A 545,879-nucleotide genomic window follows, 5' to 3' on the forward strand; every position below is an offset into this window, starting at 1 on the left:
CCCGTGTGTCCACAGTCTCGACTCCGACCCCTGTCCCCGAGGACCCCCTGTCACCGGTCGTGGGCAAGCTCAGAAAGGATGTCAGCAAGGTCAACATGGCTGCCGAGAGCGACGACGACGATGTTGGGCACAGACGGAGAGTCTTCCGCGGCCGAAAACAGGTCGACGACGATGACCTGCCCAGTCCCAAAAATATCATCAAACGTACTCTCGAAGACGACAACGACGAGCGCGAGGGCATTGTGCATATTCCCGATACTCCACCTCCCACCAAATACGTCAACGGCAAGGCTCTCGCTCTCAATGGCACACACAAGAACGGGTCATCCAAACCATCCGTCTCGACTACCAAACCCGCTAAATCTACATCCGATACCAAACAGACCGAATCCAAGGATGGAAACGTATCTTCTGGTACCGAGTTCGATGCGGATGGAGACTCGGAACCCGAGGGAGAGTGGGTGGGAGACGAGGAGACCCAGCGATTAGAAAACGAGGCGTTGGTCTGGTTCAATATCGCCGCCGAGGACGCTCTTGTCGAAGTCACAGGTGTGTTCTGTCCTTTTTTTCCTTCTGTCTTTTTTGTTCTTATCCCCACTATCATTTCATTTAGCATGTACACCCGCCCAGGCATCACTCATAGCCTCCCTCCGACCATTCACCGACGTCCCCTCGCTCAAACGCTCACTCAAGCGTACCAAGGGCGTCACTCCTCGATTCTTTGATGACTATGTCAACATGCAGCGCGGGTATTCCGACGTCGATACCGTGCTTGCAGGGTTCGAAGTCATCGGAAAGCAACTTGCCTCGATCATTTCAGAGTGGACTGGAGGCCAGGGAGCGACCGACGATGACGCTGGGTTACATTTGATTACCGTCCCTTCGCTCTCCCAGTCCACCCCAACTCCTGCCGCTGCCGCCACCGCCACCACCGCCACCACCAGCGAAAGCCTCTCCTACCTCATTCGTAGGCAACCTCACCTCCTTGCTCCTGGCGTCGTTCTCAAAGACTACCAATTGTTTGGCATCTCCTGGCTCAATCTCTTGTACAAGAAACAGCTGAGTTGTATACTAGCTGATGAGATGGGGTTGGGCAAGACGTGTCAGGTCGTTGCGTTTTTGGCATGGTTAAAGGGTGGGTGTCGAGATCAGAGTCCGGATGGCGATGGGGATGAAGTCGAGGCCTTGGGTGAGAGAGTCAAGGGCGTCCATCTAGTCGTCGTCGTGAGTCCAGTTTTCCTTTTTTGTGATTGGATATGGTCTATACGATCGTGTGACACCCGTCCCTGCGTCTCCTTTACTCTGCATGGCTCTCATAGCCTTTCTCCCCTGATCTATGCTCACACTTCTTCCCGAATAGCCCTCGTCGACGCTTGAAAACTGGGCTCGAGAATTTGCGAAATTCGCACCCTCGATACGCGTCGCGACGTATTATGGGAACCAAAAGGACCGTGCTGGGTTTAGGGACGAGTATAAGCGAGCAGTGAGGCGGGCTGAGCGAATGGGTATCGAGTGAGTCGGAGGTTCTCTTTGCGATGGGAGATTATCCCCCCTCCAAGTTCATTTGACCCCCAGTTCATTTGAACTCGCTGGGTGCTGGCAAGGACCCAGGCTGATGAGACTTGCATTGCAGGAGGGACGACGTTGATCCTGGGTGGGATGTGCTCATTACTACCTATCAGCTCGCCCAGGGCGCTGAGCCGGATAGAAAATTTTTGAGCAAGAGCGTCAAGTGGGAGGTGAGTCTATCCCGTTTCACTTGGGATACGCCCACCCTGTACCTCTATTCTATCCCTCCGTCTGGGGATGATGTTGACAGAGTTTGGGTGTAGACGTGCGTATTCGACGAAGGCCATGTGCTCAAGAACTTCCAGAGCCAGCGGTACCAACAGCTGATGAAGATTCAGGCGCGGTGGAGGTTATTGTTGACTGGCACACCGTTGCAAAATAACCTGCAAGAGTTGGTGGTATGTCTTCATCTCGTCTCCTCGGAGGGGGCGTACATGACCAATTATCTCGCAGTCTCTCATTTCGTTCATCCTCCCCGGGAAATTCAACGCCGAAACGATCGATTCGCTCCGTACGATATTCAAAGTCCGGGCCGACGCGCATGCAAGTTTGCTTTCTCGCGAACGGGTCAGTCGAGCCAAGACTATGATGACGCCGTTTGTGTTGCGGAGGAGAAAGGATCAAGTATGGAGCGATCCCTAGCCCGAATCGGTGATCACCAGACTGACACTATCGTTCTCCCTTTCCCCAGGTCCTCAAAGACCTCCCGAACAAAACCGAAAAAATCGTCTGGTGCTCAATGACCGGCCTCCAACGGTCCATCTACAACGAAACCATGCGCCGGTCCAAAAAAGAGCTCGAGCGCGAGGCTGCGGCGGCCTCGGCATCCGCCTCGACACCCCCACCGGACAAAAAACGAGTCAAGGTCGACGAGTCGGCCAAATCTCAGAAAAAATCCGCGACACTCAAAGCCAAGACGAAAGCAGCCGAAGCGTCGAGCGCACACGTGCTGATGGACCTGCGCAAAGCCGCGTCGCACCCGATGCTGTTCCGACGGCGGTTCGACGACGGGATCATCCGCAAGATGGCCAAGATGTGTTTAAAGGAGCCCGAGTTTATGGATTCGGTCGAGGAGCTGGTGGTGGAGGATATGGAGGTCATGACGGACGCGGAGCTCCAGGTGTTTGCGAAGCGGTACAAGAGTTGTCGGAAGATGGCGTTGCAGGACGAGTGTTTTTTGGATGCGGGCAAGGTCGAGGTGTTGCTTGAGCTTGTCAAGGGGTATCAGACGGATGGGCGCCGGGTTTTAGTTTTCTCTCAGGTGAGCGGGGTGGTTTTGTGTTGGTTGTCCTGGTAAAAGGCAGAAGGCTGATTGTCCCCGGGAGGGTAGTTTACGCAAATACTAGATATTCTCAAGGTCGTTTTGGACCATGTCGGACTCAAGTTTTTGGTTCTTACTGGGTCGACGCCTGTAGATGAGCGACAGAGTTTGGTAGACAAGTTTACAGAGGACGAGACGATTCCGGTGTTTTTGCTTTCAACCCGAGCTGGTGGGTCCCTTCATACATAGGTTGATATGCGCTTCTCGCACACGATACTAACAACCTGGCTCAGGTGGAATGGGAATCAACTTGACGGCAGCGTCGGTGGTGATCATGTTTGACCAAGACTTCAACCCGCACAATGACCGCCGTGAGTCTGGACAGACTGTGTTTATTGATCGGTTATTAATCATAGGGCTCTGGGCTTTTTGTAGAGGCCGCGGACCGTTCGTACCGTATAGGGCAGAAACGAGATGTGGATGTTGTGAAACTCATCACCAAGGAGACGATCGAAGTGCGTTTTTCTGATCACAGCCTCATTATCTCTCCCCTGACTTTTGCTCTTCCCATCTGTTTATTTTATTTTATACTATATTTGCTGTATCTCTTTGCAGGAGGACATTCTACGGTTGGGCCAGACCAAGCTTGCGCTCGACGAGGCTGTGGCGGGAGACCAGGCGGAGGAAGGGGACGAGGGTGCGACGGAAAAGGCGATGAAGTCGAGTTTGTTGAATGTATTGCGGGAGAGATTCGCGGGCGAGGATGCGGGATTAGCGAGGGGATAGATATACATTCTTTTTTTTCGTTTGATAGTAGCGAGGGCATTTCCTTTTTTTATTAACTGTCGGTCTTAATACATACGTGGGTGGGCCCAATTTATATACGAGGGAGGTGTGGAACGGGAAGAAACAAGGGCCCTGGTCCAAGCGCGCAGGTCAGGGTCCAGAGTGGCTCTGTGTTGTCTTTGACCGCGTCGGGCGTAAATAAGCCCTCGTCGCTGGAAGTTGCATTCCGCAAAACACGCTCTGAAAGATGGACACCATGCGCTCCCCATCACCCGACCCGTACTCGGACATCGGTACAGACTCCACCCAGCCCCAAACACAGCCACAGACGGAGAGTGTCGCGCAGGACTTGACCGAGACGCTCGAGATCGACCCCGACTGCTGGGGACTGCTTGTTCCGTGCAGTGCTGGCCAGCCAAGCGGCATCATCCAGCTCAAGAAGAAGCCCGACAACGATGCCAAGCAGGCTTCCTGGCCACGGAGCGCTGTCGAGGAGCATAGCTTCAAGATTGGCCGCGGCAGTTCCAATGATGTTATCCTCCCCGGCCAGAAGATTAGTCAGTCCCGCCCTCTGCCATCGCTCTCTTCTCTGCTGACCTCATTCCCAGGCAGCCAACACTGCACCTTGACATGGTCTGGTCGCTCGGGAGACAAGCCCGGCAAGGACAATGCCGTTGTTGTCCACGATAACAGCTCAAACGGCACTTTTGTGAGTCTCTTCAACTTGCCAACTCCCCCTCTGTTACATTATGAAACATCTTGTCCGCCTCCTTTCCCGATCTTGCCCCAGCACTTGTTCAATCTCCTCCCAATTTGGCAAGTCGATCGCTCGACTGTATACTTTTTTTTCCAACCTTTATCTGTGTTTTCTCTCCTGCGTTGCGCTCTCTGACCGCCTCTGTCTGTTTATTTGTTTTCGCAGATCAATGGTAAACGTATCGGCAAAACCAAAAAGTCCCTCTTGACCCCGGGCGATGAGCTGTCGTTTGGTCTTCCAGGACAAGATCTAGATGATTTAGACTACCGTGCGTATTGGTTTCGTATTGTCCCGTGCCCTCGCATCCGATCCGCTGTTGGCGCAATGCGTCGGTCTGGGCAAAGATAACAACCACGTTAATTCCACAACCTTGGGCTTCAACTCGAGCCTCGACGTTTCTGCCACTTGTGCCCCCAACACAACTCAGTTCCTGGATCATATCATATTACATTCTGAGAACTTCCAGAGTCTAAACTGACCTTTGTCGCTTGCCTGTACAGGATACATATTCCGTCGTCCAACCGAAGCGCTCACAGCTGTTGGCAATGGTGTCTTTGTAGAATACGAACTTGGACCTGCGTGCGTACCTTTTTCTTCCTACTCTATCACTCGATCGCATCTGACTTGGAATTGTCATATGTATTCTTTCCATCATCTTGTTCGCGCCACGAATCCCTTGCCATCTCATCCCTGGGATCAACCAAACCTTCGATCAACGGCTACGTCATCAAATACGATAAACAATCCGACCTGTTGTTCGTCTCGCCTTTGTTCGGCTTTCATTTTCATTTCGTCCTGCATAATGGTATCCCGCGGACCCATTTTCCTCTATGCACGGCCCGTGCGTGTTTCCCCCCTGTTCGATCCGATGGTCCATGCGCGGACTGTGATCTCCTCTCCCTCGCGCTCTCTCTCTCTCCGCGCAAATCCCGTCAACGCTGCATTACATGCCCTCGGTTAACACGTCTCGCCTCCATGGCTCACCAACGATGCTGTACTATCCGGGCCGTTTCACCTCTTCGCGGTTGTTTGGTTCAAACCCCGCTGCGAACAAACCCCATATTTAACCCGGTCGTATTCTCTTACTTGTCTCTTCTCTGGTCTTCAATCCACACCTGATCGACTTGGCCAACGCGATACACCCAACTAAACACCCAATCATATCTAATCAAATGCGGTATGATCTGGCTGAACGCATGTTACGATTTCGATCGAATGTCATCTGTGACGCCTCCCCATTCTGCCCCACAATGACTCGAACGTAATACGGTCATTCAAACGCATTAAAATCTGACGTTCACTGTTCAAAACGTACAACACGTCCCCCAACGAAACGCGATATCATACACTGCCGATCCGGGTGTATCTGATCATGCTCGCACGATTAACCCCCAATCTAATCGATCACGCTTGACATTTGCTGCCAATCCTACATGGTCTACCCATCTGATCGTATCTCACGCATCCGCAACACACTCAATCCTGGATCTATACACCCCATCTTGTTATTCAATCGCTCCACTTCATTCTACACATGACACATACTCAACTGTGACCCACACAACACAGCCTCGGTCGGGGAGCATTCGCGACGGTTCGCAGAGCGTTGCATCGAGCAAGCGGACAATGGTTTGCGTGCAAGGTGATCACCAAGAGTCGGTTCGTCCATAATCCCCGGAGTCGACAGATGTTTGAGCGCGAGGTGGCGATTATGAAGGAGTTTGATCATGTGAGTCGCCTTTCTTTTTGGTTCTTTTTTTCTTTTTTCAATTATATCGGCTTGAGATCCTTTTTCGACCTTGATCTCGATTGCCGGATTTATCCTCACACTTATCTTCTTTTTATTTATTTATTTTCATCCTCAACTTATTCCCTCTTTCACATTCATCTTGATTATGTCCGTCCACCTCGATCTTTTTGTTTTCGACGTCTTCCTGCAAATTCTCCTCTATGACTTCTTTTTGATGACCAAGACTGAGTTCTTGGGGTGATATCGTATCGCTTCTTCGTCGCCGAGTTATCTCCTATCCCCGCTTGCCGTTCCTTTGAGCACGATTTTGCTCCATCTCTACTCGCATACTGTCCAAACGATGCTTCTGCTATTCTCCCTCGCCCTATCCACGCATCAGTTTACTCGCCATCGCTAGAACCATTCTCTCTTTCCATCACCAGAATGAGCTATGCCTTGAACCCCCTAATGAACCTTTTTCGCTTATGCGCCAAGGTACTGGACCTGGATGGGGTCAGGTTTTATCCATTTTGCCCCGGTGCTTTACACTTTTACCGGCTTTATCCGCCTGTCGGGGTTTGAGGGAGAACATCGCACGACTGTGGACTAAGATCTGGGTCTCGGTTTCCCAACGCTTATTTCCTTTTCCCTCCCCTGCTTTTCCACTCCTGATTACGAACCACGACTGGGTACAACTTTGCTGCTCATGGTTAATCTTGATGTTCCGATACTAACCACACGTTTTTTTGGCTTCATTCTAGCCTCATATCTGCAAGCTAGTTGCCCACTTTGAAGACGAATCAACCATCTGGTTGATCCTCGAATTGATTAGCGGTGGAGACTTGTTGGAGGCTGTGATTAATGAAAATGGTCTTTGTGAGTGGGCTGTTTTTCTCCCCCTTTGGGTCCTGAGAGCGATGAGTCCTTTGAGCTGGTTGCTCGCCTATGCCTGAGATGGCTATGTTTCAATGGCGTGGTCCTTTCCCGCCTTGATGAACGCTCTATTTGTGTTCTGAGTTGATGGGCGTGAGAGGGACTCATCCGGCGAAGGGTGCCCGCGGTGATTGCCCTTGGGGGTTATTGGCGGTAACCACGCGGGAATAATGCGCCCCAACGGGCGTTTGGATGCTCACAGCCGACATCTCGAAGTGCGCGTTTTAGGCGGAAAAGGGGGGGTCCAGGCTCCTAAGACCCACCTGTCACTTTGGCGCACACAGCGAACCACGATTGGGGCTCCAATTTACTACACGCCGTTGCGCTAAAACATTGTTAGACCAGCCTCGTTCGAGGGTGCCAGTCGTCATCATCATCATCAGAGCACACCTTTTTTGTTTTTCTTTCTCTTTCCACAGATATGGAATAAGGTCCCTGCATTGAGCGCCCGGTGTCCATTCCATCTTTGACTCCTCCCCCTCTCCTCGTGCTTTGACCCGAACGATCGAGCTAACGATGTTTCTGATCCAGCTGAAGAGGAGACCCGACAACTCGCGACCGAGATGTGTCTGGCGATGGAGTACTCTCACTCCAAGGGCGTAACGCACCGAGACTTGAAACCCGAGGTGAGCGAAAAGACAGACGACGTTTGCAAGGCCTCCCCCGATAGCTAATTAGAATTGAATAGAACATCCTATTGACTGATACGGTCCCTCGGCACGCAAAGATTGCCGACTTTGGGCTCGCCAAGGCTGTGGACAGTGGCACATTCCTGAAAACCTTCTGTGGGACTCCGACCTACTGGCTCCTGAAGTTGTGTTGCGTGCGCAAGATGCCGGATACAACGAGCTGGTGGATAGCTGGTCCCTCGGTGTTATCGTGTGGTCGATGCTCACCAACACCGTGCCGTTTGTCGAAGACGAGGAAGACATGTACACGAGGTTCCAGCGTCGGCAGGTCGACTGGTCACAGGTCTCGTCGTTTGGCCTCTCGCGTCATTGCATTGACTGGATGAAGCGCATGCTCGTGCATGATCCGTCCCATCGCATGAGTCTTGCACAGGCGCTAGAGCACCCTTGGTTGGCGCCTCTGGCAAAAAACGCTACCTACGAGCGTCCGAGTTCTCGGTTTCGCATGACCACACCGACCGATTCGAGTGGGTCTACAGTGGGAAACTCGATTACGGGGAGTCTAGTCTCCTCTGACCCTCCCGGCTCATCTCAAGCCCTCGCCCTCGAAAGATGCAGCCAGGACATGTCGAGCATGATCATCGATAGCGAAGAGGACGAATCAGAGCTGGGTTCGGCTTCGTTGGTCTCTGGAGTGGTCTCGGTCGTTTCGGAGTTTGACTCGACGACGCACGCCAGCGATACCAGCAACCTCGGCCTCGTTAGCAAATTCAGTCAAGACTCGCATGCTTCGTTCTTCATCCCGGGCCGATTCCCGCACTCTCCTGCTGGACAAGCAAGTGCCCAGCCGCATCCGCTCCGCAATCAGTTTCCTCCCCTAGAGCAATACTATACTCCCGAGATGTTCAATACGGGACTTCTTCAAGTTCCCAATGCACCACAACGTTCTGGGAAAGCTCCCCAGCCTGTGCCTGACGATTCGATGCAAACCGATCTTCGTGGGACGAGGTGTCCCGTGGGATTGGAGGGGAAAGCACTATACATCCCCAACTCCAACAACAGCTCACTCCGAGTCCATTGAATTTCGGGGGTCCCTTGGGTTCCCCGCATACACCTGCCAACCAGGTCAAGGCCGAGCCGAGCACGCCCAATGGGTTCATTGCTCAGCCTTCAAATGGACCACCGCCCCATCTCAAGTTCAATGAATCTCCACAAAACGCTCGCCAGCTATTACAGCAAGCCCCTGCTCCCGCTCACGTCCCGCCCTACCATCTGCGCCCGCGCCCCGGTGGATTGTCCCCTCTGAGGCCACAGAAACCTCGCGAGCGGATTCTGCCCGCTCACCCCGGACCTATGCGCGAGCCGCTCCCCGTGGCACCCTCTTCTCCTGTGACAGCGACACCCGGTAGGGCGAGCGCATCAGGCGTGAAACGTAACAGCATCAAACTTGAAGAGTCATTCTCTGATATCTCCGAAACTGGGGAAGGCGACAGCCCTCCCCCCGGCCCCACGGGAACCGCACGACCGAAGCGTATCGTCGGGCAACCGCCCACACGCAAGTCGAGTCGGGTGCGAGCCCGTCTGGCCGGAGCTGGGCAGTCTGAGGAATCACCTATGACCGTCAAGATGCCCGTCACCGGGGTTGGTGCCCGTCGTAATAACCGACGTCATACACCGCTCAAACCCCGGGTTCATTAGTTTTCCCTCTTCGGGTCAGCGTTTTGGACTACTTTTTTCTTTTTTCCTTGGTTACTATTTTGTCTAGCCCCGTAATCCTATATCTTGCTTTTATTTCGATTCCCCTCATAAAGCAACTTGTTACGGCCTGTCTGCGTTGTACATATTATTTTTTTTATCCATACAGCTCTCTACCATCTTGTTCCTTTTTTCCCTCAAGTGCCAAACACGGCTTCGTCCTGTTTCATCCTCATCATTTGCTCGCTCCATCCAAGTCACTGATGCATGTTATAGTAAAACTACTATGTGCAATGTATATCTTCTGAAGTTATCCTCTTTCTATCCTAGTTTCGTCATTTATCATAAACCAACGCTTTAAAATGTGGCTGTAAAGCCATCATCCACAGCGGCACGTGCATGCCTTGAGAAAGTCGAGAAGTCAGTCAAATAGCAAATGGTCGCGATCACCCAAGCTTGAACAAGTCTATTCATTCAATCGCCAACTCTCCACATTTCAGGAACCTCGGCATGTTCCAATCAACCCCTTGTTTGGTCTCGTCCGCACAAGTTCCGTGAGGCAGAGTACCATTTTGTCTCTGGGCCCTTAATATTTGTTCAAAAGTGCGACAAGTTATGATGAATGTGGCACGATTCTCTCGGTTTGCCCCGACCGGACTTTTCCTTGTCAAATGTAATTGTACATTACCAAAAGCAACTCGGGACCTTGTGGTCTCTCTTCTGTAACAAACAAAATCCAATTCAAATAAAGTTACGTGCTTGCTGACGTTAAAATAAGCGCATACATCTCTGATTATGGTGAAGGTGGGGCACCAGACGTGTAGATCTTGTTCCCCTTATATCCCGCCTTTCACAATTTGTTTGTCACGAGAAAAAGAATGAGTGCCTCTTTTCGACTGGATCGGGTCGTCACATGGGCACACGAGTGCGTCAACACGCACTTCACAGGAACAAGCAGGCGCCCCGACCCAGTAATTGAAAAGATGGTGCATTCTGCACAATATTCTACCCGGCTTGTTTGCATTCAAAGTGATGTAGAAAACGCTAGTGCGAAGAAAGCTATGCTTGCATACTGCTGGCCTAACAGAGCAACACGATCAGTTACCTTGAACAGTTCTTCACACTAACCCATTATTCAAGCTAGTGAATGATCAAACGCGTGTTTCTTCAGTAAATGTATATGATGTATTGTAATTCAGATGGACAGAATACAGTAGCATCTTTCGTATCGACAACCACTTTGTATTCGTCTTCTCCAATAATCCAGGGTAAGGTGATTTCCACAAGTTGATTTCTGGCTGGCCTGTAGAATACAATCCCATCACTATACTCCATTCTGATATGATCCTATGGTTCATCCGCCGACTATAATTGCAACAGTATAATTCAATGTGTCTGTGTTTAGCTTACTTCAACCAATTCTATATCTTCTTCTGAGTACAACAATTCATTTGCCACGTTTTCATCTCCCATAATGGGATTGGTAGATGCCCAAGAGCCACTCGACCTGATCGTCAATCCGGCCGAAGCATCGATTGTTATCCCAAACCTTACAACGTATCTAATCAGTCTCGAAGAGACATGTGTGCGAAGCATTACATGTATGTGTATGCATCTTTCCCCCAGGGCTTCTGAGCATGAACAGACAAAAAACGCCCAAATTCGATTCGATGTCTTCATCTGGACTTTCGATGATAACGATTACTCGATCTCCAGCCGGCTCTCAGCTGAGATGCACTAGATAGTGGAGGTGTATTCTGCATCGAAGTTGAATACCAGATTGAATCCAACTTCCTTGGGTTGTCCTCGAGTAGCCTCGGCCCACAAACAAACGTGAGTGAATTGAAGGGGTTGGGCTCATTCAGTCTAGACCGTCATCTCGCGCCTGATAGTGGACTTTGCGTGCGAGCCGGAAACATTCCCCTGTTGCCCTGCCACACAGAGCCGAACGAATTCAGCCAAGAATTCAGATAAGGGTGTCGAGCCAGATGAATCGGGGGGGGGGGGACTTGTCTCGTAAGGCTATGCAGTACGCCCATTGGGCGAATAAAGAACTGGTACAGTAATTGGCACAATGGATTTGAAAGTTTTATTCCCTGTTCATTAACTGCCAGCAGGAGCTCTCTCGCTATGCATGTCATCGTCATACATGAGGCGATCAACGTCGTCAAGCATGTTACTCTAAACCCGCAACCAACACTCAATTTGTCAAATGCCAAACAAAACATTACAACATTCTCGAAGCCTCAATAGATTACGGCACAACCCTCGGTTGAGCGAAAATGGGACTGTACCTGATACGGTTTAGACGTTTATCCATCCCGCCCCTATCCAACGCATCCCTAGTCTGCGAAAATAATAATAATAATTCTTAAGTGTGCCACCAAAGTGATCGTCCTCCCGACAAAATGGATATGATCTAGAGCTGAAAGGCTAAATGTCTCGCGCATTGTTTGGTTGTATCCTATCAACAAAGGGACACCAAACTGGACGAAGGCGCTCCGGATCAGCGGGAAGTCTGATCCGATTGGACTACCCAGTTTGGGGGGTTGGGCCGCGGAGGGGGGGGGCAAGATGGAGCCCAGGAACATTGTACGTGGTTATGATGACCTATCTGGAAACGCTGTTCGGCTGAGACATTCCTAGATGAGAGTTAGCACCATTCTCTTCGTCGAGTGGCGATTATCCGTTCCCACCACAGAGGTATTGAAAGTAAGGTTCGAGCAATGAATACGCATTCATTCATTGTATGCGAAGGAATGGAAAAGAAGATATTGCCATGCGGTATGGTTCGGCAGGGCAATGGCAGGACACGCACTTAATTCGGAGTATCGGTTATGGATGAGGCCATTAATTTCAAGCAGAGCTGATTACTGACATATGATTGTAATTGCGATACGCAACGCCTGTCTGAACTCACCACAGATGGGCTCGTCAGGCTCAAGCCTTAAGCAGTATCAGAAGTGAGCTCATCGCGCATGGTAAATCTCGCTCGTGTCAGGCTCAAACATCGTGTATTATATATTTTGAGCAACAATAGCAAACATCGGTATACGATAACGCACTACAGGCAAAGTCCGAGACAAGAGCAGTATATTGGGATAGGGATGCGGGTGTTAGAATGTACAACAGCCAGCTCTGGGTCCCTGAGACCCAGCGTAGGCCTAGCAATGAAGCAGGAAAGACAGCGAGCACAAATAGCCAAAGCGACAGCGAGAACACCCCATGGCAGATAGCATAGAAAACATCATAAGAGGACGGACGAACCCGACGGCATACAATAACGGTTGGTGTTTAGGTGTGGGTGTAGAAGAGCCCGTGGCTTGGGGATTCTTCAAAAGGAAAACAGAGAGCACAGAATGCAAGAGACCACGAGAAATTAAGATGGGCACTAGTCAGCAGCGCGCTTGCGACGACCACGAGAACGAATAACGCCAGTCCCATCGTGCGAGCTAGCATCACCATGCACAAACTTGTGCACAGTCGGTTCTTCGGGGGCCGGTTCTTTAGGAGCCTTGCGGATTCCACGTCGCGACTCCGTTGGGTATTCACAGGATTGCTTACGGCGCAGGCATTGACTAGAAGCAAGGTGAATTCATATCGCTCACAGATAGACTGGAAATTCACTTACTTGCAGGTCCGGTCGGGGCTATCAGGAGGCGGCGGGCCGCAGGCGATCTTGCGCTTGCGACAGAACAAGCATGCGAGCGCTGGTTTTTTGGGAGGAGTCTCCTTCTTCTCCTCCACCACATCAGGACTGGATTGAGCAAAAGGTTGAGGACGTTCTCGGGCCTGTGACGGAACGACTGGAGCAGCCAAGAGCCGATGGGAGTGATCAGATGATGAGGAGTTCTGACGCTGGTGATGAGGAGTATAGGCGTAATCTTGGTCCATCGAGAAGCTTTCCTGGCGCCGGTGATTCGCTTCAAACTGTTCAAAGTGGCCCGATAGTTGGTATTTGAGTTCCTGTTGTGCCTGGAGCTCTTGCTGATAGCTCGCCGCCCGGCGCTGTTGTACAAACAAATCTCTGGGTCGACCATCAGGCAGGGTCGAATCCGAGTTCTCTTCGGCACATGGTTGTGCAGGGGATGAGTGGAAGGAAACACATGGCGAAGAATGAGTGTGACCGACAGAGCCATTGTCGAATGCCGCATAAGCATTTGGCATCCGGGACTACAGATACAAGTCAGTCAATAGTTAACGGCGGATACGGGATGACTCACATCATATTTGGCCTCAGATTCATGCGTAGGTAGCATGCCATACGGGGTCTCGGATACGATAGGGGTTGGTGTCCACTGGTTGGGCGCAGATTCACAAGGGGCATTGCGAGCAAGTTCTTGGATTCGGGACTGCTGGTTGGGCGAGTACATTCCAAAGTTCATCGGTGGTTCGGTCTGTTGCTGCTGGTAGCCATCGTAGTTGTTGGTATGGTGGGTATGATCGGCGATTGCATGTTGGTTATAGTGTCCGGCATTCGATCCATCGTGCGAAAACCAGCTGGCTCCGTCAGTGCTCACAGATGCGCACGATCCCCGACGTTGGCCGTAAAGGTCAGTCTGTTGGCCAATGGCTGTCTCAGCATACTGGGAGTTGACTCCTGGGCTAGTCCAAGTCTGACCAGGGGTAAGGTCCCCATACTGTGGTACACCCTAAGTGTGAAGGTTGGTCGATATCCCTGAGAATTCGACACAGGAGCTACTTACTTGATGGGGGATCTGGCTTGCCGAATTTGGAAGTGCAGCCATATGGTCCGGAGAAGTATTGCCAAAGGTGGGGTCGTAAGCCGTAGTTTCCGCAGTATAGTCAGCGTTGGAGTAAGTGTATGTTTGGACAAGAACGGATGAATCGTTAACGGCGGAAGGCCGAGCGCCCGGCGCGACACTATAGTAGTTGTTGTTTTGGTAATTGAAGGATGAAGTGTGAGATTGTATAGGTTCGATTGGAGGAGACTGCATAGTAGAGTCGAAGGGTGGTTGTGAATAATACTGTTGTGGGTAGTCGGAGTATGTGTATGACTGCGACATGTTGCACGTGGCCTGCGATTTGAACGGGGGGGGCAAGACACAGTCCGATTCCACTCCGCTCGTAGTGGGTTAATAAAAGGCTGAGTCTATTGGACTTGGGACGACTTGATTACGCGTTGAGGGGCGTGGTTAGGGTGATGGAAAGTTTGGTTGAAGGTATCCCTAAGATCGAGTGTCTGAAGGAAGCATGTCAAAATCGGGACCCCAGGTTTCCGGAACCCATCCCTATCTCTCAGGCGCTAGCTTCAGATGGTAATTTGCAATATCTGAAAACAGATAATCGCGATGTTGTGACATGTAGCGCGCGGTAGTGGCTCTGTAGACTCCCCACGCCACATACTCTGCATAAGGTATAAGTGGGTACTCAGTTCAATTTATTGCTTACATATGGTATTACAAGCTTATTCTCGGGCGACGATCTTGCCGGTCCTGGATGACAGTTTACAGTCACTGTCCCGAGCGCGATTCGCTTGTCACGAACCAAACCGGAAAATACCTTTTTCATCCGTGATTAGTGCGTATTGTTGCGTAATCAGCACCTTCCAACCAAGTGCTACTACCAGTAGCGTCGGTCTCGATCATCGTAATGGGCGTTGAGGTCTGGAACTCAAACGACGATGCGATGGTATGGTGACCTCGCTTTGCTGTCGAAAATCGGGGTTACCTGAAGTCGGACTTTGAATACATGGCACCGATGCGAAGATATCAATCACTCACCTACTTGGTGTCTTGATCTTCCCTTGTTCCAGCACCTACGCCCACACTACTGATTATTCCTAGCCCAGCTTGGCCTTTGCTTCCCACAGGCGGTCGGGTTTGAGCCATTCTACACCAAGGGTCAAGCGCAACATAACATTGGTCCCCCAGAAATTTTCATTTTGCTCGGTTTGGCAGTCCCATATCAATATGTGTCGGTTCGAAGCGGAACTCTGCTCAACAAGTGTATGCTTCTATTCAATCCAGCACTCTCTAATTTACTTTGCCTTTCTGGTTTCCCGTGGAGCTTGTATAAGATCTCAGAGAAAGACTTCAAAGAGAACGTGAATCAAGCGCGCGCGCGTGTCCTGTTTCAACTGTAATATCGAGAAATGGGTTATCAATCAAACAATCTGTCAAAATCGGTCTCGATTAGATTCAATAGCTGAGCGCCACTTTTCGTGCTATTTGGGAGTGACCCACGCTGGGAGAGTCGCGCACCGCTCTGGGCATGAGTACCTGCAGGTGGCAAACCTGCTTGTATCCAGCCCAGTTCAAACACGCGTCACGACTAAATTACCTCATTAACTCAGGGCCGGCAGAAGTGTAAATGACACCCATTTGGGATTGCTTCGGTTATTATGGATTCGAGGGTGTCTCAGGATTCATTGGGATTAGGTACAATATAAGACATGTCTCATACACATCATGTAGATGTATCGGGAAGCAGCTATGTGAATACACGCATAGAGTCACATGTGTTTGTGGCCGGGCTTAAGTGTAACGCCGACCAGAGTCTGGTGATCAGTGATCTTGAGCGCGCGCGAGCGAAAGTTTGCCACCAGAAGAGTTTACTGCTATATATTCAGGCCAGAAAGGGCGCATTGCGCTCACCCGCAGTCGCTTATTAGTAAATTCGAATATGATGCACCTGAAATGTCTGAAATCATCATGCTAGGGAAATTAGGCGTTTAACTGTACTATGTTCACTCAATTCAAGTGGCGTCTAGCTTCTCCCAAGCACTGGGCAAAAAATCCATTCTTGTCAATAATTCTAGACTGGAGGCTTGCTGAATACATGCATGCTCATCATCTAGTGCTCCTGTCTCGGCTATATGCTGGTGAGTAGAATAATACTTACCAGTTCATGAGCGATTGGGTCGATGGTCACGGAAATTAACGTTAGTGTTTTTCTTCCTCGATCGGAATGACACTGTTGAGAAGTATGTATGATTGATCGTATCTAGAGTGGACGTCATGCTGGTATCAATCACAGGGTAGTTTTTAGCTGTAGACGAATCCGGTTTCGAACCAGCTTATGGTTATTCAGAACTTCTGAGAAGGGAGGTTACGCAAAACTCTCTGCCATACTACATTGGTCAATATCCGGCTTTTTTACCATGGAATTACCTTGCATTGGTTCTCCAAGTGGAGCAGCCGAAGGCGTCTGGTTCGCGCGAGCTTCCACAAAGTTACCCATACATGCCAAGGATATGTAAGCAACGAGGGACTTGTTTAGCTTGGTTTCAAAAGCTCCCTTTTGCGGACTTCAACCTCCCAAGGGTAATTATGTTACATTGTGTTGGCAGAGGTCCTGGGGGGACCGACTGGTGTGGGTGTGCGAATATACACAGGCAGGGATTGTAGCGTGGCGTTGGTGGATCAGAAGCTCGACGAGTATGTCCGGTCGGACGCGAGAGTTGGCGTTCGCAGCCGCCCGAAACGTCTAGGCACCATATTATCGGCTTTATTTGGACTAGGGAACGTCAAATAGATTGAGTGAGATGCGATGACAGTACGTATTATGACAAAATTCTGGTGGGCTGAAAGTCTTTCAGAGACCCAAACACTCCAATTCCGGAATATACCAATATAGCACCAACTACTAACACAGCCAGGTGCTGTCACACCGAACAAAGTCTCAATTTAATGTTTCGATTTTATTTAAGGCTGGCATTGAACATCGACTTAGCGTTGCCAAATGAGCGACTGAAGGCGTTTTAGTGTGAATTAATAAATGCTCGCACGTAGGAGTCAGAGCAGTTGAGTAGTTAATTGTAAACGTATCCGAGCTAAGGACCATCTGGAAATTTACCTTTATAGATTGCCGCGCGAATCGACATTGATTGATATTCACAGGGTCTACTGCTAAGCGCAAAAGGTACATGTCTCGTCACTCACATTAGTTTGCATCTCTGTCTGACATATGCATTGCACTTATATGCACAACAGCCAGCCTGGGTACCCCTCGGTCGGGCTCTATCAGCTTAACCGTCTATCATCCAGAACTATTCAATGATATGTTTCTCCATACAACAATCTGTTATCTGCCTGTTATATGCTATAAAACGCGGTTAATAACCGTGTGTATACGTTTTCCTCTATTCGGGTTCTGCGCCATATAGCTGGAATCTGGGTTACACACGGCTTTGAACCTTGGCAAACGGCACAGGCTCATTGATTTTAGCACCAGTACCATAGGTAAGTGCCCCGATCCAAGGCATAACGTTGTATCGTAGGGTAAAATTGACATTGGTTGAGTTCCTACCCAACAAAAATATATAATTGCAATAAACAAATAACCAAATCGGACTATTCAGGCATAGTACTTACCTGAAGCTAAGGGATGGGTCACGAATAGGGTATTTCGCGCGAGCGGTTTCAATATTCAGTTTACTATCGCGTTTCCTCCGGACGATACGATCCCAGACTACAACTTCGTTCGCAAACTTCACCACATATATTCGCATAAGTAGTGAAACAGGGATTCATTCACTTGAAAACCTACCCCTTTTTGATTAGTGTATTCGGCCACGATATACACAAACAGCTGTTTTGTGTTCCAAGTGAATAGGGAATTCATGTCTTTACTTAAAGAGTTAGGTGCCATTGTTAAATCATTTAGACAAAGTACGTACCAGCCTGTACATCAAAGCGAAACCAGGCAACCTCCTGTTCTTTCCTGCTGTACGGGCGTGAAATGGCTTTGACGCTAAAAGTGTATTAGTATTCGAAAACAGGATACTTAAATCGCAACATACACATTCATTGGTTTGACTTCTATTCTTCCCTCGGGTTCACCAATGATATAGAGTTGTGCATATGAAACAATCGAAATGACAACCAGTAAAGTCATTAAGCATGACGATGCAAATGCAGATATATTATTGATACGTTGGTAAGAGCTGAACATCGTGCCTGCAAAATGGTTGCGGTAGTGAGACGTGGTCAATCACGTGGCACAATTGGATGAAAACGACCACGTGATAAGGCTTGCGACCAAACGCCCCGCATATCATGACTATCTATTCATTGTACATATACGATAGGTAAGAAACATTCTATTAAAAATATAGCTCACATCTAAACTAATAAAGGCACTGTGCCTGTGTGTTCTATCAAGACTGGCACCGGACCAAACAACCACGCCCAGCTCCACCTGGGGGTATGCTTTCAGATGTATCCCAGCTTGTCGAGCCTCCAAAGTCGTCTGTGGAAGGCCCCGCCAAAGTTCAGCCAAATAACGTTACTTCTCCCAGGAACACGCTTAGCTCCAGCACTGGCCTCGTTATTGCCTATAACGAGCCTTCTGCCCACCCTAAAAATGTACCTGTGCCTCAGTCAAAAGACAACCATCAACCCGACAAGCCCACTGGGTTGCCTTTTGATGAAGAGGCTAAGCTAGTCTATGGGGTCCTTCTCTCTCTGCGCCATATGGTCCAGAAACTGTCTGGCCGGTTAGTTCCCGCTGTTATCCCTTGATCACCATCTGAAACTGGCGCTATTAGCACAGACGAAGCTTTTTCGAGTTACACAACTGCAGCCTATAAGCTCCATTATTTTGAAACAATGTCTGGATACAAGTTCATAATGCTAACCGATCCTTCTGCGGATGCGCTTCGATTTATCTTGCGACAGATTTACACCGGTGTGTTTTGGACCGATCTTTATGAGTATCTAAGTTTGAACCTTCATTTTACAGGTCCATTCATTGAGCATGTTGTACGGAACCCGTTGTCAGAACTTGACTCCCGGAGCCGAGGAATAGATAATCCTCACTTTCGTGCCGCGACGGACAAATTGGTCCAGAATCTAAGCATATTCGCTTGAACTGGGAATAGGATCGTCATTTTACAATTTTATGTAACGATCCTTACGAGTTAAGTGGCCGCATACTGCACCAGCCCAAAGGTCGCCCAAACCCGCGTGCGGTCACATCGATCTATCCTAAATTGTAGCTAGGACTATCCCTAACTCATCGCAGCCACTAGGGTTTCGATCGACGCTGCAGTTGGTAAATCCGGTGTTGATCCACCGTATATCATTCTTCGATTGCTGGTACCCGTAATCGAGTTTTGGATAGTTCCTCCATTTGACCATGGCTGGGGTAAACGTCAAAAGCGGTCTTTATATGAACATCTATTTGTGACAATAATGAGTTTTCTAGGTGTAGTCCCGGGAGTGATAATTGGGTCTTGCCTAGATTGGGTAGGAACGCACGTACTGAGATAAAAATAAATAAATAATATAACTAACAGTGTTTCACAATATTAATATAACACTCCCAAGATTGACTTCGGTGTGACATAAGTAATAGTGGAATCGAGTGGATTTAGGACTGGGTAGAGCTTAGTTCTTGACGAAACGTATTGGCCGGATAACAATTGACCCCAGTCTCCATGTCTTCGAACGTGGAGGTCAGTCTTGAACACATTTACAACTCGCCAACCAAGGAGTATACGAAATCTGCCTGGAGGAATAGTTTGAAATTGAGAGTCCATTTGGGACCCATTTGGGGGGTCAATTCAAAGTGACACCATCATGACGCTAATGACCTGTGTTCGATTTCTCGTATATGGATTTCTTGAGTCCGCGAATGCGAATCTTGCCAGGATATATTAATGGAGTCCGAAAAGTTACTAGACCAGTTGATTGACATGGTGAATTGCAACACTGCCCTGGATAATCAGCGGAACCGATTTGTGGGGATGTGGGGCTGTGTAAGCATTGCGATAGTCTCATTTACTGCTGCATCATATCACTATGCTCATAGGGCTCGAAGTCACTAGCACTATTTTCCAAATACAAATGAGTATAATCTGTTCAAAAGAATGCTCAACCCTAATATATAATATCACTCAAACGATTTGCTGTGATTCGCTGGACCACTGGTACTATGCCCGTAGTAAGGTTTCAGGTAAGAGTCGGGGTGGTGGTAGTGGTAAAATATAGAAATTGGGATACTGCACGCACAGCTACCATCAAATGATGGCTTACGGAGTAAAAATGTGATGTTCATGTGAAATCCTTTTGGGAGAACTACATCTTTTTATTATGGGCCCACGGACTACACATTGCTTGCACAACCCTGCGACTAATATCGTATGTCAATATTATTGATGCTATGAATATACCCTTAAGCTTATGATCTACGATGATTTTATGTTTAAATATATATCTAATATCCCAAAGAAGCCAGCTTTTCGTAAGTTTATCCGGACCCTTTAGAATTTGGCTCTCTGGGATCTAACTACGTGTTTGTGCTCATCTACATGACACCTTAGTTCTAGGACGGGGTATTTGACCGGTTGTTCACCCTATGCTACTACTTCTGTTAACATATCCTCTAGAGCCAAGCTGTCTCGATTACTGGTTTTTATCCCTGACTGAAAGGATGAATACTAGTTTCTGGTTATTACGATTGGTTACATCACGAATGTCACGCTTATGCGGATGACGGTCGGAGTGGGGGGCTCTGGCTGAGTACCTTTGGTAACCTGTATATGCGTCTGGCTTGAGCTCAAACCGGTGCACTTTCACATCTACCGGGCATTACCTACTCAAATTATAGAGGATATTCTTATCAACAACAATCTAACATTTGCCTGAATGAGCGTCGCCGCGCATTACAATAGGGCGGAACTGACTAGACTGAATACTGACCTCATGCTCAATATGGTGTATAACGCTGCCGGGGCAAGGCCGGGACTAACGCCTTGAGATCGTTGGGATTTCATTGATATCAGTAAGTTGAAGTCTGAAAACGTACCTCCGTCTACACGCTTCTCGAGCTCGCGTAAATCGGACAGAAGGAAATCTGTAGTTTACCCCGCCTTGCCGAATCATCGTTTCCCACCATTGAAATACTCTATGATTGGAATGCTTTAATGTTAGCTTTTGTAGTCTATGGATATTGATGATTATTGATCGGACAGTAAATAGCGTTAGTGGGCTTAGGCCTCAAAGCTTGATTCCCATCAGATGAAAACGGTGTATTGGTGTGTTGAACAAATCATCGGTACATTGGCTCCATTCTTATTTCAGAAACTTTAAATACGGCATTCGGATCACAGTGTAAGAGCATTGGCCCAAGCAGAGACAGCGTTGTGAATAAAGTACGTCAAGTGCGTTAAAATGTAATAGGGGAGCTTTTTGCAGTGAATCAGCCGCTTATTGCAATCTAGTCAGCCACACACATCATCATCCCTTAGAGGGTTTGGCTGAGTCTGTAAATATTTCTGATTTCAAAGTATGCGTAGATTCCGTGAGCATTGATCTCAAATTGTCTAAGAGACTCACACTGTTGTACAGAAAACGCCTGTTCAGGATATCGGCCAGTTTCCTCCGTATTCTAATCGAAACTCCCTTAAGTTTCTTAATGCTTCAATCATACTATATGTCAGCGAACTTGAACACTCAGAGCACACGCACCAAATGGGTTGAAGTAGCATGTTTGGCTGGGGTTATTGATGTGCATATCCAGCTTATAATCCACAATGAAAGACGGATGTCCTACTCCGATCGTTACTTTATCTTTCGAGTTTTTCAAGCTGGCGTATGATACAGAGCCAGTGCTAAACTAGAGTGGCCGGGGCCACTCAACACTTGTCATTCCATTGATGAGAGTCCACCATATTCAGACTTTCCACGGTCCATGGATTCGTACTTTAATACACCTGGGCGGAAGCTGGTTCGATTCCGAATCGTATTTCACAACCCGATTCTCGAATAGATAGCTCCTGGAATCAGCGGAGTTTGAATCTAAAAAAGTACCAGGGCTTTCTGCCGATGAAACGTGACTGGAAGCTTGTATAGTTATCCGCATAACGTACGCGCAAGATCCTTTCACTTTTCTGGTATTCACCATCGCAGGTCAGGGTGATGTCATCAAGTCATGCAGCAACGGATGAGAGTGACGAATATGAGCGCTGCTGAAAATAATTGAAAGCCTTGGAGTCTTTGGAGATGGGGGACTATATTATTCTATTCAAGTTAGAATGGATCCACAACGGGGGTCTTGGACCGTGGAACTACTGCAGTTCGCACATCTACTTCTGTGTCCTGTTAGGTATTTATAGCTTATAGCTCCATAAGACACTTCAGATCACAGTATTACTAATGCTGGCGTTTTTTTATAGGATCTCACACTTGATGGAGTATCAATGATTGATGCTTTATTTATAAGCATATACCAGGATCAGAGCCGCCCACATTATTAAGTGACTCACATCAGCTCCCGTAAATTTATGGCAGTTCTTGGGCCGGTAGTGTTGATTTCGAAACCAGAACAAAAATAATATTTGTTGATATAGCCACTCGGTGGCTCATTCGGTTTGACGATTGGCGCTTAAGTTGTGATGGTTTGTTGATCGGACAAATACAACAGACATATTCAGTCATGACCACCAAGGCTCGTTCTCCTGGGAAATCTGCCCCCGAATCTGAGGAAGTTCATGGTAAAAAGAAATTTCGCTGCTTGCTTTGGCACTTGAACTTATAACATGTTAGTCGGAGAGGCTTATACGTGCGATGCTTGCAATGTTGATTTGACGCGGAACGTTCGAATTAAGTGCGCGGCAGTGGGGTGCGAAGAGGTGGACTTATGTCCAACTTGTTTTTGTGCTGGCAAGGAGCCCGATCAACATAAAGCATGGCACGATTATCGTGTAGTGGTAGGTACTCTCATTAGGTGGCTATACACTCGATCGACGTATTATTTCTGTCAGGGAAGACATTCTTACCCGATACTGGTGGAGGATTGGGGTGCCGATGAGTGAGTAGAGCTTGATCATTATTCTCAGATGGCTTTTTTTTTTTTAACGCAGATCTATTCTTAGGGAATTGCAGTTGCTCGATGGATTGTCGAAATGTGGGATGGGAAATTGGTCTGCCGTTGCCGAGTTGATTGGTACACGAACCGCTGAGGAGGTGGAGCAACATTATACCGAATGCTACATTAATTCTACGGAATGGCCTCTCCCGGTGCGCCTTGTCTTATTACCAAGAAGCGTTTTTTTCTTTCTTCTAATTGTTTATCTCTAGCGTCTCGAACATGAGTTGGACGTGGACTACGAGACCTTCCAAGAACGGAAGAAACAACGAATCATTAACCTACGCGAGTCGCTAAAGAAGAAGGCTGGACCGACCCAGCCGTTTGTTTCTGGGCCAACCAACCACGAAGTTGGTGGTTTTATGCCGGGTCGACGGAATTCGAGCATGAAGCAGAAAATGAGGCCGAAGACTTGGTCAAGGACCTCGAGTTTGGTATTGTCATGGATTATGGTGGCGATCAGCAACCAGATGACGAGGAGAAGCCCGAGGGTGATTCTATGGACATCGACGTGGAAGTCAAAGTTGAAAACGAGTCGGATGCGAAAAACAGTAACGCAGACGATGACGACGAACCTCAGATACCAGCTGTTCCCGAATCAACCGGCTCGATGCAACTAAAGCTTACGCTCCTTGATATGTACAACGAAAAACTTGATGCACGAATTGAGGCTAAGGCAATTGTCCTGGAGCGAGGATTAACTGATCACAAGAGGGTAAGTATCCCGTTTATTTCAAGCGTACCTAGTTGACAACGCCCATCGTGTTTTAGATACAACAAGCCGAGCGTAAACGGTCTAAAGAAGATCGAGAGTTTATTAACAAACTCAAGCCACTTGCTCGATTACAAACCGCTGATGACTTTGAAAATCTCGTTGCGGGGTTGCTCTGTATGCCATTTCGTTCGTCACTCGAATCTTAATAGTAACATCACCTCTAGATGAAAACACTCTAAAGCGACGAATTTCGGAACTTCAACATTACCGAACAATGGGTATTACCACATTTGCAGAAGCTGAACGATATGATCGAGAACGACTTGCCCGGGTAGGAGTCTCAAATGGCAATGTCGCTTGAATGTGCACTAAACTTCCAACAGGAACGGGACCGCTCAATGGGTACATCCCGGAATGGATTTGGGCACCGGTCGTCCGTGCCTCCAGGCGGAGAAACTGGACAGTCCAGAATTAAGGACGAATCCAGCCTTGCCAAGTCCAGCATGGGCTCCCGTCGACCAGGTGAGTGGCTAGCACCTCTACAATTCGGTCCACATTGATGTATCTTGCCTTCCACAATGACAGCTGCTCCATTAAACCTCGCTAACGCGCAGTCATTGCATTTGCTTACGCCTGCAGAACAAACTCTTTGCGCGGCATTGCGGATTCTGCCTATTCACTTCTTAGGGATCAAAGAAACTTTGGTCCGTGAATGCGTCCGACGGGGCGGAAGATTGCGTCGTCGCGAAGCACGGGAACTCGTGCGAATAGATGTTCACAAGACTGGTCAAATCTGGGATTTTCTGGTGAGGACTGGCGTTCTGAAGCTTGCTCCTGACGTTGCTCCGGCTACGGATGCTGCGGCCGCAGGGTCTGAGTAAGTGACACTTTTGTGTAGCAAGGTAGAAGTTAGTTCAATTAGGTTTCAGAAATTCTGCAGGTGCAAATCCATGGACCTCCTTGCCTGCTTCTTCTTTGGGCCCAGGGCAAGGTTTTTAAGGTGTTAATTGCTTCGGGTGCGAGTGTATGATTTGTATCGATTATCATATGTATAATAGTCTAGTTGCAATACCCTAAGCGCTTTGCTACGTAAGCATAGTCTTGAGCTACCAACAATTGATCTATCCACAACTATCCACAACCAAACAATCACCATGGCAAGTAAACGCCAAAGTAATCCGGCCTGCGTATCCTAATTCACTCGTAACAGTCTGCACTATTCAATTTTCAGTCACTACTATTGGTGGTCTTGTTGCTCATATGTACTTGCACCTATGTTCGCGCTGTTGCTCCTGGTCTCATTGACCGGAATAAGCAAGGGTAATGCGTTTTTAAAACCGTATGAGACGCCTCTAGAACAGCTTTTTTAATTAATAGATTTGTCGGTCTACTTTGGAAGTCTGCGCGTATAGGTATGCCAAGTTATTCATATATCAATTTCTTTTCTAAGATGTTTCTAGGGGAGCGATTATCTCCATATGTATCGCTAGCTTGTATAGCTATGGCGGCGACCATCTTATTACAGTAGTGTAGGATCTCCCGGCTTGTCCATTAGTGTACTTTTACGTGCCCAGCGACGTGTCGTGTCATGTAAACTTGATACAGCATGCCTCACTTAGACTCTGCTTTCCGCTACATACTACTTAACCAATTACTAGGTAGTGGATTCCAAGTAAGCCTCTACTGTCAAAAATGAGATTGTAGTGTTTATGTCCGACAATGGTTGTCCGCTAACGCCGACGGCATATACAATCAAAATGGTTGTTCTGATCGCTTCCCTATTCCAACCATCAAATAGCACGTTGCTCAGGCGGCCTTGGCGCTCTCAACCATCTATGATCTGCATGCTGCGGTGGAGCTATGGAGTGGTTCCATTACGACTGGTTACTGACTGGCGGCTTGAATTCAATACAGAAGACGATCCAGCGACCGTTTGGTCTCAAGATCTTTGTACCTGATTTCCCGAGCTTCCTTGCACTAATGCTAGTGCTCTAAAAAATATAATGCTGTCTGCTCTGCTAAGGGATGGATGACCTCTTCCCAACTTCCTCGCCTTACCCTACCTAGTAGCCTGAGGCTGGCCTCGCTTTCCATTCTTGACATTCTGCGCCTTTGACAGTTTCGGCTCCATTATTCGTTCCAACTGCTTCTTTTGATAGCTATCCCATCTCAATCGATATACCATGAGCTGTCCCGCTGGGGGTTTCTCTCAAGGGAACGGTATCTGCCCAGCATCCAGCACAAGCCAGGGCGGACCAAGGGGTTGCGCATTTATTGGTTACACTTTAAATGGGCAACAGACATTATATGGCGCTCCTCAAGGCCCAGAGGCACCTAGTATAGTATATGAGCGAGAGAGGAAAACCATCGCAGAGCTCCTTCTACCCGAAGCACCGCCCGCGGAGAAAACCAGGCCAATGGCCAACGCCGACAGCCTTAACCCATCCGAATTTGACGTACTCGCTATGGCACTGGGGGCACCTGCACGTCGTGTCTTGCAGCGCGCCGAGGCTCTTGGTCCTCGTACCGGTTGGCGTGACGGGTATCTCAGCACCCGCCACGGCTTCTGCCCCTCAGATCCCAGTGCCGCACCGATCGCGCTTGCTGCTTCTCCAGGGCGCGTATGGTCGGATCTATGTGCTCGCCTACCAGGACTAGTCAGCCGGGGAAAATGCCGTGAAGCTATTTTGGCTCTCCCTCTGATTCCGGGGGCGCAAGAGGTCATTCCTGATGCAGCTCTTTGGGCAGCAGTGGTATGTCTTGGGATCCTTGCCAGTACATGGAGATACGAAGAAAGGAACGATGGTCATGAAGGCCTTATTAACGGAATCGCACGCTCACACTTCCTGAATGTCTCTGGAAACAACGATGAGGAGCCAGAAACGAAAGATATTCCAAATATAATCACTATTCCATTGCGACAAATATGCACTCGCCTGGGACGACCCTTGCCATACCTTAGCCAGTCGGACGTGTCCATTTACAATTTTAAGGTGAGGCTTCGATCAACTCCATAGGGGGATACTGACAGTAATAATCTGGTTAGTTTCGTGACCATACTTCCACAACGCCCTATCTTGAACGTATTGAAAATATGGTAATAGTATCCCAAGGAAGTTTTCGGCGCTATTTTAATTCGGTGTATTAGGATCTTCGTTGGCCTGTTTTCAATGATCGAGGAGAGGCAATGGTAAATCCATTTCACTTTATTGACTCTCTTGTGTCTTATAATACGTCAAAAGTTCCTCCTCTGTATGGCGGATTCTCATGGCTGTTTCACGCCTGCGGTCGATCTCATTGCAACGTGCCAGGAACGTGTTATGGAACGAGATAACGAAGGGCTCTTGGAGGCGTTAATCAAAGTAAGCTCTGGCCCCTATTTGCATCTTCAATGTTGATATTTATGATATTGCTATAGCTCAAAGCTGTCGTCGATCAATTGCCTTACGTGTTCCATAAGATTAGCGTGAATCCTGGCTCAGGAGAAAACTTTGCTCATCCTGTAGAGTGGGGCCAGCGCTATGCGAAGTGGAGTGCACCCTTGAGCGCTCGGGTCCCGGCTCTTAGCGGACTTTTCTTACCACTGTTCCAGGTGAGTATATGCGTCGGATTCGTTTGGGAAGTAGCTGAGTTTTGATCAGACCATGGACGCCTTCCTGGGTCGTACAAACTTCACATCATTCCTCGGCGTTGAATCGATTCACCTTCGGGCATGGATGCCTCTCAATATCCGTGCTTTCTTGGCCGCTATCGAACACTCCTACAGCGTTCCAGAATATGTCCGAAAATCCGGAGATCCACGGTTGATGGGTGTAATGGATGGAATTGTCGAGGGCTATGCTGGCGAGCGTGGGTTTATGGGGACCCGTCGTTATAAGGTCTATGGTTTCCTCGAAGTGGTGGCCAAGACGGGCCGGGTCGAGACGAATGGGAACGCTGGTGCTGCTGATACCGTTGGACGACCCTGGCAACAAGTACACAGGACGCTGGCCGCTAGCATGCTCGAACGGCTCGAGCCTTTCCGACGCGGTATCCCAGTCTCTGATGGATCCACCTCTGCCTCGACCATATCGAATAAGCAGGATATAGCACCATGGATGTCACCTGCGCCCCACGAATGGCGAGGAACTTACGAAGAATGTCGATTCCGGGCTCGTGTAATCGCTCGAAATAGCATCGATGACGATGAGGACTGCTCTGCCAGCAAGGTGACTATCGGCTTGCACAATTCTGGGCTCAATTTTGCGCCTGGCGACCGTTTAGCAATCATGCCTCTCAATTCGTGGAAGGTCGTGGAGAAAGTTGTTGGAGCACTTGGCTTGATAGATGTACTGGACGAAGTTGTACCTCTGAGTATTCCTGGGGCCGAGGTTTGGCGTGCTTATGCAAAGCATGAAGCCGAGGTCTATCGTTCTGGAACCATCGCTCCGCTCACTGTCCGTGACATCTTGCGCAAGGGGCAGTTGTCTCCTTTGACCAAGTCCATGGTTCTGGCGGTGAGTATCCTGCCTCGTATTTCAACACAACTGATTGACGACCAATAAACAGCTGCATGCCATGTTTCGAACATCCTCTGTCATACCCCGGGTCCTGGCGTCTAGCGAGTGGCCGGTCCAGGGTTCACTAGGTGATTTACTTCTCGCGTCGATCGACGACGTAGACGAAGAAGTTTGGAACAAGATCTTCGATCTCGATGACTTGAAGTGGCTTCCTGTGTTGGTGCCACTTGAGGTACCCGTACTTATTCGGTCTCCAAATACTCAAACGAAGTATTACCTGAAACCGTTGATCTCACCGTTTCTCGGACGGAGCATGCAGTCTGCCAAGCACTTGTTGCAGCCGGAGCAGAGAATACGATAACAGGTATGGAGTTTTATTATACACGCATGAATCCCTTCGAGCATTGAGCTTTATATAGGCGTTGCGAGCGGCTTCTTGAATCCCAATCCTCTCGAAGACTATATACCACATGTTAACCTGGCTCACAATTCTGACATTGACGAGGTAACTTTCTCTAGGAATATGTTTTTATAGCTTTACATTTATACCACTTTGTCTAATGGGTAGGTATTAATTGGCGTATCGCGGCCTCTTAATTTCCAGCTTCCCATTTCCGCCGCTGCCCCGATCGCGATGTTTGCGGGTGGTTCCGGCATAGCACCTTTCCGTAGCTTCTGGCAAGCTCGAGTTGCGTCCGGTGCCATCGGTCGTAACGTACTCTTCTTGGGAGTACAGTCCCGGAAAAGGTTTCTATACAAACGGGAACTAAGGCAACACGTACTAGCCGGGCAATTAGAACTACATATCGCTTTCTCTCGTGATTCCAACGGCCTTGTTTTCGACCCCGAGCTGCGAGACTTGATAGAAAAGCGCATCGAACCTTGTTATATCGACTCTATCATTGTCGAGCAAGGGAATTATGTATGTGACTTGGTGACTTCCACCAAGTTGGGTGGTCTGGGAGGTTCCCTGTATATCTGCGGAAGCCTTTCGTTGTACGAAACGGTTATGTCCGGCCTCCGCCAGGCATTATACAAGTATCGAACAGTGACCAAGGAGAGTGTGATAATTTACTTGCCACGGCATTCGCGGAGCGTAGGTTCATGCTTGACGTTTTCATGACCCCAAGTAAGTCGACTGTCGCCATATATGATATCATTTACTCATGGCATCTATGGTAGGAACCATATCTAATAACGAGCCAGTAATTCCTCTGACAACCCTTGCACGACACACTGGTCATCGGGATGGTAGAATGTGGATCGGCGTACACGGGTCGGTCTACGACGTGACAGATTTTCTGCCGATTCACCCGGTGGGACTCTAATTGTAGCAGCCAGCGCTGGTTTGGATGCATCAGTTACATTCGATGAAGTCGCACACACTAGTAATCCTGAGGTCATGAGCTTGCTGGGGAAGTACTTTATTGGTCGTCTCCAGCCCATGCCCACTTTCCGGTTGAGCGATATCAATGCCTTGAGATCTGGATGGGTCGAGTACCATAGTACATGCGTTGAGGGATTAACTACAATGTCGTTCGAGACACATAGCATTCTACAAGATTCTCGTATCTGGTTTCAAGGTGGTAAGTCTGTCATATTGTAAATGTCTTGTGGGCACTTAGCGAATCTATTACTTAGGCCTTTTGAATATTGGTGGCGTTCGGAAGTTCTACCAAGTAAGAGCTATATGTGTTCTCATGACATACGAAAACAAAGGCTTATGTTACGTTCACAGTTTCAATCACGTTTGATTCAAAACGGGTTTCCAAATCTGTTTGGCACAAAGTAGGCTCACTCAATAATCGGCCCGTACATCCATCTCATCGACCTAACAGAATTCACGAGCTATACTTCAAATTGACCTTTGTGCTGGCATCAGGATCAGACGAAGGAAATCTGCCTGACCTCATGGGTGCAATAACCCGTGCTCATTCGTCACCCGCATCGATTGCTGCCCGTAAAACTATAGCGGAAATAGGAGGGTTTGTAGGGAACAGTGCTAGTGCTCAAGCATTTGAAAACGGGATCATTGCATATGCGCACGCAGCTATCGAACTTGATCTTCAGCTCCTAGAGCGTGTACGCGACGAGATATGCGCTGGTCTTGATACATTCGATCGGGTTGCGGAAGTCATAAAATCCTATCCTGGAAAGGAAAAACAGGTATGCCCTTTTGTTGTATCATCACTGTTTGCTCACGTCTTGCCTCGCTAAAAGGGTTTATGCAAGATTTCTTCCGTTCTTATGCAGTATCTGGAGCGCATTGCGGAGCGACTGGAGTCATACTACACCGATCATGCCGCATTAAATCTTTACAATCCCAGCCGAGAGGCGAATCCAGCTAGAGCCCGCTGGAGTATCCTTCGCCAACGCATACATGACGGTTCTTTCTTTGTCCTTACCCACCAGATCAAGTTAACAGACGACCTTGGGGATTTCTACACAGTCCGATCTCGCACAACACGGAATAGACGCGAAACCGTCAACTTTGACCAGGTTCTCTCCCAGGCCGTATCTTCTATCGCAACTTCAGAGAGGCGACAACAGGTACAACTTGAAAAACACCGACCCGAAGGTCAGAGGGAAGGACTCGCTGTCGCACATACACAACGGGCGGGAGTCGTTAATTCCTCTACCTACGAAGAGCAATCTGTTTACTTGTATGCAATTAATTTCCCTGATCCTTCGTTTACTGATGAAGATCCCTTCGATATAGTGCCAGTAAACGAATGTCCAAATTTATGCAGTCACGGTTGAAGGATATCAGACGCCTGAGTCCTGCCGGGACAAACTTTAGCCTCGAACACGCTTTGGCTGCATACGGTCCGACCTCAGATCATCCCCCCAAATCACGATTTACGGATACTGAGAGTGATTCCGGGTCATCTGTGTATGCTCGACCTAAACCCCAACCGGTACAGTCTCGAGATGTGCAAAAGATGAGGTCCGCGTCACGGCTACGTTCCGAGCCATCTCCTTCTCCACCTCCTAACAAACCTTTACCCTAACCTCAGCCAGGTGTACCTCCTTTGAGGGTCCCAACTCGATCAAGTCCACAGTCTAGTAACGCATCGTCTCCGCTAGAAAATGCACCCGGCAGAGGACTACCTTTACGGTCTGTAAGACCCGGATCCATCGCAGAACCACAGCGGAAGTACACGAGGTCACCGGCTTCATCAATCGATACTAAGCGTATACACCAACGAAATGAATCGTTGATGAAACTTTCGGCAGGGCGTAGTGTTGATCCCGAAGTTCTGGTGGAAAAAGATTCGCCTTCTGGTGCCAGACACTGGTAGCACACATGAATCAATTTAGGCTTTCTTTACCTCTTATTTGGAACAACTGTTTCGTGTATACTAGTAATATAGTCAACTTTTCAAAAGCATGACTGGTCCAAATAAATATGAAACATCCGGCATGCGCTATGTGACCCATGGCTCAAAACATTAATTTAGCTCTGAACCATATCTCCTCCCTCGGCTTCGTCCAATGCCCTTAATCGAGCGGCTGCATCTCCACTTTCTTCGGCAGCACTTGTAGCGACCCTACTCAGCAACGCTCTCGCTTTTTCCAAGTCCCCGCCCATAGATATCTCCCATAATGCACAATGCATCGCACTCTTGGCGTATTCGACAACCGGCACATCCGGGTGTGAATGAATCGCGATTTCGACAACTCGCGAGTGACATTTTGCCGCTTGTTCGTGATCGTTAATCTGGGTATAAAGTTGTGCGAGTTTATGCACCAGCCCGGCTGCTTCTCTGGATAGCTGGTCAACTCCGAAGAGGGCACGGCGGTAGCATTGAATAGCATCTTTATACCTGTCGTTTTTATTGGCGCATCCACTACCTTGACGTTACAGACGACTCACTTTTGTATAGTCTGATAACATGATGCCAGGGCCTGCCACATACGAATATCGTACGGCCTGTCGGTTCAGGGTGTGTGAATTCTACAAGATGCAACTGGGTGCAAGGAAACCCTACCTCAAAGCTGTAGCTCTCTGGAAATAGTGTAAAGCATAATGAGGCATATCGATCATTTCGTAGGTTTGGCCCAGGCCGTACCAAGCGCGATAGTCTTTACGGTTGACGTCTGTTCACCAAGATCAGAAGATGGAAATGAGGCGGATTTTCACAAACGTACCGATTGCTCGCCTATACGCTTCGATAGCTGCTTGCGAATTCTTTAGTTCCACAAACTCATGGCCCATCAACGTCCATGCAGCGAGGTATGTCCTGTCTAGTAGCACCGCACGCTGGAAATACCTAATCGCTGGTTCATGATGGGATCGTAAACTATGATAATTGCCTGTGCAATAGTCAGGTCTTGCTTCGATCGAATACGATACTAGGAGAAAACATACCAACTAGACAACACACTTCTGGTCGGTCTTTCGCAACCTTGACAAATTTGTGTGCAATATCGCTCAACCTCGCACGTTTCTTCATCACGTATAAAATGTTCGAATACACATCGATTTCATCTACCCTATACGGATCCTCGGTAAGCACATGTTCGAATATTTGCTCAGCTTCGTCAAAATCGCGAAGGTGGTAGAATATTTGAGCGCGAAGAGCTTGAAGGTAGAGTGATTTTGGGAACGTCGCACGGACTCGGTCAAGTAAGTCGAGTGCGCCTTCCGCATGTGCGTGAAGGTCAATCATGACCGTTACTGAGAAGAGTGTCGCTGCGGGGTGATCGCCTATATGTGGGCGAATACCTGTAAACTGTGTGTCAAAGTGTTAGAAGCTTGTATTAATCGAGTAAATCAACAAAAAGTGAAAATGCGTACCTCATCATTATCTTGAATGATTCGCCCAAGTTGTTTCCAACAACTCCAATTCCAGGGGTATGCTTTGGCCGACCTGATCAGCGCCTCAGTCGCCTCGGGCCGTCTGTTCATGCGAGCAAGAATAACGCCCTTCCTGATACAGTTATATAGTTGGTGAAGGCGCCCAAAGGTGCAAGGTGTTTATATACTCACAAGAACAAAAGGAACGGCTCCGTATCGTTTTTCAACAACGCAAGCAAGTCAACGAGGTCCGCATTGACGGCACCGTTCTCTTGCTCCCTCGTCCCTTTAATAATCAGTTGCTTATAGTAAGATTTTGTTCAGAATAGCCTTTTAGGTGACAAACCAACCGGATTTGGATTCCCAGACATCTTGAGCTTGTCGATCGGCTGCCTAACAAGGGAGGAGCAGGCATTAAATCCCAATAATACAATTCCTATAATTACTACTCTCACCAGATACCGACAGTATATAGATAAAAACCTTGCTTTGGGGCCTTTACAATCCTTCAACAAGTGAGACGCGCGCTCGAGCTCCTTCATGGCATAATATGTCTTCGCTACCTCGAGCAAATCTGCCTCTTCTTCGTCTAGGGCTGCATCTCCTAGTCCTATATGTTCGGTCTCAACATCTGAAAACGAGAAAGAGGGTCGTGGTCCATGAGATGGTTTAGAGGGGGTGGAGTGCATAAAGGACGACGCGTGGCGCCGGTCTTCAGCTGGGATTGCGACTAGGAGTTCACCTGCCCTTGGTTCAAGATGGATCACACGGTCAAATTATTGGGGTACTCGCTTACTTACCATTTCGCGGCTGCTAGCAACCCTCTATCTGTACAATCCTTAATTGCCTGTCGCAGTTCTCGCACTGGTGCTTGTTGAGTCATAGTGTTGGATTTTAGACTGGTTTCGAGAGTGCACGATCAATTTAAGCAATACAAGCGAAGTTTTAGAGTGTATAGCAGAACCTTTATGAGCCAGTTAGACAGAAGGAGAGGCACGGTGTGTCGTGGTCTGAAGTAGGTGGTGGTAAACAACAAACCACTAGCCGCCACCCACGATCATCTAATCACAATATCGATATAATTGATACTGTGCAGTTGTACAAAACATTTTGTGGCCCACAAAACTTGAAAAAAGTCCAAAACATACACTACATTACAGGGCTTCTCATCGGTCCCGGCTGTCATGTCGATCATCTTCACGTCTCCTCTCCCTCGGGGGGCTTGCGCTCCGTCGCTCGCGATCACGGTTACTAGGTGGTTCCCATCCACCAGCACCACCTGCATTCTTGGTCGGGTTTAGTCGGCGCTCGATTCTTTGGCCAGCTTTAAGCTCTGACACGAGTTTTTTGCTGGCAAGTCGTAAGTGCATAAAGTTGCAGAATCCACCACGGTTGCATTCTCCATTTTCGTTTTGGCGACAGCACGCCTCACGGAAATCCGTCACGGGTGATAGCTCGGCGTACAGGGGGCGGCCTAGGCAGAGTGTAATGAGCACTGAGTAAATGATACAAATGAGATTCCTACACACCTGCATACCAGCGATTGTTGAGAGCATCAACTGCAGCCTGAGCCTCCGTCTCCCATTCGTACCGAGCGTAAACATTTCCAATCAAATGATCCCCAACATTGTCACAAACATGGAGTTCAAGCAAATTTCCGTACTTGGCCAACTCGCTGCGTTACGTTGTGGTTAGCATAACGATCCCAATAAATAAATCGAAACTGCTCACCAATACAAATCTTCGTATGTCGTATCAAAGTCCTGCTGCAACTGATCTTCGCTGTAGGTCGCACTGGGATTGTGAGCGGGGTTGTGGTAAACGTTGGGCAGGAGTATGGTTTGCGAGAAAGGTGGTCGAATGTGCTTTCGTGAACACCGGTCTCCGTGGCGGCATGCACCAATCTGGGGCGCTGTGTCAGACTCATCTAGAGAAAACATGAACATAACAAATCACATACCTTGTAATAAAACGAGCAGTTGACTCGGTCCTGCTCTGAATCGTAATGTAAATAATTGGAATTTCGTGTTTATATCACGCCAGAAATTTACATACCTGTACCAAAGATGTTCGCGAGATGAGAGGCCATCGTGTCAGTAGAGTTGCACTAATGCTGTGGTGGCGCGGGTCTATATAACAAAACCCCGAGCGCTTAGTAAGAGTGCATGGAAGCTTCCGGTAAGCGCCAGATCCTCTAACGCCATTCGTCCTGCCATATTTAGTTGCAGTTAAGTATAATCCACGTCCTCTTAAGTGGATATATGCGAAAGCTGGCCGAGTTATATAGCCGATTTAACTAATTCCCTTATCGTGCAGAGTAAATATGGGCGCGTTCGCGCATAGTTAGGCTGATAGCACAAGGCCCGGCACGCATCCCTACCCCAAAGAAATCAAAGTAAATCATGCGTGAACATTGTTCGCGCATTCATTATTGTCTAAGAGCTACTTTACTCAGTTGGGATGAGTTGATTTGCCCCCGCAAAATGTTTATCAGAACCAATGCATTAGCACAAAACTTATTGAAGGGCCCGAAAACATTACCCATCATTATTCCATTTTCAGTTCCTATATGAAAACTCCCACAACTCCATTCGGTGGAATGATCTTTGGTAGCAAATGATGGCTCTAAGCTGCCCCTGTTCCTGACGTTGCAAACTACAGGTGAAGTAGGGTGCTCATGTGCTCTTGCGTTAGGGGTATTGCTGTGCTCCCAACTCGAATACCTACGAAGCGATACGTATACAGTCCTCTCGGGGGTTCCTGTGCCTGATGGAGAACCCTACATGGCTCCAAAAAAAGTAGGACAGACTCAACTTTGCTCTATTCAGTACATTTTCCGTCTAACCTTTCGCTGCACAGGTATCGCTTATCTGAATAATACGCCATCACTGCTATGTGTAAAGCAACAGAAGACTCGATGGATTTACTAATCGTACTCCTCTATTATAAGGACTTCTCATGCGTCACATATAGCACCGGCATACCGCGGGGTCATGAGCGGCTGGATACACAGTATCTGGCTGTGGGTGAATAGACCCAAATATCAAGGTTAGAATAGCGACCTTAGGCTAGAGTCAAATTTGAAACTTCACCGCTCATTTTCTCCTCCCCAGCCAATCAACTCCATTTCGAAAATTGGCCTACCGTGCCGCACTGGACAGGTATTCCCTTGAGTAGAATTATACATTCTACACTTTCGGCACTGTGCTGAACTGGGCTAAGTATATTTTAAAACTCACTCTAGCCTAAGGTGTCCAATTGGTCTAGTTTAAACGCGTGCTCGAGCATGGAACAAAAGCCTTGCATGGATTCGAATATCCTCTTCCTTGTTAAACAGAGAACTCACATTTCTTCAAACAATATCGGCTTAATATGAAACAAGGTAGTGGGGCCGAATTCAGTACAACTTGAACGTAGCGGTCTTCAAGTAAACCAATAGCGCGTAGTCGGCTGCCGAACCCAACTATCAGAGCAAACTTAGCGCACGTGAGCGGAGTTAACTCGAAAAGAACCGCCGGGGTTAGGGAGCGTGTGGGAGCGCAATAGTGGTGACAGCTAGGCTCCTGGCGCTCCGGAACACCACAGGACTACGAGTCATGATCAACCTCCATTTGACTTAGCTTGAAATCACAAGTTGTGTGAAAATGACCTAGGATGGCATAAATATGAGCTGACTAACATTAGAGTGGTGCTCCTGCGAGCTCCCGAACCGCAGTGGCTCTTGTTGAGTCGAGTGCATTGCACCAGAAGGCCGCCTGACTGTTTTAAGAAATTCGAGACACCGATACCCCCCAAAAGATGAAACTCCTTTGGGTTCCAGCTGTACCTGCCCTAGATAAGATGACATATATAACGGGTGTTCTTTGGTAGCGAATTGATCGACAATAGAACCTCAAGAACATAGCCATAGCCATGGTGTCAGATAGTAAGATCAGAGGTCAGTACTGAATAGACATACCGGTGTATGCGAGACTGTTGAGTACGGTTCTTTTTTTTTGCAGATACCTCTCCCTCCTACCAAATCACACAGAAAGGGTTATGGGGAATAAAGACTGTATGCGCTAATTCGTTATATATACTAGCTGTGGCACCAGATTATACGGGTCAACCGAAAAACTATCGTCTTAAAGGACCAGGAGCAGATGTACGACATTTGGAAAGCCAATGCTCTCACCTCTGTTGGGTTCGATTCATGTCACTCCATGGAGAATCTGCAACCACAGACAATATTCTACGCACTATCAAAGAAAACATCTCGAAATGTATTAAGGGCGATATATTCTTACTGTACTTGGCCGGTCACGGCGAATCACCACTGACTGGCTACGAATTTGTAACACAGTCCGGTCGATATCTCAATCATCGCCTCCTTCTGGAAGCCATCTCAGCTTACTGTCCTCAAGGGGTGTACGTACTTCAAATAAGAGATACATGCGCATCAAGTCCTCGTCCCGAAGAGGTCCAAGAAATCTTAGCGGTTCGGCCACGGCTGCACATGATCGTATTGGCGGCATGTGATGTTAAAGAACAGGCTTGGGAACGTGGACCTACTTTGCCGAGGTCCGATTTTCTACGGAACATAGTCAACGTGTTGATTTGCACCATGGAAGATTTAGAGTCAAACAAACACTCGTCTGCAAATCCACTTCGCAGATGGCAGATTACCACTAATATGCTTCGCGAGATCCTTCTCCCGACCGGATCAGGAGATAAGCGACAAACGCCCCAGCTTGAACCTCGGGCGAACAAAGTTGGGGTATACGCATTTTTACACTCAGCACAAGTACCAAGACTGACAGGGATCATAGCTTATCAATTTCCTGGCCGGCTTTGCTATGCGGCTCAAAGCAGGTAGCTTAAGTTGTGTGTTTGATGCTAACTCACTTCTTCATTTATGACCGTGGAATCTATCAGCTTAGCCACAGCCTTCACAGACAACGGGCGACAGAGGAGCCCACATCCGGGTCGAGCTGGTGCATTTAAACTTATATTATATATGCTATTTATCCTTATCCCAAACAGGCTGGTATTATAAATTATAAGGGAAATGTGAGATGACTATGCGCCCATAACAATATTCATATCGTTGCGAGCAGAGACCAACTCGAGATTAATAGTCATTTTCGTGCGAATATACCACGTGACCAGAGTCAATCCATTACGAAAATCCTAAGTTAACAAGCATATTGATATAGTATGTTGAAGACCTTAATTCCCTATGTGAACAGTTCAGCCCCAAGCAGCGGTCGTACTGAGAGCATATTAGAACGGTCTAGGCTGCTGAGGAGTAACAGTATACCTGTAGTTCACAATCAAGTGCCCATCGGTGGCAAAACACTAACCCAATTCAACTTCGAATCAACTTGTATTGGGGAGATAGAATATAAACATACCTTGAACAAATTTGCGACAGTATCATCAGGCGCCGGTGAGAATGCTAAGTTAATATAAGTGAACTGGATTTTACGTTATATATCATAAGTCAGCTACTGATGTTTAACCAACCAAAGGGTCGAGAAACACAGGAAATGAGCACCGACCAGAGGATCCGTTGGTTGCCAACCCAATTCTTTCCTTAGGAACTGTATAACGGCCTGAAACCTATTGGATGCGGTGATCTTGTAGAAGTTCTGCTTCATAATAGGTGCGTTGCCGACAGCTTTAAAGCGCACCACGACTGGTCACGTTTAGTTATCCCATAGATAAAACCAAGCCACGTCCAATAAAATACATTTCAGTTCTTATTTGACGGTTCCTAATTGTCAACTTACCTTTGGAGACATCGCGCTTCCCGTAGTGTTGCAGAGCCTCTAGCTGTGCTGTAGCTGGTGGTTCAGCAGCCATGATCGAAGCGTGTCCGTCTGTTAGAGGATTGGACATCTTGCCTCGCGCCCTGATCTATTGAGTAAGGGCCCCCAAGGTGGTCCTCACAAACCAGTTCGTCACGTGAGCCGGGCGGTCTGCTTCCGTAATCCATATCCTGGCTGTCTCTGTTTGGGGTACGAGCGTTTTGGCTCCCATAAGTTTACCTAGAAATTTCCAACTGTATCACCTACCGTCGCGTACAATACATACTTGTCACACTTCACTCGAACACAAAGAGCTGACTATGCCTTCCGAGGCTTATACAATGGCACAGCAGGTGTTCCTGTTTACCCCTTGTAGTTCGCGCCAAAATAGCGACAGCACCATTGAAGTTCAAGGACATCCATGAATACCATTTACTGTCTATAGATAATATCAATGCCGTGGTGCCTGGAAACGGTTTCGGGTAGATAGACTTCGGTTGCTCACATACCACTCGGAACGGTTTCGGGACGTCTCAAAATACTGTTCCCTTCAACTTTAAACGAAGGACGGGAATGGATGTTGCCAAGCGAATTTGAACTTGGTGAGTCTGTTGCCGTCGATCATGATGCGATTCTATTTTCTCCGCTATGTGGCTGTACTCACTTCCCGAGAGAGCTTCAGCCTCCAACAAACCTTTGGGCCGGAATGAATTTCTTTGGGTATCCGGTACGGAATTCGGCATCGAGAAATAGCCCAAAGGTACTGTCTAAGGAGTGGGTAGGCTATAAGAGACCGTCCGGCCTGGTGTCTTCGATTCAGGCCTCTCCTCTCTCCCCGTTCCCTTCAAGTTCCTTACTTTCCGCTCCCCATCATGCTCTTTTCTGCCGCATTGGCTCTGTCTATGTTCGCGTGTTCCGTTGCCAGACCACAGTTTGAGGTTAGTCTGTATTTCAACCTAAGGTCATTGCACTTGACGTATTCTCAATTTTAGGAACGCCGGTCGTATGGTAATCGCAGCCCTAAGCTCTACGCCCGAGCCGAAGTACAAGGCAAAGTCAGTATCTGAGTGCAGTATACTCTATCAAGCTCATACCTCTCTATAAACATAGAAATTAGGTATCAGCGCACATTTTGAGTTTGTCGGTACCACAGATGGGGAGCCGACCTTCGTAAAGCTCCAGGTTCTTAAGGGCCTGACCAATGATCCGACTCTTGGGGGTCCATTTGCCTACCATATACACACCAATCCCATTCCTCCTGACGGCGATTGTACCAAGGTGATACTCGATTGACAGTTTGCTGGTTTGACCCCAACAGGATATTGACAATATTTATAGGCGCTTGCGCACCATGATCCCCTTAATGTCACTGAGGGTCTCATCTGTGACCCAGCGTTCCCACAGTACTGTCAGACTGGAGATCTCTCGTAAGTGTGGTCATAATGGGGCACGTAACAGAGCTAACCTATGTTTAGAGGCAAACATGGCAAGTTGAATGGCACAACCGACGGTAAAATCGCAACTTTCGGGTATAGCGATGCCTATGTTCGGTTTTTCCCAGAGACACACTCGCTCTTAGGACGTTCGATCGTTATTCATTCTTCAAATAAGACGAGGCTCGCATGCGGTAACATTACGAGTTTTCTAGATGGTACCGCGGATGTGTCTTTCAGGCCTACCTACAGACGCTCGAAATACGTCAAAGATTATCCCACTACTGCACCAATTCAGCCATCACCACCAGTGATTCCATTTAACGGGACAGTCATGACCGGTGAGCTGCATTGCATCAAATTGTGCTGTCAACAGCCGGCGCTAACGCTCTATGATATGATATTAATACAGACCCGGCCATCATCGCAACATTCCCATATCCACTACCAGTTCCTGCTCTTTCCCTTGCTGAGGCACTGAACGTCAAGCTCGTGGATATCACTCATTCCGTGAAGTTTGCGAACGTTGAGCAAAGTATTACCCAACCAAGTGAGAAGAAGGTAATGAGCGGGTTCAATTTCTTGCGGCTAGCACTGGGCTTACATACTTTGCTTAGGTCGACGGAAGAGGCCCCTTTTCCGGTTGGTGGGATACGGTTTGGTAGGTGGTTGTGTGCCCACTTTATGAGATTGATCGGGCTATACCACGTTAAGTTTCCCTTTGGACTATTACGCAATTGATTTTCCGATATGGACTTTATATTTCTGTTCTACCTTTCCCACTCGTTTCGACTCCCTTCCTTGTATTCGACGCTCGTTATATGTCTTTGGTTATATTATTTGAACACGCGAAGTGCGTTAACTTTTTTGCCAATAAAAGTTGAACTTTCCAGTTTATGGTGTTCATTAAAATTGGCGCGATTACCCATTTGTCGGAGGCACGCCACCACCTTCCAAACTCGGAGTATATCATACTATTGTTTCTCGGTGTGGTATGCTAGCCGGTTGATTGCGCGCAAGTGTGGGTTAGCTCGGGTAATGGCCCCATATATGCGGATATCTTGCCACCTGAGTCGGCGGCCGTTATTTTGTTCCAGTAAATTGGAATGCACATCCTTATCATTGGGTCAGCCATAGGACGTGCATATAGCTATGTCGAGTGTTCCGGATCCTCTGCTTTTCTCTTCCCTTCCTCTCCGATTCACACATGTCCGATATAAGTCCTTTGGTTGTTGCAGCAATCCTGGCCGCACTTGTGTTGCTCATACATTTTGTTCATTCGTGGTTATTACCCAAACCAATATCCGGCATCCCACATAACTCAATAGCTAGTATATGGGGTGACATTCCCTCCATCACTAAAGCTATAAAGGACGACAAGAAGACATTTTCGGACTACGTGGCCGATGTCGTCGCTGAACATGGACCAATATTGCAGGTAAATAGCATAGTACTTGTTTAAGGGTTAAAGGACCTCGCGCTTACCAGCCGTTTACTCCGAGATTCTGATCGGTCGACATCCTATAGTGGTTATTTCTGATAGAAAGGAGATGGAGAGAATCCTTCTTGGCGGGAAGTGCACGGATCAGTCCAAAAGAACGAATGAAATGTGAGTTTCTGTCGAAGACATGTGGCTCGTAACGACTCCTCAATTAAGTATCCCATTCATTAGCTTTGCAACGGTCGTCCCCACAGGGCAGATTGCTCTTCCCGCAAGTGAATTCGGATATTTCCGCGAATAGATTACTTCGATTGACAAAAAAGTCATTCTACTAGATGAAACGTGGAAACGTCATCGGCGTCTTACCGGTCCAAGCATGAGCAGGCGTTATCTCGAACGCATGTCTGGTCGTATTGCCTCGGCAGCCAATGACATGGCCAGGCTATGGGACGCCAAGATTAGAGTTGTTGGCTCTGCTGCATTTGACGCGGATTTAGATCTCCAGTTAGCTACGATGGTAGGTGTTGGTGTGGTAATATCACGTCCTGAAATGGCTTGCGACCCCTAATCCTTGTCCTGGCTAACAGGACGCTATTGGTAAGTCAAGAATTCTTGTTCTATTCCGTATATCATATCAACATTTTATACATAGTGAACATTACCATGGGATCTCCGCTCGGCTGTGTCGAGACTGCCTACAACGCATTGTCGGCGGAAGTGATCCAGTCGAATGGTATAGTTCATCTTCCACAATTCGACCTTCCTCCACTACACGAGGCTCTGAGAGCGATGATGGAAAGCATCGAGAGGGCGAGCGGGTCTCCATTCCCTATGCTTTCAGCCAGGCTCTTTACTTACACGTCCCCCGTGTGGAGAAAGCAATACAAGCTATTGAACTCATTTCTCTCTAACGCTATTTCTTGCTCTCGAGAACGGGAAGCGATCTTAGGCAACAAGGGAGAAGGACTAGCAACCGATGCCGATTGTGTACTGGATATGATTATCCAGCGGGAAGCTCGTGAGGGAGCCGAAGCGTTCGGTAAGGGAGAAATGCTCGACGAATTGATGACATATGTGTTGTTAGTATATTGTTTTCTTCACGCATTTAGGATTTCTAGTGGAATACTAATTTATATCAGTGCCGGGCAGGACACGACAGCCGCTTCTTTGGGGTGGTTAGTCAAGTTTCTTCCCCAAGATCCTGAGATACAACTTCGACTTCACAATGAAGTATGCAATGTGTTTGGTCCGGGAACTGAATCAGACGAGTTCTTGGATTTCAACTTGTTGGATGACCATATACGAGTACCTATTCTGGAAGCTGTGGTAGCAGAGACTCTGAGGTGTGCTGGTGTAGCATCTCTTACGGGAAGAGAGCGTAAGTTTGTTCTAGTGGGATTTATATTTCGCTTTTAACGGGCAGATTTCAAAGTAACTCAGGACGAGATAATTTTGGATAGGGTGGTTCCAAAAGGTGAGCCGTCTGAATAAACAGGTCCCGAATGGTCTAATAGAGTTTATCTATAGGAACACAGTTAATGTTCACCACTTCATTAATGAGCACTAACCAACCAGAATGGGGACCTGATGCTAAAAAATGGCGACCTAGTCGATGGTTAACACCAGAGGGTGCGTTCAATCGGTCCGCCGGAACAAGTATCCCATTCGGTTTGGGACAGAGGTCATGTTTCGGCCAGCGCCTTGCTGTAAGCCAGCATCGAGTACCTATATTCACAATGCTGACTGATTTACGGTTGGCTGTTCTCCAGGTTCTCCAGGTCAAAATGTTTGTGGCTACGATGTCGAGGGCATTCTTCTTTAAACCCGTTCCATCTGAAGTCGATGTATGGAGTGCGGTTGAGCTGGTTACAAGGCAGCCAAAGTCATGCTATGTGTGTTTAGAGAGATGGGGGTCGAAGATTGACAATAACAGCTTGTAACCGAATGATACGTTCCATAAGGGTTTAGAAAGTGCGGTGCAACCTGTGCTTATGTATACATACTTTCTATGAGAATAAATTCCAGTTGAAGAACCAGGCGAGACCTACTGAATAGCTCGTATTGATAATGATTTGGGACTTTAATTACGGATATGCATGCTTGCTACTTAGCAGAAGATCCGGGCTCGCGTTATATCAAGGGCTTCCTGTGTGTAGCGAATAACGTTAACACTATACGTAAGCTGAAACATAATCCGGACATGTACTATATCTAAACTCGGTGTCTGGCTTGCAATTGTTGTTATGAGGTACCACAGGAGCTAAGCAGTCTTGATTTCAAGTGATTTCCGGAATATGTGAGGTGTTGGTGAATGATGTCATCCCAACTTGACCGATCCACGCAACTTTACTTACTACTTTGAGCAACTCGGGATGGGTACTATATATTTATAATCACGGAAGCATGCTTGCCTATAAGTTGCGCACAATATACATGCCCTGTCCTGGTCCCAATTCCTCCTCCCACCCTCGAAAAAATGAATGTCGATGCCACCTTTGTAAACGCCGCTGGATTAGTGGTGGGATCTGCGTTGTTGATACAACTTGTACATTCTTGGTTGCGCCCTAGACCGATACCTAATATCCCGCATAACCCAATCACTAGTTTTCTAGGAGACATTCCAGCCATTTCACGAGCGGGGAAAAATGGGGATGGGTTGTTTGCCGACTTTGTCGCTCACACTGTGAGTATACATGGCCCAATTTCCCAGGTGAGATTTACGCCTGCAACTGGTAAAAACGACACAGCTCATTTAAGATATACCCGCTTGTACAAGATACTCTTGGGATGGCATCGCCTTGTAATTGTAAATGACAAGGCAGAAATGGAAAGAATTATTCTTAGAGAGAAAATTACTGACACATCTGCAAGATTGAGGTCGGTGTAAGTGATTTGAATTTGAATGTAGATTGAAACTATTGATGTTCTTGACTAACACTTTGAACTGGTTCAGATTCGCCACAGTGCTTCCGAATAGCCAGATTTCTCTGCCTGCAAGTGAGATCCATCTCTATGTATACGAATACGCACTATGAACTAACGTTTAGTTCAAAGACGAAATCTGGAAGAAACATCGTCGTCTTTCGGGGCCTAGCATGAGTCGGCGTTATCTTGAGCGTATGTCCGAACGCATTGCTGCAGGGGCAAACGACCTGGTTGGACTTTGGCAAGCCAAGTACACGCTGGTCGGATGCAGTGCCTTTGATCCAGTTTTGGATTTCCACCTAGCTACAATGGTGTGTTAGTTGTGCTTCGCGGTCACCTTAATACTTGCTTGCCCTGACTGGGTTTGGCTGGTAACTACCAGGATGGTATTGGTATGTTTGACGGACTTGGGTCTCCTGACCTTTAACTGATTCTTGGGTCAAGTCAACGTAACTTTAGGCCATTCGATTGGTTGTATGAAGCATGCATATGATGCTCTGCCTTCAAGCGTTCAATATTCAAGTAGCGTCGTCCACTTTCCACCTGTCGATCCGCCTCTCCTATACAAATCAGGCAAATTTATCGTGAAGGAGGTTGAAAGATCACTTCAATCGCCATTCCCGGCACTTACAACCTGGCTGTTTACATATACTTCCCTTACATGGTGGAAACACTACAATTTTATTGCCTCGTTCTTTACTACCGCTATAGCTCAGGCACGGGAACGGGAAACCGAACTGGGCGAGGCAAAACAGGGACTATCCACAAATGCTGACTCTGTATTAGATATGATTGTATAGCGCGAAGGACGCGAAGGAGAGGAGGCCTTTGGAAAAGAGAACCTACTTGATGAGCTCATAATGTACATCCTGTTAGTAGATTCACCCTAACCTTTCACCGTCTCTCCTGATGTATCCTGTTTTTAGTGCTGGTCAGGACTCAACAGCTGTGTCACTGAGCTGGTTGTTTAAATACCTTTCAACAAATGCCAATGTCCAGCGCCAGCTCCACGACGAAATGTGTGCCGTATTTGGTCCTAGCGAAGAGTCGAATAATCTGGACTTCGATCTATTGGATAACTCTGAGCGCGTGCCCATCTTGGAATCTGTTGTGGCAGAGACTATGCGGTGCGCTGGTGTAGCGGCTATCATAGCTCGGGACCGTGAGCGACAGCTGCGTGTACTAATTCCCACTTCTGACATTGTCCTATTTTCAGTTCTTCAGGACGAGGTTATCTTGGGGAGGCACGTTCCAAAAGGTACTTTATCTATATCAACGCAGAACTATGGCTAGTTAACTACGATGAATTTATTCAATAAAAAAAGGAGCACAACTGATGTTTACTACCAAATTAATGAGCCAAAGCGAGACCGAGTGGGGGCCAGATGCGAAAGCGTGGCGACCTAACCGATGGTTGAACTCTGATGGCACATTCAACCGATTGGCTGGGCCTAGCATCCCATTCGGTGCAGGGCAGAGGTCATGCTTTGGACAAAGGCTTGCGGTAAGTTACCCATGAACTTGATGGGTCTAAGAGGCTGCCTTGGGGGCAGAGAGCTAATAAACCTCGCCTACAAAGATTCTTCAGCTAAAGACATACCTTGCCATTATATCCAGGGCTTTCTTCTTCAAGCCTGTACCGCCCGAAGTAGATGATTGGGGGGTTGTTGAGGTAGTTACCAGTCGGCCCAGAATGTGTTATGTCTCTTTGGAGAGATGGGATTCAAAGAATGGTTCTTAAAATAGTTCACAATGGATTCGTAGTTCGTGAAGTTTGGCATATATACATCTGTTTTGGAGGAGATAATTTTTAGTTCATGATTTCTATAATTCCAGGCGTTGTGGACGTTATGCTATCATAGAGTGCGCTTAATCCTAGTTATTAAAATTTCTATGAATGCCTGGCGAACATCTAGATCTAGCTCAGTGCTATTCTACCCATTGGTCCACAAAAAACCAGCAGTAACAAAGAACTTCAGTTTTTATTTACGATCAATTGTTTGTATATTTACAATAAAAACAGACAGAAGTGTATTCTGTAAGTTTCAGACGTTGACAGCAACCGAATCCCAACGCTCAAGCGAAACGTAGCACTTCTTTGGATGGCTTGTTATGAATGACCCGGAATGCCACACGTCAACTTCGGGCGGGATGGGCTTGAAGAAGAAGGCATAAGACAGGCTTGCGATAAACATCTTGAGTTGGATAATCTGCAAGCAGCACGCGTCACTATACGCATTCCTATAAAGGTTCAGAAGCACATACGCCCAGCTTCTGCCCAAAGCATGATCGGTGGCCCAGCCCAAATGGATAGTAAGTTGAACCAGGGTTTGGGTTGAACGTGTTGGAATATCGTGTATTCGGCGTCTATTCTGCATGTACTGTACAGGACCGGAAGAGATCTTCCGAAGACTTCTCCCCGTGTACTTAAAAATTTTGTCTTACTTTGAATACATTTTGCCCCTCTGCGTTGACTACTTTGTGTGTCTTTCAACAGAACAATCCGTCTGGTGTTAGCCATCGGCTCGGTCGCCATATATGGGAATCTGATCCCCATGCAGATTGCTGAGTCGCGAAGTACCATAGAGGGATGATAACGGTAGTGCCTAGTATGTTCATATTGATCAGATATCGAGGCCGGAGCCAAATAATTTCCAAGTTAGTGACCGACCTTTGGGTACGTGATATCCTCCAATGATATCATCGTTTAATACTACCCAAATAAGGGAATAAATACGAAATCCGATATATAGTTATCGATAATCCACTCACGGCTACGAACTGTTGCACTTGTGACTTGAGCACAACGGAGTGTTTCAGCCATTACAGCTTCGAGGATTGGAACTTTATCAGGGTCATTCAAATCAGCTAGATATTTGGATGTATCCTCTTTGTTGGCGTCGAATACTGTACGCATTTCGTTGTGTAACTGTCGTTGGATTTCCGCATCCTTGGGCATGTATTTGACGAACCACGCAAGAACTTTCCCTACAGTCGAACCAGCGCTATATCCCAGAATGAAGACCGTATATCAATGATGACAATTCCCCAACTCACATAAGAAATGCCGCTAACTCGTCCAATAATTCTTTCTCGTCGAACTGTTCGGTCCCATCACGGGGGTCTGGTAGGAGAAGCATGTCGAGCACGGATTCCGCGTCCGTGGCAAGTGCCCCATGGTTGACTTCTCGCTTTTTGGCTTCGACGATCTTGCTCATTAAGAAAGAACGGATCATATGAAGATCTCGCCGCCATGACGGTGAAAGCCAAAGGAAGGCCGGAAATGTAACAGAAGGAAATGGTAGCAAGAACACTGCACCGACTTTTGTCATCAGGTTACGAATGCCATCAAACATAGGGGTGGAGGACTTGACAGGAATATCAACAACGTCGGATTGGTCTTTTTGACTGAAGTTGTGGATGCGGGAATACGGTCGAGGGGGTCAAGCGAGGCTCCAACGCCTATAATTGCTATGTATGACCCAAAGTTATATTTACTATCCGGAATATAAGTTAACACTTTTGTCTTACCCAAGGAGTTCTGATAGACCAAATACGAGGATATTAGCTTCTGAAGACCTTGCACAATTCCTTCGGCGCACCATGCTGGCTAGACCGAGGTCTAAATCTGCGGCGAAAGCCCTGTCACCAACAATCCGGTGCTTTCGGTCCCAAAGATTTACTAGCTGTCTCGCCATTTCAAGCACATGGGGCTCCATTCGAGTCAGGAATCGACGATTCATAGTAGGTCCCATAACACGGCGATGATGTTTCCATGTATCCTCTAAATGGTACACCTTAGCCAGAAAGACCCTATAATGCCGCACTAAGAAATATGGTACTCACTTCCTGGAAGGCCCATTATACTAAGCGGGATGAGCGGCTCAAACCTAGCATGGCATAAGAAACACAAGAGACAGGCCTTCCGAGAGATGTCGGTGCTTACATGCGAAACACTGTCGGAGGGAAATCAACATTTTTGAACTTGATCATGAGACGCTCTGCTTCTCCACGGTCAGCGACAACCAGAGACATATGCCATCCAATAAACATCTTATTGAAGGCTGAGATTAGTGCAGTGCCCTGGAGAGAATATAGCTGAATGTACCTGGATGACAGGCCCATGCCGTTCGACGAGAGTTCCATAGTACTCGGACAGAGTCTTTCCGCTCTTTATCATCCGTAAGATTTCGGGAAGATCTCCTAGTATGCTGCTAAGAGGGTTATGTGAAGTTAGGGAGTGGCTTGGGCCAGAATACAAAGTAGAGCGCGAACGCGCTGAGTCCGAGGACTAGAGCAAGAATGATCATGGCAAAGTACTAGCCAATCGAAACAGAGGGTCAATACCCAGATCAGGTTCTTGCAGAACTACCCGGAGTTCGAACTGTTTAAATGCTCATGGGCGCTCATATAACCATTATTGATTTACTATAAGCAGTGCTCAAGTACGCATTTAGTTGGTCGGCTGGCCAGCTCCCAAGTCTAGATAACTGGATCAACTTTATCTCGCGGCTCCTGGTAGCAATATTTCTGCGGTCATGGATTATAAGGGAATAGTACGAGCCATTGTGGTCAGTGGCGAGTTTGATTTGTGTCGTGGCTAAGGAGAGTAAAGTTAGGCACCTATAGGAAATACCCCTATAAAATGGTGCTTCAAAATTTGGGAACACCTAAAATATACAGCCACCCGTCATCACATGGATCGATACCACCGCGTGAAACAAATTATTGACGTCTTCGACGCCAATGTTGGAGGAACACCTGATTAGTTTTAGTGGATTGTCTCATTCGGTAGTAGTTCGGTCGTATACTTTGCCTCCGCAAATTTTGTAGGTTTCTCACGCGTTTTTGGGAAAACGTACATGACGTTTTGCATAAGGATAGCTATCCACATAGGCTATCTCAGTACTAACTATCGAGCTGTTTTGATATATATGTGCTACTCTACATTTGTGATGGGTGATGGTGGATTAGTGTGCCCAAACGAGCACACATGCAGTTTTCTCGTTCTTAGCTTCCGGCGATCATTCTTCCAGATAATCACACTAAGTTACCTAAGTTAGGTCACCTGGTCACTTCTCCGTTGGCCAAATTGGAACTCATTGCTCCCGAATGATGGTGCTACGTCAATTCCTGGCCACACTAGACATCAGAGACTAGACTTGGGGAGTCGCATTCCCTTTTGAAAAATAGTTCCGAGTGCAATACGGCAATTGACGAAGCCTTTTTGGTGAATGAAATAGGTTAGTAACTGTTCGGGGTGTCCCGAGTAATTGGGAGCAGAGGAATATCTTATGGTCGATCATGATCAGTTTTCATCTAAGATCTTCGAGATGCACGGCGGTAACCCAGAGCTCGGCTTGATTACTTGATAAAGTTATATATACGTCAATTTGGTCTAGTCGGCTTTATGAAAGCGCTCTCGCTTTCCACGAGTGGCACTGGGGCTATCTTGTTTGTCCGTAAGGTTGCTGGTACGCAGCCATTTAGATTACGAAGAGGTTAGGCTCAAGCTTACATAAAAGTATTTAAATGAACTCGAAACCATGGGGTAGAGAGGTGGCCCAGAAACAATCCCCGAATTCCAAATTTTGAATATGAGGAGCGAACTTTCTTTTATGGGTCATAGACATAGTACGCGCATCTCAAGTGTCTATGGTCGGAGAGAAGCTGGAAGTAGTAATTCCAAGATCAATGGTAGCAGATGATTATACAATGGCCAGAACTACCCATTTTTGGGAGGGGCAATACAGGGTAAGCGGCAGCCAATATAATTCGAATTAGCCACACCCAAAGCTCAATTAATAATACTAGCGGTTCAATAAGAGGAGCCGCACTCACACCAGTTCTTTGTGCCGTTCGAATTCTCGCACAGTGTAAAGTCTCGACTTGTCTGACCACCTAACACGTGCTTTAATCATACAAAGCAGCGCTCGGCGTTTGATTCTTCTTCCAAGCACCAGCTCACGTAAGGCGATGACATCAACCTGTGATCTACCAGGCCCCTACGACTTGATTGACACCACCATACGACTTCCATCCAACTGTCACTTGAAACTGAAGCGATGGCAGATACGCAAACAGCGAATACAGCCCAACAGTCAACCTCTCCTCCCCAGTTCTATACGCCACCCCCACCCCCTGGGGAATCACCAGCAGGCCCCATAGCCGTTCAGCCCCTCGTGGGGCCTGGGATTCAACCACAGAGCGAGCCTTACGTGGCCCATCCTCCTCAAAGCAATCCCTTTGCGAATCCTGAACCTCAGGAGCCAGCCTCGAAGGTACCACCGGCAACTACAAACCCCTTTAGCGATGCCGCAGCAGCTACACAGCCTGGCAGATTGGAGGAACCACCGCAGCATCCCGCAAGACCTCTACCTCTTGGCGCCCTGACCGAGACTCCTCTACACAGCGAACCGGCTCCTATATTACCTCCACGAAATCAGCCCCAGCCCGGCTCAGAATCTCGAGTTCCTCCACCACCTCGAGCTTCGTTCGACCAACCAATTCCTGACCATCCCGCATTACGTGGACAATCTAACACGCAGTCTATTCAACGCGTTGCGATGACGCCTGTACAACCACAGCCAATTCCACCTCCACCGCAGGCACCGGCTCTGGATTCTAACCCCGAAACACTGGCAGCCGACCCCACTATAGCCTCCTTGCACGCGATGTTCCCCGATTTCGACTTGGTTGTGCTCCATTCGGTGCTCGAGGCGACTGGAGGAGACAAGGACCAAGCTGTAGATAGTCTGCTGGCTATGAGCGACCCCGACTATGCGCAATCTCAGGTCCAGAATGCCCCGCCTGCTCACAGGACAGAGCCTAACGCCACACTTGGACCCAACACCCAAGCGCGACAACCGGTACGCGCCCTTTTGAACTCCTTGGTATAGCATAACTAAATGTACAATCTAGACCCAAACTGAATTAGATGAAGAATTTGCGCGTCGACTGATGCTTGAAGAAGAGCAGCAAGCCTACGCAGGAGGATGGCAGCCTACAAATAATCAATATAACCATTCGGTTCCGTATCAACAATATCAGTCCAGGCGGAGTGGAGAGTACCAGCGCCCGCCGAATACTGGAGGAGGCGCAGGCGCAGGCGCAGGCGCAGGCGCAGGATTTGGAGAAATAGCAGGTGGTTTACAACAGCAGTTTAGAAATTTTGTTGGCGGAGCTTCAGGCCGGACTGGGCCTACTACCTCTGCACAAGGCGGAAGCGGAGCTGGGTATCAAGAGCAATTGAACAGGATTGCCGATAGTAGGTAGCATCTAGTCACGGCCTGGGAGATAGCCTCACATCCTTGAATAGCCGGTAAGAAGACTTTCAATACCATCTTCACCAAGGTCAAACAAAAGATGGAAGAATTCGACAATCGACATCCGTGAGTCTATGGTTAATGCCATAATTCCTGTCACTTATTCTTTTATCAGGTCCGATACCCAGAACATGAATCAACCCCAACAGTCCGGTCATTGGAGCAACTGGCAGGGGCCTCCTGCATCGACCCAGCAACAACAAGTCCCAACTTACGCACAATCACCCGCCCCTGGACAATACCCGCGTCCAGCTCAATCGCCCCCCGCAACGTCGCAGCACGGTGCACTGAACACTAATCCTTATGGTGTTCCGCAATCCGCTTCGACTAACGCCAACACCGGGGCCAATGCTCTGCCCACGAGTAGTAGCAGATGGCATTACGAGCCCGAGGGGCCCGAAACCTTACCAAGCGTGCCAGCTCCGACCGCCGCTCCACCTACCGAAGAACCAAGGAGGAGTGTTGATGCGAGTAAGTTAAATACGATTTGATGTATGCGAGGTAATTTTTCTCATAATGCTTCAGCGCGTCTCGGCCTACTTCCGAAGCGTCCAGTTTCGCTGATGGACGTCAACGCGAATACCCGATCGGCCCAGCCCCAACCCCAGGTTCAACCCCAAACTCAACCGGCAGCGCATGCGCATGATAGCGATAATGACTGTAAGAATTTAGCACCATACTATACGTTACAATCTGATACCCTTTCTTAGCACTGGAATACGTTGATCGGCCCATGCCTGGGTCGATGGCTCGGCCTTGATCTGATTCTGGGCGAAGAGGCTAACGAGATACCATAAGAACTGAAACAGCTTGTGTATTTTACTTTTTTTAAATGTGTAGCATACATAATGAAGTAGATTAACGTCATGGCTCGAAGCGATAGGCATGTGGCTGGATTATATTGGATATCCTCGCCACATTGTTTGCCTTTAACAGTCACAAAAGGGTATCAAGAATATGTATGACAAAATATGCAAGCAGCTTGGTGGTGTGAAGTCGAACACATCATCAAGGCCCGTTGTCAACTTTGCGACCCTTGCAAAGATAGACCGTGTAGTATTTCAACGACCATATATATAACTCAACGGCCAGTACCGCACCGAAGCTTAAAGCGCCGGACAATGCTTGACGCGTCATGATGATGATGCCTGGATTGCTTATTTAAATCACAAGCTCTGATTAATTTCATAGAGCCATGTTCTGGATCTTGTCAAACCTGGGACTTGAATGCTACATTATATACATATGCTCATTGATTTCGGGAACTCGAAATCTTCGCAGGCCCTAATTTAGAGATTTACACTGACTTGTTCTTGGCTGTTTATACACTATATATGCATGTGTCTTTCCCTATCGCTGCCATATGCTGTACTTCGGAGTGAGTATTCCTACATTTTTATTGCGCCACCTTCGTCTGAAAGTGGGTTTGCAGCGTATTACGGGCTTGTTCATATAACCAGTATCACAACTTCGCGGTTAGGTTCTAGACCGTGGCCACGCGTACACAAAACGCGTCAATTACAAATCGTACAAATCACTCCATAAGCTTAACAACCACAACGCACCATATAGATGTCCTCTCTCCATGCAAAACCCAACGTCCCGGACATCGGTCGACGTGTCATAGAGGTGCCCGAGCTCCTCACGTTAGTTGCTCGCGAGTTTAGCATCGGTAAACAATGCCAACTCATGCTTGTCTCCAAACGTTTTTTCCACTCAGTGGGACCGATCGTTTGGAGGAAAGTACCAAGGCTGGACCTCATTATGAAATTAATCATTGGCACAAGCGTGAAGTATGATAGGTTCAGGGACTCACAAAGTGCTCACCATGAATTCACTGAAATCGTGAGCCAATTTCTTGTTCGCCGTCTACGATTTCACTTATTTTCAGCAAGACAATTGTACTTCCTTCGAACCCGGATCTTGGGCGATTTAACATATATGCGCCTTGGGTTCACGAGCTCGAAATTTTCAGACAATCCAGTCAAGAGATTCAAAATGTCAAGCCGTTCCTAACACTTCTTGATGGCCGGCCCCCACTCCCCAACCTACGGCGACTTACTACCCACACCGGTGCCACTAGTCTTAGCGGGAAGGAGCTGCTGGATCTCATCAATATCTTCTTCAGCCCATCTTTAAAGGTGATCAGAACCATTTTTCACGAGGAAGGTATCCAAGCCTATCTGGATGCCTCGTCTGTACCAACCTTCTTCAAGAAAATTGAGGAAACATGCCCACAAATAGAGATACTGGAGTTTTACCCACAGAATCTACATGGATCGCCCGGTCCGTTTATGCTTAGCGACCAATCTCGCGCTATGTTACAATCTTTCTCCAACCTTCGGTCATTCACCAGCGCCGGTTATATCCTCGAATCTGCTACATTTGGCATTCTAGGCAGTTTACCCCATCTCGAGTCGCTCGGCATTCGGGGCGAGTACATAGAAGACCCTATTCTGGACGAACAGTTGTCTATACCTGCAGATTCGTTTGGGAAACTGGTTGACCTACGATTACACGACATTCATCCCCAGGATATCAAAACTCTCTGGAGCCAGCCACACATTGTCAATAAACTCATCTCTGTGTTGATACGAACTGACCCTACAATCCCTCCGAACCTGTCAGACAACACAGTAGATGGGAACAGTTGGATTGAATTATTTTTGCTAGCTCTTCCCGGTCTAAGCCCTCGGCTGAAATCATTCATATTTTATGTCGGAGACGAGGACGGGTCAGAATTCCAAGTTTCGCAGGAAGCTCGCGATGGTTTGAATAAGCTGGGACTAAGGCAACTTAAACTAAAGCTCGATTATGGTGGTTACTAATACCAAGTACCCACTCAATTCATCTTTATATGCGTGTATTTCCGGATCATTTATTGCTCGAATATCTTGACATAATAAATTTAGCACTTTGTAGCTAGCGTGGCGCTTTCTCTTGTGTTTCCGAATAAAGATCTATTTCCCATGTAGATAGCCTAGAAAGCGCGTTGTCTATGATAAGGTCTTCATTCCTAACTCAGCAAGGTTTGTTTTCATAACCCTTTCCGGGGAAGATATATACATTAAATAAATGAGGTCAGTGCTATCCTACATTGCTGCTCGATAGGGGCTCTGTGTTTTGCGGATTGAAAAAGACGTGTCCCCAGTTGGAGAAAAGACATCAGACGCGTCAGAGTTGTAAGCGCCCAATGAGATCATATGCATCAAGGGACAGCCGATCTTAACTGGTCCCTGTGGCGCTTGCCGAATCTTTCCGATGGTTCAAGTTCTTAAAAAATCCTAAATTCCATCTCGAGCCTTGAGAATCTTGGGCTTCTCATTGATTAGCTATGCTTGCGCGCTGTTCTCTGTTAACTGCGCACCCTCGTCGCGCTCTCTTTACTACAGTTTCCAGAAGATCTTTTGGTTGGTCTCTTTCGTCTCAAAATGGAGGCGTATCCCCCCAAGTCGATGCGGATAATACTGCCTCAAAGGAAACGGCTACAGTTGCCTCGATTGACAACTTATTGTCGATAGTAAGTAAGTTGATCGATGACCTCTACTCGTCTACCGACGTCCGACGTATCTTATCCTAGGGAGGCGGTCCAATCCAGCATATAGCACGTAGGGGCTATCAATTTACCAAATATCGCGACTCTCACCCTTTGGCTATCGTATAGATTTACGCCAATGAGAAACTCGACCTCATGGAAAGATATCCTTGCGAAATCAAGTGAAGAGGCAAATCTCGTAGCGCAACAGCCTGTAGCTCAAGAAGAAACTCCTCTTCAACCGCGTCACATGCATGACTCGTATACGCAGGTAACTTTGGCCGAACCGTGCTAATGCTCATCTTACCTATTACTCTAGGTTGAGCTTCCATTTTCAAGCAACCCCGCCTTGTTGGAACAATTTACGAATGCAGGCGGAGGTCTTAGAACTGGGCTGTTGATGGAACAACTCGACGCACTGCCGGTTCAATAGCGTATAAACATGTTCTGGGACCGAGCGTACCGGATGTTCTTTCAGGGGAGCCTATCAGTCGCGGATTTTATCTGGTCACCGCCTCGGTTGACAGGTGCGTTTCTATATCCTCTCTCGCTTTTTGTCAAAGACAGAGTAAGATGTAAACTCGTTCTTTTGGAAGGTTGGATATGCTTCAGTCCTTTTCGTTGGCCAGGCAGCCTTCCGATATTCGGCTTTCTGGACAAGTTATCCATGTTGGAAATAGTAGTATCGAATGTGTTGTGAGGATGGAGCAACTGTCTGAACATGGACGGGGCGAGAAAACGGTTATGCTTGGTGAGCTGATCGAGTTCGAATTACTGATCTCAAAATAGGTGCTCAGTTGCTATAAACTTATGTTGAAAGGTCGATTTTCAATGGTCGCTCGTGATGCTATTACGCATAAAGCCCGTGCTGTGAATCCGCTGGTTTTGTCCACTCGCGAAGAACAGGCGCTGTTCAAGTTTGGCGAAGGCAAGTGACTGGAGTTCATAGGGTCTGGCTGGAATTAACACCCAATGTAGCGGCCAGGGCTCGTAGGAAAATGGCTTCGATGACGTCTCTTAAACGAGTACCGCCATCCAAAGAGAAGCTCAGCTTCTCCATGCGGCTTTTCTCAAGTACTCGGGGTTATTCGATAGTGGAAGTACAAAGTGAGAGAATTCTTTTTATGTGCATAATCAGTTTACGATGCGCACTTGCTTATTCGGGTATGATAGGAAAGTCAAGGGAGAGGTGGAACCCGTCTGGATGGAGGATACTCGCCTGGAAAAGACACTTATGATGTTCCCTCAGAAACGAAAGTAAGGTCAAATCAACTGGCAAACTGGTAATATGATTGATTATTGCCGTATTTAGTGTTCATTCCAAAGTATTTGGTGGTTATCTTATGAGGTAGGTGCTTCTCTAGTTGCTTCTTATGGTAGCTGAGACCTGGGTAATGGTGCGGTATATCTAGGCTAGCATACGAGGTAGGAAATTCCTCAGCGGCGTTACTACTCGTTCAGAACCATACTGATTGGATATTTGTCACAGATAGGGTACACCAATGCATACATGTTTACTCGTGCGCCTCTCCGTTTTCTGTCACTCGACGGGATAGCTTTCAAGAAGCCGGTTCCAATTGGTTCAATTCTTAGATTGACATCTCATATTTCCCACACGACATCCAACGCGGAATTTACTGCGGTTGCCGTGAGTGGACTCGTACGCAAATATAACCGACACTGATACTCTCCTGTTTCTCTTGCCTGCAATCAGCATGTTCAAGTTCAAGCAGAGGTCATTGACCCGGCAACAGGGGAAAGTAATTTGACAAACACGTTCAGGTTCACTTGGGTACGCGAGAATGGCCCCCCCTTGCATAGATTGGTCATTCCGCGCACTTATGCTGGTTGGTATCCAATTTGTTAAGTTTAGTGCATGCGCTTACCTTTTGCGCTTTGTAGAAGCGATGCAATGGTTGGAAGGGAAACGTGCACTCGACACGGGTGCTGAAATCCGGGCACTGCGTAACCCATGATTTGACTTCCTTCTGTTCAAACTATTTAGACTAGCAGCCGTGTGCCAAACGACAATAATTTAATAAAGTCGCAAACGAACTTGGAAAGGCATTGTGTTGTGTGTGTGCATGTGTGCGTGATTATAATTTGAAATGCTCCGAGAGGGTACGGATCACCAGGACCCGGGACCCGGAATTTGCTTTGGCCGAAAAACTGCGAGATGCCGGAAGGGACGAGGTTGTTGAACTTGCTTCCTCCCACGACCGACAGTCCCAGAACATTTTACCTCTCCTTATCTAGTCTATCATAGCAAATATGGTTAGTCTCTCTGCGTTTGTTGGGGAGTGTGTTCTGACACTTGGCTTTATTAGTCCGTTCACGGCGACGATGATCTTTACGCTGGTGAGAAAGGCTGCTATTGGAGCGTGCTTGTACCATGAATTAACACGATGTCCGTTTATTCAGACCTTTACGGCAATGATGACTATGCTGCGGCCGAGGAAGAGATACTAGGCAACAACAAGTCAAACACTGGATCTGGAGAGAAAAGCGACCAGCCACCGGTTGACCCGCCTCAGACTTCTAATACTGACTCAGCACCAGCTAAAAGCGTGACTTCCGCAGTGACCGCAGCTCAGGTTCCTACACCTTCGACCTCGAAACCTGTTGAACCTAGTGTCCAGCCTCGACAGACTCCTGCGCTGATACCTCAGATTGGCTCCTCGATTGCGACATACACGTCAGACGAAGGGACCACCCTTCCCCCTGACTACGGCTCTGGTGCATATGGAAATGTCGGCGAACCCATCCAGTCTTACGACTCTCAAAACGAACGACAGTCCAACAATGGCTCCAACTACAACGATTCGAACCAAGCAGGTGCTGGCGGATACAACAACCAATCTGATCAACAGAAACAAGGAGGCTATATGAACGGTGCTGTATACGAATCATCTAATCAAGGTGCATATGGCGCGGGTCAACGCGGCAGCGGTGGCGGCTATGGGGGCTTCAATGCTGCTGGAGGTGGAGGACGAAGGTTTGACAGTGTTCGACCGAGTGAAATGAAAGATGAGGGGTGAGTCTTGTTTGGACGTTCTACATTACTACGATCCTTCTGTGCTCTATACCGCATCATTGGAACGCCAAAGTACAAATGCTTTGTTGTCACGCTCAAATTACGTTACTCGATTGGACGATACTATAGCTAGTAGAGTAGTCTACGCATGTTCCAATGTGACCTACCCGATTGCTAGTATCGTACCTAAAATCCAGACAAGTCCACTATTTTCCCTTGCTCAATCCACACCGTGTATGGACAGTAACTTACTAATGTGACATTGCTTTACCTCCCTGTGCTCGTCTGCTCGTTACCATCCGTACATCGTGTTTATAGGAAAATGTTTGTCGGGGGACTGAACTGGGATACTACAGATGGTGAATGTCTTTACCTAGTTACTCACGTTTATACCTTGTCTCCGTACCATTCAACCAAAATAAGAAATCCTCACTCCAAACACGAGGCTGACTCACGCTCTGCACAGAATCACTCCGTAGCTACTTTTCCCAATTTGGCAAAGTGGATGCATGTACCATTATGCGAGACGCGTCAGGTCGCTCCCGCGGCTTTGCGTTCTTGACTTTCGAAGATCCAGCTGCTGTAAACGCAGTGATGGTGAGAGAGCACTTCCTTGATGGCAAAATAGTAAGCAGTTCGTTGGTAGTATTCCTGCATCCTTGTTAATTGCACCTCAATCCTAGATCGACCCCAAGCGGGCTATTCCTAGAACAGAGCATGCCCGCACTCAAAAACTGTTTGTTGGAGGTCTAGCATCGACTGTTACGTCTGAATCCATGCGCAACTTCTTTTCCCAGTATGTCTACATCTTGACGGTTTATGAATCTGTATTCACAGAATCTCAGATACGGTAAAGTGATCGACGCGAACGTGATGGTTGACCGTGACTCGAGTCGAAGCAAGGGCTTTGGCTTCGTCACGTTCGAAGACCAAGATGGAGTGGACAAATTACTTCAACTCGGTCCACTCGAGTTGGATGGCAAACTCGTATGTTCAATATTTCAACATTAACCCGGGTGACGTTGATTCGATTTTCCTCCTTTTAGATGGATATTAAGCTCGCCCAACCCCGAGGGACCTACCAACGCAACGAAGGATTCAACAACCAGGGTAACGATGGAGCCTACAACAACTACAACAATCGCCAGCAAGGTAATACTCCATTCGATCCCCAAGCGATGGCAGCTCTTTATGCTCGAGTCCAAATGATCAACCAAAACCAAGGTGGAATGGGCATGGGTATGAATGGAATGGGCGGCATGGGTGGCATGGGCGGCATGGGAGGTATGAGCGGTATGGGCGGTATGGGAATGGGCATGGGTGGTGCTAATGGTGGGTTCAACGGCGGCATGATGGGCAACGGCGGTGGAATGGGTGGTGCCAACGGCATGATGGGTAACAGGGGTCAAGGCGGCGGAAACATGATGGCCGGTGTTCCGCGCGGGCCTGCTGCCATGCGAGGCGGGATGGCACAAGCCCAGGGGCAAAACCAAGGAGGAGGGGGAGGAGGGATGGGCCCGAACAGGTACAATACCAAGGGACAGCACAACTACCGTCCGTACTGAGAAAGAGAGAGAGAAGTTTATTCATTTTCGATAATAGTGGACCTTGTACTTTATATCTGCCTTTGGATTAAAAGCGTCTTAGTTGACTATCACTTTTGTAAAATCTTTCTCGATTCTAATACAATAAACGGTCATAAATCGATCCTCACTGTGTAGGCCTTTGATTGGAAGTTGTTTATATGACAAGGGGCCGTGTGGTCGTGCGACTTCAGCCATTCAGTGTAAACTATAGCCGGTATCTTGGGCTTCGGTCTACAATTAATGCTATGCGATACGATACAGATCGTGCTCAGAGTGCTTACACAGTCAGGATAAATACATTACTGTGAAATCCCAGTGTACTATCTACGTGTACTATCTACTCGTGCCTAGGGTTAGGCCTAGGTAAGCTCAAGAAAAAAAGAAAAGATCCCGCGACGACATGAGCCAGTACTGCAGTGGCAACGTCATCTCGCAGCCGCTCGTGCAAGCAGAGGAGCAGGCCACCCGGGCGGCAAAGATTGAATAATCGAGATAGCTAGCAGTGCTAGCGTTTAGTCGATCAAGACTAAAAGAACAGATACTACACTTGATCTAAGCCAATAGGCCAGAGTGGTGAAGAAACACTGATGGCGAGAGATGGGGTTATGTATTCTGAGTAGGGAGGTCCATGCACTTGTTGTTGGCGGGTCTAACTCCTGTTGTGGCGCGCACAGGCCTAGTTGTTTAAAACAGATGTTGGTCCAGCTGTGTTGTGGGTAGGCTTTGTATGCGTATACTCAGCAAAATATGTGGGGTGGAATAACATGTGATTACATGTAATTGGGGTGTTTATCTCATTTATCAAAACCAATTTAATTTTATACAATCTTAAGAGTCTTAAATTAGTGTGCCTCAAATGTTTATTGAGTCATTGTTGAATCCCGGGGGTACAACAGGTCAGTAAGGCTTGTCAGACTTTAATTCAAACTTTGAAGGCCGTACCTGAACAAGATGTATGACATAATACAATTGTGATCCTTCTACACGTGATCGGGGAATTGCACCAACATCGAAGGTTTGCTTTCTTCTCCTAACATCTCACCACAGCATCGCATTATGTCTAACATTTTTCGGCCCCAACTCCCAGGCAATGCGCCACAAGACCCTCCACCCGCTAAGCGTAGAAAAGTGGAGAATCCCAAAACCGACAACATAACACCACCTTCTTCAAGACCAGCTCTTAAGGACACTCCTTTTCGCCAGAGCTCTTGTCACCCAGGTCATATACCCATTCAGCTTCAAAGCTCATGTCAAAACCGGCCTATGCAGTCTACACTTGCTTCGCAGACTGCAGATGATACAAAAGATGCTGCAGCCTCAGTTGGCAGGCCTGGAAGAAAGGCCGAAGAGATGCAAGAAATCCTCCGCGAAGAGATCAACGGCGCAGTGTTCCGGTATCCATTATTATTTGAGGAACTTCCCATCAACCAGGCCCATCTGACGGCGAACATGAACCGATTGGCTCAGTCGCCACTGCTACGACGCGACGGGCACTGGTCGATTGATTGCACCAGCTTCGAATCTGCGGAAAACCACTCAATGCATCAGGCTTGGGCCGATTTGCTAAATGTTATCATGCGTACTGCGTTCAGGGGCGGCCAGTTTCGTCCCGGACCTCAGCGAATAGTCGCACTGCGCGAAGCACGCGTTCTTTATGACCATGACGACGATACGGACACTTCTCCAGATCTTGTACAGGGACACACGAACCCTCTGGAGCGGCATCACTGGGGCACCCTGGAGTTCTTTGCGGAGTGCAAGGCCAAGCCAGACCAGCTCGGTGAAGCGCTGATGCAGATCGCTCGCTACTCCAGAGCCATGTTTACCCATCAGGTCTACCGACGGTTCATATACTCACTCGCTCTATGCGGAACCAAGGCGACGTTTGTGCGCGTGGGCCGGAATGGGATCATTCACTCGACGCCTATCGATGTCAAAGCCGAGCCTGAGCAGTTCATACGGGCTGCTGCAAGTCTGTTTGGGCTTGACGACGGTCAGTTTGGGTACGACACACGATTCTACTACTGGCCTCCACTTACGATAAAGGAAGACGGTCGGAAGAGGCAACTGAGGGTCAAGACGGGTAACTGGCGCTGGATAGTGATTGAACTGTTGTGTCACCGGATGTGCTTGGTCGGGAGGGCCACGGTGGTCATGCTACTATGCAGGGTGAATAATCCAAAACACCGTGCTGTGTTGAAGTCGATATGGCGGCATGAGTCTCGACCTGACGAGGGAGATACGCTGCGGAAGCTGGAAGGCAGCCCGGGGATATGTAGGTGTCACTGGAACGAGTACTCGAACGACACGAAGGTCAAGGATCGAAGTTTGCTGGCCCCATCCGTTATCAGTCTATGTTCATGAACGTGTCTGAGAAAGACAGGCAACAGATGCTGGAAGCTACTACTTCCATGGACTCGAAGAACGCACGCAGCACCAAGAGCCAGAAGGCGTACATGAAGGCTCAGCTGAAGCTATCGGAGGTGCCAGAGGATCGAGTGCATAGCTTGATACTGATGGATGAGGGTGCCCGGCTGTGGAGGATCAAACGGCTTCGGCATCTGATGGTAGTGCTTCGCGATGCCCTTGTTGGTGAGTATAGCATTCTGCTCGGTCAGTGTCGTGCTCGAGACAGAACGTGAACTAGGATATGCGTCGATGGCTATGTCCGACCAGGTTCATCGTGACATCAGCGAGGGGAACATACTGTGCCAGACTCCTGGCTCTGAAGATTTGTGGGAAGGTGGTATGCCTGCCAGCGTGGATCTCGACGGCGACGATACCGTGGACGAGATTCGAGTGATGCTTTTGTCTCGTACGACTTCGACCACGTTACTCTGGAGGATGAGAGTGAGATCAAAGAGTGAGTGCTTGCAGTGCTGCCTGAACAGAGCGGCTGATGGTGTTGTCAGAGCAAATACACTGAAAGACTATGTCGAAGGGAGATACCCCAGCGGGAAGTCAATTGGTCGTCTGTATGATATGGAGTTCTCGGTCTCTGAAGACAGGCCGGAGACCGATGTGCGAACCAATGCAGAAAGGACGGTGAGAGGATGATTGATGTGGGTGGGGTGTTGGCTGAACTCTGGAACATCTCAGGGCACACTTGCGTTTATGTCTTCCAAGCTTCTATCGAAAAAGCCAGTCCGGCACACGTTCATGCACGACCTTGAGTCGTTCCTGTGGGTGTTGGTATGGCTGGTCGCCGTGCGCGCGCGCGAATACAATCAGCACAATGCGTATGAGCTACGTGAAGAGCTATGCTCACCGAAAGACAGCTTCAAGTCATTTTTTATCGCCAACTCAGACAGAGCTCGTGCGCAAATTGCGGGAGTAATCGATCCGACGGACACGGAATGGGTGCATGCATGGATAGTTATACGCCGTTTCGCCCATTTCCTCCATCAAAACTTGTACGGACAAGGAGATCCCGTACCCGATGAAGACTCACTAAAACCGCGATCGGAACCTTTGTCTACGACAACGAAAGTCAGCTACGAGGAGAAATGGAGGTTAATTAGGATCCCAATTGGGATATTTGACGAGATCATCGTCAAGTTACAGTCTTCCTCTCGTTGATTATGGTCTTTTATCTTTCATTAAACTGTAGCAGTATCCTTACTGCGTATGCTACGTCTCTCCTATTGGTTATTTCTCTTGTAATGGATGTGACAGCACAGTTGTGTCCTATATCTCTTTTGTCCCTTTCCTTGCCTCTGCTCACTGTTGCTCCTGTGAAGTGCAGAACTGGTATCCTGCTTGAGAATATCTTTCTACGTTTGCCGTACCGGAATTCTTTGGAGATCAACTCTGGACAGAAAGAACTCGCAAGTACGGCCTCTGCGCTCGGCACATGTATTGAATGCGTTGGGAATGATTCAGATATTGTCTCAAGTTATGACTGTTTTGATTAAGCTCCAACACTATCATTAGGCAGTTCGTGCACAGTCTGAAATTGCCAATTGTTGCTTATTCATAATCCCCAAGTGCTGCCGTAAATTACTAGTACATTAGGTGTAACCAAACAATCCAAAATCACCAACAAATACTACCTCTTCCCAGCACCGCATTGACGCCGTCACCCACAAATTATGCCCGTTTTGCACTACCAAGATCGAAAAAGATCCCAGTTTTTCCCTCTGTCAAAATTATGAGCCTCAGAAACCTCCAAAGCGAATGCAGCACATGGATAGATCCCGGAATATTGTGTAACAGGCGCATAATTGTACAAGGGGCTCAAAACACGGAAGAATTATTCAACGCACATATCTAGGTAGAATACTGCTGCAAAATCTTCAGAGCGAGGATGCTTCTTGTGTTTCTTGTCAACTTTCTCAAAGCATTTCGAGCACTACCAGAGTAGTTAGTCGGTGAAGACTAGCGCTGATATCCACTACGACATACCAACGAATCGTTCTCGCAATGCTTGCAGTCCCAGCGCACCGACGCCCGTTTCTTCTCAATTAGCTTTTCTTGCGGAGTCCCGCAAGATTCACACTTCCACCAACGGTTCAATGAAATGACTGGCATGTAGTCACTCTGGCTTGAGTGAAGTTTGTGGTGTTTCTCAACAGACCCAAAGCATTTGGGGCACTGCATAACCCGTTAATTAATGGAGCAGAAATAAGTTGGGATGGTCCTCACCAAACTCAAATCACGACAGCTCCCTGTGCTTTTGTTAGCTCTGGATTAGACGGAACGATTACGCCGTACTCACTGCACTTGAATGCCAAATCTCCATTCTTGGATCCACATCCTTCACACTCCCACACAGCATCACTGTACAGTGCCCAAGTAAAGTCTTCCTCCCGGGGATGAGCAGGATGCACATTCGCCACACCTCGTCCCGTAAAACAGTCCAAACACAGATCCGAATCGGGACAAGACCGGCACTTGGCTCGCAGCGGCGCGTCTCGTGTTCCGCACCCGTCACATGCCCAAATGCCTTCAGCCGAGGTCACGAGCGCAAAGTTGTGAGGTGCGTGTTTGGTGTGATGTTCCGTTGGGTTCTTGTGGCATTCGAAGCACTGGAAGCCAACGTATTTGAGTTCTCATTATGATTTGATAAGTGTAATTTTAAGACTTACTAGGGAGAAACTACGGCATAATACTGAGGCTACGTAGTTAGGAGAGCGCTAGGAGGCTGAAGTTAAGGACACGTACTGCACTTGTATCGGACTGGCGCGTTGGTTACGCCACATCCTCTGCATGACCAAATGGCAGGGTCTTCGTTATCCCCTTGATGTATGTGGTTATAAGCTGCTGCAGCATCGTGGGCGGCCTGAGCAGATACGTTAATAAGAACGGTTCTGCAGAACCAACCAAATACATACACTTGTCTTAATTGAGTGACCGTTAATTGAATGATATGCAGGGGGAGCGTCCAAGTCGGCAGCAGGAGGAGCACCAGACGAAGACGACTCGGCAGGACGATTAGTAGCATGCTCAGAGGGCTTCTCTTTTCCAGGCAAAAAATCAAAAAGTCCCATGTTGAAAGGTGTGGTGGTGGTGGTAAGGTACAGGCCAAGTAAGGGAGCAGATGTCAATGAGAGCGGCAATTCGGTGCGGGGTTATGAATGAAGAGACCAGTGGCTGTGTACAGTTGTCCCTGAGACGGGTGCCTCGGGCCCGCGGGGTGTTTAGGTTACTGCTAAGATAGATTTCAACTGCAGTACTCCCAGTATTGGTATATACAGACTTACGTTGGCTCCTTCTATTAGGGTAGGCCATTAGTATTAAGATTAGGGTTCTTTTTATACATTGAATTCATCCTAGACTGTAGCAAGTACATCACGTCATGCGCTATGGTCGGTCATGAGAAAAACGTTTCAGCCTAAATATATGCTCTTATGTATACACACAAGATTGTATATTCTCACTGAAAGGGGTTTCGGAGCCCTTTGCCCCTTTGCTGAGTGACCACCGCGGAGATGCTTAGGTAGCACATTATCTGAGCGTCAGAAACCTTTTGAAGTCACTGTTGCATGCCTAATGATCCAACGCGGAGATAAGATTCAAGTAGAGACATACACAACGGAGGACCGGTTACCACCGGAGACGCAGATCATCCAACATCTGCGGGCCTCCGCGCGGGGAAGCACCGACGTCGAGAGCCCAAGCAGTGAGTATGCGGGGGTTCGGGGGGTAGAATCGAGACCACACCGCGCTCTCCCCGACATTCCGCCGTAGAACGCACATCGTTGATAGGATTAAATGAAAACAAAATCTACACGGTGGTATCTGAAGAGATTTATCGATTAGAGTGACGTTTATGTTCTCACCCCGTGCGCTCGCGCTGCGACCCCGCTCTCATTTCTGACGAGCGCCTTTTTTCCTTGCCCCATTCTCCGGCTCTGCCTTTCTTTTCTTTGGCACCGGTTCAGATAAGGAGCCTATAGCTGCTTTGAGGACTTTTTTCTCTCCGATACGAATTATAAGCGCGTGTCGTTTGTTCAATGTATGCTGTCCGATTGATAGTTGGTGTTCATCTTCCTGAAAGTCCAGAAGCAAGAATCATTAGTAAATTATATCCAAACAGAAGACATGCACTGAAATCAAATGAATAACAAGAGTGGGGCTTACTTCAATAGTAGTGGAATACATCTCCATTCTTCTTTCCAATGCATTTTTCACGCATTTTTTCACACTGTCCGACTTGGGTTTAGGTGGCTTCTCCTTTTCTTGGGTCTTCTCCCATTCCATATCAGAAAGAAGGAGAAGTTGGGTAAATGATAAAAGCTCAGGCGGGATTAATGTGGTCATGTCGAGCGTAAATGTACTGTGACATGGGGAATTAGTCAAGCGGATGGGCAAGGTGAGTGCACTCACTCATCACCACCCATTTCTAGCCACCAACCCACACGTTCTTTCTGCTGCTCCGAGGAAAGAAAAAGGTAGGATGCCGCGCATTCAACTACTAGACTCCCTTGGATTTCAACAATATCCAAGCCTTTTCCTGGTTCATCTACGTATCCGTATCTTCGCAGCAAGTCCGAGTTGGGTGGGTCTCCGTATGTGTTCCACTACATTTGTAAACAAGGATGTTCTCAATGAATGGTAGTGGGGAACATACTATTTGGTCGCCTGCGGCAATAGCTTTTGTGGTAACCATCTTTAAGACATGAGGCTCGTAGAACAATTTGGCCTAAGAAGCATATCGAACAGCTGGAAGTTAGGTCTATTCAAAGAAGCAGAGAAGTAAGACGTACGTTTTCCCCTCCGTACCTAGCATTCAGCATATCGGCCATGGGCACCATTGCTACGTCTTCTACCTTTTCGCCATCTTCAGAATCACTATCACCGTCTTCTCTTCCTCCTGCTCGTTCTCAACTTCGCCTTCCTGAACCTCAGTTTGGGGTTCTCTTCGCGAGACCGATCGACTTCCATACTCCTGCTTGATTCCATGCTAACATCCGGGTTCACTTCTTCTGGTTCCTTTTCTCTTCCTCGTCTTCTTCCACATGAAAACTTCGAGATAAATTCGGCTGCCCATGATATGAAATTGCTCCAGAGTGTAATGGGTATCTAGATGCGAGGGGAGGAATAGGTCCGGTCGCGACTTTGGAGGGCAGGTCAGCTTGAGTCAATATAAGGAATGGCCAATTACCTTGAGGAGTGGAACCAGCCGTCTATGTACTCTTTCTCGGCTTCTTCACGACCTATCTTGTCTGAACGAACCTAAACGGGCATAAATAGGCGAACAAGGGGAATGATAATACCTGCTATACTCGTCCCTCGTAGTCTTCAGGTCAGTGATAGGCCAGAACATCGGAGTATCAAATCGAATAGGCATAGTTTCTGTTCCAAGTGGGTCGAATATGGATGCAAAGATGGGAACGCACATACCAAGATACCCTTCCCAAATACTCCCATTCCCCTTTGCAGCCTCCCACATCATGCATAGAATGAGCGGTGTCCAGCCTTTGCCAAGCCCTTGCCACTCTTTAGCACTCATTTTAGATTTGAGCCACATGTTCGAGTAGATAGTAGTATATTTCGAGGAATTTCGAACAAGACATGATCTTTCTGTTCGTTCTTAGCTATCGACTAGGACGAACAAGAGAATAAACAACAAACGGGAATATCTTCACAGCTATTGCTCCAAGCCCACATCCTTCAATCTCTCCAAGCCTCATATGTCCTCGTCAACAGTGCCTCCGTGAGACTTGAACCATCCTAGCGTACACCCCAAAGACGACATGATCGAAAAACCAAAAAACAATTGCAAAAAACCAATCCGATCCAATCCAGAGCTCAGGGCTCACATCACGTGTACTCTTCTCAGGCCACCTCACCCCATAACCGGCTACGAGCAAGCCACTCGAGACCTACGCGCGGCCCCCCTCTTCCGACTTTAGCGATATACTCGAAATCTTGCCCAATACGGATCTCCCAACAGCAGTCGCATTTATCACGACAGTTCGGCCATACGTTGAGCCGTACGTCGAGCCGTTGTTGTGGCGAGGTGTTTCGTGGGTTCTGGGCGACGCTGAACGACCGAGTGACGCTGTACGGGAAGTTGACAAGTGGAAAGAGCAAGAGGCTGAGAGGGAGAGAAGTGTTATGCAGGGGTTAGGTCCTTATATCTACCATGAGCGGGTGAGTTTAGATAATTGATTAATTGGAGTTGTTTTATTTATTGGGTTTGAAGCAAGAGCCAGGGAGTATGATGTGGGCAGCATGCATTGAATTCAGTATTGCGTGAGTTTTGGAATTTACCCAAGTGGATCTTGAATTGACTCGTTTGAATGATTTGCAGAAGGAAATTATGTATGTCTTGATCTTTTTAGATGATCTCCTTGTCCTTATTTTCTACCTAGTTCACGCCTCCCGACCTAGCTCAAATCGCACACGAACTGGACCAACTCGAACAAGGCGTACAACAATCCCGTGATGGAAGGAGCACAAATATGGACGATACCGGTGCGGTTAATCCTGCTCCGATCTGAGCGAGCGGCGCTTATCTATCTCGCTCATTAGGCTACTTCTCAGTTCAAGTCCTTGAGAATGCTTTAAAGAACGCTTTCGGGTTAACGTGGGTTCCCCTCTCGGCTCTACTGCGTATCTAAATTGAAAATCGGTTGCAGACTTATTCGATGGAGGAGCGAAGAAATGAGGCCTTATCAGGCTGTGCCCGAGTAAGTGCGTTCCTACGACTTCCAACCCGATTTTAACGCGTGCGTTAGCACACAATTAGCGTTTGTCCTCAACCTCGAGCAACACTGGTTCACAATCCGGCGCTTTGGCCATCCGAGGCGAAAAGGACACTGGTTTAATCTCAATTCGTTCCTTGAATCTCCTGAATGGGTAGGGAACACATATCTGGGCATGGTACTTCAGCAGGCTGAGCGAGAAGGTACGTTCTTATTTGTTTTAAATGTTCCAATATAGCTAATATGAGCCTAAAGGCTACTCGGTATTCGTTGTCCGCCCACTGGATTCCTCAAACCCCGAACACATGCTGCCCGAAACCGAAGCAGACCTGCTCGCGGAAACACTCGACCCTGGAGACTTTGAAGGCCAAGTCCAACGGATCTCGACTACTCGCACTCAGCCCACATCCAGCTCCTCCAATGCGATTGAAGTGGCGTCCAGTTCCGCCACAACAGGGTTCGAGAATGAAGACATGGAGCTTCAGCGCGCGTTACAGGCTAGTATAGCAGCCGGATACGGTGGAGGATCAATATACGAATTTCCAGACCAACCACCAGCTACGGCCTCCGCCTCGGTCCCGCGGTCTTCTTCCCTGGGTCTCGGATACGGGGGCGACGCAAGTAGATCTAGCGGTCCACCATCTCGTCGGACTCCTGTTCCGGCCGCAGACGATCCACCTAGCCCCCAATTCGACGCTAACGATCCGGTAGCTGCGTCTGCTGCGCGCGCCCGACTCCGGCTGGAGCAGATGCAGAGGGAGCAGACGGCCGCGCTGCAGGGTCTTGGTGGAGGGTACGAGACTGTTGAGCTAGACCCTGCTGCTGCGGCTCGGAGAAGAGAGGCGCAGGACAGAGTACGAAGGGCTCGTGAAGAGGTTCGTGAGATCCCTATCATCACTTCACTTGAAATTCTCACTCATCTTTTTTTCGATTACAGGAGGAAGAACAAGTCCGACGGGCGATGGAAGAAGTCTTCGATCACACGGACAGGGCGCGGGAGATGAAGACTTGTCGCAGTATAGCACTCCGCCCTCGATGCCCGGTGGGTTTGGGGCGACGGGGAGTAGGAATTACGACGATGAGGATGAGCAACTTCAGGCTGCGCTCAAGGCGAGCTTGGAAACGCATGCTGCCTCGGGTGCGCCTCCTGTTTCTGTTGCGCCACAAAGCGTGCCAGCTCCGCGCCCTCCAGTCCCGGCTTCAGTTCCAGCTCCAGCTCCAGCTCCGGCTGCACCACAACCGCCTAGTGCTCGTGCAGGTGCTAGTACCGGCGTGCTACCACCTAGCACCGCATCAACTTCTTCGGCGCCCACAACCAAGCCCGCCGAGAACAGCGAAGACGAAGACGAAGATGAAGATGAAGAAGAGGAAGAAGAGAAACCAGCGTCCAAGTCCCCGAAGTAGAAGCGAAAGCCGAGGTAGCAGATCCCGACGAAATCAGCGTCGACGGCTGGCTCGGTTTGGCGCATAGATCTCGGGGAGGAGGGGGGATATGATTATTTAGAGCGAGTAAAGAACGGTGTATGCAATATGAATTTACGTGAATGATCGACCCATGCGATAACCAAGCCTTGTCAGGGTTCACCATGCGTGCCTAAGACAAGAATGCGTGGCTGTGCAGGCCGTGAATTCGGGCCGATTGAGCAATGATGCCTCGCTTGAGGATTTGGAGAAGCTTAAGATGGTTCGGAGCGGGCATGCACGATGGATTCCCTCTTCTTTCTTGCTCCATTGGACGAGACCCCGCGCGGGGAGAAAAAAGGAGGATATAAATTATCTCATTTCCGCGAAGTGACGCAGGATGCCCTTGGATATGGCAGCCATCACCGGACCCAGCGGGATCCTCTCGCTCGACGGCCTGGTCAACCCGTTTGTATCGAGCGATCCACCAGAGCCGGGGCGTTTGCCGAGACACTGCTCCTCGACTCGACTTCGTTTTGCGTGGACTGCTGAGAGTCGGCAAGGAGGCGGTCAGAACACAATACACTATGCGATCGCCACGGCCGGACCGGTCACTGTCATTTCACACCCTGCGACATGCAGAAACGCAGCGGTCATTCGGTGGGCGTCGGGAGAGAACGGAAAGCAGACGACGATAGAGACCGAGGGACTCGTCTTGACGCTCGATGCGTGGGTAAAGGTGACCGACTGGGTTCCACAAAGGTACGTTCGTGCGTGTGTATAGTGTGCTCGGCTCAGTTGACGTGTGCTTATCGCCCATCGGGCTACACAGCGTTTTCAACGATATGGAACACAGCCTTGGATAAAGTGGACCGAAAAGCGTGGACGATGGCAGGTACGTTTCATATCTTTCTCTCTCTTTTCGGACAATTTTCGGTCTAACCCCCCCGTTTAGGCAGTCGATCTTGACAGGCGCGTACTGGCCATCATGGTCTCTCGCAAGTCCGCACTCGGCACCGACTCAAACTCACATCGACTGGCTTGTTATACGCAGATGCCATCGTGCTCACTGCGCTCATTACCGTATCGGGCCCATATGACTGGAAGAGATATCCTGCTGCAGCCGCCGAACCGCCGAGGTCCGAGCTTCCGAGTTACGGTGAAGCCCCGTTCACGAGGCCACTTGCCTCCCTGACTGGACTAGTCGTCCCAACTATCAGGTCTCGCGCAATCCATTCGGCGCCGAGTCTTCCTCCGATTGCCCGTCCAGCTCCGTTGCCTGTTCCAGGACAGCCCGTTATACTTACCCTCTCCACCCATCAGCTTCTCTCGGGTGTATTTTCTAATGGGGATAGACCCGAGGTGGTGATTACTACCGTTGGACCTCATACTACTATCGCTCGATATGTCCAAGGCGAAGACGAGACTGAGCGAAGGCTTCAGAGAATGGCCAATATCGAGTGGGTCTCGAGTTCTTGGAAGGGCAAACGCTTGACTCGCTTACGCATGCACGGCCAAAAGAAGATTGTGGACGAAATAATGTATAGCACTAGCCCGTTTTTCGAGAAGAGGTAAAGTTCTAATGTTCATTTGTTTGTGCTCATGACTGACGACCGGGGCAATCTAGAGAACGACGCTTTGGGTCTCCCGGCTTCTTGCCATGGATTACATGGGTCGAGCCTCGAGCCGGACATCTTCCACCCACTCCCTCTCCACATCCTCCTCTTCCTCTTCCATCCGGTACATATGTCGCTCCCACCCCGACGGACGCCCCTCGCCACCTCTCCCGGAGAATAACCAGCGCGGGAACAACGCTCGAGCTCACTCCAGAAGGATGGGACCTCCTCGACTCGATCATCCTAACCAGCCTCCTCGTCCTCTGCGGCACCCACGACTGGAAACGCGTCTCGGGCATCGGCGTCCCCGTCCGCGCACAAGAGCCCGACCCGGACCGCGCGAGCCTCGACACGATGGACGCGATGGCCGTTGGGGAAGAGATGATCACCGGGCTCGATGGGTGGGCCAGCCCCCGGACTTGCTCGAACTTAGTCCTGGGGCCGGGAGTGGCTATTTGAGCCCTGCGATGCGCGACGGGAGCGGCGTTTTGACTCCCGCGAGGGCTGTCGGGAGTTTGACCCCAATGATGGCCAGTGTGCATCCGTCGCCTGTGCCGTCGAGGCCTGCGTCGCCTCCGCCTTACTAGGGTTGGACATAATTGGCCGGCTTGGGAAGGTTTCTACGCGTGTATTGAATTGGAATTAGGGTGTGGAGGTGGAAGTGGAGGTACGGTTGGATCGGGTGGAGTTATCGTACGTCAGTGGGGGTACGGAATACACATGACGTTGGACGCAATGCAAGAAGCACAAACTATGCCGGTCAGAAGCGATATCGATGACGCGGATGGCCGAGTGAAAGTTCACCGCTCACTTTCTGTACAGAAGCTCGACATGCGAGTTCTGGGCTATTCTCTCAAGAACACAGAATTTCCCATACCTCGAACTTTTCTTGATAATTCTTTTCGCATTCAGTTGAATGGTTTAATTCTCTTGCCTTGTCGCTTCTCATTTTATAATCATCAACACTTGTATCGCTATTTTTGATCCCCGTGAATTGTTGTACTATGGCCACTCGCAATTGTACATGTACGTAAACATAAGACACTTTTCACTCTTCTGTAACGGCTCTGGATGTTAACCGTCTTTCTCCATAGAACAAAAATAGAGTTTGTTATCGAGTCTGGCGACCGGACCCGGGAATCGGATAATACGACGTCTGATGAGTTGCTCAGTTTGGAAGTGGGATGATCGGCCTCCCGGTGAACGAAGCATTAATTCCATCTCTGGCCATGGTTATGGTGAGATCTACCATGTCATGAGGTTATATAGAGCCGAGTTCCGAACTGGGGGAAGGCCTAAACCGTGTTGAGAGGTCGTATCGGCGGAGATAGAGAAGAAGAAGTGTCATAAAAGACTGGTCATGCCATTTAATAGTAATTAAAAGGCAATATAAGGTTTTATGGGATTTTCACAAGCTTTGAGAAGAATTGAGCGTGAAACTGGTGTTGTGAATGACGAATCGGATGAGAAGCGATCCGACTTTCTGGTACCATTAAGTATCGAAACAGGTCATCTAGCTGCCTGAGCACACAATCAGCCATTGTCTCTAATAAGAGTAGTATACGTCCAGGACACGCAATTTTGCCTTCCAAGTGGAGAGCTAATTTAAACCAAAATGGCTATGGAGTCACATGACCTCGATTTCCATTACGGTAACGGGGGGGATACATGCGAATGGGATACACTGCTTCACCAAACCGGCTGAGATAAAGACAGTCAGCAAGGCCGAAATGGTCTAAATATGACTCCTTGGCCTTGTACCGCTCGTAAAATAGGACATGCACTAATTTAGTAAAAGGCCAATATACCATTTAAACAGTGTTGTTAAAGGTAAGATGTGGCAATTGCACACTTTCGTTGTTCAGGCGCTTGGATTCCCGACCTTGATATTGTTCATTCGCTGAATATTTTTGTTAATAACTGAAATCAGATGTCTTAAAACCCACATAAGTTTATTAAAAGTCCCGTCAACAACCAGGTCCGTGCGCATGTGTAGTGGCAGACTCGCCAACCATGAGCGCACGGGCCACCCTATTCACAATACATAAACCCACCTCTCACGGGGGGCTGAACGGCTATGGGGCCTGCTGGTGATTCCCCAGGGGGTGGGGGTGGCGTATAGAACTGGGGAGGAGAGGTTGACTGTTGGGCCGTATTCGCTGTTTGCGTATCTGCCATCGCTTCAGTTTCAAGTGACAGTTGGATGGAAGTCGTATGGTGGTGTCAATCAAGTCGTAGGGGCCTGGTAGATCACAGGTTGATGTCATCGGCTTACGTGAGCTGGTGCTTGGAAGAAGAATCAAACGCCGAGCGCTGCTTTGTATGATTAAGGCACGTGGTTAGGTGGTCAGACAAGTCGAGACTTTACACTGTGCGAGAATTCGAACGGCACAAAGAACTGGTGTGAGTGCGGCTCCTCTTATTGAACCGCTAGTATTATTAATTGAGCCTTGGATGTGGCTAATTCGAAATATATTGGCTGCCGCTTACCCTGTATTGCCCCTCCCAAAAATGGGTAGTTCTGGCCATTGTATAATCATCTGCTACCATTGATCTTGGAATTACTACTTCCAGCTTCTCTCCAACCACAGACACTTGAGATGCGCGTACTATGTCTATGACCCATAAAAGAAAGTTCGCTCCTCATGTTCAAAATTTGGAATTCGGGGATTGTTTCTGGGCCATCTCTTTACCCCATAGTTTCGAGTTCATTTAAATACTCTTATGTAAGCTTGAGTCTAACCTCTTCGTAATCTAAATGGCTATGTACCAGCAACCTTACGGACAAACAAGATAGCCCCAGTGCCACTCGTGGAAAGCGAGAGCGCTTTCATAAAGCCGACTAGACCAAATTGACATATATATAACTTTACCAAGTAATCAAGCCGAGCTCTGGGTTACCGCCGTGCATCTCGAAGATCTTAGATGAAAACTGATCATGATCGACCATAAGATATTCCTCTGCTCCCAATTACTCGGGACACCCCGAACAGTTACTAACCTATTTCATTCACCAAAAAGGCTTCGTCAATTGCCGTATTGCACTCGGAACTATTTTTCAAAAGGGAATGCGACCCCCCAAGTCTGGTCTCTGATGTCTAGTGTGGCCAGGAATTGACGTAGCACCATCATTCGGGAGCAATGAGTTCCAATTTGGCCAACGGAGAAGTGACCAGGTGACCTAACTTAGGTAACTTAGTGTGATTATCTGGAAGAATGATCGCCGGAAGCTAAGAACGAGAAAACTGCATGTGTGCTCGTTTGGGCACACTAATCCACCATCACCCATCACAAATGTAGAGTAGCACATATATATCAAAACAGCTCGATAGTTAGTACTGAGATAGCCTATGTGGATAGCTATCCTTATGCAAAACGTCATGTGCGTTTTCCCAAAAACGCGTGAGAAACCTACAAAATTTGCGGAGGCAAAGTATACAACCGAACTACTACCGAATGAGACAATCCACTAAAACTAATCAGGTGTTCCTCCAACATTGGCGTCGAAGACGTCAATAATTTGTTTCACGCGGTGGTATCGATCCATCACTGCGTGGAGCCACAGATTTTGATGGTGTGAAAACGAACGGAAAACATCTTGTTTGCCGGTCGTTTTCTGGTTGTTTCCTCGAATTTGCAAAATATAGAAAATGACGGCGAAACGGTTCCTATTCCGAATGTTTTCGATTCGTGAAATAACCGTGCACGTGAGGTTGAGCGCTTACTCTCTTATATCGATTGTATATTTGCCATATTGGGATTCTGCCAGCCGGATGGTGTCTCATGTACAATAGGTGAATAGAGCATCGTAAATACATTTTCGTTGAATTACCCCTATAGCTAAGTGCGACACCCTTTGTTTGCTTCCACACAATCCTCAAATTGTACATATACAATAGTCTCTACTATAACAGGATCAGCATATATTTAGGTGTTTAAACATTATTGTGCGTACCTTAGACTCGTTTTATCCACTTTGATGTTTGTTGATACTAGATCAAACTCCTATGTCAGTTCATCGTGCGGAAAACTATCGAGACACCCTCCAAGTAACATACCTAGTACATGCCTGAATTACCAATGCCGGCACCGGCGCCTGCGGCGCTCCCCAGTACAAAGAGCAAAGGACCGGGGAGCATTGGCCCCCCTGCCGCTGGGGCACCCTCTAAGGACCTAACCCTGCATGTTTGTCAACGCAATGCAATTGTAACCAAGGAGTTTTCATTGGTCAACTCACGTTTGAAGACTGCTGAACGTGAGATTGAGACCCAGCGACTCACAATTATCAAACTTCAAAGCCAAGATGAAGAGTCAAAGAAAGAACGCAAGGAATTTGCTCTTTGATTAAACGCCACTCAAGCTCAGACCGACCATCTTCAGAGCCTACTCTCTACGTATCTGAAGTTGCAGGGGGTTCCAACCAGCAATCTAGGAGGTGCATCCACAGTGTTGAAGCTCATCGTCGGCAATGTTGAAGCATTGAGCGTAGAGGACTCCCGTAAATTAACGGTAAATCATTTAGTTTGCAAGAACATTTGGAAGCTTACCTTTTGATAGGAAATCATGAATGAATCTCTTGCAACCTTGAATAGGGTGAAGAAATTCAGTCCAAAGGACCACAGTCAATATCCTCAAGTGTCAAAGTCTCATATGGAATGGCAGGCTTGCCTTTCTGAATCCCCTTGTCCCAGACGTTCAAGGGTGGGGCCGCATTGACATTGGCCTGAAACTCAGCTTGATAAGCGATACGAGCTTGTAAGGCCTTCTCAATAGTTTGGTGTTGATGCCAGGCCGAGTATTTGAGTAAACTGCAGCCCTTAGGCTTCTTCCTACAAGGCGTACACCTGCACTCCCGGTAAATTTTGTTATTTGCGGGCTAGATTTAGCCTCGTTATGTATTCAGATCTTTAACAAGAACAAGCACATGCATACCATCTGCACTTAGTGCCGTTAGATTATTGAAGCCGTGTCTTGTGTGATAGAAAACTATCAAACTATTGTGGTGCGTCGACTTAGGGCATTTTCTCGTGGCTTAATCACTGATCATCTCATCATATAATCATTTTGTTGTCGTTTCACACTTGTTCTCTGATGTTTCGCCAAGTGTAAAATGTATGCGAAATGATTAGTCATACAAAACAACCGGAAAACGACGGTATCGTCCGAAAACAGATTGTTTTGCCGTTGTTTCCACACCATCAAAATCTGCGTCTCCACGCAGTGCATGTGATGACGGGTGGCTGTACATTTTAGGTGTTCCCAAATTTTGAAGCACCATTTTATAGGGGTATTTCCTATAGGTGCCTAACTTTACTCTCCTTAGCCACGACACAAATCAAACTCGCCACTGACCACAATGGCTCGTACTATTCCCTTATAATCCATGACCGCAGAAATATTGCTACCAGGAGCCGCGAGATAAAGTTGATCCAGTTATCTAGACTTGGGAGCTGGCCAGCCGACCAACTAAATGCGTACTTGAGCACTGCTTATAGTAAATCAATAATGGTTATATGAGCGCCCATGAGCATTTAAACAGTTCGAACTCCGGGTAGTTCTGCAAGAACCTGATCTGGGTATTGACCCTCTGTTTCGATTGGCTAGTACTTTGCCATGATCATTCTTGCTCTAGTCCTCGGACTCAGCGCGTTCGCGCTCTACTTTGTATTCTGGCCCAAGCCACTCCCTAACTTCCCACATAACCCTCTTAGCAGCATACTAGGAGATCTTCCCGAAATCTTACGGATGATAAAGAGCGGAAAGACTCTGTCCGAGTACTATGGAATTCTCGTCGAACGGCATGGGCCTGTCATCCAGGTACATTCAGCTATACTCTCTCGAGGGTATTGCACTAATCTCAGCCTTAAATTAGATGTTTATTGGATGGCATATGTCTCTGGTTGTCGCTGACCGTGGAGAAGCAGAGCGTCTCATGATCAAGTTCAAAAATGTTGATTTCCCTCCGACAGTGTTTCGCATGTAAGCACCGACATCTCTCGGAAGGCCTGTCTCTTGTGTTTCTTATGCCATGCTAGGTTTGAGCCGCTCATCCCGCTTAGTATAATGGGCCTTCCAGGAAGTGAGTACCATATTTCTTAGTGCGGCATTATAGGGTCTTTCTGGCTAAGGTGTACCATTTAGAGGATACATGGAAACATCATCGCCGTGTTATGGGACCTACTATGAATCGTCGATTCCTGACTCGAATGGAGCCCCATGTGCTTGAAATGGCGAGACAGCTAGTAAATCTTTGGGACCGAAAGCACCGGATTGTTGGTGACAGGGCTTTCGCCGCAGATTTAGACCTCGGTCTAGCCAGCATGGTGCGCCGAAGGAATTGTGCAAGGTCTTCAGAAGCTAATATCCTCGTATTTGGTCTATCAGAACTCCTTGGGTAAGATAAAAGTATTAACTTATATTCCGGATAGTAAATATAACTTTGGGTCATACATAGCAATTATAGGCGTTGGAGCTTCGCTTGACCCCCTCGACCGTATTCCCGCATCCACAACTTCAGTCGAAAAGACCAATGAATCCGACGTTGTTGATATTCCTGTCAAGTCCTCCACCCCTATGTTTGATGGCATTCGTAACCTGATGACAAAAGTCGGTGCAGTGTTCTTGCTACCATTTCCTTCTGTTACATTTCCGGCCTTCCTTTGGCTTTCACCATCATGGCGGCGAGATCTTCATATGATTCGTTCTTTCTTAATGAGCAAGATCGTTGAAGCCAAAAAGCGAGAAGTCAACCATGGGGCACTTGCCACGGACGCGGAATCCGTACTCGACATGCTTCTCCTACCAGACCCCCGTGATGGGACCGAACAGTTCGACGAGAAAGAATTATTGGACGAGTTAGCGGCATTTCTTATGTGAGTTGGGGAATTGTCATCATTGATATACGGTCTTCATGTTGGGGTATAGCGCTGGTTCGACTGTAGGGAAAGTTCTCGCGTGGTTCGTCAAATACATGCCCAAGGATGCGGAAATCCAACGACAGTTACACAACGAAATGCGTACAGTATTCGACGCCAACAAAGAGGATACATCCAAATATCTAGCTGATTTGAATGACCCTGATAAAGTTCCAATCCTCGAAGCCGTAATGGCTGAAACACTCCGTTGTGCTCAAGTCACAAGTGCAACAGTTCGTAGCCGTGAGTGGATTATCGATAACTATATATCGGATTTCGTATTTATTCCCTTATTTGGGTAGTATTAAACGATGATATCATTGGAGGATATCACGTACCCAAAGGTCGGTCACTAACTTGGAGATTATTTGGCTCCGGCCTCGATGTCTGATCAATATGAACATACTAGGCACTACCGTTATCATCCCTCTATGGTACTTCGCGACTCAGCAATCTGCATGAGGATCAGATTCCCATATATGGCGACCGAGCCGATGGCTAACACCAGACGGATCGTTCAACCCAAACCCTGGTTCAACTTACTATCCATTTGGGCTGGGCCACCGATCATGCTTTGGGCAGAAGCTGGGCGTATGTGCTTCTGAACCTTTCTAGGAATGTGTATAGTGACGCGTGCTCCTTGCAGATCATCCAACTCAAGATATTTATCGCAAGCCTGTCTTATGCCTTCTTCTTCAAGCCCATCCCGCCCGAAGTTGACGTGTGGCATTCCGGGTCATTTATAACGAGCCATCCAAAGAAGTGCTACGTTTCGCTTGAGCGTTGGGATTCGGTTGCTGTCAACGTCTGAAACTTACAGAATACACTTCTGTCTGTTTTTATTGTAAATATACAAACAACTGATCGTGAATAAAAACTGAAGTTCTTTGTTACTGCTAGTTTTTTGTGGACCAATGGGTAGAATAGCACTGAGCTAGATCTAGATGTTCGCCAGGCATTCATAGAAATTTTAATAACTAGGATTAAGCGCACTCTATGATAACATAACGTCCACAACGCTTGGAATTATAGAAATCATGAACTAAAAATTATCTCCTCCAAAACAGATGTGTATATGCCAAACTTCACGAACTACGAATCCATTGTGAACTATTTTAAGAACCATTCTTTGAATCCCATCTCTCCAAAGAGACATAACACATTCTGGGGCGATTGGTAACTACCTCAACAACTCCCCAATCATCTACTTCGGGCAGTACAGGCTTGAAGAAGAAAGCCCTGGATATAACGGCAAGGTATGTCTTTAGCTGAAGAATCTTTGTAGGTGAAGTTTATTAGCTCTCTACCCCCAAGGCAGCCTCTTAGACCCATCAAGTTCATAGATAACTTACCGCAAGCCTTTGTCCAAAGCATGACCTCTGCCCTGCACCGAATGGGATGCTAGGCCCAGCCAATCGGTTGAATGTGCCATCAGAGTTCAACCATCGACTAGGTCGCCACGCTTTCGCATCTGGCCCCCACTCGGTCTCGCTTTGGCTCATCAATTTAATAGTAAACATCAATTGTGCTCCTTTTTTAATCCAATGAATGCATTGCAGTTAACCAGCCATATTTTTATGTTGATATAGATAAAGTACCTTTTGGAACGTGCCTCCCCAAGATAACCTCGTCCTGAAGAACTGAAAATAGGACAATGTCAGAAGTGGGAATTGGTACACGTAGTTACCGCTCACGGTCCCGAGATATGATAGCTGCCACACTAGCACACCTTAGAGTCTCTGCTACCACAGCTTCCAGAATAGGTACTCGTATATGGTCATCCAACAAGTTGAAATCCAAGAACTCGTCTGATTCAGTCCCCGGACCAAACACATTGCATACTTCATTGTGAAGTCGAAGTTGTATTTCAGGATCTTGAGGAAGAAACTTGACTAACCACCCCAAAGAAGCGGCTGTCGTGTCCTGCCCGGCACTGATATAAATTAGTATCCCACTAGAAATCCTAAATGCGTGAAGAAAACAATATACTAACAGCACATATGTCATCAATTCGTCGAGCATTTCTCCCTTACCGAACGCTTCGGCTCCCTCACGAGCTTCCCGCTGGATAATCATATCCAGTACACAATCGGCATCGGTTACTAGTCCTTCGCCCTTGCTGCCTAAGATCGCTTCCCGTTCTCGAGAGTGAGAAATAGCGTTAGAGAGAAATGAGTTCAATAGCTTGTATTGCTTTCTCCACACGGGGGACGTGTAAGTAAAGAGCCTGGCTGAAAGCATAGGGAATGGAGACCCGCTCGCCCTCTCGATGCTTTCCATCATCGCTCTCAGAGCCTCGTGTAGTGGAGGAAGGTCGAATTGTGGAAGATGAACTATACCATTCGACTGGATCACTTCCGCCGACAATGCGTTGTAGGCAGTCTCGACACAGCCGAGCGGAGATCCCATGGTAATGTTCACTATGTATAAAATGTTGATATGATATACGGAATAGAACAAGAATTCTTGACTTACCAATAGCGTCCTGTTAGCCAGGACAAGGATTAGGGGTCGCAAGCCATTTCAGGACGTAATATTACCACACCAACACCTACCATCGTAGCTAACTGGAGATCTGAATCCGCGTCAAATGCAGCAGAGCCAACAACTCTAATCTTGGCGTCCCATAGCCTGGCCAGGTCATTGGCTGCCGAGGCAATACGACCAGACATGCGTTCGAGATAACGTCTGCTCATGCTTGGACCGGTAAGACGCCGATGACGTTTCCACGTTTCATCTAGTAGAATGACTTTTTTGTCAATCGAAGTAATCTATTCGCGGAAATATCCGAATTCACTTGTGGGAAGAGCAACCTGCCCTGTGGGGACGACCGTTGCAAAGCTAATGAATGGGATACTTAATTGAGGAGTCGTTACGAGCCACATGTCTTCGACAGAAACTCACATTTCATTCGCTCTTTTGGACTGATCCGTGCACTTCCCACCGAGAAGGATTCTCTCCATCTCCTTTCTATCAGAAATAACCACTATAGGATGTCGACCGATCAGAATCTCGGAGCAAACAGCTGGTAAGCGCGAGGTCCTTTAACCCTTAAACAAGTACTATGCTATTTACCTGCAATATTGGTCCATGTTCAGCGACGACATCGGCCACGTAGTCCGAAAATGTCTTCTTGTTGTCCTTTATAGCTTTGGTGATGGAGGGAATGTCACCCCATATACTAGCTATTGAGTTATGTGGGATGCCGGATATTGGTTTGGGTAATAACCACGAATGAACAAAATGTATGAGCAACGCAAGTGCGGCCAGGGTTACCGCAACAATGAAAGGACTCATATCGGACATGTGTGAATTGGAGAGGAAGGAAAGAGAAAAGCAGAGGATCCGGAACACTCGACATAGCACTATGGACCCCGTGACCTGGGATTACACGGAGTTCGCCGGGGGATTTTATCTATTAAAGCAAGGGAAGCCGTGGGAAAGCTGACTAACCTCAGTGACATTTGGATAGAGTCTGGCATGGATAAATCTGGCAACTGTACACGTGATAACTGAAGACGTTTGGCAATCAAGCGGATGATACTGGGTACAAACTGTGAGGCTGCAGTTCCATGCCGTTGCACCCAGATTGCTTAGTCACTATGTATTGCAGATTGGAAATAATAACATTATACAGGAAGTACATTACTCAAAAATGGTACTAGGTACACTAGATGCAAGAGTCAAATCACATTTGAATTTTATAGTGCTCAGAGTTGACAATGCAATCACCAATTAGCAAAGCAATGGAAGAAATGTCTGGAAGGAGTGGGGTCTTATACCACAACCTTAATGCCATCTTTGCCTGAAATGTTTCAGGACTCATTTGGTGCTGTAGGTGGTTTGTTGTAATACAACTGCAAGAGAATGCACACTCAACTTCAACAGAAGATGCTAGAGTATATGCCAATTAGACATTTTAATAAACAAAGTTTGTGTCACAACTAACCTTGGACCTATGATGCAAGTGGCTTAAAGTCTGTGGCCCTATCACCAATGGACTATGTCCTAGACGTCCTTAAGGGGCGTCAAGGCAGTGGGCGCTTGTGGCTGTATGTGACTAAGTGAGAAACCGCGTAAGGCGGCAGGGGTACTACCTACAACAACAAGCTAACTAACTACGGTGACCACATGCTGTAAGGCAGCGGTGAACTACGTATGTACAGCAAGAACAATGCTTAAGGCGTGTATCTAAGTATTTACTGGGCTGTATGGCCCTTGTACAATGTGGAGATGCAACAAGAGGTAATTGACCTGGGTGTTACCATGGTTGGTTGGCCTCCTTATATATTACAAGGGTGAACTAATTACAAATACATGATATGCAATACTGTATCAAATAAGAACCCCGCTCTGCAATTGGTCTTACTCATGCATATGTGTCACTGACGTGTCATGATGATGTCATAGGTGGAGGTGGCTACATGTGCTGAATAAGCGCAGGTGGGGATGTGGCTTGGCGCTTAGCATATGATATAAGCGCCAATGTCACGTGATTGAAAATGTTGTCTGTTCAACTTTGTTTAAATTCAAGAAAGTTGGAATAAATTCCATGGTATTGATTGTGTCTACAACAGACTATTAAACAAGGTAGAGGGGTGACAAAGGCCCAAGGAGTATGAATGGGGTAGAGGGTAACAAGGCCTGGGCTATGGGTTTATAGTAAAGGTGCACTAATGGCTGTCCTAGACGTCCTTAAGGGGTGTCAAGGCAGTGGGCACTTGTGGCTGTATGGAACTAAGTGAAGACTGTGTAAGGTGGTGGAGGTACTACCTACAACAACTAACTACCTAAATACAATGACCAAGGCCTTATGTGCGTTGGCAAGCTATGTATCTAGAATGAGAAGGCTGCTTAAGGCAACAAGTACAGGTGTGAGACTTAGTAGTTTCCAGCCTAAGGCCTTGTACAGTGTGAGAGAAGCAACAAGAGGTAATTGACCTGGGTGTTACCATGGTTGGTTGGCCTCCTTATATATTACAGAGGTGGACTAATTACAAATGTACAATATGCAAAACTATAACCAATAAGAACCCCACTCTGCAGTTGGTCTTACTCATGCATACGTGTCACTGGCATGTCATAATGATGTCATCAGGTGGAGGTGGCTACATATGATGAGGTAAGTGCGGATGGGGACGTGGCTTGGCGCTTAGGGTATGATATAAGCGCCAAAGTCACGTGATTGAAAATATTGTCTGTTTATCTTTGTTTAAAATCAAGAAAATGGGAATAAATTCCCTGGTATCAAATGTGTCTACAACAATGGCCAACTAGGGGCCTGGGCAAAGGGTAGGAGTAAGCTTAGGATGAATTGACAAAGAGGTCAAGTGTTATAATCCCCTATCATATACCACTGGAACTGCACAATTTTTCTGATATTTTTACTATTTTTCACAGACTTCATATCTATTGCTTTTCAATCACGTGATCTTGGCACTTATTATGCCAAGATGCCGCACCAAGATGCCATGCCAAGGGTGCTTAGAAGAAATCCATGCTTCTGCGCAGCCCGCAGCACTCTTCTTATTTCCCATGTAGTCTTCTTTTTCACACATGCACAGACCACATGTATTTACCTTCTTGTCTATATATACAGCAGGGAAATTGCTTGGAGACCCCAAGTTGATTTTACCTTGTCTCATATTCATTGAGGAGGCATCCAGCCAGCTGAGTAGCCAGCCCCCAGAAGTATTGCTAACACACCCCCTTAACTTAACCTATCACACCTCCCAGGCCTCAGGCCCCCTTGTCAGTAGTAGTTAATAGTTGGTTGCCATATGCAACAGTAGTATAGCCTTAGATAGTTAGATTACATAAGCAGTGTAGTAGTTGTACAGCCTTAAGCACCTGCCCCACTAGCAAGTACTCACCTTACAGTGGTGTACAACATTGTAACCCCAATGTAAATCTAGTTTGGTAAAGATCTTGGCACCACAGAGCTGGGCCATGAGGTCATCTGGTTGGGGTAATGGGTAGACATTCTTTTTTGTCCAGTTATTCAGACAATGGTAGTCAACAACCAGTTGGCAGGAACCATCCTTCTTGGGGACAAACATGACAGGGGAACTGATGGAGGATTTGCTGGGTTGGATCTTTCCAGCCTTCAGTTCATCCCTGAGCCAATCCTTGAGTGTAGCAGACTTGGCATTGGTCATACTGTATAGGGGCAAGTTCAGGGGCCCTTCTTTGGTCAGTTCATTCCCAATATTGTAGTGCCTATGTGGGGGAAGCTTGTTGAATTCTTCTTCTCCAAACACCTTTGCATATTGGTGGTATTTGGAGGGTACTCCTTCAAGTGGGTTGGGGTCTGCTCCCTCCTCTTTGGCAATAGCCACATGTTCTGGGGGCATATGAGGGAAGGTGACAGTGCATTGATTCCAATCAATTTCTGGGTTATGGGCATCCAACCATTTCAAACCTAAGATGGCCACATGACTGCCAGTGTTACAGATGAGGAATGTCTCCATCATCTTTTTGCCATTGTAGGTGAAGGTTAGTAATGCCTTTTTCCAAATCTTGCCAGCCTGGGGGCTTGACCCATCAAGCATGGTAATGGTACAGGGTGATGGGAGGTCTATGAGGGGTAATTGTAGTGCCTTGGCAGTGCAAGGGTGTAGAAATGAGGAGGTGGCGCCTGAGTTGATCAGGACTTCTAGTGTATCTGCTTGTCTCTCTGGTTGTATCTGAATTGTGAAGAGGGGGGAGATTCTATTGCTATTTGATATATTACAAAATTCAGATGCCAGTCCAGAGTCCTTGGGGTCCTTGCACGCAGCAGCAGGTACCCTTAATCTTTTCCCAAAGTGGGTCCAGATTCTTTGCCAATCTTGGCAGCTTCTTTTTTGGCCCCTTGATTGGGGTCCCCTTCCAGCCAGTGCAGCATTCCGCAAACTTGTGGCCCATTTTTCTGCATTTGATACAGGCACCAGCAGCGTGGCAGCAGTTTTGTTCCTCTTCCAACATGTAGTTAGGGTTGTTGGAGAGCTTTCTCAAACTTGTGGCCTGTTGGCCAGTACTTGTCCCCCTTGCAGGGTTGGGTTGCTTGCTAGACTTATTATCCCTTGGTGGGTGGCTAGTGCGCTCTTCTCTGAGAGCATTGTCAATGATGAGTGCTGCATTTTGCAGCTCAAGGAGGGTACAGGGGCAGTGCTTGCAGGTAGCAATTTGGCAGCTGACCTCCCAGTGGAGGCCATGGGCAAACTGGCCTCTAAGGGCTGCATCATTCCAGTCCAGTTCCATTGCCAGGGTTCTGAACTTAGTAATGTAGTCTGTGCATGTGCCAGACTGGGTAAGGGTAGTAATCTTCTGCTTGGCAGCCCTTGTGGCATCAGGGTTGCCAAATGCTGCTAGAAACTCCAACTTGAAACCTTCAACCGTTTGAATGATTGCTTGGTGTGATCCAAGCTGGTCAAGGTGGGGGTGAGCCCATGCTCCCACAGAATCCTTCATGTTCATTAGAAGGAATGATAAGACCTCTTGGTCTGTGGGGAACATTTGGGAGTTGAGGCGGGTCCATGCCAGTATCCTTGTGAGCCATTGCTTTGCTTTGCTCCCAACCTTGCCTGTATAGGCATCTGGGTGGTCTACTTTGACAGGAGCAGGGTATGTGGCAACTGGAGCCAGTGGAGGAGGGGCAGGGTGTCCAATTGGGGATTGGAGATGCAGAGATGGAGGGGAAGAAGGGACTTTCAGGGGCACTGCTTGCACAGGAGTGGGCTGGGCAAAGGCTGGAAGCCCTCTAGAAGATTTGGGCCAGAAGGAGACCTGGCTAGTCAAGCCAACAGGGTTGGCTTTTGATAAGGGGCGTGGCGTTGCTTCCACAACCAGGGGCTTGGTATCTTCTGGGGTTCTGGGCCCATGGGGCTGGAGGCTTTTAAGCCCATCCTTGACAACATTGATGGTTTGGGAAATATTTTGATGTTGGTTTGGGTCTCAACCCCTGCTTCCTTGATTTCCATGATCTCCCATTCAAGGCGTTTGACTTGGCTGAGGAGGCCAAGGAGGAGACAGGTGATTTGCTTGAGGGAGACTTCCCCAAGCTTGACAGCAGTGGCTGACAGAAGGAAGGGTCCCATGTCCCCTTGATTGACAGGGGAGCAGGCTTGAGAGGGCGGCTGGGAATGGGTTGCCATGGAATGTGTTGGCAGGTAGGATTGGCCAGCATGGGAAGAGGCCCAAGAGGAGGTGCAAGTGGGGGTCTGCAAGGTAATGATGGGCAAGTGGGAATAGTGGTGGCTGAGTAGCCAAGTGTGCCTATATCAGGACTTACAGAGCGCTTTTGTTGTACACCACTGTAAGGTGGGTACTTGCTAATGGGTTGGGCACTTGTGGACGTACTACTAGTACACTGCTTATGTAATCTACTTATCTAAGGCTATACTAACAACGCTTAGGGCATCCTACTGGTAACTTCTGACAGCAGAGGGGCCTTAGGCCTGGGAGGTGTGGTAAGTGTATATAAGGGGTAAGTGTGTCTAACGCTACTGAGGGCCGGCTACCTAGCTGGCTGGATACCTTCTCTAATGGGTAAGAGACAAGGTAGAATCAACTTGGTGTCTCCAAGCAATTTTCCTGCTGTGTATATATGGGCAAAGGGGTGCTATCTACATGGTCTGTGCACGTGAGAAAGGAAGTACACAATGGAAATGAGAAGAGTGCTGCAGGCTGCGCAGAAGCATGGATTTCTCCTAGGCGCCCTTGGCACAGCATCTTGGCATGGTAAGCGCCAAGATCACGTGACTAAAAAACAATAGATATTGGGTTTGGAAAAAATACTAAAAATATCAGAAAAAACAGGCAAATCTAAAGGTATTTGTGAAGAGGGTGTGACAGCTTTATTGCATAGTATGCTAAGAACCTGCATCAAACAACCTAGCATTGGACAGTAAGTGTAGCTAATCACTGCCGTGGGTGGGTGTGATGTAGTACCTTGTCTCTGCAAGCAGGTGTATCTGCTGTCTGGTTCTGCTAGCAAAGGGTGTGGTGACCATATGGTATGCAGGCAATAGGGTTAGCCTGCCTTATAGCAATTTGCTACTATGTGGGACCAACAGCTCTTTGATTATTCCAGCTGAAAGGGGAGTCCAATCATGTGATTTTGCTTGTGCTAGTACAGGTAACCTTCTTGGTGGTTGGGACTTAGTGGTGGTGGGTGCAGAATGGTTTGCAACCAACGTAAGGTTGATTACCTAGTGTCCTAGACATCTGTAAGGATGTCAAGGAGATGGGTGCTTGCAGCTGGGTGTATCTAAGTAGGAACCGCTTAAGGCAGTGGGCAAGCTATCTACAACAACAACCAGCTATACTACAATGACAAGACCACTTAAGGCAGCAACAGGCTATCTAAGTACAACAAGGAGCCACTGTAAGGCATTAGCTAGTTATCTAAGTACTAAGTATTTACTGGCCCTAGTGGCCTTGTACAGTTGGGGGATACAACAAGAGGTAATCAACCTGGGTGTTACCATGGTTGGTTGGCCTCCTTATATATTACAGGAGAGACTAATGACAAATACATTGTCCATGTGAAGAGAAGCTATCTAATTGAAAATAAGAACCCTGCTCTGCAGTTGGCCTTACTCATGCATACGTGTCACTGACATGTCATGGTGATGTCATCAGGTGGAGGTGACTATGTATGATGAGGTAAGTGCAGATGGGGATGTGGCTTGGCATTTTAGCATAAGATATAAGCGCCAATGTCATGTGATTGAAAATGCTGTCCAATTGCCTTTGTTTAAAATCAAGAAAATAGGGAAAAGTCCCCTTGGTATAAGTGTGTCTATGACACAGAAGACTGCAACCAACACTTTAGAGAGAGAATTTACTTGCCAAATATGGCACAAGACCCCCTTAGAGTAGAGCAGGAGAGTGGGGAGGGTAGTCAGTAGATTGACAGGAGGTCAAGTTCTGGTCTGAATGCCAGAACTCTCCCTTCATTATGTAAATCATACAGAACAAGGGAACTGTAAAGTACAAAGGAGAACAATGGAAGACATACTACAAAGGTATGGGTAACTAAGAGAACAATAGAACAATGCAACTAAGGACATATGGTAACTAAGTAACCAGAGGACAAAGCTAACAGGCTAAACAAAGGGACCATTCACATTCCATGTTGATTGCTCTGCCAGGGGAGTCCTGCATGGCCTGTGGTCATGTTGAGAACATCCCCTGGTCCATATAATTCGTAAAATTTAGATAAAAAGATAATAGAATAATAGGGTATCTGTGTTCATGCCTCTTGGGTCATGACAGAAACTCCATGGATTACCAGTTAAAACCATCTCTGACCAGGGAACCACCTTCACTGGGAAATTTCTGAGAGCTCTCTACCAGCAGCTTGGGGTTAAGCCAGTGTTCTCATCTGCCTATCACCCAGAACCAGATGGTCAGACCAAAAGGGTCAATCAATTCATTGAGTTCTACCTCCACTTCTATGTTGCCACAGACCACTTGGGTCCTAGATGTCCGTAAGGGGCGTCAAGGCAGCAGGCGCTAGTGGTTGTATAGAACTAAGTAAATCCATGTAAGGCAGTGACAATGCTACCTACAACAACTAACTATCTAAGTACAACAACCAAGGCCTTATGGGCAATGGCAGGCTATGTATCTACAATGAGGAAGTTGCTTAAGGCAACAAGTACAGGTGTGAGACTTAGTAGTTTCCAGCCTAAGGCCTTGTACGGTGTGAGAGAAGCAACAAGAGGTAATTGACCTAGGTGTTACCATGGTTGGTTGGCCTCCTTATATATTACAGAGGTGGACTAATTACAAATGTACAATATGCAAAACTATAACCAATAAGAACCCCACTCTGCAGTTGGTCTTACTCATGCATATGTGTCACTGGCATGTCATAATGATGTCATCAAGTGGAGGTGGCTATGTATGCTGAGTTAAGCGCAGAAGGGGATGTGGCTTGGCGCTTAGCGTATGATATGAGCGCTGAAGTCACATGATTGAAAATGTTGTCCATTCAACTTTGTTTAAAATTGGGAAAATTGGAATAAATTCCGTGGTATCAATTGTGTCTACAACACTGCCCCCCCTCTAAGGGCCTTGGCAGTGCCAAGGGCCTTCTTTTTCATTTCTTTTTTGTACTCTTTTAAAATTTTTTTGGTGTTTTTTAGGTTTTCTTGGGGTTCCCATGTGTTTTGCTTGGACCCATAACCCTTCCATTTGACTTGGAAGAACCATTTCCTGTTTCTTTCCTCTGCATCTGTTATGCCTTTGACTTTGTATTCTTCTTCCCTGTCCACAGTAACTGGCGGTGGGCAGTTCTCAAAGGCACATTTTTTATCCCTTTTGACCTTAGATAGTAGCCCCACATAGAAGACATTGTGGATTCTCATGGTTGATGGGAGTTCTAGACAATACGCTTGATTGGAGATTTTCTCAATGACCTTGAATGGTCCCAGGCATTGTTCTGTTAGCTTGGGACTTAAGGTTTTGAGGCTGACATTTTTGGCATTGAGCCAAGCTTCTTCTCCAATCTCAAATTCTGTTGGGTTTCCTTCTTCCCTGTTCACCAGTTGCTGTTTGGATTGCCGGAGGGCAGACTCTACTTCCTTCCACTGTATTTCCATTGTTTGAGCAAGGTCATTGGCTTCTGGGACATCTGTTGGTACATTGGATGGGGTTGGAGTGGGTGTTATGGATATGACATTTCTTCATTAATCTGTACTTATTTTATGAATTACACTAGTAATCTTACAGTAAACAAATGAGATAAAGATGCGAACTAAGGTTTTCAAGGTCCCTCTATCTAATAGTGACCTTCACAAAACCTATAAACCTCAGGAATACCCTCAATATGCGATGCCTTTTGCATATATGCTGTTTTCTCACTCATTTAAATATATATAAATTCAGCTGAGTAGATAAACAGTAGCTACCAATATTTCTCTTGTTTGTAGTATTCATTATTCAAGATTCTATCTTGTGGCTACACACAGAAATATTCAGGGTCCCCCCTGTTGCATAGGCAAGTGCTCCAGCGCTTAATCAGCGCTTAAGCGCCAACGCACTAAATGCGCCTTTTCTCCATCACCTGGGCATTCCACACTGCCGAATCACTTGCGCTTAGGTGCGCCTGTTTGCGCGCTCCAGAACGCTGGGTCAAACTACCAAAACGGACAACATTTGGCAGAGTTATGCCCCATTTACTGTAAGTACCCAATGCAGCGGTATCTTACCTTTGGGACTGTTTACTCCAAGGGTGAAACACTTAGCCTGGGGACATCTATGGACCAACACAGGTAAATACTGCCTTGGGGCAAACAATGCCTTGGGGCAGATATTAGGATCTGTTGTTTGTTTACTATGTACCAAAGTATTGGCTCACTCAAGTGTTTCAGTTGCCACATGTACCTCCTGTACCCCCTCTTGGTATCAATCATGTATATACTTGTTTGTGCACCTTCTCAGGGTATAAAAGCACCCTGTGAAGACGCTTCTAATGCATCCATTTATCCACTCTTATATATTGACATATACACACAAGCCTTTAACAGCTTATCTGCACATTTACTTTAGTGATTGACTCACTGTAAATAGCATAGGAGGTTATTTGGCACACTAAGACCATAGGCCAGTCCCAACAGACACAGGGTAACCTATTAGAGTACTTACTGCAACCCTGTGCCCCTTGACTGTCACAGTTGTTGAGTTCAACATTGAGTATAGTGCAACAATACTGTAAGGATTGTTGTGATTGAGTGATAGTGTTTCAATCCACTATACCCCTTATATTGTAGATAGCTTTATCTACAATATCTCATAAATCCTAGATATATTTTAGGTAAACCCCATAAGTCTTAAGTCTTACTTAAGCATCTATAAGTCCTATACTTATTAGGCAACTCCTATAAATCCTGTACATTAGTCAGGTAACCCTCTTACTTAAGGTACTATCCCAGAGACCTTAAGTATCCATACCCTTAGTCACTTAGGCTTAAGTAGCATTAGTCTGAGGTACTATACATAATCAACCACCTGCATGTTGTGCACCACTGTAAGGTGGGCACACACTGGTGGAGTTGGGCGCTTAAGGCTGTACTACTACAAGCAATACGTACGTAATCTAACTAACAAGGCTGAACTACTTCCGCTTAAGGCAGATTACTACTACTAACTAATGCAAGGGGGCCTTAGGCCTAGAGGTGTGGTGAGTTAAGGGGTGGTAAGCGTCTGAGTACTACTGGGGGCCTGCTACTTAGCTGGCTGACTAATCCTCCTCAATGAATATGAGACAAGGTAAAATTGACTTGGTGTTTCTAAGCAATTTTCCTGCTGTATATATAGACAAAGCGCACTATCTACATGGTCTGTGCGCGTGAGAGAAAGAAGTACAGAAGACAAAATGAGAAGCATGCTGCGGGCTGCGCAGAAGCGTGGATTTCTTCTAGGCGCCCTTGGCACGGCATCTTGGCGCGGCATCTTGGCATAATAAGCGCCAAGATCACGTGATTGAAAAACAAAAGATATTGAGTCTGTAAAAAATAGTAAAAATAATAGAAAATTCGTCCAATTCTAATGGTAAAAATAAGGAGTTTGTAACACTACACTTCATAGTTGTCGTAGACACACTTGATACCAGGGAATTTATTCCCATTTTCTCAAATTTAAACAAAGACTAACGGGCAACATTTTTGATCACGTGACTTCGGCGCTTATATCATACGCTAAGCGCCGAGCCACGTCCCCATCCGCACTTACCTCAGCATACGTAGCCACCTCCACCTGATGACATCATTATGACACGTCAGTGACACGTAGGCATGAGTAAGGCCGACTACGGAGCGGGGTTCTTATTTGATACGGTATTGCATATAAATGTATTTGTAATTAGATAGCTCTGTAATATATAAGGAGGCCAATCAACCATGGTAACACCCAGGTCAATTACCTCTTGTTGCATCCCTCAACTGTACGAGGCCTTAGGCCAGTAATTACTAGGTTCTCCCACTTGTACTCGTTGCCTTAAGCGGCTTCCTCATTGTAGATACATAGCTTGCCATCGCCATTAGGGCTTTGGACATTGTACTTAGATAGTTAGTCGTTGTAGGTAGCCTCCCTCACCGCCTTAAGCGGTCACCACTTAGCTCTATACGGCCACAAGCGCCCGCTACCTAGACAACCCCTACGGACGTCTAGGACACTAGGTAATCGACCTTAAGTCGGTTGCAAACCGTGCCCACAAAGCACCACCTACTCAGTTTCAACAAACAAGAAGGTCCCCTGTACTAGCACAAGGGAAATCACCTGATCGGGCTTGCCTTTTGCTATTAATAATCAAACTAGCGTCGGCCCCAGGTAGTACCGAATTGCTATAAGGCAGACGGATCCCGATCGTCCGCTTACCACCGGTCACCGCACCCTTTGTCAGCGGAGCTAGTCAGCAGATCCACCCGCTTGCAGAAAACCCGTTCCACATCACGCCCGTACATGGCAGTTGATTGGTCAATAGGGACTGTCCAACGCTAGGCGGTTGACGCAAGCTCTTAGCGCCAGTACAATAAAGCGCCCCATAAGTCCTGATATAGGCACCCTTGGCTACACAAGCCCCCATTACCACCTACTCGCCCACCATTACGTCACGCACCCCCTCTCGCGCTTCCTCCCGCGCTTCCCAACGCGCTACCTCTCACCAAGGCCGTTCCTATCCTCATGAAATGGCAACCCGCTCCCGGAGCACCGCTTGTCCCCCGTCCCCTCTCGATCAAGGAGAGTTGGGACCCGCTATTTCGGCAACCGCCGATGAGCCAACAAGTCTCGAACCCAAGGTCTACAGGGAAATATCTCTCGGACAAGCAATCTCCCTTATCCTGGGATTGCAAAATCAAATCCTCCAACTCAAGCGGGAACTCGAGGAAACAAAGGAAGCAACAAAGGAAGCCCGAGACTGGATGGGCGCAGTCGATCAAGCCCTCACTTGCATTGAGGCTAGGGGTGGAGCCCCCCACACACCAGAAGACCGGAAACCTCCGGCAGTCAAGGCCACGCCCAGGCCCCTATCCAAGACCAACACTTTTCCAGCGCCTAGTGCGCCCCTCGTCTCCTGGGCCGTCCCCTCCAAAGCTCCCCCTGCCTTTGCGCAACCAACTCCCGTCCGGGCCCCCCTGCAAGTCCATACTCCCCCTCCACCTTTGCCTATCCGCCTCCGCTCCCCTCAAGTCCCACAACCAGCGGCCCCTGTAGCCGCTTATCAAACCCCTGTCAAGGTAGACCACCCTGACGCCTATACAGGGAAAATAGGGAACAAAGCCCGCCAATGGCTCACGCGGATGTTGGCATGGGTAGGTCTGAACCAAAGGATGTTCCCAACTGATCAGGAGGTCCTGTCATTCCTCCTGATGAATATGAAGGACGTGGCAGGGGCATGGGCCCACCCCCATCTTGACCAACTAGGGTCCCACAGGGCCCTAATTCAATTGGTCAACAACTTCAGGACGGAGTTCTTGGCTGCATTCGGCAACCCGGATGCCACGCAAGCCGCTGAGCGGCAAATCACCCACCTCACTCAGACAGGTACCTGTGCTGAGTATATTACAAAGTTCAGAACCATCGCTATGGACCTGGACTGGAATGACGCCGCCCTTTGTGGGCAATTCGCACAAGGCCTCCACTGGGAGGTCAGCCGCCTCATCGCCACTCGAGAGCGGCGCCCAACTACCCTCCTGGAGCTGCAGAACGCAGCCCTGGTCATTGACAACGCCCTCCGCGAGGAGCGTGCCAGCCACCCGCCTAAGGGTAATAAGTCTGGAACCTCCTCTACCACCCCCAATAGGGGGGCAAGTACCGGCCAACAGGCCACAAGACCAGGGCGCCTCTCCAGCGACCCCAACTACGTCCCCGAGGAGGAGCGCAACCGCCGCAGGGCTGAAGGCCTCTGCATCAAATGCGGAAAGGCAGGGCACAAGTTTGCGGAATGCTGCACCGGCTGGAAGGCCACGCCTAAGGAGGAAGGCGTCAAGAAAGAAGCCGCCAAAATTGGCAAAGAGTCTGGACCCGAATCGGGAAAAGACTAAGGGTACCTGCTGCCGCGCGCAAGGACCCCAAGGACTCTGGTCTTGTTTCGGAAATATGTAATATATCGAATAGCCACAATAGAATCTCCCCTCTCTTTACTATTTCCATCAAACCAGAGAAACAAGCGGAACACTTAGAAGTCCTGATAGACTCAGGCGCCACCTCATCCTTCTTACACCCCCGTACAGCGGAACTACTCCGCCTCCCTCTAATAGATCTCCCACAACCACGTACTGTTACTATGCTCGATGGGTCGAGCCCCCAGGCTGGAAAGATTTGGAAGAAGGCCCACCTAACCTTCCTATTTGATGGCAAACGCATGACGGAAACCTTCCTGATCTGCAATACTGGATCACACGCTGCCATCTTAGGAATCAAATGGTTAGAGAACCATAACCCCAAAATTGATTGGAACTCGCGCACCCTTTCCTTCCCTCACACGCCCCCGGAACACATAGCCATTGCCGAAGAAGAGGAAGCTGACAAGAACCCCCTTGAAGGAGTACCCTCCAAGTACCATCAATATGCAAAGGTATTTGGGGAAGAAGAATTCAATAAACTCCCTCCTCATAGGCACTACAATATTGGTATTGAACTTACGGAAGAAGGACCCCTGAACTCGCCCCTTTACAGCATGACTGATGCCGAATCCGCCACACTCAAGGACTGGCTCAGGGACAAGCTCAAGGCTGGGAAAATCCGCCCCAGTAAATCATCAATCAGCTCCCCGGTTATGTTTGTACCCAAGAAGGATGGTTCCCGTTGGCTTGTAGTGGATTATTGTTGCCTAAACAATTGGACAAAGAAGAACATCTACCCGTTACCCCGTCCTGATGACCTCATGGCCCAGCTCCGCGGCGCTAAGATCTTCACCAAGCTAGACCTAAGATGGGGTTACAATAACGTCCGTGTCAAAGAAGGCGACAAATGGAAAACGGCCTTCCGTACCAAATATGGTCTATACAAATCCCTGGTTATGACTTTTGGCTTAACTAACGCTCCCGCAACCTTCCAACACTTCATGAACAAACTGTTCAAGGACCTATTGGATGTATGCGTCATCATTTACCTCAATGACATCCTAATCTACTCAAAGGACGACGCAACCCATACTCAGCACGTCCATGAGGTCCTACAGCGCTTAATGGAGAACCAATTGTTCTGTAAGGCATCCAAGTGCACATTCCACGTCACATTGGTGGAGTATCTAGGAATAATCGTATTGGACAAGGGGTTCAGCCTGGATAAGCTCAAAATCCAGGCAGTCCAAGATTGGCCCACGCCCACTAAAGTCAAGGAAGTACAATCATTCCTAGGCTTTGCCAACTTCCTACGCCGCTTTGTTGCCAATTTCAGCCATATGGCACAACCCCTACACAACTTGGTTAAAAAGGACACACTCTGGAAATGGGAAGCCAAGGAACAGGAAGCATTCCAAGGACTGAAAGATGCCATCACAAACGCCCCCGTGTTATGCCATGCCGACCCTACCAAACCTTACTTCCTTGAAACAGATGCATCTGGTGCTGCCCTGGGCTCTATACTTAGCCAACGCCAAGAAGATGGACGCCTCCACCCGCTTGGTTTCCTATCCAAATCATTCAAGGGAGCCGAGCAGAACTATGACACACACGATAAGGAGCTCTTAGCGATCATTCGCTCCTTTGAATATTGGCGCATATTCCTGGAAGGCACCGCACACCCCATCACGGTATTCACAGACCATCGCAACTTGGAATATTGGAAGGAGTCCAGAACATTCAACCGGCGTCACGCTAGATGGCACCTGTTACTAGCCGGGTATAACTTCCAAATTGTATACCGCCCTGGGAAACAATCTGGAAAGCCAGACGCACTCTCACGCCGCTTGGACCATGCCAATATACCCCCTGCCAATCAAACCATGCTCCCCAACCCTGTGTTTGCCAATGTAGCTCTAGTCACACCTGAGAAGGAACTCCAGCGTCAAATCGAGGCAGCCTTGGACCAAGACAAGTCTCTGGAGGAGATACTCCAATTCCTCCAAAACAAATCCAAAGCACCTCCCTCCATCAAAAGGGCATTCAAGGACTACCAGATGGAAGCCGGATTGTTGTTTTACCAAGGACGAATCGTGGTTCCCAATGTTGGCACATTAAGGACGGATCTATTACAGATTTTCCATGACAGTCCACTGGCAGGCCACCCGGGGCAACAACGGACACTGGAATTGGTATCCCAAAACTACTATTGGCCTGGCATCCGCGCAGACACCTACTGGCACGTTGACTCTTGCAAAACTTGCCAGCGGATCTGAAAACCTAAATACGCGTCCATCCCCCCTCAACCATTAGAGCTGCCATCACAACCCTGGCAACATGTGTCATATGACATGATAGTAGATCTGCCCAAGGACGGCAACAATGACTCCATCCTGGTCATTGTAGACAGCTTTACCAAATACGTGGTCCTGGTTGAATGCTCAAAAAAGCTCAAGGCTCTGGAACTGGCAGACCTGTTCCTACGGCACGTTTGGAAACGTTATGGCATGCCTGAAAAAACAGTATTGGACCAAGGAAGAGTGTTTAACAATAAGTTCCTAAGGGCACTGTACCAACGCCTGGGGATAGACCCCCACTTCTCCTTGGCCTACCACCCACAGAGTGATGGGCAAACCGAGCGCGTAAACCCTACGGTTGAGCACTTCCTACGGGCCTATTTGGGAATCAACCAGAAGGACTGGGTAAAATGGCTCCCAATGGCGGAGTTTGCCTATAACAACGCGGTCCATAGCGCCACAGGCAAAACTCCATTCAAGGCACTCTACGGATGGGAACCGGCACTCACACCAAGCAACATCCCAACAGACGTCCCTGAAGCTGACAATCTAGCCACTCAGATGGAAGCACAGTGGCGGGAAGTAGAAGCGGCACTCCGGCAGTCAAAAACACGCATGACAGCCGGAGAAACAGGAGAACCAGTAACCTTCAAGGTTGGGGAAGAAGCCTGGCTGGACGCCAAAAACGTGAAGCTAAAAACCCTGAGCCCCAAGCTAACGGAACAACGTCTAGGACCCTTCAAGGTGACCAAAAAGATCTCTGACCGCGCATACCGCCTGGAACTCCCGCCGTCCATGAGGATCCACAATGTCTTCTATGTGGGACTACTGTCAAAAGTAAAGAGGGACAATAAACGCACATTTGAGAACCAACCACCGCCAATCACCGTGGACGGAGAAGAGGAATACGAGGTAGAAGGAATCACGGATATGGAAAAAAGGGGCAAAGAATGGTTTTTTAGGGTTAAATGGAAAGGCTATGGATCAGAGGAGAATACCTGGGAACCAAGGGAAAACCTCAAAAACGCCGAAAAAATCCTGAAAAAATTCGAAAAAGAAATGAAGGAAAAGGCCCTTGGCGCTGCCAAGGCCCTTAGAGGGGGGGCAGTGTCGTAGACACACTCGATACCAGGGAATTTATTCCCATTTTCTCAAATTTAAACGAAGACTAACGGGCAACATTTTCGATCACGTGACTTCGGCGCTTATATCATACGCTAAGCGCCAAGCCACGTCCCCATCCGCACTTACCTCAGCATACGTAGCCACCTCCACCTGATGACATCATTATGACACGTCAGTGACACGTAGGCATGAGTAAGGCCAACTACGGAGCGGGGTTCTTATTTGATACAGTATTGCATATAAATGTATTTGTAATTAGATAGCTCTGTAATATATAAGGAGGCCAATCGACCATGGTAACACCCAGGTCGATTACCTCTTGTTGCATCCCTCAACTGTACAAGGCCTTAGGCCAGTAATTACTAGGTTCTCCCACTTGTACTCGTTGCCTTAAGCGGCTTCCTCATTGTAGATACATAGCTTGCCATTGCCATTAGGGCTTTGGACATTGTACTTAGATAGTTAGTCGTTGTAGGTAGCCTCCCTCACCGCCTTAAGCGGTCACCACTTAGCTCTATACGGCCACAAGCGCCCGCTACCTAGACGACCCCTACGGATGTCTAGGACAATAGTTGCTAGACTATTTGTTAGGAGTTGTTATTCCTGATAACCTAGCCTATATTGTGCATATATTCTGTGCATATATTCTGATTCTTAATACTAGTTCTTAGTTACTCCCATATACATTTTGTATATAGTAATTCTTTCTTACTCCTGTACTTACACAACTCTTAACAGTGGGCTCCCACCCATACAAGGCCTTGAACAGGGTTTTGCCTGTGCTATTATGTACAGCATTGTTGTAGGCAAACTCCGCCATTGGAAGCCATTTGGTCCAGTCCCTTTGATTGATTCCTGAGTAGGCCCTGAGGAAGTGTTCAATGGAGGGGTTGACCTGTTCTGTCTGCCCATTGCTTTGAGGATGGTAAGCCAAGGAAAAGTGAGGGTCAATACCAAGGCGCTTGTACAGGGCCTGCAAGAACTTGTTGTTAAAGACCCTTCCTCTGTCAGATACAGTTTTTTCTGGCATGCTGTGACGCTTCCATACATGTTCCAGGAATAGCTCCGCTAACTTGGTTGCTTTGAGCTTTTTGGAGCATTTCACAAATATTCCATACTTTGTAAAGCTGTCAACAATGACCAGGATTGAGTTGTTATTTCCGTCCTTTGGTAAGTCTACAATCATATTGTATGACACGTGTTGCCAGGGGCATGACAGGAGTTCTAGCGGCTGCAGGGGGATGGATGCGTATCTTGGTTTCCAGATTCTTTGGCAAGTTTCACAGGAGTCAACATGCCAGTACGTATCTGCACGGATGCCAGGCCAGTAGTAATCCCTTGATATCAATTCCAGCATACATTGTCTACCCAGGTGGCCGGCCAGAGGGCTGTCATGGAAGATCCTTAGTAACTCTGTTTGTAAGGTTCCCACATCCAGGACCACAATTCTCCCTTGATAGAATAGTAGACCTGCTTCCATTTGGTAATCCTTGAACGCTTGTTTGATGGATGGGGGTGCCTTTGACTTGTTTTGGAGGAATTGTAATATTTCCTCTAAGGATTTGTCTTGGTCTAGGGCAGCCTCAATCTGGCGCTGGAGTTCCTTTTTGGGTGTGACTATGGCTATGTTGGCAAATATAGGAGCAGGTAACATGGTCTGGTTGTGTTACAACCCTCTAACATATACCATTAGAATCGGACGATTTTTCTCTTATTTTTAGAATTTTTTCCGAACAGATTATCTTATCTTTTTCAATCACGTGATCTTGGCGCTTATTATGCCAAGATGCCGCGCCAAGATGCCGTGCCAAGGGCGCTTAGGAGAAATCCACGCTTCTGCGCAGCCTGCAGCACGCTTCTCTTTTCACATATAGTCTTCCATCCACACACGCACAGACCACATGTAGTTAGTAGTTTTGCCTATATATACAGCAGGGAAATTGCTTGGAAACCCCAAGTTGATTTTACCTTGTCTCATATCCATTGAGGAGGGATTAGTCAGCCAGCTAAGTAGCTGGCCCCAGTAGTCACCAGAAGTTAACCCCACTTTACTCACCACACCTCCCAGGCCTCAGGCCCCTTTGTCAACAGTAGATAGTAGTAGAGCGCCCTAAGCCCTATTAGTATAGCCTAAGATAGTAGAGTAGATAGACAGTGTCCTGTATTAGTTACGGCCTTAAGCGCCCACCACTAGCAAGTACCCACCTTACAGTGGCGTACAACAGGTTGTCAGGGGGAATGTTGGCATGATTGGATCAGCAGGATAGGGCATCCGGTTTACCAGATTGTTTACCAGGGCAGTAGACAATTTGGAAGTTGTATCCAGCTAGTAGGAGGTGCCATTGTGTGTGGCAACGGTTAAACGTTCTAGACTCCTTCCAGTACTCTAGGTTCCTGTGATTGGTGAACATGGTGATGGGGTGTAGGGTCCCTTCCAGGAAGATTTGCCAATACTCAAATGAATGGATAATTGCCAGGAGTTCTTTGTTGTGGGTGTTGTAATTCTGTTTGGCACCCTTGAATGATTCCAACAAGAATCCCAGGGGATGTAAGCAACCGTCCTCCTGACATTGGCTAAGTATGGAACCCAGGGCTGTGCTGGAGGTGTCTGTCTCTAGGAAGTAGGGTTTGGTTGGGTTGGCGTGGCAGAGTACCAGGGTGTTGGTGATGGCTTCCTTCAAGCCTTTGAAGGCTTCTTGCTCCCTAGTGTCCCATCTCCAAGGTGTATCCTTCTTAACCAGATTGTGCAGGGGTCTGGCTGTTATGGATATGACATTTCTTCTTTAATCTGTACTTATTTTATTAATTACACTAGTAATCTCACAGTAAATAAATGAGATAAAGATGCGAACTAAGGTTTTCAAAGTCCCTCTATCCAATAGTGACCTTCACAAAACCTACAAACCTCAGGAATACCCTTAATATGCAATGCCTTTTGCATATATGCTGTTTTCTCACTCATTTAAATATATATAAATTCAGCTGAGTAGATAAACAGTAACAAGGGATATTTCTCTTGTTTGTAGTACTTATTATTCAAGATTCTATCTTGTGGCTACACACAGAAATATTCAGGGTCCCCCCTGTTGCATAGGCAAGTGCTCCGGCGCTTAATCAGCTCTTAAGCGCCGATGCACTAAATGCGCCTTTTCTCCATCACCCGGGCATCCCACACTGCCGAATCGCTTGTGCTTAGGTGCGCATGTTTGTGCGCTCCAGAACGCTGGGTCAAACTCCCAAAACGGACAACATTTGGCTGAGTTATGCCCCATTTACTGTAAGTACCCAATGCAGAGGTATCCTACCTTTGGGACTGTTTACTCCAAGGATGAAACACTTAGCCTGGGGACATCTAAGGACCCACACAGGTAAATAATGCCTTGGGGCAAACATTGCCTTGGGGCAAATATTAGGATCTATTGTTTGTTTACTATGTACCAAAGTATTGGCTCACTCAAGTGTTTCAGTTGCCACATGTACCTCCTGTACCCCCTCTTGGTATCAATCATGTATATACTTGTTTGTGCACCTGCTCAGGGTATAAAAGGACCCTGTGAAGACGCTTCTAATGCATCCATTTATCCACTCTTATATATTGACATATACACACAAGCCTTTAACAGCTTATCTGCGCATTTACTTTAGTGATTGACTCACTGTAAATAGCATAGGAGGTTATTCAGCGCACTAAGACCATAGGCCAGTCCCAACAGACACAGGGTAACCTATTAGTGTATGTCCTAGACGTCTGTAAGGACGTTGAGGGTGCGGGCGCTTGTGGCCGTGTGACTAATACAGTAGGACCGCTTAAGGCGGTGACAAGTTACCCTACAACAACAAGCTAACTAACTACAACAACCACACGCTATAAGGCGGCGGTGAGCTACGTATGTACAGCAAGGACAACACTTAAGGCGTGTAGCTAAGTAACTTACTGGGCTGTAAGGCCCTTGTACAATGTGGGATGCAACAAGAGGTAATCAACCTGGGTGTTACCATGGTCGATTGGCCTCCTTATATATTCTACAGGCTAGCTATTTACAAATGTTCTATAACAAATACTGTATCAAATAAGAACCCTGCTCTGCAGTTGGTCTTACTCATGCATACGTGTCACTGACGTGTCATAGTGATGTCATCAGGTGGAGGTGGCTACGTGTGCTGAGGTAAGCGCGGAAGGGGATGTGGCTTGGCGCTTAGCGTATGATATAAGCGCCAAAGTCACGTGATTGAAAAGGTTGTCCGTTTGTCTTTGTTTAAATTCGAGAAAATGGGAATAAATCCCCTGGTATTGAGTGTGTCTACAACAGTGTACTTACTGCAACCCTGTGCCCCTTGACTGTCACAGTTGTTGAGTTCAACATTGAGTATAGTGCAACAATACTGTAAGGATTGCTGTGATTGAGTGATTGTGTTTCAATCCACCATAACCCCTATATTGTAGATATCTTTACCTACAATATCTCATAAATCCTAGATATATTTTAGGTAAACCCCATAAGTCTTAAGTCTTACTTAAGCATATATAAGTCCTATACTTATTAGGCCAATCCTATAAATCCTGTACATTAGTCAGGTAACCCTCTTACTTAAGGTACTATCCCAGAGACCTTAAGTATCCATACCCTTAGTCACTTAGGCTTAAGTAACATTAGTCTAAGGTACTATACATAACCAACCACCTGCACTTCATAGTTGCTAGACTATTTGTTAGGAGTTGTTATTCCTGATAATCTAGCCTATATTGTGCATATATTCTGCGCATATATTCTGATTCTTAATACTAGTTCTTAGTTATTCTCATATACATTTTGTATATAGTAATTTATTCTTACTCCTGTATTTACACAACTCTTAACAATCCCCTAACTGTACAAGGCCTTACAGCCAGATCCACTAAGTAGATACCACCTTAAGCGTTGTTCCCACTGTATATATGTAGCTAACCACCGCCCATACGGCCTTGGCCATTGTAGTTAAGTAGTTAGACATTGTAGGGTAGAACTTGCTGCCTTAAGTGGTACATCTGTACTAGTCACATGGCCATAAGCGCCCGCGCCCTTGACGTCCTTGCAGACGTCTAGGACAATAACAAATTCCTCAGGGCCTTGTACAAACAGCTGGGAATAGACCCCTACTTCTTGTTGGCTGTCCTACTGACAACCAGCTACTTAGCTGGCTTCTGATAACCTGTCTTGTGATGATAGACAAGGTAAAATTGACTTGGGGTCTCCAAGCAATTTTCCTGCTGTATAAATATTACAAGAGACTATCTACAAGTGGTCTGTGCATGTGTGAAAGGAAGACTACATGTGAAAAAGGAAGCATGCTGTGGGCTGTGCAGAAGCGTGGATTTCCCCTAAGCGCCCTTGGCCTGGCATCTTGGCACAGCATCTTGGCATAATAAGCACCAAGATCATGTGATTGAAAAACAACAGATATCAAGTCTGTAAGAAATACTAAAAATATAGGAAAAATTGTCCAAATTCAATGGTATATGTTAAGAGGGTATAAAATTGGCTTACCACCCCTAAAGTGATGGACAAACAGAACAAGTAAACCCCTTGATTGAACATTTCCTCAGGGCTTACTCAAGACTTAACCAAAGGGACTGGGCCAAATGGTTACCAATGGCAGAATTTGCCTACAACAATGCAGTACACAGTAGCACAGGTAAAACTCCATTTAAAGCCCCTATACAAATGGGAACCAATGCTGTCCTAGACATCCTTAGGGGCCATCTAGGTAGTGGGCACTTGTGGCCATATGGACCGTAGAGAGGACTGCATAAGGCAGTGGTGGTGCTACCTACAATGACAAAGCTACTAACTACAATGACCACACACTATAAGGTGGCAGCAACTATGTAAGTACAGTGGAGACAACCCTTAAGGCATGTATATACTGGTAACAACTTAGTGAGAACCCAGGCTGTAAGGCCCTGTGTACAATGGGATGTGACAAGAGGTAATCAACCTGGGTGTTACCATGGTTGGTTGGCCTCCTTATATATTACAGAGGTGAACTAATTACAAATACATTGAATCCAATACTGTATCCAATAAGAACCCTGCTCTGCAGTTGGTCTTACTCATGCATACATGTCACTGATGTGTCATGATGACATCATAGGTGGAAGTGGCTATGTGTGCTGAATAAGTACAGGAGGGGATGTGGCTTAGCACTTAGCATATGATATAAGTGCCAAAGTCATGTGACAGAAAAACTAGTCCAATTGCCTTTGTTTAAATTCAAGAAAATGGGAATAAATTCCCTGTGTTATAACCTCCTTATCTATACCACTGGAATCACACGAATTTTCTCTTATTTTTAGTATTTTTTACGGACTTGATATCTTTTGTTTTTTGATCACGTGATCTCGGCGCTTATTTATGCCGAGATGCCGCGCCAAGATGCCGTGCCAAGGGCGCTTAGGAGAAATCCACGCTTCTGCGCAGTCCGCAGCACAATTCTCATTTCACACATGTACTTCCTTTCTCACACGCACAGACCATGTAGATAGTGCGCTCTCTTCTATATATACAGCAGGGAAATTGCTTGGAGACCCCAAGTCAATTTTACCTTGTCTCTTACTCATTAGAGAAGGTAGTCAGCCAGCTAAGTAGCCAGCCCCCAGTAGCACCAATCACTTACCCTTTATATCTCACCTACCACACCTCCCAGGCCTAAGGCCCCCTTGCAGTAGCATAGAGACAGTAGGCCACCTTAAGCGGTAATAGTATAGCCTTAGATAGCAGATTACATAAGTCACCTGTAGTAGTACGGCCTTAAGCGCCCACCCACCAGCATGTACCCAACCTTACAGTTGGCGTACAACATTGTAAAATTGACTTCTTGTAGGCTTGATCAACAAACAAGAAGACTCCTAGTACTAGCACAAGGGAAAAAACCGTGATTGGGGCCACCTTGCAGGACAGAATAATCAAAAGTCCCCACCCCCACGTAGTACCAAATTGCTATAAGGCTAACGAGTCCTATTGTCCACATACCACAAGTTTTGCCAGAACTCTACAGTTAGCAACCCTAGTCAGCTGAAGTACCTGCTTGCAAAAAACCCGCTCACATCACAATTGCCAGATCTGTTGATTTGCTGTAGGGATTGTTCAACGCTAGGTATTTGACGCAAGGGTTTAGCGTTTACAGACTGTGCAAAAACCGCTCATAAGTCCTGCATCAGGCACTCCTACCCCCCACGCTGTCTCCACTATACCATCCACACGCTCTGGCGTCCCTCACCCCTACTCTTGTCCCTCCAGCCGCTCCAGCCGTTGTTCCATTCCAACCCACTCCCAACCGCCCTCTTGCAGCACATCTCCCGCTCTGCAAGACCTGCCAGGCATGGAACCAGAGCCGTCCATTGTCTCTCTCCTTGAGGCTATCCAAGCCCTCACCACTCAAGTTGGGTCCCTCCAGGACCAAGTCAAGTCTCAAGGCAAGCAAATCATCCAACTTGTTGCCATATGCAAGGAGACAAACAACCTTGTGGGAGATAAGGACCAAGGAGGCATCCAAGCCAAAACTGGCCCAGCGGCTGGGCCTACCACTCCCCCTACCCACACAGGGGGAGAAGCCAACACTCCAGGCATGGTTAGGCCTGGGCTCAAAGCCCCCTTCCGCCCATCAAGGGGTACAGGTTTCAACTCAGAAGACAAGGAGGAACCAAGGCTCCCCAAAAAAGAGCCTACAGGAACGCCTAGGAGACACTTGGGATCCCTCACCCCCTTTGACACAGGGTCCAGCGTAAAAAGGCCCAAGATGGACCTCCCGGACCCTTACAAGGGTGATACCAGGGGGCATAAGGCCACCCAATGGCTAAATTGGATGATGCTTTGGGTAGCCCTCCATTGCAATCAATTCAACAAGGAGGAACAGATGGTTGTGTGGATCCTTTACCACATGACCAACAAGGCTGCCAATTGGGCACTCCCCATCATAGGGGCTATCATCAAGGGCAAGGGGAACCCTCCAACCACCATTCAGGCCCTAACGGCCAAATTCAAAGAGGCGTTTGCTGACCCTGACGCTAAGTGGGCCGCTGCCAGGAAGATAGCTACCCTGGTCCAAACCTCCACCACCTCCAAGTACGTCACGGAGTTCTGCAATCTCATTGCGGAATTAGACTGGAACAAGGAGGCTTATATTGCACAGTTCACGCAAGGCCTCCACTGGAAGGTCAAGGAACTATTGTCCACCAAGGATAGCATTCCTGACAATCTTGAGGCCATCTTTGCGGCAGCAATCAAAATTGACAACATCCGCCGCAAAAATGAGGAAAACCGGCCAAAGAAGGCACCTGCCAAATCCCCGGCCACCATGGCCACTACCTCCACCACTACTACTCAACGGGTCTGCCTATCAGAAGACCCCAACTACGTCACACCGGAGGAAAGGGACCGCTGCCGCGCATCAGGGCTGTGCATTAAATGCGGCCAGAAGGGACATGGCATCAAACAATGCCCTAATGGCTGGAAAGCCACCATCAAGGAGGTGGCCAAGGTTGCAGAGGAAGAAGGGTCGGGAAAAGATTAAGGCCAAGGACTACCATCAAGCCCCTGGCCCCAAAAATAGATTTGCATGTATCAGACTTGGATTTAGAATTTGTCTCTCTAGCTCTAGATTTGAATAAAAAACCCTTATTATATCTCAACCTGGTCATGCAAAACCACCCAACAGAACCACTCAAAACCCTAATAGACTCTGGCGCCACGTCAAACTTTATATCACCCGCCATAGTCAAAAATATAAAATACCAAAAACCCTACTCAAAAATCCACAAGTAGTGAGTGTCCTAGACGTCTGTTAGGGCGTTGAGGGGGATGGCGCTTGTGGCCGCGGTGTACAATGAGAAAGTTGCTTTAAGGCAACAACAAACCTAACTACAGCAACAAGCAGCTATCCTACAACAACAAGACCGCTGAAGGCGGTGACAAGCTATCTAAGTACAACAACAAAGCCGCTTAAGGCGGTGTGGACTATCTAGGTAGCTAAACTAAGTATTTACTGGGCTGTAGGGCCCTTGTACACTGAGTGGGATGCAACAAGAGGTAATCAACCTGGGTGTTACCATGGTTGGTTGGCCTCCTTATATATTACAGAGCTACCTATTTACAAATACAACTATATGCAAAACCGTATCAAATAAGAACCCCAATCCGCAGTTGGCCTTACTCATGCATACGTGTCACTGACGTGTCATAGTGATGTCATCAGGTGGAGGTGGCTACGTATGCTGAAGTAAGCGCGGATGGGGACGTGGCTTGGCGCTTAGCGTATGATATAAGTGCCAAAGTCACGTGATCAAAAATGTTGTCCATTTGCCTTTGTTTAAAATCAAGAAAATGGGAATAAATTCCCTGGTATCGAATGTGTCTACAACACTGCCCCCCTCTTAAGGGCCTTGGCAGCGCCAAGGGCCTTTTTTCTCATGTCTTTTTGTATTTTTCTAAAATTTTTTTGGCGTTTTTTAAGTTTTCTTGGGGTTCCCATGTGTTTTCTTTGGACCCGTATCCCTTCCACTTGACTTGGAAAAACCATTTCCCATTCCTTTCTTTGGCATCAGTGATCCCTTCTACCTTGTATTCTTCTTCTCCGTCCACGGTGACTGGTGGAGGGCGGTTCTCAAAGGCGCGCTTCTTGTCCCTTTTAACTTTAGATAAGAGTCCTACATAGAAGACGTTGTGGATCCGCATTGTTGGGGGAAGTTCCAGGCGGTAAGCTTGGTTGGAGATCTTCTCAGTAACCCTGAACAGTCCTAGGCATTGTTCCATTAGTTTGGGACTCAGGGTTTTGAGGTTAACGTTCTTGGCGTCTAGCCAGACCTCTTCTCCAATCTCAAATTCCGTTGGGTTCCCACTTTCTCCAGCTGTCATTTGTTGCTTAGATTGCCAGAGTGCTGCTTCCACTTCCTTCCATTGTGCCTCCATTGTCTGGGCAAGGTCATCCGCCTCTGGAACGTCCGTTGGTATATTTGACGGGGTTAATGTGGGTTCCCATCCGTACAGGGCTTTGAAAGGTGTTTTGCCCGTGCTGCTATGTACGGCATTGTTGTATGCAAACTCTGCCATGGGAAGCCATCTGGTCCAGTCCCTTTGGTTTACCCCTGAATAAGCCCTGAGGAAGTGTTTGATTGAGGGATTGATGCGTTCCGTTTGCCCATTGCTCTGGGGGTGATAGGCGGAGGAGAAATGGGGATCAATGCCAAGGCGTTTGTACAGGGCACGTAAGAATTTGTTGTTGAAAACCCTGCCTCTGTTGGATATGGTTTTTTCTGGCATGCCATGGCGCTTCCATACGTTTTCCAGGAATAGTTCTGCCAACTCAGGTGCTTTGAGTTTTTTGGAGCATTTTACAAAGATCCCGTACTTAGTGAAACTGTCAACAATTACCAGGATCAAGTCTGTGTTTCTGTCCTTAGGTAGATCCACTATCATGTTGTAAGACACATGTTGCCAGGGTCTAACCGGGAGTTTGAGCGGCTGAGGGGGAATTGATGTGTACTTTGGCTTTCTAATCCGTTGGCATACCTCACAGGCATCCACATGCCAGTATGTGTCAGCACGGATGCCCGGCCAGTAGTAGCTTCTTGATACCAACTCTAGCGTGCTTTGCCTTCCTGGGTGTCCTGCCAAGGGACTGTTGTGGAAGATACGCAGTAGATCTGTCCTTAGTGTTCCCACGTCAGGGACTACAACTTGTCCTTGGTAGAAGAGTAGGCCAGCCTCCATTTCATAATCCTTGAACGCACGTTTGATGGAGGGGGGCACTTTGGACTTGTTCTGCAGGAAGTGGAGAATTTCCTCCAGTGACTTGTCTTGATCCAGGGATGACTTGATCTGCCGTTGTAGTTCTCTTTCCGGTGTAACCAAGGCAATATTGGCAAATACCTGGTCTGGTAGCATGGACTGGGTTTTGGGTGGAACATCTGCATGATCCAATTGTCATGATAAAGCGTCTGGCTTCCCTGATTGTTTTCTGGGCCTGTACACAATCTGGAAGTTGTAGCCGGCTAGTAATAGGTGCCATCTAGCATGGCAACGGTTGAATGTCTGGGACTCCTTCCAGTATTCCAAGTTTTGGTGATTGGTGAATACGGTGATAGGGTGAAGGGTTCCTTCCAAGAAGATCTGCCAGTACTCAAATGAACGGATGATTGCCAAGAGTTCCTTATTGTGGGTGTTGTAGTTTTATTTGGCACCTTTGAAGGATTCTGATAGGAACCCTAGTGGGTGCAAACGGCCGTCTTCCTGTTGTTGACTGAGTATGGAGCCTAGAGCTGCGCCAGAGGCATCTGTTTCCAAGAAGTAGGGTCTGGATGGATCAGCGTGGCAAAGAACCAGGGCATTGGTGATGGCGTCCTTTAATCCTTGGAAGGCTTCTTGTTCCTTGGTGCCCCACTTCCACGGCGTTTCCTTCTTGACTAGGTTATGTAACGGCCTAGCCATGTGGCTAAAGTTGGCAACAAAACAACAAAGGAAGTTGGCAAATCCTAGAAATGATTGGACTTCTCTGACCTTGGTAGGTACTGGCCATTCTTGTACCGCCTGGATTTTGAGCTTGTCCAGGCTGTGTTGTAAATTGGGGGAAAAGAGGTTGAGACTCTGGTGCTGAGCAGAGTCTGTGTTGGAAGATTTCCCAATTTCCAAGCTAAGTAAAGAAGTAGCTTCTTTAGGGTTCTCTGGGTCTAGCTATCTTGAATACAATCAACTACAGATATATCTTTTCTCAGTGTAAAGTGTCTTAGTAAGTATTTCTGTAAGAGCAAGAGTACTGGCTCAGGTTCCCTTTGGCAGAGATAGTTATGTAAGTTTCACTCCTAGTTGCAGGAACTAACTGGTTACTTAGTATATATCCTTCTTTAAGGATGATTGCCTTCTGTTCACTTAACCTAAGAACTCTGTATCAGGTCTACAACCTTTCCACACTATGGGTACTTGGGAGATCCACTTATACAAGTTTAAGTTATTTGAAATCTTGAGGCACAATATATCACACAATTGAGGGGGGCAAGCCCAAACCCAAGAGTGACAGTCAACAGTAACAGTGAGTGGTAAGAGTGAAGGGTGGGTGCCCTCCAAGGGTATGCAAGAGTCCCCTTTTATACCCTAGAGTGGCAAGGTTACTGAGTCATTCACCTAGTCAGAGTATGAGTATGACTTGCTTAGGACTGTGCTTCCTAAGACTTTGATTGGTGGGTGGGAAGGCACAGATATGACTAGGATGGAATGTGACTGCTCTTGGGTTGAACTGCAATTAGTTAAAAATAGAAACATCTAAATACATGACTCAGTCTATCAAGAAATGCTTGGCAGCCAATGAGCACTTAGAGTGAGTCATTAGTGTGAGTCATTCTGGTGGCAAGCAGAATGACTCATAAGCAGGATTTGCAGTGCCACTAGAAATTACTAGATAAGGAGAACCTTAGTAATCTCATGAGAGGTATGACTCAACTAAGCTAGGAATAAGGTTCATTTCCCAAGTTAGAGCTAGTCATGTGATGAGCTAGATGTAAAGATACAAATATAATGATTAGTAAGGTACTTGAGCCACATAGATAGAATCTTGTGAAGCTAATATCTCCATGAGATCTTATCGTATGAGCACGTGACAGGCAGCGTTAGAACGAGCGGAAGGAGCTCTATTGAACGATATGTAACACATACAGTCGATATGAGCGTTACATAGAGTAATGACAGGAATAATGGAAAATAGGAGTCAAATGGCCATTAAATCAGAAAGTCAGATATATACAGATTATTGTGGATGGTGAGCTGTGAATGCAAAATTGTGTGATACATAACAGGCTGAAACCCTTATCTGAGACAATGATCCCCAAGTATTCCACAGAGGTGATGTGGAACGTGCACTTGGACGCCTTGCAGAACAGTTGATTTTCCATTAGTTGCTTCAGGACTTTGTGAACGTGTTGCGTGTGTGATGCATCATCCTTAGAATATATCAGGATGTCATCAAGGTAAATAATGACGCATACATCCAGTAAATCCTTGAATAGCTTGTTCATAAAATGCTGAAAGGCGGCAGGTGCGTTTGTTAAGCCAAAGGTCATAACCAGGGATTCGTAGAGGCCGTACTTAGTTTGGAATGCGGTCTTCCATTTGTCACCTTCCTTTACCCGTACGTTGTTGTAACCCCAACGTAAATCTAGCTTAGTAAAGACCTTGGCACCACAGAGCTGGGCCATGAGGTTGTCTGGACGGGGGAGTGGGTAGACGTTCTTCTTGGTATGGTTGTTAAGGCGGCAATAATCAACAACCAAACGGCGGGAACCATCCTTTTTGGGTACAAACATTACGGGGGAACTGATAGAAGATTTACTGGGGCGGATCTTGCCTGCCTTGAGTTCATCCTTGAGCCAATCCTTGAGCGTGGCGGATTTGGCGTCAGTCATGCTATACAGCGGGGAGTTCAAGGGGCCTTCTTCTGTTAGCTCAATCCCAATGTCATAATGCCGGTGCGGGGGAAGCTTGTTGAACTCTTCCTCTCCAAATACCTTGGCGTATTGATGGTATTTGGAAGGGACTCCTTCAAGGGGTTTTTGATTGGCTTCCTCCTCTTCAGCAATGGCTACATGTTTGGGTGGTGCATGGGGAAAGGAAAGGGTACGTTGATTCCAATCAATCTCTGGATTATGGGCATCTAACCATTTCAATCCCAAGATGGCGGCATGAGACCCTGTGTTACAAATTAAGAAGGTCTCAGTCATATGTTTGCCATCAAAGGAGAAGGTTAGGTTAGTCTTCTTCCAAATTTTGCCAGCCTGGGGGCTCAACCCATTGAGCATAGTAACAGTGCGGGGTGAAGGGAGGTCTATGAGAGGGAGGCAGAGTGCTTCTGCGGTACAGGGGTGGAGGAAAGATGAGGTGGCGCCTGAGTCTATCAGGACTTCTAGTGATTCCGCTTTTTTCTCTGGTGTGATCAAAATGGTGAAGAGTGGTGATAATTTATTACTAGACATGTTACGAAATTCAATACACAAGCCAGAGTCCTTGGGGTCCTTGCGCGCGGCAGCAGGTCCCCTTAGTCTTTTCCCAATTTGGGTCCGGACTCTTTGCCAATCTTGGCGGCTTCTTTCTTGATGCCTTCCTCCTTAGGCGTGGCTTTCCAGCCAGTACAGCATTCCGCAAACTTATGCCCCGTTTTACCGCACTTGATGCAGAGGCCTTCAGCCCTGCAGCGGTTTTGTTCCTCCTTGGAGACAAAGTTGGGATCACTGGAGAGGCGCCCTGGTCTCGTGGCCTGTTGGCCGGTACTCGTCCCCCTATTGGGGGTGGAAGAGTTTCCAGACTTATTACCCTTAGGCGGGTGGCTGGCACGCTCCTCACAGAGGGCGTTATCAATGACCAGAGCCGCATTTTGCAGCTCAAGGAGTGTTGTGGGGCGCTGCTCTCAAGTGGCAATGAGGCGGCTGACCTCCCAGTGGAGGCCACGTGCAAATTGCCCACAAAGGGCGGCGTCATTCCAGTCTAGGTCCATGGCAATGGTCCTAAACTTTGTGATGTACTCAGCACAGGTTCCTGTCTGAGTAAGTTGTGTAATTTGCCGCTTGGCGGCTTGCGTGGCATCCGGGTTCCCAAATGCAGCCAAGAACTCCGTTTTGAACTCGTCAACTGTTTGGATAAGGGCCCTGTGGGACCTGAGTTGATTGAGGTGGGGGTGAGCCCAGGCTCCTGCTACGTCCTTCATGTTCATCAGGAGGAACAATAGGACCTCCTGATCCATGGGGAACATCTGTTGATTTAGACGTACCCATGCCAACATCCGTGTGAGCCATTGGCGGGCTTTGTTCCCTATCTTCCCCGTATAGGCGTCAGGGTGGTCCACTTTGACCGGGGCTTGGTAAGCGGCTACAGGGGCCGCTGGTTGTGGGACTTGGGGGGAGCAGAGTCAGATAGGCAAAGGCGGAGGGGGAGTATAGCTTCTTGGGGGGACCCGGACTGGGGTTGGCTGAGCAAAGGTAGGGGGAGCTTTACTGGGATTGGCCCAGGCAACAAGGGGCGCACTAGGCGCTGGAAAAGTGTTGGTTTTTGGTAAGGGCCTGGGCGTGGCCTTGACTGCTGGGGGTTTCCGGTCTTCTGGTGTATGTGGGGCTCCACCCCTAGCCTCAATGCAAGTGAGGGCTTGATCAACTGCTCCCATCCAGTCTCAGGCTTCCTTGGTTGCTTCCTTGGTTTCTTTGAGTTCCTGCTTGAGCCGGAGGACTTGGTTTTGCAATCCCAAGATAAGGGAGATTGCTTGGCTGAGGGAGATTTCCCCGTAGACCTCTGGTTCAAGGCTTGTTGACTCAACGGCGGTTGCCGGAAGAGTGGGTCCCAACTCTCCTTGATTGAGAGGGGATTGGGGACAAGCGGAGCTCCGGGAACGGGTTGCCATCTCATGAGGATATGAGCGGCCTTGGTGAGAAGCGGTGCGCTGGGAGGCGCGGGAGGAAGCGCGAGAGGGGGTACAGGAGGTAATGGTGGGCAAGATGGGGGAAATGGGGGCTGTGTAGCCAAGGGTGCCTGTATCAGGACTTATGGGGCACTTTATTGTGCTGGCGCTAAGAGCTTGCGTCAACCGCCTAGCGTTGGACAGTCCCTATTGACCAATCAACTGCTGTGTTTGGGCATGATGTGGAATGGGTTTTCTGCAAGCGGGTGGATCTGCTGACTAGCTCTGCTGACAAAGGGTGCGGTGACCGGTGGTACGCGGACGATCAGGATCCGTCTGCCTTATAGCAATTTGGTACTACCTGGGGCCAACGCTAGTTTGATTATTGATAGCAAAAGGCAAGCCCAATCAGGTGATTTCCCTCATGCTAGTACAGGGGACCTTCTTGTTTGTCAAAGCTGAGTTGGGGTGTGCTTGGTGGGCATGGTTTGCAACTGACTTAAGGTTGATTACCTAGTGTCCTAGACGTCCATTAGGGTGTCAAGGGGGATGGCGCTTGTGGCTGCGGTGTACAATGAGAAAGTTGCTTTAAGGCAACGACAAACCTAACTACGGCAACAAGCAGCTATCCTACAACAACAAGACCGCTGAAGGCAGTGACAAGCTATCTAAGTACAATGACAAAGCCGCTTAAGGCGGTGTGGACTATCTAGGTAGCTAAACTAAGTATTTACTGGGCTGTAGGGCCCTTGTACACTGAGTGGGATGCAACAAGAGGTAATCAACCTGGGTGTTACCATGGTTGGTTGGCCTCCTTATATATTACAGAGCTACCTATTTACAAATACAACTATATGCAAAACCGTATCAAATAAGAACCCCAATCCGCAGTTGGCCTTACTCATGCATACGTGTCACTGACGTGTCATAGTGATGTCATCAGGTGGAGGTGGCTACGTATGCTGAAGTAAGCGCGGATGGGGACGTGGCTTGGCGCTTAGCGTATGATATAAGTGCCAAAGTCACGTGATCAAAAATGTTGTCCGTTTGCCTTCGTTTAAAATCAAGAAAATGGGAATAAATTCCCTGGTATTGAATGTGTCTACAACAGTGAGAATGTTAGATGGTACAATATCTCAGACTGGTTGCATATGGCACCAAGTACAACTCACGGTCTTGGCCAATGGCCATCCCCACTCCATTCCCTTTTTAGTCTGCCCTATTGGTAATACCCCGGCCATACTTGGCATGACGTGGCTTACCCAAGAATCACCCCTCATTGACTGGTCCTCTGGCACCATAACATTCCTGGACCTAGTCCAGATTGCCTCCAAAGAAGAAGCCAATCCAGACCCTCTAGCAGACCTTCCCCCACAGTACCATGAATTTGCTAGAGTATTTGGTGAAGAGGAATTCAAGGTTCTGCCTCCTCACCAGGAATATGATATAGCCATTGATTTCCTGCCAGATGCCAAACTTACCCCAGGCCCCATTTACAGGATGACAGATGCGGAGTCAAAAGCGCTTAAGCAACACATTGATGAGGAACTAGCTACAGGCAAGATCTGCCCTAGCACCTCCTTGGCAGGCGCCCCAGTCATGTTTGTGAAGAAGGCAGATGGATCCCTTTGATTAGTAGTGGATTATAGAAAACTCAACAACGTCACCCACAAAAATGTCTACCCGCTTCCCAGACAGGACAACCTAATGGCTAAGCTCCAAAACGCCAAACTGTTCACCAAACTGGATCTACATTGGGGTTACAACAATGTACGGATCAAGGAAGGGGATGAATGGAAAACGGCTTTCAGAACCAAGTATGGGCTCTTTGAGTATTTGGTGATGCCCTTTGGCATTACAAACGCCCCCGCCGCCTTCCAACATTTTATGAATGATCTGTTCAGGGACCTCATTGATGTCACTGTGGTCATCTACTTGGATGATATCCTGATCTTCTTGGAGAAACCAGAGGAACACCCTACCCATGTAAGGGAGGTCCTATCCAGATTGATGAAGAATCAGCTGTTCTGCAATGTTACAACCTCCCTAAATATACCATTAGAATTGCTCGTTTTTTCTATTATTTTTAGTATTTTTTACGGACTTGATATCTTCTGTTTTTCAATCACGTGATCTCGGCGCTTATTTATGCCGAGATGCCGTGCCAAGATGCCGTGCCAAGGGCGCTTGGGAGAAATCCACGCTTCCGCGCAGTCCGCAGCACGCTTCTCTTTTCACATGTAGGCTTCTATTCACACACGCACAGACCACATGTAGTTAGTAGTACTGTCTATATATACAGCAGGGAAATCGCTTGGAACCACCAAGTTGATTTTACCTTGTCTCTTATTCACTAGAGAAGGTAGCCAGCCAGCTAAGTAGCCGGCCCCCAGTAGTAACAGTAACACTCACCCCTTTACTTGACCTACCACACCTCCAGGCCTCAGGCCCCACCGCCATCAGTAGTTAGTAGTAAGCCGCCTTAAGCGGTATTAGATAGCCTTAGTTAGGTAGATTACATAAGCAGTGTCTGTAGTAGTTACGGCCTTAAGCGCCCCCACTAGCAAGTACCCACCTTACAGTGGTGTACGACATTGTAAAATTGACTTGCTGTAGGCTTTGATCGACAAGGAGAAGGTCCCCTGTACTAGCACAAGGGAAATCACGTGATCGGGGCCACTTTGCGGGATATAATAATCAAAAATCCCCCACCCCCACGTAGTACTGAATTGCTATAAGGCAGACGGATCCTAATCCCCCGCATACCACGTGTTTCGCCAGAACACAGTAGTTAGCGACCTTAGTCAGCTGAAACACCCGCTTGTAGAAAACCCGCTCATATCACAATTGCCAGATCTGTTGATTTGTTGTAGGGGCTATCCAACGCTAGGTGCTTGACGCAAAGGTTTAGCGCCCACATACTACACAAAAACCGCCCATAAGTCCTGATATAGGCACCACTCCCCCACGCCGTTTTCAATATTCCATCCACACGCTCTGGCGTCCCTCACCCATACTCCCGTCCCTCCAGCCGCTCCTCACGTTGTTCCATTCCAACCCACTCCCAACCGCCCTCTTGCGTATCATCTCCCACTCCAAGAGACCTGTCAAGAATGGAACCGGAGCCAACCACTGCCGCTCTCCTCGAGGCTATCACAGCCCTCACTGCCACCGTCGGGTCCTTGCAGGCCCAAATCACATCCCAAGGCCAACAGCTCATTGAGCTTAAAGCCATATGCAAGGAAACCGCCAACCTCCTTGGGGATAAAGATCAAGGAGCCCCACAAGCCCAGCCTGGCCCATTGTCTGGGCCTGTCACTCCTCCCACCCACACGGAAGGAGAAACCCACACTCCAGGCACGGTTAGGCCTGGACTCAAGGCCCCATTCCGACCTTCAAGAGGGACAGGCTTTGATTCCAAAGACAAGGAAGAACCAAGGCGCCCCAAAAAGGAGCCTCAAGGAACGCCTAGGAGGCATCTAGGGTCCCTAACCCCCTTTAACGCAGGGTCCAGCGTAAAGCGGCCTAAAATGGACCTCCCCAAACCTTTTAAAGGCAACACCAGGGGACGCAAGGCCACGCAATGGCTGGATAGAATGATGCTCTGGGGCGCTCTCCACAGGGACCAATTCGACGAGGAGGAGCAAATGGTGGTATGGATCTTGTACCACATGACCAACAAGGCAGCCGATTGGGCACTCCCTATCATTGGGAATATCATCAAGGGCGAGGGTAACCCCCCCACCACCATCCAGGCCTTAACGGCCAAATTTAAAGAAGCCTTTGCTGATCCCAATGCCAAAAGGGCTGCCGCCAGAAAAATCGCGGTTCTCTCCCAAACTACCACAACCTCTGAGTATGTCACAGAGTTCCGCAACCTCATGGCGGAATTAGACTGGAACAAGGAGGCCTACATAGCGCAGTTCACGCGAGGCCTCCACTGGAAAGTCAAGGAATTACTATCAACCAAGGATAGTGTTCCCGATGAACTCAAGGCAATTTTTGCGGCCTCTATTAAAATTGACAACATCCGCCGCAAAAATGAGGAGAACCGCCCTAAAAAGGCACCAGCCAAGTCCCCGGCCACTGTGGCCACCTCCACCACCACCACTAGGGTCCGTTTATCAGAGGACCCCAACTACGTCACCCCGGAGGAACGGGATCGTCACCGCGCATCAGGACTATGCGTCAAGTGCGGCCAGAAGGGCCACGGCATCAAACAATGCCCAAATGGATGGAAGGCCACAATCAAGGAGGTTGCCAAGGTGGCAGAAGAAGAAGGGTTGGGAAAAGACTGAGGCCAAGGACTACCGTCAAGCCCCTGGCCCCTAAAATAGATGTGCATGTATCAGATTGTGAATTTGTGTCTTTAGCTCTGGACTCAAATAAAAAACCCTTATTATTTATCAATCTTGAACTGCACAACTTCCCGACGGAACACCTCAAAACCCTGATTGATTCAGGAGCCACCTCGAACTTCATATCCCCCTCGATTGTAGAAAAATATAAAATCCCAAAAACCCAACTCGAAAATCCACGAGTTGTGAGAATGTTAGATGGTACTATATCTCAGACTGGTCGCATTTGGCACCAGGTTCACCTCGCGGTTTTGGCCAATGGCCATTCCCACTCTATCCCTTTCCTAGTCTGTCCTATTGGAAACACACCCGCCATACTTGGTATGACATGGCTTACTCAGGAGTCACCCTTCATAGATTGGAACCAAGGCACTATCACTTTCCCCAACCAAGTCCAAATAGCCTTGGAGGAGGAAGCAGACCCCAACCTGTTAGCCAACTTGCCCACGGAATACCATGAATTTGCTAGGGTATTTGGCAAAGAGGAGTTTAAGGTCCTTCCCCCACACAGGGAATATGATATCTCAATTGATCTAACGCCCGACGCCAAACTCTCCCCCGGACCTATCTACGGCATGACCGACGCAGAATCCAAGGCGCTTAAACAACACATTGACAAGGAACTAGCAACGGGCAAGATCCGCCCCAGCACTTCCTCAGCAGGCGCTCTGGTCATGTTTGTCAAAAAAGCAGACGGGTCATTACGCTTGGTAGTAGATTACAGGAAGCTCAATGATGTCACACATAAGAACGTTTACCCACTCCCTAGGCAAGACAACCTCATGGCTAAACTCAGAAACGCCAAACTGTTCACTAAACTGGACTTGCGCTGGGGGTACAATAACGTCAGGATCAAGGAAGGAGATGAATGGAAGACAGCATTCAGGACAAAATATGGGCTATTTGAATATTTGGTTATGCCTTTTGGTCTCACTAATGCCCCGGCCGCCTTCCAACATTTCATGAACGACCTATTCCGGGATCTCATTGACGTCACAGTGGTCATTTACTTGGACAATATCCTGATTTTCTCAGAAGACCCTAAGGATCACCCTGCCCACGTCAGGGAAGTTCTGTCTTGATTAATGAAGAACCAGCTATTCTGTAAATTGTCCAAGTGCCATTTTCACGTAACCACAGTTGACTACCTGGGAATTGTCATCTCACCTGCAGGATTCTCCATGGATCAGAAGAAAATTGAGGCAGTCACGTCATGGCCTACCCCCAAAACAGTCAAACAGGTCCAAGCCTTCCTGGGTTTTGTAAATTACCTCTGCCGGTTCATTCCCAACTTTAGCTCCGTCGCACGCCCTCTACATAATCTCACCAAAAAGGAAACCCCTTGGTCATGGGGTAACCTGGAGGAAGCCGCCTTTCAGGAACTAAAAACCCTTGTCACCCGATCACCAGTCTTGGTCCATTCCAATCCGGAACTTCCATACTACCTGGAAACAGATGCATCAGGAGTAGCCATGGGAGCAATTCTTAGTCAAAGAGGAGAAGATAACCGCTTACATCCAGTGGCTTACATGTCTAAATCCTTCTCTGGCGCTGAAGCTAATTATGACACCCATGATAAGGAGCTCCTAGCCATAATCAAGGCGTTAGAAGAATGGCGGATTTTCCTAGAAGCAACGGACAGACCAATCCAAGTTTTCACAGATCATAGAAACTTGGAATACTGGATGCAGGCACGGACGTTTAACAGAAGACACGCAAGATGGCGCATCTTCCTGAGTGATTTCAATTTTGAAATCCACTATCGCCCAGGGAAGCAGTCAGGAAAGCCGGACGCCCTGTCCAGACGATCGCATTACGTAGACACGCCGCCAGAACCAGAAGTCATGTTGCCAGCAGAAGTCTTTGCCAACACCTCAGAGGAAGAAGTCAAGATCATCACAGAAATTTGCTCCAGACTCAGGGAAGACCCGTCTCTAGAACCCATCATTCAATTCCTTAGAGAAGACGCAGATAACGCACCCCCCTCCATTCGAAAGGCTTACAGGGACTACGACTGGGAAGAAGACCTCTTATGGTACCAAGGGAAGCTAGTTGTTCCAGACTCAGAGATCTTGAAGGAACGTCTCCTGAGAGAATTCCACAACTCCCCACTGGCAGGACACCCAGGACAACAACGAACCCTGGAACTATTGAGTAGAAACTACTGGTGGCCAGGGATGAAATCCTCGGCCAAGGAATGGGTTGAGTGCTGCCCAACTTGCCAAGCCAACCGTCGTCCTCATGCACCAGTCATTGCTCTCAAACCACTGGAAGTTCCCCCATACCCGTTCCATACAATCTCCTATGACTTTATCACAGGATTCCCAAAGTCACAAGGTTATGATGCAATCTTGGTAGTAATAGACTCCTTCTCGAAATTTGGCCACTTTATCCCAACCTCAAAAAAAGTGACAGCCAAGGGACTGGCGGATTTATTCATTACCCACATCTGGAAACTTCACAGCCTACCGGTCAAAACTATCTCGGACTGTTGTACACCACTGTAAGGTGGGTACACGCTGGTGAAGGCGGGCGCTTGTGGCCGTACTACTACACTAGCTGACGTAATCTAACTATCTAGGCTAACTACTTGTCTCACTAAGTTGCTTAAGGCAACAACTAACTAACTGCTGATGACGCGGGGGGGGCCTTAGGCCTGGAGGTGTGGTGAGTGAGGTAAGGGGCAATGCGTTAGCAGAACTACTGGGGGCCGGCTACTTAGCTGGCTGATGCCTCCTCAATGGATATGAGACGAGGTAAAATTGACTTGGTGTCTCCAAGCAATTTTCCTGCTGTATATATAGACAAAAGCACACTATCTACATGGTCTGTGCTTGTGAGAGAAAGAAGTAGCTAAGACAAATGAGAAGCGTGCTGCGGGCTGCGCAGAAGCGTGGATTTCTCCTAAGCGCCCTTGGCACGGCATCTCGGCGCGGCATCTCGGCATAATAAGCGCCGAGATCACGTGATCGAAAAACAAAAGATATCCAGTCCGTAAAAAATACTATAAATATCAGAAAAATCGTGCGAGTCCAATGGTATATGTTAGGAGGTTATGACATTGCCCCCCCCTTAAAGGCTCTTGGCGGAGTCACGAGCCTTTTTCAGTCGTGACTTGTTGAAGCGTTCAATCTCTTCTTGACTATGCTCAAGTAGCTCCTCTGGCTCCCATGAGTTGTCCTCAGGTCCATATCCTTTCCACTTGATTAAGTAAAACCATTTTCCCCGTTGCCTCTTTGAGTCAATGATCTGTTCTACCTTGTATTCCTCTTCTCCCTCTATTGTTTCAGGGGGAGGTTGTTCCGGGAATGGTTGGCTTGGGGATTCGTGTACCTTAGATAACAATCCTACGTAGAACACGTCATGAATTTTCAGAGTTTCCGGTAGCTTGAGGCGGTACGCGTGACTGGAGATTTTTTCGGTGACTTCAAACGGTCCTAGCCGTTTTGGATCTAGCTTGTTGGAGTTTGTCCTAAGTTCCACGTTTTTTCCGTCCAGCCAGACTTTTTTGCCAACAGAATATCTTGGTACCACTCCTTTTGTGCCTGTCATGCGCTCCTTGGTCATCCTGAGTGCTGATTCCGCCTCTTGCCATTCTCGGGCTAGTGTATCGGCCACTTGATCAGCTTCTGGGACGTTGGCAGGAACGTTAGATGGATTCATGACGGGATTTCTCCCATAAACTAATTTGAAAGGGGTTCTTCCGGTGGCGGAGTGCGTTGCGTTATTGTAGGCATATTCCGCTAGCGGTAACCAGGTAGCCCAGTCCAAGTGATTGGCGGCAACATATGATCTGAGGTAGAATTCTATGAACTGATTCACCCTTTCTGTTTGGCCGTCCGATTCTGGGTGGTAGGCTGAGGAGAAGGCTGGTTTGACTCCAAGACGTTGGTACAGAGCCCTTAGGAATTTCCCTGTGAACGTTGTTCCCCGGTCCGAGATGGTTTTGACCGGTAATCCGTGTAGTTTCCAGACATGACTAATGAACAAGTCGGCAAGGCCCTTGGCTGTGACCTTCTTTGTGGTTGGTATGAAGTGTCCAAACTTCAAGAAGGAGTCGATGACTACTAGTATTGCATTGTGCCCGTTTGACTTAGGGAAGCCCGTAATGAAATCGTATGAGATGGTATGAAAAGGGAACGGGGGTACTTCTAAAGGTTTGAGGGCAATGGTTGGTGCATGAGCACGTCGATTGGCTTGGCATACTGGGCAGCATTCAACCCATTCCTTAGCTGAAGACTTCATACCGGGCCACCAGTAAGACCTGCTGATTAATTCCAGTGTCCTTTGTTGTCCTGGGTGGCCTGCCAGTGGGGAATCGTGGAATTCCTTAAGCAGTTGTTCTTTCAGGGGCTCCGAGTCTGGGACTACTAGTTTCCCTTGGTACCATAGAAGGTCTTCCTCCCAGTCATAGTCTCGGTAGGCCTTTTGGATAGAGGGGGGTGCGTTGTCAGCGTCTTCTGTCAGAAACTGGATGATGGGTTCTAGGGATGGGTCCTCCCTTAGTTTGTTCTGGACTTTGGTGACAATTTCAAGTTCCTCCTCTGATGTGTTGGCAAATACCTTGGCTGGTAGCATAACCTCTGGCTCCTGGGGCGTATCCGTATAATCTGATCTCCTGGATAAGGCGTCAGGCTTTCCCGATTGTTTCCCTGGGCAATAATGTATCTCAAAATTGAAATCACTCAGGAATACGCGCCATCTAGCATGTCGTTGGTTAAAGGTTCTAGCCTGCATCCAATATTCAAGGTTGCAATGATCTGTGAACACCTGTACTGGTTTGTCCGTGGCTTCCAAGAAGATCCTCCATTCCTCCAGAGCCTTAATGATAGCTAGTAGTTCTTTGTCATGCGTATCATAGTTAGCCTCAGCACCCAAGAAGGACTTGGACATGTATGCAATTGGATGAAGCCGGTTATCCTCCCCTCGTTGGCTCAGTATGGCCCCCATGGCTACTCCTGATGCGTCTGTTTCAAGGTAATATGGTAGTTTGGGGTTGGAGTGAATGAGGACCGGGGATCTGGTGACAAGGGCCTTTAATTCCTGAAACGCGTCTTCTTCCAATTTACCCCATGACCAGGGGGTTTCCTTCTTAGTGAGGTTGTGGAGGGGACGCGCGACCATGCTAAAATTGGGAATGAAACGTCGGAGGTAATTGACAAATCCTAGAAAGGCCTGGACCTGCTTGACCGTTCTAGGTTGGGGCCATGAAGTGACTGCCTCAATCTTCTTTTGATCCATGGAAAAACTGGCGGGGGATATGACAATGCCAAGGTAGTCAACGGTGGTGACGTGGAAATGGCACTTGGACAATTTACAAAATAGCTGGTTCTTCATTAGCCGTGATAGGACCTCCCTGACATGTTTCGGGTGTTCCCTAGGGTCCTCTGAGAAGATTAGTATATCGTCCAAGTAGATGATCACTGTAACGTCGATGAGATCCCTAAACAAGTCATTCATGAAGTGTTGGAAGGCGGCTGGAGCGTTTGTGAGGCCAAAGGGCATAACCAGGTATTTGAACAGTCCGTATTTAGTTCTGAATGCCGTCTTCCATTCATCTCCTTCCTTGATCCTGACGTTGTTATAACCCCAGCGAAGGTCCAGCTTGGTAAACAGTTTGGCGTTCCGTAGTTTAGCCATGAGGTCATCCTGTCTAGGGAGAGGGTAGACGTTCTTGTGCGTGATGTCATTTAGCTTCCTGTAATCCACAACAAGCCTGAGGGATCCATCTGCCTTTTTTACAAACATTACAGGGGCACCGGCTGATGAGGTACTGGGGCGGATCTTGCCTGTTGCTAGCTCTTCATCAATGTGTTGTTTCAGAGCTTTTGATTCCGCATCAGTCATGCCGTATATGGGACCAGGGGACAGTTTGGCGTCTGGGACCAGGTCTATGGCAATATCATACTCCCTATGTGGAGGGAGGACCTTGAAATCTTCCTCGCCAAAAACTTTAGCAAACTCCTGATATTGAGGGGGAAGGTCTGCTAAGGGGTCTGAGTCCGCTTCTTCCTCAGAAGCAATTTGAGCTTGCTCCGGAAATGTGACCAGGCCCTGTTGCCAGTCAATAAGGGGGGCTTCCGCCGTTAACCAAGTCATGCCTAATATAGCCGGTGTTTTGCCAATAGGGCAAACAAGAAAAGGGATGGAGTGGGAATGGCCATTGGCCAAGACCGCAAGGTGAACCTGGTGCCAAATGCGACCAGTCTGGGAAATTGTACCATCTAGCATCCTCACTACTCGTGGATTTTCAAGTAGGGTTTTTGGAATTTTGAGTTTTTCTACCACAATGGGGGATATAAAATTAGAGGTGGCGCCGGAGTCTATGAGGGTCTTGATGGGTTCTCCCTGGGAATTTTGGACGTGTAGATTGATGAATAATAGTGGTTTTTATTTGAATCCAGACCAACAGAAACAAATTCTACAAGATTATCTACAAAGTCCTTTTTTGGAGTTGGGGGCTTGGCAGCAGTCCTCAACTTCAATCTTTTCCCAAAACCTCTTCTTCTGCCACCTTGGCAACCTCCTTGATCGTGGCTTTCCAGCCGTTGGGGCACTGTTTGATTCCGTGGCCCTTCTGGCCGCACTTGACACAAAGGCCAGACGCGCGGCGGCAATCCCTTTCTTCTGGTGTGACATAATTAGGGTCCTCTGAAAGGCAGACCCGTTGAGTGGTGGTAGTGGTGGAAGTGGCCACGGTGGCCGGGGACTTGGCAGGGAGCTTCTTAGGACGGTTTTCCTTGTTTTCCCGACGAGTGTTGTCAATTTTGACCGAGGCGGCAAATATGGCCTCTAGGTCGTCGTCGGGAATATTGTCCTTAGTGGACAAGAGTTCTTTCACCTTCCAGTGAAGGCCGCGCGTAAACTGGGCAATGTATGCCTCAGTGTTCCAGTCAAGTTCCGCCATGAGGTTGCGGAATTCGGTGACGTACTCAGACGTGGTTGTGGTCTGAGTTAGTGCGGCAATCTTCCTGGCGGCCGCCCTCTTTGCGTCTGGGTCGGCGAAGGCTTCTTTGAACTTGGCCGTTAAGGCCGGGATGGTGGTTGGAGGATTTCCCTCGCCCTTGATGATGGTTCCAATGATGGGGAGGGCCCAGTCGGCGGCCTTGTCTGTCATGTGGTATAAAATCCATACCACCATCTGTTCCTCCTCATCAAATTGATCCCTGTGTAGGGCAACCCAAAGTAGCATCCGATCGAGCCATTGTGTGGCCTTCCTTCCCCTGGTATCTCCCTTATAAGGGTCCGGTAACTCCATTTTGGGTTGTTTCACCAAGGACCCGGAGTCAAAGGGGGTGAGGGAACTAAGGGAGCGTTTAGGCGTTCCCATAGGCTCCTTTTTGGGGGCTCTTCTTGGCTCCTCTTCTTCCTTGGAGTCAAAACCTGTGCCTCTGGAAGGGCGGAAGGGGGCCTTGAGTCCAGGTCTAATCGTTCCTGGAGTGTGCGCTTCTCCCCCTGTATGGGTGGGGGGAGTGATAGGCCCAGTCGATGGGCCAGGCTTGGCTTGGGCTCCGCCCTGATCCTTGTCTCCAACAAGGTCGTTGGTCTCCTTGCATATGGCTTTGAGCTCAGAGAGCTGTTGGCCTTGAGTGTGGATTTGGGCCTGCAAGGACCCAACTTGGCTGGTGAGGGTTTGGATAGCCTCGAGGAGAGAGGCAAGGGTCGGCTCCGGTTCCATTCCAGGCAGGTGTTGTGGAGGGGGTGATGAGCTGCGAGAGGGTGGTTGGGAGCGGGCTGCCACGGAACGTTGACTGGAGCGGCTGGTAGGACGGGAGTAGGGGTGAGGGATGCCAGAGCGTGTGGATGGAATAATGGATACGGCGTGGGGAGGATAGGTGCCTGATACAGGACTTATGAGCGGTTTTTATACAGTATGTATACGCTAAACCCTTGCGTCAAATACCTAGCGTTGGACAATCCCTACAACAAATCAACAGATCTGGCGATCGTGATATGAGCGGGTTTTTTGCAAGCGGGTACTTCAGCTGACTAGGGTCGCTAACTGCAGAGTTCCGGCAAAACTTGTGGTATGCGGACAATAGGACTCGTTAGCCTTATAGCAATTTGGTACTACGTGGGGGTGGGGGACTTTTGATTATTATGTCCCGCAAGGTAGCCCCAATCACGGTTTTTTCCCTTGTGCTAGTACTAGGAGTCTTCTCGTTTGTTGATCAAGCCTACAAGAAGTCAATTTTACAATGTCGTACACCACTGTAAGGTGGGTACACGCTGGTGAAGGCGGGCGCTTGTGGCCGTACTACTACACTAGCTGACGTAATCTAACTATCTAGGCTAACTACTTGTCTCACTAAGTCGCTTAAGGCGACGACTAACTAACTGCTGATGACGCGGGGGGGCCTTAGGCCTGGAGGTGTGGTGAGTGAGGTAAGGGGTAATGCGTTAGCAGAACTACTGGGGGCCGGCTACTTAGCTGGCTGATGCCTCCTCAATGGATATGAGACAAGGTAAAATCGACTTGGTGTCTCCAAGCAATTTTCCTGCTGTATATATAGACAAAAGCACACTATCTACATGGTCTGTGCTCGTGAGAGAAAGAAGTAGCTAAGACAAATGAGAAGCGTGCTGCGGGCTGCGCAGAAGCGTGGATTTCTCCTAAGCGCCCTTGGCACGGCATCTCGGCGCGGCATCTCGGCATAATAAGCGCCAAGATCACGTGATCGAAAAACAAAAGATATCCAGTCCGTAAAAAATACTATAAATATCAGAAAAACTGTGCGAGTCCAATGGTATATGTTAGGAGGTTATGACACGGACAGAGGAACCACGTTCACAGGAAAGTTCCTCAGGGCCCTCTACCAAAGATTAGGAGTCAAACCGTTGTTCTCCTCAGCCTACCACCCAGAATCAGATGGGCAAACAGAGCAAGTGAACCAGTTTATTGAATTCTACCTCCGTTCCTACGTAGCTGCGGATCATTCAGATTGGACCACGTGGTTGCCCCTGGCAGAATACGCTTACAATAATGCCAAGCACGCCTCCACAGGGAAGACACCCTTTGAACTGGTCTACGGAAGAAACCCGGTAATGAACCCATCCAATGTACCATCCAACGTCCCAGAAGCAGATCAGGTAGCAGACACCCTAGCACAAGAATGGAAAGAAGCCAAGTCAGCCCTCAGGATGAGCAAGGAACAAATGACCAGGAATCAAGGAGCAATACCGGAGTACCAAGTAGGCAAAAAAGTTTGGTTAGATGGAAGGAATGTGGAACTCAGAACCAATTCCAACAAACTAGACCCTAAACGACTAGGCCCTTTTGAAGTTACAGAAAAAGTGTCAAGCCACGCTTACCGCCTCAAATTACCGGAATCCTTAAAAATCCATGATGTGTTCTACATAGGACTCCTGTCAAAGGTACACAAATCTCCAAGCCAGCCGTTTCCAGAATGCCCCCCACCTGAAACAATAGAAGGGGAGGAAGAATACAAGGTTGAACAGATCATTGACTCCAAACAACAACGGGGGAAATGGTTCTACTTGATAAAATGGAAGGGTTACGGACCAGAGGACAATTCCTGGGAGCCAGAAGAACTGTTGGAACACAGCCAAGAAGAGATCAAGCGTTTTAACCAAGCTAGACTCAGAAAGGCTTGTGACACCGCCAAGAGCCTTTAAGGGGGGGGCAATGTTACAACCTCCCTAAATATACCATTAGAATTGCTCGTTTTTTCTATTATTTTTAGTATTTTTTACGGACTTGATATCTTCTGTTTTTCAATCACGTGATCTCGGCGCTTATTTATGCCAAGATGCCGTGCCAAGATGCCGTGCCAAGGGCGCTTGGGAGAAATCCACGCTTCCGCGCAGTCCGCAGCACGCTTCTCTTTTCACATGTAGGCTTCTATTCACACACGCACAGACCACATGTAGTTAGTAGTACTGTCTATATATACAGCAGGGAAATCGCTTGGAACCACCAAGTTGATTTTACCTTGTCTCTTATTCACTAGAGAAGGTAGCCAGCCAGCTAAGTAGCCGGCCCCCAGTAGTAACAGTAACACTCACCCCTTTACTTGACCTACCACACCTCCAGGCCTCAGGCCCCACCGCCATCAGTAGTTAGTAGTAAGCCGCCTTAAGCGGTATTAGATAGCCTTAGTTAGGTAGATTACATAAGCAGTGTCTGTAGTAGTTACGGCCTTAAGCGCCCCCACTAGCAAGTACCCACCTTACAGTGGTGTACAACATGCAAGCTCTCCAAGTGCCACTTCCACATCACTACGGTTGATTATCTTGGCATTGTCATATCCCCCACCGGCTTTTCCATGGACCAGAAGAAGATTGAGGCGGTCACATCATGGCCTCAACCCAAGACGGTCAAACAGGTCCAGGCTTTTCTAGGGTTTGTCAATTACCTCAGACGTTTCATCCCAAATTTCAGCACGGTTGCATGCCCTCTCCACAACCTCACCAGAAAGGAGACCCCCTGGTCATGGGGTAAAACAGAAGAGGATGCATTCCAGGAATTGAAGACTCTTGTCACCAAATCCCCGGTTCTCATTCATTCCAACCCAGAACTACCCTACTACCTAGAGACAGACGCATCAGGGGTAGCCATGGGAGCCATATTGAGTCAACAAGGAGAGGACAACTGGCTTCATCCAATTGCATACATGTTGAAGTCCTTCTCTGGTGCTGAGGCTAACTATGATACGCATGACAAGGAACTCCTAGCCATCATCAAGGCCCTGGAGGAATGGCGTATCTTCCTAGAAGCAACGGATAGACCCATACAGGTGTTCACGGATCATCAAAACTTGGAATATTGGATGCAGGCCAGAACATTCAATTGCAGGCATGCCCAATGGCGCATATTCTTGAGCAATTTCAACTTTGAGATCCACTATTGCCCAGGAAAGCAATTGGGAAAGCCAGATGCACTATCCAGAAGGGCAGATTACGTAGACACGTTACCAGAACCAGAGGTCATGTTACCAGCAGAAGTCTTTGCCAATACCTCAGAGGAAGAAGTTGAAATTGTCACAGAGATTTGCTCCAAGCTCAGGGAAGATCCATTGCTAGAACCCATCATTCAATTTCTCACAGAGGACACGGACAATGCACCCCCCTCCATTTGGAAAGCTTACAGGGACTATGATTGGGAAGAGGACCTCCTATGGTATCAAGGGAAGCTAGTTGTCCCAGACTCAGAGATCCTGAAAGAACGTCTCCTGAAGGAATTCCATGACTCCCCACTGGCAGGCTGTCATAAACAGAGGAAAATAGAACTAGCCAGAATTGAACCAGCTTGACCACTAAGCCATAGAGCCCTATTATTCCTCTGCTGACAACCCATGATTACACCTGCTACCCCCCAAATTTGGGCTTGGGCCAGCATGCAACCACTTGTACTGGTCATGTGACCGTGTCCAGGACACAGGCCATCTGGGACAACAGCAAACCCTAGAATTACTGAATAGGAACTACTGGTGGCCGGGAATGAAATCCTCAGCCAAGGAATGGGTTGAGTGCTGCCCAACATGTCAAGCCAACCGTTGCCCTCATGCACTGGTCATCACTCTCAAGCCACTGGAAGTCCCACCATACCCATTCCATACAATCTCCTATGACTTTATCACAGGATTCCCAAAGTCACAAGGTGTTATGGATATGACATTTCTTCTTTAATCTGTACTTATTTTATTAATTACACTAGTAATCTCACAGTAAATAAATGAGATAAAGATGCAAACTAAGGTTTTCAAGGTCCCTCTATCCAATAGTGACCTTTACAAAACCTACAAAGCTCAGGAATACCCTTAATATGCGATGCCTTTTGCATATATGCTGTTTTCTCACTCATTTAAATATATATAAATTCAGCTGAGTAGATAAACAGTAACAAGTAATATTTCTCTTGTTTGTAGTATTTATTATTCAAGATTCTATCTTGTGGCTACACACAGAAATATTCAGGGTCCCCCCTGTTGCATAGACAAGTGCTCCGGCGCTTAATCAGCCCTTAAGCGCCGACGCACTAAATGCGCCTTTTCTCCATCACCCGGGCATCCCACACTGCCGAATTACTTGCGCTTAGGTGCGCATGTTTGTGCGCTCCAGAACGCTGGGTCAAACTCCCAAAACGGACAACATTTGGCTGAGTTATGCCCCATTTACTGTAAGTACCCAATGCAGCGGTATCTTACCTTTGGGACTGTTTACTCCAAGGGTGAAACACTTAGCCTGGGGACATCTAAGGACCAACACAGGTAAATACTGCCTTGGGGCAGACAATGCCTTGGGGCAGATATTAGGATCTGTTGTTTGTTTACTATGTACCAAAGTATTGGCTCACTCAAGTGTTTCAGTTGCCACATGTACCTCCTGTACCCCCTCTTGGTATCAATCATGTATATACTTGTTTGTGCGCCTTCTCAGGGTATAAAAGGACCCTGTGAAGACGCTTCTAATGCATCCATTTATCCACTCTTATATATTGACATATACACACAAGCCTTTAACAGCTTATCTGCGCATTTACTTTAGTGATTGACTCACTGTAAATAGCATAGGAGGTTATTTGGCGCACTAAGACCATAGGCCAGTCCCAACAGACACAGGGTAACCTATTAGTGTACTTACTGCAACCCTGTGCCCCTTGACTGTCACAGTTGTTGAGTTCAACATTGAGTATAGTGCAATGGTACTGTAAGGATTGTTGTGATTGAGTGATAGTGTTTCAATCCACCATAACCCCTATATTGTAGATATCTTTACCTACAATATCTCATAAATCCTAGATATATTTTAGGTAAACCCCATAAGTCTTAAGTCTTACTTAAGCATATATAAGTCCTATACTTATTAGGCAAATCCTATAAATCCTGTACATTAGTCAGGTAACCCTCTTACTTAAGGTACTATCCTAGAGACCTTAAGTATACATACCCTTAGTCACTTAGGCTTAAGTAACATTAGTCTAAGGTACTATACATAACCAACCACCTGCACTTCATAGTTGCTAGACTATTGTTAGGAGTTGTTATTCCTGATAATCTAGCCTATATTGTGCATATATTCTGTGCATATATTCTGATTCTTAATACTAGTTCTTAGTTATTCTCATATACATTTTGTATATAGTAACTCTTTCTTACTCCTGTACTTACACAACTCTTAACACAAGGTTATGATGCAATCTTGGTGGTAATAGACTCCTTCTCAAAATTTGGCCACTTCATCCCCACCTTGAAAAAGGTGACAGCCAAAGGACTGGCAGACTTGTTCATTACCCACATTTGGAAACTGCACAGACTACCAATCAGAACCGTCTCAGACAGAGGAACCACGTTCACGGGAAAATTCCTCAGGGCCCTCTACCAAAGACTGGGAGTCAAACCATTGTTCTCTTCAGCTTACCACCCCAAATCAGATGGCCAGACAGAACGGGTAAACCAGTTTATTGAATTCTACCTCCAATCCTATGTAGCTGCAGACCATTCAGATTGGGCCACATGGTTACCCTTGGCAGAATACGCTTACAACAATGCCAAGCACGCGTTGACAGGAAGAACACCCTTTGAATTGGTCTATGGGAGAAATCCGGTGATGAACCCCTCCAACGTACCATCCAATGTCCCAGAGGCAGATCAATTAATAGACAATCTAGCCAACAAATGGAAAGAAGCGGAAGCCGCCCTCAGGATGAGTAAGGAGAGAATGGTCAGGGACAAAGGAACTATACTGGAATATTCAATTGGCAAGAAAGTCTGGCTGGACGGAAAGAATGTAGAACTAAGGACCAACTCCAATAAGCTAGACCCCAAAAGATTGGGCCCCTTTGAGATCTTGGAGAAAATTTCCAGTCATGCATACCGCCTGAAATTACCCAAGACCCTGAAAATCCACAACGTATTCTATGTGGGACTCCTGTCCAAGGTTCACAAATCTCCTAGCCAACCGTTTCTGGAACAACCTCCCCCTGAGACAATAGAGGGAGAAGAGGAATACAAGGTGGAACAGATTATTGACTCCAAGAGGCAACAAGGAAAATGGTTCTACCTAATCAAATGGAAGGGCTATGGGCCTGAAGACAACTCATGGGAACCCAAGGAGCTTCTAGAACACAGTCAGGAAGAAATCAGCTGCTTTAATAAGTCAGGACTGAAAAAGGCTTGTGACTCCACCAAGAGCCTTTAAGGGGGGGGCAATGTTATAACCTCCTTATCTATACCACTGGAATCACACAAATTTTCTCTTATTTTTAGTATTTTTTACGGACTTGATATCTTTTGTTTTTTGATCACGTGATCTCGGCGCTTATTTATGCCAAGATGCCGCGCCAAGATGCCGTGCCAAGGGCGCTTAGGAGAAATCCACGCTTCTGCGCAGTCCGCAGCACAATTCTCATTTCACACATGTACTTCCTTTCTCACACGCACAGACCATGTAGATAGTGCGCTCTCTTCTATATATACAGCAGGGAAATTGCTTGGAGACCCCAAGTCAATTTTACCTTGTCTCTTACTCATTAGAGAAGGTAGTCAGCCAGCTAAGTAGCCGGCCCCCAGTAGCACCAATCACTTACCCTTTATATCTCACCTACCACACCTCCCAGGCCTAAGGCCCCCTTGCAGTAGCATAGAGACAGTAGGCCACCTTAAGCGGTAATAGTATAGCCTTAGATAGCAGATTACATAAGTCACCTGTAGTAGTACGGCCTTAAGCGCCCACCCACCAGCATGTACCCAACCTTACAGTTGGCGTACAACACCCTGGTATATGTGTGTCTACAACAAATGCTCACCCCCAGTGTCATAGACACACGTATACCAAGGACTTTTATTCTGACTTTCTCAATTTTAAATGAAGTCAAACAGACAACATTTTTGATCACATGACTTTGGAGCTTATATCATATGCTAAACGCCAAGGCATGTCCCCATCTGTGCTTACTTCATCATATGTAGCCACCTCCACCTGATGACATCATTATGACATGTCAGTGACATGTATGCATGAGTAAGGCCAACTGCAGAGCAGGGTTCTTATTTTCAATTAGATAGCTTCTCTTCACATGGACAATGTATTTGTAATTAGTCTCTCCTGTAATATGGAAGGAGGTCAACTGACCATGGTAACACCCAGTTCAATTACCTCTTGTTGCATTCCCACCACTGTACAAGGCTCTAAAGCCAGTAATTACTTAGTCACATGCCTTAAGCATTGTTCCCACTGTACTTAGGTAGCTTGGCAACGCCTTACAGTGCCTTGTCACCATAGTTAGTTAGTTTGTTGTTGTAGGTAGATCCCACACTGCCTTAAGTGGTTTCATACTTAGTTCTATACAGCCACAAGCGCCTGCTGCCTTGACACCCCTTAAGGACATCTAGGACACCCAGTAACTGTTGTAACCACACTGTAAGGTGAGTTACTTGCTAGTGGGCAGGTGCTTATGGCTGTACTACTACAATGTAAGACTGACTAGGCTATACTACTTGTATCTAAGACTGCTTAGGGCAGCATGGGTAATGCTATCTACAGCATGGAGGGGCCAAAGGCCAGTGAGGGGTGACTACTGACTAGCTACTGGTAAGTAAAGGGTCTTATGGACCCAACTCTACTGCTGACTACTGGATACCTGTCTCTGCTGGTAGACAAGGTAAAATCAACTTGGGGACTCCTGTCATAACCCATATCTGGAAGAGTTATTACCATATATATCCACTGTCAAAGATATATAGTATATGTGATGCACAGTGATATATTAATAATATATGTTGCTGGGGGACATTGCACTCCCCCTGCCCCCCTAGCTGCAGGCCAATGTTAATGCCTGCAGGCAAGGTCTGAATATTATATTATTATAGAAGAGATTATGTCATCCCCCCCACCTCAAATCTGTAGTAGTTTAGTATAGTATTTGATAAAGGACTGGAGGGGGGGAGGTCATGTGACCCTGGTGGACTGTCAGTCTCTAAGTCATGAGCCCTTAGAGTAATGACAGTTCTGACTGCATATATGTGAGTATATGCGGCCTTCTAGAGACTGTGGAATATCCTATTAGTAGGTGGCTTGGTCAGGAGACATGCCAGCAAAGGCATGGGTCATGACAACTCCAAGCAATTTTCCTGCTGTATATATGCACTGTATCAACTAATTTACAAAATATAAGCATGAGAGAAAGAAGTCTAAAAGTAAAAAAGAAGGGTGCTGCAGGCTGTGCAGAAGCATGTTTCTTATCTAGGTGCCCTTGGTGCAGCATCTTGGCAGGTCTTGGCATGGCATCTTAGCATAGTAAGCACCAAGATCATGTGATTGAAAAAGTAAAGATAATAAGTCCATAAAAAATAGTAGAAATATCAGAAAAAATGGAAGAATCCATCCAGCTTTCTAGTACCATTAAGTATCAAGCAGGTCATCCAGATACTTGAGGACACAATCAGCCATTGTCTCTAATAAGAGTAGCAATACATCCAGGACACACAATTTTGTGTTGTAGACACACTTGTTACCACAGAATTTATTCCAATTTTCTCAAATTTAAACAAACTCAAATGGACAACCTTTTTAATCACATGACTTTGGTGCTTATATCATATGCTAAATGCCAAGCCATGTCCCCATCCATGCTTACTCAGCATATGTAGCCACCTCCACCTGATTACATCATTATGACATGTCAGTGACACATAGGCATGAGTAAGCCTGCAGTTGGAGCAGGGTTCTTATTTGATACAGTTTTGCACATATGTATTTGTAATTAGCTCTCACCCTGTAATATATAAGGAGACCAACCAACCATGGTAATACCCAGGTTGATTACCTCTTGTTGCACTCTACCCACTGTACAAGGCCTTACAGCCAGTAACCTACTTAGATACATGCCCTAAGCATTGCCCTCACTGTACTTATGTAGCTTGCCATTGCCTCACAGCATTTGGCCATTGTAGTTAGTTAGCTTGTCATTGTAGGTAGCACTCTCACTGCCTTACATGGTTTTCTTACAAAGTCTATATGGCCACAAGTGCCTGCTACCTGGACAGCCCTTGAGGACATCTAGGACATTTTGCCTTCCAAGTCAAGAACTAATTTAAACCAAAAATGGCTATAGAGTCACATGGCCTTGATTTCCATTACACAAGTAACAGGGGGATACATGCAAATGGAATACACTGCTTCACCAAACTGGCTGAGATAAAGACAGTCAGCAAGGCCAAAATGGTCTAAATATGACTCCTTGGCTTTGTATCACTTGTAAAATAGGACATGCAATTATTGAATAAAAGGCCAATATACAATTCAAACAGTGTTGTTAAAGGTAAGATGTGGCAATTGCACACTTTTGTTGTCCAGGCACTTGGATTCCCAACCTTGATATTGTTCATTTGCCAAATATTTTTGCATTAATAACTGAAATCAGATGTCTTATGTTGTAGACACACTTGATACCAGGGAATTTATCCCTAATTTCTTGATTTTAAACAAACACAAACAGACAAGTTTTTCAATCATGTGACTTTGGCACTTATGTTATATCTTAAGCACCTTACCACATCCCCCTCCTTGCTTAGTCAGCTATGCAGCCACCTCCACCTCTGATGACATCACTATGACACATAGGTGACACATATGCATAAGAGTGCACTATGCTGTAAAGACAGCTGGGCAAGAGACCTTTGACAGGGACTGGTATGCTCTCAGGCAATACTCTTAGGTGTATGTCTTAGGGTAGGTAGGTGTGGATGGGGATAAGAGGTTGATTTCTGAGGCTTAAGGCTCTCAGAACCCTCCTTATATATTCAAAGGAGAAGGGAATAGTAAATACATGTACAAACATAACAACAAAGATAAGGTCACATGACCAGAGATAAGAAAGACGTGATCACATGACTAAAGGCCATGTGATTAGGTTACATAATAAGCACTCAGTGCCTAAATAGTATAAAGATGCACATATCCATAAATCTTCATGAAAATAGTGCATATATTCACTATTTCTTTGACTTAGTGGATTCTAAGGTGGTCACACCTCTAGGGCATAACATTCAGGGCATGACAATAGCTCACCTGTAGAATATATAAGGAGGCCAACCAACCATGGTAACACCCAGGTTGATTACCTCTTGTTGCATCCACCTGTTGTACAAGGGCATTACAGCCCAGTAAATACTTAGATACTTAGATACTCAGTTGCTCACTGCCTTAAGCAGCCTCATTGTTGTACTTAGATAGCTCATCACTGCCCTAAGCAGTCTTGTTATTGTAGTATAAGGCTTTGTTGTTGTAGTATAGGTCCCTGTTGCCTTAAGCAACATTCTCATTTGTACACTGCAGCCACAAGCACCAAACCCCACATTGTCCTCAGATGTCACAACCCACTCCATTCTTTCCATGAGTCCTGATCTTGTCAAGCCTCCAACACACTCATGTTGCACACCAACATGACCGCAAGCACGCATATACTCGCACATATGCACTCAGAACCTCCGAGTTCCCACATATAAGAGACCTATGGTTGGCATGGCTGGACTTAGTGATATTCTCTAAGTCCAGGTCACATGACCTCCCCCCCTCCAGTCCTTTATCAAATACTATACTAAACTACTATGGATTTGAGGTGGGGGGGGGATGACATAATCTCTTCTATAATAATATATTATTCAGACCTTGCCCGCAGGCTCCCTTAACATTGGCCTGCAGCTAGGGGGCAGGGGGAGTGCAATGTCCCCCAGCAACTTATATTATTGATATATCACTGTGCATCATATATACTATATATATCTTTGACAGTGGATATATATGGTAATAACCCCTCCAGATATGGGTTATGACATCAGACTATGTCTAGGACATCTTAAAACCCACATAAGTTTATTGAAAGTCCTGTCAACAACCAGGTCTGTGTGCATGTGTAGTGACAGACTTGCCAACCACTCTACAGGGGCCCCAAAAACCCAGGAGCACTCTGAAGTGCTCTGGTTTTGGGAACCTCCTTGTTAGGATCTGATGAATCTGGATTGCTTGGCAAGGACTTGATATCACTCCACAAGCCCTTCCAAGCATCATACCACATGCTCCAGAATGCTTGCTGACAATAGCAAGTCCCAGAGTGCTCCCAAGATTTTTGGGGCCCTGTAGAGCACCAGCACACAGGCCATCCAATTCACAATAGATAAACCCACCTCTCACCACCTGTATATCTTCACCACTCTGGCCTATTGGCTTAGATCAAGTGTAGTATCTGTTCTTTTAGTCTTAATTGTCCTAGACATCTGTTGGGATGTCAAGGGCGTAGGCACTTGTGGCTGGGTGGTACAATGAGAAGACTGCTTAAGGCAGTGACAAGCTACCCTACAACAACTATCTAAGTACCTACAGTGATCAATGCCCTACAGGCAATGACCAGCTATGTAACTATGTTGAAAAAGCTCCTCAAGGCAGTGTACAGTGTATCTAAGTAACTAAGTGCTTGCTGGCCCTAATGGCCTTGTACAGTGGGGTGATGCAACAAGAGGTAATTGACCTGGGTGTTACCATGGTTGGTTGGCCTCCTTATATATTACAGAGTGTGAGCTATTTACAATTACATATATCCAATACTGTATCAAATAAGAACCCTGCTCTGCAGTCAGCCTTACTTATGCATACATGTCACTGACATGTCATAATGATGTCATCAGGTGGAGGTAGCTACATGTGATGAGTAAGTGTGGAAGAGGACATGGCTTGGCACTTAGCATATGATATAAGCGCCAATGTCATGTGATTGAAAATGTTGTCCATTTGTCTTTGTTTAAAATTGAGAAAATAGGAATAAATTCCCTGGTATGCATGTGTCTACAACATTAATCAACTAAATGCACTAGTACTGCTAGCTGTCTTGATTATTCAATCTTTGCTGCCTGGGTGGCCTGCTCCTCTGCTTGCATGAGTGGCTGCAAGATGACATTGCCACTGCAGTACTGGCTCATGTTGTTGCAGGATCTTTTCTTTTTTTCTTGGGCTCACCTAGGCCTAACCCTACATGCAAAACCAATAACTCCATTCAAAGTGTGCAGGCTATTTTTGAAAAAGGCTGTAACAAGTGATTGTAGAAATACATTTCAACTGGTTTGAAGCACTGGGATAGTAATGTGTTGTGCATATATACTCTGGGCCAATGAGGGTCTGCATATATGTTTTCAGCACTTCAACTTTGTCATACTTGTGTATAGCATTTTACCCATGTACCTGAGAATTTCAAATTACTTGGTCCTAGTGATGAGATATCAAGGTTTAAGAATAGCAAGCGCGCACTGAGGCGATACAATAGCAATTTATTTGGATTTGATGACGCGCCATAGACAGGAAAACCGGGGTTAGATTCTTGGGGGGGGGGGCCAAGCACAGCCGTAGGCGAGAGTATTAATCAATGGCCAGAGCGGGGACTGGGCCAAGTTTCAAACTTGTGTCAAGTTTGCAGTATGGGATTATTTGACTTTTTGAAAGGAGACAGCGACGATAGCGGCCAGGTTGACGTCGGTTGGACTTGCCGTGGCTGTGGAGTAACCAACTCGCCCATCAGATACAAATGCAGTACGTCGGGCTGCTACATTCTTACCAGTAAATTGTCTCAAGCGCTTACACTTTACTCGTACTTGCACAGTGTTGTGTCCTCAATTTTCGCTTGCGACCGATTGTTACCCCTGGCATATGTTGCAGTATTAACATTATGTCCACTCTTTCCAGTGCTTCGAATGTCTTAAGAATGCGAGGGAGCACCATCCAAAGCATGAGCCACGTAACTTTGCATTCGTTACTATAATGGAGAGTGACTGGGAGTGTGATGGCTGTGGAGCCAGCAATGGTAACACGCGTGCCAAGTGTCGATCGTGCGAGGATGTAGACCTATGCTCGAACTGCTTCAATCGAGGGCTCTCGGAGACCCACCCGATGCATCCCAAAGAGAGCGATTTCAGTTGGTATATATATGACGATGCCGGCTGGGTGTGCGAGGGATGCGAAGTCAAGAACGGTGACTTGGCTTTTAAGTGTGCTAGGTGTGTTGAAGAATACTTTGGCGGCCAAATAACGATATATCTTTCGGTTAGGTAAATGTCGTGACTTGATTTTGGTAAGGCTCTGCCACATACTGTCCAGGGGATGGAATTAAGCATCTCCTGTAGTGTCAGAGATGCATTGGTTCCGCAGATAAGCACCACAAGCGTCATCCGGATCCACGTATCCATACGCCGGTTATTTCACTGAATCGTGACTGGGAGTGCAACTCTTGCGATAAATCACTGAAAAAACTGGTCGAGAAGGGTCGAGGAGAAGTCCGCTATAGTTGTAATCATTGTGAGGATTATAATTTGGTACGTTTACTGTGTCTTAAAGCGCCAGTAGTCGAGTGATTATGAACTGATGACGAATGACAAGTGCTCAAAATGCTTTGAAAAGGTCTCTAAAAAGCACAAGGAGCACCCGCAGCCAGAGGACTTCACGCCAGTCTTATACATCGCCAATCAAACTAGGGATCGATTGGTATTTTGTGCTCGGGCTCATGCGCCTTCGATAGCTTTCTACGTGTACCAAGGATGCATATTCGCGTCAACCTTATGTCTGGCACAATCTAAATTTGGAAATTGATCTATTTCCGACAACATCAAATCATGGCCGCCGATGTGCGTCGATCAACGATCGGAGATCATGCTCTTGCAAAGTTGAATATAACATATGTATGCTTGAACGATATTTTCACGGTCATTGAGGGACACTTAGCAAGCACTGAATTTTACTTGTAATCGGTAAGACCCTGTAAATATGCCTCCCTCGATTTCCTCACTCTACGGGCATACGTAGATATATTCAAGGTGAGGTCCGTGTCAGGTTAGCTCTTGGGGGAGAATACAGGTAACGGATGAGCCTGTTTTTAACAGAAACGTTAGCTGTCATAGTGAATTTATTGTTCGCCGACCAACCTCCGTGTTGAATACGTATTCTACAAAGATCCGATTAGATTGCAGCGCGATCGGTAAGTAAGTACGTTGACTTACTGTCCAATGGTATGCTCGACGAGTCATCAAAGAGTAGATATAGGTATTTCAGTGTTTCTCCCTTTTGGAGTTAACTACGGTCAGCAATAATATACTTGACCCGCGGCTTGAGCACGAACCACAAAGAACGTCTCCATATTGTCCAAGAGGACTACGGGAACTTCGAACACACTTTCCACGCCGGAGTACCCGCCTTTCGGTACCTTGCAGTACTTTTCGATCGCTTGAAATACTTGCCAGCCCCACTTTCGGTACTTGATATCTCCAGACAGACGCCATCCCAAGAACAATGATTCCACTGTTTCAGGTCTAGACATAGGTCTAGCCAATTATTGAGCAGAGAAACTAGAAATACTTGCCTTAAAATGTATCTCGAATCATAGCGATTTTTGGCGTGCCAGTCTTTAGTTTTGGATTGTATATCGCTCTCAGTATAAAATACAGCAATCTCTGGGGACAATCCTCTGTATATTATGGTATTAGATGAATAGAAACAAAGTCTGGATAGAGTACACTAACGTTTTAGTTTCGTGTGTAGCCATACAGGTCCTAGTCAACTCCTCTCCAAGTTTCCAATCTCGCTGCTTTGCTGCAGAGAGCCTTCTTACAGCTTCTGGATTTATATTGAGGCCTTCAGTGACCCCAAGCTGTAGTGATCCACCCAAAAAACAAACCAGGTGGTCTTGTTTGGGGGTAACTTTCCATTTGCTGTCGAGCACATGTGAATAGTTGCCTGTGATAAGATAGTGTATACCGACTCTGAGTACTCACTCTTGGATTTTAGCGGATCTTGTAGGTTCCAGCTCTGCAATGTATGTCAATTTGTTCAAAGGCGTCTTGAAAACTAGGTTTTTGTGGATTGCTACCATGGCCCTGTCGTACATCTATATATGTATTGCTTTCTCACTCAAGACGGTAGGTGACAAGCTAATAAGAGTACAGACCTCTCTGTAGACGGGCTCGGTACGGTTCTACGTTACGTTAGCTAATAATGCTTGAGAGAGTTTAGCCTACATACAGTCTGAATATACTGTTTACTGAATTCGCTTTAAGTACGATTCTATTTATTCATGCTACTTTCTACTCACAGAAGGTATTCGTAATAGGAATCGCCACGGGATCCTAGCCGAATATCACTATAATAGAACTCCCCGCTGTTCGCACTAGGTGGGAATAAGAAGTGAATAGTGAGCTCACACGGAGAGAGATTAGCTCTCACTTCAGGTTAATGGGAACTAACGCTCCATCGACAACATTTTCTCCCTTCAGCGCTTTTTTGACTACATCCATAACCTAAACGGAAGCTGGGTCAGCAACATTAGAGTCCCGAGTATGATTGATTACCTTCTCAGCCGTTTTCCAATAGACATCCTTCCCGGTAATATGGGTCAAATATTTAAATTCAAGCTGGAGAGTGGCAGCTTCTGCTGTACTAATAGGCTCCCCTCCCCAGTTAGGGTTTGGTTCGCTGTGAAAGTTCACATTAGGTATAGGAAGTCCATGAGGAGTGTTGAAGGCTGGTAACAAGCGATCTGCAAGCTCCTGGGCCCTACGAAGGTAGAGTTCGTCGTTGTTGGAAAGAGCGTAAGCACTAAGCAGACCCCCCAAAACACGTATGGTAATCTATATTTAGTAAGAATTAGTTTCGGTAAAGTAAGCTGCGACAAAATTAACTTTACTTCGAAGGTGCTATACCGACCATCGCGGTCAAAGTCAAGTTCTGTCTCGACCCAATGCCGAGCACGAAGATATTCCTTCCGGAGTGGTTCTCCCATTATGAGCATGGTGTCCAGGGCATCGATGATCATGTAGCCGATTCCTCGGTCTGTGGTAAGATTCTTCCCAGTTCTTGACACAGGGCGGTACTCGTCACAGCCAAATGCATCTCGCTCTGAACAATGTTTAGTTACTCAGATCAACGCTTCTTTATCATCGACTACCTACCATAACCTGCCCATGCGTGCTACCGGGAATTATTGGTCAATGTATGTGGTACAATTAGATAGCCAACGCACTTTGAATGCGGCTACAACTGCGTCTCTCCGCTTAACATCGGTTTGGTTATTATCGATGTCCGAGTTTATATCTGGAGTTTCGGTGGGTAAAGACCATGGTGTTTCGTTTTCGGGGATTGGAGCTAGCCATCGAGTGCGGAGTTGAGTCGTATCAAGATACTTGACGCATAACAAGAAAAATATTAGAGAGACACTCGCTAAAGCCGCAATTCTTTGAAGACGATTACAGCCGATCATCTATGATGTGAAGCTCTGGACCAGATTAATAGTATCGGAGTACAGTTCGGTGTACGCGCGACTGGAGACTATTGACGTGGGATAGAGTCCAAATCGCCTTTCGCAGACTAAGCCCTCAGAATATCCAGGGTATATGAACACTATCAAGCCCGCAGCAGTTAAATAATGCTGTACGTGGTTGCCAAAGAAGCAAGAATTCACGCTGCGCAGGGTGACGTTTTGTCCAATGGGTCATGACATTTCAAATTATTCCAGTAACCAAGAATCTAGCGCCGAGCCACGCCGTCATCTACCTTGACCTCCCAATATCGCACCAGGTCCAAGGTCCAAGACATTCGTCCCAAGAAGCCCATTATTTCAAGTCATACTAGCTTCTAAACAATGTTCTTGGGCGCCTGGACAACATGTGGCTTAGGCTGACCAAATAATCCAGTTCATTCTAAGGCTTTCGCTATAGCTTAGACCATAATGTCTTCGCCTGCAACGCATATATAATGTAGGGAGGTTTTTTGCTTTTAATTCACCCTTCGCCTTCAGCCTTTTTCGCATTCCCCAGTAAACCTATACTGATTCTTACGTACATAACCGGCGTCGGCGAGACTCACTCTCTATCCTTTCCGTATCTTGGTGCCCTTAATATTCGAGTACTCGAAGTAGGACATGGCTGAGATCAATGGTAAGGTCGTGAGCCAACTTCAGAGGATTCGAGGCCCACGATTTGGTCCCCGTGGACCGTCTGTCGTGGAACATAGGGTGCAGATTAATCCTCAAGAAATACGGCCCAGTGGGCAACACGGTCAGGTGTCGATACCACTAATTCCGTCTATTTCACATGGGTTTCAGTATACATATAGTGTATGTAACCAATTGGAATTCTCTCCGACTTAGCAGCTGATTGTCTTCGAATCCATCGTCATAATTAGCTGCCGCCCCTAGACTACGATCACAGGCTCATTGCTGCAATGGGAGCTCGATTCGTTTCGGAAGTATTTGGGGTAGACACCTGCCCTAGAATAGTCTATAATTATAATCCTACCATTGAAGAGTTTATGAGCGACGCAATTTCCGCTGCACGCACAGAGCATTCGGTTGCTATATATGCATTCGCTCTACTCAGCCGTCTTAACACGTATGTGGATGAGCATGCGTATGGCACATTTGGGTTATTCATCACTGCCTATATGATCGCATCCAAGATGCTCCGGGATAACTCTTACACCAACACGAACTGGTGCTCCTTTGGGAAATGGGTGTTTACCTTGCAAGAGTTAAACCGGATGGAACGCGCTATGTGCGCCAACTTGAAGTGGAATCTCAGCATTGATGCTGCGGAGTTCGTAGGCTTTCAAGCAATGCTATACAAGAATTATCGGGTTCAGTCTCAAGGACACAATGGTCACCCACCTTCCTTCTATCCAATAAGTTCATGTGGATACAGTGAGAGGGCCTTGGTATCGGTCAATTTCGACGCGACCAACTACGAGAGTACAGGTAAGATTGGAGGATATTTGAAGCACGATAAATCTAATCATCCTAATAAATCAGAACCTAGGGGAAGATCGTGACACCGAGGATGAATTAAAGAAGAAGGCCGACGTTTTAAAAATGCCCCAGATATTGTGTTTGTTCTCTTCTAACTTATTTGGTCAACTCAAGGCTCAGTGAAGAGATAGTATATGCATATACTCATAGGCTTTCCCTGTTTTTGGTCTGAAATTTTGGTTGTCTATGCACATGCGGACCTTATTTTCTATCCTGTTTATATTTATGTTGTAATTTTATTTTCTATTTACTCGTTAATAGCTTTTCATAGCTATCTAGTCACCTAAATGAGTCTCTGCGTCATTGTCAACCAGACTGCCGTTCTTCATCCCTCGCGCCACCAACGGCAGGCATCACAAAATGTCATGAATCCTATTTATATTTTAGTACTAACAGGGAGAAAGAGATGGTTTTCTAGTCTCTTTAAACAGACCCTTTGTTGTGCGATACAATTTAGGGTATAGTTTTAGATGATATGTGCTCAAATGGGTGCGGATGTCGTGGTATTCGCCTCAATTAAACAACCTAAGAGCGAGCCTGCCGATAGAAGAACGTAATAATGAGAATTTGTGCCTGATTCCATAAAGCTAGTTTAACTTCGCCCTTGACGGCGTATATGCTATCACACATCAGCTACATCTTCGTGTCCAAACTCCAAGGCACAATTGCAGGTGCAATCGGCAACAGGACATTCCCTGTGACCTAGTGTTTCACTTTCCTCGTTGCCAAAAAACCACTCCATAATGTGCACAGCGTGGCCACCATGGCGACAAGTCTGACAAAATACTAGCGCATCGTCGAATGTATCTATAGGACAACGGTTAGTTGTCGAAATAAACAACATAAAACTCATCTTACCATGTGTCGAATCCATATGTGAGAGTTCCGAATCTCGCAAAAAGTCGCAAAGCGGGCCACTAAGTGACATGAGGCATACTTCGCACCTTGGTAGTGCGTTCCGACAGTGAGGACAGAAGTTTAACTATTAAAATTATATCAGGCTGAGTGCTCAGTAAATTGGTGAGTAAGCGCATACCTTAGTTCGATCATAAGCAGTTGGCAACCCTGCGGACATACTCTTCCCAAAGTCTGTTGGGCCAGTAGCGCTGACGATCTTATCACAGAAATTGCACCTCATGGCAAGTTGGCGCGGGACCCACTCAAAAGGCTCCCTATCACCATTCAGGACCAGTTCGCGGAGAATTTCTCCCTTTTCTATGTCGAATTGACAGCGTTGATGGAACATCCTCCAACCGTCGAGCAGATCCTGATATACGGATACCCATCTCTCCGACCGCTCATCTTGGAGCATTCCTGGGCATACTAGAGCCGAGAGAATAGCTGCAGTTTGAACATCTCCGGTATTGTCCACATAACGCTGCAGTACGCGCAGGCCTGAAACAGTAAGTCCAGTGAACAAAAGCGCTTCCAAGTCGCCCGATCTTTCGAGTTCCTTTTTCACGCTTTGAAAGAATTGACCGAGCTGTAGGATGAGAAAAAAAAACCAATACGATGGGCAGTGTACTTTACTTACCTGACCATCGTCCAGAAATCTCAATGCAATATTCAGTCGGTCACGAAGAGGAATAGCGACCTCTTCTACTACAGCTATCCAGTCGTCAAACGCTAAGTGAGCCATCATAATACGGAGATAGGGGTCCTCTAAGCGGCTACCAAGTTTCTGACAATGTTCTCGCCAAGTCCCTTTCAGACGCTTGTCTGGCTCGGTCTCGGCAGCAACAACAATCCCTGAAATAATCCGGTGCATCTCATCTAACTGGCATTATTATCTATACGCACGTGAGGTTTCGCTAGGACATACCGGAGCTATGCATCAGGGCTTCAACAGCCAATTTAAAGTCGTTTAAGAAGACTGCCCAGCACGCGGCTTTTGTGCATTTGCCTTCCTTGAGCCACCTAGGATTATTTTAGTAGGTTGGTTCCTACAATGGCCGTTATATTTGACTGACCGTGCGATGTCCGCCCTCACTTCGGTGTTGCTGATGTCCCAGCCACATAGTGCGAGGGCCACTCGCCTTCTTCCTAGTCGACCAAACCGGCGTTTGGATCCTAACTCTCGGGAGTCAGTGCCCATAAACGCGGCACCATTTTCCCCTCCGTTGTCCGCCAAGGAGTCACGCCGCATATTTAATATACTTATCGCAGCATCGTAGTTGTCGCGCTGCGGGGATCTATGTCGTTCACCTCGTTTCCCACCGCGCTGGGAGGGTGGTCGACTAAGTCCCAAGTTGGCGTTGTATCCTAGGGCCGGGCTAGAATGAGCTGGAGGAATGGGAGCCCCCAGAAGTGGAGAGTAGGTCGGCGAGTCTACAGCACTGGTGTGATTTTGATTAGAGGCATGAGTTCCAGCCGCGGGGGAGAAACCCTCCCAGATTCCCAGTACGCCTTGGTACTTGAATTCAAGGCCATTGATTCGGCTCGAAGCGCCAGCAGAAAGTATTTCGCGCGAGGCTGTTATTCTATCATTGAGTTTCGAGAGATTACCCGATTTCAAGCCCACCTTCCAGCCATCGCCACATATAGACAAGGTTGGACCCGCTTGGTTGGGTTTCGCTAATGATGTCCGCGTTTCGCGAAAACTTGGGGGAATGTCATATACACAAATGGTACTGAATTCGAGAAGACCGACTCACATTTTTAATTCCATAGCCTTTGATTGCTCGGCGCCTCATGACCATGGTTATATCTTCTCTCAAGGCCAATTCTATTCTGCTGCCTTTCTTAAGAGTTTGTGGGTCTGCAGAGGTGCCTTTCCAATGTGACTCTGAGATTGCTGGCGAGATACCTAGACTATCGTTTCCAATCACAGCGGAGGTATCGTTATTATCGGTACCGGATTCGGGATCTAGTGGTAGTGGCGAGGCGGATCTAATTCTACGGTGTTTTCCTAAGGGAATACGTCGCAAGGCGGCAGGACTGTATGATCTTCCAGAGGGTGCAGCAGAAGAACTCCTCGAGGCAGCCGTTTTCTTCACAGAAGGAACACTTTGTCTATCCAGAGCACGTCCGGACCTCTCATTGATAATTGATAAAGTCGGAGCCAGTCCGAGAGCATCACCAGTCGTGGGTTCCGGCTGTTCATCACCAACTTCCCACGGCTCCGGAATAATCCATTCACCTTCAGTGTTCCAGCTAGTATGTATCTCGATGGTTTCATCTTTAGAGTTACACTTTATTTTGGAGTTCAGTCGCGCCCGTGATGTGGAAGCCAACATCCCTCGACTGCTCCATGCTTGAAGATCGGACTTGAGAACAGCTGAGATATCAGACCGCCATCACGAGATACGGTTACTATCCGAGGGGTGAGTGAAGAAGGTTGCTGGGGTGGTGCAAATGCGAATGAGGACAACCCCTTTTTCGAAAATCCACCTAGCTATGTTTTAGAAACATATTTTCGCACTGGAAAAAGTGAGCGTACTTATTGTTGTATTGAACAATATTGGACCATCAGGCAGCGTTCCCGCAGCTCCGTGAGTATGGCTTGCTGCTGTGCTTGTAACAGAAGTCCCACGACTATGAGTTCGATTTACTTGGTAGTTACTCCAACGAGCGGTTGAATTATCTATGGCTTCGGTCTGATCAAGAACCTCCCGTCGGTGATCGAGTATATCCCACAGTCGAACAACGTTGGCGTCCTTCATAAGACTTCCAAGAACTCCTCGCCTAGCTTTGGAAAATTGAATTGCAGAAACGTTGCATGTTCGTGGATCAGTATTTGCCCAGCGTCCATTTCGGTCCAGGTCATCACTGGGTCCGTCCAACGCCGATCCCAGAGCCGAATGTTCATATCATCCCCAAACGACAAAACGATTTTCATCCAAAGGATCGACAGTAATACCGTAAACGGCCTTGGTATAGTAAGCCAATGGTTGATTAGCGTTTCCGGAAGGGGGGTTCGAAGTAGGTGCCGTAGCTACACCAGGACCGCAGGTCGTACATTCCGATACGCTTAGTGCCGATTCCAGCGATCAAAATATGTGGGTTCCTGGCAGGAATGCAAGAGAATGGATGACTTCGGTCGATCCATAATACTGTAGTGGTCTAATCTCTCCTGGTCCTACCAAGGGCATAGCTGGGCGGGTGGCAGGAAGCCTTGGGACCGTACGTTGAAATGAAGGAAGTGCTAAAGATGGCGATGGCAACATCCTAGCGGATCTTTCGATATCCCAGATGAGCAGGCTTGGTTCATTTCTTGTCTTTTCAAGACCAACCGCTAAATAGTTTGGATCCATCGGAGAAAATTCTATCTGCCACTGAGTTTAGAAATGTACCCCGAGTATACACGACACTATTCACCGCATGACATGGCCTTTGGTATTTAACTGGTAACGTCGCTACCCTCGGGGCATCTAATGAGTTATGTGAATTAGGTAGGGAGGCCACACTGCTGTTGAGGCGAAACAGCTCGACAGTTCCCGTAGTAAGACCGACAGCTACAAGGTCATCGATAGCTGGATGAGGAGACCAAGCTAGGCACTGGTGTAGTACGTTAGACCAGTTTCCAGGAGTCCAGCATACTTACTCGCATGTGTACTAAGTCCGACTGTGTCGCTAATGTTCTGACCTCTCCTGCCTTTTATCGTTGTCAATTAAACCCCCCCCCGCTATTGAGAGGAGACTCGCCTGTGGGCTCCATTGGTACAACTTGACCTCACTACTTCCTCCCACTATAAATCGATCCGACCCCAGAGGATCCCATATTACCTGTCTTCGCACAGAAGCTTGCATGCCTTGAGTTACCACACTGTTTCTAGTGTATACGTCCAACCAAAATATTCAATTTGATGCCGGCTTATGGTGGTCGCAACAAGATGGCCCAGCGCTTATGGTTTCAAAACACGGTCCTTCATGAGTCATTTCCGTTTACAAGTGAGCAGTTAGTCTTGTTGGGTTGCAGCTCTTGAAATACCGAATTGAAAAACAAAAAAGTCCTTCGCGATCAACGGTGCAAAATAACGGACCAATGACAATAAGCGAGAGATAGCACATTGATATAGTCTACGGCTCCACAAAACCATTGTTACATTTTTGAGGAACTATCACCTGTGCGTTAACCGGCTTACGTCTTTTCCTTGGTTAACTTGAGTTGGTCCTTCTTCCTCATCCCATTCGTCAAACAAAGTTTCGCGCAACCCGTGGTACACTTCTTTTAACACCGGAAATGGGGGGTCAATGTTCTATTTTGGAATATCATTCTTCTGTCCAGTATTCTAAGCCTTGGCTTACCTGAAACACGACGTGCAGCCGGGACTCGCCCGCAGATAGTACCGCGAGATACCGGCGCACGTTCCAACCACAAAGCCCTTCGTTGATAACTATATCATATCCCAGCGAGGGGCAGAAAGTATCGGGATGCTCCTGCACTCAGAACGTATTGGCCGAGAAATACCAAGCCGCGGCAAGTTTCAAGTTGGATACCGACTGACGGAAATACAAATATTGATTCTATTGCAACCTGGTCAGTACATTTTAGTGAATCAGTTGAAAATCTCCCACCATGTTGTACCTCTCTACATCGCAAGAAGAACACCAAGAGCGATAGCCCAAGAAAAAATACTCGTGTCACTGTCCAGACCCAATTTCCGTTTAAACTACTCCAAATACATCTCTATTGCCGTAAGAATTTCAGTGTATTTTTCGCTTTGGGACACTTGGAAACTTACTGCGAGAAAAGCTACGGCAGCCCCGATTACTCCATCCCTCACTTGGATACTCGTGATTGGTTCCCGCTTGACTCGGTACTCAACAATTCCACCATTGAATTCTTTGACAACCAGATCAATTCCTCTCGATTTGATTAGCACGCCGGCTTTAGATCGAGAATTTTCATTCTTAAGCCTGACCGAGCTCATTCATATGTCGTCGAGGTTCGGAGTGAAAGTGTAGGTTTGGCGCTTAGTATGAATCGAAATCGCTAGCTGGGCACACTAACACATGTAGGTGTTGAAATTACGACTTACTCAACGTTGCGAAATTCAGATAGTGCATTGTATATTGGCGGACAAACTGATAAACGTCATGAGATTGACAACGGCAGCATCGGGTTATCTTTGAAGGTTTACTTTCTGCTTAGTCTATCTTACCTTCCAATGCAAGCGGTAGCTGGTCAAATTATATACCCGCATAGGCTATTGTCAGTGAATGAGTCCAGCCAACCCACAACTCAGATACTCAACAAGGATACATTGAAGCTTCAACCCCACCTTTATCGTGTTTCTATATTCACCTAATGCATCGTTGTGTCCCCATTTAGGCTGGTTGCTATTCGAATAACGTATCGTGGTCTATCGGTCTTTGGCAACATCTGAAATAGGAATGGCTTTTGCGCGACAATGAAATCAATACCACGTCAGAGGCGTGGTCTCTGTGACACTCTTTCTTGTCTCCAATATACACTTCGGATGTATTCTATTTCAAAGGTGTACTAATAGTATCGATTAAGTCGGCGTGGCAATACTGTAAGCATCTTCTCAAGGCTATGTTCTACGACAGGCAGTATTATTCACTACAGTATTTGCAAAAGTCTAGATACGCAGAGTTGGCCTGGGTACGATGATTCCTGGCATGGAATCTCGGACTTTTTATGCTCAAATATTTGCCTTGGCACAATGTCGGGTTGGTATAAAGTACGTTGGCCTTAGAGCACGTTCACTCAAATCATTCTCCATCGATTCTCATCTCTCAAAATCTCTTGACACTCTTTTTTTAATAGTTCTATCAATATGCGTTCTGACTTTTTGCTCTTAGCTCAATAGCTTTCACACTCTCTGTTCCTTTCACTGCTGCCGTGCTAGATACTGAAGGTCTCCCTGATTCGGGTCTTAACACATCTTCGTGGGTGACTGGTGTAAAGCCACCCCTATCGAGCATCTACAACCTCCATGACATGCAACTAGCTGTCAAGAATTATTTGGGCGAGACTCAATATGGTCAGTCTTAACAAAATAGAAGCATATGCTCGACTGAGTATATGCTTTACAGCTTACATTCGCACCGGATCGTTGGATGAGCTTAGTATGTTGCAAAACATATTTATCAGAGTATATGCTAATTAATCAATAGCTTACCATGCGAACCTTGATTTGGAAACAAATCAAGCTTATCCCTCACCAAACTCACGGTCGAAACGTCCTCAACGTTAGCACCGAGTGAGTTTTCCACTCTACTATGTATCATTGCTCGAACTTACCGGGTACAGACAAACCTTACTGGGGACCAAGTTTTCTGTCCCTTTCTTCATTGCTCCAGCCGGGTACTCTAGCTTTACTGACCCCGAAAATGGTGAGCTGAACCTTGTCAAGGGGGCCGGTAATCAAGGCGCTCTCTACGTAGTAAGCTGGTTGCGACTGTTGTGTGTTTATCGTCCCTAAATGCTCGTATACAGCCCAGTATTCTGTCAAGCAAGACAACCGCAGAGATGGCTGCTGCGAAATTGAGCAACCAGACCCTCTTCAGACAGGTACGTATGTTATGACGCCTTACTCACAAACTCACTCCATTGTACTAGATATACCCATGGGCCAATAGGACCCGCCTCCTGAACGACTTTGCTCAAGCTGAAGCTTCGGGATACAAGGCCATCTTCTTGACATTAGACAACCCAACGGTTCAGGGCATTCGTACCCGTGCACTCCGTAATGGCGCCCCGGATAGCAGGTAAGGTTATTCTAATCGTTAAATCAAAGCACACTAACTCATTATATCTTAATAGTGGTACTTATTCGACTGATCGTAGCGTAAGTCGAAATTTAACTCTGCTGAGGCTTGTCTAAATTTTACTTTGATTAGCTTCAATCCGCGGCTGAGCTTCAAAAGTCTACTAAGCTGCCTATTGTACCGAAAGGAATAATCTCTTGGGAGGATGCCAAGATGTGTGCCGATCTTGGCTTCAAAGCGGTGTACATTAGCAACCACGGTGGAGACTATTGATACCGCCCTACTGCGGTTGAAATCCTCTTGGATATTCACAAGAATGCACCCGAGGTATTCACCAAGATGGAGGTTTACGCGGATGGTGGTGTTCGTCATGGAACTGACATTGCCAAATTGTTGGCATTGGGTGTAAAGGGCATTGGTATTGGACGATCGTAAGTGCTACCACTTCCCTTTATAATCAAAATCTGATTTTCTCAGGGCGGTGTTCTCTAACGCCTGGGGAGTCGAGGGGGTTGAGAAATTCTTTAGCCTACTTAAGAGGGAGCTCACTACGACAATGATGCTCCTCGGTGTCACAGATGTTTCGCAGCTGGATCGCACCTATGTGAGTATTGCGTTTATTACTGGCCTATTCGAATACTGATTTTGTCCTATGAAGGTCAACACAAAAGCAGTTGAGAACATGATGTACTAGTTTAAATAGATCTTTATAATTGGTTGCACGAGTCGAACATCAATACTATTATTTCCTAATCAACACGGTAATTGATTGGCTTGGCGTGAGGAAATGCATTACATTAGAGGTTAAATGTCGACTCTGTTTGAATGATATCGTTATGCAAGAAGTAGGGTTCGTATTTTCAACACTTGACGCCGCGGTAATGTTTAATTTGCTGCGTGATGCGCTTCAATTGTCCAGGTGTGAACTACATAAATCAAGTGAATCCACGGTCCTCTTAACTTAGTGCTTAGCTACTGACCTCAGTCAAGCAAGCTTCGTCTGAGTAGTTCGTAAAGTGTGGATTCTACCGAGAATCTTAAGTCTCGAAACAATACATAAGGTCGAATATACTAACGCATCCTTTCCGCCTCCAGGTCAGGTACCACCCCATACATGCATCTATACGAAACCTCAGCTTCAGGAGAAGTATCTTTGATGTGGTCCCCAGGAACTTCGCAGCCTCCTCAAAAGTATGATATAATCAGAGCCAGTGACCAAGCTCGTGAGTGAGAGTCTTGCCCTGGTTCAGGTTCGGTGTCACTCTACCGGGAAGAGTGGAGTACAAAATGATACCATCGTCCTTCGGGCTCTCAGCGCAGCTATGAGGGACAGCCGTGTATCCAAGCGTTCCACTACAGGCCTCGGAGCGGAAGCCCGCCGTGTATGCATTGATGTCCGCCGGCCCTCCCCTGCGGAGTTTCTTTTTCATTTTGCATGCTTCAGTAGTGTTAAAATAGATGTTATCAAACCAATCTCTGCCCCGCACGTAAATGATGTGGCACCACTCCAATTCCAAGAAAGAATGGCGCTTTCAAGGGTTCGGCGTAACTTTACAGATCTACACATCAAGCTTGAGGTGAGACTATTGCGAATGCTGGGCAGGTTACCGAAGTCGAAACACGAAGCCACATGGCTGTTCAATTTGCACCAGCATTATGTCTTGAGCAGCCGACCTAAATCGGTTGAAAAGAGTAACAGATATGTCGTCACTCTCGTTTGCAGTAGTAGAGGAATGAATTTTAAATAGAAAAAACATCGTAAACCTCGATACGAGATTGTCTTCATTGGAGAGTCTTATAACTGAGGTTGCGGAGGGAATACTTTACTTGAGTCCTGTCTATATCCACAGATTAAAACTATGGGTCCGTAGATCACAGAGGTTGAATTGGGAAAGCGGTTGCCCGATATTTCGAGTATAGACTTTTGATCGAAACAGGCTTGATGAAATTGTTCAGAATATTGGTATACCCGCCAAAGACGTATGCATGTTTGCTCACACGCAGTGTAAATCAAGAAAAGCTATTACGTAGTTGTTTTGATCCGGCTTCGGGGAGAGAGACCAGGAGTCATGAGTCACGTGACGAGCACTTCATTTAGGCTCCGAATGACGCTGTTCACAAATCTAGGTTTGTAGCTGTCCACGATGGCCAGTAAAGATCCAACGCTCCCTGCCCAGCTTTGATATCCCGGAGAAAGACTGCGATGTCTTTGCAGCTAAATACTTTGGGATGGTTGCACTTGGTTCAATCGGCTTCCTTGCTTATAATGTTTTGAGTCTTCCCCACCTTCCCGAGGCTCATCCACTCCCTCCTCATGCACTCGAATCGCTTTCAAAATGCCAGTCGCTCAATCTCAAACCTGGTCCCCCGAAAGTTTCTGGAGTCGCGCCGAGTCCGAGCGATGGGAGCCAGGTACACCGCCGACATTGATCCAAAACGCAACAATATGGACGGGAGGCGACAATGGCGATGAAGTTGTGCTTGGTGATATTCTGCTGGATAAAGGTATTATCAAAGCTGTTGGAGAGTACCCTCTGGGCTTGGACGCGGTTGGAAATAAGCTAGTAGTCAAGAATGTGCAGGGAGCCTGGGTGTCGCCTGGCGAGTAGAACAATTAATCTTTAGTTGCTTTATTAACGCCCTTGTAGCTATTAATGATATGCACAGTCATCTCGGCGTTGATAGTGTGCCCGAGCTACGAGGTGTGTATACTTGTGCAAGCACTTCAGGTTGAACTAATGTTCGCAACCTAGGCGCCGCCGACACAAACTCCCTCAAGGCACCGACTATGCCGTATCTTCGCTCCCTCGATGGATTCAATACACACGACACTGCATTCGCTCTTTCTCGTTCTGGTGGAGTTGCCACGGCACTTATTCTGCTGGTAGTGCGGACAACATTGGTGGTCAGGCCTTTGTCGTTAAAATTCGCAAGACGAGTCATGGCGGACCAAGCTCCATGGTACTTGAGCCCCCCGCGACACCATATCAACGGTACGCGTGGAGAAGCAGATGGCGTCAGATGGCGGCACATAAAGCACGGTACGTCGTGCCGAACCCCATTCAGCGCCGATAAGGCAACTGATCATTGGAAATACTCATCGACCAATAGTGCGGCGAGAATCCATCCAGGGTCTATAAACAAACACGAATGGATAGTATTTGGGAGTTCCGCAAGGCTATAATTCGGCGCGCGAGGTCAAGCAGCAGCAAGACGCGTTTTGCGCCGCGCCGATGCTGGAACTGGCAAGTCACACGGAACTGTGATATGATCGAGCCACTAATTAATGTGCAATCCAGTCGATTGGTCGAAGGAAAGTTTCCGGAAGATTTGCAATTTGAAGCGTTGGTCGATGTGTTGAGAGGCCGTGTCAAGGTTACATTCATTGCCCAGGCTGGTGCGTTTTCTTTATATTTTTATATGCTTTAATCGCTGAAGCCAATACCCAGTTGACTTTGACGGCATTGTTCGCGTAGTAAATGACTCGTCTACCCAACCACAGCCTAATTAAACCATTCACTACAGCTTACTAACGAGTTCAAGTTCCCGTCGCGGCCTTCCATCACGCACACGAAGCATACCTTGTTCCCGATATTCTTAAGAGTGCGTGGGGAGATGTCCCTCCCGCTGTCGCATTGTTTGCCACCAATGCACGGTAACAATCCAAACTTTGCTTCCAAAAATGGCTAACATCCTTAAAGATACAATACGAGGCTTACCGTGGCTCGGAATTCGCACCCAAAATGTTCCCGATATTCTTAAGAGTGCGTGGGGAGATGTCCCTCCCGCTGTCGCATTGTTTGCCACCAATGCACGGTAACAATCCAAACTTTGCTTCCAAAAATATGGCTAACATCCTTAAAGATACAAATACGAGGCTTACCGTGGCTCGGAATTCGCACCCAAAATATTACATGACAATGGATTCAGGGTTGTTATGAAGGTACATTTATTCACTTATAAGCCAACAATCCTTCCAAATTTTCCCAGTCCGATCATCCCGTTCTAAACTCCCGCTACTTGCTCTACGAAGCTGCACAAGCACATTATGGTCTACCGGCTGGTCCCGCGCTCTCCTCTGTTATCACCACTCCAGCAGAGGTAGCCGGGTTTGGACATCGTCTTGGGCGTGTCCAGAACGGTTACGATGCAGGTGAGCAATTGTACGAATATGTGTGATGGCGGGCTCTGATACTTTTACATAGATATCGTTGTTTGGGACTCGCATCCCCTCACTCTTGGTGCAACACCTAAACAACTTTATATCGATGGAATCGCCCAGCTTTCAGACCCGGTCGTGGTTTCCAAACCGAGCACGTTCCAACGCATCCCGGCTACTCCCAACTGGGGCAAAGCGCCTCAAGAAGCGGTCGAGTATGATGGACTTCCACCACTTCAGTCCAACTCTGGAAAAGACCAATCCCAGGCTGTTGTGTTTACTCGTGTAAAGGACGTTTGGACTAGCTCCTCGGGAGAACTTCAGCTTCAATCGCTTCCGGCTGATAGTGTCGTAGTTGTTTCCAGCGGACGAATCACTTGTGTTGGCTCAGCCTCTCGCTGCTCTTCGTCTCTCTCAAACACCAAAGTGGTGGACCTCGCCCATGGCTCCTTATCTCCTGGCTTGATTTCTTTTGGGGCTCCTCTGGGACTGGAAGAGATTTCGGCTGAGAGCTCGACTAACGATGGAACTGTGCCGGACCCATTCGATGAGAATGGAGTTCCAAAGGTTGCAGGTGGCGATGATTTGGTCGTAAGGGCTATCGATGGGTTGTCGTTTGCAGGACGAGATACTTTGTCAGTTTTTTTGGCCTTTCATAAATGACTTGCATCGCTAATACTGGTAAACTTAGGTTGGCCCACCGCGGGTGTCACTACGGCCGTAAGCGCGCCAGTCTCGTCAGGTTTGTTCTCTGGCGCGAGTGTCGCCTTCCGGACCGGAGCATCGCACAAGCTCGAGGATGGCGCTATTGTCAATGTGGGTAACTCTTCCTCGGATGTACTAAAATCGCGTCACTAAGCAATTCGACTCCAGTCTGCGCCAGCCTTGCATTTGACTGTAGGACACGGCTCCAGCGTCAGCGTATCTACCCAAATTGCAACACTCCGTCGGCTTTTATTGAAGAATCTTGCCAAAAAAGGCAAACACGATCTGGTAGCCAAAGCCCTTGGCGTGAGTTTTGTTTCATGCGTCTCTTTTCTTGTCTCACACAGTATGTTTACAGGGACAAGTTCCGCTTGTAATCAAAGTTCACAAGGCCGATGACATGGCAACTCTGCTTGAACTCAAGTCCGAAATCGAAGACCTTACATCCGTGCCGCTTCGTCTGACGTTCGCAGGCGCTACCGAAGCTCATCTCATTGCAAAGGAGATTGCAGAGGCCGGTGTAGGTGTGATTGTCATCCCAAGCAGGAGCTTCCCGAGCAACTGGGACCAAGCAAGAGTGTAAGCTGCTAACTTGTGTTGATCACAGAGATCCTGACGAACGGACCAAAGTTTACCTGGTCCGCCCTTGAGCCGAGACTCGCTGATCACCAAATTGCTTAAAGCGAATGTAACTGTGGGCCTTGGCGTCGTAGAGGCCTGGGAAGCCAGAAACACACGGTTTGATATTGGCTGGGTATGTGTCTAGCATTAATTCGGTTGGACTTGGTTGATGATCCGAAATTTCAATAGGCCGCGCTGGAGTCTGACGGTGATATCAACAAACAGGACGCACTTGCTCTCGGAACCACCAATCTACAAAAGTAAGCCTCCAGCATTTGGTATTAGGTTCGTAATTAACGGTGGGGGAACAGACTATTGGGCCTCGAGGGGAGCGAGCTGCTGGGAGATCTTATTGCTTACCACGGTGGAGACTGCTTTGACTTAGCGAGTCGGCCGGTTGCAGTCGTTTCCGCTGCCCGGGGGACGGTGGACCTCTTTTAAGGTCGCGAAGATTGACTCTGGCCTGTTTTATTAGCGCATATAGCTCTATTTTAGCAAACGTAAACACGAATCACCAGTAGCTTGCGTATTCTTGGCTTGGTTGATTTGATGAACAGACCTACAACATGACCGAGAGTGGTATGACTCAGGAATGCTCGAGTATGACATAAGCCACAGGTAACATACTGCACTTGATTTATCCATTGATTTCTAATTATCACAATCGTTTCTGGTCTCGAACGTGTGTTCGAGTAAGTACCCCAACTGGTGCTCTCTACTGGCCTATCTTCAGGCGAGTTACTGTGCAGTTCCCGCTCGGAAGATTGGGGCCCCATTGGAAATATAAGGTGCCGTTTGAACAAGCGACAAATTTATTTATTCCTTTGCTGCCACTAGAGCTGAGAGTATCGTCGGGATCGTAGAAGTTCCAACCAAGTGTCGTACCAGTCGACTCGAAAAGAAGTCTAAAGAATATGTGAGCAAATGGACTCCGTCTACGACAAACAAGAAAGTCTTCAACTACTTACGGCCAATTGTCTGTGCCGATCGGGTCGATGTTGAAGTATAGGAAGGGGGTGCAGCTTGTTGGATTTGGGTCTATCCAGCGACTTGAATGGAAAGATCGATTATCAGTTCGAATCGCCTTAGATTCATATGGCCCTTTATTACTCACATGCCTCGATCTGCAAGGAACAACCCTTTCGTTGACGCAGGTCCAAGGGTCGCAGCGTTACCTTATGAATCATTAGTACACCGGTGGCTTCAAATAAATAATTCACATACTGCCTTGAGCTTTCTGAAGATAGGATCCTGCTGCCCATCCGTCATAGCAACAAGTGAAATGCTGGTGGCTCGAGGCTAATGAGAAATTGGTTTACGATGGAGTTAATATGTGAGTATAGCAACTAAATTTAAGGAGTCGATCTACCTGAAGAGCACCTGCTGTAATGGTACCAGTGGGAGTGCAACCCGGTAGGGGCGCTTGGGTGATGGACGGTAGGTACACGGTCGACCCAGCAGTGTTGGTCGTTACATGACCCTCCGGAATACAGTGGCTATAATCTGGCCCATACATCAGTATTTTGTAGAAGAGCAGTTTCTGTGGTCGCACATTCATTGACTTTAAGGCAAGTAACCCTGGCAGGCATGTAGTAGTCCCAACCCTGGATTTCGCTCGAGTGAACGTGATAAACAATCGACTCGATGCTTACCATCCGATGCCCCCACACTGCCGCCATGTTTCCGCTTGAGCCAAGGCGAATGGCAAGAAACAAAGGCCGGAGCGAGTAGTCCAAGAAGCCTCATATTCTATACTGCCAAAATAGATTATTCCAGAAGGGTCTGGTGCATTTTGGAGGAGGATCCAACAGTGCTTATATGCGTGAATAGACGATCTCGCTGTCCATGGATTCGCTAAATCACCGGAGAAACATCAGCGTCACATGCAGATTGACAGCTATCTATCAACTCAGTTTCATTTCGAGGGAAATTAGAGCCCGAGAAAACACAGAATGGGCACAGGCCAAGACTGATTTTGTGCTCGGCTAGCCCGGAGCGGTAAATTAGTTTCCGGTATTGCATTACTAAGCCAAAAAAGCGGGCGCCGAACTGCCAATTGCAAGGTCTACACAAAATATAAATATGCAGAGGATACAGAACCTAGTCCAGGTTATCTGGACTTTCCACCTTCGGATATAGCTATACTTCCTTACGACGTTATATTATTTATTTACCCCACCGGGTTTAAACTTAGCTAACACAATGTCGTTTGCTCAAGTTCTCTTGTATCGCGCTCATTCACCTCGGCCTACAGCTCCCTATAAATGAGCAAGAGTCTGATAAAGTATTCCTAATACAAGGGGTCGATTCTTAATGCTATTATAGACAAACCAAGACACTGGATGTAGAGCGTGTAATGCTAGTGTATAGTATTGGGACACCCAGCAGAAGCGTCAAAATGCTGAGGCATCAGTTTTGATCTCGATTCTTTATTTACACGAGCCAAAGCGTACCGATATAACACTATGCCTGGTTCGCATGGACCTGATATATACAGGTGCTCTAAAGACGAGGACCAACACTTGTAGCACAGTCCCTCGGGGTATAGTTCATATTCTGTGAAGCAGATACATATGAAGGTAGATAGGCCTTCAATCCAATCCTCTCTTTCTTCTTCCGTGCGCACCCCTACTACTAGATTCATTCATAGTCTCATAATTACATATTCAAATTTGCACCGGATGCCTCCCAGCACCTTGCTCGTCAATTTTTAGACGAGTTATCGTACAATTTCCACTGGGTGTACTGAGATCGGTAGGTTGGAAATAGAATGCACATCTGAACAAACGATGAATGTATCTTTTCCGGTGGTGGGATTGAGGGTGTTGTCAGGGCCACTGAATATCCAGCTAAGAGTTGTACCAGTTGATTCGAACTTGAGCCTTCAGAGAGCATGCCAACATATAAACAACGCAACGCGACAAGCGGGAATAATCTCGATCACTTACGGCTTATAAGTAGTTGTTGCTTCCTTCACATTAAAATACAAGTAAGGAGTACAACTTGACGGACTTGGGTCTATCAAACGGCTTGGATATAATAGTTAGCACTTCGCAATGCCCTATCCGGATAAACCTATGTGACTTACATCCCTCGGCCAGTGAGAAAAGTGCCTTTTGTCGAAGCGGGACCAAGAATCGCAGCGTCACCTTACACCATATGAGCATAAATAACTTTATAGAAAGAACTAGCGCACTGTCTTGAGCCTTCTGAAGATAGATCCTGCGGCCCATCCATCTAGAGCAACAACTGAAATTTCACTGCCGGTAGCTCGAGGCTAATGAAAATTAGTTCAAGAAGAAATTAATTCTTGAAAATAACCGCCGAGTTTAAAGAATTGCTCAAACCTGGGGAGCATACGCTGTGGCGCTAGGAATACAGCCTGCTGGGGGCGTTTGAGGGATGGATGGTATGTATATGGTCGACCCAGCAGTATTGGTCGATACATAACCCTCCGGTATACACTGGCTATAATCTAGCGCATACATCAAGATTGGGTCAAAGAACAAATATTGACCGCACAATCGTTATATTTAAAGCAAACAACTCCTGGCAGAATGTAGTAGGCCCGCTCCTATATTTCGGTCGAATGAATAGCGCAGCAAACATTTGGCTCAGAGCTTACCAACTAATCCCCCGCATTGCGACCACGCTCGTCCTTGAGCCGAGGTGAACGGCAAAAAAAGTAAGCGCAGGAATGAAGAGCGTAACTAGTTTCATTTCAATGCCACAAAGTAGGATGCACTGAGACGCAACTCCGTGCTTGTGAGAATCTATCGGGTTTATATGCACGAATGGGCAACCCTCTATGCCATGGGTCCGCTAAATCACCGGGAGAAACTCCGTAGTGATTACAAGGGAGTCACATGTAGATGAAAACCCATCTATTCGCCATGCAGTGCTCTGAGAGAACCATGCCACATGGTATTGCAATACCAACTAAATGAATTAATTCAAAAATATGATGGGCTATAAAATATTTATACATATAACAAAAAATGAGCGAGATGGGGGCCTAGAATCTCGCCTGGTTTAGTCAACTCTCTTGTACGGGAACCAGGCTGTTCAGGGTCCTCCAATGTCATGTGACCGTGTACACAGGCCAAGTACCTTATCGCTTCTACCGTCGCTCACATGGGTGTGCCAACGGCTGCATGATACTAATGGAGTTTTACCTATTTAGTTCACTCTCGGGAATAAAGTTTCCCCTTACTTGACTCTCACAGTAAATTAACTGACCAAGAGTAACAAAATGTTAAAGTGGAGCGTGGTCATTCTGCGTCACACCAACTTCTGAACGAGTAGCTGTTCCGAAGACATACTACGCTACTAGTATTTTAAATACCTATAATAAGTAATTGGGGCAAAAGGAGACATAACGATTCTCATTTCACTTATGGGATCTCTAAAGTATTGAGACTTTGTAGGCGTTAAGCCCTATAATCTACTGGGGCACGTTCTCATCGACTGATACAAGTAGGGTAATACCAGTCAACTAATTAGCAAAGGAACACCAAGAAGTCAAAGCCAAAGGCGTTGCAGTCTCTCTCGTCTAATCTGCTTGCACACTGAACAAACAAGTTCCGGCCCACTGAAAACTGGGCAATTATGACGATTGCCACCCATTTATTGATCGATTTTCAGGCGGGTCGTCGTGCAGTTCCCGCTGGGAAAATCGGATCCCGTCTGGAAATAAAGGGCACCGTCTGAGCATGTTATGAAGATGTTGGATCCGTTGGAGGTGATTGTATTGTTTGAGCCATTGAAACCCCAGTCAAACTTGGTACCGACTACTTCGAACGCAAGGCTTGAATACCAGGTCACTATGACTTCTACGCAAAAACAGAGATAGTCGTGATTACTCACGGTTTGTAAGAGGTTGTGGCCGGTTTGATGTTCAAAATCAAATAAGGATCACACCCCCAGGGAACAGCCCAATAAATCAAACGACTTAGATGAAGATAGTCAGCGGCTTAGCCTGTCTGGTGTATGCGAGGAATGACATACATAGCTCCACTAGTGAGATACCACCCTCTCGTCGAGGCAGACCCAAGGATTGCAGCATCACCTTCGACGTGTAAGCGGGACCAATAATCCTATGTGACCTCATGCACTTACTGCCCTGGGCCTTCTGGAGGTAAGATCCTTTGGCCCATCCATCCAAAGCAACAATTGGAGGACCTGTAGACCTCGGCTAGGTTGGTTCAAGAGCATCAGTTCACGGTTTTAGAAAATGAGTAGAAAGGTGGAGTCAGACCTTGAGAGCACCAGTAGCAGTTGGAGCACAGCCTGTCGTTACTGGTGGTGCCACTGTGGTCGTTTGAGCCGCGACATATGATAGGAAGACAAAGGCCGGAGTCAGCAAGTGGTAAGCCTCATCTTGTTTAACAAATAGGTAGCTGATTTATCTTGTTTAACAAATAGGTAGCTGATTTTTTGAACGGGTGATAGATAGCATTTTGTGCGAGGATTCACCTTGGCTTATATGCGTGGAGTCGGATCTACTCTGCGTGGATCTGCCGGATTCTCAGGAGAAACCCCTTACAGCTTAACAGTGTCTGATGAACAAGTCTAGGGACTACAGCAATCGCATGATGCTCGGCGATGACCTTAGAAACCTGGGAAGCCGCCCAGAAAAAAAGGGATGACAGCTATAGGTTACGATCCCGATCAACCCGGCTGGTCGATCGATTAGTTGAATTTTGCACAGCCGCTCCGAGTAAACTGTGGGATTGTGTGAACTGAATACCAAAAGATAAATACCTCTATTAGAATTGTTGGTGTTGCTGCGGGTATGATCGTGGTGTTTGATGCTCAAAGAGAAGAAAAATCTAGATGTGACAATACGTCCATGTTGGAGCTAGCATATGGGCGGCGGGTGGTAGGATTCGAGATTCTCGCTACCCGCATATGGTCGGATTCTCTGATACCCTGGCGCCCCATCCCCGATAGACTATGCGTTTGGCATGAGTATCTCCATAGGAACTGTGCCAAAGAGTAAAGCCAAGCAGGTCTGAGACAAATAGAGAGTGGACTTTGTAGCATTGTTGTGTTAATAAGACATTCGCTCCCTTGAATACTGCATGTACGCACAAGATCATCTGCCAAGCCACCCGAAAGCTAAATTCCATGCGAAACTGAATGAATATTCAAAGGGATAGATGGCCGATTTTAGGTGCCTATCAAGGCTCAACGGCCGATCACCTCGAGAGCTTGCGACTGTTAGTTGAATTGATATTACCATGGTAGTACCCGATGACTTGGGGTAATTGACTTGGGGTAATCTACTTGGATAATCGAACTTCGATTGACGAATTTCACATAAATGGTCTCAATACATTTGATCTTTATGCGTGCTATATACCGACCCTCTGACCTGTATCATCTGTATAGCTTCCGGGTCACGGGAAACAGGTACACAAAACCTGCCCTAATACTGGCCTATCTGCAGACGGGTTGTTGTACAATTCCCGCTCGGCACATCAGTCCCCGTTTGAAGATAGAGTGCGCCCCCCGAGCAAGTGACAAAAGTGTTGAATCCATCGGAAGTACTGAGTGTTACTGTTAGGCCCGTTGAAGCCCCAATTGAACGTCGTTCCGGTCTGCTGAAACGCAAGTCTGCGAATAACTCATTAAGATAATGGTCCAAGTCAGTGAAAATGCAATCTCGACTCACGGTTTGTAAGATGTTGCTGCAGGGAGGATGTTCAAGTACAGGAACAATATGCATGTACCAGAATAATTGATTAAACGACTTGAATGTGATGGTCAAATCATGTATGATAAAAAGAAAATGCACGGTGCTGTTACAGGCTTCCACTTCCGACCAACCATCCTCTCGTTGAGAAGGATCCAAGAATAGCTGCATCGCCTAGTCGGTGCGTCAGTACGGTTAAAGTTTTTTTTTTTTTTAATTGGAATGAGGCAGCCTTACTATTCCGGTCTTTTTGGAGATATGACCCTGCTGCCCATCCATCGAGAGCAACAATGGAGGACCCGTGGCACGTGGCTAATCAAGGTAAGATCCAGAAGCGTTTAGTGGTATATTGCCAGCATCAAACTTTTATTCGAACCTGTAGCGCACCGCGTGGGCTGGGTGTGCAACTCGGCGAATTGGTTGTGGTTGTGGTTATGGTTGAAGTGGTTGGGTAGGAGGCAGCCCCGATGTCGGTAGTTGAGATCCGGGCAGGCACTGGCTGTAATCTGGCGCATATACGAACATTACATAATGTAATAATGAAAATGTATTTTCATATCTCACATGGGTTGATCAAGGTGCAGCTGCTTCCTGCCACGCATGTAGTGGGCCCAGTCCTGTGTATTGGTAAGCAGTTCGCCCAAATACTTCTTCAGCTTATGCTTACCAGGTCATTCCACCACATTGACCCCACACTTGAGCTTGAGCCACCCCACACCTGAACTTGGGCCAGGACGTACGGCAGCAACGCAGTTGCTGGAACTATCAAAGCGAGAAGCCTCATCGTGGATATATCGAGCGGTGGAAGAGAAACTAAAGAGAGAGCAAGCCATCAACCTGGAGAACCGGCTTATATGCACAGCCGATAAACCCACAAGCTGGACGCGTGGGTTCGTTGAATCGTCGGGGGCAAGGGCCTGGACAGGTGGAGAGGTACATCATAGGAGAACCGAGGTCGTTCCTTGCCAGCGCACGATGCTTGATGCACGAGTGCGGTTCCGAACGAGTAGGGTGAGGACATGGATCAATTGGGCGGTCGGATCAGCCCGGGAGATGGTCATCATGTTTAAACTGACAGGAGTTACTTATAAGGAAGTCATAGAAGTGTGCCAAGATTGGTGGGTGAGCTATGGCTTGCGTGGGTTGCTTACGTTCTGTGAAGGGTTTCGCTTGTACAACCAAGTCGAGACTAGAAGACTCTGGCATGACGATAAGCCCTATAGGTATAGATTTACTGGAAAGAATAACTTGATCACCCGGCTCAGAAAATGTCCTGGGGGATTACACAGATGTTCAGATTTAATCAGTGGAAAGAGGGACCGGGATGAATAACGGCGGTAGGGGTTTGTTCCAGTCATTACCCCTATTTTTAGGTGTACACCCGGCGACCACCAACCCCAGCGCCTTGAGCCTGATCTTTCTCAATAAGACCATACACGATAGACGATAGGAAAGGATAGCAGACCATGCAGCCACTTTGCAGCAATATACTCTTGTCGCTTATACTTGTAGACACCGTGGTTCTCTGTAGCGAGTTCCTAGTTCCGTGAGTGGATGCTCCTTTTTTGCATGTGAGCTCCACCCAACAACTTGTTCGTGCCAGGCGTATTGAGTCCCAGATACGGTGCTTCAATGCTACACCGCATGCTAGGACAGTGGGTAATCTGGCTGGACATTGAAGAACAAGAAAACCTCATAACTGCATTAATCAACTCACAAATGACCATGTGGATTATCGCAATTCGACACATCGCCGAGTCTGCACTTGCTTTAGATCTAGAACACACTTTAACGGAGATGAAAGGGGCCATTTCAGGGTTGGTTATTGCCGGGAGTACCGATCTTCGAATCGGAGCCGCAAACTTTCAAGCCGTCGTCTATGAATGGCGTAGTAGCGCGGGATCTTTCATGATGATTCTTCAACCGTTTTTGTATCGCAGTTTCGATTCGTATTTATTGATTCCGGACAGTTGTCGGCATCTGGAGATGTTTAAATCGCCCGTTGCGTGGCTGTACATCTCCTTTCTCGCTTATACCCGGCTAAAAACGGTTTGGGATTTCGTTGGGTTTATTGGATCAATTTCTCGAGGCCTGCTTCGATGGGTACACAAGTACACAATTTCCGAGGATGGTGGAGATGGCAGAGACGTCGGGATAGGAGCCGAGGGAGATGTGGTTATTGGAGAATCGCAGTGTAACGATTCGTTGGTTACTCCACGCTCAAGTCGGAGGATTAAAAAAGCGACGCAAAAGGACGGTCGAAAAGTCGGTTCTAAAGATAGATTATGTGCCGAATCTGTATTAGAGGGTGGCACATGTGGCGTATAACACAGTGTGGGTTTAGCAAAGCGTGTATGGCAAACTGACAAACATACTTGGACGTGAGTGAAGGCATAAGCAATGTAGCCAGAGTGGGAAGAAGCGCGTCGATCAGTTTGAGGAAGACAATGGGGGCTGAAGCGGCGTTAATCACGTGATAGTATTGATTAAATGGACCCTGAATACCTCCACGCGGTCAAGCTCGATAGACAGTCAAGTAACACGAACGACGATGGCCCAAATGCATCGACAGGCCATTAGTACGCAAATCACCCATACCTGGGGACAAGACCCCGGTGAGGCAGCTGGAGATAGCTCTGTGATAGCGCCATGGCTCGACGACAATCCAGACATTACGGCTTCCCTGGAGCCAGTGCGTTGTTAATAATGTATTATATATTATATATTATCATTGACACTAACACACTTCTTACAGCCCTCGCCCCCGGCTACGAAGCGCAGCTTCCTGAGCTCGATGTCATCGCTTCATGGGTCATCGCGACAAATGCAACATCAGCCGAGCATCAGCTCAATCTCCTTGTTCAAGGTCGCAAGGCCTAATGACCCCCTGGGACCGGCTCTTGCGGCCGATTCCACACTTGCCCCACCTCCTCCTATGGGCTATGGCGAACCTGGTCCAAGTTCTTCTGCGAATAAAAAGTCCAAGGGAATTCTCAGCCGGCTGAAGCGCAAGGCAAGCAAGGCCAATGTGCGTCCCGGCTCTTCAGGTATGGATGACGGTACGTCTGGATGTCTGTAACCTCAAATTAGGTTCATTGACATTTTTTCCAAGCCATGGATGCATTTCCTTGGGCGCAGTCGAATTTGACTCTTGCTGGCTCATCTGCTTCGGCCTCGACTGTTCTCCCCCCTTCCCCTACTACTATGACTGGTGGCCAAAAGAAGTCTCGGAAAACATCTCGTGCTCGTGCACCACCCCAGCCAGTATCCGAATTTACCCTTGATACCAATCTTGACGAGATGGAAGGTATCATCGCACGACCGACTCCTAATCAACAGCAATACAAACAGCCACCATGGCGCGATGATGTTCAGATGGCTCGCATATTGGGGGTGCTACAATTATTGGGAGAACAGGCATGCCTGGCGTACAGAGCCCAACGGCCGCATTTTTCACGGACCCGTTTTCCAATGCCCTCTTCCCTTCAACGCCTTCCACAGGTGGGGTACCGAAACCCCTTCCGGAACCTCCGCTACAAGTAAATGGGCATAGACCGGGATCTCCCACCGCTGGTGTTGGTCCTACAAATGGTATGTTCATCATGAAATACCGGGTAGATTGATACTGATCGAAGCGATTGAATAACAATCAATCAACCATCCCTCGTTCCACTCGGCTTCTTTTCATTCATCCGATGAATCCCCTTCCTCTGGTCTCCGCGCACACTCCCGGCATTTTTGTTCATTTATTCCTCCCAATCCTCAAACGCACCCTTGCTCAGTCCGAAACATCCCCTCTCCACCTCTTCCTCGGTCCGACTGGGCTGCGCCGGAGTCGTGGGCTGTCGATGGCACCGGCCCCCGAGAAGATGACTATAGCTCTGATTCGGATGATGCCCTCCCGGCGGTTGGCGGTGTGACCCCTGGCCGAGCTGATAGCCTTGGCGCTGGGAGCATCAACAGATACGGGTACGGAAGGCCACCTGGCAGCGGGGGTGGAGTAGGCATGCCTTCTAGCGTTGGTTCATCGGGCATAATCAACGGGGGCGGAACAAGGTCGGATAGAAGGCTCAATAGTGCTGGGAGCATGAGGACGTACGGATCTGTGGCCACAACTGTGCCAGGAACGGGAGTGACCGGTGTTAGCAAGGGTACAAATGATGTTAAAGTGCAAAGTAGTAGCGTGAGTACGTTCATCTTCTTGTTGCACTTTGTCGTTGAGGTGCCCGGCAGTACAACCTCCGAATTTATCGTACCGATGGGACCTATCACGTCGCTTCATGCCCCATAACGGCCACTGTAGGGAGATGAACCATGTACTCGCCAAGAAGCTTAATATACCACGCGAGTCACATAGGTTATACGTGTGGGAACGTAATCGAGGTGCGAGTCGACTTTTTTAATACTGATCGTTGGCTAAATATGAATTACTTTCAGAAAGGGCCTTGGGCAACATCGAGAAACCAGCGCTTATTATGCGCCGTCGTCTTGAACAAGCTGGCTATGACGAAATGGATCAACTGGAGATAATTGGCGGGGAGGACCTTCGGTTTCTGCTCCGCTTTATATTCCGATCTGTCAACTTGGGTGGCCCAGGTATCGATGAAGAGGAGCTATCGTTTGATAATTTCGAGCGGGTTGACCTCACTGGCCGTGGACTTCAGACTGTGCCCATCCTCCTCCATCGCCACGCGAGTACGATCACGTTCCTGAATCTCAGCAAGAACCCGCTTGTCGATCTTCCTCTGGATTTCATTCAGGGCTGCGATGAATTGCGGGAGCTACGTTTATCCACTTGTGCTCTGAAACGGATCCCCGCTAGCGTACAACATTCGACAAGTCTGCATTGGCTCGATTTGAGCTGTAATCGTATAGTCGATCTAGAGAATGCAGGACTGGACAAGATTCCCGATTTACGCACGATCAAGCTACAGAACAACAGGCTTACGACCCTCCCCGAATACTTTGCGCGCCTAATACGATGCGATACTTGAACATATCGAATAATAAACTGGAGGCTGTTCCCCCCGTGTTGTGTGCTATGCGTAGCCTGGTCGACCTCGACATGTCATTCAATTCGATCAGCATTCTCCCGCCCGAAATTAGCCAATTATCGTCCTTGGAGCGATTGGTCATTGTGGGGAACCAGATTACGGGGTTCCCAGCCAATATCTCCGTGCTCAAGAAACTCAAATGGGTCGACTGCCGACGCAACTCGATCGCTGACCTTAGCGCTATTGCCAAAATCCCGAGCCTCGTCACGCTTCGGGCCGATCACAACTCCTTTTTAGTATTAGATTTGGATATTGGGACTTCCCTCGCCACTCTCGAGGCCAGCTGCAACTCGATCACACGGTTCACATTGCCCATACCTAATCCCGATCAACCCCGCTTGAGGCCGTATGCTATCACTCAGCTTGACCTTAGCCACGGAAAGTTATCCAGTTTGGACGATGCGGTGCTTGGTCAACTTGTTCAACTTACACATTTACGACTCGACTATAACAAGTTCAAGACGCTTCCTCAGTCGCTTGGGACTCTCACCAATCTCACCTCTTGAGCTGCACCAATAACGATCTAGGTGGATTGCCCGACTCGATTGGAGCGCTTCAAAAGCTGAAGAAGTTGATTGTACGGAATAATAATATCAAGGAAATGCCCGTTGGGATCTGGTACTGCGAACTACTCGAAGAATCAATTGCAGCTCGAACCTGTTACAAGTTTGGCCTGATCCTCCCGTGCCGAATAGTAACGGCGAACGAAAGGGAAGCGGAGCAGGCTTATCGGACGGCGTCAGCACCCCAACGCTCGTTCAGAACCAAATCGATATCGGCCGAGCGTCGGCGGTTGCGCGACCCCTACCACTGGCGCTTTCTCTACAGCGACTGCTGCTCGCCGACAACCAGCTCCTGGACGATGTGTTCCATCCCTTGGCGGTCTTGCGCGATCTACGGGTCTTGAACCTGTCGTTCAATCAGATATCCGAAATGCCCTCGTTAAAGCTGCAGACGTTTGCTCAACTGGAGGAGTTGTATCTTAGCGGAAACAGGCTGACGAGTTTCCCGGCTGATGATTTGGAACGACTCGTGAAGCTGAACGTTTTATTCCTGAACGTGAATCGGTTGCAGACGCTGCCGGCCGAGCTGAGAAGAATTGCCAAGCTTACGTCGCTCGACGTCGGTAGTAACGTGCTCAAGTATAATATGGCCAACTTTCCGTTTGACTGGAATTGGTGAGTCGTATCTCGTGCTCTTTGACTCATCATACACTAAACCTAGGAGCTTATCAGGACCTTTAACCGCGAACTACGGTACCTTAACCTTTCGGGTAACAAGCGCCTTGTTGTCAAGCCTTTGGACCAAGAAAAGACATCTGTGCGACCAGGGGACAAGTCGGACAAACAAGAGAACGACTTTTCGGTCCTCCGCGATATCCGCGTTCTTGGCCTCATTGACGCCACCGTGATGGTACCATCCGTCCCCGACGAATCCGATGATCGTCGCGTGCGTACCTCCTTATCCGAGGTCAACGGGATGGCGTACGGTATTGCAGACACGCTTGGAAAACTCGAGCACTTGAATATGTTCGATCTTGCGGTGCCCAGTTTCAGAGGGCGGGACGACGAGTGTTTGTTCGGAATGTTCGGGAGGGCAGCCCCTGTGCCAAACAGTAACCGACTTGCAAAGTACTTGCACGAGAATTTCAGTCAGACGTTGATAGCCACTCTCAAGAGTCTCAAACAAGACCGAGGAGAGGAAGTCCCCGATGCCCTTCGCCGCACTTTCCTATCGCTCAACAAAACTCTTTATGATCACCTCTTGCCATCTGCGGCCCCAGCCCGAAAGATAGCCAAGCGTCAACTATCGCCGGGGCCAAGGTCCTCGATCCAGCAAGTCTCAAGGCGAGCGCCTCCGCCTGTGTGGTGTACGTCGTGGATAAAACAATGTTTGTCGCAAACGTCGGATCGTCGTTGGCGGTAATATCGCGTAACGGTACTCCCTATGATCTATCCTACAAGCACGACCCGTTCGACCGTACCGAGACGACGCGCATTCGAGCGGCCGAGGGCTGGGTTTCTCCTAAAGGTCTAGTCAACGACGAAATTGACTGCGATGAGTCGCGCGCGTTTGGTGTATATCACCTCTTACCCACCATCAATGCCCGCCCGGATGTCAAACATGGCAGCTCACCGACCAGGATGAATTCGTTATTATAGGTAATCGTGGACTCTGGGATTATATGGACGCTCAAACAGCAGTCGATATGTTCGTGCATCCCGAGCTCGTCGCGAGGAGCCGTTGATATCCGCACAGACGCTCCGTGATCATGCAATAGGCTATGGGGCAGAAGGAAACACGATGGTCATGGTGATCTCCGTATCGGACAAATTGTATCCAAGACCATCGATCCCGCAGCTGAGACTCAAGCTATGCTCGCGCTCCGCCGGGTGGCTCAGCCACGCCGCAATGATCTGGTTTCGGATCGTACCCTCAATAGGCTCGGCCCGGAAGTCGCTCCCCCGATCGGCAGTATCGCCCTCGTGTTCACTGATATTCGCAATTCCACCAGCCTGTGGGAGAAGAACCCGGTATGAGTGCCGCTATGCGGACTCACAACAGCTTGCTACGACGCGAATTACGCAACTGCGGAGGATACGAGTGCAAACTGAAGGTGATGCGTTTATGGTTTCATTCCAGAGCGCACCGGCAGCGATGCTCTGGTGTTTCAAGGTTCAAATCGGGCTCTGTAATGCCGACTGGCCCATCGAAATCCTTGAGTCTGAGGATGGCAAGGAGATTAGATCTCCTGAAGGGGATCTCCTCGCTCGTGGACTCTCGGTTCGTATGGGTATTCACTGGGGTGCACCCGTCTGCGAGGAGTCCTATTACCGGGCGCATGGACTACTTTGGTCCTATGGTTAATCGTTCCGCCAGAGTCAGTGCCACCGCCAATGGGCGGCGAGATCATGGTCAGCGCAGATGCATTGAAGGAGATCACCCCGTGGCTACAGAACACCGACGTACAAGGAGACGGCGACGACGAAAATCTGAATTCATGTGGGCTGTCAAACAGTTGAACTCCTCGATCCAGTTATCACGAGGTAGGAGAGCGAAGACTCAAGGGGTTGGAAGTTCCCGAGATTCTTTCATCTGTCCTACCTCGAGATCTAGAAGGAAGACTGAAACTCTCCCAACCAAATAACACCCCAGCCGCTGCGTCTCGAGTACAGTTCAGCGTGGACAGATCCGACAGCTAGGGATGCTGTGTGCCCGTCTCGAAGCATTGTCAAGTGGTCGAGTACTGCGTGATATTGCTCTACGAACCAACTCCTCAGCACCAAATGTGATGCATGCGAACCCAGCGTTGCTGATGCCGGATATCCGTAAAGAAGCTTCTGATGAGGACTTGTTGACTATTCTTGATTCTCTGTCTTTGCGCATTGAAAATGCTCTGGGTACCATACATCGTCATCAAGTCAGTGGATACGATGGCGTTCTCTCTCAGCTCGCCGAGGCTATCCGGCTGAATCCGGAGATGATCGTTCAGGCCTTGGCGATGTACCAGGGGGTGATGGGGATGCGATAGATTCGATTATGTTATTTTCACCGGTGGTTCCACTTGATGATCTGATTCTTGTATGTATATTATTTGTATTTTACTAAATAGGCCAATTCCGCCCGGTTGTGTCATGCTATCACCAGGAAGGTACCCATTGCGGCCGAGTATCCAAGGCGAGTGCCTCTGTCGCTAGCTCGGTTTAGACTATGCCGATCCATCCCCGTGGCGCTGGGGCTCGCGTGTTGCAAGTGGGGCGCAGCGGCCTTTCATTTGACTCGCAGGACATAGATGAACACGTCTATCCTTCCCTCTTTCCCTCATCGACCGAGAGCCGGACGCTAGTCGTCGCTCCCTATGCCACTAAAAGAACACTCATAACTCAAGACTGGGTCTTGATACACTCATTTGATCTTTCAACTTTGTCTTCTTGCTTTCGACTAGACCGGTACTAGGCAGCTATGGAACCATTCAAATTTAGGTCTAAAAAGGCTCATAGACCTCCTGCATACGAGTACTCCTGGATCTCGTCCCTTCGCGCTCTTCCAAAGCGCTTGTTTTCACCTCCTGCTGCTGAAGGCCGACGTGATCGTCGCTCGTGCCGAAGTGAGTGCACCAGCGACTATCGGACTTTGCGCTACTAATCAAACCTGTTCCCGCAAAAGTCGTACCTATATTCGAGTAGCATTGGAAGATATTCTGGATGGGAAACACCTTCCTCCTCTAAGCCTCAAGGACTTTGAGGAATATTTGCTATTTGAAGAACGTTCTGCTGAAAATTTGTAAGTGTACTTGTCAACCATTGAAGACTCCTGATTGACCGTTGAATTAGATATTTCATATTATGGTTAAGAGAGTATGTCTCAATAGGCTGAATTGAGACTCATTACTAAGGCATATCATTCGATTGCACCAAACTACAGATATACAAAACGACATCGTGCATGGTTTGCAACTGCAACTATGAAATCCCGATCGCTGGCACTGTCCTTCACTCGAGCCAAGTCGACATTCTTCTCCCATTCATCACCACACGAGCTCAATTTGGCCTCTATCTTGATCTCTAACTTTCTAGTTGCCGCGGAGGGACAACCTCATCCTCATCCCTCGGTGTTTGGGAAGATTCAATGCGATGTGGAGCACATGTTACAGGAGTCGCTTCTCCGGTTTGTTGCTGCCCGTACACACAACGCTGGAAAACAACGAGTGTGGTGCGCCCTCATTGGTGGTGTCGGAACTGCATTGGTTTCTTTGGTCCCTATCCTAGTCTCTATCTTAGGACATAGATCTCGGGCCTTGCGTCTTGCAGCACTTCCAATTCTATGGATAGGTGCAACCATCTTCTTGAGCTCTATACACGGGATTTGCTTCATTATCTACCTCCTTGGAGACGCTCGACAGTTGTACCCGTTTGAGCTGGCTCAGCCTCCGATCTCCTCGCCTCGCCCTATTGACAACAATCCTCCTCAGCATATACCGCCCTCTATATCGGGATTCGCGCTGGGCCACGCATACACCAGCTCAACATCGGGAAATGAACTTTTTGGAATAGGAGAAAAGTCACGCCCGATCCTTGGGCTTTCCATGTCCAATAATATGCCGTCCCCTCTGACGCCTACCGATATCCATATATCGTCACCATTCCCAGAATCTCCCATCGATGTTCCCACAGACTTGACCTCTCCGCCGCGTGTACATCGTGCTCGTAATTTCTCGACCTCAGGTGCTTCAGTATCAAGCATTCCAACAATACCACCTTATTCTCCCGCCCTATCAAGCCCGTTTGATACAGCACCATTCATCACTCCATGGGATCCGCACGTATGGAAACCTAGTCAGCCACAGGATATAAAAGGGGGTTCATGGCAAGATGGTGTCCAGGCTACAATAAAGTCCTCGCATTCCTTCGATTTTGATGATCTGCCTGGCCGACGTCGGGTTATGCCCCCACAACGTTCGACTTCGTTAAAGATACTTCGTTAAAGATACCAGCTGAACTCCCAGGGTCCCGCTTTCGCCGTGTGATCGCTCGTTTTTCTCATAGACATGGATCAAAGAATTCGACTCCGTTCATTGCTCCCCTTACTCGCATATGGAGTCCAGTTGTCACCCGTGCTCAGTGGGAAATCGTAATGCGGAGTGCTGCGTTTGCACTTGTATTCGCAGCCGTTATCACCGGGACCGTGCTTGCTATTCCAACTCATTCTATGCCTGGTCAGTCCTGGTATGACCAGTATCGGGACCTGGCGGTTTAATGAATAAGACAAGACATATGACTGTACTCGCTCCTTGGGTTGTACAAGGTACAGGAGCTCCTCATATCTCTTTAGATCATGGACACGGACATATTACCCGATGATTATTTTTTAAAGGACTTGATTATGGACGGTACCATCTTTCGTTCTTTTCGGAATCGTTGTATCAATTTCTATAGTTGGTTTTCTTGCTTCTGTCCTTTTTTATTCCAATTTTATTGAACATACGAGTGCTTTAGCGTGTATCAATCCATGTAGATATGATAGTTAAGGTGATACTTCGTAACTAAAGCATGCAGCCTGTGACAATATCTGTTTGGGGCGTATGGCGCGCGGCTACCTCCTATCATTCCGGAAGTGGACGTTGTAGATCTGGACTCGATCAAGTATATCTAAGCATTCTTACGCTGGTGTCATTAATTAAAACCTAATTAAGCAGAGACAGAACCCGAGAATCACGTGAGTTTGTAAGCGCACACGAAACCACAATACCTACGCCGTAACCCAACGTCACTTTACTTATCATCCGTCATAATTTGTCGTATATCCTTCTTATGACGAAAAGACTCGAACAGGCCAGTTCTCGACTTGGCTCAGCCCTGGATGAATACCTCGATGCATGTATCTCAGTTCATCTGCCCTTGGATAGAGGCAACAAGGCTCAGAACTTTCGCCGCTCTGTTGAAAGCGAGTGGTACCGCACGGTGACTCATCGGGAAAAAATAGAAAGAGCTCAAGAGGCTGTTGGCACGGCTATGAAATATACGGTCAACCGGGGGGTCACAGCCATCAAGGATCTTCCTCCCGAAATTATTACTCATATTCCAGCTAGTTGTCGCCGGTCAACCCTGTCTGGCCAATCGCTCCAGCACATCGTATGAACTAACAATAAAATATCCCCAATATCCTGACTGCTTATCTCATATCTGTTCTTCCTGGCGTCGCATTGCTATGAATTCACCCGTGCTGTGGTCCCACATCGATATAGCATTGGATCACTCTCTGAACCCTAACCTCTTTAAGCGTGCAAACGCCTACGCACGGCGGGTGGGCCTATATCCTGTATCCATCACATAGCCAACGCGAAATCGATCCGAGAACAAGAGAGACACTCCCTTCGGCAAACAGTCACCGACCCCGTCCTATACGAAGCTTGGGGAGATTGGGAAGACTTGCAGGAGTTCAAGTTTCTTACCGAATTGACGAGAATCAAATCCTTAGAAATTGATCTATGTCTTCTGGATGGACTCCGTGATTGCCACTTCTCTATGCTTGAATATTTCTTAGCCCGTTGCGAGCCAGGGACACTCAATATACCACGCGAGTTTCGGCCACCACTAGACTCCCGCCCGCCGGAGGATCGTTTATTGAACCTGCCAACGCACCGCGCACTATCAAGGGCGCTTTGCTTTGCTTACCCAGTCGTCATTTCGAATCCATCTGGCTCGGTACTTCTAGTATTAGAATAAATGGACTATGCCCACATTGGACAAGCAAGGCGTACCATGGGCTTGTGGAGCTCTACCTCGATTTGGGAATGCCTAAATTACCGAGGCGCAGCTAGTTAACATGCTAAAATCCAGCCCAGAATTACGGATCCTCACATTAATGCAGATATCACTCACCCATCTCCCTACGGCGCGTCGATTACTCCGATATTTCTCAACGAACTGGAACAGTTAACTGTGATACAGCTTTGGCCGATGACCCTAACAATAAGCTACAAGACCCCAGTAATTTTGTGCGATGGATAGCCCCAGGACAAAAACCGTTCAAATTAACGTTCGGTAGTACTTTGGAGGAATTTCCACGATTTTGTGCTCGGTCAAGTATTACCCAACTACATATCGAAACATGGGTTGATAACATACTGTGCGAGATAATTCGTCAATGTCCTGCGCTCAAGATTCTGATTCTCAGCGCGTTTGATTTTGGAGACCCCGAATTACACCTAATATTGCCTCCTGTTGATGCGGCCTCTGGCGATAGCCAACGCTCGACATCAACAACTCACATCGATCATTTATACCTGCTCGATTTTGAAGAGCTGAAATTCGACGATATTCTCGCGACTATCCAGCAGTACTCGGTTCAAAGCCTTACAATATGGAAGGGCGGGCTCACGTATCGCACAGATGAAGGGATGAAGACAAGCAAACATGCTCGGGAGATCAGGGCCAAGCTTTCCGTGATACCTTCAAATCAATGCATTGTCGAATATTTTCCGGGGAGCACACCTTGCCCTCTTTTTGGCGACTTTAATTGGGTCAGCCGAGTTATTGATTATGGATACAGCCTAGATATTATAGACAGCGACGTTTTCTCGCAAAATTAGTATGTCCTTTCAATAATGATGTATTGGAGATTTATTGGTGTTTATTCAGCCTGTATTAAAGTGTATTCTAGCCAGCCGATCTGAATGTGAATGGCTGTAATAGTGTTGCATCCGAAAGCGATGGCTACATCTCAGCATGTTTGCTTGTATACCGTGATTATTCATGAGTATAATCCAAGCCTTTTGTACATCTGGTACACTGTAAATTTTTGTGTAGTCATTGACCCAGGTAAATTTAGATGCCGGTTGTGGATCAAAATTACGTCATGCAACCAGAATTAAGAAGTTCCTAACGCCATATGGCGCCAGGCCACACCCATGAATAGCGCAGCAATCACCCGAATTTCAGGGCTCTTTTAGACCGGCCATCTCGCTCTCAGACCACCCCTCGTCTCAGAGAGTGAACGGGTTTGCCGGTAGGCCACATGAAGGCGCTACTCGCTACCCGCCTGGAGTTCACATTCTCTTAAACTCGCGGCTTTCGGCGCCGTGACGCTGCTTGTGTTGGAACTTAATCCTACCTACCCGCTTGCATCGTCTCGTCTGTCCGTAACTGGTCACGCCCATATAATTCCTCATAACGCACAGGCCATCTTAGACAACTGCGCTGGTTAAGTTCGACCCAACCACTCTGGCTTTGAAGAACGCCTCGTTTCGGATCGATTTGACCCCGAATCTAACGGTGCCCGCCCCGTGCTACTTCAAAATGCGACAATTTGGACCGGTTTGAAAGGGGCTGACGGACGCGTTCAAGTGACCAAGGGAGATTTATTACTGGCCAATGGGCTTATTCAGGCAATCTTCGAAGGTGAAATGAGTACAATCGATCTCATTAAACGAGGTTTTAAGAATGAGGGAATCGAGTTAAAGAATGTTCAGGGGGCGTGGATCACTCCGGGTATGTACCAGTAGCGGCTGGCGCGTCGTTGGCAGACCACTCATTAATCTGGCAGCTATATTCGATCTCCACTCTCATGTGGGAGACTCGTCTATACCATCCTTCAAGGGCACAGGCGACGATAATTCGTTAAAAGCTCCGGTCCAACCTTTCCTTCGCTCTATCGATGGTGTTAACACCCACGACGAGGCGTTCAAATTGTTTCGTGCTGGGGGCGTCGCGACTTCGTTGGTTCTTCCAGGAAGTGCTGACAACAATGGTACTTGAGCCCCCAAGAGGGTTATTCGCCCCCCATAACCGGAGCGAGGAGGATAATGCACCAAGGTGGAGACATATTAAGCATGCGGTGAGTACTATATCTCAGTCTGTCCCTTTAACCTCGGCGATATAACTATACCACAGTGTGGAGAGAATCCCTCAGGAGTATACTTCCAGACACGAATGGACAGCATCTGGAATTTTCGACAAGTCTACAACCGTGCGCGCGAGGTTCTAAATAAACAGAACAGATACTGTGCTAGTGCCCAGACTGGGAGGTGGGTGACATACGTGGAGAGGATTTCCCTGAGGATCTAGAATACGAGTCTTTGGTGGATGCTTTGAGGGGACGTGCGAAGGTCCACGTTCATTGTTATGAGGCTGGTAGGTTTAGTTTTCTACTTAGATGGCTCCAGTCTAATCGGCCTTGACCAGTCGATTTGGACGGGATTGTGCGGGTAAGCCATACAGAACTTCTAAAATACTCGATGGAACTCATGGCTTTTACTCTAGTTATCCAACGAATTTAAACTTCCCATCGCTGCATTTCATCACGCACACGAAGCATATCTTGTTCCAGACTTGATCAAACAAGCATACGGAAAACCACCCGCACTTGCTATTTTCTCGAGTTTTGCTCGGTATAAACGAGAGGCCTACCGCGGGTCACCTTATGCTCCCAAAATTCTTAATGAAAATGGTTTGCGTGTGGCCATGAAGGTGAGTGTTTTTCATAATTCAACTCTGCTGTGCTGGGTGAAGTTAATTGAGTTATGTTTGTAGTCCGATGGACCTCCAGCTATCAATGCCCGGTATCTCTTTTACGAAGCTGCTCAGGCTCACTACTACGGACTCCCGGAAGACGAAGCAATCGCCTCCCTGACATCTACTCCCGCCCAGATTGCAGGATATTCTCATCGCCTCGGATACATCAAACAAGGATACGATGCTGGTAAGTAGCACTAGGTATCCCACAGGGGTCACGCTGACCTTATTTGGTTGAAGATATCGTTATATGGGACTCACATCCTCTTTCTCTTGGCGCAACACCCCAGCAGGTTTACATTGACGGGTCTCCACAACTTGATGAACCTTTGTTTTGTCCAAACCCGACTGGGCTCAAACATCTCCACACACTCCATCGTGGGAGAAGGAAGCTAAAGAAACCAAGAGTCAGAAGGACTGCCAGAACTTCTCGGCTCACAAAATCCCGACACGATCATTTTCAAGAATGTTGGCTCATTTATGCGAGACAAGCCCCAAGTACTTCGTCGAGGCGACATCATTATCGCTTCTCGTGGGCGTGTTGTATGCGTCGGCGCTTGTACTAACTATGCTACTCACAAGGCAAAAGTCGTTGATTTGCAAGGCGGATCAATCATTCCAGGCCTGATATCCTCGGGTGCATCCATCGGTTTGGTCGAAATAGACCAAGAACCCTCGACAAACGATGGGAATGTACCTGACCCCCTGGAAAGGGATGTTCCTACCATTGTTGGCAGCGATAAATTCTTGGTCAGAGGAGTCGATGGACTATCGTTTGCAGGCCGAATGCATTGTGAGCTCTATCTTTGAGTAACCAGTGGCGTTTTAGCTGAGTTTTTAACAGATTATCGCACCGGGGTGGCGTGACAACTATCATTGAGGCGCCCTTTTCGCCTGGGCTTATTCAAGGCGTGAGCGTTGCCTTCCGCTCCGGAGCCAAACATAAGCTGCAGCCAGGAGCAATATCGCGTCGTGAAGTTGCTTTGCATGTTCTGTTCGGCTCGTTCGCGGTCAGGACTCAGGATACGGAATTAGCACAAAAATAGCCACCCTAAGGAGGCTGCTACTTGATGCGGAGGAAGGGAGTGTATATGCAAGGGTTGTCAAGGTAGGCTCTCCGAAGTGAGCGCTATTAAATGCTTATCCGAATCGCAGGGAGAGCTACCGCTTGTAATTTTGGTCGAAAATGCGGATATTATGACCACTCTTCTCGACCTCAAGAGGGAGATCGAGGATACATCTGGATCCGTAATACACTTGGTGTTCTCTGGGCAACCGAAGCTCATATCATCGCGGACAAAATAGCTGAAGCGAATGTGGGCATTATTCTGGCACCGTTGAGATCTATACCTTATATCTGGGACCAAGTCGATAGTATGTTTTCTAGCTTCTCCAGTGTTCAGAAGTTGATTCTTGTGTCGTTGAAGTATCCCCGGGCCTCCCCTTTCACGGCACACCACTCCAAATCCTTCAAGAAGCAGGTGTGACAGTTGGATTAGGTAGCCCATCTATCATAGTCACGCAAGCGTGGGACGTACCCCAAACAAGGTTTTCTCGGATGGGTAAGTTCGTTTCAACAGCCCCAAATCATAGAGCTCTTACACTCTTTTTAGGCCATCGCAGATTCCAACGGTACCCTAAGCATCTCTGGAGCTTTGGCTCTCTCTACCACAAATTTGAAAAAGTTGTAACTCTGCTGCTCGATTACATTGCATCCTGGTACTTACTTTGTATTCCCAGGCTTTATAGATTGCCGGATCTAGATACCGACCTTGTTGCATACCGCGGTGGAGATGCGCTTAGTTATTCCAGCAAAACGGTTGCGGTCATGTCCACTGAACGAGAGCAAAACGATTTGTTTGAGTGAACTTTGTATATAACACCTTGCCTCCGATGTAATACAACGCAATTTGCGTCTATTTAATTACATATATGCACCGATCGACCTGCGACATAACGATTAAACACGACCTTGGCTTGTATCCCTCATGTGGGATAGATACCCTTGCTACAGGCTTAGCATTTCGGCCTGCGTCCTGGTGGCATGTGTCGAAATACATAGGATTAATCTTGTGTGTATGGTCATGTAACAATCTATTGTACTCAGAGTATTCCATGCGCTGAGAATATACATTAGTACTAGCCATAAAATTTGGCAATAGTTACGACTTTTGACCCCTCTCAGCATCCGCCTCTGCCTCCAAAGTTTCAACAGGCTTCCAAATATCCTTTGTAGCATGCATCAACTCGTACAATTGGCCGATTTGTTCGCTTGACATCTAGGAAAGACATCAGCTTTAGGCGTATCTTGTACCTCATATCGCACCTTTTCGAAAACAGTAGGATCCATTCGCCTTCCAGTGAATCGCTCAAATCCTCCAGCCGAATTGGCCTGTTGTTCCATTTGATCGAGATACATCTTCCATTGGGACAAGAACCCAATAATGTGTACTGGGTTATCTATTTTTTGGTGTCGTTTAAATTCTAGGGGCCCAAATATCAAGTTCCCTCCCTTTGGGTAGCAGAAAAGATACCTACCAGCCTTTACATAATCGTCTCCCAGAATTCTCATCTCAGTGGGTAGATTGCGATGCACCCGTAGCAATCGGCGATATAACCTATCTAGGAGATGGTTAAGCTAGCAAAGAACCCAGAGAACATGAGCCGTACGGTGTAGGTGGTAGGAGCGTTGCGCTTGCTTCTCTTAAATTGAGAGGCTTGGTGCCCACTGATTGAGCAAGACGAGTGAGGGAAACCCGCATCTTATATTATTATGCTGCTAGAGAAAATATGGTCGAGGCAATGTTTGTCTATTTATCCGAATCCGAATTGGACCAGTCGTGGTCAGTCAAATGCGATGATGACCATTCGGATTCACCTCGCATTACGTCACTCACAGGGCCCTGATAATCCGATCAGTTCCGTACGGACTCAAAATTTGCTTTCGACACTAACCACATCCTCCAATACCGCTGGCCAGGTAAGCTGAGATTTTCCATTCTATAAATGTTAGGCTTCCGTCTCCACTTTTCTCGTATGACGAACACAAACCTCATGCAATTAGGAAGTGCCGTCTGAAGTTTGCTTTTTGCAACCTACGTCGACGCCGGGTTCTCTGATTTATTATTTCCCCTCCCTGTTAATGTTAACCTATCTCATTGATTGTCACTGACGCTCTGTTAATCGCAGATAAAAACAATGCGAGCATAATACGGCATACCAGGTCGTATTCAAGCCTTTTGTGAGATTCCTGGGTCCTTAAATCTATGCATATGTACTTGGAGAAGTAGTATGTATTAAAGCTTGAGTTAACTGATCCACGAGACAATGTAAGCTTCAATAATCGATTAATCAGGATAGCTAGATACTGTTGCTAGCCTTAAGAGATAACTACATTTATTCTGGGCCAAGTCTCAATAGGACAACATCTAAAAGTTTCAAATACAAATTGACTTTACATGTAATCATTGTGAGGACCACCTGGATGCTTTCGAAGTATTTAGCCCCATCTTTAATAAATTCGCTCGGTTTTGGACCACTTAATCCGCACTCTTTCGTCAGCTCACGCAAGTGGTTATTTAACGCCTTGCTGACAAAAACTCGACCTTGTTGTATATTGGCAAACTCTCTGGAGCTCCAATAGCTCGCGGGGACTACGGAAAGCTCATCTGGTAAGAATAGGTGTTCGCAGAGATAGAGGTTATCTTGATGCTATGATCCTTGTGATTAGTTCTTGGGTAAAGTGCTACATTACCTTTACCATGTTTTGTTGCTCATTCGATCCTCCCCTCTCAAAAGTTCCCCCTTACGTTATCCCCCAGGCCCGGTATCGCCATGACTGATCTCGACTGGTCAAGCGTAACAGAAGACAGTAGTGACAGGTAGCACTGATAAGGTACATGCATATGAGGGATAGTATATAACCTGAAGCTATCTCAATACTGGCTTTCGAGTAGTAGCTAGTAAACTCATTAGAAGGGGCACCGTGCTAGTACAGTGAGCATTATGTTGATCCAATCTTCTAATTCACTTCGCAGAACCATTTTCCCACGCATGTATTCACGAGTGGTTGATCAAAACAGCGTATATGGTAGACATTTGTATCAAACAATCGTAGGACTAAAATACAACACACAAGGCGATTTTCGATCATTCCTGGAGGCGTGTCCTTCAAAATGGTTAAACACCAAGTAAGCGCCTTGCTCAGACAATTGGGTCCCAAGGAACTAATGTGGCTTCGGTGGTACGCGTAATGCCCTGGAGTAATATAATATCAGCACTTGCTTGTACCTACAAATACATAACTCACATTTTGCTTCCATTCAATCCACCCATGAAGTTCTGTGCCTCCAAATTGTAAACATACATCAATTCCCATTTCCCAGTACCCCAAGCCTGGTAACAAGCCCTCCTCGTATTTTAGAGCCCCTTCCAAGTTCCATATCTCGGCTTTAATTACGCCCACTTTGTGGAACACCATCAAGTCGCCTTTCATTGGTTTAGTTAGTCTGCTTCTGTGTTGGTGCAATTACATTCATATACAGACCGTTATTATCTAACCCCCATACACGAATGGAACTCCCCCAGCGCCCCAAAGAAATGTCCCTCCCGTCAAGTTCCTCTATCCAAGGTAAACATGGCCGAGAACAAATTATCCCATAAGAGTAATACGGAGCGCGTGCAAACACATTGCGGGCAATCCCCCAGAATACAGCGCCATCGGCAACGGCTTTGGAACTTGGGACCGTATCTTATAATTCGGTTCTTTTATTTACCTAAAATAGGATAACTCACGTGGACTCATTTGCAAGTAATTTGTATGTTTCCTTCATGCTTCTTTTTCAAGGCGCTTCGAAGATATGGGTTGTCCCCAAAGCCTCCTACCAGTAAAAGGTGCTGTGTGATGTGAATTAGCTTCATTTATATAGACAGTATCTTATTCTTACACTAACACTTAAATCTCCTAGAAGGTCATTCACATTCGAAATGATAGGCTTGACGCATTCATCGAAGCATTCTTTGACATCATAACTTGTGTTTACACTTGCTTAGTACATCTGTCGAAAGCTTTTCACTGAATACCTACCTAGACACTTCTACATAACCACGGTGGATTTTATGTGAGTCCGTATTTTTGCCACGGGAAATTCCCCTGCCCGCCACTTTGATACGTATTTTGGGGGCAGAATCTGAATCGTTGTGATCATATTTTCGCTTAACGGATTCAAAGTCTTGAACCCCTGCCTCGGTATATTCGTCTACTTCTTCTTTGCCCCACTAAGGCCTAGACCGCTCATCCATTTGTTGAGCAGGGCTTCAAATGCTCGATTCACAAAAATAGCACCGGCTTGTATAGCTATTTGTCAAGATAGTAAGCTATATTTCAACACAAATCATATTGGAGACTCATGCAGATGTGCGTACTTCCTTTAGCTACAAGTCTGGTTCTGTAGAGATTACTGAATATAAGGTCGTATCGACTGTTGAACCTCCAGCGTCGCAGACCGCAAACATAGACCCCGGCTACATCGCATACGCGTTGATATCAGTGTATATGGTTCAAGCGGAGGGGCGGGAGTGGCTGAACCAAGTTGAGCCACTTACCTTCAGTTCGGTACTAAGATTGGTATGCTGAATACAGTAATGGACTGATGCTTCTGCTTCTGTCACGAAGCTGATGTTTTTGGCAATCGTAGATTGGGATGTGTTGAATACACCACATTTAACCGCTGCATTACGCAGAAAGGCTTGTTCCCGGTTACTCCACCCGTTTGGATGCCCTATAACAATCTGCATTGTTGACATATACTTCTCCCATATTGATTTACCATCGATGATACGATCCTCAAAACAAATCTTTGTTTGTTCGAAGATGTACCCTAGAAAATCAGAGTATATCTTGGGTAAAGGAGGCAGCCTCTCATTCAGATCTTAAAAGAAAGGGATTGGTGGTTCCAAATCCAGGTTTGGGTCGGCGCAACTGGGAGCTTTAATACGGTCATATCACTCACCTTCCAGCTTGAATTTCTTCCTCAAACGAACGGGCTGTAGGTGTAGCTTGAATTCTTTGGCCAGCGTCCAGCCCTGTTTTTGCGCTTCTTCCTGGTCGCGAGATACTGCGTCCGCTCCGAATGAAACCGCCTGTCATACCATAAGCTCAATGTATGCCCAACAAGTTTGAAGCATGCCTTTTTATTATCATCATACCATACTACGGTAGGTATCTTCGCGCTTCCCCTACCATCCGTTTGTCCCGGCCATTGCTGAATACGATGTATTTTTGGCTTTTGACCTGAGAGCCACATTTGAGCTGGATTCTTTTTAGTTGGTAGTTATTGATCATATACCTTTTATTAGATACGTGAAAGCTACTCCGCTATGAGTCGCGCCGATATCAACTCCGATAACAATCTTGTTTTCACTTGGCCATATTCCATCAGTTACTCGAGGCCCATTTTGAATAGGCCCGCCTTGTGATGCCATGCTGTGGCTTCGTGAGATGTGGCTGATTCAAATATTCTGAGATGTCTGTACACCTGTGACTATCGTGGCAGGTATTCATAGTTGAAGATGCCTCACAACTGAATAGAGTGTAACTTGTTGCAGAAATTCAACTCTTGTACTCGCATACAGGAGGTGGCAAACCGCACGAGTGGCAATCAATTCAGTCCTGGCCTCGTCACTCAAACATAGCCACCTTTAGCCACGTGATTCGCTCAATCATCGAGACTCTGCTGGAGTGAGAAGTATGCAGGACCTGCCGCCTTGCATGGTATAAGGTCACATAAAACTCAACAAGTACTTGATGTACTTTCGCCGCACTATTACTCGGATACGAGTTCAGCGGTCCAGACGTGTGTACAGCCACTTGGTACGGGTGACTCAGAAAGTACAAGTCACAGTCGGGGGGTTCGATATGGCATCTAGGTATACACCTACTGCTGTTCAAGTAAAGCGAAAAAATTGTTCGTAAAAGATGCATTTAATATCCTAGCCCAAAACAGAAAATCCTTGACTGATACTCAGAACAATCGCCCTTTAATAAATGAACGTAACTTAACGCCACAGAACCAAACACATTTGCCCGTTGAAGAAGAACAAGGGGGTCGCATAGTTCTACGACACCCCCGTGAAAATGATCTCAAAGCACCTCGGAGCACCACAAAGGCACCTTTCAAACACCTTGGTTTTCCCCCCTGACCTGACTTCTTTCTTGATTTTCCGTACTATGCTCTGTCCTGTTTCCCCCAGGAGCATATAATCAACAAGTGTTTCTCTATTCAGTAGAAACAGAGCACACACCTCCTCATCATAAACGTCCAATCCAGTGTACGAAAACGTCAGTTCGGACCCTGCTTTTACATCCACACAGGTGAAAAGCGCGATAAGTGGTTTCTGAATGTCCACATCGTCGCAGTAATATGCAGTCAGTTTCAGATTCGGTTCGCATGAATGATTGAAGAAGCGCGTGAACTATGGAACCTCGTGAGTAGGGAAAAATGCTAAAATCAAGCAACAGGGAAGGAACGTACATTGAGTACATAAGTGCGTCCAAAGTTATCGTACACCCCTATTCATATATCCATGAGTCCAGGGAGGCGTCAGAATAACAATAAACTCACGGAGCTCGTTTGCTAGCCATTCCCTCGGTCAACAATTCTCCAGTATATATACCGATGAATCTTCCAGCCGGAATGTTCTCCTTTGCAAACGCCTGTGTCACATATGAACATCAAATCAGTCGATTAATGCGCCAAACAGTGCCCACCCCATCCCTTTCCCTTGGTCTTCCTAATCGAGATATCGTACTTGCGACCTTGTTGCAGGACTATGTGTCCGTTACCTCCAGAGACGCACACACGTTACGCAAAAACAAGATACCCACCTTGTTCGAACACTCTAGGTCACAACTACACTTACTATTACACCCAAACACCGCCCATTCTGATACTTGATCGTCCCATCCTCAGCACACCCAAACCCAGTTGTCCCATCCATATCTCCACCATACTCGGCGTAGTACCTCTCTTGCCTCCGGACGCACGAACAGTCCTATTTTCTGGGTCGCACGGACCAAGGCAAATCGCACCCTTCCAGCGCATCCAATCAGTTTGGGGACATTGGTCCCATAGAGCATCGTATTATAGTAGACGAACTCCCAAGGCGGACACGGTTCTGAATCCACCATGTTCTCAACCTGTATCGCGGACGCACAGGGCTCGGTCAAGCGCATCGCGTCGTCCATGTACGCTTCAAAAACCCGGACGCCGATGCTCTTGCGATACGAGTCGGGCATCGAGTTGACTAGGTCCACGCGCCAGGTGACGAGCTCGTCCCCGGGATGATGACCTCGTCTTTGATTTGCGCACGCTGCTTTGATGGGGAGAGATTCTGGGAAGGTTCGTCTGGGACTGGTGGTCGGAGGTTGGGTTGCGGAGCGCGCATATTGGGAATCTGGGGTGGTGTCTGGGGCGGGATGCTGGCGCCGAGTCGGGGGAACTTGAACTCTCGTGAAGAACCTCGTCATCGGAAGACTAGAGAAGGTGTTAGTGGGGAAACCGCCTGGTCAACGTTAAAGGGCCTGACCGAATGTTCTTGACTTGAAACTCTCTGAGCAAATGACTCGAAACCAACAGTATTTTCCTTTGTATGAATCGATTCGATGTTTGGGACTGCGCGGAATGAGTAGATGCACCCGAGGCTGGTGAGGCTCTTGAAGTCCCGGCAGGCTGGACGAGAGGTAGGGCCGTTGTGCGCCGTTTGGCGGGTACGTTCTCGGGTGCGTCACTGGCCTTCCTTTTCTTCTTTCCTATTTTATTGTGAAGTCGAATCCGTGGTCTCTGCTTGTATGTGTATGCAGCTGCCCAGCTGACGAGAAACTGGCCATACAATCTCCGATGCTACAATCAAATGTTTCTGGCACATCGAGACTGACACTTTCGACGGCTTCAGCAGCTTGTGCGACTCCTTGTCCTGGCCAGTCAGTTCGTCATAGAGTGACACATTTGCAATAGATTCTACCAATGGCTCAGGCTCGGGTTCAGTCTCGGAGGTAGGTGAACTCGGAATCGGGCGCTCTTCCGGGGAGAAGCCTTATTTACGGGTTCCTTTTCGTCGTCTGCGTTTTCGCTAGTGGAACTATTGCTTCCAAGAACTATGCTTTTCTGTTCTGGCTGGCCAGCCAATAGGGTTTCTACCATTTCGCTTGATGACTGGGACTCTGCATCTGAACTTAACCTGGTAAGCGGTACGATACACATTCTGATTAGCTGGCGGAGATTTCTTTGGGGTGGAGAAGGGTGTTGCGATTAGAAGAAGCGTGGTGCGGTAGCTCCGCTTTGTCTAGTTTGGCATTGAGTGAAAGTTTTCTAGTTACTGGAACTCTGGGCTTGGGACGAGGTCGAGAAGTTCGAGAGGCGCTTGCGATTGCTTTTGATACTGCAGACCGGTAGGGTTCTCCAAGTGACTGGGGTTGTTTGGACGTATAGGAGAGGTGTTTAGCCCGGGTTGGGGCGAGTTTGAGCCTGAGCCTGAAGAAACAATCGTGATCGTTTCCGGGGGTTCCTGAGTTATGTTAGCTGCAAAAACGAGCAAATTGACATCGTTGAACACTCACAGGTGCTGATGTCTGCTGCGGGGGAGGTAGAGGTTCATCATCCTCGTCAGAGGATATCTCGATAATTTCTATATCGACTTAGAGTTGTTTAAAAATAAGTGTATAAGGTATCGCTTACCTTGTTCGACCCTCGCGGAGCACTCTGTCTTGGTTTAGGGCGCGCCAGTGCTTGTTGGATTGGTCGTGAAGTCCCGCCTCGTTTCGCCATAGTATCAAATAAAATAATATCCAGAAGAAAACAAAGCAAAGTTATAAATCTAGAGAGTCGCTAGTGATCGGTGGGAGATAGTCGATGTTAAAATGAAAGAATCACACCACAAGCTCCAGTAACCGATGAGGGGTAAATCTACTTCCTAAACAGGCCGTTACGTAGAACCACCAATTCCGCTTATCAAATCAAGCTCCCTAAAAGCATATAGATACACTGAAATGAAAGTAGAGTTTGTCGCTGCGAGCCAATGAGTGTCCCAGAGAAAGGCAACCAGTCAAAGGTGGACGAAGTCACCCCATCTGTACAGCTAAGCGCCAGCCTGCAGGGTATTGTTTGTTTGTCATAAATAATCACGGGTCTGCACCCCCAAGTCCAGTGACTCTTCCTCCCCCTTCGGATAATATAATCGCGATGGACGTTCCGGCCACATCTTCATCTCAGACTCAAGAACCAGTCCCATATCATCATTTACGTACTGGATACTGTTATGACTCTGCCATGACTATGCACACGCAGCACGGGGTGGATCCAGACGATCCTGAGAGCGAGCACCACCCCGAAAACCACAGCGCATCACCTGTATACGTGCAATCTTGGCCAATAACCGGCTTTTGGAGAGGATGCATCAAATACCCATTCGACAAGTCCGTACGAACGAAGTTATGCTAGTACACACAAGGGATCTAGTAGATAAAGTCGCCGGACTTGAAAGTGCGTTTCTCATTTCGATCTAACCGTAATCAATGAACTTATAAAGAGGGAGTATAGCTATGACCAACGAACATATACCCAAACGGCCCAATTCTATGAACAACTATCGCTGTACGTTACGCAAGCGACAAGCCAGGCGGCCGCCCTAAGCTGCGGAGGAGTAATTGAGTGCGCTTTGGCAGTCGCGCGTGGTCAGGTCCGCCCCTCTTCCCACTCTCGTCCACTTTACACTTCTGAGAACCAGGTAAGTAGGTGCGCAACAGTTTCGCGATCGTCCGCCCACCAGGACATCACGCCGAACCAGACGAACACATGGGATTCTGCTTTACAATAACGTAGCAGTCGCCACGCGCGTGGTGTTTAATGAAACCCCCGTCAAACGGGTTTTGATTCTCGATTGGTAGGTTTCAGTTCTCCCACCTGCCTTTTTCAGGTATTGAGATTCAAGATTTGACAGGGATGTTCATCATGGTGAGTTTATCGTTTCATTGAGATCTCTGTAGGATGTTTGATTAGTTTGACAGGGAACGGCACACAGCTTGCATTTGAAGACGATCCCAATGTACTTTATATTTCTATTCACCGCTACGACGGTGGCGAATTCTACCCAGGAGGTACGTATGGCTCCATGAATAGCGTTGGCCTCGGGGCTGGAAAAGGCAAGTAAGTAACCCAAAACGCTATTGATGAATTCATCCACTCAAACATTTTAGATCCGTGAATATTCCGTGGCCGGAGGGACACATGGGAGACGCCGATTACATGTATGCGTTTCTTAATATCGTTATGCCTATTGCATATGAATTTGCTCCAGAACTGGTGTTTAGTACGCTGTTTTATTCACTGGCCCCTTCGATCAAATGCTCATCTAACCTAATAGTTTCCGCTGGATTTGATGCGGCTGCCGGGGACACGCTCGGAAACTGCGAGGTCACTCCAGAATGCTACGCTCACATGACTGCACTATTAAGCACACTCGCGGGAGGGAAACTGGTTGTTGCGCTCGAAGTAAGCACACTCTCCTCATACCTGTTAGCTAATAAACTTACAAAGTCCTAATAACTGAAAAGGGCGGATACAATCTCGACTCGATCGCCAAATCCGCTCTAGCAGTCACGCGCGCGCTCTTGGGGGACCCCCTGCCCGAACTCCCAAGATTAGACGCAAGTGAAATTGCGACCGAGGTTGTATGGCAGGTTGCCCGCATTCAGAGTCAGTATTGGCATTGTATCCAGGCATCAAGCTTGGAACCCAGCGACAGTACGTTTTTTTCTTCTCTGTTTCTGGTCTGAGGTGATAACGATCGGATGCTTGTAGCTATCGATGAGACCACTATTCACCTTCCTGGTACGTTCCCTTTGAATATTATACAAGATATATCTTGTGACAACTATACCAGAACTATTCAAAGCATGGAGACGAGAACACGCATTAAAGGACTTTGGGCTCTATGAGTTTCCGTGGGCTATCCCAGAACTAGACGAATCCTACAACGGACAATTGCTTGTTAGGTGCTTGTCTTTCTTTCTCCCCCTCCTACCACCCTACTTCATCTTCACGCCCACTTCTTTTCCTCTCCCTGTTTCCCGTCGCTAGTTTTCCATCCACTGACATCATCTCCCTCCCCTCAGCGAGAATATTAGCACTCAACACACCCTTGTCATGTTTGTACATGATTTTGGGAACATTTCAACCGAACTTCTGACAATGAAACAACTGAATATCGAATTGGAAAACGCATGGATAGTACGTTTTACAGTCATTCGGTTTACCAGAAATGCTGAATAGTTGGTAACAGATCGACACTACACGAGATTTCTTGAAATGGTGCAAGTCTCAGCAGTTTAGTGTCATTGACCTAAACATGCATCCTTTAATCCGAGGAATGAGGTGGGGCCATCCCATCATATAAAAATCAAACAGTACTGAATTTGAATCTAGGAGCTTCCGTCCGAAAAGGAGCGCCAAGAGACTGCGAAGCAGGCGGTCATCAGCGCCTGGGATAACCTCGCAGAGTATGTATATCGACAATGGTCATCTCAGCTTATCATACTGACCGGACCGGATAGGCTATCGGACGCACGCGAAATTGTGATTGTCGCGCACGGGAGTGCTGGACTTTCAGTCATGGGACTAATTGATGAACGATGTAAGTCAAACCTCGATTGTCGCAAATAGCCTTACTGACACCATACAGTTGAGAACATCCGAAACAAGGTCAAGGCTGTAGTCCAGGTGTGTGGGATACATACGATCCCTTCCGCTCCCAAGTTCCAAAGCGAACTGAGAAAGTGGTACTTCAATGTATGGTTATCAAATCTTTTAGACAAGTCCCTACCACTTATAAATTGTCCAAACAGAACTCGATGGTGATTATACCAAAAGATCACCCTATATACCTCTCAGATTCGCAAATCCAACGAAAGCATGGGAAGGTCCAGCAATCAAGTATGTCCTTCCTCCGTTCTTTCCTCGTGCACTTTGCCTGACCAGACATCCCCACGCTCAGCAGAAGAGAGAGTAACTAAGGTCATGCGCACTTCCCTTCCTCTGATTCAACAATTTATTACCGACAGGGTCACACCCCGATCCCTACTTATCGAAGGTACCAGAAAGCGTGCTGTCCCCGCTCCTGCCCCTGCTCCAGTTCCTGCTCCTACTTCGGCACCTGTCCCTTGAACCTATTTCTCTGTCTAAACCGAGCCTTCAGAAACCGCCGCGAACCACTCTCGTATAAATCTATATCCATCTCGCTTTGGTTTTGATAAACTGTACTTATATCCTTTTGCTTATTCCATTTTACACCATGTTGCTTTGAACTAAACATAGCTTGTCGCTTTAAATGTTGCTCTGTAGGTGGACAAAATCCCCCGACATTTACATTCTTACATGTGAGGTGGCTCGAGCCAGCCTGTGGACCCGCTAAATAGAGCATCCACGGTAAGCCCCTCGGTCATGTTTATCGCGAAAGAAACCCTTGTAGGATTCCACACAGACCTACATGAAGATCAGAAACGTACGATTGGCCTTGTTGAGTCTGCCCGCCTGCCCAGTATTGTTACACTCGCCATAGAAGATCTACTCTGTCTTCGGATTTGCGACGGCCCACTCCGACCAACCGGCAGGTTGACTGAAGCCTATTAGATTTAGGCCCTTGAGCTATCAACACACTTACATTTACTATCCTAATACTGAGTTTTGAAAGATAACTCGCGCATAGCTGCGCATGGGCGGCTCAAGTACTGCCTCCCAACTCCAATAATATTAGGTTCATCGATAACGCATTGCGAACTGATGGGTACATCCCATGTGTATGTACATGTACTGGAAAACCTACGTAGTATGGGTCATCAAATGAGCATCCAGAAGCTGGAAACCTTCTTAGTCAAACATAAACTATAATCAACACGTGTGGAAGTGTCTCGACCCATAATCCATTCGTTATCAGCAACTTCAGAAGTTCCATGTGTAATCTAGATGCTAGAGTTCATTCCATATATCTGGACGCTATAAATTCCCATATAGCCTTCTGTTGTAAAAGAGGTGTTTGGGAATTGATTCCGTCATTGATGTACCCTTTGCTTACAAGGTCATTATGAAGCTTGTTCATAGTAAGAAGCTTGAGAAGCCTGTGGGTATCTTGGTAGCCAGCCAAGTTGAGTCCGTGTTCACCAAATAATGTGCCGTTTATCGACAATGCAATAGTTTGTGAGTCCTGGAAACGAAATCGTGATAAACCTGGTCTTGATGGAGATGTGTTTAGTGAGCATAATGCTGTTCTTTCTTTTCATAGAATTCATTTCACAACGATATTTATGTCTATGTGAGTACTTATCGATCGCTGTTGAAACCTGATTCACATATGGACAACGCATACAATTATTCTTCAGCCGTATACGACGGTCAGCAAGCAGGCTGGTACGGCAGTCACAGTTCAGCCGATGCAAGATATCTTTTGAAGAAAGCCGATAACCTCTTGTAGACATCTTCGTACTAATACAAAAAGGGTGTTAATTAGTGCCTTTCTCGGACATGCAATATTTAACTTGCCTCTGCTTGTAATGAGGATCATTCAGCCTGGCACGAGATGCCGCAAACCCTACAAAAAACATAACCGGTAAGAACGAGAGGGCATGAGCAATGCGGCCCACCATGATGAACATTAGAGTACAGTTTGTAGTCTTTCGCGACCTTAACAAACGGCTCCATCTGAAACGAGCAACATCAGGTTTAGTGTTTAATAGCTAGTCAAAAACAGAGGTTTATTCACGTCGGCGGGATCCTCGTCTCTGGTTGGGTAAAGGGCAATTGGGGCCTTGCAGTTCGCCGCATCCTCGGGCATCAGAATCCTAAGTCCCGCGAATCATTGGCTCCATCAATAGAATCATAATGCAAGTTACTCACGAAGGATGAACACCAGCAACCGCTGAAAATGCATTATTTGCACCAGCAAGCATAACAAGCTTCCCTCCCCAGCAGTACCCCACGCTCCCAACCTGAGAAATCGTGAGTCCGTGAACAGGTAAACCCGCATCTTGCCTACCATAAATCCATTTAAGCTTTTCTCCAAGCTTCACGAGTTCAGTGGCTCGCATTTGTGGATTTCCTACTCCAGATAATAATTTGTTTCGCTTCTCAATTCTTTCTGGAGTGTCGAACGGAATATCTTGCTCAGTAAGCGCTTGATCTCTGAGAAAATAAAGTTCATATACTCGTTGATACCCTTTGTGCGGCTTAACTCACCCCAAATAATCCGGCATGAGCACGTAGAACCCTTTGCTAGCAAGTATGTCACATCCCTAGACGAACATTAATCCCGCTAGAGCTGTGAACCTAACTCGAACAAACTACCTGCTGGGTTGGTGGGACCATACCAAAGGCATCCACCGCAACTAGAACAGCCTTTTTGGACAACTTATTGCCAATTACGTACGTAGAAACACCATTGATAGCCTCAAATGTACCCTTGGGCTTGTAGTCAGCTACAAGGCTGTTAGCCAACTCATGACCATGGATGTATTGACAGGTTTACTTGCATGCAACGGGAGGAATAGTGCAACAGGCTAGTTTGAACTTATCAGTGTCTAAGCAGTCCACGCAGAGAATTCCATGTACCTGCGTTATCACCTGGAATAGTTGACATAGTGATTAGGGTTCTGGAGTAAGCCTGGGATCGTATACGGGTAAATCAGGCTGAGGAGGAAACCCTCGATGATTGTGTGCCTCGCTCCGACCAAAGTCTAGGTTTTATAATAGACAAAATTTGAATTCCAGCCGCAACCGTGCTTCCCTCAGCCAGAGTCCTACGTTGGGAATATTAGTTGCCTTGAACTCATGACTCAGTGTTCGCCACGGGAGATGAAGGTGGAGGGTTTGTCAGCCGAGACTTATTTCTTTTACTAGAATTAACCAATCGATTTTTTGCTGGTTGAATGACCGCAAACGTCATCGAGCTTCAGCTAGCATCTGAGCATCTTGGCGTGAATGTATGTTTTTAAAGAGACGAGCACCCATGATCTCCTGATGTGGACTCACATTGCTGTGCGGTAGCCGAGATACGACATGACCGCTACACCATACTTCCTTATGATAATATATTCATTTATTTAACTTATTTGGTTTAAATTTATCTATCACGGTGTTTATTTAGCCTAGGCGCGCTCGTGACGTGAAGGATATGAGGAATGGGTGGACGAGAATGGAAATATATGCGCAAGGAATGAAGACGCCGAGACTGAGATGCACCGGGAAATTCGAAGAACCCCCGCGGTTGCGAAGCAGCGAAGATAGACCGGGGACACCCGACGGAGTGATGCTAGTGGGCGGGTAGTCCTAACTGTGCTCAGAATATGGGATACTGTGGATGTGAAGGAGAATGAGTTTGAGATGAAGATAAAATAAACGAGCATATATTCAACACTACAAAGCAGGCGAAGTAGAGACAGAAAGATACAGATATGTTAATCATATAGTATTAGACATCAGCTGACTCGCGCCAAGGCTGTAAGACCTGGTTGTGCTCCTCCACCAGCTGCAGGGCAGTGCACCATTTGCCTATGTTGGAATATCGTGTATTCGGCGTCTATTTTTGCATGTACTGTACAGGACCGGAGGATATCTTCCGATGACTTCCCCCCGTGTACTTAAAATTTTGTCCTACTTTGCAATACGATTGCCCCTCCGCGTCGACTACTTTGTCTTTCAACAGCCTAGGCTCCCTTTCATCAAACCCATTTGCTTCAACATATAGCTCGGTGCGAATGAATGATAGCACGATAAGGCGTTGCGCACTTTTGGGGTTTGCCGTGATATAAATCACGGTAGGCTTTATATGTGACTCAGGACACCTCCTGCTTCGCAAGTGATTATTTGCCCGTGGGGGATGTAGTCTGAGCATTAGAATTTTGAGCAGATAGGGGGACTACAAAGAATGAATTGTATACACGTGTAACGTATAAGTTAATGTCGTATAAAACAGGCTGTAGAGGAATAGTAGCTCAATCACGAAGTCTCATATAGTCTATGCTCAGGCATTGCAACACAGGACTCACTCAACTCTCTTCACAGGTTGTGTCAGAAAATTATTTTACGGAAGATTGGGCAGACAATGATTCGACGGCATATACAAGTGTCTTATTGAAATAATGGAGCCTGTACCAAAAGCTTTCGAGCTCCACCAATTTGTCCCGTCATTTGAGCGAAGAGCATGTATGAACCCACTAGTTGATATCGATACATGAGATTCTAATATGTGGTTGAGCTTTATACCACAAATTTCCCCAAGTACGAAACCATCATGCCCCCTACTGGGTCGTCTGAAGGGACATCCTTACACTTTATACCTTCAAAGCCTTAATGGCAGACTCAGCGCACCACTAGAGCTCCCGTATTATACATGGTATGGTATCAACTAATTCGCCTGGTGACTGCTCCGTTGTTTGCTCGCGCGCGAGCTGTGTGACTCCTCCTGAAAGCGCTTACGCTATTGTGACTATTCCCCGTCGCAAGCAACATGTCTAGCGAAAATCCTCTCACCTCTTTCCTAGAGCTATCCAAATGAAACCCTAGCCTCAGCATCGACACAGCAAACTAATTCAATTTAGTCGAACGCTTAAGCTTTTGCCAAAACTATCTTCCGAGCTAGACATCGGTCCAGCCTCTGAGCTGGCTGCGGAACGCTCCGTACCGAGTCATCTCCGAGCCTCGCGATTTCATCGTCGATGCACTATATAATTTGGAGTCGTGCGATCGATCCGTACAAGAACGGGATCGGAGATCACTGTGGAGTTCGATATAATTGGAAGGCTCGATGAAGCGTAAGGTGAGGTTCGAGTTATGGCTCGAAAGCATAGTCACGCCGGCGTGGTGTTTGCCTATCTACATAATCCGCTCAGTATTTCCCCCACTTAGCATTTCAAACTTGACCCCCGTGCCCCACCTTCTCAATAACGGAGCTAGTGTGAGCTCTATTGACCCCTAGGGCCAATAGACTACACTCTGAATTAACTTTCCGAAGAGCATATCTTTTTCTCTTCTGTAGGATGTAAATGGCGGGTCGACAGTATGCGATAGAAGGCTTCGAACTCGAGATTCAGGACAAATTGGTTTTCCAGACCTCCTCCTGGACTCTCATAGATTCGGTTGCGTCGCGTGAGTTCCTAGCTTCTTTCTCTTCAAGAGCCACGCTCTTCCCCCTTATAATTACGCTCTTTCCTTTTGCTCTTTCCTCCTTTCAAATTCCCCAAGGCTCGAACGCGTTCCTATGAGAAACTTCTTCACCGCTAGGATGACTTTCGCATGTTCAGCGAGTAGCTGCCACGAGGACAGCGTCAAAAATTTGTAGGGCTACAGGCTTCCAGTACTGATATTCAGACGGAGACTAGAACCGGGGTATCCGTCTCCTAGCATGAAGACAAATAGATGCACCCAAAGAGCAAGGCGCAACAGCTCGAAGGGAGGTAAGTCGCATGGGACTAACATTCAGCCTGCAAGGCCGAGCATATTCGGAAACTGCGCATCTCTCTGTGACAACTGTTTGTCAATTTTTGGAACCCCTCGAGTACTTGTCAACTGACTTGCCCTAACTTTGAATCTCGCCCATCTACCACTTGAATAGAATTGAGACTCGAAAAATCTCGAGATGACAAACGGCGTGCCGTGTTCCTGTGTGATACTAGGTCTCTGATGTTCTCGCTCCTAGCTTTTGACCTGACCCTAGCATTTGGCAGCTCAAACTTGAACGGGGACCTGAGCTTCTAGGCACAAGCAAACATTCCGAAGGTACGCGCTTCTAAAGAATATCTCGTGGGCACATATTCACAATCATGAATGTAACCCCTTTTGAATCAATCAAATCGGCTCTTTGTATATGTTCTAGCGTGACTGAAGCTCGTATGATCATCCAGATACGAAAACACCATTTCGACCAAATCAAGAACAAAGGGCTGACCAATTTCGGCGCTTGATACTATTTGCAATGACTGCCTTCTGTTATTCTCAACCACATCCATGCGCCCATACGTAGGACCTCTTGGTCCCCCGTCGATCCAGGAAACGCGGAATATCACCTCGTACAAATCTCACGCCCTGCATCTTCGGATAGTATCGTAAACCTACCCTGCTGATACTCTGGCCTCGTGTATCGAACCGCTTGACAAAGTGATCGGCGAACGAGTTTACACATATGTTCTTGCCGATACCTGGGGATTGTATCTTGCCTATTATACTCGCCCTTCTAGACACTTGGTATTATCTTGTACATTCCACCACTCAAGATCATCATGGAATTACAACTTCCCACATGGCCGGTACTGCGCACGCCCGATTTACGTATTTCATTTCGAACACTGGCTACCCTCACCCATACCTAGGCCATCTAGTTTGACAATCAACAGATCTAGAAATATCCTTGGTGGTCCTCGGCCCTCGTGGCTCGTCTAGTCACTCGTACTGTCACGACTGTAGACTATGAAACCTGACCAAACCTTGTTTTGAAAACTTTAGAGTAATGCGGGGGACCTATCGTCTTGCGTAGTAAATCCTTACCCCGCTGAATTCTACCCCTGTCGTACATTTAGGAGTGGTTCGAGCATGTTTATACATGCGCGAACATGTCCCGTGCATACACACACGCATAGACGGGACTCTATACTCGACCAGACATTCGTCAAGAACATCCGGACATTTGTTAAGGACGCAATTCGTGCTCATCCGCCTAGGGAACCACGCGTATCAACCGAGCTGGACCGACCACCCCAATTCTCAAAGTTTCGTCGACCCCTCGGAGTACAAGTTCCCGGCGGCTTACGGTGTGAACAGATGTCAACCGAGGTGCACTGTATGTTGAATACGTTCAATCATTTATTCACTCACACACACTTATTCAGTACATACTCATCTGGGGCGTTTCCGAAATTAAAACGTTATCCTATATGACACGTCAGAAAGGTGCTTAGTCACCTGTCCTCGAGCCTCGGCTACTCAGAGGATTCGAACGTAGATCAAAACACGCCTCTGAGCATATGCACAAGTGTTGCACTCTTTGAATCTTGATCGTGCACAATCGCTTATCTCCCCGGCCTCCCTTCCTCCCCCCACACACGTCATTCAACGTTGTTCGTGAGTGTCTGGACTTCTGTCTCCCCCTCCCTTTTCCCCCCTGAATGGGCGAAATGGCCGATCCCGCGGGCACAAGGTACCATCCCGATTAATTGAATTTATATTCAGTTATTCTATCCGGCGTAACGAGGCGCACATCCCGATTCCCGACGTGGGTGCGCAGATGAACACGAGAAGCCCTGACTTTTTCCGCAAGTGGGACAGGTGGAACTGGACCCGAAAGGTTTAGTACCTGTCTGAGGGTCAGTATCAGGTATCACAAGCACAATGAAAAACGTGTTTTTGTTTTTCTTGTTTGTAGAGTACGAGAAACGTGGAGGTAAATTACTTTTTTTTTTTTTATATGTGCATGTGTGTGTGCACTGTATGTTATTTGTTGATGTGAATGTCAGCCCGGGAAGGGATAGACAGGAGGAAAAGAAAGACTAGGTGATTGACGTGGTGTCGTGAAACGGGGTGGGCCGAGAAAAGCGCCCAGCCCAGTCGCGGGATCGAGCGCAGTTCGGGTTGGAGCGCTCCGGTTGATGATGAATGGGAGAGACTTTTTTTAAACTAGCGTGAGTGCAGGTTAGCACATATCACATATATCTTCTTTTTTTTTTTTTCCTGCATTCCAGATTTATCATGTCTACCACGAGGTTTCCATTAATGCATAGAGTAGTAACACCACATGGACGCAATTGGAAAAAAATAGTTTGTAATGAGGACTCACAATCTTGAGCTTATGTCCGTTGGTCAGTCTCAGTTTCCAGTTCCGGTCCTCAGCCCGTCGATGCACACGAGTCCTTCCGAACAAAGTCGAAGTTGAAAGTTTATCGACGTCAAGGGGGATGACGAATGAGGTTCGGTCGCAAGGTGGAGTGGAGCACAGTATTGAACGGTATCAAGAGGATCTATACGGGTATAGACATACGATGTTCGATAGCGAATGTTGATAGATGGCCAACTAAAAGGCTCAAACAACGTTGTTTTGGAGTCGAGGACGGAATGCAATGCAAAAAGTGTAAAGCCGCCACAAGAGACATGTACAGAAACAAGTATCTCGCAGGACGGTCGATAGAATTATCAGAAGTCTCGTATCGTGCTTATCGGGGGTTTGGCGTCATATGACGGATACCGATTGGGAAGTTGCATCGACGCGACATAAACAAACCATCATTTTGGACTGCAGCTCCACTTGCTAAAACGGATTTGGCTGACCTCACGCGTAAACGAGATTAATTTTCATTTCAGAATCTTTTTGGGCTTTTATTATATCATTTCGTATAAGGCGTCGCAGGATTACAAGTTCGTTCCGAGTACATGAATGAGAAAGGAGAAAAGGGCTATCACGACAGAGAGAGGAGAAATGCACAAAACAGGGAGCGTGGGTGGTCTTACAAGACGGGATATAATGACACAATAAAAACACATCGGCGCATATGGTCCGTACCAGTCGTCAGGGGGTATACGTATACAGATCGTCGGAATGCAGGGAGTAGAAAGGGCATTAAGTGAGGGTTCAAGTTTTTTTTTTCGGGAGGTGTCCATTAAGAATCGAAAATGACGGCGAATATTCCCAGAAACGAAGAAGAAAAAGGCGAAGGGTGCGAAGAGACGAAGAGGGTCGAATATAGGAGATATGGGTGATTTAGCGGATGCGGGGAGCACTGCGGTTGATGTTCGAATTGGCACCGAGTGCGACGACCCAGGTCTCTTCGCGGTAGCGGGGGTCCTGGATTCTGTGTCGGATAAAGTCCTCGTCCTTCTCGAGTCCGAGGAAAGTAGTCTCGTCGCCGACCCAGTCGACTCGACGGACTCCGTCGGTTTGGGAGCGGCGGCCAGTGGTGCCAGGACCCCGTGCGCACTCGCGCTCAAAGATACGGCCGACACGAGCTCGCTCCTTGCTCGATACAATCCACCATTCTGCCTCGCATATGGGCTCTTGGAGAGTAGCATAGATGATGTCGAGGACATTTCCAACTGTTACACCGTGTGGGTTCTTCGCAATAGCGACCCAGGGATGGAGCTTGGAGACGAGGCGGAGACGGGTAACAGGGGGAGTAACCGCAGGCTTGTTCAGCTCCGAGTCACTTGCGTGGGGATATCCGGCCAGATTCATCTTGGCCTTGCCAGGGCGGAACCGGATGTCCCATACGATCCGCTTGGCCGTGGGCTCGAGCACAGGGCATACGAGCGGGTGCGGTTGGGTATCAAAGTGCACGGCTAAACCAACATGAGCTTATGACCTAATTTGTATGCGCATTTTATTTACTCACACTTTCCCGTGTTCTTGCTCGAGTCCGAGTGGTCGCTCAGCGCACGGGGCGCAAGCACAAGTTGAGTTGGGACATGAGCGCGGTGGATAGACTTGGAGGTCGGGACGGGCATGGCAGACAGGGGGGTGAGAGTGGCAGTAAGAACGTGTTGCTCGTGTGCTATATAACTTGCTGTGCGTAGAGGGCCTAGGCGGGATCTACGGAAGAGATGTGCTGGGACAACAACTCCCTCTCTCCCATCTTTAAGGACCTGACGGCGCCACTCTCTCGTTGCTTCCGAGCTTCTGGGTCCTGTGCTCCTATCGCCCTGTGCTTCCTCCCTTTGGGCCGATCCTGCCTATTTCGGACAACACGATTCTCTCCTGTCTTGTCACTCGGTCACGCTGCTTCCCCCACACCCTGTCTCGCCCATTCGCCAACAATAATGTACTATACTCGGCGACCCTACCTCTCCCCCGTGCAAACACAGCCCGCTCCCCATGCTCAGCGAGTCAGCATTCGCTGCCGAGCATATTCTCGTATGACCTCATAATGGTTCGACCGGATAACCTATGAGTTATCACCGGCTCCGCACCTCATCATATGCATACTTCCCTTCCCCCCGCCCCACTCCCAGTACGAGAGCCAAGCTCGCCCCCTATGGAACCCCCTCCCGCCGGGATCCCTGCCACAAATTTGACACTCACCTGCGTGGAGTCATTTACATGGATCGACCGAACCTACTAGCTGTCTTGCGATCATGTTTACCCGGTCCGCAGAACTGGCAGTGCCATACTGCACGATACAATACGTACATCTAAAGCTATTTTCAGCTCGATGCGGAAGTCTCCGTCGGCATATCGTAAATTATGTGATCACGTCACATTGGGTGACACCACACTCTGGCGCATACGGTCACTTTTCTTTTTGTCGTCTTGAACGTCGTTCGCACGGTTTGGGAGATCCTGCTTTTATCAGAGTACAACAGAGGACGACAACCCGACCGGCGTATCCATACGCGGTGTCTATGACAACCGACCATCCATCTATTGAACAAGGACCCATCGGATTGCAAGCCTCGGAAACCATCAGGAATTTGCAATAATATTCCTTGGACTACTATGTTACACCTCTCCGAAGCTGTTCGTATGCGTCTAGAGGGCTGAGATAATAGGCCTATTATCTAGCTATCACAGCATATTGACAGCCTTGTTTTGTGGCTAGGTACGTAGCCGGCACACGCACCTTTCTTTTCCATGACAAAGGCCCACGAGTAAGATGATGTGATGGACACGCGTGCTGAAGGAACACGATAAACACACTCCATCTATTCCTCGCTTTTCACAGCCACCACCGCCGCATTCTAGAGCACTTAAGCTATTCGCCAACACGTGCATACACCCCTTGCTCAACAATAAACATGACCTCCTCGCAGTGCATCATAGGAGGCTCACGTGACCGTTCCCGCGCACGTCACAATCACATGATCAAATGTCACCTTCTCACAAAATTTGTTGGGGTCAACTTCTCGTTGTGAGGCGCACCGCAAACAAACCGTCGGGTTCCAGGATCGGGTAAACAAGACCCTGTTGCACTCTAGACATTTCATCTAGTCGAGACAGATTTGGGGTACTCGAATGTGCGCACAGCTTGTGTGAGGCCTTTCACATTTTGTTTTTGTTTAATTACACAATTGTGCGATCCAGACAGTTGAATCGGTATCTTGTCCCTGGTCCATCGTTGCTCCACGAGGCCGAGAACGAGGGTCGGCCGCTCACTAGGTGGAGTCGACCGCACGCCTCGAGGTCGAGAGCTCGAGCCCGGCGGGCGGCGGCGGCGCGGGGTAAAAATGAACGTCCCCCCCCGTTCCTTCGAGCCTATTGTTGGCAATAGGTGGTGCGATTCCCATGCCCTGTTTCGTTCCCCGATACAATGAAACAAATGAAATGGCGTGTTTGTCTAGACTTGGCTGGGGGCCGCGGTAAGTCCCCCGTGCGCCGGCAATGCGCAATCCCGCCGCCTTCCCTCCTTCCTTCCTTCCCTGCCGCCGTGACCGACCGGGCAATTGGAAAATGTTTGATTTGGGGGAGGGGGAGGGGTATGGTGCATATACACATAGGGGTCGTATCCAGCCTGATACGGACGTTGCCCATCCGCCTCGAACCACTTGAGCTCCTCGCAAATCCCTCGACACGCATCGCAATTCATTTGAGCAACTGAGTCGACAACGGGGTATCCAATCATATCACGCCAAAGCGGCAGCTCCAAGTCTTTTTACAGAACTGGGGCAGTTGCGTGGGACATGGATATGTATATCTATATCTATATGCACGGCGCATACCTCTACCCTATTCGTTCGGAGGAATGCGCCCCCGAATAGGCGAACAGGCGGGGCTCACCCCACCGAGTATAGCATGACAATGGCCTTGTTCTCAAGACAGGAACAAAACAGCTTTCCGAACTCGGTTACCGCAGTCCTTCTCGGTCGTGGATGCGTCGCCGTGGTCGTGCTGTGCCCCGAATGCATATCCACGACAACCAGGGACACGCTCTACGTGTGTGTGTGACATCAGTCACAACGAGTGTCGGGTGGAGCGCGAGCTTCTGATCCCTGACACCCCCCTATCCGACTTGGCTTGACTTGATAAATCTCGCGTTCGGTGTGAAGAGTCTGATAGCGATTCTGATCTATTCTATTTGGAGTTCAAATTGTTGATAGTGGCTGGAATATATATGCATTTAGAGTTGCTCGGGTTTCACTACTATCTTGGTTGCCATGGAACGCATACAGTCGGCACCGCATGACTCGGCCGGTGGCTGAATGCTTCTATGTGGACTATGATATCATATGTGTATATTATTCAGACGATGGCGCTAATCATCCTCTCACCCAAACCCAACGTGAGACACACTTCGGCCAGCGATACACAGCCGGGCGTCTGATGTATTTCCTGCTGCGTCGTTTGTATGTATGCGAATCACGAGACCCAAGCTCAAGGGGTGCCTATCGAACTTCCTTTTTGAGACTTTCAGTGCGCGAATGAGCCAAGCTGTGCACAATCTCGACCATTCCGGAAATAACACCCTTATTTCTCCGCTACGACTCCCGAATAGGCTTTGGGCTCCAGTGCCTCGAGGACGATTTCACGGCGGTACTTGGAGTACCGAATGATACGGGCAACGTTTAAGGTCGGTGCTGTTTTAGAATTGAATGCAAGTTTCTGATTGCTACTAGACGACTATGATTGTTGCGTTTTTCCTGTGTTGATCGTCCTGTAGAGGTATACGGCTTTACGGCTCGGCACAAAATGATGTGTCCCAGCCGAGCTCAGCGCAACGAGCAGCGATCGGCGCTAAAAGAACAAGGATTAGGAGCTAGCGTTGGCCTTGGTGCCTGGAGAAATAGCGTAAATGGGCAATGAGCTCTGCGGGCGCAGTGTTGGATCGGGCCGCGAGTATGATAGGCGTGATCGGCCTACCACCAGGATGGCCACTGCGGATCACACCACGTTTATATTTGGCCAGAGCATTCATGCGCAATGTTTTCCAAAATTGGAAGTCAGGACATAGCATAAACACTTGAAATACAACATCATGTGAATCAACGCGAAATTAAATGAATTTGTTAATGGGATATTATGGGTACCCGTACAGTACGCTCCGATGGGCAAAATGGGCGGCGCACATCTAGCAGTACCCTCGAATAAAATGGGCCCGCCTGCTCGGCAAGTAGACATCTTGGCAATCAGCCCTTCTAAAAGACGAGCAGCATGCGTGTATTTTTTACCGGAATCTAATTAAATATAGGAATAAATTCGAAAACGACCTCTTTGCCGCTCTAAGCGGTGAGAATATTGCAGAGTGACACGAGGTTTATTACAAATCACCGCACGTTAAGCCATGTCAGCCTACTCGCGATCTTCTGGTAGCCTCAGCGCAGCAATCCTTTGAGCTAATGGGCTGTCGAGAATAGCCGAGCATCGAGTTCTCTTCAGCTGACACGTATAACATCCAACTCAGCCCAACTCGATCCGAAAGCGCAGCGTGAGGTGTGACCGGCTTCTGTGAAATGAGCCAGACAACCTTGGCCTGAACAGAGCCCCTCGATTGCGTGGGAAGAGTGTCTGAGGCTCAGCAGCTATCACAGGCACAAAACTATACATGGAGTTGCCTTTGCTGGCGAGTCTAGGCACAAGACCGAAGCTATCCTATTTAGAAAAGATTGAGCTCGACTAGGCGCAGGAAGAACTCCCGAAAAACGAACTACAAGTTTCAGGATGCTCCAAGCTCGCCTGGGGATCGCAGTTCGAGGCTTGATGAAAACAGCCACAAGAGAAGAATACCAGGAGTATTGGTGCCAAGGGGGTGGTATTAGTATATGCATAGGGGTTGGTTCGAATGATTGATACGCATGTATGCGTTGTGACATGTTTGAATTCTTCCGAGGCATCCGCGCATCTCACGGAACATCTCGCAACGTGTTCGGTCTACCTGGGATGGAATTCGTATAGGCGCGAGATAAGCCTGGATATAAATGGATTTATTATATTTGTGAACAGTTCGCATGACATCAGAGCTGCTTATACCCCCAGTCAGGGTCAGTTGGCGGGGTTTGTGTACAGTTTGCAAATCGGAGATGAATGAGCCCGGTTCTACGAAAGATAAGTACGTTATGAGAGTGCCCGATTGTGACAGTAAGTTTGTGACATACTGTACGTTGACCTCAGAATTACACTTGATCTTTGAGAACATTAACTTGCGTAAGTCTCAGAAACCTTACTTGGTGGCGAAAGCCACAATGCGAATCACTTTAAAAGACCCTAAACGTCACTAATACGCTAACCTCAAAGAGGGTCCCGGCTGCGAAGATGGCCGGATAGAATAGGGAAGGGGCTGCTAGTAAGCATAAGTGAGGTGGAATAGGAGTGGATTTACCTGAACGTGTGGTGCTGATCCAGTAGAGCCGGTGATGGGAAGGGCCTATACACAGGTTAGCACATCAGGTTTATCAAAGAAAGCCACTAAAGCCGGCGCTTGTTTATTTTCCTCGCGCATTCAACACGAGGTGGGTGGGTAACGAAACCTCGTGTCTGGGGGGCAGGGTCACTCCCTGTTGACTCACCTAGTAGTAATACATCGAGTGGATATCGTATTACGTCGCGTTAAGAGCAATTACACGTTTAAATCGGGCAATCCCGAGTCTCGATGGTTTCAACATGAACGCGATTATCGTTCGACGGATTTAATGCGGAATACTGATCTACAAAACGACAGGAACCGAGGGTCGAAATCAAACTGAGAGATATTCAAGGGTGTGATGTTGTTGGCGTCATACCCAAGGCACTCAGGCTGTACGCACCAGGTCCAGACTTTGACTCCAAGGAGGGCTCCACAAGAATGACGACCTTTTTTCTATATACTTTCTTCTGTAAAGCAACTTGCATGATTTATTGCCAATATCGTGCAAGCAACAGGTGACACTCCATTGTGGTGACTATGCGTCACTACTGTTACGTCTGGCATGATTGTTCAAGCGTTGATGTCCAAAGTAATGGTGGTTTTCAAGTCGTGTGGGGTGTGCACGGAATACATGAAAACATTTGTGGACCAAATCAAAGGACGAAACTGTGGGAAATAAATAATTCAAGAATAAATTAAATAAAGACACAGCAAGCGAGAGTCGAGGCCGGCCGGGCCGGTGTGTCAATTATAGATGTCAATTCCCAGTCTCCAGTCATCTAGTTGCATACGAGCTGCGGCAAGTGCGGCCGTCAAAAAGCCGGTGGACAGGCGAATAGTTTGGTATGCGTTGACATGGAGCCTGCAGGTTTGAGATCATCATCTAGATCAAAGCGTCCGGCTTGGTGTCATTCCATGCGACTGAGGCATGTTCGCCTCCACAGTTTTTAGGCAGACGTAGATCGGGCAGATTTGTCCAGAGTGATCGTCGGCCAACAGGATGTGCATCACTCGCATGGTCGTCAAGCTTGAGAGAAACAATGTCATCTGAGATCGACGGGCAGATAAGCTAATCACCAAATATATCACGTGATCATCCATCTTTGTTTCATCCACAACCGCGTTGCGTTGCGTGGCGCGTCGTCTCTGCCGTTCAAACCTGTTCTGCCCCTGGATCAGTTGCGATGCCTTACGGTTAGACTTTAAACAACAAACAGCTAATAATTTTCAACTAACGCGTCCTAGTCATTTGGTATAGTATCGTAGTCGCGTTTTATTATTCGTAAATAACCTGCTCCCTCCCAGTGTCGAATGCTCAGCGAGTGTCGCAGAAGATTTGATTGATAAACACGTGAGATCAGGTTGCAAGACCGGGGTAGATACCAAACCCAATACTCCGAAATCCAAACCCGCTCCGTCCCAAGCCAAACCCAGCGCGCACAAAGAGAACTCTAGTTCGCTCGCACCCATATTCAAATCCAAACGAACAGCTTCTTCACCACCTCCTCCTCAAACGGATGGACCCGAACGCGACAATGAGCCCCCGACTCCTACGCCAAAGCGGGCCAAGACTTCGAAGCAGCATTTGACAGACGCGGCGCCGCTCGCGGAAAGAATGAGACCAAAATCGTTGGATGAGTTGGTCGGGCAGGAACATCTCGTCGGGAAGGGAAGTTTGTTGCGGGGTTTGATGGAGTCTGGAACAACGGGGAGCATGATACTTGTAAGTGTGTGCTCAGAACCCATGTTTGTTATTGAATTTGACCTTGAGCAAAAAGTGGGGTCCTCCTGGTAGTGGAAAGACGACTATTGCGCGAATGCTTGCGTCCCATACGGATGCGACGTTTACTGAGCTATCGGCTACGTCTTCTGGTACAGCCGATGTCAGAGCCATTTTCGAGGCGGCCAAAGCAGGGTTGAAATTATCCGGGCGAAGAACAATGTTGTTCATGGATGAGATTCAACGGTTCAACAAGGCTCAGCAGGATATATTCTTGCCTTATGTGGAAAATGGGTGGATCCAGTTGGTAGGAGCTACAACGGAGAACCCAAGTTTCAAGTTGAACGGTGCTTTACTGAGCCGATGTCGGTGAGTAGCACGAATCCTTCCAGTAACTAGTCTGACGCACATGACACAGAGTATTCGTACTCGAAAAACTAACAGACGAACAAATCGAAACTATCCTAAAGCAAGCACTTTACCGGCTAGAGCCTACAATACCACATGCAACATTACCCCAAATCCCAAATTCTCCCCCAAGCTCATCCAACTCTACAGCCGCGTCTCCAGACCCAAATGAAACCTCCACCATCACATGGCCTTCCCACCCCCAGGCGACACCCAGAATCTTGGCCTCGATCTCGTCTCTCGCAGCGGGGGACGCGCGAACAGCACTAAGCCTGCTCGAACTGGTCCTCAGCGCCCCTCTGACCATCGACGAAGAGAAGCTGTTGGAAAGCCTCAGGCGGAGTGTGTCGTCCAGGTACGACAGGTCCGGAGACGATCGGTACGATATGATCAGCGCGTTGCATAAGAGTATTAGAGGGAGCGACGGGAGCGCGGCGATGTACTGGCTCGCGAGGTGTGTTTGGGATTTCGGTTGCGCATATATACAATACACTAATGCGTTGATTAGGATGTTGACGGCTGGGGAAGACCCGTTGTATATCGCGCGGAGGTTGATTGTGGTCGCGAGCGAAGATGTAGGGTTGGCCGACAACTCGGCGTTGCCCTTGGTACGTTCCCCCATCCACTCGCCGGGTTCACTACCTGATAAATAAACGCATAGGCAATCGCAACCTACTCGGCATGTCAGACCATCGGTATGCCCGAGTGTAGAATCAACCTCGCACACTGCGTCGCGTTTTTAGCCGAAGCACCCAAGTCGACTCGGAGTTACGAAGCGTACAAAAAGGTAGTGCATACATCTTGACCTTGTCCTTTTAAATGTTTACATTTGGTGTATAGGCGGAAGAGGCGGCGCAGGATTCTACGATACCTGTTCCGATGAACATTCGCAATGCGCCAACGGGTCTGATGAAAGAGCTCGGGTACGGAGAAGGGTACTTGTACAACCCAGCATTTGCGTATGTATTCTCTCCCCATTCTTTGTATCTACCTGGTTTTTTTAAACTTGCGTCTCAAGGCATCCTGTGCACAACGAATTCCTCCCGATCGAGTTTCAAGGCCGTGTGTTCCTCCCCCAGCGGGAGATACGAGCGAGAAGATATGGGACGAGCGACTGTTGATGAAGTGGGAGATGAGGGGGAATGGAGGAAAAGAGTGGGAGGGGCGCAAGCTCCAGAGTCGAGAGGGCAAGCCCAGCGAGCAAGCCGAGATGAAATACGAGTGGTCTTGTTAGATTCCAAGCAAGTTGTCACGAGTCGATCTGCTTTCGTTTTGTGCTTTTCTTGTTGTTATAGACACGCTATTAATGATCAATTGACAAGCAGTGGCGACTGGATTTACGCATACACGCATCACTTTTTCTTTCCCTTGGACAACCCAATCTCCGCCACCCGTCTTCGCATCCCATTTTCCGCCTCGATCGCATCCTCCAATTTCTTCAGCCTGGCCTCAGCCTCTCCGCTCCTCTCGTCCTCTTGACCCTGACCAGGCTCGAGTCCCCTTTTCCAGCCTTTTTCTCTCCTGAGCTGAGTGACATATCCACCCGGACTGCGCCCACGAATCGCTTGATCCATCTTGCGTTCTTTCGCATCCATGCCTTGGAGAATATGAGGCGGAGCAGCACCCGCGCGGGGGTTCACGTCCACGCGCCTCATCACACGCGCATACAAGATATCACGATGGGGATGAACCGGGTCTCTAAGCCCGCGCAACCGCCTCGACGCACGCGACATGCCCATCTTGCGCACGGCGACCCTTTTCCACCTAGTAACCCACTCTCCGCGCGCGAGCTTTTCGTTTAGCTCCGTCTTTCGTTGGATCCGCCGTGTGCGGGCTTGTTTGACTTGGGCGACAATGTGCGGTGGGTAGATGTGTAGTGCTCGACGCTTGTCCTGTGTGTATGCTTCTTGAATGAGGGCTATGCGTTTTGATATAGGCAGGACTAGCACATCTCATCAGATCATGCGCAAGAAAAAGCAAAGGAGGGGGGGGGACATACACCATTCATTCGTCTGCCATATTCCCTGATCCTGACTCATATACCCCCAGTCGATCAACCTCGCTTCGAATTCACGTTCTCGAGCAATATCGAGTTTCCACTCCATCAACCTGCGTTGTTCTTCGAGACGACGGGCACGGGCAAGACGGCGTCGGCGAATCATCATGCTCAGATGGATCGGCTGGCGAGCCATTCGCGGAACGAGCTTGTGGAAGAGGGTAGGACGCATGAATCCGCCTGTGAGAATGGGTCTATTGCGGAGTTGGTATATCCATTCCTATCACCGTGTCAGCTCTGATGAAATGATAATAATAACAAGATGGAGATACAAGTTCGCGCGGTATATGTCTTTCCACTTGACGCGGTTCTTCATTTCTCCAAACGTGCGTTCGAACCGAGCCAAGACGCGTTGTTTGCGAGTATCGCCTGCTTGGGCTTGGTGCATGTATTCGAGCCACTAAGGGGGGGACATGTACATGTGAGAAACGGCGTGACAGGAGAAACCGAGGGGAAACGTGACTTGCTCGGTGTCCCATAGCGAGTGCATGGCGTGTCTCTAGAGGACTGGTGAGATGATGGTTACGCTGGAACAGACCCCGGATGCGCCATTGTGTCTAGTCGTGGGTGAATCAGGTGACGACTTGGTATGGGACTGCTGACCCAACAACTCACATTCTCGCCCGGTGCAGCACGCAAGAGACCCCGATATAGTGTCCAGAGAGTAGGGACCCGGTGAGCAGCCAGTTCCCAGAAAGGAACTTTGGGACTTGTATTGCGGAGACCGGACAGGCTCTGGGCGATGGATGCGCGCAGGGCAAGCGACGAGGACGAGGGAGAATAGGGGGGCATGATGTAAGCTTTTTTCGGTAGGCGCCGGTCCGCGGATAGAGTAGTGCGTGGTGTGTGTGTGCAACAAGGCAGCGACGACAGCGATGGTTGTTCATTCGTTGTATGACGAGCTTACACTGTGAGTAGTAGCTACTAGTACCATGCAATAAGCGCTGACTGGGACCAGGTACGAGACAGAGAGCGAGTATCGTCTCGAGCCGATTGTGCGTACGTCAGAGACACGAGCGCTGAGTTTGGACCGAGGGACTGGGGACATTGTCTTGCTTGGTATGTGTTCTTCTATCACCCCGATTGCTATAGCCTAACGCACTACAGCTCCCAATGCACCGCCACCCGAGACCCGATCGACTCGAGCTATCTATGGCGTACTGGGCATTCTCTCGCTCTCGGCATGCGACTATCTCATCCTCATCACCGCCCGAGAACGGCGCGGTCTCATATTCGGCCACATAGTCTACCGCGCAACCGACTTTGCCATTCTCCCCATTGCCCCTCCTCCGGCCCCCGACCACCCGGCCGAACGTCATTTGCTGGCGCTTGTCCGCACCCACCTCAAGACCGGCGCGTTCTGGTTCAGCTATGGATGGGATTTGACTACTAGACTGCAGAACCAGCGGCCCAATGACACTCGTCCGCTCTGGGAACAGGTACATCCAACATGCGTCATCCAGGAACGTATGCTGACGTGGAGTTTATCTAGGCCACCGATCGCTTTTTCTGGAACAAGTATCTTCATACCCGTTTGATTGACATGTCCCACTCGGATTCTTCCCAGGATGTAAGTCTGCCAACTTGTTTGATTCACATCTCTCACCTTGATTCACAGTGCAGCGAATATATCCTTCCTGTTCTTTACGGATGTAAGCGCCACGCCACCCCCCTACCACTTCCATATCTGACCCGACTGTCCCAGCATTCGACATTCGCCCAGCCGCCATCCACTCCAACCCCTTCCTCTTCTGCCTCATCTCCCGCCGCTCCCGCTTCCGCGCCGGAACACGCTACTTTGCCCGCGGCATCGACTCCCAAGGAAACGTCGCCAACTTTAACGAAACCGAACAACTCGTGCTCGTCAACCCATCCACATCCCAACCCCCCGACGTCTTTTCCTACGTCCAAATCCGCGGGTCTGTCCCCCTGTTCTGGACAGAGATCAACACCCTGCGGTACCGCCCCGACCTACAAATCATGAACGTCGGCGCGACCCAACACGCCCTCCGCGCCCACTTGACCGACTTGAAGTCCACGTACGGGGACACCGTCTTGGTCAACCTGGTCAATCAGGTCGGGTACGAGATGCCAGTCAAGGACGCGTTTGAACGCGCCATCGAAGAGGTCACCGACGCCCCGACCGGGCTCACTGTCGGTGGACGCGGCAGGGTCGAAGGTATCGGATACGAATATTTCGATTTCCATAAAGAGTGCAAGGGCATGCGCTGGGATCGGATTAATCTCTTGGTCGAGAGGTTGCAAGATCGCTTGGACGCGCATGGGTGCGCTTGATTTCGTTCATTTTTGTGCGAGCTGGACTTATTTGTTGTTAGATGGTTCCACGTCTCGAGTTCGTCTCCTAACCCCGTCCGAACCCAGCGAGGCACCGTGCGGACAAACTGCATGGACTGTCTGGACCGTACCAATGTCGTTCAGAGCACGATCGCCAAGGGCGTTTTGGAGAAACAGCTGCGCTCGGTGGGGATCTTGGAAGAAGGAGAAGAGATACAAGACACAGAGTTTATGCCTATTTTTAGAAATGGTGGGTAGTTGCGCTTGGTCTACGGTCGTTGCTAATGCGGATAATATGGGCAGTCTGGGCCGACCATGCCGACTATGTCTCAAACGCATACAGCGGCTCTGGTGCACTCAAGGCTGATTTTACCCGTACCGGCGTGAGGACCAAGGGCGGTGCCGCTCGGGACGGGATGAACTCGGTCATGCGGTACCTGAAGAACAACTATTTCGACGGACCAAGACAGGTAGCGTTTCTTTTTCTTGTCCTGGATGATCCTCGACTAAATTGAGGGATAGGACGCATTCGATTTGATGACGGGTTCATGGGTCGCACGCCGAACACCTTTATTGAGCGCCGCGTTGTTAATCGACAAGAGACCGCTGCTTATTCGTTCTGTGCGTTTTTTTCTTTTGGTCACTTTTAAATATGTGCTTACTAGACTCGGACAGATGCCCCACGTAGCGGGCTTTTCGATCTTTATGATTCTCGCCGGTCTCACACTCCCGCGTACATCAGGTACGTTTCCCAATTCGACTCGAATGGACATAAACTAAACAACCTGCCATGATAGAATACTCGCTCGTATACTACCACCTCATCTGGTTCACATTCCTCATCCTCTCCATCCTTTTCATCCAGGCACACGGCACAGCCTACGTCGCGTGGCCCCGTCTGAACGCATCGGCCGTGCGCGACGTGCTCGAGTACGACGGACCCGGGTACCGTTCCAAGCAACACGGTCGCGGGACGGACAAGAAGCGCGGGGGAGTCAAGATGGGTCATGTAGGGAGCGACAAGGGGAGCGTGGGGAGGATGGAAGAGGTCGAGATGGGCGAGCGTAAAAAGCGGGTCGAGTAGAGTCTCTGTGGTGGAGTTTTAAAAATGGGAGGAGGGGGGGGGGAGGTATATGCGTACGTGACATACAGTATTTAGATTGTTTGACTGGGGTTGTCGTAATTGGATCTTGTGTATATTTTTCGGATCGTATTTGTGTGGTGTGGTGTTTAGAGTCGGTGCTGAGCGGGTTGAACTTGTGGGGAGTAAGATTTGATTACGCCGGGTTCGATGTATTCGCTACCTTGACTCGCCGGAACTTCTAATTGTTACTAAGATAAGCGATCCTAACTCCGGTATTACTGTTCTGATCCCTTAGGTAACCATTCCACATTCAGCCAGGGCCTCCTACATGACAAGACCTCATTTGAACACTTTTATCACCAAAACTACACCCAATTTTTCTGTAAAAGTAGATACAGTATTGGACAAAACCTCTCACAAGATTTTTGAAATTTGCTAGTAGTGCCCATATCTCAGTTGTCCTTGTGGCTAGCAATATGTATATACTACTGAATGAGAGCCAGAGGTTGGAGCTGTTTATCGAATGCTCAAACGTGTAAATTAAACAAGTTGTCGGGGAGATATGGGGGAAACAATGTCATGGTAGGGTGTGAGAGGTTTTGTCCCCAGCAGTTCTTAATCCAAAAACTCTACCAGTACTTCTCCCCTTTGAGCAGCTGAAACAAGGTAGCTATATATTTACTTAAGAATGTATTTATACTATTTTACTACAGAGTATCAGCTTGAGAGCTGCTTTGCCCATGGCAGGATAGGAAGGGTTGTGTTTGGGGACTGATTATAAGAGTATGCTCTGACACATGACTGACCACACTTGGGTTGCTACTTAAGCTACTCTGTGCAGCTAGATGAAGTCTAGGATAACTGTATGATATAGATTTTAGGACACAGGAACCCTAGTATAGAGTGCTAAAAGCAAGTGAAGGTGCATATGCCCAAGGATTGATGCATATATTCAGGTGCTACTACCCACAGGAAAAGGATAACCAGTTTAAAGATTCATATATCAAAGCTACCTAGTATGTGGGAGATAGGTAAGCTGCTATCAAGGTAGTGAATAGCCTTGAAAAGGTTTTAGGGCCAAAATATCCATATTCCATACTAAAACTACTTAAAATGCACTTGCAAAAAGATTGGGGCTACTCACTACCTTGATAGCAGCTTACCTATCTCCCATGTTATAACCTCCTAACATATACCATTAGAATTGCACGATTTTTCTATTATTTTTAGTATTTTTTACGGACTCAATATCTTTTGTTTTTTGATCATGTGATCTCGGCGCTTATTATGCCGAGATGCCGCGCCAAGATGCTGTGCCAAGGGCGCTTAGGAGAAATCCACGCTTCTGTGCAGCCCGCAGCAGGCTTCTCTTTTCACATGGATGCTTCCTTATCTCACGCACAGACCATGTATATACTTTCCCCTTTGTCTATATAAACAGCAGGAAAATTGCTTGGAGATCCCAAGTTGATTTTACCTTGTCTCTTACTCATTAGAGAAGGTATCCAGCCAGCTAAGTAGCCGGCCCCTAAGTAGTTCTCAGACGCTCACCACCCCCTTTACCTACCACACCTCCCAGGCCTCAGGCCCCATTGTTGCTAGTAGTTAGAAGTAGAGTGCCTTAGGCGCTATTAGTATAGCCTTAGATAGTTGTCTTACATAAGCCAGTGTAGTAGTACGGCCTTAAGCGCCTGCTCCCATCAGCGTGTACCCACCTTACAGTGGTGTACAACATTGTAAAATCAACTTTCTGTAGGCTTTGATCAACAAACAAGAGGACTCCCAGTACTAGCACAAGGGAAAAAACCGTGATTGGGGCCACTTTGCGGAGCATAATAATCAAAAGCTCCCCACCCCCACGTAGTACCAAATTGCTATAAGGCTGACAAGCTCTAATTGTCCGCATACCCCAAGTTTTGCCGGAACTCAGTAGTCAGCAACCCTAGACCGCTGAAATACCCGCTTGCTGAAAACCCGCTCATATCACGACCGCCAGGTCTGTTGATTTGTTGTAGGGACAGTCCAACGCTAGGTACTAGACGCAAGGGTTTAGCATTAGTATACTACAAAAAAAACCGCTCATAAGTCCTGTCACAGGCACCTTCCCCCATGCCATCTCCACAATTCCATCCACACGCTCTGGCGTCCCACACCCATACTCCCGTCCCTCCAGCCGCTCCTCTCAACGTTCTGTGGCAACCCGCTCCCAACCACCCTCTTGCAGCCCATCACCCCCTCTGCAACACTTGCCCGGAATGGAACCAGAGCCAACCACTGCCGCTCTCCTTGAGGCTATCCTCAACCTCACCAACCAAGTTGGGTCCTTGCAGGCCCAAATATCATCCCAAGGCCAACAGCTTGCAGAGCTCAAAGCCATATGCAAGGAAACCAACAACCTTGTTGGTGACAAAGACCAGGGCGGAGCCCAAACCAAGCCTGGCCCATCAACTGGGCCTGTCACCCCTCCTACCCACTCAGGGGGGGAAGCTCACACTCCAGGCACGGTTAGGCCTGGGCTCAAAGCCCCATTCCGCCCCTCAAGAGGAACAGGTTTTGACTCAGAGGACAAAGAACCAAGGCTCCCCAAAAAGGAGCCTCAAGGAACGCCTAGAAGGCACTTGGGATCTCTCACCCCCTTTGATGCAGGGTCCAGCATAAAACAACCCAAGATGGATCTCCCCAACCCCTATAAGGGTGACACCAGGGGACAAAAAGCCACTCAGTGGCTTGATTGGATGATGCTATGGGTAGCTCTCCATTGCAATCAGTTTGACAAGGAAGAGCAGATGGTTGTGTGGATTTTATACCACATGACAGACAAAGCCGCCAACTGGGCCCTCCCCATCATCGGGAATATCATCAAGGGCAAGGGTAACCCTCCTACCACCATCCAGGCCCTAACGGCCAAATTCAAGGAGGCCTTTGCTGACCCCAACGCCAAACGGGCCGCTGCCAGAAAAATTGCGGCTCTTTCCCAATCCACCACCACCTCCAAGTACGTCACAGAGTTCCGCAATCTCATGGCGGAGCTAGACTGGAACAAGGAGGCCTATATCGCGCAGTTCACGCGGGGCCTCCACTGGAAGGTCAAGGAACTGCTGTCTACCAAAGATAGCATCCCTGACAATCTTGAAGCCATCTTTGCGGCGGCAATTAAAATTGACAACATCCGCCGCAAAAATGAGGAAAACCAGCCAAAGAAGGTTCCTGCCAAGTCCCTGGCCACCACAGCCACCACTTCCACTACCACCACTAGGGTCCGCTTATCAGAAGACCCAAACTATGTCACTCCGGAAGAACAGGACCGCCGCCGCGCGTCTGGCCTTTGTGTCAAGTGCGGCCAAAAGGGGCACAGCATCAAACAATGCCCCAATGGCTGGAAAGCCACAATTAAGGAGGTAGCCAAGGTGGCTGAAGATGTTGAGTTGGGAAAAGACTGAAGTCAAGGACTGCTGCCAAGCCCCCGACTCAGAAAACAGACAATATAGTAGATAGCGTTGAATTTGTAAATCTTGGTCTAGACTCAAATAAAAAACCGCTTCTTTTTATCAATCTATATATCCAAAATATCCCGGCAGAACCCCTTAGAACCCTCATTGACTCAGGAGCCACATCAAACTTCATCTCCCCCTTGATTGTGGAAAAATACAAAATCCCAAAAACCCAACTCAAAAACCCACAAGTTGTGAGAATGTTAGATGGTACTATATCCCAGACTGGTTGCATTTGGCACCAGGTTCACCTCACGGTATTGGCCAATGGCCACCCCCACTCCATTCCCTTTCTTATCTGCCCCATTGGCAACACCCCAGCAATCCTTGGCATGACTTGGTTAACAACAGAAGCCCCCCTTATCAACTGGCAACAGGGACTGATCACCTTCCCTGAACAAGCACAGATTGCCTCTGAGGAAGAAGCAGACCTAGATCCTTTGGCAGACCTTCCTCCTCAGTACCATGAATTTGCTAAAGTCTTTGGCAAGGAAGAATTTAAGGTCCTCCCTCCACATAGGGAGTATGATATATCCATAGACCTTGTCCAGGATGCCAAACTATCCCCAGGACCCTTATATGGCATGACTGATGCTGAATCCAAGGCGCTCAAGCAGCACATTGACAAAGAATTAGCAACGGGCAAGATCCGCCCCAGCACTTCTTCCACTGGCACCCCAGTCATGTTTGTTAAGAAAGCAGACGGTTCCCTTAGGCTGGTTGTGGATTACCGGAAACTCAATGACGTAACCCACAAAAATGTATATCCACTCCCAAGACAGGACAACCTCATGGCAAAGCTGAGACATGCTAAAATATTCACAAAGCTTGATCTACGCTGGGGTTATAACAACGTCCAGATTAAGGAAGGAGACAAATGGAAGACGGCTTTTAGAACAAAGTACGGGCTATTTGAATACCTGGTGATGCCCTTTGGCCTTACCAATGCCCCCGCCGCCTTCCAACACTTCATGAACAACCTGTTTAGGGACCTCATTGACGTCACTGTGGTTATCTACTTGGACAACATCCTGATCTTCTCAGAGGACCCTAAGGACCACCCAACCCATGTCAGGGAAGTCCTATCACGGTTAATGAGGAATCAGTTGTTCTGTAAACTCTCCAAGTGCCACTTCCATGTCACCACGGTGGATTACTTGGGTATTGTCATTTCCCCAGCAGGCTTTTCCATGGATCAGAAGAAGATTGAGGCGGTCACGTCATGGCCAACCCCCAAAACAGTCAAGCAGGTCCAAGCCTTCCTAGGATTTGTCAACTACCTCCGCCAATTCATCCCCAACTTCAGTTCAGTAGCACGTCCCCTGCACAACCTTACCAGAAAGGAAACCCCCTGGTCATGGGGCAACCTAGAGGAAGCAGCATTTCAGGAATTGAAGACTCTTGTCACCAAGTTGCTGGTTCTCATCCATTCCAACCCAGGGCTCCCCTATTACCTTGAGACAGACGCCTCAGGGGTTGCCATGGGAGCCATCCTTAGTCAGCGGGGCCCAGATAACCAACTACACCCAATTGCGTATATGTCCAAATCGTTCTCAGGGGCAGAAGGAAACTACAACACTCACAACAAGGAACTCCTGGCCATCATCAAGGCCTTGGAGGAATGGCGTATTTTCCTTGAAGCTACGGACAAGCCGGTTCAGGTATTTACAGACCACTGCAACCTTGAGTACTGGATGCAGGCAAGGACATTCAATCAACGGCATGCTAGATGGTGTGTATTCCTGAGCGATTTCAATTTCGAAATACATTATTGCCCAGGGAAGCAATCAGGGAAGCTGGATGCCTTGTCCAGACAATTGGACTATGTTGACAACCCCCAAGAACCAGAAGTCATGCTACCACCAGAGGTTTTTGCAAATACAGCGGAAGAGGAACTAGAAATTGTAACGGATATTTGCGCCAAGCTCAATGTCCTAGACGTCCTTAGGGGTTGTCTAGGTAGCGGGCGCTTGTGGCTGTATAGAACTAAGTGAGGACTGCTTAAGGCGGTGAGGAGGCTACCTACGACGACTAGCTACCTAAGTACAATGACCAAGGCCCTAATAGCAATGGCAAGCTATGTATCTACGGTGAGGAAGTTGCTTAAGGCAACAAGTACAGGTGGGGAACTTAGTAGTTACTGGCCTAAGGCCTTGTACAGTTGAGAGATGCAACAAGAGGTAATTGACCTGGGTGTTACCATGGTTGGTTGGCCTCCTTATATATTCTATAGAGTGACTAATTACAAATACATTATAACCAATATGTGATCCAATAAGAACCCCGCTCTGCAGTTGGTCTTACTCATGCATACGTGTCACTGACGTTTCATAGTGATGTCATCAGGTGGAGGTGGCTACGTATGCTGAGGTAAGCGCGGATGGGGACGTGGCTTGGCGCTTAGCGTATGATATAAGCGCCAAGGTCACGTGAGCAAAAATATTGTCCGTTTGCCTTTGTTTAAATCCGAGAAAATGGGAATAAATTCCCTGGTATCTATTGTGTCTACAACACTCAAGGAAGATCCATCACTGGAACCAATTATCAAATTCCTTACTGAGGATGCAGACAACGCGCCCCCTTCAATTAGGAAGGCCTATAGGGACTATGATTGGGAAGAAGATTTGCTATGGTACCGCAGGAAACTGGTGGTTCCGGACTCAGAACCCCTGAAAGAACAACTCTTGAGGGAATTCCACAACTCCCCACTGGCAGGACATCCAGGCCAACAAAGGACGCTTGAACTCATCAGCAGGAGCTATTGGTGGCCCGGAATGAAATCCTCTGCTAAAGAATGGGTCAAATGCTGTCCAGTTTGTCAAGCCAACCAACGCGCGCACGCCCCAGCTATCTCCCTGAAACCCTTAGAAGTTCCCCCTTATCCTTTCCACACCATATCCTATGACTTCATCACAGGGTTCCCCAAATCCCAGGGACACAACGCCATACTGGTTGTAATTGATTCCTTTTCAAAATTTGGCCATTTCATTCCCACCTTGAAAAAGGTCACATTGAAGGGTCTAGCGGACTTATTTGTCAACCACGTCTGGAAGTTACATGGGCTACCCATAAAAACCGTCTCTGATAGAGGTACCACGTTCACCGGGAAGTTCCTCAGGGCACTATACCAACAACTTGGAATTAAGCCCGCCTTCTCATTGGCCTATCACCCGGAATCAGATGGTCAAACAGAAAGGGTCAACCAGTTCATAGAGTTCTACCTCAGATTGTATGTGGCTGCAGATCACTCAGATTGGGCCACATGGTTGCTGCTGGCTGAATATGCATATAACAACGCCAAGCATTCTGCCACAGGGAAAACCCCTTTTGAACTAGTTTATGGAAGAAACCCGGTAATGAACCCATCCAATGTCCCAGCAAACGTCCCAGAAGCAGACCTGGTAGCGGACACCCTTGCACAGGAATGGAAGGAAGCAGAATCCGCTTTAAGGATGACAAAGGAAAGAATGGCAGGAGTAAAAGGCACAACCCCAGAATACACTATTGGGGAAAAAGTATGGCTAGATGCAAAGAATGTGGAGATTTGATCCAACTCCAACAAATTAGACCCCAAGCGCCTAGGACCTTTTGAAGTCACCAAAAGATCTCAAGCCACGCATACCGCCTAAAGCTCCCTGAATCACTGAAGATCCATGATGTTTTTTACGTAGGACTACTTTCCAAAAGCCACAAATCACCAAACCAGCCATTCCTGGAACGCCCCCCTCCTGAAACAATAAGAGGAGAGGAAGAATACAAGGTGGAACAGATCATAGATTCCAAGAGGCAACAAGGAAAGTGGTTCTACCTAATCAAATGGAAAGGGTACGGGCCAGAAGACAACTCTTGGGAACCAGAGGAACTACTGGAACACAGTCAAGAGGAAATCCGTTGCTTCAACAAGTCACAACTGAAAAAGGCTTGTGACTCCGCCAAGAGCCTTTAAGGGGGGGGCAATGTTATAACCTCCTAACATATACCATTAGAATTGCACGATTTTTCTATTACTTTTAGTATTTTTTACGGACTCAATATCTTTTGTTTTTTGATCACGTGATCTTGGCGCTTATTATGCCAAGATGCCGCGCCAAGATGCCGTGCCAAGGGCGCTTAGGAGAAATCCACGCTTCTGCGCAGCCCGCAGCAGGCTTCTCTTTTCACATGGACGCTTCCTTATCTCACGCACAGACCATGTATATACTTTCCCCTTTGTCTATATAAACAGCAGGAAAATTGCTTGGAGATCCCAAGTTGATTTTACCTTGTCTCTTACTCATTAGAGAAGGTATCCAGCCAGCTAAGTAGCCGGCCCCTAAGTAGTTCTCAGACGCTCACCACCCCCTTTACCTACCACACCTCCCAGGCCTCAGGCCCCATTGTTGCTAGTAGTTAGAAGTAGAGTGCCTTAGGCGCTATTAGTATAGCCTTAGATAGTTGTCTTACATAAGCCAGTGTAGTAGTACGGCCTTAAGCGCCTGCTCCCATCAGTGTGTACCCACCTTACAGTGGTGTACAACATCCCACATACTAGGTAGCTTTGATATATGAATCTTTAAACTGGTTATCCTTTTCCTGTGGGTAGTAGCACCTGAATATATGCATCAATCCTTGTGTTATAACCTCCTTACCTATACCACCGGATTTGGACAATTTTTCTGATATTTTTACTATTTTTTACAAACCCTTTATCTTATACTTTTTAATCACGTGATCTTGGCGCTTATTATGCCAAGATGCTGCGCCAAGATGCCGTGCCAAGGGCGCTTAGGAGGAATCCATGCTTCTGCGCAGCCCGCAGCACACTTCTTATTTTACCTATGTACTTCTTTTCTCATGCGCACAGACCATGTAAATAGCACCCCCACTTCTATATATACAGCAGGAAAATTGCTTGGAGACACCAAGTCAATTTTACCTTGTCTCTTACTCATTAGAGAAGGTAGCCAGCCAGCTAAGTAGCAGGCCCTCAGTAGTACCAATTACACTTACCCCCTATTCACTTACCACACCTCCCAGGCCTCCAGCCCCTTTGCTGTCAGAAGCTACCAGTAGGACGCCTTAAGCGTCATTAGTATAGCCTTAGATAATTAGATTACATAAGCAGTGTACTAGTAGTATGGCCACAAGCGCCCAACCCATTAGCAAGTACCCACCTTACAGTGGTGTACAACACCTTGGGCATATGCACCTTCACTTGCTTTTAGCACTCTATACTAGGGTTCCTGTGTCCTAAAATCTATATCATACAGTTATCCTAGACTTCATCTAGCTGCACAGAGTAGCTTAAGTAGCAACCCAAGTGTGGTCAGTCATGTGTCAGAGCATACTCTTATAATCAGTCCCCAAACACAACCCTTCCTATCCTGCCATGGGCAAAGCAGCTCTCAAGCTGATACTCTGTAGTAAAATAGTATAAATACATTCTTAAGTAAATATATAGCTACCTTGTTTCAGCTGCTCAAAGGGGAGAAGTACTGGTAGAGTTTTTGGATTAAGAACTGCTGGGGACAAAACCTCTCACACCCTACCATGACATTGTTTCCCCCATATCTCCCCGACAACTTGTTTAATTTACACGTTTGAGCATTCGATAAACAGCTCCAACCTCTGGCTCTCATTCAGTAGTATATACATATTGCTAGCCACAAGGACAACTGAGATATGGGCACTACTAGCAAATTTCAAAAATCTCGTGAGAGGTTTTGTCCGATACTGTATATACAACCCTCACATTCCCCAAAAAAGATCCCCCCCCCCCCAAAGCCGACTCGACACCACGAACCCCGACGATGTGGACAATCCGCACCTTGTGGGTTCACTGTGCTCACGGATTCACTTGCCCAGATGGACCAGCCAAGTTGGCCGCCAGACCCGCGATAATCTTCTTCAAAGGACTTCCCTCTGGCGCCTCGCTATTTCGCTCGCAAAATTGCCGTAGCCAATCTCGCGCCTGGAGATCGGTCATTGGCGTTGGAATTGGCGCTGGGGTCGGAGTTCGCGTTGAGATTGGAGCTACAATTGAGAGAATGGCAGGGTTGTTAACGTTGCTAGTACCGCCCGAGTTACTAATCGGGTCGATCCCCACTGGGCTAACGCTGTTGGCACGAGAGGTCGGTAGATGTGGCTGTGGCTGCGCCTGTGGCTCTTGGTCGTTTATATGAAGAGAAGCCGGAATGGCATTCATGACCTGACTAGGCGCGCAAGTTGGGCCAACGCTACCGGCATCGGCACTGGTGCTCGTGGGTCTCGGAGATTGTACATCAGTCGGGGTAGAGTTCAAGGGCGGCTCGGTGTTGGAGTCTATGGTTGTCTGCACGTTCTCGGCGTTGGAAATGACAGCTGAGAATGTGTTTGTGGTGGAAGTAGGAGAGTCGGCGCTTGTAGTAGACAGGGTCGGAATACTCGGAGCTTGAATGCCATGGTGTGCCGCGAGCGATTGGGGAGCTGGGGTCGTATCGGTTCGAGAAGAGGGACTCGAGGACGTTCCGGAATTGTTGCTGGCTGTATCCGGAGCTTGAGAACTGGAATTTGGAATAGCTCCAAGGGGCGGGGCGATCGAACGCGCTGGGATAGTTTGGATTGCGGCAGCTTGGGTGGTGGAATCTGGTCCGGGAGTCTGACCCACTGCCAGAGGTCTGGTTGAAAGGGCCGGGATCGGGGGAGTTTGGCTGTTGCCGTCCGTGGGCGGTTGGGAACCAGTGGGCCGTTCGAGTCTGCTAGGTAAAAGGAGAATCACTTTGGTCCAAAATTCCGAGTAGGTTTCAGCAATATCTTGACTAGCGACAACATTTTTGACCAGTATCTCGAACAATGTTTCGTTACAGAGAAGAAGTTTCTTGAGTGTTTCCACCATTTCCGTGTAATCGATATCATGTCCCGAACCACTGTCTTTTGCTCCCCCAGCTTGTTGGCGCCCTACTTGTGGGTCTGGTCGATTCATTCCTCCTTGCGCATTCGATCGGTTTTCGCCTTCCTAATTTGGGGTTGCATTAAGAGACGTAAACCACAGAAACTACGATAGAAATTACCGGAGAATTTTGGATCAAAAAGGTTCGCGCAATTTTTGCGAAGCAGGAAATTGTGCTTGCTCGCATTCTGGGATCATCGACCTCTGCTATTAGAACCGGAATCAAGTTGAAATCGATCAGGAGTCTCCAGTCGGGTGTAGTATAGACGCCAAAACTCGAGGCGGAGTTCAGGAACCAGTACTTGTCCAAGGTAACGATACACTGTCGTTTAAATTCTGGGTTGCAGGAGGATTCGAGTATTCTCAGAATCTGTAAAAGAAAGCTGGATTGGAATTCAATCCATTGTCCATGTTCGATGAGAGCTTGTAATAAATTGATTCTCGGCTGCCAGTACTCTGCTTCATTAGCGCAGCCTAGGGGTTGGGTACTATCCAAGGTAGCGAGTATATCTTCGGCTACTTGAGACTGTACATCGCATGAAGATATAAGAACAAATGGCAACGACATTCGGTTAGAATAAGTTGCTTCAGTCAACTTCAACTGTTCGATGAAGAGGTCGACCGCACGAGCAAACTGACTTGGATCCATTCGACACGATCGCAATATTCCAGACAATCCAACAAATAACAAGGCATCTGAATGTGTCTCGAGGTATTTTGGGTTCTTGGAACACAATTCGGCTATCCAAACGGCATGCCATTGTCGCGCATAGGTGAGATGGGAGTCTGACGGATACGGATATCGGAGTTTGTATAGTTCATGCGCCTTCATATATTGCTGGTGAATCCCAAATTCGTCACGCCGCTCTTTGGAAATCCGGTCGATCTCGGCTTCGGGAATTCTTTGGTAGTCGTTGATCAGAGCAGCAATCACCGCAAACTCAACGAATATTGCCCTTTGAGCTGGTCGGTTTGATTGCCCCGGCCCACTGAACAACCCCAGCAACTTCAAGCATAGTTCAATCAGTGCGTTGAGTTCGTTGTTGATGTCGTTATCTTTAAGTTCCCATATCATGTAAGAAGTTTCTGTGCTGAGGGCCTCCACAAGGTCAACTCGTAACTTCTCAGGTATACTTCTGAATTGTTTGAGATCATCGAATTTGCCAAGGAATTGGACCAATCTTGGTAATAAAGGCTGCTGCTCCAAATGGTTTTGGTTAGTCCTTCCGGCGGAGGTAATCCATGATGACTCTGCACAAAATGCTGAAGCCTGGAGCTCATTAGATTTAGATCCAGTAAGCCTACAAAAAGATTCTTGAGTGACCTTGCCTTATCTGGAAACGAGAGAGTGCATGTACCTGTACAGCCCTTTTTGAACAGAGACGAAGTAGGCTTCGGGAAGTTTTATGCAGTCAGATTCCTGCACCGCCCGCTCCGGCACTGTAGAATTTGGATCGGCATCTTGGATGATTTGAATGAGTGAATGTTTTGATATCTTCGCAATGGCCTGGCTGCACAGAGCCATTTGATGCTTTTGATAACCCGAACAGAACATATCAACGGGTTCTAGTCGATTAAGACCACCCTTGAATAAAGAAGCGAAATGTTGAGCCATTAGGACGACAAGTTTATCTTTAATTAGATGGTTCCAAAAGGCGGGTCCGGCGATAACATTGGCAATGGCCCGTATGGCTGCATTTACAGATGGCTCAGCTTGGGAATGGCTAACGAGCCATACCACTGCTTGAGCGGTTAGTTTGTCCAAAGCCATATTCGTGGATTGTATTCGCTCTTCTCGTTCACATGGTAGAGTATTCCACTTTTCACCTATAGGGGCTACAAGGTGAACTATAGAGTAGAAAAAACCCCATACTGTCCTGCTGGAGAGGGGGGTGTTATAGGGGCAGAACGCAGTAAAAAGTGGGGCGAGCGTTGTGAATACGTATAGACCAAGTGTTATAATTACCACTGCCATAACTGGCCACATTAATTTGATGTCGAGACTGTTCAAGAAAAGAATTAAACCCAAGAGAAAGAGACCTATATAGCTTAATTCAATTGGTACAATCTATTTGATTATTATAGATACGTCACTTACCCAGTGCTATGTGCATTATGACGGGTAGTATGCGCACGATCTTCCTTACTCCCCATTTTTTGAGCCTTTTGTAACGAGCTTGGCGCGTGCGGGCTTGGACATAATAAGGGGTAAAGCGATTCCCGCGTCGATAAACGTCGTTCCACTCCTTAACTAGCATGGCTATGAGAGCAACAGACATACTCAGAGCGAGAGAGAAAAACCATAGCGTATTGATCACAACGTCGTTCCGAGATGGACGAAAACCATCGACATCAATCACAGGGAGCGGGTTTCTTGGCGGGGGAGGCTCCCGGGAGATGTTTGCTTCAAATAAATCTACGATTCTCCTCGCGCTCACGGCGGTAACGAGCGCCGCATCTGCATCCGATTTCAAATTTTTGTAGCTCTCAATTAAGAACCTAAATCTCGTATCATGACCAAATGATCGCGAATTGAAACCCACAAAATCTGACTTACGCTGTCACGACTGCTGAGAACAAACCCGCCTATGGTTCAGTTGTCAACAGGCTTCACGAACGGCAATGATGTTATTGCATGATACTCACAAATACTAGTACGGGCCAAGTCCGACCACAATTAGATACATAAAATCTCAGCTAATAGTACAACTCACGGAGGAGTATGTCCATACTCCTACTGGCAGTTAGCCCCGGATGTACATCGAATGCATGTCAGCGTACTAACTTGTTCCATCCATCAACTAAATCTGTGTCGCGTTGAGTAGACTCCCTGAGATAATACTGCCACACGGGATCGTCACGTCCTAACGCAGGGCCGTCATAATCGCTCGGCGGTTTCTCTTCGATCGGCATATAGGTGATAGTATTTTGATGATTTCTAGTATGTCGCGAATAATTGTCTGGAAATACTATACCCGTCTGCAAATCGGTGGATAGGTACAGAAGGGGAAAGGGGAGAAGGAGGTTGGGTGGTAAACTTAGGCGGGTTTAGTGGGGGAGGGGTACTGGTGGGGTGGGCTTGACAAGGGCCTAGGGAGATGTGAGATCTAGATCTGTTCTTTGAGCCACTATACTCTTACCATTAGTGGTTAACTACCCGTAAGGTAGAAACTGGCATCTGGAGCGTCATTTAGCCGTCCGGACGTTCCAGACTCTCCAGATGCAAATAAAGACCCTGGCCGAAAATCAAATTTGTTAGCATCCGCCCCAACAGCCGCCAAGGACCCCCTTCCAGACTTCTGGAAGTGAGGTCAGACAACTAAGTCTGGAAGGGGGGGTGACCCCTTCCAGACATGCAAGTGAGTCTAAATTATTCTAAACTGCTCAGGGCCCAGTCTTGGCAGCCATTTTGTATGCAGACCACAATTTGTACGTACCACAAATACATTGTAACACATGCATGCAACGCACAAAAATACAATAAAATGTTGACCTTTGTAATAATGGTCTCTGGCGTCCTCAAAAATGGGGTGGTCATGTAAACACAACCATTGTTCCAAGGCCCCCTGTTTCTGTGGCCCCATATACCTTGCAAGGACCTCATCCGCACACAAGTAGTGGGTCCAAACACGCCAGACATGTCACAGGCTACTGATTTTTATTTCTTTATATACTCATATATGACGTTGTATGTTAAAAACAATTGCATTTATGGTCCGTTGGTGTAATTGCAAATTGGTCAAGGAGACAAATCACGCTTGGTCTAGAAATGTAGACTCCACCCACGGGGCTGTGCCACTTCCGTCTTATGGGAGGTGCATGCGTCTGGGGTCCTACCTAGATCATCGGAGCGGAGTCGGCCCGTATCCGATCCGACGGACCGCTTATTTGGCCTTCTGACCGTGCCAGATCTTGCACGTATCTTACGGGTAGTCAACCAGTATCATAATAAGCGCTCTTGGAGACAGGACCCACGCGCCCACTTGGTTCCTGGAATTCTAAGGAACGTTGAGCACCGCCCGCTCTGACATGTTTGATGTTCGACGGCGTCAATACGGTCGACAAAACATGCGGGCTCCCAAATGGCAAAACCTTCGTGACTCGTGTAACTCTTTGGTCTTAACTGAACTCCCCTTCTAGTCCTGGGCATTTTGGTGCGCAATATGAAGTTTGAGTTCGAGGCGACAACTGTTGGAACCCGCCTTCGCCTCGAAGGCCCAGTCATTGATTGGGCAAAGGGCTTAGGCGAGCGTAACGTAGCTCGAATGGAACTCTACCGCGGACACAGATGCCCCCGCAGACGCCCCACCCTACCAGTGCTTGTTGTAACATTAGTGAATGGATCTTTATACCTCATACAGCGAACCGCAAGACACAGCCCGAGTACCAACAATGATCACCCGACAACCACTATTGAGGGAGCCACAACTTTAAACTTTAGCTCTCGACCGATTATCGTTGTAACGTTCAAACGCGATGTGCACCTTGACCTATGCTCCATACTCTACGCTTGTTGTAATGTTCCAAAGTTGCCGAACAGCAAACCTAAATTCGATAGTCGTTCTTTCGGACTTACAGTCTTATTAAATATTACTAGATACGTCCTGGATCGGAGGATCTCCCTCTCCTCTGGATCGTCATTGCAGGCAAAGTCTCTATTGGGTCATCTCTGGAAGGATGCCTATCAGGTGGCACAACGCGACGACTACGATTTCTGGGACAAATCGCTTGTTGACCGAACCAAAAACATAGTCCGGGAACTTATATACACGATGGCATATAACGCTTTAAAGAAAAAACTCAATTGGACAGGGGAAGATTTTATGAAGGAAGCATATTCTACAGTTGCTCACGTGGAGGTTACGGAATCGGCGGAGAATTCCCCGTCTGATAAGGCATGGGATCAAGCTTGGAACAAGCATACAAAACTCACCTGGCGTTTCTTGATACGTTGGCTTGTAGTCGGAAATAGCTTGCGACGGCTCTCCTCTCAGACGGATGAACGAGATCTTCCGCGTCGATGTAAACTCACAGGGTTCGCTACTGATACAAAACTTGTCCATTTTGGTTTGGTTGGGCGCGACTGGAATAAAATAACTCCCGGCTTAAAATGTTCAAGGGGCCCACAAACTGGTAAGCAGACGCTATAAGGATTGGGTTCCCAATGTCATAAACAATCAGCTAATTTACAACAACCAGGAGCTGATTGCGATTGCCATGCTTGGATTTCAGACTGGCAAATTGCGAATCACCTTGCCTGGAACGAGATTTGGCCCAAAGCCTTCCAGGCAGGAATGGATGCGGTAGAGGGCTCCATACGAGATTTTCGGGGTCAACAAAGGCCGGTCTATGCCAATACTTCTGCAGCCACCGATGGCACTCCCGAACACGCCCCACATGTCACCCAGGTGATAATAAACCCACAGCCTCGCCAACCACAAGGGAATGCAGGTCACAACCGGACTCATCCTAGAGCATACCCTAAATCAAGTCAGGAGCAGGCAGTCGAAGGCGTGACCAGGTTTATCAAATGGCTATGGGCCCGATTAGAGAAATCCATTGAAAAAGAAGAGACAGCAGCCCAAGAAGTATCACAATCGGCATTGATGGACAATAATTCGGCTCCTAACGAACTTATTTATCATCTATTGAAGGCAGATGCTCGAAAAAATGCTAACGAAGCCTTGAACAAAGCCAGGCATACGGAAAATAGTCTCAACAGAAAATCCGAATACAAAGATGACGCATGGAAACGGGCACGTCAAGTTATACATAGACAAAATGGCGACATTGTTCAAAAAGAATGGCGGAGGCTTACTATCCCACGTATCCTTGGACAATCTTCAGAACAGGGATGGATAGCAAAACTGTGGAAGAAAACTCTTGAAGATATACACAAAGAAACTTGGTCAAATTCGTGGGGGGAAATATGGGCTGATGCATGGGACGACGCATATCGATCTGCCAGGACCAAAGGAATAGAATTCGGCGTGAAAGTCGCGTTGGCAAAATCTCAGGGTGTATGCACTCATGGCCAACTGGTCGGGCAACTTATGAGTAAAGAGTCCTATCAGGGTATCCAGAGAAATGCCGAGAACGAAGATCTGGAAGTCGGCGGCATTCTGGATTATGTTCATTCGCTTTTCAAAGACCTAAGTTACACTTCCAATTTGGCTTCGATTCACAACACCTACAATAGCGACGTAGCGATACGGGCGTTAGTCCCAAATAAAGTATGTAGTTATGTATTATATTCATGAGCAAGCTTGCGAGATAATAACTTTGATTTTCAGGATCAAAACCTGAACGATATATCCCGTATACTCCCCAAACAGCCAGTATCGCGAGAATTATCATACCTAGAGTTAAGGCACTTTATCATGGACGAATATTTTAAAGAAGAGCTGTGGAAGCATCGTACTTCATTTCAGTTTGGTGTTTCACATGCATGGCAGTCATTCTTAAAACTTCAATCTGACGAGGCCGGTAGGCCTTGATTGTGTTTAACCTATGCTTCGGTCGCTGTTATGTATGTTTTGCGGTTTTGTATGCGGTAAAAGTAGAGGAGCCCGTTGGAGTAGGCGGTACACGGGGGTATGCTCCCCAGTCGCATATATATAGCACGTGCCCGCATACGCGGAGATTCATTCCTTCCACCGCTACACATCCCCGCCTCCACTGTGGCCTAGAGGCGCTGGTCGGGCCACCTAAGACTGAGACTGTCCGGATCGAAGGCTTGGAGTGGCAGAGAACCGCACAGATATGATAGGAATGGATATATAATAAGATGGGTAATACACAAATAGAACACTGAATATGCGACAGAAATTGAGGGGTGGCGGGTGGCGGGTGAATGTTGGATGTTGGGAAAACACAAGGATAGGCTGAATACTCGGGCTCAGTAAGTCATTCCGAGGTCGCAGTATGGAATGGCGTCTGGACCACTCGCGTGACCGCGACCTCCGCCCTCGGTCAATTACTACATGTGATGCCCCGCGCTACGACTCATATGCCCACGATGGTTCCGCGCCAGCTGGAGAGAGTACCCGATTTTCGTGTTTTTCTTATATATGTTGCTTAATTAAGAAAGAGTGAAGAACTATTATTATTTCTATATGTTGAGAGCTAATTTCTCCCTCCCATATCACCAAGTGGAAGGGTCCCTCGCCATAGAAGGGTTGATGCATAATACGCTCGTTTAAAAGAGCAAAGAAAAAAATGATACAAAGAAACAACACCAACAACAATAAACGTCCAATCAAATCAACAACCCAAAAAAGAGAAAATGTTCAAACTCGTCACACCATTACAATAAAACAAAACTACATCAAACGTATCTTAAATTCAGGGTTCATGAGTGTCACTAAGCAAAAAGTACGATCGTTCAAGTCCATTACAAGAGTCCTGCAAGTCCGGCGATCATAGACCCCACAATCAGACCCGTCCATCCAACAATTTGTTGGGGCGCGGTGTTGCCTTGGTTGTTGCCACCCGATGAGCCACCTCCCGTGGAGCCATTGGTCTCTCCGATGGGTAGACTGCTCGGTGGAAGTTGGGTCTTGGCCACAACAGTTTGACTGTCCTTGCCAATCTTGCCGCTTCCAACCATGATCATCTGACCGATGCTCGGAACTCCGTCGACGACAATGAACAAAAAGGCGGGGCCAGGCGCAAGGATGGCAGGGTTCGGGGGCAACTGAGCAACATGCAGCGTGATGTTGTAGCTACCACCATCCAATGGGGTGACGGTGTAGCTGGTATCGAGCTCCACGTGGCGCATCCCAAAGTTGATCGCATGCGTGCTGAATCCAGTACGAACGACGACAGCCTTGGCGGTTTGGATCTTGGTCAAGTTTCCGCTGAGGTCCTCGAGGGACAAGGTCACATCGTATCCCGGGCCACCATAGTTGAGACGATCCATCAGTCCAACGGGTTCGGGTCGGCGCATCGAATAGTACGATGGGTAGTAGCGTTCGACGGCGTACTCGGTAGGGTATTTGGTATTGGTAATGTAATCGGCGTTTGGATTGGAGCCCGAGATCAAGACCGAGCCATCGGGGAGAAGGGTGGCAGTAGAGTGGTACATGCGTGCAATGGTAGACTTTGGCAAACCGGCGTCGGACCAGCGTTTGCCCGTGGGAGCGAGTGGGTCGTATATCAATGGCGTGAATATCGGTTCGTCGGCGTATGATTGACCAACTGCCCATGTGTCGTTTCCGTAACCGGCAGTCCCAGTGTTGGCCCTGAATTACTATGTTAGCATGGGTTCAGTTTTTTCATCGTGGACAGACTGGCATACCCGTTAACAAAGAACACCTTTCCGTTGGGTAAAAGAATCATGTTACCCATAACACGACCAGCAGGCAAGTCATCGTCGTCTTTCCATACAGCATCAACATCTGGAGTGATGGTTACGCAGCTGGAAGACGCAGGTACGTTGACCTTGGATGAGCCATCGGTCCATTGGTTGGGTTGCAAATCGGAGCCACCACAAAAGATCATTGTCGCAGTCCAATTATTAGCAGGCGTCAAGGGTAACATCGCAGTACCAGCAGAGGCAGGGTAAGTTCGTACACTAATATTCACATAAGTTGAGGCCTTTGAACAAACAGATTCAGCACTCACGCATGGGGTATATTATCCAGGTTGCTTTGGACGTTCTTCTTGTAATCCAAAATTGCGGCTCCCCAGTTTGTTTGAATAAACAAGACATCGGAAGGAAGAAGCCAAGTCAGAGGGTACAAGTTGGCGGGAAGGGTGGTTCGTAGCAGCTCGAAGTCGACGGCACCACCTTTTGATGGGAAGAACTCGTAGGTAGGATTATTCTGAATACATTGTGAGCAACAGATGTAGACGATACACAATGAATACTCACCTGTCCAGCTCCGTTGACAAAACCTCCCCACATATTTCCGCCGATCTAATTGGGCAGAGGTCAGATACGTCAAAGAGCCAAGAAGCCCTGAGCGCTTACGATAATCATGGTTCCATCAGACAACGTTTCCCTGCGTCACAAAGGTGAGAAATTAAAGTGGGAAAAAAATGAATGGGACACACAATGTTGGGTACCATCGTCGACTGGTCATGTAGAGGGCTGGATTATCAATCCATTCCGCAGAGCCGTCGGCATTGGGAGTAAGGAAACGCATACTAGCGAGAGGCTACGTAAACAAGCCTGCTAAATTATGGCTAAAATCCGACACTCACGATAAACCACCATCCACACCTCGGTAAGGGGCTGCACGGTCAGGAGCCGAGGCGCCACCGGGACCGACTGCTTGATTGCCCCCTGAAATTCAGTGTGGGGTAAGCAAATGCCAAGAACTAAGCAAATATAGTTTGTATTTCACATACCGACATTGAGCCATGTACCATTGCCTAGTACGTTCCCACCGGCGCAGAACGAGTTTGTGATGATATCCATTGCACGTGCCTGGTTCGTGTCGGTATCATACAATGTCGCCCACGCGGGATGCCCTGCAACTTGCATTGGATTCCTCTCTGTCTTGTCGATGACAAAAACCTGATTTGGCATGCCGAGGAAGAGTTGCTGGGCAGAGACCCCCGAATCGCCAACAACCTCGAATGTATTTGACTGAGCCGACTTGGTAGGCTGGCCTGGCTTTGGGATTATCTGAGCAGGTCCAGTGACCGAAGGCAGAGCCACAACAGACGAGGCAGCAAAGACAGCGAGAGGCGCATACTTGCGCATGATGGGCAGGTGGGAATGAGGAAAGGGGGGAATAAAGTTCCTCACCATCTACACTGTATTTATTTCCGTATTCGATCAAGCGCCCGTCTAGGGCCCCTGTCACCTGATCAAATCCTCCAATCACAGCGCTCAGGACTCAATGTCTAGGACGGTGACAGGTGTCAAATGATTTTGCCGATCCTTTCGGGGAAGGTCTTGGCACCAAACACCGGTGCCTCAATATGGCAGTGTGAAGTCAATGACGCGCTTACAGCTCACACAGCAACGCGCCTTTGTTCGCGCTTGGTTCGCACAACGCGTCGACCTGGGCTCATGCGATGTGGATGGTCACTGGCTCTGCTCCCCTCCCTTCCCAATCGGCGCGTTATCAGACTATTCGGATAATCAATAGGTGTGAACACGAGTCCCATCAGCAGGCAACATTTGTCATACTAACCCCAACTGGAATTAAATTCAACGTTGGTCTATTCAACACGAAAGTTCCGCGCGACACATTGCAGATGATTAACACTCTGCCCCTTGCTACGGAATTTCCAAAGTCCTTGCCATATTGTATAGGTCGGGCAGAGCCGAACACCGACACAAAGAGCCCGATGATGAAATTATAAAAAAAAAACTGCCTATGGCTAGACGACCGCGACACGGCACCGCATGTGTTACATAATCACGCCTTTCTAAATTTGTTGCTATCATCGACCATTGCCTTGATACGCAGCCCCAACCAATGTGGTATCTCTGACCGTTGAGTATATTTTTGAACCTCTTGGCGTGAGTACCTGGGTAATCTTATCACATCTTGGTCGGCACAACTTAATCGGGTTTAAGGTGGAGACGTTTACCGGAACCGGGTAACTTTGGGAGGTTAAAAAGGTCTAGAATACCCCGCATCCCTTGTGGTATCTGCACAGCATGCCACATATTGCACCCCAATCAGCTATTAAAAGGCCGCCGTGCCTTAGCTGTATCTGCGTACATAGGTCATATCTCTCAAACATAACTTTGAGCCGATTGTATATTTATAGTCTCGATTTACACACGATATACTTTCCTAGTATAATTAACCCCGAATGATTTTCGGCTAAGCGGGTACCTCATCAAGGCACGGGCGTCTCACGTTCAAGGACAGCAAGGAATCCCAAGATGTTGAGCATTATATAAAGTTATGTAAGATATCATCTGCGAGGCAAAGGCCAAGCTGCTCAAGTGATCGCCGAATGAAAAGTCCAAGAGAACACGTTGTCTTGGTACACGTTGTCTTTGACTGGGAGATGAAAACACGCATGGCGGTCGTGTCTTCAGGTGTAAATCCACGAAGGACAGCAAGATGCTGTTACGATGGATCCTAACCATGACTCACAGACAAGCCCAAGGGCACATTAGCGCTCTCTAGATCTGCAAATGTGTGTGTACCAAGCCGGCAGAGGGACAAATATCCGGAACAGGGTTCTAGCCCATAACTTTTGTGCATGGTCGACATGTATCCCGTCGCTTGATACTTCCATGTGTGGAGATCATGCCCCCGCGATTGATAATAATCCTTGGGGAGCTTTGGCATGTCCGAGTTAGTTGGGGTTGGAAGTATTTGACCGACACCGCGAGGGTTCCTCCGACATAATGTTCTGGGTCTTGTATATCTCGGGCATTTTCTTGGGGGGTTTTGTTTGATTTTCTCCATAAGACTATAATCCCATTCTCTTACATCACGATACGCATACATCAAGTTATACGTATTATAATAATTTATAGGCCCAACAAGACCGTGGCCCAATAGCTCTCTGGTTTGCGGAGCGATTCTAATGGGCAACGGGTCAGCATCAGACCCTGAATAGCAAGGACGTGCGTGGATATTTTATATATGCTGTGCCAGATAACTTCGTTACAAACTTTTTGATGAGTTTGAAGAAAGTTGTAACGTGAGTTCATAACAGGTCATTCTACATAGTGATCTAGTCCCAGACCTAAAATCCCTTAGGCCTTGCTCGGCATGGTCACTTGGGCCACTCGACAGGTGTTCCCACTGGCGGTCGCTCCTGTAACGGTGTACTCCTACGTTTACATGTTATGCGGTTTACTTTTAAAAATCTTTAAAAGGCATTGCTTACGCCGGCGGAATACCCAAGTGATACTGTTTTGCCACACCACCCGCTGGCCGCGGTTGTCGCAGTGATTGCAAGGTTCTTGAATACCACGGGCCCAAAGTTAAATGGCACATTTGTTAACTTGTAATGGTAATTCATCGTTAGACTCTCCTTAAAAGGCCTTCGACGAAGGAGACTACCAACCTCGACTGCCAAAATGGCCCTATACAAACGAGACATGACGCTTTAGGAATCAAAAATCTTATTTATGGTAATCGTCTCACCGATTCATTGTGCTTCCAGAAATTTGAAAGGTGCTTGTAGCGGATCCTGGTCCGGATAATGTTGCAGTCCAAGTTTCTCCGTTTGAACCAGAAGATGTGAACGTAAAATGGACCACGTCCCCTAGTACAGTTCACGATACACCACAGTATTTTCCAGGGTTGATTGTGCATACCAGGTTTTACACTGAATCCCGCGCCCCATGGCAAACTCGGAGTACCATAAAATCCGTCGCCGATCCACCAAGCCCCCTTTCTGTTAGTAATTCAGATTTAAGTGATAGGCCAAAGGCGATACATTAGAAATAAATGTAAATTGATGAACACAGACCTGCCATCACAAACTGCCTGAAGTACACCATTGGAGCTTTGAAGTGCCGGCCAAACATAAGGGGTTCCACCGGCGGAGGGAAGTTTAGGGATCACAAAATCTCCAGAGAGCGCAGTGAATTTGGGTGCATCCCACTCGACCGTATGCCATGTTGCCGCATAGGCGATGGAAGGAAGGAGTGAAAGAGCAGCAAGAAAACGCATCGAAGATGGATGGTAGCTAATGGGCACCAGAGTTGGACTCTCTATTAAGTTTTATATCTAAGAAATTGGGTGGGGCTGCTGACTCTCAAGGCGTAACTTCGCATTATCACAGGTCACGAGTGCTGCTATCGCTACGTTCTTCGTGATATCCATGCGAAGGTATCTTAGGAGAGTATTGTATTTTACACACGAGGCTTCACGATTAACGCAACATGGCCAATTCGAAGTTTCCACCATGTGAATATGAGTCTTCAAAACCCATATAGTTAGCTTGGGTTGGGCAACTACTGATTCTTGATTTGATGCGTTTCAAAAGGAGGTGCTATTCTGGTATTTATTTAAGAATGGGAAGCTGCCAGCTCACTTGGATTCTCTTCTTTTTAAGCGCATACACCCATAAATACGGTGGGCTTGCCGAAGGTCACATGACATCATAATGCGGGGCAATTGATAAATGTGCGGTTGCTCGCGATTGCAGTTTAAAGTAATTACATTGCGCACATGAGGCTATTTTCAACATGAAGAACGCAATGTGTATAAACGAATTAAGTTCCATAGCCCATGGTGTCCATTTAAGCCATTCTAGTTTGCCACTTGCTGGGGAATTCTTTCAATGCTTGCTCGAGGTTGGTAGTTGACGCCAATCCAACTCGCGGTTGGGGCTGGAAGTTAGAGTCTACATAGTCAAGGACAGCATAGACCTAAGGAAATAGGATGAGCCTGGTTGAAACGGCCTAAAATCAGAGGAAATCCTTACGTTACGGAAGAAAGGAAGGCCAATAATGCAGTCCCCGCCAGTACGGCTCCAGGACCCAAGAGATGCACGACAGCTAGAACGATGTGACTTGAGAATCTGAGAGCAGATAGAGTACAATGCTTAACATACAAGGTTGTTCCATTATAGTCTGCGGTGACACCAGGCGTAATGAGATCAATAGGATTGATGGGGTACCACTTATCCCTGAGTATTCGTATCTTGGTTTAGCAGGTGGACTAATGCCTATTGATAAATCACTCACCCGAATTGGAATTCCATGATCTGAGGCTTATCGCATTCAATAAAGATATCATGCCCGTTGCTGTGCTTGGTTCCGTTGATTGCAGCGACAATTGCGTCGAGAGAGCCAGGGCGACACATGACATCACTCGCACCAGTATCCAACAGTCCGATGGACAGTCCTTCTGTCAGGGCTATATAAAAGTGATAGGTCCCCGAAACGACGGTACATCTGATAGTTTTTACTCACAACCGAAAAGTGGGATATCTTGCCCATTGAAACGGAGCGAGGTGATGTTAGCGTTCCAAAATTGACGAGTGAGAGGGAGGCCTTCGTAGTTATAATTGGTGACGTTGACAGTGTCGAAATAGCTAGAAGTAAGTTGTGACATGTGTTTGAGCGACCGCTCCAATAAATACTCACTGAATTGATTCTGTGGGAATATCTGGATCGATGCCACCTGCACCAAAAACCAGGTGATTAATTATTGAACCTTTACAGATAAATAGTTCTGACTTGCCCAGAGTAAGTTTGCCAGTTTGGCGAGACGAGTCTCCCCAGCGCGGAAGTGATAGCCCGACCCTGAATATCATATCAAAGATAGAACAATGTTCGAAGAATATCGCCTCTCGGTACGTACCTGGGGTTTCGTAACTTGCTTTTCTGGATTGCCGTCGTAAGAATAGGATATTCTATCCCAACGATTCAGATCCGAGTCAAAAGATAATAAAACAAAGATATTAACCTTGGTCAAAGTACCACAAGCGACTGATGTTAAGTTGAGCAAGCCCGAGCAAACCACTGAATGAACGGTTTTGATATTGATGAGAAATCGAATAGTTCACCAATCCTACACAAGAAATCGGTCATCGTAAATTGCTTGTAGGAAATAGGAGCACCTACCAATGGGCTGTTGGGGTAGCACAAGTCCTCCTAGATTCGTATCAAGAAACGCCATCGGTCCAGAGACGGACCCTTCGCCAACAGTCGTCCCGAATTCTTTGTCCTAATTTTCACGTTGAATTGGGGTGTATTTGAAGGACATTATGGCTACGCACTGAAATATTTGTGGTTGGCTTGATCTCGAATGTATTGTATGCATCACAGACGGTACATTTATCGGATGCGATAAAAGTGTCGGAGGAGCCAGTATCGAGCAGCAAAGGCATAGTTTGGCCGTCAAAGATCCCATCAACGGTGGCTATGGTACCAGTTCAGCGAGTTACTTTGGTGCATTATGGGCGTCATACCATATTGATCGTCATGTCTGCCCTGACCAAAGCCAATTGGAAGTTCAAATACTCCATTCTGAGTTGCAGCGCCGGCCGCCGAGACCACCAGAAACACGACAGGCACAAAAGTAGTTGCAATCATGACAAGGGACTGAGACGAGTAGACGGTTTGTCGTGGGAGGCAGAATTTATAACTCCTTTAAATGCCTATCCACGCTCCAGTTTGCGCGCGGCTCGAAGGGGGAAACGAATCCATGCAGTGTACGTTAATATTAGAAACTTCCGATAACAAGTTTACTAAAGTCAGCTTCCAGCTTTGCCAGACTATACCTAGTAAGAGCACCCGACAGCCCGAGAAGTGGCGGGACGATGCGATGTCGAAGTCGGAGAAGACGGCACTCCTCAATCCACGGGGTGCAAGCAAATAGATTGGTCAAACGCGATGTTGTTCTTCGGATTTAAGTAAGAATGGGCCAGCAGGCGGGCAAGTGTATCTACCGACTCCTACGACGAAAGTTGAGTACAAGTTCAATACGAAATCAAAGCCACACAGGCTGAGCCTCAGGAGAAATGGCATTCGAAAGAGATCATAAGGTTACGGTGAAGTGGAATTACTGGTAGTAAATGGTATCAAGAGGCTCCAGAGTTCCCGCACCTAGAAGCGTATTGCTCATTCAAGTGCCGGCTGGCGACATGTCTTTGTTCAACCCAGAAATGGGCCGTTCACGTGACATATGCGAACCAAGCGATCTACGATCGGCGATCAAAAAGGACTCAACGACATCTGTTCGGCCGTTCAGTTCCATCCCGATTTACAAGTTGTGTGAAAAGTTACGATATCGGTAATGAGTGCCCTCGGATTTCAAGGCAGACCTCTGGTATGGATTGATTGCGAGGTAAGATAATTATGGTTCAATCTTCAATAGCTCCGTTCACCCTTTGCTACACAGATGACTGGTCTCAACCCCGAGACCGACAGAATAATTGAAATCGCCGTATTGATAACAAACGGAAACTTAGATCTGGTGGATAAAGCTGGGTGCCAATATGTTGTGAAGACAGATAAACACGTTTTGGACAAGTGAGGGGTATAAGCCGTGTCATCACTACATAGCTGATCTCTTTCTAGCATGGGCGAATGGTGTGTGAACCAGCACGGAAAGGTGAGATATTTACCAGAAGGGGATTGCTATTAAAATATTCTAACTATCATAGCGCTCACTGGACAGTCTGGTCTAACCCAAGAAGCGATCGACTCACCTCACTCGCCAGTTGAAGTGGCAGAGCACGTTCTAGAGTACATCAAACGTTGGGTACCAGAGCCGCATACAGCATTGCTGGCTGGTAACACTGTGCACGCCGACGCGATGTTTCTGAGGGCGAAAGGGCCAGATTCAATAGGCTTTCCGAAGGGTGTCTGGAGTGGTATAATAGAGCACCTTCATTACCGGTATGAGCATTACACAGGTCTTACGCTACGCTTTTTGGGCTAAACTTATTTTAGTATAGTTGGTATGTGTCGTAGGAAAGGTGCAAATAAACATTATTAAAAGAGGTCAAATTTGGTAGACGTTAGCACTATCAAGGTCGGTCATTTATATATATAAGAAAAGTTGTTTGAGTAAGTGTTACTTTAGGAACTATGCTGCAGTTGGTATCCGGATGTAGCAAAGAAATACAAAGAACAGACAAAAAAAGAATCAGCGCATCGGTATGTCATTTCGGCTTTCTGTAATCGTCTGGTGGTTTACTAATTATCCTTCAGTGCATTGGATGATATTCAGGATTCGATTGACGGTAAGCTATTGATATCGCAAACGAATAATAGCTTGACAACTGACCTACCTCAGAACTGAGGTTTTACCGTAATACTATCTTCAAATGATGTGTTCGCCATTTTGATGTCACTCTCCTCAGCCAGTGTATAAAGCGAGTGAGCTGTAAATTAAAACGAGACTCGGGATCTTGCAAGTAAGAAGAGACACCATGTAACCTCTGGATCTACCCTATTAGCCGATAATCCGGATGGTGAATTTGGGGAATCGTTGACACCATCAAGGTGGATATCGGAGCGAGTATCATGTAAGCCACCCAGGAATGACTCGAGCTGGCTAAAGTATAGGACTCTGAAAAGATGAGAGTTAGATTCCTGAAAGTGAATGACGCATCATGCCTCACAACTTTATATGATTTATTTAAATATCTGGCATAACTAATGAGTCTTTCTAATTAAATAGGAAATCTTCAATGCCAGGGAGGTTTTATCATGTAACTTGGCAGCGCTGCCCTCACTTGTACTGCAGGCAGAATCTACCATCACATATACGAACGCGCCAGACTGAGGCATAAGTCGAGTTGGAAATATCTTCAAAAACACTTTGCACGTGATCAAGGTAGATCTGATCAAATGACATCCCTCGGCTTCAGCGATGGCCCATTAATTCGAGTTGACCTTGAGGTAAGTTACTATCTAGCTGGATATTAATTATAATACTTCGCATTTTAGACAACCGGTCTTGACGCAAAGACATACAGAATCTTGGAAATTGCCGTCCTTATCACCAATGGGAATCTCGATTTAATTGACGAACAAGGGTGTCATTACGTTGTGAAGTCTGGTCCTGAGGCACTAAACGAGTGAGGGTCGTGGTATCCGTTCTATACGGGAGTACTAAACTAGCGTACAGAATGGATGAATAGTGCTTAAACCAGCATACCAAGGTCTCTTGAGCGAGTATATCCATTGTACCCAGCTATTGGCTTACAATATATAGACTGGTCTGGTCAAGGCAACCCAGGAATCTACGCATACTCCAGAGGAGGTGGCTAGGCCGTCCTCGGATACATTCAGCGTTGGGTATCAGAGCCTCGTATGGCGGTACTGGCCGGAAGTAGTGTCCATTTTGACGCAATATTCCTCCATGCAACGGGGCCTGACGTCATCGAAAACAATGGATTGCCGATATGGAACGTCATCCTGGATCATCTGCATTACAGGTGCCCCACTGATTTATTTTTTTATTAAAAAAAAAACGCCCTCATGTTAAATGAAGATTGATTCAGGATTGTTGGTACGCTATATTGAAAGGTATTTTGAGCAGTTTTTGACTGGTCAGGAGAGACGTTAGCACACTGAAGGTACCCTTTTTTTGAGTATTTTGCCGTATTGAAGCCTAAATTCTTGCACCTTAGGAGCTCTGTAGGCGTTGGTATCCCAGCGTTACACAACGATGGAAAGAAATTCTCCCCATGAAAGCAACCATCGGTAGGGTAGCAATATCCATATCGTGAAATTTTAGAACTTATAGCCTTCAGTGCCCCTGATGATATTAGAAACTCCATTAGAGGTATGGTTTTGCTGGCTTTATGAGACGCCGAAAGTTTTCTCACTTATATATGACTCAGAGTTAAAGTTTTATCGCGAGGCTTTATTCCTGAAACAACCTCGTCATGTCGATGCGGTGCCCGAATAACTTTGCAAGCAAGAGATAGGATGCACACTTGATCATCTAATCGAATCTCGATTCCTAAATGCACCACATGAACCGAGCCAGACGGCAGTGCTATGAAATGATTTGTCGAGAATCTAAGGCCGATCCGTCTATTCATCCACGGAATCCAGTGCACAAGAAATATCCTCTTTTGATTCGGAGCGGGATGCCTCAAGGCGAAGTGTTTTACCTAGCCTGTTATGAATCATCGAAGGACTGAGCTATTAAATCAGGGCCTACATTACTAAATGTTGGTTTGAGTCTATCACGCATAAACTCTAAAAGCGTAGGATTCTCAAAATATTTCATCCTGAAATGGGATACTCGCTCAGTTCTCAGGTCCTACTGTTCTAGGAAAATAGGAACTTACACCAAGATACCCGACTTGTGATCACCATCAGCGCCAATCTTCATATGCTCATGGCAAAACCAAATGCCATTGACAAAGTTCAAGGGAAGATTCGGTATCCTTGATAGTATTTCCTACGCCACACATCGTTTCGACGGAAGCTCATGTACGAAGCGAAATAACATGACGTACCACTGAGGTCGCGCACATATCAGACAAAACAACGTCCCTTCGTCTCCTACAAGCTCCGATACCCTTTGCTGAGTAAATTGAGAAGTAAAGTCACCTCGGAGAATATGGACTCCCGAAATGGGTTGGATTGACAAACGGATAGCTCATGTTACGAAGCGACAATAACATGACGTACCACTGAGGTTCGCGCACATATCAGACAAAACAACGTCCACCCTTCGGTCTCCTACAAGCTCCGATACCCTTTGCTGAGTAAATTGAGAAGTAAAGTCACCTCGGAGAATATGGACTCCCGAAATGGGTTGGATTGACAAGAGGTCAACGGCAATTAACTTGGATGCCTGTCGTCTCGCGACAGGAGGCACTTCGTTTTCTTCAGAAGTAGGTGGCCCATCTTCTGGTTCCGGTTTAGAAACTAGTTAATTCTCTGAGCGGCGACCTGGGTCATCCTATCGCGGACGAGGTTGCGACGATTGTTAGTCATAGGTTGTTGGTATTCGAGACTTACCTCCCGGTGCAGCACCAAGATCACAAACCACCTGCCCGGGACGAAGAATTCTGAATTTTTTGTCAATTTCGATTAGCTTGAAAGCGCTCCGAGCACGATAAGCCACCCCATCGGTCCAGCTCCAGAACGCTGTTTGACATATGGATCTTTTGCCTTGGTTCGTCATAGGTTAGGATCGGGTTGGGCCGAGACACCGACTGGTATACCTGTCGTGCGAGCCAGTTTGTACTAGACTTGGTCGACTTGCATCTCCCCTTCCCAATAAATCTAGCTGCAAAATGATGCATTACAAATTGACTCAATTGGGTCCAGCTCTGCTGACTAATTACAAAGATAAGTTTACATCTATCGAGTTCAAGAGACAGTGAGACGATGTAGGAGAGTAGCAAACAAACAAACAAGGATATAGTGAAAGTCCAATGATTGCGAACACGGGTACGTCGAAAAAGAAACAAACAAAAAAAGAAGAAAAATCTATTGTGCAGGCCGTTGGACAAAGTAGCCGTCTGACGCGCCAAGTCCCGGGGCCGGCGTAGCGCCTGTATGCGCGTCATAGTACAACGTGTGGCCTGAGTTGGTCCGGTCGGGCTGAGTTGGTGAAAGTGGCTCCGCGATTGCAGACGCGGGCGACGCAACCCCCTTCTCCGCAATACGGTCGGTAGATGCCCCGTGAGGCGAGCTCGAGTCAACTCGTTTCCGCCTAAAGAACTGAACGGTACTCCAGACCAAATATGCGAATATAATTACAACCCCAATCCCCATACCGCAGCGGTAACAATCCCGATTACTGTCCTGGGAATAGGCTTCACTCCTAGGCTCTCAATAAATGGAATCATTAATCCCATCGCAACGACACGGAACCAACGGAGAGTGATTCCCATCCGGGTCGGGGGAGGAATAAATGGCGTAGGAAGATTGGGTACAGGCGACTCAGGCGTGGCGTTTAGGATCAAGTCGCGTTCTCGGCGCCGAGCTTGCCACCTGATGAAAATCGCTGCGCCCAGAGAAAGAATTTCAATAGCGAGGATCCCAGCTACTTGAGCTGTTCCGGAGCGGGATGCAAATGCAACAAAGACAGATGTAATGAAAATGGGAATAGTCAAGAGGGCGATCATAGGAAAGGAAGGTCGGAGGGCTGCGAGGCGACGAGTATCATCGAGTGAGCGAGAATTGAGGGAGAGTTTGAACCAAGTCCAGCCAAGACCGGCCCAAGTCGTTAGGATGCATATGACGCTAAGGAGAGTCGCGAGCCAGGAATCACGTAGGGTCCATTGGTACATCGTAAATACGGTGACGGGCAATATGAGGACCAGCGCCAGGCGGAGGAACATGCCATGAAGCATATTACTGACGCGAGGTACCAGACTTTCTGATGATATCTGTCCCTTTCCAGCAAGGCGAGTTCGAGCACCGATAGTCCGTTTCCACAACTGGTAGGCAATGCAGACACCAAGTACAATAGCCCCAATGACCAGCCATTCAAAGAAAACGCCCAAAAATGCATTTGCCGTGGCTACCCCGGCCCCGTTGACATATACCGGCACGCCTCCGGGGAGAGCATCAGCTTCGGTTACGGTTGCAGGATTGATAAAAACTCGTTTCTCGAGCGCACTATTCAATACGCCGAGGCCGGTTGCGTTCGTCGAGGTAAATGAGTATCCATAGTTATTTCCTAAGTCGACATTCTGAGCTACCGCCTGCACAGAACCAAGGGCCAAATTTTGGTTGTAGGGACTAAGTCTGCGATTCACGTACTCATCAGTTGGAAGAGCATCATCTCCTAGTCGTGCACCGGTTCGTTGGCGAAGGTGGTCAATGGCTGATTGGGACGGGATGGGACCAGTCAAGAGAAGCACCCAGGGGAGTTTTCGGCAAACGCTCGGTATGCCGAAGCTGTGTGAGAAGTCCGTCAGTAAGCCGCATCAGAGACGGGAATAGAGAGCTCGGCCACCAGGTCGAGAAAATATGAACGAGAGATGACGAAGGCGCAGCAGGATTTGAATTCAAATGACGGGAGGATGTGTCATGCTCTGAAATCCAAAGAAACTAACTTACGATAATTCAGATTTAGCAATGCACTGATTCCAATCATTTGCACAAAGGAAACAATATCCACCACCCTCCATAGTTCCTTGTCAGCCCAATTCCCGCTCTCTCCGTTCCCCTCCATTTGGCTTTTGACATGGACCATAATGCACTGGTCACAATGCTGAATAATACGACACCGACTGCGGACCAGGTAGCTCCGGGCTGTCGCATGCTCCAGCCATTGGAGAGTGTCGCGCTTACACACGCGGCAACCTCTCCTGTGTCTACCCGTAGCAACTCGAGCTGCGCATATGCCTCAAGGTCGGGGACGGTGTAACCAATGGTAGGAATTTTTGATGAAAACGAATCAGGTATAGGAAGAGTTCCTTGGCCAGAAAAGTTGTAAAGAGGGAGAGGGCAAACTGCTGAAGCAAGGTCGCACAGATTAAGATCGAGAGAAACTGGTTGCATGCCATATACGGTCAAATTGAGGGAGAGAGATACTCGTAAATCGTCACGTAAAGAGGCCGTCACCTATAATAGGTTATTAAGAGGGCCAATAACTAAAGCAACAGGACTTACATCGAACACCCGACGCATTCTCTTTGTAGTATCGAATGTCAAGCTCTTGTACAAGTACGTTCTCGGGAGGTGCACAGTATGTTACGGCCGAGGTAACTGTCCACAGAATAAAAACCAGTCGTCAGCACGGCAACCTCGGATCGAGCCGATTATTCACATAACACGTCTCGCCGAGCACCAACGGTGCCAGCTCCTAGCAATCCCGCAACCAACAGCCAGCGTAGGTGGGTCACGGTCGGCATCAAGTAGATAAGAGAGAAATCTATACTTCTAACAGGTTCTACAGGTATTTAACGAGTGCGGGCATGGGAAACAGACGAGCAAGCCGAGCCGAGATGGAAGTCAAGTTGAGGCACAAATCCATGGGCAAGTTAGGGATAATCTGTAATCATGGCAACACAGCCACACACCTTTTGTTTCCTTGGAACCCGTTGGTCGCGGGTGAACTCCAGTCAAAGCCCTTGCAATTGTTCCCTCAGCCTTTTGAGCTCGCACAGAGTCAAATTTCATCTTGGCGCCATGCACACGCTGTAGGCCGCGCGATTCGACGGTCGAAGTTCCCCTACGTTTTTGGGGTGGTGATGTGTCCTGTGTACCTTACATACGCTCTATGATCATCATAAGCAGCAACACGATCGAACAAAAACTTGCGTCATTCATTGGCCCTCCGCAGCATTGATCGACGGGGTCCAAGGTATTTGACGCCATCTCCGGTGGAATTTGGGAGCGAAATCAAAGTCTCGGTGGACATAGTAATCGACAGTGACCGAGAAATTCGACGTAATAATGCGAAACTTCGCCCTATGACCGCACTGTTTGTCTTATGCATGGACTATGACCCAGACCTGAGGGTTTCTACCACTCAATACGACCTGTTACGCACCTTGTTCGGAAAGAAGGCGGGATAAGGATGAGTCGCAAGTCATGAGACCCATCGATCTGGCTGCCCGAACATGCACATCGCTTACAGGAAAGATTTGCGTTTCTCAATCGATGGTGATTTCGTCAGACCTGGGCTATCAGACCTATGAATCATCAACATCCTACTGTCCTTAGAGTGCTGCTTCAGATGAATAACGACAATGAAGCATTAACTAAAAGCTCGATGCAAACTGGATTCTTTATTTCATTCGACCAGACAGCTATATATTTGGTACATTCTTTCATTGATAAGTGTTTCTAAGCAGGTTCAAAGTACCACTTTTGATGTTCCTCGCCGGTCCTCGGCCATAGAACAATCTTAGTACCATCTGCCGGGTTAGCTCCGGCCACGTCGAACACATTAAATGGATAAGCTGGGAGATATCCTAAAATTTTATGAGTGATAAGTCTCGATACAGGCGTAAATATAGAAACTCACCAGAACCCCTTGTCTGCTGGGGTGATTATGAGCATGTAATCCGGATCCAGTGATTTGTAGATTCCTAAGGCTGTGTCTTGTTGTAAATCTGTAACGCCCGTCATGTCTCCACCAACTGTCTTGATGGCCATAGCAGTTCCAGTTGCCGTCGGGACAACATACCACTGCGCAATCACGTTTCGCATCGAAATTCTGGAAGGGGATTACACGAAAGTAGATACCTTTTGGTCTTTACTACCGTTTGCCTGATGTCCGACTACTGCCCCGTCCCACTCCCATATTCCGCATGCATAACGGTATCAGTCCCAACGTTCCTGATGACATAGTGACCTGGAGCGAATGGGTAGTGGATATTTCGATGTAGAGTCGGCGCGGGAAGCACTTTATCGAGTGGGCTTTGGAGAGTATGTTAGAAAGGAGTCACAAGCAACATGATGTATGTTCGGTTTGCTTACCCAACAAACTGGAAAATCCACTTCTCGTCGGCAACGCGGCGGCACCTAGCTACCTTTGCCTGCAGATTTATTGGGGTTTGAGTCAACAGTTGATGAAGCACACAGCAATAGAATTGCGGCTTACAACATTGTCAGCCTTAAAGTATTAAATAGGTTAGTTGCCTGTGGGCTGTAAATCTATACAGGACTTACTGCGCTCATTATTCCGACATAGTGGTTCCATTGCATATGAAAGCTACCGTCAAGGTGAGAATAAACGGCTTCCAGGAGTTATCTGGGACTTACTAATACTGTCCAGCCACCCCAGCGTCCTCAAGACACCATATGCCCGTGCCACCGATTATCATATGATTATCGCTAGCATTGTAATTCAGGTACTGATCGCCCTCTAGGTTGGTTACATGATAACCCCGTAAATGCCAGATGCAGGAGATAGGCGCCACTAACGACGAGAGTGCATGTTAATGATCATCACGATTATTAGAATGCCAATTTATCTCACCTGTGACTTTTTCTGTATTGGTTGGGGACCCAACAATTGACGATGGGACGACATGGTCAACCAATTGCCAGTCGAGGCGTGTTTGATTTGATAGATTCCGGCTTCAGGGAGCTTTGACATATTGTTAAGTCAATGTAGAAAGACCTGGTTGGTTGGAGAGCAAGCGCAATCCATGGGTTTATATACCCAGCCAACCATAGGTCTTTGTTCAGTTTTTTTCGGCCACAAAGATTACGAGATCGAGTACGTTTACACGTCAGATGGCTCTGTCGATATCGAGACCCGAAACTTTAGATCTGCCGATTGATTAAAGTACCGCAGGAACCGTGTTCGGCCCCGGTGCTGTGGAATATTCTGGGGGTCTCGATGGGGTCTCCTAGACTGAGAACCACTACGCTACCTGGTTCACGATGAACCCCCAAACCCCCAAGTACGGAAAATCCGCATGACGTTCAGATTTTGCGAGACACCCGTACCATCACTAGTCAGCTGATTACGGACTTTTGGTATACCCAATTAATCAGTAACAAGTAATCCACGCATGTAGAAACTTTGTAGATACATTGTTCAGCCCTTCCTCGATTGTATAGTATTTATGTCTTATTTAACTATCCATGATAACCAGCCACAGCCTTGCCGATGGCTGTTGCCCAAATTAAGTTGATTACCGACCCTGAGATCAGCTTTCTCATCATTAGTCACAAAGCACAGCCACAGACCTCCAAATCTAGTTCGCTGCTCGGTCTCATGGGTACATTCCGCTTGCAAGCTATTCTGAACGCTGTGGTACATTATTGGGCTCCATAAGCCTCGCTATTCAAGTTTGATGGACCTGGACCGTCAAAGTGCGTGTTTCTAAAAGTAGAATGATGGTTAGAGTGTTATTTTTAAGTCCAAAGTCCTGCAGGCTGTGGTGATAAACTGCGCCGCCCAGTTTCGGAATCCCTCACAGCAATCTCCGCCCGTTTGGCGCCGGTGTACAGGCTCGCAAACCGTCGATCTTGTGCTAGTGCCGGGTTCGAAACTAAGTGAGCATCGATCCGTTCAACGAGCTCTTGATTTATCCCTTCCAACAACAACCGCAGTACATACGCCAAATCCTGGAGCGTTGCTTTTGGCTTTTGCATGTGCTGTTCACGTTGAGCTCTTTCCTTGGCTGTTCGGGCAGGGCGGACCATGGTTGTAGCGATGACGTTGATAAAATGCACAATAAAATGAAAACAATTGGTTGCCTTTTGGAGCCTGAAAATGTCCCAATTTAGAAAGTATATGCACATTTTCCCTGAGACCCTGAGGTTGTTTGGCTCCTCAAACGTTTGTCGTGCATTCAACCAACATTTTCGGAAGAACCAGTCAGTAAACCCAGTAAGACCTTATAAGAATGTATAACCGAATAGATTTCATTGTTTGATATATCTGCTTTGTTTCTCACTATGCTCGTGTTGTTAGGTGCGTGTTTTGTTTGATGTAAAACTGGCGCTCCACAATCCCTTCCCTAGACCACCGAAAAATTCTCATGTGCACAATTTATAGGAAATAATGTAAGATATCTCGTATTATCACATTTAGAGGTGAATCCAATGCCCTGATGAGTTCCTGGGTTGAACGGCCCAGCCGTTCTCCCCCACTGCCAGAACGGTAATCGGGTGAGGGCCGTAATCAGCTGACTAATGATAGTACCTAAAATCACGGAATCCGCACCTCGATGGCAGACAAGGGTGAGTTGAGGATGCGGATTGATGGAAATACTGGTCGGATTTGGCCAGCACTCCACATATAACGCGCGATTTTTTAAGTTCAGAAGATCTGCACCTTTGGGGTCCACCATGAACGTTCCGAGGGTTCCTGACCGAGATGCAATCGGTCTTCAGAGAACTGCACTATGCCCATGAAAGACATTGATATCGAAATCCCGGATCCATCCACTGTCCTCGGCGTTTTCCTTCCTCACCTCATCGACGTAACTTTCTACTGTAATTTATCTGCGTCTCAATTGATCTCACAGAAGCCGAGAGCATATCATACATATATGAGTTCTGTGGTGGTTTGGCAGCTGGCAGAGCTTTATTCTGGAGGCTATGGTAGTTAAATCCAATGAGTGTAGTTATTTTGCGGCGACAATGAGGACTGAAGTTGCTTCTAACAACTCAAAGAGCCAAAACTAGAGCAAAGTGTGTAACAATAAACAGCTAGAACTCTGTTTATGACTTTTTGTTGTCGCCAAAGTTGCTTTGTATATCATAAGGTTTGGGGTAAAGAACCAAAGTTTTGTAACCGTAAGTCATTTGCTTTAGTACCAAATAGGAAGGTAGTTATTCTTGTCCAAGGTTATGGTACAGTCGGGACTCTTGACCCGCAGCATGAGAAGACACGAGCCAAGCTTACAAATCAATAGTAAAGTGGTGCAACACGCAGCTTTTCAATACAAAGTCTATAGATCAAGAATCTGCAGGTCAAGTTCCGGCTGTGGACCCTTGTTCCATGCTCGTTGATGGGCTCCGATTAAGGTGATTGAGGTCGGGATTCCAGCCATCATATTGGCTAAACGGTGATAACACCCTCAAAAGGAGCATGGAGCGAGCGAGCATGGAGTAAGCGAGCATGGAGTGAGCGAGCATGGAGTGAGAGTCTACTGTATCTTGCAAGCCACGGCATGTACATCTGGGATGACATTGTCTTACAGGGCTAGCGCAACCGTACCGGCTGCTGTGGCTTGCAATGTAACTCTCGGCAAAGGGTGCCCCTTCCTGTTGGGAGTGTGGTGATGAACTGTATACAAGCAGGGAACACACCCTTTGTGTTGGACAATAATAAATCAAAGTTCTGGTGTGTATGAACTCCAAGGTAGATGACAAAACTTCTGGAGCACTGTCAGAGAGGCGAACGGCAAAAAGAACTGGATTTCAATATGTAGGCTGGGTACAAGAAATGTAAGGCTACAGGCCTTTCGAAAATGTTGTGGGATTCTATTTTTTTTTACTCAACCGGTTGTTTGGTGACTTTGTCCGCGGAACGTACCGCACGTGAGTTTGCCACCCATATGAGTACCTACTCCACTCGAGTGCCGAATCTTGTGGTCACTCCAGGTGCTTCACAATGCCATCAACGCGTAATAGAACACCTGAGATACGTGCGCGCATCGTTCACCAGCGCTTGAAGGAGAGGCGGCCCGCCGCTGAATGCGCGGGGCTTCCCGGGCGATCCCAACAGAGGTTGATGTTCGATATATGCATTTGTTCGGTGTAGTGTGCCATCGAGGAGCACATCCATCTGGTACCTGATATCAGGGTGGCGACTCACGTGCGGGGGTTCCGTGAACAACGTCACCAAACAACCAGCGGAGTAAAAAAATCTAATCTCACAACACTTCCGAAAGGGCTGTATATACGAAGTGGTCTTCCAGATTAGGCCCATAGGGAGTTATTTATTGACTTGGATTAGGTATTGCGCTAGTAGGGTTTAGGCTCCAATGCTTGTCAGTCCTGTGTGGTGTAGATATATCAATTAATTAATGCATGTACATAGAATATCACAGTAAACTCTCACTCCATGCTCCTTTTGAGGGTGTTCATCACTGTTTAGCCAATAGGGTGGCTGGAATCCCGACTTCAGCCACCTTGATTGGAGCCCATCAACGAGCATGATTTTATAGGAATCACCTGTAGCGGAGCTCGGCTCCGAAGACCGCCGAGCTCTTCCTTACAAAGAAAGCACATGTATTTACGTATCCACAGCGGCAAACATGAGGCGCGATCATGTGTGCTGACTGTCGATCTGTATGATATATATACACAGATTGAATGACTCAAATAATATATGGGCTACGGTTTGAGAACTGAAAAGGGCAAGAAAATGGGGTACGGGACGCCTCTTGACTGATAGTATAAAAAGACGATCATATAGACTGATGAACGGTGTACTTATTCTTTTCTTTAACTTTGAATCGAGGAATCTCGATACTCAACGCCCCTTGTCCAACTCAGCACTCGAAGCATCTCATCGCTTATTTTTCAATACACTAAGTACGCGAAGATTATCTGATTTTATTACTAGCTACGTTACATCTCCGAAAACCTCGCAGATTTGCAGTTTGGGTGGCTATCGCTCATAACTATTTTAGAAGGTGGGGGGATAGGTGTGTGCGTGGAAGGGTCGGTGCGAGCGAGGATGGGATATAGTGCAAGATAAACGGATCATATGCGCGTAAATGATCGGACCACAGGCAAGGTATAGTGAGCGGCTGGGAGCAAGTAGTCACTTATAGATATATGTAAACACTGGCTGGTGAGCCTTTTCATGTTCTGAACCACAGCCACAATGTACGCGCAGTTCGATCAACCAGTTTTATAGATCAATTTAGCGAGTATATAAGCACCAGGAATACCAGAAGCTCTGCTCGGACAGCTGTAGTTGGCCTCAACTGAAAACCCACGAAATTATTTGGTGTGGCTCGGAGCCGGCGAGGAGTCCAGCGCGGACTTATTCGTCAGGGAGTCCTCCAATCTAGGCAGCAAACGGGTGAATTAGATTCACCCGTGGATAAAGATTTTCTTGCCATCCTGCTAGTAGACTTCAAGCAATCTTTTCTGTGGCTGCAGTATGCCCGCTGCTTGCTCCAAATATAGCCTTGGTTTCAAAGATTTGTAATTGCAGGAGATATAAGCAGGCAAAGCTGGTCGTGGGTTAATCTGATTCATCCGTTTTACTCCCTACTCCAATCCCGTCCGTCATCACGCGGCCGCCCATATCACCAGAGTCTCACACGGTTTTATACTAGTTAGTTCGACGTAGTGGATCTATTTACTCACGCGGGGCCGCGGAACTGAATGGGTACTACATCTATTATCGGTAATATGATACAGTTATAACGCCGCAAGAAAGAATTACCAAAGGAGGTATCTATCTTGAATATCTAATTTCCAGTCTTTCTCAATCAATATACTTGGCCTTGGGCCGGCACAGCAAAAAGGGGAGGAAGAAGCGCTAGGATAGTGAGAAGAAACAGAACGACCGGGACCGGTGGGCGAAGCAAGATGGGGGCCGGAGGGCGGAACGCCGCACCGGGAGCCACCGGGGCCGCGCCACCGAGCGAGCTGGGTGGGCGGCCAAACCCAGTCGTCTGCAGAAAAAGGTGCGGGTGGGCGGGACTACAGAAAAAACGGGGAAACACGAGTGAATGGGACGGGGTAAGCGCCGGACTATGTATTGCCAATGGGGTGTACATGTGTGGACATAGGATAAATCGTGCAAACCCGGCCTGAACGGCCCAGTATAAGTTTTGCGGCCTACACAGGCTCCGTCGCAAAACTCCATTTAGCCATCATAAAGGTATCACAGCGAATAAGACATGGTATCATCCACCTGCTCTCCGAGACCATGGTAAGCACTGGCGATCCAAGTAGTTATGATAAATGTTATCAGTGATATGACGGCCAGAATAGGTAGGATTGTGATACATGGAATTGTAGGGCCCTGTAAAGGAGTAGCTTTAACAATCGTTAGCAATGAGTAATATACGAGATAGACTTGTGATGAGACAGGAACGAACGAGATAAACAGCCTAGACAAGTGATTCAAAGTTATCGAGTCAGTGAGGCTATCGAAGTCAATCAGTTCTAAAAGTTATTATTGCGGTTGGCAAAATGGTTTGCCAACCGCAATAAGGAATACCAGGCTTACAAAACCTTCGTAGCAAAAGTCAAACAGGTATTACATCGCAGACCCAAGATCAAGCCTACCCCGTTCAAACTCGGTATACATGGCAAAAACTGTTAATTCAATCGAAATCATGAGAAAATACAATACACGATTGATCACTGAACCTTCATATTGCATTCATACTATATACCAGAGCAGATAACTCACGCCCTCACACCAGCCACACCCATCCGGCTACCCAACCCCTGCGCGAATCGTCCACCCCGGCCACTGCCGCCACCACCACCTCTTGGCCTACCCTGACCGCCTCTCCTACGACCTTCTCCACCGGCGCCGGTTCCTCCACCCAAGCCAGCACCTTCACGGTCTCCACGGTCGCCCCATCCGCCTCCGCCTTCTCGTCCGCCTACACGCATGTCGAGCGCCTTTTCGGTCATTTCGACCAAGTTGGCTGCGCGTTCAGCGAGGGCAAGTGCGGACGCTTGGGTCCTGTTGACTTCGGTGCGGCGGAAGACGACGGCCTTGGCTGCCGAATCAAGGGATGCGAGTTCGTCGTTCCAGATCATGCGGGAGACGATAGAGGTGGTTTGACTGGCGGAAAGGGAGAATGTGCGTTGCAAAAACTCAAGAGAGAGCGAGGTGTAGTGCGGAGAGTATGTAAAGAGGTATGTCCTTAGGGACTCTTCTTGGATACGCCTTACAAATACCCCAGTCAGTAAATGTGCAACGTATATGCGTCTGTTTCACATACTGTCCGAGCATCTCTTTCACTCCCTCGCTCTCAGCTCCCATCAAGCTCCAGATCTTGATTCCGACAATCAACTCCTTGCACCGTTCCCATTCACCAGCCAACAACGCCCGTGTGGCCTGGACAACACAATCCCTCGTGCTCTCGGGGGACCAGCAAACGCCTGGCGGTCGGCAAACTCGAGCAACCGACGGAACGGCTTGCTGATCGCCTTGGTCTGCTCGGCAGCAATAAGAGGCGCCTCGACCAACATACACGACACAAGGAAGACCGCCTCGGCAAGTTCGGTATTGATGTGTACGTGGAAGGGAAGCAGGACTCGAGTGGCGGCGGGAGTCTCGGTTCCTCGTGGTCCTGTACCTTGCGCGAGGAGTTCCTTTACTCGCTGGGTAGCAAAGATGTCCCCGAGCACGCCATGGGCCTCCTTGATCATTCCTCGCCTGAATGCGCTCAAACCGAGTTGCACGACCGCGCGGTTGAATAGGATCTGTGTTTGCGCGTCGGCGCTGTTGATCGACTCTTGGACGTGGGACATCAAGAGCATGTCACGAGCCCTGGGGAAGTCGTTCTGGAGACCAGTGTGATAAATGTGGGCAAGCATCGCACGGGTGCGGAGAAGTGGCGAGGGGGATTTGTAGAGTTTAGTGGCCAGAGAGGCAATGAGTTCGGAAGTGGGAGGCAATGGTGAAGGCGGATTAGGCAAATTGGACTCGAAATGTTGAATCACTGCGTCAGGCTAGAAAGGCAATGTCAGCAATAACACTTTTGTGTTAGAATCGGCATACCTTGCAATAAATGTGTTCCAGCCGTTTGATGATAACGCGATGCATGGCGTCCTCTAGTTTCCGAACTTCAAAGTACCGTTGAGCCAAGACAGTCAGCGCATATAGGCCAGGTTCATCCTTTAATCTCTCGACATATTCGGTACCATGAGGATCGATGTTCAACAAGCTCTTGTTGAATTCGTCTTCTATCCTCTCGACACTCGCAACAATACTTCCACGGACAACAACTGGTTTTCCATCGGTAGGCACTCGCTCGACAGATTCATCATAGTCCTCGGTAGTTTCGGTCACAATATACAGAGGCTCAGTGATCAATAACTCGATCAAGTTATTGATTTCGCGGAGGGCCTTTTTCCAAAGTTCGATGGGCATGAACGAAGCAGTCGGGTTGTAATCAAAGCGTGCCGAAATGAGAGTAAGCAAAACGCGGATCTTGCCGTAGGGAGTCACAGCCGTAGGGAGAACCCTCTCAAGAAGATGGATTTGCTCATTGCGATCGGTATTCTAAACACAATATGAGTGATTGAACTTGGATTCATTTTAGCTTGCATACCTTCTTTCCACGGGCCTCTTGGATAGCGAGCAAATTCTTGAAGAGGGCTTCGGTGCTGAACGTCATCGTTTTGCCAGAACGGCCAACAGTCTTGAACGTCGGATCCTCCTCTTCCTCGTCTCCTTTCTTCTTCTTCAGCCTTGGCCTTCTTCGCTTTAGGGGGAGCCTGAACCACAGGCTCCTTGTTCTCCTCCTTTCGGTACTTGTCGGGATCCTCCTCGAAGGACTTGATCGCTACTTCATATTCTTTTGTGGACTTGCGGAGCTTTTGCTTCATGCCGTTGAGCGCGCGAGCATTGGTAGCGTTCATCTTCTTGGCTGCGGATTTTTCACGATTTTGAGCATCAGTGATATCCTTTTCCAGTGATTTCAAAAGTTCAAGGAAGAACGAAGGAACCGGATCTGAGAGATTGGTTTGGCGCTGGACAAGACGGAGCAATTTGTCGAATTCTGATACAATACCACATAAGTACTAAATAGGTAATACGAGTCATATTGACTCGCCATTGTTGATTGCATTCCAGTCGTTAATTTTGAGCGCGTTGTCGATTGCATTTCCGGTGCCCTGCATTTCCTCCAATCGACGATCCTTGGCGCTCTTGACGATCCTCGGTGCATCATCGTCGCTATCCGAGTCGGAAGCGCCACCAGCCATAAAGCGGCTAGGACCCTTTTTCTTTCCTTCGCTGTCATCACTGTCGCTGTCGCCGTCGGTCTCATCGCTGCTATCACTACTGGAACGCCACTACCAGTCTTCAAGAATCGGGACATGGGCTTCTTGGAGCCGCAGGGGCAGGAGCCTCGTCATCGGAGGCGTCGGAGAGCAATTCCTCCTCTTCCGAGCTCGAACTATCAGAGTCACTATCGCCTTGGGCGGAAAAAGCGAGACATGATTCAGTCCGTTGGTGATGGCAAGAGTACCGTAGGGCAAATTTAACGCCACTTGGAACCAAACATCTCCACCTTGACATGATGTAAGCAGCACAGCCACTCGCAATTCTCTCACCACCATTCACCATGCTCGCTGCTCGTCGTGTTGCTGCCGCCGCTTCCCGTGTGCCTCTCCAGTAAGAACTAGCCTAAATTGGACACTGAAATCTGCGCTCAAATTATTCTATTCTTTATTTTTAATTTATTATAGGCAGCAGCGTAATGCGTCGCTGATCGCGAGCAAGTATGCCCAAGCACTTTTCGGAGCTGCGTCGAAGAATGCGCAGACACTGAACAAGGTCCAATCCGAGCTGACCTCTATCTCCAACAACCTCCGGGAGGTCCCTACCTTGTCGGCGTTGTGTCGAACCCGACGCTTTCCGCATCTGATCGCAAGAGCGGACTCGATGCGATCTATGCGGCTGCTGCCCCCAAGGGTTCCAAGGAACCCGTAACCCCGATTACCAAGAACTTGTTTGAAGTCCTGTCCGAAATGGACGCTTGGGCGAGACCAACGATGTCATTTCCAGCTTCAACGAGCTCGTCAGCAAGCACAAGGGTGAACTCGAAGTTGTCGTTACCAGCGCTGCTCCTCTTGAGAAGGGCATGTTGTCTAAACTCGAGACCACCCTCAAGTCCAGCCAGGCTGCGTCTCAGGCCAAGTCGGTTCGGGTGACCAACAAGGTGAGTTGATCGGGTCTAGTGATCTACCCTATTCATTAATTTAAATTTCTCCAATAGGTCAACCATCTATTCTCGGTGGACTCCTTGTTGACTTTGGCGACAAGACGATCGATTTGAGCGTTTCTTCCAAGGTTAACAGGCTCAACGCTCTCCTCCAGCGTGAGTATTTATGCTCCGATTTCACCCGCGTGCAGCGACCCTGACAAACTTCCCCAGAATCCGTCTAACGAGCCCGCCATGTAGATAGACTGCTAGACTACCTTTGCAGGGAGCCTGAATTAAAAATGACATTATTGCTGTCGCGTACAATCATAGGATGGATGTTCGTCTTGATATGCATGAGTTCGTGTAAATCCGGATATATGGCATCACATAAGCACGGCGTTTGCCTCGCGAATGAAACTAGAGCCGATTCCACCACAATACCTACGCCGCATGACCAACTCGTATTTGCCTCGCTGTTTGTCGTACGCGAACCCGATTGGCTCATACACCTCCTGATTCCTATCGCGGTAACCCACACACACGAGTCCTATATCTTAACTCGTGCTATTCAGAGTAACTGGCCACGCACACCCTTTCAGAATCACCACTCCATCAACCTCATGGCCGCGCTTGTACCCTATGATAACTTTCCCTCTCCGGTGGCTGGTCAGTACCAACTCTGCCCCATTCTTCTTCTTTGCCTCTGAGTGATCTTGACTCTCGAGCTCCGTGGCCCCATCCAAAAAGGGCATTTGTACCTTGAAAAAGTGCAGGTACAGCCATCGAGCTTATCTCACCATAGATCAGCCACTAGGTAAATCTTCATAAAGTAAGCATGCTTCAAGCCGGATCCCATATTTCGTATTGAGTTTATTGATCTATGCTCCAGGGGATCCTGGAACGATGTCGACATTTATCGAAATGAATCTCGCAGTCTACAGGACTGAACGTCGATCAAAGACCATCAAGGACGAATCGGTAGACTGGGTTCCATACTACGTTCTCGCCTACGGGACTCTGGCCGAAACCAACGAAGTGCTCTCCCCAGTCGTGGGTCCATTACAAATCCAATGGCATATATGTATCCTAGCTAACTCGATGCCATGATGGGTTGGGGACAGTGTTATCTCGACGATATAGATATTTACAGCTGCATAATTGCCGAATGTGGAGGAACCGTCACCCTAACCAAGCCGCAGCGCAACCCGAACAAGAAGCGGGACTGCACATTCCGTATCACTTTTGAGGGCGGCGACCATACGTTTCGAGGTGTATTGCAGGACGACAGGGCCGAGTGGGAGTGGAAAGGCGTATATTTATGCAATCAGCAAAAGACACATCTCAAGTCGTATGCACCCCAAGTCCCATATTCCCATTCGTTCTATGAAATCAAGAAACATTCTCCGGCCGATAGTGACTCGCCGGCATCGTCGCGATCCAGCTCAGACTTCAAGACTGGTAGTTTTGTTCATACGCGGGTAGTGGCGGTGGCAGCTACGCATGTTCCATTCGGACTTCGGTGTATGGTGTAATTCCCTGATCGAAGAACCGGACGATGAGCCCTCGACGCAAGCCATTACGCCCAACAAGTACGACGCTCTCATCAAGGAGTGGTCATCCATTTCGACGGCGACGGCGACGATGATATATGCCCACGCGGAAAAGAAGAATGCACTCGATACGTCTCCCACATCAATGACCACTGATTCGAAGCGTCTGACGATCCCAACCTCCTGGCCGCATAACCCGCTCTCAATCCCGTCTCCAGTACGCAGCAAATCACGCATGAAGTTGCTTACTACTGGCTTCGACAATCCGAACGCTTTACAAATACCTCGTTCTTTTACTCCCTTTACCGAGGCGTCCAACGATTCGTTCTATAGCATTGATGCGGAAGATATCCAAAATGACACAACCCCACTCCCTGCCCGCCCACGCCATATATCCCTGAGATACCTAGCCAGTCGGATCCGGATGATGATTATGTGGTGCTTTATAGGGCTTGGCGGTGCGAGCCATCGGATGATGTGGTACTTTGGACATGAAGTGGACAACACTCTCGCTTGAATGCTAACGATGGCCGGACGGATAAAACGCATAGAATTAAAGGTGGGGCAGGGGAATGTGTTGTTATGACTTGGTTTACGACTCAGGGGAGCGTTCCTTGCTGGCAAAGGACATCCATGATATGGTCTCTGATCATGAATGCAAATTGCCTATGAAATCATGTATATGAATCGACAATGCACGAATATGTATTAGTATAGCTAATCGACAGGAAATAGATTCCGTTAAATGATCAATCATCAAAGTCAGACTATCAATACAAGATCGTTAGTCCCAGGTCGAGGTAGAATGTTCTCTACTTACTTTAATTTTTAGAATCAACTCAATGAAGCGATGATCCAATCATCTCCGTCACGCTCGATCGCTTCGGAATCGGGATGGTACTCGATAATAGGACAAGCATTGATACTGGATAGCTTCACCCTGGTATTTCTTAGATTTCTCGACACCAGCCTTCCATCGTCCGTTTGGTAGGAAAGTTTACCACCGTAGATCATTAGTCTCTGAACCGAATACAGCTTCACGACTGCTTCGATCTCCTCGAAATTGAATGTCTGATACCCCAGCAGATACAATGTATTGACCTGGGTAGTCGAAGGGAGTATGTTCTTCAAGTTATGGCTGGCAGCATTATCCTGGTTGTTTTGATTGTCATGAATATTGCCCAACCCAAAAAGCGAGGATATCGTCCCAGTACTGAGGGCCCCATCTAAAACCAAAGTGCTAAGATGAAGCACCTGATTGAGTAATGGCAGCAGAGGTTTAGACTCCCAGAATCTGGTATAGAAGCAAACTACGTTGGCCCGAGAGCAAAAATCGACCAGTGCGTTGTTGGATTCCCCGAGGTATGCTAGTTGGAGGGGAGCTTTTCCAGGAACAATTCTTCGCAGTATCTCCACAGAATATACATCTTCTTCGCCCCAGGTCGCGATATTTATGTCACGCAAATCTTCCAAAAGCACCCGCTCTATGTTTGTGTCGCCAACCGACCCTTGCAATTGGATACTGTTTTTGAGATGGAAGACTTGCAGCTTGGGACTGGATCGCAGAATGCTAACCAGCTGCGATTCCGATATCTTTGGGATTCCCTGATCAATGTGCAACTCCACAAGACCGTGGTATGCTATGCTTTCCCAATGTGGACATAGGGCACTAAGCCGTATGATTGAGATGGGAAGCCAGAGTTTTTTGAGTTGGGCGCTCGGTATCGCAAGGAGCATGCTATCAATAGAATGGGCATGTCAACTGGTTCGATAAACGGATTAAACTGGGTCGCTTGGGGTCCAACACACTTTACAATGTAATGTGTAAGAGCCCCCGGTATACATCGAGCAAACAAGTATTCAAGAATGGAATAATAGATTTCACCGTGGGAGTCGTTAGTATGCATGTATAAGTCTAGTTCCAGAACTTTGATAGGCACTGAAGCGGAATCCAGGAATTCGAATTCGTTGTTCCGGTCACGGTATGAGTGATTTTGAGATTCTCTCGATTCTTTTTTGTCAATGATATGAATCTCTAGCGGAAGTGGGCCAGCCCGATCGGCATATACTTTGGCGCGGGAAAAAAGACCCCGATTGAGAGGATATCCAAGCGCAATGTCAATGTGTGTCCATAAACATGGAGTATCAATCGCGACACGGCGCCAGAAGGAGCTGACATGGGATAAAACATCAGGGTAAGGGGGATACTTGGCTTCGGAAAGATTTCCATCACAACCCCGCTGAACAAAACATGATTTAGTGGAGGTAACTAAGCGAAATATCTGCTCCAAAACCCCTGAAGGGAGTGTGTTGATAGGGGTAATACTGGATATACTGTTACTGTTTTGATAAACTGTAGATCGAGCGACCTGCAATCTTTGAATATGTGTTGTAATATCACTTGATATTCGATTAAGAGTGGCTAAATGCTGCGGGGCGTTATTGAGCCGAACTTCATCGGATAGACCAACTTGAGCCTCTAAGCAGGCCTGAATATATTGATCCAAAGCGGGTTGAAACTGGTCCCTAATCAGAGTAAACCTCTCTCCGGGATTTCTTGACGAACACTTGGCGATCGTCTTGAGCAACCCTCCAACATTGTGCCCAGTCTTAGCAGAAGTTTCAAAAAAGATGGCATTGACTTCCGCAGCCAGTCGACTGGCTTCCTGCTTCTTGACTTGTCTGGATGTAGAGAATGCTCTAAACATGTGGTTGGAGGCAATAACAAAAAGTGCTCACCGCCTATCCGATTGTTCTTCCTTGTTTCCAACTAGCAAAATAACTACATCTGGACCCCCTTCCTTCCGGACGATATTGATCCATCGGCCACTTGACATGAAGGACGCACGATCTAATACACATGGGTTGGGACTCCACCTAAGCATCCGCATAGACTAAGCATGAACTCACTAGTGATATCATAAACTACGATGGCTACTCTCACGGATGAGATATGAATATAATTCACAGTGATGGTGAACCAACGAGGAAAACATCCATGAGCACCAAACCGGACGTATCTCAAAGATTGATTCGAATAGCCTGCTTATCAAGATACACTGTCTTAAGGAAGAGATCGACCCCGATGGTAGCCACGCATGTATTGTCAAACACGTCGTGTGCGAAACTATCTTAGGATATAATTATATATGCGCCCACGAACATAGCAGCTCATGGCAGTTACGTACCGCTTAGCAAGCGAGCTTTTACCAACACCAGAGTCACCAACAATCACAACAGTGGTATTCTCCACATCAGGAAGGCTGGTGGTTGTGGCCCTACTATCCATCGTGGGCAAAGTTTGTTGAATATGAAGATTTATTTAGAATTTCCAGATAGCGTATGGTTGTTTTGGATATTTTGCGTCTTTGAAATGAGCGCTCTTCTTCCAACAGATACCTCTTGATGTGAAGAAGCTGCGGGTGGACGGTTGGATGTGTTGTACGGTAGTGTGGGTAGTGACACCGTGATCGGCCCAAGCCAGTATTACGTACACGCCAGCACACAATTGCAAATACTGAGGAGTAGAAAATCCAACCGTAGCCTCTGCATACAGCTGACTGATTGTCTTGAGACCTATGAATACGAACCTTTACCCGAGTCTATATATATAGGGTCTTTGATATTGAATCACGTAGGCAGGACGATCTGAAGTACCAGTAGATGAGCAGAACTTGCACACGAAAGACTGACATGCAACGACTCAGAGATGGCTAACAGTCATAAAGTGGGACTCCTGCTCGAAATAAAAGGTACGCGGAAGCACCCGCGTGTATCGGACTTTTAATTCTAATTTATTTGATCATACCAGGTTCTGAGACGTAGAATTGGTGTCACTAGCATATCTACATCCAAGCGGCAATTGTGAACTCCACTCTTTTCTCAACCCATCACCTCCTCTACCGAACCATGGCAGGAACGTTGATGCTAGCAATCTTCCATATCTTTCCGCCTTGCTCACTGGTAATTCCGGTGGCAGTGGCGCCTTGGGAGCAAGCGAGCGTCTTGCTAAAGTTTGGGTCAGCAGCATCGAGAGTGATGACGGTGTTGGTGTATTTCTGAGCAGAGACAGTGCCGCTACAGTTTTCCTGGCACTCGGTTCCAGTTCCCCATCCTTTCATGTATGGTCCAGATTCAGAGTCGAGCTACGGTAATAGATACTTTTAGGTATTGGTTGCATCGTTTTCAAACTGTACGAACCGTGCTAACAACTTTACCGTCAATAGTGACGGTCTGTCTCCAGGTCATCCGATTACTTTGGAGTTTGCTGGGAACTTATATCAACACTGATTCAGAAGCCTAATTCATATCTAACTTACTAGTTCATGGTAACAGCATCGGTACCCTTGACAATTCCAGCAGGCCCATCGCGCTGACCAAACCATCCAAAAACAGACGCACGGACGCACCACTCGCTCTTGCTTGCGCCACACCAAGAGTTATCTGCATAGGATTCGAGGGTGGTCTAAGAAAGTGCCCGTGAATATCAAGGTGTTTCTCCCAAGGCAAAAGCTACTCACCTGGACAAGGTCGCCAGTGCCGTTAGACATTCCGGGCCTTCCAAAACAGACGTTATAGTTAGAGAACTCCGTTTGGGACGAGATATCAAAGGGGCTCGACTCACCATAGGAACAATGCACCGTTCTGGTTTGGTGGAGGAATACCAGCAACTAGTGTGGTGGTGGATTCGATGATGTGTGCGCTAGTGGGACCGAAGGAGCAAGCACTGAGAACCGGCCATAAATGAGATCAAATAGATTGTTCTCAAGTCTCGTCACCTACCCTCCCCAAGTATCGACAGCAGCTGCCATGAGAGAAGCGGAGAGCATCAACATAGTTGAGAGAGTTCTCATCATTTTGTGGCAAGTGAATGAAGTTATGAACTTGTGGATTCGAGTGATAATGTACTAATATAAGAGAGTGAAGGTGAGATGTCCAGACAATGTGGCAAAGTGACCGCTCTTTATAGCGTAGGACACAAGAAAAGAATAACATCCGAAAGAGTGAAATGCGCTCAGTTTTCAATACTTCGGTAGTTCGGAAAAATGGCAGTGGGGTCAGGAGACCACAACCGACCCAGCTGAGACGGCACAACCAACTCATGCCGACCTTGAATGTGGATTGGTACAATAAGGTTAGCAACAGCCACTGATGATAGCCTCATTTGGTTGCGATTTGGAACAAGCATGCAAGAAGATACGCTTCGAAGGTGGGGAAAGAAGCCATAGCTAACGAAATTGATGTTTCTGAGCCTACATATGGGAAAATGCTGGCTTGCATCCCCACAAAAGAACTATATTTAATCATCAAATAACTGCAAGCCAACCGGGCCGGAGAGTTTGTACGGGGCGGAACTACGCCCGGCTTTGGAAACCCTGTGAAGTGCCATCGGCGGATTGGTTGGGGTCACGATGCCGACTATCCACTTGTATACCCGAGCATACGCCTTCCAATATAGCTCTGCTACGTCGACAACTGAGAGCCGTGTAATAAATCCACAAGTGGCGACTCATGGTCAGTGAGGAATTGTTTGGTATTCCACTAAGCTCGTGGGCCGATCCTAACTTTTGTTCACAGCGAGCGTATGCGCATTTATATCCCATATAACCAACGATCGCTCGTTGTCCTCTTCATTCCAAGGCTCAAATTTGATAGGGTTGCACTGTGGCAACTGGTGGAATTAACGAAATCTCATCAAGGCGGTATCGCTCAGTCAAACCTGTTTTGCCTTATCAATAGTTCCGGACGTGTAACCGGACATGAGAACGGATTGAATATTCACACTCGACTTAACCTACATCGCTGCGCGGTCATAGTTACCCATAGCCACCCTTTTCGACCATTTCATCGCAGATTCCGTGCGCCTCAAGTCGCGGATTGAATTGTAAAATTAGGTTACATATTGTGAACTAAGTAGTGACCCGGTTCAAAATGCTCCGTCCTGACCATTTTATTTCAAATATGTCTTCGCGCTGCAACAACTTGTTAGATCTCTCACAAAAGAGTGGTGTGAGATATGACTTACACGTAAGCCCAGAGGTTTTGTGGACTCATGTAGGTGTCTGCGGTATAAGGAACGCGGTATTGGGCACGCTCAACGTGGAACGCTGGTGGTAGAGTTAGCATTTGTCGGAGAATGGTTGTATCTCTCGATGGACCTACCCAGTGGTTGAGACTTATTTTGCCACGAATACGCGTAACGCCAATTCACGCGGTAATTCGAATTGATCAAAAGGTCAGGTGGGGCCAAGGAATCCTTAAATAGATCTAATGAGTAGAATATCTAAGCTCCCATGTGATTAAGGCTTACGTTCTTCAGTCCAGCAGTCTTGATTTCAGAATCTAAATCGGCCCATTCAAGAACTTGATTTCCAGCCATGCCATTGAAGTTCATGGCAGCGCCAGGCTAAGAAGTATCACTAATTAGTGTCAGTAGCCAAGAGTTGAAACGAAACGACTGACGTTGCCGCCAAACGTAGCAACCTTAATTCCAAGCCTTTCGTACGCGACACCAGTAAATAATGCACAGGTCGACGCACACTCTCCGTTTCCTACAATGATTATCTAAAACATGGCATGGGTTTACGTGATAAATAGAACTTCATCTGTCTTTGGTGGTTGCTAACCTTGGATGCCGGGAGGAATGGTTCGGCCGGAAGGTCAACGTCATACGGGGTGCCTAAAAGCGACCGTAAATACCCGGCCTAAGGAAGCAAAACCGATAAGCATACAAATATCGTAGAAACGTTTAGACACTGCATCCTTCGTAAGATTGATCGTGAAGTTTGCTATCACATTGGTTAGTTCCACTATTGCATATGCTTGATAATTAACTTACTGGGTGGTTCTATGTAGTTATAGTTGGCTGGCTGAGGGGTATTGTTTAGGAATGCCCATTCTTCATGTTACAACCTGGTTAGTTTTGTCAAAATCATCAAAGCAAATACCACTTACGATTGGGGCTGTAGGACATATAGTCGATCCCCTGTTCAATATACGATTCTACAATCTTCCTGGCAAGGGGCTGGGCGCGCACAGTCGATTCAAACCCACTGCACGGAATAAATCAACAATCTATGCGTATAAAAAACAATGGGTATTGCTTACGCGTAACCGAAATTGGTTCCGGCCAGTGCATTGATCAAGAATTCGCCTAAATGAAAGGGGTTGAACAGATGAGTTTTTGAGCGTGGAGGTTCCGGACATAGGGTTTACCAAGGCAGACATATCCTCCCCCGTTTCCAGTAGTATCGACGATCAGTTGCTGAACCTTAGCGGCTTTAAGCTTGGAGAGTGCTCTTAGTGTATCGTTTTGGAAACCGACGTAATCGCCACCAAATGACCCGACCATAAGCTAAAAAGGCCTCTTTAGCTAAATTGAATGAGCAAGCACACAATGGTTGAAACTGACCACGCCGGTTTTATCATCTACAAAAATGCGAAGGTTAAGTCAACCTAGAAGAGCCCGATTACCGGCCAACGTACCGGGAAGAACATAGGCCTTAATCACTCCGGTTCCATTAATTACGTCCGGCTGGGTGGGAAGATTGGGCTGAGGCAAGCCAACGCTCTTGGCCGGCGCGACACTAATCTCTGCCACAGGCCTCCTCTTCTTCCGCATCAATTCACGGCGTGCAAAAGAGCTCGCGGATGTTCTATTGTCAACACCATTTGTCTTGTTGTTGGCAGCACAGTTAGTTTGCCAGTACGAGGGACCATCGGTGAAGGGAGCGCCAAGGTAAGTAGCACGATATTCAAACTAGGCAATACAAAGGCAGTTCAATTACCGGGCTGAAGCGGATGTATGTTCGACTTACCTTGACAGTTTCTGTTTTAGTCGAGTTGGCAGGGATGAGACACAAAGTTAAGCTGTCCTTGTCTGGGAAGACAGGTCCACCAAAATCTCCCAGTCTTTGAGACCAGGTGCCATTAGAGATGCGATAATTGGTAAACACCGAGTTAACTCGGATGTTATGGTCAATATAATCGCCGGAGTAGGTGGTGGCGATTCCATTCACGTAGCTATTGAAAGTATTGTGAGTAAAGATTCGAGTGCGCCACGATATCAACGTACAGCCATGCCGAGACACCTTCGATGGTAAGGACCTATTGGAGAGAGTAATTATCGAGCACTTGGAATAAGAATCTACGACTTGCCTTGGCTCCCGCATACTTTTTCCAATTGAAGCCTTTCGCGTCGTAGTACGAAGTGTAGTTAGTCCCAATGAGAGAAATAAATTCCACGGTATTTGGAGCAATATAAATGTCTTGGGTTCCATTTTTCTCCAGAGCAACCAGAGGAGCCGGTAAAATATTCTATTATTCTTGTCAGAAAAGCAGGATAGGAGCGACATTCCCAAGCATACCTGGAAGGCGGCCCAGTAGCAGGAAGGCAACCAGACTTAGTCGCACGAACCAACAGTAAGCAGTTTTCTATCTGCTTTTGTGGGAGGGACTTACGGGTATGACCATCGTCGAGGTGGCTATGAGGTTTGAATGATGTTAAAACTGTTTATGTCTCTAGTCTAGTTTAGGAATGACTTACTTGATGACGTTATATATATCTCGATTAAAGTCGTAATCGGTCTAAAGAGGTGCTTAGAATCCGGTGATTATTTCACACTGAGCCGCCATACAGTATATTTTGTCGCCTTGATGCGAGCAAACTCAACATCAAGATTCGAAGTCGCCTCGGTGAATGGGGATGGAGTGTCCTTCTGCCAGTCCTCAAACGTAAAGAATGGTGTAACTGAAAGAAAAAACATGAATGATATGTCCTGAGTTTTTTCTGGGGCCCCTACCTTTAGTTACTACATCCAATACGTTTTTTGCCAAGGTAGCATTGTACGGGAAGGATCTACAGAGTCTAATGAGCTAAAATTTGACGCCAATATATTGTACACTTACTTCAAACAGGCCATGGCTGCCGAAGGAGCTACATACTGCTGTCCAGCAATAGCTGCGCAAGGATCTGCGGCTCTCTCAGTCACCTCGCCATTCACAGCAACGGCGGCACCCAATCCGATCAATAAACTCTTTGTGACCATGTCGCACAAAAACGAGGGTGGAAGGACTTGGTAAAAGTCCACTTCGACAAAGTATTATATACTGTATCGTGAGGGCGCCAAACTCTCGCGCAATACACGGTGGGCTAGATTGAAGCGCATGGTTTGACAAAGGAACTGGGACGGTCAGCGAGCGGCGGTATAGCATATTTGCCGGATGTGTCAAAACGTCGGAGGCGTAGGCCCTGTTATAGACTACCCTTTGGATGGGAACTATAATTATAGCATGGAACTCGAACTTGGAAATGAGAACCAAACTTTCCATGCTTCGAGACTGAGATCAATTCAGAATATAACACATACGTGGTCGTTTACGTCTCCGCCTATCGTTCTCTCCCGCGTGGCCGTTGGCTTCTATCGGAAGATTTTCGCCCAGGTGATTCTGACCTATTAATAAACCCATGAATACAAACTTTTTACATCCTCTTAATGTTTACATTGTATTGAATAGTCACATGAGTTAACTGAAGTGCAAACGAACTGGTCCACTGGTGAATGGTGGGTTATGTAGCCAAAGTAGTACCAAATGACAAATTATAAATGGAATAGACGTCATAGTCGCGTGACTTGGCTGATCGACACCCGTGGGCCGGGCGTGAGGGTGGGATAATCTGCATTCACACACAAGCGTGGTGGCCTTTGTGTATTAGCTGTATAAGATCTTTTGGACTGAACTATTAAATCCAGCAGGCATATGTCTAACTTATCTGGTTGGAAAATACAGCTCGAGGTTTGAAGCGCCTTGATTCGGTTTTCGGACCACATAACAAATTGAAGTAACGTATGATTTTGAATTTAATAACTATCACTTACAGCTTCACAACCTGCCGATTTGCTAGCCATGGACTTGAAAGGAAGCGGGGTCATGATCATAACCCGATACTGGTATACTCTGGGACGGATACCTTCCATGTACATTAGCGTGCAGATACCAACACATACACCAGTATAAGAAATGATTGAGACAATAAAACAGTTTGCTACTGAGCTGACCTAAGTGAGTAGAATTGAAGAGCGCAGTCACCAAAAAAATGCAAAGGGTACACACATTCACAATCTGGCCAGAGGATGTCTTCAGGAGACTGATTCGGCTGATGTCTCATCGAGCAGTCCCTGATACTCAGCCAAATTTGGGATAGTATTTTTGATCATGATGCTCGAGCATATGGCAGACAGTTTATTTTTGACTGCCGCCGCATTGACTTGACTATTACCGTCACTCAAATAAAATCTGCATGCAAAAGCTTTGAGGTCTCGGACTTGGTGCTTCTGAGCCAATATTTGAAATAAATCTACACGCACTTCAGAGTCAAGTACAACCAATGTATCCAACTGGGTATGTATGGCTGCAGTGAAATCTGAAGCTACCAAAGACGCTGACCAATTGTAACATTGGGATAGTACCAAAATCTTCATGGACGCTGGGAAGGGAAAGTGCTTGTAGAATTCAGGTAATCTACTAGTATAGAATCTTTCGATGTTTGACCATGCAAAGAATGCATTGATCTTGATACCGGGCCTTGGGCCAGCACGCAAAAACAAAGGCAAGAAGAACACGCATACATACAAGGGGGGGAGACGCGCATACAGCCCGGACCTGCAGACGGATGGGGGTGGGAGCCGGAGAGGCGTTACGCCGAACCGGGGTGCCACCGGGGCCGAGCCACCGAGCGAGCTGGGTGGGCGGCCAAACCGGGTCGTACGCGTGTAGAGAAGGCGCGGGCGGGTGGGACTTGCGGAAAAAAAGGAGAGAAGACGGACCGGATAAGCTCTGCTGCAAGCACGTTGTGCTTGCCAAACGTAGAATGGAAGAAACAGAACAAGAGGCGTAAGCGCTGAAACAATAAAATACACTAAACAGTGCGCAAACATGACAACTACTCAGCGGTATGGGCACACGCAACGGCCTGGTCGGCCCAGTATAAATTTTGCGTCCTCCACAAGCTCCGTCACAAAACTACAATTTGGCAGACTCTGTGCTCAGACAAAGATTGTGTTGGACGGAAAGGTCAAGAGGGCGGTCCTGAAGAGATTATGCAAAGGAGATCGCCTATTTGGTCAAAGCTATTAAACGTGTGGGAGCCCGCGCAAATACGCAGCACCTCAAGGTTGGGAAGTTGCACGTGCACCCCAGTTATTCCCCCTTTGTCCTGTTGGTGATTGGGAGTCCAAAGTACAGAACGCGCAATCCAGGACTGGAAACAAGGATTTTTATGAGAATTGATCACATGACAATAGGATACCAGTTGATATAATTGTCATAAGCTGGAATGTATCACGAACGGATTGGATTTTATCTAGAATAAGTGTCAGGATAGATGCAGTGGTTCCAGGTACCTACGCATACTATTGTATTCTGCGGAATTCACGAACTTCCGGTGTAGAAGTTGGATATATTACTCGAAATGGATTGCCGTGGGCCTGGCCAAAGTCAAAAGAAATTATGTTCATAAATGAAACCATATGGTAGTCTGGTCATATACACGAATTTTAATCCCCATTCCCTTCACAAGGAGTTATTTGAATTGATTAAGTTACACTGAAATTGAGCATAGGCAGGCGCGTGAACTGTGCTTCAATGAGCTTCTGAAGCATGGGATTGGGGGCTGGGAAAAGCGTAAGGCATATATGACACTTGTTTAGTCTACGGTCATACATCAGACAGATGCCTTCCGGTCCCTTGAAACCTCAATTCTTGAGCAGATTGAGGTTTCCCCATGTAAGCAGCAAGGGTAGCCTCTCTTTGACACAAGACCTGTGAGGTAGATAGGGGTGAACATGATTTTTGTTTCGTCATGTCGTCACTCTTCGACCTTGAGGCGAAAAAGGTCGGCACTATGACCAAGGTAGATAACGGGCTAAACGGATAGGTGGAAATACGTCAAATCGCATCATAACTGACTATTTCGTCGAGGAGTGGTTACTTTGACGTTTTAGTTCAGTAGAAGATATGCCGAAAGTAGACGTATAAGAACATCTCTGCATTTGTGGTGTGCCTGAGCTTTAGCAAGTTTTGATGAGCAAATATTTTGAGTGCGATTTACTTTATAGCTAGCTAAAGGTAAGTAACAATGTGAGCCGAACTTAGCGTGAATTATATTGGAGACAGCTGACTATTTGAATCAGCATGTTATCCTCTAATTTGTACATGCTCCGATTGTCTCAGGGCTAAAACGTACATGCTGATTGTAACTGGCTCTCCCGCGCTAAGGAAAAAGGCGAAACAATGTATCATCCAATAACATGAAGACGCTATACTCGGGACCGGGTTCGCCTGAAAGCTGAGTAACAGGTGAGGCCGGTCCTCGCGGCTTTTTATATACGCAGGGACTATATCCTTCTAATCAAAAGAAGCCATCCGCTCCAGCGAATCAACTTGACCCGCTTGGAATGGAAAGTAGCGCGCATACTTAGTACACCACATCTCATGTATTGGAGCGAGTGGGGCGTCGATCTAGAGACTTCTACGATCTTCGAGCCCAGGAGAACAGTCCCCAAAACTTTGCCACTTGCGTAGGCTCTTGCTCCAGCCGCGCAAAGTTTGCGTCCCTCTATGCCACCCACGCTAACCAGATACATCATGCGCCGGGTCAATATACGGATTCGGCCACGCATATCTGATTTTCGTAATATCATCCTAAATGAATTACACATCAATGTATTGCTAAATGCCAATCGATATAGTAAAGCATGCATGCGCGTCAAATCGACATTTCAAGGTAACGCTATCGTTCATCCAGGCAGTGCAGACGAGCTATGATTGAAGCCGCCCACGCCTAATGATCATGCCCACCTTCGAGATTATCGAACCCTAATCAGACATGTGTCCGAAAGCATGCTCTCGACTTGACCTAGGCACGACGTGGGAACGTGTGAGTGTTGTCGGTTAAACATGTGCAAATATTCATTTAAGTGCCCATGTTTCCTGGTGCCAAGCTTGGGTTACGGTCTTGGAGCTGGTAGGCTCGCTTGTCGGAACTTGGCGAATGCGATAAATGGTAATTCTATCTGGCTGAAAATACATAGAATGTAATTCACGAAGATTAAAAAGGGTAAGGAGTCGGACGCCCAAGCGAGGTCCAAGACCGTCCAGCACACACGTTCAAGATCGCCGCGGGTGGTAAATCAACGGAGCACACAAGCAACCTGCAGTCCTCGATCGTGTCGAGGTTAAATCCCAAACCTGTGCGAAGTGTCGCCATAGTTGGGCATGGCGAGCCCAGTCGCGGAGAAAATGGAAATGATGAATTGTAAGCTTATAGGCATCCACGCCGGCCAAGGAATCCTTCGAAGGGACGGGACAAAGCAAGAAATAGGAGGCCTCGAGGCCGAAATGAGGAGGGCACGTGACCATGGCACCAGATAGTCGGGTGGCGGCGTGGCCTGTTTATGTGATTACGGATTTTCCAAGAGCAAGTGTAAGACACTCTTGACGACGATCATGTCACCCCCGCCGCCTCAGATCCCGGCTGCGCTGCAGAACCTGTGCGGCCAAATACCGCTACCAGGCATCAAGCGCAGCAACACCACGAGCTCGAAGCATACGTATCAGAGCAAATCAAGCATGTCTTCCCGTCCGACGTTTACCACACAGACTTCCTACGACTCCCATAACAGCGAAAAGGTCGGATTTGACGATCCCATGGGTTATCCTCCCAAGGGAGGCTTCTTCAAGGCCACAAACATAGATGGTGTGATCAAGCTCACCGCCGTTGACGAGGAAGGCAAGGCGATTCGAACCCCGGAACTCGACTCAGGCTACCGGCGCACCGATACAACCGGCCGACTGAGTGAGCTCCGAAAGCTCATGCGCAACGAGAAAATCGATTACTAGTAGGCACATTGTTTGTCTGAAACACACATATGGCTCATTTCAGCATCTAGTATCATCCCCAGCGAGGACGCCCACCAGTCCGAATATGTGGCTGCCTCGGATAGGCGTAGAGAGTACATCTCTGGGTAAGCCACTCTATTTTCATCTGCTTCTTTCCCTCGCTGAGCAATCCGCAGCTTTACTGGCTCGGCGGGCACAGCCATTGTTTCCCTCAATAACGCCTACCTCTTCACCGATTCCCGCTACTACATCCAAGCCGAGCGTGAGATTGACCGCAACTGGTCGCTCTTCAAGGTTGGTTCCGGCGAAGTGAAGCCATGGAACGAATGGATCCTGGTAAGTAAAGCACATGCTCCAATACTACCTCTTCTGGCAACTAGCGCTTCTCCGCTTCCCCTTTCGGCCTCGACTCTCCGGTCACTCACTAACTCCTCCTGCTCCTCGTCTTAGAATCGCGCCCGAGGTGCCGCAATCGGCATCGACTCGCGCCTCATCGCCCACGACACTGCCACCGCCCTGACTTCGGCCCTCAAGCTCAGGGGAATGCGCATGGCCTACCCCCAGCGCAACCTCGTGGACCAAATCTGGAAAGACCGCCCAAGCAAAAGTTGTGCGCCCATTTACATCCACGACATGCGGTATGCAGGTGCGCCCATTCTCGTTCGGTTCATTTCGTGAGAATTGACCCCAATGATAGGCGAACATGCCGCGAGTAAACTCGATCGGCTTCGTATCTGGCTCAAAGAATACCCAGTTCCGGCCGCGGATCTCAAGTACTCGTCTCCCCCTCGTCCCAGCTCCCCAGCCAGAGACCGTCCAACATCCAAACCCCTTCCCGACCTTCCACCCCCATCACGTGCCCCCTCTCGTCAAAGTTCGATGCGGAAAGACTCGCTCTCGCGCCAAAACTCGACCAGTTCTGGTCCTCATCCCCCCACGCGCACGCCTTCCCGCTCCGGCATCTCGCGCAAAAACTCCACGTCTAGTCGGGAGAATTTCCACCGTGATCGTGGAGAGACAGCTGTTCGGCTGATCCCGCACTATTCGACATTTGTATCCAATTTGAGTTGCATTGCATGGTTGCTGAACTTGCGCGGTGGCGACGTAATGTGTAACCCTTTGTTCCATGCCTACCTCTGGGTTGGAGTGGACAAGGCGACGTTGTTTGTTGATGCCCGGAAATTGAGTGACGAGGTTAAACGGTACCTCCGAGAGCTAAAGATTAGCGTCAAAGAGGTATCGGATGTGTGGGGCTATCTGAGGAAGAGGGAGTTTGGAAGTGGCAAGGTGAGTCTCTTGACTTTGTTTCTGTCAAATCACATCTAACAGGCGGATGGCAGGTCATTATTCCGCCCAAAACCCCTTACGCCGTATCCCTCATGTTAACCTATTCCAATTACATGGTTGCCCCGAGCTGGGTCGAATCCAACAAAGCAATCAAGAATAAGGTTGAGATTGAAGGCTTCAGGAATGCATACTTGAGGGATGGTGTGGCAATGGTACGTCCATTTCCTCTTTTTTTTCTTTCTTTTTGACACTCATGGGATCGATAGACCAAATGGTTTGCCTGGCTTGAAGAGCAACTCCGCGCTGGAAATACCATCACCGAATGGGAGGCCGCAGAGATGTTAACCCAGTTCAGGAAGCAGGGCGAGCACTTCATGGGTTTGGCATACGAGAATATTTCGGCCACGGGTGCGAACGCAGGTGCGTGTTTTCATCCAGGGTCGGGCTTGATCCAGGGACCAAGCTCAAGGGATCCGGAGTTTAGGACAGAGGCTGATATATTCTTTGGATAGCTCTACCTCATTATTCGCCTACCAAGGGTCTTTCGAGTGCGATTGATGTTCAAACTCCATACTTGAATGATTCGGGAGGGCAGTACAAAGACGGAACTTGTGATACTACCAGGACTGGTACGGTCTCTTTTTTGGGCTTTTCTATCTTCACTCTAACTTGGGTTCTATAGTCCATTTTGGCCACCCTACGGACGAACAATGCGAAGCCTTCACTCGGGTCTTGAAAGGCCACATTGCCATCGATTCGGCTGTCTTCCCACAAGGCACCACCGGAAAACAGTTGGATGTCTTGGCGAGGCATGCGCTCTGGAAGGATGGCCTAAACTACCTCGTATGTCAACTTCTGCTCCACTAAAGAGCGAGTTACTGATGGTTCCTATGCTTTCTTTTCGATTTGATTCCCACGAATTGGTCAATCTACCACTGCGATTATCAACTTTTTGATATCATCGATGCTTTTGATTTTCATTGCTTAATTATTCGTCGCTGCTTCTGGGTGGGGGATCGCTGGTTGCGTCATACTGCGCGTCACTACACCTTGTGGTTGTGGTCGGATGATGCGTCATTCCTCGACTTACTACTCGGCTCTTGTTTTCGCGGGTTTCCCTTTGCCTTTGGTATGGTTTACTGGAACCATCTCCGTTGTGCTGCGGGATTATCCTATCTGTGCACGTGTCCTGGATTATAATTTTTGCTTCTGGATGGAATTATCTCCGACTGCGGGATTTCCTTGGGCCGCACCGAATCATTTCTGGATCACATGGTATCCATCCTTTGTTTCGCGAATCTGCCTGTCGCTCTACCTTCGTTGGAACCGCCTCCTCACCTCATCTGATCCTCACGAACGATGTTGCCCACCAAACAGCACGGCACTGGCCATGGCTTCGGCTCTTTCCTCTCTGTACACGAAGGTCCTCATGGGTTCGGCATTGACGTGCCCCTCGAGGTTGGCCATGTCATCACCAACGAGCCTGGTTTCTACAAGGAGGGATCGTTTGGTGTGAGAATTGAGAGTGCCTTGGTTGTTAGACGTGTAAGTATATGCGCTGGTATTCCTCCATGGGTTTTTATTGATTTTTGTTGAACTTAGGTCGAGACCAAGGGTCAATTTGGAGGTGATATTTGGCTCGGATTCGAGCGGTTCACCTGCGTTCCTATTCAGACAAGGATGGTCAAGATGGAGTTGCTGACCAAGGATGAAAGGAGGTGGCTCAAGGTTTGTTCTTATATGTTCCTCGCTCTTCATCTTGGCTAACGTGCATACTAGGAGCATAACCGAAAGTGCAAAGACCTGCTCGCACCCCTCTTAGAAGATGATGCCCGCGCGCTCAGATGGATTCGACGAGAATCGACGCGCACTAGTCCACAACAGACTTCTGCCGGTGTGACCATAGATTGGGACTAAATCTCTAGATTGTGCATACACGGATTCTCGGGATTCTCGATTCGTCTCTTCCCCATTCTGTTCGATTGTCCATGTTAATTTTCATATGTCCATACTTTTCTTTTTCTTGTTTATATGCCCTTTTGGTCCTGACCTCGTCAGCTGGCCGTTTCTGTGGTTTGGCTTGTCTATGCTTGATCTACGTATGACTTCGTGCGCTCTGTGACCCTTGTATCGCCACGTCTCGTCTGCATTCTGTACTTTGTTTTATTTTTTGATTCCTTTTTTCGATGCCTCCTTTCTGTTCGGAGGTTTATACTATCATATAACCTATCGATCGAGGAATTATTAATTTATCAATTTTGGACTGTAACCTTTGTGCGCACTGAGTAAGAAGTTGGGGGATCTAGACCTCGATTGCGCCCGTTCGCGAATTGTCTATCAATTGTTCAGAGATACGAACTTCGACGCACTTTGAGAAATTCAGTCCGGCGAAAAGAAGCCACCGTAGGCTGATACAGGCTCAATTGTATGTTTGTTTATAGAAGTCCAAGCCAGCAAGGTGCGATGCACGTCATACAATTTCACATCAAGGACGAGGTATATAGAGTTGAACCGATGTCAGTTCTTCAGTACTCTTATTCTTTCCGCACCCCCCGCAGCGCGATGTATTTTATCATTCTTTTTGCTACAGTCGTTCAAGTTCTCGCACACGATGCACCAGTCCAAATCGACTCTCTTCCCATCTCTGCCAATTTCAAACCTTTGAAAGGGGGATCGACACTCGTTGATCGAGATAGGGCGAGGTTCCGGTCCTTGTTCACGAGGCACGAGAAGAGGGCTCAGAGTGTTGGATTGAAAAATACGGCCGTAAGCCAGCTTGCTCTTTCTATTGAATGTGATGTCAAAGAATTGGCTCCAGGTGCACTACACGTTGAACGTTGGTTTTGGGTCGCCACCTACCTATTGTGAGTTATTGATATCACGTTACTAGCATGTGGCAGATCTTCATTGACTCGTGGGTGATAGATGAGTTGTTGATTGATACTGGAAGCGCGTATACTTGGGTGAGTCAGAGAACGTACAAGGACGTCCTACAAAAGACCTCACGTGCTGATCGTGACCGTGAGGGTAGATTGGCGCAGCGAAAAAGTACTTTGAGACCAAGACGTCGATCAGACAGACGAATCAATCGTTTTATGCTGCGTAGGTGAACTTGGGTAGGTCAATGAGCTTGCTGACTCATATATTCGCAGGTACGGAAGTGGATCAGCAGTGGGAGCTCATTGTAAGTCACAATTAGTAAAGCTAGAGAGTAAAACGCCAAACACATTCATAGACAAAGACCAGGTTACACTCTCCCCGTCATTGGTTATCTCAAACAAATCCTTCGGAGTAGCATCTTCTACAGATGGGGTGGACGGGAGCTTCGATGGCATCCTGTGAGTACTTCCTGTTGCTCACCATACGTATACAACTAATCCCGTTGCGGTTAGTGGACTTGGGCCCACTGGACTTGGAAAAAATGTTGTGACACCCAACAATGGAAAACCAGTGCCCACCATCATGGATGCTCTCCTTGCGCAAAAGAAAATTGAGCATAATATGTTTGGGATCTCATTCACTCCTACCAAGTACGTGTCTTCTTTCGAAGTATTCAAGGTACTCACGAGATGATACAAAGGTCTCGGGGTACCATCGATGGAGAGCTTACTTTTGGAGGCTACAACGCGCAGAAACTTACGGGCAAGCTGAATTGGGTACGTATTACGAAGAAGGAGCCATGGAATCAGTGAGTTTGATTTGTGAATGGTGAGCATGCAATTTATTTACGTGATTGTATAGGTATTGGGGCTTCGAACAGAGCATCAAGGCATGTATTCAACTCCTGATCATCCAATTTCTGTGCATAATTTGACCCATTCATAGTATGGAAATCAGACCCTTCAATCGTCTTCAACAGGAGTTGTTGACACGGGTTCGTCGAACCAACGCACTCTATTTTCTTAAATATTCAATCACTTATAATAAAAACCAGGCACGACTCTAATATACATTACTCCCAAAGCATTCAAGGTTTACTCCGAATCTCTACCAGGGAGCAAGATTGACCAGTCAACCAAATTACTTGAGATCCCTAAAGACAGTGTAGGAAAGATGAAATCGTTGTTTTTCGTCATAAACGGGGTAACGCTTTGATCCCGTATTACGAAACAATGCTCACGGGAGAATTTAGATTCCGTATGAATTCACACCGAATGCTCAACTCTGGCCACGTACTCTCAATACTGCGTTGGGAGGGAAAGCGGATGCTTACTATAGCGTGATTAGCCCTCTGAGTGATTTTGAAGCTGATACAGGGTCAAGCTTCATTAATGGATATGCATTTTTGTAAGTTTTATCCACAGTCTTACGTAGTGCTCAAAGTTGTAACTGATGAAGGACTTTAGGGAGAGATTTTATAGTGCTGTGAGTTAAAGTCGTAAGCGAATCAAGCACGCATATAATCATCATGATTCCCTCAGTATGATGCATCCAAATCAATGATTGGATTTGCTACTACCTCTTCAACTACTGCCGAGATCAATTGAATACTACTTACTTGGCATTTATCTCTTGAACGAGGTAATCCCAGGTACATTATATACAATAAATTGCGTTACATATTCGTCATTTTGTTCATTTTTTTTTGTTTAGTGCTTCTAAGCACGCTGTCGACCCGGAAGATTACATACTCAGAATCAGGACCAGTCGATTGGCGTACGGAGTATAAACCTATTGGTAGACCTTTACAGTGAGCTACGGTACTCTAGAGCTCGAAGCTTCTGCATTGGTATCAGTTTTTCTATATATCGCGCACCGAGTTGATCTTACGCGCCATATGCATGGAAGACAAGTCACGGAACCAGCTATAGGCCCGGAGATTCAATGGAGTGTTTCAGACCTGCCTTGTATCTCGTTGAGAGCCGTCTGCAAGCTCCTTCTTGCCAGTACAGTACTCCAACCGGAATCAATTCTCGGTCTTTGCTAAGATCTTCCGGTTTTCCGAGCACGTGGACATCACTGTAATTGTCTTTGGGTTTCAATAAACTCGAGTCGACCCAGAGTTGTGTGTCATATAAGAAACATTGTAATGGACTGATTCGATCTTCGGACGTAAAGAGATTGGCTTGAACTCCGGGGGGGGGGGTGTTTATCGGAAGTGCCAAAGCATTCATAACATGTACGGTGTGACTCGGAGCCGGCTGCGAGTCACAGTGCGGACTTATTCATTAGGGTCGTCGCGCGTACTTGCCTTTGTATCGTCGATGGTACGTGACCACATCAGTTGAGACCTCGACCTCTACCACCACGGTTGGTCGCTCCCCCTTGTTGTCCTTTTTCCCTCCCACCCCACTTCTTCACAACCAGGATGGATAGCCACCCGACCTGCGAGCCTCCCTCGCGCCTCGGTGCCCCTGTCTTCCCCACCGGGGTCGCGTCAGCGACCCCGGCGGTCCCCCTCTCCGTACCGTATTCCATCCTTGTTCACGCCCGTACGTTGTATTTACCACACACACCCTTACATAACATTCACCTATAGTACACACCATTGCTAGTCCACACACTACACGCACCGATGACACAGATTAGAATTAAGTTACAGTTTTATATCAAAAGTACGATGTAGCATGAAGGGCAAGGTTACCGAACACGGCTGGGTCGTGATCGGTAAATCTTTCACTTATTTGCAGACTATATGAACGATTTGGGAGGCGGATTTGTCAAGGCCTAGCACAGAGAAAAAGTCTAGCAAACCGGCTACACCAAGGAGTAGCATTGCTTGTGGGTATGCCCATAGGAATTTTGAGTCTGCTTCACAAGTGCTGGTCAGTCACTGCGCTCGCCATAAATACTGGTGTGTTTTTTCAAGATTTTATTTGTGAGACCTCTATATGATTTTGAAAACTCTTCAAATGAACTCATAACATCTGTATCATAGTTCCGGGTGTCCGAGGGCAAACGCTTTGAGTCACCTATGAAATCTGTATCTGGAATAGAGTAATTGTTGACCATAATCTCGAGAGCGCCAAAGGCTGCAGAAATCCCTTTCCGGCCGGGTCCTTTGTTCCTGAGGCCGGTCGATAAATTGGCGTAATATCTCTGCTCAATCCGCTTGACTCGACTCTTGCCTCTACAGACTCATTCACAAATGTACTCCGAAATTTCGCATTGGAGTCATTGTCAAGGGACTTGTATTTAAGTCCACCCGGCTGGTCGACTCCTTGACCTATTTGGTTAGTCTGATTAGTTGTTTGATCGACCCGAATTCTTCTACATATATTTATTCCACTAGTTTGGTGGGTGTGACCGGTCTGGGAATCAGTTAACAATATTTTGGTCGCTTTAAGAAGCATCTCCCTCCATTCTTACTGGGTTTGACCTGCGCGCCCGATCATGCTATACCAGGTAGATAAACCTGCGACACCTTCAACTGAAACCCCACTATCCTCCTGGCTACGGGAAGCTATACTTGAACGTTTTGCGAAGAAGCCTCCGGAGACGCAGAATAGCGACTTATCTCAGACTCGCTGTTGGGCGCCCTTGGTCCACCCCCGCTACTTCGAAGCCGAGAGGATTTCCCAGCCCCCACCGATCTGGGCCTCGTGGCCGACACGGACGAGCGAGTGGAGGATAAGTGTAGTGTTCATACCCTTTATCATGGCGGACAAAAAATAGTGATTTCCGAATATGAGCCCGTAGTCACCTACCTTTGATTCTTGTGCTTCTGAGGAATATCAATATTACTAACTGTTTACAAGAGTTACTACTACCAAAGATTTCATTGTCACACTGAGTAACCGAGCGCATCGCACTAAATCTCTCGCCTTCAGTTGCAAAACCTGGTCGTAGATAGGTGTGTTACTAGAAATTCATAAACTGACATTTTCGAATTCCGCGTAAAAACTAGTGGGATCTGGTCTTTGGCGTAGAGCCCATCAAAAACCAGAGTACCGACACCCTGGGAGTGCAGAAATGAGCTACATCTCACGCAGGCAACTTATTCCGTAACGAGTTGTTCTAGTCCCGGCTCAGTGGAATAAAACATATTGTCATTCGTGGCGTTGAATCATTGCTACTAAGCCTCATTGGGTTCAAACGTCGTGGGGTATTTACAGGTTTGCGAGACTTCACAAATATAGATGGTTAGGGAACTCTTTCAGGTATCGTTGTGGAGTACTGCGAAATCTTCTTTACCATATGCATGCTGTTGAATACGGCGTTTATTTCTCTTCTAGATATACATAGACTTCACTAAAACCCACACTCGTGGGTGTCAGCTTCATCTATGCATTGCATCAGGTTCTGTAGGTCCCTCAGAGCCCCTGGCGAGAGTTTAACGGGAGGATCCGAATCTATTCATCCAAGCTAACAACATGAGAAATGTGGTGTATACAAGGGCTAGAAACCCAATGTGCAAACTCAGGTGAAACCCGGGTAAATACGAGGGCCAGGAATAACATAAGTAGTCTGGGTTTGTGCAGCGGTGCTGTAAATCTACGCATCGTTGAATTATTATAGATTCACAAACCCCGGGACTGGGATAGGGTTGTCACTTACATCAATTGTCACGCCCGGGTCGGATGCCTTCCATGCACCCGGAATCTTGACAAGATAATCACTCGTGGGAACAGTAGATCCTCCTCCGGTGACTTGCAGCTGAGCGCACTCGGGGTAGAATTGTGGGGTGTTGGCCTGATGCAGGGCAAGTGTCTCCCAACGAATAAGATAGTAGCCAGCCTTGAGGTTAGATGGGATCTTCGTGCTCCAAGAGAGATTCTTCATAAGAAGGCCGTTGGCCCATTGGCCCTTACCGACAGTGCCACTGATGAGGCCCTGTTCGCCGATTTTAAACTAAGTGTGTCTCTTTGCATTAGCTCAACACTAGTCATTTTATGAGGAGTGCTTACCCAAGAGACGCTTGCAGAACTAACCCCGGTGCACCCGCTCGAGGGGCATGCAGCGAGGTAGCTGAAAAGAACAAATGAGTATTAGCTTGCAAAATCCTGTCCATTACTTACACTGTGTAGGGACCTTCTGCGTGCGTCCACTGGGTGTAATAGGACGTAATATTAGTACCAGCTATGTTAATGATCGGACTCAGTATCAAAATAGTGCACAGCACGCATACATACCAGCGATGGTCAGAGTTTGTTGACTGGGGCCCGACTCGCCGTTGTTATTGCAATGAATAGTTGAAGCAGTCGGGCTAAGAATGGGGTCAAAGCTTGAGTATGGTCGACCAGCCGTCACCTGCCCACTGGGCGAGTTATATGGTTGCCATCTGTACGAACAGTTGGTCAAGCCTCTCGTAGTAGTAAAACCAAGATGACTCACCCCTGGTACTTGGTACCTCCAATGCCAATACTGACTACACCCCCGTGGGCAACAATCGACCCGACCTGTGCTAATAGAACCGCGAGTGCAGAGAGCTTGTACATGGCTACCTGGAGATTTAGTACCGAATGTTATGAATCTGCTCCGTCTTATAACGTGATTTTATACCACTCAGAAAATGTTAGATGCGATATTTTAGCGGAATATAGCCAAGGCCCTTGTGGTGTGCTACAATTCTTCCATAGTCCGAAGATGATAGCTGCCTTCAATTGGTTTAGTCCTATTAGCTATGTTCCCTAAGAAGTTGATCGAATTTAGTTACCTTTAGTCAACTGACTAGATAGGAAGTAAGACACTCTCCGAGTCGCCTAGGCCGGATCAAAATCGGGAATTAGGTCATCTTTTGGCACCGACGTAGCGGCGGACGAGTACACGGTTTTGCAACGCTTACACTGGGAGCCGGACCGCGTAACTTTGTAACCATCAGAACCTGTCTTTCTCGAAGTTTTTCACGAAAACTTGAATAGGAGAGCATCGCACGCAATCGTCAATTATGATGTAGGCCCAAACGGTAAATTTTATAATAATATAATATATATACCTAGCAATACATTGTATAATATTTGAGACTAAGCCGTAGGACCTCTTAGCTCTCAGGGTCGCCCATGTATGCTTGCACGCGTACATGGAATAGTCCGCCGGCGCCGCCACAGCAACGAGTGCAACACGGCAGCTGATAAAACGCCCGACCCGCATTAGTGGGCTCGGACATGACCGAGATTCACAAGCCAAGTGGTCCATCCACACTCAAAATCGTGGAAATGGGGATGGTGGGTGGGAAGAAACGGACACCGAGCGCGTTGCTCGACTCGCCTGTCGGGTCGATGGCGGCGACGTGATCTCGTAGGCGCCGGCCTCACCTCATAGTTGTCTACAATTTCTTTTTGCGGCAAACCGTGTAGTACGTATTTAACAGGCATAAATTTTGTTTAGAGACGTAAAAAATAGGCCATCAGCTAAATAAATTTCGATTAGATGTGCATACATTCCAATAACAATACATAAGCCTGAGATAGACAATTGAGGAAGATACTGGGTACACTCGCGACTCAGGAGCGGTGTGTTTCATCTGAGTATACACATAAGAGCTTTAAACCTACAAATGGAGCTTATTGCAAATCGATTGACGGCCATATTGGCTTATGTCGATTGTTACGCTCAGATTGAGGTCCCCCATGAGTCTGGAGTCTTGATCAGATATCTGCTCATTAGGAGATCACCATCTGAGCCATTCAATTGTAGCTGTGCACTTTCTAGTACAGCCCAGGCGTACGAGGTTGATGTGTATGAGAGTCTCTACCAATTGATAGGAGTACCTCGCTACCTCGATACGAGGCAGAACTTTGGTGGCACAGACGGCTTACTGGCCCAAGAGTTTTCGTTGGCTGTACTACTGAGCAAGGCAGGCTGTCATAGAGTGCTTCATGAATGATATACCCAAGAAACACCCGAAGAATCAACGCCCGCGCAACCCGATGAAGGACATAAGGCCAAATAGTCCTAAATATCGTCTTGGGTTAATAACGGTCGGAAACATAGTTGAATTCGCATAGTAGCTAATGTTTGGTTTTCCCCGCCCACTCGTGATCGTTGACAAAAGACAAGCATACAAACTTCGCGCACCTTTAACGTTACATCAACATTCTGAGTTTGAAGAAGAGTATTGATTCTTCCGAAGTCAAGTTATGGGCAAAACCCAAAGGTACCAATCATCAAAGTGAAAAATTAAATTGATTCAAACAAGAAGGGCAGAAACGACGTCACTTATCTCAAAGCTTTTGCCGGTGAGACTTCGCGGCGGATTTGATGCGAGATCATTCCGAAGAGGCAATTTTGAGAATCTAGCGTAAGTATAAAATGATTACCAACTGCGATAGAAACTCCGCGGAGACCTCGCCGAGGAAGTGAAGAACTAACTATGGTGCAATTGGGTCGCAGGTGGTGCATGGAAGTCAGGATAAGGTTACTGTCGTGGCACACGCGCACCCGGTACTCACCGAATGCGTAACAAACACATACAATCAGCTCGAATGAACAATGGCTACCTATCATAATGCCCCGATTCACAACCTTAGGTGATATTCCAAGCACAAATTACTGTATAGCACGCAATTTTGCATCAAATGTGCCTCTTGGCTATTGATCGAAACCGCGAACCGACGAGTGTTCGGAACACATTTGAGATCCGGATTCGCGTTCGACATGCTTCTTCTGGCTTCCTCCCTCGGGAATACATACAAACTCACAAATAAAAACTCATCATCTGATGTTCAGGCTTCAGACCATCTCCCGACTACTATCCAGCCAGCCACCCGACCCACGTATCTTTAACATGTCCGCTCAAACGTTGTTCTTCAAGTCTTCCCAATTCGCCGTTGTCGGCGCATCCAAGGACCAAACTAAATTTGGAACCAAGGTAAGTTTTGATATTATACCTCGTGGGAGGCAGCGTCATTCAGCCACGTTTGATAGATACTGAAATGGTACCAAAATCGCGACCTTACGGTTACCCCTGTGCACCCGGTACGCTACTCTAGTTTAACTAAAATTATATACGAATTGATTCTTTGGATAACAGAAAGAAGATGAGCTTGAAGGGGTCAAGACAGTCAAGAACCTTGCTGGGCTGAAGTCACCCACGGCCACATCTGTCAGCATCGTTACTCCTCCTAAGGTACTTAAATGCTTGTGACACACTCCTCAATATGTCTCAAAGATTTACCGTAGGTAACTCTCGCCGTTCTCAAAGAAGGGAAAGAGCTTGGTGTTCCCGCATTCTGGATACAGCCCGGTGCGGAGGATGATGCCGTCCGTGCCTTTGTGACCAAGGAAGGACTAACTGAGAAGGTTGTGATTGGTGGCCCCTGTGTGTTGGTTAATGGAGACGGGATCCGCCAGAGCTTGCTATAATTATTTTTCTCTATTAACTATATTATGATAAATAATTTGATTTGATCTGGTAACTTGATGGAATCATGACTTCGCGAATACACCCTTCCCTTTAGCATAATCCTCTTCGAGCTGCATACTCAAAGCTTCGGTCCTCCTTAGTCCGATATCCCATCCTATCGATCCTTCTTCTGGAAGAGGTTCCCCACTACCGCTCGCTTTGATACGCTCGCTTTCGCTAATTTCGCTCATTGCGGCAGAGGAGGGAGAGGCGATGGCCGCAGCCGTAAATGCTAAGAGTTTGCGGCTCAGATTAGAGTGATACATATTCAGGTAACAAACGCACCATCGATCGATTCATCAATTTTCCCCAGTGCTCGCAAAGCCTTACCCAAACGGATCCACGCTTTGGTATTATCTGGTTCTTTGCTCACAACAGCAGCTGCATCTGCTAATGCCATACCCCAGCTGAGATTTCAATTAGTATCTCAATCTAGGTGTATGCATTATTCGCGCACCATTTATCTTGCAACGCCGCTTGAGCTCGATTATTCCTGTAGACTAAGTTGGTGGGATCCAGTCTCAAAGCTTCACTGTAGCACAAAATAGCATCTCCGGCGCGCGAGTCTTTCAAGAAATTATTACCCTATACGAATACAAATACATATCAAGGCACTGTTGGTCGGGGCAGGTGGCTCTTGACTCCACGTACCATCGCCTTCCAGCCGTCCGCCACCTCTTTCCTAACAATTTCCACATCTTTCCCTAACCTTGAAGAATGACTATTAATATGTTTCTCTGCCCTTTCGCGCTCGGCGAGTTCTACTTCGGAATCAGGCGGTAAATTAGAGGCTAGTGATTGGGCGTTCTTAGTTTGGGCAACGAGGAAGGCAGTATCGTCCGAAGTAAAGCTTTTGTGTTTCTTGATTGCGTGTTCGAGGCTCCTGGATACGTAAATTAGATATACGGCTTGACAAACCATGTTAGCAGAACGCACCTTGGGTCAGCGCCTCTAACCATATCTACTTGTTTACCGTTTTTGAGAAAAATGAAAGTAGGCATAGCCGAGATCTTATAGTGCTAAATTATACTCTTCAGTAGCTATTTTCGACAGGATGAGGTGCTTAGCTTACCCTGGCGACATCTTGAGCCGCATCGACGTCGCACTTCAAGAAGTGGACTTGAGGGTTTATCTTGGCCAAATGCTCATAGCGAGGCGCAATTTGGTGGCAAGGACCACACCTACCGTATGAGTTAGTTGAGCCTGGTATGAAACACTGTTTGTAAAACCATTCTTCTTCTGACTCACCAAGTAGCATGAAAGTCAATTACCTTGAAGCAAGGGAAGATCAGTTCCTACGCTTGGAGCTCGACGATCCAAGAAGACTTACTACGAGTTGAGACTTTGCGCCTTCGAGAACGGTGGAGAGGCTATTCAGAGAAGATACGTGTACGATGCTCATGATTCAAAATTGGAAGAGTGGTCGTAGAGTAGAAATTGAGCAGAGGCGATAAGATCGTGGTTGAGTTAAAATACATTGCGCCATGGCTGTGATCAAGGGAGTTATATATCCATTATGGGATTGGTTCGAGTAGGTTCCAGGCGGATCTCAAGCCCATTAAGACCGCTGATGAGTGATGAGTTTCAGTAGCGAATGGAATGAGTAAGGAGATTGGTGACGGTATTAGGTAAGCATATGGAAAGCGCCCGGTGCTGGTTCCCCAGTCCCTATTGTGCTTTGTTCTGTTGTTTGGCCCCACCTTCAACCCCTGCCTTAGTTTTGAACCGACTTCAACTGAGGTAGATTAATGTTCGAGTACTTTTATGGCATCGTTATTCTGACGGCGCGATCAATACCAACCAATTCACAACAGCACCGGACCCAACGCTACTGCCATGCACTAACGCAAAAATGCCTTGTCCTATATCCCGCAAGCCTAAGGCCCACTTTATGCAATAATCCAGTGCATGAATTTGTCCACCAATCCCCCCAATCCCCCAAACCTACAGACTTCAAAATTTGTGCTATAGCTGGAGCTTATCTCTTATGTTTAAGTATTCTACGTCGAAAGCGAAAAACAATTAAACCTTGGAAACAAATCCAGTTTATTCCCCAAAAATCCGAATCTAAATGCACGCTCTATCCGCTTACTTCTTCCTATTTCAACCGAAGCACTTCACGAATCACGGTGAATTCCAAGATAGCTTATCACATGAGCCTCTTGATACTATACTCAGTAAATATTGCCGAGGTCGTCCTTTTTGCCAAGAGTTCTATTCTAGATATTGTAGGCCTCGAACTGAATAAGTAGAGCTCTAGAGTCGAAGGCCATCCAAGGTTCACCGCTCTTCTGAACCCCAGGTATCGACTTGTCTCTTCAGATGCCACCCCTGTATAACGAGAAACAGGATGTTGAGCGTTCCAGCTCTGATATTAAAAAGGACCCAGAGCATCATGTGCACGTAACCGCAACGGCCGTTGACGATGCGTTGCGACAAACCATGGACCAAGCACCTAGTGAACCGCTCACGGCTGAAGCTGCATTGAAATTGAGGAGGAAGATTGATAAGCATCTTTTGCCGTTGATGATGATATGTAAGTCATTGCACCAGTATCTTGAAGGCGATCCATTAACGAAAGCCCTTGTAGTGTATTGGGTACAGTTTATGGACAAGACAACGCTTGGCAACAGTGCGATTTTGGGGATTCGGACTGACACACATCTGGACGCAAACCAGTAGGTTCAGAATGCTGCCCTTCTTCAAAGTTATCTTACTCATGGTATTTCAGATAGTAAGACTTTGGCAGACCAAGCTGTGAAATTATGTTCCGTCTCATTTATTCATGATTTAGTAACTGGCTGGGAACCATATTCTATATCGCATATCTTGTCTTCGAACACCCGTGTGTTTTCGCCTAACCCTACTATATGATGCTCAAACTGACTCGGCTTCTTAGACAAAATTTAGCTCTTCAGCGATTCCCAGTTGGAAAATGGATGTCCATAAACATAACTGTTGGGGAATTGCTCTCACCCTTCATGCGGCGTGCAAAAGCTTTGGCGGGCTAATGGCATGTCGAATTATTCTTGGTGTATGCGAGGGTTCAATAACGGCCGGATTCATGATCACGACTAGCATGTTTTACACTCGTGCGGAGCAGAGTCTCCGAGTAGGGTATTGGTGTGAGTCCAATTATAGATATAGAGCTCGGACTGGTTCTAACAGCGGTGTAAAGTTTTGATGAATGGTACTGCGCAGATTGTTTCGGGATTTCTCTCATTTGGAGTGCTTCATATTGAAACACACGGTTTCGCTCCATGGCAATGGTTCTTCATTATTACAGGGGTCATAACTCTGGGTACCGCCGCCGCATACTTCATGTGGTTTCCAGATTCGCCGGCCACCGCCTGGTTCCTCACCCCGAAGAGCGTGCGATGGCAATCGAGAGAATCAAGGTGAATCAGACAGGGGTAGAGAACAAAGTTTGGAAAAAAGACCAGTGAGTAGAAATTGCTTTTGTGGTTATTTTTGTCTCCTTATTGTTGTATATGTCCGCAAACAGGTTCGTAGAAGCGTTGACAGACTACAAGACCTGGTTGTTTGCTCTGTTCTCGTGCCTCGGAACCATTCCAAATTCCTTAACAAATCAACGAAGGTACCTTTCCCACATTCGGATCGTCGTAGTTTCTAATATTTTTTAAAGCATAATTATAAACTCGTTTGGTTTTTCAACTCTTCAAACGACACTCTTGGCGTGCGTGGACGGCGTCGTCGAGAGTGAGCCGCTCATTCCGTCCTCTTGCATTCAAACCTGACCAAGTGATAGTAATAACAATCTACACCGGAGTCCTGCTGGCTTCAAAGTGGAAAGACGGGCGCGGATATGTGGCTGCTCTGTACTTTGTGCCAAACATATTGGGTTCGGTCCTGATGAATAGTACGAGCCCTTGCACCTTCTTTCTTTCATCGTTCATTAATAACATTCCATAGCACTACCATGGTCAAACCAAATTGGTCTCCTATTCTCATTGTGGATCACTGGGGTCGGAACTACCGGGTTCGTACTTTCACTAGGATGGTTGACAGCTGTCGTCGCGGGGCATACAAAGAGGATCACGTAGGTCTCATACTGCTCGAGGTCAGAAGGGCAAAGCTCATCAATGGATCGGGATAGCGTTCAGGCCATTATGCTGTCCGCATATTGTGTGGGGAATCTCGTAGGTCCGCAGATGTGGCAGGAAAAGTATAAGCCTAGGTGCGTCCAAGAGTGACTATATGCGTCTATTCAGAAATTTATTCGAATTCAGGAACCGGATACCATGGGCTGGTGTGTTCGCTTCTAGCTTATCATCATTCGTACTAACCAAGATCCATAGTAATTACAATATGCTATGTCCTCTGCCCTATCACTCTTCTGAGCCTACGCTTCCTTCTCGCGCGAGAAAACCAAAGACGAGATGCCGAGCCCAACGAGGACGACATGGGCGAGGTCTATATTGAAGAAGTTCTTGTAGATGGAACGAAAATCGAACGAAGGGTCGACAAGGTGCGTTTTATTTTCGTCACTCGACGGAAACGAGCTGATAATAAGGCAGGCTTTCCTCGACCTGACGGATATTCAAAATCGGGAGTTCAGATATGTCCTTTGAATCATGTGAACGATTGTAAGTTCCATGAAATACACGAATGAAAAATTAGTTCCGTTTCATCTCGATCCTGCGGCTGTTCATTTCGATCGCTCTGTGAAACCGGACCTCAGCCACCGACCTAATTTACGTCATGCCACTCACATGACTTTGTTTTGCCTTACAAATTTACACAACTTACGCACACAAGACAAAAGATACAACACAAAAACGGGGGTTAATATAAATCAGGAGAGAAAAATGACAGAGAAAAGAGAGGGAAAAAAGGGAAAGCATATTCGGATAACTTGAACCACCAGAGTGAAAAAAAAAGGAGAATTGCCAGTCCGTTGCTATTATACAGATAGAGGGACTAGCAACATGGTGTAATTCGTTCAATAGAGGACGTACGAGAAAGAAGATGTATTTAACTATCGACTTTCATAGGTTCTGCTCCACCGTTTGCCTGGACACCGTTTGCGGCTGGTTCGGGTTCGGCCGGTGCGTCCTTGTCCGATGCCTTTGAGCTCTTTGGTTTTCCACCATTGGTCGAATTGGTCCCCTTGCCCGAACTCGAAGCTACTTTCTCCTTGGTGTTGTTATTTGCCGAGGGCGATCCGTCTTCAGAAGTGGTGATAAGTTGTTGCCATTTGGCTACTAATGCTTGGGCCCGTTGACGGAAGTGATACTGCTCGTCCGCGGGGATGGTAGTCAACTGGATGATTTTACGCATCACTTTGCCGATTTTAGAATACTACAATACCGAGAGTTAGCGAATGCGGTCCTCATGAATTGTCCAACATACCGAGAGATACTCGACGGTCATCTTGTCGTAGCTCTCCACCGTCTTGAACACCGTGTCCAGACCAGCCATTTCCTAAGACAAGAGAATGAGCCCAGCTTTTCCCAAGACAAGAGAATCAAACGTACATCGGGCTGGGGTGAAGTCTTGGTCAAAAACGCCCGTTGGAGCTTATGCCTCCACTCCTTGACCTTGGCCGCCTCGGGATCGTTGGCCATCGCCGCATCGTCGCCCTCGTCGTCTGCACCAGCGTTCCCAGCAGCCGAGGGCTGGGGAGCCACACTCTCCTTCTTGGCCCTCTTTGCCGGGCGCTCCTTCTCGACCTTGCTCGACGTGGGTTTCTCCGCCCTAGACGCCTTGTCCTCCTCGTCCTCACTCTCAATCTGCTCCGCACTCTTCTTGGTCTTTCGCTTGCCCTTGGCTCGCCCGACCTTGCTCTCCTTCTTTTCTGACGCCGCGGCCGTGTCCCGCTTACGTTTCTTGGGTTGACCTCGTCCTCGTCCTCGTCGTCCTCATTGTCCAGCTCGTCCACGTCGTCATTGACGCTGATCCCGGCTGCCTCATTGGCCCTCTCCCGCTCCGCCAGTGCGTCTTTTTCTTTCCGCCATTCGTGCGGGTCGTTGGCGATCTTGTATCCCTCGAGCAGGTCGCCCTTGCGCTTCGACGGCTCGGCTAGGTAGGCTTGTATTTCGTGAGGGAGGAGGCGCGAAACGTCTTTGGTCGGGAGCCAGGCACTATACGTAATTCGTGCGTCGTAATTCAGGACATGGACTCGGTATACGGAGCAAAACTCACTGGTCACCGACGGGGAAGAACCGCACGCAGTAAAACGTCACTTTTTTAGATACCGGTCGCTCCGACTTGACTTTGCTCGGAGCCTCATTGGGATCAATAATCTATAATAAAAATAAAAACATAAACCCAATGTAAATTTGTTTGTTTATCTGGGTACATACCTCGCCCGGCCACGGTGGGTATCCCTTGACTTTTCCAATCACAACGTTGCCCACCTCGTACTTGACCTCGCTGTCCTTTTTGTCCTGTGCCATGGTTTGATCCGCGGTGCGGTGCGATGGAAATGATGTTGTTTGGATGTGGGTGGTGGTGGGAGGGAAAGAGCAAAGGCGGAAACGTGATCAACTCGGTCGGCGCTTATCTCCGCCCCGACTAAAACTAACTCGAATTGTGCGGTCCGTGCGCACAAGCCCTTGCTTGTCCCCTCCCCTCTTGGGCTGGGCCTCATGTCGTCATAGGTGGGTGTTTGGTAAACGCTATTTATTGAATAGTACAGGTATATACATATATAAGTGTGCGTGTTATGAGGTGCTCGATCGTCGTCCAGCGAGCGGAGTGGTCCGTGAGAGTACCTTGTACCGGGTAGAGGGCACCCTGTCCCATCCCATCCCATCCAGTGTCGGCAACGTGGGCGTAATCGTATCTTGATATACAAAATACATGCGGCTGGTTACTGTAAATCCTCGTGACTTGCCTACGGTACAACCGGGAGTCTATCGCGACGATGCAACGTTGCGTGGGAGTTCGGGGCGTGGATCTCCCCCTTTGTTGGCCGACGATTTGCCGATGGAGGTTGGGCAACGAGAAAGGAGTGTTTGTTGGCTGGGTGGGATGATGAGTACGGGTACGGAACCAATAGGCGCACCTGAATTAGCCTCGTCACATGCGTCGCTTAAACGGGATTCCGAGCAGGGTGGTCGTTCCATAGGCAATGTATCAGGCAGGTCAGGGAAGTGTGTTGGAGCCATGCTCCTCGAGTTGATTCCAAGAGTACTAAGTTAATCAGTCTTGGAATTAGTCTTGTCAAAAAAAATGTAAACGCACTTACGGTGGAAGCCCTTGCCCCCGTCAGTCCAGAAAGAGAAGGCCAGGTTGCGGAGGGACCGATTAGTAAGCAGAGAAGCGATGGGCGGGCCGAACTGATGCGACGATCGTGTGAGAAATGCTATGAAAAGAAAGGGAATGGTAATGATAGGGGCGGGGTGTGCATAAGGGCAGGCTTCAGGTGCTCACGAAAAGGAATCCATTATAAAATCCAAATGGGAAAAAAGGGACCGAGAATGCAGGTAAAAGCAGAGTTTCTGGAATCGGTGCGAATTTGTAGTATCTGGAGGTAAGTATTAGGTACGCTCTAGAGAGTATATAGGCCCATAAGGTGATAGGATATTAATCGAGTGTGTGATGCCGGGTAACAGCGGTGACGTCGGCTGCAATGATCATCTTGTCTATAGAAGCATCAGCAAAGAGCGGTCATACAGCGTACCTGGACCTCACGCCTGCCCTAAAACCGTGCTTATCGCCCCGGTAAACCTGACTCAAAACAACGCAGACAGCGACGAGACAAGAGAGGGGACAAGGGCAAGTTCAAGTCGAACGAAAGCGACACGATTGGTGGGCGCTTATCACGTTACATTACCACTCCATTTTCTGCAATTCCCACCGACGACCACGCCCATCTCTCATCCATGGCGGCCCGCGTGTTTGTGAACCTGCCTGCGACGGCCTATGCGAGTGCTAATGGGGTTCCCATTGCCCGTGGACTAAACCTGGCTGCCCGTGCCGCTGCCGGAGCCCACCACCACGGCCATGGCCATGGACCCAGGAGCGACATCCCGCCTACCTGGGCATCCTCTGTCCGACTCTCTCCCGGAGGACTCGCATCCAAGACAACTGTATCCGGTGAGCCTGTGCATTAATTCACGCATTTATCTCACATTATTCAACGCCAATTCAGCCCTCCCGACTGCTCCCGGATCCTCCCGCCCAATGCACACATCCGCCGTCACAAAGCGTGACATCAACGTCCCCGACTTTAGCCCCTACCGCGCCAACTCTGACGAGTCCAACCGCGCCTTGTCCTATTTTATGATCGGCAGTTTGGGTGTCTTGTCCGCGACCGCTGCCAAATCTACCGTCACCGACTTTTTGGCCAGTATGTCCGCCTCGGCCGACGTTCTTGCCCTTGCCAAGGTCGAGGTCGACATGAACGCCATTCCAGAGGGGAAGAACGTTATTGTCAAGTGGCGTGGAAAGCCCGTGTTTATTAGGCATCGTACCCAAGACGAGATCAACGAGGCTAATTCGATCGACGTCAAGAGCTTGAGAGACCCCGAGTCGGATTCAGACAGGGCGAAGAAGCCAGAGTGGTTGGTCATGCTGGGTGTCTGCACTCATTTGGGTTGTGTACCTATTGGCGAGAGCGGTGATTATGGAGGATGGTAAGCCTCGAGTGTTTACATGCGCCTTCCTTGCTGACTTGAGCCCAGGTTCTGCCCCTGCCATGGTTCCCACTATGACATCTCTGGCCGCATTCGCAAGGGCCCAGCTCCTGTGCGTATTCCCCCCACTCCCACCCTGTTCATGGCTCTAACACTTTTCGTAGCTCAACTTGGAAGTACCCGCGTACGACTTCAACGAGGGCGAGGGCAAGATCATCATTGGATAGACCCATTCGTTTCTAAAATCCTGTATGCACATATGTGTATGCATACATAGTGTCGTTTCCTTCCCTAGGTCCTGAATATAAACCCTGGTAAATCACGATTATCGTATTGGCTTCCGGGTTCTCCCGATCAGGCACCCGGCAAAAGGGGAAAAAAAGCCAAGAGTTGTATATCGATTAACAAAAAAAAGAAAGAAAAGGTCATGCTACAGCCAAATGAGATCAAGTCCAACATACAACAAGTTTCATCAAATCACTAATTGGTATCTGTCCGTGTCGTACGTATCGTAGCCTCCCCGTTGTCTATGTCGATATTATTACCGCCTGGGTAAACTGGGGACCAACCGAATCCCACCCGTCGGTCCTTGGGGTGGTCCAAGCGTGCTCGTGCTCTGTCGATCCGTATCGTACCCAAATTCGCGACTGTCTCTTTCTCGTCCTGCTCCAACGAGGCTCATACTCTCCTCTCGATCCATTTCTCTATTCGGTGGATAATGTCGTTTCCCGCCAGACCTCGGAGGCGTCTCACCGCCATCGGGAGAACTCGACGAATGTTCGGGTAAAGAAGCAAGCGAATCTTGGCGCAGCGAGTACGGGTTATACCCGGGCTGAGTACGCGACATGTACCCTTGCTGTTGTTGGGACGCAAACGGATCGTCGTAAAGCGGCTGCTGTCTCGGACTCGCCGTTCGCTGGATGATATCGTCCAGCGGGAGATCCGGCTCTTGGCGATGATGGTCGTGGCCCTCTAGATCCCCTTCTCTAAACTGGATCGTCGTGCTCTTCTTGGGTATCGGATGATTCGCGTTGGAGTGCATCGATATCCTCTCGGCCGCATCTTCAGGCAAGGGAGGCACAGGATTATCAAACAACTGGTGTCGCTTCATATACGATACCGAAAGCGAAGGCAGCGTCTCCGTCTCGTCCCTCGACTCGGAATGACCGTGTGTCGCGCGTCTGGACCGGATCGTCGCGCGGGTAGAGCTGGCAATACTTCGCGCACGGACAATACTCCCAATCGCGCCAAAGCTGCCGCGGAGGGCGTCGATGCCTGGCTCTTCGATACCTGTCGCGTCGCCCTTTTCGGCGTCGGATGTCGGGCGGTTGGCGGCCAGGAGGATGGTCGTTTTGCGGTCGAGCCCTGCGAGCGTCGTTGGGTCCACTTTGGACATTTGCAGGATGGTGATTCCTGCGCCTGTAGATGCATGAAGTTAGGAAACGATCCGCGGGTGAGAGGCATGGACGAACAGATAACGAGGAAGCCCATGACCACTGTTATTATAGCTGTTGGCGTTGCAGCGAAACCTCGATAAAGAATCTGCTTGACTGTCAAAGGACCTCTGCTCGAGTGTGGATAATGGGTTACTTACGACGGACGTGACCAGCGTGCAGAATGTGAATATGACATAGTACGTAGGTGTGACTAACTCTCAAATTAGTATCTGTTTGGCAAGGCCTGCTCGGGCATGAGACCCACCCATGGCAGTGTTGAACAACGCCAAGGCAACGTTTAGATAATACACCTCCGTCACTATTGCCTCATCAGAACAAGCCAGACGGGAACAAGAGGAGACCTTACGGAGTGTGATAATTACGAAAATGAGTAGGAAATAGATAAACCAATAAGTAAACTTTGAGGATGGCGTTAGTTTTCCTGACTTTACAAGTCAAACGAGGATTCGTGCCTGGTTATCACCGCGAATACTTGTCACGATGCTTGCTCCCAGGCCTTGGGTACAGCTCACGGACAATCCACCAATCAAACTGCAGACAAGGATATACCAAATCATGTTCTTTTTCCCATATCTTGACACGCCGTCAGTGTGGTGTCAGAATTTAATCGTGGACAACACTTACTTGGGCGCGACGAAGAAAATGATGACGATGGATGCGGCAATGATCACTCCGCCATACACCAAGAACCCAACTGATACAAAGAGCTTCTCAAACTCTCTGATTTGCCCGATGGTATTTTCTTTGGGACCATTGAGCGCAATGATGACTGAACCGACCTGGTGAAATGAATAAGTGGGGGTGTGGGAATGGAGAATATTGACGTACGATGCAAAGGAAACACCCGACCCAACCAAAGAATGTTAGTTTTTCGTTGAGGAAAAAGGAAGAAAGGATTGCGCAGATGACAACGGAGAGCGCGCCTAATGGGGTCTGCAGGGTGAGGTGAGGCCGATGTGTGGAGTGGGAAGATGGGAGTAGGTATGACATACGACCACGATGGCTTCCACGAACGCGTAGGCTGGACACTGTTATCAGTACCAACGAGTGCGTGGAATAATGCAACATACCGGCAAAATTACATATTTCGCCCAAAATCATCATTATCATGCCCGTCCACCATAGGCCCTAGGATCGTGGTACATATCAATAGGGGGGTCAAGGAGGCATGCTCTGGGCTATATACCGATTTTAGGTAGGCTACGCCTTCGCCCGCTTCGTGACCTTGCTGGCTCTGTATCAGACCTGAAATCGAGTTGAGGTGGCGCAGAAACGTAAAGTGAGTCTAAGATCCCGTACCTTTCTAGCTCGGCCCAATGACGATCAGCACATGTACGCGCCAAGGCACTATCCACTCACTTTTTTAAACACAAAACTGGCACCGATAAGTAAACCGGAGACCACCGCCAGAATGATTCCTAATCGAGCAACATCAGTCTCCTAATCAAGTCCAGTCTGGTCGCTACCCACCAACGACTTTAAACTGCGGCGGCATCGTAAGTTCCGCGCTCGTCCCTGTCGTGGTGGCTGAAGCCACCGCCGAACTTGTTGTACTATTGCTCTCCATCGTCGTTCAGAATCCGGTTCTGAGCCCGGGTATGGGTGGAGAGATATATTGTGTATGTGGTCGTGATTGCGAAATCGAAATCAGGACCTTATTCGGTGTGGATAGCGCCGGGGGCCGCAGTCCGTTTGCATAGCCTTGATGACTAAGCTAGGAACTCTCGAACCACTTTCCCGTACACAAATCCGAGAACATCTCCTGCAAGTCGTCAATGCTATTCAAAACGGTACTTTACATACGGTGGCTTTCTGTAGCTAGCTAGAGGCATCGGTCGAGGCACTTAGATATTTAATGGTGTTCAGGCAAAGGTCTATGGTCCTAATTGACAAAATGATATGACACGTCTCGGCATTGTGAGTACGCGTATCGCAAGGGTTTGTTCGAGACAATCTGAAGACGTTTTACAATCCACACCATTCGGCTCCCGAAGCTCAGTAATTGGGTAAACTACTTCATGGTGATGTGCTTGGTACGAATACTAGAAGCAGCCCGCATTGATTTATGAGCATACATCCACCCATGACCATGGATCAAGCCAAATTCGATTGCCTCTTTTCAAATATAAATAAGAAACCTGACTCTATTCACTCACTATTCAACTTCAATGGTAGGTAATTTCACAAGAAGAAACGAGGTTCGAGGGTGTTGGGAGTTAGAAATACTGCTTTCGCCTATTATTTGGGTGCTCCGCACACTACCAGCTTTCAAATTTGTAGCCAGTGTTCTTCAACATCCTGAATGCGTGGCGAGGTTTTACTTTTTGAGCTGCCTTTGAGAAATGTTATCGTCTGACTTCTGGTGAAAACAACTAAGGCGACGGGTAACTCAATGTGTTCCAGCTTCTCGTAAACTGTTCGTCAAAGTGCCCTTCAATTCTTCTAACGACGAATAAAAAGTAATCGCAAAGCCAAATAACTTTGCCGCACCCTTAATGTGCAGAGCGTGCTCTTTATTTCCAATGAAAAGCTCGAACAGTGATCATCATGAGAATAAAAGGATAACCGTTTCGTCGGTCATTCGTATACCAACGTATCTCGCACGCTTCAACTTGGACGTAGCGTGAACTCCGCGAGTATAGGAAATCTGAATCCAAAAACTCAGAATCCACACCCAGATGTCACAGAGATGAGCTGAGGAAGCGGACTTATGCCAAGAACCGCCGGACTTTGCCAACACTCCGCATATAAGATGTGGCTCTTGTGTCCACAAAACCCCCACTTTGGGGTTCCGCCGTAATTGTCAAGGGTGTTTGTATCGTAAGTATGGTCATGATATCTGAATGAGAAGACCGTAAGCTCGTGTGGTATGATTCCGAGCTAACATGCCTGTTAGTCACATGCGTCAGGTATAGCATACGCACTATTTCGATATCCTCGCTCCGATGCATACATGTCTTCAAGATCAAATATATGCCTATTCGACAAAGGTGTGTGAGAGATATCCACCTGCAACCCTGAAATATGACAAAAGTCCATTTAATTTCAAGTGCGTGAGAAATACTCTCTTATTTCAAGCGTTCGCTGTAATGAATGCTAACAGATTGCAAGCGGTCATATACATAGGCCTAGAAGAAAGAATAATCCGTGTGTTGTGGTTAGATGTTGTAAATTTGATCATCAACCACGGAACTTGGCGCTAAGGAAATTTTGAGAAACGCCCCGGTGCTGTCTGATCACCACCTTGGTCGTGCATATCTATTGCCCAAAAAGCGACCACAGGAACCTCTCCTTGAGGCAACCCAATATTTATATATCGGCCACGGGCCTTCCAGGGGCCTATTCCCAAATTTGACGATCCTAATAGCTTGACTTATTGAATTCATCGAATTGCTCAGCTACCACCCTTGGAGCTACAAAGATGGCGACAAAAGGACTCAAAGCAATCGCTCCGGTTCCAACGGCGAACGACTTTCTGGATATTATACTGAGTAAAACTCAGCGTAAGACCCCAACGGTAAGTTGGCACATTTGGTTCATTTGCCACATGGTAGAACATGGAAGACATGTTCTACACGTCCGAAAGGTTACAAAATATTAGTATATGAAGCTATTGTATTTCACGCTCTCTAAGAATGGATTGTTTGATCTATATGATTGGTGCTGACCTCGTTTCGAATAGGTCATCCATAAAAACTTTAAAATAAGTCGTATTCGGAATTTTTACATGCGGAAAGTCAAATTCACCCAAGATTCGTTCGATGAGAAGTTGGGAGCTATCTTGAATGAATTCCCGATACTTGACGTACGCATTTTTTCTCTCGGTATAATTATACTCAAGTTGACACCTATAACCGACACACAGAATCTTCATCCATTCATGTCTTCGCTTCTCAACGTCCTATATGACAAGAACCACTATAAACTCGCTCTTGGCCAACTTAATACTGCTCGACACCTTATCTCTCAAGTCGCAAAGGACTACGTCCGCCTCCTTAAATTCGGAGACTCTCTATACAGGTGCAAACAGCTCAAAAGAGCGGCTTTGGGTCGTATGGCAACAATTATGCGTCGCCAAAAGGATCCATTGGCATATCTCGAGCAAGTCAGGCAGCATTTAGCGCGTTTACCAAGCATCGATCCAACCACGCGCACACTATTGGTCTGTGGATACCCGAATGTCGGCAAAAGCTCCTTCGTAAACAAGGTTACGCGAGCGGATGTCGACGTCCAGCCATATGCGTTCACTACAAAATCCTTGTTTGTCGGACATCTTGATTACAAGTACCTTCGATGGCAAGTCATCGATACACCGGGAATTCTGGACCATCCACTCGAAGAGATGAATACGATCGAAATGCAGAGCGTTACCGCCATGGCTCATCTACGGAGTGCGATTCTCTACTTTATGGACCTCAGTGAACGATGTGGCTACACCATCGAGGCCCAAGTTAAACTCTTTCATTCTATCAAGCCTTTGTTTTCCGGAAAACCGGTTGTGGTCGTAATCAACAAGATTGATGTTGTTCGACTAGATGACTTGAACGAGGAGCAGCGAGCTCTGGTCGATACCGTCATTACCCTTCCTGAAGTGAAGACAGTTCAAGTTAGCTGCTATACCGACGAGGGGGTCACTGAAGTCAAAACGACATCGTGTGATGCACTCCTTGCACACCGCGTGGAGTCCAAGCTCAGGGGTACCAAGATTAATACAGTGGTCAACCGCATTCACGTCGCTGTGCCAACCAAACGCGATGACAAGGAGCGTAAGCCCTTCATTCCAGATGTAGTCAAGGAGAGGAAGAAATATGATAAAGAAGACCCGGAGAGGATGAAGCTGGAGAAGGATTTGGAGGCAGAAGGTGGAGGAGCAGGTGTGTATAACATTGATATGAGAAGTAAGTTGCCCTTCACCTAGCTAGCATGAATAATGCTGAGGGACTGGCCGACGGTAAAACAGAAAACTGGATCCTTCAAGACGAATCATGGAAATACGATGTCATGCCAGAGATCTGGGAAGGCAGGAACGTCGCCGACTTCATCGATCCAGATATCGAAGCCAAACTTGCCGCCCTCGAAGCTGAAGAGGAGAAGCTCGAGGCAGAAGGCTTTTACGATAGCGAGGAAGAAATAGTAAGCAATGCAATTTTTCGGTGGGGAAATCATGCCAATTTACCGCAAACTAGTTTGACTCGGACGACGAGCGGGAGGCCGAAGAATTACTTAAAATGCAGAAAGCAAAACTTTCTCATCATGCCAAATCGAACTTTAAATCCCGGCCCATCATGCCCCGTACTGGCGCACACCGAACCATGAGTGGAATGGCTAAAGCTCTGACTGCCGCAGGCTATGACCCTAGTCGAATTGAAGAACGGGCCGCAATCCTGGCTAAGGCAGCGAGGGCCAAAGAGGCTATTGGGAAAAGGAAGCGCGATGAAGATATGGAAGTGGATTCAGATGGAGAGGGGCAAGATGTTTCGGATGGAATGGACATTGACGAAGGCGAGAGCCCGAAGAAAGTCAAGACCAACCTCGGCACTTCTAAGCGTGCCCCCAAGACCGATAGGCAATTTGCGGGTCTCAAGAACGCGGAACAAGCCGAGAAGGCAATCAAGTTGCGAAACCTGGGACAACGAGAGAGGAACATGCATGCAAGAGCCGGAGAAAGTGATCGTGCAATCAAGGTTAAGATGGTATGTAAATTGCATCTCGTGGTTTGGTACAAGTATTTAAATTCAATCTACAGCCAAAACACTTGTATGCTGGTAAAAGGAAGGCGGGGAAGACTGATAGACGATGATTTTGTATTTCTTGCAATTTGTGTATTCAGGTGTTCTTTTTTATGGATGAATGCTTACTATTCTACAGAAACGTGATCAAGTATGACTATGTACTAGTGGTATGGCTATTATTCTATGACTCTCCTTGAGCACAAATAGATCTGATAAAGCGGGGGGGGGACCCAATAAGTACCCAGTATTATCTCGCCTGAGCTGCGCCTTAAGACCGTACAAACAAAAACAAAGATTGATTCATTTTCCTTTTCCTTTTTTAACTGAAAGAGAATAGATGTAGGATATAGAATTTGTCTAAACAGAGGGACGAACATCTATTTATTTTGGGGACTGTGTATATCGCTTTAGTACCTTGCGAGCCGGATCGGCTCCTCTTACCCCACAGGACTTGAGCATCCGTTGCATCTTCTCCGGAGTCTTGTCGTTGGTCGGGCGACGGACGAGCGTCAAGGCGACTCTCGACAAACGCGAATCCACACCCAAAGGTTCGAGCACCTGTATACGCCATTGTCGAAGTGCAAGGGATAGAATGGGTACAATCTTATCAGAGGGACTAGCAGCCTCAGCGCAGGCTTCTGCCGTTGCCTCCGACTCACGAGAGTGGGTGTCACGAGAACCTGTAGTATAACCCCATTTCTTGAGCTCCACCAACCGTCTGGCCTTGATTTCGTTCGCGATCCGTTCCTCCAGCTCGCGCTCCGATGGTCGGCGACCGGGGGGGTAGCGAGCAAGTTGACTGATGGTCTCGTGAGGCGTCATGTCCAACCAGCCGTGCCCAGCAGCAATCATTCGTCTAATAAAATGACGATGCAGATATGAAAACATTCGGGAGATGTAAGTGGCCGAACGGGTATAACGCTGATACTGTGTTAGGAGGTACTCGATCAACCGAGGGTCATTGGCTGGAGCGTTATCCAAGACATTTTGGGCGTGTCGACGGAAAGTATCTTCAAGTCGGAGATAGGGACCGTAATCAACTTGATCTGATACAGAGTCTGATTCCGGGGGAGTGAAGTCGCGCTGTTTACCCGCAGAATTGGATGGAGGCCTGCTAAAGAGCTGCAAGGAAGCCAGGCGTGCCAATGCATGTCCCGCAGCGCCTGACACACTTCGTCCCCTGGGAGAAGTAGTGCTGAGATTATAAAGCGTAGTGTATATATGGGAGTAGTACTCGGCGTCGATTCGAGCAGGCTCTCCGTTTGGCGTTGAAGCACTCAGGATGTGACAGAGAGCCGGTTCGACAAATGCCCAGATCTGATCCAAGCTGCCTGAAACCGGCGCAGGCCCAGGTATTCTCAGTATTCTCCCATAATATGGGTCATAATGGGAAGACGATGCCACAGAACTGTCCCCCTCAGCATCGTCGAAGACTGTCATCGTTGCATGCAAAATCTTGCTATATCACGTGACACGAGTCAACCTACAGTACCACGAAATTAGAAATAAAATTTCCCAGATGGCAGAAGTACTGAACGTTGATAGAATCGACTCGGTTTCAGAGCTCCGTCCGCATGATAACTATGCGGTGGGTAGTGTACTAACTCTATGCTTTCGAGGTATGTTAGAATATACAACCCGGAGCTAAGCGACTTGTAAGGTTAGCTGATGGTCCTTCCATTCTTTACCAGCCTACTTAGACTGGACGACCATCCAGTTATTGAGCCTCGGAAAATTAACTTGTAATAAGCCACTAAGTACAGTATATAAATGGGTTTCTGTTGTCCGAATTTATTAATTACAGCGGCCCGTTTTCTGAATTCGCGAACACGTGAGCAGGCTGGGATGCAATTGAAATATTATAAATTGGCAACAACGGCGGTGTTGGCTAGCAGTCGGGCTACCCGGTAGATCGGCAAAGCTGTGCAGCTTTGATACCGAATTAAAAGGACAACATATACAAGCGAAACTCTTGGCTTGCAGCCTCCATAACCACAGTTGATCAACAGCTACTGAATCGCTTAGGCTAAAGTATAGAACAATCAAGTTGATGGAAACACTCCCACCATACGAATCTTCTAGTCATACAAATGACATAGATCCTCCTCCGACAACCTCGTCGTTGGAAAGTGGTCGCACTGTCGAAATTGTGGAGGGCGGAGTCGTCGGGGGAAGTGGTGTGCGCCTCCCCTTATCTTCTCGGGAGCGTGTTAACTTTGATCGAAAGGTGTGCGCGCGACTTCGACAGTTTGGTCCGTACGTTCGAACTGGTATTTTGGGTTATGGTGGTGTCCAAACAAGGTGTGAATCTACAGTATAACACACAATGCAACCAGGTTGATGCGCATGTATAATTTGTGTACAGGACCGAAACGTTTTGCCCACCAGAGCATATTTACCAGTCAGCGGCGTCACAGTTAGATGTACTTTTACCCGCACTTTCAAACGGCACTCTTCCTGCCACCACGGCGCTGCGAACCATTACTATACGCCTCGATCTTCCAATACCAGATGCATTGTGGATAAATGAGACGCTACGCACAGGCGCAGTCCAAGGAAGGGATACTCTTTGTCGAGCTTATAGAAGCTGGCTATCCCATTTTACAGCCAAGAAGATGGAGTTGGCATTACTCGAAACTGCAGAATGGATAACAGGCAGACTCGCAATAGAAGGGTTTTTGGTGTTGGAAGAGTGGTGGGACCCTAAGCGTAGCTTACTCAGATTAACTGTACGGTGCTAGGGAGGATTGTCTGGTCAGAGTCAATGTTTTCGCTGCTGTGGTCGCATGTGCATATGTACGCTGTCCCATTATTTAAAACACAACAAGAGTATATCATACGCACAGAGGCATATATATAAGCAGATTAATATTCAATTTCCTCGGGGACCAAAATTCTTCACGATCAAAATGCTCATGCGAGTAAGCGTCAAATGATAGAATGCCCCAACTGATTTATGCAGCTATCTATTGGACCGACCACTACTATCCTCTCGTCGAACCAACTAAACTCAAGACTGTTGTTGGCCTTGCCCCTCGCCTCCACCCTGCCTTGCAGCCCTCATTCTCAAAAGCATAACGACGAGTTGTGCAGCAAGACCTATCCTACGTCTTCCATCCGTCACGGGTCCAGGTAGCTCTGATGCTTCGTCGGAAGGCTCAGATTGGAAGAGAAGTCTTACGAGGGTGCGTAAGGGTAAATCAATAACTGCGGTAGTTGGGGGGAACGACGCCGTAGATGTATGGACATGCCGAGTTCGATTTTCTATAACATCTCGATAACCCGCTCTTGTCGTCCGGAGTTGTGACTGTCGCGATCCTAGGCAATGGAAAGTCAGAAGGCCACACATGGTCACAATACTGAGCTTACTCCGCTCACTACGTCTGCTTCGTGGCTTTGGCGTTGTGGTAGCTTGCAGAGATGGAACAGGGAGTGGGGGCGTAAATAAAGGATCAGGTACCTCGGGTTTCCACCGAGCAGTTTCGTATGAGATCGTCAACTGTACTATCTGGAATAATAGCAGTAGTAGGTCGATGGCCAACGTGTGTGCAGAGTGGGTAGGGACCCCTTTCGATAAAATATCTGGTCAATGATTTTTTTTTTTTTACGAAACAAGACTTGAGGCATACCTTGCCCAACAAAATCGAGCAGAACACCACTACCTTGGGCTATCCCTCCAAAAATATGACGGAGAAGGGGTCCCGCCGTAATGAGCAGTAGAATTATCACATGGAAGCGCAAAGGATAGGTCGGTTGTACGTCCCTTAGCACGGTAATCTAAATCGGTATTTTAGTTGAGTAGGTCAAGAAGATAATGGAACTTACTAACTCGGTACTGCGCAACGAGTCGGGCAATCAAGGCCGTCAGGCTTGGTGCCAGTAGATATGAATAAGAAATGTATACATATGAGAGCCGATCGAGCTTTACGTAAATTTAGTTGTCTACTCCATCGGTTCTAAAAGGCGGCTTACGGACTGGAGAAGGTGACTGCGCTGAGCGTGGTAGAACATGGGAATATTGACCTCGGCGCTTACGCGTGACCCTGATGTGGCGGTGCATACAAATCAATCTTGAGCTTTGCTTACAGCATTGATCATGATCAATCAAGAAGATCATCACTGGAATGAGGCATCCATCTTTCCAACCTAGATATAACTTATAGTTACATCCTTTCACTGTGTAGGCTGTGTTTATGTAAGCTATGCACATCTTAAGTTTCAAAAGCTCACACTTCAAACCCCCATACATATACAGCAGGCCACAAATCAAATGGGACATGTGACTGTGATACAGGAAAGTAGTCATTGCTTGAAAATGGTTAAGATATGTAGAATACATCTACTGATAAAAACACATTACTATGCAGATGATACATCCAAGTGCAAAATATGAGAGAGATTGGATAAGTGCAGCTGTAGATATGAACCAATATGTGATTGTGAGTGTCCCATTTGTTTTGCCAATTGTACTTGAAAAGTCAGTGTCCTGTAAATTTTGTGATCCAGAGCCATTTCCTGGACAATTTTTGTCAAACAAAAAGTGCAGAAGGACTGAGAGCTAGGCCTAGAGTCTATTTGCAGAATATTGGCACTCAAAACAAAGCCCATGCTACTAAAACCAGCTAACTTCAAGAGTTCACATCCTCACCCCCTCTTGCCGTGCTACTCTATAACAAGCAAGTGAAATAACCCAAGATGCTACTGACACATATAGAGAGAGGTAATAAGTGTATGTGCCTGAATATAACAGAATTTGAGGAATAAAAAAATGCATGAGAGGCTGTTATAGAGTAGCACAGCAAGAGGGGGTGAGGATGTGAACTCTTGAAGTTAGCTGGTTTTAGTAGCATGGGCTTTGTTTTGAGTGCCAATATTCTGCAAATAGACTCTAGGCCTAGCTCTCAGTCCTTCTGCACTTTTTGTTTGACAAAAATTGTCCAGGAAATGGCTCTGGATCACAAAATTTACAGGACACTGACTTTTCAAGTACAATTGGCAAAACAAATGGGACACTCACAATCACATATTGGTTCATATCTACAGCTGCACTTATCCAATCTCTCTCATATTTTGCACTTGGATGTATCATCTGCATAGTAATGTGTTTTTATCAGTAGATGTATTCTACATATCTTAACCATTTTCAAGCAATGACTACTTTCCTGTATCACAGTCACATGTCCCATTTGATTTGTGGCCCACTGTATATGGCTATGCAGTAGCAGAGCCGTGTAGCATTTATGTTGTCCAAATCCATTGCATACAAAGCTTATTAAATATCTTTAGAATATTCGAAATTAAGTACCATATAACCTATCCCCAACCCCCGGCTCACATGTACATATCTCCTTTCCTATACACAAAAGCTCGTATCTGACTACTTTAGACATTTATGGTACACACAAATAAACCCATTATTAAAAGTTCAGTTCACTACTGTTAAACCAGCTTACCGCCATGAAGATGGAGCTAGGGAGTATTCCGATTTCCCCTCTTCCACAAGCCAAACCCTCGACCTGGCCTATTGGACGACTGGCCGTCCGTACCTGCCGAGCTCTGTACCCCAGGCGGACTTCCCGTACCGCCTGGATGCTGTGCCTCATGTCTTCTGGACAGACTCACGCTTTGACGTTGGAGGTCACTGGCCTCACGGAGGGCATCCAGTTGTTCTTGCAGTAACTTGACTTCCAATTCCTTATCGCGCTTGAACCTCCCCAGCTGTTCCTGGGCACGTCTGTCGCGCTCCCTAATAGCTTCTTGCAGCTCTTCCTCGAGCTCCATTTTTTCACGCTGTTGGCGTTCCAACCGCTTTCTTAAGTTCTGGTCGACAAGGGCTCCAGCTTCGGTCTCGTCTAATGGGAGTTGTCGAATCGCTAGTTCTTCTTGAAGCGCAAGCATTACAGGGGCGCAATTCAACAGGAGGCCAAGAACCGCTCGTGCTGACTCAGGGCCAGTACCTCCGCGCCTAGCTACCTTGGCACCATCAAGGATTGCACTCCGGAAATATTCACTTTTGAGTTGGTTCTCGCGAACCTCCTGTTGAGGGTCTCGAGGGATGGACCACATGTTTGTTACGATCACAGCATTGCGCATCGCCTGAGAGCCGCATATCTTTTGGAACAGACTCAGGGCCCGTACCGATGCTCCATTCATCCGGTTATCAGTAATACGATGGATATACACAACTCCCGTAATTGGTTGATTTTGAACGTGCCTGGAGTAGGTTAACCCTCATCAAGAGCAGAAGTATAAACCACTCACAAACGCAACAAAAATTCGGAGATTGAGCGAAGTATTTCTGTATCTGTCAATGTTGTGTCGTCAAACCCAGGTGTATCGAAGATTTGTACGGCTCGGTCATTGATAAAGAACACAGGGCCTGCTTGAACTGCTTTGGTGCAGGATGGGAGATCATGACCAATTTGAAGATTGCTTCCGCTAGCATCATTGACGAACTTTGGGATAACGAGACTTTGAGAGTTAGATAGAGGCTGCAGGTCAGTATTGTCCTTCCATACCGAAGTCTTCCCAACCCCAGTTCCGCCAAACACACTGGAAGTGATCAGGCTATGTCAACAAGGCGTGGATTACATCCATATACATTTGCTGAAACTCACATGACTCGCAGTGGCTCTGTTGCTCGTATTTGAGCTCCAGGAACCCTCAGAATATGCTGTGTCGTCATCAGATACTAAGGGGATCGAGGGATGGTGGAGGGGCTGATAAGTGTTACCAATGGTGCAAGCGTTGTGTCTAAGTGGTTTATAGACCAGATGTTGCGTGATGGTGTGTGTTATATATCTGCGTATTTAAGTGACTTTATAGGAAGTATTGGTTGGGTGCACCGGGGGATCCAGTTTGCTCATCGATATTTAGACTGCTCATCGATCCCCCTGAATTATAGTGAAACACTTACGTGGGGTGAATCTTAAATCAGGTGCGTTGACAAGATTCTGCCTTTCTCCGATCTATAGAAGCTTTCTGTCTAGAAGGGTTCTCGGATTTGGACCGAGACCTCGAGGCCAGATAGCCACTTTGCTACGGACAGCCATGGCAGTAATAACGAAGCCATTTATATGTGGCTTGGGGAGTTCCGGTATATTGGTAAACAACTCAAAAAGAGCTCCTTTTCATACCTGTTTGAGGTAAATATCTAGTGTGACAGTGGTAGCGCTGAATAGCAGCACTCAAATTTGATGAGGTGTGGTAAACGTGTGGGATACACGCATTTGAGGCGCCAAGGAATCTCTTCTCGCCCTTCAGATAGCAGACCCTGTGTATGCGCATCGCACGATGAACACATGGTGCTCTTCGACCTCTGCTGACTCATTGTGAACGTGTACGAGCTAGTGAGATTGGGCTTAGGGTAGGGACCACTGATATATATCGGCTCGTCTTCCCAAAACTGTACCTGCACTTTTCGAGGTTAAGCTATTAAATTCCCCCCCCCTCCTCCTCTAACTTACTTCTGAACCGGGTCAATATGAATCGATTCGTGCATTCCAATGTATCTGATCATGAGCCCCATTATATCGCGTAAGTCTTTTATGTCTCCTCAGGACTCTTGGTTGGTATCCTAAGTATATTCAGCATGTATGGTGGGACTGGAGTAGGGAAGAGCACGGCATGTACACATAAGAAATGCAGCAGTACTTTAGCTAAGGAAGTTGCACTTAGTTTGTGAACGACGCGAGCGGGACCGAAAGTATGCCCGTCGGACACGATCTACCATCATGTACCAATCAGGTGGTAGCATCCGAGACCTTCACTATTGATGGACAAGAGATGGTACTCTTCGATACTCCTGGGTTCGACGATACGACCATATCGGACGCAGACACACTAAAACGAATCGCTGAGTTTCTTGAGACGATGTAAGGAGTACCAATCCACTTAAGTCGCGGGCTATTTGATCCGAGTATACCTCTCATCATTCTTCAGGTATCGCCGAGGTATTAAATTGAAAGGAATAGTTTACCTTCACAGGATCACCGACATGCGTATGACGGGAGCTTCTGCACGGACGTATCGACTTCTGCGCAGTCTGTGTGGCTCGAAAAATCTTGCGAATGTTGTGATTGTCACAAACATGTGGTCCGACCCTCCCACTGAAGACGAAATTCTACGTGAGCAGCAGCTGCGGTCTAATTTTTTCAAGTCGGCACTGGAAGATGGCGCCCAACTGTTGCGCCGTGAGCATCTTGGTCAAACATCGGCCCATGAAGTCCTAAGAACCTTACTACCAAAGGCTGCAATGCATCCACAGCTCCCAGTAGAGTTGAGCGAGGGTATACCCTTGCAGGATACCGAAGCTGGGCGCATTGTCAGAGCAGAAATCGAGGCCAAATTATCCAAGCAAGATGAGGAACTCCAAGAATTGCGAGATGAGATCCGAGCTATGGTTGTAGACAGAAATTTGAAAGCGGAGAGAGAATTGGATGAGTATCGTGGACGGAAGGAGAGGGAGATGTCGCTGCTTCGACAACAGCTCGCCTCACTTACCGTAGAAATTGAGGAAGGGAGAAAGTTCTGGGAGGGCCAATTTGAAGACATGCGAACGCGGCGCATACAAGCGATGCGATTAGCTGAAGAACAAAGTAAGTCGATTGGTTGGCATGGCATCGCGCGTGTTTTCTGACGTCTTTCAGATGACATTGGTCGCTTTTCCACCACGGGGAAAGACTATTAATGCTATCTTGCAGAACATCAAAGACACGAACTTGTATTATATTGATACCACCATTGTAACCAGTTGATGCTACTGTGATGCTATTGAGTCATGGGCTGTATACCGAAGCAAGGGAGCAATCAGGCATTTACAGTGAATAATATTGTGCCTATCGCGTTGAGGATCATGTAGCTACAAGAACGTATTAAACATAGCAATTCGTCCACTCGCCCCTTTGCGGTATAGCGAGGCGCTTGCGAACGATCCCAGAAGAAGCTTCGACATGACACCGAGTGGACACATGAGACCTATCCGGTTTCCCAGAGCCCTTCGCCTGACTGACTCGTGTACCCGGAAAGACGTGGTTAGTATTCTGCACTCATTACCCACATATGATCACAACTCTGGATCTGGGAAGGAAAGGCCAGATTCAGTCACCGAGTTAATGCAGCCTGTTTACCGAGCCAGTTGGTGACCTCATGTTGCTGCACCATTAAACAATTATGGTATCGGATATCTAGTAAGTAGTTATCGGGGTGGCCGCGTGCCTGGGTATTGTATCAACGAGGTGAGTGTATTCTGAGGTCCACACGACGGCTGGCCTGCATGTTACCTGCTACTCATGTCACACGTTGCGTATTGGTAGTACCACGATGAGTCCACGCGGCCCCGCGGTAAGTTTCAGTCAACTGCACTGCCCAGGATGGTGCTGGTTCGTTTACCTTACCCAAAGCTGATCCCAGCTATAAGTGTAAGAGGTGAGTTTCTCCCTGCCACCAACTAAATTCCCCTTCATAACGCGGGAAGGTTTTTTGGTCGGGAGAAGCGCTATATAGCATTCTGTAACTCTACTCCGCGCAGATCCATAATGAATGCCATTGGAGCGCCAGAACGACCGATACTGATTGCGTAGGTCCTCTTTGTATCTTATCAAATGTGTCATACTTAACCAGACAATTCCAACCATTGCGGGTGACTCAGCTTATTTGGGGCAACGGGTGTAGGGAAGTCGAGTGTTAGTCGATATGTTATATATTCCCTTACTGGATTTCGCTGAGACTTATCCTTAGTTTGCCAATGATGCCAGTGGGGGGATTTGGGGGTGGGGAGGGGGTTGAACTCTTGGACAAAAACCGTTCAAAAGAGTCCTACTTTTCAAATTGATGGCCGCAATGTAGTTCTGTTAGATACACCAGGGTTCGATGATGAGGAAATTTCCGACGTTGGAACTTTGAAGCGAATTGCCGGCTATCTCAGTGCAAAGTGAGTTATGCATGTACTATAATTCAGATAGGGAAACTAACATAGTGTAGTTACGATCAAGGTCAAATACTTTCCGGAATCATTTACCTCCACCGTATCACCGATAACAGGATGGGAGGAGCAAATGCTAGAACCTTCAACCTATTTCGGAAAATGTGTGGCACCCAGACCCTGAAGAACGTCATAATTGCAACAAATATGTGGTCCAATCCACCGACCGATACTCAGGCGAGGCGAGAACAGCAATTAGAGACTGATTTTTTCAAGGAAGCACTGGACGGCGGGGCCCGTATGTTTCGTCGTGAGACTCAAGGCCGCGAGTCTGCGCACCGGATTATTCGGCAACTGATCGGACAAGCGCCATTACCAATGCGTATCGACGTTGAAACCGTCGATGAAAACAGGGCTCTCCATGAGACAGAAGCTGGACAGGCCATCGAGGTTCGATTATTGGAACGCGTCAACCAACAGCAGGAGGCCATTGAAGAAGCACGTAGGGAACTTGCCCATGCAAATCTGGAGGGGGCCCGAGCAGCAGCTAATATCCGGGCCGAGGTCGAGAGAGAAGAGAGGGAAATGGCGGAGCTGAGGCAGCAGATTGATTCACTAAGACGAGGTATGGAAGAGGAGCGACGGGATTACTGGAGGCGACTTGAAGCGGAGAGAGCACAGTTTGCGGAGGACCAAGGAACACGGAGACGATTGGGATTCAGAAGGAAACTAAGAGAGTTCTTGGGGCTTGGCCAGAAGCGGAACGCATATTGATCATTGCAGCGTACCACTGGGCCTCTCCGTATGATGTATTGTGTGATGTCAACGTAGTATTTTGTACATTATTGAACTTGTTTACGATCATCGTGCCTGACACTAAGACACTCAAACCATTCTATAAGCTGCTTGAAATTATGAACTTTTCGTCAGGGTTAGAGAGTCCCATAGGCTCAAGTATACATTGTAGGTACTATTCATTGGATTTCAGGAATCTGGCCTGTGTTTTTTAAAGTTGGGCCGGGATTGGTTGATAGGATCTTGAATAACTTGTTTTTCGAGAGTACTTTGCGCATTTGAGTTGCCAGACAGCGTATCATCATCACTCGGGTTTAACTCTAGAGACAGCTCAAGGTTTATATCTGGGCGCTGAGTAGAGATATGCATTATGTCCCACTCGGGACTCGGTATCCGAGATCGATCCGGCCGCGTCGAAATGTTAAACCGGGGAGGATCACTCCCTTTCGATCCTTCGATATCTCGCGCTTGTGATGAAATGGGGATAGGATCGCTTGAGAGATTCCCATCTGTAGCGCTATCAAGAGGCAAAGTAACGGACTTTTGACCACTTGAATAAAATGGCCTGTTGAACGCCTCATACAATCGGCGGACTTTAGTGGGACCGAATCCAGGGCAGAGTTGCATGTCTTCAGTCGCTGCATGTGCTATGTTCGAGAAAGACTGGAGAAGACTTAGGTATGTAAATACACCAGACTTAGAAACACGGGCTCACCCCAAAGTTCGTCTTCAGGGTCATTACGTCGGTTTTGTTTACACCTCGGACAGTTGTGAGTGCTGCACGTAACACCGATTGATAGTCATTGTCTACTCTCTCCTTGATAATTTGATGAGACTTAAACTCGTATAATTTGTATGTGGCGAGGTATTGTCCAACCTCCTCCGCTCTGCAGAAGCTATTGAGGCAAGGCAAGGTGGAGGATGGGGTTGTACTCACGACCAAGCAACCATAACAGTAATTCCATTGAGTAAACACGCCTATGCCTATGGTTAGTTTGTTTCAATCGTAATCAGCGGATCCCAGATCTATACCTTGGTAAGCTCTTTAATCGAGCTCTGGTGTTCGGACTTCGGAGCGGTTAGAAAAAAGCAGGCGAATGGTGACATGCTACTGACCACATCGCACAAGATTAGAAGGATTCGATTGTCGTAGTTCTTCCCGAGCTTTTCGAATCTACTAAAGATATACTGAGGGTGCAAATGATGATACTTCAAACTTCAAATCCAGATTAATTATACCAGATAGCCTCGTCAATAAAGTTTCACAGGCATACCTTAGATATAATACTCCTGTGGTAGAGCCAACCTGATAGTCCACGATTATATCGTTGTTGTACTCCCAGGGGATACCCTTGACGTGGTCGAGAATCGGGTTTCCTTTCTACACAAATCAGTTTGGAAGTTGGGGGTCAAGATTATGACACTCACCTGTCTTTTATGAACAAGAATAGCATTTCCTATTGTACTTTTTGCGGCCTTTGCCGTGAGAGTATCAGATGCTAGGGATGGAGGTGCTCGATTTTTAGGATCCCTCGGTACGTCACTCATGGCGGATCGAACACACTGAAGCAAGTCACATGACTAGAACCCGCCAATCTTCCGTACTTTACAATTACAACCTCGGTACCATCGGGCGAAGGCAGAGTGAGTGTCGTGAGGTAAAATGCTCCGACATTGAACCCTGTGTTACATATAGTCTGGTTGCCGAGTAATTAGTCCGCCGGCAAGTGGTCACCAGGACAGTAAAGCGAGAAACCTCCGTAAGGGGCAGCGCACTAGGCTTCTTGCAGGTCAACTTGGCTTCGTTTTAGTTGAGAGTGCGGGGTCCGTATGTCATCTCACGATAATTTCTCCATTGAACGTAACTTGTGATCAAAGCCAATTCATATTTTGTCATCCACCCAAGGCCACTGAGCAACGCATATAATCCGACATTCCACCCTAAATCTTCACATGAATCAAAACAACTTCTTGATATCCTATTACGGTGTTATCGCTACCATGTGCCTTGGTAGAGGGAGGAGGGCAGTATATAAACTCAAGAATCTCTGCAAGAGTCCCCAGACCTTCTCGCATCTGGTATTCTCGTTCAACATGATTAAGTCCTCTTTCGCAACTTCGATATTCTTAGCTAGCCTCGGGCTAGTTCTGGCTCACGGTGGTGTCACTAGTATTGCCATAGGTGGTAAAACATACCAAGGGTAGGCTACTTTATAGAGCGGACGAATAAGCGAATTGATGGCCGTCATCTAGTTGGCAGCCCTTCCTTGGAGCATCCAACCAAGCGACAGCTGGCCGTCCTTACTCCAGTTATGACCCAATACTCAATCCTGTTGCATCTACAATGCACTGCAATGATGATGGGACTGCCGGTTCCAATCAGCAGACGCTAACCATTGCAGGTACATATGAACAATTTTGATTAGCGATACAAGAGACTGATATTGATATGCATGTTACAATTAGCTGGACAGACGATTACTTCCATATTTCTCAGTGGACTCATGCTGAGGGTCCTTACACAGTCTATCTTGCCGCTTGTCCTGATGCAGGTTGCACAAGTGTGAATACTGCGACGGCCAAATGGGTAAGAACGGTGTCACTTCTGTACCACGACCGGTCGCTAACACTTGTTTCGAATCTCTTAGTTCAAGATATACGAACTCGGCCTCATTAGTGGAACCGTATACACTGGAAAATGGGCCAACGGACTTCTTATGGCCAATCTGAAATGGGATACGGCCATCCCATCGAACTTGAAACCAGGAAATTACTTGATTCGCTGGGAGACGCTTGCACTTCACCAATCCAATACGCCTCAATTCTACCCCGAGTGTGCACAACTGCAGGTTACTGGCAGTGGCACCGCTTTCCCTACTAGCGAGTACTTGGTTTCCATTCCAGGCGCATGGAAAGGTAGGACAAATACTCTTTTGTATGGAATAACTAATTGAAGTTTAAAATTACGCAGCATCCGATCCTGGTGTGACAATTGATGTGAGATAATCGGACGGCCTTGTCTTCTTCCAAGGGCCATACTAACCCACATGTGTTCCAGATTTACGGTGAAGCTGCCAAGACCCAAACAACATACATCATTCCCGGGCCTCGTATTTATCCAGGTTTCACTGGGGTTAACAACACCACGCCCGTTACTTCCTCTGCACCCAACACGACACCCACCACCACGGCTGCCCCGATTACTACCACAGCTGCACCCCCTACGACTACCACCCCATCGACCGGTGGAGCTGCTCAGTACGCCCAGTGTGGTGGCAAAGGCTGGACGGTGCGTTTCGACCATAATTGCAAGAAAAGATATATTGACAGTCCCTTTTTGAATTATAAAGGGCGCAACAGCCTGCGTCTCTCCGTATAAATGTACCTTACTAAATGAGGTGAGCTTACATTGCACATATCACATAAGCTTGTGTAATGACTGTGGATCGTTTAGTATTACTCTCAATGCCTCTGAGTTATATAATCCACCTGGCACCGATATACTGAGCTCTCTTCAGCTCTGCTTCACACACATTTACTTTTGTAACTTAATTCACAAACACGTATACTGTTTCCGGATGATGTGAGAGACACTAAAGACAATCAAATCCGAAATTTTCTGATATGTTCAAATTTACACAAGTAATTGGCCAATGATGTCAAGTCTCCAGTTTCTCACCCTTCAGGTTTGCTACGTTGAGATACCAGTTGAGAACATTACTGGTATATGCGCCAAACACTCACCATCCGCGGGAACTCTGAACGACGTCTCTAATTCACAGTCTTTTAACACTGCTCTCTCACCGATTTGACACAATCGGCTAACGATGCAATTGTCGAGTTTTGCCCTGAAAATATGTATAAGTAAGATTCCGCCAGGTGTTCCCAAGGCTCCATACCCATCCAAGATCTCAACGTGATCCATCACCACACATCCCTGGATCTTGACGTTTTTCCCAATTCGACAATGCTCACCAATAACCGAGCGCTTGATGGATGCTCTCTCGCCCACTGTGGCGTTGTTGGGAATGATTGAGTCACCGACAGCCGAAGGCTTCCCGCCACGCCCAGAGTGAGACTTGGAAGTGATCTGGGCAAGGACCTAGAAAAGCCCGTCAGAAAACGATGAATTATAGCTCAGGAAGAGCATTGTCTTGTCAACCTGACGATTGAGTTCCATGTATCCTGGTATAGTGTTTCCTCTACCGGAAAATCCGTCCTTGGCACGATGTAAGACATACGCAGTGCGCAGGGGCTTACTGCCCATTGATTTGGGGACCTCTGGCGTGACCTCTTCATCATATGGCTGCGGGATTTCGGATGAGGTTGGTGAGGTGATGATCATCCCTGTCACGAGGTCTCGTTCCACATGGGTCGTGGCATGTAACATGGCAAGTTTTAACACTGGGTCTTGGGGCTTAAGCGCTACACACGAAAGTTCATTAATATTCGGGACCGAACAAATCAGGTCTTACCCGTGTTCCAGCGATCGCGCTTGCTCTTTCGGTACCCGAGCTTGCAAAGCCAAGGTAGCACCTCCTCACGGAAGGACAAAAGGCCGGGATGTTCCCGTAATATCCCCAAGACAGATCGACGCAGGACATACACGTGTGAATCCAAGTATCGAGTGGTGAATCGTGTGTTGGGAAATCTAATCGGCCGGATTATACAAACAGTTGCGGATAGATGAATAAGAAACTAGTACTCTGCCGTCAAACCCATATGAATTTCTAGGTCGTCATCGTCATCGTTATCACCATCAACATATAATAAGGTATTGCTCATCTCGTCGGCCCCGACCACAAGCTTGGGACCTGTTGTCAAGTTAATTTCGGGAACACATATCAGAGCGCGCACACCTTTATCCTTGCCATCCGCAGGTATTTGCCTCTCGTACAAGAGGGCCGCCGCTATGGGCTCGTTTACATCCTCCCGAAATGCGTTGAGAAGCGCAGTCAACGACAGGCCGGGCGGCGGCATAAAATCGCAAGGCAGGATAACCACGTCTAGCTAAAATGACGCAGTAAGTCAAGTTTGAAACCAAGAGTGAGGGTGACATGCCTTGATGTGTCTTCGATGGCACGCAGTACTTCTGCGGTACCGGAGATTGATACATCGTCCTCATCCACACTCTTGAGTTCCAACCGCATATTGGAATATTCGGCTCGATGTAAATGATGTGAGATTTCTTGCTTGAGGACCGAGGACAAACCACAAGAACATCTATGCGCAGTTATTTCATATGATGTTGGGCACCCAGCCACCAAGATGGACGAACCAGAGATACCGCAGTCCTCCACCCAATGGAGTATGTACGAGATCATCGGACGATTACCGACGGGCAACAGGGCTTTGGCTGCCGTATTTCCACTGACATTATTGGTAAGGGGCTGGAGGCTGTGGCATAGGTGAATAAATTATATTCAAAGTATTTATTAAGTACTCACTTGGCACCATGTCCAGCCAATACCACAACCTGGAATTCACGCGCGCGTGGAGCTGGATTCTCGAGTTGATCGTCAGCTAGCATAGTTGGCGGTCGAAATTAGAGTGACTCAATAAGCGCTGGTGTGTCAGCTTAATGTTTATCCAAGCGCCCGGTATCCGGCGGAAAAGAAAGAAATCGTCTATTACCAAACATACCGGGTGGGATCGACAGCACGTGTCGCGTAAATGCTGCGGAACAAGGTTTGCCTTTCGGCCTTGACGCGAAGCAATGATCCAGTGAACCATCTCAGGGATCTGCACAGGAGATCTTTTGAATGTTCCATCTCCCCAACTGGTCAGGAACCGTCGGCCGGTCGTACATGTGGAGAGCTATAAGATATCTCATCGTCCAGCCAACCAAGATCACTGCACTATAACTATCTCCTGGATTCAAACTACGCCTTGGGGTCATTAGCACGCAAGTACAATGCCAGCACCACTCGAGCATAATCCTCCCGACAGACGGGACGAAGATGCCAGTACATTGCTGGATACCAGGAAGATGAGGATTTTAGCGATATCGACTCCGACTCGTCCGATATTACTACCCGGTCGATGAGCACTTTAAACTCACTAGAAGTCAATAGTAAGTAGAAGCTCTGGAACAACCTCAAGGCCTGACTAAACAGCTCTCGACAGGCTACTTTCGAGAGGTGTACGGTAGGGCATATCCTGCCGACAGAAACATACCAGCATTTGTACCCCTGGATAACGGAGAGGCAGCTCGGTTGGAGATTCAGCACCATTACATGAAACTCATGATTGGATCCAACTACTTCGGACCTGTTCTGGAAATACTACAACCACACCCTACACGCCGAAAGCGGGTTTTGGACGTGTTTACAGCCGATGGAACATGGTAAGCGGTGTTTCCCCTTATTTTCGTAGTAACATTCCACGTCGAGTATTCAGGGCACAAGAAATGGCCACGGAATTCCCTCACGTGGATTTCGTTAGCCTCGACATGATACCCCTTGTTCCGCACGCACCAAGACCCAACATCAGCTTTGAGGTATACGACGTCTACAACGGCCTGGCCGAACCAGACGCATCTTTCGACATAGTTCATGCTCGAAGAACCATCACACAGGTCAGTAGATTCGATTGCTCACAGCCCGATGCCACCAACATACTATCTCAGTTTCGGGACTATAATTCATTCTTACGCGAAATACATAGGGTGTTAAAACCCGGGGGCTTGATATTGTTCGGACAGGTTGAGATAGAAGTGTATGAATATACCTCGCCGGATCAGGTAGATGTGGATCCCAGCCTCCTGTAAACGTCTCCTGCTAACTCATGTTTCATTTCATAGTCCACGCCCAATGACCCGGGCAGTACGCTATTCCCCGGCCCCCATGTGATCCAGGCAAAACGTTCGCTTCCCGTCATGACCCACGGGATGTATTTGCTTCGTAAATCACTTGAAGCCCAGTCGGTTCGGGTAGATATGTGGCGCGAATTACCTGAGCTCCTTACCCCCGGATCTTCCCTGTGGCACTTGCAACCACACGAACGCGAAATGAAGTTTGATGACGTTCAAACCTATTCACCAACTGTGGAAACTGCTTGTGCTCGTCCAGTTAAGGGATTCAAAGACGTCACTTCTCGTATTCACATTTATCCTACTACGGGATGGCATCAATCACCTCGACTTCGAGCTTTGGGAGAAATCGTCCAGCAAACAGGGGAATGGAGCTGGAGAAACTTTGGTCTACTGTTTCGACAGGGTAATCTTATGGACGAAAAACAGGCCAACGAACTGATTGAGGCTGGGCAAAAAGAGAGGACGTCACGAGAGATCTGGCAGGTCATGCGATACCACACTATTTATGCTATGAAGATTTAGAGCTGCTTTTCCAATGGGCACTAATCATTTAATATTTTCATACCATTGGACCAGATTCAGCACCCTTGTAATTCTATCCGAACTTTGTACATGTATGTATGTTGTATTAGGTTGTGGTACAAGGATGGTGTAAGCCATAATATCAAAATTTGGCGAATAAAGCAGGTTGACGTCTCAATCGTGCTAGGAATGAATGTGTGAGCTACTATGGGAAGGGCGAATAGTAAGACCTGCTTACAATAGAGCATAAGGCTAATAGCTGCGAGCTGCACCCCTCCACTGTACGATATTGGAGCGTGCCAGTTGCCTCCTGAAGCGCTCAAGATCAAGCCGGCGATGGGAGCAGCTGCGAGATTCCCGGGAGTCATAAAAAAGTTGAATGTGCCAGTTAGCCCGGCGAGGTTGCGTGTGCCAAATAATTGTGCAGCCAATGGGGTCATGAGAGAAAGGAAGCACCCTCCAGTTGCACCTTTGCAGAAAGTTCACATTGAGGACATATGGCAAGTAGATTGAACGTACCGAAAGCAACAGAAAATACCATGATCGTAACGTAGTTGTAGGCGAAGTTCCAAATCAATAATTGACTAAGTGCGCTGATTGTAATGGCACATATGAATGCATTGGCTGGTCCGATTGAATCAGCAACCAGTCCTACAAGCGAGCGTCCTAGGGCTGATGAGAAATTCATTATGGAAGAAGGTAAAACGGTATATTGGGCTGAGAGTGTTGGAATGCGGGAAGCGGCGTATGTCTAAACCCACCTCGTCAGTAGGCTCCTACTATTACTCCCATCTACACAAGCTACAAAGCTCACCGGCATAAAGAAATACGGACTGAAGAAGCCAAATATACACAGGCCCATAGAGAGAGCGGTCGACCAAAATACTGGATCTTTCAAAACTTCCTTATCCGCCCATCCTGCGCGGCCACGAATGGCTCTCGTCGCTGCACCAGCTGGCCCTTCTTTGACCAGACATATCTATTCCGAGTGAGAACAAAGAAGGGCACCATGCGTGGACAAAAGAGAAACTCACTGCAATGGACATGAAGACACAGTGAATTCCAGCGTAGATAAGTAGGGTATTTCTGAATGATATATGTGTAAGCATTGCTCTTAGAATGAGTGTGGCAGTTCCTCCTCCTGAAATACATTAATGATAGGTAATTACTCCCGGGAGTAAATGCTCACCAAACGAGCTACCGGCGGCGACGATGCCGGTGGCGAGCCCACGTCGACGCTTGAACCATTGCGAAGGATATGCCAAAACAAAAGGGAAGCAAAGCCCAGTTGCTAAGCCTTGCAAGACACCCTATGCGCTATCATAAATTAGCTTAAGGATTTGAGGTATGATGAGCCCACCTGTGTGAGAAAAAAATGCCAAAGCTTGCTGCTGAACGCTGCTCCTATCAGCTGGCTAACTGAACAGACCAATGCCATCACGGTAAAACGCTACAGCTGAATGAGCTGCCTAAGACCCGGCTTAAATCAACAAAGATAATACCTTGTATCCGCTGAGATGATACCCATTGAGTAGGTATGAGGGGTAGTGTCGTGCCGACTTACTATCTATCTCCTAGTTTTCCAATGAATAAAGATGATAGGGTTCCGACCTAGTGATTTTGCCATTGGGATAAGCGAGCCAATACGCACGTAGTCGCAAAGAATACCTTACCGCGCCTTGGGTGGAGCCCAATAGCCCCAACACCGAATCTGAAGTCCCGACAAGTATGTTATGGCGATAATACTCCTGAAATACACCCCAACATAATCTGTCAATGGCAAAGGATTAATTTGGCTCCACTCGTGCGCGAACCGCAACCATGAGTTCAACACACCCAAAACCTAAGGGTAGATTAGCGACTCCATTGTATTTCAAACGACGGTGACATATGCATACCCAATGTCATGCTGCCTCACGCCACCATCCCAACACCGCCATGGGTTAGTCGTCATCTGGCAGCTGAAGACAGGAAACACTCACGCCGACAGCATAAAGCAACCAAGAATGACAAGCCATCCGCGACCGCCTTCTGGAAACAGGTCGTCATTGTCGATCCCGGCGTCGATTGGTCGAACGGGAGTGGGATCTCCAATCGCTGGATATACATGAATCTCAGGCTCGGCCTTGGCTGTCTTTTCCACCTCGGACGGAGTTTTAACTGGTGTTTCGGGCGCATCCACACGTCGATGCGGGGTAGGCGAGACGTCAGTGCCTGGTTGTAGCTTCATATCCTGAACCGACATGACTGCTTGCAGTCGTGGGGTGGAGGAGAGCCAAGGATTGGCCCCAGAACCTTCGCATTATAAATGATCCGCATCCAAACGCCGTGTTGCAAGGTCCGGGTTCAAGATCCCGCAATCACGTAATTTAACCATGCTGGGAATGTTCAGCAAAATGCCGGCCGGGCCGGGGACAGCTTTGATGTAATTTAGTACAGAACTATTAATAATTATGCTCAAGGTCTAGCGCACAAACAAACATATTGAAGCATTGTCCATTACTCGGGAAAACAAACTAAAACATATTCTAAGCAGAAATCCATGCACCAGCAATAAGAGAAAGCGCGGCTGGGATGAATCCTGCAGAATGATAGATCGCACCGTTGGTGGATCCGGTAGTCCCTGTAGCATTGGCTCCGGACTGGGTCTTGGTGGCAGAGCCAGACTGACTAGTGGAGGTAATAGTGCTAGATGTGCCGCTAGAATTGTTCCAAACCGATGAGCTATTGTCCAAGACATTGAAACTAAAGGCGTACTCAGAATAAATACGGACATAAGCGATCTCAAAGTAGGCGTTATCATAGTTGCGAGGGTTGCGAACCAGGTCGAGACAGGAACCTTGATTGGGACAGGTAGACTCGAAAACACTGGTCGCACCGGCGTATGCGCCACAAATCGAAATGTTCTGGCGAGAGGTCAGTATAAGGAAACGAAAATTAAGGTAAGACGAACAATGATCAAGGTCTGAGGACCAAAGAACTTGCTCGTATCGCATCCACTCTCGGGCCAGGCCGCGGTTGGGGTACCCCAAGTGCTTGGGTTGGGGTTGGCACTGGTTAAATCGGCAGGAATCGAACTCCTGGGGAAAAACCAGGCGCGAATTCCATTGCCAGTGGATGACCACTCAACAGCATAGACGCCTCCTCCATTTCTACTGAAATTCAGAACTATTCGAGAATAGAGAGAAGCAAGCGTACCTAGCAAAACTTTCCCCAAAGGAATTATCCGGCATTTGAATGATACAACCTTGGTTCCCATTGGTGTTATTGTAGCAGTCGTTGGAGACAATCCTTCCAGTGACTTGCGTGTCTGAGGCCAGGGTGCATCCTTGGCTAGTGTGAAGAGACATTTGATTGACAGGGGCCAGGTTAACATTCTCGACGATATCAATTTCACCTGAAAAATGATGAGTCGACGACATTCGAAACTTCCTGAGTACCAACCGAAGCGCGGCCATTCGTTCTCGGGGCTACCCTGGCTCCAATAAGCTGGCCAGACAGAGCACTGAGTAGGTCAAGCGAGTTAGAGTAAATTGATTTGCAACCGAAGCCACGACTCACACCATACGGAAAGTGAAGAGCGTCCATAACGACAAGGCTTCCCTTGGTGAAGGGCTCAGTGGTGTTCATCTTGACCGACGCACGTCCGTATGCCGGATCCTGAGGGCTTCCTACTGTGGTATTATCCACCTGGAAAGTGCGTCAGCCCTAGTTTTGCACATGTTCTGCAGATAATAGTTTCATCCACCAACCTTAATAATAGCATTACCAGCTGCATTGAGATAAACCAACTGCTGTGCCATAGCCACATCCTTTGCGAGGTACCTAATGCGAACATGTGTCAACAAGCCGTTTGTGGCTAGACAATATTCTGGATCTGCTTACGCAACATTGCCATAGTTCTTTGCGTCATTGCCGTTGGTAAAGGACCAGCCATCGAAGCTACGGGTACGAGTGTAAGCACAAGAACACGACCAATCCAGCAATATACTTACAATTTAGACCCACTGAAGTCTTGGGCAATCGTGTATTTTGGGTTTTGCGCAGCAACGAGTGCCAACTGCGAGGCAACAAGGCCCGTCAAGAACCCAAGTCCTACCATCTTGTATTAGTGCTGAAAATGGTCGAGTATATATGACTTTGTAAACAGTAGAGTGTATCCCAAAGAGTGTGCGGATATATTGGGAAGCTCGGCGAGGTGGAGGAAACGATGGTTAGATTTTGACACCCGATTGCCACTTATAAGAGAGCACCCCTGAAACACACTGCCAAACAAAGATGGTGCAGCAATTGGAAACTGACGAGAAACACCGTCAAAGCGTGGATGGTCACGTAGTTCATGTGCCAAGAGCATAACAGTGATTTCATCGTGACAGACGTAACCATCTATCTATGGACCTTTGTTACATCTATACGCGTGAATAAGACACAACGAACGTGCAGAATTCGATAGCCGTACTACATCTCCCCGCATTCTGTCACAATCAAAATTGGTTAGAGCGATACGCGCAAGCGGTTGGCGGGCATTAGGCACCCACCGGTGATTTTAACTGTGAGTTTTGGTCGATTGTTGGGACCTGTAGCTACGTTTTCGATCTTACGGAGTGTTAGAATTCCGTCAATTACTTTTCCGAATACAACCTAGGAAACGACGGTTAGTTTAGAGTGTAGATTCTAGCTTACACATACGTGTTTCCCGTCGAGGAAATCGCAAGCTGCCGCGGTGATGAAAAACTAGAAATCGCATGGGTCAATTTGTCTAGCTCGGATCGGGGGCACCGACCTGACATCCATTAGTATTGGGCCCTGAATTGGCCTAACAATGGATGGCGTAAACACGAAGAGTTGCCGATATTATTAGTTGTCCGTACCATCGACAATAAGCCAGGTCCAGTGTGCTTCATCTGGAAGTTCTCGTCCTGAACCTCGGTTAGACATGGCCAGACATGTAAAAGTAACAAACTAACCGGGAATTTATCACCATATATTGAGAACGAGCCCGTCCCGTCGCCGTTTAGGAAGTCACCTCCTGTGATGGGTGTAAATAATTTGGAATGAAAATCTACGTCGGTTTACTAACCTTGTACCATAAAGTCGCGAACTCTGGCCTTTTCCATTCAAAAAGATGAAAAAGTGTGCACATTTGTTCACTCACACGCTGATTGGAGACTATCAGTAGAGTCCTCAACCTACGCGTAACAAACCCACCGATGGAAGGTGGCCCCTTTGTAGCCCTGAGGACGAGAGTTTATACTGTACAAAAGATATAAGGTAAGTACGCGGCAATAAAAAGCATACACTTACCGGTGTTCCCCAGTACACAATTGCCGAAAATTCTCTGCAGTCCTACGCACATATTGAATTCTCCTGTCAATTGTAGTAAATCGCACATACTTTGGTACAATATCATTAAATAGTTCCATCTTTAACCGTCCGGCAGGAGTTTCCCCAATGTTGATATCCATAAAAACGATTGGTCTCGATGGGTTCGACATCCTGTTTGTAAGTAAAGGTTGAATTACGTGCTTAGTTCGTGCTTGTGTAACCTTAAGACTTCAGAATAGGTCACGTGATAGCAGCTTTTTTTTAATACACGTCCATATATAATCAATACGGGAGCTACATGCGAACAAGGTAAACCGCTCACCACGTGATAGAAACAATTCATTGTAAAAGAAACAACAGAATCACATGGAAACAAGGCGAAACCGCTTACAAAAGACAAGAACTTTTGGGCGAAAATGGGTTTTGTTGGGGGACGCTGAGGAGCAGCATAGCGCAATCTCCGAGCTCCCCGAGCTCCGGGGCGCTATTAGCCCATCAATAAGCTTTACCATTTTGGGGATAACTTGCGTTCCAAAGACTCTTGTTTGGGATTAGATGTCAACTGAACAACTGCAAGTATGCTGTCCTGATCACGCCGAAGCAAAAACCATTTGCTTTGATCATGAATCCTGGTTTTTCGTTCCTATACCCTGGTGCCTGGTGCAGTTTTAACTGATATATGCATTTGGAAACATGTGAATGCATCACGAAGAGTCGATCCTCTTGAGAATTTAGTTCTACAAGTCCCACAAGCTCACAGTACCTGAAGTGCATTCAAATTATATTTACGTGTTATTCCCTACCACGCGTGTCTGTGTAGATCTGTATACATATCTCTCCGGGAATCTTCATTACGGCTTATTTGGTCAGGGTAGGTCATATTCGGCCTGCACGCGTACGGGGGGACGCTGTGCTCGGTTGAACTAAAGTTAGGCCGGCCGCATGGTTTTCTGTAAAAATTGGTCCATGTAACAGAATTGGTTATCAAGTTTATACATTTAAATGACTAGTTTTATAGTAGCCTGTGCATCTATATATCTGGTCTATCCTTGCAACTTTTTGCATGTCCCTTATCCTGGTTATAATATGCAGGCTCGCAGTGGCCATTTTGGGTACGATAACGGTGGTGATAGATCTATCTTATATATTAGGCTCGTCCATATTATAGGACTTCAATGTGTGGAAGGCCAAGATCGAACAGAATAGCTTCGAAGATCATACATATCGTACCCGAAACATTAATCACCAACTATCGCTGAAACTGACCGTACTGGACTCATCGATCTAAATGAGAGTTTTGCTTAAGAGATAATCCACAATTTGAAAAACGCATTCCTCTACTGTGAATCGATCGGTGCGGACGTGAATCTCTGCACTCTCTGGTGCTTCATATGGTGCGGATATACCAGTGAAGTCTATAAAGATGTAAATACCAACTCCCGTCAGGGTGACGATACGAATCGCACCTTTGATCTCCCCAGCCCTGGCTTTCTTATATAGGCCCTTGGGGTCACGGGATTCTGCCACGGATAGTGGAGCATCAATATAAACTTCGACGAAATTTAAACCCGCTCTTGAACCAATTAACGGAAATTCCTAATTACGGAACAACATACACTGCTTACCTTTCATGGATACCACGAGCAAAGTGTCGGTCCGAACGATAGGGGGAGATGAAAGAAGTGATGGCAATCGCCCCAGCATCATTGAACAGCTTGGAGACCTAATTTTTGTACTTAGTAAGTATCTGACCACAAACGATGAGAGATAAGTACCTCGCTTATTCTACGAATGTTCTCGTTGCGATCTTTCTCCGAGAACCCAAGATCGTTGTTAAGCCCAAAGCGTACATTGTCCCCATCCAAGCGATATGCGAACTTCTTTAAGTGAAGTAATTGCTGCTCCAGCGCTACAGCAATTGTCGATTTACCCGAGGCTGACAGTCCTAGAAGCAAGGGATGTGAAGGATAGCATTGCAATCGAGAGATAGATAAAATAGTACAGAACTCACCTGTCAGCCAGAGCGTAAGACCTTTCTGACCTAGAAGCTGGGTTCGTTCATCCTTTCCGACTGCACCTATAATATGCTTCCAGCCTTGCTCTATCGAACAATGAAGGGACTGCACGTACCAGGATGAAATGTGATGTTGGTTGACATAATGAGCACCAAGGGTCGCTGAGGTCGAGAAGAAAGATCGGGAATATGGGTCGGCTCTCACGGAGATGGGTTCATTATCTACAGGGGCGGGCCAGCGATCGGCGTGCTGGTCACGCCATCGAATAAGTTTGGAATGTAATTAGGGTTCCTCAATTCTTGGATTCTTGTTTTGGCACCTTGGGGTGAAATGGATGAGAAAGTGCCATTATGTATACTGGGTGGCTTTCCGTGAGGAATCGCCCCCAAATAGAGATCTCTAAAATCGGCCGTCGGATCGGGTCGGAGTCGGGCCTGTACGGGTGGCAGTGCAAGGTCTATGTGCCGAAACCACATCTCTAAAGTGGCTTTCCGTAAGGAATGGCCCAATTTATACGTTAGAGATGCCGAAGAAAATTTAAATTCAAATAAAAGTGCACTCGCTCTGATAGCCGATTGTATGCTTGGTCTGTTATCCCTGCGAGTACAATACATTAGTGGAGGACTCAGCAAAATATGTGGGGTGGAATAACATGTGATTACATGTACACTAAGCAGCAAAAATATTGCAACCCCCATGAGGAATAGCTGGAGGCCAAGCAACACACTTTCAGGTATAGGTTTATATACAAGATCTGTAGACCTGTATGAGAGCTAGGTGATGTCAAAAAACAAGGTGAAAATACCAATCTTGGTGTGCTAAACAGGGAGGATAAGAAACAGGGGTTTTTCCAGCCTGCCAACCAGTAAATATCTTGCTCAGAGCTGCTAATGAAACTTGAAGAGAAACAAAATCTGAGTAGTATAGCACTTTCAAGCGTGCAGATCTGTGCGCTTGTTGTGGAGATATGCGCCTTCAGATCTAGGGAGGGTTACTAGGAAACCTCCCATTTTCAGCAATTTCCAATCAGTCTCCTAGTAACCCCTCCTACATTGGAAGGCGCATATCTCCACAACAAGCGCACAGATCTGCACGCTTGAAAGTGCTATACTACTCAGATTTTGTTTCTCTTCAAGTTTCATTAGCAGCTCTGAGCAAGATATTTACTGGTTGGCAGGCTGGAAAAACCCCTGTTTCTTATCCTCCCTGTTTAGCACACCAAGATTGGTATTTTCACCTTGTTTTTTGACATCACCTAGCTCTCATACAGGTCTACAGATCTTGTATATAAACCTATACCTGAAAGTGTGTTGCTTGGCCTCCAGCTATTCCTCATGGGGGTTGCAATATTTTTGCTGCTTAGTGTAATTGGGGTGTTGTAACATCAGGGGTTTGGTAATGGTGTAATTGGTGTTACATGGTGTTATAACTGTATATCACATCAGCATTATCATGTGTATTTGTGTAATGACATGTTATTGGTGTGTTAATACACCATTACCAAACCCCTGGTGTTACAACAAAAACAGTTTTTGCTGAGGACATAAATAAGCAAGTTGAGAAAGTACCTTTTATATCCCCCCCGTTATGTATTGTCAGCTTAATTGCCAATTTGAAGCTGAGGACAATGATTTTATACTGCATATGTTATTAGACAACAAAGAAGAAGATATCTACATTATGCAAAGATGGCGGAAGCAGCAGCAAGAGCAAGATCTAGTACAACACAACAGAAATCCCTGGCATGAACAATGGAACTACCTTAAGCAAGGCAAACTTTTGCCCAACCCAAGAGATCTATCAAGCTGGCTAGGTATCTACAACAGTTGTGAGGACCAGGTGTATCTCCAAAGTACTTGGAGTAAATGTTTATACTTTTCATTTCCTTCTCAATTTGGGCTTTGCTGGAGCATGGAATGCTCACCCAATTGCTTGGACCAACACTAACCCACATGGAGCTACTTGTATTGGTAGCCACTCACTTGAAGCTGCTGGCAGTCTTGGTTTATTACTCTAATACCTGTGTAACACAATTGATGAGTGTGGACTGCAGGTCATCTTTGCTATTATACCTTCAACTGTCTTGCGCTATGTTACCTTTGCTATGGGAATCCTGCTAGAAATCTTTCAAAAGCTCCCTGAAGCACAAATTCAGTGGCCTGATGCAAATCTTATGAGAGAATACTGAAACCTTATCACAAATAAGCACTCCCATGCCAAGTATCTTGATGGTGCATTTGGATTTATGGATGGTTTGAACTTGCCTGTTCAAACCAGTGGCAACCAAGAAGAACAAGAACTGTTCTTCAATGGCTGGCTTCATTCTCATGTAGTTGGCAACATGATTATTTTGCACCTGACAATAAGTTAATCTTCTTTGCATAATCACTCAATAATGAACTTAATTACAATTAACCTATGTACAATTCTTGCTGCACAAATCAACACCCCTGGTAGTTGGCACAACTCTTGGCGTGCACTACCACTATATGTCCTGATAAGAGATGCGCCAACAGGCTTCTTTGCCACTGCCAATTTGGCATTTCCCAAGCTTGTGGTCTCATACAAAGTTACAAACAAAGATGGGCATGAGGAAGAGCAGGAAGACCAAAAATCAAGATTCCACTCAAGACTGGTGCAAGAGTCCATGGCACCGCCAAATACATTGATTGAGTTGCACAAGAATCAACTGAAGTTACTAGTGCTTGACAGGCAGTAGAATGGGGGATGCAAGCAATTCAGGGATGTTTCTCCTGCCTCTATGTACCTATGGTCATTGGCAACTCAGACAGGCAGGCAACCCTAATTGAAACATGCTTATGCTTGCACAATGTACGTACATGTATGATTGCTATTAACCAGATTACCAGTGTATATGTTGGTGCCTTGCCTGCTATCAATGGCAACAATCAAGTGCAGCTGCGTCAAATCTACCTGTCTTGAGCACACCTGATACACCACATCCAGCAATTCCAAGATGCTATTCATAGTTAATCTGTATCATATGATCTACATGTATTGCATGAATGACAATATATTTTGCACTTAGCTACTATATACTATAAGTACAATTTAAAGTTCTACATGTAACAACAGTACAAAAAATGTTGCTGAGTCTAAGGCGTAGTTGCAAAGTCATTGTTTGCAAGATATTGGTGAGCAAACAGATGCACAGAATTGTCAAATAGAGGCTCATCCCAGTTGTTGACAATTTTAAGATTGTTGTTCTGAAGATACTGCATAAGCATATCACAGAACTGCAGGTTGGTCATTGTAGCAGTAGCGGTTGGAGTGACTGAAGTCAAAGCAGCTGCTCCCATTGCCCAAAGTTGCCCCTGAACTTGTTCCTGTTGTAGACACACTCAATACCAGGGAATTTATTCCCATTTCTTGGATTTAAACAAAGTAGATTGGACTACATTTTCAATCACGTGACTTTGGCACTTATACCATACACTAAGCGCCAAGCCACATCCCCTCCTGTGCTTAATCAGCATACATAGCCACCTCCACCCATGACATCATCAATGACATGTCAGTGACACGTATGCATGAGTAAGGCCAACTGCAGAGCAAGGTTCTTATTTGATACAGTATTGCATATGATGTATTTGTAATTAGCTCTTTCTTGTAATATATAAGGAGGCCAACCAACCATGGTAACACCCAGGTCAATTACCTCTTGTTGCATCACCCATTGTACAAGGCCACTAGGGCCAGTAACCACTTAGTACTTAGATAGCTTACCACCACCTTACAGCAGCTTCTTGTTGTACTTAGATAGCTTGTTGCTGCCTTAGGCCACCTTGTCATTGTAGTATAGCTGGTTGTTGTTGTAGATAGCTTGCTCACCACCTTAAGCAGCTTTTACTTAGATACTCCCAGCCACAAGCACCCATCTCCTTGACATCCTTACAGACGTCTAGGACAGTTCCTGAATTTGCTTCTCAAACTTATACTTGTGTATCTTCTCTTGGAGCTCTTTGACTGTCTTCTGTGTGTCAGAAAGTTGCTCCTAAACTACATGGATCTTGCACTTGCTATCCATGACTACAATGGTTGCAGTGTTGCTTGCCTCCTTCTTACCAACCAGTTTGCCAATGTGCTCATCATCACTGCTAGTTTCTACTACTTCCTTGCACTCCTTCCCATTTGATCTCTTCTTTGTGGGTGACCCATTAGCCTTGGTGGGGTTTGATACATGTTTTGTTCCTTTTGTAGTGACCACCTTGCTGCCTACTGAGTGCTTTGGGACAACATACTCAAGTTGTGCTTTGTCATTAGGGCTATCAAGTCTAGGCTTCTTGATGGTTGGACTCTGGGCAACTCTGATGGACATGCCAGTCTTTGATCCAGATGCAACCACACTTCCCTCCAGCTTGACCTCTGTGGCAATAACAGAAGCCAACCCAGATTTGACCAGCACAATGCTGCTTGTTTTTGAGAGCAAGAAGGGGGGTGGAGCTGGGACTGTTGGTTTAGGGGCTTTGATAGGCATAGGTGGTCCTGCACTAGTGCAAGCAGTTGATGAACTGAGAACAATGTGCCTGGAAAGGGGTGGGTGGCTCTTGGTTAGCAACACCATCTTGAGAGGTTTGGCTGGAGGCTGTTCATCCTCCTCAAGATCCCAAATGGGGGAATTGCAGGCTTCAGTGGTAGGCTTGGTTGTTGGTGGTTGATAAATGACTTTGAGTATCTCTGTGCCATCAGGAACCTTGCCAGGCCCATACTCTTCAGTGTTCTTGCCTTGGAACCTGGCAGGGAGTGGCCTATCCCTACCCACATGGTCTACACATATTTTATAGTTAGTAATGGTGAATAAGAATAATAATAACAAGAAACTCACCATCCTTGCTGTCCTTGCCATTTGCACCATTCTTACTATCCTTGTCCTTGCCATTCTTGCTACCCTTGTTTTCCTTGCCATGCTTGCCTTCCTTGGCTGGTTGCTCAACTGGCTCAAAATTCTTGTCAAATGCAGGGATTGTATCTTCAAGTCCTTCTAGCATATTTTTGGCAATGTTGAACTTGTCTACAATTGACTCCTTGAGCTCTGCCTCAAGTCTGGCAGGATTGTTGTTCAAGGTGACTGTCCCATGCATCTTGTTTAGATGATTGTTGATGGCATGTGAAAGGGTGTACTAGCACTGACAACAAGTATCTGGACACCCAGTTTGACTGTATGCATTGACTGTAGGCTCAGACTATGCTAATACAAGATGATACACAATGCAGTTCATGCTCAGTGAGACATTGACCTTGCCAATCAGTGGCATGTGTTGGATGTTATGGGCTATAATGTGTGTTCATCAAATTCTGAGTTCAAAAAGACAAGATTTCTTGACAATATGCACTAATAGAAGTGCTAGATCTGCCAATTCCAACTGGCATTGCATTTTGAAGTGAGTCAATATGTTGGACTGTTCTCAAGTTCTGTGCCCTCCAAAAGTGGGATGTCCATAGCAATTGATTGAATTTCATATCATGTTAGGCTTGCCTAGGCACTTTCAACCATACATTACTCATGAACAGCACAATCTATATACTTACTTCCAAATGCAAACCAAGTTGGAACTGACAGATCTGTCACTTCTCTTAGTGCATATTGTCAAGAAATCTTGTCTTTTTGAACTCAGAATTTGATGAACACACATTATAGCCCATAACATCCAACACATGCCACTGATTGGCAAGGTCAATGTCTCACTGAGCATGAACTGCATTGTGTATCATCTTGTATTAGCATAGTCTGAGCCTACAGTCAATGCATACAGTCCAACTGGGTGTCCAGATACTTGTTGTCAGCGCTAGTACAGTGAATGCAGTTTGCATCCTCCAGTTGGCTTCTTCACTTTGAGGACCCATAAGGCAGCCAATAAGCCATAGACATCATGTGAATTAAATAGGGCTACTCACAAACAACCATTTATCTGGTTTTGTAGACACATACAATATCATGGAATTTACCCCAAATTTCTCAAATTTATACAAACATAAACAGACTGCTTTTTTGATCACATGACTTTGGTGCTTATACCATACACTGAGTGCCTTGCCACATCCCCTCCTCTGCTTAGTCAGCTGCATAGCTACCTCCACCTATGACATCACAGGTGTCCTGGACATAGTCACATGACCAGTACAAGTGGTTACATGCTGGCCCAAGCCCAAATTTGGGGGGTAGCAGGTGTAATCATGGTGTTGTGACCCAACTATAAGGTTGGTTACTTGCTAGTAATGGGTGCTTAAGGCCATACTTGTTATGGAATGGACAATTTAGACATATGCACCCCTAATTGCCAATAGTGAATAGTGCAAACTACACTGAGCAGCAAAAGTATTGCAGGTCAGGAGAGGTCAAAAGTTTATCTCCATTTCTGAGCAGCCAATCAGTGAATCCCATCCAAATTACACTGACACATGTGGCCATTGTAACACTATGCTTTAGCACAAAATCTTACAAATCCATCAGGAACTAAGCTTGCAACCCCACTTTTGCTGTAATGCAACCTGCAAAACTTTTGCCAATTGTGTTGAGCATCTTAAAAATCTGCACATAACTGATTATCCAGTTCAGTATAAGTTCTGGTTTTTTGCACATACATACTCAGTTATATGGGCCATTTCTGGACAGAGTATTAGCTTGTTTCACCCATTAGGGACTGTGTAACAGAACTGTCTTCTCAGGGCCAGTAAAAGAAACTCAAAATTGCAGTTGGATGCTCAGCAATGGAGATAAACTTTTGACCTCTCCTGACCTGCAATACTTTTGCTGCTCAGTGTAAGCTGTGTGAAAGAAGTTCTAAAGATAGGGAGAAGTGTGCTGCAGGCTGCACAGAAGCATGGATGATAGATAAGTGTCCTTGGTGCAGCATCTTGGCAAGATAAGCACCACAATCATGTGATTGAAAACAAAAGGTAATGAGTCCATAAAAAATAGTAAAAATAATAGAAAAATGTTGTGATTCCAGTGGTATAATTATTGGGAGTGTAACACATGGGTTGTCAGCAGAGGGATAATAGGGCTCCATGGCCTAGTAGTCAAGCTAGTTCAATTCCAGCTAGTTCTATTTTCCTCTGTTTATGACACTGGGCAACCTGCCTGGGGGATGGAGTGATCCTAATAGCCAGTAGTCCTAATGTGATGAGTCTGGGTGTTGCCAAGTCTAGGTAGAATTGATGAAGTGTTCATGTTTTAGACACAATCAATACCAGGGAATTTATTCCCAAATTCTTGAATTTAAACAATCTTATATGGATAACTTTATTAATCATGTGACTTTGGTGCTTACATCATACCCTAAGTGCCTTGCCATGTCCCCTCCACTGCTCACTCAGCAACAAAGCCACCTCCACCTTGATGACATCATGGTGACACATATGCATGAGTAAGACTGCTGATGGAGCAGGATTCTTATTTGTTTTGACATTTGTATTTAGCACTGCTTCTATTGAATATATAAGGAGGGTAATCAACCATGGTAACCCCCAGGTTGATTACCTCTTGTTGCATCCACTCAGTGTACAAGGGCCTTAAACCTAGTAAGACTTACTCAGTAGATACATTCCACACCACCTTAAGCAACCTTGTCACTGTACTTAGATAGCTGATTGCTGCCTTGTCTGGCTTGATTGTTGTAATTAGTTGCCTTGGTGTCATAGGTAGCTCCATCACCACCTTATGTGGCCACACTTGTACTTAGCTGGCCAAAAGGACCAACCCCCACTCAGTCCCAGACTGTCTTAGACATCTGTCAGGACATTGAGGCAGCAGGCACTTGTGGCTGTACAGACTAATGGGAAAACTGTGTAAAGCAGTGGGGAAGCTACCTACAACAACTAACTAGGTATTGTCATAAACAGAGGAAAATAGAACTAGCTGGAATTGAACCAGCTTGACCACTAAGCCATAGAGCCCTATTATTCCTCTGCTGACAACCTATGATTACACCTGCTACCCCCCAAATTTGTGCTTGGGCCAGCATGCAACCACTTGTACTGGTCATGTGACCATGTCCAGGACAGGTACCTATGGTGGTTAAGGCTGTAAGGGCTATAACCAGCTATGTATGTACAATGAGTAAGCCACTTAAGGCAGCAAGGAACTATCTACTTAGTGGTAGCTGGGCTTAAGGCCCTTGTACAATGATATGATGCAACAAGAGGTAATTGACCTGGGTGTTACCATAGTCAATTGGCCTCCTTATATATTACAAGGAGCCACTAATTACAAATACAATGTGTGAGAAAAAGAAGCTAGTATGTCCAATAAGAACCCTGCTCCAGCTGCAGCCTTACTCATGCATATGTGTCACCTACATGTCATAATGATGTCATTGGAGGTGGAGGTGGCTACATAGCTGACTAAGCAAGGAAGGGGATGTGGCAAGGCACTTAGAGTATGATATAAGCACCAAAGTCACATGATCAAAAAAGTGTTCTGTTTTCCTTTGTTTAAATTCAAGAAAATAGCAATTAATTTCATGGTGTTGTGTGTCTATGACACTCCCACCTCATGACATCATAAGTGACATGTATGCATGAGTAAGGCTGCTGATGGAGCAGGCTTCCTATTGGATATCATGTTTGTAAATAGCACTGCCTTCTGTAATATATAAGGAGGGCAATCAACCATGGTAATCCCCAGGTTGATTACCTCTTGTTGTCTCCACCCACTGTACATGTCATGACCCATGCATTTGCTGGCATGTCTCCTGACCAAGCCGCTTACTAATAGGATATTCCACAGTCTTTAGAAGGCTGCATATACTCACATATATGCAGTCAGAACTGTCATTACTCTAAGGGCTCATCACTTAGAGACTGACAGTCCACCAGGGTCACATGACCTCCCCCCCTCCAGTCCTTTATCAAATACTATACTAAACTACTACAGAGTTGAGGTGGGGGGGGATGACATAATCTCTTCTATAATAATATATCATTGCAACCTTGCCTGTGGGCATTAACATTGGCCTGCAGCTAGGGGGGCAGGGGGAGTGCAACATCCCCCAGCAACATATATTATTTGTATATCACTGTGCATCACATATACTATATATCTTTGACAGTGGATATAAATGGTAATAACCTTTCCAGATATGGGTTATGAGAGTACACAGGACTTTAGGTCCAGGTTGACTAAGTAGCTTACATTTTTCACACCACCTTAAGCAGCTCTCTCACTGTATTTAGGTATCTTGTTAACACCTTAAGCATCTTGATTGCTGTGAGATAATGAGACAATTCACAGATAAGAAAGGGGGAAACTGACAAGGTGAATTGTTCTTGGGGTCTCCAAGCCAATTCACAGTCTTCTTTTATAACAAAAGTAGAAGGGAGTAAATACATGAGAAGGGATTGTGTCTGGGCCACATAACTGAGAAGCAAGATAGAGCATGTCAGATGTCTAACACCTGCACAGGACGTCTCAGTACGGTGGGAGACAAGCGTGCATATATACGGATGTATGTAGTGTACATGAATAGAGACATACCTGCACGGGATGTCTCAGTACGGTGGGAGACAAGCGTGCAGGAACAAGGTAGTCGACACAAGAATATATAGATCCCCTGAATGGAATAGGGGTAAAGAGCCTTGACCGTCAAGGACCACACAATCACGTGACGGCGCTGGCGCGCCGCACATCCAACACTCCCCCTGGTCCAAGACGTACATAGAGAGAAAGAGAGAGAGAAAGGATAAAACAATAAAGCGGAAAAAAATTTAAAAAAAAGGAATCAGAAAGTTCAATCATAAGCATATAGAATCATAATAAAAGTAACATCACGGAGCGTGAGTTGAGTTGTTTAGCATATACCTGCGCGAGTACAACAGTGATGGAAAACATCCTTTGAAGTCGGTTTGGTAAGGAAGTTGGCTAGTTGGTCTTGCAAGGGAATATGGTATATTCTGTATTCCCCTTGAGCCACCTGGTCCCGTACGTAGTGGTATTGAATTGCAATGTGTTTTGCCATCTGATGAGACTCTGGGTTCAAAGTGATAGCTATCGCGGCCTGATTGTCACAGAAAAGCGGAGTTGGGGGTGGTTGTTCTTCCCCTGATAATCCGTCCAACTCCCCCAGCCAACTTCAAACCCAGTATCCCTCCCTGCATGCCATAGACATTGCAACAAACTCAGCTTCCATAGTTGATTGGGCAACAACACTCTGGAGTTTGCTGCTCCAACTGATAAGTCCCCCGCATAGAGTTACCGCCCACCCAGTGGTTGATTTGTAAGTATCTGGACACATTCCCCAGTCCGCGTCCAAGTATATAGAGAGTTCTTTGGATCCAGTGTGTGAGTATGATACCCCAAGGGTCAAAGTGTGTTGTAGATACCAAAGAATACCAAGCAAGGCTTCCCAGTGGGCCGGTCCTGGATTAGCACTGAAGCGCAATAGTGTGCAGACAGCATATGCAACATTGGGTCGTGTTTGACAGCATATAAATAGAAGAGCACCAACCAGAGCCAGGTAAGGGAACTTCTTCATGCGTGTTTTCTCCTCTTCTGTTGACGGGCATTGAGACTTTGAAAACCTTTTGCAAGGAGGAAGTGGGAGCAATAGTGGGGGAAGGTTGTAGACACCATACTGTCAAGCCAGGTCTTTGATGTAGCGGTTCTGTGTGATTAAAGCCGTTCCTGCTTTAGGGTCTTGTGTAATTTCTAGCCCTAAAATCTCTTTTGCGCGGCCTAAGTTCTTTAGTTCATATTTTGCGTTAAGTTCAGCGCAGAACAAGTCCCAAACTGCGTCGTTGGAAGCGGCACCGGTGAGGTTGTCAACATGCACAGCTAGAATAATCAGACCAGTATTGTTGCGTTGTCGCATAAAGACGCAGTTATTGGAGTTGAAACGGACAAACCCTAGCTCTATAAGTGCCGAAGATAAACACTTGTACCAGACTCGACCTGCTTGCTTAAGTCCATAGAGTGACTTCACTAGTTTGAGGTACAAGCCCTGGTGCTCTGGGGGAGCAATCCATCCGTCCGGTTGCTCCATGTATATTTCTTCCTCAAGAAGTCCGTTGAGGAAAGCCGCTGTGAAATCAGCTGCAAATAATGTGAGGCTGTCGCGGACAGATATAGCCACTACTAATTGTAGGGAGGCGGAGCGGGCTACTGGGGAAAACATTTCGTTGTAGTCCCGACCAAGACGTTGAGCACATCCTTTGATTACTAGGCAAGCTTTGTACGTGCCGTCAACTTTTATTGCAAAGACAAGCATGCCTTTCAGAGCTTTGCTGCCGGGTGGGAGGTCTGGGCTGTAGGTAAATGTGCCCTTGCTCAGAAGGGTGTTGAACTCCTTTGCAATAGCGGCCATCCACAAGTGTTTATCAGGATCTTGAATCGCCTTGTTATATGAACGTGGGACTGTTACGGGCTTGGGCCTTGCGGTAAATGCGGCTACGCGTGGGGCATAGTTGGGATTTGGTCTACGTTCTCAAGTACCTTGACGAGGTTCTTGTTGGGGCGGCTGGACACCTGGTTCTTCCTCTAGCCTTTCCTCTTCATCATGTAGGCCTTCTATGTCTCCTTGCTCCCCCTGATCTTGACTGTTTGAACCAGGAGCATTGAAGTCATCGTCAAGATCAATAACTCGGGGCGTAGGAGAGGAAACACTCAAGCTGGATTCTGAGCTGACGTCGTCTGTAGGTAGTATACCAAATGCCTGCCAAATGTTGGAATCCGAGGGCGGTGGTACGGGTGGGAGGGGGCTTTGGTTGCGGTTTTGTTCAACACATACCACATGGCGGGAGTCGCAAAATCTCAGAGTTTTTGGGTCCCAACATCTGTAGCCAGACCCCGTATATCCCGTGAAGACACATTTTGCAGCCGTTGGGCCAGTTTTGGTATGCTGAGATTCTGGGAGTATAAGCACATAAGCATCACATCCAAAAGAACAGAGATGAGATACGTCTGGGGTGCGGGCAGTCCATTTTGTGTATGGGATGGACCCCCCAAGAGCTGAGTTTGGACAAAAGTTGAGGGTGTATGCGGCAAATAAGACTGCTTCGCCCCAGAAGCGGGGGGCTAGGCCCGATTCTTGTAGCACGGCCTGTACAATACCCATCACATCCTGATTCTTGCGTTCAATACATCCGTTTTGTTCGGGAGTATAGGGTGACAACGTTTGATTCACAGTTCCAGTATTGCGTAGAAAACATTCAAAAGTATCCAACATAAACTCCCCCCCTCTGTCCGACATTAAACACTTTATCCTCCGCCCTGAGGACCGCTCTGCCCAAGCCTTAAACTCCTTGTACCGCTCCAACGCTCCCAACTTCTTCTTGAGCAAGTACGCGCAAAAATAACCGGTACAATCATTGCAGAACAAGATGAAGTACCTGTACCCCCCTATGGCTTCAATATCCATAGGGCCGCATATGTCAGTATGCACTAGGTCAAGTGGTACGTCGGAACGGGCGGTTTGTGGGGAGAAGGGGAGCTTGTGGCCTTTTGCCAATAGGCAGGGCTCGCAAGGATTGGATCGGTGGAGGCGGTCGGACATGGAGAAGTTGCTCACCAACTTCTTCTTGGCCAGAGCGTGTAAGTCATTTCCATTCAGGTGGCCAAACCGTGCATGGGCAACGTGGGGATTAAGTGCCGTGGTCGATTTTCCGGCTAGGAAAGCAGTGAGCGCAAGAACAGGAGTGCGGAGCGTTGGGCGCAGGGCGGTGCGTAAGCTGATCGCATAGGGTCCTCCAATGGACTCATTTGCCTTAGCAATAAAAACGATCCCCTTTTCGTTCCAAACTTTGCATTGGTTCCCACGGAATACGGCGTGGAGAGCTGGTTTGGAGTCGCAGGTGAGTTGTCTTATGGAAATGAGGGTGCATGCAAGGTCTGGGACGTGTAGAGTATGACGAAATATGATGCATTCGCGTTCTCCAGACGATCCATTGATCCAGACTCGGAAGTCCCCTTCTCCTATAGCCATAATGAACCTATTGTCACCCAGGTATACTCGTTTAGGCTCGGTTAAGGTCCGATAATTAATGAAAAAGGCCTGTTCAGCTGCGCAATGGCGAGACGCGCCTGAGTTGATAGCCGCGTAATTCAAAGGCACTTTCCCGCCGCCTGCCTTGAGTATCAGTCCCCCAGAGATGTCTTGTGTGACGCAATCCAAGTGGACATTGTCGGATAGGACTGATGTGGACGCACAAAGGATTGTCACCTTTGCGTGTGTGTTGTACCCCAAGGAATTGTTGTTTGTAGACGTAGAACGAGTATCTAGAGCAGCAAGTCTTGCTTGGATTTGTGCAAGTTGGGCTGCAAGGTCAGACGTTCCTTCGTTGGGCTTGTTTCCTCCAGCCCAAGACTCCTTGCGCTTGCAAGCCCGCTCCTGTCGTTGGGTCCTCTCCTCTGGCAATAGTGTTGGGCAGTCCCGAGCGTAGTGTCCTGGGTTCTTGCATACATAACAATTGCGGGAAGACAAGGGGTTGGGGTTGGTTGTGGCTTGTTTGGCGGTGAAAGTCTCTTTGTTTGTACGCACAGCTTGTAGTTGCTCCCAAGTAGTAGATAGCGACTGGTACCAGTGTTCAGGGTTTTTGGCGTTCATACCCTCCTGGAGGGTCGAGATCTGTGCCTGCAGAGATAGGGGCATTGCTAAGGCTAGCCAAGCGCAAGTTTCGGCATCGGACAGGGGTTGTCCGGCGCGCTTCAGGTTGAGAACGAGTCCGCTGAACTTTGCAAGAACATTGCTAAGAGGGATCGATCCGTCGTTGGAAAACTTCAGTGTAGCGAGTTTTGTTTGAGTGAGTGTAACGCCCTGAGCGGATTGATTGGCAAAGCGCACAACAAGGGCATCCCAACACTTTTTTGGTAAGGTACTGCAGTCAAGGATATCGGCGTGGATAGGGTCAACTAAGCAAGCAAGCCAAGCTATTGCAACGTCGCAGTCCTCCTCCCAGGTTGTATATGCCGAGAGAATCATGTACTTGGAGGGGTCTGCCCCCTTTTTGATCTTCTCGAGGTTTTCGGCAGAATATTTGGGTGGAGGAGAGGAAGAGGGGTTAGCCGGGTCAAAGAACTTCCACACCTTGTGGGACTTGAGCTCGAATTTGGCGGTTGTTTGCCAAGTATGCCAATTTGAGCCAGAGGCATCAAGGACAACGAATTTAGCTGAGCTTTTGGACATATTTCTGGGTACGTTCTTAGTCGCGCTGGGCGCCAGGGCTCATAACCTGTCAGATGTCTAACACCTGCACGGGACGTCTCAGTATGGTGGGAGACAAGCGTGCATATATACGGATGTATGTAGTGTACATGAATAGAGACATACCTGCACGGGACGTCTCAGTACGGTGGGAGACGAGCGTGCAGGAACAAGGTAGTCGACACAAGAATATATAGATCCCCTGAATGGAATAGGGGTAAAGAGCCTCGACCGTTGAGGACCACATGATCACGTGACGGCGCTGGCGCGCCGCACATCTAACAGAGCATATGGCTCAGAAGCTCTGCACAGTAAACTGGGCTGGTGCACAGCAAGATAAGCAAGATACAAGCACTTAGAATGGAGTAAGTCCAGACTAAATGCAAGGAAGGGGAAGAGAAGAGGGAAGGACACAAACAAGGAAGAAGGGAAACATACAAACAGATCAGATGGATACAGATAGGATGTACATGAGTTCCCCAGACACATGCACTGGGGGGAAGGAGGAAGCAACAGGCAATACAGAGCCATTTCAGGAGGTGAGGCTCATGACATTGCTGTAGTTAGTTAGTTAGCCACCATAGGATAGCTCCACACCACCTTATGCAGTTTCTTACTTGTACTCAGTGGCTGCAAGTGCCAACCCCCTTGGTGTCTTATCAGACATCTAGGACATAAATACACAGCCTCACTTGTAATACATTAGGAGGGCAATCAACCATGGCAATCTCCAGTGTCATGACCTTCATTGGCATGACATGATTTTTTACTTTTTTCTATCTTTTTTCTGAGACAGTTTCCTTTTTTGGTATGTAGTTATGAGTCATCAAGATCATGTGACACATTTGATATATGATGTGAAATTGTAAATGACTCATGTGTTGTTCTTGTTGTTTTTGATGTGGCTTCTACTATGTATATAAGTGGGGTTAAGTTGCTGCTAACCAGCAAGACTTGACCTCTTTGTCAATTCATCCTAAGCTTTACCTATCCCCTTTGCCCAGGCCCTTAGTTGGCCATCAGTGCACCTTACTCATAACCCTTAACCCAGGCCATTGTTGCCCTCTACCCCCCAAACCATATCCCCTGGGCCTTTGTCACCCATCTCTATTGTTTCATAGTCCATTGGTGATAGGGCCATGGACTTTAAGCCCCACTTGTATCATAAGTCCAAGCTTAGTTGTGACACCCAGGTTGATTACCTTTTGTCCTAGACATCCTTAAGGGCTGTCTAGGTAGCAGGTGCTTGTGGCTGTATGGACTTGCATGTAAACTGCATAAGGTGGTAGTTATGCTACCTACAACAACAATGAACTATACTACAATGACCAAGGCCTGGAGGGCAATGGCAAGCTAGGTAGATACAGCAATGAAGCTGCTTAACGCAGTGTGGAGCTAACTACTGAGTGGATTCTGGGCTTAAGGCCCTTGTACAATGTGGAGATGTGACAAGAGGTAATTGACCTGGGTGTTACCATGGTTGGTTGGCCTCCTTATATATTACAGAGGTGAGCTATTTACAAATACAATATATGCAATACCATAACAAATAAGAACCCTGCTCTGCAGTTGGTCTTACTCATGCATACGTGTCACTGACATGTCATGATGATGTCATAGGTGGAGGTGGCTATGTATGCTGACTTAAGCGCAGATGGGGATGTGGCTTGGCGCTTAGCGTATGATATAAGCGCCAAGGTCATGTGATTGAAAATGTTGTCTGTTTGACTTTGTTTAAATTTGAGAAATTCAGAATAAATTCCATGGTATCAATTGTGTCTACAACACATGTCATAATGATGTCACTGGGTGGAGGTGGCTACATATGCTGAGTAAGCATGGGTGGGGACATGGCTTGGCGCTTAGCATATGATATAAGCGCCAAAATCATGTGATTGAAAATATTGTCTGTTTCACTTTGTTTGAATCCAAGAAAATGGGAATAAATCCCCTTGGTATACATGTGTATACAACACCTTTTGTTGCATCCTTAACATTGTACAAGGACCTTACTACCCAGTAATCACTTAGATAGTTACTTCCACATTGCCTGAAGCAAGGTTCTCACTGTACTCAGGTAGCTGCTTGATGCCTTAAGCACCTTTGTCACTGTAGTTAGTTGGTTCACTGCTGTAGGATAGTCCTCTACTGCCTTACATTCTACCTTGTATTTAGCTGGCTGCAAGTGCCAACCCCCATTAGGTCCTTCACAACATCCAGGACAAAGCTATGACACCAGCATTGTCAATCCAAAAAATATGTAGGCCAGTCTCTGTGCCCCTGCTGGAAGACTTGAGGCAGGGGCTTAACCTATCCTACCCATGTGACCTGGCCATTCTCACCATAGCCCTGACAACCTTTTGGGGTCAATGCTGCTTGGGCAAACTTTCAGGCAACAATAAGCACTCCTACAACCCACACAAATAGCCATTTTGTAGCTCCATCTACTTTGCCACTTCATCAAAGCAAGTGCATGCCCATCACTTACCTTGTTACCAAACATAGCCAAGTACAGAGCAATACCACATTGTTTACAAGGCAGGAAGGCTTACTTGATGCAGACTCACCAACCTGTTCACTTTTAGTGTCTTCCCCCAATCTCTATGTATCATCATTTCTATTTTCCTTTACTAACATTCATTCTGGATGCACCATTAGCATCAAAAAACCAACCTTTTTTTAAAAAATCTAAAATTAACAAAATATGGGCCACAAACAACCCCAATCACTTCACCAGGCACTTGTTCTGCATTGGAGGAATGTCTGCCCTCCTGAAATCTGGTGTTCCCCCAGAGGTTGTAAGATCAATGGGCAGGTGGTCTTCCAATGCACACCTGTGGTACTGGCAAGATGTTGGCAATATTGCTGCTAAACATGCTAGATTTGTCACCTCCCCCAACTTCATAATGCCAGCCTTAGCCACCAATACCAGCTCTCAGCCACATACCTCACAACCTCACACACTTGTGTGTCCCTTGCAAGTGCTTCAATGCAAAGGGCACACCTGATCCTTGCAATCTTGGTGTCCCAGTCTTTCCTGCCAGTATTGCTAATACAGCCCTGGTGGCCCCCTCTTTGTACTGTTCTTCTGTCAGAAACTGTTACACTCCCACAAAATATACCATTGGACTTGCCTCTTTTTTCTGATATTTTTAGTATTTTTATGGACCTATTATCTTTAGTTTTCAGGTCATGTGATCCTGGCACTTGAAACAAGAGTATGGTGCTTATCCAAGTCAAGATGCCATGCCAAGACCATGTGACACTTCACAGTCCACAGCTGCTTCTTATTTGATACAATATTTAATTCTCTACATTTGTAATTAGCTTAGTTCTGGTGTATATAAACCACAGGAAAATTGCTTGGAGACCCCAAGTCAATTTTACCTTGTCTTTCATCACAGACAGGTTGTCACAACTCAGCTCAGACCTATGGTACAAGGCAGGGCTTAAAGTCCATGGCCCTATCACCAATGGACTATGAGAATGGTTAGGGGGGCAACAAAGGCCCAACGGGTATGATAAGGGTAGAGGGCTACTAAGGCCTGGGATGTGATGATTAAGTAAGGTGCACTTATAGCCAACTAGGGGCTTGGGCAAAGGGTAGGTGAGAGATGAGGATGAATTGACAAAGAGGTCAAGTCTTGCTGTTCTAGTGGCAACTTGACCTGGTTTATATACATGAAGCAAGCAACATGAAAAACAACAGTACTAAATAATGAGTCATTTACAATTTCACATCATATGTCAAATATTTCACGTGATCTTGATGAGTCATAAATATATACCAAAAAAGGAAACTGTCTCAGAAAAAAGATAGAAAAAAGTAAAAATTCATGTCATGCCAATGAAGGTCATGACACAGGTGACCAGTAGTTGGCAGTAGCATTGGGACCATAAAGTCCCCTTACTTACTGGTAGTTAGTAGTCTGCCAGGCCTTAAGTCCTCAACATGGTAGATTATTACTTCCACACTGCCTTAAGCAGCCCCCACTCCAGTAGTTTAGTTGCCTAGCTGATTTCTTTGTATTGGTTACAGCCTTAAGCACCTGCAACTAGCAATTAGCTTGCCTTACAACAGGGTTACAACATAAACAGAGGAAAACAGAACTAGCCATAATTGAACCAGCTTGATCACTAAGCCATAGAGCCCTATTATTCCTCTGCTGACAACCCATGATTACACCTGCTACCCCCCAATTTGGGCTTGGGCCAGCATGCAACCACTTGTGCTGGTCATGTGTGACTGGGTCCACAACATCTTCCATCCTAGTCTATCACCACATTCTGTACTTACAACACACTATAATATAATACCTGCTCACCACACACACCACTGCAATCCCTCAGACTATGTGTAAGTATCTGTGCCTGTGGTCATGTTGGTGTGAAGTATGAAGATGTAGGAGGCATGAACAGATCAGGACTCATGGTGTTAAGAGTCATGTAAGTACAGGAGTAAGAAAGAGTTACTATATACAAAATGTATATGGGAATAACTAAGAACTAGTATTAAGAATCAGAATATATGCACAGAATATATGCACAATATATGCTAGGTTATCAGGAATAACAACTCCTAACAAATAGTCTAGCAACTATCAAGTGCAGGTGGTTGGTTATGTATAGTACCTTAGACTAATGTTACTTAAGCCTAAGTGACTAAGGGTATGTATACTTAAGGTCTCTGGGATAGCACCTTAAGTAAGAGGGTTACCTGACTAATGTACAGGATTTATAGGGTTTGCCTAATAAGTATAGGACTTATATGTGCTTAAGTAAGACTTAAGACTTATGAGGTTTACCTAAAATATATATAGGATTTAAGAGATATTATAGATAAAGCTATCTACAATATAGGGGGTATGGTGGATTGAAACACTATCACTCAATCACAACAATCCTTACAGTATTGTTGCACTATACTCAATGTTGAACTCAACAAGTGTGACAGTCAAGGGGCACAGGGTTGCAGTAAGTACTCTAATAGGTTACCCTGTGTCTGTTGGGACTGGCCTATGGTCTTAGTGCCCCAAATAACCTCCTATGCTATTTACAGTGAGTCAATCACTAAAGTAAATGCGCAGATAAGCTGTTAAAGGCTTGTGTGTATATGTCAATATATAAGAGTGGATCAATGGATAAGTGGATGCATTAGAAGCGTCTTCACAGGGTCCTTTTATATCCTGAGAAGGCGCACAAACAAGTATATACATGATTGATACCAAGAGGGGGTACAGGAGGTACATGTGGCAACTGAAACACTTGAGGGAGCCAATACTTTGGTACATAGTAAACAAACAACAGATCCTAATATTTGCCCCAAGGCAATGTTTGCCCCAAGGCAGTATTTACCTGTGTGGGTCCTTAGATGTCCCAAGGCTAAGTGTTTCATCCTTGGAGTAAACAGTCCCAAAGGTAAGATACTGCTGCATTGGGTACTTACAGTAAATGGGGCATAACTCTGCCAAATGTTGTCCGTTTTGGGAGTTTGACCCAGCGTTCTGGAGCGCACAAACAGGCGCACCTAAGAGCAAGCGATTCGGCAGTGTGGGATGCCTGGGTAATGGAGAAAAGGCGCATTTAGTGTGTCGGCGCTTAAGCGCTGATTAAGCGCCGGAGCACTTGCCTATGCAACAGGGGGGACCCTGAATATTTCTGTGTGTAGCCACAAGATAGAATCTTGAATAAGAAATACTACAAACAGGATAAATATTGCTTGTTACTGTTTATCTACTCAGCTGAATATATGTATATTTAAATGAGTGAGAAAACAGCATATATGCAAAAGGCATTGCATATTGAGGGTATTCTTGAGGTTTATAGGTTTTGTGAAGGTCACTATTGGATAGAGGGACCTTGAAAACCTTAGTTTGCATCTTTATCTCATTTGTTTACTGTAAGATTACTAGTGTAATTAATAAAATAAGTACAGATTAATGGAGAAATGTCATATCCATAACACATGGAAAAGGATGGAGTGGGACATGACACTGAGTATTGCACACAGTCATACAAACACAAATACCTGTCTGTATCAGTACTTGACAGTTTGGCTTTTACATGTACATTTGTTGTCTGGCCATTGGGTCACAGGTGTTTTGGAAATCATCTGATGGTTATGTAATTCTCTGTTTTTATTTGGATATGAATACATAATACAGATTAACTTTCACATGCATGGCAGCACCCAATACCAACTTGACAGCAATGATCTGGCCAACAATTTCCATTTGAGGTATTGGACTGTGTCAGCCTGGCACCAGATATGTGGTGTTATTTCTCTCCTACTCTCTCTACATGCTCTCCTTACCATCTATTTTGTGTATTTATTTCATTTTAACCTTGTTTTCTTGTTTTCTTCTCTCCTCTTGTGTTGATCAACCACATACAGTGTCCTTGCCAGCTCATTATCCTTGTCCCCTTCTGTTAGTCTCTGCTATGCTTACTGCTGGCCATGCCCACTCTTATGGCAACAATTTCCTACAAGGATATACCTCCCCTCACCTGTATAGTTATGTTTAGTGGACACAGTGTACCATAGGACTCAGTGCTGGAACATTGTAGAATATGCAGAACCAAAAATAAAAAGACAAGAAGAACTTTCAACCATATTTCTTAAAATCTCTCAGGAGGTTCAGCACTCTTCTGGAGAGTGAGTATTTGATCTCAGGGGAACTCTGGCATTATGTGTCACTTTTGCAGAATTTGAGTAATCACCTGATTTGGTCTCAGTTGTTGTGACTGCACTGTAAGGTGGGTTACTTGCTAGTGGGTTGGGTGCTTGTGGCTGTACTACTACAGTAAGGATCTGACTAATCTAAAGGCTAACTACTAACAGACTGCTTATGGCAGCAATGGGCTAACTACTGATGGCAGCAAAGGGGCCTTAGGCCTGGAGGTGGTGTGTCTGTGGTGACTACTGCGTAAGTGATGTATGTCTGAGGGTCCAGCTACTTAGCTGGCTACTGGAATCTGTCTGAATGGGAGACAAGGTAAAATTGACTTGGGGTCTTCAAGCAATTTTCCTGCTGTGTATATAGAGAAAGAACTATCTACAAGTGGTCTGTGCTCATGAGAAAAGGAAGTGTCCATGTGAAAAGAGAAGCATGCTGCAGGCTGCACAGAAGCATGGATTTGCAGTAAGCACCCTTGGCATGGCATCTTGGCGTGGCATCTTGGCATATGTAAGCACCAAGATCACATGGTTAAAAAACATAAGGGAACAAGTTCAAAAAAATACTACAAATATCAGAAAAAAGAGGGGAATCCAGTGGTAAAATTGTTAGGGGTGTAACATCAGTCCAGTTGTTGAGCAACTTGGCCATTTTGTTTTCCACAGTGCACCTAAGTCATTATAGTGCTTTGGCAGTCTACAAAGACAAGAAAATAGGCATAATTGATTTATTTGTGCTTGCAAGATCAAAGATAACAGGCCCAGATATTTGCATGTATTTGTGTTCAAGAGAACTGAGGTTTATGAAGAGTTGCTTAATATAGAAAGAATCCTCCATAACCTTACATTGAACTGTGCCAGCATAATATGGAAGGGCTAACATAGAAGCTATACACATGATTGTAGCTACAAGCAATACAGTTTATTTATGCTCTCAGGTAAGAAAACAGCCTGCCCATGTTTCCCCTAGCATGGCTCCATCAGAATCTAGCCTGAGACCTCCTTGGCTAGAAATTGCAAGGTAATTTGGAGGAATTGGAAGTGGGACAGGGAAATCTGATGGAACCCATACCAGCCGCCGATTTTCCAAGTCTACTGCCCAGCCTTCCTTGTCAAGAGTCCAGGAGTTGGGTACTTTGATGTGTTCCTGGCTATAGGAGGTTGAATGCCCTTCCCCTGACAAAACATTAGGTAAACAGCAAGTGGCATATTGTAACTGGTATCACATACCTTCAGCCAACTCTTCTGGTGCCTGCAGCCCCATTAGGCAACTTGAGAAGTCCCAAAGCCGGATAGTGCCGTCCCATGAACATGTGACAATGTGTGAACTGTCGGGCGAGAACTGCACGCATTGTACCAGGTTGGTGTGTCTCCTTAGTGGTCCAAGTATCATCTTCCCCGTCTGCGCATCCCACACGCACAAAGAGCAGTCTAAATAGCCAGACGCAATGTAGAGACCATTGGGCGAGAACCCAACAGAATACACGTAGGAATCGTGTGACACGCCGTCTCTGCCACAAACCACAATCTGCTGTCCGGTCTGCGCATCCCATACCCGTATTGACTTGTCATCAGACCCTGAGACGATTTGCATTCCGTTTGGCGAGAACTCAACTGATCTGACGGTGCCATCATGTCCATGAACTGGGCCAACCACCGTGTCGCCTGTCCGCCAGTCTATCACTAGTATTGTTCCATCTTGTGAGCCAGAGACAACGTTGCGACCATCGGGAGAGAATCCGACCGACCAGACTGGTGAATGATCTTTGAGCAGCTCCATCACGCACTGCCCGGCCTTCACATCCCAAAGTCGAACTGTACCATCATGTGACCCAGACACAATGTTCAACTCATCTGGAGAGAATCGTACGCAGCTCACTGCGTCGTTATGACCTTGGATTGGCCCATGAACGTCTTGACCGGTGTCTGCATTCCAGATTCGCAAGGTCTGATCCCACGAAGCAGATGCGATGTATCTGCCGCTTGGTGAGTAGTCAACACAGGAAACACCTTCATTATGTCCACTCAAAGGCCCCTGAATTAGCTCGCCCGTTTCCACATTCCATACATGAATTGCCTTATCGTCTGAGCCGGACACAACTCGAAGTCCGCTGTGCGAATACCGGACAGAATATATGGGCCCGGAAGGACCTGTGGCTGGAGGTAGGGCATTCGACACATCTGCATCTTGTACGTTCCATATACGTACAGTGCCATCGTTTGAACAAGAGAACAAGCGAGAGCCGTCAGGAGAGAACACGACCAAGTTGATCGAGCCGGTGTGAGCCTGTAGAGGACCAAGAACTATGCTACCAGTGAGTGCGTCATACACTCGGATGGTGTTATCAAATGATGCGGATGCAATGAAAGCGGCGTTGGGAGAGAAGGTAGCAGAGGTAACCGCGCTGGAATTTGCTTTGAGCGGTCCTAGGACCGTCTGTGCAGCTCGTACATCCCACACTCGGATACTACAGTCCCAGGAGGCGGAGACAAGGCATGAGCCATTGGGCGAGTACGAGACCGAGGTGACCCAAAGCATATCACCTGTGAAAGGCTGCCCGATCGGGTACCCGGCCCGCACATCCCAGACGCGGACTGTGCTATCATATGATCCAGATGCAAGATGAAAGCAGTCAGGAGAAAAAGTGACCGAAGTGACCATATCAGTGTGCCCCTTAAGGGGTCCAAGGGGGGGTTCGGCAGTGTGCAAACAGCAGATGTAAATGTCTCCGCTTTCCAAGCCACAAGCGACATGGGATGCGTTGGATGAGAATGCGACAGAACGAATATCTGAGCCAGTATTCGGTAGCAGCTCCATGATGGTATCGTATTTGCTCACATTCCATAGCTGCAAGGTAGAATTGGTGCTGCCGAACGCTACTTGAGTGCCGTCGTTGGATAGAGTGACATAGTTGACCCCCCGTGCAAGCTGGTTGGTGAGACTAACAATGACTTCACCGGTAGACGTGTCGAGTACATCGATTCCACCCTCAGTAGGGACTGCCAGTCGAGTCCCATCATCAGATAGACCCATCGACCTGACTTTACAACCCGAGACCTTCCAGGTAGCCAGCAGTGCTAGCGTTCGACGGCTGATTGCCATCCCTTGTGGCTTCACGAGTCCGCTTGCTCTTGGCATGTATGCAATTGAGACGGGTCGCGAAGGAGGCCAGAACGGAAGCATGGTGATGTATATATGCGGTGTGCTGTGGGATGTGGGGTGGTTGGCGTATACCGATACAAACTGCACGGCATCATGAGCGATTTTTGACACGTCCTCTGGTATCGCGTGTTTCTGAAGCACAGTCAGTTAATCTCATCTCGGACACAGTCGTGCCCAGCGTACCGTGCACCACCTTTCCGCTTGTTGAATGATGCCGGTACCATGTCGCATCTTCTTGACGAGGTTCGTGATTTCCATCCACAGTAGTAGATTGTTGAAGAAGAAGGTGCGTACACGATCAGCTAGCGCCGCTCGATACTCGCCGTGGTAGAGATGCGTTGACCAATACTGGCACGCGTAAGCAAGTCCAGGTGAGATTGCACGCCGTACCCGCTCATCGAGGTCTTCCACTTCGGTATCTAACAGGTGTGACGAAGGTAGGCCGCATATGTTCATCCGCGGCTCTGCGGCTCCAATTATCTGTAAGCACGCCTCTGCCATCGTGGCATTTCGGCCTGGCCGATTGCACCAGAAATCCGAGGATCGATCATGGGAGAGCATGAAGTCCTGGAATGAAGCATGCAAAGTGGTCACCTCCCCGGTTCCTTTCGCAATGTTGAGCACAGAGCGCAATGGCTGCAATAGTGAGTGTACGTGCTTGAGGCTTCTCAGCTTGAGCATGTTCGCGATCGCTGCCAGCGTCATTGGTGCCATGGCGCATATGACTGTTTCCAGAATTTCTCTCATTCTTTGTGCGTCCGCTTCGCTCATATCAAGCTGTCCGAACGCAGATCGTAGTATTGTTAGGTACAGACTGTCGATCGGGTTTCCACCCCTCGCTGGCTTGAACGAAGAGTTGATGGTCGCCGCGACTACCTCGTCAAGCGTACCTGATTTTTGGCCCTGCAAAATGAAGCGGCATATAGTCGAGGCATAGATGAATAGCACTCCGCATCGGTCAAGGATCCCAGACCATTGGTCCTCCGACAGCGGAACGTTCTTGAGTTCCTCTCGCATATATATTGAAATATCAGCCTTGACGGCTTCGGACTCCAGGTCATGCAACACCAGTGGCACATCTTCAGATCCGTTGATCCTGGCGGCCATCCGTGCGCAGATCTCTTTTTCAGGTCGGCTTGAGACAAGGTAGCGAATCGGAATTTTGTACTTTGGTGACAACAGTATGTCGAGAACTTGTTCAACGCTTTCCGGATCCTCGCATTCGTCCAACGCATCAATCACAACGATCACATCCGTTGGCATTGATTTTATCTCTTTCGCCAATGGTTCACAGATAAGCCTCTCGTACTGCTGCTTGAGATTTCGACGATGCACGTCGGGGTCCGCCTTGAGCACGCTGTCTAGGGCACGGCTGAATGGAGCAGAGAATCGTGCGAGCTGATAGGCAATACACGGTATGATTGAATTGACTTGTTGACACTCCGAGATTGTGCGCGAGCAGAAGAAGCTAGCCCCGAGCTGGCTACCCAGCCTTTCGCACACGGTATATGCAATGGTGGTCTTGCCTGTGCCGGCCATTCCATTCATCCAGCATGTTCTACCGGACTCTGGATTAGATGCCCATTGCAGCAGCAGTTCGATTTGCGGCTTGCGCGTTCCGGGTGCGCAGCGACCTCGTTTGACACCTCCCGAGTCGTAAAAGGCAGACCCCGTGGACAGAATCTTGGCCAGACGTGACTCCTATAATAAGTCTGAGTACGTGTATCATGATATTGAGATCTATCTCACCTTTGCTTCTTGGCTGACAGCATTTATCATGTTGATGTTTACGTTGAGCTGTTGGATACGGTTGAGATCAATGGTCACGAGTCGACCGACACTTACCGCCAATCGTTGAAGGTGCTCATCAATGCGGCCATAACACTCCAGTATATGCTCTGTTCCTTCCATTATACTCTTCAGTCGTCTTCCTGCTGATATTGTCTTTTGGTTGGCCTCGCTGATTGTTTGGGCCTCTTCTTGAATGTCGCTGCAAGTCTCGTCAGCTTCGCCTTCAGGCTATTGGCAGGTTATGACGTACGCAATAATACGCTGAATGCTACCAGTCATTGCGAACTCAGCCGAACATTTCTTGAGCTCTGTCATGTCTTGCATTATTTCATTCAGTTTCTTTCGTAGTTTTTGCTGCTCTTTGTGCCCGCCCCACTCGCGCTTTCACATGATAAGTGAGATACGAGAGATACGATCGATGGTCGTACCTCGTAGATTTCGATACACTCAATCAGTGGTCCGATAGCTGCTTTCAGTGGTCCAAGCCAGTCGGCCCCAGACTCAAAGGCGGTAATTGAAGCTTCGATGATAGGCCAAGTGTCTAGGTTAACTCGATTAAGCCCCTGGGCTTTCGCGGCCGGGGGAGTCGGACCTGTGTGTTCCTTCTCAAGTTGCAGTCGTCTCTTCCATCTATTCTTGAAGCGTGCGAGGGACTCGTGCAGAAGCATCATGAAAGTATTTGAAGTCGTCTCCGCCATGGTTTTGAGCTGCACGTGTAGGCGTCAAGAGTGGGACATATGTTGATTTGCCCCTGCCCTGCCAGTTGTCACGTGGGCTGAAGCGCTAGTGACTGGCCCCATACACTTGCGCCCAAAAAGATTGAGCCACGTGAGCTCAAATCAATGACGCTCACGCGTCACCCGCACGATTGAGAATTCGTTTACAATGTAATAGTAAATTATGTAGATACAGTAGTATAGAACATATGTACAAAGTTTTAGATCGAAACTAAGTCTCCTCGTGGAGATACGCGTGAGCGAAATTTTTGGGCTGGCTCATTCTTTTTGATCACTTTATATAAGCTACTTGGTCCTCCCTCATCGAGTGCCATTTACCACCCCTTTTTACGCTCAAATACCTGCCAAAAGTGCGCGAATGGCTCAATACACTAGTCCCAAGACTAAGGCTCAGATAATTGCGCTGAAAAAGCTCGAATACTCAGATCGGGCTATTGTTCAGCTTTTGCAACCTCAGACCAAGGTCTCTCACGCAACTGTTGGTCGTATCTGGGCCAAGTATGGACTTACTGACCGCCCACTCAATCAACACAATCCCATTCCTGGGCGCCCACAAAAATTAACCCCCAGCAACGTCAGATTCGCCACTTTGGCCCTAGCTTGGAGTAGAGTACCAACAGCAGCAAATATTAGACGGCAGTACTTCCCTGCCGTCGGGTCCTCTACCCTCCGCTGCTACCTCCGAGAGCTGGGTTTACGGCCGTACAAACGCCGCCGAGTACCCCTGCTCACTTATCGGCATAGAAAAGCCCGTTGCGTGTGGGCCCACAGTCGATTATTCTGGCCACAATCACGCTGGGACAACATTGTCTTCTTGGACAAAGTCCAAATCAAGTTATTTGGGGCTGACAGCGGCCAATATTACTGGAGGCAGCCTAGTGAGTCCCCGTATAATCCCCAATACACCAAAAAGACAATATCTCATGGTGGCGGGGGTATCTTCATTTGGGGGTGCATTACCCAAGAGGGAGTTGGGCAATTGTACCTTATACGACGCAAGCTGAACGCCCCGGGATACATTGAAATCCTTGGGGACGCCTTCTTCGGAACCCTTGCCAACTATAAAATCACCCCGTTCAACATTACATTCCAGCACAACCAAGATCCAAAGCATACAGCCAGGCTGACACAACATTGGCTTGCCAGTTGGGGCGTAAGCGTCCTCCCATGGCCGTCAAAAAGCCCGGATTTGAATATAATTGAGAACGTCTGGTGGCATCTGAAGGAGCGCGTGCGTACTCACCGACCTCCCGCTTTGAATAAGGAAGAATTATGGAAAATAGTGAGGGACGAATGGAAACAAATTTCCCCAAAATATATTGGCAATTTGTATGATTCATTACTGCGTCGAGTACAAGCTGTGTATTTAGCTAAAGGTGGAAACACCAAATACTAAAATTTGTATCCAAATTATTCAGTTTTGCATGTCATTTTGGGTGCATGCATGCAGTTGCAGGTGCAATTTGAAAATGCTCAAAAAGAATGAGCCAGCCCAAAAATTTTGCTCATGCGTATCTCCACAAGGAGACTTAGTTTCGATCTAAAACTTTGTACATATGTTCTATACTACTGTATCTACATAATTTACTATTACATCGTAAACGAATTCTCAATCGTGCGGGTGACGCGTGAGCGTCATTGATTTGAGCTCACGTGGCTCAATCTTTTTGGGCGCAAGTGTATATCTAGGGTAGATGTTGAGTTTCGACCAAGGGAAAGTTCAAGGAAACTGTGCACACTTTGATCAATCTTGTTTGGTTTCTCATCTGAGAAAATGTGGGCAAAGCGCTAAGGATTTTGTACGGACTTCACCTTGTGTAAAAATGCGGGATAAATGAGTACGTTTTTGCAGAATGTTCTCCCGCCTTTCACTTCATTTTCACCTATGTGAAACTCTAAAGAAAGCGTGAAACAACGACTACGATTTGCTGAGATTTTGCCGGCGCAAAACCTGGGCCTTTCTCCTGATGAAGATGAAGCTGGCAACAGCAATCCATGGTGGACCCCAAAAGTGCAGATTTTCTGAACGTGAAAAATCGCGCCTTATATGCGGAGTGTTGGCAAAATCCAACCATTTTTTCCATGAATCCGCATCCTCAACTCACCCATGTGTGTTGTCGAGGTGCAGATTCTGCTATTTTAGGTGCAGATGTCTGGCAAAATCTGGATGTCTTGCGGATTTTCTGCAGTTTTGGGGTTCACCGTGATTGCCCACCACCTAACCCACAGATGTGCAGTACCCCAAAAAAGTATTGCACACATGACTGATTGTACAATGTGTGTTGTCTTACTCCCAAGCCAGTGCTTGGATTGATTTGAGTAATTGATATAAGTGGTTAAGATATACTATTAGAGCCTATATACAAAGTTTCATGAGAATTGCTGCAACAGAGACTAAGCTAGGGTCAGTATACCATCAAAGCAGCTGTGCAATACTTTTTTGGGTTCCTGGCTGTGAGAGTGACCCATTGTACCCACCTCAGGAAAGTGTAAATAAAATCAAAGATAAATCTTATTAAATAGCTAAAGCTAGCATGTACTCACTATTTTAGTTTTGGAGCTACTGTTGTATAAATTAATACCAAAGTAAAATGTGTAGCTTCCAGGAGTATACAGTGGGCCACAAATCAAATGGAACATGTGACTGTGATACAGGAAAGTAGTCATTGCTTGAAAATGGTTAAGATATGTAGAATCCATCTACTGATGAAAAAAATTACTATGTACATGATACATCCAAGTGCAAAATATGAGAGAGATTGGATAAGTACAGCTGTAGATATGAACCAATATGTGATTGTGAGTGTCCCATTTGTTTTGCCAATTGTACTTGAAAAGTCAGTGTCCTGTAAATTTTGTGCTCCAGAGCCATTTCCTGGACAATCTTTATCAAACAAAAAGTGCAGAAGGACTAAGAATTAGGCCCAGAACCTATTTGCAGAATATCAGCACTCAAAACAAAGCCCATGCTACTAAAACCAGCTAACTTCAAGAGTTCACATCCTCACCCCCTCTTGCCATGCTACTCTATAACAAGCAAGTGAAATAACTCAAGATGCTACTGACACATATAGAGAGAGGTAATAAGTGTATGTGCCTGAATATAACAGGATTTGAGGAATAAAAAAATGCATGAGAGGCAGAAAAGCACAGAATTGCCAGAAGCATCTTAAGTGCATCAGTCATAGCATATGGAAATAGAAGTGCCAGAGGTCCTAAACATAGCAGAAGTGTACATTATGTACTAGTGAGTATGTGTGCAAGGTCTCAAGCTTATAGCTCCTAAGCCTCAGGAGCAATGGACCATGCAACTCAGAAACACCCACAATGTCCCTTATTTTGTATAGTAAGTAGGCCCTGTGAACATGCATGGTCCATTGCTCCCAAGGCTTAGGAGCTATAAGCTTAAGACCTTGCACACATACTCACTAGTACATAATGTACACTTCTGCTATGTTTAGGACCTCTGGCACTTCTATTTCCATATGCTATGACTGATGCACTTAAGATGCTTCTGGCAATTCTGTGCTTTTCTGCCTCTCATGCATTTTTTTATTCCTCAAATCCTGTTATATTCAGGCACATACACTTATTACCTCTCTCTATATGTGTCAGTAGCATCTTGAGTTATTTCACTTGCTTGTTATAGAGTAGCATGGCAAGAGGGGGTGAGGATGTGAACTCTTGAAGTTAGCTGGTTTTAGTAGCATGGGCTTTGTTTTGAGTGCTGATATTCTGCAAATAGGTTCTGGGCCTAATTCTTAGTCCTTCTGCACTTTTTGTTTGATAAAGATTGTCCAGGAAATGGCTCTGGAGCACAAAATTTACAGGACACTGACTTTTCAAGTACAATTGGCAAAACAAATGGGACACTCACAATCACATATTGGTTCATATCTACAGCTGTACTTATCCAATCTCTCTCATATTTTGCACTTGGATGTATCATGTACATAGTAATTTTTTTCATCAGTAGATGGATTCTACATATCTTAACCATTTTCAAGCAATGACTACTTTCCTGTATCACAGTCACATGTTCCATTTGATTTGTGGCCCACTGTATGCACCCTACCTTGGTACAAACTCAAAATTAGATCTACCTACCCTAGTATGGTTTCAAGCTGGCATAAATTATAGTTATTTTAGTTTGTTAGCACTGAGATATAGAACAATCCCACTCATAGAGAGCTTGGTGAGTCCCAAAGGGGAGTGGACCCCCAAACTTTCAGGAGCTATTTCTCATAACCAAAACTATGTACATGCAAACTGTCTGCTCTGAAAGGAGGGAGTCATCTGGTACTATACATGTGCAAAGTATCAAGCTCTCTGGTGCAAAGCTCTCAGAGAGGCACAGGAGTAAGTAGAAATGAAGTAGTGTTATGGATATGACATTTCTCCTATAATCTGTACTTATTTTCTTAATTGCACAAGTAATACTACAATAAATAAATAAGATGAAGATGCAAACTAAAGTTTTCAAGGTCCCTCTATCCAATTGCAGCCTTTGCAAAACCTCTAGGCCTCAGGAATACCCTCAATATGCAATATCTTTTGCATATATTCTGTTTTCTCACCCATTTAAATATATATAAATTCAGCTGAGTAGATGAACAGTAACAAACAATATTTATCCTGTTTGTAGTATTTCTTATTCAAGATTCTATCTTGTGGCTACACACAGAAATATTCAGGGTCCCCCCTATTGCATAGGCAAGAGCTCTGGCGCTTAATCAGCACTTAAGTGCCAATACACTAAATGCGCCTTTTATCCATCACCCAGGCATCCCACACTCCCAAATCACTTGCGCTTGGGTGCGCCTGTTTGTGCACTCCAGAATGCTGGCTCAAACACTCAGAACAGACAACCTTTGGTGGAGTTATGTCCTGTTTACTGTAAGTACCCAATACAGTGGTATCATACCTTTGGGATTGTTTATTCCAGGGATGAAACACTTAGCCTTGGAACATCCAAGGACCCACACAGGTGAATACTGCCTTGGGGTAGATATTAGGGACTGTTGTTATTTACTGTGTACCAAAGTATTGGCTCCCTCAAGTGTTTCAGTTGCCACCTGTACCTCCTGTACCCCCTGTCCTGGACACAGTTGCATGACCAGTACAAGTGGTTGCATGCTGGCCCAAGCCCAAATTTGGGGGGTAGCAGGTGTAATCATGGGCTGTCAGCAGAGGAATAATAGGGCTCTATGGCTTAGTGGTCAAGCTGGTTCAATTCCAGCTAGTTCTATTTTCCTCTGTTTATGACACCCCCTCATGATATCAATCATGTATATACTTGTTTGTGTGCCTGCTCAGGATATAAAAGGACCCTGTGAAGACACTTCTAATTTATCCTATTTTTATCCTACTTTTACTCTTATATATTGACATATACACACAAGCCTTTAACAGCTTATCTGTGCATTTACTTTAGTGATTGACTCACTGTAAATAGCATAGGAGGTTATTTGGCACACTAAGACCATAGGTCAGTCCCAACAGACACAGGGTAGCCTATTAGTGTACTTACTACAACCCTGTGCCCCTTGACTGTCACAGTTGTTGAGTTCAACATTGAGTATAGTGTGACAATACTGTAAGGATTGCTATGATTGAGTGATAGTGTTTCAATCAACCATATTCCCATATTATAGATAGCTTTATCTATAATATCTCTTAAATCCTGGATATATTTAGGTAAACCCCATAGGTCTTAAATCTTACTTAAGCATCTATAAGTCCTATACTTATTAGGCAAATCCTATAAATCCTGTACATTAGTCAGGTAACTCTCTTACCTAAGGTACTGTCCCAGAGAGCTTAAGTATACATACCCTGAGTCACTTAGGCTTAAGTAACATTAGTCTAAGGTACTATACATAACCAACCACCTGCACTTGATAGTTGCTAGACTATTTGTTAGGTGTTGTAGACACACTCAATACCACAGAATGTATTCCAATTTTCTCAAATTTAAACAAAGTTGAATGGACAACATTTTCAATCACATGACTTTGGCACTTATATCATACACTAGGCGCCAAGCCACATCTCCATCCATGCTTACTTAGCATACATAGCCACCTCCACTTGATGACATCATTATGACATGTCAGTGACATGTATGCATGAGTAAGGCCACAGTTGGAGCAGGGTTCTTATTTGATACAGTATTGCATATCTGTATATTTGTAATTAGTAGTTCCTTAGAATATATAAGGAGGCCAACCAACCATGGTGACACCCAGGTCAATTACCTCTTGTTGCTTCATCACATTGTACAAGGGCCTGATGCCCAGTAATCACTAAGTAGCTACACACATACACACCTTAAGCATTGCCTCTACCGTACTTACATAGCTTGCCAACACCTTATAGTGCTTAGGCACTGTAGTTAGTAGTCTTGTTGTTGTAGGTAGACTTCTCACTGCCTTAAGCAGTACACTTGTATTCTCCCATGGCCATAAGTGCCTGCTACCTTGACATCCCCACCAATTTCTAGGACATTAGGAGTTGTTTGTTCCTGATAGACCTAGCCTGTATTGTGCATATATTCTGCACATACACTAAGCAGCAAAAATATTGCAACCCCCATGAGGAATAGCTGGAGGCCAAGCAACACACTTTCAGGTATAGGTTTATATACAAGATCTGTAGACCTGTATGAGAGCTAGGTGATGTCAAAAAACAGGGTGAAAATACCAATCTTGGTGTGCTAAACAGGGAGGATAAGAAACAGGGGTTTTTCCAGCCTGCCAACCAGTAAATATCTTGCTCAGAGCTGCTAATGAAACTTGAAGAGAAACAAAATCTGAGTAGTATAGCACTTTCAAGCGTGCAGATCTGTGCGCTTGTTGTGGAGATATGCGCCTTCAGATCTAGGGAGGGTTACTAGGAAACCTCCCATTTTCAGCAATTTCCAATCAGTCTCCTAGTAACCCCTCCTACATTGGAAGGCGCATATCTCCACAACAAGCGCACAGATCTGCACGCTTGAAAGTGCTATACTACTCAGATTTTGTTTCTCTTCAAGTTTCATTAGCAGCTCTGAGCAAGATATTTACTGGTTGGCAGGCTGGAAAAACCCCTGTTTCTTATCCTCCCTGTTTAGCACACCAAGATTGGTATTTTCACCCTGTTTTTTGACATCACCTAGCTCTCATACAGGTCTACAGATCTTGTATATAAACCTATACCTGAAAGTGTGTTGCTTGGCCTCCAGCTATTCCTCATGGGGGTTGCAATATTTTTGCTGCTTAGAGTATATTCTGATTCTTAATACTAGTCCTTAGTTATTCCCATATGCATTTTGTATATAGTAGTTCCTTCTTACTCCTGTACTTACACAACTCTTAACACTCTCCCAATTGACTTACCCACAAGGTTCAGGGTTACTCCAGAGTCTTTCCTAGCTACCCAGTATTGATTGGGACCTTACTAGAGGCTATACATGCTGCAATACCTTACAGGCAGAGTTCAGCAAGCTTAAGAGGCTGAAAAAGCTAAATAAGGCACTCTAAAATAAGTAGGGAAGATCTAAGAGATCTTGAAGTTCATAAGAGGGGTAAAAGTGGGACAAAAGATGGGATGAAAATGGGATGCATTGAAAGGGTCTCCCTCAGGGGCTTTATATACCTCAGAGGGAGAGCAAACAACTATATACATGATGGACAAAAGAGGAGGTTACATGAGAGGTACAGTCTGAGCTATTTATAGAATGTTCTAGAGCATATATGACTAAATTACATTAGTGTGAATGCTAAAAATAGCTATGAGTTAAGGTAGGAACTCATAGAAAGGGCTAGAAACTTAAATGGTTAGTTTCACCATCAATTTGGCTCAGAATCAGACAATTCCTTCTTGAAAAGTGAGATGCTGCTGCATCCAACCTATTGGTATTTCTCTGCATAGTAATATGCCTATTTCTCACCAACCTTTGGCGTTTATTTGCAATTACTAAGTGCTGGTGCTTCCATGTTTACTGGCACTTGTCCCATGGTCTGTAAGTACTGTTCCTGCATATAAATGTATGGTATACAAAATACTATAAATAATAGAAACAATAGTATGAACTATTCACATGAACTAATGTGTATTCACTTGCGCCCAAAAAGATTGAGCCATGTGAGCTCAAATCAATGATGCTCATGTGTCACCTGCACAAGTGAGAATTTGTTTACAATGTAATAGTAGAGTATGTAGATACAGTAGTATAGAATATATAGACAGAGTTTTGGATTGAAACTAAGTCTCCTTGTGGAGATATGTGTGAGCAAAACTTTTGGGCTGGCTCATTCTTTTTGATCATTTTTCAAATTACACCTGCAACTGTGCACATGCACCCAAAATGACATGCAAAATGGAATAACTTGGATACAAATTTTAGTACTTGGTGTTTCCACCTTTAGCTAAATACACAGCCTGTACTCAACACAGTAATGAATCATACAAATTGCCAATACATTTTGGGGAAATTTGTTTCCACTTGTCCCTCACTATTTTCCATAACTCTTCCTTATTTAAAGCAAGGGGTTGGTGAGAGTGCATGTGCTCCTTCAGATGCCACCAGACATTCTCAATTATGTTGAAATCCAGGCTTCTTGACAGCCATGGGAGGTTGCTTATGCCCTAACTGACAAGTCAATGTGTCAGCCTGGCTGTATGCTTTGAATCTTGGTCATGCTGGAATATAATGTCAAACAGGGTGATTTTATGGTTAGCAAGGGTTCCAAAGAGGGCATCCCCAAGGATTTCAATGTATCCCAGGGCATTCAGCTTGCATTGTATAAGGTACAATCACCTGACTCCCTCTTGGGTAATGCACCCCCAAATAAAAATACCCCTGCCACCATGAGATATTGTCTTTTGGTGTATTGGGGATTATATGGGGACTCACTAGGTTGCCTCCAGTAATATTGGCTGCTGTTGGCCCCAAATAACTTGATTCAGACTTTGTCCAAGAAGACAATGTCATCCCAGTGTGATTATGGCCAGAATATTCAACTGTGGGTCCACATGCAACAGGCTTTTCTATACCAATAAATTAGCAGGGGCACTTGGCAGCATTTGTAAAGTTGTAAACCCAGCTCTTGGAGGTAGTAGCAGCAAGCAGAGGACCCAACAGCAGGGAGGTACTGCTGTTCAATGTTTGCTGCTGTTGGTACTCTACTCTGAGCTGGGGCCAAAGCAGCAAATCTGATGTTGCTATGGGTTAATTTTTGTGGGCATCCAGGAATGGGATTATGTCAATTGAGTGGGCAGTCAGTAAGTCCATACTTGGCTCAGATACAACCAACAGTAGCATGAGAAGCCTGGGTCTCAGGTTGCAAAAGCTGAACAATTGCCCAATCTGAGTATTCAAGACTTTTCAGTGCAATTATCTGAGCCTTGGTCTTGGGGCTAGTGTATTGAGCCATTTGGGCACTTTTGACAGGTGTTCAGGCATAAAAAGGGGTGGTAAACAGCAGTCAATGAGGGAGGACCAAGCAGCTTATGTAAAGTGATCAAAAAGAATGAGCCAGCCCAAAAATTTTGCTCATGCAAATCTCCACAAGGAGACTTAGTTTCAACCCAAAACTCTGTCTCTATGTTCTCTACTACTGTATCTACATACTCTACTATTACATTTCAAACAAATTCTCACTTGTGCAGGTGATGCATGAGTGTCATTGATTTGAGCTCACATGGCTCAATCTTTTTGGGTGCAAGTGTATGCAAGTGCAATCAGGAAATAGACTTTAAAAGGTCTTGTAGCACTGCCAGTTTCCAAAAATAGTTATGTGTATGCCCATATTTGGATAGAGCAAATATGATTACCCTAGTTTGCACTTTATGCTTTTGGCAATTAGGGGTGTACATGTCTAAAATATCTATTCCATAACAGGGTTCACAGAGCAAGGAATGGTGGAATTGAAAAGGTGAGTTATTCTTGGGGATTCCAAGCCAATTCACAGTCCTCTTTTATAATAACAACTGAAAATGGTGTTAATACAAAGAAGGGAGCAGCATCCAGGCTGTGCATGCCATGAGCCTCACCTCCCAACATGGCTATGTATTGCCTGTTGCTTCCCCCTCCTCCCCAGTGCATGTGTCTGGGGAACTCATGTACATCCCATCTGTATCCATCTGATCTGTTTGTATGTTTCCTGTCTTCCTTGGTTATGTTCTTCCCACTTCTCTTTTTGCTTCTTGTACTTAGTTGTTGTACTCCACTGTAATGTGGGTACACACTAGTGAGGTGGGCGCTTAGGGCTGTATCTAGTACAAGGTAAATCTGACTAAGCTATCTATCTAGGCTAACTACTGAGAAAACCGCTTAAGGCGGCAACTACTGAACTAACTACAGTGATGAGGGGGCCTTAGGCCTGGGAGGTGTGGTAGGTGAGGTAAAGGGGTAAGTGTTTGCTACTGATGGGGGCTGGCTACTTAGCTGGCTGAAGGTATCCTCCTCAATGAGTATGAGACAAGGTAAAATCAACTTGGGGTTTCCAAGCAATTTTCCTGCAGTATATATAGACAAAAAGGTAACTATGTACATGGTCTGTGCTTGTGTGAAAGGAAGAGTCCATGTGAAAAAGGAAGCATGCTGTGGGCTGCGCAGAAGCATGGATTTCTCCTAAGCGCCCTTGGCATGGCATCTTGGCATAATAAGCACCAAGGTCATGTGATTGAAAAACACAAGATATTGAGTCTGTAAAAAATAGTAAAAATATCAGAAAAAAGAGGCAATTCCAGTGGTATATGTTAGGAGGTTGTAACATTAGTCCAGACTTACTCCATTCTAACTGCTTCTGCCTTGCTTATCCTGCTGCACACTTGCACAGTTTACTGTGCAGAGCTTCTGAGCCATATGCTCTATCTTGCTTCCCAGTTGTATAGCCTGGACACCATCCCTTCTCATGTATTTACTCCCTTTTACTTATGTTATAAAAGAAGACTGAATTGGGTTGGAAAGCCCAAGAACAATTCACCTTGTCAATTCCCCATTTGCCTATCTGTGCAGACTGTCTCATTATCTCACAGCAATCATTTCTCCCTTGGTTGTGACTGTCCTGGACATGGTCACATGACCAGTACAAGTGCTTGCATGCTGGTCCAAGCCCAAATTTGGGGGGTAGCAGGTGTAATCATGGGTTGTCAGCAGAGGAATAATAGGGCTCTATGGCTTATTGGTCAAGCTAGTTCAATTCCAGCTAGTTCTATTTTCCTCTGTTTATGACAGATACCAATCAAGCAGAAGGTGGATTCTATAAGTACATGCTGGCAGGGCACTAGAGAGTTATTGGGGCCTGGTTGTATGGCTAGTCACTTGCTAGTAAGGGCACTTGTGGCAGCAACTACTACAAGGGCATCAACTATCTAAGGCTAACTACTGTGCAGATTGCTGTGAGGCAAAAAGGGGGAGTGGACCTATGTGGAAGAGAGGCCTATGGCTAATGGCAACTAACTACTGATTATCTACAGGATGAGTAAAGGGTCTTAGGGACCCAGCACTAACTGCTGACTGCTGAGTACCTGTCTGTGATGGTAGACAGGGTAAAATCAACTTGGGGACTCCAAGCAATAGTCTAACTACATATACAATGAATCAAATAAGAAGTTTGCTGCAGACTGTGCAGAAGCATCTTGGCAGGTGTTATCACCTGGCTTTTGAATAAGCACCAATATTATGTGACTAAAAAAGTAAAGGTAAATAGTTTGTAAAAAGTACTAGAAATATCAGAAAAAACAGGGAGATTTGGTTTTATGAATTCTGGGAGTCTAACAAGAGCAAACAAGTTAGTACACATGTCAGGAGGTGAGGCTCATGACACAAGTCAAGATACAGTATAAGTACCATGGCTATGATTACATAATAAGCCCTGTGGCTACAGTAATTCAACTCATATATCTGAATAAATGTGACTTGGAGAAAACAGAACAGGGAAAAAGTCCATAAAGTAAAATAATGAAAATTCAGAACAAATTTGAGAATGTGTCATGGGTCATAACATGGGTGGTTGTGGTCAGGTTGATAATAGAATCCTGTTGTAAGACTAAGTAGAGAACATGCATACACAAAGTAATATTATTCACTCTTCAAACTCTTGTACCCACTTGATGAAGCTGTTGCAGATGGACTGAATCTTGGAACACACAAAGGGTCTGTTGATGCATTTATTAATGAGATGGACAAGGCAAATAAAGTGAAAGTAGTATTGCAAGTCCATAAACCAGTGACACAGTCATTTGGGCACAAAGTATAGAGCCCAGCACAATCAATACTCTGCAATGAAGTGGGTTTTATGGAATAGGAATCAATATTAAAAGACTGCAAAGTAAAGGAGAGAAAAAGCAAACACAATGTATCTTTGAGATAGTGTTGTAGACACACATATACCAAGGGAATTAATTCCTATTTTCTCAATTTTAAACAAAACTAAACAGACAACATTTTTGATCACTCAACTTCAGCACTTATATCATATGCTAAGCGCCAAGCCACATCCCCATCCACGCTTACTCAGCACACGTAGCCACCTCCACCTATGATGTCATCATGACATGTCAGTGACACGTATGCATGAGTAAGACTGACTGCAGAGCAGGGTTCTTATTGGATTAGCTATTTGATATCATGTATTGTAAATAAGCTCTCTTATAGAATATATAAGGAGGCCAACTGACCATGGTAACACCCAGGTCAATTACCTCTTGTTGCATTCCACTAAGTGTACAAGGCCTTACAGCCAGTAAATACTAAGTAGCTACATAACTAGATAGTCCACACCACCTTAAGCAGCCTCCTCACTGTACTTAGATAGCTTGTTGCTGCCTCAAGTGGACTTGTCATTGTAGGATAGTAGTTTGTTGCTGTAGATAGGACCCTTGTTGCCTTAAGCAACTTTCTCTTACTGTAAGCTGCGGCCACAAGTGCCATTCCCTTGACGTCCTACTAGACGTCTAGGACACTAGGTAATCAACCTTAAGTTGGTTGCAAACCATGCCCACAAAGCACACCCACTCAGACCCATCAAACAAGAAGGTCCCCTGTACTAGCACAAGGGAAATCACCTGATCAGGCTTGCCTTTTGCTATCAATAATCAAACTAGCATCAGCCCCAGGTAGTACCAAATTGCTATAAGGCAGACGGATTCTAATTGCCTGCATACTACTGGTCACTGCACCTTTTGTCAGTGGAACTAGTCAGCAGATCCACCTGCTTGCAGAAAACCCGTTCCACATCACACCTGTACACAGCAGTTGATTGGTCAATAGGGACTGTCCAACGCTAGGCAGTTGATGCAAGTTCTTAGCGCTAGAACAATAAAAGCAAACTATAAGTCCTGATATAGGCACCATCTCCCCCACCTTGCCCAACATTACGTTGCATACCCCCTCTTGCGCTTCCTCCCACGCCTCACAGCGCACTGCTTCCCACCAAGGCCACTTGTACCCCCATGAGATGGCAACCTGCTCCTGGAGCTCCACTTGTCCCTGTCCCCTCTTGATCAAGGAGAGCTGGGACCCACTCTTCCAGCAACTGCTGTTGAGTCAGGAAGCCTCAAACCTGAGGTCTTTGGGGAAGTCTCCCTCAGCCGCGCCATCTCCCTTATCCTGGGACTACAAAACCAAGTCCTCCAACTTGAGCGGGAACTCAAAGAAACCAAGGAAGCAAACAAGGAAGCCCAAGACTGGATGGGCGCAGTTGACCAAGCCCTTGCTTGCATTGAGGCTAGGGGTGGAGCACAACCCCACACTCCCAAAGACCAAAAACCCCTGGTCATCAAAGCAACACCCAGGCCCCTACCAAAGGCTGACCCTCTTCCAGCGCCTAGTGCGCCCCTCATTGCCTGGGCTAACCCCACAAAAGCTCCCCCCATCTTTGCACAGCCAACCCCTGTCTGGGCCCCTCTGCAAGTCTATACTCCCCCTCCACCTTTGCCTATCAGACTCCACTCCCCCTAAGTCCCTCAACCAACGGCTCCTGTAGCCACATACCAACCCCCAGTCAAGGTAGACCACCCTGACACCTATACTGGGAAAATAGGGAACAAAGCCTGCCAGTGGCTCACACAAATGCTGGCGTGGGTACGTCTGAATCAATGGATGTTCCCAACGGATCAGGAGGTATTATCCTTCCTCCTGATGAACATGAAGGATGTAGCAGGGGCCTGGGCCCATCCCCATCTTGATCAACTTGGGTCCCATAGGGCCCTGACCCAAACAGTTGATGAGTTCAGGATGGAGTTCTTGGCTGCATTTGGGAATCTGGATGCCATGCAAGCCGCTGAGCGGCAAATCACCAACCTTACTCAGACAGGCACCTGTGCTGAGTATATCACAAAATTCAGGACCATTGCCATGGACCTGGATTGGAGCAACTCCACCCTCTGTGGGCAATTTGCACATGGCCTCCATTGGGAGGTCAGCCGCCTCATTGCCACACATGAGCAGCAACCCACCACCCTCCTGGAGCTGCAGAACGCGGCCCTTGTCATCAACAATGCCCTCCAAGAGGAGTGCACCAGCCACTTGCAGAAGGGTAATAAGCCTGGCTCCTCCAACTCTACTCCCAATAGGGGGGCAAGTACCGGCCAACAGGCCACAAGACCAGGGCGCCTATCCAGGGATCCTAACTTTGTCTCCAAGGAGGAGCAAAACTGCTGAAGGGCTGAAGGCCTCTGTATCAAATGCGGTAAGGTTAGCCACAAGTTTGCAGAATGCTGCACCGGCTGGAAAGCCACACCTAAGGAGGAAGGTGTTAAAAAGGAAGCTGCCAAAATTGGCAAAGAGTCTGGACCCAATTTGGGAAAAGACTAAGGGTACCTGCTGCCATGCGCAAGGACCCCAAGGACTCTGGCTGTGTTGAAATTTGTAATATATCTAGTAGCTCAAATAGAATCTCACCCCTCTTCACAATTTCAATTACACCAGAGAAACAAGCAGAATCACTAGAAGTCTTGATAGACTCAGGCGCCACCTCCTTGTTCATACACCCCTGCACTGCAGAATTACTCCGCCTTCCACTCATTGACCTAACCACACCTTGCACTGTTACCATGCTTGATGGGTCAAGCCCCCAGGCTGGCAAAATCTGGAAGAAGGCCCAACTCACCTTCTCCTATGATGGCAAATGCATAACCAAAACATTCCTTGTATGTAACACAGGGTCCCATGCTGCCATCTTAGGGCTGAAATGGTTGGATGCCCACAACCCAGAAATTGATTGGAATTTGCACACCCTCACCTTCCCACATCCACCACCAGAACACGTGGCTATTGACAAAGAAGAGGAAGCTGACAAGAACCCCCTTGAAGGAGTACCCTCCAAATACCATCCTTATGCTAAGGTATTTGGGGAAGAAGAATTCAATAAGCTTCCACCTCACAGGCATTACAATATTGGCATTGAGCTCATGGAAGAAGGACCCCTTAACTCTCCCCTCTATAGCATGACCAATGCCAAATCCGCCACACTCAAGGATTGGCTCAGGGATGAACTTAAAGCCAGGAAGATCTGTCCCAGTAAATCATCTATCAGTTCCCCTGTCATGTTTGTACCCAAAAAGGATGGATCCAACCAATTGGTAGTTGATTATTGATGCCTCAATAACCAGACCAAGAAAAATGTGTGCCCCTTACCTTGCCCAGATGACCTAATGGCCCAGCTCTGTGGCACCAAGGTCTTCACCAAATTAGATCTATGGTAGGGATACAACAATGTCTGTGTTAAGGAGGGTGACAAATGGAAAACAGCCTTCCGTACCAAGTATGGGTTGTACAAATCCCTGGTCATGACCTTTGGACTTACAAACACCCCCACTGCATTCCAACACTTCATGAACAAACTGTTCAAGGACTTGCTTGACATCTGTGTCATTATCTACCTTGATGACATCTTGATCTACTCCAAAACTGACATCAACCATACCAAGCATGTCCATGAAGTACTATGCCAACTGATGGAAAATTGGCTATTCTGTAAGGCATCAAAATGTACATTCCATGTCACATCTGTGGAATACCTAGGGATCATTGTGTTGGATAAAGGGTTCAGTCTGGACAAGCTCAAAATCCAGGTGGTCCAAGAATGGCCAATCCCTACCAAGGTCAAAGAGGTTCAATCATTCTTAGGGTTTGCCAACTTTCTACATTGGTTTGTTGCCAACTTCAGCCACATGGCCAGACCATTACACAACCTGGTCAAGAAGGACACACCATGGGTATGGGGAACCAAGGAACAGGAGTTGTTCCAAGGGCTCAAGGATGCAATTACCAATGCCCCAGTACTATGCCACGTGGATCCTACCAAACCATATTTCCTGGAAACAGATGCATCCAGTGCAGCTCTAGATTCCATTCTCAGCCAACATCAGGAAGATGGTTGCCTACATCCGCTAGGGTTCTTATTGGAATCATTTAAGGGAGCTGAACAAAACTACAATACCCATGATAAAGAACTCTTGGCAATTATCTGCTCCTTTGAGCACTGGCGCATCTTCCTAGAAGGAACAGCACACCCCATCACTGTCTTCACCAACCACTGGAACTTGGAATACTGGAAGGAATCCCAAATGTTCAACTGCCACCATGCCAGATGGCATCTATTGCTAGCTGGGTATAACTTCCAAATTGTCTATTGCCCAGGGAAGCAATCAGGGAGACCCTATGCACTCTCATGCTGCTCTGATCACGCCAACATTCCTCCTGCTCATCAGACCATGCTCCCAGAACCTGTCTTTGCCAATGTTGCCCTAGTAATCCTGGAGAAGGAGTTACAATGCCAGATTGAAGCATCCCTAGATCAGGACAAATCCTTAGAAGCAATCCTCCAGTTCCTCCAAAACAAATCAAAGGCACCTCCATCAATCAAACAGGCCTTCAAAGATTACAAAATGGAAGCTGGGTTGCTGTTCTACCAAGGTTGCATAGTGGTCCCTGATGTAGGAACCTTGAGAACAGACTTACTGCGGATCTTTCATGACAGCCCCTTAGCTGGTCACCCTGGGAGGCAACAAATGTTAGAACTGGTCTCCAGAAATTATTACTGGCCTGGCATCTGCACTGACACATACTGGCATGTTGATTCCTGCAAGACCTGCCAAAGAATCTGGAAACCAAAGTACACATCCATCCCCCCACAACCACTAGAACTCCCATCACAACCTTGGCAACATGTGTCAGATGACATGATTGTAGATCTACCCAAGGATGGAAACAACAACTCAATCCTGGTCATCATTGACAGCTTCACCAAGTACGGAATATTTGTCAAATGCTCCAAGAAACTCAAAGCACCCAAGTTAGTGGAACTATTCCTGGAACACATGTGGAAGCACCATGGCATACCAGAAAAGACCATATCCAATAGGGGGAGAGTTTTCAATAACAAATTCCTGCAAGCCCTGTACAAACAATTGGGTATTGATCCACACTTCTCCTTGGCATACCACCCCCAGAGCAATAGACAAACAGAACAGGTCAATTCTTCCATCAAACACTTCCTCAGGGCCTACTCAGGGGTCAACCAGCAGGATTGGACAAAGTGGCTGCCAATGGCCAAATTTGCATACAACAACACTGTCCATAGTAGCACAGGGAAAACACCATTCAAGGCTCTGTACAGTTGGGAACCTACCCTAACACCATCCAATGTACCCACAGATGTACCAGAAGCCAATGACCTTGCCCAAACAATGGAAACACAATGGAAGGAAGTGGAATCAGCTCTTTGGCAATCTAAATCACGGACAACTGCCAGAGAAGAAGGGAAACCACTGGAATTTGAGATTGGAGAAGAAGCTTGGCTTGATGCCAAGAATGTCAATCTCAAGACACTAAGTCCCAAGCTAACAGAACAATGCCTGGGACCATTCAGGGTTACTGAGAAAATCTCCAACTGTGCCTACTGGCTCAAATTACCACCTACCATGCGTATTCACAATGTGTTCTACATTGGGTTACTATCAAAGGTCAAAAGGGATGACAAATGCACCTTTGATAACTGCCCCCCACCAGTCACTGTGGACAGAGAAGAGGAATATGAGGTTGAAGGAATGACAGATATGGAAGAAAGGAATGGCAAGTGGATTTCAGGGTCAAATGGGAAGGCTATGGAAGCAAAGAAAATATGTGGGAGCCCCAAACAAACCTCAAAAATGCGGAAAAACCTTTAAAGAAATACAAGGAAGAAATGAGAAAGAAGGCCCTTGGCGCCACCAAGGCCCTTAGAGGGGGGCAGTGTTGTAGACATACATATACCAAGGGAATTAATTCCTATTTTCTCAATTTTAAACAAAACTAAACTGTAGAAAGAATATGTTTGTAAATAGAACTATATCAATACAAAACAATAGTAAAGACAGTAGTGTGAATAGAGAAAGAGAGGATGAGGTACTATACAGTTGAGTGCACCTGTATTTATACCTTTACATTATAGTCAAGTCATCTAGTATATGACTAGGTATTGTTGCTTGACTTGATTACATGCATGTTCCAGTAGATTCCAGATCCTTCTTGTATTTACTACTATATACACTTGCGCCCAAAAAGATTGAGCCACGTGAGCTCAAATCAATGACGCTCACGCGTCACCCGCACAATTGAGAATTCGTTTACAATGTAATAGTAAATTATGTAGATACAGTAGTATAGAACATATGTACAAGGTTTCAGATCAAAATTAAGTCTCCTTGTGGAGATACACGTGAGCAAAATTTTTGGGCTGGCTCATTCTTTTTGATCACTTTATATAAGCTACTTGGTCCTCCTCATTGAGTGCCATTTACCACCCCTTTTTACACTTGAATACCAGCCAAAAGTGCGCAAATGGCTCAATACACTAGTCCCAAGACTAAGGCTCAGATAATTGCGCTGAAAAAGCTCAAATACTCAGATTGGGCAATTGTTCAGCTTTTGCAACCTCAGACCAAGGTCTCTCACGCAACTGTTGGTTGTATCTGGGCCAAGTATGGACTTACTGACCGCCCACTTGATTGACACAATCCCATTCCTGGGCGCCCACAAAAACTAACCCCCAGCAATGTCAGATTTGCTGCTTTGGCCCTAGCTTGGAGTAGAGTACCAACAGCAGCAAATATTAGATGGCAGTACTTCCCTGCCGTTGGGTCCTCTACCCTCCGCCGCTACCTCTGAGAGCTGGGTTTACAGCTGTACAAACGCCGCCAAGTACCCCTGCTCACTTATTGGCATAGAAAAGCCTGTTGCGCGTGGGCCCACAGTTGATTATTCTGGCCACAATCACGCTGGGACAACATTGTCTTCTTGGACAAAGTCCAAATCAAGTTATTTGGGGCTAACAGCAGCCAATATTACTGGAGGCAACCTAGTGAGTCCCTGTATAATCCCTGATACACCAAAAAGACAATATCTCATGGTGGCAGGGGTATCTTCATTTGGGGGTACATTACCCAAGAGGGAGTTGGGCAATTGTACCTTATACAACGCAAGCTGAACGCCCTGGGATACATTGAAATCCTTGGGGACGCCTTCTTTGGAACCCTTGCCAACTATAAAATCACTGCATTTGACATTACATTCCAGCACAACCAAGATCCAAAGCATACAGCCAGGCTGACACAACATTGGCTTGCCAGTTGGGGCGTAAGCGTCCTCCCATGGCTGTCAAAAAGCCTGGATTTGAATATAATTGAGAATGTCTGGTGGCATCTGAAGGAGCGCGTGCGTACTCACCAACCTCCTGCTTTGAATAAGGAAGAATTATGGAAAATAGTGAGGGACGAATGGAAACAAATTTCCCCAAAATATATTGGCAATTTGTATGATTCATTACTGCGTCGAGTACAAGCTGTGTATTTAGCTAAAGGTGGAAACACCAAATACTAAAATTTGTATCCAAATTATTCAGTTTTGCATGTCATTTTGGGTGCATGCGTGCAGTTGCAGGTGCAATTTGAAAATGCTCAAAAAGAATGAGCCAGCCCAAAGATTTTGCTCACGCGTATCTCCACAAGGAGACTTAATTTTGATCTGAAACTTTGTACATATGTTCTATACTACTGTATCTACATAATTTACTATTACATTGTAAACAAATTCTCAATTGTGCAGGTGACGCATGAGCGTCATTGATTTGAGCTCATGTGGCTCAATCTTTTTGGGCGCAAGTGTACATGATATTTCTACACTCCCCCTTAATCAGGCAAGCAAGGATACATGTAAAGAGAAAATATTACATTTGTTCAGTCACATTCAATCTCATTCAGGTTTCAGTCTTTCAGTTATACAGCTAATTCTTCATCATTCAGTTTCACTAATCTGCTTCTTCCTCTTTGGGTCCTTCAAATACCTGTTTGCCCATAATTGCGTTTGTCAGGTAATTAAATTGCGGTGCTGGTAGGGCTTTAGTAAGTGCATCAGCTAGGTTCTTGTTTGATGGCACATACAGCGTAGAGATCATACGCTTCTCAATAGTATTGTGCATGAAGTGATGGCAAATGTTGATGTGCTTTGAACAACTGTGGAACTGCAACTCAACGGATAACATTAGGGCGGCAAGGTTGTCTGAAAGTAAGAGTGTGGGAGCGTCAGCTGGGTAATATAGTTCCTGGAAAAATTGACGGAACCAAATTGCCTGAGTACATGTGTGTGATAATGCCATGTACCCTGCTTCCATGGTTGATAATGCAACCGTTGGTTGCTTCTTAGCAGACCAAGAAACGGCAGCTCTGCCCAATAAGTATACATTGCCGGAAATAGACTTACAGTCAAGTAAGTTACTTCCCCAATTGGCATCAGAGTAGCCAACTTCTCTGTATCCAACTTTGGTCTCCAATTGCTTATACAATAGCCCAAGGAATGATGTTCCTTTAAGGTAACGTATAACTTGTTTGATTGCTGTCACGTGAGCGGGACCCTAGCATGTTGTGTATTGAGCTAAATGAGTGACTGCATAAGCAATATTGGGCCGTGTACATAGTGCAGCGTATAGCAGCTTACCAACAAATATGCCGTATGGGAATTTTGGCTTAATTCCATCATATTGTGTAAGTTGCACATTTGGGCTCATTGGAGTATTGGCTGGGTATGCATCTTTAAGGCCTGCAATATCAACAATTGAGTTGATATATGCCTTTTGATTTAGTACAAGCATACCTTGTTGTCTATACTGTTTGAAATGTATACCTAAAAAATGCTGTATGGGTCCAAGGTTGCGCATCTCAAATTTGCAAAGTAATTTGGATACTACAAAGTTGGTGTTGTTGGGGGTTGTAATAATGATTGAGTCATTGACATGGACAGCAACAATCAATACGTAGAGTTTGCTGGATATATCCATGATCCAATGGTACACACAGGCGTCTGTTAAGCAAGGTGAATAGCCAAGTGACTTCATTTTGGAATCAAACATACAATTCCACATGCGTCCGGCTTGTTTAAGGCCATATAGTGATTGGCGTAGGCGCAGAACATTGCTGGATCTGTTGTCAAAGTATGGTATTTGACGCATGTAAAGCTCTTCTTTGACATTGGCATGTAAGTACGCCAATGTAACGTCAAGCTGTTGGATGTCCCAATCATTTTGATTGGCCAGTGATGTGAGCATATGGATAGAATCTAAACATACCACTGGAGCAAATGTTTGGCCATAGTTGATACCTGGCTGTTGGCTGTAACCTTGCACAACTAGTTGCGCCTTGTATTGGATGGGTTGGCCCTCCTTGTTTTGTTTGATTGTGAGTACCCATTGGCATCCCATTGCCTTCCTGCCTGGTGGGAGCATTGAGGTGTTGTATGTTCCCTGTTTCTCCAAGGTTGCAATCTCCTGTTCCATTGCTGCCTTCCATTTGTCTGCGTCCAGTCCCAATAATGCCTCCTCAGTGGTTGGGTTATTGCTGGTTGCTGGAAGGTTGGCGGCAAAAACCCAGTGCAGGTTGTTGTTTGTGAAGGTCTCCAGGATCAATTCTGCTGGCAGTGGGAAGTGTTCTGAGGTAAGTTTGAGTTCACCAAATTGTCCAGCCAACTCACTGGTTGGGGTGAAGGCTGGGATCTGTGGTTCCTCCTGTGCAGCCAGTTCAGAGGCAAGTTTGGTTGGGATAGTTGGGGCAGATATAATAGATAAGGTGTTGGAGACAAGCAAGGGGATGTGGGAACAAAACAAGGTGATGTTGGTGACTGAATTGTGTTGATTTGCGCTTGTTCCAAGGATGTATGCATTGGAGTAATTGCTTCCTGAGTCATTGCAGTATTTGTTGAGTTCTGTAATGTAGTTAGTGAATGCACCAGGGATGTTTGGGCTAGACAAACTGGTGGGAGCGGCAGTGGTGTCTTTGACGGTGATCTTGACACCTCCATAGTTGGTGTCCAATGTGAGCTTGGGCTTGTTGGGGTTTTGGCAATGGGTTTGGATGCCAGAGGACTTGAGGGAGGGGTTTGCATTGATCTTGCAAGCAGATTCAGCAGTATCAAGACAAGTCCCAGAGTGGGGCATAGTAAGCTTAGAACAAGTAGAGCTGGGTTTAGGAACAGCAGCGTGAGTAGTGAGTTTAGGCTCAGTAGATTGGCTTGGTGAGTTCAATGCTTTCTGTTTGTTCTTTCCTTTGCTTTTTATATCTTTCAGCTCACTAGTATGTTTTGTTTCTGACTTGATTTGTTCACTGACTTGATTTGCTCCCCCTGTTCTAGCATTTTTGTTGCGTTGTTCCGCAGTGCTGTTGGTGCAAGTCATTCTCTCCCCCTCAGCAGGTGGAACAACCAATTCCCCCCAATCCGTGTTGTCATGTGTGTTATCAACCTGTGTATGGGTTCTTGGGAATAATATATTGCGTGAGTGCAATATACAGTTTGCTCCTGTTTTGTAATAATGCCAGCTTTTGCCTTGAATGTCCAATATGCCGGTAAATAGGGCCGTGAACGTCTTTGATTCTAACTTAGAGCGGCTCTCCCCTTGATCCAGTATGTAGCATTTTGTTCCCCATGGTTGCAGTACACTTACGTTGGGTCTCTTACCCCAAAACGCTTTGAACAGCGTTTTCCAGAACTTTCCTTGCACTTGCGTTGGTACTCAATTTTTCAGGTAACAGGCGTACGCAATTGCTTTGTTCCAAAGGAACTTTGGTGCGCCTAATTCAAGTAGCATTGCACGTGCTTTGTCTGCTAATGTGCAATTTAACCTTTCAGCAATGCCATTTTGTTGTGCCAAGTATGGGGCCGTGGTTTCTAAAATTGTACCTTTCAGGTTAGTGTGCTCAATCCAATCTTTATTTACAAATTTGCAACCGTTGTCAAAGCATACTTGCTTTATCTTTTTATCTTTCTGTGAATTTATCATTGCTTTGAATGCTTTATACTTGTTCAGAGTTTCATCCTTATGTTTGAGAAATCCTAAGCGGGTAAATCTAGTTGCAATGTCAGTAAATGATACATAATATCTGTATTGCCCTATAGATGTAGTTCAAGCGGGTCCCCATACATTGGTAACAATTAATTTGCCAATTTTGGACACTTTGGTTTGCAATTCTTTTGGAAACGGTTGGGTGTGTGCCTTTGACTGCATACATATGTTGCATTCAAAGTTGAGTCCAATATTGTCTTCTATTACCTCCATTCCACTAATTGCTTTGTTGAATTTTAGTTGTTGGAGTGCTTGCGGGCTGATGTGCCCAAGTACCTTGTGCCATTCAAACCATGTGCGTCTGGTTTGTTTGGTCAGTACTATTTCAGTAAGTTTATTGTTCTTGAGCTTCTGATTGCAATTATTTACGGGTTTCACGCTGATCTTCCAAAGGTTTCCTTGTTTGCAATTTTTCAACTTTGATCCAATAATGATTGGTCTATTGTTTTTATCTAGTATTTGCAATTCATTCTGATCCATCAGAATTCTAGTGCCTTTATCAGTTACTAATGATAAGCTGATTAGGTTTGCGGGCAAACTTGGCACGTGAGCTACATTGGTAAGCTTAATCTTTGTGTATTTGTTCTTCTCTGTATTATTTAAGCACAATAGCTCTACAGTGCTGCAGCCCATTATTGGCTCTTTGCCAGTGACTCTGGTAACATAGCTGGATGACTTGGTATAATCAGAGAATGCATTCCAATCAATTGCTATGTGAGTAGTAGTGCCGCTATCCGCTATCCAGGTGTTGGGGGTCTTGCCTATTGGGCTTATTTTGTCCTTGAGAGTCAAGAATGCATATTCTTTATGTTTGGAGTTATTAGCTATGGCTATATGCGTGCAGGCATTGCCATTCCTAGCTTTTCCTGGTGTGTTGAATCTTCTGTTTGGTTGACTGCCTTTATTTGAATGGTTGGGCTTGAATGCGCCTCCACCTGGACCTTGGCATTTGGCTGCCCAGTGTCCAATCTTTCCACAGTTATTGCATTTTGATTTAGACTTATCTGGGCCTTTATTACTCATATTGGTACGTACAAATTTATTGAAGCTTGGTTTATTTGTAGCAAAGAAAGTCTTACCATCAGGTTGTTGGGTATTTCTTTGGTGTGCTTTGGCCATAATACGTGAGCATAGGTCACTCACTTGATTGGCTAATTTATTCTTGTCTTCAGTGTCAAATTCAAAGCTTACAGACTGGGTGAACATGTCCCATGAGTCAGGTAGGCTTGCTACTAACGTGGTTATCCAATTGGCTTCAGTGCACAAGTTTGGTGCAATGTCATTGATTTGTTGGAACCATCCACGCATACGTTGTATGTGTTCCTCAATGTCTTTGCTGTCCAACATCCTTTGGCTGAAGAACTTTCTTTGTAAGTCAATTAGTCCAACAGTACCCTTAACTTGAAATGTTGCTGCCAAGAGATTCCAAGCGTTGGCAGAGTACTTACATGATTGTATGTGTGTAAGTATGTTCCCTTTGACTCTTAGTCTAATATTTGACAGTGCTTTACAATTGGCTTCAATCCATTCTGTGTATGCGGAGTCATCATTGCCTACTTCAAGGTTGGGTAAGTTGTTTCCATCGTTGTCTTTGCAACCAGTAACCCTGATTTTTATCTTAGGTTTGGGTCTTTCATTTGTGCTGTCTACATAGCTATACAGATAAAGATTGGTAAGTATATCTTCCATCTGTATATGCCATGTGTTGTAATTCTCAGTTCCCTGGAGGGATGGGATTTGGTGCAATCCGCTTGCACCAGTAATGGTTGGTGTTTTCTCAGCCATTTCTTATTGTGTTTGAGTATACTTGGGTAAGTGGTTTATATATTCTATTTACAGTTGGTTATAAGCGTTCAATTGGGGCTCATAACCTGTAGAAAGAATATGTTTGTAAATAGAACTATATCAATACAAAACAATAGTAAAGACAGTAGTGTGAATAGAGAAAGAGAGGATGAGGTACTATACAGTTGAGTGCACCCATATTTATACCTTTACATTATAGTTGAGTCATCTAGTATATGACTAGGTATTGTTGCTTGACTCAATTACATGCATGTTCCAGTACATTCCAGATCCTTCTTGTATTTACTACTATATACATGATATTTCTACATAAACAGACAACATTTTTGATCATGTGACTTCAGCACTTATATCATATGCTAAGCGCCAAGCCATGTCCCCATCCACGCTTACTCAGCACACATAGCCACCTCCACCTATGATGTCATCATGACATGTCAGTGACACATATGCATGAGTAAGACTGACTGCAGAGCAGGGTTCTTATTGGATTAGCTATTTGATATCATGTATTGTAAATAAGCTCTCTTATAGAATATATAAGGAGGCCAACTGACCATGGTAACACCCAGGTCAATTACCTCTTGTTGCATTCCACTAAGTGTACAAGGCCTTACAGCCAGTAAATACTAAGTAGCTACATAACTAGATAGTCCACACCACCTTAAGCAGCCTCCTCACTGTACTTAGATAGCTTGTTGCTGCCTCAAGTGGACTTGTCATTGTAGGATAGTAGTTTGTTGCTGTAGATAGGACCCTTGTTGCCTTAAGCAACTTTCTCTTACTGTAAGCTGCAGCCACAAGTGCCATTCCCTTGACGTCCTACTAGATGTCTAGGACAGATAGTCTAGATGGATACTTATAAAGTACACAGAAAGATTTCTTGAACTTCTCTATATCTTCCACTGTTTTTAATCATGTAAATACTCCAATTATTAAGGGAGAAACAGTTCTTTGGAGGAAGGACTTAATCACTTAGGTTTAACTCAAAGACTCTTCTCATGTAAACACTCTGATTTCCAGAAGCTACTAACCTGAGTACCTAAGAGGAAGGTCTGGGCCTCACTAAGAGCACAGCTTGTTTCAGTCTTTTCCTAAAGTGTCTTAGCAGGGGAAGGATATTTTTAGAACTGGAGACTAACTCTTATAAGGCATGGATTTATGAGACAGGCTCTCACTTAACATCTTGACTCTGTTCATCTTGTCATGTATTTTTGTCACAACCAAGGATGAAATGAGTGCTGTGAGATAATGAGGCAATTCACACAGATGAGAAAGTGGGGAATTGACAAGGTGAATTGTTCTTGGACTTTCCAAGCCAATTCACAGTCTTCTTTTATAACAAAAGTAAAAGGGAGTAGATACATGAGAAGGGACAGTGTCCAGGCTGCACCACTGGGAAGCAAGATACAGCATATGGCTCAGAAGCTCTGCACAGTGAACCAGGCCAGTGCACAGTGAGATAAGCAAGATAGAAGTACTTAGAACAGAATAAGTCCAGACTAAGCACAAGAAGGGAACAAGGAAGTGGGAAGAACATAAACAAGGAAGATAGGAACTATACAAACAGATCAGATGGATACAGATGAGCTCCCCAGACAAATGCACTGGGGGGAGGAGGAAGTGACAGGCAATACATAGTCATGTCAGTAGGTGAGGCTCACAACAATCTTACTCTACTGCATATAGTAATCACAGGCCTCCAAGGGTATAAATAGCCCCTTGAACTGGCTTTTTTGAATGCATCTCAGTTTACAATCATCTTTCAGCCTAGTGTGACTCTCAAGATATCTCCTATTGATTTCTCAAAGCATCTTACATAGTAAAGCTTCCTTAAAGCTTTTAATTTTGGCAGATATAGCCTCTAGGATGGTCCCAACCTGTCCTGGACACAGTCACATGACCAGTACAAGTGCTTGCATGCTGGTCCAAGCCCAAATTTGGGGGGTAGTGGGTGTAATCATGGGTTGTTGGCAGAGGATTAATAGGGCTCTATGGCTTAGTGGTCAAGCTGGTTCAATTCCAGCTAGTTTCATTTTCCTCTGTTTATGACACAACCTATACAGGGAACCTAGAAATAGCTTGATTGCAACCCTGCAAAGACTTCCTGGCAGTATACTAAGTATTTGGTGCTTCTGCAATGCCCTTAACCCCTTGCCAGCCACCGGAGACAGGGAAATAAATTAGTATATATATCAATTAGATTACAGTGATTTCCAGAGACTAATATTTAGGTGAGACACTACTTTGCTTGTACCTCACATTTCTTGCTATCTGACAATACCTCCTATCACTTATTGTTGGTAGGGATCACTTATCCTAACTACCTCATTCCTTTAGTAAGCCAATTGGTTACTTCAATATACTCAAATTTAATTAGCATTAGACTGCTTCTAATATAAGATTTTTATGTTTCATAGTTAGCAAGTTACCTTTTGATTCTTTTACCCTCATTTAGTATCTTTCTTTCCTTTTAGAGTATATTCTATTATTACTTTTTTCCCTATCTTTAACAGTGGGATTGATTCTTGAAATGAGGGACAGGGAAGTCAAACAACACTGGCATAGTACTTGTAGACTGAATGCATCTGTCCCCCTCCAAGTCACAGAGGAGTGAATCAATGGTATAGTTTTCAAATCCAGAATTGATTCCATTGAACCTTTTGTGTCACAGGTCAGCAAGTTGGGGAATAAGGTTAATCAATGAGAGGTGCATGGCCTTGACAGGGAATGAGTTGGGAGCCCAGATGGGCAAAAGTTGCACCTAGAGTGTCATCCCCTTGATCCCACACTTGGAGCTTGAAGTAGACTGTACCCTTCATTGAGACACTATTGATGTGTATGTAGGGGTAGGTTGTGGGGGTCAAGGCCAGTATTGTCCAAACAGTGGAGTAGACAGTACTGGTGGGTTACATTTTGGCAGTTTGTCCAAGAATACTCATGATCTTGCATAGACAACAAGGAAAGTGGCCATTATGCCCAATAGATTCAATCAACTTTGCCATTGCTGGTAAGTTCCCAAAAGCTGCAAGAATATGTGTGCAAAGCACAAAGGCCTCTTTGTTCACAACATCAACAGCTTCAATACCCTGTGCAAGCTCAATGGATTTGTCAATAAGGGGCTGAAGGAAAGAGTTGAAGTCTTTTGGTGAATGCAGGACAGGGATTGTGCCAGTGCAAATCATGTTCAAAAGATGAGTTTGTATTTTGGGGGGGGGGGGGTAATTATAGATGATAATGAAAATCAGCCAACACATTTGACTTTATTTCAATAACCACTGGCATAAAGCACAGAGCCTCATACACAACTGCATCAATCACATCCTGGATGCATGTTTTGCTGCTAACAAAATTGGCTTGATTTGTAGCCTCTTGCATGTTTCTGAGTTTCAAACATGCACTTGTAGCTGAGGGATGAGGGGGACATGCTGAAAATTGCATACAGGCAACCCAAGGAATTAAGACATGGGGGTGTGGCAGTATGGGCAGTAATAGGTTTTGCAAGACACCCTGTGTAGCAAATGCAAGAATTCTTGCAGCAATTATTCTATGGCCTTGAGAGCAGAGGGCACAAGCATTCAAGTCCTAATGGCCTTGAGGCTTGAGATCTTGGTCTTTGTTTCCATACAAAAATACAAGTTTTGCATTTCTTCATGTGTATGTACACTGATCTTTTGCCTAACAAAATGATTAGAGTCCCAAATAGTATCTAAATTGTTGGGGCCAAGTGTACATAGGGCTTCAATACATGTGACATACACGTGACATGATTATGAATAATAAATCACCTGGCTTGGCCTCTTTGACAAGTAAATGTGCATAAACAAATGCTTGTAGGGCCAAACCATAAGTTGCAGGGTCACATTCCACTCTGTCAATGTCTGCCAACTTATCTGAATTACTGCCTCCTGGAGTAGGTATATCTCCCAAAACCTGGGAAGGCCATGTAGTGTTTGAGTCAAAGTCCATGGTAAGTTCATGATCCCCTAGAACAAGTGGTGTGCATACTTGCATGACCTCTTCCCATGTGTGGCTTAAGTCCAACTTGGGTATGTTTCCTAGCTCAGAATGACAAGTCTGAGTATTCAAGCCTGAGCTGTCCAGCTTGAGAAACAGGATGTTGGCTGGCAGGGTTGCAACTGATAGTGGTATAGGCAGAGAGGGGATTGTCATTGATGTGCCTTGACCAACTCCTGGCTGGAATGCCAGTGCAAACATAGTCTTATGTAACTATTGCATAATATGACAAGAATGAATGTGTTAATAATTACAGGAGTCAGCCATACTAGACCCCTTGTGCTGTTTCCTGAGCTTGCAAATCAGTGGGAGTATTCCAGCTTAAACCTGTGAATGATGTTATGGATATGACATTTCTCCACTAATCTGTACTTATTTCATTAATTACTGAAGTAATACTATAGTAAATATAATGAGATAAAGATGCAAGCTAAGGTTTTCAGGGTTTTTCTTTCCAATTGCAATCTCTACAAGACCTCTAAGTCCCAGGAATACCTTCAATATGCAACATCTTCTGCATATATGCTGTTTTCTTATTCATTTAAATATATCAATTCAGCTGAGTAGATAAACAGCAACTACCAGTATTTTCACTGTTTGTAGTGTTAATCATATAAGACCCTATCTTGTGGCTACACACAGAGATATTTGGGGTCCTCCCTCTTGCATAGACTAGTACTGCAGCACCTATTCATTCCATAAGCGCCAATACACTGAATAGGCCCTCTCTCCATCACATGGGGATCCAATACTGCCAAATTGCTTGCGCTTAGGTGCGCTAGTCTGTGGGCTCCAGAACAATAGCTCAAACACCCAATGTGGTCAGCATTTGGTGGAGTTATGCTTGATTTGTTGTAAGTACCCAATGCAGAGGTATCATCATACCTTTGGGACTGTTTACTCCAAGGATAAAACACTGAGCCTTGTGATACCCAAGCACCCACACAGGTAAATGCTGCTTTGGGGCAGATACTAGGGACTGTTATTATTTGAGATGTACCAAAATATTGGCTTTCTCAAGTGTTTCAGTTGCCACCTGTACCTCCTGTACCCCCTTTGGATGTCAAACATGTGTGTACTTTTTTGTGAGCCTTCTCATGGTATAATAGGAACCTCTTAAGGTGCTTCTTATGCATCCACCTTTCACCCACCTATATTGACATATACAGACAAGCCTTTAACAGCTCACCTGTGCATTTACTTTAGTGACTGACTTACTGTGAATAGTGTGAGAGATTATTTTGCACACTAAGACCATAGGCCCATGCCTGTCACAACCAAGGATGAAATGATTGCTGTGAGGTAATGAGACAGTTGGCACAGATAAGCAAATGGGGAATTGGCAAGGTGAATTGTTCTTGGACTTTCCAAGCCAATTCACAGTCTTTGTTTATAACAAAAGTAAAAAGGAGTAACTACATGAGAAGGGATGGCATCCAGGCTGCACAACTGGGAAGCAAGATACACATATGGCTCAGAAGCTCTGCACAGTGAACCAGGCCAGTGCACAGTGAGATAAGCAAGATAGAAGTACTTAGAACAGAATAAGTCTGGACTAAGTGCAAGAAGGGAGCAGAGAAGGGGAAGAACATAAAGAGAGAAGACAGGAAATACGCAAACAGATCAGATGGATACACATGGGATGTACATGAGCTCCCCAGTGCATGTGTCTGGGGGGAAGGAGGAAGCAACAGGCAATATGGAGCCATTTCAGGAGGTGAGGCTCATGACATTGCTGTAGTTACCCATGTCAGGAGGTGAGGCTCATGACAAAAACCAGTGAAATGACAGGAGAGCAGCCATACACAATCTCAATTGGCAGTTTGGCTGTTGCTTCACTTCTGGCATTGTTGTGAGCAAATTCTGCCAGTGGGAGCCAATCAACCCAATCAGACAGTCTGTGATGGATGAAAGGGCACAAATAAGCCTCTAGCCATTGGTTCCTGATCTCAGTCTGTCCATCAGATTGTGGGTGATAAGCAGTAGAGTAGCTAGGTTCAGTTTGCAGAGATTTGTAGAGTGCTTTGAGGAACTTGGAGTTGAATGAAGTGCCTGGGAGTGCTGTGCAGCTTCCAGACATGTTACAGGAGCATCTGAGCTACATCTTCAGCAGTAGTCTGCAACCATCAGAACCCTGTCATAGCCCTTACACTTGTGAAACTTGACAATGAAGTCTCATGAGATGTCTTCCCAAGGACTGGCAAGGACAGGAAGCAGGTTAAGAGCATAGTTGTGCACATGCCCCTTGCTACTTTGCCAAATTTCATAGGATTCTGCATAACAATTGACTTGGAATTTGATGGCTGGTCAGTAATAATGACAACCAATAAACTCCAGAGTTTGTGATCTTCCTTGGTGTCCAGAAGTAGGGTAGTCATGGAAGAGAGACAAGAGCTGCCATTTGGTCACAGATTCATCTGGCACAACTATTTTCTCTTGATACAGAAGTAGACAATCCTGGATTGTATAGTCCTTGAACATTTGTGCAACGCTGTGGGGCATGGATTAAGGGTCTGATACAGCTAACAGGATGGTTTCCAGGCTAGGGTCCTCCTGAGTTGCTTCCTTCATTTCATTCAGGAAGGAAGAATCTATGTATGTTGAAAATGCCTCAAACTGAGATTCCAGAATCATCACTTGTGGAGATTGCTCTATGTCATAAACAGAGGAAAATAGAACTAGCTGTAATTGAACCAGCTTGACCACTAAGCCATAGAGCCCTATTATTCCTCTGCTGACAACCCATGATTACACCTGCTACCCCCCAAATTTGGGCTTGGGCCAGCATGCAACCACTTGTACTGGTCATGTGACCGTGTCCAGGACACTCTAGCTACATGTGATCTGGTTGGCTTGACAGGGCATCAGGTATCTGTGATGTTTCCCAGGCTGGTAAGCAATGACAAAGTTGTAGGACACCAGCATAAGATGTCAGTGTGCATGGTGCCTGTTCAAGGTTCTAGCCAATTTCCAGTACTCCAGGTTGTTGTGATTGATCAACACAGTGATTGGCTGCTCAGTTCCTCCCGAGAAGATTCTCCAGCGCTCAAATGCGCTAATGATGGCAAGTAGCTCCTTGTCATGTGTATCATAGTTTAGCTCAGCAGGTGAGAAGCTGGCTGACATGTATGCAACAGGATGTAGACAACCATCCTCCTTTCTCCAAGATAGTACAGCGCCCATGGCTGCTCCAGAAGCATCTGTTTCCAAGGTGTAAGGTTTAGATTCATCAGGGTGAGCTAGAACAGGCTCCTTGCAAATCTCAGCCTTGATCGCATCAAATGCCGCTTTCTGTTCTTCTAGCCAGATCCATGGTTGCTCCCTTGGAGTGAGGTTATTCAGAGGGCGTGCTAAGCAAGAGAAGTTGGGGACAAAGCAACAGTAGAAGTTTGCAAAGCCTAGGAATGATTGCACCTGTTTCACATTTTGGGGTTCAGGCCAGTCCATGATCACTTGCACCTTGTGATTACTCCTGATGGCATCTCCATGGGGAAAGACAAGGCCAATGTAGGTGACTTCTGTGACAAAGAAGTAGCATTTGGCAGGGTTGCAGAATAGGTTATGCTTCAGCAAGCAAGATAAGACTTCCTTGACATGTTCCACATGCTCTTCTCTTGAGTTTGAGAAGTTTAAGATGTCAACCAGGTACACAACCACAGAGATGTCCAGTAAATCACAGAATATGTTGTTCATGAAGCGCATAAACACAGCTGGGGCATTGCTAAGGCCCAATTGCATGACTATGGGAGTAAAGTGACCAAGGGCAGTGCAAAATGCAGCCTTCCATTCATCTCCTTCCTTGATTCTGATGTTGTTATATCCATTCTTTAAATCCAGCTTTGTGCAGATCTTGGCATGGCACAGCTTCTCAATTAGCTTGTCCTGTCTTGGTAGTCCATATCTGTCCTTGATTGTGATAGCATTTAGCTGGCAACAATCCACCGCTAAGCAAAGCCTGCCATCAGCCCTTTTTACAAACATCACTGGAGCTCTTGCTGGTGAGGTGGTCGGCATGAACTTTCCAGTTGCAAGTTCTGAGTCAATGTGTTCCTTGAGTGCTTCTCTTTCTGCAGGGGTCATAGAATAGATAGGGCCATTGGGAGGCTGTTTATCCACTTCCAGGTCAATAGCAATGTCATGAGGGAAATATTCTAGTAGTGTGGTGAAGAACTCTTTGCTAAACACCTTCTGAAACTCCTGAAACTCAACAGGTAGGTTCTGAGGCTCAGGATTGATGTTGCCAACTTGTGGTTCTGTAGCCAGACAGAGTGAGACCATCATGGTCATCCAATCAATGTCAGGGTTAGCCAATTTGAGTCAGGGGGTTCCAAGGATAAGGTTGCTGTTTCCAAGAGGAAGAGCAAATTTGGTTCTGGTAAGATGTTCCCTCACAATATGTTTCTGGACTTCCAGATGAGTTTTTACATGCATTCATTTGGTATTTCATATGTTTAGCATTCATGTCACAACCAGTGATAAAATGACTGTTGTGAGATATTGCAACAATTCACACAGATGAGAAAGTGGGAAATCGACAAGGTGAATTGTTCTTGGACTTTCCAAGCCAATTCATAGTCTTCTTTTATAACAAAGTGAAAAAGGGGTAGATACAAGGACAAGGGATGGTGTCTGGGCTGCACAACTGGGAAGCATGATAGAGCATATGGCTCAGAAGCTCTGCACAGTGAACCAGGCCAGTGCACAGTGAGATAAGCAAGATAGAAGCACTTAGAACAGAATAAGTCCAGACTAAGTGCAAGAAGGGAACAAGGAAGTGGGAAGAACATAAACAAAGAAGATAGGAACTACACAAACACATCAGATGAATACAGATGAGTTCCCCAGACAAATGCACTAGGGGGGGGGGGAAAGAATTAACAGGCAATACATAGTCATGTCAGGAGGTGAGGCTCATGACAATTCAGCTCATTCTTTACACAGGCAAAAATTAAAAGCAATATGCCAAGTATGCTTGATAATGTTGCAATCTCCTGGGAAGATGTTTCTGAAGGTGTGGAGTCAACCATCCTCACTTTGGTAAGTCTCTTTATGTCTTATTCTATTCATGTGCTAATTATTGACTTGCTAATTCATTTTACAGGTACTTGCCTCTCACCCAGTTCTTCATTGGTTCCCTGGGAGCTGGGGAGCCAAATTGATGACAAGAATATGTTGCAACAAGTTCTACACTTGGGCAGACAAAGAAAAGCAGCTCAGGGGAGTTAAACATACTTTAATTGCTGAATGTGCGCTAAGTACAAATCTACTAAGCATGATGGCCAAAGATGCTAACCTAACTCTGCCTGAGGTGCTCAATGAGGGGCTAGCAGAAAAACAGGAGGCCAACCACTTGGAGGACCAGTTTGTTGAGAAGGTGTTGTACACCAACTGTAAGGTTGGGTACTTGCCAGTGGGCAGGCGCTTAAGGCCATACTACTACAAACACCACTGACTAATCTACTTGATCTAGGCTAACTACTGCTACTAGACACTTAAGGCATTGCCTAACTAACTACAGTCAATCGGTAAGGGCCTTAGGCTGGTGAGAAGTGTTAAGTTTGATTGAGTGGAGGTGAGTGTGGTACTTCTTAGGGTTCCAGCTACTTAGCTGGACTACTGGACCTGTTGGTGATGAAAGACAAGGTAAAATCAACTTGGGGTCTCCAAGTGATTTTCCTGCTGTATATATAGACAAGAGGGCTAATTACATGTGGTCTGTGCATGTGAGAAGAGAGGACTACATGTGAAATGAGAAGTGTGCTGTGGGCTGTGCAGAAGTGTGGATTTCTCCTAAGTGCCCTTGGCACGGCATCTTGGCAAAGCATCTTGGCATAGTAAGCGCCAAGATCACGTGATCAGAAAACCAAAGATATAAAGTCCGCAAAAAAAGGTAGAAGTATCAGAAAAATCGTCCAATTCCAGTGGCATAGGCCACAAGGGTGTAACAGAAGGACAAGCCTGTCAAGGAGAACTAGCCTGATGGGGAGGATTGATCTATGAAAGTGGACCAGCCCAATGAAGATCAGCCCAACCCCCCACTGGCTGACAAACAGCTATTGAACAACATCTCCAAGGACAAAGATGAATTTGAGAAAGGAGCAGAGATTAAGAGGATGGTGGGGAAGGTGAGATCTTGACATATAATTCTGACTTTGTGCTAGAAGCCTTCAAATAAAAACACTGTTGTATTAATGACTCCAATAGTGAGGACAATCACCAACACGTTTACCTGCTAGACTCTCAAGCTCCATTGGCACTTCATGTAAGCTCCCCAATCCCTCCTAGCACCTATGCAAACCCCTTGCTCACAAGGATACCTATTTCTGGCATTAACCAGGGCAAGAAGGGGTATGATATTCTCATAGAGTTTATTGGCTAACTTAATTATTTAATTTATAGTCCCAATCATCCTTGTCATCCAAGCATACCTGTCACAACCAAGAATGAAATGATTGCTGTGAGATATTTGAGACGATTCACACAGATGAAAGAGTGGGAAATTGACAAGGTCAATTGTTCTTGTGGTTTCCAAGCCAATTCACAGTCTTCTTTTATAACAAAAGTGAAAAGGGGTAGATACAAGGACAAGGGATGGTGTCCAGGCCGCACAACTGGGAAGCAAGATAGAGCATATGGCTCAGATGCTCTACACATTGAACCGGGCCGGTGCGCAGCAGGATAAGCGAGATAGAAGCACTTAGAGCGGAATAAGTCTGAGCTAAGTGCAAGAAGGGAACAAGGAAGAGGGAAGAACATAAACAGGGAAGATGGGAACTATACAAACAGATGAGATGGATACAGATGAGTTCCCCAGACAAATACACTGGGGGGAGGGAGGAAGTGACAGGCAACACAAAATCATGTCAGGAGGTAAGGCTCATGACACAACCTAGAGTAGCCCTTCATTGGGCCAACACCTGTAGATCCCCCAAGCACATCTCAAGCAGCAACAAGTTATCCCCTAAGCAAAGAATATCTATCAGCGCAACCAGGAGAAACAGATGAAGAAAAGGAGGCAACAACACTACACAACATGGCTACCATCATGGGCAGAGCCTTATCTGTCCCACTTCAGAGCACCTTCAGGGGACTATCCCAAACTCCTGGCCCAGCCTAAGTCAAATCAGAAATCCCTGCTCCTGAGAGGTATGATGGGAAGAAGGGCCCTGCAGCCAAATCATTTATCCTAGATTGCAAAACCTACTTCCTTAGCAATGCTTCCTCATTTCCTTCTGACCACAGTCGGATCTCCTTTGTTCTCATGAACCTAAAGGATGGACAACCCAAGAAATGGGGACAGATCTATTTAGAGAAGCTGCTGAATGGGGATGACAAGCCAACCTTGGAATCCTGGAATACATTTGAAACAGCATTCTTGCACTACTGGAGCAATCCAGCAGCAGCACAAATTGCAGAATGACGCCTGCGCAAGCTCAAGCAGCTGAAATCAGCAAGCAATTATGCCACAGAGTTTAGAATCATAACCAACAAACTAGAATGGTCAGACCCAGCCCTCATTGCCTCCTTCCACCAGGAACTCAAAGCAGAAGTCAGAAGCAAGCCAATTGAGTACACCCTGCACAAGAACATCACTGAACTGGACGAGTTTATCTCTACTGCCTGTCTAATTGATCACACGCTGTTTGAGGCATGCAAGGAGCTAAGAAATGACAGCAACAGCAGCACCAGCTCACCACAACGCCCTGCTCAAGGGCACTCAAGCACTTTTGTTTCCAAGAAGGTTCAGGAAGCAAGGAGAAACGCTGGAGAATGTTCCAAGTGTGGGGAGAAGTCTCACAAATGGGAGGACTGCAAGAATGGATGGCACCTCAAAACAATAGAACGTTCTAAGCCTGATTCAGGAAAGGCTGCAGAAGTAGAAGAGCTGGAATTGCTTCCCCAAGCAGGAAAGGAAGTGCTCTGTGTCTAGGCTTCCTGAATCCCTGATGTCTATAGAACTCTTGTTTTGTGCAGCCCTGCAAACCAATAAATCACCACTGCTCACTATAGACATAGAGGAATCACAGACACTCAAACAGCCCTAATTGATTCTGGTTCTTCTGCTAACTTTGTTGATCCCCAATTTGCCCGCTCCCACAACATTCCACTCATTGAATTGGACTCCCCCCGCTCTGTCATTATCAATGGCAAACAAGTCTGCAACCCTATCCGCTTCAAGGCCCAATTAGTCTTTAGCTCTCAAAACAGGCAATTATCCACCATCTTCTATGCCCTGCCCCATGGAAACAGAAACCTTATCCTTGGAACCCCCTGGCTCAAATTGGCTAACCCAGACATTGATTAGACCACGATGAAAATTTCACTCCAGCTAGCTACAGAAGCGCGAGCTGGCAGCATTAACCCTGAGCCTCAGAATCCTGTTGGATTTCAGGAGTTCTGGAAAGTGTTCAATAAAGAGTTCTTTACCACACTGCCAGAACATCGCCCTTATGACATTGCTATTGACCTGGACAAAGAGAAACAGCCTCCCAAGGCCCAACCTATTCTATGACCCCTGCAGAGAGAGAAGCACTCAAGGAACACATTGACTCAAAACTTGCAGCTGGAAAGATTGTGGCAACCATCTCACCAGCGGGAGCCCCAGTGATGTTTGTAAAAAGGGCTAATGGCAGGCTTTGCTTTAATTATGGATTATTGCCGGCTAAATGCCATCACAATCAAGGACAGATATGGACTACCAAGACAGGACAAGCTAATTGAGAAATTGCGCCATGCTAAGATCTTCACAAAGCTAGATTTGAGGAATGGATATCACCACATCAGAATCAAGGAAGGAGATGAATGGAAGGCTGCATTTTGCACTGCCCTTGGTCACTTTACTCCCATAGTCATGCAATTGGGCCTTAGCAATGCCCCAGCTGTGTTTATGCGCTTCATGAACAACATATTCTGTGATTTACTGGACATCTCTGTGGTTGTGTACCTGGTTGACATCTTAAACTTCTCAAACTCAAGAGAAGAGCATGTGGAACATGTCAAGGAAGTCTTATCTTGCTTGCTGAAGCATAACCTATTCTGCAACCCTGCCAAATGCTACTTCTTTGTCACAGAAGTCACCTACATTGGCCTTGTCTTTCCCCATGGAGATGCCATCAGGAGTAATCACAAGGTGCAAGTGATCATGGACTGGCCTGAACCCCAAAATGTGAAACAGGTGCAATCATTCCTAGGCTTTGCAAACTTCTACTGTTGCTTTGTCCCCAACTTCTCTTGCTTAGCACGCCCTCTGAATAACCTCACTCCAAGGGAGCAACCATGGATCTGGCTAGAAGAACAGAAAGCGGCATTTGATGCGATCAAGGCTGAGATTTGCAAGGAGCCTGTTCTAGCTCACCCTGATGAATCTAAACCTTACACCTTGGAAACAGATGCTTCTGGAGCAGCCATGGGCGCTGTACTATCTCAGAGAAAGGAAGATGGTTGTCTACATCCTGTTGCATACATGTCAGCCAGCTTCTCACCTGCTGAGCTAAACTATGATACACATGACAAGGAGCTACTTGCCATCATTCGTGCATTTGAGCACTGGAGAATCTTCCTGGAGGGAACTGAGCAGCCAATCACTGCGTTTACTGACCACAAGAATCTGGAGTACTGGAAGTCAGCTAGAACCTTTGACAGGCGTCATGCGCGCTGGCATCTCATGCTGGCATCCTACAGCTTTGTCATTGCCTATAGACCTGGGAAACAGTCACAGAAACCTGACGCCCTGTCAAGATGACCTGATCACATGGACTTAGAACCATCTCTACATGTTATGATTCCAGAATCTCATTTTGAGGCATTTTCAGCACCCATGGATTCATCCTTGCTGGATCAAATCAAGGAAGCTACTCAGGAAGACCATAGTCTTGACACAACCTTGCTAGCTGTATCAGACTCTAAATCCATGCCCCACAGCATTGCACAAAAGTTCAAGGACTATACAATTCAGAAGGGTCTACTTTTGTATCAAGGAAGAATAGTTGTGCCAGATGAACCCAAGATCAAACAGCAGCTCTTATCTCACTTCCATGATTCCCCTGCTTCTGGTTGCCAAGGAAGAGCACAAACTCTAGAGTTAATCAGTTGTCACTATTACTGGCCAGCAATGATATTCCAAGTCAATTGCTATGTGGAGTCCTGTGAAATCTGCCAAAGAAGCAAGGGCCATGTACACAACTATGCTCTCAACCCGCTTTCTGTCCCTGCAGGCCCCTGGGAAGACATCTCATATGATTTCATTGTCAAGTTGTCCAAGTGTAAAGGATATTACAGCATTCTGGTGGTTGTAGACTGCTTCTCAAAAATGATGCACTTGATTCCCTCCAAGGAAACTGCCACTGCTGAGGATGTAGCTCAGATGCTCCTGCAGCATGTCTGGAAGCTACATGGGACTCCCAAGCACACTGTGTGTGACAGAGGGACTACATTCAACTCCAGGTTCCTCAAGGCACTCTACAAATCTCTGCAAACCACTCCTGGTTTCTCTACTGCTTATCACCCACAATCTGATGGGCAAACTGAGATCAAGAACCAATGGCTAGAGGCTTACCTACGTCCCTTCATTAATCATAGACAGTCTGATTGGGTTGATTGGCTCCCACTGGCTGAATTTGCTCATAACAATGCCAGAAGCAAAGCAACAGGCAAATTGCCCTTTGAGATTGTGTATGGCCATTCTCCTGTCATTTTACTGCTCCTAGAACCCACTGGATTGCCTATTGCTGATGACAGAGCCAAGCAACTGGCTGAGACTATTCAGGAAGTACAGGCGTCAATCAAATGGGCTCAGGAGCGCTACAAACAGGCAGACACAGGGAAACCACCTCCTGAGTTTCAACCAGGAGATAAAGTTTGGCTTCTGGCTTCCAATATCACGTTGCAGCACCCCAACAAAAAGCTAGACCATAAGCAGTATAGCCCTTTCTCTGTCATAGAGAGAGTAGGCTCTCACGCCTATTGCCTGGCTCTCCCTGAGACCATGAGAATCCATGATGTGTTCCATGTCAGCTTATTGCCTGCTTTCAAACAAGACACAGAGTTTGATTGCACATTCACCCCTCAGCCGCCTGTAATCACAGCAGAAGGAGAAGAAGAGTACAAAGTAGACAAATTTGTAGATTGGGCAGCAGAAGACAGAATCTGGAAGGTTATTACAAAGTAGTAGGTTGGTGGTAGGTTGAACCAAGCTACACTGCAGGGTGGCCCAAGCTACACTGCAGGGTGAACTGTGAGATGGCACAGGGTGGGAACCAGGTGGACACAACCCACATATGGTGTTAGGGTGGATTATAGGGAAAGCATCAGCCCTCCTACAAAAAGTTGCGTACTTTACACACAGCAATGCCACCATCCCCTAAGTTAGGGTGAGTCATGTGACAACTGACCACCCATCCCACGCAGAATTGCGTACAACATGCAGAAGTATAGCACCATGGTCAATGTTAGGGTGAGTCACATGATCAATGATTACTCCTTGTACTCACAGTTGCATACCAAGTACGCAGCTATATGACCCACAATCATGTTAGGGTGAGTCACATGACCACCCATCACTCTACTCATGCAGAGTTGCGTACTTGGTACACAACTATATTGCACACAGTTATGTTAGGGTGAGTCACGTGACCATCCACTGCTCTACTCATGCAGAGTTGCGTACTTGGTACGCAACTATACCACCCACAGTTATGTTATAGTATGAAAAAGCACCTGAATTTTGGAGAAGAACCAGGATACTGCTTTTTCCTGTGATCCAAATTGCATAGAAATTTAACAGTGCAGTCTACTACACCCTGTACACCTACTATCAAATTTTGGTGCAATTCTGTTGAGGTGAAAAATAATTGATTTTTGAGAGATTCATGATAGCAGCATTGAGGACTGATCAGCAAACTACTGGTCAGTTGAAAAACCCCCATCCTTTTCCTTAATGATGTGAGTGCCCCCTGTTCATGTCATATAGATCCCACTGACATCAAATCCTGTAGTCATAGCTTCAGTATTGCCTGAGATACAGCAATGGGTCTGCTCACTGTGGACCCTGAGGACTGGTTGGCAACTGGTCACCTTGACTTTCTTACTTTCTCTTCATACTGTGTATGCTGCCTGTCCATGTCATATAGATCCCACTGACATCAAATCCTGTAGTCATAGCTTCAGTATTGCCTGAGATACAGCAATGGGTCTGCTCACTGTGGACCCTGAGGACCGGTCGGCGACCGGTCACCTTGACTTTCTTACTTTCTCTTCATACTGTGTATGCTGCCTTTCCATGTCATATAGACCCCAATGGCTTCAAGTCCTGTACTCACAGCTTCAGTATTGCCTGAGATACAGCAATGGGTCTGCTCACTGTGGACCCTGAGGACCAGTTGGCAACCGGTCACCTTGACTTTCTTACTTTCTCTTCATACTGTGTATGCTGCCTGTCCATGTCATATAGACCCCAATGGCTTCAAGTCCTGTACTCACAGCTTCAGTATTGCCTGAGATACAGCAATGGGTCTGCTCACTGTGGACCCTGAGGACTGGTCGGTGACTGGTCACCTTGACTTTCTTACTTTCTCTTCATACTGTGTATGCTGCCTTTCCATGTCATATAGACCCCAATGGCTTCAAGTCCTGTACTCACAGCTTCAGTATTGCCTGAGATACAGCAATGGGTCTGCTCATTGTGGACCCTGAGGACCAGTCGGCAACCGGTCACCTTGACTTTCTTACTTTCTCTTCATACTGTGTATGCTGCCTTTCCATGTCATATAGATCCCACTGACATCAAGTCCTGTAGTCATAGCTTCAGTATTGCCTGAGATACAGCAATGGGTCTGCTTGCTGTGGACCCTGAGGACCAGTCACCCACCTGTCAACTACTACTTCACTTCTGTTTTTATTCTTTGAATCTTGTATACTGCTTGCTCATGCTATTCATATTACACTGATGTCAAGTCCTGTAATGATGACTGCATTACAGCCTTTGATACAGGAATGTATTTTATCTATTATTGTTCCATGCACCAGTAATACATGACATACAGAATCAATAGTGGTGTGTTACAACTTGGAGCACAACTTGGAGCACACCTGCATTGTGTGAGTTACAGACCAGAAATCTACAAGTGAGAAAAATTAGAAATGCAACCCTGTAGGCATAAATGTGTAACTAACCAAACCAAGCTAAACCAAGCTAAACCAACCAACCAACCAGCTAACAAAATTGTCCAACTGTATGCATTTAATATTATGTTCTAATATCATGTCTAGGAGTCAGTATCCTTTGCTGGCAATGCTCATTTGTTGTTGTTGTTGTACGCACACCTGGTACTTGGAACAATACCAATTCAGCAGTGTCATACACTAATCACTGTGTAGTTAGTTGAATTTCTAACAAACTTCTTGATTAACTGCTACACTTTAGTTAGACAAACAGTGATGTGACTGAGAGTCATTTCAATATTAATATCTATATAAGGGAGCCCTCAGTCTGCCTCCATGCCCCCCTTGCCTGTGCCCAATGATCAAGCGCTACATTCCAAATAAGTGGGAACCCCAACCCCAACCCCACCCAACACCACCTATTGGCTCTCAGAAATAGGTCCCCCCCTATGGGAGACTTTGGAGACAATTCAGAGCACAAGCTGAGCGGCAGTCTTTGTGCTCCTGATTGACCCCTGGACTCAATCCTAATGGTCCTAATGGTTGACATGACCATTGCTTCCACAATCTTGGACCTGACCAACACTGTGCCAATATAGGTGTCAATACAGCTGTTTGAATATCACTTGACAGTAGTTTACTTTGTATGCATACACTAATTGAGTAGATCAAACCACAGGCCACCACGTGGGTCTGAGCACAGCAATGGGAAGCTAACAGTTTGATTCCAACTGGAATGCACAAACTCCCACCACTCATCCACAATAAACATACATGTATATATGACATTCAGCTGTTCCTGTAATACACCCATGTTCAAATTAACATGTAGAGTGGGCAAAGAAATGTCTGTACTGCAAACATAACATATGATAATTCTCTTGCTCCAGGCCACACATCCCCATGAACAGTATGGGCTGTCTTTTGATGGTCTGCCATCCCTTTTAATTTGAATTCCCCCCTTTTCCCTCCATATGAGGCAAAAACCATCACCAAAATCATAATTTGTGTTCTGAGAAAACATAAAAAGCAGACCTTGGTATAATTGAATGTACATATTTAAGTGATTACTATCAACTAGAACTCAGTTGGCCCTCCCTTGGCAGCTTTGATAGCCTCAACCCAAGCATCCGTATCCCCTGTGTGTTTATTGATATTGTCCACTGAAATGCTGGCCCAGACCTTGTTAGCTGCCTTCAAAAGTGTGTCACGGTTTTTATGAGCTCCAGGGATCTTGAATACACATGATTTGAGCAGGCGCCATATGGGCCCAATGGGATTAAGATAAGGAGAATTTGCCAGATGGGTCAGTTGCTCAATGCCCAATTCTGCCCAATTCTGCTGAGCCTCTGGTCCCCTATGTGATGCTGCCCCATCTTCAACAATCAGGATCTTATGACCCCGTTCCACCTCTAGACTATTTAAAAATTGATTGAGCAGACCTTTGATAACTTGTTTGGCATATGCTTCTGAAGTGAGCCCCCTGCCATGTGAGCACCTGGTCTTTGTGACAACTTTGGGCAACAGTTCCAATGGAATCAATGGCCCCTTCTTGCCATGCGCAATGCATCCCCACAGGACAAGACTTTGGCGCCCACTACAGAAGCTGGGGACCATGTTTTTGGGGAGATATGCTTCTCCCTTCTTCCACATAACCTTTGGCCAAGTAGTCTGTTCCCTGGTGTCCATTGTGGTCTCATTGCACCACCCAACCCAGTCCCAAACTTGATTTGTGTTATTCTGAGCCCACTTGCGTCAAGCCTCTGTCATCTTGGGGCTGGGGAATTGCTGCTGGCAAACCACATACCGCTGCATGCCTAGTTCCTGTGCAGTAGACCTCACTTGACGCTCAGTTACATCCCCAACAAGCTTAGCAATTGCATCATAGGGCTCCTTTTGGTAGAAACAAAGGTATTGCCCAATTGACCACTTGGTTTGATTGGATAAGACAGGTGGGTGGCCAGACCAGGGCTGGGGAGTAGCAGGACCATATCTCTCATAATTAGCCACAATCCTATGCGCTGTATACTTTGGAACCCCAGTTTTCTTGTAAATATAGCTGTATGATTTTTTATCTTTATGTAGAGCTACAATGCAGCCTTGATCAAACTGAGAAACTTCTTTTCCACAGTGAGGGGGCATAGCAATGTGTAATAAAGCTGGGCACATGTCAGCATTCAGATACTTGTTGTCAGCACTAGTACATGTATGGAAGTGGGATAGGAAGTGATGATATATTGATACAGCATTTGTTCAGGAAAATATCAACCAACCAACCCCTCCTCAATCAAATGTTTACTCCAATTCCTCTTCTCCTTGGGGGCCATAATCCTCAACTTCCCCAGCTCCCTCAACATCTGAGTTGCCCAATGGGCTTGACGCTTCATCTTGTGCATCCCTTTCCTCATCCTCATCAGGTGATTCAAAGTTGTGCTCTTGCTGGAATGTCCATATAAGCTATCAATCTAAAATGAATTCATCTGAAAACACACCTGCTTTCTCTGCTTCAGCAGTACATGCTTTTATAGTTGTTGTTGTTATTGCTCTTGTTAGTCCAGTAAAACCTAGTTCTACTCATCATACTTACCTTCCCTTTTGCCACCAATGCATTGACAAGGTGCACCATATCCCCATCCCTATGACTAGCCACGATTTGACCCAGCAGCTCAGTCATTGCTCTGCTTTCTTCCCTTGTCATCACCTCTGCAGTTGATGTAATTTGGGCAAGGGCTTGACCCAGTTGTCTATCCCCACCCCTTTGTAGCTCAACTGGTGCTAATCAAGAAATACTTCCAGTCAGCCACAAATAATGTTTGTTAATCAATTGATCAAAAGCAGATCTGCTCACCAATGTTGTTATTACAAAGTAGTAGGTTGGTGGTAGGTTGAACCAAGCTACACTGCAGGGTGGCCCAAGCTACACTGCAGGGTGAACTGTGAGATGGCACAGGGTGGGAACCAGGTGGACACAACCCACATATGGTGTTAGGGTGGATTATAGGGAAAGCATCAGCCCTCCTACAAAAAGTTGCGTACTTTACACACAGCAATGCCACCATCCCCTAAGTTAGGGTGAGTCATGTGACAACTGACCACCCATCCCACGCAGAATTGCGTACAACATGCAGAAGTATAGCACCATGGTCAATGTTAGGGTGAGTCACATGATCAATGATTACTCCTTGTACTCACAGTTGCATACCAAGTACGCAGCTATATGATCCACAATCATGTTAGGGTGAGTCACATGACCACCCATCACTCTACTTATGCAGAGTTGCGTACTTGGTACGCAACTATATCACACACAATTGTGTTAGGGTGAGTCACATGACCACCCACCGCTCTACTCATGCAGGATTGCATATGCAACTATATTGCACACAGTTATGTTAGGGTAAGTCACGTGACCATCCACTGCTCTACTCATGCAGAGTTGCGTACTTGGTACGCAACTATACCACCCACAGTTATGTTAGGGTGAGTCACATGACCACCCACCGCTCTACTTGTGCAGAGTTGCGTACTTGGTACGCAACTATACCACCCACAGTTATGTTAGGGTGAATCATGTGACCATCCACTGCACTACTCATGCAGAGTTGCGTACTTGGTACGCAACTATATCACACACAATTGTGTTAGGGTGAGTCACATGACCATCCACCGCACTACTCATGCAGAGTTGCGTACCAAGTACGCAACTATATCACACACAACTGTGCTAGGGTGAGTCACATGACCACCCACCGCTCTACTTGTGCAGAGTTGCGTACGCAACTATACCGCACACAGTTATGTTAGGGTGAGTCATGTGACCCTCCACTGCACTACTCATGGAGAGTTGCATACCAAGTACGCAACTATACCACCCACAGTTATGTTAGGGTGAGTCACATGACCACCCACCACTCTACTTGTGCAGAGTTGCGTACCAAGTACGCAACTATACCACCCACAGTTATGTGAGGGTGAGTCACATGACCACCCACTGCTCTACTCATGCGGAGTTGTGTGCACAACTATACTGCACACAGTTATGTTAGGGTGAGTCATGTGACCCTCCACCACACTACTCATGGAGAGTTGCGTACTTGGTATGCAACTATACCACCCACAGTTATGTTAGGGTGAGTCACATGACCACCCACCACTCTACTCATGCAGAGTTGCGTACCTGGTACGCAACTATACCACACACAACTGTGTTAGGGTGAGTCACATGACCATCCACCGCTCTACTCATGTAGAGTTGCGTACCAAGTACACAACTATATCACACACAGTTATGTTAGGGTGAATCATGTGACCCTCCACTGCACTACTCATGCAGAGTTGCGTACTTGGTACGCAACTATACCACCCACAGTTATGTGAGGGAGGACCCCCAATTATCCTGGGGGAGGCTTCTTTGGCTTCCGGATATCACGTGCAGGTCCACTCTCTGGGTGATTGTTTTTCTGGGTGCTAACACCATCAAACAATCAATTTTGATTGTGATGGTATTCAACTTGCGTTGTTGTTTGGGAGTTAGGTAGCGTTCCTGGTACATTTAGCTACTGTATTTACTAGTCTAAATTAAAATCAATTGTTTTCATCCTCTGTTTTGAGTTCAAAGTCCTGGGTATATGCGCTTGCATTTTGTTCAGGATTACTAACGCTTGGGGAACTTCTGTTGTCTTCCCATGCCAAAAAATTTAGCTGTTCTTAGCGTATTGCGTGATCATTGTTAGAGTTGGAGCTCATTTGCAATCATCCTTAAAACTCGTACACATACTATGGCAAGTTTAGGCAAACTATCCGCGCGTAATATCATTTGGCCTGGGAAGGATATAATCAAATGGAATAGCGCGCTGTCTGCCCCTAGTACTTTCTTAGATTTACTCCCTGCCTTTGATACTCCAGGTCTTTTGTCTGGATTCTGTTGGAAAAACAGCTTGTACTTGGGAGAGGTAAGTCTTGTTTCAATTGTATATGGACAAGTTCAAACTGAATATTATAGTTATGGCTATATACATCAAGGAGGGTGGATACAATGGGATGAACCTATGGGTCCCCCAAACCAACCATCTTGGCCATATCTCATATGTTGCCGTCCAAATCTATCAGAAGATTGGATTGCGGGCCAAGTACCGGGCTATACATCTTGGTTGGCCAATGGAGATCCCCTACTGTTATAGATAGGGAGAATAAGTGAAAAATAAAATACTCTAAAGAAGAAAGAAAGAGACTAAAAGAAGGGAAAAGACAAATAAGGTAACTGTCTAACTATAAAAGGTAGAAAATTTAGGAAGATAAGTAATAAGAGAAATCTATGCTAGTGAAATTAGAGTATATTAGAGTGGTTAGTTATCTTGCTAGAAGAGCAAGGTGGTTAGTATCAGGGTGATCCCTACCAATAACCAGTAATGAGCGTATTACTGTTCAGCAGGCAACGCGAGGTACAAGCGAAGTCGTACAAAACCTAAATGTCAGTCTCTGGAACTCACTGTAATTTAATTGAGAATTATGGAAATTTATTTCCTTGTCCTTGACGGTGCACAAGGGGGTAAAGGCGTTGTGGAAGCACCAAACACTTAGCAGACAGCTAGGAAGTCTTGGCAGGGTTGCACTTAAGCTGGTTCTAGGTTCCCTGTATAGGTTGGGACCGTCCTAGAGGCTATATGCGCCGAACTTAAGAGCTTTAGGCTGAATTACTATGTATGATACTTAAGAAAATCAATAGAAGTCTTTGAGAGTCACACTAGGCTGAGGGAGGATGGTAAAAAAGAGATGCATTCAAAAAGGCCAGCTCAAGGGGCTATTTATACCCTTGGAGGCCTGTGATTACTATATACAGTAGGGTGAAGAAACTAATGTACATGACATGATGAACAGAGCTAGGATGTGAGGTGAGAGCCTGTCTCCTAAAGCTATGCCTTATAAGAGTTAGTCTCTAGTTCTATAAATATCCTTTCCCCACTAAAATACATAAGGGAAAGACTGAAACAAGTAGCTCCCATAGCAGGGCCTAGGCCTCAACTCCCAGCTACTGAGGATAGTAGCTTTTGAGAAAGCATAATGCTGACTTAAGTACTATAGTTTAATTAGTCCTAAGATATTAAGCCTTTTATTTAATAAAGCGGTATCTCCCTTAATACCTCATGTATTTACATAATCAAAAATAGTTGAATATACAGAGAAATTCAGCGAATCTTACTATATACTTCCCAAGTACTAATTAAGGAGATTTCAACGCCAATTTCTGTTTGCTCACTTTGCCATTCTTTACTATAGTATTCTAATCCATAACACCTACTACCAACTGGTACCAACAAATGAGCTCTTGATGCGCGTTGGCATTGTAAACACACCAGGCTTGGAAACTGAGGACGTGGAGTTGAAGGATTGCCACATTCTCAAGGATAGGAATGAACTGACGCAACTTTTACCCAAGCTAGAGAAGGCCGGCATACTGCAAGTGGGCTCAAAAACTGGAGCGGGGTCATAAAAGAAAAATATGTATATATTTAGAGATAAATACATTTAAGCGCCGGGCGCATACGGCCCAAGGCATCATTCAACTTCCGGACATGGAAGGCTTGGGGTCCAAGGCATCTTTGGGTTCCAGACATGAGTCCTATGAGCGGCCGCCAAAAAGCTTCCGGATATGAACACTAGTAGAGGGCCGGATTTCCAAAGAAGCCTCCCTCGTGATAATTGGGGGTCCTTGTGAGGGTGAGTCACATGACCACCCACCGCTCTAACCCCTACTACTTTTTAAGGATGTACTAGCGCTGTCCCCCCTTTGATTGTTTTATGCAAAATGTCTCTTGACGTTTTGCAGCTAAGCTTACAACTTTGAGAACCCAGTATGTGATAGCCAGATGTCTCAAAAACCTTACATGTAGCTCTATAATTATTTTTAATCACAACATTGCGTGTACTCAACAAAACATTTGACCTATCTTGTTTGACCCACCTATGAACGCACCCTCAGTCTGGTGATCCAACATGGAAGATTAGCCACTGCTGACCAAGCATGAAACAATCAACAAGCGCACCAGTTTGCAAGAACAGCAACTGACTTGGGATCTTTGATCATGTACATAGATTTTCAATTATGATTTTATAAGTAAAGTCTATTTTACATGGACCATTCCTTACGGAAAGGCAATAAATGAAGTCCAAGCGCTAGCACAGCCTCTGCTGTGCAGGCCAAGTCCGTCCTGTCCTGACGGAACAATTTAGGACAACAAATTTAGAAGAAATCCTTACAGAAACGTACCCATTGGCTGCCTTTCTGTAACAATTTTAGAACATCCCAGACATTCTAAAAGTCAGTTTAGAAATGAGGCCCAGTCCAGATGCAGATCACACCGTGGAACTTGGTGTGGAATGCGCTCGGACGCAGATTTGGATATTGGAGGGGGGTGTTTTAAATGTCTAAAATCTTTTTTTAGAGAGGGGGGGTATCCCCCCCTTCTATTTTGTAAAGCACGTATCAAGCTTTAGAATGGAACAAGATCAAGCTGATAAGATAAGGCCCTGAAGATTTGTAACCAAATTGGGAGTTTGGCGCTTTGCAGTGACTGCATATATTCCAACAGTAATTACAATATATTAGAGACAGGGGATAGGGGCAGCGCAAACAAAAGCAGCCTCCCCTATCCTCAGTCCTCTGCGCTCTCCCACCTGTACAAACTTGCTCCCCACTCACCACTTCAATATGCCTGCTGAGAACGCGTGATCCAACCCCAGGCCCTTGCGGAAAAGCAAGGGCCATGCCAATGCGCCTCTTGAGCCCAAGTGTCCTCTTCATAGTCAAAGCATTTAAGGGAGTTCATTGTACCAAGTTATTCAATTACATCCTTGAGCTGTTATACACCCTTTTGTATACTTTTGCAGCTTCATATATGATGTATGATAACATATGCCTGCATACACTGGATAATTGGGGCGGACTTGGTACAGGAGTAAAATTAAATTCAATTAAAAATTTACTTTTAGAACGCAATTTCTATTTGCATGGGCCATGGCTTACAGAAAGGCATTTTGGACAGGTCTACTTGTTGGACCAAGCTTGCACAGCCTCCTGCGTGCAGGCCAATTCCAAGCCATCCCAGCGGACCATTTTAGGAGACCAATTATTTCTAAAATCCTTACAGAAAGACACCCATTCTATGTCTTTCTACAGGGGGCCCTATGGCTTGTTATACAGTATAATATTATTAAGCACTTGCCAGTGAATTGCTATACAGATTTTCAAATTGTTACTTTTTTGCTTCAACAGAGTGATTACTAGCCAAGAGTTTTGATGCTTTCAGACGGAACACCTTCCTCTGTGAGCTTCCACCTCCTGTGACTACTGAGTGCCCAGATGTAGTAGGTGCTGTGGAGCTAGACCCAGGCTGTAATTGCAACAGCTGCTCCAGTGTAGCAGTAGCTGCTCTTGGCTGTGCACTTCCAGATGGCCTGGGAACAATTGGTGCTTGTCTTGAAGAGCTACCACTGGCAGCTGGATCTGTACATGTTGGCATGCTGCTTGGTGGATCCATGGACGGTGCTGTGCGCTTCTTGGCTGGCAACAATATTGGCCCTTGAACAGATAACGTGTGTCAACCTTGGCAGAAAATGTGTTTAAATGAATCCATACCTGTTGCAGATAAAGGCTGACTTGGCTGTGCTGTTGCCGCAGCCACCAATGATGGGTCAGAAGAAGAGTGACCAAGTCTTGCCTTTTTTGCATGGAGCTTAGTCTTCTGTTGACTACTGGCCACCATTGTCCAGGCACCAATGGCATTTGGTGTAGTGGTAGGTACACCCTGGGATACTTCACAACATTAATATTCTCTTTGCACTCCGCAATCAATATCCAAGAAGAACTTACTCAACAACTCATCAGTTTGTTCTGTGCTTCCTGTTGATGATGTTGGAAGAGGTTGCATGCTCTGTGTTGTAGGGACTACTGTCAGAATACATTGCTCCTGATCAGCAATGGTCAAGCTTTATCTAGGCTGGAGCAACGTACAATTGCTTGAGGGAGCACCAGAAACCTGTGATCCCAGTGCCTTGGCTAGGGCTAGCTTTTGAACAGCATTTGCATCTTGAGAGCATTGTTCATTTTGGCTTTTTCTCTTGCATGGCCCAGCTTTGGAAGTGGATGGTTTTGTACCCTTTGTTGAAGAGACTGCAGGGATCTCCTCCAAGTCAAGCTCATTGTGATCATTGGAGTGTGGCTGAGCAATTTCCGAGTACACAGTTTGCAAGGTTCTTTGCAAGCTCAGGAAATGGTTAGAGAGCTGTGCCTTACTATCTGCGTTAACATTCAGGGCCAGATCAATTCCCTCTGGCGCCATGATGTTGTATACAGCTACATCTTGCAGCTGCCCAGGGCAATCAACGCAACCCATGATTTGGTCAAGCTCAAGCCCAGACCAAACACTGCTCTGCAGATGGGAAAATTTGTTAGACAAACTGAGTGATGCAAACATTGAGCCATACATACTACAATGATCACAACTGAGGCTTCCACCAAGTTGAGACCAGCTGAGCCTACATTGCTGATGATCATGATTTGGCATGATGGGTTGTTGGCAAACTTCTCAACAGACCGTTGACGCTTGGTGGTAGCCATAGAGCCGTTGTACGTCACATAGTCTTTTTCTTTGAGAGTGAGCATCTGATATAATTTTCAGTCATCAAACGTGAAGTTACAAATAACTTGCAAGAAATAAGAGCACTGACCTTTGCAATGAGCGCTTGGTGCTGCTGAAATTCCATGTATATGAGAAACTTCCGCGGCTTCTTGCTGGGCAAAGGTTCTTGAACAAGCCTTGCTTTATCTAGCATACCATCCTCAAGCAATGCAACGGGTTTGGGGTTGCCAATCCAGAACCACTCAATCAGTCCCATGACACATTGCATCCTTGTGGACATCTTCTGGGGCAGATTCTCCACTGTCCAGTTGTCGGTGACTTTGTTTGTCAAGGTACCACGATCAAGCTCCTGAGCCTGCTCTTCCAGCCGTAGCGCTCCCAGCTTAGCCAGCATGCCAGCAAACTTCTGTTCTATCAGGAAGTTCTGATTTGAGATTGGTAAGTGTTGGTGTAATCAGCTTATATGGGAAAGCAAATTTGACTTACATGCCACCTGACATTCTTGCAATTGCTCCGTTCCACCTCCCCCTGTGCCTGAGACCCATTCCATGCATTCTCATCTACATCCTCATCCCCATTGTCACCCACATTGTCCTGCGCTTGCTTTCTTTTTGTCTCTTGGCAGCCTTAGCCTTTTGCACCAGTTTTGTTCTGTTATAAATCATCAACAAAGTCAGTTATTGTGTGATAGAATACGGAGACAGGAGATTATATCTGAGAGAAAGGCAAAAAAGGGCAAGACATACTTTTTGCTCTTCTGCTGTGTGTGCTCTTGATTGATGACCCGTTGCATTTCTTTCTCTTCTTCATTCATGGGTGCCCAAGCAATGAACTTCTGTACAAACAGGAGATCCAAGATTTGTCTGCCCAAATAGTCTAAGGACTCATTTGTGCAACGAATCATGATGGGGAGAAGAAGCAAGCGCAACATGTTTAGTGGCTGCTTTGAGACATGAATCATATGGAGGATGCTCCGCTGGTCCTCAGCCTGGTACTTGCTTTCCAGTTCTTCCTTGATCTTAGCAGCGCAGGGGTTGTACAAGGGAATTTTGCCAAGTAAAAGTGCCGCTTGAAGCTCCCTTTCTACTGTGGCTTGAATTACCGCTGTGCTTGTAAGCCTCCAACTTTCATTACCAGTTGACAGCATTTCCTGCATCTTGTTCCAGACCTGAACTCCTTGCTCACCAAGCAATGGCTGGTAGCGCAGGTTTTGTCCAAGAGCAAGCAGGCACTAGTACGCACAGGCGTAACGTAATGTCAATGATGCGCTGGTGTATAACATAGTCAAATGACTTACTTTGAGCGACGTAAACAATGGTGTGGCGGTTGCTCCAATCACCAAGGACAAGGACTGAGTAATGAGCTGAACCCCTTGTTGAGTGTGACTGCTGTTTCGGAGATTGTGTATCTTGTCCACAGCTGCCACCCAAAAGCGCATTCCAAAGAGTGAGCCTGCATTGCTGATCCCTGCCTTGAAAGCAGGTGTCTTGCCCTTAGCTTTGTACTCCCTTGCATCTTTACCCTTGAATGCAGGAGGGAGCTGTAAGCACCGTTTTGCTTCCTTTGCAATAGCCTGATAAGGTCACCGGATTTATTTAATAGTTCTACCAGCATAGTCAATGAATGTACACTTACCAATAGGTCTGCAATGATAACCACTCGCCCTGCATGCTCCAAGTCTTGTCCAGCTGCAGCGCGGTATGGACCTGTTGGGTCACTGCAGAAGCTCTCAAGGGTGCCGCTCTCAACTGAGTACCGGACAGGAACAAAACTACCAAGCTGGGTAAACTTCTTCCATTGCTCCATCCATTGATTGCCAAGTGTCCGCGGAGTAATGACAATTGATGGCAAATTTGGTATGGTCTTTTGGCCTGCAAAGTATGGCAAGCTTTGCTCTACAGGTCACAGAGTCAGAGTCAACCAAACAGCACATCAGCCACACAAACGCCACTCACCTTGGATAAACATGGGTGTTGCAAGACGCTCTTTGGCTGGCAGTTCCTGTTGCTTATAGTAATGTTGGATCATGCTAATGACCCCAATGATTTGCACTGTCTTTCCAAGTCCAACATTGTTGCACAGTAAAGTTGGTTGGGTGCAATCGCCCACTCTCTGTGTGAAAGCGCCTTCCAAGATTCTGAGAGTGCCTACCACTTGATGCCAAAACGGCACCGCACAAGTTTTGGCCAGTGGAACCATGTCTTTGGCGCTTTCACCAGTGCCAGGCTCTGCAAACAGGAACTGATCCACACCTGGCAGTCCTAGCTGGGCCCACAAAGCCTCCGTGGACAAGGACTTGAGATGCGATACCCCAATATCCTCGCACCCATCCACCAAACTGTGGAGACCAGAGACACCAACTGTAGGGATAGGAAGCTTGGACTTGTCAAGACAGCCAACTCCATAGCAGTACTCCTCAACATAGTAAGCATAGGCAGCCTGCATTTCTTCTTTGCTTGGACCATCTTGAGTTGACTTGCTTTTAGATTTTGACGCCGCTGGTTCAAGAGTTCCTATAAGCAAATAACTTAAACACAAGCTGGTTGGTACTCACTCAGATCATCCTCAAGACTTCCAAACCCAAGACTTGACCATAACTGCTTCAGCGTACGTTCCCTGGACAGGAAGTGAAGCTCATCAACCTCCTTTGTCCCTATTGCTATCTTCCGCCAATCAGTCAAAGCCCTTGTTGCGTCACGCAATGCCTTGGGGGATCTGAGCCTTTGAGCATCTATTATAACAATCCATTAGCTTGGCGTTTTTCATGAAGCTTGGCTTGCTTACCTTCCAGTTTACTGTTGACCTTTTGCATTCTAGCACATGATGTGGTTACCTTACGCTTTAAGCTCCGCGCAAGGTTCTCATACTTGCGCTGTGCAAAGCAACGAATTGTAGGGATCAGCTCTGGGACAACAGTCCCACGACTGCTGACCCCTGCATCGCCAAATAGGGCTCAAGCCAAAGCTGCTTGCACATCTCGTTCTTCCAGCCTTGCATGGGTGTCAGCTATAGGCACCTGATGCTCAAGAACACGCTTGGTAGCTGGACGTTCCTGCGTGTATGATTGTGGTCAAATACTGAGACGTACTTGGTCATGTAAAACTCACCCTGTTTAAGCTTCTGTCATCCTTCCAGAGATCGGCAGGAGTAGCCCCAATCTTTCCCAAAGTCTCCTCCACTTGATTCATGACGCCGCCCTTCCTGTTGATTGCAGCCAATACCAGGTTGCGATACGCAGCATACCCATAAGGGTCCGGGCCACCTTTCTCGCCTTGAGTAGTGGACTTGATTGTCTTGCGGATTGGTATCTTCCTCACATAATCCGCCTTCCAGGTATCCCAGAAATATTGCAGGAAGCGTTCTGCAGCCTGACGCTCATGGAGCCCAAGTGCCTTCCGGCGATTTTCGGTGATCGAGGCTATCAAAGACTCGGGCATGGTGAGGCCCAGTTCCTTGCTTGAATCCAACTGTGGGTCACTGTCGCCAACTACATCAATCTCAGCATCGTAATAGTCCTCACTACCCTTTAGAGGAAACAGCCCAAAAAGCTCCCTCCACACGTTGCTTGTCCAGGGAGGGCAGGTTAACGGGTGTGACTTTCATAGCAGCAGCTTCGAACAGGTAGAGAACGGAGTGGGCAACGGAGTCAAAGGCATGGTGAGGATCTAAGTGTGATGAAAGGATAAATGTGAGATAGTGGTGATAGACTGCTAAGTAGCTCAAGTAGTAGCTGGGACTGCAAAGATCACGTTTGGGGGTATTGCTACCTGCGAGCATTGGTTCTTTTGTATCATGGCCTCCAGGATTACAATCACATGTCTCATGGCAATCATAAGAAAGTGCTACCTTGTCTCAGACTTTGTCTGCTGGATCCTCAAAGCTCCGCTGTCATGCCAAGCCAATCAATACCGTTAAAGGAAGCAGTTTTCAGCCAAGGCATTACCCATATTAGGCATCTCAGCCGTATTCAATCTTTGGCTGTCCGTATCTACATTTGATTCTCTCAAGTGGGAACCCCCACAGCCAAAATTAACTGATGACAGTCAGATTGCAGATTGTTTGAGCTAAGATAAATGCGGGGGTAAATTAAGTTTCAGTGCAAGGCTTGGATCATCTTGGAACAATTCCCCGTGCCTTAGAATCTTGTATAAAATATGTTCTTTTCTTTTGACGGCTTGATGAACAACAACCGTGGATGTTCACTCAATTGTTGGTTTCAAGAATTCATTTTGTTTTTAATCAATTCTATCATGTGGCGGAATAAGGTTTGTCACCTTATTAAGATCCAATGTTTCCTTTCTAACTTTGTTACTCACCTTTCCACAATTGGAGAAATGCTGCTCACGTCATGCTGGACGCTTGCACGCAAATACTTTATCAGCAGTGCTTGCAGAAAAAAGTGCAATATTGGGTTCAATAGTTCCATTGTTGAAAGGCTTGCGTCAAGACCTAAGGTACTGGTCTTAAGGGTTGTGGCGCACCGCTGGTGCCAACATTTGACAGGCACATTCTAGAACAGCCACTATGGCAGCTCAAATTAAACAGTCTCTTTTGTTGAGTTCTGCAGTCCGGTAGTGAAACACAGCCTATTGAGTACGGAAACGCAAGACAGACACACCCAACCCTGGTAAATGATATCCATGCGCAGACCATTATGAGCAATCACACAACCTTGACGCAACATGTGATCAGCAGTGCGGGGACATGCAATCAATGCTGATCTTGGTTTGACATGAGATTTGCCATGTATTTCATGGCGACAGGTGATACGGTATCATGGTTTAATCAATCAGGATTTCGCATGGCTGACTGCTCTTATGTTTGTACCTGAGGCCGTGGATATGACAATCAGTCTTGGTAAATTCCTTTTGACCAATAACGTTATTTGTGCAGTCGTTCATCTGATTTTGGTTTGACTGATTATAAGTACTCTGAAGCTCACAGAAGACCATCCAACTAACGGGTTTTACCTTGAAACCAACTTCTCTCCTCTTGATCTTTGTACCTTCTGCTTTTCTCAACCATGTCTTCGCGCTATTCATCTCCAAACTATACCGAGGACAAGGCAACCTTTGAAACTGATAAAAGGGAGCAGATCGACAAGAACTTACCCAAAATCAAGCTGGTGACGCTTAGGGAGTGGCTGGCAATTTGGCTTTGCTTGGACCGTGAGTCAACGCCTGAGCTCCGAGATGTTTGGCTTGTGTAGTCATTTCTATGATCCAGAGTCAAGGAGGCTGCGACGCGCTCAAATTACCTTCAACGATTGCCGCCCGCTGAATAACCAAACTGTACATCAACTTGCGGATGTTGACTCAATGATTGGCGTCGTTCCAAGAAACATGCCTTTGATTCCTGTACCCACTCTCAAGACTGTCAAGTATTACATGATGAGAAGCAAATTGTATACTCTTACCTCTGACCTCCATATTGGGCCAGTCAAAGTATTGATGGATGACCGTACTTTAGTAAGCAATCCCCACATACACTCATTATCATTAGCATACCACTCACCATGTTTTGCTTTGATTTAGGAAATGCATATACACAAAGTGCCCAACATTTGATTCTTGGATTTGGGAGATAATGGAATGTTCCGCTTGCACTTCCCGCTTTTGGGATCAACCGGTAACAACATGTACCTGGGTGACTCCCAAATGGCTCAGCTCTACGACTTGGCGTTTCATCCAGCAGCTCTTCAAACCCTCCCGGAGGATTTAGTACGAGAATGGCCTGGCACCTATGAGGACGAGAAGTTCAGAAGTCAAAGCCACAAGTCCAAGCGAAAAGAGTATCAAAACCAGCAAGGCGAGAGTCAAGACATGCGTGGAGGCGTGGCGCAGCAAACTGGTCGAGACATTCATGTCGAGTACATTCAGGATTGGTTGGATTGCGCCAGAGCCATGATCCAGGAGACTGAGAAGCTGCGCTGGGCCAGGTACTTTTTCTTGTCCTACGAGCTCAGAGGAGTGAAGAATCAGGAGTGCAGCGTTCATCCCCCTCCAGAGGTCCCCCCCGTGACTGTGCTTAATGAGCCTACGGGTGATGATGAAGGTATGCATGAATAGCTATCAGAGTCCCATTTGCTCACTAACAAAGCTTACATGGTCTCCAGATGTTGAAATTGAGGTTGATCAAGAAAGCCCAAGGGTGAAAGCTGTCGAAGGTATACTCAGCCATTTCAATACCACTCTATTTGAGCCTGGTATGTGGTTCATCGACATTGCCACCCGGATCACCATCTCGCCAAATCCGGACGATCCATCGGAGTGTACCTTTGCGGATGCGGATATGCACTCCCTTCTATTTCAACACTATACCGGCTTAGCATTTGAAAGCTGTGAAGAGCTTGTTAGCGGTCAAGGAAATCATTACCAGAAGGACAAAGTTGCCCACTTGAACGCCCTTGCTGGCGGTCGCTTGACCATCCCCCGTAGGCTAGCAGGAGACACCGGTATCACTTATGCGCAAATCTACACCACCGACAAAAGCAATACCTACAACATTGCGCTAGCTCAGAACGCACAGCGAACCAGCGCCATCCGAATGCTTGAGTCATGGGATCAAGAGCTCAGCACGCATATCAACGGGTTGATGTCTAGCTTTGAGAACTCAGCTTGCAACCATGGTGTAGCCTTACGTATTGAGACTTGTGTAGAGTATGAGAGCTATCCCACCTGTCATTTGAGAATACCGGATGAGCTGCTCCGGAGGTGTGTCTATGTTTTAGACCGTGATGTGTTCTGGTAAGCACGTATTCTGCTCATCCTTGTGGAAGTAATACTCATCTGTTGGTAGGCACTGGAAACGTTGCCGGCTTGCGTCCATGAAAAGCGTTATGTGCCAATGGATGGACGCTCGGCGTACGTTTACCCTCAACCGGCTTGCCGTGGCTGGGACATTGCTTATCATCATGGAATACATGATGAATGCACTGGTGAACCGTCCAGCCTCTGGGGGGACTTGGGACCAGGTTCATGATGCAGCCTGCGTTAAAGAAATGAGGGGGAACGAATTGGTTCCCACGCGCAAGCTGGGCGCCCTGTTTCTCCCCAAGATTCATTTTGAGAAAAACAAACAGCCGCGTGTTTCTAGGCAGCGAGTCCTCGACCAGGCGACCATTCTCTACTTACTTGGGCCTCAAGGTCAATCGTTGAGCAGTATCATGGCTTTCAACAAGATCGTGGGAGTGAATCTCCAAAAGCGACCGCGCGATGAAGACCCTCGCCCTTGGGAAAGCGGTGCGCAGAATTCAAGCGCGGCTCCAATATCAAACAAGCAGAGACTAGTTACGATCCGGAGTACCCATGACACAGCGAACCCGCTTGCTGGTCCCGATTATGCTCAAGATCAGGATACGTACTCATCAGAAGAAGAAGAAGATCAGGCAGAGCAAGAGAGCGCTTCACCGTTCAAGAATATGCTTTGGGACATTATCAGCAATTATCCAATCCAGATCATGAACAAGGCTCCTAACCGCTCACAAGCGCGTGAGTCTTGGTGCCGACTTGGCAACGACGAGCTTGCTGGAGTAACGCATGACTTCTTCACCAGCATGGAGAATCTCACAAGAGCGTTTGAATCGTACTACTTGTTTCCTGCTGATCTCAGCAAGTGGGATGCCACCGTGGCTCATCTTTTTCCGCTCATTCAAGGCAGCACCGGGAACCTTGAAAGGCGACAAGGTGTTTCGAATTTGGGAGTGGTGGTTGAGTTTTGCACCATGCAGCTAGCCCTTCCTGAGTCAAGTCGAGCGCAGATGGTTCAAGACGCTAGACGATATGTCTCAGCACACTGGGCTTGGTTACCCATAGGCACGGGCAAGAACCACTTGTGGTCAACCGGGGTCAGCAACGTACCTAAATCTGCGCAACAAGTAGGACCATTGAAAGGAGGGCCTTGGATGATTCGCAACCCTAGGTTAATTCGCGCTGGTGATCACTAATGCAATACCCTCATATTGGTGGTAGTGCGTGGAAGCCTTTTTGTTCTTCATGATAACAGGCCCAGCTGACTCGTAGCCCAGACCTGTAGCTAAAGTGTCATGATTACACTTGATACACCAGCCATTGATTGATATGATGTTTGACTTCATGAACTCAGTCATTGCTTGTTCAAAAAACCCTACTCTGTTTTAAACAATACTATTTATCTTCAAATCAGAATTAAGATTTTGAGTTGTAGACGCTTTACAATATTTAGTTTACGCTTGGGTGGGTTTTGTATAAGTTTAGTAACTCATCAAGTGAGCCAGTACCACAGGGGATGGTGTATGACTTACGCAAAATGACAGGCTAAAACCCTATTGTAATGGGCAATGCTTTATTGTATCAAGCTTTCATGCATTGGGCTCACTACCAGTGGTTATATCAACTCCGTAGACTTCTGCAATTTACGTGTGAGAGATTTGTTGAGTATTTCATTTGCAAGACCCCAGATTCTAAGCAGCAACATGAGGGGTTTCATGATACAATCAGAAAGTGATAGCGTCAGTATATGAGATAATTATGAACGTACCATAAACAGAAAATGTATGTATTCATATGCAACCATTTATGACTCCGGAAGGTTGTCTGCAGCAACACGAAATTGGAAGGACCAGGGTTATAATGGGAGGAGCCCCTAGTATTGCCCGTATGTTTATCAGTAGGACATTTATGTGGCTCATCTCCAACATAGGAAGCAACGTTTTACTCCTTAATAAACAATTAGACATCTGGATAAAGCCATTATTATCTCTTGTAGCTTGCATAAAGCACTTCTTAATAAAACAAAGCCTCAAAACAACAAGTCGGGTACATGCAAAGGCTCTATTGTCTTATACAGCAACTCATAAAGTCTGGCGCAGGACGATGTAGACCTCCAAATATGTGTCAGAATATTCATTCATAGTTTCTATTGACTTATACAGATAACTCTCATCCATTTTTGACTCCAATCATGACCCCCGTAACGCACTCCTGACCATGTCCTGCTCACTTACTCAACAGGTCAAAAGCGCCTATTGGTCACAGCACAGCATCTTCCATCGTTGGCCCCGGCAGGAAGATAAAGATGGCTAACCAACCAACAGTTGACACCCCAATACCACCAATATGTATCGGGAAAAGCTCCCTGATGAAAAATTCTGAGGAGGGGAGTGTGTTACATGTCTGAGAAAATTACTCATGACCAGCAATTAGTTTCTGACGGTCCCGCTATCCCAAGTGGCTCTTAGCCTTAGCGCATACTCAGCATTTTTCAGTCCTTGTACTTATTACTTAAGTTAACCAAATTTGTTGCCAGGAGCTTTCTCAAGACTGGATTCACAAAAATAAAGCAAGTTGACTTGGACATTGTGGAATGGACTCCAAGGTTTATAATAGGCTGGTTGTTTCAAAACGGGCAACTACTCATTTACTTACTACAATGAGATGTATGTGCTCCCCAATCTATGATATTATATCTGTAGCCTACCACTTGATTGATAAAATTCAGCTACGTGGTTTGCTTTTTTCCACAACAGGATGTTAAATATATGTATTCATATAGGACCGTTTTATATTAAAACAAGTCCTCGAAATTCACAAAAAAAAACAGAATATACAAAAAAAAAGCTCCTCATTGCCTTCCCGTTGTATTGTCCATATCAAACTCACATGTATCTGGAGCTGACTGTGCATCAAGCGAGGAGCCGGCAGGGGGGATAGGTGCTGAAACTGAAGTAACAGTCGTAGGCACAGAGGCGTTCGTAGACGCAGGGGAAGGGGTTGGGGGTGGTGTGCCGGCGGGCACAGAAGCTGAAGACACAGCAATTGAGGGAGGCTCAAGAGCAGGGGGCGCGGGACCGACGGGAGACGCAGGAAGAATGGGAGATGGTGGGGCAGGCGCAGGCGCCGGTCCAGGAGCCGGAGCAGGAGCTGGAGCTGGAGCAGGAGCTGGAGCAGGAGCCGGAGCCGGAGCCGGAGCCGGAGCCGGAGCAGGAGCAGGGGCAGCAGCAGGAGCCGGAGCAGGAGTGGGAGCCGGAGCCGGAGCCGGAGCAGGAGCAGGGGCAGCAGCAGGAGCCGGAGCAGGAGTGGGAGCCGGAGCCGGAGCCGGAGCAGGGGCAGGGGCAGCAGCAGGAGCCGCGGCTGGAGGAGGGGTTGGGGCTGGGGCGGGAGTCGGAGTTGGAGCCGGAGTTGGAGCCGGAGCCAGAGGGGAAGCCGGATCCTGGGAAGGCGCAGGCGGAGACGTACAAGCCGGCGCGGCAACAAGAGAAGGCACAGGAGCAAGGGGAAGTGCGGGAGCAGGGGTGGGGATAGACCCCAAAGTTTCTGGAGGCGCAGAGACTAGCGAAGGCGCCGGATTGGATGGAGACACAGGAGGAGGAGTAAGCTCAGGCCCCGGAGTAGGTGTATGCGCAAATTGCGCGGGGGCAGGCAATGCTTTACGTGAAGGAGAAGCTTTCAATCCGTTAGTTCATAGTTCTCAACGCTTTGCCAAATTTGACTTACCTGCTTCCGGGTCAGGAGTTTTCTTGGAGGAAGTAGCTTTGCCAGGCGGACTTGACATGGCAACTTTTATTAAAATGTCAGTGCCGAATAATTTAAAATTGTTGCATATGCTAAGATAGAAACAAATAACTTACCGTCTTCGTCTTTGTCTTCCCCTTCAGCATCCACCTCAGCGTCCGGCTCGTCAACCTCCATGGCCACAACTTGGCCCTCCTTCTCCCCCCTCTCCCGTCCTTTATCCTCGTCTTCCTCGTCTTCCTCGTCTTCCTCGTTCTCTGTGTCTTCCGCTTCCTCCTCGTCCTCGTCCTCTTTCTCATCCCCCTCTTCTTGTCCTTCTTCCTCCTCATCACTGTCCTCCTCATCCTTACTTACCTCCTTCCCTTTCTCCCTTCCCTGCGCCTCCACCTTGGCTCCCTCTGCCTCGTCATCCCGGGGATCAAACCTTGGTAGGCTCTCCGCAAACCGAACCGACAATCTACGCGGTCGCAACTTGCTGCAATCGAAGATTACATCATCATCATCAGTTTGATCACCTTTTCCAGGGCTGTACTCGACATCCTGGCTGACTGCCCTTTTCTTAGACGGGGAAGGCGTGGCCTGCTTTCCTCCCTTCTTGCGCTTCCGGGATGTTTGCTTATCTTGGTTTATTTTCCGTTTTGCACCTGCCTTTGCGTCCCGGATTGATTTGGTAAACCACTCCCAAGTACTCTTCCTGCCCCTGACCTTCCACCACTTGGGCTGTGGGCCGGCTCGGTCCACCTCGCGGAGCGTCGGGTCCTCCTGGCTTAGAGGTGGCGGCAGATTCGTCCAGCTTTGAATCACTTCGGCCCACCTGACCTCATCATAGATTGCATCCGGCTCCATCAGGGCATAGCTGTATCCGGCCTTTGACTCCAGCCACAGAATCTCCTCGAAGCTGTCCGACCATGAGTTCTATCCAGTTGACAAATTAGCACAATGACTTACCCAGATTGCCAGTGAGGGCTTGATTCCTTCACCATCCCCACAATGTCTTTTATACACATGAATACCAGATGTTTGTCCGAGTAATCTTCGCCCATAAACCCGGCCCAGACAAAGAACTTGAACTGGCCCACAAGCGCTGTCACGTACCCGTAGGCCTGTACGTCTTCCCACCATTCAGGAGTCGAGTCTTGGTACCGAGGATAGACCAACTTGTTATGCTTCACGAAAACAAATCCATCCATTGCACGGACAATCACCTCTATAGTGAGGTAAGAATCAACAGACCAAATGCATGAACGTGTTGAGAGTCAGAACATTATAAATGAGTTATTTAACGCAAGAAAGTCACGTACCATTTTGACTTTTCTTTGACCTTGGGGCTTCAGGGTCCAGAGTCACTGTTTCCGCCGTCAGTGAGCTCCCGCAATACACCTCCTGAATAAGTGTGGGAATTCCAGTAGACATGTCAAAGTAGGTGTGAACAAGGTAGAGAGGAAAATGTGAAAACACACGTGTCACAACATCCCAGTCACATGATCAATACGGTCACGTGAAGTCCCTTTTCTTTTTTTTCTTCTTTTTTTTAACTCATATTAAGAGAGCTACATGCGAACTCACGTGAAGTTCCCTTATCAATGATCATGGGTCAACCTGGTAAACCGGTGGTGAATCCTGCATTCCCCACTTGTGCCAATCGGGTGGTTATCCCGGTTAACTGGTAGTATCTCGCCGCCACCTGCCACATTCGTGGTTATTAACCGGACTGTGGTGCAGGCCGCTACAAGTTGGAACGAGCGCTATTTGGCAAAAGCTATTTGGTGATTTTGCGTTGGCGCTCTGTTATATATGCAATATGGTAATGCCCGTGAGGCTTTCCAGCTTGACCATTTAGTCTTCATTGCCAATGTTCATCAATTGCTAGGAGCAGCCTGTTCTGGCACCAGTGACCTTCGCTTCGACACGCTCTTAGGGGCCACAACTGAAGCCTTTTAATAGAGACAACATAGACGCTGGGTCAATGATAGTTTGATTAGCATCTAGTTGTTAGCAAGCTAAGACTGGTTCCAGGTACAGGCTATCAAGGTCGGCTACTTAATGCAAATAGGAGACAAGGTACTAGAAGCAATATAATCAATGGATGACTAATAGAGTTGCTTTTGATATACTTCATGCGTGCTGAGACAATGTGTATTCAAGTCCAGACAGCTCAGGCTTACAGGGCACAGATTATAAGCCAAGGAAACAAGAACGGAAGCCAGCATACCCTAAGCTTGCTAATGCAATTATCCCATTTGGTTTGGTTTGGTTGGTTTGGTTGGTTGGTTTGGCTGGTTGGTTGGTTTGGTCATACACATATGGGGTCTTGTGGAAGATAGCAAGCAAAGAGCTTAAATGCAATACTTAGCAGAGGTTAAGCTACGCTAGGGACCACCCGACTACAATCTACTCTTAGTGGCGTACCAAGCGCAAGGTACTATTACAGGCGTCTGCTTCTTATCTCTCATTGAAATATGAAGTTGCTATTTGTAGCTTCATGTAACCCCAACCTTCGATTCACAGGGTTGCAGTTTTTGGTGGCGTGACTAATAGCTTTGATGGGAGTAGTTTATTTCACTTGCAACAAGTTGGGAATGAGCACTGCGTATATTTTACCCTATACTGCATATCAGCGTAAATACATAAGTTCAAGAGCGCCCACGGTGACAGGTACGCATCAACCATCCTCCACCAGTTCAAGCCCTTGCCCGACCGGTTAGCTTACGTTTACGTCCCTTGCTACCTGAGGACGTGTTTGGGTCGGTGCTTGTGACTTCATCGTATGGTTCCTTGCGTTTGGCCTTGATTCCCCCATCAAAGGCCAAGTTCCATGGTCGCAGCTGTCGAAGATTGTGCGCTGGCTGTCCCAGTTGGCCGGAGCTCCCGTGAGCGCTGGAGCAGCCCAAATCAATTGTCTTGGCGCCTGCCTCAACGCTGAGACGTTCAGTCATCTGTCGAAGTTCTTCTTCCCATGTCAACACACACTGCTCCTCTCCTGGACGCAGTAGTCCTGGCCAAAGTCCCGAGCTTTGTGCTGGCCACCAGTCGGGGCGATAGTCATCTTGCAATAGTGGGCCTATTGAAGGTGCTCCAAAATATGCCAAGGCGGTGTTCCAAAACTTGGTGTAAGATTTATGAGGGAACCCCATTGCATACTCCCCCACGTGAGTAGTCATCCAGATGCATTGAGCTCTGTTAATAATCAATGAAATCCAAACATTTGTTTCAACTCATAAACATTAACTTACCCGCCTTGGAACCTTGTGTCATGGCGTACTTCCAATTTGAGCACATTATCAATATGTGCCCAAACCCAGTCAAATCGGCCTTTGTTGTTGTACCATAGCCCCTGAGCATAAATTCCTTCTTGCCCGAGTAAGCTTGAGACCGCTCCTGTGACTTTCAAGCCTTGAAAGCATTGTTTCTGCAGCAGTGGCTCAATGGAAGCCGGCGCACCATCAATCGTAAAGTCAAAAGCGCTGAGAATTCTTGCACGATCTAGGAGTGAGATATATTATGAGGGTAATTGAATGAATGTACAATAAACTCACTCTTTGACGCCAGATGACCAATAGCCTGTTCCGGATCCAACAGCTCGCCTTCCGATGCAGGAGACTGTCGGCAGTTTGATTTTCTCCAGTTACTTTGCTGATCGCAAACAAAAGATGTCATGATGCGTGGTGGTGAGTTTTACAAACAAACAAAGAACGCGTCACACGAGGCTTAATACAAAATCACGTGACCATGTTGTCCAAAAAGGCCTCGCGTTTTTTTTTGGCTCCTTGCTTCCCGCACCACTACCTACGGTACACTTGTCTCACACACTATGTCGGCCAACGCTCAGTCCACAGCTCTTGTCAATCCATATGCGGGTTACAAAATTCAGCCCAAATTCATCACCCTTGATCCTGAATCTCCCCAAGAGCTCCGCAAAGGGGAAGGTAAGAGCAAACAATTCAATAACCAAACGTAACTTATTTACTTTACGTTGTTTGCTAGTGATTGCTCGTGCTCTAGACGGCTTCATGTTTCTCAAAGGGACCAAATACGCATACCCCCATCAAGGTGCTGATGCATATTGGTGGAGGGGTATCATTGCATTTGGATTTGTGACGCCGTTGTGCGGCTCTTTCAAATACTTCACGTGGTCGGGACATTGGGGAGCTGACTGGGAAGAGAAGCACTTAGAAACCATCATAATTACAAACATTGTCCACATATCCAAGGAAAAGAACATTAACTGGCAAAATGGGTAAGTTGATAATTACCCTAGCTTCCACTTATACTCATATATTGACTGATTCTTGCAAGGACGGAGGACATACTCTGGATAGAAACAAAACATGGCTATAGCTACGCTTTGCTGGAGCCCGACGCGCAGTACAATGGGGGCTATTGGCGACCGGTAACGGAGTCTTGGGCAAGTACCTCGGCTGATGGTGTTTCAGCTAGTCCCGCTTTCAAACCACTGCCGTGGCATAGCCCAAGGCCTGCATGGTGGGACGCATTGGGAGACAAGCAATGGGAGTACCTCGTCAATACATACTGGAAAAGTGACGCTTCCGAGGCGTGGTCGGATTTGCCAACTGGTGATGATCAGTCGCAAGCAAACTTGGAAACCACGGTTGCCGCTTCATCCCTGCCGCCTCCGGAATATATCACTGTGGACTCTGGATCGTCAAGTGAGGAGGAACCAGCTGTGGTGCTTGTCCAGACCAAGCCGCCAGTTACAAAGGGCGAGAAACGAGTAAACCGGAAGAAGAAACAACAGGCCTCAAGTCGATCTGGTGCACGGTCGTCATCAAAGTCAAGCAAGAAAACGAAATACAAGAAGGTCAAGGTGGCCGACGCTCCTGATTCTGGTGAGGAGAAGGTTACCACATCTGTCCGGGGCTCTCGGGGCAAGGCATCCAAATTGCCTTCCCAAGTACATCTGGGAAAGGGTAAGGCACGCCAAGATCAAGATAACAACCGGAAGCGAAGAGTGTACTCCGGTCAAAGAGAGGCTTCCACATCTCAGAAGAGAAGAGTCACAGAGCCAATTTATGTTGAATCTAGCTCAGACGAGGATGAAAAAACCGTGTCTTCACCGGCCTCAGGTAGCATTTTAATCATCACGTATTACTCTTTGCTCATTCTTTTTGTTTGAACTTGCAGACTTGCCATCTGCAAGCAAAGAACTTTTGGAAATAGGGAATATTGACTCTCAAATGACCTTCCCCAGCAATTGTAAGCGCAGTCATTCATTCCACAGATAATTCTTCCCGAGTCTTATTTGAGTGATATTGCCTCTAGCTGTCAGCTCAGCGCCGTCGTATAAGGTTTTGGAAAACTGATACACACTGGGTGCAATGACATGTCAATGCATCACATTCTTGAACAAATTTCCTTTCTTAGTTCGTTACATATTCATTGGTAAATTAGTGTTGCATATTATCTCAATACAATTAAATAGATCATCTTTTTAAATTCGCTTAAGCATCTAACTTATGGTGGTCAGCTTCACATCAATCCTTAGCGAAATTCAAAATTAAGTCACGGGAATGAGAGTGTTTATCGAATTGCTCTTTATCCAATTTAAAACAACCGAGGACTTTTGAAGAGTTAACAGAAACCAAACGGAGAAAGAGACTGAACTAATGTTAATCTAGGATGCTGTGTCAGATATATAGGGAGCTGCTACTCACAAATTACGGCCATCAATGTGTGCTACCGTATGAGGATATGATACTTGTATCTCTCTCTTGCTTACATCTTGTTAACATCTTTATCTGCGCTGGTTATTCTCCACATTAGCCAAGAGTCTGGATCGGTTTGTTCTATGCAGCCCATTTGATTGGCCTTGGCTTTTACAAGATTCTTAGTGAATTACCTACTCACGTTGGTTAAGCACACAACTTACTAAAAATTGAGCCTCACAATGCTGAAAAACTCCAATGCCCTGTCCATGCTTGCTTTAAATCACCAAGTTTGGGAAAGAGATAAAGAAGTTGAAAGCATCTTCACTTTGCATGCCGGATCAATACCTTAGCTCACTCCTCACATTGAGCAATTCAGCTCTTGATAACTTGGAGTACACTTTCCGCCCCCCAAATACTTCTATGTCTTACTTCAGTCTTCAGTTACCCACTCCCCTCGACCCTTGTTTGTCAAAGGGGGCGTTGATGATGTAATTGACCATTAGGTTCCCAATATACCGCTTCATCAATAACTATAGAGTTACTGGAAAAGTACAAGATGTGGGAGGTGCATTTGAAAAACAGTGTTTTCAAAAAGGAGCGAGACCAAATGGCTTGTCTGGTGCCTCATTTACAGTGGATCAGAGTATAGAACATGAGCTACAATACAGGTCCCGAAGTAATAAAAAAAACATGATTAAGTAGTCACAAACTAGGGCCTGGCGCATAAAACCAGGAATTATTAAGTTTTCAGACATTATGATTCAAGTCTGGGGCTTCCTTGGGATTCAAACATGAATCGCATAAATAATTGCCCATAATTCCCTATGAGCAATGGTAGACGGCCGGATGTTAAATGATGCCTCGCCTTTCCTAGTTTAGGGGTTATGTAGACCCTGTTCACGTGACTTTGATCTGCATTGTTTGTCACGCGTGCTACGTGATTCCATTTTTTACAACCATAGTTCAACCGTTGCGCCATGTCTTCTCCAATTGTCTCCTCAGGTGTGTAGACCTATCTCTGGCTAGCGGCTATTTATGGGATTAGGAGATCAATGACACGTGCACAGAATCAATCAAGCAAATTGACAGCTCACAGGTGTCAATGGGTGAGCCAAGCCTGAATATAGTTGATCAAACTACTGACCGCTGTCCTGATAGACTCTGAGGAAAAGATAATACAGAACGACGAGGTAAAGTCAAAATTACTTGATTGAGATCTCTCACAAACGGCATACAGTATTGTTACTTGTGCGAAGATGGCGGAAATTTGATCGACTGTTTCTGGTGCACAAACGCCTGTTGTTACACGTTGATCGGAAAGCAGGTTGACAACGCACAAGAGGAAACGGAGTCCTGCGTCTCGATCCCTCAGAGTATGCTGGATAAAGGGGACATTTTCCCATGTCCGCGGTGTGTGTCTGAGCGCGGCCTGACTTCAATCGGAGTATGTGTGCCTATATTTGGTTGAAAAACCAGAGGGGTAGTGGGGAACTTTGGGTCAAAAAGGGTCCATATATGCGCATTTTCTTGGCAGATTCAGAGCACAGCCACCTACAGCTCTTGAAATAGACCCTTCCCAGACCCTGAATCCAGCTAGATCATATGATACAGCTCCTGCAATATTCTAGTTTAGACACTAATGCCATCCCCTCCCCATCACTTACCTGATATAGAAGTGGACCCTGAAATTGAAATCCTACTAATAAACCTGCAGATTTTGAGTTGATCCATATATATATCATGACAATTGCAAATATTTATTTTCAAACCACCTTAAATGCCCAAATTAGGCATCTTCCTGCCATTTTAGGAAGTCGACACCACCATAAATGGAAAGAGCGGCCTTGATTACCCTAGAAAGTTCACACATTGGCCCAGTACATATAGTAACTTAACCCTCTTTTAACACAATTACTATTATCAGGCTTTATCAGCAATTCCTATTGACTATTGGCCAGTAGCTGGAATTTCATCACTCGATTGAACAAAGTTGCCCTAATCGAATGATGAAATTGCGAACAAGTTGTCCGTGAATTTCGTCATTCGATTAGGCAAAGTTCCTCTAATCGAATGATGAAATTCGTGGACAACTTGTTCGCAATTTCATCACTCAATTAGGGCAACTTTGCTCAATTGAGTGATGAAATTTGCTGGCTAAGTGAATTAGAGGGCTATATGCTTATACTAAGAGACTAGCAAAAGCTGTAGACTAGGGTTATTGAGTCCGCTCTTTCCATTTATGGTAGTGTCGACTTCCCAAAATGGAAATCCAATGCCCTATTAGGGCATCAATGTCAGATTTCATATGACATTTTCAAATACCCTTGATATGTATATGAATCAACTCGGAATCACGTGGTTACTTAGCAGGATTTCAATATCTAAGCGGATTACATAACTTGTCAAATGTAAATATGGACCCTGTCACGTGATATATATGTCAAACGATCCGGAATTGATGGATTTCCTAGTAGAATTTCATTTTCAGACTAGATTATGAAGCAGGATTCAAGTGTAGGGGTCATTTAATGTGAGGCACACTGAAGCATAGGTTGGTGTGGCTGATACTGTTTCTGATTAGATATAGGACCAGAGAATGTAGAAAGAAGTATATTGTATATAGAAGCAAATATATATTAATAGTTTAACTAATTACAAAGTATGAACAAGAGTGAGAGTGAGATAGAATAGGATGGGTCTTTAAGAGGCAGAAAAAGCCCCCTTATATACCTGTGAACAAACCAGTCAAGTCACTTGTAGGCATGACATGTACTTACTGTGCATTACTGTACATATAGCTTATTGGCTAGCTCACACTGACTTGATTACATGGAAGATACTAGATCTTTCTAGTATATACAAGTTATTTTGTTACACTCCCTTAACATATACCACTGGAATTGCATTATTTTTCTGATATTTCTACTATTTTTTCCGAACCCTTTATCTTATGTTTTTTGATCATGTGACCTTGGTGCTTATTATGCCAACATGCTGCGTCAAGATGCCATGCCAAGGGCGCTTAGGAGAAATCCATGCTTCTGTGCAGCCCACAGCATGCTTCTTATTTTATATGTACACTTCTTTTCTCATGCACATGGACCACTTGTAGATGGTCTCCCTTGTCATAAATACAGCAGGAAAATTGCTTGGAGACCCCAAGTTGATTTTACCTTGTCTCATACTCATTGAGGAGGATCCTATCAGCCAGCTAAGTAGCTGGCCCCCAGTAGTTCAGTTGCTTATCCCCTTAGCTCACTCACCACACCTCCCAGGCCTAAGGCCCCCTTGCCATAGTAGATAGGTTTTAAGCCCACCTAGGATTTGTCTCCTAACCATCCTAGGATCCTGGGATACTAGAATGAGCCCTAGGATGGACCTAGGATGGACTGGTGAGTGACCAACTTTCCCAGTTCCCAGTTTCCCAGTTTCCCAGTTTCCCAGTTCATTCCCTTTGGTTAGGATTCACTGCCTGACTAAGATCACTCCCACCAGCCAGCTTGTATGTGCATAGCATACTTGGTATGCCCACCCCACTGTGCTCACATGTTGCAACTTCCACAGCATACCTAGTATGCCCCTCCCGGACCAGAGCTGTGTGTCCTAGACGTCTGTAAGGATGTTGATGTCATGACTCAGCTTGGACCTATGGTACAAGAGGGTTTTAAGTCCGTGGCCCTATCACCAATGGACTATGAGACAATAGAGGGGCAACAAAGGCCCAGGGGATGTGGTTATGGGTAGAGGGCAACAAAGGCCTGGGTTAGGGTTTTTTAAGTAATGTGCACTAATGGCCAACTATGGGCCTGGGCAAGGGGATAGGTGAGATGAGGTAGAATTGACAAAGAGGTCAAGTCTTGCTGTTTTAGTGGCAACTTGACCTGGTTTAAATACATGAGGGAAGCCACATCAAAAACAATAGTACTAAATAATGAGTCATTTACAATTTCACATCATATATCAAATATGTCACGTGGTCTTGATGAGTCATAAATATATACCAAAAAAGGAAAGTGTCTTGGAAAAAAGGTAGAAAATAGTAGAAAATTATGTCATACCAATGAAGGTCATGACAGTCAAGGGCACAGGCGCTTGCGGCTGTGTGGATATACAATAGTACCGCTTAAGGCGGCAAGGTCTACCCTACAACGTCTTAACTACTAAACAACAATGACCAGGGCTGTAAGGGCAATGGCTAGCTACGTATGTATGATGGAGTTGACACTTAAGGTGTTGGTGAGCTACTTAGTGATCTGGCTGTAAGGCCTCATACAAGTGGGGATGCAACAAGAGGTAATCAACCTGGGTGTTACCATGGTTGGTTGGCCTCCTTATATATTACAAGTCTGAGCTAATTACAAATACATTATATGCAAAACTGTATCAAATAGGAACCCCGCTCTGCAGTTGGTCTTACTCATGTGTACGTGTCACTCACGTGTCATAGTGATGTCATCCAGTGGAGGTGGCTACGTATGCTGCGGTAAGCGCAGATGGGGACGCGGCTTGGCGCTTAGCGTATGATATAAGCGCCAAGGTCATGTGATTGAAAATGTTGTCTGTTTGCCTTTGTTTAAAATCGAGAAAATGGGAGTAAATTTCCTGGTATCTAGTGTGTCTACAACTGTTGTACACCACTGTAAGGTGGGTACATGCTGGTGGAGGCAGGCACTTAAGGCCGTACTACTACAAGCAACACTGATCTAACTAACCAACTAGGCTATACTAACGCCACTTATGGTGGACTTCTACTAACTACTGGCAACAATGGGGCCTGAGGCCTGGAGGTGTGGTAGGTCAAGTAAAAGGGGTAAGTGCTTCTGACTAATGGGGGCCGGCTACTTAGCTGGCTGGATACCTTCTCTAATGTGTAAGAGACAAGGTAAAATCAACTTGGGGTTTCCAAGCAATTTCCCTGCTGTATATATAGACAAGTCTGTAAAGTACATGTGGTCTGTGCATGTGTGAAAAGAAGACTACATGTGAAAAGAGAAGCGTGCTGCGGGCTGCGCAGAAGCGTGGATTTCTCCTTGGCGCCCTTGGCACGGCATCTCGGCGCAGCATCTTGGCATAATAAGCGCCGAGGTCACGTGATCGGAAAACAAAAGATATAGAGTCCGTAAAAAATAGTAGAAATAATAGAAAAATCGTCCAATTCCAATGGTATCAATTAGGAGATTATAACAACAACACTGTGTGACTATGTAAGGGCCTTTGCTTTGAGAAGCAGTGTACTGGTACCCATGCTGTCACACCAACCGGCTCCTTGTGGTCACGGTGCACCAAGTACACCACTTGGTGGAGCAGCTCCAAGCTTCTTGTCACACCAGGTGTACTCTTCTGTGCACAGCATACTGTGTACGCTACTTGCTGACACAGCCCATTGCTTCTTCTTGTCATGCATCACACAGCTCTTCTCTCCTGCAGGCGGCGTACCCAGTGCGCTTTTGCTGTGACCACTCCTCATGCTTACTGAGCTTGCTGTATGGTCTGCTTCTTGGGGTGGTGCACCCTGTGCACTAGCTGGTGATCCATGTGCTCTTCTGCGTTCTTTTTGCCGTATGTGTCTAACTCTTTTGTATTACTTTACCTCATGTCAATTGTAATAGCTGCTTTGTTTCACTAGCATGCATCAACATGCAGCAAAAACTTAATGAGCAACGTGTTTGCTACACCCCTAACACCACGCACTGCCAACATCAGTACCAACTATTAACTATTACATGCGCCCTTCACCCATTTCAAATACCGACCTTCAGGTCCTGTATTTCAGCACCCAACTTTGCCTCCAATTAACTCACAAACCTCCCCCCCATGCAATATGCCAGCTCCTACAATTTGGATAGGTTATTACAAAGTAGTAGGTTGGTGGTAGGTTGAACCAAGCTACACTGCAGGGTGAACTGTGATATGGCACAGGGTGGGAACCAGGTGGACACAACCCACATATGGTGTTAGGGTGGATTATAGGGAAAGCATCAGCCCTCCTACAAAAAGTTGCGTACTTTACACACAGCAATACCACCATCCCCTAAGTTAGGGTGAGTCATGTGACAACTGACCACCCACCCCACATAGAATTGCATACAACATGCAAAATTATAGCACCATGGTCAATGTTAGGGTGAGTCACATGATCAATGATTACTCCTTGTACTCACAGTTGCGTACCAAGTATGCAGCTATATGACCCACAATCATGTTAGGGTGAGTCACATGACCACCCACCACTCTACTCATGCAGAGTTGCGTACCAAGTATGCAACTATACTGCACACAATTGTGCTAGGGTGAGTCATGTGATCATCCACTGCTCTACTCATGCAGAATTGCGTACTTGGTATGCAACTATATCACACACAACTGTGTTAGGGTGAGTCACATGACCACCCACTGCTCTACTCATGCAGAGTTGTGTACTTGGTACACAACTATACCACACACAGTAATGTTAGGGTGAGTCACATGACCACTCACCACTCTACCCCTTACTATTTTTTAAGGATGTACTAGCGCTGTCTCCCCTTTGATTGTTTTATGCAAAATGTCTCTTGATGTTTTGCAGCTAAGCTTACAACTCTGAGAACCTGGTATGTGATAGCCAGGTGTCTCAAAAACCTTACATGTAGCTCTATAATTATTATCAATCACAACATTGCATGTACTCAACAAAACATTTGACCTATCTTGTTTGACCCACCCATGAATGCACCCTCAGTCCAGTGATCCAACACAGAAGATTAGCTGCTGCTGACCAAGCATGAAACAATCAACAAGTGCACCAGTTTGCAAGAACAGCAACTGACTTGGGATCTTTGATCATGTACATAGACTTGCAAAATCACTAATATATACAGATGATATTACTACATACAGTAGGCCACAAATCAAATGGGACACATGACTACCTTGACTTCAAGCTGCTGCAATGGGCCATGTACTCTTATTCATAGTGACGTACAATAATAAAAAAGTTCTAACTAAGTGACCTCTATCATGATGCAAAATTTCTTGTAAATTGGTAGTGACTTTGAGGAGAAATAGGGGGATTAAGCGTTTTTATTGTCCCATTTGATTTGTGGATGACTAATCATTTCCGGCCCTCTTACCCCCAACTGGCCTCTACACACCTATTAAAGCCCTGTAGAGTGATACAAGCCAGCTCAGCCTCTTCTTACAATGCCTACTTGTAGTCCTCAGCATTCTCCAGAAGTTTGAGCTTGGATTCTGGCTCTTTATGAGACCGGATTGACTATCCAGTTGGTCTCTGCCAAACTTGGCATCCCTTGCTCAACTGATGCTCACACATGCAGCAATTATGAGAGAACACGCAGCTATCACTCCAACAGAGCTAGGTTAGGACACCCTTGTAAGATGAGACTTGCCAATGCAAAATTTGCCGCTCTCTTGCTCTCTTGCAACTGGCTTGCAACTGCATCTCAGCTCTGTTGGGACTACTTTCCTCATGTCTCAGCCAAGACTGTCTGCCGCCGCCTTTGCAAGCTTGGCATATACAACTACGCTTGGCACTGTGTAGCTTAATCAGAGAAACTAGGTTGCTAGGTAGGCTTGGTCCCAACCTGGGTGTCCTAGACGTCTGTAAGGACGTCAAGGAGGGGGGGGCGCTTGCGGCTGGATGTATCTAAGTGAAAACCGCGTAAGGCGGTGGCAAGCTATCCTACAACAACAACCAGCTATACTACAATGCCCAAGGCTGTAAGGGCAATGGCAAGCTATGTAAGTACAACAAGAAGGCCGCTTAAGGCAGTGTGGACTGAGTAACTAAGTAGGTTTGCTGGGCTGTAAGGCCCTTGTACAATGTAGGATGCAACAAGAGGTAATCAACCTGGGTGTTACCATGGTCAGTTGGCCTCCTTATATATTACAGGAGAGAACTATTTACAAATACATTATATGCAATTCCGTATCAAATAAGAACCCCGCTCCGCAGTTGGTCTTACTCATGCATACGTGTCACTGACGTGTCATGATGTCATCATAGGTGGAGGTGGCTATGTATGATGAGTAAGCACGGATGGAGACGTGGCTTGGCGCTAAGCGTATGATATAAGCGCCAAAGTCACGTGATTAGAAAAGTTGTCCGTTTGTCTTTGTTTAAATTTGAGAAAATGGGAATAAATTCCCTGGTATCAAATGTGTCTACAACACTGCCCCCCCTTTAAGGGCCTTGGCAGCGCCAAGGGCCTTTTCCTTCATTTCTTTTTCGAATTTTTTCAGGATTTTTTTGGCGTTTTTGAGGTTTTCCCTTGGTTCCCAGGTGTTCTCCTCTGATCCATAGCCTTTCCATTTAACCCTAAAAAACCATTTTCCGTCCCTTTTTTCCATGTCTGTGACTCCTTCTACTTTGTATTCCTCCTCCCTGTCCATGGTGACTGGAGGCGGACAGTTCTTGAACGTGCGTTTAGCATCCCTTTTCACCTTTGACAGTAGTCCTATGTAAAAGATGTTGTGGATTCTCATAGATGGCAGGAGTTTCAGGCGGTAAGCGCAGTCAGAGATCTTCTTGGTTATCTCAAAGGGGCCTATGCGTTGTTCAGTTAGCTTTGGACTCAGGGTCTTTAGCTTCACGTTCTTGGCGTCTAGCCAGGCCTCTTTGCTGACTTCAAAACTGATTGGTTCTCCTGTTTCTCCGGCTGTCATTTGTGTCTTTGATTGCCGGAGTGCCGCCTCTATTTCCCGCCACTGTGCCTCCATTTGGGTTGCCAGGTTGTCTGCCTCTGGTATGTTGGTTGGGACATTACTAGGAGTAAGGGCCGGTTCCCATCCATATAGTGCCTTGAATGGGGATTTGCCAGCTGAGCTGTGAACGGCGTTGTTGTAGGCAAATTCCGCCATTGGTAACCATTTGACCCAGTCTTTCTGGTTGACCCCTGAGTAGGCCTGTAGGAAGTGTTTGACTGTAGGGTTCACACTTTCTGTTTGCCCGTCACTTTGTGGGTGATAAGCTGAGGAAAAGTGAGGGTTTATCCCCAGGCATTGGTACAGTGCCTTTAGGAACTTGTTGTTAAAGACTCTTCCTCTGTCCAAGACCATCTTCTCAGGCATGCCGTAACGCTTCCATATGTGTTGTAGGAAGAGGTCCGCTAATTCTGGGGCCTTGAGTTTCTTGGAACATTCTACCAGGATGACGTATTTGGTAAAGCTGTCCACTATGACTAAGATGGAGTCACTATTGCCATCCTTGGGTAAGTCTACAATCATGTCATAAGACACGTGCTGCCAGGGTCTAGTAGGGAGCTCCAGGGGTTGGGGCGGTATTGAGGTGTACTTGGGCTTCCAAATCCGTTGGCAAGTCTCACAAGAATCCATGTGCCAATATGTGTCACTGTGGATGCCAGGCCAATAGTATACACGTGAGATCAGTTCCAGGGTCCATTGTCTCCCCAGATGTCCTGCCAGGGGGCTGTCATGGTAGATGCAAAGTAATTCCGTCCTTAGTGTGCCAACGTCAGGGACCACAATACGCCCTTGGTAAAATAATAGACCGGCTTCCATTTGATAATCCTTGAAGGCCCTTTTGATGGATGGAGGTGCCTTTGACTCATTTTGGAGGAATTGGAGTATTTCCTCCAAGGATTTGTCCTGATCTAGGGCTGCCTCAATCTGGCATTGGAGTTCCTTTTCTGGCGTTACTAAGGCTACATTGGCAAATATGGGGGTAGGGAGCATGGTCTGGGTGGCGGGTGGAATGTTGGCATGGTCGGAGCATTGCAAGAGGGCATCAGGTTTCCCAGACTGCTTTCCCAGGCAGTACACAATTTGGAAGTTATAACCTGCTAACAGTAAGTGCCATCTAGCGTGACGACAGTCAAACGTTTGGGACTCCTTCCAGTACTCCAGGTTACAATGGTCCGTGAATACAGTAACAGGGTGGAGGGTTCCTTCCAGGAAGATACGCCAGTATTTGAAAGAGCAAATGATAGCAAGTAGTTCTTTGTCATGTGTATCATAGTTTTTTTCTGCCCCTTTGAATGACTCAGACAGGAATCCTAATGGGTGTAGTTGGCCGTCTTCCTGCTGTTGGCTTAGTATAGAGCCTAGTGCTGCGCTGGATGCGTCTGTTTCCAGAAAGTAAGGTTTTGACGGGTCGGCATGACAGAGTACCAGGGCGTTTGTGATGGCATTTTTTAACCATTGGAAGGCTTCTTGTTCCCTTGTATCCCATTTCCAGGGTGTGTCCTTCTTAACCAGGTTGTGTAATGGCCTGGCTATATGACTGAAGTTGGCAACAAAGCAACATAGGAAATTGGCAAATCCCAAGAACAACTGGACTTCCTTGACCTTTGTTGGGGTAGGCCATTCCTGGACGGCTTGGATTTTGAGTTTATCCAAGCTAAAACCCTTGTCTGACACTATTATTCCCAGGTATTCCACTGATGTCACATGGAAGGTGCACTTTGAGGCCTTGCAGAACAATTGGTTCTCCAGTAAGCGCCGTAGGACTTCATGGACGTGTTGGGTGTGGCTTGCATCATCCTTAGAATAAATTAGGATGTCATCAAGGTAGATGATGACGCAAACGTCCAATAGGTCCTTGAACAGGTCATTCATGAAGTGTTGGAATGAGGCGGGAGCATTTGTCAAACCAAAAGTCATAACCAGGGATTTGTAGAGACCATACTTGGTGCGGAAGGCCGTTTTCCACTTGTTGCCTTTTTTGACCCAGACGTTATTATAACCCCATCTTAGATCTAACTTAGTAAAGACCTTGGCACTGCGGAGCTGGGCCATGAGGTCATCTGGACGGGGTAATGGATATACGTTCTTCTTGGTCCAATTGTTTAGGCGGCGGTAGTCAACTACCAGATGACAGGAGCCATCCTTTTTGGGAACAAACATGACAGGGGAACTAATGGATGATTTGCTGGGGCAGATCTTTCCAGCCTTAAGTTTGTCCCTGAGCCAATCCTTGAGTGTAGCGGATTTGGCATCAGTCATGCTATAAAGAGGGGAGTTTAGGGGGCCCTGTTCCGTAAGTTCTATCCCAATGTTGTAGTGTCTATGGGGAGGGAGCTTGTTGAATTCCTCTTCTCCAAATACCTTGGCGTATTGATGGTACTTGGGGGGTACTCCTTCAAGAGGGTTCTTGTCAGCTTCTTCCTCTTCAGCAATGGCTACCTGTTCCAGTGGAGTGTGAGGGAAGGAAAGGGTACGCATGTTCCAATCAATCTCTGGGTTGTGGGTGTCTAACCATTTCAATCCTAAGATAGCAGCGTGAGACCCTGTGTTACAGATTAGGAAGGTCTTGGTCATTCATTTGCCATCAAAGGAGAAGGTAAGATTAGCCTTCTTCCAGATCTTGCCAGCCTGGGGGCTCAACCCATCAAGCATAGTAACGGTGCAAGGAGTTGGGAGATCTATTAGGGGTAGGCGTAATGCCTTGGCAATTTGTGGGTGAAGAAATGAGGACGTAGTGCCTGAGTCTATCAGGACTTCTAAGTGTTCTGCTTGTTTCTCTGGTTGTATGGAAATAGTAAAGAGGGGGGATGTTCTATTGGTACTATGCAATATATTACAAATTTCCAAGATCAAACCAGAGTCCTTGGGGTCCTTGCACGCAGCAGCAGGTACCCTTACTCTTTTCCCAATTGGTACTCAGAGTCTTTGCCAGTCTTGGCGGTTTCCTTGGCTTTCCCCTTGTCCTTGATAGGGGTTGCCTTCCAGCCTGTGCGGCATTCCGCAAACTTGTGGCCCATTTTGCCACATTTGATACAGGCGCCTGCGGCGCGGCAGCAATTTCTTTTCTCTTCCAACACAAAGTTGGGATTGTTGGAGAGCTTCTTGGAACTGGTATTTGACTGGCCAGTACTCATCCCCCTTACAGGGTTGGATGTTTTGCTAGACTTATTGTCCCTTGGCAGGTGGCTAGCACGCTCCTCTCAAAGAGTGTTGTTGATGACAAGTGCTGCGTTCTGAAGCTAAAGAAGGGTGCGGGGACGGTGCTTGCGGGTTGCTATCTGTTGGCTGACCTCCCAATGGAGGCCGCGGGCAAACTGGCCTCTAAGGGCCACATTGTTCCAGTCCAGTTCCATAGCAAGGGTTCTGAACTTAGTAATGTAGTCTGCGCATATGCCGGACTGGGTGAGCGTGGTGATCTTCTGCTCAGCAGCCCTTGTGGTGTCAGGGTTGCCAAATGCTGCCAGGAATTCTATCTTGAACCCTTCAACCGTTTGGATAATGGCCCGGTGTGAGCCAAGCTGATCAAGGTGAGGGTGGGCCCAAGCCCCGGCGGAGTCCTTCATGTTCATCAAGGGGAAGGATAGAACCTCTTGATTGGTGGGGAACATCCGCGAGTTAAGGCGGGTCCATGCCAACATCCTTGTGAGCCACTGCTTGGCTTCACTCCCAATCTTGCCTGTATAGGCATCTGGATGGTCTACTTTGACTGGGGCAGGATAGGCGGCGGCAACTGGAGCCAGAGGTGGAGGGGCAGCTGTCCCAATTGGGGATTGGAGACGTGGAGATAGAGGGGGAGAAGGGACTTGCGGGGGCACTGCTTGGTCTGGGGCTGGCTGGGCAAAAATAGGGAGCCCCTTGGAAGGTTTGGGCCAGAATGAGACCCAACTAGTTGGTCCAATAGGGTCAACTTTTGATAGGGGGCGTGGCGTTGCTTCCACAACCAGGGGTTTGGTATCCTCTGGGGTCCGGGGCCCGTGAAGCTGGAGGCTTTTAAGCCCATCCTTGACAGTATTGACGGCTTGGGAGATGTTCTCAAGGTTGGTACAGGCCTTGACTCCTGCCTCTCAGACTTCTTCCACCTTTCTTTTGAGGTTCTCAACTTGGCCAAGGAGGCCAAGGAGGAGGCTTGTGATACGCTTGAGGGAGACTTCCCCAAGTTCAACAAAGGGGGCTGCCGGAAGGTGGGGTCCCAGCTCCCCTTGATTGATTGGGGAGCAGGCTCAAGAGGGTGGCCGGGAATGGGTTGCCATGGTATGTGTTGGTGGGTAGGACTGGCCAGCGTGGGAAGATGCCTGGGATGAGGAGCAAGTGGGGGTGCGCAAGGTAATGATGGGTGAGTGGGAGTAATGGGGGCTATGTGCCTATATCAGGACTTATAGAGCGCTTTATTGCGTTATACGCTAAAACCCTGCGTCAAACAACCTAGCGTTGAACAGTGAGTGTAGCTAATCACTGCCGTGGACAGGCATGATGTAGAACCTTGTTTCTGCAAGCGGGTGTATCTGCTGTCTGGGTTTGCTAGCAAAAGGTGCGGCAAACGTGTGGTATGCGGGCGATAGGGTTAGCCTGCCTTATAGCAATTTGCTACTACGTGGGACCAACAGCTCTTTGATTATTCCAGCTGAAAGGGGAGTCCAATCATGTGTTTTTGCTTGTGCTAGTACAGGTAACCTTCTTGGGGGTCGGGACTTAGTAGTGGTGGGTGCAGAATGGTTTGCAACCAACGTAAGGTTGATTACCTGTTGTAGACACAGTCAATACCAGGGAATTTATTCCCATTTTCTCGATTTTAAACAAAGACAATCAGACTACATTTTCAATCACGTGACTTTGGCGCTTATGTCACATGCTAAGCGCCAAGCCATGTCCCCATCTGCGCTTACTTCAGCATACGTAGCCACCTCCACTTGATGACATCACTATGACATGTCAGTGACACGTATGCATGAGTATGGCCGACTGTGGAGTGGGGTTCTTATTTGATACAGTTTTGCATATAGATGTATTTGTATTTAGGTAGCTCTGTAATATATAAGGAGGCCAACCAACCATGGTAACACCCAGGTCAATTACCTCTTGTCGCACTCCACTTGTTGTACAAGGGCCATACAGCCCGGTAATACTTAGTCAGTTACTTAGATAGTCCACACCGCCTTAAGCGGCTTTGTTGTTACACTTAGATAGCTTGTCACCGCCTTAAGTGGTCTTGTTGTTGTAGGATAGCTGCTTGTTGCCATAGATAGGTTTGTTGTTGCCTTAAGCAACTTTCTCATTTGTACACCACAGCCACAAGCGCCATCCCCCTTGACGCCCCAACGGACGTCAAGGAGGGGGGGGCGCTTGCGGCTGGATGTATCTAAGTGAAAACCGCGTAAGGTGGTGGCAAGCTATCCTACAATGACAACCAGCTATACTACAATGCCCAAGGCTGTAAGGGCAATGGCAAGCTATGTAAGTACAACAAGAAGGCCGCTTAAGGCAGTGTGGACTGAGTAACTAAGTAGGTTTGCTGGGCTGTAAGGCCCTTGTACAATGTAGGATGCAACAAGAGGTAATTGACCTGGGTGTTATCATGGTCAGTTGGCCTCCTTATATATTACAGGGGAGAACTATTTACAAATACATTATATGCAATTCCGTATCAAATAAGAACCCCGCTCCGCAGTTGGTCTTACTCATGCATACGTGTCACTGACGTGTCATGATGTCATCATAGGTGGAGGTGGCTACGTATGATGAGTAAGCGCAGATGGGGACGTGGCTCAGCGCTTAGCGCATGATATAAGCGCCGAAGCCACGTGATTAGAAAAGTTGTCCATTTGTCTTTGTTTAAATTTGAGAAAATGGCAATAAATTCCCTGGTATCAAATGTGTCTACAACACAACCTGGGTCCCAAACTGAGCCAGGCTACCCATGGTAAACCTCTTAGGCTTGAGTGTATACATGGAGATCACACCTCTGAACACTAGTCAGTATTTGAATGAAGACATCCAAGCTAACACCTGTAGTGCATGCTTTGTATGCACAGCAAGCACAACACTTGACATCTGAAAAAGAGAGTATGCACAGAGAGTGCAACACTGATGATTTGTCAGCATCTGCACCAGCGCGCACATAGTGCCACACGCTATGTGTACTTTGTACACACAGAGAGTGCAACAGTGGTGATTTGTCAGCATCTGCACCACCAAGCACGTAGTGCCACACACTATGTGTACTTGGGCTCTTCCTTGGCCAAAGAGGACTGGCAAACCTGGTTAGCATCAAGCATTTGGAGCCTAGATATAGGACTTGCCAGCTCCTTATGCCTTTTGCCACTTGTTGCACCTTTTGATGTCTTCTTCCCATTGGCTTTTGGTGCAGTTTTGACTGGTGCTTTCTTAGGAGCCTGAGCTGTAATGTTAGATTTGGGATAGTCAGATATAAATATGTATACCTTGGCAGGCTTGTCCTCATCCTTGCTGAGGGTTGAGTCAACACAGCAAACCCTCTTTGAATTGAATTTAAGAGGCTGTATTATGGATAAGTAAACAAAATAGAATAAACATCAAGCTGACTCACCTTGTTGTCATTGTCTTACAATACCATTTGTTCCTTTTGACAAGTGTTCTTAGCCTTGGAGACAATGGGGGAGCTCTCAGGTTTCTTGCCCTTGCCCATGCCCTTGCCTTTTGGCGCAGTGGCAGGCTGAGCCCCTACTTTATTGCAAGAGGCACCAAGGGCCTGGTTGCAAGCCTTTTCCTTTGCAATTACCTTGTCTGCCTTGCAAACGTCTGCAGCAGTTGGCTGATCAGGGAGGGAGGGGAGCAATGAGCAGTCATCCTCATCCTCTTTGTCCTCTTTGTCCTCACTATTGTCCATGTCTTGGTCCTTGTTGTTTTCCCTATTGTCTTTGTCTTCATTATCCTTGTCCTCATTGTCCTTGTCCTTGCTGTATGACTGGCACTTTTGCTTTTTTGAAGAGATGAATTTGTCATTGTTGACATGGGGTTGCTTCTTGGTCAATGATTGGGAAGTCAAGGATTTGGAAGTTGAAGCTGTCTGGGGGGCATTTGTGTAACAGCAGGAGTTGAGAATATAGTTGTCTTTGTAAACATTCAAGTCCTTGCCAGAACCCTTACCCACATCCTTCTCTTCTGGGGCCAAAGCATTGTGCTTGAGGAATTAGGAAGTTTTTGTGTTTTCTATAACTTGTGTCAGTTACAATACATATGGAATAGGATGTTGTAATTACTGCCAGCCCTGGTATAAGAGCTATTCAAGGTCAAATGGCTTCTACAGATTGAGTTGATAGCCCAGCTATCATCACCCACCTTGCCACAGAAGTGATCCAGGAATTTGTGATATTTGTACATCTAGGGAAGTTATTAGGATGTATCAGACCAAGTAAAGAAAATCAACATACATAATTGTTGATTTGATTGTGCTCCAAAGAGCCATAATGCTTGTAGGTGAGTTGCTGACCTTGTTATAGAGTAGGGTTTTAGGGACTATGTAATTAAGTACAGAAGATGATAAAGTGATTGATATATTAACTATCTGTGTATATAAAAGGCAATAGACTAGCTATATAAGGGTAGATTAGATTGGTAATCAGGGTGATCCCTACACTTAACAAGTAATCAAGCAATTACTGCAGCTGCAGGTGGTTGGTTATGCTTATACCTATAGTATGAGAGTTAGTATTGAGTCCTAGATACCTACTATAATTTATCTGGATTTGTTAGTAATTTATTTGACTGAGATTGCGCTTAATTAAAGTGTATATGCCACTCCCAAGGCCTTAAATTCTCCCAACTGACTTACTCAAGAGGTTCAGGGTTGCCCTAGAGCCTTTCCTGGCTACCCAGTATCTTTTGGGACCTTGCTAGAGGCTATATGCGCCGAGATGCCTTATAGGTTAAGTTCAGTGAGCTTAAGAGGCTAAGAAAGCAAAATAAGACACTCTAAACTAAGTTAAGAAGATCTAATAGATCTTCAAGTTCACACAAGGGGTAAGAATGGGATTAAAAGAAAGTTGTTATCAAAGGGTCTCCCTCAGGAGCTTTATATACCCCAGAGGGCAAACAAATAACTATATACATGATGTTCAAAAGAGGAAGTTACATGAGAGGTACAGTCTGAGCTATTTGATACATAAAGACCAATTAGTCCCAATAAGTCCTAGTGAGATAGACCTAAGGCTATTTATAGTATGTTCTAGAGCATACATGACTAAATTACATAAGTGTGAATGCTAAAAATCACCTTGAGGCAAGGTAGGATCTCATAGAAAAAGCTAGAAACTTAAATGGTTAGTATCTCCATCAATTTGGCTCAGTATCAGACAATTCATTTTTGAGAACTGAGATGCCAGAGCCTCCAACCTATTGGTATTTCTTGGCATGGTAGTATGCCTGTTTCCTGCCAAGATATTGGCATCAGCGTGCCCCACCAACCTTTGGCGCTTATTTGCCATTACTAAGCGCTGGTGCTTGCATGCTTACTTGCAGTGATTCTATGGTCTGTAAGTACCATTCCTGCATATAAATGTATGATACAAAATATGATATAAATCATAGAGATAATTGTATGACCATTTTGCACAGTCAAATGTGTATATATGCAAGTGCAATGAGGAAATATAGTATAAAAAGTCTTGTAGCACCGCCAGTTTCCAAATATAGTAATGTTCATGCCCATATTTGGATAGAGAAAGTATGATTACTCCCATTTGCACTATTAACTATTGGCAATTAGGGGTGCATATGTCTAAAGTATTCATTCCATAACACCCTCTAATGTTGTCTCCAACTCTTCCCCCACTCCTACTTGTACTTGTCTCAATGTAGGAGACAACATTTATATGATAGATCCTACTACTTGCCGCACCAAGAAGGGCACTATTACCTCTCTTGTGCGCACAACTTTGGGCAACATGCCAAACATCAGGTGGAATGGGGAAACCAAAGATACAATGATCCCTTTCCCCTCCCTGAAAAAAGATGAATGCCCTGCTGCAGCTGCTCTGGTCAAACCCATTATTGCCCCTACTCCTGTTCTAGCCTTGAACTCCAAAGGTCCAGGCCCCATGGATCTAGATGGAAAAGGCTTTGCAAGCATGGTTTGTCACGTGTGTGGAGGCAAAGGACATTTTGCATGCAATTGCCCCTCAAAGCCTATGTCAGGACATGTGGCTAATATTGAATGGTCCTGGGAAAGATCAAAGGAGGAGAGTTGTATTGAAGTTGTATCTGATAAAGAAGAGTTGGGAAAAGGGAAAGCCAAGGCCAATTAAGGAGTAAGGCACTTGGCTGTATGTTAGCAGATTTGCATCATGTAAACAACAATCTTGAAATTCTTTCACTATGTAATACATCTCAAATATCTGTGTTGTTCTCTGCAAATCTGTGTGAGACTCCCAAGACCCAAAAATCAAGTTTTTCAGCTAAACCCTTCCAGGGACAAGCCATGATAGATTCTGGAGCAACCTTGTGTTTCATCCACCCTCTTTTAATCAAAACATACTGCCTCCCCACTTATTTACATCAAATTCCAAAAAAACTGCATGTCATTGATGGTCAAGAGATAGACTCCGGCCAGATCACTCATTTTACTTGCTTTAAATGTACCATTGGCAACCATACAGAAGAATTAGAATCTCATACTTCTAATATTGGAAATCATCAACTATTTCTGGGAATGTTGTTGCTAAAAAAGTATAATCCCCAAATTTTGTGGGAAAAGCATACACTTGTCTTTAACTCTTTGTATTGTTCAAATAATTGTCTATCTATCCCCACTGTTTTGGAATTAAAAGCAGTAGAAGAAATACCAATCCCTTATCAAGAGTTCTCTACAGTTTATTTGGAAGAAGAATTGTCAAAGCTTCCTCCACACCATCCTTACAATATTGCAATTGAGTTGCTTCCTGATGCAAAACCCCAACATGGCCCCATGTATAGTCTAGGCCCAAGGGAAGATGCAGAACTTAAGGAAACCATTGAAAAACAACTTAAGGCAGGATTGATACAACCTTCCAAATCTCCTATAGCCTCCCCTATTCTATTTGTCAAAAAGAAAAATGGGAAACTACAGATGTGCGTGGACAATTGATGTTTAAATAGCATGACAAAAAAGAATGTTTATCCTTTACTGTTGCCACAAAATTTGATCAAAAAACTACAAGTGTTACAATCCCCCAAATTATACCACTAGACTCGCCTGATTTTTCTGATATTTTTACTATTTTTTACGAACTCTGTATCTTCACTTTTTCGATCACGTGATCTCGGCGCTTATTATGCCGAGATGCCGCGCCGAGATGCCGTGCCAAGGGCGCTTAGGAGAAATCCACGCTTCTGCGCAGCCCGCAGCACGCTTCTCTTTTCACATGTAGGCTTCTATTCACACACGCACAGACCACATGTAGTTAGTAGATTTGTCTATATATACAGCAGGAAAATTGCTTGGAGACCCCAAGTTGATTTTACCTCGTCTCTTATTCACTAGAGAAGGTAGCCAGCCAGCTAAGTAGCCGGCCCCCAGTAGTAACAGTAACACTCACCCTTTTACTTGACCTACCACACCTCCAGGCCTCAGGCCCCATTGCCATCAGTAGTTAGTAGTAAGCCGCCTTAAGCGGTATTAGATAGCCTTAGACTAGTAGATTACATAAGCAGTGCCTGTAGTAGTTACGGCCTTAAGCGCCCACCACTAGCGAGTACCCACCTTACAGTGGTGTACGACAACAAGGCACCAAGATCTTTAGCAAATTTGATCTAAAGGCTGGTTATAACCTAGTTAGAATCTGTCGTACACCACTGTAAGGTGGGTACTTGCTAGTGGTGGGCGCTTAAGGCCGTAACTACTACAGACACTGCTTAAATAATCTACTCTAAGGCTATACTACTAAGCGCTTAAGGCGCTCTACTACTAACTACTGTCAACAAGGGGGCCTTAGGCCTGAGAGGTGTGGTGAGTGAATATAAGGGGTAACTTCTGAGATGACTAAGGCCGGCTACTTAGCTGGCTTCTGATATCCTCCTCTAATGAATAAGAGACAAGATAAAATTGACTTGGGGTCTCCAAGCAATTTTCCTGCTGTATATATAGACAATACTACTAACTACATGTGGTCTGTGCGTGTGTGAATAGAAGCCTACATGTGAAAAAGAGAAGCGTGCTGCGGACTGCGCAGAAGCGTGGATTTCTCCTAAGCGCCCTTGGCACAGCATCTTGGCGCGGCATCTCGGCATAATAAGCGCCGAGATCACGTGACTGAAAAACATAAGATAACAAGTTCGTAAAAAATAGTAAAAATATGAGAAAAAAGAGGCGAATCCAGTGGTATAGTTTAGGGGATTGTAACAGAATCAAACAAGGCAATGAATGGAAAACAGCTTTTAAAACCAAATATGGGCTATTCAAATACCTGGTTATGCCTTTTGGGTTAACAAATGCACCAGCAGCCTTTCAAGACATGATGAATGAAATTTTCAGGGACCTTTTGGATGTCTATGTCATTATCTATTTGGATGACATTTTGGTGTTTCCTCTGAACAAGAAAGATCATGAAGCCCATGTTCAAGAAGTACTTAAGAGGTTACAAGACAATAAGCTATTTTGCAACATTGAAAAATATCATTTCTGTTGTACACCACTGTAAGGTGGGTACTTGCTAATGGGACAGGCGCTTATGGCCGTACTACTAGTACACTGCTGATGTAATCTACTCAGAAGGCTATACTACTAGCGCTTAAAGCGCTCTACTACTAACTGCTGACAATGAGGGGGCCTTAGGCCTGGGAGGTGTGATGAGTGAGTTAAGGGGTTAACGTCTGAGAACTACTGGGGGCCAGCTACTTAGCTGGCTGACTAATCCTCCTCAATGAGTATGAGACAAGGTAAAATCAACTTGGTGTTCCCAAGCAATTTTCCTGCTGTATATATAGACAAGAGCACACTATCTACATGGTCTGTGTGTGTGAGAAAGAAAGTACATAATGGAAATAAGAAGCATGCTGCAGGTTGCGCAGAAGCAGGGATTTCTCCTAAGCGCCCTTGGCATGGCATCTTGGCGCTGCATCTTGGCATAACAAGCGCCGAGATCACGTGATTAAAAAACAGGAGATATTGAGTTCGTAAAAAATAGTAGAAATAACAGAAAAATCGTCCGAATCCAGTGATATAGGTAAGGAGGTTGTAACATTGCCCCCCCCTTAAAGGCTCTTGGCAGCATCACAAGCCTTTTTGAGTCTAGCCTGATTGAAGCGCTTTATCTCATCTTGGCTGTGTTCCAACAGTTCTTCTGGTTCCCAGGAGTTGTCCTCAGGACCATATCCTTTCCATTTTATCAGGTAAAATCACTTCCCTTGTTGTCTTTTGGAGTCAATGATCTGCTCCACTTTGTACTCTTCTTCCCCTTCTATTGTTTCAGGAGGGGGTTGTTCTGGAAATGGCTGACTAGGAGATTTGTGGACCCTGGATAATAACCCTACATGGAACACGTTGTGGATTTTGAGGGTTTCTGGGAGTTTCAGTCAGTAGGCGTGGCTAGAGATTTTCTCAGTGACTTCAAAGGGGCCTAATTGTTTAGGATCTAGTTTGTTTGAGTTTGTTCTGAGTTCTATGTTTCTTCCATCCAACTAGACTTTGTTGCCTACTGAATACTCCAGAGTAGATCCTTGGTTCTGGATCATTTTCTCCTTGCTCATCCTGAGGGCTGCCTTGGCTTCTTTCCATTCTTGGGCTAGGGTATCTGCTAGGGCATCTGCTTCTGGTACATTGGCTGGGACATTTGACAGATTCATAACTGGATTTTGTCCATAGACAAGCTCAAAGGGTGTTTTTCCTGTGGCAGCATGCTTGGCATTGTTATATGCGTATTCTGCCAATGGTAACCACATGGACCAGTCAGAATAATCAGCAGCAACATAGGAGCGTAGATAGAACTTGATGAACTGATTAACCCTTTCCATCTGACCATCTGATTTGGGGTGGTACGCCAAGGAAAATGCAGGTTTGATACCCAGTCATTGGTAGAGAGCCCTCAAGAATTTCCCAGTAAATGTTGTTCCTTGGTCTGATACTGTTTTGACTGGTAGCCCATGGAGTTTCCAGATGTGTGTGACAAACAAGTCTGCCAGGCCCTTTGCTGTGACCTTCTTTGAAGTGGGGATGAAGTGGCCAAACTTTGAGAAGGAATCTATGACTACAAGGATGGCATCATGACCCTGAGACTTGGGGAACCCAGTGATAAAGTTGTACAAGATGGTATGGAATGGGAATGGTGGGACTTCCAAGGGTTTCAAGGCTATGACAGGTCCATGGGGGCAACGGTTGGCTTGGCACATGGGGCAGCACTCAACCCATTCCTTGGCCAAGAATTTCATCCCTGGCCACCAGTAGCTTCTACTGAGTAGTTCCAGCATTTGTTGCTGACCTGGGTGTCCCACCAGAGGTGAGTTGTGGAATTCCCTTAGTAACCGCTCCTTCAGGGGCTCAGAGTCTGGTACAACAAGTTTTCCCCAATACCACAGTAGATCTTCTTCCCAGTTTTAATCTTGGTAAGCCTTACAAATTGACGGTGGAGCATTGTCAGCATCTTCTGTTAGGAATTGGATAATTGGTTCAAGGGAGGGGTCTTCTCTCAGCCTGTTGCAGATTTCTGTGACAATCTCAAGTTCTTCTTCCAATGTATTTGCAAAAACTTCTGATGGAAGCATGATCTCTGGTCCCTGGGGATCATCCTTGTAGTCCAATTGTCTGGATAGTGTGCTGGGCTTCCCCAATTGCTTCCCTGGGTGATAGTGAATTTCAAAGTTGAAATCACTCAGGAAGATCCACCAACGTGCATGTCTTTGATTGAATGTCTGAGCTTGCATCCAAGATTCCAAGTTCCTGTGGTCTGTAAAGACTTGGATTGGCTTGTCAGTTGCTTCCAGGAAGATGCGCCATTCCTCTAATGCTTTGATGATAGCCAGTAGTTCCTTGTCATGGGTGTTGTAGTTAGTCTCAGCCCCCAAGAAGGATTTTGACATGTAAGCCACTGGATGTAAGCAATTATCTTCTCCCTGTTGACTCAAGATAGCACCCATTGCTACCCCTGATGCGTCTGTTTCAAGGTAGTAAGGTAGGTCTGGATTCAAGTGGATGAGAACTGGGCTCTTGGTAATTAAGGAGTTCAATTCTTGGAAAGCTTCTTCTTCCTGACTGCCCCAAGACCATGGGGTTTCCTTCCTTGTGAGATTATAGAGGGGACAAGCTACTGAACTGAAATTGGGGATGAATCAACACAAGTAGTTGACAAAACCCAAGAAGGCTTGGACTTGTTTAACCGTTTGGGGTGTGGGCCATGTGGTAACAGCTTCTATTTTTTTTTGATCCATAGAGAACCCAGCAGGGGAGATGACAATCCCAAGGTAGTCAACCGTTGTGACATGAAAGTGGCACTTTGACAATTTGCAGAACAGCTGATTTTTCATCAAGCATGATAGGACTTCTCTAATGTGTTTTGGATGTTTTGCAGGGTCCTCTGAGAAGATGAGAATGTTGTCCAAATAAATTACCACTGTGACATTGATGAGATCCCTAAACAGGTTGTTCATGAAATGCTGGAATGCCGCAGGAGCGTTTGTGAGACCAAAAGGCATGACCAGATACTCAAACAACCCATATTTGGTATGGAACACTGTTTTCCATTCATCCCCTTCCTTGATTTGGACGTTGTTGTAACCCCATTGTAAGTCAAGCTTAGTGAATATCTTTGCATGCCTTAATTTAGCCATGAGGTTGTCCTGCCTTGGGAGTGGGTATACGTTCTTGTGGGTTACATCATTGAGCTTCTGGTAATCCACAACCAGCCTAAGGGAACCTGCCTTTTTGACAAACATAACCGGTGCACCTGCCAAGGAGGTACTAGGGCAGATCTTGCCTGTTTCCAACTCTTGGTCAATGTGCTGTTTAAGCACCTTAGATTCTGCGTTGGTCATGCCATAAATTGGGCCAGGGGAGAGTTTTGCGTCAGGAGTGAGGTCAATTGCAATATTGTATTCCCTATGAGGTGGGAGCACTTTGAATTCCTCTTCCCCAAAGACTTTGGCAAATTTGTGATATTGGGCCGGAAGATCTGCTAAGGGGTCTGGGTTGGCTTCTTCTTCCAAGGCAATTTGTACCTGCTCAGGGAATGTGACAAGTCCCTGTTGCCAGTCAATGAGAGGAGCTTCTGCCATTAACCAGGTCATGCCTAGAATTGCTGGGGTGTTGCCTATGGGACAAACAAGGAAAGGGACAGTGTGGGGATGGCCATTGGCCAAGACCATGAGGTGGACCTGGTGCCAAATGCAACCAGTCTGGGATATGGTACTGTCTAACATTCTCACAACTTGTGGATTTTTGAGTTGGGTTTTTGGGATTTTTAGTTTTTCAACAATAGAGGGGGAGATGAAGTTGGAAGTGGCTCCTGAATCTATGAGGGTTCTAAGGGGTTCTGCCAGGGAATTTTGGATGTATAGATTGATGTATAATAACGGCTTTTTATTTGAATCCAGTCCAAGAGATACAAATTCTACACAATTATCTAAACTGTCCATTTTTTGAGTTGGGGGCTTGGCAGCAGTCCTTGACTTCAATCTTTTCCCAACTCGGAATCCTTGGCTACTTTGGCCACCTCCTTGATTGTGGCCCTCCATCCATTTGGACACTGTTTGATTCCGTGCCCCCTCTGACCACATTTCACGCAAAGACCCAATGCACGGTGACAGTCCCTTTCCTCCAGGGTGACGTAGTTAGGGTCTTCCAATAGGCAGACCCTGGTAGTGGTGGTGGAGGTGGCCACAGTGGCCAGGGACTTGGCAGGTGCCTTCTTTGGGCGGTTCTCCTTGTTTTCCCAATGAGTATTGTCAATTTTAATGGAGGCAGCAAAGATGGCCTCCAATTTGTTGGGAATATTGTCCTTGGTGGACAGGAGTTCCTTGACCTTCCAATGAAGGCCACGCGTGAGTTGGGTAATGTACGCCTCCTTGTTCCAATCAAGTTCCACTATAAGGTTGCAGAACTTGGTGACGTACTCAGACGTGGTGGTTGTCTGAGTCAGCACGGCTATTTTCCTGGCAGCCGCAATTTATCCCCAATTTTGGCAACACAGCACAACCTCTGTATAATTTACTCAAGGAGGGCAATCCTTGGGAATGAGAGTCAGAGGGACAACAGTCCTTTGGCAGCCTGAAGAAATGTCTTACATTGGCACCTCTTCTGTTGCAACCAGATACCACAAATGAATTCTATGTAGAGTGCAAAGCATCAGATTATGCCACCAGAGCTATACTATCCCAATTTAACTCCAAAGGGAAAATGGCCCCTGTAGCATACTTATCAAAATCCTTATCTCTGGCCAAGAAGAACTATGACATTTTTGACAAGGAACTACTTGCAGTCATCAGGGCAGTTAAGGAATGGCACCATTTATTGGAGGGATCCAAAATGCCAGTCCAAGTTTTGACAGATCATAAAAACTTGGAGTATTTTTCAATGTCACAATCCTTGAATAAATGTCAAATCCAATGGGCAAACTTCCTAGTAGACTACAATTTCCAAATCATCTATAGACCCATGGCACAGAACAAAAAAGCAGATATCCTTTCAAGACACTATGATTTGGTAACCCTTGATGGGGGGGTAGAGAACCAAGTTCTCCTGAAACCAGAACTTTTTATTGCATCTATCACTCCAGATCAGGAAATTAACAATCTCATTGGTGAAGCAATCTACAAGGACATTTGTCTCAAGGAAATTTTGTACAAACTCCAGAACAAGGAAAAGGTCATAGATTGGGAATTGAAGGAAGGCTTACTATGGTTCCAAAAGAAAATATTTGTACCCAAAGATGAGACCATCAGGGACCTTATTTTGGAATCTAGGCACAACTTGGCAGCTGCAGGACATCCAGGACAAGCAAGGACATTAGAGCTTGTTGCAAGAAGCTATTATTGGCCATCCATGACAAAGTTTGTCAATTCCTATGTTAGCCACTGCAAAACTTGTATACAATCAAAACCCACCAACCAAGTACCTGTGGGCCTGTTAAAACCATTGCAAATCTCTGTGTCATAACCCATATCTGGAAAGGTTATTACCATATATATCCACTGTCAAAGATATATATAGTATATGTGATGCACAGTGATATTTTAATAATGTAAGTTGCTGGGGGATGTTGCACTCCCCCTGCCCCCCTAGCTGCAGGCCAATGTTAAGGGAGCCTGCAGGCAAGGTCTGAATATTATATTATTAGAGAAGAGATTATGTCATCCCCCCCCACCTCAAATCTGTAGTAGTTTAGTATAGTATTTGATAAAGGACTGGAGGGGGGGAGGTCATGTGACCCTGGTGGACTGTCAGTCTCTAAGTCACAAGCGCTTAGAGTAATGACAGTTCTGACTGCATATATGCGGGTATATGCGGCCTTCTATAGACTGTGGCATATCCTATTAGTAGGTGGCTTGGTCAGGAGACATGCCAGCAAAGGCATGGGTCATGACACTCTGAACGTCCCTGGGAAGATATAGCCTATGATATGATAATTGGACTACCAGTTTCAGAAGGTTTTGACACCATTTTTACAGTCATTGACAGGTTTTCAAAAATGGTTCACTTCATTCCTACACAATCCACAGCATCTGCCATCTATATAGCCAACCTTTTCATGACATATGTTGTAGACACAATCAATACCACGGAATTTATTCCAATTTTCTCAAATTTAAACAAAGTTAACTGGACAACATTTCTAATCATGTGACTTTGGCGCTTATATCATATGCAAAGCGCCAAGCCACGTCCCCATCCGCACTTAATCAGCATACCTAGCCACCTCCACCTATGACATCATCATGCCATGTCAGTGACACGTATGCATGAGTAAGGCCAACTGTGGAGCAGGGTTCTTATTTGATACGGTATTGTGTATAGTGTATTTGTAATTAGCTCTGTCCTGTAATATATAAGGAGGCTAACCAACCATGGTAACACCCAGGTCAATTACCTCTTGTTGAATCCCCTAACTGTACAAGGCCTTAGGCCAGTAACTACTTAGTCCACACCTGTACTTGTTGCCTTAAGCAACTTGCTCACCATAGATACATAGTTTGCCATTGCCTGTAAGGCCCTGGTCACTGTACTTAGGTAGTTAGTTGTTGTAGGTAGCTCCATCACTGCCTTACGCAGTTCCTAGTTAGTTAGATATGGCCACAAGCGCCTGCTGCCTCAACGCCCCTTAAGGACGTCTAGGACAACATACATATGGAAATTGCATGAATTACCCAAAAGCGCAGTCTCCAATAGAGGCCCTAACTTCAATGCCAAATTCATCAGACATCTGTATAAAAGGCTGGACATCAAACCCACATTCTCTACAGCCTACCATCCCCAAACAGATGGACAGACAGAACAAATTCAACAAGAGGCTGAAGTCTTTATTTGCATGTTTGGGAATCATTGTCAATTGGACTGGGTCTCATTACTACCCATAGTGGAATTTGCCCTTACTAATCTAAAACAAACATCTACAAGCAAATCACCATTCCAAATATGCTATGGCTTTAATCTGCAATTCTCTGTGGGTCAGAAAACAGAGGAAGGGGTTCCCAACACAGACAAACATGCTGAGTTCTTGGAAAAAGGGTATGACAAAGTCAAAGCAGCCTTATCCTTGTCACAAGAAAGGATGAAATACTTCTATGATCAAAGGCACAGGGAAGAAGAGGAAATTCAAGTAGGGGATAAGGTCTAGTTAAGCCATCAGAACATATCTACCAATAGACCATCCATCAAACTTAGCCATAAAAAGCTAGGCCCCTACTTGGTAATTGATAAAATTGGATTGCATGCATACAAACTACAACTGCCCCATACCATGTGCATACATCCAGTTTTCCATATAAACCTCCTTACAAAATTCCACCCTGACCCTCATGGACAAGATCCTCCACAACCTGCACCTATCATCACAGAAGAAGGTGAGGAGGAGTACAAAGTAGAAAGAATCTTGGATAGCAAATGGAAGGGATGCAGCAAGGCAAGGAAACTCTGGTATCTTGTCAAATGGAAAGGATATGACAAGGGAAGCAATTCATGGGAACCAGTAAATAACATGGCTAATGCCAAAGAGGCTATGGAAGATTTCCATAAAGAACACCCCAACGCAGTTGGAGCTTGAAGAGGGGGTCATGTCATGACCTTCATTGGCATGACATGAATTTTTACTATTTTCTATCTTTTTTCTGAGACAGTTTCCTTTTTTGGTATATATTTATGACTTATCAAGATCATGTGACATACTTGATATATGATGTGAAATTGTAAATGACTCATTATTTGGTACTGTTGTCTTTGATGTGGCTCACCTTATGTATATAAACCAGGTCAAGTTGCCACTAGAACAGCAAGACTTGACCTCTTTGTCAATTCATCCTAAGCTTTTACCTTATCCCTTTGCCCAGGTTGCTTGTTGACCAATAGTGCACTTTACTACAAACCCTTAACCCAGGCCTCATCACCCTCTACCCATCCATATCCCCTGGGCCTTTGTTGCCCCTCTTGATTGCTTCATAGTCCATTTGTTACAACCTCCTTTCTTACACCACTGGAATTGGACAATTTTTCTGATATTTCTACTATTTTTTACAAACTCTGTATCTTTTGTTTTTCAATCACGTGACCTTGGCGCTTATTATGCCAAGATGCTGTGCCAAGAGCGCTTAGGAGAAATCCACACTTCCATGCAGCCTGCAGCATGCTTCTTATTTCACATGTACACTTCCTTTTCTCATGCACACAGACCATGTAGATAGTGCCCTTATGATATATATATAGCAGGAAAATTGCTTGGAGACCCCAAGTCAATTTTACCTTGTCTCTTGCCCATTAGAGAAGGTATCCAGCCAGCTAAGTAGCTGGCCCTCAGTGGTATACTCACGCACCCCTTATATCTGCTCACCACACCTCCCAGGCCTAAGGCCCCCATTGCCAACAGTAGATAGAAGTAGGACATCCTAAGTGTTGTAGATACAGTAGTATAGTCAGTAGGATAGCCTTAGTTAGGAGTTTGCACTGTTTAGTATGGCCTTAAAGCACCCGCCCACCAGTGTGTACCCAACCTTATAGTTGGAGTACAACACCATTGGTGATAGGGCCACAGACTTTAAACCCACTTGTATCATAGGTCCAAGCTTAGTTGTGACACTACCTATGACAACAAGCTAACTAACTATGGTGACAAGATGCTATAAGGTGTTGGTGAACTACCTAAGTACAGCAAGAACAACGCTTAAGGCGCGTAACTAAGTATTTACTGGCCTAAGGCCTTGTACAGTATTTGGGATGCAACAAGAGGTAATTGACCTGGGTGTTACCATGGTTGGTTGGCCTCCTTATATACTCTATCTGCTAGCTAATTACAAATACATTATATCCAATGCTGAATTCAATAAGAACCCTGCTCTGCAGTTGGCCTTGCTCATGCATACGTGTCACTGATATGTCATGATGACATCATAGGTGGAGGTGGCTATGTGTTTGCTGAATAAGCGCAGAAGGGGATGTGGCTTGGCGCTTAGTGTATGATATAAGCGCTGATGTCATGTGATTGAAAAAAGTTGTCCATTTGACTTTGTTTAAAATTGAGAAAATCAGAATAAATGTCCTTGGTATAATTGTGTCTACAACAAATACTATACTAAACTACTACAGAGTTGAGGTGGGGGGGGGATGACATAATCTCTTCTATAATAATATAATATTCAGACCTTGCCCACAGGCTCCCTTAACATTGGTCTGCAGCTAGGGGGGCAGGGGGAGTGCAACATCCCCCAGCAACTTATATTATTAATATATCACTGTGCATCATATATACTATATATATCTTTGACAGTGGATATATATGGTAATAACCCCTCCAGATATGGGTTATGACATGTTCTGTACCAGACATCTAGACCCTACCCCTAGCATGTCTAACATACCCCCCCTCCCTAACATTATCCCCTATCCCCTAACATACCCCCCTATGCCCCCTAGCATATGCCCTTACAATAACATTGCTCTGTTTCCTCCTAGCATACCCCCTTATCCCCCAATAACATCTGATATTCTGCCAATTGCTAGCCTAGCCTACTTCTGTCTGGTCAGGACAATTTTTATATAGCAACATGGGTGTCATGCCCTGGAGGCATGACCACCCTAGAGTCCACTAAGTCAAGGGGGTGGTGAGTGTGTGTGCTGTTTTCATGGAGGTTTATGGTTATCTGCATCTTTATGCTATTCAGGTGCTGCACGCTTATTATGTAATCCAATCACATATCTAAAGGTCATGTGATCATATCTTTCTTATCTTTGGTCATGTAACCTTATCTTTGTTATTATGTTTGTTCACGTATTTACTATTCCCTTCCCTTGTGAATACACAGGTGTGCAAATGAAATGCAACATGTGACTGCATTTCATGAATGTGAATGCAATGCAAGAACAATGAGGATTTACATATGGATGTATTAGTACAAGATGTAGATATAATTAATTAGAGCATAGATACAAAATATGGTGGTGATCCAATGAGGCTACATGAAGGTATGCCTTGAGGTATGCTGCTGGGTGTTGCATTTGATTTGCAAATCCAAACCAACTATCCCCAGCTCTTGTAGGTTTTGCCAATTTTAACCATTTCTTGGCCAAATTCAATCAGACAAAAAATGCAAAGGTACTCCTATACACTAAAGAAGCTTATATGTAGGCTTACAGTGCATATGAATGAGTTTCTGGTGCTCTATGGCTACCCAGTAAACATTAACTCTTCTCCCCCTCTCCCCCTGGATTACTCTAGATGTGGGAACTATTGGGAGTCAAGAGTCAGTAATTAAGTACATGGTACTATTTAGAGTATATTATTGCACTTTTTTGATGCATGGCTCAGGGAAAGGCAGAGATATTCATGACATTCATTGAAACTGAATGACCTGCCCAAAGGTGAGAGGCCTGTAATAGCAGTAAAAATGCAAAAGAGAGCAAGCAATTGTAGCCAGAACATCAACAGAGTGTTAGAGATATACCATGTCAAAACTGAGACCAAGCCCATAAAAACTGATGGTGTGAGAGACCATGCAATGGAAAACTCTCATGAATGGTCAATTTTACTATGAAATTCCAACCATTCATGAGAGTTTTCCATTGCATGGTCTCTCACACCATCAGTTTTTATGGGCTTGGTCTCAGTTTTGACATGGTATATCTCTAACACTCTGTTGATGTTCTGGCTACAATTGCTTGCTCTCTTTTGCATTTTTACTGCTATTACAGGCCTCTCACCTTTGGGCAGGTCATTCAGTTTCAATGAATGTCATGAATATCTCTGCCTTTCCCTGAGCCATGCATCAAAAAAGTGCAATAATATACTCTAAATAGTACCATGTACTTAATTACTGACTCTTGACTCCCAATAGTTCCCACATCTAGAGTAATCCAGGGGGAGAGGGGGAGAAGAGTTAATGTTTACTGGGTAGCCATAGAGCACCAGAAACTCATTCATATGCACTGTAAGCCTACATATAAGCTTCTTTAGTGTATAGGAGTACCTTTGCATTTTTTGTCTGATTGAATTTGGCCAAGAAATGGTTAAAATTGGCAAAACCTACAAGAGCTGGGGATAGTTGGTTTGGATTTGCAAATCAAATGCAACACCCAGCAGCATACCTCAAGGCATACCTTCATGTAGCCTCATTGGATCACCACCATATTTTGTATCTATGCTCTAATTAATTATATCTACATCTTGTACTAATACATCCATATGTAAATCCTCATTGTTCTTGCATTGCATTCACATTCATGAAATGCAGTCACATGTTGCATTTCATTTGCACACCTGTGTATATAAGGAGGGTTCTGAGAGCCTTAGGCCTCAGAACTCAACCTCTTATCCCCTTCCACCACTACCTACCCTAAGACATACAATTAAGAGTATTGCCTGAGAGCATACCAGTCACTGTCAAATATCTTGTCAGAGCCAACAACTACCACAGGGTAAACCTAACTAGCTAACAGCCCAGAGGGACTTAAGTATGGGCTAGTAGGATCTAACAGAGCTCAAGGCAACTGCCAGATAAAGGGGTGGACAAGACCAAATATAGTAAGAGTGCACTATGCTGTTAAGACAGCTTGGCAAGGGACCTTTGACAGGGACTGGTATGCTCTCAGGCAATACTCTTAGGTGTATGTCTTAGGGTAGTAGGTGTGGAAGGGATAAGAGGTTGAGTTCTGAGGCTTAAGGCTCTCAGAACCCTCCTTATATATTCAACAATCAGAGGGAATAGTATATACAGTGACAAACACAATAACAAAGATAAGGTCACATGACCAGAGATAAGAAAACAAGATCACATGACTAAAGGTCATGTGATGAGATTACATAATAAGCGCTCAGCGCCTAAATAGCATAAAGGTGCATATATCCATAAATCTTCATAAAAATAGCGCATATATTCACTATTTCTTCGACTTAGTGGATTTTAAGGTGGTCACGCCTCTAGGGCATGACATATCTTTAGCCCTGCTATCTTTATAGCACAGTGCATCTTACTGTATCAGGTCTTGTCCTACCCCTTTCCTGGCATTGCCTCTGAGCTCTGTTAGGCCCTACTAGCTGATAAGTCCTATATTAGGCAATAGCTTCTTAGGTTTTTCCCTCTGGTAGTTGTTGGCTCTGACAATGGGTTAATGTAGTCTAACAACAACAGCAGGTAGCATGAATCTTGTGAGGCTAGCATCTTCTAACTTGGTGTTGAGGCAATGGTGGGGTTGCAAATATGCCACAAAAGGGAACTATGATACAATGACTAATCATCCATGAATGGAAATTATGTCCAGAATGTGAGGCCATGATCTTCTTATATGGTACAAGTCACATGACTTGATTCATATAATATCCCATATGAAGAAATCATAGCCCCACGTTCTGAAGATGATTTCTATTTTTGGATGATTAGTCATCATATCATAATTCCCTTTTCTGGCCTCTCTGCAACCCCACCCATTGCCTTTAAACCAAGTTAGTCACTAACATCATCCCCTATCCCCCTAATATATCAGTCTGTCTCCTACTATCCCTGCCTTCATTCACATTGATCTCTATGCCATACCACGTTGCTGCTCACTAACATTATCCCTGTCCCCTATAATGATCCCAATCCCTCCAATCCCCTGATGATGTACCCCTCCTCACTAAACATTATCTTGTACTCCCCCAGCAGAATCCTCTATCTGCCCTATCACCCACCAATGTACCTGGTCACTAACATTATCCCCAATCCCAGCTATCATGCTGCCTATACCCCCTAACAACATACCACCCCTTACTAACATTACCTGTTATTCCCCTAGCATGTCCCCCTTATGCCCCCTATCCCCCTACTAACATACCCCCCCACTACCATTGTACCTATCCCCCATAGCATACCTCCCAATCCCCCCTAACATACTCCCCCTGTGTTACACCCTCATGAGCTATACCATTTGTTACAACCCCCTAACTTATACCACTGGATTCAGACAATTTTTCTATTATTTTTAGTATTTTTTACGGACTCAATATCTTTTGTTTTTCAATCACGTGATCTCGGCACTTATATTGCCAAGATGCCGTGCCAAGGGCACTTAGGAAGAATCCACGCTTCTGTGCAGCCTGCAGCACTCTTCTCTTTTCAAACATACTCTTCCTTTTGCACAGACCACTTTGTAAATAGTGCCCTTGTTATAAATACAGCAGGAAAATTGCTTGGAGATCCCAAGTTGATTTTACCTTGTCTCATATTCATTGAGGAGGCCATCATCAGCCAGCTAAGTAGCCAGCCCCAGTAGTATTACCAACCTACCCCTTTACTTCACTCACCACACCTCCAGGCCTTCAGCCCCTTTGTCATTGTAGGTAGTACAGTAGTTGCCACCTTAAGCAGTTAGTAGCAGAAGATAGCCTAGTTAGCAGATTAGTCAGCATTTGCAGTGTATTAGATACAGCCTTAAGCGCCCAACCCACTAGTGTGTACCCACCTTACAGTGGTGTACAACACCATTGGATTTGGACAATTTTTCTCTTATTTTTACTATTTTTTACAAACCTGATATCTTACCTTTTTCAATAATGTGATTTTGGTGCTTATTATGCCAAGATGCCATGCCAAGGACAACCAGGAGAAATCCATGCTTCTGCACAGCCCACAGCATGCTTCTCTTTTCACATGTAGGCTTCTATTCACACATGCACAGACCACATGTGATTAGGATCATTGTCTATATATACAGCAGGGAAATCACTTGGAGACCCCAAGGCAATTTTACCTTGTCTTTCATCACAGACAGGTCTCAGAAGCCTAGCCAAGTAGCTAGGACCCTAGTAGTACATTGCTTACTCCCTCTATCAGACTCACCACACCTCCCAGCCCTAAGGGCACTTTGCATTGCCAGTAGTTAGTTAGTTGTTGCCTTAAGCAACTTAGATTCAGTAGTATAGCCTTAGAGTAGAGTTCACTGTGTTTAGTACGGCCTCAAGTGCCCATCACCAGTGTGTACACAACCTTACAGTTGGCACACAACACCCTCACTAACATTGCCCCTATTCCCCCACTAACATACCACCTCACTGACATTACCCCCTGTTGCCCTAGCATACCCCCATCCCCCTAACATCCCCCTCTCACTAGCATTATCCCCTATCCCCCCTAGCATACTCCTTATTCCCCCTAACATACCCCTCTCACCAACATTACCCCCTATCCCCCCTATCCCTCACTAACATACCATCTCACTAACATTCCCCCTATCCCCCTGCTAACATACCCCCCCCTCACTAACATTTTCCCCTATCCCTCATAACATATCCCCCTATCCCCCACTAACATCCCCCCCCCTCACTAACATTATCCCCTATCTCCTGCTAGCATATCCCTTATCCCTCCTAACATACCCCTCCACTAACATTATCCCCTATCCTCCTGTACACTACCTGTACCACCCCTGACTACCATTATCCCCTATGAGTACACACCCCTTATAACATTTCTTAACATTTACCCCTATCCTACATCCCATACTTTCCCCTATACTAACATAACATATACCCCTATCCCCTCACTACCATCTCCCCTACCATTATATTACCCCCTACTCACCTTCCTGGCCATCCCCCTCCCCCTGTGCTGGGGCCTTATGTTACCTATATGTTAGGACCTGTGCAGTCCACATGCTGGCACCATCAGTGACAGAATACCATCAGTGCTGAGGGAGGGGTTTGACATAATGTTAATGTTAGTCTACTGAAATAGGTGTTGATCTGCACAACTGATATTTTAGAAGTGCTCTGCAGGTCCAATTCTGGTGGATACAACTGAATTTCATCTTATACCCAGGGTCTGTATTTACATCCAAATAATCTAGAGTGCTCTGACTTCTGAATTTTGTTCTAGATTGCTGACTTTGCCTTACAGGTAGTCAGCCAATGGTATGTTTTAAAGTTTAGAAGGAGGGGGGGGGGTTAGCTCCCCCTTCCAAACCATTGTTACAAACCTTTAGGACACCCCTTCCTTGCACTCCCAAACTGTTTCCAAGGCAATTTCACACACAATCTCTCAGTGCAAAATGCATCCAAGGTTGTCCACAAATCCAAACTCAGCTTTAGAACGCCTCAATCATTCTAAAGTCCTTCTGCAAACATACCCACTTTATATTAAGCTATTTAAACAATAATCTCTGCTAAGCAATGGTACCAACTTAGCCAGACACAAACATAATCAAATTCCTAGGGGCTATGCAGTATAAAATTTTCTATCCAACATCATGTGCACTGCACAGCCTTGTTGAAATAGACCAAGCCCTACCACCATCACCCTTCACTTAAACAAAATATATGTTGGCAAGTCCACTTGAGACAGTCCCAGACTATCCTGGGGTTCTAAGTAATGGCCACTTACGTTCTATTGGCATGGGCATACTTAAAGGAACAGACCTAGCTGGGTGTATCAAGTGTCCATCGTTTTTCCTGCTTTCTTTCCCAACAAGTGCAGCACATGCACACACTCATATGGATAACCCAAGGGATATATCTTCTTCTAGGATTGAGGAGATACTCAAGGTCCATAATGTTTTTCTGGGCTTAGTAAGTCTCCCTTGTCTAGTGCATTTTGTATGTTAATATCACATTAGCTCTCTGAATACCCCCGCCCCAGCAAACCCATAAAACCATTTGTTGCTTTGAAGGTCATTGAGGCATGGAGTTGTGACTTGTGTTATTCCTACAACCCCTTCTTTGGTACTTCAACCAGTAGGCGTGACAATCATTTTCGTACAAAGCATGCCCAAAATTTCCAGAACCGAGAGGATCATCAAAGTTTGGTATACACGCAAACCTTCTGTAATGGATGGAGCAACAACAGCTACCATTTTGAGGTGGATGAGACGCTAGTTGTGGATGTTGCATCAGACGCCCCCTATATTACGAGGTCAGCAACAGCAGAAGAGCTTTGCCAAATCATGAAAAATCGTTTTACAGTGGCCTCGGCTCCTCTTTCCACTGGCCAAACACTCAAGGACACGCAACCTGCCTTGTACTGGACTGGGTGGGCAGCACATGTCTCTGATCGCAATCCAGAATTCCTTCGCTTGTTAATTGAATATCCAGCAGCTGCAACCAACAACTGTCAACCTGATTTACTCAGGGAGATTGCTGACGAAGCTAAGAAGGTTTTTCTCTCTGAACAAGAATTGCTTGATGGACGATCGGGGATCTTAAGAAAGCTACTTGTAGACACAGGCAAAGGGTGAGTGTCATGTTTAGCTTTCTTGTTTGAATCTAGTATTTATATTGTTAGGTTGACTTCGGAATTTAAAAGATTAGACAGAACAGTTGTTGAATCATATGGCCAGTTACTCAGCAGATGGGTTTGTTTTGTACTCCGGCTTTTTCAACGCCAGAACGCAGGAGACTCAGACTACGTGGTAACTTTCACTGATCGTCAAAAGGTATGTTGCCATGAGTTTGATAAATTTATCTTACCTTTCCCAAAAGGATGTATGTACATATGCATTGCAATGGTGTCACAAACATGCAAAGGCTAGAAAGCTAGGGATTCGATATATCATCCTTCGCATGGCTAGAAGTTTTTGGGCTCCCGAACCCTTGCAAGAGTCATTTGCCCACCTGGAGAAAGATCAACTGGATGACCCAACCACCCGCTTTGGATGCCTCTTGAATCTGCGGCTAGATGGGACATTTGTATCTCCTAGTAACATGTTGCACAACCTTACAATGATTAAATACATTATCAGACAAATGCTTTTGGCCTGGTCAGTGGACCGTGCTATTGAGCGGAGCAACAGTGGGGATCCCGTCACTGCTCATTTGTAAGCACCTGCTTTTCACATCATTGCTTTGCTCAACAGAAACAATAGTGTACTCTCAAGTCTTGGAAATGCCTTGGCTGATGATCAACTCACTCCATTTGCTCATATCTGTTTAGCTACTGCTCATGCCTCTCGTTATGCAAGGACAACATCTTTCCTCCCCAACGTCATGTGGACTAGTCGTACTGCACTCTCTATTGATGGCTCTGCAGTAGACTTTCATGACTACCAGAAGATGCTCAAAGACCGCCTAGATCGCCTTGAAGAACTGGTTCATGGATCAGGGGGCTTACTGATGGATATACCTCTAGCTGATATAGGCTTTACTACGACTGAACAAACTCATATTCACGATGAATTTTCCGAGACACGTTCAGGATATTCCTTCCTCACGGATCCTAAAAATCCTTTTTCTGCAATGCAGTTCAATTTGATTGATGCCATTTTTAAGTATCGACCTGGACGCTTAGCACGCGGTTTGCACAAATCCAATGATGAAAAAGCTTCCATTACCTGGGATGAAAAGTCCGTAGCCGAATGGCTAAACATCTATGATGAATGTACTTTAGAACTTTGCACCTTGATACATGCTGTTGGCGGCCAGCCTGCTTGTGGTGTAGAGTCCTGTCTTCTTAAACTGGTCAATACACCTTATAGAGTTCGAGGGGTATATGCATGGCGCCCAGGTACCCTTGTTTTTGTTCTTCTCTATAGCAAGACCACCAGTATGACTGGTCTTGACCGAGTTGTTGCTCACGCAGTGCCCTGGCGAGTTGGTCGTCTCTTTTTAATCATTAATGCATTGGCACGCCCATTAGCTGGAATCTTAGTGGAGCGTTCGAGAGGTCCCTTAGCCCGTATTGTACAAGAGACTTCAGCCTTTCCCATACGTGGAGTTGAAATGACATCTACCCAACTGTCTGATCGTCTCCGCACTTGGTTTACTCAGGGGCTTGGAGTATCACTGGGAATTAGGGCCTTCCGCCATTTTGTCATTGCCTGTCAACGAAAACTCATGCCAGAGGCCTTTGCCCCAATCCAAGAAGCTATGGCTGTGGTAGATACCCAGTCAGGGCATACAAGTGATACAGGAAACGATGTCTACGCCATTGACGCGTCGGAAATCCACCTACTCTCTCCAACTTCGGTGATTAAAAGTGTTTACTGCTCACTTCGATGGGCTCAGATACTATTCCCTGCTGGTGTTCTTAGCAATACTGAAACAAGCGAGGCTGTTGCCGCAGATGAAGTCATAAGTTCACATTCATCCACTATGCGCCCGTCATCTATATCCAAATCCGATATCACCCAGGCCGTTCTTGAAGCGTTACAAGACAAGGCTCTCATTAGCCAATTATCTCAACATATTGGTCAGCACATGGTCGATACAATACTAGCCACTGGGAAGTCCATTCGAGTTTACAATAACTCTCCGCCTGCCGCAAGGCTAGTTGAACCCAAACACCTGGTCCTCCTAAAACGATATCAAGGCGATAGCAATGCGAGCTGGCGCTCTGTGAGTCAGGGGCAAGCGCTAGTTCATGCCCTTGCTCGTGAGCGCTCCTTGCTCGTGATTCTTCCCACGGGGGGTGGGAAATCAGTCCTTTTTGGCTGCCTCCCGCTTATTGAATCCGGCTTCACTTTGGTTCTTTTTCCATTTGTAGCATTGTACAAGGATCAGCTTCATGCCGCAGAGGAGCGTCACAACAACCTACTTCGCTCAGATAGACAACTAGGACGTAGTTTGCGAATGGTTGAGTGGGAACCCAGGTTACTCCTAAATGAGAATGTAGGGCTAGTGGCAGTCACAGTGGACACCTTTGTCCGCCCTGAATGCCAGATATGGATTGACCAAAACCGCAGAAACCTCAATCGCATTGTGTTTGACGAGGTCCATGTAGCAGTTACTCAAGCAGACTTTCGACCGTGTATGATCTTACTCCAGGCCCTGACACGACAAGGTGTTCCTATTCTTGGACTGTCTGCTACTATTCCTCCATCAATGGAAGACAATTTACATGAATCCCTGGGACGCCCATTGTTCACTGTAGTGCGTGAGCCAACACAACGCCCTAACATTGAGTACCACATAGCTCGTTACTCAACTGAGGCAGAGGCTCGAATTGCATTCATCAGACAGGTGAAACACTTTCAATCTCTTCTACTCCCAGGCGAAGGTCTTTTAGTTATATGTCAAACCAACAAAGAAGTTAAGGACTGGGCGCGTACCTTTGGAGCCTACGGCTACTGTAGCGCTCTTAATCAGGATTTTAATGAGGAAGCAACCCGAAATCTCTTAGACTGGACTTCTGGGAGGAGCCAAATCTTGGTTGGGACTACAGCAGTGGGCACTGGACTCAACCACAAGGCGGTGAGGGGCGTATTTCACTGGGGACCTCCCTACGGGCCTGATGACTTCCAGCAAGGATCGGGGCGTGGTGGCCGTGATGATCTCCCTGCGGTCTCTATTACAGTCCACTGGGATCCTCGCTTACCATCAATTGGTAATAATTACAGGGGTAAACCCATAATAGATTACATGCTGGATGAAGAGGAGTGCATTCAACTCACAATGTCCAGGTGGTTCGACGGGGAGAATATTGCAGTTTCGTGTTCTGGGGGAATCAACTTCCGTGATTGTTTCCGATGCCGCAGCGCTCATCTGAGGGCTACCCATAGAGATGGAATTGCTCTGGCGGGTCCAGAAGAGCCACCAAGTACAAATCAAGTTCGGGATCCAAACCTCCTGATTCTTCACGAGATACCACGTGACGTATGCACAAATTCAATCCACCCCCCAAGACGGAATGCCACCTTGATTGGACCGTCAACAAGCCATGAAGAAGCCTCCAGTAGGTGGACACCAGACATAGAACCGTGCCTGCTCATAATTTGCTTTTGATAGCAAGCATACAACTGAAAGCAACATCTAAGCAGCCGGAAACAACTCAATCTATTACTATGATCTTGCCTCCGCTACTTGAGCCAGCGGCCCCTATTGGTCAATCCATCTTGGCTGCTAAGTGGGCAGCTGACTTCCGAGCCAGTAATTCAACCCGGCAAACTGCAGAAGCACGTCAACACTCAGCATCCACTATCACTCGAGCAGCACCATTTTGCCTTGATGCACTAGTACAAGCCAAGACATACCTTATTGGGAAATGCATCTGGTGTATCCTTAACCATAAATATCCACAGGACCACAGCCTGGAAGCATGCCCTTCGGCTTCTTTTCGTACTTGGAGGATGGAAAATCACACATTTGAAGGCATGACACTAGAAATGGCAAAAAATATGATATCATTTCCACAAAGAGCAGGAATATGCTTTTTTTGCTGGTGGCCATCCTCTAATATTTGGGCCCATAAATCGATTGATTTCAAAGCGCCCGATTGCAACTTGAAGGATGTACCACAGCAAATTGTCTGGTGGTATTTTAGCAACAGTGACCGTCAAAAACTCATTGGCGAAACGTTTGATATTCAAGATAAAATTATCTCCGCAGCATCATTCTTTCGCTGGCTGGCTCAGGTAGCATCAAAGGAGAAGCGAGGGAATACTGAATGCTCACTGACAAATGCGCAATGTCTGGTTATCTGGGCACTCTTTGTCGATAGAAGGGTTTGCGACTTTTCTCCTAATTGAGTCCATACGTGGACAGAACCAAAGTTAACGCACGCTCTCCATTATCAGCTGACTGCATGCGCATATATATGTGTGTGTCCTAGCTTCTTCTTCTTTTTTCCACGCACTCACTTGGCATTGTTTTCTTGCTGATCCTCTAGAGTGACTATTTAGCAATTGCACGTGTACCATTTGTCTTACGCACTTGGAAATGTCAGTTGTGCCTTTCAAACCTGACAAAGTCGGACGGGTTAAATGTATATATCTTCCAGTAGATGTGAGGGGATACCGGGCTCCAAATACGATAGCCGACTAGTAAGTGAACAAGGTAGAAATCCGCAGTGGTTTAAGCGGTTTGTATCAACTATTTAAATGCTACGTACATTGGACAACATCGAGGATCAAATCCACGAGTGCATGCGGGTAACGGAAAGGGAGACAATATACTGAAAAACAATTTCGGTAGTTTAAAACGGGAAACAATTGTGCGGGTTATTGTTGACGCAAAGTCGCGGGAAAGAACCACCTATTTCAGTGGACTAACATTAACATTAGGTCAAACCCTTCCCTCAGCGCTCACACAGCACTTCAGCAATTTTTTTTCTGAGGCTGGGCTGACCAGTCGGACTTAGGGTAGGGTCAGGTTGGACTTATATAAGATGTAGATCACTCGCAGATTAGATTCAATAGATCAGGCAAGGCCAGGTTCAGAATGACACCGGTTATCTGGCCCAATCTTAGACTGATCTGACTCTTGTCCAGATTAGACATTTAACTACCGCCGTTCGCCCGCACACATTGTGTCAGTTTAATCCACTGCATATATTCGCATATATTTGTATATTATACAATTTTTCCTAATTTAGTCCCCATGTAAATCCCTTCGCTAAATCAGGACGCCTTTATGCTTCATTTTGCCGTGTGCGCGTTGTTTGTACCTATATTCAAATGAAAACGTTCGGACAGCACAACCCAGCCTTCAGCTTCTCCCTCCCACCACGACCACTTAATTCGACTCGCGCCTGTGTTCTATTTAAATCACAAAAATTATGTCAGCGTCAAAAGCAGTGCGGAAGAGAACGTTTCATCCCCCGTGCGTATCGCCTCCTAATTCCGGCGGCTTGGATTGGGGGAGAGGCATCAAGAATGGGCGCTCACAGAGCCTTTCTCGGGCTGTATATAGACCTGCGCCGCCTGGGGATACTCGTGAGTGAAATGTATGCTATTGAAATCAACGCTCACCAAAGTTCCAGACCCCCGTGCTGACTCTGTATACCCCACGCCTGAGTCTTCTGCGTGGAGGCCTATGGTGGACATACCTCCGCCACGCAGTAATCCCTTGCGTGCACCGGACTTTTCAAGTGGTAAGCACAAATGGAACGAACTATGGGCGGCGTTCGCTCACCTTGCATCATAGCAACACGCTCACAAGCAGTGGAGGAGTCTTACCTGAGTGACTCGGGGGAAGGTACAGTGGCTAAAGTACTAAATAATGGCGCAGTACTCACGATGTATGCAGGATCTTGTTCAAGCTCAGACTCGGACTCAAGCAGGAAAAATTCCGACTCGGGGGGCGAAGATTCCGGTCCGGATAAATTGGCTAGCGAGAGCGAGGGCAAAGAGTACAAAGGAGGCGGGCAGAATGAGCAGGAGAATAGGGGCGTTCCCCCTGCTGTTATACAAAGTGAGAAAGTGTGTTGATAATTTTATAACTTACTGACATACTGTTGACGTAGAAAAGCAAAATCAAAAGTTGTCAGCGGCTTGAAGAAAGGTAAAGGCAAAGGCAGAAGGATCGGAACTTATAACTCACTCGACAATCAAGCCAAAAATAGTGTCAATTGAGCTGCTCTCCCAAGTGGAGAGGAGTGTCGCAATGGTCACTGTTTAATTACCTGTAATTTTTTGGACCACTCACTTAGTATTGGACTCATACGTGCAACTCAATCATGAGCCTGTGCGGTGGGAAGAAACAGATTAAATCATTAGCCAAACTTGAGCTCAGATACCAACCAGACTACGAACCATTGTGGGTAGCTCTTCATAGAATCCTAACCCTTCCTTGGTCTGAGATAATTGAATTAATTTCGATTTTTGTTGAGCTTCAAACTTTGTGTACCCACCCTGCAAGCCCTCTCAAGTGCACTTTCAGTAAATTTATTACTTGTCATTATTGGGAGTGCTGTCTGTCAACCTGTGGAATGTCGCAAGGTAGTAGGAATCTCTAAGTCAACGCGACCAAGTTGGTCAATCCTTGCGCGCCTGTATTTGCAATGGACCCTGACAATCGGTCCCCATTCTAAGTCTTATCTATCTACAGTCTGAATCTTATCTACGCTGGTGGCGTCTTACCGGGTCCCTTGCTTGGTCTAGGCCTGACTCTTATCTTATCTAAGTCCAACCTGACCCTTTCCTAAGTCCAACCGGTCAGCCCAGCCTCAGAAAAAAAACAGCTGAAGTGCTGTGTAGTATTGTGTCACTGACGGTGCCAGCACGCAGAGCACGTGGGTCCTAACATATGAGTAACATACTGTTGAAATCTTATGTATATAGATGTATATATAAATGTATTACTAAACTAAACTAAATTGTATACAAAAGTAAAGACAGTAAAAGAGAATTAGAGAGAGAGGTGAGGATAGAGGGCTCGTGTGCGGGCCTTTATATATCCCAAGAAACCTACCGAGTCATATGGTAAATTGCTGCGCATATGACTGCGCACTGAATGACTCGTACTTACTGACTCGATTACTGCGCATAGAACATACTAGAAGAATCTAGTATTTACAAGATATTTCAACACTCCCCCTTAATCGAGTAAGTGTCGATACATTCAATTAATTCAATCTTATTCATTTACAATCGTTATAGATCCCAGTTTCATTATTTCAGTTATTCGTGTAATTAAAAAATCTTCAGCTAATTAATTATCCTTCGCTCATCGGCTTGCCCATGATTCCTTGCATTAGATAACTAAACTGTGGTGCGGGTAACGCTTTAGTAAAAGCGTTGGCTAAGTTTTCTTTAGTTGGTACGTACAGTGTAGCTACCTTGCGTTTCTCTATGAGATCTCGCATGAAGTGGTGTCGGATGTCGATGTGTTTTGATTGTCCATGGAATTGCGATTCTTCGGACAGAGCGAGCGCAGCGAGGTTGTCTGAAACGATTAATGTTGGTGTGTCAGCAACGTATTGTAATTCCTCAAAAAATTGACGGAGCCACATAGCTTGAGTACATGCGTGAGATAACGCCATATACTCCGCTTCCATTGTCGATAAGGCGACAGTTGCTTGCTTCTTAGCTGACCAAGATATAGCAGCTCCTCCAAGCATAAACACATGACCGGAAACAGACTTACGATCTAGTAAGTTGCTTCCCCAATCGGCGTCGGAATAGCCTAATTCGCCGAAGTCTTCGTTTGATCGGCGATATGTTATCCCAAGAGCCGGTGTGCCCTTTAGGTAGCGTACTAGGCGCTTAACTGCTGTCACGTGCGCCGGACCAAAGCACGAAGTAAATTGTGCGAGGTGTGCAACAGCGTAAGCTATGTCTGGTCGTGTGCATAGGGCGGCATACAGTAGCTTACCAATGTATGTACCATAATTGAACTTTGGTTTGACTCCTTTGTATCAAGTGAGTTGTACGGTCGGGCTAAAAGGAGTGTCGGCGGGGTAAGCTTCTGCAAGGCCTGCATAATCAACTAGTGAGTTAATATATGCTGCTTGGTTGAGTGTGATGATGCCATTCTTACGATCGCGTTGGAATGCTATTCCAAGGAAGTGATGTATCGGTCCGAGGTCGCGCATGTCAAATGCGCGCAAGAGTTCGGATATTGTAATATCAGAGTGGTTCGGCGATGATATGACAATTGAATCGTCAACATGTGTAGCTATGATTGACACACACAGCTCACCGTTAATGTTGTTGATTCGGTGGTATACACATGCGTCGGTAAAGCATGGTGTGTATCCGATTGCTTTCAGCTTTGTGTTGTATAGTTTATTCCACATCCGTCCTGCTTGTTTCAGTCCGTAAATTGATCGCTTTAATTTTAACACTTTGTTCGTACCGTCGCTAAAATAAGGGATTTGCTGCATGTATAAATCTTCGTCAACTTCGGCGTGTAGGTAAGCCGAGTTTACATTGAGCTGTCGTATATCCCAATCGTACTGGTTAGCGATTGATACGAGCGTACGGATTGAATCAAGACGTACGACGGGTGCGAATGTCTTGTCAAAATCAATGCCGGGTTGCTGACTAAATCCTTGGGCTACAAGTCTTGCCTTGTGTCGGATGGGTGTGCCGTTCTCGTCGTGCTTGAGTACAAGGACCCATTTGTTCCCCATCGCCTTGCGTTCGGGTGGTAAGTCTGTTAGTTCGTACGTTCCCATTCGTTTGAGGGTGCTGACCTCCTTGGCCATCGCCTTCCACCATTCCTCTGCGTTTGGCCCGGATAGCGCCTCCGCAACGGTAGGACTGTTGGTCGTCGGCGTCGGCGGTTCATTGTTGATGAACGTCCACGTTGGTTCCATATCTCCGGACGACGCCAAGGTGGGGTTCGGCTGTTTGGGGATCGATGGTTCATTGAGGTATAGCTGTTCGAATTGTTCGCAAAGTTTGTCGATGGTTGGTTCGGGTGTTGTTGGGGTGACCATCGAGTAGGTAAGGTCCGGGGTGCCGGTATCGGTGGGTAGTACGGTGGAGGGACTGTCGAAGAAGTTGTATGCGCTAGGTACAGTGTCGTCGGAGCTATTGGGGTCGCTGGGCGTGATAGGGACATCGGAGAACTCTATTAAAAGGTTAGCAGTTTCGTTCTTTGGCTGAGAACCTGACTGACCGGACATGGGAGGGTGCCGGATCTTGAGGGTAATCCCTCCTTGCACGTTGTCGAGTTTGATGGGAGCAACATTAGGATTCCGACTGCGGGTTTGGACTCCTGCGTTGTTGGTTCCGGACGTAAGTGTGTTGAGTTGTTGTAGTGCATTCGTAGTCGCGCTAGGGTTAATGCGCATAGCAGAGTGAGAACGAGTAGTATAAGGTTTAAGTACATTATTGTGAGTGAGTTTCGTTGGTTTGTTGGATGCTTTTTGTTCAATCTTAGGCTCACTTTTTATATCTACAGGTTTGTTCAAGTCACTCTTTTCTTCCTTGCTGACTGTATGCACTCCCCCTGTTCCAGCAGGTTCTTTCGGTCGTTCCGCAGCGCTGTCGGCATGAGTCATCTCCCCCTCAGCGGGCGGAGCGACTGTATCTCCCCAATCCTGGTCAATTCCGGGTTCTTCACTAACCGTGTTTACTCTCGGAAAGGTAATGTTCCTCGAGTGTAATATCCTGTTCAGTCCTGATTTGTAGTATCTCCAGCTTTTGCCTTGTACTTCCGATATTCCAACGAATATCGCTTGGAATGCTTTCGCGTCTAACTTAGATCGATCTCCGGTTTGATCTAGTACGTAGCATTTACTTCCCCACGGTCTTAATGTACTAACATTCGGTTTCTTGCCCCAAAATGACTCGAATGGAGTCATCCAAAACGTTCTGTGCACTTGTGTCGGAACTCAATTCTTAAGGTAACAGGCGTATGCGATCGCCTCGTTCCATAGGAATTTTGGCGCGTTTGACTCGAGCATCATTGCTCGCGCCTTATTGGTGAGTGTCCAGTTTAATCTCTCAGCTATACCGTTTTGCTGAGATGAATGCGGGGCCTTTGTTTCTAATATCGTCCCTTTCTGTGCCGCATACTCAATCCATTCTTTGTTCACAAACTCGCCTCCGTTATCGAAACGGACTTTCTTTATTTTCTTTTCTTTTTGTGTATTTAACATTGCTTCAAATGCCTTATATTCATTCAGCGTTTCGTCTTTGTGCCTAAGGAATCCCAGGCGAGTAAATCTTGTAGCTACGTCTGTGAATGATACATAGTATCTGTATCGGCTGATTGAGAGTGTACGCGCGGGTCCCCATACATCGGTAACTATTAACTCACCAATATCGGATATTTTTGTTGCCGATTCATTTGGATATGGTCGTGTATGTGCCTTTGCTTGTATGCATACTTCGCATTCGAAGTTGAGTCCTTCTTTGTCTTCGTTTATTTCCATTCCTTTGATCGCTTCGGTGCTTTTCAGGCGTTGGAGAGCTTGCGGACTAATATGTCCTAGCGTTTTGTGCCATTCGAACCAAGTTCGACCGGTTTGTTTCATCAGCGCCAACTCATTGGTTGTTTTCTTCATTCTTGCTGTTTCCTTACTAACTGCTGTTCCACTGATTTTCCATAAATTTCCGTGTTTGCGATCACTCAGTTTTGATCCGTAAGTGATCGGATCATTGTTTGCACTGTATATGACTAATTGGTCCCAATCCATTGATATCCGATAGCCTTTATCGGTTACTAGCGATAAGCTGATAAGGTTTGCCGGGGAGCTCGGCACATATGCTACATTAGTAAGTTTGATACTTCTATATTCATCTTTGTCTGGGTCGGCTAAGCATAATAGCTCCACTGTACCTCGGCCCAATATGGGCTCCTTACCAGTCACGCCTGTAACATATCCTGTCGATCGATTATACTCACTGAATAGGCTTCTATTGTTTGCTATGTGAGTCGTCGTTCCACTATCGGCGATCCAGGTGTTTGTTGGCTTACTTCCATATATATTCGAATTCTCAAGGGTTGAGAACGCGTAGTCGGCACGGCTGTTATTGTCCTCAACGGCTATATGCGTCCTTGCATTGCCGTTTCGGGCTTTGTTTGGTGCGTTGAACTTTCTATTTGTTCCTTTGCCATTGTTCTGACCGGGTTTGTATGCACCTCCACCTGGGCCCCTACATTTGGCTGCCCAGTGTCCTATCTTACCGCAGTTGTTGCATTTAGACTTGGACTTATCTGGTCCCTTACTGCCGGTACGTATAGGTTTATTGAAGCTTGCTTTGTTTGTACTAAAGAATGCTTTCCCTTCTGGGTTTCGGGCATTCTTTCTATGTGCTTCGGCTGTTGTGCGCGATCTAATGTCATTTACTTGGTTTGATAACGCGCTGTTATCTTGTAAATCGAATTGGAAACTTACTGATTGGGAGAATGAATCCCATGAGTCAGGTAAGCTCGCAATCAATGTTGTGATCCAGTCGGCTTCAGTGCATGAGCCGGGACTAATATTGTTTATTCGCTGGAACCATCCGCGCATGCGTTGGATGTGTTCCTCAATGTCTTCGCCATCAGTCATTCGGTGACTGAAAAACTTTCTTTGTAGGTCAATGAGTCCGACCGTTCCCTTGACTTGGTAAGTCGTCGCGAGGGCGTTCCAAGCGTCGGCGGACGTTGTGCATCCTTGTATTAGGTTTAGTACACTTCCGTCGACTCTTAATCTTATATTAGATAATGCTTTTCGGTCGGCTTTAACCCATTTCGTGTACTCGTCGTTAGTTGCTGTATATTCATAGTCGGGCAATGGTTTGCCCTCGTCATCTTTCCGGTTTCTTTCGGTTTTCAGTACAGTCTTGCTAGGTGCAATAATCGTCTTGTTTACGTAGCCATATAGATCAAGATCTGATAATATGTCTTCCATCTGTATGCGCCACATATTATAATTCTCAGTTCCCCGAAGGGGTGCAATCCGGTGCGTTCCGCTAGCTGCACCGGGGGCTGAAGTGCTTGCTACAGCTTCGGCCATGTTTAATGTACTCGAGTAAGTGTGTTATATATCTATCTATCTACAGTTGGTTATTGAGCGTACAATCGGGGCTCATAACCTGTTGAAATCTTATGTATATAGATGTATATATAAATGTATTACTAAACTAAACTAAATCGTATACAAAAGTAAAGACAGTAAAAGAGAATTAGAGAGAGAGGTGAGGATAGAGGGCTTGTGTGCGGGCCTTTATATATCCCAAGAAACCTACCAAGTCATATGGTAAATTGCTGCGCATATGACTGCGCACTGAATGACTCGTACTTACTGACTCGATTACTGCGCATAGAACATACTAGAAGAATCTAGTATTTACAAGATATTTCAACACATACGGCCTCAGCTCAGGGGGAGGGGGATGGCCGGGAAGGGGGGTAGGGGATAGTATAATGGTAGGGGGGATGGTAGTGAGGGAATAGGGGTATGTATTATATTAGTATAGGGGAAAGTATGGGGTGTAAAATAGGGGTAAATGTTAATAAATATTACAAGGGGTGCATGTTCATAGGGGATAATGATACTCAGGGGGGTACAGGTAGTGGGCAGGGGAATAGGGGTAGTGCATACATGGATTGCATAGGATTGGGGATAATGTTAGTGAGGGGGGTATGTTAGGGGGATAGGGGTAGTGTGTGGATGGATAGCATATAGCATAGGATAGTGGGTAATGTTAGTGGGGGGAAGTAAGTTAGGGGGGACAGGGGTAATGCTAGTGGGGGGAGTATGTTAGGGGGAGTATGTTAAGGGGGTACATTAGGGGGGCAGGGTCATACATGGAGTGAGGGGGGTATGTTAGGGAGGATAGGGGTAATGCTAGTGGGGGGAAGTAATTTAGGGGGATAGGGGTAATGCTATTGAGGGGAGTATGTTAGGGGGACAGGGTCATACATGGAGTGAGGGTGTATGTTAGGGGGGATAGGGGTAATGTTATGGAATGACTAACTTAGACATATGCGCCCCTAATTGCCAATAGTGAATAGTGCAAACAGGAGTAATCATACTTGCTCTATCCAAATATGGGCATGGACATTACTATATTTGGAAACTGGCGGCGCTATAGGACCTTTTATACTTTATTTCCTCATTGCGCTTGCATATATACACGTCTGATCATGCAAAATGGTCATACAATTATTTCTATGATTTATAGCATTTCTTTTATTATACATTTATATGTAGGAACGGTACTTACAGACCATAGAACAAGTGCAAGTAAGCATGCAAGCGCCGGCGCTTAGTCATTGCAAATAAGCGCCAAAGGTTGGCAGGGCGCACCAACGCCAATATCTCAGCGGGAAATAGGCATATTACTATGCCAACAAATACCAATAGGTTGGAGGCTCCGGCATCTCAGTTCTCAAAAATGAATTGTCTGATACTGAGCCAAATTGATGGAGATACTAACCATTTAAGTTTCTAGCTTTTTCTATGAGATCCTACCTTGCCTCAAGGTTATTTTTAGCATTCACACTTATGTAATTTAGTCATGTATGCTCTAGAGCATTCTGTAAATAGCCTTGGGTCTATCCCACTAGGACTTATTGGGACTAATTGGTCTTTATGTATCAAATAGCTCAGACTGTACCTCTCATGTAACTTCCTCTTTTGTACATCATGTATATAGTTATTTGTTCTCCCTCTGGGGTATATAAAGCTCCTGAGGGAGACCCTTTGATAACAACTTTCTTTTAATCCCATTCTTACCCCTTGTGTGAACTTGAAGATCTATTAGCTCTTCTTTACCTAGTTTAGAGTGTCTTATTTTGCTTTCTTAGCCTCTTAAGCTCACTGAACTTAACCTATAAGGCATCTCGGCGCATATAGCCTCTAGCAAGGTCCCAACAGATACTGGGTGGCTAGGAAAGGCTTTAGGGCAACCCTGAACCTCTTGAGTAAGTCAGTTGGGAGAGTTTAAGGCCTTGAAAGCGGCATATACACTTTAATTTAGTGTGATCTCAGTCAAATAAATTACTAACAAATCCAGATAAATTATAGTAGGTATCTAAGACTCAATGCTAACTTTTATATTACAGATATAAGCATAACCAACCAGCTGCATCTGCAGTAATTGCTTGATTACTTGTTAAGTGTAGGGATCACCCTGATTGCTAACCTAATTTGCCTTTATATAGCTAGCTCATTGCCTTTCATATCCATACATAAATAATCTATCAATTACTTTACTATATTCTGTACTTAATTACATAGTCCCTAAAACCCTACTCTATAACATTGGTGACCACCACAGGGCCTTGTGTTGGTTACATCTTTAATTCTTACCTGTGGTCTCTTATCACTTGTACTTAGTCTTACTGCTATAGTTGTACTAACACTGCATGTGGAAGCCTCCAGAACACTTGCACAGATTGTCTAGATCTGACCTAGGGCTTTGGACAACAAGGGAACATTGCTCTACAATGTCCAAACATGTGCCGTCAACAAGCACTGCCTTGGATACCCTTCAGCCCACCACTCAACACCCTCTTACCCCCCCTAATCACTCTATTGACCTCAGCAACAGTACCAATGCTGCCAGGTTGCCTGATTCAACAATTTTGTTGTCAAGAACCCAGCAAGATGCTTGCAAACATGGTCCAATGACCAACTACTCCAAATCTACCCCTTCCACTTCCTCATCAGCTCAGCCCTGGTTGACAATGCTCCCTATACCAAGACACCCATTGCGCTACTTACCAGTCATGAACAACAATTGTACATACTTAGACACTGCTCTTAGGATGCACTTAGATAAAAATAATGTTGTACACCACTGTAATGTGGGTACTTGCTAGTGGGAGGCAGGCACTTGTGGCCGTACTACTACACTGCTTATGTAATCTAACTAATCAAGGCTAACTACTGACTAACTCAGTTGCTTAAGGCAATGACCAACTATCTACTGTCAATGCGGAGGGGCCAGAGGCCTGGAGGTGTGGTGAGTGAAGTAAAGGGGGTAAGTGACTTCTGACTGCTGGGGGCCAGCTACTTAGCTGGCTGGATACCTTCTCTAATGGGTAAGAGACTGTTACAACCTCCTTACATATACCATCAGAATCGGACGAATTTTCTATTATTTCTAGTATTTTTTACGGACTTGATATCTTATGTTTTTCGATCACGTGATCTCGGCGCTTATTATGCCGAGATACCGCGCCGAGTTGCCGTGCCAAGGGCGCTTGGGAGAAATCCACGCTTCTGCGCAGTCCGCAGCACGCTTCTCATTTCCCTTCTATACTTCTTTCTCTCACGCGCACAGACCATGTAGATAGTGTGCTTTGTCTATATATACAGCAGGGAAATCGCTTGGAAACACCAAGTCGATTTTACCTCGTCTCTTATTCACTAGAGAAGGTAGCCAGCCAGCTAAGTAGCCGGCCCCCAGTAGTAACAGTAACACTCACCCCTTTACTTGACCTACCACACCTCCAGGCCTCAGGCCCCATTGCCATCAGTAGTTAGTAGTAAGCCGCCTTAAGCGGTATTAGATAGCCTTAGATAAGTAGATTACATAAGCAGTGTCTGTAGTAGTTACGGCCTCAAGCGCCCACCACTAGCGAGTACCCACCTTACAGTGGTGTACGACATTGTAAAATCAACTTGGTGTAGGCTTGATCAACAATGAGAAGCGCCCCTGTACTAGCACGAGGGAAAACATCTGAACGGACTCCCCTTTCGACTAGAATAATCAAAAAGTCGTTGGTCCCAGATAGTACCAAATTGCTATAAGGCAGACGGTGTCTAATCGCCCGCATAACACGAGTTTCGCCGGAACTCCGCAAGTAGCGCTCCTAGACAGCTGAAACACCCGCTTGCAAAAAACCCGCACATATCACAATTGCCAGATCTGTTGATTTGCTGTAGGGATTGTCCAACGCTAGGTGCTTGACGCAAGGAGTTAGCAAATAACACCTTGCATAAAAACCGCTCATAAGTCCTGATACAGGCACCTTTATCCCCACGCCGTCTCAATCATTCCATCCACACGCTCTGGCGTCCCCCATCCCTACTCCCGTCCTACCAGCCGCTCCAGCCGCCGCTCCATTCCATCCCATTCCCAACCACCCACTCGCAGCCCATCTCCCACTCTGCGAGACCTGCCAGGAATGGAACCAGAGCCAACCCTTAGCGCTCTCCTCGAGGCTATCACAGCCCTCACTGCCACTGTCGGGTCCTTGCAGGCCCAAATCACATCCCAAGGCCAACAGCTCATTGAGCTCAAAGCCATATGCAAGGAAACCGCCGACCTCCTTGGGGATAAAGATCAAGGAGCACCACAAGCCCAGCCTGGCCCATCGACTGGGCCTGTCACTCCTCCCACCCACTCGGGAGGAGAAACCCACACTCCAGGCACGGTTAGGCCTGGACTCAAGGCCCCATTCCGGCCTTCAAGAGGGACAGGCTTTGATTCAGAAGATGAGGAAGAGCAAAGGCCCCCCAAAAAGGAGCCTCAAGGAACGCCTAGGAGGCATCTAGGGTCTCTGACCCCCTTCGACGCAGGATCTAGCGCCAAGCGGCCCAAGATGGACCTCCCGGACCCTTACAAGGGCGATGTCAGGGGCCGCAAGGCCACCCAATGGCTGGACCGGATGCTTCTCTGGGTTGCCCTGCACAGGGAACAATTTGATGAAGAAGAGCAGATGGTTGTGTGGATTCTCTACCACATGACAGATAAGGCCGCCGATTGGGCGTTACCCCTCATAGGGACTATCATCAAGGGCGAGGGAAACCCTCCCACCACTATCCCGGCCTTAACGGCCAAATTCAAGGAGGCATTCGCAGACCCCGATGCCAAGAGAGCGGCTGCCAGGAAAATCGCCGCGCTAACTCAGTCCACAACCACGGCTGAGTATGTCACCGAGTTCCGTAACCTTATGGCGGAACTTGATTGGAACACTGAGGCGTTCATTGCCCAGTTCACACGCGGTCTTCACTGGAAGGTGAAGGAACTCCTGTCCACCAAGGACAACATTCCGGACGATGATCTTGAGGCCATATTTGCCGCCTCAATTAAAATTGACAATATCCGTCGGGAAAACGAGGAGAACCGCCCTAAAAAAGCTCCTGCCAAGGCCCCGGTTGCTACAACCACCTCTACCTCCACCACTACCACCAGGGTCCGCTTATCCGAGGACCCCAACTACGTTACCCCGGAGGAAAGAGATCGCCGCCGTGCGTCTGGCCTTTGCGTCAAGTGCGGTCAAAAGGGCCACGGGATCAAACAGTGCCCCAATGGCTGGAAAGCCACAATCAAGGAAGCCGCTAAGATAGGAGAAGTTCTTGAGTTGGAAAAAGAATAAAGCCAAGGACTGCCGTCAAGCCCTTGGTGACATCTATAGAAAAGCATGTATCAGAATCAGTTGTCGAATTTGTCTCTATTGCTTGTGATTCAAATAAAAAACCACTGCTCTATCTTGACCTGGTCATGCAAAACTATCCGACGGAACCTATCAAAACGTTAATTGATTCTGGCGCCACATCTAATTTCATCTCCCCCACCATTGTTGAAAAATTTAAAATCCCAAAAACCCTGCTCGAAAATCCACGAGTAGTGAGAATGTTAGATGGTACCCTTTCCCAGACTGGTCGCATTTGGCACCAGGTTAATCTCGCGGTTTTGGCCAATGGCCACATCCACACTATTCCCTTCCTTGTCTGTCCCATTGGGAACACACCTGCCATACTTGGCATGACATGGCTCACTCAGGAGTCACCCTTGATCAATTGGTCCCTAGGCACGGTTACCTTCCCAGAACAAGTTCAGATTGCATCCAAAGAAGAGGCAGATCCTAATCCCTTAGCCGATCTCCCGGAGCAGTACCATGAATTTGCTAAGGTCTTTGGCAAAGAAGAATTTAAGGTCCTCCCTCCACATAGGGAGTATGATATAGCTATAGACCTTGTTCCGGATGCCAAACTATCCCCAGGCCCCCTATATGGCATGACTGATGCGGAATCAAAGGCGCTCAAGCAACACATTGACGAAGAACTAGCAACGGGCAAGATCCGCCCCAGTACTTCTTCTACCGGCGCCCCAGTCATGTTTGTAAAGAAGGCAGATGGATCCCTTAGACTGGTCGTGGACTACCAAAAACTCAATGATGTCACTCATAAGAACGTGTACCCACTCCCAAGACAGGATGATCTGATGGCAAAGTTAAGACATGCCAAGATATTCACAAAACTGGACCTACGATGGGGCTACAACAACGTAAGGATCAAAGAAGGGGATGAATGGAAGACGGCTTTCAGGACTAAATACGGGCTGTTTGAGTATCTAGTAATGCCTTTTGGCCTCACCAACGCCCCGGCCGCCTTCCAGCATTTCATGAACGACCTGTTCAGGGACCTCATTGACGTAACGGTGGTCATTTACTTGGACAACATCCTCATCTTCTCAGAAAATCCAGAAGAACACCCGGCCCATGTCAAAGAAGTACTGTCCCGATTAATGAAGAACCAGCTGTTCTGCAAACTGTCGAAGTGTTTTTTCCACGTCACCACAGTCAATTACCTGGGCATCGTTATCTCCCCTGCCGGATTCTCCATGGATCAGAAGAAGATCGAGGCAGTTACATCGTGGCCTCAGCCCAAGACAGTCAAGCAGGTACAGGCATTCTTAGGGTTCGTGAATTACCTCCGCCGCTTTATCCCCAACTTCAGTTCCGTGGCACGCCCCCTCCACAACCTCACACAAAAGGAAACCCCCTGGTCATGGGGTAACCTAGAAGAAGTGGCATTCCGGGAACTGAAAGCCCTTGTCACCCGGTCACCGGTCTTAATCCATTCCAATCCCAAACTCCCATACTACCTAGAAACAGATGCATCAGGAGTAGCCATGGGAGCAATTCTTAGCCAGAGAGGAGAAGATAACCGTTTACACCCAGTAGCCTACATGTCTAAATCCTTCTCCGGTGCCGAGGCCAATTATGACACCCATGATAAGGAGCTCCTAGCCATAATCAAGGCATTAGAAGAATGGCGGATCTTCCTAGAGGCAACGGACAGACCAATCCAGGTGTTTACAGATCATAGAAACCTGGAATATTGGATGCAGGCAAGGACTTTTAACCGACGGCATGCTAGATGGCGCATATTCCTGAGCGACTTCAATTTTGAAATACATTATCGCCCAGGGAAACAGTCAGGAAAACCCGACGCCCTTTCCAGAAGGTCGGACTACGTAGACTCCCCAGTAGAACCAGAAGTCATGCTACCGTCAGAAGTTTTTGCCAATACCTCAGAAGCAGAACTTGAGATCGTCACGGAAATCCTGAGCAAGTTAAAGGAGGACCCTTCCCTGGAACCCATCATCCAGTTCCTAACAGAAGACGCAGATAACGCACCCCCCTCTATTCGGAAGGCCTATCGGGATTATGACTGGGAGGAGGACCTCCTATGGTATTGCGGGAAACTGGTTGTCCCAGACTCGGAAGCCCTGAAGGAACGTTTACTCAAAGAATTCCACGACTCACCCCTGGCAGGGCACCCTGGACAGCAAAGAACTCTGGAACTCCTGAGCCGCAACTACTGGTGGCCAGGAATGAAGTCATCCGCCAAGGAATGGGTAGAATGCTGTCCCACCTGTCAGGCTAACCGTCGAGCCCACGCCCCGGTCATTGCCCTTAAACCTCTGGAAGTTCCCCCCTACCCTTTCCACACCATCTCCTATGACTTCATCACAGGTTTTCCAAAATCTAATGGTCACGACGCGATCTTGGTAGTTATCGACTCCTTTTCCAAATTTGGACATTTCATCCCAACCACCAAGAAGGTTACGTCCAAGGGTCTAGCGGAATTGTTCATCTCTCATGTGTGGAAACTACATGGACTACCAGTCAAGACAATATCAGACAGAGGAACTACGTTCACAGGGAAGTTCCTAAGGGCACTCTACCAACGCCTTGGTGTAAAACCATCCTTCTCATCAGCCTACCACCCGGAGTCAGATGGTCAAACAGAGAGGGTGAACCAGTTCATTGAGTTCTACCTGAGGTCATACGTTGCGGCAGATCACTCGGACTGGGCTTCCTGGTTGCCACTAGCGGAATACGCATATAACAACGCTAAACACTCCGCCACCGGGAAAACCCCATTTGAATTGGTATACGGGAGGAACCCAGTAATGAATCCGTCCAACGTCCCTGCGAACGTACCAGAAGCCGATCACGTGGCTAATACCTTGGCACAAGAATGGAAAGAAGCGGAATCTGCCCTGAGAATGACAAAGGAAAAAATGGCAGGAACCAAGGGAGTGATCCCGGAATATTCCATTGGAGAAAAAGTCTGGCTAGACGCCAAGAACGTGGAGATACGTTCCAACTCCAACAAATTGGACCCCAAGCGCCTGGGACCCTTCAAGGTCACCGAGAAAATCTCCAGCCACGCGTACCGCCTGGAACTCCCTGAGACCATGAAAATCCATGACGTATTCTACGTAGGATTACTGTCCAAAGTCCACGAATCCCCAAGCCAACCACTCCCAGAACAACCCCTTCCTGAAACAATAGAAGGGGAAGAAGAGTATGAAGTTGAACAAATCATTGACTCTAAACAACAAAAAGGGAAATGGTTTTATTTGATAAAATGGAAAGGTTACGGTCCGGAAGACAATTCATGGGAACCGGAAGAACTACTGGAACACAGTCAGGAAGAGATCAAACGCTTCAACCAAGCTAGACTCAGAAAGGCTCGTGACGCCGCCAAGAGCCTTTAAGGGGGGGCAATGTTACAACCTCCTTACATATACCATCAGAATCGGACGAATTTTCTATTATTTCTAGTATTTTTTACGGACTTGATATCTTATGTTTTTCGATCACGTGATCTCGGCGCTTATTATGCCGAGATACCGCGCCAAGTTGCCGTGCCAAGGGCGCTTGGGAGAAATCCACGCTTCTGCGCAGTCCGCAGCACGCTTCTCATTTCCCTTCTATACTTCTTTCTCTCACGCGCACAGACCATGTAGATAGTGTGCTTTGTCTATATATACAGCAGGGAAATTGCTTGGAAACACCAAGTCGATTTTACCTCGTCTCTTATTCACTAGAGAAGGTAGCCAGCCAGCTAAGTAGCCGGCCCCCAGTAGTAACAGTAACACTCACCCCTTTACTTGACCTACCACACCTCCAGGCCTCAGGCCCCATTGCCATCAGTAGTTAGTAGTAAGCCGCCTTAAGCGGTATTAGATAGCCTTAGATAAGTAGATTACATAAGCAGTGTCTGTAGTAGTTACGGCCTCAAGCGCCCACCACTAGCAAGTACCCACCTTACAGTGGTGTACGACAGAGACAAGGTAAAATCAACTTGGGGTCTCCAATGTTGTACACCACGGTAATGTGGGTACACGCTGGTGGGGGCGGGCGCTTAAGGCCGTACTACTACAAGCTTATGTAATCTAACTTAACTAGGCTATACTACGGCCGCTGTAAGGCGGACTTCTACTGGCTATCTACTGCGAAGGGGCCTGAGGCCTGGGAGGTGTGGTGAGTTAAGTAATGGGGGTGACTTCTGGAAACAACTGGGCCGGCTACTTAGCTGGCTGACTAATCCCTCCTCAATGGATACGAGACAAGGTAAAATTGACTTGGAGACTCCAAGCGATTTCCCTGCTGTATATATAGACTAAGCACACTATCTACATGGTCTGTGCGCGTGGGAGAAAGTACAGAGGACAAATGAGAAGCGTGCTGCGGGCTGCGCAGAAGCGTGGATTTCTCCTAAGCGCCCTTGGCACGGCATCTCGGCGCGGCATCTCGGCATAATAAGCGCCGAGATCACGTGATCGAAAAACATGAGATAATCAGTTCGTAAAAAATACTAAAAATAATAGAAAAAATAGGCGAATCCAGTGGTATAATTTAGGAGGTTATAACATTGCCCCCCCCTTAAAGGCTCTTGGCGGAGTCACGAGCCTTTTTCAGTCGCAACTTGTTGAAGCGTTGGATCTCCTCTTGACTATGCTCCAGGAGTTCCTCGGGTTCCCATGAATTGTCTTCTGGACCGTAACCTTTCCATTTTATCAGGTAGAACCACTTTCCTCGTTGACGTTTTGAGTCAATGATCTTTTCAACTTCATACTCTTCCTCCCCTTCTATTGTTTCAGGGGGAGGTCGTTCTGGGAATGGCTGACTTGGTGACTCGTGGCTCTTTGATAGCAGCCCAACATAAAAGACGTCATGGATTTTCAGGGTCTCTGGGAGCTCTAGGCGGTAGGCGTGACTGGAGATTTTCTCAAGGATTTTGAAGGGACCAAGACGTTTGGGGTCCAATTTGTTGGAATTAGTCCTGAGTTCTACGTTCTTTCCATCCAGCCAGACTTTCTCTCCTATCGAGTACTCCGGTACTGTTCCTTGGTTCCTGGTCATCCGTTCTTTGCTTAATCTGAGAGCTGACTCGGCTTCCTTCCATTCCCGTGCTAGTGTGTCTGCTACATCGTCTGCCTCTGGAACGTTGGCTGGGACGTTGGAGGGGTTCATCACTGGGCTTTGTCCGTAGACCAGTTCAAAGGGTGTTTTTCCTGTTGCTGCGTGTTTGGCATTATTGTACGCATATTCTGCCAAAGGTAACCAAGCCGCCCAATCAGAGTGATTGGCTGCAACGTAGGAACGTAGGTAAAACTCGATGAACTGGTTGACTCTTTCCGTTTGCCCATCTGACTCTGGGTGATAAGCCGAAGAGAATGCTGGTTTTACTCCAAGTCGCTGGTAAAGTGCCCTTAGGAATTTCCCTGTGAAGGTAGTTCCTCTATCCAAGACTGTTTTGACAGGTAGTCCATGGAGTTTCCAGACGTGGGTAATGAATAGATCCGCCAGACCCCTTGCTGTGACCTTCTTGGAAGTGGGGATGAAATGGCCAAATTTGGAGAAGGAGTCTATTACCACCAGTATGGCGTCGTGTCCTTGGGACTTGGGAAACCCTGTAATGAAGTCATAAGAGATGGTGTGGAACGGATAAGGGGGGACTTCTAGGGGTTTAAGGGCGATGACAGGAGCATGAGCGCGTCGGTTGGCTTGGCAGATAGGGCAACATTCTACCCATTCCTTGGCTGTAGACTTCATGCCAGGCCACCAATAGTTACGACTTAGGAGTTCGAGGGTTCTTTGCTGACCCGGGTGTCCTGCTAGGGGGGAGTCATGGAATTCCCTGAGGAGTCTTTCTTTCAGGGGTTCATTGTCTGGAACCACCAGTTTCCCCCGATACCACAGGAGATCCTCTTCCCAATTGTAGTCTCTGTAAGCTTTTCTTATTGATGGTGGAGCGTTATTGGCATCTTTGGTCAGGAATTGGATGATGGGCTCTAGGGAGGGGTCTTCCCTCAGTTTAGAGCGTACTTCTGTAACAATTTCCAGCTCTTCCTCTGATGTGTTTGCAAAGACCTCTGATGGTAGCATGACTTCTGGTTCTTGGGGGGTGTCCACATAGTCCGATCGTCTGGACAAGGCGTCCGGCTTGCCTGATTGTTTTCCTGGGCGATAATGTATCTCAAAATTGAAGTTGCTCAGGAATACGCGCCATCTAGCATGCCGTTGATTGAATGTCCTTGCCTGCATCCAGTACTCAAGGTTGCGGTGATCTGTAAATACCTGAACTGGCTTGTCTGTAGCTTCCAGGAAAATACGCCATTCCTCCAGGGCTTTGATGATGGCTAGGAGTTCCTTGTCATGAGTGTCGTAGTTTCCTTCTGCCCCTGAGAATGATTTAGACATGTACGCGATTGGATGCAACCGGTTATCTGGGCCCCGCTGACTAAGAATGGCTCCCATGGCTACCCCTGAGGCGTCGGTCTCAAGATAATAGGGGAGTTCTGGGTTGGAATGGATGAGAACCGGCGACTTGGTAACAAGAACCTTCAACTCCTGAAATGCTGCTTCCTCTAGGTCGCCCCATGACCAAGGGGTTTCCTTTCTGGTGAGGTTGTGCAGAGGGCGTGCTACTGAGCTGAAATTGGGGATGAACCGTCGGAGGTAGTTAACAAAGCCCAAGAAGGCCTGGACCTGTTTGACCGTTCTGGGTTGAGGCCATGATGTAACTGCCTCTACCTTCTTCTGATCCATGGAGAAGCCTGATGGGGATATAACAATACCAAGATAATTGACCGTGGTGACGTGGAAATGGCACTTGGACAGTTTACAGAATAGCTGGTTCTTCATTAACCGAGACAGAACTTCCCTGACATGGGTAGGGTGATCCTTAGGGTTTTCTGAGAAAATCAGGATATCGTCCAAGTAAATGACCACTGTGACGTCAATAAGATCCCGGAATAGGTCGTTCATGAAATGTTGGAAGGCGGCCGGGGCATTAGTGAGACCAAAAGGCATAACTAGATATTCGAATAGCCCATATTTAGTCCTGAAAGCCGTCTTCCATTCATCTCCTTCCTTGATCCTGACGTTATTATATCCCCAGCGTAAGTCCAATTTCGTGAAGATCTTTGCGTGCCTAAGCTTGGCCATCAAGTCGTCTTGCCTAGGGAGTGGGTATACGTTCTTGTGCGTGACGTCATTCAACTTCCTGTAATCAACGACTAGTCGGAGGGACCCATCAGCCTTCTTCACAAACATGACCGGGGCGCCTGCTGAGGAGGTACTAGGGCGGATTTTGCCCGTTGCTAATTCCTCATCAATATGCTGTTTTAGCGCCTTTGATTCTGCGTCGGTCATGCCGTATATGGGGCCAGGAGACAGTTTGGCATCCGGGACAAGGTCAATAGAGATGTCATACTCCCTATGTGGAGGGAGGACCTTAAATTCTTCTTCGCCAAAAACCTTAGCAAACTCATGGTACTGAGGGGGGAGGTCTGCTAAGGGGTCTGAGTCTGCTTCTTCCTCGGAGGCAATTTGAGCCTGTTCAGGGAATGTAACTAGTCCCTGTTGCCAATCGATAAGAGGAGCTTCTGCTGTTAACCATGTCATGCCTAGGATCGCCAGGGTGTTGCCAATGGGGCAAACAAGAAATGGGATGGAGTGGGTATGGCCATTGGCCGAGGCGGTGAGGTGGACCTGGTGCCAAATGCAACCAGTCTGAGAGATAGTACCATCTAACATTCTCACAACTCGTGGATTTTCGAGTTGGGTTTTTGGGATTTTATATTTTTCCACAATCAAAGGAGAGATGAAGTTTGATGTGGCTCCTGAATCAATGAGAGTCTTGAGGGGTTCTGCCAGGAAATTTTGGACGTATAGATTGATGAATAGCAAGGGTTTTTTATTCGAATCCAGAGCAAGAGATACAAATTCAAAACTATCTAAATTGTCCATTTTTTGGGTTGGGGGCTTGGCAGCAGTCCTCGACTTTATTCTTTTCCCGACTCATCCTCAGCTACCTTGGCTGCCTCCTTGATGGTCGCCTTCCAACCATTGGGGCACTGCTTGATTCCATGCCCTTTTTGACCGCACTTGACACAAAGGCCAGACACGCGGCGGCAATCCCTTTCCTCAGGTGTGACATAGTTGGGGTCTTCCGATAGGCGGACTCGTTGTGTGGTGGTAGTGGTGGAGGTAGTGGCCGCGGTGGCCAAGGACTTGGCAGGGAGCTTCTTGGGACGGTTCTCCTCGTTCTCCCGACGAATGTTGTCAATTTTGATGGAGGCAGCAAAGATAGCCTCCAACTCGTCGGGAATGCTGTCTTTGGTAGACAGGAGTTCTTTGACCTTCCAGTGAAGGCCGCGCGTGAATTGGGCGATGTACGCCTCCTTGTTCCAGTCAAGTTCCGCCATGATATTGCAGAATTCCGTGACGTACTCCGACGTGGTTGTGGTCTGAGTCAGCGCGGCAATCTTCCTGGCAGCCGCCCTTTTGGCATCGGGATCCGCAAAGGCTTCCTTGAACTTGGTTGTCATGGCCGGGATGGTCGTGGGGGCATTGGTTTCACCCTTGAGGATACTTCCAATAAGAGGGAGTGACCAATCAGCGGCTTTATCCTCCATGTGGTAGAGGATCCAGACAATCAACTGCTCGTCTTCCTCAAATTGGTCCCTGTGCAGGGCCCCCCATAACAGCATGCGGTCCAGCCATTGAACCGCCTTTTGCCCTCGGATCTCCCCCTTAAATGGATCTGGTAGCTCCATTTTGGGACGTTTGGTGTCCGAGCCCAAACTGAAGGGAGTGAGGGTCCTCAGATCCCTAAGCGCTCCGCAAGGTTCTTCCTTGATCCTCCTTGGCTGTTCTTCCTTGGAGTCGTACCCAGTGGTGCCTCTGGTAGGGCGGAAAGGGTCTTTGAACCCAGGCCTAGCCGTTCTTGGAGTGTCGGCTTGTCCTCCTGTATGAGAAGGAGGGGTGACAGGCCCAGTCAATGGGCCAGGCTGTGCTTGGGTTTGGGTGGTTCCCCCTTGGTCCTTGTCGCCGAGAAGGTCCGCGGTCTCTTTGCATATGGCTTTGAGCTCGCTGAGCTGTTGGCCTTGGGAGCGGATCTGGTCCTGTAAGGACCCAACGGTGGCTGTGAGGGCTGTGACAGCCTTGAGGAGAGCGCTAATGGTCGGCTCTGGTTCCATTTCTGACAAGTCTCGCGCAGTGGGAGATGGGCTGCGAGTGGGTGGTTGGGAATGGGATGGAACTGAGCGACGGCTGGTACGACTAGAGGGACGGGAGTAGGGGTGTGGGGCGCCAGAGCGTGTGGATGGAATTGTGAAAAACGGCGTGGGGAAGGGTGCCTATATCAGGACTTATGGGCGGTTTTTGTGCAGAGTGTGAACGCTAAACCCTTGCGTCAGACACCTAGCGTTGGACTATCCCTACAACAAATCAACAGATCTGGCGATCGTGATATGAGCGGGTTTTTAGCAAGCGGGTGAGTCAGCTGTCTAGGGTCGCTATCTGCTGTGTTCCGGCGAAACACGTGGTATGCGGGGGATTAGGATCCATCTGCCTTATAGCAATTCGGTACTACGTGGGGGTGGGGGATTTTTGATTATTATATCCCGCAAAGTGGCCCCAATCACGTGATTTCCCTTGTGCTAGTACAGGGGACCTTCTCCTTGTCAATCAAAGCCTACAGCAAGTCAATTTTACAATGTTGTACACCACGGTAATGTGGGTACACGCTGGTGGGGGCGGGCGCTTAAGGCCGTACTACTACAAGCTTATGTAATCTAACTTAACTAGGCTATACTACGGCCGCTGTAAGGCGGACTTCTACTGGCTATCTACTGCAAAGGGGCCTGAGGCCTGGGAGGTGTGGTGAGTTAAGTAATGGGGGTGACTTCTGGAAACAACTGGGCCGGCTACTTAGCTGGCTGACTAATCCCTCCTCAATGGATACGAGACGAGGTAAAATCGACTTGGAGACTCCAAGCGATTTCCCTGCTGTATATATAGACTAAGCACACTATCTACATGGTCTGTGCGCGTGGGAGAAAGAAGTACAGAGGACAAATGAGAAGCGTGCTGCGGGCTGCGCAGAAGCGTGGATTTCTCCTAAGCGCCCTTGGCACGGCATCTCGGCGCGGCATCTCGGCATAATAAGCGCCGAGATCACGTGATCGAAAAACATGAGATAATCAGTTCGTAAAAAATACTAAAAATAATAGAAAAAATAGGCGAATCCAGTGGTATAATTTAGGAGGTTATAACATCCAAGCAATTTTCCTGCTGTATATAGAAGTACAAGCACTATCTACATGGTCTGCGCATGTGTGAAAAGAAGTACAAATGTGAAATGAGAAGCATGCTGCGGGCTGCACAGAAGCGTGGATTTCTCCTAAGCGCCCTTGGCACGGCATCTCGGCGCTGCATCTTGGCATAATAAGCGCCGAGATCACGTGATTGAAAAAGTGAAGATAACAAGCTCGTAAAAAATAGTAAAAATATTAGAATAATCAGGCAAATCCAATGGTATAGGTTAGGAAGTTATAACAAATAATAACCATGCTAGGAACAACACTGAGATAACATCTAAGTCCAAGGACAACAGCCTCACAGTCTTGGATATGCACAACAAAGCAGTGGTTAACAAAGATACATTTTGTCAAGCACATGATAGTAGCATACATATATCTAAGGAACGGTACAGAGAGTGCAATGCACCTTTCAACCCAAGCCATTGTTGCAAGGAAGCCATCTCATTGACTCCATGGACTCATGAGGCCCACATGGCTACAGCGCAGCATGAACATGTCAAAAACCATATGGACAACTGTCACAAACATTCATACAAACAATTGAGCTTGGGACCATCATTGTTGAAAGACATCTACTCACTGTCAACTAAGAGAATGTCACTGCACACCACATGCAACCCACCATATACTGCAAGTGACTCATTGTACCTCCTAAGCAATCCGCTGTACTCTCTGAGTTGCCTGCCAAACAGCTTGACCAACCACAAAAGTAATGGCCCAGTCAACCCCTTGAGTCATAACACCAGTTATGATACAACACTGGACAATTACCTGGTTGACAACATGGACAATGTCACAACTCAGCTTGGACCTATGGTACAAGGAGGCTTAATGTCTGTGGCCCTATCACCAATGGACAATGAAACTGGTAGAGGGGCAGCAAGGGCCCAAGGGGTAATGGTAAGGGTAGTGAGGCAACAAGGGCCTAGGGTTATGATCTAAGTAGAGAGCACTAATGGCCAACAAGGGGCCTGGGCTAAGGGTGTGTGAGAGCTAAGGTGAATTGACAAAGAGGTCAAGTCTTTATACACAAGTGAAGCCACATCAAAAACAACAGTACTAAATAACAAGTCATTCTGCAATGTCACATCATATATCAAATATGTCACATGATCTTGATGAGTCATAAATATATACCAAAAAAGGAAACTGTCTCAGAAAAAAGGTAGAAAATAGTAAAAATTCATGTCATGCCAATGAAGGTCATGACAGACAACAGCTACAAAGCCTCAGGCAGTCAACTAAGCTTTGAACCTGATACAGAGTCTAAGTACTTACCTGCAACGGTAAGACAGCCAGAGGAATGTGTCATGACCCATGCCTTTGCTGGCATGTCTCCTGACCAAGCCACCTACTAATAGGATATTCCACAGTCTTTATAAGGCCGCATATACTCACATATATGCAGTCAGAACTGTCATTACTTGTTACACTCCCTTAACATATACCATCAGAATTGCCTTATTTTTCTATTATTTTTAGTATTTTTTACAAACTCTATATCTTCACTTTTTCAATCATGTGATCTTGGCGCTTATTATGCCAAGATGCTGCGCCAAGATGCTGTGCCAAGGGCGCTTAGGAAGAATCCATGCTTCTGCACAGTCCGCAGCATGCTTCCTTTTTCATATGTATGCTTCTTTCTCTCATGCACACAGACCATGTAGATAGTGCCTCTTTGTTATATAAACAGCAGGAAAATTGCTTGGAACCACCAAGTCAATTTTACCTTGTCTCTTACTCATTAGAGAAGGTCTCCAGCCAGCTAAGTAGCCAGCCCCCAGTAGTATTGCGCACTTACCCCTCTACCTCACTCATCACACCTCCCAGGCCTAAGGCCCCCTTGCACTCAGTAGTTTGCAGAAGAGCGCCTTAAGCGCTAGTAGTATAGCCTAGATTAGATAAGTTAGACAGCACTGTCTGTGGTAGTACAGCCACAAGTGCCTACCCACCAGCAAGTACCCACCTTACAGTGGTGTACAACATTACTCTATGGGCTCATGACTTAGAGACTGACAGTCCACCAGGGTCACATGACCTCCCCCCCTCCAGTCCTCTATCAAATACTATACTAAACTACTACAGATTTGAGGTGGGGGGGATGACATAATCTCTTCTATTATAATATAATATTCAGACCTTGCCTGTGGGCATTAACATTGGCCTGTGGCTAGGGGGGTGGGGGGAGTGCAACATCCCCCAGCAATATATATTATTCATATATCACTGTGCATCACATATACTATATATATCTTTGACAGTGGATATATATGGTAATAACCTTTCCAGATATGGGTTATGACAGAATGGCACACTGAACCTAAGACTCAACAAGGTCAGGCAATGGTTAGCTCTCAATGCCTGCCAAACCAAGCTATATCATACAACTGCCACAATGAATCAGTTGCAGAGAGTCAATATTTAAGCAAGTACTCACCAAGAATTGCAGTACAACTAGACAAATGGCTGGTACTGTTAAGAGTTGTGTAAGTACAGGAGTAAGAAAGAATTACTATATACAAAATGTATATGGGAATAACTAAGAACTAGTATTAAGATTCAGAATATATGCACAGAATATATGCACAATATAGGCTAGGTTATCAGGAATAACAACTCCTAACAAATACTCTACCAACTATCAAGTGCAGGTGGTTGGTTATGTATAGTACCTTAGACTAATGTTACTTAAGCCTAAGTGACTAAGGGTATGTCTACTTAAGGTCTCTGGGATAGTACCTTAAGTAAGAGGGTTACCTGACTAATGTACAGGATTTATAGGATTTGCCTAATAAGTATAGGACTTATATATGCTTAAGTAAGACTTAAGACTTATGGGGTTCACCTAAAATATATCTAGGATTTATGAGATATTGTAGATAAAGCTATCTACAATATAGGGGGTGTTATGGATATGACATTTCTTCTTTAATCTGTACTTATTTTATTAATTACACTAGTAATCTTACAGTAAACAAATGAGATAAAGATGCGAACTAAGGTTTTCAAGGTCCCTCTATCCAATAGTGACCTTTACAAAACCTACAAACCTCAGGAATACCCTCAATATGCGATGCCTTTCGCATATATGCTGTTTTCTCACTCATTTAAATATATATAAACTCAGCTGAGTAGATAAACAGTAACAAGTAATATTTCTCTTGTTTGTAGTATTTATTATTCAAGATTCTATCTTGTGGCTACACACAGTAATATTCAGGGTCCCCCCTGTCGCATAGGCAAGTGCTCCGGCGCTTAATCAGCCCTTAAGCGCCGACGCACTAAATGCGCCTTTTCTCCATTACCCGGGCATCCCACACTGCCGAATCGCTTGCGCTTAGGTGCGCCGGTATGTGCGCTCCAGAACGCTGGGTCAAACTCCCAAAACGGACAACATTTGGCAGAGTTATGCCCCATTTACTGTAAGTACCCAATGCAGTGGTATCCTACCTTTGGGACTGTTTACTCCAAGGATGAAACACTTAGCCTTGGGACATCTAAGGACCCACACAGGTAAATACTGCCTTGGGGCAAACATTGCCTGGGGGCAAATGTTAGGATCTGTTGTTTGTTTACTATGTAACAAAGTATTGGCTCCCTCAAGTGTTTCAGCTGCCACATGTACCTCCTGTACCCCCTCTTGGTATCAATCTTGTATATACTTGTTTGTGCACCTTCTCAGGGTATAAAAGGACCCTGTGAAGACGCTTCTAATGCATCCTACTTTTATCCATTTATCCACTCTTATATATTGACATATACACACAAGCCTTTAACAGCTTATCTGCGCATTTACTTTAGTGATTGACTCACTGTAAATAGCATAGGAGGTTATTCGGCGCACTAAGACCATAGGCCAGTCCCAACAGACACAGGGTAACCTATTAGTGTACTTACTGCAACCCTGTGCCCCTTGACTGTCACAGTTGTTGAGTTCAACATTGAGTATAGTGCAACAATACTGTAAGGATTGTTGGGATTGAGTGATAGTGTTTCAATCCACCATACCCCCCATATTGTAGATATCTTTATCTACAATATCTCATAAATCCTTGTTGTAGACACACTTGATACCAGGGAATTAATTCCCATTTTCTCAAATTTAAACAAAGTTGAACGGACAACATTTTCAATCACGTGATCTTGGTGCTTATATCATACACTAAACGCCAAGCCACGTCCCCATCCGCGCTTACCTCAGCACACGTAGCCACCTCCACCTGATGACATCATTATGACACGTCAGTGACACGTAGGCATGAGTAAGGCTGACTGCGGATTGGGGTTCTTATTTGATACAGTATTGCATATAGTTGTATTTGTAATTAGGTAGCTCTGTAATATATAAGGAGGCCAACCAACCATGGTAACACCCAGGTCAATTACCTCCTGTTGCATCCACCAACTGTACAAGGGCCTTACTGCCCAGTAACAATTAAATACACGCCTTAAGCGTTGGACTCACTGTACTTACGTAGCTTGCTGCCGCCTTATAGCGTGTGGACATCATAGTTAGGTAGCTTGTTGTTGTAGGTAGCACCCTCACCGCCTTAAGCGGTTTCTCACTTAGTCTCATACGGCCACAAGCGCCCGCTGCCTCAATGCCCCTTAAGGACGTCTAGGACAATCCTAGATATATTTTAGGTGAACCCCATAAGTCTTAAGTCTTACTTAAGCATATATAAGTCCTATACTTATTAGGCAAATCCTATAAATCCTGTACATTAGTTAGGTAACCCTCTTACTTAAGGTACTATCCCAGAGACCTTAAGTAGACATACCCTTAGTCACTTAGGCTTAAGTAACATTAGTCTAAGGTACTATACATAACCAACCACCTGCACTTGATAGTTGGTAGAGTATTTGTTAGGAGTTGTTATTCCTGATAACCTAGCCTATATTGTGCATATATTCTGTGCATATATTCTGAATCTTAATACTAGTTCTTAGTTATTCCCATATACATTTTGTATATAGTAAGTCTTTCTTACTCCTGTACTTACACAACTCTTAACAGGGGGTATGATGGATTGAAACACTATCACTCAATCATAACAATCCTTACAGTATTGTTGCACTATACTCAATGTTGAACTCAACAACTGTGACAGTCAAGGGGCACAGGGTTGCAGTAAGTACACTAATAGGTTACCCTGTGTCTGTTGGGACTGGCCTATGGTCTTAGTGCGCCAAATAACCTCCTATGCTATTTACAGTGAGTCAATCACTAAAGTAAATGCGCAGATAAGCTGTTAAAGGCTTGTGTGTATATGTCAATATATAAGAGTGGATAAATGGATGCATTAGAAGCGTCTTCACAGGGTCCTTTTATACCCTGAGAAGGTGCACAAACAAGTATATACATGATTGATACCAAGAGGGGGTACAGGAGGTACATGTGGCAACTGAAACACTTGAGGGAGCCAATACTTTGGTACATAGTAAACAAACAACAGATCCTAATATTTGCCCCAAGGCAGTATTTACCTGTGTGGGTCCTTAGATGTCCCAAGGCTAAGTGTTTCATCCTTGGAGTAAACAGTCCCAAAGGTAGGATACTGCTGCATTGGGTACTTACAGTAAATGGAGCATAACTCTGCCAAATGTTGTCCGTTTTGGGAGTTTGACCCAGCGTTCTGGAGCGCACATACAGGCGCACCTAAGCGCAAGCGATTTGGCAGTGTGGGATGCCCGGGTGATGGAGAAAAGGCGCATTTAGTGCGTCGGCGCTTAAGGGCTGATTAAGCGCCGGAGCACTTGCCTATGCAACAGGGGGGACCCTGAATATTTCTGTGTGTAGCCACAAGATAGAATCTTGAGTAATAAATACTACAAACAAGAGAAATATTACTTGTTACTGTTTATCTACTCAGCTGAGTTTATATATATTTAAATGAGTGAGAAAACAGCATATATGCGAAAGGCATCGCATATTGAGGGTATTCATGAGGTTTATAGGTTTTGTCAAGGTTGCTATTGGGTAGAGGGACCTTGAAAGCCTTAGTTTGCATCTTTATCTCATTTGTTTACTGTAAGATTACTAGTGTAATTAATAAAATAAGTACAGATTAATGAAGAAATGTCATACCTATAACAGCTACAGCCTAGAACATGGCAGCACAAGGAGACTACTAGCTCCCAACATTTGCCAGAACAGATTACATTGCACAATAGCTGTAGTTCATTGGCAACTAGCAGTCCAGAACTAAGGAGGTACTTACCGTATTTGCCAGATAGCCCTGCATATGCAATTACAGATAAGGAAATAGCAGACTATTTGTTTCAGCCTGCTAGTGCTGGACTTACCTCTGAGACCCAATTGGACCTGGAAATTAGCCAAGCCAGAAGAACACTGTGGTGGTTGGCATGCAACTTATATAATCTACCCATGCTGACTCAGCAAGACAGGTACACTCTGAACCAATCATGTGAAACATGGGCTGCACATTTATTTGAGTGAGTGGACATAGTTACTACATTCAGACCAACCTGCCTTATCACTAATAAGTTAATTCCTGTCCAAGACATACATTTCTGGCCTGAATACAACAAACTTCACATTGGCTATAATAGTCTAGTTGCTAAGACCATTTGGCAATCAAATGAATTGGACTTGCTACTTCTAACACCAGAATGGCTGGCATCCAAATGCTTGTTTGATGCATGCATGTTTGAAGTAGCTGCTGTTAGCTTTAGGGATCAAATGGAACAATCAATCCAAAGGTTGCACAACATACTTACTAAGTCTATAACAGTTCAAGACTTGCCTTATAAGTCATTGATCAGTCATTTACCTGCAACAAATCATCCACAAGGTGATCCACATAAGCATAGCTCACAAATAAATTTGAATTCCCAACCAGACTGGTTACCTTACAAGGTTGAGAACCAACATGAGTGATCACATGATAAGTTGCCAACTCAAACAACACTAATCAAATCACCTACCATGTCATCTACATACAATAATGATTACAGAGTGTTATAACCCCCTAAACTATACCACTGGAATTGCCTCTTTTTTCTAATATTTTTACTATTTTTTACAAACTCAATACCTTATGTTTTTTGATCACGTGATCTTGGCGCTTATCATGCCAAGATGCTGCACCAAGATGCCGTGCCAAGGGCGCTTAGGAGAAATCCATGCTTCTGTGCAGCCTGCAGCATGCTTCTCTTTTCACATGGACACTTCTTTCTTCCACGCACAGACCATGTATATACCCTTACCCTTGTCTATATAAACAGCAGGAAAATTGCTTGGAAACCCCAAGTTGATTTTACCTTGTCTCTTACTCATTAGAGAAGGTCCTCAGCCAGCTAAGTAGCCAGCCCCTCAGCAGCATAGCCACTCACCCCTCTATCTTACTCATCACACCTCCCAGGCCTCCAGCCCCTTTGCACCTAATAGATAGCAGTATTGCGCCTTAGCGCTTGGTAGTATAGCCTAGATTACATAAGTAGTTAGATTCACCTTGTAGTAGTTACGGCCTTAAGTGCCCGCCACTAGCAAGTACCCACCTTACAGTGGTGTACAACACAGAGTGACTGAAGTGTTTCAGTCATTGTCTAAGCCTTGACTGCCTCATTCAGAACCAACAGAGCTTCTAGATTGGCATACAAGTCCTAGCGCAAGCATTGAGTACATGTATGCGTCAGCAGGAAGTACCATTAACAATGTTGTAGACACAATTGATACCACGGAACTAATTCCAATTTTCTCAAATTTAAACAAAGTTAAATGGACAACATTTTCAATCACATGACTTTGGCGCTTATATCATACAATAAGCGCCAAGCCACGTCCCCTTCCGCGCTTACTCAGCATACGTAGCCACCTCCACTTGATGACATCACTATGACACATCAGTGACATGTATACATGAGTAAGACCAACTGCAGAGCAGGGTTCCTATTTGTTATGGTTTTGCATATTATGTATTAGTAATCAGCTTGTTGTAGAATATATAAGGAGGCCAACCAACCATGGTAACACCCAGGTCAATTACCTCCTGTTGCATCTCCATTTTGTACAAGGGCCTTACTGCCCAGCAACTTACTTAGTCACACCGTCCACACTGCCTTAAGTGGCCTCTCTGTTGTACTTACATAGTCTGCCATTGCCCTTACGGCCTTGGTCATTGTAGTATAGCTGGTTGTTGTAGTAGGTAGCTTGCACACTGCCTTAAGCAGTTTTACACTTAGATACATCCAGCCGCAAGCACCCACCCCCTCAACATCCTTACAGATGTCTAGGACAAACAACCTTGAAACAGTTAAGGGTACTCAGCCTAATCATTTAACCATGGGTTTAAGCCCCTACTCATTACTCAACAACTCTCAGCCATCTACTCCTCTTGACTTGGAAGAAGTATCTGTGTTGACACTTACATTTACTCTAGAGTGTGACAATAGTTTGACATTGCCCATCTGGAAGTCAGTCAGCAAATTGCTGCCCATCCTTGATCATAAGATACCAATAGAAGCTGTAAAATACATTGCATCTAATGAACAGCTAAGCAATCTATTAGTCAACAAGTTAGCTCAGCCTTTAGTTACAATTGAAAAACGCAATGGTATTACATCAAGAAATGATAGCTTAGTTGAACCTATTAAGCAATCACACAATGAGTCAATTTGGATGACATACAACAGGTTCAGAAGTGTTACACCATTGCTGGATATAGCATTGCATGATCCAGCTGCTTTAAGTAGCCATCACTCCCTTAATAACCTTAGTCATTTGCATGCATGGGTTACAACTAGTAGTGCTGATGGAATCACTAACCATACAGGAACACCATCTAACTTTACTAGTCATGGTCCTACTAGTATAGATACTCACATATCTAATACACATGAGAAGCAGACTATAAGTGATGATCTAGCCTACAAGGAAGCAACTCCTAAGCCAATTAGCGGATTGTTGACTTCTCAAGATAGTCATTCACTGTACAAATCCCATGATGCAACTGTTCCACCTTCACCTATGGTAACCAAACAAGTGATTGACACTTTGGGTAATGATGAGCTACACACCTCAAGCAGTATTAGGCAAACAAAGGAAGAAGATTTAGCTAGTTGCTTACCTAGACAGTTGCAATCTAAGCCATGCTTAAATCAAGACCTATTGACTAACGCTGAAACAGTTTCAACTCTCATCTCTATTCATAGAAAATCACAGCTGAAGCCAAATCCTATGATTAGCCTAGACACCTTATCTAATTTGTGTGATGATACCAATACAGGTTACTTAAGAAAACTGTCAGCTAGTGTCAAACCCAAAGCATTAGACAAAGGTCTATTGGCTCATGAATTGCCAGATAAGGAACAATCCCTGGTCACTAGTCAGCAACACTTACTTGAATTTGCACCCACATCTTTGGTCACAAGCTCCCTGCTCAACACCTCAGAGAATTCAGCCAATGCATTAGTCAAGATATATGCATTGGACATAAGAAGCAAAACCCACTCAACTTTCTGCAAAGGCAACACAACTGATCCAAGGGTCCCTGGACCAATTGCACTCAACAGTCAATGCTATGCTGCCACAGACTGGTAGTAATACTATTGGCACTCACCCAAATACAGCCAAACAGCTTATTCTTGAGTTGGCTCTGCCCTCACTATTGATTAGTCAAACAGATTGTACTGTAACAAGCAATAGTAACAATATAGTTGAGATCCCTTCAAGTCTTAAACCATTAATAGACTTGAAGCCTTGGATTAGTCAGGATACTTTGTCAGTTTCTTACAAGAACCTAAGTATTGGACAACTAGACCACTGTAGTGTGATAAGATCCTGAAAATCAGTACATCAGTAAAAGATTCCTTTTTTCAGTAAGATATGGTATGAAAATCACAATGTTAGTATGCTTCCCTCAGCATGAATCAGACTATGGAAGAATTGATACCTAAAATCAGTATGTATTGACCTTGATTTCAGCTCAATTCTCACTTAAACACAGGCACTGATTTTCAGCATTATAACCTTGTACAGTGGACAGCTTGGAACAATCTTCAGAAGCTTATCAGCAACATTCAAATGCAATTGCACCGCAAGGTTTGGCTGAATAATCACTACTTGGTACCTTAGAAGGATCAAGTATTGGTATTACTTTGGACCTATATACAAATACTAAGGAAGAAGCTACTTCTAAGACTAATGTGCCAGACACACCACTTAGTCAGCAAGAACATGGTGAGATGGCAACAAGTATTTGCAGCAAAACATTGGAAAATCTGGAAGATTTTCAACTGCTGGAAGTCAATTTATTGCCAGATATAAAGAACTGGCTAGTTGAAACTATCCGGGAAATTCAGCAAATAATGGATATATACGCTGGTTCTACCAACTTGCATTTATCTACAGCTGACTCAGCTGCTATTAAGATTGAATGTGATTCAGCTTTAGAACCAACAATACCACGTAGTCCAGAGTATCTAATGTCAACAATGTTGCTGGATCAAGCAAGCCAGTCGGCCCAGCAAATGGCCAAGCTTAGCAAATCAATCAAGAGTTTGGACTCCTTGCTTCTGTCTAACAGTCACACAACTGAATATAGCAATGACCTACTATTGCCAGCACAAACATTGGTACTGATCTTGGAGTTGGAAGCAAGCAAACAATCCTTATTTGTAGATACAACTGGAATGCACAAGAACAATGCTATTCAGAGTGGACTACAAGCAACAGTGTCATGTGATCCTGACTCAGCATTGTCTGAAACAGTTTGTAGCCTTGGATCAACTGAAATAAGTTTGGCTGGCTATGCTATTACTAGCCCAAGGATATTCAAGAAAATTTCAATCAGTATGGTAGCAAGTGTGACTATTAGTTCAATGGATTCTTTGACATTGTCTGTAAGTACAATTGATAACCAACTATTGATGCAAGACTCAATCAAGCCTCCAGAAAGCTTGCATTATTGAATGAAACATAAGACACCTACGCCAAGCTTCAATACCAATTGTATCAGCTCTGAGATACGCAATGAACACATTGGATTGCACTCCAAGCAGCTAAGGAATTGGATTAGCAAGCAGACGGTAGTACATATCAGTGAAGAACCAGACAGTGCCCATACAAGCTTACCTATTATACTTGCAAACATGGAGTACTCTAACTTGTTGCATGAATACAACTCATTGGGTACACTGGAAATATTAGTCCTGAGCATTAGTGTTGCAGCTAACAACGTACCTGACACACAAGCGCCATCAGATATTAGAAGTCTAAGTCCCAACTACCAGCCTATGGCCTTATGCATAAGCGCCAAGTCAAGCGCTGTTGACACTGAGCTCCAAAGTGTATTACCTGAGATATCAGCTGATGACAAACCAGTTGTTAGTCAAGCAGAGTTAGTTTCAGATCTTGGAATTAATGGTCTAGTACCAGAAGAGCCAACTACACCAAGCAGAGGTGATGATATTGATCAAATAAGTATTTTTTCATCAATATCTACTGACAAAGGACTCCCGTTGCTGGTAATCAATACAAGGAGTCTAGATGGTTCATCAGCAGCAGATTTAAGAGTCAAAACACCCACCTTGCAACACTCCAAACTACCTTTGACACTGATATCTAGGGTGTCAAGCTCAACAATGCATTTGTTCACTAAGCAGACCAATCCGGAATGCTCACTACTGCCTGATAAGCCTACACCATATGAGTTGGTTGCAAGTAAAGTATTAGAGCTAGAAGATAAAGATAATAAGGACACGTTAGGTTCAACACCAATGATCAAATATCTATACCAATACAAACCTTTGGATGGTCAGTTGGATATGTTGACAATCCTCTCATACAAGTACAATCAGGAGTTGGAACGTAAACGCTCAACCTACAAGCCAGAAGTTATCAAGCCAGACAAACCAGATGCTAATCTTTGTATTAGCTCACTAGATACACAAGCATCTGGCACAACAGAGGAACAGGCACTGCAGCATATAGCTGGTCTGTTGTACCAAGACAACTTTACCTTCACAGTTAAGAGTGCTGCAGCACAAACATCATGGCTGTCTTGATTGCCAGTAAAGTTCAGCTCAAGACACAATAAAAGCCAAGAGTCCAGCGCTGCAAATACTTCAATATTGAATATAGTCAATAGTTCAACCGCTCCTAAAGCACAACAAAATAGGAATACACTACCTACTCATGTAAGGAGCCAATTAGCCAGCTTGCACAGATTCAGCAAATTGTCTCAGGATAAAACGTTGCAAGCTTCTGTTAGCAATCAATATAGTCATAAATGCGACCAAGGAGACTCACCTTGTGCCCATGAATCATGTAGAAATATCATGTATATAGTAGTAAATACAAGAAGGATCTGGAATGTACTGGAGCATACATGTAATTGAGTCAAGTAACAATACCTAGTCATATACTAGATGACTTGACCATAATGTAAAGGTATAGATATGGGTGCATTTGACCGTATAGTACCTCACCTCTCTTTTCTCTTTATTCACACTACTGTCTTTACTATTGTTTTGTATTCATATAGTTCTATTTACAATCTTATTCTTTCTACAGGTTATGAGCCCCAATTGAACACTTATAACCAACTGTAAATAGATTATATAAACCACTTACCCAAGTATACTCAAACACAATAAGAAATGGCTGAGAAAACATCAACCATTACTGGTGCAAGCGGATTGCACCAAATCCCATCCCTCCAGGGAACTGAGAATTACAACATGTTGTACACCACTGTAAGGTGGGTACATGCTAGTGGGAGCAGGCGCTTAAGGCCGCACTACTACAGGCAACTTATGTAATCTACTGTACTAGGCTATACTACTACCGCATAAGTTGGCTGTTATGGATATGACATTTCTTCTTTAATCTGTACTTATTTTAATTACACTAGTAATCTTACAGTAAACAAATGAGATAAAGACGCGAACTAAGGTCTTCAAGGTCCCTCTATCTAATAATGACCTTTACAAAACCTACAAACCTCAGGAATACCCTCAATATGCAATACCTTTTGCATATATGCTGTTTTCTCACTCATTTAAATATATATAAATTCAGCTGAGTAGATAAACAGTAACAAGTAATATTTCTCTTGTTTGTAGTATTTATTATTCAAGATTCTATCTTGTGGCTACACACAGAAATATTCAGGGTCCCCCCTGTCGCATAGGCAAGTGCTCCGGCGCTTAATCAGCCCTTAAGCGCCGACGCACTAAATGCGCCTTTTCTCCATCACCCGGGCACCCCACACTGCCGAATTGCTTGCGCTTAGGTGCGCATGTTTGTGCGCTCCAGAACGCTGGGTCAAACTCCCAAAACGGACAACATTTGGTAGAGTTATGCCCCATTTACTGTAAGTACCCAATGCAGAGGTATCCTACCTTTGGGACTGTTTACTCCAAGGATGAAACACTTAGCCTTGGGACATCTAAGGACCCACACAAGTAAATACTGCCTTGGGGCAAACATTGCCTTGGGGCAAATATTAGGATTTGTTGTTTGTTTACTATGTACCAAAGTATTGGCTCCCTCAAGTGTTTCAGTTGCCACATGTACCTCCTGTACCCCCTCTTGGTACCAATCATGTATATACTTGTTTGCGCGCCTTCTCAGGGTATAAAAGGACCCTGTGAAGACGCTTCTAATGCATCCTACTTTTACTCTTATATATTGACATATACACACAAGCTTTTAACAGCTTATCTGCGCATTTACTTTAGTGATTGACTCACTGTAAATAGCATAGGAGGTTATTCGGCGCACTAAGACCATAGGCCAGTCCCAACAGACACAGGGTAACCTATTAGTGTACTTACTGCAACCCTGTGCCCCTTGACTGTCACAGTTGTTGAGTTCAACATTGAGTATAGTGCAACAATACTGTAAGGATTGTTGTGATTGAGTGATAGTGTTTCAATCCACCATACCCCCTATATTGTAGATAGCTTTATCTACAATATCTCATAAATCCTAGATATATTTTAGGTAAACCCCATAAGTCTTAAGTCTTACTTAAGCATATATAAGTCCTATACTTATTAGGCAAATCCTATAAATCCTGTACATTAGTCAGGTAACCCTTTTACTTAAGGTACTATCCCAGAGACCTTAAGTATACATACCCTTAGTCACTTAGGCTTAAGTAACATTAGTCTAAGGTACTATATATAACCAACCACCTGCACTTCATAGTTGCTAGACTATTTGTTAGGAGTTGTTATTCCTGATAACCTAGCCTATATTGTGCATATATTCTGTGCATATATTCTGATTCTTACTACTAGTTCTTAGTTATTCCCATATACATTTTGTATATAGTAATTCTTTCTTACTCCTGTACTTACACGACTCTTAACATTGGCCTACTACTATCTACTAGCAATGGGGGCCTGAGGCCTGGGAGGTGTGGTGAGTGCGGTATGGGGGTTAACATTTAAGAACTGATGGGGGCTGGCTACTCAGCTGGCTGGGTGATCCTCCTCAATGAATATGAGACAAGGTAAAATTGACTTGGGATCTCCAAGCAATTTTCCTTCTGTATATATAGACAAGGGCACACTATCTACATGGTCTGTGCGTGTGAGAAAGGAAGTACATAAGACAAATAAGAAGTGTGCTGCAGGCTGCGTAGAAGCGTGGATTTCTTCTAAGCGCCCTTGGCACGGCAACTTGGCGTGGCATCTTGGCATGGTAAGCGCCAAGATCACGTGATTTAAAAAGTACAGATAACAAGTTCGTAAAAAATAGTAAAAATATTAGAAAAAATAGGTGAATCCAATGGTATAAATAAGGAGGTTGTAACACAACACATGGCGTATACAGATGAAAGACCCAAACCTAAGATAAAAATCAGGGTTACTGGTTGCAAAGACAACAATGGAAATAACTTACCCAATCTTGAAGTAGGCAATGATGATTCTGCATACACAGAATGGATCAGAGCCAATTGTAAAGCACTGTCAAATATTAGATTAAGGGTTGAAGGGAATGTACTTACACACATACAATCATGTAAGTACTCTGCCAATGCTTGGAATCTCTTGGCAGAAACATTTCAAGTTAAGGGTAGATTAATTGACTTACAAATAAAGTTCTTCAGCCACAGGATGTTGGACAACAAAGACATTGAGGAACACATATAATGTATGCGTGGATGGTTCCAACAAATCAATGACATTGCACCAAACCTGTGCACTGAAGCCAATTGGATAACCACATTAGTAGCAAGCCTACCTGACTCATGGGACACATTCACCCAGTCTGTAAGCTTTGAAATTGACACTGAAGACAAGAATAAATTAGCCAATCAAGTGAGTGACTTACGCTCACGTATTATGGCCAAAGCACACCAAAGAACCACCCAATAACCTGACAGTAAGACTTTCTTTGCTACAAATAAACCAAGCTTCAATAAGTTCATACATACCAATATGAGTAATGAAGGCCCAGATAAGTGTAAATTGAAATGCAATAACTGCGGAAAGATTGGACACTGGGCAGCTGAATGCCAAGGTCCAGGTGGAGGCGTATTCAAGCCAAATCATCCAAATAAAGGCAGTCAACCAAACAGAAGATTCAATGCACCAGGAAAAGCTAGGAATGGCAATGCCCACATGCATATAGCCATATCTAATAACTCCAAACATAAAGAATATGTGTTCTTGATGCTTGAGGATGAAATAAGCCTGATAGGTAAGACCCCCAACACCTGGATAGTGGATAGCAGCACTACTATTCACATAGCAATTGATTGTAATGCATTCTTGGATTATACCAAGTCATCCAGCTACATTGCTGGAGTCACTGGCAAAGAGCCAATCATGGGCCAAGGCACTGTAGAGCTATTGTGCTTAAATAATAGAGAGAAGAACAAATACACAAAGATTAGGCTCACCAATGTAGCTCACATGCCAAGTTTGCCTGCAAACCTAATCAGCTTATCATTAGTAACTGATAAAGGCACTAGAATTCTGATGGATCAGAATGAATTGCAAATACTGGATAAAAACAATAGGCCAATCATTATTGGATCAAAGTTGAAAAATTGCAAACAAGGAAACCTTTGGAAGATCAGTGTGAAAGCCATGAATGATTGCAATCAGAAGCTTGAGAACAATAAACTTACTGAAATAGTACTGACCAAACAAACCAGACACACATGATTTGAATGGCACAAGGTACTTGGGCACATTGGCCTGCAAGCACTCCAACTGTCATAACCCATATCTGGAAAGGTTATTACCATATATATCCACTGTCAAAGATATATATAGTATATGTGATGCACAGTGATATATGAATAATATATATTGCTGGGGGACATTGCACTCCCCCACCCCCTAGCTGCAGGCCAATGTTAAGGGAGCCTGTGGGCAAGGTCTGAATATTATATTATTATAGAAGAGATTATGTCATCCCCCCCCCCCCACCTCAAATCCGTAGTAGTTTAGTATAGTATTTGATAAAGGACTGGAGGGGGGGAGGTCATGTGACCCTGGTGGACTGTCAGTCTCTAAGTCATGAGCCCTTAGAGTAATGACAGTTCTGGCTGCATATATGTGAGTATATGCGGCCTTCTAAAGACTGTGGAAATCCTATTAGTAGGTGGCTTGGTCAGGAGACATACCAGCAAAGGCATGGGTCATGACACCAACAACTAAAATCCAATGAAGCAATCAGCAGAATGGAGGTAATAGAAGACAATATTGGACTCAACTTTGAATGCAATGTATGTATGCAGTCAAAGGCACACACCCAACTGTTTCCAAAAGAATTGCAAACCAAAGTGTCTGAAATCAGCAAATTGATTGTTACCAATGTGTGGAGACCCGCTTGAACTACATCTATAGGACAATACAGATATTATGTATCATTTACTGACATTGTAACTAGATTTAATTGCTTAGGAATTCTCAAACATAAAGATGAAACTCTGAACAAGTATAAAGCATTCAAAGCAATGGTAAATACACAGAAAGATAAAAAGATAAAGCAAGTACGCTTTGACAATGGTTGCAAATTTATAAATAAAGATTGGATTGAGCACACTAACCTGACAGGTACAATTTTAGAAACCACAGCCCCATACTCAGGCAACAAAATGGTATTGCTGAAAGGTTAAATTGCACATTAGCAGATAAAGCATGTGCAATGCTACTTGAATTGGGTGCACCAAAGTTCCTTTGGAACAAAGCAATTGCATATGCCTGTTACCTGAAAAATCAAGTACCAACACAAGTGCAAGGAAAGTTCTGGAAAATGCTGTTCAAAGTGTTATGGGGTCAGAGACCTGATGTAAGTGTACTGCAACCATGGGGAACAAAATGCTACAGTGGTGCAAGTCACCTCTCATTGGGTGGACCCTAGCTCAAGGCAAGCTGACCAAGCAAGGCTGGCAGGGCAGGAATTTGACCATTCAACACGCCTTGACAAGAAGAACCAGAATTTGCAATAATATTTTTTTTGGTCCTCAAGGTCCTTGTTCCAATTGTGGTTTTGGTCACTTATACATACCTAGTCCCATCCAAACACTGTTTTTTGTTGATTGTCTTTCTCAATGCATTTGAAAATACAAAGCAAAGCAGCAAAGGATTGCAAGTGGCTGAAAAGACAACACATAGACCCATGTAATACTGCAAGCAATGGTAGCCAATATGCTCCCTTGAGCAGAGAGAGCACCAACAACAGCAGCAATGCTGCAATAGGGGACAAAGTGTGCTCCCAACACCCAAAGTTGGAAATGGACCAAGATACTCTGTGTGGGCTTGGAGAGTTGGAATTGGATGATATTAGTGAAAGCAACAGGGAAATAATGGCGCTATATGGATGCACATAGGAAGGGGTTGACTGGTGTGATGGCCAAATGTTATAGAGTAGGGTTTTAGAGACTATGTAATTAAGTGCAGAATACAATAAAGTGATTAATGGATCAATTATATATGGATATAAAAGGCAATAGACTACCTATATAAGGGTAAATTAGGTTAGTAATCAGGGTGATCCCTACACTTAACAAGTAATCAAGCGATTACTGTAGATGCAGGTGGTTGGTTATGCTTATACCTATAGTATGAAAGTTAGTACTGAGTCTTATCTACGTACTGTAATTTATCTGGATTTTTTAGCAATTTATTTGACTGAGATCGCACTAAAATAAAGTGTATATGCCGCTTTCAAGGCCTTAAACTCTCCCAACTGACTTACTCAAGAGGTTCAGGGTCGCCCTAGAGCCTTTCCTAGCTACCCAGTATCTGTTGGGACCTTGCTAGAGGCTATATGCGCCAAGAGGCCTTACAGGTTAAGTTCAGTGAGCTTAAGAGGCTAAGAAAGCAAAATAAGACACTCTAAACTAGGTAAAGAAGAGCTAATAGATCTTCAAGTTCACACAAGGGGTAAGAATGGGATTAAAAGAAAGTTGTTATCAAAGGGTCTCCCTCAGGAGCTTTATATACCCCAGAGGGAGAACAAATAACTATATACATGATGTACAAAAGAGGAAGTTACATGAGAGGTACAGTCTGAGCTATTTGATACATAAAGACCAATTAGTCCCAATAAGTCCTAGTGGGATAGACTCAAGGCTATTTACAGAATGCTCTAGAGCATACATGACTAAATTACATAAGTGTGAATGCTAAAAATAACCTTGAGGCAAGGTAGGATCTCATATAAAAAGCTAGAAACTTAAATAGTTAGTATCTCCATCAATTTGGCTCAGTATCAGACAATTCCTTTTTGGGAACTGAGATGCCAGAGCCTCCAACCTATTGGTATTTGTTGGCATAGTAATATGCCTATTTCCTGCCAACCTTTGGCGCTTATTTGCAATGACTAAGCGCCAGCACTTGCATGCTTACTTGCACTTGTTCTATGGTCTGTAAGTACTGTTCCTATGTTATAACCTCCTAACATATACCACTGGAATTGCCTCTTTTTTCTGATATTTCTACTATTTTTTACGGACCTGATATCTTATGTTTTTCAATCACGTGATCTCGGCGCTTATTATGCCAAGATGCCACGCCAAGATGCCGTGCCAAGGGCGCTTAGGAGGAATCCATGCTTCTGCTCAGCCTGCAGCATGCTTCTCTTTTCACATGGACACTTCTTTCTTCCACGCACAGACCATGTATATACCTGTACCAGTGTCTATATAAACAGCAGGAAAATTGCTTGGAGACCCCAAGTCAATTTTACCTTGTCTCATATTCATTGAGGAGGATACATCCAGCCAGCCAAGTAGCTGGCCCCCAGTAGTTAGAACCCTTACTCCTTTATTGCACTCACCACACCTCCAGGCCTAAGGCCCCCTTGCCATCAACACCCAGTAGTAGACTGCCTTAAGTGGTGTTAGCATAGCCTAGATTAGTTAGTTAGATAAGCACTGTCTGTAGTAGTACGGCTGTAAGCGCCTGCCCACTAGCAAGTACCCACCTTACAGTGGTGTACAACATCCTACATATGAATGTATGATACAAAAAATGCTATAAATCACAGAAATAATTGTATGACCATTTTGCATGATCAGACGTGTATAGATGCAAGCACAATGAGGAAATAAAGGATAAAAGGTCTCATAGCACTGCCAGTTTCCAAATATAGTAATGTTCATGCCCATATTTGGATAGAGCAAGTATGATTACTCCTGTTTGCACTATTCACTATTGGCAATTAGGGGCGCATATGTCTAAATTAGTCATTCCATAACACTCACCTCTCTTTTCTCTTTATTCACACTACTGTCTTTACTATTGTTTTGTATTCATATAGTTCTATTTACAATCTTATTCTTTCTACAAATCAAATCAAAGCTCTGACAAAGATCAACATCCTCAACAAAGGACAAGGAACAATCCTCCAGATCCACCTAACAAATCAGGAGATGAGTATAGTGACTTACCTATAAGGAATCCTATATGCGCACAATCTTTCAGACCTAAGCCCATGCACTTTGATCCTAAACTTGAGCCTGAAAACATTACAGAATGGAATGGCAATACTAGCAAATTACCCAGATGGATCATGACCATTAATAATTTAGCTGAATATAGTATTTATGCACATATACAGTTAAGACAACAAGTGCCATTGAGACTTACAGGTCAAGTGCTAAGATGGTTTAATGCACTAGATAAGACTTATTGACAAATCATCACTGCCAATTAGCTGAGTTTAAGACATGCAATAACAATACACTTCATGAATCAATTGCTGATATACAGTAATGAGGCCAAAGCTCTTCAAGCCAGATTCAGAGACAGAGATAACCCGTATGAAACACCAGTAGACTACATTGTTTGGAAGGCCAAAATGCTTACCCTATTTAGCAATTGGACCAACTTGGAACTAATTATGGAGATCATGAACAGCACTCCTGAACACTGGTCATTGTATATAGATACATCTGTAGTAACTACATGGGACAACTTCTCAGACAAAGTTGCATGGCATGAAGATTGCTTGCTAAGTGTTGTACACCACTGTAAGGTGGGTATGCGCTGGTGAAGGCGGGCGCTTGTGGCTGTACTACTACACTGGCTTATGTAATCTACTATCTAAGGCTAACTAATAATCTAACTAAGTTGCTTATGGCAACAACTAACTATCTATTGCCAATGTGGAGGGGCCTTAGGCCTGGAGGTGTGGTAAGTGAGATAAAGGGGTTAACGGCTACTGAACTACTAAGGGGCCAGCTACTTAGCTGGCTGGAGATCCTCCTCAATGGTAAGAGACAAGGTAAAATTGACTTGGGGTCTCCAAGCAATTTCCCTGCTGTATATATAGACAAAGGCGCACTATATACATGGTCTGTGCACATGAGAAAAGAAGTACATATAACAAATGAGAAGCATGCTGCAGGCTGCACAGAAGCGTGGATTTCTCCTAAGTGCCCTTGGCACGGCATCTTGGCGCGGTATCTTGGCATAATAAGCGCCGAGATCACGTGATTGAAAAACATGAGATAATCAGTTCGGAAAAAATAGTACAAATATCAGAAAATTCAGGCGGATCTGGTGGTATAAATAAGGAGGTTATAACACTAAGACAAGATAATAATATATCTGAGAACATGCAAAAGCAGCTCAACAAAATGAGAGGAATTCTAGCAAACATTGAGACACAATGGGATTTTAAAGTCAAAACAGACCACTCCAGTCAAGGGGATTACAAAGAGTTAAGCAACAACAAGAATATAAGTAACAACAAGTCTGAAATCAACAAAAAGGCCTCTACTCAAGACTCCTACCAAACCCATCAATCCTTCACAGCATTAGTGTGCCCATGCACTCCCAATCCAATACCAGCTAGAAAGTCAATCAAAGAAGACATTGTTAGTCAACAGAGTTTGGACTGGAGGTCCAGCTATGAGCAATTAACAATAAAATTAGCTAAACTGAATCAGCAATTGAATGAACCATTAACACCACAAACATTGCCTGCTAGTACACATACAAACAAGCCAAGACAAACAGCATATAGAACAGGCAAGTATTGCCCAGCAAGTTCTCAAAGGTTTAAGTGGTTTGAGGGGAATCAACACTTCTGTTGTAGACACACTCAATACCAGGGAATTTATTCCCATTTTTCTCAAATTTAAACAAAGATAAACAGACAATATTTTCAATCACGTGACTTTGGTGCTTATATCATATGCTAAGCACCAAGCCACGTCCCCATCCGCGCTTAATCAGCATACGTAGCCACCTCCACCTATGACGTCATCATGACATGTCAGTGACATGTATGCATGAGTAAGGCCAACTGCGGAGCGGGGTTCTTATTGGATTAGGTATTGGATAACATGTATTTGTAATTAGTTGATCTGTAGAATATATAAGGAGGACAACCAACCATGGAAACACCCAGGTTGATTACCTCTTGTTGAATCCCCCACTTGTACAAGGCCTTACAGCCAGATCACTAAGTAGCCTACAACGCCTTAAGCGTCAACTCAACTGTACATACGTAGCTAGCCATTGCCCTTAAGGCCTTGGTCACCGTAGTTTAGTAATTAAATGTTGTAGGGTAGAACTTGCCGCCTTAAGCAGTACTATTGTATTATCCACACGGCCACAAGCGCCCGCGCCCTCAATGTCCTTACAGATGTCTAGGACAACTTCCTTCTGAATTCAGTCCTTTCCACATCCAAGCAAAGAGACAATGTGCCTGGGGGGGATACAAGGGATTGAGAATTCAACACAGAAACAACTGGATTGAAAAAGCAAAATCTTATGCATCAATCAGAGAATCCTAAGGAAGTAATAGCTAACAAAGCTCAAGAATATAGGCATTGGTCAGAAATCACTTGGAAAATAGTAAAGTACATTGCTGCAAAGCACATTGCCCCTGCTTGGACCAAAGAATCACATTCAGCCACACAAATTGAAGCAACCAAGCAACCAGTTGATCACACCACAGCTAGTCCATCTACTATAGACAGCTATCAGCAATCAACAAGAGCTTTGAAACACATAGGAAATAAGCAACATAGTTATATGCAAGGATCAACAACTCAGCATTTAATCAGTCAAACTAACCAAAGGATCTTATTGAACAATTCTGCTTGGAATAACTTTAGCTGCACTGGAAAATCACAAGTACTTACAAACTGTATCATAAGGCAAACACATGTGCAACAGAATAAACAGAATCTGCCTGTCAACAATCAACAGAATGGTTGTAGATATGTAGACCCCCAACACCCAGTAAATAGAACACACAAGTATACATTGGGACAAAACCCAGCAGCCAGAGCAAGGGCAGAAATGTTTATAGAGCCATCCAGAATTATCAGGAAAGAGATCCATACAAATTTCAATGCTTTAGCCAGTGCCAACACATTCAGACAACCAAATAAAGCAGTACAATGGCTTTCACACAAGAAATGCGGTCAGTTGAAATTGGACAAACTGGAAACTCCCTCAGAGCATATACATCAGCCCCTGCCTGTTGTCTGGAAAGAATATACAGACACTTTGGTGCAGGATATCAGCCTGGTAAACCTGGATTCACACAGAACAGCTTACATGCATAACCACTTACATCCAGAGAAGACACAACAACCCCTGGACAAGCTGAGGTATCTGTTAGGACAACATACCATTATGGAATCAATAGTCACTCCATGTTCAGATATCATTAAAGCGCCTCTGTATAAACTCAGTAGGCATTCTAGTAGATCTCAGCAAGACCTAATGATCAAGCAATGGTCTAAGAGCTTGGCAGAAATGTTAAGGGAACAAGAATACATGAAACTAGGAGATAAATGCACCTACCAGTACCCCATTCAATGGCTGGGACGCAACTTAAGTAGCAAACCAAAGTGTCATAACCTATATCTGGAAAGGTTATTACTATATATATCCACTGTCAAAGATATATATAGTATATGTGATGCACAGTGATATATGAATAATATATTGCTGGGGGATGTTGCACTCCCCCCACCCCCCTAGCCACAGGCCAATGTTAATGCCCACAGGCAAGGTCTGAATATTATATTATTATAGAAGAGATTATGTCATCCCCCCCCACCTCAAATCTGTAGTAGTTTAGTATAGTATTTGATAAAGGACTGGAGGGGGGAGGTCACATGACCCTGGTGGACTGTCAGTCTCTAAGTCATGAGCGCTTAGAGTAATGACAGTTCTGACTGCATATATGTGAGTATATGCGGCCTTATAACGACTGTGGAATATCCTATTAGTAGGTGGCTTGGTCAGGAGACATGCCAGCAAAGGCATGGGTCATGACACTTGGGCTTAAGTAACATTAGTCTAAGGTACTATACATAACCAACCACCTGCACTTCATAGTTGCTAGACTATTTTTTAGGAGTTGTTATTCCTGATAACCTAGCCTATATTGTGCATATATTCTGTGCATATATTCTGATTCTTAATACTAGTTCTTAGTTATTCCCATATACATTTTGTATATAGTAATTCTTTCTTACTCCTGTACTTACACAACTCTTAACACATATACTCCTTGAAGGTACACATTTTACCTTGGTATTAATTTATATAAGAGTAGCTCCAAAACTGAAATAGTGAGTACATGCTAGCTTTAGATATTTGATAAGATTTATCTTTGATTTTATTTACACTTTCTTGAGGTGGGTACAATAGGTCACTCTCACAGCCAGGAACCCAAAAAGGTATTGCATAGCTGCTTTGATGATATACTGACCCTAGCTTAGTCTCCATTGCAGCAATTCTCATGAAACCTTGTATATAGGTTCTAATAGTCTATCTTAACCACTTATATTAATCACTCAAATCAATCCAAGTGCTGACTCGGGAGTAAGACAACACACATTGTACAATTGGTCACGTGTGCAATACCTTTTTGGGGTACTGCACCATGAGTCACTTTCAAGGGTAATAGACCGTAGGCAGTTATACAAGAGAATAAACAAGTAAATTTTCATAAGCGGAGTGGGCGTGTGGAAGTAGCTAGGAAGACTTTTTATATGAATCAATGCACATAATTTACCTCCGCACTGATGATTTAGTACCAAGCTTAATACAAACACCCAGAGAACTGTACAACTTACGTTGTTGTCAAGAAGGCCAGTAGCTCAAGTTGCTAGAAAATAAAACGCGAGGACCGATTGACGTCTGTGTTGATCCCTGGACATTCTGAGGACATGGTGAACGCCACCATACACTTCTGAGTCGTCTCAAACTTCCCACATTGTGGTTGAGCATTACGGGAGCTTGGCTCCAGTGCACCAATCTGACTGAGTCACTACAACTGATATTAAGTTAAGATGGAGCCTAATATGGATACTATAGAACGAGTTTGCATTGTCAACACTGCACCAGCGGTGGGGGTACTTGACAGAAGTCCAATGGGAAAAGTGACAAGAGAGCTCCTGCCATGGATATGCCAACTTTGACGTTTGAATTGAGTTTCAGGACTCTACACTCCTCTTCCTTTTGATCGAACGTAACTTATCTATTTCTGTGTTTGTGTTTCATTACACAAAACAATAGCTCACTCACTCTAGTGTACAAACCCACAAGGCAAACAACCCCTTCTACCCGTATCAATTTAGACCTGAACAGACAACTAGAGTTCGTACAGCGTTCAGTCGAAAGTAACACCCGGTATGTGTTTGTCCATTAAAATATACGCGCCAGGCACTTGGTCTAACCGTCTGCCGATAAGTACTTAACTCGCATCCATGTTGCCTCATACAAAGAATCAAACAAGGCAAAAAGGAAAAGGATCCATTCAGCCAGGCAATCCTCATGGTTCAAACGGCCCTGTCTCTGGTCAGCAGCAGCTGGGAGAAAGCGTGACAGTAAGTCTCCTTTAAGCTTTGCAACTGCGTCGCTTAGCGGTCATAGGTTGAAGACCCCCAAGTATGGACTCTTGCATTGACTGCGTTGGAGCAAGTGACGTTAGAGGGTCGGACCGCCAATGAACAAGATATTCATCGTGAAACGGAGATTGCACAGTATCGGAAGGGATATGCGGTACTTCGATTTGTTGGTCAAGGAGCTGTCCAGGGGGTCGTTCAAATTGACCAAGATCCAAATCACCGAGCCAACCCCCGCCCTCTTAACAAAGAGCACCTTGCCCAGCTAACATCAGCAATTGCGACTAATGGAGTTATTGGAGACCGACAAACCCCGGTACGAGTGAGGGCTCCCCCGGCAGGGCTAGATCCAACGCTTGAACAGCAAATGAAGGCCGTTGACATTACCAACCCGGCATCTCCTATCCCAACTTTACAGCTAATCCGAGAAAATCCAGACAGAGAAGAACAGCTTGAGCGGGAGCTTTTTGCACTATCGGACGGAAATCGACTCTTGAGTCAAGAGGAGGTTACTGAGCGGAAGGTCCAGCTCGCGCAGCTTCGGAAAGGGCGAAAGTTAGCGTACTTGTTGAATGGAAACCACCGTATTAGTGCTATGATTGCTGCATGCGAACCACTGGTCAGTGCAGCACTGTATCTAGCAATGTGCGAGCGGAATAGGACGGAGGATTTTGATGCAAAAACGGAGTGGGAAAATCTCACAGCGTTAGTCTCAAAGGCAACATATGTGGTGGAGGTATTTGATTGTGAGTTCCTTGCTCGTGAATAAATAGGCGATGATCTAACCACAGTACAAAGACAATACGCCTCCACACGTAATCGCTTGGCTTTCCGAGAACGAGCAGGCACAACCCCAATACTCGCCTCTAGCTGGAGAGACATTGTGGTCACTTGTTCAGTCACAGGAAACTACGACCGCAATCATGATAAAGGAAGGAAAGGCACTCAGTCGGGAGGATGCTATTGCAAAAATCAACACTTTACGGTATCTCCAGCAAGCGTCGAAGCTTTTAGATCCCAATCAGACAAACCCACTTGGTCAATCGTCAAAACTCTCAACGCGCCGGCGCGGTATTTCACTTGGAGATAAGGAGTGCCTGGAGCTCATGTCTTACCCAACCACCATGGAGATGGTCTGCGACACCCGTATGGCCTTATGCGTATATAATAATCGTATCACCAATTCGCATGCCGACGCATTGAGATCAGATCAAGGAGCTGCTTTCGTGGCTCACGTATGGATGGGGATGCGCCTGCTGAACACAGTAAGTCCTCATTCGTTTTTTTGTTGATGGTTTCGTATAGTGATTATGAATTGTCAGCTTGCCAATACAACGCTTGGGACAGGATTGTCAGAATCGGAAGACTTGGTGGCTTCATTTGACATCCAGAATATAACGCCGACTGGCTTAGAGGAGTCAAGCACCTTGTTCTCCAATCTGATATCGAAGCCGCAAGAGGTGCCAGCTTTATTGTCCTACTGGGAGCCAAGCGGTCACTCCATTTTTGAGGAGTTACTGGCAAAGCATATTTATGGGAAAGGCCTATCAGTTTGCAAAGGTGACTATTATAATCCAACGTTCGTATGCGCACTACGACGCACCTACTTTGAGCTTGGCATTCGGCTGTGTAAAAGGAGTGAAGGAGATGAGAAAGGAAAGCGTCTTGGCGTTGCAACTTCATTGTATGCGCTTCTCCCAATCTGGAGGTTAGGCACTGTCATGAACCAGCCAGCATTTTATCCTGCTGCCATTCTCCCATGCAAAACTGTGTACTCGGCCTACGAAAAAAGCATCAAGTCAACCGGAGAGACTGTTGCAAACTGGACGGTGCGGGTGTTTTTCTTTCAATTGTTGGCCATTTTACTAAGGCTTGATAGTAGATTGAACTTCTACTTGATCGTTTTCAATTGCCCTGGACAGCTGGTTCAACAACCCCAGGCAAGAGTTGTCAGTCAGCGAACTGGTGGGGCCGCATACATGGATTGCATCAAATTTTGATGCGTTGTCTTAGGAGCTCAAACCTTGGACCAATGGAGGCACGTTTATCCACAGTAAGCTCATTGTTTTTCATGCAGGATATTTTATCAGAAATACTAAAATCTAATAGGCCCTTAACTTTCTTGAAGACTCTCGTCTGGATGCGGCTATTCATGCTATCAATGAAACACGAAAAGACGACAATAGTCAAAAGTTGGTTGCAGGATTTACCGCACAAGAGCTTTGCATAGCCTGTCATGCAATGAAAACTGGGGTTGTCAATCATCCAATTCTCTCAAGAATCATGCCACGAATTGGCAGCTCACACGGAACTTTGGGAGAAGTTCAGAAGAAGCTTATTGAGGCTCGCAAGGGCGTCAAATCATTCTTATTGGATTCGAATCAGACAGTTGGCCAGCTTTATTCAGCACATCCTATACTCAATCTCATACCCCAAGATTATTTCGTTGCCTGGAATCCTCGGGAATGGGCCCAAGGATGGAATGATGATGACAGAAAACTGATTGGCACAGCAACTGCGTTAATCGGCTGGTTTCTTATCAGCAAGGAGCTTCGACTATCAATCTTGCCTACCGTTTTTAGTTCACTTCCCCAGTCCCGCTTTCTCCTTCATATGATACGAAGGCTTCATTCTCTTGGAGAGAGAATACCATGGTGGGATGGAGCTCCCGGGTTTATTGAGGACTCACCCAACATTACTCAAGCATACGCCCCAGGCAACACGCAACCTGAAAATAACCCCTCGCAGGATCGTTTTAGGAGAGGAAAACGCAACCAACCTCCCACTAAGCTAACTACTATCACTGGTTCCTCGGCAGGTGCTTTTGAGTTCGGCAGCTCGCCATCAACAACAGTACATCCGAACATGGCAGGGAAAAAAAGGTTTGTTATATTTTCACCAATGCATCAGAATACGGAGCTTCTAACACATATACCAGCAACAAGGTTTTAAACAACGATTTAGGAATGTCACCTGTTAGCCCTCAGGCGGCGTTTCTTACATCAGATTGTGAAGAGAACCGGACACTCCAGAAAGAGGATAACGGAAATAGTATGGGACAATATAACAAACATGGCAAGGTTGGTTCACCCTTGGCTCCCTGTTTTTCCTTTCTCCTTTATTTTTTGCGCTAACAACTAAACATCACACTAGAACTGTCTCACTTCGGCAGCATTTTCGGACTCTATTAACCCAGGCCATGTGCTTGTTGGGCGTCCCACTCTCCTGGAAGGCGGGATCGACAGTGCGTTTGCATGCCAAGACCATAGCATTCCTACAAGTCTTGCTGCTGTAAACAGTGCTACCCGTAAACTGGATAGTATGGAGGAGGTGATTGAAATGCTGATGAAGGAAAGGCAGAATCTCAGAAGGTCGTTATCAATTGTCTGCCACACAGCTTCCAAGGGTTTGGAGCGGTTTCCTTACGCACCAGAATATGCGGTTTCGGCTCTACCTTACTTGATCCAAATGTGCAAGGTAAGCTTAGATTCACAACGCAGCTGCTTTGGTCTGCCCAAGGGTGTAGACTAACAAATCACATAGGATGCATTTATTAGTCGCATTGCAGTGATCCTAGCAGAACACTGGGGAGAAGCAGATCCTGTTCCAGGTGCCGGTATGCTGGATGCACTGGCAATCGCTGCCACAGATGGGTTGTATGATAGCGATCTGTTCACCATTGATTCCCAAGGTAAAATCCAGCTTAATCTGAAGCGTACATACCCAATGGGTATTCAGTCCGAGTGTAAGTTTATTATTGAAACTGGTTATCCTCTTCTCAGTATTTGGTCTCAGTGGAACAATCGCAATACGCAGTAAACTTCAAGAATCCTGTAGGTGGTGGGGATCCAATAGGTACGTTGATGAGCAGTTTTGCATATTAGCCCTATTGACACAATGTAACACTAGATCTGAACTCAGCTTGGGAGCGCATGTCCCAGTTTATCCCCACCCAAGGCTACGGAAGAACCATTTCGGAAGCCAGCAGCCGAGGAGTTGAAGGACTATTTGCCACCGTTGCAAACGAATCACTTGCAAATAAGCCACAGTTTCGAACGTTTGCATCGCCAGCCATTGACGCCGAAGATACACCAAGATTTGACGACAATATGCCAAACTTACATGGATTGCGTGATCGTATTCGTGAACTGCTCTCCAAGTCGAAAGAGTCACTTGCGGAACATCTTTCGTTTGACGTCGTCACGCCACACTTGCACACCATGGTCCACAATTACCATCCTTCAATATCAACTGGGGTGTACAATGGATATGTGACACCCAATACCCCGCCCATAGTCCAATCCGCAGCAGAAGCATTCCAGCTCGAGGCAAATTCCCGTTGGGCTGATATTGTTCAAAGTCGTCTTGAGGTATATCCACCTCCTTCCACTCATCAGCTGTCCAACCGCCCTCCCGCATCCATAGCCATGGATAACTTTGAGCTAGGGTGCTCAGTTTCTACTCCACAACGGAATAGCAAACGTGCAATAAAGACTCAAGTGGGGCCATTTTCACCGCTACCAAGTGCTCGGAGCTTTTCTCCCCCGTTTTCCATGTCCCAAAGCTCAGTTATGTTATCGCCCGAGCTAAGCCACATTCAGCAACTGGGCTCTCCTACCACGTCAGATGCCCTAATCCCGGAGTCTCTCAACCATTTGGCACCGTATACATTAAGCTCGCCCACCTTGCCATATTCCCAAGTCAAACGGATGATAGGAGAACGAAGTCTAACACCTCCAACCCCAAACACAACCCCGCCCCAACCCCAAAATCAACGTAAACGTGTGCGAAGAGGTTCCACAACTATCTCACAAGGTATGAGCCGCAAATATGTCCGGGTTGGGAGTGCCGAAAGCAGTTTGGAATCATAACATGTCTTGTTTTTCTTGAATGTAATGCTTCCCAACCCCCTGTGCTCTTCCCTACATTAGTACGCCAATATATCTTGGTAGCTTTATTTATCTCCTTCTCACACTCTGAGTCTCTCAATATTTACTAAAGGTACCATGCACTTTTTTTTCTTAATTGGTAGTAATGTTTTTTCTTTCACACGCTTGAGCATTTAAACTGAATGCATTGTGGTAAGTAACGTCACTTGACCTAAGTGTCATGTTCACACCTGGCTTGAGCGGGGGAGCCATTTCAGAGAAGTGCAAATCCACGGAAATTAAAAAGGGTGAAATATGGAACTTTTGTCTGTCACAGGAAGTTGTGGGTCATAAATGTACGCCATATGTTTGTTGTTTATTTTGAATTTTGTAGCTTGCTTGCCGTTTTTATATATTTGTGAACACAGGAACTTGTGGGTGCAGATCACATATCTTATTTGGAGATAATTTACAGAAAATATTATTTTTCATGTGTTTTACATGTATTTGCTCATCATTTGGCTCATTTTGAATTTGAATGATTTAGTTAACATTTATATCTCTGCATATCAGTTTGAGAAACAGTTGGTATCTTGGTACAGTTTCAGCTTGTACATACTTGTTTATGTCATCAATCAATGTGGAATACATGCAGTACGCGCATTGCTGAGCGTGACGGTGGTAGGTAGACATGTATGCCTATTTATGAGTTTATACTACTGTGTAACTGGGATAAACTAGCTTCTGCTTGTATCTCTCCATCACTTGATTTCAACCATTGTATCTATCTTGCCCACAATGGATGCTGGAGATAGAGGGCTGTTAGCAAAACAGCAACATTGCGTAAGTCCTACTAAGTATTCAAAAAATGCTAATTAGTAAATTCTCCAAAAGTCCCATCATAAAGAGCGCCCTTTGGAGCTATGCTATTGTGCAAGGTGCAAGGGACAGGTGAAACAGAAGGTAGCAACTATCAACAATCACCAACTTTGCTACCCACACCCCATCAAAAACCTGCCAGCACAACCCCTAGGTGTGGATGAAACAGTCATTGTACCTCAATATTTAGAACCAGTGCGCTCTGGCATTATACCCAATGAACAGGGCCTCAATCAGCAATTATTTTGCAGCTCTCTTGAGCCACAATCACCTACACCCAGTGGCGCTGGTCAGGCAAGAGATTGTGCTTCACCAAACCCTCCTCTATTGCCTTGCATCCTTGAAAACTATCAACCACCAGTCCCGCTAGGTGACCCAGAGAGGCTAAATGACCCAGAAGAGGGGATCAAACCTAGTCTCTTGGCCGCAGCAGAGGAGTTGAAACATGTGTATGACTTCAATGAACTGATTGACAATTCAGGCAACCTTGACAACAATCACCTGGATTACCTGTTTGACAACATGCTCAATGATACTGACTTTGGACTTCCAGATGTTCAAGAGCAAGATACTGGAGTTCTACCTTGATTCAACTTTGCAGGTAGTATTGAGCCCAAGGATCCTGAAGAGCCTGAAGAGCCTGGATGCAGTCTTGATGATATTGATGAGCTGATGTTGTACACCACTGTAAGGTGGGTACACACTGGTAAGGGTGGGTGCTTACAGCCATACTACTACAAGCAAGAGTTATGTAATCTAATTGACTAGGCTAAACTACTGTTGTGTAAGGCAACCTACTGCTATCTATGGTTGGCAAAGGGGCCTTAGGCCTGGGAGGTGTGGTTGGTGAGATAAGTGGGGTGAGCGTCTGTACTACTGAGGGGGCCAGCTACTTAGCTGGCTGACTACCTTCTCTAATGAGTAAGAGGCAAGGTAAAATCAACTTAGGGTCTCCAAGTGATTTTCCTGCTGTATATATAATCAAAGGGGTGCTATCTACATGGTCTGTGCATGTGAGAAAGGAAGTGTACATGTGAAATAAGAACCGTGCTGTGGGCTACACAGAAGCGTGGATTGTTTCTTAAGCGCCCTTGGCACAGCATCTCAGTGCGGCATCTCAGCATGATAAGCGCTGAGGTCATGTGATTGAAAAACAACAGATATTAAGTCTGGAAAAAATACTAAAAATAGTAGAAAAAATAGGTGGTTCTTGTGGTACATGTTAAGGGAGTGTAACAGCTGAACAATTGTTGTGCCGCGTTTAGAGAGCTGGTTTTGATTTGCAATGCATATATTGATGTGTTTGTCCAAAAGACTGTTATGGATATGACATTTCTTCATTAATCTGTACTTATTTTATTAATTACACTAGTAATCTTACAGTAAACAAATGAGATAAAAATGCAAGCTAAGGTTTTCAAGGTCCCTCTACCCAATAGTGACCTTTACAAAACCTACAAACCTCAGGAATACCCTCAATATGCAATGCCTTTTGCATATATGCTGTTTTCTCACTCATTTTAATATATATAAATTCAGCTGAGTACATAAACAGTAACAAGTAATATTTCTCTTGTTTGTAGTATTTATTATTCAAGATTCTATCTTTTGGCTACACACAGAAATATTCAGGGTCCCCCCTGTCGCATAGGCAAGTGCTCCGGCGCTTAATCAGCCCTTAAGCGCCGACGCACTAAATGCGCCTTTTCTCCATCACCCGGGCATCCCACACTGCCAAATCGCTTGCGCTTAGGTGCACCTGTATGTGCGCTCCAGAACGCTGGGTCAAACTCCCAAAACGGACAACATTTGGCAGAGTTATGCCCTATTTACTGTAAGTACCCAATGCAGCAGTATCCTACCTTTGGGACTGTTTACTCCAAGGATGAAACACTTAGCCTTGGGACATCTAAGGACCCACACAGGTAAATACTGCCTTGGGGCAAATATTAGGATTTGTTGTTTGTTTACTATATACCAAAGTATTGGCTCCCTCAAGTGTTTCAGTTGCCACATGTACCTCCTGTACCCCCTCTTGGTATCAATCATGTATATACTTGTTTGTGCGCCTTCTCAGGGTATAAAAGGACCCTGTGAAGACGCTTCTAAAGCATCCTACTTTTATCCTACTTTTACTCTTATATATTGACATATACACACAAGCCTTTAACAGCTTATCTGCACATTTACTTTAGTGATTGACTCACTGTAAATAGCATAGGAGGTTATTTGGCACACTAAGACCATAGGCCAGTCCCAACAGACACATGGTAACCTATTAGTGTGCTTACTGCAACTCTGTGCCCCTTGACTGTCACAGTTGTTGAGTTCAACATTGAGTATAGTGCAACAATACTGTAAGGATTGTTGTGATTGAGTGATAGTGTTTCAATCCACCATACCCCCTATATTGTAGATAGCTTTATCTACAATATCTCATAAATCCTAGATATATTTTAGGTAAACCCCATAAGTCTTAAGTCTTACTTAAGCATATATAAGTCCTATACTTATTAGGTAACTCTCTTACTTAAAGGTACTATCCCAGAGACCTTAAGTATACATACCCTTAGTCACTTAGGCTTAAGTAACATTAGTCTAAGGTACTATACATAACCAACCACCTGCACTTGATAGTTGCTAGACTATTTGTTAGGAGTTGTTATTCCTGATAGCCTAGCCTATATTGTGCATATATTCTGTGCATATACTCTGATTCTTAATACTAGTTCTTGGTTATTCCCATATATATTTTGTATATAGAAATTCTTTCTTACTCCTGTACTTACACAACTCTTAACAAAGACACTATATAGAGCAACTCACCAGGCATTAACACATCAACTAAAGGCTTCTTGGCAAACCAATTCATTGCATCCTGATATTACAATTGACCATATTAATGGTATGGCCCAGACTATTACAACGGTGGAGCGTCAACTGGGTGTTAACACCAGCAAGATCATAACAACTTTCACATTATGTCCTGTATGCAAACAACAATATTCACCCAAGTACATCAAAGAAACAGATGATCACTACTGTCTAAATGACAAATGCAATAGTGTACTTTTTGTATATCATAGGCTTGCTTCCAGAGTTTGTTGTAAGGTTTCTAAGTTTACTTACCCTTATGCATTGCCTATTCCATTGCTGTGTCATATATTTAGCCTTCCTGGGATGTCAGAGTTGATGCAAACTTGGCAGTCTGGAGATGATGATCATGGAATTAAACCCCCAGTTTCCAACAAAGATTGGATGCGCAACCTCAATCACAATAAGGAGCTGGGGAATATCACAGAAGGATGGGGTTGTGTCATGACCCATATCTGGAGGGGTTATTACCATATATATCCACTGTCAAAGATATACATAGTATATATGATGCACAGTGATATGTTAATAATATAAGTTGCTGGGGGACATTGCACTCCCCCCACCCCCCTAGCCATGGGCCAATGTTAAGGGAGCCTGTGGGCAAGGTCTGAATATTATATTATTATAGAAGAGATTATGTCATCCCCCCCCACCTCAAATCTGTAGTAGTTTAGTATAGTATTTGATAAAGGACTGGAGGGGGGGAGGTCATGTGACCTGGACTTAGAGAATATCACTAAGTCCAGCCATGTTGACCATAAGTCTCTTATATGTGGGAACCTGGGGGTTCTGAGTGCATATGTGCAAGTATATGAGTGATTGCGGTCATGTTGGTGTGCAACATGAGTGTGTTGGAGGCTTGACAAGGTCAGGACTCATGGAAAGAATGGAGTGGGTTGTGACAGGTTGGCAATCTACCATGGCAGGGCTCCAGCAAGTTCAAGACCCCAACACTTGCAATGTCATTGACAAGAGCAGACCTGACCCACCTATTCAATTTGTTAGTCTTCTGTATGGTATATTGTTCTCACTGAACATGGACTGGTAAAGTATTTACTCAATTTCACTGAAAGTCTATGCTCAAATCCAGCATTAGGTTTCACGCAACCAAAGAAGGAAGCTATTTGGTTGGGGCATATTACTTTGTAATCAATAATTTACCTTGGCACATGCAATTCCTATGTGAGAACATTTCATTATCAGTTGTAATGCCCAGGCCTAATGTGTTGTAGACACAATCAATACCAGGGAATTTATTCCCATTTTCTCAAATTTAAACCAAGGCAATTGGAGGACATTTTCAATCACGTGACTTTGGCGCTTATATCATACGCTAAGCGCTAAGCCACGTCCCCATCCGCGCTTACCTCAGCATACGTAGCCACCTCCACTTGATGACATCACTATGACACGTCAGTGACATGTATGCATGAGTAAGACCAACTGCAGATTGGGGTTCTTATTTGATACGGTATTTGATATAGTACATTTGTAATTAGCTAGCTTGTAGAATATATAAGGAGGCACACCAACCATGGTAACACCCAGGTCAATTACCTCTTGTTGCATCCACTCAGTGTACAAGGGCATTACAGCCCAGTAAATACTTAGTTAGCCACTTAGATAGTCTACACCGCCTTAAGCGGCTTTGTCGTTGTACTTAGATAGCTTGTCACCGCCTTAAGTGGTCTTGTTGTTGTAGGATAGCTGCTTGTTGCTGTAGTTAGGTTTGTTGTTGCCTTAAGCAACCTTCTCATTTTGTACACTGCGGCCACAAGCACCATCCCCCTTGACACCCTAATGGACGTCTAGGACATAATGAGCCTATAATAGGCACTCTTCTCTGGGGGGGTGTCAACTCATCTTTTTCCAAATACTGGTTGGATTGACCTGGTACTTTAAATAGAGCTTCTAAAAGCCCATATAAAGCCAGGAAAAGGGTTAATCAAAAGGGTTATTATGTAGGTTCAGCAGATATAAGCACTAGGAACTGACAAAAAAAAACTCCCATAGTCAAGATAACAAAAAGTTGGTATTACAAGCTTTTCAGAAGAAAAGTGAAGCACAGTACATTGATTGGTTTGACGCAAAACCAATGGATGAAAGTACTAGTTAGATTGCAAACACATCAATTGGTGGGCATCCAACCAAGCAATGTCAGTAGTGTCATAAACAGAGGAAAATAGAACTAGCCGGAATTGAACCAGCTTGACCACTAAGCCATAGAGCCCTATTATTCCTCTGCTGACAACCCATGATTACACCTGCTACCCCCCAAATTTGGGCTTGGGCCAGCATGCAACCACTTGTACTGGTCATGTGACCGTGTCCAGGACACTGCCCCCCTTTTTTGGGTGGGCGGCGCCCCTGTGAAAAGTTTTTCCCATGGTGGGAATAGAACTGGTGTCCTTCCAAGTTCTACCAAGTGTCATAAACAGAGGAAAATAGAACTAGCCGGAATTGAACCAGCTTGACCACTAAGCCATAGAGCCCTATTATTCCTCTGCTGACAACCCATGATTACACCTGCTACCCCCCAAATTTGGGCTTGGGCCAGCATGCAACCACTTGTACTGGTCATGTGACCGTGTCCAGGACAAGTAGTAGTAAAGCTCAGAATGCATCAATTGGTTTGATGCCAAACCAATTGATGTCAGTAGTAGTAAAGTTGTAAATACATTGATTGGTTCAACACCAAACCAATCAATGTGTTTGCAATCTAACTAGTACTTGCATCAATTGGCTTTGCATCAAACCAATCAATGTAAGTGGTCATTGAGTTGCAAGCACATTGATTGGTTTGGTGCTGAACCAATCAATGTCAGCAGTAGTAAAGTTGTATACACATGGATTGGTTCAATGCCAAACCAATTGATGTCAGCAGTAGTAAAGTTGTAAACACATGGATTGGTTCAATGCCAAACCAATTGATGTCAGCAGTAGTAAAGTTGTAAACACATTGATTGGTTTGACACCAAACCAATCAATGTAAGCAGTCATTCAGTTACAAACACATTGATTGGCTTGGTGCTGAACCAATCAATGTCAGTAGTAGTAAAGTTGTAAACACATCAATTGGTTTGATGCCAAACCAATTGATGTCAGTAGTAGTAAAGCTGAGAATGCATTGATTGGTTTGACACCAAACCAATCAATGTCAGAAGTAGTAAAGTTGTAAACATGTTGATTGGTTCAATGCCAAACCAATTGATGTGTTTGCAATCTAACTAGTACTGACTGTCATGACCTTCATGGGCATGACATGAGTTTTTACTATTTTTTACCTTTTTTCCGAGATAGTTTCCTTTTTTGGTATATATTTATGACTCATCAAGATCACGTGACATATTTGATATATGATGTGAAATTGTAAATGACTCACTGTTTTGTATTGTTGTTTTTGATGTGGCTCTCCTCATGTATTTAAACCAGGTCAAGTCGCCGCTAAACAGCAAGACTTGACCTCTTCATCAATTCATCCTAAGCTCACTCCTACCCCTTGCCCAGGCCCCTAGTTGGCCATCAGTGCACCTTACTAAGAAACCCATAACCCAGGCCTAGTTGCCCTCTACCCTACCATACCCCTTGGCCCTTTGTCGGCCCTCTTGTTCTCATAGTCCATTGGTGATAGGGCCACGGACTTTAAACCTGCTTGTATCATAGGTCCAAGCTTAGTCGTGACACTGACATTGATTGGTTCAGCACCAAACCAATCAATGTGCTTGCAACTTGTTGTGACCCAACTGTAAGGTTGGTCACACACTAGTGGCAGGTGCTTGGGGCTGTACTCAATACAAGGTATCTACAACTAACTACTATCTAGGCTCAGCTATTTAGCGCTTAAGGTGCTTCTACTGTAACTACTAAGTGCAAGGGGGCCTTAGGCCTGGGAGGTGTGATGAGTAATAGTAGGGGGTGAGTGTGTAGTGCTACTGGGGGGTGGCTACTTAGCTGCCTGGGGACCTTCTCTAATGTGTAAGAGACAAGGTAAAATCAACTTAGGGTCTCCAAGTGATTTCCCTGCTGTATATATAGACAAAGGGGTGCTATCTACATGGTCTGTGCATGTGAGAAAAAGAAGTATACATGTGAAAAAGAAATGTGCTGTGGGCTGCGCAGAAGCGTGGATTTCTCCTAAGCACCCTTGGCACGGCATCTTGGCGCGGCATCTCAGCATAATAAGCGCCGAGATCACGTGATTTAAAAACAAAAGATATTAAGTCCGTAAAAAATACTAGAAATAACAGAAAAATCATCTGATTCTTATGATATGCATCTTGGGAGTGTGACACAACTGAATGACCACTTACATTGATTGGTTTGATGCCAAACCAATTGATGCAAGTACTGGTTAAATTGCAAACACATTGATTTGTTTGGCGTTGAACCAATTGATGTGTTTACAACTTCACTACTGCTGACATTGATTGGTTTGGTGTCCAACCAATTGATGTGTTTACAACTTTACTACCACTGACATTGATTGGTTTGGGGTCTAACCAATCAATGTGTTTACAACTTTATCACTACTGAAATTGATTGGTTCAGCACCAAACCAATCAATGTGTTTGCAACTGAATGACCCCTTACATTGATTGGTTTGACGTCAAACCAATCAACATGTTTACAACTTCACTACTGCTGACATCAATTGGTTTGGCATCCAACCAATCAACATGTTTACAACTTTACTACTACTGACATTGATTGGTTTGGCATCCAACCAATTGATGTGTTTGCAATCTAACTAGTACTTGCATCAATTGGTTTGGCATCCAACCAATCAATGTTGGTGCCCAAGTCTGGTTGTGTTGTGGTCTGATTGGCCCAGACTTTTCTCCAAGCTCTCAAGGCTTGTTTTATTATGTTTGCTCTTGACCAAGTGATTGTCCTGTTGAATATGGGTGACAGTTGGAGTGTCTTGCTCCTCTTTGCGGCCTTGTCCGCTAGTTTGCTTCCAGCTATGTTTGAATGACCAGGTATCCATTTGACTGTGATGTGCCCACTCAGGCTTTTGGATAGGAATGTTTGGGCGTGCTGGTGGAAGATGCAGGCAGCATATTGAGCCGGGCGTCTCAGTAGTGTCATGTGAAGGCTTTTTTTAATTTTAATTTTTGACATATATCCTATATAACTATATGGGAGCTACATGCAAACAAGGCAAACCGCTCACAAAACCAAAACCAAACCGTGAAAGCTACAGAGAAGCGCAAAAAGGAAAACACGTGAGAACAAGAAGGAAAGAGAACAAAGGAGAAAGTTGGGCGGGAATGGGAAGGCGGCCTTAGAGGCGCATCTACTACATAGTTTGAGCGGCTGCCTGCGGGCCTCCTTGTCTTTGGCCTATGCCCGTTCTGGCAATGAACTTTGCGACTGCTTCAAGACCTGCAAGGGAGCCAAACAGTGTGGGGTCATTGATGTTGGTGGAAAACTCACTAAGTATTCCCCTGTGTCCCGCCGTAGCGGGACAAGAGGCAATTAAATGAAATATGGTCTCATCCAATTCCCCAAAAGTGCATCTGGGATCGACGTCATGGTGGAATTGAGCATGGTATTCTCCGTAATGTCCGTGCCCTGTGAGGTATTGCAAGAGGTGGCACTTGAGGTCCCTGCCCAATTTGCTGGTATTAAAGATTGGATGTAGTTTAAGGGCAGGTGGACGGGGGATGTAGTATTTCAAGTTAATTCTGGACTCTGAGTGCTCCAGCTATGCTTTCTACCAAAAGTGTACGGTCTTGAGGGTTGCCTGTTCTCTTGCCCATGTGATTGTGCAATTGAATATTGGGATTGGTATCACTCCAGCTCCTTTGTTGGCCAAGTGGTCCACTGTTTTGTTGCCTTTGACCCCATTGTGCCCGGGCGTCCATGTGATGTGTATAGATTGTTCTGGGTGCCCTTTGACAAATGCCTTGGTGGCAGTGACAAACACTCTAGATGCATATTGGCACGGGTGTCTGGAGAGGTTGGCTATGGCTTTTACAGCGGACCGGTTGTCGCAATATATACAAATCTTGCAATACCCTTGGTTTTTGGCTATATGCTTTGCTTTCATGAATGCTCACGTGAAGGCTTAATCAGTTTGATAAGCAGCGTAGAAATCAAATATACCACGTGACCTTTGTATTCAACGCATCACGTGATCTGTGAAGACTGTCTCGAGCACCACCATCCAGTGTAGGGCTGTTGCCGATTGTAAATACATAGTATCAAATAAAGCGCCCCACTTATTTGATAACAATCACAATCTGGGTCTTGATATCACATGTTATCAGATTTGTAATGTTTGTATTGTTATCAAATCACTATCATAGCTAGTTGTCAGATACAATCACTTGATACAAAGTTGGGTAGATCTACCCCCAGTCCCGCCTCAAGCCATTGTTGGCATGAAATAAGCTGACGTGCTGTATCAAAAGACATGTTTTGGTAGTCAGACATGACAAGTTTGCATCAAGAAAAAAGCCGCTTGACTGAAACACTTGTTGCAGGAATTGCAAGAATATCCTGAGCAATCTTAGCAAGGATGGGTATATGCGTTTCATTCTCCTAAGATTCATGTCATTTAAGTGTTGAATAGAAGCTCAATGAGCATACCTTCCACCAAACTAATATATCTCCGCCTTGATACCTATATTTTCCATCCAAATAGCTTTGAATTTCTTCTGGGAACAAATTGTTCACCTCATTGCTCATGTCCAAAAGACCATCAATCCACCCAACATGAGATTCTGATGAGCAAGGGCAAGGTATTGGATTGGAATCATTCCTCTTGGAGGCTGATTCTACTTTATATAGCTCATATAAGTATTCAAGGAGCTCCTCTCCACGTTTCATCAACTGTGGCTCAAGCATCCCCCATCTGCGTGTATCTTGGAAATACCTAAGGCGCATTCCTGGGTGAAAAACTAGAGGACAACAAAGTTTGATTGTCAGCAAAAAAATATGTAGTAAATAGAGATGTGATACGCACTTGAAGCAAGCAATGTGAGATTGCTTTTTACAGCTAGATCATAATATTTTTCAAGTTTCTCTTCACCTGCCTTAAGCGCATCGACTAGAGCCTCTGCTGTCTTACTGCCAAGCAAAGATGAACTTAGACGTATGCGGCTTTCAGTAAGCTTCTCCCAAAGTATTGCATAGGTTGGTAGAACCAAGTGTAACACAGTTCTTCCTTGCCTAGAATAATCTTGTGTTGCAGATTCAAAAGGCTGTATATGCAGTATTGTCTATCATTGTAGCTCATTGTAAGAGAGGTTGCAGACATACCTCAAGTATCCTAACAAGTTCGTTAAGTTCATCCCCCTTGTCATCTGTAATTGTCCATTTGCGCTTCAGAGCACGCGCCCTACAAAGCAAAGCCCCAGTCTTGCCATCATCCAGTGTTGCAACATATTGATTGATTGCCTCAAAGACACATAAGCATGAGTACAATAAGCTTCAACAGTAAACTTACCGCTTTTAGGAGAATAGCACAACGTATTTCTGCAAGCACTGAGTTCCACCGTACCCTAACACTTTTAATCACTGCACGCAGCTCTAAGCCAAGTGCTCGAGTTATTGTATGCATTCGCTTTCGATGTGCTGCACTTGAGGTAATGTCAACAACAATACTATGTACCTAGCCAATATATATATTGGTTGTTAATAATCTAAAATACCTTACTTTTTACCACATACCTTTTGTACACAATTAAGTTTGTCACCCAACGCAACCTGAGTAGGCTGAGAGTCTAGAATTGCTACTATTTGTGGCTGATTCACGGTCTCTGTGTTGTTCAACTCCTCATCCAAAGCATCAACTAGTGCTGGATGGGTAGCCAATTTGTTCTCTTCACCTCGCAGCCGCTCCTCTTCTTCCAGGACTTCAGCGCTTTGTTCAAGAATTTTGCCTTCTTCAAATGCTTTAGCAAGGGAATATGTCTCATCATTTTCTATTGGATCCATCGCTTTTAAGTTCGAGAGAATTGCTCTGTGGTTCATAGAATCAAAACGCTTGAAATATTTGAATGGCACCCAAATACAACTCACCCACATACTAGATGTAAAGCATGACACAGGCAAGTAACAGACATGTGGCTGACATTGAGGCGAAACCCATACTTCTTAGAGAGCCACGCCGAGAGCTCGTTATTCATAGTCCGGTTATTTGAGGCATTGTCGGTAACACTTGCAATAACATTTCTTGCCGCATTCATGTGGTCCAGGGATCTAAATATCCGGCGCCCCATTCCTGCACCCGTGTGATCGGCGTCAAGATGGACAATGTCCAGTACAAACTCTTGCATATTCCAGGACTTGTCAATAAATGTGACAACAACCCCACCAAGTGAATACACAAAACTCTTGCTTGTCCATGCGTCACTTGTGATCGCAAAGCGTGAGTTTTGTGCCTAAAAAGTACTTAATACTAAACTTGGATGAAATGTCCAATGAGCTTACACTTAAGACTTGCCGAACACGTCTGCTCAACACCTCGTATAGTTTGTTCAAGTCCTTGCGCATTGTCGAGTGCACTGGTAGGTCAAGGTCGGGGCTAACCATTGCAAACACCTGTCGCATGCCTCTACCTTCGCCAAACGTTAAGGGATAATTGTCCCGCACAACTCCCTGGATTAGAACAGATCGGAATGCCAATGGCGTAATGACAATCGGACCAGGACGGGGGTTGGCAGACTTGAACATTTCGCCAAGGGACGCTTGAGCCAATGTGAGCGTTTCGGCATGTCGATTTGTGCGCTGCTTCACCGTCAATTTGTACTGTGTTGGTAATTTCTCGCAGGATTTGAGATGCCCAGCCAAATTTGTGGCACTTATCTTCTCCTTTGAGACGTCCTCTTGGGTCCGAGGAAAATGGTGTACTGATCTATCCAATCAACACACATGTGAATTATCGGAATTTTGGAATTTACCATGATGCACTTACGGGCAGTATTTACACTTATAGGCCCATGCCGGCCTATTCGTATTTGGATAAAAACTTGCTTCTGGTTTGTTGTGATGAGCAAATGCCCATTCCCGAACAATTGCAGATCGACCTCGCTTCCTCCCGACGCATATAATCGAATTTGTACTCGGATTTACATGACTCTGTTTATCCTCCACTCCCCCAGTACTACCCATCGAGTTAATTGTCTAAAAATACAATCAGTACCAAGGATGCTATGAATTTGTGGGAATCATACCTTCTGCCGCTTTCTCTTATGTCGTTGTACCTCGGACATATTCAAGTTGTCATCTGGCTGTAGTGGACAGTAGCTATATTAGGCTCCCGATCATCTTTTCTTGATAATTTATTACATAGTTACTTACCTGAGCATCATCGCCCTCAGACTCACTCGAAGTTTCACCTGATTCGGAGCCAGAGGCTCCAGAGTGTGGGCTGAAATCCGAGTCGCTCGAGCTATTGGCCCCACCCTGCTTAGCTCCTAAAGCTTTGGTTGCACGGACAGATTTATGCCGGCGGCTATCACCATGGCGCCGTTTCTTGAGAGGTTTGTCTTGGGGATCTTGGGGAAGTGATTTGATACTTCGAGATCTTCAGCTCTCGGCAGAAAACTGAAACAAGAACAGCACTTACCGGGCATAGACAAGGTCTGTCAGTTGTCCAACCTTCAACTCCGTGAGATGTGATGCGCCTGAATCCAGTTTTGGCGATCGAGCACACTCCTCGAAGAATTGGATGACAATATCCATGCCGCATGAGCCACGAAGAATATTGTCGAGAGGGTCGGCGTTAGATCCGGGAATACGAGAAAAACAACGAGTGAATGCTTGGTCTATTGTCTCAAAAATGGCTCCTGTAATGTTTTGCGGCTTGAGACTGAAGTTTCGCCAGACTATTCCCTCATTCGATCCCTCAGGGGTCGATAGGGGTAACTTTGCGGTTGCTGCTTTGAGACGTTCAATTGCAGCAAGTAGCGACGCATTTGGTAGGGCAGAGCCAGCCATGAGGTGAGAGCTTGAAGCAACTGCAAGAGGGATGCAACGTGTTAGGAAAACGTTAGAACGGCGAAGTGCGATATGCCTCGGGTGCCGAGGGATTATCATGATGTCAGATATTAGTTTATTGATTGCTAGAAAATTCGATTATATCATATCTTTATCTTATCAAACTGTATCACATTTCGGTGGATTATCTGATTCAAATCTAACTTCCACGTGATCATATTCTATCATAAGAATCATGATAAGGCCCATTATCATCGACAGCCCTAATCCAGTGATGTTGGATTGTAACTTTGTTGTGGCTGCCGAGCTTGCTGCCTCGCAAGAGGGGCCGCTCGGTTAGCTTGGCGCTAGTTGTGTCTAAGCATGTTATTGTTGTTACCGCTGGTTCGTGCATCATCGCATGTATCCCCACACCCGGCACCCCCTTCCCCTATCAAATCGATCCCCTTGCCACGCGCAAGCTTAGTCTCGCATTTCAGTGCATAGTCAATATTGGACTACGCGGCTCAACATATCCGACGCCGCGTTGTCCAGGCTGGTGCCCTCGGAGTCGTTAGTTGCATCCTCGCCGTCTGGCTCAAGGGCAAAGGATTCGCAATCGGTAAGCATATCGGTCTCACTGCCCGCGACGATGCAATTCGTCATGCATCCCCTGAACTCTTACGAACTCTTACTAATTCACATTGCAGGCCCATCGGCCACTGGTTTCGGTGCTCCTCGAGAGTCCCGTGCAGTTCGCGTGCGCAGGCGAGAAGAGGCCCTCGAACGCCAGCGCGCCCTCGATCTTCCCCGCGCCCTCGAGCACGCAACCTCATCTAACAACCTGCGGGCGCGTGCGATTGCACAACCACAACCTCGCATCGCCACCACCACTGCTCCCCCTCCGGCTCTCCCCCCTGTACGAACCAATACATACCCAAGCCCAGTTCGGAAGAAGCCGACGAGGATATGAGCGGTGCAAGCAGTATGGGCCCCTCACCAAGTCCTCCACCTCCCGCTATCGGACGAAGCATGTCCAATGATTCGGATGGAGGTTATGTGGGAGTCCCATCGCTCCCCGCACCAAGCGGTCCTTCGGGTGCATTTGCAGTCTCTAGCGGCTCCCATGCGCGCTCATTCGATATCCGCACTGCATCTCCCATCCCCATTGCCTCCAACTCTTCCGTTATGGGCCGTGCCATCTCACCCAACACGGCCCAATCATCCGACGCCTCGGCCAATGCCACCCCTGTTGGCTCGGGCACGCCTACTGGGAGTGTAGTCGTACCTGGACGCGATCGCAGCGGGACCGTCGTCGGGAGGCCCATCTGGGATAATGAAGGCGGGCCAAGGCAGGTCGCTCAACCGGTCGCAAGGCCAACTTGGTCCGATGCGGACGAAACACCCACGCGAGAGGTTACAACCACGGGCAGACGAGGGACGATAACGCGCAGGCCTCGTCGAGAACGAGATACGGATGGGGATGACACTGAAGCTGATGGGGACGACCAAACGGCCCAGCAAGGCGAGTGCCGTACGATTGGCATTGTCGACGCTGCGGATGGAGACGGTACAATGGCGATGGATATGACGGGCGAGGGTGTCGGCGTTGGTGTCGTCGCACTCGAACAAAATGACGACTTGGCGATGGGCGCTCCGCCCGGGGCCCCAGGTGCCATCGGAACTCCAAGGGCTCGGATCGCTCCTGGTACGGAGCTTACGCCCCGAGCGAGCATTGCCACCCTTGGTGCTCAGATAGAGCAAACCGCGCAAGAAACTCGTCTGTCCGTCCCTGTCAACCCTGGACCGTATGGCGACGCGGAGGTCTTGTTCAGCCTCCAGCTACTCGCTTACCTTAGCAAATATCCACACGTCTGACAAGCCTTTTACGAAACTCCCGCGACCCTCCGTGCGCTCGTCGACGCGAGTAACGAGCCCAAACCTTCGGCCCAACCGCTCTCCAGTACTGCCCAGTCGCCCAATGTTTTCTCCCTGGTCGAGCGATTCACTCTCCGCCCCTCCCCCTCTGAAACCACTCTCCCCCGGCTCCCCCACGAAATACAATACTGGGTCGGCGTAATCATGCGCAACGCATGCCGAAAAGACGATCAGCGGGGCGGAATTCGACAGTGCGTCAACATGTTATGTGGGCGATTGGAAGAGTTCCCTAGAGAGTTTGCCAAGTGCTGACGGTGTCGCAAGGCCAAGTACTGCGGCAAAGAGTGCCAGAGTAAGGCCTGGGCAGAAGGACATCGATTCTGGTGTAGGTGAGTGACCGTTTTACCAAAACTTATTTATTTCTCATTCACTTGGGACTAACTTGTCTATTTACAGCGCCTGTGAAGAAGAGGACTCCCAGACCGTGGTTGCTCGCACGGGCTCTTCCGCCAACACCGTTCCCCCCGCCGCCGTCGCAACCGAAGTCAAGGTCCCAACCCGACGCGGCCTTACCAACACTGTCACACGTGCATTGGTCAATATCGCCCGCGGGATGACAGGAAGAGCGAACACTACGGTGCAGCAACCGCAAGCACAGCCAGTGCCTACAAACCTGCCAACAGTCGGGCCAGGTGCGGGATTTAGGTTCGGTGCAGCGGCGGCAGAACACACAGAAGGGGATGGGCCGACGCAGGCGCAAGGGTTAGCTGGTGGGGTTCAGGCACGACCAGGGAATTTCCAGGCGCAACTACTGAGGTACGCTAGGATGGCCGCAGCTGCCAGAGGTGTTCGGCCGGTGAGTCTAGTCCCTTGTGTTTTTTGAGTATCGCTTACCCCAAGTTGGTGGCTGGCCCTGCCTGCGCGAGCAGCCAATCCACCCTCAGCAGGTTGGGCTGGTCCACCGCGAGGAGGAGTTGCGTTCTTCAATGAACCTGCTCAGGCGGCCGATGCAGGCCCGTGTTGACAAACTCAAGGACCAGAGACAGCTCGGCGAAGTAGTGGGACAATGCCCAGTCAAGGGGTTGGCTCAAACCAGGGCGCGGAGCCAAACAACCCGTGGAACGTTGTCCCCGTACAGCAAGTCTCGCCCGTTCCAAGCGCCCCTCATACAACACCTCAGCACGCAAATCGACCATTGGACGGAGATGGAGACGATGACATGGTTCTCGAGTGAATAATAGCTGAGGTGGGAAATATCTGTCGTGTCTTTGCTCCCCCCCCCCCCCATCAAACGTGTTGTATAATAATGTAGTGAACCCTTTTTTTTTGTTTGTTTTGTCATTCCTTGCTATTGGTATATGGGCTCTGCACAATTACATTACAATATATACACTTTTCACCAATAACTAGCAAAACATAAACTTAGAGCATGCCATGTAGGGAGATGGGCAGCATCTTGTCCCGAGAATTGTAGGTCAATGGTACCCAATTTGGAAGCTTGCAGATTGCAAGATTTTTGGTCCCAGACAAGCAACCTTCCTTCCACCCTTGGCTGGTTGCAACATGTGTGCTCTTTGAGTCCAGGCCTTATTTTGTAACTAGATCTCAACAAGAGCCCTTGCATATTCTGGTTTGGGTGGGGTAAGTGTGGTTAAGCAGGAAGTTTGCTGCGCTTTTTTGGACTTTTGACGGTCAGTATTGTGCTGGGTTCCATACCAACAGACCAATGTGTATTTTATGGACGGTATGTAAAATATAATGATATAGCAGTACTTTCACATAACCATGTTGGAGTTGTGGGGTAAGAGGTAACTAAGGAGCTGCATCAAGGATCCGTCCTGAGATAATACCTTTGTAGACTCTATTTCACAAATAGCTGCCCCAATGACTTGGGCAGCACCGCTCAGATGTAGAACCTTGACACACAACACATGAAACGCAAGGTACCAGCAGTCAGGAAGTTCCAGGTCAGGGTTTGTACTACTGAATGTGACAATTGGGGGGAGGCCAACAGAGATCAAGTGGTCTCTGGCCAATTCAATAGGTGTGGTACTGTCCCTACAATATGTCAGGCCCTTGTACACACAGTTGTTCAAGCTAACCCACCTTGATTGGATCAAGTCAAATGCCCAGACTGTCCTGTACATGGTCACATGACCAGTACAAGTGGTTGCATGCTGGCCCAAGCCCAAATCTGGGGGGTAGCAGGTGTAATCATGGGTTATTACAAAGTAGTAGGTTGGTGGTAGGTTGAACCAAGCTACACTGCAGGGTGGCCCAAGCTACACTGCAGGGTGAAATGTGAGATGGCACAGGGTGGGAACCAGGTGGACACAACCCACATATGGTGTTAGGGTGGATTATAGGGAAAGCATCAGCCCTCCTACAAAAAGTTGCGTACTTTACACACAACAATACCACCATCCCCTAAGTTAGGGTGAGTCATGTGACAACTGACCACCCATGCCACACAGAATTGCGTACCACATGCAGAAGTATAGCACCATGGTCAATGTAAGGGTGAGTCACATGATCAATGATTACTCCTTGTACTCACAGTTGCGTACCAAGTATGCAGCTATATGACCCACAATCATGTTAGGGTGAGTCACATGACCACCCATCACTCTACTCATGCAGAGTTGCGTACTTGGTACGCAACTATACCACCCACATTTATGTTAGGGTGAATCACGTGACCACCCACCACTCTACTCATGCAGAGTTGCATACTTGGTATGCAACTATATCACACACAATTGTGTTAGGGTGAGTCACATGACCACCCACCGCTCTACTCATGCAGAGTTGCGTACTTGGTACGCAACTATATCACACACAATTGTGTTAGGGTGAGTCACATGACCACCCACTGCTCTACTCATGCAGAGTTGCATACTTGGTACGCAACTATATCACACACAACTGTGTTAGGGTGAGTCACATGACCACCCACCGCTCTACTTGTGCAGAGTTGTGTACCAAGTACGCAACTATACCACCCACAGTTATGTTAGGGTGAGTCACATGACCACCACCGCTCTACTCATGCAGAGTTGCGTACTTGGTACGCAACTATATCACACACAATGGTGTTAGGGTGAGTCACATGACCACCCACCGCTCTACTCATGCAGAGTTGTGTACCAAGTACGCAACTGTACCACCCACAGTTATGTTAGGGTGAGTCACATGACCACCACCGCCCTACTCATGCAGAGTTGCGTACTTGGTACGCAACTATATCACACACAGTTGTGTTAGGGTGAGTCATGTGACCATCCACCACTCTACTCATGTAGAGTTGCGTACCAAGTACGCAACTATATCACACACAACTGTGTTAGGGTGAGTCACATGACCACCAACTGCTCTACTTGTGCAGAGTTGCATACCAAGTATGCAACTATACCACCCACAGTTATGTTAGGGTGAGTCACATGACCACCCACCGCTCTACCCCCTACTATTTTTTAAGGATGTACTGGCGCTGTCCCCCCTTTGATTGTTTTATGCAAAATGTCTCTTGACGTTTTGCAGCTAAGCTTACAACTTTGAGAACCCAGTATGTGATAGCCAGATGTCTCAAAAACCTTACATATAGCTCTATAATTATTTTTAATCACAACATTGCGTGTACTCAACAAAACATTTGACCTATCTTGTTTGACCCACCTATGAATGCACCCTCAGTCTGGTGATCCAACACAGAAGATTAGCCACTACTGACCAAGCATGAAACAATCAACAAGCGCACCAGTTTGCAAGAACAGCAACTGACTTGGGATCTTTGATTATGTACATAGATTTGCAAAATCACTAATATATACAGATAATATTACTACATACAAACACACTGGCTACAGCTGAGGTGGGAGTGTGGGTTTGGTCACCATCACTGGTACTTGCTCAATAGCTTTGTGGTTGTGATCAACCGTGGGGCTGGTTCAACAAGGGCAAGTAACGCAAAAGAGATTAGAATATTGAGGGAGAGGAACTTGTTGAGTGTGTTTATAGCAAGCATACAAGAATCTAGGAACAGTCAGATCATTGCCACTGAGTCACAGACAAAAAACAAGTTTATCTTTGTTGTCATCATACTTGTTGTCTGAGTCTCTGCGGCGCTGCAATACTTGACAGGGGTAAGGAGTTATGTTGCTGCGGCTACATAGCACACATATATATATATATATTCAATGGCCCAAGAGGCGCATACATCAAGTCTCATGCACAGAATAGATTTGGGAGTATATGTGCAATTTATTTTGATTATGATTTCAGAAACAAAGTCTATTTTACATGGACCATTCCTTATGGAAAGGCAATAGATGAGGTCCAAGCACTGGCACAGCCTAGTAGTGTTGCGTATGAGCCAAGTTTAGCCAAGCCAAGCCAACTTGCTTGTGCTAGAGTAAGCAGGCTTGTGGTTACTTGGTGTGATGATTAAGCAATTTGTGCCCTGGCTTGTGTGATGGGTCCATTCCGTTGGGTTATACATATATTCAGCCTGGTTTGGTACGGTGCATGCACAATACATAAAATGATAATGAGGCTTAAGTTAGTATGTACATGGAATCAATAACTTCCAACTATTCTTCATTCTTGCAAGTCTTGCTCTCAAACAGATGAGAGACACAATTGAAACCATTGGGCTTGATCTCAATCCCAGTCTCTGTAACACCGTCCAGACGGTCTCTGCGGTGCCAACGCAACATGTGCTTCAAAACTTGCAGATATTCAACGTTCAAAGCAGAGAAGCAAGTTCTCTGAGCAGTTACGGTCAACTTGCTTGACAAGAATACTTGTTTAGACAATACAGACAAGCCTTGCGCAAGGAGGACGTTCATTGCAATCTAGTACAGTATTGGGTGTGTATACTGATGATTCTGCCAATAAATAATAAACTTGACTCCCCCTTTTATTTTTATAAGTTTTTACCACCATTTTAATTCAAAATACATAACATATTGAGCTCAGTGAAACTTGGCAGAAACCCAGCAAAAATGCAACGCAAAGGTACTTCACACCTCATCCCAATTGCCTTCCAGCCTATCATACTATTGCAATGTGCTTAATTCAACAATCCCAACCGTTCCCCAAACTCAATCCTTGGAGACAGAGCTGTAGAAATACCATGTATATAGTAGTAAATACAAGAAGGATCTGGAATGTACTGGAACATGCATGTAATTGAGTCAAGCAACAATACCTAGTCATTTACTAGATGACTTGACTATAATGTAAAGGTATAAATACGGGTGCACTCAACCGTATAGTACCTCATCCTCTCTTTCTCTATTCACACTACTGTCTTTACTATTGTTTTGTATTGATATAACTCTATTTACAAACTTATTCTTTCTACAAGAGCAAAAAAAAAAGGCACATTTATTCTTTTCCTTGGCTATATCTGCACTAAAACAAACTCCGTACAACTACACCCATTGGCAAGTGTTTGCTCATGCCAATACTGTCTATCTATGGTATACATCAGGTAAGCAAAAGACCAAGCCAGACCCTCAATCATCACACGGTTGCCCTGAATCAACCCCACCTGATCCCAGCTTGTGAACCTTATTCTGCAAGGTAAGCCAAGTGCAAATTGCCCACCCTTGGCCTCAGATGCAACACTACAGCCTAGCACAGCCGCCGCCGTACGGGCCAAATCCGTCCTGTCCCAACGGACCAATTTAGGACAAGGAATTTAGAAGAAATTCTTATGGAAACGCACCCATTGGGTACGTTTCCGTAAGGATTTCTTCTAAATTTGTCGTCCTAAATTGGTCCGTTGGGACGGGACGGACTTGGTCCGCACAGCAGAGGCTGTGCTAGTGCCTGGACCTCATGTATTGCCTTTCCGTAAGGAACGGTCCATGTAAAATAGACTTGACTTCTAAAATCATAATTGAAATATTGATTCTATGCGTGAGACCTAATAAAAACACCTCTTGGGCCATTGAAGTTGTATATATATGTAGTACATCCACGTTGCTCGGTATGGAAGTCAAGGGCGGCTTAGATGGAGTGGAGGCACAATCTTTGCCTTTCTGGCCGTGAGTTGTGTTGGAGATAGACAAAGGATTTGTGCTAGACATTGCAGCTAAGCATACGTGATAGCCGGTTGGAGACAGCTACAATAGGGGCGCTTGCTATTTATTGACAATGGCCCCTATCCCATGTCTTAGACAAGAAATAATGATTATTTGACAAATATATGCAATTGCCTTAAGTCAGCAACATCCCAATAAGGTAAGAGATTGGCGGGATGTTATCTTATCAGCGCAATCAAGTGTCATTTCATAGCTAAATACATCCTTAATAAATAGCAGGGGGGGTTGATCCCCCCCTGCTAAATAGGTGGTCCAGATATTTAGAACACCCTCCTTCAGCGTCTAGATCTGTATCCAACGCATTTCACAAGGTGGATGTACTACATATATATACAACTTCAATGGCACAAGAGGTGTTTGTATTAGGTCCCATGCATAGAATCAATATTTCAATTATGATTTTATAAGTAAAGTCTATTTTACATGGACCATTCCTTACAGAAAGGCAATACATGAAGTCCAAGCGCTAGCACAGCCTCCGCCGTGCGGGCCAAGTCCGTCCTGTCCTGACAGAACAATTTAGGACAACAAATTTAGAAGAAATCCTTACAGAAATGTACCCATTGGCTGCCTTTCTGTAACAATTTTAGAACGTCCCAGACGTTCTAAAAGTCAGTTTAGAAATGAGGCCCAGTCCAGATGCAGATCACACCGTGGAACTTGGTGTGGAATGCGCTTGGACGCAGATTTGGATATTGGAGGGGGGGGGGGGTTTTAAACTTCTAAAATCTTTTTTTAGAGAGGGGGGGTATCTCCCCCTTTTATTTTGTAAAGCACGTATCAAGCTTTAGAATGGAACAAGATCAAGCTGATAAGATAAGGCCCTGAAGATTTGTAACCAAATTGGGAGTTTGGCGCTTTGCAGTGACTGCATATATTCCAACAGTAATTACAATATATTAGAGACAGGGGATAGGGGTGGCGCAAACAAAAAGCAGCCTCCCCTGTCCTCAGTCCTCTGCGCTCTCCCACCTGTACAAACTTGCTCCCCACTCACCGCTTCAATATGCCTGCTGAGAACGCGTGATCCAACCCCAGGCCCTTGCGGAAAGGCAAGGGCCACGCCAATGTGCCTCTTGAGCCCAAGTGTCCTCTTTGTAGTCAAAGCATTTAAGGGAGTTCATTGTACCAAGTTATTCAATTACATCCTTGAGCTGTTATACAGCCCTTTATATACTTTTGTAGCTTCATATATGACATATGATAACATATGCCTGCATACACTGGATAATTGGGGCAGACTTGGTACAGGAGTAAAATTGAATTGAATTCAAATTTTACTTTTAGAACGCAATTTCTATTTGCATGGGCCATGGCTTACAGAAAGGCATTTTGGACAGGTCTACTTGTTGGACCAAGCTTGCACAGCCTCCTGTGTGCGGGCCAATTCCAAGCCATCCCAGCAGACCATTTTAGGAGACCAATTATTTCTAAAATCCTTACGGAAAGACACCCATTCTATGTCTTTCTAAAGGGGGCCCTATGGCTTGTTATACAATATAATATTATTAAGCACTTGCCAGTGAATTGCTATACAGATTTTCAAATTGTTACTTTTTTGCGTCAACAGAGTGATTACTAGCTGAGAGTTTTGATGCTTTCAGACGGAACACCTTCCTCTGTGAGCTTCCACCTCCTGTGACTACTGAGTGCCCAGATGTAGTAGGTGCTGTGGAGCTAGACCCAGGCTGTAATTGCAACAGCTGCTCCAGTGTAGCAGTAGCTGCTCTTGGCTGCGCACTTCCAGATGGCCTGGGAACAATTGGTGCTTGTCTTGAAGAGCTACCACTGGCAGCTGGATCTGTATGTGTTGGCATGCTGCTTGGTGGATCCATGGACGGTGCTGTGCGCTTCTTGGGTGGCACCAATATTGGCCCTTGAACAGATAACATGTGTCAACCTTGGCAGAAAATGTGTTTAAATGAATCCATACCTGTCGCAGATAAAGGCTGACTTGGCTGTGTTGTTGCCGCAGCCACCAATGACGGGTCAGAAGAAGAGTGATCAAGTCTTGCCTTTTTTGCATGGAACTTAGTCTTTTGTTGACTACTGGCCACCATTGTCCGGGCACCAATGGCATTTGGTGTAGTGGTAGGTACACCCTGGGATACTTCACAACGTTAATATTCTCTTTGCACTCCGCAATCAATATCCAAGAAGAACTTACTCAACAACTCATCAGTCTGTTCTGTGCTTCCTGTTGTTGTAGACACACTCAATACCAGGGAATTTATTCCCATTTTCTCGATTTTAAACGAAGTTAAACGGACGACATTTTCAATCACGTGATCTCGGCGCTTATATCATACGCTAAGCGCCAAGCCACGTCCCCATCCGCGCTTACTCATCACACGTAGCCACCTCCACCTATGACGTCATCATGACACGTCAGTGACACGTATGCATGAGTAAGGCTGACTGCGGAGCGGGGTTCTTATTTGAATAGGTTTTGCATATTCTGTAATTGTAATTAGTCACTCTCTGTAATATATAAGGAGGCCAACCGACCATGGTAACACCCAGGTCAATTACCTCTTGTTGCACTCCACACATTGTACGAGGCCTTACAGCCGGTAACACTCAGGTACACGCCTTAAGCATTGTTCTCACTGTACTTACGTAGCTCGCCGCTGCCTTATAGCGCGTGGTCACCGTAGTTAGGTAGCTCGTCGTTGTAGGTAGCATCCCCACCGCCTTAGGCGGTTTCTTACTCAGTACATATGGCCACAAGCGCCCGCTGCCTCGACGCCCCTTAAAGGACGTCTAGGACACCTGTTGATAATGTTGGAAGAGGTTGCATGCTCTGTGTTGTAGGGACTACTGTCAGAATACGTTGCTCCTGATCAGCAATGGTCAAACTTTATCTAGGCTGGAGCAACATACAATTGTGTTGTAGACACAATCAATACCAGGGAATTTATTCCCATTTTCTCAAATTTAAACAAAGACAAACGGACTACATTTTCAATCACGTGATCTCGGCGCTTATATCATACGCTAAGCGCCGAGCCACGTCCCCATTCGCGCTTACTCATCACACGTAGCCACCTCCACCTATGACGTCATCATGACACGTCAGTGACACGTATGCATGAGTAAGGCTGACTGCGGAGCGGGGTTCTTATTGGTTATGGTATTGCATATGATTGTATTTGTAATTAGATAGTTCTGTAATATATAAGGAGGCCAACCAACCATGGTAACACCCAGGTTGATTACCTCTTGTCGCATCCCATCACTGTATGAGGACCTTAGGTCCAGTAACTACTTAGCTTACTAGTTCTACATTGCCTTAAGCAACTTCTACACTGTACTTAGATAGTTTGTTGTCACCCTTACAGGCCTTGTCACCGTAGTATAGTTGGCCGTTGTTGTAGGTAGCTTGCTCACCGCCTTACGCGGTTCTTACTTAGACACACCCGGCCGCAAGCGCCCACCTCCTCGACGTCCTTACAGACGTCTAGGACAAATTGCTTGAGGGAGCACCAGAAACCTGTGATCCCAGTGCCTTGGCTAGGGCTAGCTTTTGAACAGCATTTGCATCTTGAGAGCATTGTTCATTTTGGCTTTTTCTCTTGTGTGGCCCAGCTTTGGAAGTGGATGGTTTTGTACCCTTTGTTGAAGGGACTGCAGGGATCTCCTCCAAGTCAAGCTCATCGTGATCATTGGAGTGTGGCTGAGCAATTTCCGAGTACACAGTTTGCAAGGTTCTTTGCAAGCTCAGGAAATGGTTAGAGAGCTGTGCCTTACTATCTGCGTAAACATTCAGGGCCAGATCAATTCCCTCTGGCGCCATGATGTTGTATACAGCTACATCTTGCAGCTGCCCAGGGCAATCAACGCAACCCGTGGTTTGGTCAAGCTCAAGCCCAGACCAAACACTGCTCTGCAGATGGGAAAATCTGTTAGACAAACTGAGTGATGCAAACATTGAGCCATACATACTACAATGATCACAACTGAGGCTTCCACCAAGTTGAGACCAGCTGAGCCTACATTGCTGATGATCATGATTTGGCATGATGGGTCATTGGCAAACTTCTCAACAGACCGTTGACGCTTGGTGGTAGCCATAGAGCTGTTGTACGTCACATAGTCTTTTTCTTTGAGAGTGAGCATCTGATATAATTTTCAGTCATCAAACGTGAAGCTACAAATAACTTGCAAGAAATAAGAGCACTGACCTTTGCAATGAGTGCTTGGTGCTGCTGAAATTTGACGTATATGAGAAACTTCCGCGGCTTCTTGCTGGGCAAAGGTTCTTGCACAAGCCTTGCTTTATCTAGTGTACCATCCTCAAGCAATGCAACGGGTTTGGGGTTGCCAATCCAGAACCACTCAATCAATCCCATGACACATTGCATCCTTGTGGACATCTTCTGGGGCGGATTCTCCACTGTCCAGTCGTCGGTGACTTTGTTTGTCAAGGTACCATGATCAAGCTCCTGAGCCTGCTCTTCCAGCCGTAGCGCTCCCAGCTTAGCCAGCATACCAGCAAACTTCTGTTCTATCAGGAAGTTCTGATTTGAGATTTGTAAGTATTGGTGTAATCAGCTTATATGGGAAAGCAAATTTGACTCACATGCCACCTGACATTCTTGCAATTGCTCCGTTCCACCTCCCCCTGTGCCTGAGACCCATTCCATGCATTCTCATCTACATCCTCATCCTCATTGTCACCCACATTGTCCTGCGCTTGCTTTCTTTTTTGTCTCTTGGCAGCCTTAGCCTTTTGCGCCAGTTTTGTTCTGTTATAAATCATCAACAAAGTCAGTTGTTGTGTGATAGAATACGGAGACAGGAGATTATATCTGAGAGAAAGGCAAAAAAGGGCAAGACATACTTTTTGCTCTTCTGCTGTGTGTGCTCTTGATTGATGACCCGTTGCATTTCCTTCTCTTCTTCATTCATGGGTGCCCAAGCAATGAACTTCTGTACAAACGGGAGATCCAAGATTTGTCTGCCCAAATAGTCTAAGGACTCATTTGTGCGACAAATCATGATGGGGAGAAGAAGCAAGCGCAACATGTTTAGTGGCTGCTTTGAGACATGAATCATATGGAGGATGCTCCGCTGGTCCTCAGCCTGGTACTTGCTTTCCAGTTCTTCCTTGATCTTAGCAGCGCGGGGGTTGTACAAGGGAATTTTGCCAAGTAAAAGTGCCGCTTGAAGCTCCCTTTCTACTGTGGCTTGAATTACCGCTGTGCTTGTAAGCCTCCAACTTTCATTACCAGTTGACAGCATTTCCTGCATCTTGTTCCAGACCTGAACTCCTTGCTCACCAAGCAATGGCAGGTAGCGCAGGTTCCGTCCAAGAGCAAGCAGGCACTAGTACGCACAGGCGTAACGTAATGTCAATGATGCGCTGGTGTATAACATAGTCAAATGACTTACTTTGAGCAACGTAAACAATGGTGTGGCGGTTGCTCCAATCACCAAGGACAAGGACTGAGTAATGAGCTGAACCCCTTGTTGAGTGTGACTGCTGTTTTGGAGATTGTGTATCTTGTCCACAGCTGCCACCCAAAGCGCATTCCAAAGAGTGAGCCTGCATTGCTGATCCCTGCCTTGAAAGCAGGTGTCTTGCCCTTAGCTTCATACTCCCTTGCATCTTTACCCTTGAATGCAGGAGGGAGCTGTAAGCACCGTTTTGCTTCCTTTGCAATAGCCTGATAAGGTCACCAAATTTATTTAATAGTTCTACCAGCATAGTCAATGAATGTACACTTACCAATAGGTCTGCAATGATAACCACTCGCCCTGCATGCTCCAAGTCTTGTCCAGCTGCAGCGCAGTATGGACCTGTTGGGTCACTGCAGAAGCTCTCAAGGGTGCCGCTCTCAACTGAGTACCGGACAGGAACAAAACTACCAAGCTGGGTAAACTTCTTCCATTGCTCCATCCATTGATTGCCAAGTGTCCGCGGAGTAATGACAATTGATGGCAAATTTGGTATGGTCTTTTGGCCTGCAAAGTATGGCGAGCTTTGCTCTACAGGTCACAGAGTCAGAGTCAACCAAACAGCACATCAGCCACACAAACGCCACTCACCTTGGATAAACATGGGTGTTGCAAGACGCTCTTTGGCTGGCAGTTCCTGTTGCTTATAGTAATGTTGGATCATGCTAATGACCCCAATGATTTGCACCGTCTTTCCAAGTCCAACATTGTTGCACAGTAAAGTTGGTTGGGCGCAATTGCCCACTCTCTGTGTGAAAGCGCCTTCCAAGATTCTGAGAGTGCCTACCACTTGATGCCAAAACGGCACCGCACAAGTTTTGGCCAGTGGAGCCATGTCTTTGGCGCTTTCACCAGTGCCAGGCTCTGCAAACGGGAACTGATCCACACCTGGCAGTCCTAGCTGGGCCCACAGAGCCTCCGTGGACAAGGACTTGAGATGCAATACCCCAATATCCTTGCACCCATCCACCAAACTGTGGAGACCAGAGACACCAACTGTAGGGATAGGAAGCTTGGACTTGTCAAGACAGCCAACTCCATAGCAGTACTCCTCAACATAGTAAGCATAGGCAGCCTGCATTTCTTCTTTGCTTGGACCATCTTGAGTTGACTTGCTTTTAGATTTTGACGCCGCTGGTTCAAGAGTTCCTATAAGCAAATAACTTAAACACAAGCTGGTTGGTACTCACTCAGATCATCCTCAAGACTTCCAAACCCAAGACTTGACCATAACTGCTTCAGTGTACGTTCCCTGGACAGGAAGTGAAGCTCATCAACCTCCTTTGTCCCTATTGCTATCTTCTGCCAATCAGTCAAAGCCCTTGTTGCGTCACACAATGCCTTGGGGGATCTGAGCCTTTGAGCATCTATTATAACAATCCATTAGCTTGGCGTTTTTTGTGAAGCTTGGCTTGCTTACCTTCCAGTTTGCTGTCGACCTTTTGCATTCTAGCACATGATGTGGTTACCTTACGCTTTAAGCTCCGCGCAAGGTTCTCATACTTGCGCTGTGCAAAGCAACAAATTGTAGGGATCAGCTCTGGGACAACAGTCCCACGACTGCTGACCCCTGCATTGCCAAATAGGGCTCAAGCCAAAGCTGCTTGCACATCTTGTTCTTCCAGCCTTGCATGGGTGTCAGCTATAGGCACCTGATGCTCAAGAACACGCTTGGTAGCTGGACGTTCCTGCGTGTATGATTGTGGTCAAATACTGAGACGTACTTGGTCATGTAAAACTCACCCTGTTTAAGCTTCTGTCATCCTTCCAGAGATCGGCAGGAGTAGCCCCAATCTTTCCCAAAGTCTCCTCCACTTGATTCATGACGCCGCCCTTCCTGTTGATTGCAGCCAATACCAGGTTGCAATACGCAGCATACCCATAAGGGTCCGGGCCACCTTTCTTGCCTTGAGTAGTGGACTTGATTGTCTTGCAGATTGGTATCTTCCTCACATAATCCGCCTTCCAGGTATCCCAGAAATATTGCAGGAAGCATTCTGCAGCCTGACGCTCATGGAGCCCAAGTGCCTTCCGGCAATTTTTGGTGATTGAGGCGATTGAAGACTTGGGCATGGTGAGGCCCAGTTCCTTGCTTGAATCCAACTGTGGGTCACTGTTGCCAACTACATCAATCTCAGCATCGTAATAGTCCTCACTACCCTTTAGAGGAAACAGCCCAAAAAGCTCCCTCCACACGTTGCTTGTCCAGGGAGGGCAGGTTAACGGGTGTGACTTGTTCATAGCAGCAGCTTTGAACAGGTAGAGAACGGAGTGGGCAACGGGAGTCAAAGGCATGGTGAGGATCTAAGTGTGATGAGTTAGGTTAGGTTAGGTAGGTTAGGTTGGTTAGGTTAGGTTAGGTTAGGTTAGGTTAGGTTAGGTTAGGTT

The 545,879-nt window shown here is 46.4% G+C and overlaps 148 protein-coding genes across 148 annotated transcripts in view; 73 read left to right on the top strand and 75 right to left on the bottom strand.

Annotated features, from left to right (window-relative positions):
* Positions 1 to 3,616, top strand: part of RhiXN_06734 (ATP-dependent DNA helicase) — a gene marked incomplete at both ends in the record, with an annotated part of 4,123 nt that extends 507 nt beyond the window's left edge. The window contains 11 exons of the mRNA XM_043326550.1: positions 1 to 549; positions 614 to 1,224; positions 1,361 to 1,512; positions 1,634 to 1,739; positions 1,833 to 1,967; positions 2,023 to 2,136; positions 2,261 to 2,830; positions 2,900 to 3,059; positions 3,124 to 3,201; positions 3,266 to 3,345; positions 3,446 to 3,616. The exon at positions 1 to 549 is cut by the window's left edge and continues 150 nt beyond it. Of these exons, the coding sequence (XP_043181982.1) occupies positions 1 to 549; positions 614 to 1,224; positions 1,361 to 1,512; positions 1,634 to 1,739; positions 1,833 to 1,967; positions 2,023 to 2,136; positions 2,261 to 2,830; positions 2,900 to 3,059; positions 3,124 to 3,201; positions 3,266 to 3,345; positions 3,446 to 3,616 (2,726 nt within the window). The remainder of the gene's footprint in view (positions 550 to 613; positions 1,225 to 1,360; positions 1,513 to 1,633; positions 1,740 to 1,832; positions 1,968 to 2,022; positions 2,137 to 2,260; positions 2,831 to 2,899; positions 3,060 to 3,123; positions 3,202 to 3,265; positions 3,346 to 3,445) is intronic.
* Positions 3,617 to 3,872: 256 nt separating this feature from the next.
* RhiXN_06735 (Serine/threonine-protein kinase) lies at positions 3,873 to 9,362 on the top strand (the record flags this gene model as incomplete). The annotated part of the gene is made up of 10 exons (XM_043326551.1): positions 3,873 to 4,173; positions 4,225 to 4,325; positions 4,539 to 4,641; positions 4,874 to 4,952; positions 5,943 to 6,102; positions 6,864 to 6,978; positions 7,567 to 7,661; positions 7,724 to 7,820; positions 7,868 to 8,736; positions 8,790 to 9,362. 10 exons carry the CDS (start codon positions 3,873 to 3,875, stop codon positions 9,360 to 9,362), a joined length of 2,493 nt encoding a protein of 830 aa, XP_043181983.1.
* Positions 9,363 to 12,750: 3,388 nt separating this feature from the next.
* RhiXN_06736 (Fungal Zn(2)-Cys(6) binuclear cluster domain) lies at positions 12,751 to 14,386 on the bottom strand (the record flags this gene model as incomplete). Its single annotated transcript, XM_043326552.1, has 4 exons — positions 12,751 to 12,937; positions 12,991 to 13,532; positions 13,583 to 14,011; positions 14,066 to 14,386. The coding sequence occupies 4 exons, from the start codon at positions 14,384 to 14,386 to the stop codon at positions 12,751 to 12,753; spliced, it is 1,479 nt and encodes a 492-aa protein (XP_043181984.1).
* A 3,113-nt stretch (positions 14,387 to 17,499) lies between these two features.
* RhiXN_06737 (SPC22 domain-containing protein) lies at positions 17,500 to 18,275 on the bottom strand (the record flags this gene model as incomplete). Its single annotated transcript, XM_043326553.1, has 5 exons — positions 17,500 to 17,626; positions 17,696 to 17,811; positions 17,871 to 17,947; positions 18,001 to 18,074; positions 18,124 to 18,275. The coding sequence occupies 5 exons, from the start codon at positions 18,273 to 18,275 to the stop codon at positions 17,500 to 17,502; spliced, it is 546 nt and encodes a 181-aa protein (XP_043181985.1).
* Positions 18,276 to 18,529: 254 nt separating this feature from the next.
* On the top strand, positions 18,530 to 19,192 carry RhiXN_06738 (transport protein particle subunit bet5; the record flags this gene model as incomplete). The annotated part of the gene is made up of 3 exons (XM_043326554.1): positions 18,530 to 18,819; positions 18,871 to 19,010; positions 19,065 to 19,192. The coding sequence occupies 3 exons, from the start codon at positions 18,530 to 18,532 to the stop codon at positions 19,190 to 19,192; spliced, it is 558 nt and encodes a 185-aa protein (XP_043181986.1).
* A 3,568-nt stretch (positions 19,193 to 22,760) lies between these two features.
* RhiXN_06739 (Myb-like DNA-binding domain protein) lies at positions 22,761 to 24,788 on the top strand (the record flags this gene model as incomplete). The annotated part of the gene is made up of 10 exons (XM_043326555.1): positions 22,761 to 22,818; positions 22,871 to 23,034; positions 23,089 to 23,135; positions 23,188 to 23,344; positions 23,405 to 23,542; positions 23,596 to 23,907; positions 23,964 to 24,081; positions 24,132 to 24,238; positions 24,291 to 24,429; positions 24,493 to 24,788. 10 exons carry the CDS (start codon positions 22,761 to 22,763, stop codon positions 24,786 to 24,788), a joined length of 1,536 nt encoding a protein of 511 aa, XP_043181987.1.
* Positions 24,789 to 26,090: 1,302 nt separating this feature from the next.
* Positions 26,091 to 31,417, top strand: RhiXN_06740 (indoleamine 2,3-dioxygenase; the record flags this gene model as incomplete). The annotated part of the gene is made up of 16 exons (XM_043326556.1): positions 26,091 to 26,900; positions 26,954 to 27,004; positions 27,056 to 27,097; positions 27,150 to 27,269; positions 27,326 to 27,499; positions 27,549 to 28,403; positions 28,456 to 28,638; positions 29,011 to 29,444; positions 29,507 to 29,535; positions 29,589 to 29,682; positions 29,748 to 29,992; positions 30,048 to 30,085; positions 30,145 to 30,194; positions 30,245 to 30,572; positions 30,627 to 31,069; positions 31,126 to 31,417. The coding sequence occupies 16 exons, from the start codon at positions 26,091 to 26,093 to the stop codon at positions 31,415 to 31,417; spliced, it is 4,188 nt and encodes a 1,395-aa protein (XP_043181988.1).
* A 446-nt stretch (positions 31,418 to 31,863) lies between these two features.
* Positions 31,864 to 34,090, bottom strand: RhiXN_06741 (uncharacterized protein; the record flags this gene model as incomplete). Its single annotated transcript, XM_043326557.1, has 10 exons — positions 31,864 to 32,233; positions 32,284 to 32,340; positions 32,399 to 32,507; positions 32,559 to 32,723; positions 32,779 to 33,142; positions 33,208 to 33,340; positions 33,400 to 33,493; positions 33,558 to 33,600; positions 33,663 to 33,954; positions 34,008 to 34,090. 10 exons carry the CDS (start codon positions 34,088 to 34,090, stop codon positions 31,864 to 31,866), a joined length of 1,710 nt encoding a protein of 569 aa, XP_043181989.1.
* Positions 34,091 to 34,373: 283 nt separating this feature from the next.
* On the bottom strand, positions 34,374 to 35,296 carry RhiXN_06742 (splicing factor U2AF 23 kDa subunit; the record flags this gene model as incomplete). Its single annotated transcript, XM_043326558.1, has 5 exons — positions 34,374 to 34,681; positions 34,737 to 34,882; positions 34,939 to 35,111; positions 35,168 to 35,202; positions 35,263 to 35,296. The coding sequence occupies 5 exons, from the start codon at positions 35,294 to 35,296 to the stop codon at positions 34,374 to 34,376; spliced, it is 696 nt and encodes a 231-aa protein (XP_043181990.1).
* A 3,173-nt stretch (positions 35,297 to 38,469) lies between these two features.
* RhiXN_06743 (ubiquitin-like protein ATG12) lies at positions 38,470 to 39,087 on the bottom strand (the record flags this gene model as incomplete). The annotated part of the gene is made up of 3 exons (XM_043326559.1): positions 38,470 to 38,544; positions 38,601 to 38,644; positions 38,979 to 39,087. The coding sequence occupies 3 exons, from the start codon at positions 39,085 to 39,087 to the stop codon at positions 38,470 to 38,472; spliced, it is 228 nt and encodes a 75-aa protein (XP_043181991.1).
* A 781-nt stretch (positions 39,088 to 39,868) lies between these two features.
* RhiXN_06744 (copper/zinc superoxide dismutase domain-containing protein) lies at positions 39,869 to 41,094 on the top strand (the record flags this gene model as incomplete). Its single annotated transcript, XM_043326560.1, has 7 exons — positions 39,869 to 39,934; positions 39,989 to 40,051; positions 40,107 to 40,274; positions 40,335 to 40,423; positions 40,472 to 40,770; positions 40,842 to 40,990; positions 41,047 to 41,094. 7 exons carry the CDS (start codon positions 39,869 to 39,871, stop codon positions 41,092 to 41,094), a joined length of 882 nt encoding a protein of 293 aa, XP_043181992.1.
* A 1,152-nt stretch (positions 41,095 to 42,246) lies between these two features.
* Positions 42,247 to 46,536, top strand: RhiXN_06745 (cytochrome P450 family protein; the record flags this gene model as incomplete). Its single annotated transcript, XM_043326561.1, has 15 exons — positions 42,247 to 42,387; positions 42,458 to 42,467; positions 42,523 to 42,949; positions 43,010 to 43,248; positions 43,294 to 43,344; positions 43,398 to 43,576; positions 43,640 to 43,721; positions 44,925 to 45,106; positions 45,178 to 45,187; positions 45,240 to 45,574; positions 45,596 to 45,666; positions 45,722 to 45,957; positions 46,012 to 46,053; positions 46,121 to 46,299; positions 46,375 to 46,536. 15 exons carry the CDS (start codon positions 42,247 to 42,249, stop codon positions 46,534 to 46,536), a joined length of 2,346 nt encoding a protein of 781 aa, XP_043181993.1.
* Positions 46,537 to 47,285: 749 nt separating this feature from the next.
* RhiXN_06746 (cytochrome P450 family protein) lies at positions 47,286 to 49,105 on the bottom strand (the record flags this gene model as incomplete). Its single annotated transcript, XM_043326562.1, has 11 exons — positions 47,286 to 47,401; positions 47,467 to 47,508; positions 47,568 to 47,800; positions 47,853 to 48,163; positions 48,205 to 48,266; positions 48,327 to 48,336; positions 48,398 to 48,579; positions 48,642 to 48,685; positions 48,742 to 48,848; positions 48,904 to 49,009; positions 49,071 to 49,105. The coding sequence occupies 11 exons, from the start codon at positions 49,103 to 49,105 to the stop codon at positions 47,286 to 47,288; spliced, it is 1,248 nt and encodes a 415-aa protein (XP_043181994.1).
* A 1,755-nt stretch (positions 49,106 to 50,860) lies between these two features.
* Positions 50,861 to 52,880, top strand: RhiXN_06747 (CUE domain protein; the record flags this gene model as incomplete). The annotated part of the gene is made up of 6 exons (XM_043326563.1): positions 50,861 to 51,664; positions 51,717 to 52,062; positions 52,114 to 52,186; positions 52,236 to 52,591; positions 52,646 to 52,780; positions 52,831 to 52,880. 6 exons carry the CDS (start codon positions 50,861 to 50,863, stop codon positions 52,878 to 52,880), a joined length of 1,764 nt encoding a protein of 587 aa, XP_043181995.1.
* An 812-nt stretch (positions 52,881 to 53,692) lies between these two features.
* RhiXN_06748 (uncharacterized protein) lies at positions 53,693 to 54,948 on the top strand (the record flags this gene model as incomplete). Its single annotated transcript, XM_043326564.1, has 3 exons — positions 53,693 to 53,792; positions 53,841 to 53,965; positions 54,016 to 54,948. 3 exons carry the CDS (start codon positions 53,693 to 53,695, stop codon positions 54,946 to 54,948), a joined length of 1,158 nt encoding a protein of 385 aa, XP_043181996.1.
* Positions 54,949 to 55,794: 846 nt separating this feature from the next.
* Positions 55,795 to 60,254, top strand: RhiXN_06749 (RNA recognition motif protein; the record flags this gene model as incomplete). The annotated part of the gene is made up of 19 exons (XM_043326565.1): positions 55,795 to 55,926; positions 55,975 to 56,035; positions 56,089 to 56,182; positions 56,285 to 56,406; positions 56,476 to 56,587; positions 56,634 to 56,645; positions 56,697 to 56,762; positions 56,829 to 56,912; positions 56,968 to 57,003; positions 57,068 to 57,080; positions 57,145 to 57,303; positions 57,370 to 57,447; positions 57,912 to 57,929; positions 57,983 to 58,013; positions 58,077 to 58,689; positions 59,169 to 59,316; positions 59,373 to 59,485; positions 59,535 to 59,676; positions 59,736 to 60,254. The coding sequence occupies 19 exons, from the start codon at positions 55,795 to 55,797 to the stop codon at positions 60,252 to 60,254; spliced, it is 2,553 nt and encodes an 850-aa protein (XP_043181997.1).
* A 1,077-nt stretch (positions 60,255 to 61,331) lies between these two features.
* Positions 61,332 to 63,854, top strand: RhiXN_06750 (uncharacterized protein; the record flags this gene model as incomplete). Its single annotated transcript, XM_043326566.1, has 5 exons — positions 61,332 to 62,550; positions 62,589 to 62,867; positions 62,923 to 63,138; positions 63,190 to 63,320; positions 63,375 to 63,854. 5 exons carry the CDS (start codon positions 61,332 to 61,334, stop codon positions 63,852 to 63,854), a joined length of 2,325 nt encoding a protein of 774 aa, XP_043181998.1.
* A 673-nt stretch (positions 63,855 to 64,527) lies between these two features.
* On the bottom strand, positions 64,528 to 65,764 carry RhiXN_06751 (Zinc finger, ZZ type protein; the record flags this gene model as incomplete). The annotated part of the gene is made up of 7 exons (XM_043326567.1): positions 64,528 to 64,626; positions 64,680 to 64,868; positions 64,920 to 64,942; positions 64,993 to 65,302; positions 65,363 to 65,385; positions 65,439 to 65,556; positions 65,609 to 65,764. 7 exons carry the CDS (start codon positions 65,762 to 65,764, stop codon positions 64,528 to 64,530), a joined length of 918 nt encoding a protein of 305 aa, XP_043181999.1.
* An 820-nt stretch (positions 65,765 to 66,584) lies between these two features.
* Positions 66,585 to 68,247, bottom strand: RhiXN_06752 (RuBisCO LSMT substrate-binding protein; the record flags this gene model as incomplete). The annotated part of the gene is made up of 8 exons (XM_043326568.1): positions 66,585 to 66,767; positions 66,858 to 67,053; positions 67,104 to 67,297; positions 67,348 to 67,419; positions 67,484 to 67,546; positions 67,576 to 67,636; positions 67,698 to 67,833; positions 67,953 to 68,247. The coding sequence occupies 8 exons, from the start codon at positions 68,245 to 68,247 to the stop codon at positions 66,585 to 66,587; spliced, it is 1,200 nt and encodes a 399-aa protein (XP_043182000.1).
* A 163-nt stretch (positions 68,248 to 68,410) lies between these two features.
* RhiXN_06753 (Ataxin-3) lies at positions 68,411 to 70,831 on the top strand (the record flags this gene model as incomplete). The annotated part of the gene is made up of 10 exons (XM_043326569.1): positions 68,411 to 68,433; positions 68,633 to 68,873; positions 68,926 to 68,968; positions 69,034 to 69,044; positions 69,095 to 69,197; positions 69,255 to 69,309; positions 69,362 to 69,412; positions 69,461 to 69,630; positions 69,683 to 70,306; positions 70,365 to 70,831. 10 exons carry the CDS (start codon positions 68,411 to 68,413, stop codon positions 70,829 to 70,831), a joined length of 1,788 nt encoding a protein of 595 aa, XP_043182001.1.
* Positions 70,832 to 71,228: 397 nt separating this feature from the next.
* Positions 71,229 to 73,031, top strand: RhiXN_06754 (uncharacterized protein; the record flags this gene model as incomplete). The annotated part of the gene is made up of 6 exons (XM_043326570.1): positions 71,229 to 71,590; positions 71,697 to 71,723; positions 71,784 to 71,830; positions 71,883 to 72,399; positions 72,456 to 72,845; positions 72,878 to 73,031. The coding sequence occupies 6 exons, from the start codon at positions 71,229 to 71,231 to the stop codon at positions 73,029 to 73,031; spliced, it is 1,497 nt and encodes a 498-aa protein (XP_043182002.1).
* Positions 73,032 to 76,524: 3,493 nt separating this feature from the next.
* RhiXN_06755 (uncharacterized protein) lies at positions 76,525 to 76,788 on the top strand (the record flags this gene model as incomplete). Its single annotated transcript, XM_043326571.1, has 2 exons — positions 76,525 to 76,629; positions 76,690 to 76,788. The coding sequence occupies 2 exons, from the start codon at positions 76,525 to 76,527 to the stop codon at positions 76,786 to 76,788; spliced, it is 204 nt and encodes a 67-aa protein (XP_043182003.1).
* Positions 76,789 to 78,057: 1,269 nt separating this feature from the next.
* On the top strand, positions 78,058 to 79,820 carry RhiXN_06756 (cytochrome P450 family protein; the record flags this gene model as incomplete). The annotated part of the gene is made up of 9 exons (XM_043326572.1): positions 78,058 to 78,261; positions 78,317 to 78,423; positions 78,480 to 78,523; positions 78,586 to 78,767; positions 78,829 to 78,838; positions 78,899 to 79,316; positions 79,369 to 79,601; positions 79,661 to 79,702; positions 79,768 to 79,820. The coding sequence occupies 9 exons, from the start codon at positions 78,058 to 78,060 to the stop codon at positions 79,818 to 79,820; spliced, it is 1,293 nt and encodes a 430-aa protein (XP_043182004.1).
* A 653-nt stretch (positions 79,821 to 80,473) lies between these two features.
* On the bottom strand, positions 80,474 to 82,664 carry RhiXN_06757 (cytochrome P450 family protein; the record flags this gene model as incomplete). The annotated part of the gene is made up of 10 exons (XM_043326573.1): positions 80,474 to 80,635; positions 80,711 to 80,889; positions 80,957 to 80,998; positions 81,053 to 81,291; positions 81,352 to 81,778; positions 81,834 to 81,843; positions 81,914 to 82,095; positions 82,156 to 82,199; positions 82,263 to 82,369; positions 82,434 to 82,664. The coding sequence occupies 10 exons, from the start codon at positions 82,662 to 82,664 to the stop codon at positions 80,474 to 80,476; spliced, it is 1,623 nt and encodes a 540-aa protein (XP_043182005.1).
* A 1,951-nt stretch (positions 82,665 to 84,615) lies between these two features.
* Positions 84,616 to 85,909, bottom strand: RhiXN_06758 (Retrotransposable element Tf2 protein; the record flags this gene model as incomplete). The annotated part of the gene is made up of 2 exons (XM_043326574.1): positions 84,616 to 84,639; positions 85,232 to 85,909. The coding sequence occupies 2 exons, from the start codon at positions 85,907 to 85,909 to the stop codon at positions 84,616 to 84,618; spliced, it is 702 nt and encodes a 233-aa protein (XP_043182006.1).
* A 187-nt stretch (positions 85,910 to 86,096) lies between these two features.
* On the bottom strand, positions 86,097 to 87,493 carry RhiXN_06759 (Retrotransposon-derived protein PEG10; the record flags this gene model as incomplete). The annotated part of the gene is made up of 2 exons (XM_043326575.1): positions 86,097 to 87,245; positions 87,299 to 87,493. 2 exons carry the CDS (start codon positions 87,491 to 87,493, stop codon positions 86,097 to 86,099), a joined length of 1,344 nt encoding a protein of 447 aa, XP_043182007.1.
* Positions 87,494 to 90,394: 2,901 nt separating this feature from the next.
* Positions 90,395 to 90,949, bottom strand: RhiXN_06760 (Retrotransposable element Tf2 protein; the record flags this gene model as incomplete). The annotated part of the gene is made up of 1 exon (XM_043326576.1): positions 90,395 to 90,949. The coding sequence occupies one exon, from the start codon at positions 90,947 to 90,949 to the stop codon at positions 90,395 to 90,397; it is 555 nt and encodes a 184-aa protein (XP_043182008.1).
* A 3,087-nt stretch (positions 90,950 to 94,036) lies between these two features.
* On the top strand, positions 94,037 to 95,392 carry RhiXN_06761 (Retrotransposon-derived protein PEG10; the record flags this gene model as incomplete). The annotated part of the gene is made up of 1 exon (XM_043326577.1): positions 94,037 to 95,392. The coding sequence occupies one exon, from the start codon at positions 94,037 to 94,039 to the stop codon at positions 95,390 to 95,392; it is 1,356 nt and encodes a 451-aa protein (XP_043182009.1).
* A 242-nt stretch (positions 95,393 to 95,634) lies between these two features.
* RhiXN_06762 (Retrotransposable element Tf2 protein) lies at positions 95,635 to 97,689 on the top strand (the record flags this gene model as incomplete). The annotated part of the gene is made up of 1 exon (XM_043326578.1): positions 95,635 to 97,689. The coding sequence occupies one exon, from the start codon at positions 95,635 to 95,637 to the stop codon at positions 97,687 to 97,689; it is 2,055 nt and encodes a 684-aa protein (XP_043182010.1).
* A 75-nt stretch (positions 97,690 to 97,764) lies between these two features.
* Positions 97,765 to 98,826, top strand: RhiXN_06763 (integrase core domain protein; the record flags this gene model as incomplete). The annotated part of the gene is made up of 1 exon (XM_043326579.1): positions 97,765 to 98,826. One exon carries the CDS (start codon positions 97,765 to 97,767, stop codon positions 98,824 to 98,826), a length of 1,062 nt encoding a protein of 353 aa, XP_043182011.1.
* A 669-nt stretch (positions 98,827 to 99,495) lies between these two features.
* Positions 99,496 to 100,489, bottom strand: RhiXN_06764 (integrase core domain protein; the record flags this gene model as incomplete). Its single annotated transcript, XM_043326580.1, has 2 exons — positions 99,496 to 99,501; positions 99,560 to 100,489. 2 exons carry the CDS (start codon positions 100,487 to 100,489, stop codon positions 99,496 to 99,498), a joined length of 936 nt encoding a protein of 311 aa, XP_043182012.1.
* Positions 100,490 to 101,090: 601 nt separating this feature from the next.
* Positions 101,091 to 101,776, bottom strand: RhiXN_06765 (Retrotransposable element Tf2 protein; the record flags this gene model as incomplete). The annotated part of the gene is made up of 2 exons (XM_043326581.1): positions 101,091 to 101,593; positions 101,737 to 101,776. The coding sequence occupies 2 exons, from the start codon at positions 101,774 to 101,776 to the stop codon at positions 101,091 to 101,093; spliced, it is 543 nt and encodes a 180-aa protein (XP_043182013.1).
* A 4,418-nt stretch (positions 101,777 to 106,194) lies between these two features.
* RhiXN_06766 (Retrotransposon-derived protein PEG10) lies at positions 106,195 to 107,385 on the top strand (the record flags this gene model as incomplete). Its single annotated transcript, XM_043326582.1, has 1 exon — positions 106,195 to 107,385. One exon carries the CDS (start codon positions 106,195 to 106,197, stop codon positions 107,383 to 107,385), a length of 1,191 nt encoding a protein of 396 aa, XP_043182014.1.
* Positions 107,386 to 108,278: 893 nt separating this feature from the next.
* Positions 108,279 to 109,754, bottom strand: RhiXN_06767 (Retrotransposable element Tf2 protein; the record flags this gene model as incomplete). Its single annotated transcript, XM_043326583.1, has 1 exon — positions 108,279 to 109,754. One exon carries the CDS (start codon positions 109,752 to 109,754, stop codon positions 108,279 to 108,281), a length of 1,476 nt encoding a protein of 491 aa, XP_043182015.1.
* A 285-nt stretch (positions 109,755 to 110,039) lies between these two features.
* RhiXN_06768 (Retrotransposable element Tf2 protein) lies at positions 110,040 to 112,828 on the bottom strand (the record flags this gene model as incomplete). Its single annotated transcript, XM_043326584.1, has 2 exons — positions 110,040 to 110,540; positions 111,677 to 112,828. The coding sequence occupies 2 exons, from the start codon at positions 112,826 to 112,828 to the stop codon at positions 110,040 to 110,042; spliced, it is 1,653 nt and encodes a 550-aa protein (XP_043182016.1).
* Positions 112,829 to 112,890: 62 nt separating this feature from the next.
* RhiXN_06769 (Retrotransposon-derived protein PEG10) lies at positions 112,891 to 114,248 on the bottom strand (the record flags this gene model as incomplete). Its single annotated transcript, XM_043326585.1, has 4 exons — positions 112,891 to 113,253; positions 113,284 to 113,741; positions 113,844 to 113,968; positions 114,001 to 114,248. The coding sequence occupies 4 exons, from the start codon at positions 114,246 to 114,248 to the stop codon at positions 112,891 to 112,893; spliced, it is 1,194 nt and encodes a 397-aa protein (XP_043182017.1).
* Positions 114,249 to 115,356: 1,108 nt separating this feature from the next.
* On the top strand, positions 115,357 to 118,538 carry RhiXN_06770 (Reverse transcriptase (RNA-dependent DNA polymerase); the record flags this gene model as incomplete). The annotated part of the gene is made up of 3 exons (XM_043326586.1): positions 115,357 to 115,841; positions 115,890 to 116,226; positions 117,195 to 118,538. 3 exons carry the CDS (start codon positions 115,357 to 115,359, stop codon positions 118,536 to 118,538), a joined length of 2,166 nt encoding a protein of 721 aa, XP_043182018.1.
* A 251-nt stretch (positions 118,539 to 118,789) lies between these two features.
* RhiXN_06771 (Retrotransposable element Tf2 protein) lies at positions 118,790 to 119,680 on the top strand (the record flags this gene model as incomplete). Its single annotated transcript, XM_043326587.1, has 1 exon — positions 118,790 to 119,680. The coding sequence occupies one exon, from the start codon at positions 118,790 to 118,792 to the stop codon at positions 119,678 to 119,680; it is 891 nt and encodes a 296-aa protein (XP_043182019.1).
* A 99-nt stretch (positions 119,681 to 119,779) lies between these two features.
* Positions 119,780 to 121,105, top strand: RhiXN_06772 (Retrotransposable element Tf2 protein; the record flags this gene model as incomplete). Its single annotated transcript, XM_043326588.1, has 1 exon — positions 119,780 to 121,105. The coding sequence occupies one exon, from the start codon at positions 119,780 to 119,782 to the stop codon at positions 121,103 to 121,105; it is 1,326 nt and encodes a 441-aa protein (XP_043182020.1).
* A 565-nt stretch (positions 121,106 to 121,670) lies between these two features.
* Positions 121,671 to 126,276, bottom strand: RhiXN_06773 (Retrotransposable element Tf2 protein; the record flags this gene model as incomplete). Its single annotated transcript, XM_043326589.1, has 3 exons — positions 121,671 to 124,946; positions 125,009 to 125,059; positions 125,113 to 126,276. 3 exons carry the CDS (start codon positions 126,274 to 126,276, stop codon positions 121,671 to 121,673), a joined length of 4,491 nt encoding a protein of 1,496 aa, XP_043182021.1.
* A 1,073-nt stretch (positions 126,277 to 127,349) lies between these two features.
* On the top strand, positions 127,350 to 128,234 carry RhiXN_06774 (Retrotransposable element Tf2 protein; the record flags this gene model as incomplete). Its single annotated transcript, XM_043326590.1, has 1 exon — positions 127,350 to 128,234. The coding sequence occupies one exon, from the start codon at positions 127,350 to 127,352 to the stop codon at positions 128,232 to 128,234; it is 885 nt and encodes a 294-aa protein (XP_043182022.1).
* Positions 128,235 to 128,884: 650 nt separating this feature from the next.
* RhiXN_06775 (Retrotransposable element Tf2 protein) lies at positions 128,885 to 129,871 on the top strand (the record flags this gene model as incomplete). The annotated part of the gene is made up of 1 exon (XM_043326591.1): positions 128,885 to 129,871. One exon carries the CDS (start codon positions 128,885 to 128,887, stop codon positions 129,869 to 129,871), a length of 987 nt encoding a protein of 328 aa, XP_043182023.1.
* Positions 129,872 to 130,058: 187 nt separating this feature from the next.
* On the top strand, positions 130,059 to 132,758 carry RhiXN_06776 (Retrotransposable element Tf2 protein; the record flags this gene model as incomplete). The annotated part of the gene is made up of 2 exons (XM_043326592.1): positions 130,059 to 130,218; positions 131,746 to 132,758. 2 exons carry the CDS (start codon positions 130,059 to 130,061, stop codon positions 132,756 to 132,758), a joined length of 1,173 nt encoding a protein of 390 aa, XP_043182024.1.
* Positions 132,759 to 140,430: 7,672 nt separating this feature from the next.
* On the bottom strand, positions 140,431 to 142,848 carry RhiXN_06777 (glycoside hydrolase family 47 protein; the record flags this gene model as incomplete). The annotated part of the gene is made up of 14 exons (XM_043326593.1): positions 140,431 to 140,466; positions 140,522 to 140,541; positions 140,597 to 140,657; positions 140,716 to 140,917; positions 141,116 to 141,304; positions 141,368 to 141,480; positions 141,541 to 141,567; positions 141,615 to 141,633; positions 141,685 to 141,759; positions 141,816 to 141,889; positions 141,941 to 142,219; positions 142,276 to 142,487; positions 142,541 to 142,559; positions 142,612 to 142,848. 14 exons carry the CDS (start codon positions 142,846 to 142,848, stop codon positions 140,431 to 140,433), a joined length of 1,563 nt encoding a protein of 520 aa, XP_043182025.1.
* A 660-nt stretch (positions 142,849 to 143,508) lies between these two features.
* Positions 143,509 to 144,513, top strand: RhiXN_06778 (Cyclin, N-terminal domain; the record flags this gene model as incomplete). The annotated part of the gene is made up of 3 exons (XM_043326594.1): positions 143,509 to 143,703; positions 143,772 to 144,339; positions 144,401 to 144,513. The coding sequence occupies 3 exons, from the start codon at positions 143,509 to 143,511 to the stop codon at positions 144,511 to 144,513; spliced, it is 876 nt and encodes a 291-aa protein (XP_043182026.1).
* A 499-nt stretch (positions 144,514 to 145,012) lies between these two features.
* On the bottom strand, positions 145,013 to 150,263 carry RhiXN_06779 (SEH-associated protein 4; the record flags this gene model as incomplete). The annotated part of the gene is made up of 12 exons (XM_043326595.1): positions 145,013 to 145,197; positions 145,249 to 145,372; positions 145,427 to 145,873; positions 145,925 to 146,163; positions 146,213 to 146,307; positions 146,361 to 146,862; positions 146,912 to 146,990; positions 147,045 to 147,581; positions 147,635 to 147,784; positions 149,475 to 149,588; positions 149,638 to 149,769; positions 150,075 to 150,263. The coding sequence occupies 12 exons, from the start codon at positions 150,261 to 150,263 to the stop codon at positions 145,013 to 145,015; spliced, it is 2,793 nt and encodes a 930-aa protein (XP_043182027.1).
* A 700-nt stretch (positions 150,264 to 150,963) lies between these two features.
* RhiXN_06780 (FMN-dependent alpha-hydroxy acid dehydrogenase) lies at positions 150,964 to 152,761 on the top strand (the record flags this gene model as incomplete). Its single annotated transcript, XM_043326596.1, has 12 exons — positions 150,964 to 151,037; positions 151,159 to 151,340; positions 151,393 to 151,451; positions 151,510 to 151,559; positions 151,610 to 151,742; positions 151,796 to 151,870; positions 151,919 to 152,067; positions 152,123 to 152,147; positions 152,200 to 152,307; positions 152,383 to 152,498; positions 152,545 to 152,671; positions 152,726 to 152,761. 12 exons carry the CDS (start codon positions 150,964 to 150,966, stop codon positions 152,759 to 152,761), a joined length of 1,134 nt encoding a protein of 377 aa, XP_043182028.1.
* A 1,642-nt stretch (positions 152,762 to 154,403) lies between these two features.
* RhiXN_06781 (carbohydrate esterase family 9 protein) lies at positions 154,404 to 157,993 on the top strand (the record flags this gene model as incomplete). The annotated part of the gene is made up of 18 exons (XM_043326597.1): positions 154,404 to 154,672; positions 154,735 to 154,769; positions 154,821 to 155,108; positions 155,245 to 155,329; positions 155,367 to 155,464; positions 155,517 to 155,533; positions 155,593 to 155,722; positions 155,769 to 155,883; positions 155,932 to 156,010; positions 156,058 to 156,220; positions 156,273 to 156,817; positions 156,849 to 156,861; positions 156,918 to 157,042; positions 157,100 to 157,237; positions 157,290 to 157,510; positions 157,562 to 157,685; positions 157,742 to 157,812; positions 157,864 to 157,993. The coding sequence occupies 18 exons, from the start codon at positions 154,404 to 154,406 to the stop codon at positions 157,991 to 157,993; spliced, it is 2,646 nt and encodes an 881-aa protein (XP_043182029.1).
* Positions 157,994 to 158,267: 274 nt separating this feature from the next.
* On the bottom strand, positions 158,268 to 159,231 carry RhiXN_06782 (Fungal cellulose binding domain protein; the record flags this gene model as incomplete). The annotated part of the gene is made up of 6 exons (XM_043326598.1): positions 158,268 to 158,457; positions 158,521 to 158,590; positions 158,667 to 158,727; positions 158,777 to 158,851; positions 158,922 to 159,055; positions 159,105 to 159,231. The coding sequence occupies 6 exons, from the start codon at positions 159,229 to 159,231 to the stop codon at positions 158,268 to 158,270; spliced, it is 657 nt and encodes a 218-aa protein (XP_043182030.1).
* Positions 159,232 to 162,178: 2,947 nt separating this feature from the next.
* Positions 162,179 to 165,455, bottom strand: RhiXN_06783 (Fungal cellulose binding domain protein; the record flags this gene model as incomplete). The annotated part of the gene is made up of 13 exons (XM_043326599.1): positions 162,179 to 162,359; positions 162,419 to 162,502; positions 162,560 to 162,620; positions 162,671 to 162,746; positions 162,810 to 162,931; positions 164,384 to 164,423; positions 164,487 to 164,561; positions 164,626 to 164,755; positions 164,814 to 164,866; positions 164,917 to 165,062; positions 165,121 to 165,166; positions 165,224 to 165,333; positions 165,401 to 165,455. The coding sequence occupies 13 exons, from the start codon at positions 165,453 to 165,455 to the stop codon at positions 162,179 to 162,181; spliced, it is 1,179 nt and encodes a 392-aa protein (XP_043182031.1).
* A 438-nt stretch (positions 165,456 to 165,893) lies between these two features.
* RhiXN_06784 (adenylate cyclase) lies at positions 165,894 to 166,577 on the top strand (the record flags this gene model as incomplete). The annotated part of the gene is made up of 1 exon (XM_043326600.1): positions 165,894 to 166,577. The coding sequence occupies one exon, from the start codon at positions 165,894 to 165,896 to the stop codon at positions 166,575 to 166,577; it is 684 nt and encodes a 227-aa protein (XP_043182032.1).
* A 232-nt stretch (positions 166,578 to 166,809) lies between these two features.
* On the top strand, positions 166,810 to 169,243 carry RhiXN_06785 (adenylate cyclase; the record flags this gene model as incomplete). The annotated part of the gene is made up of 7 exons (XM_043326601.1): positions 166,810 to 166,941; positions 167,005 to 167,308; positions 167,362 to 167,556; positions 167,625 to 167,840; positions 168,032 to 168,436; positions 168,483 to 168,632; positions 168,687 to 169,243. 7 exons carry the CDS (start codon positions 166,810 to 166,812, stop codon positions 169,241 to 169,243), a joined length of 1,959 nt encoding a protein of 652 aa, XP_043182033.1.
* A 71-nt stretch (positions 169,244 to 169,314) lies between these two features.
* RhiXN_06786 (adenylate cyclase) lies at positions 169,315 to 172,171 on the top strand (the record flags this gene model as incomplete). Its single annotated transcript, XM_043326602.1, has 7 exons — positions 169,315 to 169,714; positions 169,765 to 169,987; positions 170,047 to 170,481; positions 170,539 to 171,173; positions 171,466 to 171,514; positions 171,585 to 171,837; positions 171,869 to 172,171. The coding sequence occupies 7 exons, from the start codon at positions 169,315 to 169,317 to the stop codon at positions 172,169 to 172,171; spliced, it is 2,298 nt and encodes a 765-aa protein (XP_043182034.1).
* Positions 172,172 to 172,508: 337 nt separating this feature from the next.
* Positions 172,509 to 172,835, top strand: RhiXN_06787 (adenylate cyclase; the record flags this gene model as incomplete). The annotated part of the gene is made up of 1 exon (XM_043326603.1): positions 172,509 to 172,835. One exon carries the CDS (start codon positions 172,509 to 172,511, stop codon positions 172,833 to 172,835), a length of 327 nt encoding a protein of 108 aa, XP_043182035.1.
* Positions 172,836 to 173,266: 431 nt separating this feature from the next.
* Positions 173,267 to 174,788, top strand: RhiXN_06788 (regulator of G protein signaling domain protein; the record flags this gene model as incomplete). The annotated part of the gene is made up of 4 exons (XM_043326604.1): positions 173,267 to 173,411; positions 173,491 to 173,587; positions 173,638 to 173,661; positions 173,729 to 174,788. 4 exons carry the CDS (start codon positions 173,267 to 173,269, stop codon positions 174,786 to 174,788), a joined length of 1,326 nt encoding a protein of 441 aa, XP_043182036.1.
* An 826-nt stretch (positions 174,789 to 175,614) lies between these two features.
* On the top strand, positions 175,615 to 181,183 carry RhiXN_06789 (amidohydrolase family protein; the record flags this gene model as incomplete). Its single annotated transcript, XM_043326605.1, has 20 exons — positions 175,615 to 175,901; positions 176,675 to 177,326; positions 177,370 to 177,394; positions 178,012 to 178,293; positions 178,349 to 178,520; positions 178,570 to 178,639; positions 178,696 to 178,771; positions 178,822 to 178,935; positions 178,987 to 179,009; positions 179,065 to 179,271; positions 179,335 to 179,503; positions 179,557 to 179,694; positions 179,729 to 179,859; positions 179,899 to 180,089; positions 180,161 to 180,319; positions 180,352 to 180,424; positions 180,472 to 180,486; positions 180,540 to 180,690; positions 180,744 to 180,878; positions 180,930 to 181,183. 20 exons carry the CDS (start codon positions 175,615 to 175,617, stop codon positions 181,181 to 181,183), a joined length of 3,324 nt encoding a protein of 1,107 aa, XP_043182037.1.
* Positions 181,184 to 181,478: 295 nt separating this feature from the next.
* On the bottom strand, positions 181,479 to 182,078 carry RhiXN_06790 (Complex 1 protein (LYR family); the record flags this gene model as incomplete). The annotated part of the gene is made up of 4 exons (XM_043326606.1): positions 181,479 to 181,595; positions 181,643 to 181,800; positions 181,855 to 181,934; positions 181,987 to 182,078. The coding sequence occupies 4 exons, from the start codon at positions 182,076 to 182,078 to the stop codon at positions 181,479 to 181,481; spliced, it is 447 nt and encodes a 148-aa protein (XP_043182038.1).
* A 1,441-nt stretch (positions 182,079 to 183,519) lies between these two features.
* On the bottom strand, positions 183,520 to 183,811 carry RhiXN_06791 (heat shock protein 70 kDa 12A; the record flags this gene model as incomplete). The annotated part of the gene is made up of 2 exons (XM_043326607.1): positions 183,520 to 183,573; positions 183,626 to 183,811. 2 exons carry the CDS (start codon positions 183,809 to 183,811, stop codon positions 183,520 to 183,522), a joined length of 240 nt encoding a protein of 79 aa, XP_043182039.1.
* A 938-nt stretch (positions 183,812 to 184,749) lies between these two features.
* On the bottom strand, positions 184,750 to 189,140 carry RhiXN_06792 (heat shock protein 70 kDa 12A; the record flags this gene model as incomplete). Its single annotated transcript, XM_043326608.1, has 15 exons — positions 184,750 to 184,839; positions 184,921 to 185,195; positions 185,328 to 185,457; positions 186,619 to 186,789; positions 186,849 to 186,886; positions 186,939 to 186,950; positions 186,991 to 187,030; positions 187,237 to 187,341; positions 187,391 to 187,850; positions 187,903 to 188,125; positions 188,190 to 188,361; positions 188,418 to 188,553; positions 188,693 to 188,880; positions 188,933 to 188,989; positions 189,051 to 189,140. The coding sequence occupies 15 exons, from the start codon at positions 189,138 to 189,140 to the stop codon at positions 184,750 to 184,752; spliced, it is 2,187 nt and encodes a 728-aa protein (XP_043182040.1).
* An 809-nt stretch (positions 189,141 to 189,949) lies between these two features.
* On the top strand, positions 189,950 to 192,533 carry RhiXN_06793 (histone deacetylase family protein; the record flags this gene model as incomplete). Its single annotated transcript, XM_043326609.1, has 15 exons — positions 189,950 to 189,965; positions 190,107 to 190,254; positions 190,312 to 190,325; positions 190,379 to 190,517; positions 190,568 to 190,680; positions 190,735 to 190,862; positions 190,925 to 191,114; positions 191,172 to 191,201; positions 191,254 to 191,365; positions 191,486 to 191,600; positions 191,796 to 191,869; positions 191,924 to 192,003; positions 192,052 to 192,158; positions 192,215 to 192,302; positions 192,364 to 192,533. 15 exons carry the CDS (start codon positions 189,950 to 189,952, stop codon positions 192,531 to 192,533), a joined length of 1,524 nt encoding a protein of 507 aa, XP_043182041.1.
* A 1,331-nt stretch (positions 192,534 to 193,864) lies between these two features.
* Positions 193,865 to 194,997, bottom strand: RhiXN_06794 (dienelactone hydrolase family protein; the record flags this gene model as incomplete). Its single annotated transcript, XM_043326610.1, has 8 exons — positions 193,865 to 193,953; positions 194,006 to 194,063; positions 194,125 to 194,203; positions 194,259 to 194,543; positions 194,598 to 194,653; positions 194,706 to 194,844; positions 194,887 to 194,917; positions 194,970 to 194,997. 8 exons carry the CDS (start codon positions 194,995 to 194,997, stop codon positions 193,865 to 193,867), a joined length of 765 nt encoding a protein of 254 aa, XP_043182042.1.
* Positions 194,998 to 201,102: 6,105 nt separating this feature from the next.
* Positions 201,103 to 201,842, bottom strand: RhiXN_06795 (uncharacterized protein; the record flags this gene model as incomplete). The annotated part of the gene is made up of 2 exons (XM_043326611.1): positions 201,103 to 201,677; positions 201,731 to 201,842. 2 exons carry the CDS (start codon positions 201,840 to 201,842, stop codon positions 201,103 to 201,105), a joined length of 687 nt encoding a protein of 228 aa, XP_043182043.1.
* A 6,010-nt stretch (positions 201,843 to 207,852) lies between these two features.
* Positions 207,853 to 210,030, top strand: RhiXN_06796 (ATPase; the record flags this gene model as incomplete). Its single annotated transcript, XM_043326612.1, has 9 exons — positions 207,853 to 207,862; positions 207,914 to 207,920; positions 207,974 to 208,391; positions 208,447 to 208,757; positions 208,807 to 209,250; positions 209,305 to 209,404; positions 209,458 to 209,586; positions 209,637 to 209,759; positions 209,815 to 210,030. The coding sequence occupies 9 exons, from the start codon at positions 207,853 to 207,855 to the stop codon at positions 210,028 to 210,030; spliced, it is 1,758 nt and encodes a 585-aa protein (XP_043182044.1).
* Positions 210,031 to 210,148: 118 nt separating this feature from the next.
* On the bottom strand, positions 210,149 to 211,644 carry RhiXN_06797 (Complex 1 protein (LYR family); the record flags this gene model as incomplete). The annotated part of the gene is made up of 5 exons (XM_043326613.1): positions 210,149 to 210,738; positions 210,796 to 211,072; positions 211,112 to 211,252; positions 211,311 to 211,409; positions 211,468 to 211,644. The coding sequence occupies 5 exons, from the start codon at positions 211,642 to 211,644 to the stop codon at positions 210,149 to 210,151; spliced, it is 1,284 nt and encodes a 427-aa protein (XP_043182045.1).
* An 83-nt stretch (positions 211,645 to 211,727) lies between these two features.
* On the top strand, positions 211,728 to 214,231 carry RhiXN_06798 (uncharacterized protein; the record flags this gene model as incomplete). Its single annotated transcript, XM_043326614.1, has 11 exons — positions 211,728 to 211,762; positions 211,811 to 211,911; positions 211,960 to 212,291; positions 212,345 to 212,422; positions 212,471 to 212,504; positions 212,558 to 213,137; positions 213,189 to 213,397; positions 213,451 to 213,617; positions 213,670 to 213,768; positions 213,823 to 213,889; positions 213,945 to 214,231. 11 exons carry the CDS (start codon positions 211,728 to 211,730, stop codon positions 214,229 to 214,231), a joined length of 1,989 nt encoding a protein of 662 aa, XP_043182046.1.
* A 2,255-nt stretch (positions 214,232 to 216,486) lies between these two features.
* On the top strand, positions 216,487 to 219,716 carry RhiXN_06799 (Retrotransposable element Tf2 protein; the record flags this gene model as incomplete). Its single annotated transcript, XM_043326615.1, has 2 exons — positions 216,487 to 217,655; positions 217,679 to 219,716. 2 exons carry the CDS (start codon positions 216,487 to 216,489, stop codon positions 219,714 to 219,716), a joined length of 3,207 nt encoding a protein of 1,068 aa, XP_043182047.1.
* Positions 219,717 to 220,196: 480 nt separating this feature from the next.
* On the top strand, positions 220,197 to 221,668 carry RhiXN_06800 (Retrotransposable element Tf2 protein; the record flags this gene model as incomplete). Its single annotated transcript, XM_043326616.1, has 2 exons — positions 220,197 to 221,258; positions 221,327 to 221,668. The coding sequence occupies 2 exons, from the start codon at positions 220,197 to 220,199 to the stop codon at positions 221,666 to 221,668; spliced, it is 1,404 nt and encodes a 467-aa protein (XP_043182048.1).
* A 1,878-nt stretch (positions 221,669 to 223,546) lies between these two features.
* RhiXN_06801 (uncharacterized protein) lies at positions 223,547 to 227,542 on the bottom strand (the record flags this gene model as incomplete). Its single annotated transcript, XM_043326617.1, has 8 exons — positions 223,547 to 224,695; positions 224,751 to 225,930; positions 225,988 to 226,669; positions 226,728 to 227,128; positions 227,187 to 227,215; positions 227,276 to 227,280; positions 227,344 to 227,363; positions 227,415 to 227,542. 8 exons carry the CDS (start codon positions 227,540 to 227,542, stop codon positions 223,547 to 223,549), a joined length of 3,594 nt encoding a protein of 1,197 aa, XP_043182049.1.
* Positions 227,543 to 228,658: 1,116 nt separating this feature from the next.
* On the top strand, positions 228,659 to 231,126 carry RhiXN_06802 (Dystrophin; the record flags this gene model as incomplete). The annotated part of the gene is made up of 4 exons (XM_043326618.1): positions 228,659 to 228,734; positions 228,770 to 229,762; positions 229,829 to 230,862; positions 230,923 to 231,126. The coding sequence occupies 4 exons, from the start codon at positions 228,659 to 228,661 to the stop codon at positions 231,124 to 231,126; spliced, it is 2,307 nt and encodes a 768-aa protein (XP_043182050.1).
* An 896-nt stretch (positions 231,127 to 232,022) lies between these two features.
* On the bottom strand, positions 232,023 to 234,341 carry RhiXN_06803 (glyoxal oxidase; the record flags this gene model as incomplete). The annotated part of the gene is made up of 8 exons (XM_043326619.1): positions 232,023 to 232,872; positions 232,929 to 233,204; positions 233,255 to 233,454; positions 233,505 to 233,549; positions 233,604 to 233,634; positions 233,687 to 233,779; positions 233,837 to 233,918; positions 233,984 to 234,341. The coding sequence occupies 8 exons, from the start codon at positions 234,339 to 234,341 to the stop codon at positions 232,023 to 232,025; spliced, it is 1,935 nt and encodes a 644-aa protein (XP_043182051.1).
* A 1,968-nt stretch (positions 234,342 to 236,309) lies between these two features.
* On the bottom strand, positions 236,310 to 237,234 carry RhiXN_06804 (uncharacterized protein; the record flags this gene model as incomplete). Its single annotated transcript, XM_043326620.1, has 6 exons — positions 236,310 to 236,387; positions 236,444 to 236,560; positions 236,624 to 236,642; positions 236,704 to 236,824; positions 236,877 to 236,956; positions 237,032 to 237,234. The coding sequence occupies 6 exons, from the start codon at positions 237,232 to 237,234 to the stop codon at positions 236,310 to 236,312; spliced, it is 618 nt and encodes a 205-aa protein (XP_043182052.1).
* A 572-nt stretch (positions 237,235 to 237,806) lies between these two features.
* RhiXN_06805 (aspartyl protease) lies at positions 237,807 to 239,606 on the bottom strand (the record flags this gene model as incomplete). Its single annotated transcript, XM_043326621.1, has 11 exons — positions 237,807 to 237,935; positions 237,992 to 238,064; positions 238,121 to 238,195; positions 238,254 to 238,425; positions 238,482 to 238,603; positions 238,656 to 238,814; positions 238,873 to 238,924; positions 238,978 to 239,082; positions 239,136 to 239,238; positions 239,291 to 239,433; positions 239,483 to 239,606. 11 exons carry the CDS (start codon positions 239,604 to 239,606, stop codon positions 237,807 to 237,809), a joined length of 1,257 nt encoding a protein of 418 aa, XP_043182053.1.
* A 703-nt stretch (positions 239,607 to 240,309) lies between these two features.
* On the top strand, positions 240,310 to 242,105 carry RhiXN_06806 (RNA exonuclease Rex2; the record flags this gene model as incomplete). Its single annotated transcript, XM_043326622.1, has 10 exons — positions 240,310 to 240,360; positions 240,415 to 240,545; positions 240,594 to 240,627; positions 240,694 to 240,914; positions 240,969 to 240,976; positions 241,034 to 241,050; positions 241,102 to 241,175; positions 241,230 to 241,261; positions 241,858 to 241,922; positions 241,971 to 242,105. 10 exons carry the CDS (start codon positions 240,310 to 240,312, stop codon positions 242,103 to 242,105), a joined length of 768 nt encoding a protein of 255 aa, XP_043182054.1.
* A 2,373-nt stretch (positions 242,106 to 244,478) lies between these two features.
* RhiXN_06807 (flavin carrier protein 2) lies at positions 244,479 to 246,632 on the bottom strand (the record flags this gene model as incomplete). The annotated part of the gene is made up of 5 exons (XM_043326623.1): positions 244,479 to 244,712; positions 244,769 to 245,897; positions 246,060 to 246,082; positions 246,294 to 246,566; positions 246,615 to 246,632. 5 exons carry the CDS (start codon positions 246,630 to 246,632, stop codon positions 244,479 to 244,481), a joined length of 1,677 nt encoding a protein of 558 aa, XP_043182055.1.
* Positions 246,633 to 247,793: 1,161 nt separating this feature from the next.
* Positions 247,794 to 257,483, bottom strand: RhiXN_06808 (eukaryotic translation initiation factor 3 subunit 8; the record flags this gene model as incomplete). The annotated part of the gene is made up of 17 exons (XM_043326624.1): positions 247,794 to 247,921; positions 247,975 to 247,990; positions 248,091 to 248,166; positions 248,235 to 248,369; positions 248,430 to 248,488; positions 248,554 to 248,565; positions 248,622 to 248,664; positions 248,715 to 248,871; positions 248,932 to 249,032; positions 254,797 to 255,285; positions 255,341 to 255,548; positions 255,593 to 256,073; positions 256,123 to 256,626; positions 256,676 to 256,804; positions 256,848 to 257,125; positions 257,261 to 257,370; positions 257,425 to 257,483. 17 exons carry the CDS (start codon positions 257,481 to 257,483, stop codon positions 247,794 to 247,796), a joined length of 2,985 nt encoding a protein of 994 aa, XP_043182056.1.
* A 209-nt stretch (positions 257,484 to 257,692) lies between these two features.
* On the top strand, positions 257,693 to 260,341 carry RhiXN_06809 (ATP synthase subunit 5; the record flags this gene model as incomplete). The annotated part of the gene is made up of 10 exons (XM_043326625.1): positions 257,693 to 257,742; positions 257,817 to 257,957; positions 258,005 to 258,079; positions 258,136 to 258,293; positions 258,347 to 258,448; positions 258,605 to 258,801; positions 258,847 to 258,940; positions 259,164 to 259,324; positions 259,396 to 259,584; positions 259,757 to 260,341. 10 exons carry the CDS (start codon positions 257,693 to 257,695, stop codon positions 260,339 to 260,341), a joined length of 1,752 nt encoding a protein of 583 aa, XP_043182057.1.
* Positions 260,342 to 260,658: 317 nt separating this feature from the next.
* On the bottom strand, positions 260,659 to 263,113 carry RhiXN_06810 (Ras domain-containing protein; the record flags this gene model as incomplete). Its single annotated transcript, XM_043326626.1, has 6 exons — positions 260,659 to 261,562; positions 261,634 to 262,064; positions 262,119 to 262,524; positions 262,564 to 262,675; positions 262,735 to 262,844; positions 263,013 to 263,113. The coding sequence occupies 6 exons, from the start codon at positions 263,111 to 263,113 to the stop codon at positions 260,659 to 260,661; spliced, it is 2,064 nt and encodes a 687-aa protein (XP_043182058.1).
* Positions 263,114 to 263,723: 610 nt separating this feature from the next.
* RhiXN_06811 (uncharacterized protein) lies at positions 263,724 to 264,680 on the bottom strand (the record flags this gene model as incomplete). The annotated part of the gene is made up of 6 exons (XM_043326627.1): positions 263,724 to 263,969; positions 264,025 to 264,091; positions 264,144 to 264,289; positions 264,345 to 264,381; positions 264,449 to 264,550; positions 264,607 to 264,680. 6 exons carry the CDS (start codon positions 264,678 to 264,680, stop codon positions 263,724 to 263,726), a joined length of 672 nt encoding a protein of 223 aa, XP_043182059.1.
* Positions 264,681 to 265,774: 1,094 nt separating this feature from the next.
* RhiXN_06812 (peptidase family S41 protein) lies at positions 265,775 to 268,871 on the bottom strand (the record flags this gene model as incomplete). Its single annotated transcript, XM_043326628.1, has 20 exons — positions 265,775 to 265,796; positions 265,850 to 265,931; positions 265,987 to 266,080; positions 266,135 to 266,230; positions 266,287 to 266,388; positions 266,451 to 266,503; positions 266,556 to 266,612; positions 266,663 to 266,722; positions 266,779 to 266,876; positions 266,932 to 266,977; positions 267,040 to 267,178; positions 267,236 to 267,252; positions 267,310 to 267,583; positions 267,642 to 267,846; positions 267,899 to 267,930; positions 268,241 to 268,307; positions 268,370 to 268,410; positions 268,461 to 268,573; positions 268,626 to 268,681; positions 268,732 to 268,871. The coding sequence occupies 20 exons, from the start codon at positions 268,869 to 268,871 to the stop codon at positions 265,775 to 265,777; spliced, it is 1,794 nt and encodes a 597-aa protein (XP_043182060.1).
* A 4,459-nt stretch (positions 268,872 to 273,330) lies between these two features.
* RhiXN_06813 (Metallopeptidase family M24) lies at positions 273,331 to 279,497 on the top strand (the record flags this gene model as incomplete). Its single annotated transcript, XM_043326629.1, has 26 exons — positions 273,331 to 273,722; positions 273,774 to 273,848; positions 273,900 to 274,059; positions 274,174 to 274,369; positions 274,421 to 275,010; positions 275,064 to 275,222; positions 275,277 to 275,430; positions 275,523 to 275,639; positions 275,693 to 275,853; positions 276,388 to 276,555; positions 276,613 to 276,738; positions 276,790 to 276,904; positions 277,601 to 277,776; positions 277,829 to 277,874; positions 277,936 to 277,973; positions 278,042 to 278,112; positions 278,163 to 278,194; positions 278,246 to 278,348; positions 278,403 to 278,540; positions 278,591 to 278,698; positions 278,771 to 278,783; positions 278,836 to 278,884; positions 278,945 to 279,093; positions 279,143 to 279,297; positions 279,357 to 279,375; positions 279,432 to 279,497. The coding sequence occupies 26 exons, from the start codon at positions 273,331 to 273,333 to the stop codon at positions 279,495 to 279,497; spliced, it is 3,576 nt and encodes a 1,191-aa protein (XP_043182061.1).
* A 2,872-nt stretch (positions 279,498 to 282,369) lies between these two features.
* On the bottom strand, positions 282,370 to 283,388 carry RhiXN_06814 (glycoside hydrolase family 61 protein; the record flags this gene model as incomplete). Its single annotated transcript, XM_043326630.1, has 6 exons — positions 282,370 to 282,444; positions 282,508 to 282,801; positions 282,858 to 282,918; positions 282,969 to 283,029; positions 283,083 to 283,231; positions 283,285 to 283,388. 6 exons carry the CDS (start codon positions 283,386 to 283,388, stop codon positions 282,370 to 282,372), a joined length of 744 nt encoding a protein of 247 aa, XP_043182062.1.
* A 2,288-nt stretch (positions 283,389 to 285,676) lies between these two features.
* RhiXN_06815 (succinyl-CoA synthetase alpha subunit) lies at positions 285,677 to 286,254 on the top strand (the record flags this gene model as incomplete). The annotated part of the gene is made up of 4 exons (XM_043326631.1): positions 285,677 to 285,760; positions 285,817 to 285,867; positions 285,923 to 286,018; positions 286,072 to 286,254. 4 exons carry the CDS (start codon positions 285,677 to 285,679, stop codon positions 286,252 to 286,254), a joined length of 414 nt encoding a protein of 137 aa, XP_043182063.1.
* Positions 286,255 to 286,317: 63 nt separating this feature from the next.
* Positions 286,318 to 287,696, bottom strand: RhiXN_06816 (thioredoxin; the record flags this gene model as incomplete). Its single annotated transcript, XM_043326632.1, has 8 exons — positions 286,318 to 286,526; positions 286,580 to 286,701; positions 286,752 to 286,879; positions 286,946 to 287,177; positions 287,231 to 287,313; positions 287,367 to 287,475; positions 287,543 to 287,565; positions 287,625 to 287,696. 8 exons carry the CDS (start codon positions 287,694 to 287,696, stop codon positions 286,318 to 286,320), a joined length of 978 nt encoding a protein of 325 aa, XP_043182064.1.
* A 920-nt stretch (positions 287,697 to 288,616) lies between these two features.
* On the top strand, positions 288,617 to 288,976 carry RhiXN_06817 (major facilitator superfamily transporter; the record flags this gene model as incomplete). The annotated part of the gene is made up of 2 exons (XM_043326633.1): positions 288,617 to 288,830; positions 288,885 to 288,976. The coding sequence occupies 2 exons, from the start codon at positions 288,617 to 288,619 to the stop codon at positions 288,974 to 288,976; spliced, it is 306 nt and encodes a 101-aa protein (XP_043182065.1).
* A 578-nt stretch (positions 288,977 to 289,554) lies between these two features.
* On the top strand, positions 289,555 to 290,886 carry RhiXN_06818 (uncharacterized protein; the record flags this gene model as incomplete). Its single annotated transcript, XM_043326634.1, has 9 exons — positions 289,555 to 289,736; positions 289,808 to 289,892; positions 289,941 to 290,014; positions 290,064 to 290,174; positions 290,228 to 290,354; positions 290,419 to 290,492; positions 290,545 to 290,564; positions 290,614 to 290,783; positions 290,833 to 290,886. The coding sequence occupies 9 exons, from the start codon at positions 289,555 to 289,557 to the stop codon at positions 290,884 to 290,886; spliced, it is 897 nt and encodes a 298-aa protein (XP_043182066.1).
* A 403-nt stretch (positions 290,887 to 291,289) lies between these two features.
* Positions 291,290 to 292,713, bottom strand: RhiXN_06819 (PWWP domain protein; the record flags this gene model as incomplete). The annotated part of the gene is made up of 6 exons (XM_043326635.1): positions 291,290 to 291,616; positions 291,668 to 291,739; positions 291,793 to 292,095; positions 292,140 to 292,398; positions 292,460 to 292,560; positions 292,621 to 292,713. The coding sequence occupies 6 exons, from the start codon at positions 292,711 to 292,713 to the stop codon at positions 291,290 to 291,292; spliced, it is 1,155 nt and encodes a 384-aa protein (XP_043182067.1).
* A 1,431-nt stretch (positions 292,714 to 294,144) lies between these two features.
* RhiXN_06820 (ubiquinol-cytochrome C reductase iron-sulfur subunit) lies at positions 294,145 to 295,124 on the top strand (the record flags this gene model as incomplete). Its single annotated transcript, XM_043326636.1, has 4 exons — positions 294,145 to 294,358; positions 294,414 to 294,897; positions 294,946 to 295,009; positions 295,062 to 295,124. 4 exons carry the CDS (start codon positions 294,145 to 294,147, stop codon positions 295,122 to 295,124), a joined length of 825 nt encoding a protein of 274 aa, XP_043182068.1.
* Positions 295,125 to 295,438: 314 nt separating this feature from the next.
* RhiXN_06821 (Magnesium transporter NIPA) lies at positions 295,439 to 297,921 on the bottom strand (the record flags this gene model as incomplete). Its single annotated transcript, XM_043326637.1, has 14 exons — positions 295,439 to 296,316; positions 296,370 to 296,439; positions 296,492 to 296,544; positions 296,599 to 296,652; positions 296,701 to 296,752; positions 296,867 to 296,927; positions 296,979 to 297,133; positions 297,183 to 297,287; positions 297,347 to 297,375; positions 297,425 to 297,482; positions 297,541 to 297,599; positions 297,654 to 297,657; positions 297,714 to 297,772; positions 297,825 to 297,921. The coding sequence occupies 14 exons, from the start codon at positions 297,919 to 297,921 to the stop codon at positions 295,439 to 295,441; spliced, it is 1,734 nt and encodes a 577-aa protein (XP_043182069.1).
* A 1,854-nt stretch (positions 297,922 to 299,775) lies between these two features.
* On the top strand, positions 299,776 to 302,154 carry RhiXN_06822 (nucleolar GTP-binding protein 1; the record flags this gene model as incomplete). The annotated part of the gene is made up of 6 exons (XM_043326638.1): positions 299,776 to 299,871; positions 300,037 to 300,159; positions 300,220 to 301,252; positions 301,315 to 301,487; positions 301,541 to 302,047; positions 302,101 to 302,154. The coding sequence occupies 6 exons, from the start codon at positions 299,776 to 299,778 to the stop codon at positions 302,152 to 302,154; spliced, it is 1,986 nt and encodes a 661-aa protein (XP_043182070.1).
* Positions 302,155 to 302,467: 313 nt separating this feature from the next.
* RhiXN_06823 (cullin family) lies at positions 302,468 to 303,526 on the bottom strand (the record flags this gene model as incomplete). The annotated part of the gene is made up of 1 exon (XM_043326639.1): positions 302,468 to 303,526. One exon carries the CDS (start codon positions 303,524 to 303,526, stop codon positions 302,468 to 302,470), a length of 1,059 nt encoding a protein of 352 aa, XP_043182071.1.
* A 1,570-nt stretch (positions 303,527 to 305,096) lies between these two features.
* On the bottom strand, positions 305,097 to 306,097 carry RhiXN_06824 (uncharacterized protein; the record flags this gene model as incomplete). Its single annotated transcript, XM_043326640.1, has 5 exons — positions 305,097 to 305,404; positions 305,465 to 305,653; positions 305,716 to 305,863; positions 305,916 to 306,008; positions 306,059 to 306,097. The coding sequence occupies 5 exons, from the start codon at positions 306,095 to 306,097 to the stop codon at positions 305,097 to 305,099; spliced, it is 777 nt and encodes a 258-aa protein (XP_043182072.1).
* A 1,458-nt stretch (positions 306,098 to 307,555) lies between these two features.
* Positions 307,556 to 308,771, bottom strand: RhiXN_06825 (uncharacterized protein; the record flags this gene model as incomplete). Its single annotated transcript, XM_043326641.1, has 3 exons — positions 307,556 to 308,300; positions 308,348 to 308,638; positions 308,704 to 308,771. The coding sequence occupies 3 exons, from the start codon at positions 308,769 to 308,771 to the stop codon at positions 307,556 to 307,558; spliced, it is 1,104 nt and encodes a 367-aa protein (XP_043182073.1).
* Positions 308,772 to 309,793: 1,022 nt separating this feature from the next.
* RhiXN_06826 (uncharacterized protein) lies at positions 309,794 to 312,782 on the top strand (the record flags this gene model as incomplete). Its single annotated transcript, XM_043326642.1, has 4 exons — positions 309,794 to 309,960; positions 310,028 to 310,683; positions 311,933 to 312,017; positions 312,068 to 312,782. 4 exons carry the CDS (start codon positions 309,794 to 309,796, stop codon positions 312,780 to 312,782), a joined length of 1,623 nt encoding a protein of 540 aa, XP_043182074.1.
* A 210-nt stretch (positions 312,783 to 312,992) lies between these two features.
* RhiXN_06827 (DNA excision repair protein ERCC-1) lies at positions 312,993 to 314,351 on the bottom strand (the record flags this gene model as incomplete). The annotated part of the gene is made up of 7 exons (XM_043326643.1): positions 312,993 to 313,466; positions 313,519 to 313,690; positions 313,741 to 313,781; positions 313,836 to 313,871; positions 313,920 to 314,019; positions 314,078 to 314,184; positions 314,232 to 314,351. The coding sequence occupies 7 exons, from the start codon at positions 314,349 to 314,351 to the stop codon at positions 312,993 to 312,995; spliced, it is 1,050 nt and encodes a 349-aa protein (XP_043182075.1).
* A 546-nt stretch (positions 314,352 to 314,897) lies between these two features.
* Positions 314,898 to 316,196, top strand: RhiXN_06828 (glycoside hydrolase family 61 protein; the record flags this gene model as incomplete). Its single annotated transcript, XM_043326644.1, has 7 exons — positions 314,898 to 315,004; positions 315,057 to 315,205; positions 315,329 to 315,390; positions 315,452 to 315,719; positions 315,775 to 315,800; positions 315,862 to 316,092; positions 316,164 to 316,196. 7 exons carry the CDS (start codon positions 314,898 to 314,900, stop codon positions 316,194 to 316,196), a joined length of 876 nt encoding a protein of 291 aa, XP_043182076.1.
* A 289-nt stretch (positions 316,197 to 316,485) lies between these two features.
* On the bottom strand, positions 316,486 to 318,333 carry RhiXN_06829 (translation initiation factor eIF-2B gamma subunit; the record flags this gene model as incomplete). The annotated part of the gene is made up of 11 exons (XM_043326645.1): positions 316,486 to 316,494; positions 316,548 to 316,574; positions 316,630 to 316,651; positions 316,703 to 316,905; positions 316,966 to 317,228; positions 317,279 to 317,454; positions 317,509 to 317,617; positions 317,663 to 317,813; positions 318,016 to 318,026; positions 318,082 to 318,200; positions 318,251 to 318,333. 11 exons carry the CDS (start codon positions 318,331 to 318,333, stop codon positions 316,486 to 316,488), a joined length of 1,173 nt encoding a protein of 390 aa, XP_043182077.1.
* Positions 318,334 to 318,717: 384 nt separating this feature from the next.
* Positions 318,718 to 320,139, top strand: RhiXN_06830 (methyltransferase domain protein; the record flags this gene model as incomplete). Its single annotated transcript, XM_043326646.1, has 6 exons — positions 318,718 to 318,823; positions 318,868 to 318,876; positions 318,930 to 319,149; positions 319,203 to 319,380; positions 319,405 to 319,545; positions 319,606 to 320,139. 6 exons carry the CDS (start codon positions 318,718 to 318,720, stop codon positions 320,137 to 320,139), a joined length of 1,188 nt encoding a protein of 395 aa, XP_043182078.1.
* A 142-nt stretch (positions 320,140 to 320,281) lies between these two features.
* RhiXN_06831 (glycoside hydrolase family 61 protein) lies at positions 320,282 to 322,384 on the bottom strand (the record flags this gene model as incomplete). The annotated part of the gene is made up of 12 exons (XM_043326647.1): positions 320,282 to 320,322; positions 320,378 to 320,608; positions 320,659 to 320,890; positions 320,954 to 321,118; positions 321,174 to 321,280; positions 321,329 to 321,449; positions 321,642 to 321,651; positions 321,704 to 321,750; positions 321,813 to 321,887; positions 321,954 to 321,982; positions 322,038 to 322,048; positions 322,122 to 322,384. 12 exons carry the CDS (start codon positions 322,382 to 322,384, stop codon positions 320,282 to 320,284), a joined length of 1,332 nt encoding a protein of 443 aa, XP_043182079.1.
* A 283-nt stretch (positions 322,385 to 322,667) lies between these two features.
* Positions 322,668 to 325,634, bottom strand: RhiXN_06832 (peptidyl-prolyl cis-trans isomerase, cyclophilin-type protein; the record flags this gene model as incomplete). The annotated part of the gene is made up of 17 exons (XM_043326648.1): positions 322,668 to 323,045; positions 323,093 to 323,291; positions 323,338 to 323,536; positions 323,584 to 323,644; positions 323,701 to 323,829; positions 323,892 to 323,964; positions 324,025 to 324,081; positions 324,135 to 324,234; positions 324,678 to 324,780; positions 324,829 to 324,873; positions 324,923 to 324,955; positions 325,011 to 325,058; positions 325,107 to 325,168; positions 325,220 to 325,242; positions 325,333 to 325,392; positions 325,444 to 325,485; positions 325,534 to 325,634. The coding sequence occupies 17 exons, from the start codon at positions 325,632 to 325,634 to the stop codon at positions 322,668 to 322,670; spliced, it is 1,713 nt and encodes a 570-aa protein (XP_043182080.1).
* Positions 325,635 to 326,748: 1,114 nt separating this feature from the next.
* On the bottom strand, positions 326,749 to 327,622 carry RhiXN_06833 (adenylylsulfate kinase; the record flags this gene model as incomplete). Its single annotated transcript, XM_043326649.1, has 6 exons — positions 326,749 to 326,879; positions 326,931 to 327,037; positions 327,090 to 327,187; positions 327,240 to 327,409; positions 327,476 to 327,541; positions 327,595 to 327,622. 6 exons carry the CDS (start codon positions 327,620 to 327,622, stop codon positions 326,749 to 326,751), a joined length of 600 nt encoding a protein of 199 aa, XP_043182081.1.
* A 3,872-nt stretch (positions 327,623 to 331,494) lies between these two features.
* On the bottom strand, positions 331,495 to 332,581 carry RhiXN_06834 (uncharacterized protein; the record flags this gene model as incomplete). The annotated part of the gene is made up of 2 exons (XM_043326650.1): positions 331,495 to 332,267; positions 332,326 to 332,581. The coding sequence occupies 2 exons, from the start codon at positions 332,579 to 332,581 to the stop codon at positions 331,495 to 331,497; spliced, it is 1,029 nt and encodes a 342-aa protein (XP_043182082.1).
* A 5,493-nt stretch (positions 332,582 to 338,074) lies between these two features.
* On the bottom strand, positions 338,075 to 341,617 carry RhiXN_06835 (Retrovirus-related Pol polyprotein from transposon TNT 1-94; the record flags this gene model as incomplete). The annotated part of the gene is made up of 2 exons (XM_043326651.1): positions 338,075 to 338,883; positions 338,929 to 341,617. 2 exons carry the CDS (start codon positions 341,615 to 341,617, stop codon positions 338,075 to 338,077), a joined length of 3,498 nt encoding a protein of 1,165 aa, XP_043182083.1.
* A 7,628-nt stretch (positions 341,618 to 349,245) lies between these two features.
* On the bottom strand, positions 349,246 to 353,963 carry RhiXN_06836 (peptidase C14; the record flags this gene model as incomplete). The annotated part of the gene is made up of 7 exons (XM_043326652.1): positions 349,246 to 349,487; positions 349,542 to 351,606; positions 351,658 to 353,175; positions 353,224 to 353,271; positions 353,320 to 353,464; positions 353,516 to 353,646; positions 353,694 to 353,963. The coding sequence occupies 7 exons, from the start codon at positions 353,961 to 353,963 to the stop codon at positions 349,246 to 349,248; spliced, it is 4,419 nt and encodes a 1,472-aa protein (XP_043182084.1).
* A 397-nt stretch (positions 353,964 to 354,360) lies between these two features.
* Positions 354,361 to 355,398, top strand: RhiXN_06837 (Transposable element Tcb2 transposase; the record flags this gene model as incomplete). The annotated part of the gene is made up of 1 exon (XM_043326653.1): positions 354,361 to 355,398. One exon carries the CDS (start codon positions 354,361 to 354,363, stop codon positions 355,396 to 355,398), a length of 1,038 nt encoding a protein of 345 aa, XP_043182085.1.
* Positions 355,399 to 363,045: 7,647 nt separating this feature from the next.
* On the bottom strand, positions 363,046 to 363,418 carry RhiXN_06838 (uncharacterized protein; the record flags this gene model as incomplete). Its single annotated transcript, XM_043326654.1, has 2 exons — positions 363,046 to 363,206; positions 363,292 to 363,418. 2 exons carry the CDS (start codon positions 363,416 to 363,418, stop codon positions 363,046 to 363,048), a joined length of 288 nt encoding a protein of 95 aa, XP_043182086.1.
* A 3,566-nt stretch (positions 363,419 to 366,984) lies between these two features.
* On the top strand, positions 366,985 to 367,950 carry RhiXN_06839 (uncharacterized protein; the record flags this gene model as incomplete). Its single annotated transcript, XM_043326655.1, has 2 exons — positions 366,985 to 367,033; positions 367,448 to 367,950. 2 exons carry the CDS (start codon positions 366,985 to 366,987, stop codon positions 367,948 to 367,950), a joined length of 552 nt encoding a protein of 183 aa, XP_043182087.1.
* A 111-nt stretch (positions 367,951 to 368,061) lies between these two features.
* Positions 368,062 to 368,805, top strand: RhiXN_06840 (Retrotransposon gag protein; the record flags this gene model as incomplete). The annotated part of the gene is made up of 2 exons (XM_043326656.1): positions 368,062 to 368,625; positions 368,686 to 368,805. The coding sequence occupies 2 exons, from the start codon at positions 368,062 to 368,064 to the stop codon at positions 368,803 to 368,805; spliced, it is 684 nt and encodes a 227-aa protein (XP_043182088.1).
* Positions 368,806 to 369,044: 239 nt separating this feature from the next.
* Positions 369,045 to 372,161, top strand: RhiXN_06841 (Retrotransposable element Tf2 protein; the record flags this gene model as incomplete). Its single annotated transcript, XM_043326657.1, has 3 exons — positions 369,045 to 369,572; positions 369,603 to 369,668; positions 369,720 to 372,161. 3 exons carry the CDS (start codon positions 369,045 to 369,047, stop codon positions 372,159 to 372,161), a joined length of 3,036 nt encoding a protein of 1,011 aa, XP_043182089.1.
* A 652-nt stretch (positions 372,162 to 372,813) lies between these two features.
* On the top strand, positions 372,814 to 373,851 carry RhiXN_06842 (Transposable element Tcb2 transposase; the record flags this gene model as incomplete). The annotated part of the gene is made up of 3 exons (XM_043326658.1): positions 372,814 to 372,933; positions 373,055 to 373,333; positions 373,369 to 373,851. 3 exons carry the CDS (start codon positions 372,814 to 372,816, stop codon positions 373,849 to 373,851), a joined length of 882 nt encoding a protein of 293 aa, XP_043182090.1.
* A 427-nt stretch (positions 373,852 to 374,278) lies between these two features.
* RhiXN_06843 (Reverse transcriptase) lies at positions 374,279 to 376,693 on the bottom strand (the record flags this gene model as incomplete). Its single annotated transcript, XM_043326659.1, has 4 exons — positions 374,279 to 374,862; positions 374,965 to 375,066; positions 375,121 to 375,327; positions 375,379 to 376,693. The coding sequence occupies 4 exons, from the start codon at positions 376,691 to 376,693 to the stop codon at positions 374,279 to 374,281; spliced, it is 2,208 nt and encodes a 735-aa protein (XP_043182091.1).
* Positions 376,694 to 384,932: 8,239 nt separating this feature from the next.
* Positions 384,933 to 385,262, bottom strand: RhiXN_06844 (Retrotransposable element Tf2 protein; the record flags this gene model as incomplete). The annotated part of the gene is made up of 1 exon (XM_043326660.1): positions 384,933 to 385,262. The coding sequence occupies one exon, from the start codon at positions 385,260 to 385,262 to the stop codon at positions 384,933 to 384,935; it is 330 nt and encodes a 109-aa protein (XP_043182092.1).
* An 851-nt stretch (positions 385,263 to 386,113) lies between these two features.
* On the bottom strand, positions 386,114 to 387,463 carry RhiXN_06845 (Retrotransposable element Tf2 protein; the record flags this gene model as incomplete). The annotated part of the gene is made up of 1 exon (XM_043326661.1): positions 386,114 to 387,463. The coding sequence occupies one exon, from the start codon at positions 387,461 to 387,463 to the stop codon at positions 386,114 to 386,116; it is 1,350 nt and encodes a 449-aa protein (XP_043182093.1).
* Positions 387,464 to 388,454: 991 nt separating this feature from the next.
* Positions 388,455 to 391,487, top strand: RhiXN_06846 (Retrotransposable element Tf2 protein; the record flags this gene model as incomplete). Its single annotated transcript, XM_043326662.1, has 4 exons — positions 388,455 to 388,572; positions 389,186 to 389,307; positions 390,615 to 391,104; positions 391,210 to 391,487. 4 exons carry the CDS (start codon positions 388,455 to 388,457, stop codon positions 391,485 to 391,487), a joined length of 1,008 nt encoding a protein of 335 aa, XP_043182094.1.
* Positions 391,488 to 391,829: 342 nt separating this feature from the next.
* RhiXN_06847 (Retrotransposable element Tf2 protein) lies at positions 391,830 to 392,924 on the top strand (the record flags this gene model as incomplete). The annotated part of the gene is made up of 1 exon (XM_043326663.1): positions 391,830 to 392,924. One exon carries the CDS (start codon positions 391,830 to 391,832, stop codon positions 392,922 to 392,924), a length of 1,095 nt encoding a protein of 364 aa, XP_043182095.1.
* Positions 392,925 to 392,999: 75 nt separating this feature from the next.
* Positions 393,000 to 394,349, top strand: RhiXN_06848 (Retrotransposable element Tf2 protein; the record flags this gene model as incomplete). The annotated part of the gene is made up of 1 exon (XM_043326664.1): positions 393,000 to 394,349. One exon carries the CDS (start codon positions 393,000 to 393,002, stop codon positions 394,347 to 394,349), a length of 1,350 nt encoding a protein of 449 aa, XP_043182096.1.
* Positions 394,350 to 397,417: 3,068 nt separating this feature from the next.
* Positions 397,418 to 398,029, bottom strand: RhiXN_06849 (DDE superfamily endonuclease; the record flags this gene model as incomplete). Its single annotated transcript, XM_043326665.1, has 1 exon — positions 397,418 to 398,029. The coding sequence occupies one exon, from the start codon at positions 398,027 to 398,029 to the stop codon at positions 397,418 to 397,420; it is 612 nt and encodes a 203-aa protein (XP_043182097.1).
* Positions 398,030 to 398,635: 606 nt separating this feature from the next.
* On the bottom strand, positions 398,636 to 399,038 carry RhiXN_06850 (uncharacterized protein; the record flags this gene model as incomplete). The annotated part of the gene is made up of 3 exons (XM_043326666.1): positions 398,636 to 398,779; positions 398,833 to 398,859; positions 398,928 to 399,038. The coding sequence occupies 3 exons, from the start codon at positions 399,036 to 399,038 to the stop codon at positions 398,636 to 398,638; spliced, it is 282 nt and encodes a 93-aa protein (XP_043182098.1).
* Positions 399,039 to 404,592: 5,554 nt separating this feature from the next.
* Positions 404,593 to 409,755, bottom strand: RhiXN_06851 (SNF2 family amino-terminal protein; the record flags this gene model as incomplete). Its single annotated transcript, XM_043326667.1, has 16 exons — positions 404,593 to 404,918; positions 404,976 to 405,152; positions 405,210 to 405,287; positions 405,351 to 405,768; positions 405,828 to 406,001; positions 406,067 to 406,402; positions 406,465 to 406,585; positions 406,725 to 407,209; positions 407,276 to 407,551; positions 407,614 to 407,873; positions 407,934 to 408,476; positions 408,533 to 408,709; positions 408,763 to 408,850; positions 408,953 to 409,030; positions 409,086 to 409,455; positions 409,499 to 409,755. 16 exons carry the CDS (start codon positions 409,753 to 409,755, stop codon positions 404,593 to 404,595), a joined length of 4,164 nt encoding a protein of 1,387 aa, XP_043182099.1.
* Positions 409,756 to 411,001: 1,246 nt separating this feature from the next.
* RhiXN_06852 (valine-tRNA ligase) lies at positions 411,002 to 411,507 on the top strand (the record flags this gene model as incomplete). Its single annotated transcript, XM_043326668.1, has 3 exons — positions 411,002 to 411,146; positions 411,205 to 411,446; positions 411,481 to 411,507. The coding sequence occupies 3 exons, from the start codon at positions 411,002 to 411,004 to the stop codon at positions 411,505 to 411,507; spliced, it is 414 nt and encodes a 137-aa protein (XP_043182100.1).
* Positions 411,508 to 411,635: 128 nt separating this feature from the next.
* Positions 411,636 to 413,923, top strand: RhiXN_06853 (DEAD (Asp-Glu-Ala-Asp) box polypeptide 58; the record flags this gene model as incomplete). Its single annotated transcript, XM_043326669.1, has 3 exons — positions 411,636 to 412,032; positions 412,094 to 412,724; positions 412,777 to 413,923. 3 exons carry the CDS (start codon positions 411,636 to 411,638, stop codon positions 413,921 to 413,923), a joined length of 2,175 nt encoding a protein of 724 aa, XP_043182101.1.
* Positions 413,924 to 415,578: 1,655 nt separating this feature from the next.
* On the bottom strand, positions 415,579 to 417,881 carry RhiXN_06854 (proteoglycan 4; the record flags this gene model as incomplete). The annotated part of the gene is made up of 5 exons (XM_043326670.1): positions 415,579 to 416,399; positions 416,451 to 416,513; positions 416,585 to 417,366; positions 417,417 to 417,675; positions 417,770 to 417,881. The coding sequence occupies 5 exons, from the start codon at positions 417,879 to 417,881 to the stop codon at positions 415,579 to 415,581; spliced, it is 2,037 nt and encodes a 678-aa protein (XP_043182102.1).
* A 1,268-nt stretch (positions 417,882 to 419,149) lies between these two features.
* On the bottom strand, positions 419,150 to 420,125 carry RhiXN_06855 (uncharacterized protein; the record flags this gene model as incomplete). The annotated part of the gene is made up of 3 exons (XM_043326671.1): positions 419,150 to 419,645; positions 419,702 to 419,951; positions 420,005 to 420,125. The coding sequence occupies 3 exons, from the start codon at positions 420,123 to 420,125 to the stop codon at positions 419,150 to 419,152; spliced, it is 867 nt and encodes a 288-aa protein (XP_043182103.1).
* Positions 420,126 to 420,279: 154 nt separating this feature from the next.
* RhiXN_06856 (uncharacterized protein) lies at positions 420,280 to 421,789 on the top strand (the record flags this gene model as incomplete). The annotated part of the gene is made up of 5 exons (XM_043326672.1): positions 420,280 to 420,394; positions 420,453 to 420,705; positions 420,765 to 421,552; positions 421,611 to 421,682; positions 421,749 to 421,789. The coding sequence occupies 5 exons, from the start codon at positions 420,280 to 420,282 to the stop codon at positions 421,787 to 421,789; spliced, it is 1,269 nt and encodes a 422-aa protein (XP_043182104.1).
* Positions 421,790 to 430,294: 8,505 nt separating this feature from the next.
* Positions 430,295 to 433,312, bottom strand: RhiXN_06857 (Retrotransposable element Tf2 protein; the record flags this gene model as incomplete). Its single annotated transcript, XM_043326673.1, has 1 exon — positions 430,295 to 433,312. The coding sequence occupies one exon, from the start codon at positions 433,310 to 433,312 to the stop codon at positions 430,295 to 430,297; it is 3,018 nt and encodes a 1,005-aa protein (XP_043182105.1).
* A 96-nt stretch (positions 433,313 to 433,408) lies between these two features.
* On the bottom strand, positions 433,409 to 433,968 carry RhiXN_06858 (Retrotransposable element Tf2 protein; the record flags this gene model as incomplete). The annotated part of the gene is made up of 2 exons (XM_043326674.1): positions 433,409 to 433,655; positions 433,733 to 433,968. 2 exons carry the CDS (start codon positions 433,966 to 433,968, stop codon positions 433,409 to 433,411), a joined length of 483 nt encoding a protein of 160 aa, XP_043182106.1.
* Positions 433,969 to 434,073: 105 nt separating this feature from the next.
* On the bottom strand, positions 434,074 to 438,190 carry RhiXN_06859 (Retrotransposon-derived protein PEG10; the record flags this gene model as incomplete). Its single annotated transcript, XM_043326675.1, has 5 exons — positions 434,074 to 434,883; positions 437,089 to 437,223; positions 437,272 to 437,346; positions 437,421 to 437,990; positions 438,149 to 438,190. The coding sequence occupies 5 exons, from the start codon at positions 438,188 to 438,190 to the stop codon at positions 434,074 to 434,076; spliced, it is 1,632 nt and encodes a 543-aa protein (XP_043182107.1).
* A 1,562-nt stretch (positions 438,191 to 439,752) lies between these two features.
* Positions 439,753 to 440,112, top strand: RhiXN_06860 (uncharacterized protein; the record flags this gene model as incomplete). The annotated part of the gene is made up of 2 exons (XM_043326676.1): positions 439,753 to 439,938; positions 439,993 to 440,112. 2 exons carry the CDS (start codon positions 439,753 to 439,755, stop codon positions 440,110 to 440,112), a joined length of 306 nt encoding a protein of 101 aa, XP_043182108.1.
* Positions 440,113 to 443,035: 2,923 nt separating this feature from the next.
* Positions 443,036 to 443,794, bottom strand: RhiXN_06861 (Retrotransposable element Tf2 protein; the record flags this gene model as incomplete). The annotated part of the gene is made up of 2 exons (XM_043326677.1): positions 443,036 to 443,143; positions 443,480 to 443,794. The coding sequence occupies 2 exons, from the start codon at positions 443,792 to 443,794 to the stop codon at positions 443,036 to 443,038; spliced, it is 423 nt and encodes a 140-aa protein (XP_043182109.1).
* Positions 443,795 to 443,848: 54 nt separating this feature from the next.
* Positions 443,849 to 446,407, bottom strand: RhiXN_06862 (Retrotransposable element Tf2 protein; the record flags this gene model as incomplete). Its single annotated transcript, XM_043326678.1, has 3 exons — positions 443,849 to 444,324; positions 444,394 to 445,055; positions 445,113 to 446,407. The coding sequence occupies 3 exons, from the start codon at positions 446,405 to 446,407 to the stop codon at positions 443,849 to 443,851; spliced, it is 2,433 nt and encodes an 810-aa protein (XP_043182110.1).
* Positions 446,408 to 446,442: 35 nt separating this feature from the next.
* Positions 446,443 to 447,117, bottom strand: RhiXN_06863 (uncharacterized protein; the record flags this gene model as incomplete). Its single annotated transcript, XM_043326679.1, has 3 exons — positions 446,443 to 446,923; positions 446,983 to 446,997; positions 447,056 to 447,117. The coding sequence occupies 3 exons, from the start codon at positions 447,115 to 447,117 to the stop codon at positions 446,443 to 446,445; spliced, it is 558 nt and encodes a 185-aa protein (XP_043182111.1).
* A 50-nt stretch (positions 447,118 to 447,167) lies between these two features.
* Positions 447,168 to 447,926, top strand: RhiXN_06864 (Retrotransposable element Tf2 protein; the record flags this gene model as incomplete). Its single annotated transcript, XM_043326680.1, has 1 exon — positions 447,168 to 447,926. One exon carries the CDS (start codon positions 447,168 to 447,170, stop codon positions 447,924 to 447,926), a length of 759 nt encoding a protein of 252 aa, XP_043182112.1.
* Positions 447,927 to 449,727: 1,801 nt separating this feature from the next.
* Positions 449,728 to 450,030, top strand: RhiXN_06865 (Retrotransposable element Tf2 protein; the record flags this gene model as incomplete). Its single annotated transcript, XM_043326681.1, has 1 exon — positions 449,728 to 450,030. One exon carries the CDS (start codon positions 449,728 to 449,730, stop codon positions 450,028 to 450,030), a length of 303 nt encoding a protein of 100 aa, XP_043182113.1.
* A 7,905-nt stretch (positions 450,031 to 457,935) lies between these two features.
* RhiXN_06866 (Helicase conserved C-terminal domain) lies at positions 457,936 to 462,387 on the top strand (the record flags this gene model as incomplete). Its single annotated transcript, XM_043326682.1, has 7 exons — positions 457,936 to 458,010; positions 458,058 to 458,671; positions 458,753 to 458,873; positions 458,920 to 459,254; positions 459,303 to 462,106; positions 462,160 to 462,255; positions 462,302 to 462,387. 7 exons carry the CDS (start codon positions 457,936 to 457,938, stop codon positions 462,385 to 462,387), a joined length of 4,131 nt encoding a protein of 1,376 aa, XP_043182114.1.
* A 1,540-nt stretch (positions 462,388 to 463,927) lies between these two features.
* Positions 463,928 to 464,646, top strand: RhiXN_06867 (uncharacterized protein; the record flags this gene model as incomplete). The annotated part of the gene is made up of 5 exons (XM_043326683.1): positions 463,928 to 464,084; positions 464,132 to 464,242; positions 464,296 to 464,346; positions 464,398 to 464,562; positions 464,615 to 464,646. The coding sequence occupies 5 exons, from the start codon at positions 463,928 to 463,930 to the stop codon at positions 464,644 to 464,646; spliced, it is 516 nt and encodes a 171-aa protein (XP_043182115.1).
* A 1,159-nt stretch (positions 464,647 to 465,805) lies between these two features.
* RhiXN_06868 (Copia-like polyprotein/retrotransposon) lies at positions 465,806 to 466,147 on the bottom strand (the record flags this gene model as incomplete). Its single annotated transcript, XM_043326684.1, has 1 exon — positions 465,806 to 466,147. The coding sequence occupies one exon, from the start codon at positions 466,145 to 466,147 to the stop codon at positions 465,806 to 465,808; it is 342 nt and encodes a 113-aa protein (XP_043182116.1).
* A 360-nt stretch (positions 466,148 to 466,507) lies between these two features.
* On the bottom strand, positions 466,508 to 468,403 carry RhiXN_06869 (Retrovirus-related Pol polyprotein from transposon TNT 1-94; the record flags this gene model as incomplete). Its single annotated transcript, XM_043326685.1, has 1 exon — positions 466,508 to 468,403. One exon carries the CDS (start codon positions 468,401 to 468,403, stop codon positions 466,508 to 466,510), a length of 1,896 nt encoding a protein of 631 aa, XP_043182117.1.
* Positions 468,404 to 468,433: 30 nt separating this feature from the next.
* Positions 468,434 to 470,545, bottom strand: RhiXN_06870 (Retrovirus-related Pol polyprotein from transposon TNT 1-94; the record flags this gene model as incomplete). Its single annotated transcript, XM_043326686.1, has 1 exon — positions 468,434 to 470,545. The coding sequence occupies one exon, from the start codon at positions 470,543 to 470,545 to the stop codon at positions 468,434 to 468,436; it is 2,112 nt and encodes a 703-aa protein (XP_043182118.1).
* Positions 470,546 to 472,983: 2,438 nt separating this feature from the next.
* RhiXN_06871 (Retrotransposon gag protein) lies at positions 472,984 to 475,863 on the top strand (the record flags this gene model as incomplete). The annotated part of the gene is made up of 2 exons (XM_043326687.1): positions 472,984 to 473,216; positions 474,510 to 475,863. The coding sequence occupies 2 exons, from the start codon at positions 472,984 to 472,986 to the stop codon at positions 475,861 to 475,863; spliced, it is 1,587 nt and encodes a 528-aa protein (XP_043182119.1).
* A 125-nt stretch (positions 475,864 to 475,988) lies between these two features.
* On the top strand, positions 475,989 to 479,279 carry RhiXN_06872 (Retrotransposable element Tf2 protein; the record flags this gene model as incomplete). Its single annotated transcript, XM_043326688.1, has 1 exon — positions 475,989 to 479,279. The coding sequence occupies one exon, from the start codon at positions 475,989 to 475,991 to the stop codon at positions 479,277 to 479,279; it is 3,291 nt and encodes a 1,096-aa protein (XP_043182120.1).
* Positions 479,280 to 480,450: 1,171 nt separating this feature from the next.
* Positions 480,451 to 485,054, bottom strand: RhiXN_06873 (Retrotransposable element Tf2 protein; the record flags this gene model as incomplete). Its single annotated transcript, XM_043326689.1, has 2 exons — positions 480,451 to 483,837; positions 483,888 to 485,054. The coding sequence occupies 2 exons, from the start codon at positions 485,052 to 485,054 to the stop codon at positions 480,451 to 480,453; spliced, it is 4,554 nt and encodes a 1,517-aa protein (XP_043182121.1).
* Positions 485,055 to 501,593: 16,539 nt separating this feature from the next.
* Positions 501,594 to 502,117, top strand: RhiXN_06874 (integrase core domain protein; the record flags this gene model as incomplete). Its single annotated transcript, XM_043326690.1, has 3 exons — positions 501,594 to 501,855; positions 501,907 to 502,009; positions 502,066 to 502,117. The coding sequence occupies 3 exons, from the start codon at positions 501,594 to 501,596 to the stop codon at positions 502,115 to 502,117; spliced, it is 417 nt and encodes a 138-aa protein (XP_043182122.1).
* A 9,237-nt stretch (positions 502,118 to 511,354) lies between these two features.
* RhiXN_06875 (kinase D-interacting substrate) lies at positions 511,355 to 516,363 on the top strand (the record flags this gene model as incomplete). Its single annotated transcript, XM_043326691.1, has 12 exons — positions 511,355 to 511,474; positions 511,521 to 512,238; positions 512,291 to 512,757; positions 512,815 to 513,321; positions 513,375 to 513,445; positions 513,506 to 513,545; positions 513,602 to 514,374; positions 514,431 to 514,572; positions 514,646 to 514,969; positions 515,036 to 515,237; positions 515,288 to 515,347; positions 515,402 to 516,363. 12 exons carry the CDS (start codon positions 511,355 to 511,357, stop codon positions 516,361 to 516,363), a joined length of 4,386 nt encoding a protein of 1,461 aa, XP_043182123.1.
* Positions 516,364 to 517,158: 795 nt separating this feature from the next.
* Positions 517,159 to 517,827, top strand: RhiXN_06876 (uncharacterized protein; the record flags this gene model as incomplete). Its single annotated transcript, XM_043326692.1, has 2 exons — positions 517,159 to 517,203; positions 517,255 to 517,827. The coding sequence occupies 2 exons, from the start codon at positions 517,159 to 517,161 to the stop codon at positions 517,825 to 517,827; spliced, it is 618 nt and encodes a 205-aa protein (XP_043182124.1).
* Positions 517,828 to 526,566: 8,739 nt separating this feature from the next.
* Positions 526,567 to 530,163, bottom strand: RhiXN_06877 (Zinc finger, BED-type predicted; the record flags this gene model as incomplete). Its single annotated transcript, XM_043326693.1, has 12 exons — positions 526,567 to 526,662; positions 526,711 to 527,021; positions 527,087 to 527,324; positions 527,383 to 527,520; positions 527,570 to 527,734; positions 527,794 to 528,085; positions 528,145 to 528,506; positions 528,556 to 528,979; positions 529,040 to 529,248; positions 529,299 to 529,355; positions 529,426 to 529,642; positions 529,694 to 530,163. 12 exons carry the CDS (start codon positions 530,161 to 530,163, stop codon positions 526,567 to 526,569), a joined length of 2,979 nt encoding a protein of 992 aa, XP_043182125.1.
* A 264-nt stretch (positions 530,164 to 530,427) lies between these two features.
* RhiXN_06878 (MYND Zn-finger protein) lies at positions 530,428 to 533,155 on the top strand (the record flags this gene model as incomplete). Its single annotated transcript, XM_043326694.1, has 9 exons — positions 530,428 to 530,448; positions 530,551 to 530,665; positions 530,754 to 530,962; positions 530,986 to 531,823; positions 531,926 to 532,176; positions 532,246 to 532,310; positions 532,378 to 532,777; positions 532,851 to 532,976; positions 533,018 to 533,155. 9 exons carry the CDS (start codon positions 530,428 to 530,430, stop codon positions 533,153 to 533,155), a joined length of 2,163 nt encoding a protein of 720 aa, XP_043182126.1.
* A 6,426-nt stretch (positions 533,156 to 539,581) lies between these two features.
* RhiXN_06879 (uncharacterized protein) lies at positions 539,582 to 540,091 on the bottom strand (the record flags this gene model as incomplete). Its single annotated transcript, XM_043326695.1, has 2 exons — positions 539,582 to 539,907; positions 539,965 to 540,091. The coding sequence occupies 2 exons, from the start codon at positions 540,089 to 540,091 to the stop codon at positions 539,582 to 539,584; spliced, it is 453 nt and encodes a 150-aa protein (XP_043182127.1).
* Positions 540,092 to 541,491: 1,400 nt separating this feature from the next.
* On the bottom strand, positions 541,492 to 544,939 carry RhiXN_06880 (Helicase conserved C-terminal domain; the record flags this gene model as incomplete). Its single annotated transcript, XM_043326696.1, has 11 exons — positions 541,492 to 541,917; positions 541,977 to 542,150; positions 542,216 to 542,551; positions 542,614 to 542,779; positions 542,875 to 543,359; positions 543,426 to 543,598; positions 543,649 to 543,700; positions 543,763 to 544,022; positions 544,083 to 544,625; positions 544,682 to 544,858; positions 544,912 to 544,939. The coding sequence occupies 11 exons, from the start codon at positions 544,937 to 544,939 to the stop codon at positions 541,492 to 541,494; spliced, it is 2,820 nt and encodes a 939-aa protein (XP_043182128.1).
* A 141-nt stretch (positions 544,940 to 545,080) lies between these two features.
* RhiXN_06881 (ATP-dependent DNA helicase) lies at positions 545,081 to 545,786 on the bottom strand (the record flags this gene model as incomplete). Its single annotated transcript, XM_043326697.1, has 2 exons — positions 545,081 to 545,179; positions 545,235 to 545,786. 2 exons carry the CDS (start codon positions 545,784 to 545,786, stop codon positions 545,081 to 545,083), a joined length of 651 nt encoding a protein of 216 aa, XP_043182129.1.
* Positions 545,787 to 545,879: the final 93 nt, after the last annotated feature.

Source organism: Rhizoctonia solani, chromosome 7 (genome assembly GCF_016906535.1).
Source record: "Rhizoctonia solani chromosome 7, complete sequence".
Taxonomy (NCBI): domain Eukaryota; kingdom Fungi; phylum Basidiomycota; class Agaricomycetes; order Cantharellales; family Ceratobasidiaceae; genus Rhizoctonia; species Rhizoctonia solani.